This window comes from Pinus tabuliformis, chromosome 6, assembly GCF_031772625.1.
Source record: "Pinus tabuliformis cultivar Carrire ecotype Pingquan chromosome 6, CPIR1, whole genome shotgun sequence".
Classification (NCBI taxonomy): Eukaryota; Viridiplantae; Streptophyta; class Pinopsida; order Pinales; family Pinaceae; genus Pinus; species Pinus tabuliformis.
Window position 1 is genome coordinate 874,343,269 of NC_142292.1, and position 576,716 is coordinate 874,919,984.

At 36.8% G+C, this 576,716-nt stretch overlaps 3 protein-coding genes and 1 pseudogene across 5 annotated transcripts; 2 read left to right on the forward strand and 2 right to left on the reverse strand.

Annotated features, from left to right (window-relative positions):
• The first annotated feature begins 2,748 nt into the window (after positions 1 to 2,748).
• LOC149261662 (MADS-box protein CMB1-like) lies at positions 2,749 to 343,527 on the forward strand. Of its 3 annotated transcripts, none has more exons than XM_089382164.1 (8): positions 2,749 to 3,355; positions 95,860 to 95,929; positions 216,654 to 216,715; positions 216,796 to 216,880; positions 340,198 to 340,239; positions 341,447 to 341,488; positions 341,622 to 341,755; positions 343,229 to 343,527. In XM_089382164.1, the coding sequence occupies exons 1-8, from the start codon at positions 3,174 to 3,176 to the stop codon at positions 343,308 to 343,310; spliced, it is 699 nt and encodes a 232-aa protein (XP_089238290.1). In that variant the 5' UTR covers positions 2,749 to 3,173; the 3' UTR covers positions 343,311 to 343,527. The 3 variants fall into 3 exon arrangements, with proteins under 3 accessions (XP_089238290.1, XP_089238293.1, XP_089238285.1); XM_089382159.1 differs by having other exon boundaries at positions 2,752 to 3,355; positions 216,796 to 216,895; positions 343,229 to 343,526; XM_089382167.1 differs by lacking the exon at positions 340,198 to 340,239 and having other exon boundaries at positions 2,750 to 3,355; positions 216,796 to 216,895.
• Positions 321,048 to 322,562, reverse strand: LOC149261663 (small ribosomal subunit protein eS6-like). The gene is made up of 5 exons (XM_089382146.1): positions 322,352 to 322,562; positions 322,123 to 322,231; positions 321,898 to 322,014; positions 321,646 to 321,801; positions 321,048 to 321,482 (listed from the first exon to the last, which is right to left on the reverse strand). The coding sequence occupies exons 2-5, from the start codon at positions 322,202 to 322,204 to the stop codon at positions 321,244 to 321,246; spliced, it is 594 nt and encodes a 197-aa protein (XP_089238272.1). The 5' UTR covers positions 322,205 to 322,231; positions 322,352 to 322,562; the 3' UTR covers positions 321,048 to 321,243.
• LOC149261664 (small ribosomal subunit protein eS6-like) lies at positions 324,606 to 326,030 on the reverse strand. The gene is made up of 5 exons (XM_089382148.1): positions 325,981 to 326,030; positions 325,754 to 325,860; positions 325,527 to 325,645; positions 325,275 to 325,430; positions 324,606 to 325,111 (listed from the first exon to the last, which is right to left on the reverse strand). Exons 2-5 carry the CDS (start codon positions 325,831 to 325,833, stop codon positions 324,873 to 324,875), a joined length of 594 nt encoding a protein of 197 aa, XP_089238274.1. The 5' UTR covers positions 325,834 to 325,860; positions 325,981 to 326,030; the 3' UTR covers positions 324,606 to 324,872.
• On the forward strand, positions 328,338 to 332,455 carry LOC149261665 (putative mitochondrial adenine nucleotide transporter BTL1; annotated as a pseudogene).
• Positions 343,528 to 576,716: the final 233,189 nt, after the last annotated feature.

Here is a 576,716-nt window from a genome sequence, read left to right on the forward strand (position 1 = left end):
AGGCAGTGAAGTTCCAGCCTTCAACAAGTAGTTAGGTCACTAATCACTTTATATTTCATTCAATTAAATACAAGGTAAAAGGATTTTTTTTAGGTGCGATAATCATTTATAATGTAGAACATTCTATTCTCCAAGAGTTTTATAAATTAATCGTTATCTAAGATTTTTATTTTCCTCAATTTTCTCTTATAGTTATGCATTTTTCTTTGTCTAAGATTTGCCTTATATTCTAGGCTCATTAGATTCTCATCCTAAATCATGAAATTAAACACATTCCCTTTTCATTTAAATATTACAATAATAATTTTTAGAGTATTATAGACCATAATATTGCTAATAGTTTGATGATTCTTATCCCATTTATTATTTTCAAAAATTCCATAAAAAAATTATTTATGTTTATATTTTTTTTAGAGTTATATTCTAAACAATTTTTAATATAACTTTGAATATTTTATATTGTTTGACCCTTTTAAGTTACAATGCAAGGTTACTACAAAATTTTATGTCACATTTGTTTCATTTATATGTCTAATTTATTATAGCAAATTATTTATTAAAGAATTATTTTTTGTATATCAAATTTTACTTAATTGAATTACCACAAATTATAACTATTTTGACGATTCTCAAGTACCATTAAATTATTGAAAGATTTTTTAAGTGATATTAATATTGTTAATTTTCATTGAGTTTATGTTTTACCATATATATATATATGAGATACCACTTCTACAAAAATAAGCAAATATGCTTTGAATCCTCACAAATATTTTTTTTATTATTGATATCGAATAAAAAAAATAGATAAAATAATAATTTTATAAAATGTCTCTGAAATGTTAACAATAAAGTGTAAAATGGACCAAAATTTTAAAAAATAAAATAACAAACAAACTTCACCACCTAATGAAATAAGTCAACTCTATGCACTCATACTTAACCACTAATAAACATTTAATTATTAACACTTTTATAAAACAATATAGTGTTGTTATTTTTTCCACTCATACAAAGAAAATAAGTAGCATTCCTACCTTGTTAGTTTAATCCATGCAACAAAATCTAACGCCCACCCCTAAACCAACCAATATACACATTTTTATAAAACTATATATTATTATTATTTTTTCCTATTACACTTATGAAGAAAATAAGTATTAATCTTGCTGGTTAATTTAATCCCTAACAAAAAAATCTAACGTCCACCACTAAGCAAATTAAATACAATTTTAATAATGAAAAATCTAAAAAAACATTCTAAAAATAAAAACATTAAACATTATAATAAATTTGAATTTATTATTTTAACTTTTAATCTGTAACATCATAGTCTAACATCCACCACGAAACACATTCAACACTAAAATTCCACTAAACACATTCAATACAATTTTAGTAGTGAAAAAAACGAAAACACGTGTCAAGAATGAAAACATTACGCATTATAATAATTTTTTATTTGTTCTTTTAATGGCTATGCCTAGCCAGATATGATATGTGAAGTTGTTTAATAAAGTCAACTTCCAATAAAAACATTTTATATCATGGCATATTTATCTTGATAGTTATGCTATGGCATATTTATCTTTATAGTTATGAATGTTAATTACAAAATACAAGTTCCCAAAATACCCAATAACATGTTTGTGAGGATGTTTAATATGTGAAGTTGTTTAATAAAGTCAACTTCCAATAAAAACATTTCGTATCATGGCATATTTATTTTGATAGTTATGTTATGGCATATTTACCTTGATAGTTATGAATGTTAATTACAAAATACAAGTTCCCAAAATACCCAATAAAATACAATGTCATGTTTTTCCTTTCCATAATACTAATAGAGTTTTTGTATTAAATTTGTGTTTTAATATTTTATTTTGTTATATAGTATTAATTTAAATTAATAATAATTAAAATAATTTAATTTTAACACTATGGAAAAATTAATATACTAAATTAATATATTAAACTTTTTATTAGACAAAATATCACCTTCACTTAGAAAAATAACATATTATGTATCATTTTCCAAATTTCAAACATGTACCTATTAAAAACAAACACATTCTTAACAATAATACCCTAATGCCAAAGTTCTAGTATTTAATCATTTCTATAATTAGCATAGAAATGAAATTAATGTTACTTTTACATAAAACATTCTAACTATTACCTCTTTCATTTGCACTACTTTCTTTATAATCAAACATGAAATTAATGTTACTTTTACATAAAACATTCTAACTATTACCTCTTTCATTTGCACTACTTTCTTTATAATCAAACCCATGATTGCTAGGTGCTCAAAGATGCTGTCCTTAAAGATGTCTAATAAATAATGGTTTAGAATTTAAATATTTTTCAAACTAAAGAGGAAGCTTATTAACTATTACATTAATATAAAACATCACCCATGTATATGAGACACAAGGTATACTTAGTAATGAGAAATTATAATAAGCATTGCATGTCTTCCCCACTTGCCCAATACGATCGTACACCCTGGGAGTTTTTTGAATTAAAGAACGCATTAAACAATGTCTCAAGCATTATCTTAGCGGTACAGATTCTTGTGCTGCCCGCAACTTCGGCCCCCAGACCTCTCCGTCATTAAACAAAAGTAAATTGTGTTGACATGATTGAGCATCACCACAACATTAGCAATAAAGGTCCAAATAACAATAAAATAGGTTCCAAATAATAATAAAAAAGACCATATCAGTAGGGTTTTACGAGAACCGACAATGCAACATGAATTATGGAGCTTCGGATCTTGTTCACGGTGGAGTGCAAGAAAAAGATATGCAACTTCTAATTGACATGGCGATCATCTATTTGACGGGCAGTTTTCTAACGCTCCCCCCAACCACTAACATGCGCACGGATTTGTAAGCAAAAATTAAACAAATCCAAACTTTGTCGCTCGTAAGCGAGTTTCTCTTGAAAAAACTCATAAGCAACAGCTCAACAGAAACTAAGCACATTGGTATGCTTCGCAGAGTACCCTGTGAGTACGATCGAAATCTACAAAGTCATCTACGCCATTGCCTCGGCTTGAACAGGGTCAACTCCGACAGACCTTATCGTGTGTTGTTTGAGAGGGTAAGGGCAAGCGAGGTTCAGAAAGAGAAGGAGAAAGTACTTCTAGTTGCAAGGGCCTGTTCGAGATGGGGCGAGGTCGAGTCCAGCTGAGGAAGATCGAAAACAAAATAAATCGTCAAGTGACTTTTTCAAAAAGGCGAAACGGACTGAAAAAGAAGGCGTCGGAACTGTCAATCCTGTGCGACGCGGAAGTAGCCTTGATCGTCTTCTCCAACAGAGGCAAACTCTACGAGTTCGCCAGTTCCAGGTACCTGCCTAACAACCTTCGCCCTGTTCTCCCGATCTCCTACACATAAGAGTAACTGGATGGTTTTAATTAAAAAATACAAATTAGGATATCCGTATAGGTAAGTTAATCAGCAAATGCAGAATATTATCACATATTGGGATCTATCATACCAACAAGTGCAAATTCGACATATTGTATGTCTTTCGTCTTTCCTCATGGCTCACAGTCAGAGGTTTCTATATAGTTTTTTTTAATTTGTTTTAATTGTTTCATAAGTCCAAGATTAAGATGGTTTTATGCTGATTTTATCTCTATATGTAAACACAAAACATAAAATCAATAATTTATAATCTTTATATTCACATAATTTTCAACGATACGCTGGTTGAGCTTGGTTTCTGATATAGTTTCACATTCCCGAAGAAACCCTAATGACATTCTAGATCAAACCCTAATGAATAGGGTATTTACATAGGATTATATTTCCCGTCAAATTTTTAAAATAATGGGTTACGTTACTGTTATAAAATCTATTGGTCATTCTGCGATTAATACCTGCAGCCCAAAAAACGAGCGTAGTTTATAAAACTAGTGTCTTAATGCTCATTGGTCATTTTCCCATACATACCCACAACCAGAAAAAGTGAATGTAAACTGTCAAACAAATCATTAAAAAATAACTGCATTTACAATAATCATTGATGTCTCAAGGTCACAACTTCTACAGTGTAAATAAAGCAACTTTTAGGACAACGCGGGAAAAAGAAAAATTAGGCAATGGTAAGAAAATGATTAGTGTGAACATATCCATAACGAAAATTTGTGATCTGTTATTGATTATAATCCATTAATATGTGACCCCATTACATACTCATAACAGTCAGCTGTAAGGAAAGGCTGATGATAGGGTTTGAGAGTTTTTACTGTCATTACATCGACAGACCGGCTTGCCCGCTCGCAACAGCGGAGTAAGGGATTTAGCAGTAGAACTAGGTGTGAGGAAAATGTATGAAAATGGCTCTTCCTGTTCATCGTCCGTCAATCTGTGCCCAATTCCCTACATTTTGGTCATACGGTATAAGCATTTACCTTTCGAATACCGTTTGTGGATAAAAAGGATGAAGTGAAAATAGGTGGGCAGGCGATCTGATCATATTGCTGATTCTCCTGGATGAAACTCTGAACAGTGAACATGGTCGGAACATTACCCACCGGATGACCCCTTCCAGGAGTTACATCGTTCAGATAGAGTTCGAAAGACAGTAACTTAGCTAGTTATTCATTAGTTCTATCTTGCAGCTCTGGGACTATAAGATATCTATTTCTGTGCGGTTTGTTTCGGGTTTCATATCAGGCACGCTGCTCAACATTCCAAGAATTTTTTTTGCTTAGGTTAGCGTTCCTTGCGTCCTTTTCTTTCAGTTTACTAACAACGACTCTATTAACTATGGAACACGTTTTCTTTGACCAGAACCTATGAAGAACATAGGATCATAGCGAATGGGCAAACAATAAATTACTTCACAAATTATTAATGACAGGTACAGGTTTTTAATAGATCTATGTCGAGTTCTGTTTGATTATTCCATATATTAAATGAAAGAATAATTTATCGAACTCTTGGACATTGTAATTCATTATTGTTAGGGCGGGGCAGTATTTGGTTGGGTAAAAATACTAAAAAGTGTATGAGATGCAATGTTCTCTCTATTAAGCGCGTCATTGGCATGTGTCGAGTCATATGTGGTATCGAAATGGCATTTCTCTTAAGGCAAGTGGCGGATGAACTGGGGGAGTAGGGGGGCATTGCTTTAAACATTTGTAACATTCATTATGGTGTAACAATGAGTAAGGTGACGGTGTTTGTAGCATTGAGTAGGATCAGGGTGTATTGAACAAAAATAATAACGCTAGGATAGAGAGAATATTAAACAAAACATAGTATCTTAATTGAATTTTCGTGTTTTGCGGCTGTTTTTTTAATTTTTACATTTAACTTTTATTCTTATACTTTCATAATATTTGAATTTAAAATATATAAACTCTATACAAATTAACTAATATAAAATTTATAAACAATATTTAATGCACTTTAAAATATCATATTTAAATACAAATTAACTAATATAAATTTTATAAATGATATTTAATACCATTGAAAATATCATATTTAAGTAGAAATTATCTAATACAAATTTTATAAATAATATTTAATAAAATTTTAAAATATCATACTTAAATACAAATAAAGACGTAAACTATAATTTTTTTCAATGTTTTTTTACATGAAAATATTTATTTATATTTAATAATATCATATGAAAAACTGTGTAAATAGTATTGAATGATTAATAGTATTAAATGAATGGATGGTTAATAAACTAATTAAGAAAAATTTATATAACCATATTTATATTTATATTTACAATTTTTTAATATTTCCTCTGTATTTTCAAATGAATTTTAGTATTTAATAATTAAATCAAACTTCCATCCAAACATTTTAGAGAATTAATAAAACATAAGTAATTTTGGAATTTAATTATAAATAAACAAATATAATTAGATATTGATTTTTCATAACAATTCTTGATAAGAAAACAAATTATTAATATGTTAAATTTGATTATTAGATAATTAAAGAATTATATTTGGGGAGGTTTAAATTAGTTAGGAATCAGTTAAAGGAGCAACATAATTAATTTAACTCTAAGGATCTTAAAAAAAACCAATATAACAATATATTATTTATTACAAAATGTTAGTCCTAGCACGAGAAACCCATGGCTTGAGTAGATCCAACTAAGAGGTGTCTAAGCCATCAAAAACTAATAGGTAATGCTTAGGCAACCCTTTACTAATATTCAGATATATTAATTGATTTTTTTATAATTTTATATTTTCATACTTTTATTTTTTTATTTTTACAAATTTATTTTAATATATTTAATTGATTTAAAAAAAAAAATTCTAAAAACTAGATGATAAAAGTGTTAAGAGACTTAATTATTGAGTGTAAGAATACAAATCTCAGTAAAGTTCAATTTAAACGTAAATTAAGAAGTTTTTCCTTAAATCACAAAACAAAATAAGAATTATTCCAATTTGCAGCTTTTGAATCTTCCTAAATGGAACATACATAAATGTGTACTCATTTCCTAGATCCAAATAATCTAAGTTTCATGCACATATGTTAATTAGTTTTTCTTCTTTATCAAAATCATCTAAAACTATTAAATGAACTACATCTATCTTTAGCTTAAACTTATGAAATACCAAAAAGAAATATATATATATATAGAATGATAAAAATTCTATATTTTAAAAAACTGATTCTTCTTCATGTTTTAGATTTGAGATAAATTTATGTTAGTGATTATATAAATAAGAGATGTTATTTAATATTAATTTTCTTTCGTTTAATTTATTTTATTGAATTAGATCTCAAAATTATTTATAATAAATATAAGAGAGTTGATATCAAAATGATTATGTAACCTGTTAACCTTGAGTATTAGAACATTGAAAGTCAAACATTACATTAGGAGAGTGAATAATGGTTATGACTTTCATTTCATTTAAGGGAGTAAATTTATATAATTGTGGACGTATGTCTTGTTCTAACATACCTAAATTGTAAGAGATCAAGTCAGCATTGATATTACATAATAAATCAAACTCGAGAGAATAGATTAAAAATGAGTGTAAGCGTCGAGGCTTATGAGATTGATCAAACACTTTAAATAACTAGGAAAAGAAAGAGCTCTAGATAATGCTTTTATTAACAACAATAACAATACTTATTAAAAAAGTTAAAATTTAGAATTTACCATAAATATTTCCAATTTCTTGTAAAATTAACATATTATACTATTTTGAAAATGGTTAGGAAATTTAAAACATGATCTAATCACATTCCCATCCCTATACATGAATAAAATGTAGCTTAATCATAGTAAAATTAAGTGTAACTATTTTGAATTTGGAATAAGATCGATAAAAGAAGTATGAGACAAAATACTATCTTTATATTGACTTTTCTTCTTCATAATTTCTTGTTAGTGATCATTATGTTAAAACATAAAATGGCTTCTCTTTTGGGTAGGTTTTTATTTTTATAATTAGATATAGGGATTAATTTCACATTTTCAATTAAAAAAGTTATTGAATATGGATTATTAATGCATACGATGATACTCAAAGTGAGTCACTATTATGTCAATGTTTTCATAAAACTTGAGATTGGTATGGTGGAAGAACTAGACTTGAATGACTCGTAGAATCCAATGTAAAATATGTAACAACTTATATGAATCAATAAATAGAAACAAGAATAACATCCATGAGAATCAACCGTTTGAAATGCCAAATTTCCTGTTTTTTTTACACAAGATTTTTCTTAGTGTGACACTCTTACTAAAACAAAATTAGTTAAATCAAGACAAACACAAATCTAAACCCTACAAACCCCATGTTTAAAGTTCTAACTTTTACCAAATATATAAATTTAATATAATAACAAAAGGTACATGGTCAAGTTAATCATATTATCTAATAATCTATATCCATGTTCAAAATAAATATACATACCTCAAATATCTCCAAAATTTGTCAAAAAATAACAAAAATATATTTGATTGTGTTTGAAATATATTTAAAATGTCGTTCTCAAATCTCCAATAAAATATCAAGCAACTTAAACACATTTTCTAAAATTCTTCAAATCATAAAAAAAAACAAATTATGAATTAAAAAAAAAAACAAATTATGTTATCTGGAAAATAAAGAATAAATCTTTACTAAAAACATATATATATATATATATATATATAATAGCCCATAGGTACGCGAGTTGGTAATCACAATGCGGTGAAGTTCCTTAGAAAGGCAGGCTCCCTACTGAAGGTCACAAGTTCAAATCCCCTGGACTAAGCCCCAAGCTGTGAAGAGGAGCGGGCGCAGTGTCTCAGGGGTTATAGTGGTAGTGGTCAGAATCAATGAGTTGTGATGCTATTCCAATTGCTGATTCCTCTATAATCAAAAAATTATATATAAAAAATATAAATATCTCCCTCACTTATGTAATCTTTCACTTCAAATCTGTCCTATAGAACATACAAATAAGTCTATTCGAAGTTATTTAGTCTAAAATGTGTAAGTTTCCACAAAAGAAGTTAACGTTATTTAATCAAATAAGGATCCCTTTCAAAACATAGAAAAGAGAAGATATTGTAGTGAATAGTTCATAACGCTTGGTTGCACGTTTTTTCAACTCAATAAGAAACGCACTCAGGATCGCAACTTTTGCGGGATGGACTGCACAATTTTTGTTGTGGAATGCCATTTATGATGTGGCAAACAAGTATCCGTAATTTACAATGCACCTTATTATCTTAATCCTTCTTTCAAATTTTCAGTGTTCAAGGCTGGGTGTCGCTTCATTATCCAGAGTCACCCGTAATTGCATCCAAACGAAACCCTAATGGAGGGTTGGTAGTTTGGTTTTCCATTATAATATATTGGATGATGATTAGGTATATTTCTCAAAGCTCTAGCCAACGATAGTTAGTTGTAGGCAAAGACAGAGTTTCCATTCTCCCATGGTAGGGCTTGAAACTTGCTGCTGTCATTAATCCGAGTTTGAAGTTTTTACTCCCGTTAATCAGCCACACGGTTCACGCGCTTACATTAATTTTAAGATGTGTAACAATAGAAGTACGTGAAAGTAAGACATTGTTACACACCTGGTTCGTGTTCGTTATCACTTAATTTGTGTCCAATTCCTTACTTTTCCCTCATTCAGTGTAAGCATTTACTTTTAACAAGACCCTCTCTGAGACTAGAACGGGATATCCAACCGAATAACCTAATGAGTGCTATGTATACACAGGATTGATGGGTAACATTTTGTGGATCACGTCAGCTTAAGCATTTTTGTGCATTTCATTTAATATTTGGACGAATTATGAAGTAATCTTATGCATGGTGACACTAAATCCATCCGTAACCAATCATGTAGCGAAGATGGCGAATCGGTAACTATCAAGTATAAATTGCTGCCACTATCCGTGCAACCTAAGAATGGTTTTCATAGCGAAGATGGGTTTTACGAACTTAAAGTATCCATTTGAATGGAACACTTTTAAAGCACATTACCAATACCCTACATCCTATATGTATGTTACATTTTCCGAAGCGTAATTAGTTCAATAGCGAAGAGTTTAAATCCAATGCGATTTGGTTATGAACGAAGACTCGATTCTAATGTATGCCCAGTAAAGAAAAAAAGCTATGAATTTTGTTATGACTATGAAATTCTTGCGTAAGCAAAGTTATGAATTATCAACATAACCATAACCATATTAGAATGAAGTTATGTAAAAATGTTAAATTTTAGATTTTGTAAGTTTGAATCAAATGTTTTTAATCTTATTTTTTGTTATTTAAAATGGATTCTTTTAATTGTAAATATAAATTTAGTATTTTGAAAATTGATAATTATTTGAAACACTTATATTATATTATAGAGAGTTTACCGTTAAAAATTATGATTACAAAAAATCCTTACCGAGCTCAGAGAAATTAAACCTAGAAATATGTTAAAAAAAATCCCAAGCATAAAACAAATAAAAATGCGTTCATTTAGGCTTTATCATGTGCTTTTGAAGGACAATTAAACAATAATGGTTTATAAATACATACTATATGAATATATATTATATATCGTTAGATATTGCTGCAAATGTTGATAATAGGTCTGTCGGAGCAACTGATTCGATAGGTTCGAGGGTTGGAGTGAAAGTAAGGTCTCATATAAGCTTGCTGAAAATAAGCTACCTCGAATCCTAGGGGAGGCAATAACCTGAAAGGTTAGCCACCCAATCAAATTTGACCAGTTTGGAAAAAGGGATTGTGCCTCACTAAAATGTCAACATTATTGGTAAATCCTTCACATGCATGAATAAAGTAAAAGTACATATTAAACTTAGGTAAGAATATCGTTTTTAACCTACAATTAAATTATACACGTGTTTATAAATAATGGAAAAGCATCAATAAATAGCTTGTAGGAATGTATTAAAGGTATCTTACTATTAAAATTCTTATATTATTAAAAGAAAGGATTTTTTTTATTGTAAAAGAACCAGATATAGGAAAAATTAGATAAACAAAAAGAATTATAGATTAAATAAGGAAAGAAGAAGTTGATTTAATTATTTATTTATTTTATTATAAAGACAAAAAAAAAATTAAAGAAAAGGAAAGGAAAGTTTAGTGAAGTTTTAAAATTTTGGGGATTGACAAAAAAAAATAAAGAAGTGCATTTAAACACTAAATGATTTGTACATTAAGTGAACTAGAAAAAGATGGAAAAGGAATGAAAATTTATAAGGTTGATAACAATTCAAAGGTGAAATTCATAAAGGGAGGCAATAACTTCTAGTAGTTTTTAACTTCAATCATAAGGCCAATTTTTCTAGCTAATAATTATGACGTCCGATAAATTAAATGAATAATTTCCTTCATTGTGAGATATTTGGGATATACTAGCAAGTGGATTTAGAAAATAATATTAGGAAATCTTACAGGCTATGTAAAATGCACATAGACAAGTTGTTCTTGAAAACTAAAAGAAATATTTAAAGGCATAATAGATAATTCAACAAGAGGTAGCATATTCAATTTATCTTAAGCTTGTAGCAACTAATCATGCCATGTATGATTGGGATGTGAAGCATGTGTGGATACTCCTAAGACAACCTATAACGCTATTGGGAAAGTAGAAAGTGTCAAATTACAAGAGCTCAAGGTGAGACCTTATAGACCATTTTATGGCACGGGTTAAGAATTTTGTCAATAGGCTTCTATCACATAAAGAAGAAATTTTAAAACAAAAGGTTTTTGAAAAAAGATAGATTCTTCCAAATGTTTGATATGGTTGTAGTAAACATAGATGAGTTTTAATATTTATCATAAGTGTTTGTAAAACAACTTGTGGGGTCATTGTTGGTCATTGCTAGAAACAATATTTCAATCTCAAGCCTTTATTAACAGAGAATTTGGTTAAGGAAATATAAGTATAGGAAGAGGGCACTTTCAAGTAGGAGATAGGCCAAAATCATAATGGTGAGGAAACCTATACAATCTCCCTCAAAATTGAAGAAGAAGAGACATATAATATCACAATAAAATATGGAGGATTAAAAAATAAAAAAATCAATACATTATGAAAGTTGTTATAGTATAAAAGAAACAAATTTAAAGAAAAATAAAGCCAATGTGACAAAACCTTTTGAAGATAGATCTAAATTCATGTTCCTTTCATGTCAATTTACTAAGGAACAAAACAATGATGATTTATAGGTGCTTGATAGTCCATACAAAAATCACATGATGGGTAAAAAAATAATCTCCTCGAGTTTAGATAATTCATTTAGAACTAAGGTAAAAATAAGGAATGATTATCTAGTAAATGTTTAAGGAAAACTAACATTGTCTACTTTTCCCAAGAAAGATGAAAAGAAGTACATATCAAATGTCTATTATGTAACTAGTCTCAAACAAAATATGAAGAATGTAGGGAATATAAGAAAAAATGGGTATGATTCCATATTTAAAGGTCCCACATGTACCATTTTAGAATAACCACCCAGTAGGAGAGTCATTGTAAACATACAAATGACAAAAAATAGAATGATTTTGTTACTGATGAAGAAACTTAATCACTCATAAGAATAAGAATAACATGTTTTAAGCTCGAGTGATTTCCTGTTATGGAATCCTAGAAATGGTAATTTAGCCTTTGATAATATTAAAGTTTTACATATCAAATATGTGTTCGTATTTCACCTCGCGATAAATATTTAAGATATATGATATGAGAGCTTTATACTAGATGAACACCATTGAGATAATTTACAGCCAATTACTTCTTAGAGAGCCAACACCCTAATTGAACTAGTACACACATCTTTATGGTATGATGCAAACATAGTCAATAGGAGGTAATTTTTACTTCCTAACATTTAATGATAATATTAGTTGAATGATCTAGGTATATTTTATTAATAAAAAATCAAAATCCTTTGAAAAATTTAGAGAATCCAAAGAAATTGTAGAGAAATAAAATGAGAGGTGCATTAGATGGAGGTCTTGTGTATTTTTTTCCGTAGGCTAACATATTCTATTAATTCACGGAAAGTTTACATCATTATGAGATTTTGAACAAAACAAATCTAGCCTCATTCCTACCAAATTTATTGCCCAATTGATACTAACAGAAAGATACAAATAAAAAATAACAAAGCTAAGCAACCAAGGACCGATTTTCGACTGAGACAAAATCAGACCAGGGATTAAAATACAACCAATTAACATAACTAACAAGCATCATGTTTCCACTTGGCCAATGGAAGGCTTCATGGATATGGACCTCCATATGTGCCATCATTCCTTCAATATTTTCAACCCTTTCATGAAGCCTCTTTTGTCGTTGCCATAGAGAAGCCAACCTATCCATCACGTGCCATTGATTATGTTGGATATTATTCATGAAAGAAATGATCTTGTTGTGGTCCTCATGTCTATCTCAATCCAATTGTTCCACCATGTTTGTCAGCTGATGAATTTGAGCTTTACGAACATCAAAGGGTACATGTAGATCAATGTTCCTTGGTGATTTTCCATGACATTGGTAAATATCCTCTACATTTTCCATCTTCCTGATATAGTAACCAACCTCTTGATGTCATAGGCTTGCGCCATGCAAAGCCATCCATTGTTGGTGAATCATGGAACCTTCACTATCCACAAGGTAGAGTCTATGCAAATCGTCTAGAGTAGGGCCCCTTCTCATGAGACATTGAGTCCACCTAGACGTACCACACACCTATACCCTTTGACTAGATGGACCTTCAAAGCGCTACACCACCAAACAGATGTCTACACCATCTTTTGGACCCTTTCCATCACTTATCAATTTCCAAGGAATGCCAAATCCACATCCCCTTACTACATGGCCAAACATTGTATAGAAAAACCAACCTACCACATTTTTATGAGCTCGACCTCTCTAATGAGAAGTACCGACCCATCCTCTATTGTGAAGAACCCATGAGATTGAATTCCCACTCCATCCTTAACACTAAAAACTAGAGAGAAATGACTGGGAGAAGGGGGGAAAAAAGGCACATAGTGATTCTCTAGGCCCCCTACATTCCTCTAAATTCCAACCCAATAGGCCATAATCCCAATTCCAGAAACCTCATAAAGTAAACTCTAGTTCAAAACAAAAATTATACCAAAATTAGGCACCTGCAATTCCTCGGGAGATAACCAGATGCATAACTCACAACCTCTGAGTGTCTTTAGTCTGTATTTTCACCTGTCATACTCTCTTGTCATTATGTCAAATGGTCCTATTTTTATCCTTGCTACAACAAAATATGATTGCAGTCTTGGAAATCAAGAAAGGAAGGGCCTAAGTCTGAAATCTAAAGGAGAGCCGAAATTCGGGAGAGGATTATCAAGACATGATATCGGAAGTAGAATATCGGAGAACTCAAATGTTGGGAGGTCAGATCTCGAAGCAATATCATATTGGCACCCGATAGAGGAAGGCGATGGGTTCAGAGCATAATGGTATCACAATATCATATTTTCCTAAATCCTTAGAAATTTAAATTCTTTAAACATCGTTGAGTTTGCCAAGAAAAGGAAATACAAAGGAAATCATTGAAAATCTGAAGACCCGAGGGACTTTTTCTCTCTCCTCTGAGGAAGACACATGGCAGCTGGTGGTTGACCTTGAGAAGCAGATAAGGTTTATTACGTCAGTATGACGTGATCATAGATTGGACATGCGGTAGTCAGTTTCGACATTTTTGGGGGCCTAATGGGGAAAATATGGATGACACATGTCACCACTCAGGTGGTGCCACGTGGAGATGATGGCCTCACCGTGGCGACAACTCAAAGGTCTATAGTTTGAAGGAAATATATTTTGTAACCTGATGTTTAAATTGTTTTATAAAAATTATGATTCGATGGAGGGGCTCTGATGTTGTTCATACTTTCTCATGAGGACTTAGAGCACCAAAGGCATAGAAAAGGTGGAGCACCCAGGTGTTATGTTGAATATCGAAGGTCAAAATTCTTGGGACCCCTTTGAAATTGTATTTTTTAAAAGATCCCCATGAGAGGGGTTTCCCATGTGTTATTTCCATTTCGTTTCAAGGGCCCAAAGAATGAAGTATGTGGATCAAGGTTGAGCACCCAAGTGCTATGGAGCCCATCAGAAAGAGGGAGACATCGTAACTTTGCTTTAATTTCCAATTCAAATAAGTTATGTGAGAGGAGCCCTGACGGGGGGAGGCACTTGGTCACTAGCATTCAAAGAACGAAGGGAAAAGCATGAACACCATAGGTAGATGGGCTCTTGATGAAGGCCTTAGCACCCAGGCATTGAGCCTACAGTCACAACAATGGGTCCTGCAGGGGAGAAATGGTAAGGGGGACAAACTCAAAATGGTGTGAAGTCATCGAAACTCTGGGAATTCGTCAAAATTTTCTAAATAAATTTAAGGCATAGGAATGCTCTTCTACCATAGTGCTTAAGTGTTATATCGATGGTCCGAAGTTGTGGTCCCAAGGAGGTAAAATAAGATGGGGTCTAAGAGAGTTATGATGGATGAAGGGTCCAATACTGTGGCCCCCCAAGCACTACACTTATGCTCATAGGTGGTGGCTCTATGGCATATGAACAATAAGGAGCTAATCATAGGAGGTTTCAAGGCATCAGAACTTTGGATTTTATTAACAACATTTTCATTAAAGTTACGATGTGCCTCAGCTCTGAAACTACACCATGGAAGTGTTAAGACTTATACTGGGCTTGGTTAACATACCACACAGGAAATAAAGGGATGGATGGGTCGACAGCATGTCATGGGGCACCTTCAATTCTAGTACACATGATCATAACCATCTCTAAGAGGGGAATTTTCAAGTTGTTAAAGGGATAAAGTGACTGGCGAACTGACCAAAAATCGTGGTCAAATATAGTAACAAAAGTATGGCCAGATCATCATTCCACCACTGATCTAGAAAATGTAGCCTAAATATGCCTAAGGAAATCATAGGAATGACCATGGATATATTTTGTTGTGTCCGTCATGACACGTCATGCTATTCATGTTTTGTTATTTTGTAAATTCTTTCATTTTCAACAATATAATCAGATATATTTTGTAATCATTAGGATATCTACATTATTAGAAAATGATGTTAATTAAACAACAACAACGTTAAGAGATATTTTGTGATTTTTTTTTCTTGGGTACTCCCTATAAAAATAGTGAAGAAACTCATTAGAAAGGTTCCAAAATTCTATTTTTAGGGGTCTGAATTCTATCTGTTTAGAGATTCTGAGTTCTTTTTGCAAAGAAATAGGTTCCAACTTTTGGTTGAACTACTTGTTGACGAGGTGGTAATTGTTATACAAATTTCAACTGTGTTGAACCTATTATATGGACTCCATTTTTCAAGATTAATCAAGAAGATATAGTGATTCCAAACATAGTAATGTGTAGTATGTGTACTTCCTCTGTATATCATTCCATATGTGTTTATGTTCCTCATAATTTGAGTAAGTTGTCATTGTTGGATTCATTCATAGATCATGGATTTTCTTATTTTATATTGTAGCAGACAGTGCGTGTGAGATTGCAGATTTACTATGTTATACTATTGTAGAATGTACCCATGAAGTATTGAGCTAGAAACCTTTAAAAATGCTCCATAATTTATGTATTTCATTTCCTTACTCTTCCATATCTCTAGTGGGATTTATTACTCAAGATTCTAGGTTTGTCCACCCCTCTGTTCTGAATTTCATCCTTACTTTCTCTCTTCGAATATTTATTGCAACGAAAAATTGAGCTGCATTTACTATGTGTAGGCCATGAGACTTGAACATTTATTCTTGGGAAGATCTATATTGTTTATGTTTATGATTGAATCCACCTCTGTGAAAGGTAATTGAATCAGATTTAAAACCATTTTTCATTTATCTCTTAAGCAACAATGATTCATCTTCAAGAGAGACTAAGATATCCTTGGCACTAACATCTTCTCCACCTAGGGGTTGTCTCTAGGATCTACAACATCTTTTGGTGTCATTGTTGGGTACAAATCATAATATTTTCCCTCGGTATGACATTTTTATACCCCTTGGTAAGGTGAGAAGAAAGGGGTGTGGGTTGAAGATATTTTCCCTTGGCAACTCCACCGTTTGAATCTCAATTTGAGCATCCAAGCTTTCAAAAGGCCACACAGTCTCTTTGATGCTTCACAATAGAGAACTCATCCTATGTTTGACCCTGAAAAGATAATATATAGGAGATTCTGGAAAGAAACAAATCCTATCACTTGAGTTCATGTGACCTCTTTTCCAAAAGTATCATCTTCTAGATCTCAAAATGCTATGATAAATTACTCTAAATTTTCCTCCAAAGTTTTGGAATATCTTGAGGAAGATTCTGCACTTTTTGGCTGATTTTCCTCAAGAATCAAAATCGAAGAAGCTTTTGTTAGCTCACCTCCCTTCACATTTCATAGCTTCCCAGAACCTAAACAAGCCAATGATATTCCCATAAATAGTCCAAAAGGAAGCATCAATAGTTTTCCAGTTCAACTTTAGTTATCTACAACTCATACAACTCCTCAGCAAGGCCATCTTAGAAACCTCCTACCACCTCCCTTGCAAAGCATGGATGTCCCTAGTTTTCTCCTAAACAAATATTTTCCCCTAGACTTACTAGAACCCCTAAATGGTATGCCACAATATTATCTTAAACGCTTGCTAAGATTCAATGGAGATCTTATCTCAAAGACATGTACAAACCTTCTGTGCATTTGGAGAAAATATGAATGTAGATCACCTGGATGTGGTGTTAATCCTCTTTGTCCATTCCTTATATGTGGAGGCCAGAAAATGGTTCAAAACCCCCACAAATGCTTCAATCACTACGTGGGAGGAGATGGAGGATTATTTTGCGCAAAAGTGGGGAGAGAAAAGAGACCATGGGTACATCGTCACTGAATTCAATGCAATGATGAAAAATCATAATGAAGATGTTTAAGAATTCATAAAAAGGTTTAAAAAAATTATACAATAGTCTTCGAGATGAAACAAAACCTCCACAGGTTGCTTCCAAAGTGTTTTTTGTTGGGGATTTTGAATTTGAATTTGGGTTCACTCGTAGAGAAAGAAAGTAATTTTCCATGGACAAAATTAAAATAGATGCTTTATAAGTTGAAGCAAGTTTCACCTCCACTGAGAAATGGAAAGGGAAAAATGAGTATGGTGATAAGAGGAGGGGAAAAGAGGAAGCCATCTCTTCGAGCCATGGGAATGAAACACAAGTATAAAATCTTGAGGATATGAATAAGTTGATAAGAATTTTTTCTAACAAGGTTGTAAAAGTGGAGTTGGAAAGAAAAAACCCTTCTCAACAAAGTCAACCATCTCCAAAATAAAATTTCAACCCTTGATACAGAAGACCACCCTTGCAGCTCTTTCAAAGGGAGAGAAAGGAACAACAAAATCATTTCAATCACCTTTGTAATTGCAAGATGATCTAGAGGAACATGTTGAAGAAACCATAGAGGTTCAAGAAAACTAGTTCTCTTCTCTTTCTAATGAGGAACATGAAATAAAAGCATCGAAGGAGGAAGGGGATGATTTGGATGCCACTAGATGATCATGAGATTGAAAACTATTCTAGACAGTTTTCTAACTTCACATAGGCCCAATTACACAAAAAATTTGACGTGAGGTCTTCTAAGAAGAGGTTTAGAATGCAAGATCAAAATGAAGAACCTCCCCACTCAGATCCCCCGAAGTGAATAGGGAAAGGAAAGAAACCTCTTGACCCAATCCCAACAAGAAAGAAGGATTCCTTAGATACTATTTCTCATCAGGTTTGAATGATTGGCTGAAACAACCTAATTGTAAATCTCAAGTATCCCAATTCATGTGTTCACCTATTGTAGCCCCTCAACAAGATATAGCCTAAAACTTCAAGAGGAAATACACTTGGTTGTATTTTGAACTCATGATGAGGAGCAAGACTCTTCCACTATCCCTTTTTATGTTACCTTGGTCATTTATGATCTCCCATTACATAACTATATGCTTCAATCAAGAGTGTAACATAACCTGATGCCAATATCTGTAATGGAATAGGTGGGACTGCAAATAAAAAAAGCATACAAACATTTGTACTCCTTTGATTCCAAGATGGTAAAATGCATGTGGATGAAGAAAGACTTAGTGTTCAATTTAGCTCAAACCGTAGTAAAAGGTTTGATAATGGCATTGTAGTTGCTAACATCCCTGGAAAGTTCTATATGCTTTTGTTTAGTTCATGGGGATTGAAAATTGGAGGGTCAATCAAACTATATTAGACATATGTTACCATCCTTATGTTCGGTGGGGACGAACATCAATTGTATAGAGAATCTAGATTTGTGAATACAGTTACAAGGGTTGATTGGTCAAATAGTACTCCTGTATATGGTACAATGAAGGATTTTTCTTGCTTTTTGTTAGAGGAAAATGACCAAATCATGGATGAAGCACAGGCGGAATTTTTTTTCCAACTAAATAAACAATCACTAGAGTGTAATAAAGTATGGAAGCTATACTCTGATGGTGCTTATTCCAAGGAAGGTAATGGGGCATGTGTGTTGTTGGTGTCTCTAGAAGGTAGTCTGATTCTTCTTTCTTTCAAGCTATAGTTTGAAGCCACTAATATTATTGTTGAATATGAAGCATTGTTGTTAGGGCTGCAAGCTACTAGGAATCTCAACATTGGGTGCGTGGAAGTGTTTGGATACTCAGAGGTGGTGGTGAAGAAGTTTAGAAATCAATGCCAATCTAAACATCCAAGATTGAAGACTTACTGAAATGAGGTATGGGATATGATTGAGAATTTTTTCTTAGCCTTTCATATCCAATGTTTTTCCTAGAGAAAGAAATCAGATGGATGGATCCTTGGTAGTTGTTGCTAGTAACTTCAAGCATCCTCAAAACCCTTGCTCATATATGAAGTTGAGGTTAGGTATAGACCTTCAATACAGACAACATCTAGTATTTTTAGGGGTTCGAAGATGACGAACAAGTGAAAATCTTCTTGGAGGTTATTAGAGAGTTTTAAAACTCAATGATACCCTAAGAGGATGAGGAAGTGGTAGATGAATAATAAGTTAGTTGGGGAGAAAATATTGTTGGACACAAGATTTTAGAATTCAATGATAGAACCACCCCCAAGGGTTTCGTCCCATCGGAAAGGTTGTTTAACTCAAATAATGTGGATTCCAAACCAACTAAGTAAAAAATTGAAGAAAGGGTGGACGACTATAACATTTTTATAGAACAAGATGCTAGGGTAATAAAGTTGGATAAAGGAGATCCTAAAGAATACGAGAAAAGGTACATGGACCTTTTTAAGCAATATATGGATGTGCTTTCTTGGTCACATGATGACTTGAAAATGTTCGATAGTACTATGATTCAACACAAGATTCCTCTGAAAAATTGGTGTGAAGTAAGATAAGAAAAAGTTCAGGATGATTAATCATCTATTTCTCCCATCAATTGTAAAGGAGGTGAAGAAACTATTAGATGCTAATATAATTGTGTCATTAAGGCACTTTGATTTGTTAGCAAATCTGGTTCCTATGAGGAAGAATGGATAAATAAGGTTATGTATTGACTTCAGAAATCTGAACAAGGCGTCACTTAAATATAATTAGCCTCTGCCTAAAATGGACTACGTTCTGCAGAAGGTCGTAGGATCCTCTCAGATCTCCATGATGGATTGTTTCTCTAGATACAACCAAGTCATTATACATCTCGAATATGAAAAGAAATCTTCCTTCATTACACCCTGTAGAACATTTATATATGCCAGAATGCCTTTTGGCCTCATAAATGTTGGAGCCACTTTTTATAGAGCTATGGATATAAAATTTGTTGGAGAACAAGAAAAATTTGTAGTAATTTACCTAGATGACATCACGATTTTCTGAAAAGAAAAGATGAAGAGCACATTAAACAATTGTAGCTCACTTTTGAGAAATGCAGAAAGCATAGTCTCTATTTAAACCATAAGAAATATCAGTTTTCTCTAAGTGAAGGAAAACTACCGGGCCAAATTCTGGCAAAGGAGGGAGTAAATATTGATACCAAAGGTGTGGAAGCCATCAATGGCATTCCATTACCAAGCAATAAGAAAGAAATCCAAGTATTCTTGGGTATAATCAACATTTTAGGAAGGTTTATACCCAATTATGCTAAAATAGTCAAATAAACCATAGAGATGTTAAGGAATGATAGGGAGGTAAAGTGGACAATAGAAGCTCAAGAATCATTCTCGCAAATCAAAAAGGATATTGCAAAGGCCTTGGTAGTAGACAGCCTAGATTATCAAAAGGATTTTTCATCTTTTCTTTTGCTTCTCTCTAGACAGTGGTTGTCGTCTTGTTTCAAAAAGATGATAAATGACATGAGCAATTGATCACATTCTTCAACCAAGTTCTACAAGATTCTAAGCTGAAATAAAATATCTTGGAGAAACATACCTATTAGTTAGTCAAAGTTGTGAATGCTTTCAGAATTTATGTCCTACAATCAAACATAACAACCTATGTTCTATGACTACTATGAGTGATATCCTTGTGCAGGGTAATAGTGAAGTTAAAAGAGGCAAGTGGATTTCCAAGATATAGGAATATGGCATGTATATGAAGCCCAAGAAGTTGATGAAGGGGCAAGGGCTAGCTAAAATTATGTCTAAAGTAAACTTCCAAGCCTTGGGTATAAACTTGATGACAGGGAACGATGAAGAAAGAGAAAAGTAGAGAAACAACAAAAAATTGAGGCCTCAACATAAAAAATCTGGATGAAATACCTTTTACACCACTGGTATAAACATATTTTCCATTATTTACTTTTTTTGAGGTGTCCAAAAAATTTTGGACAAAGTTAAATATAGGGCTTTGAGGATACAAGCCCAAAAATTTGTCATCCCAAATGACCATCTCTATTAGAAGGACCGAGTGGGGGTTTTATTATTATTCATGGTTGAAGAAGAGATCTATAAGGTGATTGATGAGTTTCACAATTGTTTTTTTGGAGTACATTATATATGGAGAGCTAAAGCCCATAAATTCTCAAAGAGGTATTTTATTGGCCTAATTTGTTTGGTGAGGTGCATACCTATGTTCGAGCCTCTGAGAAATTCGAAATGTTTGCATAAAAAAAAGGTTAAAACCACTTCCTTTAATCCTCGTGTTTAAGAAAAATCCCTTCAAGCAATGCGGTTGGACTTCGTTGGAGAAATACACCCATTGTTCAGTGGTCAACATAAATGGATACTCATAGCCACTCATTATTTCCCTAAGTGGGTGGAGGCCATCCAAGCCATAAATGAAACTGACGGTATGGTTTTCACGCTTATGGAGGAGAACATCCTTGCCAAGTTTGGCAGTGATGAAAAATGTCACTGATAGTGCCCAAGTATTCAAGTTAGTCAAGTTTGCTACTTTTTTCTAAAAGTACAACATTCTAGTAGGCCACTCCAACACTTATTACCCATAAGGAACTGGATTTTCTAAATCCTCCAACAAAACCTTAGTAAGAATTATGAAGAAGAAAATATAAAAAAATTGGAAGAACTGGGACTCATAGTTGAACTTCCCTCTATGGGCCAATAGAGTTACTACTAAGACGTCCATGAGGATGTTTCCTTTTGAATTAGTATATGGGAAAGTTGCAACTTCTCCTATACAATTAGCAATGCTAGTAGCCAAAATCCTACAGGAGGTGGAGTAGGACTTGAGAGCTCTAACGAGAAGGATAAATTAGCTGGTAGAACTTCAAGAAAATAGGGAGAAGGTAAATCAGAATTTGATCAATTTTTAGGAAAGGATGAAATCTCTTTTTGATAGAAAATCAAGGGACAAATCTTTACAACTAGGAGATTTGGTACTTAGGTCGGATGCTAGGGGATAATATAAAGGAAAATATGGGAAGTTTGATCCCTTGTAGTTTGGACCCTTCAAGATATATAAATAAAATGGAAACAACACTTTCTTATTTGAAAATTTGGATGGTGAGGTGCTTGATCTCGCTATGAATGGGTAGTTACTGAAGTTTTATTTCCAGCATTACGGAGGACCAGTTTCACCCACTGTATATACCCATGATCCATTGCATATACTAGTAATGATTTAATTTCTTACTGTTTCTGTTTTTTATTTTTATATATTACAATAAAATGACTCCATGCCAAATGGATAGAAGGAACTAATCTATAGGTTCTCAATGTATTTCCTGCAATACATTATCCCTAATTAGCATTGATGTTTTCACCGATCATACCCTCTTGTGATTATGTCAAATGGTCTTATTTTTATCCCTGCTGCAGAAAAAGATGAGCGCATTCTTGGAAATGAAAAAAGGAACGGCCTAAGTCCAAAAAACAAAGGAAAGCCGAAATTTAGGAGCCAATTATCTGGACCTGATATTGGAAGAGGAATATCAAAGCATTCAAATATTAGGAGGTCGGATCTCAGAGTAGGCTCATATCGAAATCAGATATAGGAAGGGAAAGACATAAAAAAAATGGTATCAGGATCTATGAGGTTCATAACTCCTTAGAAATTTAAATTTTTTAAATATCCCTAAGGTTGTCGGGGTAAGGAAATACAAAGGAAATTTTTGAAAATCCAAACACGTGAGGGCCTTTCTTTCTCTCTCCTCTTAAGAAGACACATGGAAGTTGGTGGTTCACCTCAAGAAGTAGACATGGTTGATTACGTTAGTATGATGTGGTTGTACAGTGGACACGTGGTAGTTGGTTTTGACATTTTCGAGGGCCTAATGGGGGAAATGTAGATGACATGTGTCGCCACTCAAGAGGCACCATGTGGAGATGATGGCTTTAGTGTGACAACATATCGGAGGTCAATAGTTTAGAGTAAATAAATTTTGTAATCTTCTCTTCAAATTATTTTATAAACATTTTGATCTGATTGAGGGGCTTCGATGTTGTTCACACTTGCTCATGAAGCCTCAAAGCACCAAGGGCATAGAAAATGTGGAGCACCTAGGTCCTATGTTGAATATCGTAGGTCAAAATTCTCGGAACCCCTTTCAAATTGCATTTTTGAAAATATGCCAATGACAGGGGTTTTCAATGTGTTGTTGGAATTTGGTTTTGATGACCCAAAGAACCAAGGGTATGGACCAAGGTCAAGTACGTAAGTACTATGGAGCCCATTGGAAAGAGGGATACATCATAACTTTGTTTTAATTTCCATTTCAAAGAAGTTCCAATGAGAGGAGTGCTAATGGGGAGAGATACTTGGTCGCAAGCATTCAAAGAACCAAGGGAAAAACTCAAATACCACATGGAGATGGGATCCTGATAGGATTTGGAAGGCTTTAGCACTAAAGCATTGAGCCTATGGTGACAAAACCCACTCATATAGGGGAAAAATGGTAAGTGGACAAAACTCAAAGGGCATGAAGTCATCATAACTCTATGAATTCGTGAGAATCTTATAAAGAATTTTACGAGGAAGGAAGGCTCTAGTACCATAGCACTCAATTTTTATATCAGTGGTCCCAAGCAATGGTCCCATGGAGGTAAAACAGGAGGGGCACAAAGAGAAAAGGGGAAAAGAGCATAGAGACGCTATGATTTCATAAGAATTGTTTCAAATATAGTTATGATGGATGAAGGGTATGATACTATAGCCTCCTAAGCACTAAATCGATGGTACTAGGTGTTGGTTCTATGCATATAAATAGTAAGGAGCCAATCACAGGACTGCTAAAGGCATCTAAAATTTGGATTTTTGTAACAACAATTTAATTATGTTACGATGTGCCTCAGCTCAAAAATTGCATCATGGAAGTGTTAAGAGATGTATTGGGCTCATAGAGTGTACTCCAGAGGAAATAAAGTTTTGTATGGTTTAGAAGGTATGTCATGGGACACCTTCAATGCCACGATGCCTAATTATAGCTAGATCCAAGAGGGGAGGTTTCAAGTTGTTAAAGGGAGAATGTTACAAGGGAGTTGGTTGCAAATACTGAGGGAATATCACAACTAAAGTTGGGCAGATCATCGGCCCACCACTGATCCAAACATTGGAGCTTGAGTCCTCCTAAGAAAAATAGAGGAATCAACATGGATACATTTTGTTGTGTCCATCATGACACCTCAAGTTTCTCATGTTTTGTTATTTTGTAATTTTTTGCATTTTCAAGAAGAGAATCAAATACGTTTTGTAATCATTAAGACGTTCAAATGGTCAGATATTTTTGTCAACCAAAAAGTTATAATATTTTAAACATATTTTTTAAGTTTTTTTCTCTTAGGTTCTCCCTGTAAAAACAACGAAGAAACTCATTAGAAAGGTTCCGAAATTTTGTATTTAGGGCTCTGAATTTTTTCTATTCAGAGATTCCAAGTTCTATTTGCAGATAAAGAGGTTCCAAGTTTTCGTTCAATTTATTGCTCAATAAGTTGTAATTTCTATACAAATTCCAACTATGTTGAACCTGTGATATGGACTCCATTTTTGAAGATCAATGAAGAAAATATAGTAATTCCAACCATAGTAATGTGTAGTATGTGTTCTTCCTTTGTATATGATTTCATAAGTATTTCTCTTCCTCATAAATTGTATAAGATGTAGCTGTTGGATTCAATCATAAATCATGTATTTACTTATGTTATATTTTAGTAGAAAGTATGTGTGAGATTATATATTTATTGTGGTACACTATAACAGAATGTACACATGAAGTTTTGAGCTAGAAACCTTAAAATTCACTCCATAATTTATGCATTTCATTTCCTTACTCTTCCATATCTCTTCTGGGATTTATTACTTAGGATTGTAGGTCTCTCTAGCCCATTTCTGTGAATTCCTTCCTTACATTCACTCTTCCCATCTTAATTGCAACATCAAACTCAACTACATTTACTATGTGTAGGCTATCGAACTTGGACATTTATTCTTGGTACGATCTATATTGTTTATGTGTATGGTTGAATCCACCTCTATGAAAGATAACTCAACCATATTTAAAATCATTTTTCATTTATCTATTGAGAAGCAAGGAATCTTCAAGAGAGACTAATATTCCTCGGCAATGACCTCTCCTCAACCCAACGGTTGTCTCTAGGAGCTACAACACCCCGAATGCCCATGTCACCCTAATTTTGACATAGACCCCTGGACCAAGCTAGGGAAAATTTTAGGGGCGAAATTTCACAAATGGGTTATTTTCTAGAAATTTTCTCGAAAACAAATTACCCAATTTGGTTAAAAATTTACCATTTTTTTACATATATATGATTAAATGGATGATATTTGTCCAAAATTTACTAATTTTAAGAGTAAATTACATGTTTTTTTATTGAATATTCACCTACATTCTATACGCATGAATTTTAAAACCATAATATTCATTTACAATTCTATATGTAGGAAAATATTTAAATCCTTAAATAATACCCTAGACCAAGCTCCACTAAACACTTCCACTAGGATATCAAGGCTAATGACGGTTCGGAAAAAAGAAAAAAACTTTGAGCTGCACAAAGTGTAAGGAATGTCACTTGAAATGAGTGAAGTCTATGTGCCTAGCTTCCAAATGACTGGCCGTTTCTCCAAACTAGGATCCCAAAAGGAACCAGTAATCTCATCAAGGAAACAACGTAACCTAGTCCAGTAACGAAAAGAGTACAACAACTTGGACCAAAACCGACTTGGATCAAAATTAAAATTCGTTTTGTTGACACTCATAGCCTTCATCTCACATAACCTAAAAAACATCTCCTCTCACACACATATGGAGTTAAATCAACCAGCATCCTCTAGAAGTTTCACTAGCAGAGCACCAAGTGAGGTATCCTCTAAACGTTCGACTTAAATTATTTCCACATGGGAAGGAAGATGTCAATCATCTCCTAAGCCAAATATTACCTTTCTACCACCCCCACGATTGAGATATGTTGAGTATTAATGCAAATAACTTGTAGGATTTTATAGGTAGTAAGGAATCATAATTCAGTTTACGACATGGTACACTTTGTAGGAAAATGGAGAAGATGAAAATAAAACATGATCTTCATGAATATGGCTTAAGGGTAAAAATTTATGAAAGGAATGTTTCTTATTAAATTTATAGATTGAATTAGTGTCTAGCTAGGACTATGGATGAATATGTTTGCTGAGAAGCTTTGCATCTAGTGAGTGACATTTCAAAATTTGTGATGGGATAGCTTATGCACATATTTTAGAGGAAATTAGAAATAATCTTCATGATAGAATTAAAATATATATAAAGTGAGCATCCTAGATAATATACATTAAGTCATCTTATTAGAAGGAAGCTTATAATAAATATGGATGCTAAACTGTAAGAAGACTAGTGATAGGATGATAAGTTGAAAATGTGGATTCTATAGTAATTTATTTAGTCTAATAGGTCACAATCTTACCTAAAATACAAAATTTATTACTGAATTAATTATTTTCGATAAATTCCATGGATTTATTTTGATTATGATGATTTGGATGAGGATAATAGAGAGAAATATGCAATGATGAGGTTTGTAACATACCAAATTTTCACACCGATTTTTTTTATCTTTCTATAATTACTTGATTAGTAGTATTTACTAATATGGACTATTGTCCCTCAAACTTGCATGACACTATAAAAATGACTATAATGTCTTATACCCTTGGTTTTAGTATTATCAACGAATTAGTTAAAAAAATTATCTGCAACTTAAATTATCTTTCCATACTTGTTAATGGTTTATCTTTATCATATTTATTCTCATTACACACACACACACACACATATCTTGTAAAATTTCCCCTTTACGATTTAATAATCCAAAATTACCTTTAAATTAATACAATACTAGAGTCACATCCTAAAATACTCATGCATATACAACCTAGGCACTGCACTTGTATAAATATGAACTATCATGGCATTTTTAAATGTTATATGCATGACTTTGGTTTTCAATGTTTCATTTTAATGTAGTTCATTTCTACCATTGGAACTCTATAATGTCTACATGGCATCATAATAGTGGTCGATGTAGCTCTAACCATCTAAATGTCATATGACATTTGTACTGGTCATATGAATGGTGGCGATGATTTCTTTGTGCATCAAATGGTTGTGATCATTCTTTTCCAACCCTAACCATATTTCCTCAATCATTTTCTTGATTGGGTTTTCATTCTACTTTTTGTTGTGCAACGAAGCACCCCTCTAAGGGTTTTTCTTGGTCTAGGTCACCCATGGCCCTAGTTCAATTCTTAGGCTAGCTGGCTCCTATTCTCACTCTTGTCTTTCAGCCAGAGCATCTAATGTTTTTCAGAGAACTTCACCTTATAATATAGGTATCTCCTCTCACTCATGTTTTTTTACTCAATCTACCCTACTAGCATGGCTTGTAGAATTCAAGGTTCATACCTATTGATTTTTGTCTATTTATTTTGTTAAATTGAAAGGACTCTAGCCTCCCAACCATCTTGCTAGTCCCATGGTGGACACTTTAGCTAATCATTTGAACTATCATGGCTAAAATAATTAAATAATGTCAAATATATTGGTTTATATGGGTTCTTCTTGTCAACAACTTCATACCCATAAAATTTCTTTGCAAGTATTGGGGTTTCCAGAGAGTTGGACTGAATACACTACTTAACACTGATATGGAGAAAGTATAATGGTGATACCCCTTTTTATTTTCCTTTTTCGAATCTCATTGGTGTGCATGGTGTAACAAAAGGGATTTACACTTTCCCCTCTTCCATTCAATATATATTGATTCTGTTTTAATATTCTTTGTATCAAAGATTTTAGTTTTCATTATCTCGGTGAGGAAAATTGGTAACGGTTTTGTGTAGGTCTGCACGAAAAATCGTTATTTATATCCTTGTGTCTCCTTACAACTCATTCTGGTATAGCACATGCACTAACTCCTTTTGGGGTGATACTGTACATAAAATTTACATCCTGAACTACTTAGCCCTTTATAGGTACTATAACATTCCTTTCTCTAGGGTAATTTCAGTAATTTTCTGATGGTTCTGTTGATGGTGTTGGACCTACCAACATGTCATGGGATCTCATCAGTAGGAATTCCCAATTAGACCTCAGACCATTTGGTGTAGGAGTCCCACCAGTGGGTTGTACAGTAATGCCTTGACCATGAATTCACATAGAGGCAAGTAAGATGTCCACATTGGTAGCAAGGGTGTGACAGCTACAACAAAACACGGAAGGTGCATGAACGGTTCTAACAGATGGAGAGTGGGGTGAGTGTGCCCCTTGGAAACCTATGATAGCACTTGGCTTGGAAGGGAGCACACGAGTGAAGATGCATCACAAACTGGAATGATAGTTAGGTAACAATCCAAAGTGATGGTTAAACCAATCAACACATTTCAATACTATTCATACATACTTATATAGAATAGTTCATACATGCATGCGTCAACAAATAGATACATATACCATTTGGAGTAAACATGATATCTGGAATACAATATGACATGCATGAAACATGTTGGCTTTGCTATATTGAGAAGTGTGAGTTCTAGTCATATAATACATTCATGTCCAACCACTAATTCTGACAGCGAAACTTTACAGCCACAACCACATGCTCCTCCAAAGAGATATACCAGCTCTGCACAATGTAGAAGCTAAGGCACATTACAATACTATCCAATCTCTCTCTAAGATAGTCTTATCGGAATCTTGGCTGACCAAAAGCCTCTAAAATGAGTTATGATGAACTATTTATAGCAAAGGTCGGGGTAACCCTTGACATTCCCCTTTGTGACCTTTCATCTACCCTCATGACTCTTCAACTACTCTGTGACTGTTACATTCAACTACCGACACTTAAACTTCCACTTGGAAAGATGTTACATACAATCTACACATGTACCCATGTGAGACAAAATGGCTTGAGCAATCCATGCATGACATCATTGACACTCGAACTATTGTGGTGAGGCCAACTCTTTGACATCCTTGTGATGGTCGATGGTGGTGAACTGATTCCAAGCTTGGTCATCCGTGATGGTTTTTGTGTGCTCAATTTTGACATCCTCTTGAAAGCGAGCTGTTGCCTCCTGGGTACACTGCTATGGCTCCTCTGTCCAACTCGTCTGACAATATGTCCATCACTGTCTTGAGTGTAGTTGGGCTAGGGACACGCTAATGCATGGTGTCTTTGCTGATCTCTGAGTGTGTGTTGATGACCATGCACATCAAATTGTTAAGATACTTATTCAACTCCAATCAAACTTTCTTCTTATCTTCACCTTAGTGAGTGTGTGAAATGGTTGGGATCGCATGCGTGTGCACAATGACATGCATGTTGTTGAATTCCCTTTCGTGCGATCAACAAAAGTGCTCACCTTGTCTATTATGTGCCAACTGATGGGATGGATTGATAACTTTTATGGGTGCAGTTTCATCCTTCTGTGCATGTTGTGCCCTTTGTTGTACATGTTCCTGTTGCAACTCATTCTCTCATCTGTGTAGCTCCTGTTATTCCTTGATTTGTTGCTTCAACACATGTAACTCCTTCTCTATTCCTTTCTCTCCCCTCAGGTGATCATCTCGTCTTGTTGTCACCTCATAGCCTCAATCTCCAAAGATGCTTTAGTCATGAGTGGATCTACTTTGAACTTACAGCTTTGCTCTACCTCTATGCTCTCAACAACCTTCCTCTTGCATTCATCGCGTATAGGTGTGATGCCTTCTGTTGCTACTGATGGTGTTTCTCACTATGATTTTGCTACCATATTGTCTTGATGTCCTTATCTATGATTAAATTGATGTATTCATAGGTAGGCAAGTTCATAAACACTTTTTGGTTGTAACCCACATTGTGCTCTCAATGGTGTCCTTTGAATTTGCTCTCCTGAAGACCATTGTACTTGTGCTACTGAGAGACAAATGAACACCTGCAATGCCCGAAGACATAGAAACACTCATGGAAAACAATCTCTCAGTCGAAAACCAAAACAAACTTTTTGACTGACTTGCAACATACCTGTGTGATTTATTGTGAAGGTTGCACAATTTTCACCAGGAGGTTGGGAGAGTGACCACCAAAACTATGCAAGGCATATTCTAGGCTTTTAGGAGGCTAACTAGCTACTAGAACTGCATAATGGATAGCCCATCGTGGCTTGCTAAGGACTGAAACTGCACAATGCACAATTTTCGTCAGTAGTGACATGTAACCAGCAAAATGCATTACGTAGTTTTTGGGGCCAGCAGGACATTGCCTCCAAAACTTGTGCAATGAAAGCTTGGAGGTCAGTGCTAGGCCAAAATTATGCAATTTATGGAGGGAAGGTAGAGCCTTTGCTTTCAGAAATGCGTAGTGCTAGCCCGGCAAGGCACGGTCCGGGCCAAGGTAGCCCAGTCTAGTCGACAGGTGACTAAAAACATGAGAAGTCTGAATACATGATGAGATGATTGCAAACAGGAGTGAATGATCATACATTCAAACAACAAGTGAAACATTTAGAAAATGAGAAAGCGTGCATGTGTGTGAAGCAAGTCGCCACAACGACGACTATTCGTGCAAAATAATTTCATGCATGCAACAGCAGTGAGATGCAAAAAAAAAAAAACAAAAGCGGTGCTTCTACAAGCTAACATATATCAAAATGATAGTAAGCACTCACTCAAATCAATTAGACAACACTCAGATGAAGTGAAACACAAAAGGTGATGGAAACACAGCGCGAGACATGAAAAGCGGGATTACCACGAAACAATGGAGCTGAATGTGCCGACGATTCCTAGATGTATTGTGAGATGTCAGAGCTGCAAGTCCAATGTGAGGAATGAGCTATGTAGCATCTGGTTGATGAGTTTTGATAAAATTGAGGTTGTGATGCGCATGCCACAAATCTAGGAAAAACAACACTTGGCGGGAGGTTTCTGAAATGATACTTGCATGTAACATCTGGCTGCTAAAAATAGATCCTTGAATCAAGGGATGCCTTTGCATGTTTCCTTGGGAGAAGCAATCCATGCATGCAAATCAGTTTTGGTCACTCAAGGAGGGAACCAGTTAACCTAAAGGGACATGCATCGTTCTCTGAGCTTGGGATGAAAATATGCAGAGTTTTTGGGCTGAGAAGTGATGGCTGTCCCAGAGAAATTTTGAAATTTATGAGAGGAATAGGTGACTATCTCCCAGGATTGTGAAATTTCTATGCTGAGGAGTTGTCTTGGGTGATACCTCGCAATTTTCTCAAGGAAGCTTGTCTGACTGCATCTCAAAACTTTTGAGCCTAGTAGGTTTCCTAGATGGTTTTGTGCAATTTCTACTAGCTATTGGGGTGGTTGTCCTAGAGGGATTGGGTCATTTCTAGGCTGAGCAACTGACTACCGATCAGAATCTCACAATTTCTAGGCTGAGTAGTCCTACTGGGCTGGATTGCACACATTTTCGAGTGAAGGCTGATAGGCAAGATTGCTCAATTTTGGAGCCCAGCAAGCTACCAATCAAGATTCCACAATTTCTAGAGGGGAGGCTAGCTCCCCTCTAGAATTGCACAATTTCTTCAGGGATCTCCTCAGCTTGTAGCTACACCAAGTCCAGAGAAACAACCTTTGAGTGGGGTGCAACCAATTATCATGCACAGGCTGTCAACCTTCTAGAAAACCACTGAAGCTTATGTAATTGATAGTGCAAGACATGATGCCAAGGATGGTTGGTAGGGAGGCTACAAAATGAAGCTAAGGTAAAATTTTGGAGGGTGGTTGTAGCCGCTACAACAATTGCCAACACACTGGTAGAACTCCATCTCTTTGAATGGACCTTGTTCATGAAAAGCAAGTCTAACACCTCCAGAAGTATTGTTCAGTTCTTAGTTCGTTTTGGTTTCCATAGTTTCTTGACTGTAAGATGTAGCATTTTCCAAGCTCTTAGCTGATTAGAACACATTCCAAGCCAATCCAACACAATTTTTTTGATTGCAGTTGAAGGGTATATTGGTGCACAAGCAATATAGTCATCAGAGCCTTAGTTTCATCTCCAGTGTTGCTCCATTGCCAACAGGCCTAGACAGTAACCCGGCGGAGTCACGCAGGAACACAAGCATCGCTCTATTGCTAGCGAGCCTGGTCAGTATCCTGACAGAGTTACTTGCATCACCTCTCTACACAAGAAGCGTTTTTCTTCTTTTTCCTAATTCATTTTTCATTTTTTTTGAAATTTTTCACTTTTCATTTTTTCAATTTTTCTTTTTCATAACTGTGCATAGCACTTATTCATTTCAGAGGCAAAAGAGGGAACCTGACTTATTGAGAGAAGAAGAGGTTTTTCCTTCAGATAATTAGTTTATTATATACCTCTAACATGCCCGTTAAGGTTTTCCCCCTCACCTCACTCTAGTTGACTGAGCTGCCAAGGGTTATCCCAAAAACAATCAACTAGAGTAGGTGACACTAGTTAGAGTGCAAGTGTTGTTTTCTCACCAACGTTCACTTTGAGCAATGTGTATTTTCCATCAATGTATCATGGACCAAAAGTAAAAATTTCTTCACACAGAGGCAGGATGATAGATAACCAGGTAGTCATAGTTGCACAAGGCCTTGTGTACTTTACCCATCTTTTTTCAAGAGTTGCATGTGGTTTCATGCAAAACTAACTTATGAACAAAAATAAGCAAACAAACAACAAAGAAAAGCAAAAGTAGAAGTAAGTTTTATAGAAAAGTGAGTAAGAAAACAAATAAGCATACAAACAAACATGTAAAGAAAGAACGAAAATAGGAATGCAAGCAAACAAACTGAAAGCAAACACTACTCCTACTCCAAAGCTAATGGTGCATGGGCTTGATCACGTGAAGTTATACTTCTAATGCAGCCACTGACACATTTTTTGACCCATGTTGGTGAAGGCTTGGTCCGCAAGAAACACGGTTGTGTGAACTAGCAAACAAGAAATATATAACAATGAAGACAAACACACCTCAAGCTTAAATGTGTCCACAGAACGTAATTGAGTGAAACTACATGAAATGCACTCCATGGACTTATCACAGTCTTGTGCGACACTATGTACTACTTTGAAGCATACACACACTCTTGAGTGTGACATGCAAGCAAACAAAAGAAACAAAGACAACTTGCATCGTGCATGTGTGTTTACAATGTAAGATTCCTCCAATGCATGAGCGATGGGATCATGTAGTTCGAGTGGAGGAAGTATGATCTTTTTTTAAGATTGATCTTCAATGCATATATATGAGTGGTGAGGAGCCTCAGGTGTTTCAACAATTTTTTGATCAAAAGTGAAACCAAACTCATGATATTGAGGGCCTAACATAACCATCAGCTCAAGCTAAAGTGTGTTGACAGTCTGTGGGGTTTCGACTTTGTTGTCAAATAGATCATCATAAATAGGTGGATTTGAAAAATTGATTGATAGAATAATCATTGTGATCGAATATGGGAGTAAATGGATCACGACAATTATGATCCGAAAAATCAACAATTTCATTGACATCCTGATGATATGATAAATCAAACAGAGAGGTAGGTGAGAGGTGGACAAATTCATCCTCCGTGTTTTTGGAAAAGGAAGATGAAAATTCAAGTGGATTTTCAATGAATAATTTATCCTCCATTGTCCAATGATGGACTGGCATCTAGTGTATCCTGTCAGTGAAAAATAATGGGTGCATCCATAGATGAAGATACACATGCGAAATCATGAATGGAGGGTTCACCAAAGATGTCAGGAAATAATGGAGGAGACTCTAACCGAAGGGAGTCATCCTTCATTGAGTGTTGATGCTCAAGATCCCAGACATACTCTTCATGAATGACAATGCATGTTGGTTGTGCAACACCAACTCCATTAGTGGCTTGATCCTCATTCACAACAAGTGTAGCGTCCGGAATGGAAGACACAAGACAATATCATTCGGAGGATCATCCAGGTACGGTGATGGAGGTTGTGGTACAAAATTCATGTGACAACTTCATGGACTCACAACCAAATTTGAGTGAAACTTAAGTGGTGTGATTTTGGGAGGATGTGACAGCTGAACAGATGTGTGAGCATGATCTCCCACATCCCTCTATAGTGGTGGAGCTATTTGATGAGGGCACGACAGAGGGTCACTTGTGACAGTGACCTATCCATCTGTGATTATGCAACCCCATCACTGAAGAATGTTAAGCGAGGCTTTATTTCAAACTTCTCTTTCGGATGGGAAGATTTCTTAAGACAATACTCAAATCTATCCCAAAGATAGAAAAACTTCATCCGGCTCTTTAGAGCTTGAAACTACAAATCAAGGAAGCATTACTAAAAATCCATAGGCGATTCATGCTGAGCTTTCTGTTGTCATAACAGTTTTTGGTTAACAGGTTCTAGATCAAAATGATAGAAAGTGTCTTCAGTGAGATCACATAAGTGCTCAAGTGAGTGCATACTATAATCTGGTAGGCTGCACAACCACTGAAGTGGAGATTTGCAAAGTGTGTATGCAAGAATAAAACATGCCTATTCATTAGAATATCCATCATCCTCATGAAGCAAGGAAAGGATGTCATGTAAGAACTCAGGCCAACCCACTTCACCTTCACCATCATACATGTATGTGGACAAGAGATCAAATAAATCCCTCGTGATGGTGACATATTCGGAATGCAAAAAACATCATGGAGGGAGGAGAGTGAAATACTCCATGATAGATATGTAAAGGTTCAAAACAGGACAAGAGGACACAACTTGTCATTTGACCCTCCTTCTAGCACCAGAAGTGTTGACGGTGCTAGACTTGCCAACATGTAAGGGGATCTGCCCGGTAAGAATGTTAGGACCCTATACTACAAGTGTAACCCCTTATTGTTATTAGTACAACCCCCTTATTATATTTTTGTAGCCATGTAGTCCCCATATTGTTACTATTGTGCCCCATAGAAGCCCACTATTGTTATTATTGTGCCCTTACATTATTATTGTTATGTCGGCTCTAATTATATTATGACTTCCTAGACTCCTATATATAGAAATGAGGTCTTGTCATTTCTATCATCAAAGAATCATTCATTTGTGTAATGTAAAGGAGGTTGACCCCTCAAAGAGGCTAAATTCTAAGGTGTTGATCTATCTTTTCTATCTTTTTGTGAGCTGGTTTCATAACATTTGGTATTAGAGCTTTGGATTCTAGGGTTTTGTTGCTCCAAATAGGTCATCATGGCATTTTCGCTATAAATTTTTTCTGCAACGTCTCAAAGGAAAAAGAAAATCCCATTTGAGATGAAATAGTGTTGAACCTCAAGTCTAAATTTCAAATCTTTTCGCACTATATTTGCGGAAATATGATCTGAGGAATTTGGTATTTTTGTAGACTCCTGAATTACATTCCAAACAGGTGACCTGGGGAAAATCGTTATAACTTTCTCTCTGAGCATTAGATTGAAATTTTGTAAGAAGGTATACAAAGAGGATGGATTGAAGTTTATTTATATATTTTTCAGAGCCAAAGGTCGAATCAGGGACACGTGGCACGTCGTACAATTTCGCTCTACTAAACTAGTCTATAATCTGGTCACCATGGGAGATTTGGCATAACTCTTCCTTGGAGAATCCAATTTGAAATAGATTGGTGGCATTGGAAAGAGGACTACTGAAGGTCATGATCTCAGAACTGGAAGATCCGAAATTATAGAGTTACAGTCATTCAAGATCGAGCTCCTAAAATCAAGTAAAAGTGAGATGAGGAAGTTTAATGGCAAGGATTCGGTAAATTGGATACTATAGATGGAGAAATATTTTGATCTACATGGTGTACCACTGTTACAAAAGGTATGTATTGCATCTTTATATTTAGAACCAGATCAATTTTTATGGTATAAAGGGCTTTGTTCTCCTAAACCGCTTGTTACGTGGTCAATTTTCATGGAGGAAATGATAGCACATTAAGAAATGGAGACCTTACCCAATGGCAAGACACTTCAAGGTAAAAATGGATCATGATAGTCTTAAATACTTTTTAGAACAAATATTATCTATAGAAAAACCCAAAAAATGGGTCACAAATATATTGGGTTATGAGTTTGACATCATTTATAGAAAAGGGAAGCAAAATTTTGTTGCAGATGCACTCTCAAGAAAGGATGAGGATGTGGAAACATTCTTTTGTGATATTTCTATTATCCAACCAGATTGGATAAACGAAGCAAGGGATGAATGGAAGAAGGATGAAGAAGTGTGGCCACTCATTCAAAAGTTGCAGAAGATCCCAATTCAAACAATATTTCCAGAACTTGAAGAGGAAGGAAAAATCATATTGGAACCTGGAGCAGTCACAGAAACAAGAACCCGACAGCTACGAAATCGATCAATTTCAGAGTATCTCATCAAGTGGAAGAACTTACCCACTGAAGATTCCACATGGAAGGACAAGAATATTCTACAGAAGCATCAAGAACTACTCAAGTGTTGAGGACAACACTTTTTGAAGGAGAGGGGCATGTTAGGCCCCTATACTACTAGTGTAACCCCTTATTGTTATTAGTACAACCCCCTTATTATATTGTTGTACCCATGTAGTCCCCATACTGTTACTATTGTGCCCCATAGAAGCCCACTATTGTTATTATTGTGCTCTTAGATTATTATTGTTATGTCGGCTCCGATTATATTATGACTCCTTAGACTCCTATATATAGAAATGTGGTCTTGTCATTTGTATCATCAAAGAATCATTCATTTGTGTAATGTAAAGGAGGTTACCCCCTCGAAGAGGCTAAATTATATGGTGTTGATCTATATTTTCTATCTTTTTGTGAGCTGGTTTCATAACAAAGAAGTCCTAATTAGACCTCAGACCGTTTGGTGTAGGAGTCCGAGCAGTGGGTCGTATGGTAATGCCTTGACTGTGATTTCGCACAGAGGCAAGTAATATGTCCCTATTGGTAGTAAGGTTGTGACAACTACGACAAAACAAGGAAGGTGCATGAATGATTCTAATGCATGGATAGTGGGGTGAGTGTGCCCCTTGGAAACCTATGATATCACATGGCTTGGAAGGGAACACACGAGCGAAGATGCATCAAAAACTGGAAAGAAAGTTAGCTAACAATGCAAAGTGATGGTTAAACCAATCAACACATTTCAGTAAGATTCATACATACTTATAAATAATAGTCCATACATGCATGCGTAAGCTGTTAAATAAAGTTGACTCAGGGTTTGAGTCAAGGTTGACCTAGTTAAATAGTATTGGTGTTGGGCACATGGTATGGTGAACCCATCGTATTATGGTCAGTGATATTACATGTAATGGAGCCTATAAAATGCTCATAATACTTCATTGTAATGTAGGCTTGGAGGTGAGTGGTGAAGGCCCACTTGGCTGGATTGGCCAAGGTTTTGGCTAATGCTAATGAGATCTCATTGGGTTGGGTTTTTTGGGGATTTGGGGTTTTCCTTGATAAATATTATGTGTATAATAATTATGTGTATTGTTGTTGGTTATTTTATTATTCCTCTTTGTAAATCTCGGTAAATCTCCGTAAAAAATTATCATAAATTCCTTAACAACTGGTATCAGAGCTGAAGGTCTATTTGGATTATAAAATCACAAGAGAGAAGGGTTCCTGGTTCGGGTGGGATAAATGGTAGAAGGTGGTAGGTTTAGGGTCAAAAAATTTAACGGCCAAAACTACTAGTTGTGGAAGATGCAGATGGAAGATTATCTCTATTAGAAAGATTTGTACCTACCATTGAGTGAAAAGACAAAGAAGTCGACGAGTATGACAGACACAGAATGGGATATTCTCAACAGAAAGGCCCTTGGAACAATACGGTTGTGCCTAGCGACATCGGTAGCCTTTAATATTTCCAAGGAAATGACAAAAGAGGGTTTAATGTCGGGATTGGCCAAACTATATGAAAAATCGTCGGCCTCAAATAAGGTATTTCTTATGAAGCATTTATTTAATATGAAGATGTTAGAAGGTGGATCTATTGCTAATCATTTAAATAAATGTAATATAGTTTACCAGTGAGTTAAGCTCTATAGGGGTGACTTTTGATGATGAATTCAGGGCTCTGTTATTTCTGTTCTCATTGCTAGAAAGTTGGAATTGTTTAGTTATGGCCATTAGTAACTTTGTCTTTGGATCTATTAATTTAAAGTTTGATGATGTTGTTAGTGTAATACTTAGTGAGGAAATGAGATGGGAAAGCTTCGGTGAGATATCAGGTAATGGTTTGACTGCAGAGAATAGGGGAAGAAAAATGAAGAAAGGAAAGAACCCAGAATATCGCAGTAAGTCAAGGAAAGGCAGATCTAAGTCCATATTAGTGATAGTGTGTTGGAAATGGAGGAAGAAAGGACACTTGAAGAAATACTGCAAGTCTCGGAATGGAAAAGAAGGAGATGGGAAGCAAGAAACCAATCATGAGGCGAATGTGACAAGTGATGTGTTGCGATATGCTTTAATACTTTCATTAGAAAATATTATTTATGCCTAGGTGGTAGATTCTGGGGCCTCATTCCATGCCATGCCTGATAAGAAACATTTTCATGATTATGTTCAAGGATATTTTGGACAGGTTCGATTGGACGATGATAAACCCTGTAAAATCATTAGATTGGGTACAGTTTTAATAAAACATCAAAAAGGAAATCAATGGCTATTGAAGGAGGTAAGGCATGTTCCAGATCTAAAGAAAAATCTGATTTCAATAGGGCAGTTGGGAGGTGAGGGTTGTGTGATTACTTTTACAGATAAAACCTGAAGGATCACTAAAGGATCCTTCGTAATAGAAAAAGGAGAAAAGGTTGGTACATTGTATTTATGCAATGGTATTTCTAATTTTTTTAATGCATTAACCTCTATAGGAGAAGATACGCCATTGTGGCATCTAGGCTTAGGCACATGAGTTATAAGGGGATGTTGATTCTTCACTTAAGAAATTTTTTGCCAAGTTTGAAGCATGTTGATTTAAAATTTTGTGAGAACTGTGTTTATCGAAAATAGAAGAGAGTCAGATTCCTCAGAATTGGGAAAGAAAATAAGAGCAAAAAATTAGAGCTTGTGCATACATATGTACGGGGACCTGCTCAGGTATCATCTCTCGGTTTCTCTCATTATTATGTTACCTTTATTGATGATGCAACCAAAAAAACTGGATTTATTTTATTCGAAATAAATATGATGTATTTGATACTTTCAAGAAATGGAAAGCTTTTGTTGAAAATGAGATAGGAAAAAGGTTGAAGTGTCCCAGATCAGATAATGGAGGTAAATATTGTAGCAAAGAGTTTGACAGGTACTGTTCAAAGAATGGAATTCATGGAGAGAAGATAGTTCTAGCAACACCACAAGAAAATGGTGTGTTAGAAAGGATGAACAAGACAATCATGGAGCATGCAAAGCGCATGAGATTGCATGCAGGATTGCCTTTACAATTTTGGGTAGTTGTTGTAGATACTGTTGTTTATCTAACAAACATAGGGCCTTCAAGTTCCTTGGATGGTGGTATTCTAGAGGAGGCATGGAAACGGAAAAAGGTAAACCACTCATTTTTAAAGACTTTTGGTTGTGAAGCCTTTGTCCAGATTAATAAAGAAAGCACAACAAATCTTGAGGCAAAATCAAATAAATGTACCATTATTAGATATGGCGTTAATGATTTTGGTTATCTCTTATATGATTATGAAAAACACAAAATCATTAGGAGTAGGGATGTCATATTCAATGAAAACATTTTGTATAAGGATCAGATGTAGGAAAAGAAACAGGAAAAAGAAACAAATAATGCACAGTGCTTGACAAGATCACAGAAGAAGTGAAGGTGCCTGAAAATGATAATGATCAATAGCCAAAACAAAAACAACAACCACAATAGCAACAAGCACCTCAAACACCTCAAACTGGTGTTAGAAGATCTGTCAGGATAAGTAGACCTCCCGAACAGTGCTCTCCTTAATTACATTATGTATTGTTGACTGATTCTAGTGAACCAGAATATTATGAAGAATTAGTGCCAGTAGAAATGAGGAAGAAGTGGGAGCAAGCCATGAAGGAAGAGATGGACTCCTTAACACATAACTAGACTTGGGACTTTGTCAGGTTTCCTGCAGGTAAAACAACATTGCAGAATAAATGGTATAGGTTCAAGGAAGAAGATGCAGGTAGAAAAATGTATAAAGCTAGACACTTGGTGAAGGGGTTTGCACAGAAAAAGGGTATAAAATTTGATGAGATATTTTCTTTTGTTGTTAAAATGACTTCAATCAGAACTATTTTAATTCTAGTAGTAGCTAAAGATTTTCATCTTGAGTAGTTAGATGTAAAGACAACCTTTTTCCATGGGGATTAGGAGGAAGAGATATATATGCAACAACCACAAGCATATGAGGTAAGAGGGAAGGAAAAACTAGTGTGCATGTTGAAGAAGAGCTTGCATGGCTTAAAATAGGCTCTATGCCAGTGGTATCTAAAATTTGACAAGTTTAAGTCTGAACAAGGTTATGCTAGATGTCACTCTGATCATTGTGTTTTTCTCAAGAGGCAAAATGATGGTAGCTATATTATATTGTTATTTTATGTAGATGACATGCTTGTTGCAGGTTATAACATGTAGGAAATAAATGTGCTCAAAATAAAATTGGCAAACTCATTTGCAATGAAAGATTTGGGTGTTGCAAAACAAATCCATTGTATGAGAATAAATAGAGATAGGAAGAAAAAAAAATTAACATTGTTTCAGAGTGAGTACATAGAGAAAGTGTTGAAAAGATTTAATATGCAGAGTGCAAAATGAGTCAGCATACCTTTATCTAGCCATTTCAAACTAAGTAAGGAGGTGTGTCCTAAGACTCAGGAAGAAACATCTTATATGTCTAAAGTTCCATATGCATCAGCAGTTGGAAGCTTAATGTATGCAATGGTCTGCATGTTGGCTTGTATGGGCCTGACCCAAGTTCAGAGGTGATTTAGCCAAGCATATCCCAGTACTATTGTCCCTTTCGGAAATAGCCCACAGAATGTGGACTGAGGTCTCACCTGAAATACTATGGGAGGGTGCTAGAACCAGGTTTTCACACCCTGGGGATGTCTAATTAGTTTCTCGAGGTTTCATAATCTGACCCATTGCTACGCGTACTTGCTATCCCTTCGCAACCCACGATGTTACTTACATGCAGCCCTACTCGAGGCGCAACCCGAATAATACCCAAGTCCCTTGTTATTTAATCTATTATTATCCGATTACTTAACTTGTTTATGTAAGACTAATGATTATTACAGCATATTCAGTAGTCACATTAATGCACGCAGTAAATAAAACAATATAAACGTAAAGAAGGAAATGCACAGCAGATACACAAAAATAAGAATCAACTTCTCTTTATTAATCTTCAATCCTGATTACAGACTCGACATCGCCTTGCGCACTCAGCTGCAGCAGTCTGTGCACTCAGCTACGGACTCTACTAGGTCTCTGCGCACTCAGCTGCAGAGCCTCTTCCTACTACTATGACCCAATACACTTAGACTCTTCTTCTATTCTTGAACCATTCCTCTTCTTCTCTCCAATTCCCCTCTTCTTTACACTTAGAGCCTCACTCTATTTATACAATCCCATGGTTCGTGGACCATGGGTAGGCCAACATGACTTTACATTACATTACAATATTTTAGGACGAACAACCTTATGACTCATCCTATACTTCGCGCTCTGCACCCGCAATTCGCGGAGTCTTACAAAACCTTTGACCAAAACTTGGTCTTTGAGGCCCAAAACATGCTGTGGGGGGATTCCATGCCCAACAGGCCCCCAACACAATCATCGTGACTCGTCTCGAGTCACTTTGCTGGTGCAGTGATCTTGGCACGGAGCCCCTCCTTCTGGTCTCGTACTGCTTGGAGGTTCACGGTACACTTTTCGGCAGTTTGTTGGACCTACTATATTCTTGCTTTGGAATCATTTATTTTTGAATTATGTCCTTACCTCGGTACCGACATCTGCTGCGTATGTTTATAGTCCCATGCCCTGGTCTGGTTCCTCGGGTTGTGAGGACTGTGCTTCGACTGGTTAGTCAGATAGACAGCCCACCTGTGTAGGGCATCAAGTGACTGTCATTTACCTTGCCTAGGAAGGGTTCTCCATTTAGTTTGAGTAGCTGGACGGTGCCTCCATCTGTGACCTCCTTAACCATGTATGGTCCTAGCCAGTGCATTCTGAATTTTCCTGGAAAATTTTCAAACTTACTGTCATACAAGAGTACTAAGTCATTTACCTTGAAGGTGCACAACTTGATATGGAGGTCGTGCTAGGCCTTTTGACACTGCTTTTGTACCTGCTGATGAAATCCAGCCAGAAACCGTTCTTCCTTGAGTTCTTCTAATTGCACGAGCCTTTCTTCGAGAGTTTCATGGTCTGTCATTCCTATGAGCACTACTATTCGCAGACTAGGTATGATGTATTCCATTGGCATGACAGCTTCCGTGTCATAGACTAACCAAAAAGGTGTCTGTCCCGTGATTTTTTTGCACATTGTCCTATACGCCCATAATATGGCAGGTATGCATAGGTCCCAGTCATTTCGCTGCGTGTAGCATACCTTGGTCAGTGCAGTTTCCAATATTTTGTTGAATGTCTCTACTATCCCATTGGCCTATGGGTGGTATGGTGTAATTTTTTGATGATATACCTAGAACTCTTCTGTGAACACCTTGATGATTTCATTCAGGAAATGTGTTCCATGATCACTCATTAATATTTTCTAACAACTAAATCGTGTCAACACATTGTCAAACGAAAACTTTGTAGTCGTAGTGGTCGTGTAGTCCTTAACCAGATACGCTTCCACCCATCGTGTCAGGTACTCAGTCACAGTGATGATGTAGCATGCACCCATCTTTCCCTGAGTTTGATTGGTCCCACAAAGTCGATTGCCCATTTCTCAAATGGATGCAATATCATTTGTGGATTTAGTGGCATCTTGACCCTTCGTGATGGTTTCCCAGTCAATTGACATATATCGCAGGCCCTACAGTGTGCTTTCGAATCCTGGTGTAGAGTTGGCCACCATAACCTTGCGTGGAGAATCTTTTGTGTAGTTGCGCATCCTGCATAGTGTCCTCCTGTAGCACCCCCATGTGATTACATGAGGATCTGATCTCGTTCAAATTTAGGTACGTATCTTTGCAATCTCTCATCATTTCCCATTTTGTAGAGGCGCCCCGCGATGACAGAAAAGTTCACCGCGCGCACCACCAACTCCTTTTTCTGTTGGACTGATTATTCCTTTGGCATAGTCCTTGTTGTTAGAAGATGGATTATATCCTTGAACTATCCATCCATGCCACGCATTGAAAAGATTTGTGCATCAGGTAATCCCTCCTCCAAATTTGTTGGTTCCTCACCCATCTCGATTTGTGACAAGTGATATGGTCCTACATTTAAGCATCCCGGCTTGACTATGACCTCAAAATCATATTCCTGAAACAGTAAAAGCCATCTGCATATGCACCCCCCGAACACATGCTTGTTCACCAGGTATTTCAACGCGGAATGGTCGGTATACATCTTGAAATATCCTCCAAGTAAATAGTGTTGGTATTTTTGGAGCATGTACACCATAGCCAATCCCTCGCTGTCAGTGGTAGAGTAGTTCTTTTCTGCTTTAGACAGTCTCCAAATTGCGAATGCGATTGGGTGATCCACACCCTTCACTCCTTCCTTTGTGAGTATGGCTCCCAGCACAATACACAACACATCAACATGTACATGAAATTCCACATCCCATTTTGGGAAGACCAGGATTGAAGTGGAGGCCAGTTTCCCTTTCAGGACATCCAAACTCTTCATGCAATCATCATTCCAACAATATGTAGCATCCATTTTCAATAGCTTTTCCATCAGTGTTGTTATTTTGGCATAACTTTAGATGAACTTCCTATAGTATCTAGTGTGCCCCAAAGTACCGTGTAGTTCTTTAACACTTCATGGTGCTTCCAAATTTAGAATAACAACAATCTTGGCAGGATCCACCATCAGGGCTAGTTTGTAGACCACATATCCTAGCAAGTTTCCAAAGGGAATGAGGAATGTGCACTTCTTAAGGTTTAGCGCAATTTGGTGTCGGCAGAAAGTATCCAGCATCAAGCGTTAGCTTGCTACATGGTTCTTAACTAATCCAAAGAGAGTCCAATCATCTAGATAGACCTCCAAGAACTTGTGGATGTATTCTTTGAATGCGGCCACAATGATGTGCAAAAATATAGCTGGCATATTCTTCAGTCCGAACGGTATAATGGTGTATTGAAAGCAGCCCCACTCTATTGTGAAGGTCATTTTTCTCCTATCTTCCGGTGCGATCTTGATCTGATGGTATCCTGAGAAGCCAACTGTGAACGAGTATGCTTCCTGACCACCAACATTTTCCAGTACTTCATCTGTGAATGGTGTTGGGAATGGATTGTGTACACAGGCATTGTTCAGCTTCCTGGGGTACACACATATTTTGATTTCGCCTTTCCGTTTCTTCTCTTGTACTACCATAGGACTCACCCAGTTGGATTCTTCTACTGGTTCAATAATTCTGGTTACGATCATTTTGTCTAATTCATCGCAAAACTCCTCTTTATACTTCAGATTCAGGCGATAAGGCCGCTGCTTAACTGGGTTCGCATCCAATTTCAGAGTGATCTTCATCATCCCTAAGTTGCCAATGATCCCTTTTAAGTCCATAATTTTGGTCAAGAATAAGTCTTGATATTCACAGAGTAATTCAACGACCTTATCCACCGTAGCATCATCACAATAGTCCCCAAGCATTGCGTACTTTGGCTTCGCTTCGGTTCCAATGTTTACCTACTTTGTTTTTAATGGCGCGGTGATGTCAGGATCCTCAATTGATGGTCCTCGAACCTCACGATAGCCTTCTGATTCTGGAATATTAAAATTTCGTGGGTCCTCATCATCCTCCTCAACATACATGTTATAACATTCCAGGGCGCTGCTTAATTCTATCTCCCATATAGGCTGAAGTACCTCCATTGGCTCCTGTAGGATTTTGAAGATGGCTGCTTTTACTGCTTTAAAAACATCGTCAACAGTATCTGACCAACGGTCTTCAAACATAAATGTTAACAAAAATCCGTCACGCAAGACATCCCATTCACCCGTACCATGGCGGTACTCCATCTCAGTATACCAATTCATGGGTATGACATCCAGGGTGTGGTAGAATAAATGTACCCATTCAAGTTGTGGTTCTTCCCCGTAGACCTTGGTCCATTTCACCAGGTGCGTACGTGGATCATCTCATCTGTCATATTTGTCTACTAGTCATACTTGTGGTTTTCCAAATCGTAGGTGCATCATTTTTGGGTAGTCGTACCAATCCTCAAACTTTCCTTGATGCGTACCCCACTATGGTGTGGGTGTTGCGCATAGTGCCCACTTCAGTGCATCGAACCACTGTTGTTTTGGTACTACGCTTTCAAATTTGCTCAAAAATTCATCCACCGCTGACAATCCATCATATGTCAGTAGCTCCCTTGCCTCTATTGTCACGTGACGCAGTGATCTAACCATCATGTTGCAATTAAGTGTTGTTACTTCATGCAGCTGATTCTGCCATCGCTCTACTTCTTTGTCTGAATCCGAAGTGCAGGAGCTTTCACGCTCCCATGAAATTCTCCCCTCTGTAGTCATATTCACCCAATCTTGTTCTCATGCATTTATCTTGTAAATACAATCGAGATCATCATCACTATCATTGTTGTGCATCAGTTTAGTGTATCGTGCTCCTTTAGCTAGATCCAACGGTACTACTATGCATAGGGACTTTTTCTCAAAGGTCATTTTGCGCTTCTTCAGATTTATGACTCCATTCATATTGGTGGCCCAGTCTGTTCCTAGTACCGTGGGATAGGGATTATTGTCATCAAAAATCTCTATGACTTCAAAATCCGCCTGCGCACTCACACCTGTTACCCCTTGCAATATTCCCATGGGAAAAATATTCTGTTGGTTCGCCATTCATAACTGAATAGGGGACCATTGTAATGTGACTCAGCCAATGCATTCCCATGTTTGCTTTGGTAGTATATTCATGTCCGAACCTAGATCTAGGATTACCTGATCCATTTCATACTCGTCGATTTGCGCAATCAACCTCATTTCCCTTCCGGTGCGCAATGCATGCTTCCCCAATTTTTGGACTACATGCTGTTTTCCTCACCCCATGCACGTAGTCATAAGTTCCTGTAGTCCCTTGACTATGTTGTTGTCATGCAACAGTTTCATGCATGTCTCTAGAAAGGTAGTGAGCACTGAAGGATCCATCCCTACTCCTAGTTGATCCTTGCTACGTGAAGTGGAGGCCTCCGTGAAGCTCTTCTTAACTTCCATGAATATCTCCTTCACACGTTCGAAATCAAATTTAGGTTCCTTTGTAGGAGCCTTGTGAACCCATGTACATTCTTCTCGCTGCTTCTCTTTATCATCTCTCGTGGTCATACCACTCCTAAGTATCATGTTTACATTTGAGTCTTCTTCGCGTGGCTCAGACCTCATCATTTGTAAATTCTAAGTCGGAGGGGCTGGAGTACCCATTTTTCAGGCATCCTTGCTATCAGCAAAGGGTAGTCTTCTGCCTCATGATCAAACTGAGTACAATACAAACATGATATCCTTGTTGGGTTGGTACAATCGCGGGCATAATGCACTGCCCCTCCGCAATTGCAACAAATTCGTTGTCCGTGACCCCTTCCTGGTCCCATTCTGCCTCGACCTCAACCGCGTCCCTGAAATATAACATGCGCCATCCTTGCATTTGGGTCGAGGGCTCCTTCATTTGTCTACATCCTGTAGGTAGGGGTTCAATCCATCATTAGTTCGTAGCTTCGGCAAGTGCGTTCATCATGGCCTATTGACATGAAAAAATTACAAAACAATTGTTGGGAAGTCTGCGTATAATTTTGCAACAGATGAAAATTATTCGTAGTGTGTTTCCCTCCTATCTGATAGATCACTCACCATAATGTAGGCATCGCACTCGGCCCTGCCTGTGCCTTTGGTCTTAATGGCATCGACCCTCTTAGGTTCCTATACCAATAGGAGTAATAATTTTTTAATGGCTGAGATTAAACCTGTAATATGTATAGACCTTTGCTTTCTACAAATGTTTTCTATATTCAAAAAATTAAAAAATGTAAAGAGGGTATGTCCTAAAAGAAAAATCAAAGGACAAAAAGAATAAAAAGGTCAGAAAAGATGAAAAATATGAACCCCAAAGAAAGAAAAGACCAGGAAAGTGTGCTAGTCAAAATGCCACTACTATTTACTTTTTTATGAAAAACAAATGATTGTGTGCAGTTTGTAACCTATGCCACAAATCCATGGTAATCAAACAATTTAATCTTGGTTATTCCATGCTTTGAATTTCATGTTTTTAGCTAGAGAATAAAATCTGACCAAATTGTTTAATCTTGATAGATAATTTGATAGGTAGAGTGAATAAAAGGAGCTCAACTGTTTAATCTGAGCCCTTAGATGTAATAAGGTTAGACTTAGTTAGAATACCATTGTAACAGAAAAGAATTTTTTTTTTATAAGGGTTTGCCAGCTTAAGTGCACCCTAATAAAGAGAAGTAAAAATGGTAGGATGAGTAGGTGGGTAAGTAGAGGAATGGTTGCAGAATTGTGATGAGTGTTAGATAAAAGCATGTTGATCACCTTCATCATTAAAGTTCCAAGTATGGATAATAATTGGGCATGTATCAAATCCACAAAATGAAATTGATTAACCTCTTTCACTCATTACAGGTTTCACTTAACTAATTTCGAAGGAAAGTCTTAAGTACGTAAAATCTTAAGTCAAAGGAGCTCAGAGCATTTCTCTGACTTCTGGAGGGATCGGACCCTCGACCTAATGACTTATAGGTCCTAAGTACTAAAAGACCCCTCATGAACATTCACCCCCTTTAAAACACTCATATTCCCCGACAAATCCCTTTTCCTAAGGTAAAACACCATTTTTCCTAAGGAAAAGCCATTACCCCCAAGTAAACCCCTTTTCCTAAGAAAACCCACAAAAATAACACTAAGCCTAAGTTATAATGTGTTTATACAAAGCCAGTGAATTATAAATATACATTGTACTTAGTGCTAAATCCATTTACCACTTTCATTCATATTAACTTTTAATTTTATTATATTTAAATCCCAAAAACACCCCTTTCCCGTATATTTTATTAAACCCCCTTAATATTAATACCCCTGTCCCAAAGTTTGAAACATAAACCTTATTAGTAAATAGTTTAATGGGATTAATTGAGTCGATCAGCAACTAATTAATAACCATGACCCACCACAAAAATAAAAATATTAATTAGTCAATCAGTGATTAATTAAATATGTCCCCACCAATGAAATCATTCCCGACATCATTAAACCTCCCTAACCCACAAATAAGATCCTATCGGGCCCCTCCATTAACTCCTCAATCAAATCACACCCTTGATCACCGTACGATATGACCCTTTCAGATCCAATGGCTGATGCTCATATTGGGCAGCCTCCAAAGGCCAACCTTTACCCACATGATGTGAGCGGTTTCACTGTTCACCCCGCTGCTACGTGGCACCCAATGAATGGCATCAGGTGGCCTTCCCTCAAAACCGCCAATGCCTCATAAGCGGTGTGATGGCCCTTCAATACTGCTTCCCTGCCATTTCGATAAACTGCCCATCTATTCATTTAATTGACTTTCGCACCATATTTCGAAATTCTACCCATTAAACCTTATAACATGAAAACCCATGTTTTCATGGTTTTTGCCCATTCGACTGTGTAAACCTATCAAACCATCCAGTGCCTCGTTGAACCTCTGCAATATGATTTCGCCATCTATTCTCCACCCAAAACCCTATTCCGACCCCTTTCCCAGTCAGCCCTATGCTAGAGAGCCATCAAGAACCCTTCATGAAGACCTTTGTTCTCTTAAATAATATTGAATTTTTTCAGGTTATCAAACTAAGATCAGATCTTCGATTAACAGTTCTGATACTAGTCGTAGAACTGGTTCATTCGAAGAATCAATAGAAAACCTCATTCAGAACTTGTGCTCAGAGGATGAACACAATTATACAAGGAAACAAAGAAAAAGATAGCTACACAGATCATTGACAGTGAAAACAAAGCAACCATACAAAGAATACAGTTACAAGACAAGTGAACAAAATATGCATGTACTTAACCTATGTCCACTACCTAATGCTGATATACACAAAAATAACAGGATTTATTATTGAAATAGACAGTAAAAACCTAAAATATACAGTGAAGGTAAAAGGATATAGTAAAGAACAATCAAAGTGTATCAGGGTTAAAGAGTATCAAATTGAACACCAAGTCAAGTAAATCAGTTAGCATGAAGATAAACAGCAGGGAAGATAGTTAAAAAGCATATCATATAGATTCATGTCAAAGTGAAGATAGATGGAAAAACATAGTCGTAAAAGTAAATAGTAAACGTAAACATGGATAGTAAGGGTTGAACAGAGATGAAAACACTTTCACCAGCAAGAATGAAGTTGATCCAAAGTAAAAGTGAAAAACAGTTAAAAGAAATTTAAGGTTAAAACATGAAATCAGAGGAGAAATGGTACATTCTTCAAAAGTTTCCTGTTTAAGTCATAGTTTTAAAGAAAATATTGTGGCGAATCCATGAAGTATTTTGAGAAACTGGAGGAGGTGTTTGTTCCTAACTGGCCAACCTACAAAAATCTATCTCACCTTTTACACAAGTATTACCAAAAGGGAGATAAGTGCATGTTTTCACAGCCTATTGTTTAGTTTGTGCAAAGTCTTGTTTTTGACATGTTTTCACAGAGCATATTGTGAACTGCGGGAGATTAATTTTGGAAAACTGAGCGAGGTTTATCTCAAAAACATTCTTTTCTACAATAACCTCTTTCAATTTTCACATATCTATCATGGAGTGAGACATACAAGCGTATCATTGGACCCTAAGTTTACATAATTTTTGGGGCATAATGCACAAAGAAAGGATGCAATTAGTGACTGGGATGCCTCATCATCAAGTAAGAGTTGCTATCAAATTCGACTTTCTCTTCTTTGTCACCATAAATCCATAAAAATAGTGCCAAGTAGATTCATTAGTTTTGACTGTCCTTTATTTAAGTTCTATTAATGTAAAACAGTTTGAGAAATTTGTAAAGCCAATCTTGATATTTTTTCAAGATATTTTAGTTTAGAATTTGTATAAATACTTCTTCATTTGAAGTATTTTGGGGTGGATTTAAAAGCATTTCTGTAGACATTTGTTAAAAGTTAAGGAGCTATTGTACTAAAGACTAGACTGATTTACTGGATTATGAAATAAAGCTGAGGACGTTTCACTCGATTCTCATGTACAACTGGAACAAATAAGTATCAATTTCTCATGTTTACATATTGTATTCTCTCTGTGTTGTAAATTATTCATATGTGTTTCTTATACAATATTAAAGAGAACAAGGAATGATATCATTAGAATTAGCTTAAGTGCTCTCTATGTTAACTTTTTGCTTCATTTATGTTTTCTTCTAAACTTCCTTGGTCTAGAAATTCTTAATTGCCTCCTTACTTCCGTAGCTTTTCCGCCTTTGGCCCATAGTATAGGTTTCTTCATTTCCCTTTGCTACTGGCCATCCTTCCCTTCCTCATCTTAATCCCTGTTAAGGATTCTTCATTGCCCTTAGCTTTCGTTCGGATTCACCACCCATTGAAACTTGGAAATTTGTTCTTGCTGTGCTATCCTACCCTGTGGACTCTTACCTTAGTGATAGATCAAATCCAGCTAAGCCATTCTTGATTGACTCCATAGCCCAATGGCCTAAGTATTTTCTCTGCCCATATTTCTTCTTAATTCCACCACCCATCAAAATGAAACCTCATGAGCATTAAGAACTAGCCTATAATCCCAACCAAAACAAAGTTAAATTATAAAGAGAGAGTCGTCTCTGGACTTAGGTTGGCTAGAACCCGAATCTAAAAGATTGGTTTGTGGTTACCTCGGAAATTTATTTCTTTAACCTTGAGAAAATTCTGAGTGATAACAGGCCCTCATCTTGCCAAGTAGTTTGTGAACACTGGACAGTGATGCTTGTCGTGCCCTTGACCTTTGCATTTAATGCAACATACTTCCTTGTGCACCTTCGGCTAAGGTGTCCTGTCCTGTTTCAAACTCCAAATTTCGAGACACAGATTCTGTAGTTACACATGCATTTTTTGGACTCCCAGCCCAGGATCTTGTATAGGGGTCTCATGTAATCTCATTGCCATTTCCAACGCTTTGGCCTGGGTCGAAAGTTTCTACTGTGATAGCGTCATCCTTAAGTGTGGTGTCAAAGATGCTACAAACCATGTGTGATGCTTTCCATTTGTCAACGTCATATTGGCTTCGCGAATTGTACTCTTCAGTCTTTGGTCTAAATCCCAGGGGGTCTCGCTTGGGAGCATCGCAATCTCCTTAAACCCGATGATTGATAGTGTTTCTAACTTTGGCCTACTAAATTCCCTATTTAGCACAGTCTAGATCTCTATGATTCCTGTGTTTGGGTGGTCATTAGAATGCTTGATATACCATGTTAATGCGTGATCCTACATCATGCTCACCAGTGTAGCCTTCTTAATATTGTCATCAATGACACCTTGTGCTTCCCATATTGCTCTTACCACGAACCAGAATTTGTCCGGATCTTCATTCCCCACTCCTCTGAATATTGGTAGTTTGATCGCACTAGCCATACTGAACTGCAGTGGTCGCAAAGGTGCAGTGGGTGGAGATGGAGGTGAGGGGGGTGAGATGGGTGGCGGTGTGGGTGGAGGTGGCAAACACGGAATGCATTATCTTATCAAACTGACCACATTCCTGACAGAAACCTTCTTGAGCTCTTCCTCACTCTCCCACAAGGGTGAAATTAAGGGACTGGTTTCTAATCCTTCACTACTTCCACTTCTGTAGATCTTCCCACTCCGCATAGTACCAAACATTAATTTAGTCGCATAACCCTCTTTTCACACAATAACATCTTAATCCAAGTGTTCAAACATTTGATATACTTACCTTGTGGTCCCTTGAGGAAACATCGCTATGCCTCATTGTAGCTAATGGTCGTGTCTACCACCAACGCAGTGATAAATACTCCTATTATTCGTTCAAGCCAATGGTCCACAGCTCACATGATCTTATCTTCTTATGCTTCTAGTTTGCGCACCAATTCTGGGGTCCACACTATTGGTTTGTCAAGCCTACACCTTCCCTGGCTGTCTGCTAACTTCGCGATCCACTCATATAGCTCAGAAGAAAAGGATGCAAAGAAAATCTCATGGATTTTTGTATACAAGTAGCACTCCAACCACTATTCCTTAGATACTCACGAAGTTCTATTTTCTTGCATTGTGAACTCGTGAATATTCTTGTCCAACCACTCTTCAATTTCTTTCTTTATTGGATTCCAATGACACAACATCAGACATCCCTTATGCATATTCTGATCCGGGCAATGGAACCGTTTGTTGGCTTGTATTGGCCTGACCCAGGTCCAGAGGTGATTTAGCCAAGCAAATCCTGGTACTACTGGCCCTTTCGGCAAAATTCCGTGGAACGCGAACTTAGGTCTCACCCGAAGTAGTATGGGAGGATTCTAGAACCAGGTTTCCACACCATGGGGATGTCTGATTAGTTTCTGGAGGTTTCACGATCTGACCCATCGCTACGCACACTTGCTATCCCTTCGCAAGCCACGATCTGCTTCCACGCAGTCCTACTCAAGGCACAACCCATATAATACCGAAATCCCTTGTTATTTAATATGTTATTATCTGATTACTTAACTTGTTTATGTAAGACTAATGATTATTATAGCACATTCAACAATCAGATGAGTGCACATGGTAAATAAAACAGTATAAACGTAAAGAAGGAAATGCACAACAGATACATAGAAATAAGAATAAAATTCTCTTTATTAATCTTTAATCCCGATTACAGACTCGACACCGTCCTACGCACTCAATTGCAGGGGTCTGCGCACTCAGCTGCAGACTCTACTAAGTCTTTGCATACTCAGTTGCACAGCCTCTTCCTACTACTACGACCCAATACACTTAGACTCTTCTTCTATGCTTGAACCATTCCTCTTCTTCTCTCCAATTCCCCTCTTCTTTACACTTAGAGCCTCACTCTATTTATACAATCCCATGGTCCATGGACCATGGGTAGGCTAACATGACTTTACATTACATTATGATATTTGAGGGTGGACAACCCTATGACTCATCCTATATTTCATGCTTCGCGCCCGCAATTCGGGAGTCTTACAAAATCTTTGCCCAAAACTTGGGATTTGAGCCCCAAAGCATGTTGTGGGGGATTCCATGCCCAACACTACACAAGGCTTGATATTTCACATGTAGTAAGATTTGTAAGCAGGTACATGAACAATCCCAGAAAAGAACATTGGATGGTGGTGAAGTGGATTCTCAGGTATTTGAGAGGTACCACAAATTAGGTAGTATGTTTTGGCGGTTCAAACATTTCTCTACAGGGATATGTTGATGCATATATGGTGGGTGATAGAGATAACAGGAGGAGCACAACAAAGTGTGTGTTTACTATAGGTGGAACAACTGTTAGTTGGGTTTCGAAACTGCAAAGTGTTGTTGCACTCTCAATGATGGAAGCAGAGTATGTTGCTGCTACAGAGGCTAGTCAAGAAATAATTTGGTTACAAAGGTTTCTGGATGAATTGGGTAAGAAGCAGGAGTTGGGCAAATTATATAGTGATAGCCAGAGTTCCATACATATTGCAAAGAACTCTACATTTCATTTGAAGAGTAAACATATACAAGTCAAGTACCATTTCATGGGATCAACATTGGAAGATGGACAGTTGAAACTCAAAAAGATACACACTAGCCAGAATCCTACAGATATGTTAACAAAAGCTGTAATCAGGGAGAAACTGAGATTCTACTCAGTTTCAATTGGTCTTCAATTATGATGATGAAGATGAGAAATAGCCAGGTCCAAAGTGGAGCCATTGTCCAGCAAATGAAGCAATGGTGGAGTTGGGCAGTCCACGGAGAAAGAGCCAGTCCTCCCTTTTCTATAATAGATCCTTTGTAATTCCCTCTTCACTCTCCCTCAATATCCCCTCTCTTTCTCGCTTAGAATACTGATCTACATAGACAAAATACAATTCCCTCATATATATCAATGGGTTGCCTTCTATGGCAGAAAACCATAAATTAAACATAACTTATACTGTCAGATCTCTGCCTAATGAATGTCCCAGATAGACTATGAAATTACAACATTTTACAAGGAAATTTTACATCTATTTTTTGCTTTGGGGGTGTTGCTCTGAATCCCCTGCCGGGGGGGGCCTCCAAACGATCCCCCCTAGACAACCCTGGTGGCATACATTTTACAGGCGAGTGTTACCTCCACATTAGGAAATGGGGTCCAATGTGGCAATAGCTCTGAATAAAGAAGACAACAAACATATACATGTACCATTTAGAGTAAATAAGATAGCTAGAATACAATATGACATATGCATGAAACATGTTGGCTATGTTATATTAAGAAGTGTAAGTTCCAGTCATACAATACATCTATGTCCAACCACTAGTTCTGATAGTGGAACATTACAACCACAACCACCTACTCCTCCAAAGAGATATACTAGCTTTTCGTAGTGGTGAAGCCGATGTGGGTTACAATATTGTCCAACCTCTCTCTAATATAGTCTTATTAGAAGCTTGGGTAACCAAAAGCATATACAATGTGTTATGAGGGACTACTTATAGAAAAGGGTGGGGTTACCCTTGAAATTCCCCTTTGTGACCATTTTTCTACCCTCATGACTCTCTAACTAATCTATGATTGTTACATTCAACTATTGACACTTGAACTTCCACTTGGAAAGACATTTCATACAATTTGCACATGTACCCATGTGAGACAAAATGGCTTGAGCAAGCCATGCAAGAAATCACTAACATTGGGATTGTTGTGGCGATACCAACTCTTTGACATCCTTGTGATGGTCGATGGTGATGAAATGATGCCAAGCTTGGTCGTTTGTGATGGTGTCGTTGCACTCAATGGTGACATCCCATTGAAATCAAGCTCTTGCCATTGTTGCATCTGGGTACACTACTATGGCTCATCCATCCAACTCATCTAACAATATGCACATAATTGTCTTGAGTGTAGCTGGGCTAGCAACACATTGATGCATGGTGTCTGTGTTGATCTTCGCATGTGTACTGGTGACCATGCGCATCAACTTGTCAAGATGCATGTTCAGCTCAAGTCGTACTTGATTCTTGTCTTTTCCTCGGTGAGTGTGCCAAATGGGTGGGATCACATGCGTGCTTACAATGACATGAATGTTGTTGAATTACCTTGGATGCAATCAACAACACTGCTCACCATGTCTGCTCTGTGCCAGCTACTGGGATAGATCTATAACTTGTGTGGGTGCAGTTTCATCCTTCGGTGCATGTTGCACCCCCTACTGTACCTGTTCCTGTGAAACTCATTCTCTTGTCTATGTTGCTCCTATTCTACTTTGAATTTCTTCTTCAGCACAAGCAAATCCTTCTCTGTTCCATTCTCTACCCTCACGTGATTGTCTTTCATGTCGTCACCTCATAGCCTCAATCTCTAAAGTTACTTTCATCATCAGTGCATCTAGTTTGAACTTGCAGCTTTGTTGTGCCTCTATGCTATCAACAACCTTCCTCTTGCATTCGTCACGTGCAGGTGTGCTACCTTCTGGTGATGTTGATGGTGCTACTTGTTGTGATGATGTTTCCATCTTGTCTTGATATCCTTGTCTACAAACAACTCGATGTCTTCATAGGTAGGCAAGATCATAGACACTTGCTTGGCTGCAACCCTTGTTGTTCTCTTAAGGATGTCCTTTGACTCTGGTCTCCTAAAGGCCATTATACTTGTGTTGCTAAGAGACACATGAATACCTGTGATGCATGGAGACATATCAACACTCATGGCAAGCAATATGTCAGTGGAAAACCAAAAAAAAACTTGAGGACTGACTTGCAACATACTTATGTGATTGATCGTGAAGGTTGGGCAATTTCCACTGGGAGGCCGGGAGACTAACTGCTCAAAACTCCTCAAGGCACAGTTTAGGCAGTCGAGAGGATGACTGATTGTTGGAACTGAAATATGCATAGTCCAGTGTGCCCTGTTGAGGACTTAAACTGTGCGATGCAACCTGCAAACTACATTGCGCAGTTTCTGGGGCCAGCTGGACACTTCCTCCAAGAATTGCACAATGCAAGCCTGGAGGTTAGTCCTGGGCCAAAATTGTGCAATTTCTAGAGGGAAGGAAGAGCTTTGTCTTCCAAAAATGTGCATTGCTAGCTGGGCAAGGCACGGTCTGGACCAAGGTAACCTAGGCGGGTCGGCAAGCAATTGAAAACATGAGACGTATGAATGCATGATGAGATGAGTGCAAATGAGAGTGAATGATCATACATACAAACAATAAGTGTAGGATTCAGAAAATGACAAAGCATGCATGTTTTTGAGGTAAGTCACCGCAACAACGACCGCTTGCGCAAAACCATTTCATGCATGCGATAGTAGTGAGATGCGAACGAAAACTGAAATGGTGCTTCTACAAGATAACATATATCAAATCGATAGCAAACGCTAAGTGAATTCAAGTAGACAACACTCACATGAAGTGAAACACAAAAAGCAACAAAAACTAGTGCGAGACATGAAAAGTCGGAGTACCTCAAAACAGCTAAGCTGAATGTGCTGGAGAATCCTACATGCAATGTCAAAGTCGTAAGGTCTATGTGAGGAATGAGCTCTGCAACATCTAGTTGATGAGTTTTGATAAAATCGAGGTTGTGACGTGCATGCCAGAAACCTAGGAAAATTGACACTTGGAGGGAGGTTTTTGAAATGATCCTTGCATGTAACCTCTAGATGCTAAAAATAGATCCCTGAATTAAGGGATGCCTTTTGATGCTACCTTAGGAGAAGTAGTCCATGCATGCAAATCAATTTTTCTTGGTCTCGGAGGGAGCCGGTAAACCTGAAGGCACATGCTTCGGTCTATGAGCCTAGGATGAAAATCTGTGCACTTTTTCGGCTAAGCAGAGATGGTTGTCCTAGAGAGATTGTGAAAGTTTTGAGAGGAACAGGTGACTATCTCCAAGGATTACACAATTTCCCGGCTGAGCAGCTACCCTGGGCCAGACCTCATAATTTAAGCTTGTCTAACTACATCTCGCAATTTTTGAGCCTACTAGGCTACCTAAATGGATTTTCACAATTTTTGTTAGCTTTCGGGCTGGCTATCCCAGAGGGATTGTGAAATTGGTAGGCTGAGTAGCTGACTGCTACCCAGAATTGTGCAATTTCTGGGTTGAGCAGTCCTACTGAGCTAGATTGTGTGGTTTTTCCAGTGAAGACTGACAGGTAGGATTGGACAATTTTGGCACCCAGCACGTTGCCATTCAGGATTGGGAAATTTCTCGAGGGAAGGTTGGTTCTGCTCTAGAATTGCACAATTTCTTAAGGAAGCTGCTCAACCTATAGCTGGACCAAGTCTGGAAAACATCCTGTGAGGGGGATGCAACAAGTTATGATGCATAGGTTGGCTATCTACTAGAGAACCACTGAAGCTTGTGGTCTTGAAAGTGCAAGACATGTTGTTGGGGATGGTTGGTAGGGAGGTTCCAAAATGATGCTAAGGAAAAATTTTAGAGGGTGGCTGTAGCCGCTACAACAAGTTCTATTGTAGCAGCTACAACCATCCTTCAAAATTTGGCCTTAACTTCATTTTGGAGCCTCCTTACCAACCATCCTTAGTAACATGTCTTACACTCACCAGGTACTTATCCTTTCGATTGAGTTTCTTTAGCTTATCAGGTTGTGTTCGCTAACTTGTTTTCCTTTCACCTACAAGATGACTTCCCGTGACTTGTTTTCAACTAATTTTGATGCTGACTTGAATAATTGCACAAAACTAGAGGGAAACTATATTTTCTCTCTTGAATTGCGCAGAGTATCAAGGCAGCCAACTACTCTCCAAAATTGTGCAGAGCATGTAGGCTACCCTCCCCTTGAAAATTGCACACAAAAGCCCATAACTGGGCTTGCTCTCAGAATTTTCATAGTTTTGGCTAGCGGGCTTGGGTTCAGTCTAGAAATTCTGCAAAGCTAAAGGGGTAGCCAAATCCACTCAGCCCATAAATTGCACAAAAGTAATCCCAAGGCTTGTTGTTTGTTATATGTTCTCACAAGTTGACTGGTTCCCTCCAAGACTATGAAATCTTTCCTTCTGGGAATGGAAATTTTTTGTCGAAAAAGAAAAAAGCATCCCTAGATTTGAGGGATCTATTTTTAGCAGCTCGGGATTTCATGTAAAAGTCATTTTAGAAACCTCCCGCTAAGTGTCAATTTTTCCTAGAATTGTGGCATGACCATCATAAGCCTCAATCTTGTCAAAAATATTTATTGGATGCTTTAGAGCTCATTATTCACTTCAATCTTGGAGCTCTAACATCCCCAACGCATCTAGGAACATTCAACACACTCAACACAACTATTTTCGTGTAAGTTTACTTTTCATGTCTTTTGTAAATTTTTTGTCACTTTTTGTATTTTGGTTTGTGTGTGTTGTTTTCTTGGTTGTTTTGAACTCTTCTTTTTATTTTAATGCACATTATCTTGTAGAAGCATCATTTCAATTCTTCCATTGCATTTCCTTACTCTCGCATGCATGGCAGTGTTACTACACTAATAGTCATCGTTTTGACGACTCACTTCACACACTTTGTTGTCTTTCCATTTCTCTGAATATTGCACTTATTGATTGCATGAATTTTTATTCACTCATTTTTGCAGCCAGTTGCATACATGGATTCAGTCCTTACTGTGTTCAGATATTTGTCAATGGGTTTGAGCTGCCTTGGCCTGGATGTTGCCTTGTTCGGCTTGCAATACGTATTTCTGGGATGCAAGGCCTTGCTTTTCTCCCAAAAATTACATAGAACATGCATCACACTGGCATCCTAGGTTGTGCTCTATGAAATTCTAAGAGGTAGTGCCTTTGTTGGCCCCCAGAATTGCCAAATGAAATTTTCCAGGGTTGTAGTAAAGCTAACTGAAAATGTGCATTACGTAGTTCTAGTCCTCCACAAGCCAAGCTAGACTATGTTCTAAGTAAGTTCAGTATTCAATCATATCAATGGTAGTTATAACTATGGTTTGCGTAGTTCTGCCAGTCAATTTCCCAACCTCCTAGTGAGAATCACACAAATCTTTCAGTCAATTACCTAGGTGTATTGCTTTTCAATTCTCAAGTTTCTTTTGGTTTTTGACTGACATTGTTCTTGCCATGAGTGTTTCTCTGTCTCCAAGTATCAAACAAGTTCATTAGTCTATCCATAGTATAGGTCCAATGGCTTCCAAGAGGGCAGGGTCAAAGGACACTATTGCGAGCGCAATTGGAGATGTGGTTGATCAAGTGTCTATGAGCTCGCCCATCTATGAAGACACTAAGTTGTTCATAGACAAAGAGATAAGGATCAAATGCCAGGAAATCATTGGCATATTTTCATACACATTTAATAAGAATTTGGAGGATAGTAGAGTCTATGTCAACATACACAAGTCTGCCTTTTACCGGGTTGCATGTAGGTATCCCATGTTTCCATGCGCAAACATGATCCATTGGATTGTCTCACATACAAATCCAAATAAAATGGTGTTGAGGAGTGTCAGTGGAACATAACTTTCTTCCTTTAGGGAAGATAACTTCTAGAGATGTATCACTTGCCACAGTCGGTGATCACGATGGATTCAAAATTCACAAAGCCCAACAACAGTGCGAACTCGAGAGACATCTTAAAGAGTTGGATGAGAGAACCATCTAGGTTTAGGAAAACACCCAACGGGGTATGCAAGACAAAGATATTGCGAAATTCTTATGAGTTCTTGGTCATCTTTGCCTACCACTTATATGACTAGGAGAATATAAAGAGCTTCTCGTAGAGTTGGGTGATTATATTGGATCAGCTGGCGAATGAAGGCACCAACATCAACAGGAATAGAGTGTAGCAGACCTATGCTTGACAAGGCAAGAGGAAGGTTTCTAACACTACAGAGGAGGAGAAAGGCTACAAGTTCATAGTGCGAAACAAGTATTATGCAAAGTCAAAGGGGGAAGTAGAAGCTGGAGGCAGCAGAAAAGGAGTTGTAGGAATTGAAGCAAAAACTAAGGGAATAACAAGAGTTACGCAAAAAAGAGAAGGAAGCACATAAGGAGCATGAACAATAGGAGGCACAACATGCACATATTGATGAAACTTTGCTAATACAAGTTATTGATTCATCAGAGAAGCTGGTAGAGAGAAAATAGGGTGAGTAGTCACAGGAGGACTTAGCTCAAGAGATTGAACAGGTGTTGGAACATATGGACATGGATGTGGTTAAACCAGAGAAATATCAGGATACTGATCTCATGCCCAAGGAACAAGAGGTCACTCCATAGGCTTCATGAGATCTAGGAGTACAACAAGTCCCAAGTGACCAAGGAGACATTGAAATCCTTAAGGACAATCCAGAAGAAGATGTGCAAAACATATCCTTTGACAATTCACAACAAAGAGTTGCCTAGTTATGCAGAGTGCTCACTCCAGATGTCCATGTATGTCCTGCACATTTTCAAGAAATGAGTGATCATATCCGATTTGCGAAAACATCTAGCTGCATTACCTGATGCTACCAGGGCATATGCTAAAGCCACCAGCTCAAGTGTGAGATTCTTGATAGATGAGAATGAGTGTATGGATAAGGAGTTGCAAGCGTCCAAGGAGGGATAAGAGTGAGCTACAACATCCGCTAGAGTAGAGTTGAAGAAAGAAATACTGGATGAAGTATCATCTCTGTAGATAATCATGCAGAGGTTGTACTTGAGGTTGGTCACCATGCATAAGTCAGTTGTCCAACTCAACGATTGGTAGCAACGATGTGCTAGGAGTGCACGCATCTTGAAAGACAAACACACTACTCTTGATCAAATGTAGATATGGAAAATGAGGTACGAAAGATCCCCATTGCACTTTCCAAAGATGATGAAGCCAAAGGTAGTGGAGTTGATGGGATGCATCCAGAGTCAGATTCAGAACTATGAGGAACTTCCACAACTCCTCACCAGATTACAGGCTCCACATGCATGAGTGCTCAGGAGCATGGATGTCATTGTGGGCACCAATGCGATATCATCCATTGGAACATTGATCGAGGTGAAAGAAAATAAACAATTCCGACTTCATCTAGACATGTACTTCAAGTAGTTGATGCACATAGTGAGTAGCACAGATTTGTAGATGAGCATATACACTATGCACTAGTATGTCACTGGTCCCACTGCACTTAATACCATGATGCATATGTTATCTCACGATTTGGAGAGAGGTGACAAATTATTTTACTCGGATGCAATGGATCCAAGAGTTCACTTTAAGAAAGATGTCACCAAGGAATACACAAACAACATAACAGACTACCAAGATTGGCATTAGTTCGCCACCATCGATCACCAAGAGGATGTTGATGAGTTAGTCTTCCCACAAATTTCCAAGTCTCAGTGATGTGTTGTATGGCTTACTCAAGCCCATTTTTTCCTCACATGGGTGCATGTGTAGATTGTATTTTAAAGATATTTTAAAATGAAAGACAAAGTGTCAATAGTAGAATGTAAAAAATCATGTGTAAGTTGAAGAGTCACAAGGGTAGGGTAAGAGTTACGAACGGGAATGTCAAGGATCACCCCACCCTTCACTATATATAGAACCTCATAAATCATTATAGAGGATTTTGGGAGCCATGCTTCCGATAGGTATAAATTAGAGAAACTTTTGAGTGTATTGTAATGATCCATGGCTTCTCCATAGTGTAGAGAGATTACATTTCTTTGGAGGAGCAGGCGGTAGTGATTGTAACGTTCTGCTATCAATGGTAGTGGATGTCATGGTTGTATGTATGATTGGACCTTTCACTCTTTTAACATAACTAAGGCAACATGATCCATGCATATATTTTTATTGTAGTTCGACTATCCTGGTTAGTCTAACAATGTATGTAGTTGTAATTCACACATGTATGTATAGACTATTCCATATGTGTTTGTATGAATGTTATCGAAGCTTGTTTTTGGTATAACTCATCACTTTGGATCATTAGCTATCCTACATTCCATATCGTGATGTCTTGCAGCTCATTTTTTCCCTTGCAAGCTGCATGCTATCATAGGCTTCTAAGTGATGCACTCTTCTCCCGTTCCATGTGTTAGATCCTTTCATGCACCTTCCCTAACTTGCTGCAAGGTCACACCCTTTCTTAAAACAAGGACATCTTACATAACTCTACAAGCAGTTGTAGTCAAGGTGGTACCATACTACCCATTTTTGGGACTCCTACTCCGAATGGTCTGAGGTCTAGTTCAGACATCTTACAAGGGAGATCTTGTAACATGTTGGTTGGTCCATCACCATCAACATTTCTAGTGCTAGAAGGATGGTCATATGACAAGATGACTCCTCACATCCTCTTGTAAATCTTCGCACACCTATAATGGATATTTTTATAGTTAACCCTCTACAATGTTTGTCCAACGTACCTCGCTTCGAAGTCGGGAGGTAGTTCTTTGATGACTTTTCAAAACTTCTTATGATGGTGAAGGCAAAGTGGCCTTGCTTGTGCACTTAGATGACTTCCATGCATTCATGGAGAATGTAGAAGGTTTTAATGAAGTAGAGTTCTGTATGCTTCTTACACACACACTTTGTGATTACCCATTGCTATGGTGTTGCATGCTGCCTCCTAATTATGTGCAGTCATTCAAGAAGTTCGATGATCTAATAGAATCTATTTTTCGTCATTGTGATCCTGAATCACTTGATACAAAAATGTTAAAAGAATGGAAGGCCCTGTAAGAATCACTAATGGATTTTTCACATTGCATCCATCTACTCTCTTTTCAAGCTTCGAAAAGTCAGATGAAATTCCAATATCTTTGGGAAAGATATGAGTATGCTTGTATCAAATCGCTCTGTCCACAAAGGAAGAAAAAGTTGAAAGCCCACTCAGCATACTTTGGTGATGGAGTTGCATAATCACAATGGACACAATTGTTGTCACAAGTGATTGTCTCCCTTCCTCTCATCAAACAACTCCACCCCCACAGAGTGATGTGGCAGAGTGTGCACAGAAGTCTATTAAACTGTCACATCCTTCCAACCTCAATGCTCTCAATTTCTCTGCAGATTGGTTGGGAATCCCATAGGTTGTCATATCCGCTTGTTACCTCAACCTCCGTCTCCATGTTCTATTGATCCTCCACATTGTACTATATTGTGTTCTTCCATTCTGGACTCCACACTTGTTGTGAATGAGGATCAAGCTATTGATGGAGTTGATGTTGCATAACCAACCTGTTTTGTCATTTACAATGAGTATGACACAAAATCTAAACATGAACCCATAGTGAAGGATAACATCCTTCTGTTTGCACATCTTTTGGTTTTCTTGACATATTTGGATTCTACTATCTCTGATTTTCATTGTGAAAATCCTTCCACAAAGGCATCTACTTCCAATCATTCGCAAAATGCACTTGATGTTAGTCCATCATTGGATAGTGGAGAGGACAAATCTTTCATTCAAAATCCACTTGATTTTTCATCTACTTTTTCTAGAAATGTAAAGGGTGAATATTCTTGTTTCTCCACCCCTTTGTATGATTCATCAAACCATGAGGATGATGTTGAACTCATTGGTTTTTCTTATTGTAGATGTTGTGGTCTCTTTACTCATATATTTGATTACGATGTTGATTCAATTGTTGTTGATCTTTCGAAGCTAGTTGTTTATGATGATCTATGTGTCAATGAAGTTGAAACCCCGAAGGCTATCAAGGAACTTCACCCCGAGTTGATGGTTATGTCAGGCCCTCACTATCCTAAGGTTAGTTTCACTTCCGATCAAGAAATTTTTGAACTATCCAAGCCTCCTCCCCACTCATTTGTTTGCATTGAATATCAATCCAACACACAGATTTCACTTCCTCCACCTGAATCACATGATCCCATCACTCATGAAAACTTATAAGATGTAAGTTATCTCTCCTTCTCATGTTTTCTTTTCTATCAAAGTCGAAAGAGTGTGCATGCTTATCATCTTCACGTAGTGTGTCACAACTCCATCGTAAGTCCAAAGAGCGCTTGTCTTATGATTTCACTCTTTTCTTTTATGTGGATGTGTTTAAACTCAGAGTTGGTTGGTCTTAATTGTTATATCTTTCATTTTCTTTTGGTTCACTTGATTGTGATTTTTGCGAACCCTGCCTTCACCAACATGGGTCAACCAATGCACTAGTAGTTGCATTGTAAATATAACTTTGTAAGAGTAGACCCATGCACTATTAGCTTAGCAGTAGGAGTAGTGTTTTCTTTATGTCTTGTTTGCTTCCATGCATGTTTGCTTTATTTGTTTGTTTGTTTTATTTATTCTTGATCTCTTGCTCTTCTTACTCGCTTTTCTTACACATTTTCTTCCACTTTTTTATTTGTTTGTTTGTTTTCTTGTTTACGTCCATAAGTTAGTTTCACATGAAACTATGTGTGACTCTTAAAACAAGCAGGGTAAAGTACAAGAGGTGTTGTACAACTATCAATACTTAATTATTTGTCATCCTCTCTCTTTATGCAAAACTTGTTATCTTCAATCAATGATACACATATGGGAAATATGTTATGTTCAAAGTGAATCTTGGTTAAAACACAACACTTGCGCTCTATCTAGTACCACCTACTCAAGTCAGTTGCTTTGGGTTAACGCTTGTCAGCTCAGTCAAGTAGAGTAAGGTGAGGGGGAAAACCTTAAAAAGTATGTCAGTGGTATATATAACATTATTCTCTAAAGGAACAACCTCTTCTACTCTCAATAAGTGGGGATCCCTCTTTCGCCTCTGAAATAAATAAGTGTCTATGCACAATTCTTTGAAAAATGAAAAAAATGAAAAAATGAAAATTTTGAAAAAATGAATAAAGCGAAAGAAGAGAAAGACTTCCTACACAGAGAGGTGATGCAAGTAACACTGTCAGGGTACTGACTAGGCTTGCTAGCAACGGATCGATGCTTGTGTTCCTTCCTGACTCTGTTGGGGTCCTGTCCAGGCCTATTGGTAGCAGAGAAACACTAGAGATGAAACATAAACTTTGACAATAATATTACTTGTGCACCAATATACCCCTCATCCCCAATTGAAACAACTAAGTTTACTTGGCTTGGAATGTGTGCTAACTCATCAAGAGCATGGCAGGTTCTACATATTTCACTCAAGCTAGCATGGAAACCATGATGATGAAAGAATCGAACAATACATCGAGACGAGTTGGACTTGCTTTCCATGAAACAAGGTCCATTTAGAGACCTACAGTTCTACTAGTGTGTCACCAATGTTGTAGTGGCTACAACCATCCTCGAAAATTTTACCTTAGCTTTTTTTTGGAGCCTCCCTACCAACCATCCTTAACATGTCTTGCACTACCCAGGCACTTATGCTTTTAGTTGAGTTTCTTTGGCTTATCAGCTTGTTTTTTCTAACTTGTTTGCCTTTCACCTGCAATCCGACTTCCCTTAACCTGGTTTTCAACTAGTTCTGGTGCTGACTTGGAGAATTTCCCAGAATTGGAGGGAAGGCAACCTTGCTCTCTATAATTACACAAAGTATCTAGGAAGCCAGCTACTCTCCAAAAATGTGCAGAGCATCTAGGCTACCTTCTCCTTAAAAATTGTGCAAGGCAGCCCATCACTTGGCTTTCTCTCAGAGTTTTCTTAGTTCTAGCTAGTAGCCTTGGCTTCAGTCTAGAAATTGAGTAGAGTTTGAGGGGCATCCAGAGCCAGTCATCCTAAAACCTGTGAGGAAGTCATCCCAAGGTTTATTGTCTGTTGCATTTTTGCTCATAAGTTGAATGGTGCCGTCTAGGACTATGAAATCTTGGCTTGCATGCATGGCAGATTTTTCTCAAAAAAGGAAAAAGAAAAAAGTCAAAAGCATTCTTAGATTCTAGGGATCTATTTTTAGCAGATGGGGTTTACATGAAAAATCCATTTTAGAAACCTCCCACCAAGTGTCGCTTTTACCTAGAATTGTGGCATTCACATCATAAGCCTCGATATTGTTAAAACTACTTACTTGATGATTCAGAGCTCATTCTTTAGTTCGATCCTAGAGCTTTGACATCCCCAACGCATCTAGGAACATTCCGCACACTAAACATAGCTTTTTCTGGGTATGTCCACTTTTCATTTTTTGTTTCTTTTTTGTCGCTTTTTGTATTTCGGTTTGTGTGAGTGATTTTTTCCTTTTTTTTTTGAATGATTGTTGTCATTTTAATGCATGTTAGCTTGTAGAAGTATTTTTTCAAGTTTTCCATTGTATTTCCTTACTGTCACATGCATGACAATGTTCCTGCACTAATGATCGTTGTTGCGATGACTCACATCACACACTTTGTTGTTTTTCTGTTTCATTGAATCCTACACTAATTGGTTTCATGCAGGTTCATTGACTCATGTCTACATCTATATTCACTCATGCATTCAATCCTTACTGTTTTCGGTCACCCGTTGGTGGGTCTGAACTACCTTGGCCTAGACCTTGCCTTACTCGCCTTGCACTGTGCATGTCTAGGATCGAAGGTCTTGCATTTCTCCAAGAAATTGTGATGAGCCTAGCTCACAATGGACTCCTAGGCTATGCTCTATGCAGTTTGAGAGGTAGTACTTCGGTTGGACCCTGAAATTACACAATGCAATTTTACTCGATTGCAGTCATGTTGACTGAAACTGCAAATTTCGGAGTTCCAGTCCTCAATAGGCCAAGGGACTATCCTCTACGTAGTTTCGGCCCTCAGTCAAATCATTGGCAGCCAAGACTATGCTCTACAAATTTCTATCAGACATTCTCCCAGCCTCCCAGTGAAAATTGCACAAATCTTCTAGTAAGTTACCCAGGTGTGTTGCTTGTTTGTCCTTAATTTTCTTTTAGTTTTCATATGAAATTGTGCTTGCCATGAGTGTTTCTCCTCCTCTAGGTATCACAAGTTTTCATCAGTCTCTCAGCAATATAGGTACAATGGCTTCCAAAAGAGTGGGGTCAAAGGAAACCATTGAGAGCACAACTAGGGATGAGGTTGAGCAGGTGTTTATGATCTTACCCATCTACGAAGACACTAACTTGTTCATAGACAAGGAGATCAAGATCAAATGCCAGGACACCAATGACATACTTTCATACACCTTTGAGGAGAACCTAGAGGACCAGAGAATCTATGTCAACATACACAAGTCTTGCTTGTATCGAGTTGCATGCAGGTATCCCACATTTCCATGCATAGACATGATCCATTGGATTGTCTCGCATACTAATCCAAAGACAATGGTGTTGAGAACTGCCAGTGGAACATATCTTTCTACACTCAGCGAAGAAAAATTTCAGGATATGTATCACTTTCCACAGTTGGTGATCACAATGAATGCACCCTCCACCAAGCCCAATAGCAGTGAAAACTTGAAAGACATCTTAAAGAGTTATGTGAGGCAACTATCTAAGTTCAAGACAACACCCAACCCAGTATACAAGACAAAGATACTTCGAAAGGCTTATCAATTCTTGGTCATCTTCACATGCGTTTATATGGCCAGGAGAGTACAGAGACCTTCCACAAGGTTGGGTCATTGTGCTGGATCAGATGGCGAACTAAGGAATACCTTTCAATTGGTCCAATATGTTGGCTCTCCAGTTGAAGGGACAATTAATAGATTCCCAATGTCCACCCAAGGGTCAACAAGAAAATCTCTTCATGTCCGCCTACATTCTTGATGCAATCTCAGCCCGTCAACAGTTCCTTTGCTTGGTTTGGGCATGGACACCTTCAGAAACCATTGTGCATTGGTTAACATAGCATATTGGTATGCATCATCCCTAGGTACCTTCATCTACTTGTACAACATGAAGAAGGCCCATTTGTTTTACCAATGTTTTCCATGCAGAAGCTGGTCATGCAAGAGGTTGCATACTACATCTCTACAGGTTAATCAGGGAGACTACACAGTAAGAAGAAGGAACCTTGGTCCACTCTTCCATTGCAGATAGGGTCATATGAGATCTTGAATCTCAAGTGTGTTGAGGCTGAGATGGAGGAATTGAACATGGTCACCTTCAAAACCAGAAGTTTTAATCCATATGACGTGCATCGTTTAGTGGAAGAACACTGTGTGAGAGTGTATCATCCTTGGATCCATGGGGCATCCCATTTGCCTGAGGAAGACCCATGGAGATAATGCTACAAATCCTCAAGGCTCAATGAACCAATAAGAGTGGCACTAGAATGTATAACATCACATAAGGCAACAACATATCAGAGAGAAACAACATGAGCAACAATAGAGGGTAGCAGACATGCGCATGAAAAAGGAAAGACGAAGGTTGCTAACAACACAGAGGAGGAGCAAAGTTGGAATTTCAATGAACATCCTCATGTATTGAGAGCATCTTTAGAGATTGAGGCAAGGAAGAGACAGTGCAACAGAAGGATTGTGAAAATGCAGAGGGAGAAGTAGAAGCTGGAGGAGGTGGAAAATGAGTTGCAGGAGTTGAAAGGTCAGATGGCTTGAGAGGAAATAAGGGGCCTTCTCCTATATTTTGTGATTCATTTTTCACAAATTGGCCTCAAAACAAGCCACTACAAGTCATCCTACAGGATGTCTACACGATGTCCTAATTTACCTACACGATCCCCTATATTCCTAGAGGAACAAGTCGAAATCATAAGGACTGATTTGGACATTGGTATAGGGCTTAGGGAAGGTGAGTGATGGAAGGAATAAGGCAAGGAAGTGGCTAGAACTTTCTCAGAAATCAAACCCAAATTTGTATGATGGTTGGATTTGATCAACAAGCATGGCAAGTTGTTCTTATGAAATGATAACTTAGTTTATGGACTTAGTGGCTTTTGGTGATCATGGATTGAACCGAAATTGGATCCCTAAACTCTCTTAAAGTTAACCAAACTCTATAAAGGACCTCATGCCGAAGTTCGAAGTCTTGTGGATGGCAAAGCTATTAGAAATAACCTCTGAATAATGCTAATTTTGTAGCCAGCACGAAGCAACGGGGACCTTCGGTCAAAGCGCTTGACCGTTGGCCCATGGAGACTATGCATGGCACAAAAATGGCAATTGGGAAGCTGAAACCTAGAAAAGGAGGTTGTTTCTAATGCACAATTAGTGCTAATAATGCATCACTAGGAAAAACCCCTCGATAAGGAATAACCTCGAGCGCTCGGCCACAAGGAAAGCCGAAAACCATGGGAAAAGCGCTGAAATGATAGGTAGATCCCATGCTCCAAAACCGGTGGAATATCGGAGGCGTTTTGGGCGGTAAGCAGGTTTGTCAGAGGACCCAACGATGCCATACAGTGAATGATGCGTGTCTAGCGAATGAGAGAGAAAACCGCCTCTCATCGCGGGCTAATGTCCAAGTAGGTCAACCACGCGATAAGAGCAATAACTGTAGGATCTGGAGGCCCCATATCTAACGGCGGAGACTACACCCGATGGATGACCAGAACTGAAGGAGAAATAAGCTATGGTGCATAAATATTTGAAATTTGATGTGAACGATTAGTTGGCAGATATTCATTTTCATGGGCATTCTTGGAATAAACGGAAATAACAACCGTTTCAAATGATTGAGTGTTTCCATTGAACTTGAAACTTATTTGTTACAGAATAGGTGGCCGTTTCCCTATGAGGTATGATGTAATGACTGTAACAGCTAGAAGAAGGGATTCAAACATTTAGGAAGCAGGTGGCTTAAAGCCACAGACTGACAGAGAAAGAAAGAGGAGAATTCACAAAGGAGACATAAGAAGAGAGGAGAGTGAACAGTGAGAAAATGCTGAATGCGCAGAGAGTCTCTAGGGTCACTAAGAGGTTGAGTGAAAAGCCAGAGAGCTCAATTGACAACAACATATTGTTATTGAAGTTGCTTGGAGATCGAACGACTCACAGAGGCATGTGAAGGCCAAGAGCCAGAGCAGAGAGTTGAGAGCACAGCTAGAGCAGAGAGCCAAAAGCCACAACCAGAGCTAAGAGCCAGAGTGAGCACTAGATGCTAGAGCTGAGAGACAAAACTAGAGCCTGAGCAAAAGAGCTAGAGCGAAAGTCAGACCCAAGATCCAGTGCAAGAGCCAGAGCTAGAGCTAGAAAGCCGAAGATCTCCAAGAGCCAAGGGATAAGATGGTGTTCTGAGCCCAATGTTCCTATGTAAAACATTGGAGTTGAGTATGGAAGTTGTAAAAGAATTTTTGTCATAATCCCAGAGAGCCTAATCGAGTTGATTAGAGCTCAAGGAGACGTAGCCCAAGATATCAGGGTGAACTCTGTATTCTATTGTTGTCTTTTGTGTTTGTTTTTATTGCTACTCTAACGACTGTTATGTGCATTTATATATCAGTTTAAGTACCTTCTCATATCAGCACAAACAATAGATTCTAATGAAAATAATCAGCCAAAACAAATACAAGCATACACCCATATTTTCAAGCATTTCTTAATTCCGCATTGGTTAATCATTAAGACTTGGGAAATTTTAAAGCTTTGGAAGTGGCAGAGGTTCTTGTAAGTTAGACAAGAATCCTAAGAGCCCCATTTTTAGATCATGGATGGGTGAGGTTAGGCTGGGGATGCTGATATGGGGTCTTCCTGCACTATTGAAACTCCTGCAATACAAACACCACTGGCATTTACCCATAAATTATGTCAAAACAAGAAATATTTCCAACAACATAAGAAAATAGAATTTCATCATTCATTTGCTTAGTTCATTCATGGAAATGATTGCAGCCTATTGTGAAACACTATGAAATCTAATACAAAGTTGGAGATATCATAAGTAACAACTCTAACCTATGCTTGAAAACTGAAAGATGCTGGCCTAATTAGCACAAAACCTTAAATTCATAAGAAAGAAGAATTCTACCTTTTTGGGGGCTGCATGGGGGTTTTCCCTCAAACCATGGTCCCTGAAGGGAGGTCTGAGGCAAGATCTACCTATTATCAACCTTTTTGGTATTCCTTTATCTCTCTAAATCTACTGCTAAATCTATGCACAAATGAAAGAAAACTAATTAAATTCACCAATACTTGCAATGAAACAATGCCAAAATCAATTCAACAAGTAATTTATGAAATAACATAAGCGTACAAGTACAGTAAGAGGAACCTCTGTTGCTAGGGTTGGTCCCTAACATAAGATCTTCAACCCTCAGAGTCAACTCGGTCGTAGATGAAGGAAATGGTCATTTTCATTAACATAGCAAAAGAAAATACATAACCGTTTTGCCACAATCCTTCAATTCGAAAGTTCTTAGTTATCTTGCATAAAAAGACTGAATCTTGATGAGGCTCTAGGCCTCCTTATTTATACAACTGAAGTTTCCAATAGATTCCTCAAACCTAGGGAGGCTTGGCTCCTAATCTCAAGATGAACTGGTTCCTAACTATCACTTTCTCAGCTGCCAATGATCTTCATGACTCGACTGCCTGCAACTCAGAGCTAGTGTGATTTGATTGATGGATATTGGAATGAGTGAGGATTTAATGAGGAAGATCCATATCCTATAATATCTCATTCTTGTCTCATTCTAGTTCCTGAACCTTAATTAGCCATAACTGCCATAATTTTCTCCCAAAAGCCTGCAATCAATGCAGATTAGACCACTAGACATAACAACTTACTTTTACTCATCTCATTAAGAAAAATATAATTAAAACATGTAAGGAATTATGAGAATAGTTTATTTTAGTAACCTTGGAGGTGTATTAAGCTCCATATATTTACCCAATGATGAGCCTCATCAACGCCATGGATGGAATAGTTGGAACCATTTCAGACCCTCAACCATATGCTCCACCTTATATGAGTTATGATCCACCTCTAGGAGGGACTAGTTCCACTTAAAACTATCCATCCCCAAATCCTCCATAAGGAAACACTTATCGAGGTCCCAACACACCATATGCATATTCCCATCGCATCAACATATGTTAGGGCCATATGTTGCATTGATTGTTTATCCCAATTTTTACCCATCTCCTTATTTTTAATATGCACCACCTAGTGCTCTAGCCCCTCTAGCATGAGAACACCGACCCCTTATGCCTTCTGTTAGTTCCAGTCTTCGCAGCCTGTCACCAGGGACCAACATGAGCTCTTACTAGGTTTGGTTTGGTTAGATGTTTTGCACATGATATTCAGCAAAAAAACATGTCACAAATGATTCCATCAAAGAAGCTCGGAAAAATATTTCCAATGGTATATCACACTCCTGTAACCTGTTTCTGGATCATAAAATATGATCGAAATGAATGATTGGTTCTTGGTTATGCATGTTTTGAGGTCAGTTGCTACACACAAGGACAAGTTTACTACAAAATAAGTTTGGACAGGAATTTTAAAAAAGTTAAAGAGGTTTTTGTCCATCACATACAAAGTAACCAAAACCTCCTTTAGTTTATGTGGAGGTGCTACTATCTGGGAGATATGCAGTGATATTTAGAGCCTGCATTAAAACAAAGCAAAATTTTCATTCATCTTACTGTTTTAGTCATTTTAATGTGGTGTCATTTTACAACTGATGGAAATTAATTTAAAAAAGCCAAAGGGTTTTTTGTTAAAAATGATCCATACAACAAAAACCTCTTTTAGTTTATTCACAAGTGTCCTGAATTTGGATATGTGACGAGATCTTTACAGCTCATTTTCACAGATTTAAATTTTTAATGGTTTTCTGTTTTAGAGATGCTTTTGTGGCACATATTGCGAGCAAATGGAAATGAATTTCCATAATTTGAGATATTTTTTTCTCCAACACGACCTTAGCTACAAAAACCTCCTTTAGTTTTGTAACAGGTGCTATGGTTTAGGAGATACGAGTTCATCTTCAACACCTATTTTCAGAAATTCGGTCCAAGTTTAATTTAACTGATTCTATTTTGAAGAAGATGGGATGAGAAAATGTATATATTTTATGAATTTCATAGTGTAGAGGTTTGATTTTGGTAGCAGAGAGGCTGCTTGGCTTTGTGTAAATTTTTTCCTGAATATCATTTTAATAAAGCAATGTTTTGCCCTTTCGATCTGGGATTCATCACAGTGCTGATGTTTAGTATGTTTTTCCACATTACTTTTTTTCTGCCTTGTTACAACATTATCTAAGTGATATTTTAGGAATTCATCCATAATGATGTTCCTTTCGTGATGATTTTGCTGTTAGTTGTAATGGTTGTCTTAGCAGAATTCATCCTTGGTTAGATGCTCTGTTGAGCAACCTCATGATTCTCTTTCATCTATAGTTGCTGTTGCAGATTCATCCTTTGTCTAATGCCTGCAGGGTAGCAGGATTTCTGTCTCATGCTTCTCACATTTACAATCTTCACTTGGCTAAACATGGCACTTAATTTGCCCTAGGTTTGCGGGCAGAAACTGGCATTGACTCCATAGCCCAATCATCCTTTCTCTTGTTGTTTCGACCCAAAAACTTTCAAACAAACTCCTGCATACTATACCTAGCCTAAAATCCATATTTAATTCAGTCATCTCAACTAAGATTGACAAGGAGAGAGCCCTCACCCGACTTGATAGGGCTAGATACCAGGTTAAGCTTGGTTTGTGGTTATCCTAGGATTGCCTCCCTTCAGTCTGAGGTCAATCTAGGCTCTAACATAGTGGTGACCATACTGGGGAAGAGGTGACAGATGTTCTCTGGGAAAGGTCATTCAAGTTGTAGATCTGATTGCTAATGGTGGACAATAGTCAGACACATATGAAGGCTGAAATCATCTACCTGATGACTCCAATGTTCAAGATCCTGAGCTTCGACTTCACTGCCAAAGAATCCAGTTTTCAGAAAGTTGATGGTAATCACCGATGTAAGGGTATGTGGAAAATCCATTATCTAGTGAAATTTTATTGATTTTAAGGGATGAGATATCAAAAGTTCAGATTGATCAAAGTTTTTTAGCATCATTGTTTCTTAGCTTGAAATCCAGCCGACTCACACATGAGAATAAATATTGTTTTCTTGGCTTAGTGGTTGAAAGATTGGAAAGTGAAATTGAACTGTTACATGTTCAAATTAAATCTCATGAATTCCAAGACCCTAAACAGTTCTAGGAAACTCTCCCTCCTCCCAAAGACGAAAAGGTAAGGCTGCCCATAGACGGTTGGATAGAAGGATGTTATGATTTACAGCGAGGATGTGATAATCTCCAACCAAGAGCATATGTTAGTGAGTTGGGACACTAGATAGAATCTAGTTTCTATGATTCTATAGGAGCATATATGGAATATATTTTTAAGTTGAAAGAAAAAATAGGTTCTCTTTTACAGAGCCAGAGGTATTATGGGTATATATTGCTGGTAGGATTTCCAACTATGTTCTGGTTCAAACACTATCAAACAACAACATCATTGTCATAGTTGCTTGATTGTTTGGTCTGGCATTATAGCATTGCTTGATCTATTGATTTTGCATCCGATTAGGGTAGCTTTGTAAATAAATAAGTGGGCAAAAGTAGCATTTCATTTTCTGGTATTTGTTATGTACAGGTTGCAGTATGTGTATGTTTGGATTGGTATGAGTGGTTTTGAGTTTGCAACTATCTAACTATATTGCCCAATGGATGAGGCACTTGTTCTACGGTGTTCTTGACACCTCCAAGGATCTTCCATCCCTAGTGGAGCCGATGTTAGTTCTAGTCTTCGCAGCCTGTCACTAGGGATCAACATGAGCTCTTACTAGGTTTGTTTTGGTTAGATGTTTTGAACATGATATTCAGCACAAAACATGTCACAAATGGGTCCATCATAAGAAGCTCGGAAAAATATTTCCAACGGTATATCACACTCCTGTAACCGGTTTCTGTATCATAAGATATGATCAAAATGACTGATTGGTTCTTGGTTATGCATTTTTCGAGGTCAGTTGCTGCACACAGGGACAAGTATGCTACAAAATAAGTTTGGACAAGAATTTTATAAAAGTGAAAGAGGTTTCTGTCCATCACATACCAAATAATAAAAACCTCCTTTAGTTTATGCATAGGTGCTACTATGTGGGAGATATGCAGTGATATTTGGAGCCTACATTAAAACAAAGCAAAATTTTCATTTATTATACTATTTTAGTCATTTTAGTGCAGTGCCATTTTACAACAGAGGGAAAGTAATTTTGAAAAACCCAAGGAGTTTTTGTTAACAGTGAGCCATATAACAAAAACCAATTTTATTTTATTCACGGGTGTCGTGAATATGGATATGCGACTAGATCTTTACAACTCATTTTCACATATTTAAATTTTTAATGATTTTTTGTTTTAGATATGATTTTGTGGCACATATTGCGAGCAACTAGAAATGCATTTCCAAACTTTGAGAGAGGTTCTTTTCCAACATGACCCTATCTACAAAAACCTCTTTCAATTTTGTAACAGGTGCTATGGTTTAGGAGATACAATTTCTTATTCAACACCTATTTTTAGAAAATCGGTCCAAGTTTAATGTAACTGATTATATTTTGAAGAAGTTGGTTGAGCTCAATTCCCTTAGTACAGGGATGAGAAAATGTATATATTTTATGAATTTCACAGTGTAGAGGTTCGATTTTGGTAGCAGAGAGGTTGCTTGGCTTTGTGTAAAATTTTTCCTGAATATCATTTTAATAAAGCAATCTTTTTCCCTTTGGATCTGGGATTCGTCACGGTGCTGATGTTTAGAATGATTTTCCTGTAATTCATTTACACATTATGCTTTTTTCTACCTTGTTACAGCCTTATCTACGTGATATGTTAGGAATTCATCGGTAATGATGCTCCTTTTGTGATGATTTTGCTATTAGTTGTAATGGTGGTCTTAGCAGAATTCATCCTTGACTAGATGCTCTGTTGAGCAACCTCGTGATTCTCTTTCATCTAAAGTTGTTGTTGCAGATTCATCCTTTGTCTGATGCCTGCAGGGCAGCGAGATTTCTCTCTCATACTTCTCACATTTACAATCTTCACTTGGCTGAACATGGCACTTAATTTTCCCCAGGTTTTCCGGCAGAAACTAGCATTAACTCCATAACCCAATCATCCTTTCTCTTGTTGTTTTGACCCAAAACCTTTCAAACAAAATCCTGCACACTATACCTAGCCTAAAATCCATATTTAATTTAGTCATCTCATCTGAGATTGACAAGGAGAGAGCCCTCTCCCGACCTAGTAGGGCTAGATACCAGGTTAAGCTTGGTTTGTGGTTATCCTGGGATTGCCTCCCTTCAGCCTGAGGTCAATATAGGCTCTAACACCTTCTACCCCTCTACCCCAAAAAAAACCTCCTCCACAAGGTCAAGTGTATGCTCCACAAAGTGGACCCAATACCCTAACTGCAAGAAAAGGAATAAGGGGAAGGGTAATCAGAACCAGCAATATCAAGGTAATCAAGGCAACCAGGTGCTCCACCCAATTCCCCTTAGGGTCATTAACCTAAAGGCACAACGCAGCAATAAGGCAGTGATCCCAAGAAAAATAAGTTTCTTCATACGAACAAACCTTGTGGCTATTCTGGTGTATAGGATAATTACACTCACGAGTTTCCTCTTTTACCTCAGATGTGTCAAGCATGGCAAGCTTAAGTAGATGGTTCTCGAGGATCACAACCCACCACTCCTCCTCCACCCCTACTTCACCTCAACCCACAATGGTTACCAATCCTTTGCCTCACGAAGGATACAAAGCTACCCAACCTACACAAATTCAGGAATCTCAACCAGCTCCACCATCTGGTTACCATGATTATCATATTCTTATGATGAATTTTGATTAGGCTCATACCGAGCAAGTCAACCTTCATACTCGATCACGCCAATATGACAAGCCATCTGCTAAGTCACTAAATGAGTACCAACCCAAATTTTCCACCAAGCTCTAATATCATCCAATGGTACCTTACATATCCCTAAGCCTAAGGTCGAGGTTATTGCCAATATCTCTAAAGGTCCATTACATCGAAATTCTACTTCTACCAAATCCAGCCATACATATAGCATAGTAGATGACTTAGAATAGTCTCTTGATACCATGTCAATCTTGGAAGTCCTCCAGACATGCCCATCCAAATAGATATCTCTACCATCTTCTTTGGGTTCCATGGATCCCCAAGACGATCAAATGATTTCCTTTCATGTTGACAAGTCAGAAAATCCTCCCCTACCTTAATTCATTTCATTTCAAATACCAGTCTCTATTAGAAATGCCATTATTCATTGGTGTATCATTGATGAAAGCGCCTCCAAACGTATGTTGGCTACCAGTGTTTGGAAGAAACTCAATCGCCTTGACCTATTCCCCTCCAACATAACTCTTTGTGCATGTGATGGTCATCATCCATAGCCCCTTGGATTATAATGCAACTTCCCAGTCACAGTTTCCTGAAAGACTGTTTCTATTGACATTGAAGTCATTGATGTTCCCTTAGACTATAACATCCATTTGGGTCATAGTTATAATTATTCCATGTCAGTTGTCGCATCTGTGGTTCACCATAAGATGTGGTTTCCCCACCGTTGAAATATCTTCAACATTGATCAGTTAATGTGCTATAACCCCAAAGCCTAGACTTCACCTCATTCCAACATTTCTTTTGTGGATGACAATACAACTATGTCATCCTTCACAAATATCTCTCTAGGAGTCTATAAATATTCCACTTTGCTTGGTGATTACTTTGGTCCACTGCCTACTCCATGTAAGCGTAACTCATCTAATGTTTGCATTCTGCAAGCATCACCAGTTTCCCAGAAATGGTGCGGTATGCCTTCACAACAAACCACACCTCCGCAACCTGTTGTTCCTGACTCAACCCAGCCTTCCTGTACTACTCCTAAATGACCCTTTCCTTATACTGGTATCTCTCCTACTCCATTTTCACCCAAAGCTATTCCCCTCAGTCTTAACCATCTCAGCACAGTACCACGAGGCCATTATCATTCTAGTCATATACCATTCTTCTTTCCACCTTCGAGAGTTTATTCTACACTTGTTATGGCTACGTTGTGTTTACCCAACATTACCTTGGGCATCCTAGTCTGGAACATTGATCCTCCCACAAACACTCCATCCAATCAACTTAAACCTTACACTACTTTGACCCTGATGCAAACTATTGTTCCAACCCCTTCCTTTTCTTCAGTTCCACACCAACCTGAAGAGGAACCTACTCCTATTGCAAATGCATCTAGTGATGGGGGAAAGGCCCAAGTAAAGGGAACTAAATACAAGGCACTCCGAAAATCTCCAGCTCCTCCTAAGCTGCCAAAGCATATTCCTCCATGTGCTTTGTGTGATGTTGACATTCATGCCTCCAATACTTCTCCTGAACCTTCCCTGATTCTAACATTCATGAGGTCCATGTCACCTTTCCTAAGTCAGCCAAGAAGAGTATATCATTACGAAAAAATCACCTGTGTGCTTTGTGTGATAATTGTGGCCACTATTGCCATCACTATCCCTGTCTATAATATTTTCATGATACACTTCAAGTGCATCACAAATTATAGGTCACTTGTAGTGAGTCTACCTGTCCTCTATCAATGCATTCTGGTCCCACTCGTACACCAGAACATGAGATCTCTTAGGCACCCAATACTACCGCTCCCATTTTCTACCTGTCATCATCCATGAGATTGATGCCTTGGTACTGCCTTGATTTCTGTTATTGTGATTATGTTGAACCTTGTTCGATAAACACCCCAGTCTCAACATCGATAGATATTCTGAGTAGTCATATGTCTCCCAACCTTGATGATGTGTATGTGAATCTTGTCTTTCATGAATATGCTTCAGGTAGCTCTTCTCCATCATTTGGTCCCTCTTGGTCCAGTCCACCCATCTTCCATTTTGATGAAGACATCATGGAAGCTATGACAACCCCTGATTATCCTTGGGATGATATGCACCATCATGCATATTTCCTTCTATAGAAAACCCATTACCAATATGTTGTGGAGTCGAAAGACTTCATTCATGGGGAAGTCAATTGGTTTAGAAATCCCATTCCTACACCACATGCTTTTGATCGTTGGTATGGTGACATCCTTACCTATCTGCGAACCCAAAAATTCACCACCCACCCAAATCGTGATGATCGATGACATATTCAACATCAAGCTCCTTGTTATCTCCTCATTGGTGATGATTTTCACTATAACCATGTTGACATTGTCCTTCATCATTGTCCCATCCATTCATTATCTTCCTATTTCTTTCAGATGGATCCATCATCCACACCTTATATCATTTTTTTCAATGGTGCAAGTCACTTCACCAAGAATCTAGCCTCAGTAGCTTGGGCCATTTTCACCCCCTTGCATTTGTTAGTCCAAACCAAAGGCATTTGTATTAGATCTACCACCAATAACAAGGCCGAATATGATGTTTTAATAGGTTTGTTAGCCAATTCCCTTTACTGTCGCATCTGTCACCTTCATGTGTGTCATGATTTCTTACTACTTTTCATACAAATAAATGGTGTTTATTGTGCATAATCTTTTCCTATTTAGAAAATATCTACGAGTTAAGCTTTTGGAATCTGAATTTGATTCCATTTCATTAAATCGTGTTCCTAGAGCCCAGAATCACTATGTAGATACCATTTCTAATAACATTCTAAATTGGCATTTATCACTTGTAAGAACACATCCATAAACACACAGTGAACCACAATTTCCACAAAAAGATGCATAATCATAAATATGTATTGCAATACAATGTTTTGAGTCCACTACTCTAAATACATCTGCCATTCTCATTCGTATGTCATCATAAAACAAAAATGGTGACCCAAATTTCCCTATGCCTAATCACTATCATATGGATGCTCCCGATCTAATGGCTCAAATCCCCATCGAATATATCTCGTATTGTCTAACCGACCATTGTAATGCACCACATGATTCCTTGCCACTTTGAGGAAGACCCATGCACTCACATGTATATCAATATTGTAGCTCATCCCACCCACACTCTGTCACCTTAGTCAGTAATATGCCACATTTACGTAGAGATATTCCATTGGAGCATCACCACCAAGTCTCTGTTGTGATGTGGCCCCACCCTGATGTGCAACCTCAGGTGCTCCACCTAGTCTCAGTACTTGCCCCTAGCGGCACATCCTGGGCTCCTATGCGCCCCCATCTCAGATCTAAACATGAGGTCAAATAGTGGGGATCTTCTCAAGGATGAGTGAGCATTAAATTGTCCCAAATGAACAATTATGATTGGTCCTCTTACTCCATAGTGTCAAATGTCATTTTAATGATGACAACATCATTTGGGCCCACCCAAAGTAGGTCCCTTCGAGCACACTCTCCATAAGAATCATTTTCCCTCTAGTGATATGGTGGAAGGCATGACTACCATAGATCCACAACACCATTGTGGTTGTATCGCTTGTCTCAAGCCTCTCCAAGTCATTAATCTACATGGCCATTCCCTTTCTGCGACTCCCTGGTATGTAATAGCGATAAAAAAACTCATCTGTATGTCTCCCATGAGGAAAACCTAGATGTATCTCCCCTACCGCCGCAATGGGTGGCATTCTTATAAGAAAATATATGTCCTGGATTGTGATCTTGATCCTATGCCCTTGTACTACTAAGGCCTCTTGATCTGGGTTACTGTAACTTACTATCCTTGATAGCAAGGGAACACTCATCATCATCATAGGGTTCTCTAAGAACTTCAGCATGCCATATCATGCCAACACCCCTCTCACTTCTTGGTTTCCATGAATCTCACCACAGAGGGACTCCAAATCTCATTCTCACCATGATACCTTTTAGATCTACCATACATGCGAAATAACATTATGTTTTTTCAGTCCAAAGTCAAAGGAATGCATGTCTAGTACTTATCTTCAGCTCCTAGTAGATCATTAGTCTTGCTAATCCTCTCAGCCTAGAGCGTATTTTTTTCCCTCAAAACTACATTGGACTCACTTGTGGGCCCAGTGTTTGCATTCCAAAATACAAAACAGGGCCCCAAAAGTGTGTTGTGGCCATGAGGATGAGCAGGCCCCCCCAAAAGGCAATTGAATCCGTAATCTAAAAGTATAATCCACCAAAAATCATGAGTAAGGTTAGGAAACCTAACTCCAACTTGCAAATCTTGATTCCGACAGTCAATTTGTCCAATACGATTTGTATAAGATTTAGGGCCTTGTCCTCCTCTCCAAATTATCCATAGCTCACTATGAAAATGAATTGGATTTGGGGGCAAAGATACCTTTTATAGGAAAATACCTAGTTTTCTCATTGCCCATTCCGACTAAACCATAGCTCTGTTTGATGAATCATCAGTACCATTTGAAATCTCTCACCGAGGTCTATAATAGGTCTCTATTTTATTTATTTTTGGTAATTTTCCACTTCACCAGGAAGCCATTTTTTCCATGAGGTCTTACTTTTCCACCTATCAATACCAAATTTGTTCATTTGAGTCAACTAACTCTAATATCACTTTACCTTTGTGCTGGTTGACTCACATGTTAATTTTCATCATCAGTAACCATCATCTACTCATGTTTTCATTGTTCCCTTCAGGCCTCCCCCACGTGGAAACATCGTCGAGTCACCCTTTTATTTATGGAGTCTATTATCAGTCTCCTTGTGTCCCGTTACAGTGTTTCATATTTCATAAGACAATACCGCAATTTTGCACCATCTGCTAGCACGTGACTTCTGCGAAATACGATTTGCGATTAAATCTCGACCGTCAATCTGGTTCTCGACCTGACAGTTGATGTCTTCCCTGATCAACAAACTAACTTGATGCTTTACAACCATTTGATCAATATCCATTTGATCCAACCATCCACAGTGATAACGGGTGGATCACTTAAGCGCCATTTAATCGTCCTCATGGAACCGATGGGAATTATCAGCCCTCAATCTATAAAAGTTTAGGTCTGGCTTTTCCCACGTGCCTATTTCCTTTGGATGGAGCCGATGGGAATATTAAACTATGATTTAATTGATATCGAGTCTGTCGAAAGGAAATAGCCATGTGGAAAAAGTTAGACCCGAACTTTTATAGATCGAGGGTTGATAATTCCCATCAGTTCCATGAGGACGATTAAATGGTGCATAAGTGATCCACCCAATATCACTATGGACCGTGAGTTCAAATGGATCTTCATCAAACAATTTTAATGTGTCGGGTTAGTTTGTTGATCTGGGAAGACATCAACCGTTGGATCGAGAACCAGATCGACGATTGAGATTTATCGCAAACCGCATTTCGCAAAAGTCATGTGTTTTCGGATGGTGGAAAGCTAAGATGGATAGTGGAGATTGAAGCCGATAAAGCTTGGGTGAAGAGATGGACCTGAGAAGTTTATGGTCATAGATTTAATTCTTTTGAAGTCCGGTCTTTATGCGACAAGTGGAATCGGCATTTGATTGCGGGTTTCCAATGTATTCTGATAAATTGTGTTGTCCCAGTTTTTAAGGAAAAAGCACCAATTAATGCTTCCAATAGAAACGTGGGCCCATATCCCATAGGTCCATGATCGATAATATATAAATGAAAGGGATATTGTCTTATGGCAATTCATCCTTTCATCAAGTAGTATCAGAGCAGGGAAAGGTTTCTTGCGTAGAATATATTTCGTGTAGAAGAAGGAGTGCAAGCAAAAAGAGAAGGTGGTAAATTTTTGTCAAAACTTGGCGAGTTTATGGTATTTATTGTCATAAACTTCTTGGGTCCGTCTCTTCACCCAAGCTCTATCAGCTTCAATATCCGCCATCCATCTTACTCTCCGATCCAACGACTCACGCTTTATCGCAATACTGCAATTTTTAACCATCCGCCAATACTTGGCTTCTGTGAAATGAGATTTGCAATTAAATCTCGACCGTCGATCTGGTTCTCCATCCAACGGTTGATGTCCTCCTCGATCAACAAACTAACTCAATGCTTTATAACCGTTTGATCAAGATCCATTTAATCTGATGGTCCACAGTGATATCGGTTGGATCACTTACATGCCATTTAACCGCCCTCACAGAACCGATGAGGTTTATAAGTCCTCAATTTATAAAAGTTTGGGTCCAGATTTTTCCACGTACCTATTTCCTTTGGATGGAACCGATGGGAATATTAAACTGTGATTTAATCGATATCGGGTCTGATTTTTTAATTAACCAGAATGCATCTTCTGACTTGATATTCGTTGATTTCACCCATCTGCAGATCTGATGATTTAGATCAGTTCTCGTCTTCACTTTGCCTTCTGCCATTGATTGTCAATGCTAACCATCGATCTATAAGATCTGACAGCTCCTGTGCATTACTCCATCTATTCCTTATTTGACTTAATCTCGGTCGCTAATAATGGAGTCTGTGTTAAAACACAGTTCCTATGCCATACTCTAATTTCCTACACGACACACATATAACAATAATTCTATTAACATTTGATCGCTATCGATCCTTCTAGTGATAGATGGTCAATGAACACTCCATAGTTACACAGAATTCGCACACACATGCAGATTTATATTACACAGAACTTGATTACATTCTAAGGCATTTCATCCTTAGTCACACTTTCCCCTCTCGACTACATTGAATCCACATCTTGTTTACACAAATCTCTATTTGTCGCTCCATATCTCTCTACCCACTTTCTCAGTGGGACTGCCTTCATGATATTCTATGAGTTGAAACCAAACCTCTGTAGTAACAATCTTCTCTGCTACATGATACCTCACCAAGCTTTCTCCTTTGAGCCTAGTCTTTGGGCATCTTGGTTCTCTCCTCTAGAACCAATTGAGCACTCCTTGCTCTAGGTCATTGCAATTCTTCTCACCTTCTATTGCCACTATCTGTATGACAGTAAAGATCATAAAATCGCTAAGTTTTGACACAACTGTACCACCTTCGCTTTCTGCTTGCACTCCTTCTTCTACACGAAATATATTCTACGCAGGAAACCTTTCCCTGCTGTGATACCACTTGATGAAAGGAGAAATTTCCATAAGAAAATATCCCTTTAATTTCTATATTATCGATCATGGACCTGTGGGATATGGGCCCATGTTTCTATTGGAAGTGTTAATTGGCACTTTTTCCTTAAAAACTGGGAAGTGTTAATTTGCAATTAAATCTCGACCGTCGATCTAGTTCTCCATCCGACGGTTGATGTCCTCCCCAATCAACAAGCTAACCTAATGCTTTATAACCGTTTGATCAAGATCCATTTGATCTGATGGTCCACAGTGATATCGGGTGGATCACTTACATGCCATTTAACTGCCCTCACAGAACCGATGAGGTTTATAAGTCCTCGATTTATAAAAGTTTGGGTCCAGATTTTTCCACGTGCCTATTTCCTTTGGATGGAACTGACGAGAATATTAAACTGTGATTTAATCGATATCAAGTCTGGTTTTTGAATTAAGTGGCGTGCATCTTCTAACTCGATATCTGTCTATTTCACCCATCTACAAATCTGACAATCCAGATCAGTTCTCGTCTTTGCTTCACCTTCTGCCATTGATTGTCAATGCTAACCCTCGATCTGTAAGATTCGATGACTCTTGTGCATTACTCCGTCTATTTCTTCTTTGACTTAATCTCACTCGCTATTGATGGAATCTGCCTTGAAAAGAAATTCATCTTCCATACTATCTTTTCCTACATGACACACATATAACGATAATTCTATTAACATTTGATCACCATCGATCCTTCTAGTGATCGATGGTCGATTAACACTCCAACAACACTGAATAACTTGAAAAAGGCGTACGTACATAAATAAACGAAATTTTCACACACACGCAGATTTATATTGCACAGAACTTGATTACATTCTAAGGCATTTCAACCTTAGTCACACTTCCCCCTCTCGACTACATTGAGTCCACACCTTGTTTACATAAATCTCTATCTATCACTCTATATCTCTCACCTCCTTACACAGACTCTCTTATATAAGAAGTTATAAAAGGGAGAGATCATTTACGATCCATGGATTTCTCCCACAATCACTCAACAAACCGCTAAATCTCTCTATATGCATACATGGCAGATTAAATTACATTAGATAAGTCTTCTAGAGACTTTATCCATTCCATCATTTTACCCTTGTTTTTAATGGAATTTGTCTCCTGGTTTGCATGTTTGTCCATGTCTCCTCCTTCTTAGCTTTGGATTCCTCTTTTAATGAACAGTACTTGGATGCTCCTACATCAAATACACTACCTAACACTCATATGGCGAGAGTGTACCAGTAAGACCTCTTTTTATTTTCCTCTATCGAATATCGTTTCTCTACAAGGTATGGAGAAAGGGATTTACACTTTCCCCTCTTCCATTCAATATGTATTGAATTTGTTCAATTACTTTTTTGTATCATATATTTTATTTTTCATTCTCCGACTTAGGGAAATTGGTATGGTTTTTGTGTAGGTCTGAACCAAAATTTGGTATTTCTATAGTTATGTCTCCTTGAAATTTTTATGGTATAGTACCTAGACTAACTCTAATTGGGGTGCCACAGTATACATGATTGATATCCCAGACTACTTATTCCTTTGCAGGTACCCTACCATAACTTTCTTTAGGGAAATTTTGATCATTTTCTTATGATTCCTATTACTGAGTGTTTCTAATATAGATTCTTAGCCTCCAATAACACTGATAGTTGTAGGTATGGCCTTGGTGTGAAGAAAATTTCCATATCAATTTTCTTGGTTAACTCCTTTCTCAACATTTTGATTCATTTGGCGTTGTTGTGTTTTTCTAGGTAGGCTTCCTACCAATTTCTACACTCGAGACCTTAAGCTAATATTTTAGCAAATAATTACGAATTATGCTTATCAGACCCTAACTAGGGTTTATTTGATTTTTTTTATGCTTACCCTACTCACCCTATGCGATTGTAATGCCAGTTATGGAATTGGTATTTTTTATTATTATCTTAAATTTCAGCCTAGGTCCTCTTTTATAATAGATTAACTCTAAGTTAAATTGGGATTATAAATGTATAATTGTCTATTTTATTTCACTTTTGGTATGTGTGAGTACTCTTATATTGTTTCTTTCTATCTTTTCTGCATGTATATAAACAAATTGATTATTATATTTTGTACTAGTTTTGGTTCCATTAAAAAATAGTATAGAAATATACTATATGCACCTCACATTTTTTCTTATTTCCACAAAAATTGTCTATATATATTTTTATGTAAGAATTGTATCCATTACCTTGTCACTTTCCTTTAAATTGGATTTCATATTTATAACTATTTCAAACAATATATAGCTAAAGAACACGTAGTGGCATCTCAACTTGTTGGATTGTTTGATTTAGTTTCTTGAAACACCTTGCCTTTTTTACCTTTGCTACATATTTACATTTACAATATTTTCCAAAAGACAGAATCATTTTACACATCATAGCTTGGAGACCACAAGAGAATTCATTGAAGTTAGTGACTTGGAGTTCATTGACTTGTAACATCAAGTTGCTTGAGAAGTAATAACACTACCACTATGTCTTTAATATTGTGTACAAATCTTGCATTGTGATTGCTTTATACCCTCCGATGGGTCTAGACATGCTATGGAGTCTTCATGGGCCACTTTGATCATTAAAATCCAAAATTACTTCAACTATCACAACATGCTACCTTTGTTCCTTTGTCTTCAGGAATGACTACTTGGAAAACTGCTTCTAGTACATCGTCTCAAACATCTTACGCCATTTTCATTGAGTGTACCTTTATGTGAATATAATTAATGGAAGGAAAACATATAAGGATCAAAATTGTACAATAGGGATGAAGGAGGACCTTCTGAGTGCAGTGCATGCTTGCAAGAGACAAGGAGGTAGAGACTAATGATAAGAAATGCACAGTGTACAATTCTGGAGGATAGAGAGGCAGGGTGTACTCATGGTGTAGTTGCAATAGGAAATGGTGCAAGTTTTATTGAATGACATTGTGCCATGCATTAAGGATGAATTCCAGGACCATAAGGAGGGTGCATGGTGCATTTCTAAGGCACAATCATAGATGCCACTAGCCACTAGAAGTACATAATGTGGTAGAATCGGCAGGCACGATCAAGGTTAGTGCATGGAGAAGTTGCAATTAGTCAGGAGGAGGCCTTGTTTAATGTAATTACATAATGCACATAGGAGAGATGGCGTGACCTTAGGATAGTGTAGTTTGCATATCTAGTTGACAAGGATGGTCATTGCTAGTCTCTATTAGTGTGTAGTTCACTCTTCCTATCCTAGAGGGTAAGTTGCAAGGTCAGCAAAATTCCTATGTATGGAAAGGTGAAACATGCAAAAACATAGTGTATGGGACTTAAATGAGCTCCATAGCTCTCAAATCATCAGTAAAACTTAGAAAATAGGCAATACTAAGAAATATATGTAAAAAATTTAGTTCACAAACATTTTTCATGTGCAACAAGAAAAACATGGGTGATTGCGACACATAAGTGTTGTTTTGTGACTTGAAAGTGTGTTATAGTACCAAAGTGCACTATTAGTGATCTCAACAATCCGTTAACAATTAAGAAGAAACAAAGACACTAGGAACATGTATATAAACATAAATGACACTTGATGACCAAAAGAGACACTTCACATGGTAAAGGATAGGCTAAAAAATTCAAATATAGAAACATTTTGGAGGGTATTGTAACAATGACAACACTTGGAAACACATTGGATAACCTTTTTCTTCTCATTCTAGGTCTACAATTGCAACATAGAGTTTATCCCTTTGGGAAGTATTGACCAATCATTTGGATTACCCTACCTTTTCCACTTATCTCTATTTAAAACATGGGTTCTCTTATTCCTTGCTTGGCTTGAACAAATTCAGATACTTGTCAAACTCAATTGTTTCATTTGGGAAAGTGTATTAAATATACTAATATTATGATAATCATATGTTAATCACATTCCTCGATGTTTCTCTACTTCTAGCGAGCCTATTTAGTACTCCAATAGAGTCACGTCAACAAATCACAAGCATCGCCTCACTATCAACATGCTTGTTTGGTACCCCATGAACTTGCTTGCTTCAACTCTATGTGTATGAAGCCTTTCTCTTCTCCACCTCTTTATTTAATTTTTAATAGAATGTGCAAATGAAATTATTTATTTTGAAAGTTGAAGAGGTAGCCCTTCACATTTTACTAGCAAGAGAAGTTTTTCCTTGATTAAGCGATTAAAGATTTTATCCTTCCCTTTCTCTACTCGGTCAAGTAGACACGTGAACGCCCATTAAGTAAAATGCAAAGTTAATAATGAATATCCAATGATGCACGCATCATAGGTCCACTAAAAGTTTTTCATTTTTCTTAATCATATTTTCCATCAGATCTTACTTGACTCAAAACACTTAGACCCAAACAAAGAAGGAGACTTAACAGATAGCCAAGTATTGTGGATGTCACAATCCCTTTTATTTTTGTCACATTTTTCTCTTAGGTCATACATACACTCTCACATAAGGTCTTCTTTATGTACACTGATTAGAAAAAGGAACCAAAACAATACGTGACAAGGAAAAATAACAATAAAACAAAGAAAGACGTTTATATATAGGTAGGAAAACAACCCAAGGCTATTACTAGAAAACTTTCCTGATATATTGGCCATTAATAGAAAGAGGATCAATCCTCCAATCTAAATATTTTACTCTGTAATAATAGTGGCCAAGCTTTTCAAGGTTGGTGTAAGTTCCAATCCATAGAGATTGAAATTTGGTACGCTTTCCTTTCTCTTTGTGGGATTTGTCCCACTTCAATACTAGGTCTCCGAAACCAAAATCTTTATTCGATGCAGACTTCTTTTCAAACCAATAGTTGATTCAATTATGGTGGATGGAATCGTTTTATTTTTCTTTTCTCCTTTCATCCTATAGCTTTAGAATGGTATCTATCCTACTCTAAACAAAGAGGTAAGGTTTACCGTGACATTCCTAATAAAACCACAAGGATGGGAGGTATATGCTCAAGGGGAGGACAATTTATTTTTAGTATACAAGGAATTAGGGAGAATTTTTGAGAGAGGGTTTGGGAGTGACACACTCATCCCATAATTCTTTCACCAAGGTGTTAATCTAGTTCTTTTTCTTAGAGAAATCATTTTTCTTGATAATGAAAATTAACTTCTTGTTTATAGACTCAATGAGACTATTTCTCTCAGTGTAGTAGTTTCATGCATGTTTTAATACAATACCATTCTCTAATGTAAACTCATCAAGATTTAACTATGAAAAATAAGTTGCATTATCAAACACAAGTGATGTAATAATGCTAAACCTAGTTATGATTAACTGTCTAAGAAAAACAATGACTTATTAATCGTTAACTTGTCTTAGATAACTGCTTCATTCCACCGAGTGAAATAATAAGTTGTGATTAAGATGGATCATTGTTTCTTTTATGAATGAGGGAAGATTTCACAAATAAAATCCAATCCTCATTGTTAAAATGGCTCCTCAATTGATATAGGTAGCAATGGGGCGAATGACTTCTTATCAAGGCCAACACATCTTTGACATATTGGGCACCTTTGGGGGTAGGCACGAGCATCTTTAAGTAATGTAGGCCAATAGTAGTCAACCCTCAGCACCTTATGGGTAGTGGTATTTCCTACAATGTTCCCATTAGCTAGTCCATCATAAAGATATTTTAGTAACCTTTCTGAATATGGAGGACCTAAGCATATGAGTAGTACACCATTGTGGTGCTTCTAGAAAAGAATTCAATGCACACGTTGGTATGACAAGGCTTTAAGACATACTTCCTTTTTTTTGTTTGGTAGATAGATGTGAAGGAAAGGTGCTATGATCTAAGTATTTTTGTACTACCACATGCCATTACATGGTTGTATTTGTAGGGGAAATTGTTCAGTGTTATACATTTTGATCTCTTATTCCCACCCATAATAATCTTCTTTTGGTGAACCTACTACTTGTGCTGCGAGAAGGTAGAGACCATGGCCTTTTATGCGGTGAAATATCTTTTATTCAATATCATATTCTTGTATGCCCATCATCTATCTCACCTTCCCCTCACCAAGTTCATGTTGTACAAAGAGTGATGTAACAGTTGGAGGAGGCACATAGATAATTGTGTGAGCTTGTAGGAGGTAGGGCCTAAAATTATTTACCACCTTGTATATTGCTTATGCTTTCTTATTGATGGCAGGATAACTAAATTCTGATCCATGTAATCCAAAACTCATGAAATATATAGGCCACTCATTTCCTTGATAGTCTTTTTGTGTCAAGAAGACCGCAATAGACATGTTAGAAGAAAATGTCTATAATAAGAAATATTTACCAAAATATGAATTATATAAGGTTGGGGCATCAATGATATCTTGTTTGATTTGGGCAAAGGAATATTTCACCCTATTATCCCATTTATATGTAGCATCCTTCTTTATCATCTCTCGTAATGGTTTAACAATATGTGCATAATCAGAAATGAAAAATTGAAGAGAATTGATCTTTCCCAAGAAGGATTGCATTGATTTCTTGTTCACAAGAAAAAGGATATTAGCAATAGTGTCGACCCTCTCTAAGTTGACTTTAATTCCACTCTTAGCGATAATGTTTCCTAATAGGTTTCCCTTGGACACATAAAATATGCTCTTTCTCATATTTAATTATATTCAATAATTGTGACATTGCTAAAAAAATATGCTTTATTTGACGGATGTGATTAGATATTTTCTTGGAAAATATTGTTACGCCATCCAAGTAGATGACCAAAATCTAGTTGATTAATCTACATAATGTTATTTCCATGTTCCACTGAAATGTAGCAACATCATTAATAAGTCAAAATGACATGCACATAAAAGTATAAGTTCCACACATTGTCCTGAAGGTGGTTTTCAATCTATTTGGTTCTACTACTCGAACTTAATTATATTCATATAATTCATCCAATAACTAGAACATTTTTGACCTGGATACCGTCTCGAGTATCTGCTCCATAGGTGGCACGGGTTAGTTATCCTTATCTAAAGCCCGGTTGAGGTTGGGGAAATGAACACACATGAATATTTCAGTAGACCTTTTTTTTACAGTAACAGGTTAGAAACCCATGTGGAATGACAAACTTTGGTAATTCTTTTATTATTTTCTTCTGAATCAGGGGATCGAGAGTTGAATGCACTTTCCTTAGCTTCTCCTGAAATGTCGTCGCCCACTCTTTACTCGCTCTTTGATAGGAATTACATGTTAGATGATACATGTATCATATGTCTTGAGATCATCATACATCCATGCAAATATATCTCGATACTCTTTGGAAATAAGAATGAAAGAATGTCTTTCTTGAGGATAAAAACATGTATCGAGGTTCACTTATTTCAGATCTTCTCTAGTTCCCAAATTAACTTTTTCGCGTGATAGTGTTGAGCGCTAGGTCTTTGTATTCACTGGTCCTCTAAAATGATGTTGCACGTCATACATTTTCTCAATAGATACCAAGCCTTTTGGCATAGGATTCCCTTTATATGCTTTTGTTGTTTCTTAGAAATCCTTTTTGTGCTTATCTTATTGAATACACGCATCTCAGAAAACATATATATTGGCCATGAAGTTCAATATCTTTTGGTCATCATTAAATAAATGAGTGTTAGTTACATTAACAAGCACAAATCGACAATAAATAATTTCTATAGAAAATCCATCTTTTAATGATGACATCCTAATAGCTACATTGGATAATGTGTATGTGGAAACGTTATGAACTCTTTGAACATAACTATGGTTGAATTCTTTGAAACATAAAATAAGGTGCCATACCTCTTGTTGGTATTTTTTCATATTAGGGTGAAACAAAATGAATAGTATTCTACACCTGACGGGTAACAATATCTGAATCACCAATTACCTTGAGGACTTTTACTTTGGCGTCTATGCTCTCTTTTAATCCCGGAACGAGTGCTTTATATTCACCTTGGACAACATTCATATTATTTTGAAAATGTCAATTTTATTTCCTGTGTTTCATTCATTTCGTACAAAAACCATCTTCCTCAATTGAGATGATGGATTGCTGAAGTCACATTAGATAATTTTTCTAAATAACTTAAGGGTTGCAATTTTTTAAGCAATCTGGTAACACTTCAAATACAAGTTGGATAGGAACAGTATCGATGTGAAAAATATATTTACATATAAAATTATTACTAATTTTTTTAGATAGAAATAGTTGAAAATTTTATTTAATTTGATTAAAAGAATTATATATATATTTTAAAAAAACTATGTCTTATTATTATTTTATATATATGTTTACAGGTTTGTGTTTTGTTAATCTTAGCATGATTGGGTGTTCTCTTAAGACATTCCTTAATGTAAAGTTATCTGTTCAATTGCCCCCCTTTCATAAAAGTAATATATTAAACATGATAAAAATATAATCCCGTCAAACTTACTATATATAAAATATTAAAAAAAAAAATATTTAAAATAAAATTGTTACACTCAATTGCATATACAAATAATATATGAATATTATCAATATTAATAGCTATATTAAAAGTAAACTAGTGGTTTGATTTCATCCCATATAAAAATAATGCATGAATCTTTAATATTATTAATGTTTATGAAATAAACATTATCAAAAAGAACCTTACGTATTCTTTTTTTGGGTACATCTCTGAAAATGTTTTTTAGTGTGGACTCGGAGTTTTACAAAATAGTCATATATAACTTTGCAATCTAATACAAAAAATCTAAAAATATTATGAAAAACATGTTTAACGTTCTAAAACTATAAGGATACATCATCGTTTCGTTCTATTACAAGTGAGCAGAAGACGTGTTTGGTTTATATTTACATTTTCACATGGAAAAGGAAAAGAAATTTGAGTGAACTTTTTAATTCGAGATATAAACATATAAACATTATGCATAGGATAGGAACGTATTGTTAGAAATAGTATTATGTGTTTGAGATGTTATTTATAATATAAATATATATTAAATCAGTTTACTATGAATTTTTTATTTTTATTTTTAAATATCTTATAAGGTGTATTTAAGAATAATTTAAAATAAGATTAAAAATTTATGATGGTGATGCAACGAACAAGAGAAGAAAAGAGAATCTATCTTTTTTTAAAAACATCTTGAATTTCTCAATATATATTTTTGGAAATTTATTATTTATAAGGGTTTTTGAGAAATTGTATGCAGCATGATTATATGTTTGGTAAGTGAGCATTTTAAAGATATCTTCCTAAAAAATATACATTATAAAGTGTACCCATATCTCAATGCATATATTTAACTATATTTTAACTATCTCCCAAGTGTTTAAATATTTTAGTGTTTATCTTAATTTATAGAAATGAAAAATTCACAAAAAAATATTTAATATGAAAAATAAGAAATATAGACTATCCACATATATTTTTAACTCGTTAAAAATATCACCCATACAAATAGATTGATGAATAACACATTAGATTATACATCGTTAAAACCCTTACATAATAAATAAAATAAAAAAATTGTGACCTCAAATACTATGGTTACTTGCAATATATCAATAAAAAAAACAACTTACAAGAACATCACTGAAAAATAACCATTAACGAATAATCCTTCACTTTATTTAAATAAAGGTTCCAATTAATTGATTTTCAAATTGTAAATTAAATATTTATTATTATATATTAAATTATAAATTGATATAATAATTAATATTTAAAGTATAATAATTTAAACTCTAATATTTTTTATAAAAAATGTTCTAACATATTGACCATTAATTTAAAGCCCTAAAAAATACTTGTTAATCTATTCCATTCTTATATATAGATAAATGATCATTCTCTATTGGTTATTATTATAGAAAATAACAAAAAATTAATGCAAAATACTAATTTAAATAACCTTTTAGATAACCTTTCATTCCTTTTAATATATATATATATATATATATATATATATATATATATATATATATTCTGTAATATATGTATAATCATTATTACACAATACTGAAGATAACTTTTCATTCCTTTTAATTAATATATATATATATATATATATATATTATGATGTAATATATGTATAATCATTATTACACAATAATTCCGTAGTATGAAACATAATTTTAAAAGAAAAATAATTCCCCACTGTGTTGAAGGAAGTAAATTTACAAATAAAATTATTTTCCATTTTAAATGCAACATTTCTTTGAAGGTAAGAAGTGAAAGGTGACTGAAAGGTGAAGTCGAGGGAGTGGATGATGCATATCTAAGGTGACTGATTTTTTCCTATGTAGGGATAATCACTATGGGTTCTTGAATATTTTGGCTAGGTGAACTCGGCAGCTAGGACAAAACCGCAAGTCATAGCTGTCACTAGTGGAAGAGATTACGAGTCTATCACACTACAACATAAGTGGTGATTTTGGCTAAAGAGAAAGGTGTGTATGATATTGGTAGTGTCTAAAACTTCATTGATAATTAAAGCATACGGCTAAATTTCTTTGTCATAAACGATATTAGTTGTTGCGAAAATAAACTTTTACAATTTTCGGCATCCAAGTCAATGAGTTTCCCTTGAAATTGACACTTTTCATACGACATATGTTCGTCCTCTACTGAGTGTGTTACTTTGCACTTATGAGACAGCATCAATCTTCATATTGGCATAACATCCATGAATGTCACGTGAAAAATGGCGTAAAAATAATATTAATGTTTGCCAGCATTATTCTTGTAAAGGTGATCACACCATGAAATTACCACTAAAGTTATTCAAACGTAAGTATGGTGAGAACTGGTAAATTACTTTATGATCACACTAAATCACTCAACTATTGTTTAGCACTTAAAAAATAATAAAGGGGAACGAAAAAAAGGTGTCCACAATTGGATGTTGTTCTAGCACTTTAGAATGAGTATTAAATGCAAAAAACAAAAAGTATCAATAATTCAACGTTGTTGTAAGTATTAAATGCTTACGTTTTGAAGTGTTTAGCCAGTATGTATTTTTTGGAAAAAGACGCGTACACAATTCAATGTCGTTTTTAAAGTATTAACTCCATCGTTTCTTTCGCAGTATGGGGAAGATATTGCAAAGATACCGGAAATGTTCAAATTCAGGATGGGATACCGTTGGATTTACACAGGTCATACGCAAATCTCCCTAATTCTCATTTCAGACTAATAGCTAGAATTTTTACAAAGTTTCAGAAAAGGAATCAGCCAAGCATACCAACAGTGCTCAAACATAACTTCTTATATAATATATGATCACCTGTTATTAAATTTAAAAGATTATTAATAATAAGAAGATTAGAAGTAATAATAACAATATAAACATAGTACTTTTATTTTTATTTTATTTTTTTAAATATGAAATTGACTTCTCTACAAAAATAAAAAATCATTATTAATGATTAGAGAGGTATAGATATTTTCTTTTATAATGTTGTACTATAAAATAACATATATTAATTTTTAATTAAAAATGGTAAATAGGTAAATAACGACAAATATGATATAACATTCAAAATGTAATAATATAAGATTCATGGACATAACTTAGAATTGTTGTCATTGCTCTACAAAAACGTCATTTTTTAAGGCTTAACCTTTCCTTTAGAGCTTTTCTTTTCCAACATTTTTGCAATTTGAATTTGGACTGTCATCTATCTCAATTCTTTAGAGTGGAAAAAGTGGTGAAATTAGCTTAGAAGATCATGTTTTTTAGCTAGACCTAGTTTAGTGAATTCAGGTGTCAAACCTTCTAGGAGCATTTTTGGGAATTAATCAAATTTGTTTCTCAGTATTAATCCTTACTTCTTTAGTACTGTCCGATTTTATCCTATTCTACCCACATATTCCCTTCTAATGACACTAGAATCACCTGAATTGGAGTCTGTAGGAAAACATTATGTGACTCAGAAGTTGAATTTCATGTTTTGGCTACCGTAATTTGAGAGGATGACACATTATCACCCATTATTCATGGAGGAAGGGCTAGCCACATTAGCATGATGTAGAAAACTCTAGAAGAGTCCATATTGTAACTCTAGTTAGGCATTGAAGGAGTCAAATCTAACCGTTAGATGGTTACGTGGTTGTGCTATAAGTGGGATACTAGGAGGAAAAGGTGTCCCATTCTTTTCTAGTTCATCTTGTTACATAGATGAAGAGAATAAGTGAGAGGGATAGGGAGAGATAACATAAAGAGAATTTGTGCATTGTGGTAGCCCATGGGCTAGAAGCCTTACTTCTTTCTACTCACAACCATTTTCTATTTAGGGAAAGAGAGAAGAATGCTTTCACCATCCAGCTGGGTTTTCTCCCAGAAGGGTTTCCCACATTATATCTTGTGTCAAATTGTAATTTATGAGTTTTTATTAAATTGTTATGTATTTTTTCCCTAATTATAATTTGCATGCATAGAGATAAAATAATAATTTATCGATCCAAAAATCTAAATAGAAATAAGCCATCATAGTGTATATTTGAGACTCTTAAGTATAATTTTATCACATTTGTTATGGTGAATTGTCAAGTGGAATATCTAGGGAAGTTTAAGAATCATATTTCAAAATTGGTATTAGAGTATGTTTCTTTAGGTATATCATGGAGATTTTCAAGGAATATTGATCAACAAAGCCAAAAGTCATAAAACCCTATTCATCATCAATGAATTTCTGAATAATCATCGAGATCCTCTAGAGGAGAGGTTTTCACAACTAGAAGCACAAGTTGTAGATATAATCCATAACATGAATCTCCTCACTATGCCCTTAAGCAACAAGCTTGGAGTATTTGAAGAAGATGGGGCTTGTAATGTATAGTTATGATTTCAAGGGAGATGAGGAGATAAAAAAGAAATAGAACGAGCCAAAAAAAGGACCAAAAAAATATGAACCTAATATCAGTGTATTGAACCATTAATAATCCTAGTTTAAAATTTAACCAAAGATTGATATTCAGCCATACGGAGGTGAAATTGATGTTCTAAAGCTAAATCAATCATTTCAACAACTATAAATTTATTTGAATGTTCACCATGTAGAGGAAGAACAAAATATTTAATTTACATGGCATAAATTATAGGGTAATTCCTTGCCATGGTGAGAAAGGCACACAAAGTCTTTGAGGTTGAAGGGATATCCTCTAGTATCTAAGTGGGGGGACACTAAAACCCTTACAAAGTCACAATTTTACCATATGGGGTATTTAGTGGACTAGTGAAATGAATGGAACTACTTTAAATAGAAGCAAGTGAAAATTGTATAAGAGTACATCACAAAGTTTAGAAAATGACCATAATGTTGGTTATCTTCCTAATTAATCGAGATGTACTCCTCAAGTATCTAGTGGGTATACACAACAATTTGAGGAAGAAAGTGATGGTTTTAACCATAGAGTAGTCGACAAGGCTTGCGTATGGGCATAGTATCTCGAGAACATAGGCCAAAATAAATGGGAATGAAGTGGATCAAAGTAGAATGGGCACCAGGATGCTTTTAAGGAGGGGAAGAAGAAGTGGAAATTCAGAAAGAATAAAATGATGATAGGCATCGCACAACAATTCGAGGATCTCAACCGTTTTTGTAACCATTATAATATTGATGATCACATATAATAGAATAACTAAAAGTTGTATCTAGATCTTAACACAAATAATAAAATGAAAGAGAATAAGAAGAACAATCTCATGGCCAGTGATTTAAGAAACTAGCTTGAAAGAAGCTAGAACATGGATTAAAAGCTCATCTTTACACTGGTATAGAAGAATTCAATTTTAGTAGCCTTCAACAATAATAAGAGAATAAAACTTCCAAGATATCTCATATAAAGAAAAAGGTTAAAAAGACCAAGAATAATGATATTTTTTACTTAGGTTTTTAGTAAAATAACTGAGTGATAAGCATAAATAATCCAAGACATCATACCATAAGAATCCTTTTAGAGTGGAACCGATATCCATCAATACAAAAGCACTACACCCTGAATTGATCATGAAAGCAAAAATTGCAAAAAATTGAAACCAACACAACATTGAACCATCAACAATCTTTTCAATATATTTTTTCAGTTTAAATAGACATACAATAGAAAATCCAATGTCCCTAGATGCATCACAACATTGATCCAATAGAGAATCAAATAAAAGTAAAAGGAAGAAATATTTTTGATGTTTTAAAGTCTTTTTCCTCTAATGATAAAAAATAAAAAAGCATAAAGCATTCATATATTTAAAAAAAGAACTAAATCATTGTAAAATCACTATTGTTTTTTAAGCATATCTTCATGGATCAAAAATAGAAAAAGGAATGAGAGCTGGCTGCTAACTTCGGAGTGACTTAGTAATAGTGGGGCAGCGATTGTGTCGGCAATTTTTCTTTCAAAAGTGACACGTGGCTAGAAACTGATGGTTTTAGTTTTCCACCGCCTCTCACACCTTTAAACTTTGACATATGGTATCTTCGTCACACCTGTGAACACGTCCTACAAACTAAAATTAAACTATGTGACACTGGTGACCTCAAAGAAGCATTCCGCAATACTGGTAAACTCTGAAAACACTGCGTGAAACTAGAAAACTCAGAAAATGTTGTGCAACATAGATAATGCTCTATGCATCACTGCGTGAACACTGGTAACCCCTACGTAGAACTGCGTAGTGTCTGCATACCAAGATAATGTTTTGGGTATATCTCCCAAACCATAATACCTATGTAAAAACTGAAGGAGGTTATTGTAGATGATTCTTTTGTGAAGATAAAAATCTCTCCATTTCTCCAAGTTATTCCCTAGACTCCTATAGAATGCTCTGCAAAACAATGAATTAAAATAATAAATTTATGAATTGTGAAAGATGAGCTTGGAAGATGCGTTCAAAACTCTTGATTTGTTATACCTGTGCAAAAAATGGAGAATATTTTTGTTCCTTAGTCTATTATCAATAAATATGTCTTTCAATTTCCAAAAATTCTCATCCGTGTGGTTGGAAACTGTTCTAAAAAATGGTGGCTAAAATAGAGCTTGTGCAGCAGATTCCCATAGTGAGTGTAACATCAATTTCTCATCAACTACCAGCTTTGAATCGATCTATGGTATACTATTGGAATGTTATATCCTTGGATTAGGAATATTTTTCATGACTATACAATGGTATGAGAATAAGGCAGCATAAAAATTTGAATCACCCCTTGTCCTTTATCTTGTAGTTCAATGATGATTTGAGTTGATGAGTTAAAGCACTTCACTTGATTTTGCATGAGCATAAAGCATGGGAAATCATTAAAATGTTGGGAGTATAATGTCTTAGGTAATTGGCGAGGTGGTGGGTCATGTTATACATGAGGATTGTACATGTGATGAGTATAGGGATCTAGTAGTGATGTCATCGGGAAATAGGGTAAGAAATAGGGAAACATGGGGTAAATAGGAATAGGGGACAAGAATTTAAAACATATTTAATGACCAGACCTCATGACCATCAGAACTCTAGACTGACACAAATTCATTTTGGATGGTTCTTATCAATCAACAAATGACACATAACCCCTTTTGACTTGACTGTATAAACATGTGTGACCTCATGAATCTCACTAACTTTACACTCTTTTCTTATTTTGATGAACTCTCTGTGGAATAAATTTAGGGATGTCGGATAGTGATGTAGAGACTATGACAACAACAATAGTCATAGGCTCAACTTCTTCAAATATTTAAAATCAATGGACAAGGAAAATACATTTGACGGTAAAAACTTAAGACCCTAATGGTTACATGTACTAGCCTAGGATGAAAGAAGATATAGTTGTAATCATTAAAGGGTGTTTAATTTGTTGTACCATCAATATCAATAACATGAAACATGGTCCATAGCATCCCTTACATGTACCTAGTAATTCTTTTAAATTCTTTTCCATTGTTTTGTGGAAGGTTTACCAACAAATAGAATGGGACATGACTATTCATGGTAGTTGATAGATTCAACAAGATATGCATTTTCATGCCTTATAAAAAAATGATTAAAAATTTATTTTAGATATCTAACACCTTTATATTCGGATATATTGTATGGATAGAAAGGAGGAGTGAGGGAATATCTAAGAAAGAATGATTTTTTGAGAATATCATGTAAATCAATTTAGAAGTACATGGGGCGCTAAACAATTCATAGGAGAAATACATGGTGAAATGTGATTAGAATAGGGTAAAGAGTTCAATCAAAGAGGAATAAATTTTATGGTTATATTTGAACAAGGAGAAGCTATAAGGCCCTGGTAAGAATATGAAGCCTCCACAATATTGTCCTTTCATGATATCGGAAATGATGTGATATTGTGCCTATAGACTTAGCTTTATGCCACAAATGCACATTTATTTAGTGGTGAATGTGGAAAATATGAAACTCTATAAGCCTACCATGTTGGACTAGGAGGAGGAGAAAGTACTGCACTCCATACATGGTTTAACACTAGATACTTAGCCAAATTTGATAGAAGATACAATATTTTAGAAGAGTTCCAATCCTACAAGATAGGGGTAGCATTAATTTTAGGAGATTGGATTGAAAGGGAAACTTTAATGAAAGGATAAATAGTACTCTAAGGAGAATGTGTGGGAAAAATGTCCTCATCTTACTTATTAAAATATTTTTGGGAAGAAAATACTCCCAAAATTGAGAGTTCTGCTATGGATTTCATCATTATATTATTTTCCAACCTTCTTGAGGCTTTCAAAGTAGAAAAAACAAAGGAATTAACTTACATGTTTAGATTTATTAGTGGCACACAATTTGGAGAGTCTAAGTATGAAACCCTTTAGAGTAGTTTGAGGCCTTATATGACATTTTTTGGGGGTAAATATTTCCTAACTAAGTGTTGAACCACATGAAAATGTTCTCTACTTGAATATATTTCCAAAAGTGCAATAATGACATCAATGAGAGTTTAAATAAGAATGATCTCTTTTATAAGTTGATATATTGCAGTTAGCAACCATAATTTGAGACAATGCCACATCAACCCCAATTAATCATGGAAAATGCGAGAGCCACAAGGAATATATGAATAAGAATATATAAGAGTTAAGTATTAACTCATGTCATGGGTTAAATGAGTAAAATATAACCCATAGTTTGATATCAATATGTGTTATAATTGAGCCACTAGGAACAAAGCAGTTTTTATTCTATTCAAGTCCACTTTGTTCCATCGTATAGTAGAGTAGTTGAGTATATATGGAGAGAGACAAAGACAGAGAGACCATGAGAGATGGGGTTTTTATTTTATAGGATCCTACCAACCACAAGTTTCAAGTGATGAGTGATTGGAAATTACTGAGAGGGGACGTGAATCAGTGATTGTAAGTTTCCAAATTTTTAGCTCAACTTAATTCCCTTTCTCTATTATCTTCTTATGCAACTAATGGCCTGTATACATGTTCAATTATTAATGGTTTCCTTTGTATTTGAGAGATGGAGATATTTTCACATATACATAATTAAAATTCAAGAGAATTCACATAGATAGAACATTCAACAAAAGGCACATGAAGATACTATATATAAGTGGAAAACCACAACGGAGAAAACCATGAATTATTTCAATGATATTGATGTGAAGGAAAGCTCCTACTCCTCTATTATATAAAATTTTATGTAGGCTCAAACCTACAAGATTTTCGTATCTCAAGGAAGCTCCAACTCATACAAAAAAGATTGCAGGCTACAACCTACAAGAAGCTCCTAGGCTCCTATCTCGACACACTACTACTTGTTCTTTATCAAGATAGAATTTAAAAGGAGACTGCAATCCCCCAAACATAATACAAAATCAAGTTTTCTAGTTACCTAATATCAATTTATACCCCCCAAGTCTTCTCCTCATCTCTTATTTTTCTCTTCTTAAATTTTGTTCCTCTTTTGCTACTTTTCTCCTCTTCCCCTTACCAAAATGTTACTCATTAACCCTCTCATGCAAACTTATCAACAACAAAAGGTACTTTTCTCATTCCACAATGTATATTTTATACATATACCTTATTGACTATTTGTATTATATTCAAGAATGTGAAATGAGGAGTTATCTGTTGTTGTTCTAAGGCTATTCACAATCTTCCTCTTCATTTTCTAATATCAAATTCAGAATTTTGTAATAAAAAAAAAGCGCTGAAATAATATAGACCATCAATAATGATTTCTAAAGACAAATCTTGAAAACTTTTCAGATTTGTATTAGCTACATGTTAATACTTTTCAGGATTCTTGTTTAATAAAAGCACATTTTCTAGCTTATGAATCAATATATCATGTGTTATTTTTCATTTTAATTGTAATCAATACATCAAGGTAAACATTCAATATATTTAACAAAATTAACCATCAAAATGATCAAACTTTGCAATTCATAATATGTATCAGCCTTTTCACTTCAAGCAATCTCACAACAATGGCAATGTGTCAATCAACATAAATTAAACTTAACATAATCAACAAGATTGATGACATGTTCAACAATAAGCCTTAACATGATAATTTGACATCAATGGTAATATTACCATCATTCTCCAATGTTGGCATTCATGGCAACATAGGAATCCTCCCCTAAGAGTCATCATCCCTCTTATTTCTCCTAAAAATGACTTCTCTTTTTAATTTCATTTCTACTACCAACACCTCCCCTTTGACATCAATGAGAAAAAGCTTATATATAAATCTGAGATGGATTAGAAGCTTGTGAAAGTAATAAACCTTTGCTATATGAAAGACTATTCATCTTTATTATTTTAAGGCATGAAGGGGATGCCACTTTATTTCTGGTCTTGGTTGCATAGAACCACTTTGTTATACGTTGTGCTTATCTTAAAAAATTCATAAATAATAATTTGAATTGGCAGAAATAATAATTTTCCCACTGTGATCGCCAAAGTATCAACAATAGTATTGATAGTCTTTTACCACTACAATAAGCCTTCTAGGGATTGATTTTTGAGTCCAATTAGGGGGCGAAACCCTAATTTACAAAATGCACCAGTAATTAAATGAAAGTAACCCTATAAGATGAATGCATTGCAACGTGGCTTCTGATCTTACGCTAACAATAACATTGATAACGTATGGCATGTTGCACCTCAAAAACTAGATTGTTAATAATATATTTGATCCCTTGTTTGCATATATTAAGGCATTGTCAATGCTGGTAAAGAATATCAACACTGCAGAACGCACTGTAAGAACACATTGCAAGTATGATCTTGTTGAAATGCAAGTATGGAATTTCATTGTTGAAGTGTTGCAGAACGGATTGTAGGTATGACATTGCAAAATACATTGCTGGAATATACCATGTTATGGCACATTGGAATATATTATTAAAAATGTTGATATAACATTAATTGTTGCATATATGTAGAATACACGAATATATATGAAGAATGCATTCCATTATATATATAGAGAGCGCGCACACTGTATATATGAAGATGGCCGCTCTCCAAACGCAACAATAATTGATACCAACACACTGTATATATGAATACAAAGGGATGAACCACTAATCAGTCGTTTATCATTGATATAGCGTATATACCGAAGGCATATGTATCAAGTATTGAACATTGGTATAAAAGCATCAAATGCATTGAATGATGGTATATAAGACTTGAACGTATTGAACGCTGGTTTATAAGAATTGAGCGCATTGAATGCATTGACCATTGCCTGATATTGAAAGGTGGTGTGTAAACCATCCCTCAATGTATACCAATTAATGTTGATACCATTTGCGGTTGCCATATATTGAAAACGCAACTCCACATCTGGAAAAACATTGTTCTCCATTAAAAAAAATAAAAAGGAGGAGGTTGCTCCAGATATGAAAAATGTTGCCCTAGGCTTTGTAACGTATTGATAGAAAAACGTTGTTGGCATTGTAATGCATTGTAAAAAGTGATCTCCCTTGTACAATATGCTGACCATTAAAATACACTGTCCATTAATAATGTTGAACGCTAGTTGTTGGTTCCATATATCATTGAACCATATAACATATTGGAGCAAGAAACATATAGCGGCGAACTTATATCATTGGAACATTAAACATATATCGTTGAGCTTATATAGTTGGAGCATCAAACATATGTCATATTCAGGCATACCCTATACCGTTGATGCATTCACAAAACATATATCATTGAAGCAATGAATAGTGTTGTTACGTAGGAATATTGATATATGTTGTTGCATTTTAGTATAGCGTTGCAACATTGTCAAAAAAATCTATATATATCTTCCATTCAAACGCATTAAATTTCATGAACAAGTGGCACTCTAACAAATTTCGATGAGAGAGCACCACTCTTTTCCATGAGAGAGCACAACTCTTTTAGGATTCCAACTTGTTGAAAATAGCACATAGTATTGTATTGAAAATAATGTTGTCATTGAATATTATTGTTAAATTTCTATAAAGGAAATTTGTATACTATTAATCAAATAATGTTACAAATGAATATGTGAAGTATTGTTTCAAGATAGGGCAACTATCTTGGACACACATATGTTGGACACAACTATGAGAATATCTCAATCACACATAATCCTAGGAATCAAAATAGGAACAAGATAGAAATAATCACAACTGAGACAAGTAGGAATTACATATTCCAACACACCCCTTTAATGAGTACTTGTCTCAATATCAATCTACAAAGTCTTGTTGTGGGCAAACATAACAAAAGAATATGTCAATGTCCATACGAAAGAGCAACCATGCATCAGAATGCATGTGTTCCAACCATTGCAACCGCCATTCTTGTAGGATGTCCTTCACATACATGGCTCTGTCAACCATTATAACTGCATAAATGTACATATACCTGTAAATCCCCCTCTAATATCATCATGGGTTTTATCGGATTACCTCTAACCATGCTCTGGGTTTTATCGGATCAACCTCAACCATGCCTTTTGCTCAGCTCGAGATACGCTGAGACTTGTGAGAAAATAAATTTCTCTTGTGAGTAAAGTATGTCACTCCCAACCACCTAGACTCTGAAACTGTGAGCAATGAGGCTCCTATGTTGCCACTGGGGCATTGTAGCCACAAAGGCTTTGTACCCACAAAGGCTCTTTAAAGTGTGAGCACTTAGGCTCCAATGTTGCGACTGGGCCATTGTATACATGAAGGCTCTATAGCCACTAAGGCTCTGTAGCCACTAGGGTTCACCAAAGACCCGACTCAACCATGCTGAGGGTTTTCTTGGCTAACCCTAAACCATGCAAACATGAATCTTTATCCTACTTCACTCTTACTTGTGTTTTCTCACTTACCGTAAACGAGCATTGCATATACAAAGTGGTTTTTAGATTACCACGAACTGGATGGGGATACACATGCCTCACAAGGCTTACAACACAACTCCAACTTTTGGAGTTATGAGGTACATACATTACAAAGACCACTACAAAACATCCTAGACTTGCTTACTAATGTATGTGACATATACCATGAGTTTTCTTTATTTCAACACATAATATTTTACCTTGTTTGACCATCTATTGTTGCTTCACCAAACTAATATCCACTGCCCTGGTCACACTTCACCACTTTATTCTAAAAAAAATGTATCCAAGCTTGGTGTCTTCCTCTTGAATCTTTCCAACTTCAATTCGTCGTTGTTAGAGTGATCAATTATAAAAAATAACATTTACATGTTAAGTTGATCGCGCTCAACATGTTTCAGTTACAAAATCTAAAAAAAATTCAAGAAAAAAATTCATTTCACCAAACATATACTAATTTTCGGCATAGTGGAAATGTTGGCTTCTTGATATTCACCCATGTAGAATGAGTTTTCCTGTTTGGTCCTTCAGCTCTCATAAGTTACTTCTGAAAGTATAGGTTGTCCTATGGAATCACAACACTGCCTTGTTGATCCTTGCAATAAATAGAACTCAGATCACTACAAAGTAGACTCCGAAACAAAGGTCGAAAGAAGCAAGTTAGACTAGTTCAAATTGCAAAAAAATGACAGATCTAGAGCTTGGGGTAGTATGCGAACAATATAAAACTCCACGTGCAAGAAGGTAGCCAGATTATATCAATGGCTAGATTGATGTGCACCTATGGATTCTATTTCCTGATGCACACCCTTGGCATTTTTCATTTCCCTTTGGATCTATCCAATCCTGAGACCTCCTAGCATTTTTCATTTCCCTCTGCATTTGTTGAATCATACAACCTACCAGCGAGAGGGGTTGAGGATTTTTGGAACACATTACAAGTTCTGGGCAATCATGTCGCCATCTTGCAGTTTATATGAATCCTCCTGCAATGACAAAATAACCTCCATATAATTAGCATCAGGCGATTTGTTATCGTTCTTCTTGTTCCAACCACAACAATGCTCCTTCGTGATACTCTTGACGAATGACCTCACCCTGGGGACATATTTGCCACACCGTCGGTGGTTCTTAAGTAGATCCAAAGTTGGGAGCCACAGTAAATGGTGGTTCTTTGATCTCGCCCAGTAGCTCAAAGCCCTCCTCGATCATATTCCTTATCTCCTCTGCACTTAAGAGGTGACATCTCCCACAAAACAAAGAATTTCACATCAACAAGCCTTAATAGGCAGGTTACCTCAAGCATGCAAATCTCAAACAAGCACACAGATCTCTAGAGATCTACACAATCTGGAAGTACAATCCACGCTGCTCCTCCACGTGGTGAACAAAGCACGCAACACTAAGATGTGGTAGCAATTACAGGCTCCACACCTCTTGAAAACCTATTCTGAGGTCAAAATCCCACGCAGATCATCAAGCTTGCATTAGTGAGCCTCAACTGCCACGCTCCTATCTTTATTCATTCACTAACAACAAAGGATGGAAAACAAGCAAAGGAAACAAACAAAACAATCATCAAAATTTTTATTTCCCTCGGCCCAGGACGGGCAAAGCCCAGGAAGGGCAAGACCCTAAGGGCTCTAATACCATGTTAAATTTCCATAATGGAAATTTGTATACTATTAATCAAATAATGTTACAAAGAAATACGTGAAGTGTTGTCTCAAGATAGGGAAACTATCTTGGACACATAATTGTTGGTTGAGAGAATATCTCAACCACACACAAATAGGAATCAAAATAGGAATAGAATCTTCTAGATAGAAATAATAAAAACTAAGACAAGTAGGAATTACATATCCCAACAATTATTACATTAACTGTTAATATGTTCTAAATATCGTCAATGCATAATGTTGTCCAATTAATTCACTTTAAGATAAATATATCAAGCACATAGGATACAATGTTGTCGAATTAATTTATATGTACAACACTCATTATTAGTCTTTCTATTTTCTCTCATCTCTTGTCCCATTTCTAGTCTTGTCCATTTTGAATAGCCATAACTATATTGTTGATCACATACTAGTTAATCTTCTCTACTTTGCCTCCATTGCAACCATTTATTCATTAGTATTACATATAGACATTATTTTGAATTCTCAATTCTCTTTGAGCTACCATTTTCTTTGTCAAAATTTTTGTTTACTCTCTGATTTTTTTTTCTCTTGTTATCAATTCACACAAAGTGAATCTAGATCAGTAATTTTTTTTAGGGTTTAACCTTGTTTTCTTTTGCAACTTATTTGATGTATAAATTTGCAGTTATTTCATTATATTTTGTTGTAGCCTCATTTTATTTTACAACTTATTTAATTTTCTACACTATTGTTGACGTGCTGGACCTGTCAACATTTGGTAGATCACCCCGATATGAAGTCACAACAAGACCTCACATTGTTTGGTGTGGGAGTCCCATCTAGTATGATGGTTTGGTTGCCATTATCATAAAGATTTTCCTCAACTCTTGCTTGTCACCACATGAGAGTGCTTTATTCTATCTTCGAGAAGTGAGGTCCATGTGCCTCGTGACTGCAAGTGTTACTTGTGTCAATGGTTCTTTCATTATAGAGGGAGAGGGTGCTAGTGAGTCACAAGTCAGTTGGGAGGAAGCCCCAAATTTTCTAGGAACACACAACAAAATAGGACGTGCACAACTTCCGGAGGAGCAGTCCACATGGATGCAGCAGTCACAACACATAAGGGAAGATAACATGTACAACAATCAATGGATGAGTCTGTGTGAGTGAAACAATTGTTGTAGGAAGTTTTATGTGAAAGGTTTCTCTGATGTTCGGGGAGGTAGCCGCCATGGGCACGACAACATTAACAACGTATACAACACATTTTCATTAATATATTATGTATTACAACAAGTGAATAAGTTCAAGTGTTAAACATAGGTTATAGATACATGAATGACAAGTGTTCAAGATTAGTCTCACAACAATTACAATACATGTGTGAAAATATGTTGGCCTATTAGAAGGCCTCTAAATTAAGAGAAAGTTCCAAGACACATTGTTACACCATACATCACTAACCTCGTGGTGGTGCAACAACTCTAACCATGGGTCTTCATAACATGAGTAAATCTAAACAGAAGATTTCACTACAGATATGTGCACATAAAACTCAGAAAATGATTCATTAATAAAATAATTACATGAGAAATCGTGGCCTATTCATGGCGTCTCACTCACTCACACCCACTCACACACTTCTACATCTTACATGCCTTTTGGGCTCTCCTCATTTTATACAAATGGATTAGAACCCAAGTAGGTTCTAGATCCCTCAACAAACTCTAACAATATATCTCTTGATCCCTAAAACATCTCATCCAAATCTTTATCCCTACATAATATTTAACCAATTCATAATCCTCTCCAACCTTCCACAATACTCTTGAATCTTCTCCTATTTACAATAATATTCTTTCTCTCTTAAAACTATTACAGATATACATTAATTAATTAAATCCTACTTCAAAAACTAACTCCTCTTGGTGAATGATTGACCTAGGTTAGATTCTCCTGCATCACACACCCCAGGTAGAAGAAAATCATGGTCTCCCAACCATTAATCTTCAATAGATGACAAAACTCCTCCTGGATCCCAAACCTTAATTTTTAATTGTCCAAATGCTCTGCACCTTTGCTGCGATTGCATGTCTGCTATCTTCTGGTTCATTTTCCTTTCTTCAATCAGTTTCAAATTCTGATTGATCTTCATTTTTGTTGTTAGTTGTCTCCATCTAGTCTATCACATAATCAATTTCCGCAGTTCTTCAATCACAGAATCAATTTTTGCTTTCTCATGGAATCCTTTTGTCTTAGCAACTTGCCTGAGATCTTGCTTGAGATCATTTTTCTGCTACAATTTTGCACATTCATTTTTGATATGTTGGCTATTCTTTTCAACTTTTTCTGCCACCTATACATCCTTAACGTCTTTGAAAACATCTTCCTCTCCAATTTTCATTTGTTGCTTCTTATCTACAAATTTACTTTCAAGAAGTAAATTGTTTGTCATCTTTTTTACTGCATACTCATGCACCTCTTCCTCTCTATTAGCCAGTACATCAGAAACTTGGAAACTAACACATATCTCTATCCCAATCAAATCTTAAGACGCTCCCTCATTTCTGAATGCAGTTACACTCTCATACTCTTGTTCTTTTAGTAAATACTCCAACAACTCAATTTCTCTTTGACACTTCGCAAGTACTTCATCATGATGTTGTTTATAGTCTTCAATATGTTCTTATTCTTTCTTAACATCTTTCAATAGCTGCTCTTCCTCATCTAAGAGGTTTTCTTCATCATATTTTACTTTAATATCTTCACCTGTCCTAAAGACATCTTCAAAAGGTTTCTTATCTCCTGTAATAGCTACAATCATACACAAATTGTCAGTTTCAAAAACATAAGACCTTGTGGTCTTAATTGATGCTTCAGCTACCAAGTCTTCTTGCTGCTCTAAACACTTCATATGATTCAAAAGATTCTCTACAGATTTATCCTCTGTACCTTCATTACTTTGAAAAAGAAATGGGCCATGTTCTGGTTCACATACCAAAACTTCATTTACTCTGAGTAATTATTCCTTTAGTTAAGCATTCAATTTACGATCCCACTTCACTAGCAATCTATGCCATTTGAATTTTCTTTTCATAATCCAACCATGTGTCTATCTCTGTAATAGCTCTAGAAACACGTCAAGCTGTACCTTTAATTTAGAAATATCTTCCTTGTTATCACCAATGCCAATTTCTATGGCATTATCATGTCCTTTCTCTAGAATCTGCATCTTTTGTCATGAACTTCACCTTGTTCATTGTAACTTGAAATTTTACCATGTTAACTCCTTTGAACTTGGTCAATGGTTCTTTTCACTTGAACCCTACTCATGAGCACACCTTGCTCCTCTTTTTGTTGTAAACAACAACTGCAATAACTCTTCAACACTTTGACGAAGCTTTGGGTGTCAGGCTCTGTCGATCATGCACCCATTACATTCAAAGACTCAAATATTTAACTTGACTTTTTGACACAGACTCTTAATTTAACCTTAACTTTTACATCAACGAATCTGGACTTGAATATTATTTTTTTTTACATTGAGAAACTCTTAATTTGTGCAAGGACTTTACTTAACTTCACAATCTCACTTCATTAACTTATTTCTTCAACTTTAACTTTATCAAAAATCTTTGAAGTTGACCTTGACATAATGTACTAGACTCTTTTTACTTCATGACATATAGACCTTTAATTATCCCGCCATAAAAATCCACTTTAATATAATTCAATGAACTTAGTCTCTCACCTTATTCAATATCCACTTATGAAATATATTCCACCATAAAGCATTAAAATTTTCACTTATGAAAAATAATTGAATGGTTTTATGTGAAGTGGATCTCACGTCAATATAAAAATAGACCATAATTTCATGTAACATTTTTCTTTGGAAATTCCGAACAATCCTCGTACTACTTTTGAAATATTTCTCTTTCTGTGGACCTCGGCTCTGGACTTGTAGGAATCGAGTATTAGGATGCCATACCACAACAATCATTATGCTACTCTTCCATAAGTGGTAGTGTCGTATCAATTCTACGTTGGTCGAAATTAGTTATAACAAATTTTCGCACATGCCACACACTAGCAAAGTTTAAACTCGCAAGACCACTTCAGCCCAATCATGAAAAAAAAAGTTGAAACTCAACCGCATATACAAGCCAAATATCTCATGAGTTCTTCAAGCAATCCACCATGTTCTAGACCTCAAACAATATAAATATATCTATTTCAGATGTTGTCGTGGCCAACTGCTTAAAGAGGGCAAAAACAATACCTCTATATAAGGATCTTATGGCGAGTCTCCTCCAGCATGGCGGAATGAAGCCCCAGATAACAACAAAGTTGACAAATGCATAACAATAAGGCTACCAAGAAAATCAAGATCTTGTCAACTCTAATCTGAAGGAATCGACCTCATTACTAATATACTCCATCCCAAAAAAGAAATTAGATGCATACCAGTTTTATGCCTTATTGGCAATGTTGTTTAAAATCCAATCCAAGCCTTCATAAAGGCTTCACTAGAAATTGCATGAGTATTCTAGATATACTAATGAGATAGACATGGAGGATGCAGACCAAGCTTTTCAGTAATATCTGATGCATTCATAGTATCTAGAAAACAACATCACATAGTTCATCCTTATTCAGCATCCGGTGAAATTTATCTCTAGCTTCAACTACATGGTCTCTATCATTGCTGTCAACGAAAAATATTAGACCCAGAGTATTCTGGAAGTAATGTCTCCAAAGCGATTGGATTTGTTGTTGCTTCCATGATTGCTCGATATAATTTTTGTAACAACCTTGGTTGACTACAAAAAAAAGTCCTCACAGCTATGCAGAAACCTCCAAATCTTTGTGCAACCAACATTTTCCACATTTTAAATTAACAAGCAGAAAAAAAGAAAACTTAGAACTAGAGCACGGTATCAAAGAATATAGGAATGTATATGTTGGACTGTATTAAGGAACAACAGCACTGTCTACGCAGAACTATATATGCAGAACTATATTACAATGCTCCTCTAATACATTTACCTTGTTCAATGGTCTCGATATTCTTTGCTCTCCAAATTTTGTATTAGCAACTCAATATCTCTCAAAATGAAAAGATGAGAACACACAGCTATATAAAAAAAAACAAAATAACCTCCAAATAATTATAACGATAGGCTTCCATGTTGAAGGCGTGGCTCGCCAAGTCACTGAATATTCCATGCACAACAAATTTATTTTACGGTAATACATTTTTCGTGCCTCCATGCTTCTCCACACAATTGCTTCATGCCTAGCATAGGTTTCTCCTCACACAATCACTAGCCTTGCTCCACAAAAATCTAACAATTCGTGTAGCCTTTTTTTACTGAGGCTCCAATACCAAAAATGGTGCAACAACTCTAACCATGGGTCTTCATATGATGAGTAAATCTAAACAAAAGATTTCAATATAGATATGTGCACCTAAAATTCAGAAAAAATATAGATATGTGCACATAAAACTCAGAAAATGATTCATTAATAAAATAATTAGTGCACATAAAACTCAGAAAATGATTCATTAATAAAATAATTACATGAGAAATCATGGCCTATTCATGGCCTCTCACTCACTCACACCCACTCACACACTTCTACATCTTACATGCCTCTTAGGCTGTCCTCAATTTATACAAATGGATTAGAACACAAGTAGGTTCTAGATCCCTCAACAAACTCCAACAATAGATCTCTTGATCCCTAAAACCTCTCATCCAAATCCTTTTCCATACATAAGAGCTAACCAATCCATAATCCTATCCAACCTTCCATGATACTCATGAATCTTATCCTATTTACAATGATCTTCTTTCTCTCTTAAAAATACTAAAAATATACATTAATCAATTAAATCCTACTTTACAAACTAACTCCTCTTGGTAAATGATTGACCCAGGTTAGATGCTCCCACATCACGTGGGCGGGCCGTTGGAGGCACTACTTGCTCCTCAAGGAAAATATTACAGATACTCAAGGCTATGTGGGAGGACCTGAGGTGAAAAAAAGTCCTTTGCATGTACAAATGAGGTGGTATTTATAGCCAGGGTGAAACTGACCGTTGTGGTTGTTCGACTACCTTCATGACTGTTTGACTTCCATGACTTTCGACTTTACATGACTCTTTGTACAACAAGTGGGTCTCTTGCACTTCCATGTTACATTACATTGATGGACATTATGGCCCATAGTAGAGATGTGAACAATGTAACTCATGACATGACTCGACATGAAAGTGCTGGTACATTTGTGCTGCTCCTAGTGTGCATGTGGAGCTGCAGTGCTATTGGGTGATGGATGTCCTCATGGTGTGTCACAGCTTCACCTGTGATTGTCAATGTGCACAGACTCTTCGATCGTCATTGCTTCGCTTGATGTTTATTTTGCACATTTCTTGTGGCTTTTATGTTTGAAAACTTGACAGGTTCATCCGTTTGTGAAACTTGCATGTTCATTCATTTGTCTGCCTGTGAGCACATCTTGCATATTTTCTCAACCATCTAACTATGAACACATCTTCGCATGATCATTCGTTCACAAGAACATCTCCTTGAACGCATCATTTGTTTATCCATTGCTGAACTTGTCCTTCTTTAAGTGCTCCCTTCGTTCATCCTATTCGTTGTCACATCATGTCTATTTGTGTACATATTCCTACAGTCACTCATCAAGAGACGACATCAAATTCAAAAACCTCCTAGTCTACCATGATTCATGATCATTTCAGATGCAGGTGACTGCGAGAGGCATCAAGCTTGCGAGATGGGATGGAAGCTCCAAGCGCTGCTTATGAAAACTACACAAGAGTCACTCGGTGATGGAGATGGGAAATCAAGATAAACAATCACTGTCCGCCAAGTCTGGCTCAGCTGGAGGACAAAAATATGTAGGTTTTTAGGGGAACAGTTCGAGCTGCAGGAAGGCTAGGCAGGAAAAATCTATGTAATTTCTGGAATGAGCTGGCAGTGGGAACTTGGCAGCCAAAACTGTATAATTCCTTGAGGGAACTAGTAGCTGGCTATCGAGATACTGGCAGAAAAAAATGCGCAATTCTTGGAGGGAGCTAGAAGTTTTTTACGGGGTCACTGACAACAAAAACTGCATAATTCCTGGAGGGAAATAGCAATCTGCTAGCAGGAAAAACTGTGGTGAGGTAGGGAGGCTAGCCTACTGATCACCTCTTCGCAGTTTCTGAGTTTAGTGGATTACTGGGAAATAGAGGTCTTGCTCATGAAAACTATGCAATTTTCTTGGTGAGTAGCCAGTCGACTATAGGGAGGACTAGCTGGAAAAACTGTGTAATTTTGCCACATAGATAGGGATGGGAAATGGGTGCCTGTCTGCCCTGTCTGTGGATTTTTCTCAGTGAGTGGAGTGGGCAAGGTCAGAGCCTCTAAACAATTTTTGAGGGGAATGAGTCCTGGGGTGGCTGTCGGGTCAAGCTCTCCAGTTGATCACCATGAAGGTGGATTGATTTGCTTGTGGGCAACGTATCTTGAAATGACTTTCTTGGTGCTTCTGCGCTATACTGGGTGACAGTCGATCGATTCGATAACAGGGTGATGGCTCGGCTGTCAGAGAGGAGTCCGATCATCAGAACTTTAGGAAAAATGAGTAAGTATTTGAACGAGTGAAAGATGCAAATGTGATCGTTCCGCTTTGCCTCCTGTACTAGAGTTTGATCCCAATATCACAAGACTTTCTTATTTGCCTTGCAGAAATACTGGAGGTTCCTGTAGCTGTCCTCAATAAATTTTGCCAAACCCTCAAGTGTTGCAAGGAAATCTTCCTCCACTGATGATACAACAACTCCTGTATGAGTGGCTTTTGGCTTCCTCGATGCGTATGGAAGATGTTCTATGCCTAAGATTAGTCTGACTGATTTTGTGAACTCATGAGTGATGGTATGGACAAAGAGAAGGTGGTGATAAGAAATCTCGTGTTTAGTCCTAGGAGGTGAGGAGTAACCAACTGCAGGGTCATGCATAGGTGTGAGGGAGTGTGAGTTACTGCCTTGACTAGATGGTTGATGAATAAGTGTGAGAGGATGTTCAGCCATATACAACTGGCTTCCCTCCTTCTAGCGTAAGAAATTTTAATGGTGTTCGACCCACCAACATTTAGGGGATCACCCCGGTATGAAGTCCAAACTAGACCTCACACCATTTTGTGTGGGATTCCTATTCAGTATCATGGCCCAACTGCTATTATCTTTAAGGTTTGCCTCATCTCTTGCTTGTCAGCATAAGAGAGTGGTTTTCTTTGTCTTTCGGAAGTGAGGTTCATGTGCTTGGTGAATGCAAGTGTTACTTGTGTCAATGTTTCTTTCACTGTAGAGGAAGAGGGTTGGAGTGAGTCCTAAGTTGGTTGGGAGGAAGCCCCAACTAAACACACAACACAACAGGATGTGCACATCTTCTGGAGGAGAAGTCCACACGAATGTGACAGTCACAACACACAAGGGAAGATGACATGTACAACGCTCAGTGGATGAGTCCACATGAGTGCAATGACTATTATAGCAAGTTTTATGTGAAAGGTTTGTCTGATGCCCAGGGAGGTAGCCAACATGGGAAAGACAACATTAATAGCATATACATCATATTTTCATTAATACATTATGTATTACAACAAGTGAATAAGTTCAAGTGTTAAACAGAGGTTAAAGAAACACGCATTACATGTGTTCAAGATTAGTCTTACTATAGTTACAATACATGTGTGAAAATGTACTGGTCTATTATGAGGCTTCTGAATTAAGCGAAAGTTCCAAGATACATTGTTACACCATACATCACTAACCTTGTGGGTGAGGTGTTGCAACCAATACTTACTCCTCAAAGAAACAATTACAGACTCTCAAGGCTATGTGGGAGGATATGAGATGAAAAAAGTCCTTTGCATGTACAAATGAGGGGGTATTTATAGCTAAGGGTGAAACTAACCCTTGTGGTCATTCGACTACCCTCATGACTATTTGACTTTTCAAATTTAGATGACTCTTTGTACAACAAGTGGGTCTCTTGGACTTCCACGTTACATTACATTGATGGATAGTATGGCCCGTAGTAGAGATGTTAATGATAACACTCATGGCATGACTCGACATGACAGTCCTGGTACAGTCATGCTGCTGCTAGTGTGCATGTCGAGCTATAGTGCTGCTAGTTGATGAATGTCCTCATGGTGTGTCACAGCTTCACCTCTACTTTGGAAAGTGTATGGAATCTTTGATGGTTGTTGGTTCACTTGATGTTTATTTTTCACGTTTCTCCTTTCTTATATATTGGAAAACATGAAAGGTTCATCCGTTTGCAAAAAGTGCATCTTCATCCATTCATGTGTCCGTGAGCACATCTTGCATGTTTGCTCGATTGTCCATCCATGAACACATATTTGCATGCATCATTTTTTCATCCATTGGTGAACTTGTCCTTCTACATGTGCTCCCTTCGTTCATCCCATTCGTCGTCGCACCATGTTTTTTTGTGTACATGTTCTTGCAGTCACTCATAATGAAACAACATCACATCCAAAAGCCCCCTAGTCTACCATGATACATGATCATTTCAGATGTAGATGACCGGGAGAGGCAACAATGTTGTGAGGCAAGATGGAGGCTCTGGGCACTACTGATGAAAGCTACACAAGAGTCACTAGGTGATGGAGATGGGCAACGCAAATTGACAGTGAGTGTCTGCGATGTATGGCTCAGTTCAGGGACAAAACTGGATAGTTTTTTAGCAAAACAGTCCGGGCTGTAAGAATGTTGAATAGGAAAAATTTGCACAGTTTCTTGAACGAGCTGATAGCGCGAGCTTGGTAGCCAAAACTGCATAATTCCTGAAGCGCAGTGGTAACTGGCTGCTGAGATACTAGCAACAAAAACTGAACAATTCCTTAAGGGAACTGGAATTTTTCTGCTGGGTCCCTTGCAATAAAAATCGCACAATTCCTAGAGGCAACTAGTAGTTTGTTGCCTTGAGCTTGGCAGCAAAAATTGCGCAATTCCTACAGGGAACTGGCAATCTAATACCGGGAGCTGCTCGAAGGAAAAATTGTGCAGAGGCTAGGAGGCTCACCTGCTAATCACCTTTGTGCAATTTCTGAGCTGAGTGAACTGTTGGGTAGAAGAGGGCTTGCTCATGAAAACTACACAATTTTCTTGGTGAGAAGCTAGTCAACTGTTGGGAGGATTGGCTGGAAAAAATGCGCAATTTTCTTAGGGCGATAGGGACGAGCATTGGGTGCCTGTCTGATCTGTCTGTGCAATTTTATCATCTAGTGGAGAGAGAATTCTTTGCGACCTTTTCGCAATTGTTGAGGGCAATGAGTCCCCGGGTGGATGTTGAGTCAAACTCTCTAGTTGACCTGCATGAAGGTGGATTGATTTCCTTGCGGGCATCGTAACTTGAAATGACTTGCTTGGTGCTTCTACGTCATTCTGGGTGATAGCTTATCGATTTGATAGTGGGGTGATGGTCGAGATATTAGAGGGGTGTTCAGTCATCAGAACATTAGCAAAAATGATTGTGCGTGAATGAGTGAAAGATGAATATGTTATCCTGTAAGCACACACTTACATGAATCGATGACGAGATGACTAATACCATCCAGATACACATGTTCAACATGACTGATCGGCGGTACAACGGACAAGCGTGACACTTGTGATTGATCGTTGGTCAACTATGATGACGCTTGCATGACAACGAATGTTACTCCATGTGTGAGTGTGACAGATGTTTTCATAGTGAACACAATAAGTACACATAAAGCGAAGACTTTGAACATGACCAGAACATGGTTGCAAGCATGACTTTGACATCAACATGAAAAACTTGGATGAAATGAACAAGCAAGGTGGGTGTGAAGACTCACATGAGCTCACAGAGTGAACCCGAGTGTGTGCAGTCATCAAGTGAAACTCTCAAGGGAGGCTCTGAAATTGTTTGGAGGGTGGTTGGAGACACTACAAAAAGTATGTATGTCCTCTCTAAGAGATATGGAGAATGTCCTATTAGTATGATATACTTTATTCTTCTATCACTTAATAGGAATATTGATTTCAATTTTGCTTCATTGTTTGCTTGGATTTATGTATTAACTCATTGACACACCTTTGCATTAAAATTGGTTGAAGATTTTTTTCATAGCCTCATGTCATGGATACTCCCCATTGAGTTTGAGTGTGTATTTTAGAATAATGACTAGATCATGATGAATACATGCTACACTCATATCATTATGAGATTGTGGATGTTCATTTGATCATCCTATTATTGATGAATTTTATTATTTCCATCTATATTCTTGAAGCCTTTCAAGTGATTTCTTCATCTGATGATAAATTCACTTCAATGCTTTATGCATTCACCGTTTACATACATGGAGTTAGATAAAAAATATAGCATTCAATTATTTGTTCCCATAATAACAATGTTGATGGATTTAGAGGAATTGTGGTGATGCATTGAGAGGAAACAATGTAGCTTTGTTGAATTTTGGCCTTCAAATAATAGAATTAATTTCATAGTTTTATTCAATAAGAGAGTTTTGCAATCATAGAACCAATTTTATTTCTTGATTTATATTTGTGTGAGATGATCCTTTAAACCAATTCTATGATATGTTAGTTATTGGACTAGATGTCTTCAGATGAAACCAACCCCTCCATATACATGTCTTCATTTGGAACTTGCAAATAATATGATTTAGATGCCAATCTCATGATGTTTCATGATAAAGGCTTCTAGAAACCAAACATAAAGATGTATAGGATCTTCTTCTTTAGACTTGATGGCAACACATTTGCTCTCATTTGTGTGGTTTTTCTTTCTTCATGGTTCGAAGGTTATCAGCTAAATACATGAGTTAATATAATATACTTTGATCCCTAGGACACGTATTGAAATTTGTCAGAGGCTGAGGAATTTTAAGAAATTATAGTGATGCAAATATACATTGGGCTAAGCTCATCTTCAACATGTTTTGACTAGATATGCAAACATTTAACCAAACTATGTACATTTGATAATTCTTATTTACATGATATATACATATATATATATATACATATATATATATATATATACATATATATATATATATATACATATATATATATATATATATATATATATATATATATATATATATATATATATATATATATATATATATATATATATATATATGTATATATATAACTTTGTATCAAAATATGAGCCTTTGAATGATGAAGTTGATTGATTTTGTCTATTCATCAAGAATATGGCTTGATATTGCAATTGTAGGATGGTCCTTTATTCTATATCCTTCTTGACTAATTCCAAATATTGACACAATCATATACTTTTTGATCCTCTTCCTTAATCCTTGTTCCTGTAGTATCCCCCTTAGATAGTGCATTAGTTTTCACTTTCTCTATAGTATTTTACACTCTTCTTTCGAAGTCAAACTATTGAGAAAAGTTTGCAAGGACTATCTATAATTTGTTTCTCATATATTCAAATGGTTCTCTAGCAGGTTTCTTACTAAATATATCTAATATTTACTCTTTTTTGGGCATGTTTTCCATGTTCACTCTTTGTTCAGTAGCTCGTTCCTTGAGGAAGTGGCAGTTTATAGGGATATGTTTATTCTTTGAGTGAAGCACTAGATTTTTTGAAATACTTATTACACTTTTATTTTTTGCTTAATAGATATAGTTTCACTTAAATTTATTTTCATATCTTGTAAAGTGTTTTTCGTCCACAACACTTGTGTGAAACAAGAAGTAGCTTCTATGTCTTTGAATTCTGCTATAGATGGAGACATTTATGATCGTTTTTTTCTCAACCATGTAACCAGTGACTCTCCTAAGTAGATTGCACCACCAATTGTACTTTTTGTATGATCCACACAATTGGCCCATTTTTCAGTTGTGTATGTTGATATAAATTTTCTACCTCTTGAGTACCATATCCATAGTTTGTAGTCCCTTTCATGTATCTAAATATCCTCTTTATTGCTAATACATGAATCTCTCTAGCTATTGATTGATACGTTGCCATTAATCTAACCAACAACATTGTATCTGATCTAGATGTTGTTAGGCATAACAAACTCTCTGTCATAGATCTGTAAAGATTCTAATCAACATCAGGTGATTCATCATTTGCAAATAACTTGCATCCAATTTCCATGGGGGTTCAGATAGGTTTACTAACTTCAATTTGGAAGCTTTCCAACATATATTTTAGGTATTTCTCATCAAGAAGCATATTCATTTATCAAGAGAAATACCTAAAATATATGTCGAAAAAGTTCCAACATATATTTTAGGTGTTTATCTTGAGAAATGAATATGCCTCCTGATTTTTTTAGGATTTGCAACCCTAGGTAAAATGTAAGCTCTCCAATCCTTGACATCCCAAACTATGACTTTATCCCTCTTGAAAACCATTTTACTAGATGATGGTTATTTCTTCCAAACATAATATCGTCCATATACACAACCAAAACTAGTAATTCATATCCATTATTTTTTATGTACATATTACTATCAGGTCTTCCTCTCTTGAAGCCCTATTTTTTAATACACTTGTCTAGCCTAGAGTACCACACTTGTGGTGCTTGTTTAAGACCATACAATTCGTTCTTTAACCTACAAACTTAGTTAATATTAACTGATAATGAAAATCCCTCAAGATGTTCTATATAGACTTCTTCCTCGAGTTCTCCATTTAGGAAAGAAAACTTCACATCCATTTCGTACACTTTGAAATCATTGTTACAGTTAAACACCAAAAATGTCCTTATTTACTCCAATCTTTCCATTGCTAGAAAAGTTTCGTCAGATTCAATACATTCTACTTACGAGTAACCCTTGCATACTAGTATGGCTTTATTTCTAACAATTTGTCCCTACTCATTCATCCTGTTTTTGAATACCCATTCTTTACCTATGACATTATTTCCAGTTGGTCTCGATGTTAGTTCTCAAGTCATGTTCTTTTAAATTTGATCTAAATACTTGTTCAAAGTAGATATCCAGTTTTTTCCTTTACTTTTTTCATCAAATTTCTTTGGTTGAATCTGTGACAACATAGCAATGTGAGCATCGTCTGTTTTTTCTTCAAGTTCTCTCCTTGCTTGATTTCCTTCACTTTTATCTCTAATAGTTTGATAGTTAGGGTATTCTTTTAGATATTCGTTGATAGGCCTTTTGAACGAGTCTCTGTCTTTTCTGATTCATCATCTTGTACTTCATTTTCTTCATTGTCATGATGATGTTCTGGAGGATTGATAAAGCCAATGTTCTTATTCTTATCAACCATCTCTTCATGAAACCTTACATCTATACAATCCACAATATTATGTATTTGTTTATTATAACACCTATATCCTTTAATTTTTGAAAAGTATCCCAAAAACATTCCTTCATTTGATAAAGCATCGAAATTTCCTAAGTTTTCATCATTTTTCATGATATAGCATTTACTTCTAAATAATTTAAAATGTTTGAGATAAGTTGGCTTACTATTCCACAATTCATATGCTGTCTTGTCACAATTTGGTCTAAGATGTTCCTTATTGAGCGTATGCACTTCTCTGTGTACTATTATTTTCTAATATGTTTGAGGAATGTTTCTCTCTTGCATAATGACTCTATCCATTTCCTGAGAAGATATGTTATGTATATTTCCAATTCCATTCTACTATGGTGTGTCTACAATAATATACTACTCTTTTATGCCAAGTTCATCACAGATGTCTGCAAACTCATCTGAAGTAAATTCACCACCCCTGTCTAACCTTATACACTTTATCTTGGAACCTGTTTGATTTTCTGATAGTGCCTTGAACATTTTGAACTTCTCAAATGATTTTGACTTATTTCTAAGGAATTCCACCCATGGAAATCTATAATAGTCATCAATTACCAACATGAAATACTTTTCTCCTCTTGGTGCTTCTTTTTTGGAAGGATCACAAAAATCTATATGTACTAACTAAAAAGGCTTACTACTTTACAAGTTATTGTTCAATTTGAATGATTTTGGAGACTATTTGACATGAATTACAAGTAGGGTTTTGAGGTTTCTTTATGTTTGGTAGATCTATGAAGACTCTCTTCATAATAATAATGATGATGTGATCAAAATTGAGATTCCCCAATAAGCTATGACGTAGTTAAGAATCATTGTGTTTTCTAATGTAACACTCTTCATTATCTTCCTTTTAAATATATGCATGATTGTTTGTTCTAACTTCTTTAGCCAAAATCTTCCCAGTATTTGTTGACCTAATTTCACAATCTTGTCCTCTTAATAGAACATCATAGCCTCTATCACACATCTCACTTACACTCATCAAATTATGTTTCAAACCATCTATGAATAATATATCTAAAGCCATTTTCTCTTCCATTATTTAGACTCATTGTACCCTTCCCTATAATTATTAATACTTCATTATTTTTGAATGTGACATTTCTAGTTTTTTTTTTTCATCTAGAGATAAAATGATTCTTTCATCTTGTGTCATATATCTAGAGTAGGCACTATCCACATATTGTTCATTGTTTTTATCCAGAGCATATAGAACCGGGCCACAATTATTAGCTTTCTTATCTTCTTTCTTGTTTCTGCACTCCATACATTCATTTGCTTCAAAAATTTTATGAGATTCTGATCTGTTGTATTTATGCTAAAATTCATGTGACTTGTGGCTAAAATTGTGACAGTGAAAACACTCAGTGATATCAAAGAGAGGAGAAAATGTGTTTCTCTCTAGATTCATGTTTGTCTTGATTTTTTGAAAATCTGTTATTAGCCTAGCTTCTCTTATGATTCTTCATCTCATTTCATTTGACATAAGCTTTTCAATTTATAGCTTTGTGTCCAAAAGTTTTACAACAGTAACAATACCCATAGAAAATGTTTTTGTACCTGACAGTGGATGACACTTGAGGATATAACCATCGCGAAATTTGGTAATCTTGTCTCCTAAAGAAGTATGGTCTTTGATAGTTTGTTTTTTGTTTCTCCGCACCTTTTTTATGTTACACTTTGCTAGAAGTGCTTCCTTGATGCTATTCATTTTATCCTAAAATTCTACTCACCTTCTTGTTCTCAAACTGATGTGCATTTCCATTTTCTCCCTTGATGACTTTTACAAAAGTAATTATCTTTTTGTCCTCTATCTTAATTTCGCTAGATTCTCCTTCATATCCTAAACCAACCTTCATTAGTGGAGACATCTGAGCAGGTAATATCACATACATTTTTTTGGATCCTTATTTATGTTGAATATTCATGTTCAAATCAATATGTACCTTCTTCAACCTTTTTTTCAAACTTAGCACCTCTTCTTCCAATTTTTCACACTCATGACTTTTATCCTTTATTTGTTGTACCATAATATCTTCCACCTTCTTTGCTTCTTCAAGTAAACGTTTATCTTGATAATTTCATATGGATTATATTTGTGTTTTTCATATTTTAACAAAGTCTCTTTCTACTTCTTATTTTTCTATTTAACTCTATCTATTTCCTCCACGGCACTGATCAACTCACCCTCAATATCTACCTCACTGTATTGTTCTTCTTCATATTCCTTGCATTATTTTTGCAAATCTTCTAAGGCGATGTACATGAATTAACTAGCTCTATATTCATTAGAGGATTCATTATTCATTTCATATATAGTGTTACCTTCTTGAGCAAACAAGATTTTCCTTTTAAACTTTTTCTCTTTCCACATTTTATTATATTTTTTCTTTTATTTTCCCTATAAATTGGTTTTCGTCTTTCTTATAAGGACATTTGGAGGCATAATTCCCCACTCTTCCAAAATTGAAACACTTCAATGCGAGTTTTCCTTTGTACCTACCTATACCTTTGTTCAATCTTCTAATAAATTTTTCCTCTTCTTCATCAGAATCCGAGTATGAACATATTTTGTCTTTTGTAGGATTGTCCTCTTTGAAAGTTGTACCTCTGGTAGATAAATTTCATTTTGAAATTCTTATCTCATATTCTATCAAAGAACCAAGTATTTGATCCATGTTTAAAGTCTTGAATTTTGTTGTCTATTCTATCATTGAAATCATAGGATTATACATTGAAGTTAATGAGCTCAACATTTTTTGAATTACTACACTCTCTTTAATTGTTTCTCCTAGACCCATCATGACATTAACAACTTCATCTAGCCTTAGAAAAAGCTTAGCAATATATTCATGTTCATTCATTTTTAATGTCTCAAACTGCATTCTATATACTTGTAATTTGGACATCTTTATTTTGTTATCTGCATGAATATGTTGTAGTTTACCATAAAATTTTTTAGTCGCTTTGCAATGCATTACTTTAATAAATAATGATTCACTTAATCCAATAAGAAGTGAGTTCATATCTTTTGCTTTGGTTGCGAATTCTAGTTTGTCATTTTTACCATTATTCATTTTCTTTGCTTCTTCATATCCAAACAACACAATAGCCCAAACTTTACTCGAAGAGACATGAAAAATATCTTCATTCTCACTTTCCATAATGCACTCTTTGTGCGAGTGAATAAAGGGGAATTATTTGTTGAGCATCTTTTTTGACTAGTGATTCTAATGAATAAGTACCTCCTTCTAGGTGTTAAGCTGATACTAAAGGAACTTGGCTCTGACACTAATTGATGAGTACTTGGCAATTACTTAGGGGTGGGTGAATCAATTATCATAATTTTCCCATTTAATTTAGCTCAATTTAATTTCCTTTGTCTAAAACTAATGGATTGTATACATGTTGAGTTATAAATGGTTTCTTTTGTAGTCACCATATGGAGAGATTTGGAAGTACACATAATCAAAATTCGAGAGAATGCACATAGATATAACATTCAACAAGAAACACATGAAAACTCTAGATATAAGTGGAAACCCATAAGGGCGAAAACCACAAATTATTTGGCTAAAAGTGATGCGAAGACATTCTCCTACTCCCTTATTAAAATTAAATTTTATATAGACACCAACCTACATGAGGCTGCTACCTCAAGGAAGCCCCAACGCCTACAAAATTTTATGTAAGCTACAACCCACAAGAAGCTCCTAACTCAATATACTACAACCTATTCTTTATCAACCTACAACATGAAAGGAGATTGCAATATCCCAAACACAATGGCAAAGCAATTTTTCTAGATACCTAATATTAACTTCTACCTATTAGATTCAATATTTGCATAAAACCAAAACTCCTCTTTTCATATCATATTAGGGTCCCATTCTAAAATTTTTGTCATTCCAATAGGTCATCATGCAAAAATTTGGTCACTAAAGGTTGAATTAGGGTTTCCTTTACTCATTTTAGAAATTTACACCTTATTGGCTCATTTCAACTGTGTTGAGTATCCATTGCCCATAAAGTTAATCGCATCATGCCATCACATCAGTCATTTCATCTTGAAATTCAGTCCTTCAAGGTCTTATTAGGTGTTTTAGGGTTTTTCAAGGTTTTATTAGGTCATTAGGGTTTCCAATGTTCCAATAAAACTCCATTTCGTTGGATAAGACCAGTAAGTAAAGGGTGATCAAATAACATCTATTAACCATGTGAAGATGATTTGTAAAGAGAAATCCTTATTTCATCATGTAATTTTATGTTCACTATATGTAATAAGTATTGTTCCTAAGCTACCAACTCAATCTCTATATGCCAACTTCATTAAAAAAAGTTCATATTCAAAGAGTTCTCAAAGACCATCTAAAGATCAATTTGTCGAAGGAAATAATCAAGTGAAAGGATGATGTTTCAAAAAGTTAAGTGAATCCCAAAGGCAGTTGTATTTTCCCAAGGGTGTCCAAATCATCATTTTCCACAAGCACTAAACCTAATTTCCTCTCCCATTGAGCTAGGGTTGGCTATGGAATCATAGACATCTAAGAAAAGGATGCCTAACGGAGGTCATTTCAGAAAATATGAGGCCATTCCAACTCATAAACATCATGTCTCCATCATTTTTCAAGAAGTCATTCCAAGGGAAAAATCATTTGCCACGCATAGAGCCAATTTTGCTTCAAAGTATCTTTCCAACCAAACAAAGATGACTTTTACAAACATGAGAGTGGTTTTTGTCCACAATATTCCAAGGATGAGAAATGTCATTCATTTTTTACACACGTGTTATAGTTTTGGATAAATGTCAAAAACACTGTTGCTACAAGAGAGTTGTGGCACTTATGGAGTGACCTTGGAAAAATCATTTTTTCTCCTAGCCGAAGTGTCCAAATGACTTTCTTGATGAGTCAAATGATAACTAGATAGAAAGCACTTTCCAATGAGCTATCAGGAGCTCAATTTGGAGTTGAATATCACGTCCAAAAATTTCCTCCAAGAGCACACCTCATTTTTGCACCCTCATTCTGCACTTTTTGACCAGTCTTGGTAGAATTGATTTTTGAGGGGTTATAAATTATCATTTTTAGTCCTTGATAGGTCCATTATGTATTGAAGAGGGAGAGACAGTTCCAATGAGCTATCATGGGGTTAGTTTTTACTTCGTAAAGGCACTCAAAGGTTGGTTTGAAGATGGCGTTGTGCACACATCAAAATCCTTGTGCATAGAGTAGTCAGGCACTGCGCATGCATCAAAGGCGCTACGCATCTATCAAACTTCATCTATAGGCCCTCAAATTTCATGCAAGTGCAGCAAAACTTTAGGAAATGGTTTCGTAACCCCCTAGAAAGTAATTAAGGCCTTCCTATAGCCTTCTTACATTTCACAAGTCATCAACTCATGGTTTTAAGTTTCTTGTGTGAAACTTGGATTTCTCGAAACTTGCAAACCCTAGTTACATTCCACACCTAAAAAACTTTTCCTAACACCATAATATCCTTCCCAGATCACAATAAACCCTATCCCTACCCCCGTATTGCTAAATCCCTATCCCAAATTTATTCTCCCTTAAACCCTAAGTCCTAGGTAGCAAATTCCCAGGCAGCCATACTACCATACCTGTAATAAAATACCAATTCCCAAATACCTAAAATATTTCATTCCCCTATCACATCCCTAAGTTCCCTAATCCCTTCCCCAATTCCCTAAATTTTTTGTACACCATTCCCTCTCCCTTTTCCTAATCCCTAGGGTTTCAAGACAAAAAGAACAAAAACACATCATGGAGGAGGAAGATAGAGATTTTACAGAGGAGGACGATAGAGAATAAATAAGACCGCATAAAGGGGGAAGAATATTGATGTTAGACCCTAAAAACACTAGAGAACTAATGGCCTCACCCATGATAGTCACTTGTTTCAAGCATATGGGATGCTTTGATATTTGTGAACTCATACAAAGAAGTTCAAAGCCATCCTGTTTTGACTAGAGTTTTTATTTGAAATCTTGAGGACAATCAAGTGAACCTTGTTGGTGTAACCTTCACCATATCCTCATCCATCATTGCTGCTACTACTAGAATACCTAATGTGGATGAAAAGTGGTTTAAAGATCAAAACCTAGATGATCAGTATTATCAGCAATACATGAAGCCTAGGTATAAAAATGAGAGAAATAAATTCTTCCCTTTCAGTCACCTTCTTGATAAGTATGCTCACATGATGAAAATAATCATGAAGTACTTCACTTGTGAAGGAATATTTTCTAGACTCTTCACATACCATATCAGATTACTCATGCACTTCACAAGAGTCAAAATGTGCAATATTACTTATTATTTTTTCAGGAGCATTGAAAATATGGCATACACAGTTCAAGGAAAAAAGTATGAGCTGCAAATGAACACTTTATTTCATCACTCTCTCATCAATATCATTGTCCTCCATCACCTTAATCATTTGAACATCTCATGGGACACTTTCATTGGCAATAATATTTTCACTGCTCCACATGCTCAAGATATGCCTTCTTCATCTCGTCGCAATGATCATCAAGCTGAAGACATACATCCTCCATCTCAGCCCACTACATTTATCCCTCCTTCATCACAACCTCTTTCACCTTCGTCATCACCATTGTATGATGATACAGGGTCACCTAGTAGAGTTTAGGTCATCAAACCTAAGAAGAGAGATTTGGGCACATTGTCATGTACTTATCGGAGAGGTCATAGGTAGGTGTTTTGCCGGCACATTGCATGAGGGGCCCAACCTTCTTAATAAAAAAATCAAGTACATAAGGGCAAGAAAAAGACCACGAAGATAGTTTTTGATGAGGAAATCAGCCGAGGGGATGAAGACTTACATGATATAGAAACAGAATTTGACCTTGTTGACTTGGATCAGCATGCTGATCATGAAGTCACAAGATTTATCATCAAAGGAAAATAGGTGCAAATCAAACAATTACAGCTCAATTGGATAGAGCTAAATATGTCATTTCATTCCTTTAGAAGGAAAACCATCAATTGAGGACAAAACAACTAATCATGGAAGTGGAACTTTCAATGCCAAAAGAGAGGAGACCAAGGCTAAGGCCTTGATGAAGCATATGGAAAATATGGTGATCCTAATGAGCTGGAAGAACAAGTGTCGAGAAAAATGGTAAGAACCAAAGGCCTAAAGAGAGCATTAGAAGTAGAGAGACAAAAAAAAGTTGAACTACCTAAGGAGCTTACCTTAAATGAGCAATTTGCCATAATGATCAATGACAAAAGGGAGCATTATCTTGAGAGAGGTAACAACCATATTGAGAAGCTCCTATAAAAGGCCAAAAGAGACAATGACATATAGAGGAGGATGGCAAAGTATTAATACCGGAGAAGCCAAATAGCAAAGTCAAAACTCAAGGAATTGAAGTCAAAGCTTGAAACTGTAAATGTGCAAGAGGAGAAAGGAAACTTGATATCCTTCTTGAGCCCTCTTTCCATGCTTAACATACTTCATTAGCAGTTCATACACGAATTTTTACAAGATTCTGGGGACTTTTTGGAATGTTAAGTTTTTTTTCCATCTTAGACAGTTTTCGCCACAATTCAACTGTCCTATGTGCAGTGCCCTAGGCGATGTGCATCTTATGGAGACCTCCAAATTAAAAACCAAGACCCCCATTTGATTCATAAGGCAATGAACATACACTTTTGACTATTGGCACACTAAAATTGGACAATTTGAAAGGGAGAAATGGCTAAAAGCACCTCATAAATCACCGTTCTACCCTCTATTTCAGCTAGGCGCTAGGCACAAAAGCAGCCTTGGGATATAGTCTCTTTCGAGGGTCAAAACTCATCATTTTTTGGAACCAGATGCATTTATCGAAAGTAAACAAGAAAATATTTACAATGAACTATCCTGAACTCAATTTGGACATCAGAAAACCCTTCAAAAATCAGCTTGAAGATGGCATTGTGCATATACTAATGGCACTGCACATAGACTAAGGGTGCTGCCAATAGGACAAATTGCCTGATTTTTTTCAGTGTTTTTCAACAATTTTGATTTTCATCCTTGGGAATCAGTTTTTACTGATGTAATTGATATGGTAAATGTAATTATGGTCTTTTAATATTACCTAGGGGTAAATACATTGGGTTAATAGTCTTCATCAAGTCAGATGAATCAATAATAATGTAATTAGGGATGAGTCACTTTGACCACCCTACACTAGAGCTATCAGCTCAGATTTTGGTAGAACTTCTCCTCCTCTCATGGATTCAACCCCTGAGGTTGGGAGGAGTTTGTTTTTATGTCTATATATTCCATTTCTTCACTCTTGGAAGAGGTTGGATTGAGTTGGATGTTGTACTAGTGATCAAAGACACTATTGTATCATATTTTGGTCTATATTAATAGATGAGTTGCAGCTATTTCTTTGGGATACATTTGGTATGGATGCTTAGTATTGTTTCTTCTTTGTGATCATTTGTATGATTTTTTTGTATGCTCATAAACCATTTTATGTTTTTCATATGGTAATTTTCAAGTTGATAGGTAGAATACATGTTTGCTCATGCTTTGTTTTGGGAAAGTTCTCATAATTTGTCTGTTTGTATTCAGTTTAGGAATAATTCATCTCATATTCTCTTCCTAACTCCTCATCAGTCTTAACCATCTCACTAAACCACCTTTTAAGAGCTAAACCTCATGCCTACCGATACATTTGGTATGGATGCTTAGTATTGTTTCTTCTTTGTGATCATTTGTATGAATTTTTTGTATGCTCATAAACCATTTTATGTTTTTCATATGGTAATTTTCAAGTTGATAGGTAGAATACATGTTTGCTCATGCTTTGTTTTGGGAAAGTTCTCATAATTTGTCTGTTTGTATTCAGTTTAGGAATAATTCATCTCATATTCTCTTCCTAACTCCTCATCAGTCTTAACCATCTCACTAAACCACCTTTTAAGAGCTAAACCTCATGCCTACCTTGTCCCTTTGAATGTCTACAATCATAACTGATTAGCCCTAACATAGCATCTTTGACCTAATACCTTCACCCATTGATAACCCCACCAAATCAAATCAGAACAACATCTATACTTTATACGTATCCTAAAACCCTAATCCACCTAGCCCTTATGGTTGTGATTCTTTGGAGAGAGCCCTCTCTAGCCTCGTAGGGCTGGCTACCAAGTCAAAATATTGGTCTGCGGTTACCTCAGTTGGACTCTTCCTCAGCCTTGGAGATCCGCAGGAGTGATAACATACTAGCGTCATTGTCGGGGAATGAAAAATTCATTTTCCCTCAGTGTACAACAATTTTTCATTGGAATTGGGTCCTCTGGATGATAGGACTAAGTTTTGAAAATGCTTACTACATAATTGTAGTGTCAAGGTTGTAGAGCTAGTTTCAGTGAGACAAACAAGATCAAAATCCAGATCTTGATCCAACTGATTCAGTTAAAGATTCTCATAGTTTTTTCAAAAAGAGAAGAATTTTACAAATCACAACTTCAATCAAACCTCATTCCATTGGTAAGCTCTTGATCGTTACCTATAAATATTTTCTATTGAAGAAATTACATGGTTGTGAAGTTTGAAGCTCTCTTTGTTCCGCTCAAGTCTGAAGTTTTTTACCTTACAAATTCTTTGACCCTGTTAAGGTTCTAGCTCTAAAAAATATACCACGTCAAACCCTAACCCAATACCTCCTTCTCCGGTTGATGATCCTAAAATATTGTTAAGAAAACGTAAAATGCCTTTCTGTGAGACTAAAAGCAAAAAATTGGAAAGAACTACCTCTCTTCCAGATCAGATACTAAGTGTTGAGGATATTCCTTTTCATATCAAATTCAAGCTATCCCTATTCCGTTCAAAGTTTGAGTCTTGTCTTATAAAGATAGTGTTTGATCCCATAAGTTTTGATTCATACTTACCCACCTCAAATTATTGTTTAATCAACCTTCTGCTACATCTCAGTTTTCAAAACTCGAGCATGAGGTTTTGTCTAATTTTGATAAAATTCAAAGCCTAGCTGATAAATTACAAATTAATGCGGAAAAATCCTATATCCAATATCAACTTGAAAGCTTATCTTTTGCCATACCCTCTACTGCACCTCTAAAAACATATGCATCCATACCTCCATCTTCATACTAGCTAGCACAACCCATTGTAGTCCCCATACGCCCTCCCTCAGTAGTCATGGCGATATTTTCTCCTTTAGAATTACCTGGTCAGCTGGCACCTTTGCCTCAGACCTATGGCTAGAGACAGCCTCTTTTTTATGGTAGCCCGGGAATCACAACACAACAACATATTGAAAAGATGGCTGATTTCATTGATTAGAGGAGGTTGATGAAGATGATGCCAAAATGAGACTAATGTCTCAAAGTTTTTCTAGATATGTGAAAAAATGGTTTCGTGGTTTGGCAGCTTGCTCCATTAATACTCCTCAAAGGCTAAATGAGTTGTTCTTAGCTAGGTGGCGAGTAAAGAAAATTCCATTACAGATCTTGGTTTAATACAACACATTGAAAAGGAATCCTAATGAAACGGTTCAGGAGTTTACTATAAGTTTCAATCAGATCTACAATTCCATTCGATATAGCATGAAACCCCCACCTGATTTGGAGCTTCAACATTACCCGGATGCCTTTGATCCAGAAATGGCTTATGAATTAAAGGAAATAGATCTTGTAACTCTGGAAGAAATACAGAATAATGCAGGGAGTGTGGAAGGAAACTTAATGATTAAAAAGTCTCAGTTGAAACATGAGAAACTAGAGAAGAAAGTAACCATCAAAGAAGAACCCAATTCTTCCATCGATCTTGAACTAGATGCTCTGATCAAAACCATTGAGAGGATGGCCGATCGAATGATAAATTCAGATAGACAGTAGGATGGACAAGTCACAAATCCAAATTTCAGAAACCAGTAGCAACCTTAGTAGAGGATAAAACAAATAGAGCAGAAAGCTTCCGAGGCATCAACATCTCAGCAACAAATTCAAACACCCTTGCAGCGGAATTATGCTCAAGGAGAATCAGAGGATGAAACAAACCCAATTGTTGAATAAAACCACTTCTTTAGGGAAGATTACCATCCCATTTTCTTGAGTGAAAATTAGAAGTATTTCAAGAAGATGGAGGAACCTAAAGATGAAGATAACATATTGGTGCCACTACCGAGGAGCGAAAGCTCTATCTTCCCGTGGAAAGAATGATAATTATTTAGATCTAATTGTTGATGGTGAGCAATAGTTGGACACATAGGAAGGTTGTATCATTCACCTAGTGACTCCATTGACTAAAAGATCCATACAATCGACACTTCATGGCGACTCCACTTTTGAAGAAACAATAGTTTAGAAACCTTCTTGGTGACTTCATTGTTGTCAAGATGAGTTCTACTGCAAGAAGAAATCCTAGGTATGCTACGATGGATTGATCTTAGATCCTGGGATTTCCAAATCCTATGCCTCATGTTGACTTGTCTACAAATAGTCCTATATTTAAAAATGAAGAAGAATATGATGCTACTTTGCTTTTAGTAAGGCTTCATGTACATTTATGTAGACTAAGAGTTGAGCTTCGTCAGGACTAACTCATGAAGTTATTTATGTCTACCCTTCAAGACAAAGCTAGGGTATGGTATGAAAGGTTACCAGAAAAAATCTTATGTTCTCCAAAAGATTTCCATAATGTGTTCTCCAACGATTATGTGAAGCCTTATCTTTCTTTACAAAGTTGTTGTGATTATAGTGAAGGTCTCATTGAATATATTGAAAGTATTGATGATATTGAATGTATGGATGATGAAGAAATCATTGAAGCCTTCTCTGATTTTTCCCTTCAGCAATAGTTTGAGGAAGATAGTCACTTTGATACACAAGATCATAGTCAACATATAGTAGCTTCCTCTTTTCTTGAAGTTGAAGGAATTTTGCATCTTGATAATCAAAAGTAATCACAAGAAATGAATCAGCATTATGATGAAAATTTATATACTCCTTTGCTTTAAATTAATGAACATATTCAACATCCTTGTCAAACTTTAGGAGGGAAAGAAGACAATTGTTGTTTTGTCCAAATAAAACAAAGAGTACTTCCTCCATTGACTGAAGAAGAAATAAATCATATTCTTAATTTGCAAATCCATATTCCATCCATTAAGAATGATTATGTTATTGTATAGTCTTGCTAGTTTCCAAGTGACTATGAAGAGGAGAACCGTGATAAAGAAGAAGTTGTTTTAGAGCCCCTGGCAGATACAAATATTCCTAAAGGTTCAGAAAATGAAAGGTTTGTTGATGAAAAGGAGTTTGCCCCAGATCCCATAGATATGGACACTTATGCTGTTGAAAATATTATGGGGGATCATTCTACTAATTTGTTACAGCCTTATGGAAATAATTCATGTTCTTCTCCTTTTATTGATTCACAAAAGGAAATGATTCATAATTTCCAAGACCCCTTGGGCAGCCTTTTGTAAGCATTGGAGAAGGTGAATGTTGTTTTGTTTGTCAACATAAGTCTTGGTTTCAGTTTTCATTGTGAGTTGCCCACATGTACATCATTCTTCCTACTCGAGGAAAGTGAGCGCATAATTTCAGTATGTAGGCATCTGCTAGATTGATTACATTCGAAGGATCACTTCACATGATTGTACATATTTCTTCAGTAGGAAGGTGGTTGTCATCAGGATATGAAGCCCTCAAATCTCAATGGTCCACCACCACTAATAAGTATTGTAAGTACTTGTGCCAGTTAAGTAAGTCAGCATTGAGCAATTTTTCAGTCAGTTTTTAGTTCATCATAAGTCAATTTGTGTCATTTGAGTTGTCAATGTTTAGCCATGCATTTCAGTTTGAGTTTTTGACCATATTGGCCCACATGGTTAGGAACTTGGTCTACAGTGTTCTTGACACCTGCAAGGAGATGTCATCCCCAATAAGGCCGATGTTATAGTCGTTATTTGCATACTGCCATTAGTGATAAAAAATCCTCTTTTCATATCATATTAGGGTCACATTATGAAATTTTTGTCATTCCACTAGGTCATCGTGCAAAAATTTGGTGATTGAAGGTTGAATTAGGGTTTCCTTTACTACTTTTAGAAATTTACCCCTTGCTGGCTCATTTCAACCATGATGAGTATCCATTGTCCAGAAAGTTAACGCCATCACATCAGTCATGTGATCTTGAAATTTAGTCATTCAGGGTCTCATAAGGTCTTTTAGGGTTTTTCAAGGTTTCCTTAGGTCATTAGGGTTTCCAACGTTCCAATAAAACTCCATTCCATTGCATAAGACTAGCAAGTGAAGGGTGATGACATAACGTCTTTTCACCATGTGAATATTATTTGTAAAGAGAAATGCTTATTTCATCATGTAATTTAATGTTCACTATATCTAATAAGTACTGTTCCTAAGCTGCCAACTCAATCTCTATATGCAAACTTCATTACATCAAAGCCAAATTCAAAGAGTTCTCAAAGATGATCAAAAGATGTATTTGTCAAAGGAAATAGTCAAGTGAAAGGGTAATGCTTCAAAAAGTTAAGTGAATGGCAAAGGGAGTTGTCTTTTCCCAAGGGTGTCCAAATCATCATTTTCAACAAGCACTAAGCCCTATTTTCCTCTCCCACTAAGCTAGGTTTGGCTATGGAATCAGAGACATCTGAGTAGAGGGGGCCTAAGCGAGGTCATATTAGCAAGTATGAGGCCATTCCAATTCATAAACATCATGTCACCATAATTTTTCAAGAAGTCATTCCAAGGGACAAATCATTTGCCACAGATAGGGCCAGTTTTGCTTCAAAGTATGTTTCCAACCAAATAGAGATGAATTTTACAAACATGAGAGAGATTTGTGTTTATAATAGTCCAATTATGAAAAAATCCTTCGGTTTTTACATAGGTGTTATGGTTTTGGAGAAATGTAAAAAATAAAGTTTCTACAAGAGAGTTGTTGCACATTTAGAGAGCCCTTGGGAACATCAATCGTTCTCCTAGATGTTGCCCAAATAAATTTTGTCATCAATCAAATGATAACTAGACAGAAATAGATTTCCAACGAGTTTTCATGAGCTCAATTTGGAGTTGAGGAATACCTCTGAAATTTTCCTGTAAGAGCACACTTCATTTTTGCACCCTAATTCTACAATTTTTTACCAGTCTTGGGAGAATTGATGTTTGAGGCGTTATAATTCATCATCTGTAGTGCTTGATAGGTGCATTGTGTAGCTGAGAGAGAGATATTTCTAATGAGCTATCATGGGCTCAATTTGGACATCAGTAAGGCACTAAAAGGTTGGTCTGAATATGGAACTGCACACACATCAAAGGCGTTGCACATGCATCAAAGGCATTGCACATGCATCAAAGGCATTATGCACCGGTCAAAATTCATTTGTAAGCTCTGTAATTTCATGCAAGTGCTCAAAACTTCTGGCATAGGGTTTCTTAATCTCCTATCAAGTTATTAAGGCCTTACTATACCCTCCATACATTTCACAAGTCATTAATTCATTGTTTGAAGTTTCTTGTGTGAAACTTGGAGTTCTCAAAACTTGCAAACCCTAGTTTCATTCCCATATCTTCAAAATTGTTCCTAATACCCTACTATCCTTCCCAATTCATAGTAAACCCTACCCGTACCATTGTGTTGGTAAATACCTATCCCAAATTTATTCTCCCTTAAACGCCAAGTCCTAGGCAACAAACTCCTAGGCAACCATACTACCATACCTGTAATAAAATATCAATTCCCAAATCCCTTAAATATTTCAATCCCCTATCACCTTTGTAAGTTCCCTAATCAATTCCCCCATTGCCTAAATTTTTCCTACACCATTTCCACTCCGATTTCCTAATCCATAGGGTTTCAAGAAAAAAGGAACAAAAACACATCACGGAGGAGGAAGATAGAGAAGAAAGAAGACCACACAAAGGAGGAAGAATATTGATGTTTGGGCCTAGCAACACTAGAGAACTAATGGCCTTGCTGGGCAGAGGATCCCCCGCGTAATGGTTTTGGGGCTTAAAGCCCACAATTTTAGGTATTGGTATTGTAAAGGCTCCGAGAAGTGCGCAGAGTGTGAATTGTAATGAGTCAAGTCAATGGGTAGTCCGCCCTAAAATATTGTAATCTAATATACAATGTGTCGGACTACCCATGGTCTGCGAACCATGGGAGTTTATAAATAGAGTGAGGCTCTAGGTGTAGAAGCCAATTTTTAAGTTTTTGATTGGATTTGAAGTGTTATGGGTTATTTAATGTGATATTCATTCTGAGTCTATATGTCCAAGTCGAGGGTTGTAGTAGTAGAAGAGGCTCTGCAACTATGTGCACAGAGGCCCGGTAGAGTCTGCAGCTGTGTGCGCGGCCGCTGCAGCTGAGTGCGCAGGGTGGAATTGGATTGTACTAAATAGAAGATTAATGAAAGATAGGTCTTTCAGAAATATTGTGCATCTGCTCATAAATCTGTGTGGTTATTCTACTATTATGGTTTTATGCATCTCTTTAAGGTTTATGTTTCCGTGCACTAGTTACAAATAGTGAATCATTGATAGAAGAGTACTGAATTAAGTTAGATCTATAATAAAAACATACTAAGGATAAGAGATCTAGACAGTGCCTCTTCGCACTCGGTACTAGGGCTACACGAAGATCAGATAGCCGCACGAAACAGTACAAGTGTGAAAGTTTGGTCCTCGAACTTTCCAGACCTCATCAAGACATCTCGAGGGTGCGGAAACCTAGTTCTAGCACCCTTCCATACTACCTTGGGTGAGACCTCAGTCTGTGCTCCACAGACTATTGCTGAAAGGGCTAGCAGTGTCGGGATTTGTTTGGCTAAACATTTCTAAACGTGGGTTAGGCCCCAATAAGCCAATAAATGTTTCCGTTGCCAGGAAATGGATCGGGATTTGCCTAAGGTATGTCTGACGTCAGAACACTGGAACCCTATGAAGAAGGAAATTGAAGATTGCTTGGACCAGAAGCTTCACGAGTTCGTAATACAGGAAAGCAAAACCCCGCTGATATCCGAGAAGAGGTGGCCAGATCGCTACATATATATGGAAATCCATGAGATCTTCTTTGCGACCTTATCTTCAGGGCTATATGATTGGATCACGAGGTTAGGTGACAACCAGGGAAGCTGCAATCTCGATCAACCGATAGTGTGGACTCTAGAGTCAATATGCAGACTAGAGGCATTAGAAGATAAGATCATGTGGGCCGTAGACCATTGGCTCGACTGGATAATAGGAGGGTTTATCACTGAATTCACAATAGACACAACCATGAGTTATAGTGAAGTGAAATGACGTTTCCTCATGGGACCACAAGGTAGGTACATCAAATCCCTGAATACCTCGATTAAGATGTTGTTATGTGAAAAGTAGGTTATGCGAATACATTAATGAGTGGAGCAATGCGGAGCGGAAAAAGCTACAAAGGGATTGAAGGGTTATGGAATAGTCCTTTAATTTCACCTTCGTGAGAGAGCGAGGAAGAACATGCTCAAGATTCCCCAAGAAGTGTGGTCAGTCTGATAAGACAGCACATTCCGCAGCTATCACCTTCACTTACGCCATCACCCACCTCACCTACTTCTCCTCCATCTTCAACCACCCCACCTCCACCAAACCCATAGTTCAGCATCATAAGCGTGATCAAGCTACCCATATTTAGAGGAGTAGGGAACGAGGACCTAGATTAGTTCTTGTTTGTGGTAATAGCAGTGTGGGAAGCACATGGGGTCATGGATGACAACATTAAGAAGGCCACGCTGGTAAGTGCGTTGCAGGATTACACACTGACATGGTATATTAAGCACTCGAATGATCATCCAAATGTAGGAATAGCGGAGATCGAGAACACAGTGAATACAAAATTTAGCCAGCTGAAATCAGAAACATAGTTGATCATCATATTTAAGGAGATCGTGATACTTCCAAGCGAAACCCCTTGGGATCTAGATTAGAGGCTGAAAAGTATGATCCACGAGGCTAATATGACATTAACAGATGCATAGCACCGTGCGTGGTTTGTGGTGTCTTTAACACCACACGTGAGGATGACGTTGTCATAGCAGAAGCTCTCAACCTAGGTAGAAGCATTGGAAATGGTGATGAGGTTGCATGGAACACTGATATTGGGAGTCCAACAAATCCACGTGCAACTACAACACCTATGCTTGGAGATGCAGAGTTTGAAGCATGATAGGGAGTCTCGGCTAAAAGCACATGAAGAAGTGTGGTGCATAAAATGTAAAGGTCAGGGCCATGATAAGGATCATTGTCTAGTATTCGTGAACTATTTGGCGGGAGGGGGACCAATGCCGTTGATACAAGAGGCACTAGTGGGCCCAAGTGTGGCACCCGCGCTCTAGTGCGTGATCTGTCAGGTGGGAGGAAAGCACGCAATGGACAACTGTCACTTGTTGTCGAAGTATACACAGACTCCGCATCAACTATATTGTTATTTCTGTAGATCAGTGGGCCACGATGAGCAGACATGTCAGAGATATGAGCTAATGATGGATAGGACCCCAGCTGACCGAATGCAGACAGAAACACGAGGCCTCGATCCAGCCGCATCAATAACGTGAGGTGGATTTCAAGGGCAAGGTCGAGGATAAGGATGAATGGTGTCCAGAAGGGGCCGCAGACAACTAATCTATTACAATTGTGGAGGAGTAGGGCACTACGCTCACAATTGTATAACCCATTGAATATCTTATCTATATTGTGAGCAGTTTGATCATGAAATGGTATATTGTCTGACGCTGATCAAACAAATACGTGAAAAAGGGATACTACAGCCTACTCCAAATCAAAATATCCAAATGATGAGGTCCGAAGTGCACGAAGAAGACCCCAATGTGAACATGATGCTCAGAAGTGGCACGACCATAGAGGAAGATAAGGGGAAGTAGCCTGAGGAAGATACCTGGGTTCACAAGGCTCCTGCAAATGAACCTAAGTTTGACTTGGAACACGCAAAGGAAATGTTTATGGAAGTTAAGAAGAGCTTCATGGAGGCCTCTACTTCAGTTAGTAAGGATCAACTAGAACCAGGAATGGATCCTTCTATGCTTACTACCTTTTTAGAGACATGCATGAAGCTGCTATGAGATAATAAGGCAGTTAGAGGACTACAAGAGCTGATCACTAGGTGTGCAGGGTTAGGAGAACCATATGTACTTCGAAAGATGGGGAAGCATGCTTTGCGCACTGGAAGGGAAATGTAGTTGATGGTGCAAATTGGTGAATATGAGATGGATCAACTAATCTTAGACTTGGGTTCGGACGTGAATGTGTTACCAAAACAGACCTGGGAATGCATGGGCAGGCCCGCATTACAATGGTCTCTTATTCAATTATAGATGGTGAACCAACAAAAGATCTTTCCCATGGGCAGAATGGAAGGGGTAACAGTGGATATCGAAGGTGTGAGCACCCGGACAGACTTTGAGGTAATAGAGATTGTGGATGATAGTAACCCTTACCCTGTGTTGTTAGGGATAGACTGGGCCATGTATATGAATGGGGTGATCAACCTGAAGAAGTGAAAGATGATTTTTAGGAAAAGGTCCCTACCCGTAGTAGTTCGGGTAGATCTAGCCGAAGGAGTGTGCTACACTGAACCTGTGCACAATGGTGACAACAATAATGAGCTAGATTGCATTTACCAGATAACAACACAAGATCAGGATCGAGTGAACACGACTACATATGGGAGAATCTCATGGGAGTGCAACAGTTCCTGTACTTCAGATTTAGATGAAGAAATAGAATGCTAGTAGAATTGGTTGCACGAAGTAACAACGCTAAATTGCAACCTCATGATTTGATCACTACGGCACGTGACGACAAAAGCAAGGGAAATGCTAACAGATGAGGGGGTAACAAGAATGGATGAAGACTTAGACAAAGTTGAAAGTACCGTACTGGAATGCCTGCAGTGCATTTTTCTCAAATGGGTGCTGCACACAACACCCACACGATGGGGGCATATACGTCAGAAGAATATTGGAAATTGGCACGAAGGTAGACGATGGATGCGCTTACACTTTGAAATACCCTAACTAAGGCGGATTGGTGGAGAAGGGTAGAATAGCTTACAAGCACGCCTTTGCCAATGGGTACAGATGTATACATAATGGACTATTCTAGTGCGCAGCAGTATTACAATCGCAGGCTCAAACAGGACACATTGGCGGAAGAAAAATATCACATTTCCAAGTGTGAGGGGGGAAGCATTCACCAAGGTACACAAAGTCATGAATAAGGGTCAGTGGATACAATGTAAAAGAGCGGACCTGCACATCCCACTAGTCAGATGGGCATATATGGCACTATGTAAGAACCTAGTGGTGAAGTCGAGTCCGACGCTGCAGAATGGTATAAGAACTGAGGTCCCTGAAGCAACTCCGCAGGAGGCCATGGATGTAGTAATGTTGGTAAAGAGAACAGCGTGCAAAGTCTAGACTGAATAACTCATAAGATTGTGTGAAGAGGAGTATGAAGGGATTCAAGAAGCCATTCGGCAAGGGAATGCACAACTTCGTGAATTGTAAAGAAATAGGGTACTACTCAGAATGAAGAATATGATGCTGGATGCAGAGATTAAACAGCTGGAAAAGGAACTAAAGGAGGACTTTTTGAACAAAAAACCTAGAAAGTTGTAGCCGGATACGCGCAAACCTATGGATGAATTGGAAGAGTATGACCGCAAGGTAATTGGTCCAATACCGTGGTTGAGGCCACGTGTCACTCTCGAGGAACATCAAGAGAGCACACCACATCCAACAGCATGCATAGCAGTGACAATAGAGACCGTGTCACGAGATGTCCACCAAGATGTGATAGCGGTGCACCAACAGTGTGCGACCACTTGACTAGCCGAAGAGGAGACAGTCTCAGTGCTCCAGACAGTTGAAAGATTGTGTGGTACTATAAAATAGTCTGTTAGGGAGTTGTGCGACAACAGGGGTGTGCACAAGGTCGGTATGTCCCAAGGATCACGGTCGTATAGAAGGGGCTACGCTACTGCATGGATAAACAAGGAAGTGATCGTTGGTGTCACTGTTCATGACAAGATGTCCAAGTTAAGGCGAAAAGAAGTGGGTGGTGGGCATTTAAGACACAAAGTCAGAACTAGATTTGAAATGATCTGCTGCCAGTATAGCATTAATGAGCCAGAAAATGGGGGGATGGTCAAGTTTGAATTTCAATGGGCCTATAAATCACGGGTGGCCCTCCATCGAACAACCCTTGGCATTTTGCGAATAGAGTTGTTGCGTTATCAAGCGGGCATGAACCTGATGAATGAGGAGGTTGTAAGAGCAAGTTTGTGGTTTGAAGCATTGCCGAAGGATACATAGGAGTCCCTGATCAGAATCATGTCAACAACCAAGGGAGCCCCGTAGAGTTCTACGCCACCGGTAGGGGATGCACTAGAAATCCCTAAATCACCACAAATGCCAAGGCCCAAGAAGGACCCATAAGTAACAGTACCGATCCATATGTCTCCATGAAATCTACTGTTTGGCAATCTGTCAATGGAAGAAAAGGTAAAAACAATTAATATTGAGGGCGACGATGAGGAAGAGGTTGCTCCGACCTTTGTCAAAGAAATGGAACCAGAGAAAGAGATGGAAGAAGACATCCAGCCAGTACGTGTCGCAGAAAAACTGCCCAAGAATGTCCCTCCATGGAAAGGGAGGGTAAAGGTACCTAATGATTTGGATGTTGTTAAAAGCATATCTAACACCCCATCCCTTCTTGAGGGGGTTCTGTTCGAAGGAGTGACTGTGGGCTGCATTCCCACTATGAAGATTGAAGACTGGGACCTTACGGATAGTGAGAAGTTTTCTCATTTGGAAACTACCGAGCTGATGGAACAAAGCATGGAGGGGGTCATTACAACACTGTAACCACAGACATGGCTACGCGGGGTGGAGGAGGCTGGGCTACTCCACCTCCTATCGATTCCACACTTTCATCGGGCCCCAATCACGATATTTGTCATCAAGTAACTACTTTGCCTAGTGCACATTGAGTACTTGTGGCTACAAGATCCCATTCCCATCACAACGGAACCCATTCATAGGATTTCTTGGCTTCCCTGTGCAGGAAGGGACCCCACAAAAATAGCTGGCACAAGTGGAGACTTGACACTTGTGGAGGCCATGAAAAGGAAATATAAGTTGGAGAAAAAGAAGAGGGGGTATGTTATTACTAGTATTTAGGAGAAAGGGGTCCGCATCGCCACCCAGTTGTTGGCAGGAAAGGTGATGAGAAAATGCCAGGGCAATGAGGTACCAGCAATGGTCATCGCACTGGCCGAGCAATGTGCGGAAGGGGTACAATTCAACTGGGTGCAATTCCTCTACAACAAGTTCTTGAGGAATTGCAGGGAGGCCCAAGAATAGGGTAAGACCTTCCACTACGCATGGTTGCTCTTATCCATACTGTTTGTTACAGGTGAATTTCCTGAGGATAGTTAGTTTCCTCCCCTTGACCAGGATTGGCCAGAGGCAGCGAAATATGCATCGCTATGGGCGGCAAAGGATGCCATGATTATTTGAGAAATCAAGATCTTATGGGTACTAATGGAGCTGAGCATACGGCTGTCAACAAACGGCCGTGCCTATCTACTTCGGTATATGACAGTGTGAAGTGTTTTGCAGACTTTAAAGTGGATATGCACCATGTGCATATCAGGGCACCGAAGGATCCAGAGTAGAAGTGGACCACACTCCCCTTCATCATAATAGATGATGTTGTTCTCACAGTACTTGACACATGGCCAATGGAATGGCATGCACGGGATTTAGTGGTGTGCGATGAGACAGAGATTCAAAGACAGAAGGCTGCCGCCAAGTTTCTAGCACAATAGAAGCAAAACAAATAGCTAGCTCAAGAGGTACAGGTATCCTAGGAGGTAACAAAGGCCACCATGGAAGAGACAGTAGCAGTAGGGACTGCTACGACACAGGAAGAAAGAGGCCTAAACTTGACCACAGGGCATGAGGCAGATGATGCGACAGAAGGCACGGACCCAAGCACCACCTCTACATACTTAAAATGGCCACGCGCGATAGAATGAACACGACCACGAAAGAAGACTAAGGCGTCCAAGTTGGATAGGGAGCCTATCACACTAATTGAGGGTGACCTATGCGACATTGGTGATACAGTTCGTGAAGTCACCAGGAAGCAATGAAATTTTTAAGGAGGGAAATTTATCTTAAAGTTTAGAAACCTTGGCGACTCGTACGATTCCATAATATGAAATCTATAAAATGTTTGGAGATATTTTTGTAACAATATTCAAATTTATAATATTTTTATATATTCTATATATAATTTTTTGGCTATTTTTAGGGTAAAATAATTTCATTCTATAAAATTTGGGCGAATCATTTTTATAAAAAAATTGGAAACTAACAAATCTTTTTTTGGAAAAGGTATAGAAAATTAGCCCATGGGCAAATAATAGCCCCTAAAATTTTCCATGCCAAGGAGGTACTCCAAGAGGCAATGACAGAGCAATAGACTATGTTGGGGGCACTCAGGATGCAACTTCAGGAACTTTAGGTGTGGCCCCCACAGCAAGGAATGGTAGCCGCCTACGGGGCTATGGGTACATTAGCAACCGAGCAGTTGCTGCGGGCCAAAATGGCTAATATCGTCGCTGCCGAAAGGAGTACTAACAACAAACAACGCAAAGGATAGAGCCGTGGTTGGCCTGCTCAAGGGACTTGGATTAAACATAGCTACCATCCCAGGAGAAATATTATACCAGCTACATGATGGAGTGATGACAGAGCTTCTCTCTAGGGAAGGACGCGTAGTACAGATGCTAAGTGAACAACGAATCAACATCGAGCAACTAAGCCTCCAACATGATGAAGCAGTAGCACAGACTCAATAGTTGTAACAAATCATCAAGGAAGCACGTCATCGTGTCCCCGAGATCAAGATTGCAGTAGAATTACTAGTAGGCATACAGATCCACAAATTGGCCAGTGGATTCCGTGAGGTGAAGGAGGAAGCAATGAGGATCTAGTTGGACCTCAACCTGTAGATTGTAGAGTTGAGGCTGAAGGCGCAACTCTCTACACCACCAAAGGTCAAAGAGCAGTGGCACCATGCCATTCATGTAGGGTTGGAAGCAATAGAGCACGCTATGTAGGATTGCACTCGCCTGCTAGATCAATCACTCGTTACCCTTACTTCACTACATGAACACCCAACACTCCAACGGCTAGAGACAAAAGTGTGAGAGCTGCAGCAGGCTTACGACAATATCCGGGGGACCACGCAGATGGTCACCCTTACTCAGCGGTTGGCCAAGATGAGTGAGGTCTAGGCTCTAAAGGCCCAGGTGGATGTTGCGCATCAAAAAGAAGCAGTGCTTAAAGAACGCATCCAGCCTTGGCTTGAGGAAGCATTCATGGTCACCGCCAAGATCGAGGGAAATCTGGCACACATGCAGGGCGTATATGCACTCAGGCAAGGAATTGCACCTGATAATGAAACATCATAGATACGCGCACAACGGGTACAAAAGACAGTGGAATAATGTGCTGCAGACGTAAGCGAAGCATAAAGATTGCTGGATGAACTTTGCCTGAAGATCACCACACTAGCCGGGTGACTCGGGACGAGTCATGATGTTTATGTTGAGGGCTTGTTGGGCAGTGGATCCCCCACATAATGTTTTTGGGGCTTACAGCCCACAATTTTGGGCATTGGTATTGTAAAGGTTCCACGAAGTGCGCAGAGTGCGAATTTTAATGAGTCAAGTCAACAGGTAGTCCACCCTAAAATATTGTAATCTAATATAGAATGTGTTGGCCTACCCATGGTCTACGGACCATAGGAATGTATAAATAAAGTGAGGTGCTACATGTAGAAGGTAGTTTTTGAGTTTTAGATCGGATCTGAAGTGTTATGGGTTTTCGACAACGATATTCACTCTGAGTCTGTAAGTCCGAGTCGAGGGTTGTAGTAGTAGAAGAGGCTCTGCAACTGTGTGCACAGAGGCCTGGTAGAGTCTGCAGCTGTGTGCGTGGACCCCTACAGCTGAGTGCGCAGGGTGGAATTGGATTGTACTGAACAAAAGATTAATGAAAGATAAGTGTTTCTGAAATATTGTGCATCTACTCATAGATCTGTGTGGTTATTCTTCTGTTATGGTTTTATGCATCTCTTTAAGGTTTATGTTTGTGCGCACTAGTTACAAATATTGAATGATTGATAAAAGACTACTGAATTAAGTCAGATCTATAATAAAAACATACTAAGGATAAGGGATCTAGACAGCACCTCTTCGCGCTCGGTACTAGGGCTACGTGAAGGTCGGATAGCTACACGAAATAGTACAAGTGTGAAAGATCAGTCCGCGAACTCTCTAGACCTCATCAAGACATCCCTAGGGTGCGGAAACCTGGTTCTAGCACCCTCCCATACTACCTTGGGTGAGACCTTAGTCCGCGCTCCTCGGACTGTTGCCGAAAGGGTTAGTAGGGTCAGGAGTTGTTTCACTAAACATTTGTGAGCCTGGATCAAGCCCCAATAAGCTAACACCTCACCCATGATAGTCACTTGTTTCAAGCATATGGGATGCTTTGATTTTTGTGAACTGATACAAAGAAGTTCAAAGCCACCCTATTTTCACTAGAGTTTTTATTTGAAATCTTAAGGACAATCATATGACCCTTGTTGGTGTCACCTTCACCATATCCTCATCCATCATTGTTGCTGCTACTGGAATACCTAAGGTGGGTGAAAAGTGGTTTAAATATCAAAACCTAGATGATCAGTATTATCAGCTATACTTGAAGCCTCGGTATAGAAATGAGAGAAAGAAATTATTCCCTTTAAATCACCTTCTTGATAAGAATGCTCCCATGATGAAAATAATCATGAAGTACTTCACTTGTGAAGGCAGATTTTCCAGACTTTACACATGCCATATCAGATTACTCATGCACTTCACAAGAGTCAAAATGTTCAATATTAATTATTATTTGTTTAGGATCATTGAAAAAATGGCATACACAGTTCAGGGAAAAAAATATGAGTTGCAAATGAACACTTTCTTTCATCACTTTCTGATCAAGATCATTGTCCTCCATCACCTTAATCAGTTGAACATCTCATGGGACACTTTCATTGGCAATAATATTTTCACTGCTCCACATGCTCAAGATATGCCTTCTTCATCTCACGCATTGATCATCAAGTTGAAGACATACCTCCTCCATCTCAACCCACTACATCGATCCCTCCATCGTAGCGTCTTTCACCTTCATCATCACCATTGTATGATCATATAGGGTCACCTAGTAGAGTTGAGGTCATCAAACCTAAGAAGAAAGATTTGGGCACATTGTCATGTACTTATCAGAGAGGTCATAGGTGGGTGTTTTCCCCACATATTGTGGGAGGGCCGAACCTTCTTAATCAGAAAATCAAGTAAAGAATGGCAAGAAAAATACCATAGAGACAGTTATTCATGAGGAAATTGGGCGAGAGGATGAAGACTTACACGAGATAGAAACAAAATTTGACCTTGATGACTTGGATCAGCATGTTGATCATGAAGACACAAGATTTATCACCAATGGGAAACAGGCACAAATCAAACAATTACAACTCAATTGGATAGAGCTAAATATGTCATTTCATTTCTTGGGAAGGAAAACCAACAATTGAACACAAAACAGCTAATCATGGAGGTGGACCTTCTCAAAGCCAAAACAGAAGATCCAAGGCTAAGGACTTACTTGATGAAGCATATGGAAAATATGGTGATCCTGATGAGCTGGAAGAAAAAGTTTCCAGAAAAGGTCCAAGAACCAAAGGCCTAAGGAGAGCATTAGAACTAGAGAGACAGGAAAATGTTGAACTAGCCAAGGAGCTTACCTTAAATGAGCAATTTTCCATAATGATCAATGAAATAAGGGAGCATTGGCTTGAGAGAGGTAAAAACCATCTTGAGAAGCTCCTAGATAATGCTAAAAGAGACAATTACATACCGAGGAGGATGACAGATTATTATTGCCGAAGAAACCAAATAGCAAGGTCAAAACTCAAGGAATTGAAGTCAAAGCCTAAAACCCTAAATGTGCAAGAGTAGAAAAGGAAACTAGATATCCTTGTTGAGGCCTCTTTCCATGCATAACATACTTCATCAGTAGCTCATACACCAATTTTGACAAGATTCTGGGCACTTTTTGGAACTTTTGGGTTTTTTGTGCAAGTTGGATAGTTTTTGGCAGAATTGAACTATCCTATCTGCAACACCCTAGGTGTTGCACATCTTTTGGAGGCCTCCAAATAAAAAACAGAGAACACCATTGGATTCAGAAGGAAATGAACGTACACTTTTCACTATTGGCACACTAAAATTGGACAACTTGACAGGGAGAAATGGCCATAAACACCTCAAAAATCACTTTTTTGGCCTCTTTTTTAGCTAGGCACTATGCACATAAGCAATATTGGGAGATTTACTTTTTGGAGGGTCAAAACTCATAATTTTTTGGAACCAAGTGCATTTGTGGAAAGTAGACAGGATAATATTTCCAATGAGATATCATGAGATCAATTTTGACATTATCAACCCCTTCAAAAGTCAACTTGAAGATGGCATTGCACATAGACTAAAGGCATTGCGCATAGACTAAAGGTGCTACGCATAGGACAAATTGCCTGATTTTTTCACTATTTTTCTCCAGTTTTTATTTTTATCCTTGGGAATCAATTTTTACCGATGTAATTGATATGGTAAATGTAATTATGGTCTTTTAATATTACCTAGGGGTAAATACATTAGGTTAATAGTCTTCATCAAGTCAGATGAATCAGTTTCAATGTAATTAGGGATGAGTCACTTTGACTACCCTACACTCTAGCTATCCGTCCATATTTTGGTGGAATTGCTCCTCCTTTCATGGATTGGACCCTTGAGGTTGGGAGGAGTTTCTTTTTATGTCTATATCTTCCCTTTCTTCACTCTTGGAAGAGGTTAGATTTAGTTGGATGTTGTAGTAGTGATCATAGACACTATTGTATCAATTTTTTGCTAGTATTAATAGATGAGTTGTAGCTATTTCTTTGGGATACATGTGGTATGAATGCTTAGCATTATTTCTTCTTTGTGATTATTTGTATGAATGTTTTGTATTCTTGTAAACCATTTCATGTTTTTTATATGGTAATTTTCAAGATGATAGGCAGAATACATGTTTTCTCATGCTCTGTTTTGGTAAAGTTATCACAATTTGTACATTTTTCTTCAATTTTGGAAGAATTCATCTCATATGCTCTTCCTAACTCCTCATCAATCTTAAACCATATCACTAAACCAACTTTTGCGTGCTAAGCCTCATGCCTACCTTGCCCATTTGAATGTCTGTAATCATAACTGATTACCCCTGATCTAGACTCTTTGACCTAATACCTTGATCCAGCGATAACCCCACCAAATCAAATCAAAACAACCTCTGCACTTTATACCTAGCCTAAAACCATAATCCATATTTCCCTCCTGGCTGTGATTCTTTGGAGAGATACCTCTCCGACCTAGTAGGGCTACCTACCAAGTCAAAATATTGGTATGTGGTTACCTCAGGTCGACTCTTCCTCAACCTTGGAGATCTAGAGGAGCGATAACACTACCCTCAACTCTATTTCTCATCTTCGATGTTTATCTTCTCTAATTATACTCTAATTCTTCTACTTTTATCTTCTTCTCCTTACCATAATGTTACTCATGAACCCTCTGATACAAACTTCTCAACGAAAAAAAAACGTTTCCCATTCCACAATGCATATTTTATAAATATATCTTATTCATCATATTTATTCTACGCAAAAATATGAAATGAGGAGTTCTCTCTTGGTTTTCTAAGGTTATTCACAATCATCCTCTTCATTTTCATATCTAAAATTAAAAATTTGTAATAAAAAAATAGTCGCAATGATATAGACCGACAACAATGATTGCAAAAGACAAATCATAGAAAAAAATCATATTTGTATTAGCTACATGTTAATACATTTGAGGATTCCTATTTAATAAAAGAATACATTTTCTAACATATGTCTCAAGATAACATGTGCCATTTTTCATTTTAATTGTAACCCATAGATCAAGACATCTAATCAACATATTTAACAATATGAAGCTTCACAAGGATCAACCTTTGCACTTCACATCACTTATCAACCTTTTCACTTCAAGCAATCTTACAACAATGATAATGTAGCAACCAACATAAATTAGCCTTAACATAATCAACAACAATAAACAAGGCAAATGACATGATCAACAATCAACCTTTACATGATCATTTGACATTGATACCAATATTACCCCTATCAAGTAACTCCATATAGATTTCATTCTACTTTGTACTTGCATCATTCACATTGTAGACAAAGGAGAGCAAATTAGCCTAACATTCTAACTAGGTTTGATCCTATAAGTATTTTTCGAAGCATATAACGGTGTTTGTTGTGGTTTGTGAATGATCATATTTACTTATTCAATATTTCTCAAATTTTATCTATCACATGCATAAATAAAAAATATTAGTAATAACAGATCATGAATATATAGGAATTAACCTATGATACAATATATTTTAGCTTTCTATAGATTTTTTATTATGAACTATCTAGCGGAGTATCCATTCTAGTTTATAAATAATTAATTGATGATGAATACCATACTTTCTCTCCACGCATTCTTTAATTTTGTTTGTCTTACAAACACATCTTTTATTTTCCTTATCATAATGATTAATATGCAATCAAATAGTACCAAAATTAACATTTATATATTTTTGATGGATTCTACCTAATACACATTATTAGGAACCATATATTGAGCTCCTAATAAAAAATAATGATAATTTTAATTTGAGCCACCATATATATCCTTGATTTTTGGTCTCATATACTCTATAATATTTCACCTATTAAATCATCTCCAATTATAATATCTCCCTATCAAATGTTTTTTTGGTTGTGGAGAATGATTATCTTCCTAATTTAGAGGTATTGTTTTCAGCCATGTTTAAACCCCAGTTTTTGATGTGGGGTACAAGGGGATTGTGTCCCTAGTACTATCACCAGGGAGACTAGGTAGGTTGGAAACAATATTGTAATTTCATAGACAATTTATACAATTCATCATTAGTTCATAGATCTTAGGATATATATTATGTTATATTTTTTCCCCTATGATGCAACCCTCCTTCTATGAGGGAATTGTATTGTTCTTGTATATTATTGAGATAACATTATGATTGAGAGAGAAGAGATTCAGATAGAGGCAAGTGGAGGTTGGAAAAAATATACTATAGGTTGTAATACCTTCATTTTGTTTAGTATAATACAATGAAGGATTGGATATTTCTCTATAGATGTAACCTTAATTCGCTGACACATATTTGTTGGTGTATCCTTTGAGTTGTTTTATTTTATGTTTAATTTCCATACTCATTTTTATTTTATTTCTCTATGATTATATTCCCAACAATTTATATAAAATACAAAGGACTATTTGACTGATAAATATAACAAGAAAAAAGGGAATTGGTACAAATGGGAGTAGTCATGGAAGAAGGTTTTATGGTCCATAAGTTTAATGACCTAAAGTACCAACTGTGATGCAGGAAAGTGTTCCCTCTACGGACAGAGGCAACCCCTCTAGCCCTAGAGTGGGTCTAGTCACAACAAGGACAAAACAACAATTAATTCCCTTAAATAGTCATCATTGGAGTCCTACACCAAATTGGTGGTTGATGAAGTTCTGTTGCGCTGCTCCAGCTTCTGTTTCCTTCTCCTTAATGAGAAATCAACCTGAAGCACCACAAAGAAACGACGGAGCATGCAACCGGAAAACAACAATGATATATTTACTCATAAAGTCAAGAAGTCATGAGCTATCAAGTAAATTACATATAAGACATAGCAAATCATCATTGATTGTATTAATAATAAATCAAGAGTAAAGCTTGCAACCAAGTCTTGACGTCACAAGCCTTCTCAGAGGGTCCAACCAATGTGTTTCTTCAAGCATTTACTCTCAAAGATGGGTCTCCCAAATAGCAATATATCTCTCTCTCATTCACAAGCTTTACACAAGGTTAAGGGCACTCCACACCTTCTTGCAAACTACAAAGCAATCCCACACTTGTCACACTCACACCAACTATCTATCAAATTCAAAAGTAGCAGCAGCACTTTACAACCAAAAAGAACTAGCAACTAAGGAACTAGCAGATCATAGCAATGGTGAGTGATTTGATAGGAGAAGGTGTCTCCATGAAATGAGGGAGAGGGAGCTTATCCTCAGGGCAAGTAGCACAAAAGACAAAACTACCATGCCAAAGGGGGAAGGGTAACCCAAACTGACCCAACAACCAAGTCCAGAGACATCCAGAAGGTCGACTGTAGGAACGAATTCGCCCAATCTGGATCATCGCGGGTCATGAACTAGGGACTAGCGACAACGTCACAACGATACAGTGCGTGACAGAGAACTATCATGGATTTTAAGGGTTTACTAGTGACGATGCAGGAACTTAGGCAAAAAGGGTCAATCTTTAGCACTAGAGAGCATTTACTTAATCTTCTTACATGAGTGGGAAGATATGAACATGTTTATTTGACACATGACATAGTAGAGGGACTGAAATGAGGATAGTGACAAATCACTGTGTAACAGATGCCCCCTAAATCATGAAGCCCGAGAGAGTGGGAGGGGTCAAATGCTTTATGAAACTGTCTGAACTGGAACACCACCTGGAAGAACCTGCAGGCACAAGTACAACTGATATCTCTAAAAGTGAAATACATGCAGTCGAGGCATGGGCGCAGCCATCCAAAAGACATAGGAACTAGGTCTGTGGTATGGATGCAGCCACCCAGCTAGTAAGACCATGATAATGATAGAGGTATGGTCACAGCCATCCATTAAAGAGTCATGTAATCACGAACCAATCCACGCAGCCCGAAGATGTGTAATCTTAGTTCAGGGTCTTGAAACCCAACCAATGATAGTACAAATTCTAGTATGTGAATAGATGTGCGGAGGTCGAGCATGATAGAAAGTCGCTTGATTACCAATCAATGATGAAAACCGTTAACAAGCGCAAGAGAAACCACCAATAATGTCAATGGCTCTCAAGGTACTGTCTAGTACAATCCACGAAATGTGAAGAATGAGCCGAAGTTGAACACCTGCAGAATCACCCAATCGACGACCAATGATGAAAGTCGATCATCAGGCGCGAAGAAATTGCCATTGAGGCATGCAAGCTCCAAGGTACGAAAGGGGATCTCTAGATCAGTATCTTGGATAATGAGCTGACATTGACAAGAGATGATCTGTCACGGGAGGGCCATAATGTTTCCCCCATCAACGACATGAGATAAGGAACAAGTGGTAGATGGTGAAGCAAAGTATCAAAGGAGGAGGTAAGGATGTGAACTGCAGAAGGATTATACTCTTGAACATGTCAGTGACACGAGTCTGGGGTTGGTAGCATTCAGGTACCAAGGGATCTGAGGCGTGATGGAGATAGCATGGGTCAAATGGAATAAGGCTAAATGGCAACCCAAAATTCCCAGAAGGCCAAATGACCATGTATGGATATCCCAACCCGAAAGGAAGCAAAAGTGTCGACATTCAAGAGTGACTGGCTACCGTAAGTAACCAATGACAACTTCCAAATTTCCCCCCACCATTGCTAGCGAGTACCCCAATTATTTTTGAAAACAAACTTGAAGGGGATAGCATATTCTTGTAATATAAGTTCGACCTTTGGTCGAATCCAACCTAGTAATATTTTAACGAGCCCTAGGGAGGAGGAGCTCGAGTCTCATCATGGTGACGAGTCTAATGGCATTAGGGTTTAATGAGTCTGACATAGGTAAAACTCAGAGTCCTTTTCATGATTAGAGAGTTTGAAAAAGAAACGTAAAAGAAAACTCCAGGGGGGGTCCTTTTTCATAGATTTGTGTCCCTCGAGCCTAAAAAAGTATAAAACAATACTCAAGAGAACCTCCTGACCATTACGATCAAGGAGTACTTTTCCTAATTAGTGGTCCTGATCCGAAAAAGTAAAAACGTGATCGGAGACACGTCGTTTCATAACCAAAATCGAACTTGAAACGACAAAAGTCTGGCTATCTTTTCACATTTATACGGTCGGAAAAGAGCTGAAAGTGGACCGCCTTTTTAATTCCATTTAACGAGTAAAAAAGGAAAAAATAATTAGCAATCTTTTCATCTTTTATGAGTCAGAAAAGAGCTTAAAGGAGACTCGTCCTAGATGAATGAGTGGTATAAAGGGTAGCAACTAGTTCCGGCAATGGTGGAACTACTCAAAACATATAATGGTCAAGAGGACAGCTAATAAAACCACTCATTGCTACGGTTCCTCACGAAAGGAAAAACAACCAAGTGAAAGCATATGATCGGCCAAAGATATGGTGGTGATAAAATGAAACAACCAAGGCTCATATAGTAGAATTTAGTGGATAAACGACAATCACGAGCTGGAAATCAGGTATGGGTTCATGTTTACACAAGCTTGAACCATGGAGAACTCTTCTTGGATTTAACAAGGAGGAATCACCCAACCTTGAGTGAAAACAATAGTGACTAGGTTTAACGACGTCGGAGCACGTCTCTAGCCTAGACCTCTAAATAGTGTGCGTTATGTTCCAATGCATTGTTAAGTTCATTCAGTTCATTTTAGAGTTGATCTTGAATTACGTTTTAGTTTCCAGGCCTTACCGTATGTATATCAAAAACCTAGGATGCAGCTAGAATGAGTAAAACATCTTTCACTTCAATGAACACCTACCTACAAGAGGGTAGAGAGATCATTCCCAAACCAAGAAAACCATGACAAGCGAATGCAAACACTAAGAAACACAATGCATCAATACACTAATCTCACGATGCATCGATACTACTAAAGAAAGATTTAAAATTCGCTTTCCAATTTCTCAAACATGAAAAGTTGTAATGCAAATGTACTTTCACTTTCGTATGCTAAATGAATGCAAACTTCTGTATTTTTTTTTTTTTTTTTTTTGAATTTAAAGAGACAAATGAGAAAGTGTGAACTAATCGATCCAAACAATTGTGATCTATGCTTGGTAGTGAAGAAATCAAATCAGCATAAAAAATTGGTGCAATAATCGACACTAAAAATCAACCAGAAACAAGCAATGGAGAAGGCCCAAACAAACCAACAAGAAAGTTGCAAATGAACCTTGGGAAAAGTAGCAACCAAGAGAATTAATTAAAGAACTTGAAAGAACAAACCAGGTCACATGGCCAAAAATGCAAGATTCATTCAATAAAGCCAAATAAAGAGTGCCTTAACCATAAACAGTCAAAAACAAGCTACTAAGCAAGAGAAAGAAAGCAAAGGATGAACAGGACTGGTGAATTCAGGAGGTAGAATTGAAAAAACAATTCTACAGGAATCGTTGTGGGCATTACACAAGAAACTAGGGACGATCAGCCACTAGATGTAGCAACATAGAGACGTCGTCACAAGAGTACACGTCTCTTCCGCGACAGGCCAATTTCAGGAGTCTTCGCGACTGTACGACGGGAATCAGCAACACACAGGACTTTGCAAAATAGTCAAGGCGACGTCGGCGCGACTGTTATACTATTTCCGGTGATGATCTTAAAAACAATGAAAAATGAACAAGAAACTCCCAAATAAAAACCAGTCAATCCTTCAAACAATAGAAGGATTTCCCAGATCAAACCAGGTAACCCAAAAGACTGATAGTTTATCCCCACAATCCAAGAGACTCCAAATCAAAATCAAAACAACAGAAAACAAGAGAAGAAACATACAAAGGACTCCCCAATGGAGTCGCCAACTTGTGATGTATGAAAGTGTTCCCTCTACGGACAGAGGCAACCCCTCTAGCCCTAGAGTGGGTCTAGTCACAGTAAGGACAAAACAACAATTAATTCCCTTAAATAGTCATCGTTGGAGGCCTACCTCAAATCGGTGGTTGATGAAGTTCCGTTGCACTGCTCCAGCTTCCGTTTCCTTCTCCTTAATGAGCAATCAACCTAAAATACCACAAAGAAACAACAGAGCACATAACCAAGAAACAACAATGATTTATTTACTAATAAAGTCAAGAAGTCATGAGCTATCAAGTAAATTACATACAAGACATAGAAAATCGTCATTGATTGTATTAATAATAAATCAAGAGTAAAGCTTACAACCAAGTCTTGACGTCACAAGCCTTATCAGAGGGTCCAACCAGTGTGTTTCTTCAAGCATTTGCTCTCAAAGATGGGTCTCCCAAATAGAAATATATCTCTCTCTCATTCAAAAGCTTTACACAAGGTTAAGGGCACTCCACACCTTCCTACAAACTACAAAGCAATCCCACGCTTGTCACACTCACACCAACTATCTATCAAATTCAAAAGCAGCAGCAGCACTATACAACCAAAAAGAACTAGCAACTAAGGAACTAGCAGATCATAGCAATGGTGAGTGATTTTATAGGAGGAGTCTCCATGAAATGAGGGAGAGGGAGCTTATCCTCAAGCAAGCAGCACAAAAGATGAAACTACCATGCCAAAAGGGGAAGGGTGACCCAAATTGACCCAACAACCAAGTCTAGAGACATCCAAAAGGCCGACTGTTGGAACGAATTCACCCAATCTGGATCGTCGCGGGTCATGAACTAGGGACTAGCGATGACTTCGCAATGATAGAGTGCATGACAGAGAACCATCGCAGATTTCAAGGGTTTACTAACGACAATCAAGGAACTTAGTCAAAAAGGGTCAATCTTCAGCACCAGAGAGAATTTGCTTAATCTTCTTACATGAGTGAGAAGATATGAACATGTTTATTTGAAACATGACACAGTAGAGGGACTGAAATTAAGACATTAACAAATTATGGTGTAACATCAACTATGGAGGATGAAAATGGGAGATTATCTGTTTCAAAAAATTATTTTTCTTCCATCGGATAAAATGACAAAAAGATGATTAATATGAAAGATGACAAATTGGAGACTATGAAAGGAAAATAATTATGGACAATATCGATGTACTCGACACCATAAGTGGATTTCAAAATTATAGAAGAAATACATTGGATGGTCTGATGATGACATTGCATAGGTTGTGCAAAAACCGCTCAACTCCCAATAATGTTTTTTTTTGAGGAATTGTTTATTTAGAATGAACATGAGAGAAGGTTGATCTATTGCTGATCATTTAAATGGATTTAATATGATTACTAGTCAATTAAGTTTTATATCAGTAAACATTTGATGATGAGGTTATGGATCTTTTCATTTTGTGCTCATTTCTATAAAGTTGGAATGGATTGGTCATGGATGTGAATAATCCATTTTTGCTTCAAATACTTAAAAGTTTGATGATGTTGTTGGTGTTATCCTTATAGATGAAACGTGACGCAAAAACATTGCTTATATATGATATATTTATTTTACTATAGAGAACATCAGAATATAAATGGAAAGACGTTAGATCCTACAGCATCATCAAATGTCTAAGAAGAAGAGGCGAAAGCGCCTAGAGAATCATGGAATGACTAAGAACGGTAGATACAAATATAGAGGGAGGTTAGAATGTTGGCATTGTGGGAAGAGTCAACATAAGAAGAAGATGATTAATGCGGTTGGATCCATCACGCATAGAGGAATTGACTGCACCCATTTTGACCTAGCCTCCTAGCTATTACAGTGGCTAAGTGAGTCACTAAATATCCAACCATTCTATCATTTTTAAATTTTGTTGTAAAAGAAGGAAATGGCTAGAGAATATGACATTCTCATGTCTATCCTTTGAATCTATGGTCAATTTAAATGATTGAACAATTTTGTATAAATACCTTTCTCTACTTCAGCAAGATGAGGAGAACTAGATGATTGTAATTATATTATGATTACTTTTTTATAGTTCTTACTAATTCCTATTCAATTTTTTGTACAAATGTGATGTTTTCGTAGTGTAGGAATCCTCCTAAAAAAATAAGATGTGGCTTTTCTAAGGAGGTAGCACCCCCATTGTTCTAACCTAAGGAAAAGTGCGCATAGTTACCAATAGCATAGATGTCATGTATTCACATAAAAAAGTACATAATGGAAAGATATACAAGTAGTGGAGAACTAGCGAAATATCTAATTATATTATGTCTCTTAAAATCCAAGAAGAACTAACACATTAGAACATATATATATATATATATATATATATATATATATATATATCATAGCTACAATAGTCTAACACTCCATCTAGAATCTCACCTAATATGACTATAGTTAGATTAGAAATCATCTTTACATTATATGTTGTCCAGCTCGACTGAACTAGTCAACTGAGTCGATTAGCCCATCCAAAATCTCCTCCATCCTCGAAGCCTTTTTCATCCTGAAGAAGGGGAAATTTGGTGTAATACAAAAATAAAAGAGTTGACATATATAGCTCATTGTTGGCTCTCTACGAGCTCAAAAATTTACAAAATTTTACTACAAAATACATTGAAAAATAAGAGATAAATCAAGGCATAATCTCTAGAATTTCTTTGACCAATGCATCTAAAGGCTCCATTAGATCTTTGTGAACTGGTTCTATAGACTACTACCCTTCTTGATCCAATTCGACTTCATGTTTTTACTATTATAAAGTTGTAGCACTTGTCAACATGCTAAGTGCATAAAACTAGTGAGTGGGCTATGCTGTTTGTGGTGGAAATGATTGAAGTGGTGGACTTGACACCTTGAGATCTGTGAAAAATTGGACTCTTTCTTACAACGAGGTCTCTTGCAATGCCCTTTGGTTTAAACTCTTATCCTAGTCAATCTACTGGACCTGATAAAGTATACCCTGCAAGAAGTCAAAATGATTAGTTTCTTCAAGACGTGCTTTGTTTCCTTCTCTAATGCATTAATGATCATGCTGAATTAACTGCGCCTAAAGCTCCCTTTCCTATTCTAATTTATTTTCCAATATCTATTCAACTCTTGCATCCATCATTCCCCTTGCAGCGAAATTGAAAATATGTGCCTATTCTACACTGATGTGACTACGAGTTGATGCCAAGTGAGTGGGCCAATTATTAAGTGTAGTCATAAGACTAGCTCCACTATTGACTGTCTGCTCCAATGTTGCTTTAGCTGTAGGGAACACATGGTGATATTTTTGAACTATCTACGTGACTTTCTCACTTCCTACCACTATTGGTTTATTCTGTAAGTTTGTGATATGTGCACTAAGATACTAATTTTTGTCATTCAACCGATAAACCAACTACTGAAAGGTGACAATATAAACATGACATTTTATTAGAATGTCGATGTTAACTTTTTGTGCTTCCTAGTTCGATAGTACAACCAAATCCCCCTTTCTCATTGCAGTCTCCATTGAAGCTTAGTTTTGTCTTTCCTTCTCTTTTTCAACAACGACTTATCTTCTTTTAAAAAATTCTCTAATACTTTAAATGTATGCTTATCACTGGCAAGCTTTAGATCAACATACTTAGTGCATATATCAAGAAGCTCTCTCTTGAATCAAGTTCCTCATGTACTTGTTGTGGCTGATTTAGATGATATTGCGCCAGTCGTAGACGACATAGTGATTAATGGATTACTCAATGGAAGATCAGATGGTATTAATTTTTGTTGGTTTGTTGGGACAATTGTCATTTTTTGAATATGCTCATTATGTGTTTTGAATGATTCATCAGACTAAGTATGTTTAGATGAATTAACTTCATATTTCTACTGATTCGAGACATTTTCATCTGATTGATGTTTCTCCTCTTTAATCTGTGTTAGAGAGGTCAGTGGAGTTTCCTTGGTTAAATGAATTTTGGCCACTTGAGTTTTAGTTTGCGAACCTATGGCCTTATCTGAACAGTGTTGTTGCTAGTCAAAATTATAATTGTGCTCCTAATTAGAATTTTCATTTTGTCCATTGGTAGAGGTGCCATTTCTCATAAGATTATGAATCCATGAAGTTTGATAAATTTCTTGCATCTTTTGTGTCATATTCTCAACAAACGCATCCATACAATTTTCTACTGCTTGTTGTTTATCTGCTTCGATATATGGAACTGTTGTTTTTATCTTGGGGTAACTTTAATTGCTTTTTCTTTGGCTTTCTTAGACTCAACCGCTTGTTCAATAACTTCTTCAAATAGTGGATGTTGCTAAGTATTCAATAGATGAAATTTTTATTGCACCTCCTCACACTAAATTCCTTCAAAATAAGTTCCAGTGTTTTTAGGACTTTGGGATTGCTTCCTATTAGCTTTTTTTGATGATTCAACTAAGGGGACTGGAAACTCAACCTTAAAGAGTTACAAATATAATGCATTTTTTGTCTCTTCTTATAGCTTTCCATTAGAGAGTGGGGTATTAAGTTACTTGGATGATTTAAAGACACTATGAGGGATATGAAAAAAAATGATTGTAAACACAATTGGCCAAAATCTTTCTCGATAGTTGGCTGTTAGGGAAATTCCTGAGGGTCCTCCCCAATAGATTTCTTGTACTAGAATTTGATAACATCCAAACATATCTATATATGGTAATAGGGTGTCAAAACCTAATGAATATGTTGAGGAACCCTCTACTTGTTGTAGGATGACTTTATATTCAATAACCAATTTATAAACATTTCAAGGGGGCTTAGAGACTAGGGTTTCCCCGATCAAACATGTGAAAAAAATAATAAAATTATGCATGAGAATCATATCCTTCTAGGTAAAGTATGTCTTCTCAAATGGTGCACAAGATTTCATTACTAATCAAAGAAAAAGTGTCGGGAAATGAATGTGTTTACTAGAGTTTTGGTAGTCTTGATAGTTGGTCTTAATGAGGTCCACAAGGTATTCCACCTAGCTATATGTATTCTCATAGGTGTCCATCTGACTGATAGATTCTAACATATTCAACTTTACATAAGAGGCATGCCCAATAGGTGTGATAAAAAGACAAACAATGATGCAAGTCCATATTACTAAAGTGTTCCAGACTTGGCTAATTACCAACCCACATGAATTCTTTATAGATGTTTCGCTAAAAAAATTAATAAGCCACTTGTTACACTCAGGTGTAATGGGAACTTTCTCTCATTTATATGGCTTTCCCGTAATCAAATGGATGGTGGTCCCAGAAATCGACTATGGCTAAGAGAGCCAGAGATTCCCATTGTGGTATCTCCTTATCAAATATTTGGAAGCTTCTTATTTCATGCTGTGCATATCCGCCATTAGTGGGGCATCAATAATATCATGGATTATTCCCTTCTCCATCTTCTCGAAGTTTGCATACAAGTGGTTATCTACCTTGGCCCATTGATTAAATGATTATTAGTCCTTCTCCCAAGAGGGATCATCTACCTTCGCCTCCTTTATATAATGCATGCAAACTTCCATCTCTATTTTATTTCCAAGATCAAGCCTTGGTTTTTTTCGCTCAACTGTAACACCACCTTCCTCCCATCTCTATTTTATTTCCAAGATCAAGCCTTGGTTTTTTTCGCTCAACTGTAACACCACCTTCCTCAAAGTGAATACTTTGTGTCTCCATTGTAAAATATTTCTAGAATTACGGAGTCCTCAAGAAATATAACACTTCAGAATAAGAAATCATATGGTTTGGGATGTCTAGAATGTCGTCAAGGTCACGATCGACACTTAAATTTTTTTTGGCATAAATATAAGTGCAAATGAGATTTTAAAAGCATTTATGGAGTCAGAATTTAATGCGCCATTGTTTCCACTCACTTCCTCTTTTGTGAATTGTAACGTCGAATTTTGAGTTGTTCCTCCAATGTCAAGTAGCACTTGCATTGACCTGATCGTCACCTTATTTGTGGAGTGGTAGATGATTTTGGAATGATTTGAAATGTTTTTTAGTGTACTTCTAATAGTGATTTGACTTGTGGATTTTGTGGCATGTCTTGATTGGATTTACCTGTTCAAATATTTTGGCTATTTTATATTTTTGTTTTTGTCTCTTCTGCATTATGATGTCATACTCATGTGCTTCACATATAAAAATTCTTTCTGACACATAGTCAAAGCCTCTTTCCTGCTTATCTATCTTATTGACATGTTCTTGATGTCGTCAATCTACCAACCAATTATTTTTCTCATATAATCAATTTCTTGATCTGTCTATTCTTTTGGATTATTTATGATGTTTTATGAATTTGTATATATGTTTTTTTTCTCTTTCATCATTTGAATTATGTCAATCGATGTTATTTTTATCCCTATAGATTAGGATATTACACAGACCACTTCTTGTTCCATATTTTTATCAATATTGTATGTCTGATTGAGCTAGTTTCTTTTTTTTTGTTATCTCGTGACAAAGTGGTTTCCAAGCCAACCCATGTTCCTGGCACCTTACAATTTTTTCACCGAGAACATGCCATTTACATTATGATGCATATTTCATAATTCTGGCACCATTGAAAATTAACTTGGACAGATGCCTCTTCAAAATATTTAACTGATCTTCTACTAAAGGTCATATGTCTTCAAACGCGAAGGGTCCCAAGCGTGCAATTTAAAATTTCCTCCATTTACCTTTCACTCCACTATCATATAAAAAACACCATCATCGAATTTAAAATTATTCATTTGCAAATTTCTATTGTGCCATGCCTTGTGTTGATTTTTACTAGTTTTCATGTGATAGAGTGTAGGAAGTTGGTCTTCCTCAATTTGTTGTAATTGTTGCAGTCATTTCTTTTGCAACTTTGTATTATACTTCAATACAGTCAATATACTTATTTCATTTTCTAAGAACTGGAATGGAAAAAACTTATTCCTATCCATAGACAAGTTTGAAAAGCTTCAATCCTATCAACTGCTTATATCTTATGTGGTATTCCTTGAGGATGGTTGTACCTTGTCATCCCACTCATCTATGTCTAGGTTGCAAAGTTCTGTTAATCTTGTTACCACTCTGTAATTTAATAAGGCTTGGAAATAACTGCAGAGGTAACCACAAAACCACTTTGGAAGCTGGGATCCAGAACTTCCAGCTTTAGAGAGGGGTCTCTCCTTATAATTTAGTTTTGTTTGAGTGAATATATTAGGCTAGTTATCAATAGTGGAGATTAGGTCATTGGGAAATGGAGTGAAAGGTTTAGATTGATCAAATGTAGACTTTACAGGCTAAACTTACGGGGCAGGGTAGGCAAGCTCGTTGGATCCCATAAGATATATGGCATGGAGGAGAAGAAAAAAATTCATAAATCCAATAAAATTCTGAGAAAATAAGAATTATGTTTTTAATTTTCAATAGAAAACATAGAAATTATTCAAAACCAAAATGAAAGTGTACATCAAAACAAATTCTTTTAATGAAAGTTCTATTGAATAATTCAGATCTTAGGAATAACGTATGTATAATAGAGATAGACAAATTAACAAGGAGAAATGTGCTTCACCAATGAAAATGACATAAGAATCTTGTAATGATGGCACTATATTAGTGAAAATATGATCAATGGTTTCTCTATGAGAAGCTTTACAATACTAGTCCTGTTCTTCAAACAAATCTCAACCCCTATTACTTCAAATTATGAAGTATTTATAAAAATTATTACAAAAAACTTTGAGTGGAAAATATCTAGAATTAATTACAAAAAATATCTTCAAACTTATTACAAAAATAGAACCAAAATCTAGGAAATCTAAAACCACTGCTCACGCTATTGTCAAAGATGGTTGTTGATCACTGGACTTGAAAAATCGCAGTAGGTTATTGATGACTAGACCTGAAAAATATCAGGAGGTTTTTGATATCCTTCTGGAGATGTGATGACTAATTATCACTCTTTGTGCATTGCCTTGTTCATCATATTTTGAATACTTTGATTTGTCACAAAACATTAGGATTTAAATATTATATTTAAATTAATATTTTGAAATATTTAAATGAAATTCATAATTCAAAATTGAAATTATTTATTAGAATGATTTATAAATCCATCATGTTTTCAAATCCATATACTGTTTCAAAAATCCATGGCTTGTTTTCTAAATCCATGTAACGCATTTTGAAACCCATGTGTTGTTTTCAAAAACCATGTCTTGTTTCTCCATTTACCTCTGCCTATAAATTTCCCTTTACTCCTCCCATGGATTTTGAAATGTCCTTTTAACTTCCCCTATAAATTTCCTTTTACTCTGGTAATATTTGCATGGAATTCCAAAACCATGTGTTGTTTACCTACAACTGTCAATCAATTTCACCATATACCTATATATTCTTTTTACATTTGTAAGTCTTATTTTACATATCCTCCTCTCAATAAAACTCACTTACATGAAGCTCATTTTTCCTCACTTGTACTTTAGTTTCATAAACATATGATCTCCTCCTTTTATTTTCTCTCACAAATTTATTTTCTTGGACCCCTGAATTTCATTTTACATGTAGTTGTAAAATCATTTTACTCCTTAGCTTTCCATCCATGAATTCCTTTAAAATCTCATTTCACCTCATCTCTTTCGCTCATATTCCCATCCACATAACATTTATTTCATAATGATATGAAATTCCATTCCTGCCACATTTTATAAAATTCAAAACAATATAATTAATGGTTCTAGGAGGGGTAGGTAGTAAGATGATTTTAGAAGGGGGTCTGAAATAAAGGGAAACATGACACTTGTAAAACCTGGTAAAAGTGAATATCACTTTTCAAATCCCCCTTTGGTTAAATATCGGATGGGCTGGGGCGTCCTAAATCTTTTAATAACCCTTGATTTTAAATTGCACATATCTCAAGCCCTCTAACCTTGCGGAAAATCAATGCATGAGTGTGGGGTGGGCCATAGGCTTGACTTTTGGATTTTGCAATGTATGATAAATTGGTTCTCACTTAGGCCTTTCTGGTGCAGACCTCAACTTTCTCTTTCTTTTGATCTGGTTGTCGATTTGAAGCACAAGATACATCATTGGAAAGTTACTTATGAGTAGTTATTGATGTGAATACCTGTAACATGATCTGATCCCAACATTGTTATGTGAAAATATCCCTAAAATTCAGATTTTCCCCTTCTTGGAAATAATTTGCTGGATGAAATATTATTTACAATATCTAACACAGAATAATCATCATCTGTAATCAAGTGACCCTATTAAAATTATAGGACCCTAACATAGACTCCGATGGGGATGACATCCTCCCTGTGAGGTGCCAACTAGTAGCCTAATCCATTGGGTTGATCCCAAATCTGCAACCTGCTCTGTTATGAAACCTCTATGACTAAAAATATTCAAACTAAAATTGAAACCATTCTGCACACTGAAATCCAAAATACACACTAAGCTGAAGGTTATACTACGATATGAAACTATAAATAATGCTGAAAGAGTGGAGCTTATTCATCACACCTACTCACTCTAATGAATGGTATAAACTACTGAATTAAGTGACGAAAAAGTGCCAATGCAGCTAATCAAGCAACTGGGTGCTCGATTGCCCCCTATTGACATTATCTTCAAAGAAAATGAAAAACTTAAAGAATAGCAACTCAAACATCCATCTGGATCCAATCCCTGTATTGATGAACCAAGAAAATTATACCTTCACTGACGAATACAACAAACTGACCAAAGGGTCATGGAAACCATGCAACATAACATCTTTTGGATGATTTTTAGTCGGAAATATCATGGAAAACATGAAACATAACATCTTTTGGATGATTTTTATGTTGGCATTATGACATAGGCTTGGCACTATGGCACGGGTATTGTCCTTGATGGCAATTCACTTGGCAAATTACTCAGATGACAGTTCAGGCTTACAGACTCTCACAATAAAGGAAAAGGAGGTATACACAGGTTCCCATTGACCAAGCAACGTATACATGTAGATTCACAGATCAAAAGGTGCTTATGCGTATACATGCACTTTCATGCAAATAAAAGCGCGTACAGTTTGGAAAAGTTGGTTTTTGGTCATTGGTATTTGGACCTATGGTTTTGGACCATGGTATCTCATCCAAAGTGTTGAACCCATGTATTTGGACCCAGGTTTTGGTTCTAAGTGGTTTTGGACCATGGTATTGAGTAAGGCCTAGGACTATAAAAGGAGGAGAAGATCATTAGGCAAAGTCACTCAAGTATTGAATATCTTATGAAGAGAAAGATCTAGTATAATGGTCATTGGGTTATGGTGCATTGCTAGATCTGAATCAAGGAGGAACCTAAGCACAAGAAGAACGATAAGTACTATTGATGGGTCAAGATCTTAAGGCATGAAGAGAAGTATCTTTGTGTGATTTTGATCTTTTATATTTGGCGCATGACTTGATCTGTAAATCTGATGATCTGGGTATAACTGATGTCTGAATAGTTGAAAAGGGTAAATTATCTTTTACAGATCTGTATGCAGGTTCAGTGATTCAAAACAATGTATACGCAGGTTTGCCTTAATACAGCAGCGTATGCACGTAGGTTCTACATATTGAAGTAGTGCATGTCTCATAAAATATGTTTTAGCTACTTCTGTTGATTGTTGTAGTGTTCCGGGTTTAGGATTGGTTTCTGGTTACTGTTACTGTATTCTAGCTACAACATTCAGAGAAACGATTGTTTGATTCAGTTTTTGTTTGGTGCAAAGGGGATTGGTTGATGCAGAAATAGTTGATGTTTGATTTATTTTATTGATGGATCCAATTTGAAAATCTATGAAACGTGGTCCCTGGAAGAAAAGAGAAGGTAGTAACCTTTTGTAGGTCAGCAACTACGTACTAGTACATCAGCTAGTACAAGAGCTAAGGGGATTGTAGCTCCCTTCCAGGAGAAGCTGGAGAATGAGAGAAGGTTGTAGCCATCTGCAGGTAGAAGCCTACGTATTGGTATCAAACTGCACCAGTACAAAAATATTGTAAAAAGAAGTTTGTGTCTTATTAAAAGAAGATAGAAACAAATTGCAAGAGGTGGTTTTCACCCACATTAGGTTTCCACCTTATATCTTGTGTTCATGTGTGTGATTTCATGTACTATTTACTACACTTGATTATTGTTTTATGGTTTTGATGCACAGATTAAGATCAGCTAACTAAATTATACGTCTGTAAGATATACGGGGTTTTCTCTAAACACAGTTGCATATATACCCAGGTTGCATTAACAAAAGTAGCGTATATCAATCTGTTTATGGAAATGAAAAATTGTTAAATTTCTAATACTGATTCACCCCCCCAACTCTCAGTATTATTTCCAACAATTGGAATAGGAGCAGATCCTTCAGACGAAGCTTGATGGCTTGAAGGAAGATCCATCATCATGAGTAACCAAGAAAAAGAAGGTTCTATCAGAGCTCCAATCTTTGATGGGAGAAACTTCATTTATTGGAAGGTAAGAACCACGACATATCTTCAATCTAAAGGAACAGATGTCTGGGAAATCGTAGAAGGAGGATATAAATTTCCCTCAGCTATTCCTACAGATGCAGTAGATAAAAAGAAATATGAAACCAATGCTAAAGCTATCAATATATTAATGGGGAGTTTGTCACAATCAGAATTTGTCAAAGGTATGCAGCTCAAATTTGCCAAGGAAATATGGGACAAGATAGTTCTAAGCTATGAAGGAGATTCTCAGGTAAAACATGCAAAACTACAAACTCTCAGAATACAATATGAAACTCTCAAAATGCACAATGATGAAAGTATAGCTAATTACTTCTTACAAGTAGATGAGATTGTTAACTACGTGAAGAATTTGGGTGAAGAGATAAAAGAAGTTTAGTTGAAAATATTTTCAGATCCTTGTCTGCTAAGTTTGAATCAAAGGTGTTGGCCATAGAAGAAAAGCAGGATCTTTAGACTATTACTATAACATAGCTGCACGGAATATTAACTGCTTTTGAAATGAGAAAAGGAGGTCCATCAGATATGAGAGAAGCTGCATTTAAAGCTGCAAGAAGAGAAGAATCAGGGCATATTTCAAAAGGAGAGGAAGAAGTAAACTTCGTCAAAAACCTTCAATGGGGTTCTGGAAGATTCAGAGGTAAACTACCTTTCAAATGTTTTTCTTGTGGAAGAGTCGGTCATTATGCTACCAAATGTCCTCATAAAGACAAGTTTGATAAAGGTAAAGAACCAGAAAAATGGAATAGAAAACAAAATGTAAGTAAGAAGAGTTATTATATGCATGAAGATAGTGATGGTCTATCAAATAGTGATGAAGATGAAAGTAGTGATAACTATAGACTTCTGATAGATTTTGAAGATAATGATTTTTTGGATGCTTTAGATGAAGAGGGTCTTTATGGAGAAATTTCTAAAATTAAAGTTTGTTTAGAAGAAAATAACATGATTATAAATACTTTGACATTCCAGCTTGCTGAAAGGGAAAAACACAATGAAAAATTAGAATGTGAAATTGTGGGTCTAAGAAAAGATATTGAGAAAACAAAAGCTCTCAATCTCAGATTTGTGAAAGGATCAGAAACTTTAGATGAAATTATCAAAGTGCAGCATTCTCCTTAGATAAAAACAGGTCTTGGATATACTGAAGAAGCATCTCAAGCACCAAAGCCATCAACCTCCAAAAGCTATCTTGATGCAGCAAGGAAAAGTGAACAGCAAAGGCATAAAGTAGATCACCAGGTAAATCGGGTACAACCTACTTCAAGGATGAACAGAAGCTACAACCAACCTCAGGTAAATCATACTCAATTTGCTTCAAGAATTAATTCCAATAGAAACTACAATCACTAGGTTAGTAGGTTCAATAATCGCAAAAATTTCTTTAATGGCCAATGTTTCTCATGTCATAACTTTGGACACAAAGCTACTCAATGTGTTGCTTACAAGACCATCATGACTAGAGAAGCACGAAATCAAAGGAATGTGACTGGGATCATGAAAAGGACCTACAATAACTTCTCTGCTCTTGAGAATGAAACAAAATGCTCTATCTGTAACAACTTTGGTCATGAAGATTCTAAATGCAGGAGTAATTTTCAGCAAACATCTCAGAAGGAGCAGACTTCATTGGGTCCCAAAACATGGAGAAAGAAAGAACCACAAACAGAAAGATGTGGTATAGCTTTGTATGTTGAAGGACAAGAAAATCAATGGTACATCGACAGTGGATGCTCGAAACACATGACAAGTGATAAAGAAAAACTTCAATCATATAATGCCTTAGAGAAAGAAAAGAAGGTCTCATTTGGTAATGACACTCCTGCTGTCATAAAAGGTAAAGGGTTTGTTCTCTTAAAAGAAAAGGTTAAAGCTGGAAATGTTATGTATGTTGATGGTCTAAAACATAACCTTTTGAGTGTAAGTCAAATGTGTGACCAAGGAAATGAAGTAGTATTTCGATCAAAAGGATGTGTTTTTCGTGAGCTTGATATAGGTGAAACCATGATCAAAGGTATAAGAACTCCAAATAACTTATACATACTCAAGGGAGGACAACAACAATGCTATTTAAGCAAAAATTATGAACACTGGCTATGGCACAGAAGATTGGGGCATCTAAGCTTCCCTCAGATAAGGAATGCATGCAAATATTAGGCATTTCGCGATCTTCCTGACATCAAAATTCCAGAAAATACAATATGTAAATCATGTCAGTTTGGTAAGCAAACCAGAACACATTTCCCTAAGAAGGAAGGATCATCTAGTAAGCCACTTGAACTTGTCCATATTGATTTATGTGGTCCATCAAGGAAAAAGTCACCTCGTGGAGAAGAATACTTTATATTGTTCATTGACGACTTTTCTAGGATGTGTTGCATAGGACTTCTAAAGCATAAAGACGAAGCCTTCGAAAAGTTCAAATATTTCAAAGCCTTGCTTGAAAATGAATCAGATAGCAAAATCAAATGCCTCAGGTCCGATCAAGGAGGGGAATTTACCTCGGATGAATTTTTTGACTTTTGTGAAGAACATGGAATAAGAAGGGAATTCTCTACTGCAATAACTCATCAACAAAATGGAGAGGTAGAAAGGATGAACAGAACAACAAATGGCTCATGCTATGCTTGATGAGTCTGGAAGTCCTACAACTTTCTGGGGCGAAGCTGCACTTGCTGCTGTTACTGTTCTAAACAAAACAAACATTTGGGTAAATAGCATTCAAACTCCACATGAACTTTGGTATGGTAAGACTCCTACTGTAAAATACTTCAAAATTTTTGGAAGAAAATGTTACATCAAAAGGACTGATTAAAAGCTTGGCAAGTTTGAACCTAGAGCAAATGAAGGTATTCTCCTTGGTTACTCTTCCCAAAGTAAATGATATAAGTGTTACAATAAAAGACTTGGAAAAATTGTTGAAAGTATTGATGTAGTGGTTGATGAAGTAGGTAACAATCCAAGGCAGATAAAATCCAAAGATTTTGAAGATGATGAGGACTATCCTTCAACTTCAAATCAGACTAATGTTGAAGAAGAAACCTATGAGGCACCAGAAGAATAGATAGGGGTAGAAGAAAAGACTGCATCTAGGTATGTCCAGAAGAATCATCCAGAGACTCAAATTTTGGGGCGGAAAGAGGCAAGTGTCCAAAAAAGAAGAACTATTACAGAAGCTTCAAGCTATCTAGCATTGCTCTCCTCCGTCGAACCATGAAATATAAGTGAAGCATGCAAAGATGAATGCTGGGTCAAGGCTATGAATGAAGAACTTGAGCAGATTGAAAAGAATAACACTTGGGAGTTGGTTCCTAGACCTAATGATAAAAATGTCATAGGGACCAAATGGATATTCAAAAACAAGCTGAATGAAAATGGAGATGTTATTAGAAACAAGGCTAGACTTGTTTGTAAAGGGTATTCTCAACAAGAAGGTATAGGCTTTGAAGAAATGTTTGCCCCGGTTTCTAGACTTGAAGCCATAAGAATGTTCCTTGTTCTTTCTACCTTTTAGAAGTTCAAAGTATATCAAATGGATGTGAAATCTACCTTTCTAAATGGAGAATTAGAAGAAGAAGTGTATATTGAGCAAACAGATGGATTTATCCTTGGAAATGATCCAAAACTTGTATGCAAACTTAGAAAGGCTCTCTATGGTCTTAAACAAGATCCAAAGGCTTGGTATTATCATCTGGACAAATACCTTCATCAACAAGGTTTTTCAAAAGGATCAACAGATAGCAATCTATATATAAAAGTTAACAATGATAAATTGCTAATACTTGTAGTGTATGTTGATGATATCATCTTTTGTAGCAAAGAATGAGCCATGAGCCAAAACATTACCTTGGTGATGCAGAGAGAATTTGAAATGCCCCTGCTTGGTGAGCTCACATATTTTCTTCATTTACAAGTCTAACAAAACAAAGACGGTATCTTTCTATCACAAACCAAGTACCTCAAGTAGATTCTGAAGAAATATGACATGGAAGATTCAAAACTAGTATATACCCCTATGGTAATAGGATGCAGCCTCAGTGCAAATGAGGAATCTGCAACAGTACATCAACCAACCTATAGATCCATGATTGGTAGTCTGCTCTATCTGACAGGTACCTAACCAGACATCATGCATGCAGTGGGAATAGTTGGAAGATTTCAAGAAATTCCAGAAGAAGCACACCTTCATGCAATTAAAATGATTTTCAAATATCTTCAAGGAACACAAAACTATGGCTTATGGTATCCTAGAGATATAGATCTCACACTTCATGCATATAAAGATGCATATTGGGTAGGAAGCGTGCATGACAGAAAAATAACTATTGGTGGTGCATTCTTTATGCATTCCAGATTAGTATCTTGGTTGAGCAAGAAACAAAGTTCAATTGCATTATCTACAGCTGAAGCAGAATATGTGGCTACTGCATCTTGCTACACACAACTCCTTTGGATGATGCAAACATTGCAAGACATTCAAATCACTTGTACTCCACCCATCTCCATTCTATGTGATAATACAAGTGCAATCAGTATTTCAAAGAATCCTCTCATGAATTCCAAGACCAAGCACATACCTATCAAATATCATTTTCTCCGAGAACAAGTGCTTGAGCAAAAAGTCAAATTGGAGTATGTCCCCTCCAAATAACAGGTTGCTGATATATTCACCAAACCACTACCCAGAAAGACATCTGAATACCTCAGAAGCTGGGAGTAGTTGGTGCATCATCTTGCTGTTGACACTTATCTGTTTTAGAGAACAGTGGTTGTACGCGAGTTTCATGAAGCGTATCTGCGTACATATGCCAATTTCTATGGATATAGTCGCATATATGTTGGTTTGAAGAATATCAATGGGCCAGACTCAGGATGAAAAGAGTTTCATGTGGGTCTGATCATCTAGTACAGGTTCAGGGGGAGCATATACTTCTAATAGTGCATTGCTGGCATTACCTTAGAAGATCTTGGTACAATTTCATAGTTGTTTTTTATTCAGGTGGAACAGGTGCAGAGGGAGATCATGGTTGCTCGTCTAGATGGTGATTGATAGATGCTGTTGCTGATAGTTACTGATGACTATCATAGTCTTGTCTTAGATATTTGGTCTCCATGTCATGTATTTCTTTTCTTATCAAGGTCATGTAACGACCAATTTTGTTTCCCCACTATGCCTGGGATGGATGATGTAATATTCTTATTTTATCATGTATAAATTTTTGGTATATCCACACATGGTTGGGTGGATGAGTATGTATGAGTCTTTGGTGATAGGAAGGTCATTTATGATGTATAGAGTCATGTTCTTTCTTGTAGATCATCCTTTTGTAGACCTTGCCTACAGTCAAGGGGAGCATGGAAAGCACATCATATCAGAGATTTCAGCGTGTACTAAGGGGGAGCATAACCCTTTACCCTTGATGACAAAGGGGGAGAGTGATTTGGGGTTCCCATCAAGTCCAAAGGGGGAGATTTTTGGCATTATGACATAGGCTTGACACTATGGCACAGGTATTGTCCTTGATGGCAACTCACTTGGCAAATTACTCAAATGATAGTTCAGGCTCACAGGCTCTTAGAATAAAGGAAAAGGAGGTATACACAGGATCCTATCGACCAAGCCGCATATATAGGTGGATTCACAGACCAAAAGGCGTGTATGCTTATACATGCACTTTTGTGCAAATAAAAGCATGTACAGTTTGGAAAACTTGGTTTTTGGTCCTTGGTATTTGGACCTATGGTTTTGGACCATGGTATCTCGTCCGAAGTGTTGAACCTAGGTATTTGGGCCTAGGTTTTGGTTCTAAGTGGTTTTGGACCATGGTATTGAGTAAGGCCTAAGACTATAAAAGGAGGAGGAGATCATTAGGCAAAGTCACCCAAGTATTGAATATCTTATGGAGAGCAAGATCTAGTATACTCGTCATTAGGTTATGGTGCATTGCTTGAGTTGAATCAAGGACGAACCTGAGCACAAGATAAAGGATAAGTACTATTGATGGGTCAAGATCTTAAGGCTTGAAGAGAAGTATCTTTGTGTGATTTTGATCTTTTATATATGGTTCATGACATGATCTATAAATTTGATGATCTAGGTATAACTGATGTTTGAATAGTTGAAAAGGGTAAATTATCTTTTACAGATCTGTACGCAGGTTCAACATAGCAAAGGTGTGTATACGCATAGGTTCAGTAATTCAAAATAGTGAATACGCATGTTTTCCTTAATATAGCAGCGTATGCACGCAGGTTCTACATATTGAAGTAGCGTACGTCTCATAAAATATGTTTTAGCTACTTCTGTTGATCGTTGCAGTGTTCTGGGTTCAGGATTGGTTTCTGGTTACTATTACTGTATTTTGGCTACAGTATTCAAAGAAATGATTATTTAATTTAGTTTTTATTTGGTGCAAAGGAGATTGGTTGATGAGAAATATTTGATGTTTGATTGATGTTATTGATGGATCCAATTTGAAAATCTATGCATTGTGGTACCTGGAAGAAAGGAGAAGGTCATAGCCTTCTGTAGGTCAGCACCTATGTACTAGTACATCAGCTAGTACAAGAGCTAAGGCGGTTGTAGCTCCCGTCCAGGTGAAGCTGGATAACGAGAGAAGGTTGTAGCCTTCTGCAGGTAGAAGCCTACGTATTGGTATAAGACTACACCAGTACAGAAATATTGTAAAAAGAAGTTTCTTATTAAAAGAAGATAGAAACAAATTGCAGTAGGGGGTTTTCACCGACTTTGGGTTTCCACCTTATATCTTATGTTCATGTGTGTGATTGCCTGTACTGTTTACTGCACTTGATTATTGTTTTATGGTTCTGGTACACAGATTAAGATTAGCTAACTAAATTATAAGTCTGTAAGATATACGTGGTTTTCTCTAAACACAGTTGAGTATATACGTAGGTTGCATTAACAGAAGTGACCTATATCAATCTGTTTATGGAAATGTAAAATTGTTAAATTTCTAATACCGATTCACCCCTCCACCCCCCTCTCATTATTATTTCCAACATTTTAGTAGGAAAACAAACCTCATTCGAAACTACTAGTTTTTCTATATGTTGAAATTTATCCCCTTCGAGTAGAGTGGTAGTAAACTGGTTTTTACTCTCATCATTCATAATGTGAAGATGTGTTGTATACTCGTGAAAATATTTAGATGAAACAACTGCCTGATATGTTTAAGGAAAATTTGAAAATGGCTCCACAGAAATGTGGTTTTGATATTCGAAAGAACCAAGAAAAATGGTTTCTTGTTCTATTTTATTAGAGTGATCATTTTCAAATGAAAAAACAACATTCATTTTATCATTGTTTCCATTTACAATAGGCAAGCACACTAAATGTTCTTGAATCTGATCAAATATTACAACAATATCATGTGCAATAGGGCTATCTAAAAATCACCCTTTATTTAATTCTACAATAATTTCATCTTGATGTTCAAAAGGATTGAGATAACCTCTTCTCTCCTAATGATTGAGTCAGAAAATGGATCAAAAGTAGAAAGAGTTGATTGCCTACTGACATCACTAACTTGGTCACACACACGATGGCAAGATAGCTACAAACTTTCATCAAATTCAGGTGAAGGAACCTGACATTCAATAACATGTTGTCATATTTCATCAACAACCAAGGAAGAAACTAATATCTGAGAATTTTTATGATTATTATGACAACTAGATTCTACTTTTTGTTCATTATGTTGAAAATGATTTCCATCCAAAGCTTCTAGTATCTCTTCGTCCATGAACAAATCATCTTCATAGTAACCTTCTAGATGTTGAATAAAAAATTGAAAATGATAACAACAATTTTGAACTAGAAACAAATATGAATAATCTTATTTGTATTCCTCATAAAAAATAGTATGAAAATGCTTTAAGTAACATATAATAGAAGGAGGCAAATTTGCATACCAAGATCTAGCATTTTCCTCCAAAGTTGCCATGAACATCTTCATCAAACAGTCTTCAAGAAAATGAATTTTTACCCTATGTACATGCATGTGAAATTTGACCAAGTGAAGAGTAGCATACTCTTTTTCCTGATCCTTGAATTTTGGTAAATAAGTTTTCCATTCTATGCAAGGCACTTGATTTGGAAACCCTAGAATATGATCTTGATTCATAGGTGTGCACCTTCTAGATTGAGAACTCATCTTGATTTCTGAATTCTTCTGGCAATGGAATTTTTATCTCAACTTGGAACTATTTTGATTTGCTAGGTAAATGATTCAACCTTCATATGCCTGATGGTTGTCCACCGCCAACAACCATATCTAAAACTTGATACTCTTTCCTCAAGAAGATTAAGCTATTCTTCCCCAGTATGGTCGCCACTATGTTATCACTCTATAATTTAATAAGGATGGGAAATAATTGCAGAGGTAACCACAAAACAACTTTGGAAGATGGGATCTAGTCCTGCCAACTTCATAGAGTGATCTCTCTTTATAATTTAGCTTTGTTTGACAGAATATATTAGGTTAGTTATCAATTTTAGATTTGGGTTTTTGTGTTGTAGGGTTGAGAGAGTGGAAGTTAGGACATTGGGCAATGCAGTCACATGTTTACATTGATCAAATGGAGATTTTATAGGCTAAACTTATAGGAAAGGGTATACAAGTTCATTGGATCTTTTAAGATCTATGGCATGGAGGAAAATAAAAAGATTCAACAATTATTCAAAGATCAAAGCAAATTATGTTCTTCAAGTTCCAATTGAATAATTCATATCTTAGGAATAACATATGTATAACAAAGAGTAAACAAATTAACAAGGAGAAATGCACTTCACGAACCAAAATGACATAAGAATCTTGTAATGGTGGCACAGTATTACTAAAAATATGATCAATGGTTGCTCTATTAGCAACTTTACAATACTAGTCATGTTCTTGAAACAAATATCAACCCTATTAATTAAAATTATTAAGTTTTTTATAAAAAAATATTACAAAAAGCTTTGAGTGTAAAATATCTAGAATTAATTTAAAAAACTATCTTCAAACTTATTACAAAAGTCGAACCAAAATCTAGGAAAACATAAACTGTTGAAGCTGCTGGCAAATCTAGGAAAACATAAATTGTTGAAGCTGCTGGCAAATCTAGGAAAATAGAAACTGTTGAAGCTATTGTCAAGGATGGATGTTGATGACTGAACCTGAAAAATAGCAACAGGTTTTCGATTGCCTTCTAGAGATCTGATGACTAATTGTGCATTTCTTTGTTCACCATATTTTTAATACTCTTCTTTATCACAAAATATTTGGATTTAAATAATATATGTAAATTAATATTTCCAAATATTTAAATGAAATTCATAATTCAAAATTCGAAGTACTTATTAGAATGATTTATAAATCCATCATGATTTCATGTATTGTTTCAAAAATCTATGGCTTGTTTTCTAAATCCATGTACTGTTTCTCTTCCAATAGATTTTAAAACCCATGTGTTGTTTTCAAAAACCATTTCTTGTTTCTCCTTTTACCTTCCCCTGTAAATTTTCTTTTACTCCTATGGATATTTGGATGGATTTAAAAAACCATATGTTGTTTCACCTGTAAATCAATTTCACCATATACTTGTAAATTCTTTTTACATCTCTAGGTATTATTTTACTTATCCTCCTATCCATAAAACTCATTTACATGAAGGTCACTTTTCATCACTTGTACATTAGTTTCATAAACATATGATGTGCTCCTTTTATTTTCTCTCGTGAATTTATTTTCTTGCACTCATGAATTTCATTTTAGGTTGTAAAATCATTTTACTCCTTATTTTTCCATTCCTTTAAAGTCTCGTTTCAACTCATCTTCCCATCCACATAATATCTATTTCATAATCATATGAAATTCCATTCCCGCCATTTTTTATAAAAGTGAAAACAATATAACTAGTAGTTTTCGGAGAGGTAGGTAGTAAGAGGTTTTTAGAAGGAGGGTCTCAAATAAAGGGTAGTAAGACATTTTTAGAAGGGGGTCTCAAATAAAGGGAAACATGACGGTAAAGGTGAATACCACGTTTTGACCCCCCTTTGGTTAAATGTCAGATGGATGGGGTTCGAAATATTTTAATAACCACTCATTTTAATTTGCACATATCTCGAGGCCTCCAACATTGGGGAAAATTAATGCATGAGTGTGGGGGTCGGCCATAGGATTGACTTTTGGATTTTGGTGAGTATGATAAATTGATTCTCATGTTTTCGACTTTTGATTTATTTATTATTTTTTTAATTAATTTTAATAATTCTAAACAAATAATTTCTCACTTAGGCTTTTGTCTCTGATTTCTCATGCAAACTTCAACTTGTTCTTTCTTTTGATCTGGATGCCAGTTTGAAGCACCAAATACATCGTTGGAAATTTTCTTCTGAGAACATAATGATGAGAATACTCGTAACATGATATGATCCCAACATTGTTATGGAAAAATATCCCTAAAATTCATACTTTTCCCCTTGGATATAATTTGCTGGATGAAATATTATTTACAACATCTCAAATAGAATAATCATCCTCTACAATCATGTGACCCTATAAAAATTATAGGACCCTAACAAATACCTTGTGTAACATTTTGTTAAAATATTCAACAGTGCCACTTTCTTGTGGGTGATGGGGGTGCTATTTCTATGTTCAATCATGAAGTTCCTCAGTAGTGTTTGGATTGTAGCATTCATAAATTGGGTCCCTCTATCACTAATGATGACCAATGGACAACCAAATCATGTTACTATATTTTCGTGTATCAATTTCATTTCTACTTCTTTGGTACATGATTCGACCGGCTCTGCCTCCACCCACTTCCTCACACATTCTACTATTCTTATGATGTAATTTACTTCCGTACATGTAGGTCTTCTGGGAAATTGTTTGGAAAAGTTGATTTCTCTGATATGAAAGGGTAGCGACTATAAAATTGAATGCAATGGAATATGTTTTTTGGGTAGTGGATGCCTAGATCTTTGGCATATATCACATTTTTGTACATGTAATCGATAGTCTCAGAATATTGTTGGCCACCATAATCCTAATTGCAATATTTAACTTCTGGTTGTGTCACCTTTCTAGTGACCTCTTGTTCCCCCTTGCATGCCTCGTTAATACTATTTTTCCCTTCGTGTTGCAAGACACATCTTCCCAGTACCTCGTAAATACCTAGATTGTATACTTATCCATTTATCAATGTAAATGGCACTACATTCATTGCCATAGTGTTTTTTTTAGAGAGTGCCTCTTCTCCTTTCCCTATATGAAAATATTCTGCTATTTTAGCCAACTCTATAGGGACTCCTTTAATTCTAAATAGGTGTGCATCTGAAAGGTCATAATGAATATATATCAGGTCTTCTCCAAATTCTAGTCAGGATAAATGATCATGATCGATATTCTTCTTTTCTAGTCGAAAAATAAGATTGAATTCAAATTCTTGAAATAATAGTATCCAATGGAAAATGTTCCCATGATGAACTGGTTTAATAATGAGGTACTTAAATTCCTAATGATCTATATACAATATAATTGGGTTTCCCACAAGGTAATTTCAGAACTTTTGCAAAGCGAATATCATAGCTAAAGCTTCTCTTTCATTCATTGAGTTTCCAACTAGGATAGAAATTATGATGATCTATCGATTCATCATCGTCTTGTGCCAAAACTTCTCTGACTACCACATTTGATGCGTTAACATGTACGTGGAACTATTTTGACCACTTAGGAAACAAGAGAATAGGTGCTTCAACATTCTTTTTGAGTAATTGGAATGATTAATCACAATGTTTTGAACAAATAAATGACACATATTTCTTTAAAAGTTTATCTATGGGGAACTTTATATCTGAGTAATGCCTTATGAACTATTTGTAAGAACCAATGTGGCCAAAAAATATTTTAATTTGCTTCTTGTTTAGGTGTCAAGTCTAGAATCACTTTAATGTTGAACACCTTAACTTTAACTCCCTCCTTTGAAACCACATTGCATAGCAATATTCCAATCGAGGTTGCAAAAAGTATATCTTTTAGTATTCAATGATAGGTGAATATATTTGCATCTTTCAACATTAATCTTAACCATCATATGCGATCTTTGAGAAATCTATAGATTGTACATTCATAAATTTAAACTACCCTTTTTTTTATAAATATACTCTTAGAAGGCTTTGATGATAATTTGTGAAAATAATCTTGGTGCATTTTTTAGTTCAAAAGGAATTACACAATAAGCAAAAGAACCAAAATTAGTGACACATGTTGTCTTATTTCTATCTTCTTCTACAATAGGTACTTGGTTATACCCTGAAAAACCATCTGTGAAAGAATAAGATTCATGACATGCGACTTTATTTATAATTTTATCTACAATTGGAGTAGGAAATGGATCAATCATTGTTACCTTATTTAACCCACGGTAGTTAACACATATGTGTTATTTAGTCAGGCCATGATTTTCAGGCAGCAGAACCATAAGACTTTCCTATAATGACATCTTGATTTGGTGGATGATACCGATGACAAGCATACCCTCAATTTCCTTTCGTACAATGGGATTATACTTATTAGAAAGCTTATATGTTCTGTCCTTTATTGCACTAGCTTGTGGAATGAGGTTTATTTTCATCTCCATCATTTATTTCACAAGCCCGCTTATATATTTGTAATTGTGAGCAAATACATCTTGTTATTCTTTGAGCAAGTTGACATACTTGGTTATCTATTTGTCTAAGTAATAGTTACCGAGTTGGGCGATATTTGGTCATTCATCATTAGATATATTGACTTCTCGTATATTGACCTCTTCATCCATCCAATCAGGTGCATTCGACTCATCAAGTCGTTGGTACCTGACTTTTATCTATTGGTAGGTAGGTAGAAAATCTAGTTTTTTCTAGCTTTTCAATTTCTTGTTTGTGAAGTTTTGTACTATTTTAATTCTCTTTTGGTTCTCCAAATGATCTTTCTTCTAGAAAAAAAAATCACTAGGGATAAGTTCTTCTTCAATTTGTAGTTAGTTGTGCATTTTAAGATCTGATGTATATTACACGAGATTACAAGTCGATGAGCTATTTAGTAATGATTTATTGTTTGTTAATTTTTCTTTTATGAATTCCTTTATTTTTTGAAGCATGACATTTAATTTTCATTCCTCCATTTTGAATTCAAAATATTATATGAAATTCTCTCTCAATTCTTTACATTGCAATGATTTCCATTGAGATTCTTCTATTTTATACCACTTATTGGGCAACTCAAGCAAAGTCTTCGCAAACATATGTGGCTAGAATCTCTCATCTCTACATTTGATGATTTTACATTCTAAATCATAGCTTTGTATGTGAAAAAGGTCCTATAACGGGTTAAATATGGGTATGTATTCCTATGTAAAAAATTTCCAACCTCCAAAATGTTTTATTAAATATGTTGTCATTATTTCCTACATTTGAAGTCAAGATGAGTGGTTGCCCCACCATCTCGCTTCTTGACCCATAAAGCTTTGCCCCTGACTACAAATACTTCCCTTTTCACTAATGTATTTTGTTACTTGTTCAACGTGGTTTACAAGTGATGTCCATTCATTAAAATGAATCATATTGTTGGAATCTTGCGTTAAATCTGTCAGAAGGAGTGACGGTGTTCCTATACAATTCTTCTCTTTTTGAATAGGAATTTCTTTAAAGGAGTTATAGGGTCAAATTTTCATCATTGGAATTGGTTAAACATGCAATAGTATTTATATTTTGATTTGTAATTCTCAACTTGCCACTTGTAGAGCTCCATAAAATTTTGGCCAATAGAGAGAGGATAGCCTGTCAAAATTTCACCAAAAGTGTTAGAACACTATATTATCTTGATATTCATGTAAGATTTGGTACATCTTTCTCAGGTCAATTTATTATTTAGAAGCTTTGATATACAAATTTCCTTCCTGTGGGTCCAAAGGAATGATAATTTTGTTGTTATTACCTTTATGATTGATCATATCTTTCCCTAGTGATATTGTTTCTTTCATCTTTTGACCCCACGATATTTCAACTAGAGAAGGATATGTAGGTATTCTATATGCTAAAACAATGAATTCATAATTCAATATCACTCAGATGATCATAATTGAGGTATTAACTTTCCTTAACGTCCCAATGGATTCTATAAATATTTGACCAACAAGTTTAAGATACTTAGTCATCTCATGTAGATTCAGTCTGCTCACACTTAAGCATGTCTCTTGCAGAAGTATATTGAGTTGAGATGTCAATTCCATGATGAATTGTTTTACCATATGTCCATTTATTTCAAGATCAACTTGTGGATAATGGTCTTCAAATTGCTTTTCTTGTAAGATTTTTCAGACATTTTTACATTTTCTTGTACTTTAGTTACAATATTTGTTGGGTGTGGAACATTCTTATTTAGAGGTCTTTGTTTCAGCCAGATATATACCCCAAGAAGATTTTACACCCCTCCACGCGGGGGGGTGCGGGGGGACTTGTCCCGCCCGCGGGGGGTTCGGGGGCAGCGCCCCGAAAGCTAAAAATAGATGTAAAATTGCCTTGTAAAAGTATAGTAATTTCTAGTCAATCTAGGTCATTCATAAGGCAGATGATCTGATGGTAGAATTTATGTTTAGTTTAGGGATTTTTTCCCTAGAAGGCAACCCCTCTCTTTGTATGAGGGCATTGTATTGAGGCTATGTGATATATGTGTATTCTCAAAGCGAGAAATAGTGAGGTGAGATTGTGAGAGAAAACAGAGGATATTACAGCGGATCTGTTGTAGGTTGTGTCTCTTCATTTTGTTGGATAATAGAAATGAAGGACTGGCTGTTCGAGGTGGATGTAGCCCAAACTGGGTGAACCACGTATATCTGTGTCTGTATTATTTTGTGCGTTTTCTATGTTTATATTTCTGCAATATTTTATGTGTTCCATTGCTCTGTAATATATAAATCTCTAACAAAATTTTAATAGGTTCATAAGTTTTATTAGATCACCAATTGAATTCTCTTATTTTAAAACTTATAAAAATTGTTATAGTATGAAATCTTTTACCCGATATTGTGAGCCAACTTATTTATAAAAGATCTCAACTACTCTTTCGATTGCATCGTTTCTTGCCTAGATATCTACGTATCTAGTCACATTTTTGGTTGGTTGAATACCTTGATCATTATTATCACTTCTACTATTTGACCTTGTAACAAAATGAAGGTTCTTTGAACTCAATATATCTTGTTTCATAATGATTCATAGTAGATTTATAGTTTGTATATTTAACATTTTTTTGTTAATTCTGGGCAATATTCTAACAAATGATCATGCACATTGCACATGTTGGTATTCTATTTTAGTAAAAAAAATAAGCCAAACTATCATATTGTGTACCATACACAATTCGTGGATCAATTAACGAGCCACTAACATATGGCGGAGGAGGAAATGGTCGAGGAGGTCAACTACTTATAATTTTCCTTTTCTTTATTTCTCACAAATCGTTACCTCTCCCCTGATGAGTCGACTTAGTGTTGGCGAGAAAGGGAGTACATGAAAACCATGTTTGTTTACATAAAAAGAAAACCCAAACTTATTTCATGAATTGATAATGGGTTCCTAAGATGTTTTTCTAGTTAATGTGTTTCTTATGTCGCGCAGTTTTTATCAACGTCTACAATGGAGATCAATATTCAGTGGTATCCATTGCACAATTATTGAAAAGGAACTTATGTAGAATGGTGGGAATCGAGAAAAATAAGTTGTCATGCAAATTGTTAACAAATCTAGCTTTGACATGGTCAATAGAAGTTTTTTCTTCTATTACTCCTTTGCAAAAATCATCCAAAATCGACTTAACCGACTCATGCAGATTCATTTGACCACCATTCATGAGATTCAATAAAATCTAAGAATCATATTCCCTATGTAGTTTTTTCATGGTTGACTCAGTTTAGGAATTTCTAGATTTCTGTTGAGGCACCTTTGATAAACCACTTAGGCACTTCAGTGAAAAAATTGGCTCTCGTATATGCTAAAAACAATTGGTTTCTTCACGCATAGTTCTTTAGGTAGTTATTTTTTTGTCCCTAACCACAAATATATATTTTCCTGTGTTAACATTAATTCTTGCATTGTAATGACTCCATTCCAAACTACTGGTGATGGAACCAATGTTGTAATCTATGAAAAATTGCACATAGTTACTAGTAGCATAGGCATCAATTATTCACATAGAAGGGATACAAGTAATGGAGGACTAGTGGAATCGCATTTTATATTATATCTCTTGAAAGATAGAAACATCAATGCATTTGTAGATAGACAGATATATGTATTTGTTTCTATAGCATGGGGTTTTTTCTAGCCACGAAATTTGGTGGAGAGGCTAGAATACATGAGATCTTCAAAACTGAGAAGTGGTTTCTATAAATTCCACCTAAAAGTGTCTTAATTAGATTATTAACCAACTTTTAAATATTTCCTATGTCTAGACTTAGGGAATATGGTTTATTATTCAATATTAATTGAGATAACGTGATAATCATATAGAAACTCGCACAGATCAAGTGATCGATGATTCTAGCAATCAAGTATGTTTTAATCTTAATTGTTGGTTCTCCAATAGTGCATTATAAGAGGAGGTCAATGTGGTGATGGAGAATACACTTGAGTAGTTTTGTTTCTTGGCAAATCGATTTCCAGAGTAGCATCCATGAGTTTCGAGACAGATCTAGAGATTAAAGTGGTGAGTGTGCGCTGGGGATAGTTATTTGCAAGACGTTTCCCAGATCCAAAGAAGAAAAAAAAAAGGACGAGTTATCCTAGTGAGGTAGCATAGAGCACTACACTGTAGCTTCAGAGAGGGAAGCTTGATTAACCGGAGAGAAAAGCCTTCTCAGTTCCAAAATTTGGGTGGGGGTTCTAGGAGGATAGAGAGATGATTTCCTCAGCACTTGGAGGTAGAAAAAATTCATTAGAGACTAGTTGGAGGCTTGAGGTCAATCATAATATGAAGAAAAGCACAGAGGCTAACATGGAGTGTCAAAGGGCTGAATTTCTAGAGGTTGGTTGTGTCGATATTGCTGGTGGAGTAAGGGTAAATTCCCTTCAATAATTTTCCCAGGATTTCTTCTTGTGGATTTCTAGTTTCAAGCATCTAGACTGTACTCATATTTTCACTACTACACAATAATAAAAACCCACACCATTTCATCGATTTTCCCAAGTTGGGTTTTTCTGAGGAAATGTGTCTAAAAATAGTTGTCTCATATTTATATTTGTGTGCTATAATTTCTCAATTTCAAGTGCATTATTTTTCGATAGTATTTTATTTACGAAGGTTGCAGTGTGCTTATTTCGATATTTGTCGTATCAAATAAACTGTTAAATTAAGTAACAAATAAGAGAAATAATATTAGTTGTTGCAATAGGGTTCCAGTTTTTGGAATTTTCACATGGTATTAGAGCATAGTTGATCAATTATAGAGCTTAGAAATGAAGGAAAGGACTTTCGCTCTCCAGTAAGGGTAGCAGGCCAAAATTCCCAAGGGAAGCACAATCATTTTTCTAGGAGCATAATCTTCTTTCAGAAGTTTGATATTTTGTAGCAAGGGGAAGAAAAATTCAATCCTTCCAGATTGAGTGATTCCAAAGACAAAAGGATGAGCTCAAATTTTTTGATGGCCAGATCTCTAGATGGACATAAAGGGTTTTGCAATAGTTTTCTAGAGCAGAGCCAATATTGGATGGAAGAGAGAGAAGAAGACACTATTGAGGAAAAATTTTCCTCACGGAACTTCTATTCTCATAAGTTCATTTTTTTCTTGCAGATTGGCAGTTGTTGTGAGTAGGTCTTCTCACTCTAAAAGGGAGTGCAAGTAGCAAAGCAGCAACAAAGAAGCAAGAAAGATGGAGTTTTCGATAGTTTGTTGAAATGGCCACTGCTAGGGTTCATGATTTGGATAGGTTGGATGGAGCTTCGAACGATGTCATCTGGAAGGAAAGAATGTCCTTACTTCTATATGCATATGGCCTCTATGCCTAAATTGATAATGTACTAGAAGCTCCCCAATGTGAAGATAAACATAAACAATACAAGAAAGAGATGGCGCAGGTGAAGTAGATGATATTGGATGGGTTTTGAGATCATATTATATCATATATAGATGTCAAATATACTGCAAAACATATCTGGTATTCTCTCTCCACGTTATACCAAGGAAATTTTGAGTAGGGGGGTATGTTTCTTAAGGATAAGTTGAGATGCATCTAGATACAGAAGGGGAAATGTATAGATCCCTTCCTTACTAGGATTCAGCAAGTCTGAGACCAGTTGTCACTTGTTGGGGTCGTGCCTCAACTGATGGAGCTAGTGCGATTAGAACTAGAAAATGTCTCAGAGGAGTGGTAGGTCTTTGTCCAAAGAATACTGAGCAAAGATAAGATACCAAAGTGGGAAAACATATGCATTGATTTGCAGCATGAGGAGTTTAGAAAAGATCTGTTAAAGAGCTCCATGAGTGGTAGCAATAGTGGTGGATTGAAGGCGATGAAGAAGGAGGAGAATGTGGCCCTCACAGATCTAAGGGTCCTAGTGAGGGGCAAGGGAGAAGAGGAAGAATAAAATGACTTGTCAAAGGTCAAGTGCTTCTAATGAGGTGAGCTTGGTCACTAATTTGCCCAATTTCCTCTAAGAAAGAAGGACATGGAGGAGAAGCAGGACCAACAAGCAACCTTAGTAGAGATCGACAGTTTTTCCTTGAGATTGGAGGAAAACTTCGTGATGTTTGAATATATACCTCCAAGAGGGAGGTGAGCAGATTTACTATTGTAGTGTCAAAGAGATAGAGAGGTTGGGAAGGGTCCTTGAGGAATCCACCTTATGGATCATTACCTGGATACAGGGGCCCATAGTATTCAGTAACACGATGGATCAATGGCAGTTGATGCAGTCTGTACCAGAGTGATATTTGGAGACTAGTAAGAGTCGGAGGCTAGGGTGCGTAGTGAACTGTTCACAAGAGAGAATATGGCTCCCTGGAGAGTGTGTAGAAACATCTATTCCTTAGTGAAATTTTAGATGCTAGCGGAATTCAAACACACGGTAGACTTATGCATCATACTGAACACATTTGATTTAGTATTTTGGATTCTTTTTAGTTCTAGATGATGCAGTTGCAGGAACAATAGATGATAGGGAGTTGTAGTGCAGATGCATCATTGGAAGTAGCATGATAGTGTCACCAGCAGTACAAATGATCCATATACCAAAGTGACGGAGTGGTTGGTGGGAATTATGTCGATACACGAGCAACATGACATGAGATTATGTGAAGATAATGCATTGCGGTAGGGAGTGAAATAGTATAACGCATTCCTCCCTAATATGGAGTGTTATTTTTTGTGGAACTGATGTATTCTAGCCATGAAATTAGTGGAGAGGCTAGAATACATGGGATCTATAAAACCCAAAATCCATTTATAGAAATTCAACCTAGTAGTGTCTCAATTAGATTATTAACTGATTTTTAAATATTTGTTAATTCTAAACTTAGAGAATATGGTTAATTGATGAGTATTGATTGAGATAAGGTGAGAATGATCTAAAAATTCTCACAGATTGATCCATAGATGATCATTGCCATTGGTTATTTTTTAATCTTGTTTGTTGGTCCTTCAACAATGAATTATAAGAGGATTTTGATGTGCTTATGGATAAGACACTTGAGTAATTCATTTTTTTTGGAAAATCGTTTTCGACAGTAGCAATACTCAGTGTCGGAAGAGATCCATAGATCGAACTAGTGAGTGATGGGCAGGGATGGTGATCCAAAGGATGTCTTCTAGTTTTGGAGAGATAACAGCGAGAGGGTCGAGTTTTCTTAATGGGGTAGTGCAGTGCACTGTGTAGTTGCTTCAGAGAGCTAGTTCAATTAGCTAGAGAGAAAATCATTCTCAGTTCTCGAGAATGGGTACAGGTTCTAGGAGAAAAGAGAGACAATCTCCTTAGCAACTAGAGGAATAACGACTTCATCAGAGACTGGTTAGAGCCTTGACATAAAAAACATTGTGGAGATCAGCGTAGAGGTTGATGCTAAGGGTTAGAGGGCTGAGTTTTACAAAGCATGTTTTGTTTGGATTGCTGGTGCAAGAAGGGTAAATTCCTTTCAATAATTTTTCCCATAATCTCTTCTTGTTGATTTCCAGTTTCAGGCATCCAAATTGTACTTATATTTTCATTGTTGTATAATAATAAAAACCCTCACTATTGCACCAATTTTCCCAAGTTCGTTTTTCCATCGACAGTTGTCCAAAAATAATTGTATCATATTTTATATGTGCGCTAGCATTTCTTACTTTCCAGGGCATTATTTATCTGCAACGTTTTATTTTTGAAGGTTGCAGTGTGTTTATTTTAATATTTTCTATAGAAAATTAATTTTTAAATTAATTAACAATTAGGAGAAATAATACCAGTTGTTGTAATAGGGTTCCAATTTTGGAATTTTCATAATATATATCATGTCAGGATAGTTATAGCAATTTAACTGCCTGACCAAACTCTTAACTAATTTGAATTTAGTTAGCTTAGAAGTTGTAATTGGGTTACAATTTTCCCAACTCGACTAGCCTCTCCAACCCCCTCCTTAGTTAGGTATTACCTATATTTTTAGCTAGGGTAGTTCCCAATTTATTTGCAGTTTAGTTGATTCAATAAGTTGCTCTATTTTCCAATTTGTATCAATTATATTTTAGTTGAATGAATTAAGTTTCCTATATTATAGTTTTCATGCCACTTTAATATCTAATAAATTCGTTTCAACGTGTGCTTTCCTATTACAAATTTAAGGATTGAAAAGACAATTTGATCAAGTCACCAAATTTAATTCTTTCTAGTTTTTTTACTTTCCAACAAGAGTGAATTGTTTTCCTTCGACCGTGCTTAGTTTCCAGAAAAGGGTTATTTTCTTTCTTGCGGAATGTGTTTACTTTCCAACAAGAGTGGATTCCTCTTCTACATGAGTTTGTTAGTTAACATTACAATTCCTACAAATGTATGGTTTTCGTTTCCCAAACACTTGAAAATAACATTAACATCAAGTTCCTTATAAATTAATGAATACCAAAACTTCATTAGTGTGTAACAAATTTTATTATCATATATGATGCATGACAATATTTAGCTTCCATAACAACACTACATTGAAAATTTGATGTATATCTTCTAATTTATATAGTAAGTAATTAAAAGTTAATTGACAAACCCATATATTTTGGCTTTATTTCCAGGGAACTATCAATAATACAAAAGTTATTTCATTCTTCGATTTAAAATTTTGTAGCTATTGTTTCTATATTTATTAGAGAATGAATATGCTAAATCAATATAGTATAGTCTCTATCAACCTGGGCATAATCTTGGACCTGAAACCAAATATCTAAAGTTACATCTAAGGCATTGGTCTAGTGATAGAGATGGAGGGCGTTACGGGGGAAAATCATTTCAAAGGCCATTTGGAATGTGGATTACATGCTATCTATCGCTATATATAGTGGTTTCTTTTCTAGCTCTATGTTCATTAGTTTAATACTCTAAATTCTCACGGTTGGTTCTTCATTTACCAATGGAAAGCATTTTTTTCACGAGACCCAGTTTCCCAAGGATAGGTTGATTAATGTCATTTGTTCATGGACCAATAGCAGGACAAGACAATCTTCTTTCCCTATTAAATCATATCATCTTATTCACCTTAGATATCATAAAGGCCGAGTATCATCATACTTGTTACAACTCTCTAACCCTGGCTCAACTACCTATCATGAAGTGGTATCCTTAGTAGCTTTTCCTTGCTTTCACATAGGTGACTACAAGGGCAAAGTGCTTATAGTACCTAGGATAGATAGTATATCTTGGCCTCATCTCCCTTCGAGGTTTTTTGTCTTCACGAGTGAAACTACACCTTTCCCCTGGAGGGGAAAGTAATAAATTTCTTAGGTAAACATATCCACATTTAACTTTGGTCATTGAAGTTTACTCTCATGAATCACTATTTGTTTTCTTAGTTAGTCATTTGTTTCTTCCACTAAGAATGACATTGTTTCTTCTTATTTAGAAAAGAAATGTTCTAATGGATTTTTCTACTACAGCCTTCCCAACCATAATTCCCTTTGGATATATATCTTCTTAGTAGGAAGGGGTTGGAACCTTGGATCGAGAATGAGAAAAATATAGGGGTTTCAATTATCGCAATTATTTTAGAATATTCATGTGATGTGCTTTTGTCCATATATTTGTTTAAGCTAGTATTTAAGAAAGTATATGTCTTTAAAACCCCATGCAGATAATTACAAATTATAATGGAGGATTTTTTATTTGTATCAAAAAACCCCAGAAAACTAATAGTGCAAAAGAATCCCAATAGCAAAAGGGGAACACTTAGCCTATTTACCTATCTCCCACAATTGTCTCACTTTTAAAGAAGAAGTATAAATGTTCCGTTAAAGGTGTTCAAAAAACGTAAGCAACATAATCTGCCTCAACAAGGATACTATCACTTAAAATCTAGATACAAAAGTAGTTTTGTTCTAGAGAATTGATATTTTCCAAAGCACAATTCAGAGAAGATCGCATTTTTCATGAAAACATGGCACACAAAATCATTTTTAAGGAAGATACATCCACCTTCGAATTCCCCATTAGAGATTTAATTCAGGAAAATACAATGAATAAAAAAATTCATTTGGCCTTGCCAAACTTCCATGTGCTATCAAAATAATATCCAAACACCTTCCTCCTTTGATGTTATTTGCAAAAGTTATGGTTTCATATTAGATGAATAATATTGGAAATTTTTTCTACCACATTAAAGAGTGCTACATTGTGCCAATTCATGGGTCTTGGTAGAGATAGTGTTTTTACGTGGCTACAAGTGAAGAAAAAAATCTTAGAGAAATATCAAGATTAGTACAAAGAAAAGGAAAATAAGGATGAAGTATTTAGAATGGCTTTGGACGAATATCAAATCCTAGAATACTATGTTGAACAAGTTAAAAAAAATATACAATGGAAAAGAAAAGGAAACTTGGCTTTAGAAACACTATGTGTCTTACTGGTATGTTGAATTCATGATGATTATATTGAACTCTTAAACTTGATGGGTGTAGAAAATGTCTACCAAAAATATTATGATGACATTAGTGAAATGTGTCGAATATATTCTTGAAGAAAATAAAAGATTAGGAGAGGACCAAGATGATATATTGGAAATGCTAGCAAAAACTTCTAACAATGGAGTCACTAGAGATGATGTTGGGAACATGTTAAAATATATCAATAGAAATATACCAACTTCCTTAAGTTCTGAATTTAGAACACTATTAAGAAACTAAAGGAACGAAGGAGTAGAATTGGATTTGGAAATATAATTTCCAATGTAGAGGGAAACAATCAATTGAAAATGTGCCCACTAGACTACATTTAGGGTTTTGCAATTTCTATTGGGGAAAGTGCCACAAGAAAGTGTCTATATCGACCTACAGTAAAAGTTGTGTATGAAGAGGATGTTGAACCTAAAAAACTAAATTTTTTCTCTCAAAACTTTAAATTATATCCCAAACCTCAATGTCTAGTTACAGATCAATACAATAGTAGAATCTATGTTGGTTTGACCCTTCAATGTAATATAAATTTCTGCAATACTATTTATATACTAAACTATGGATGGATCCCCCACCAAACTAGTTTAGGGAGCAAGGATGAAGGAATCCATCCTGTGGAGATCCTTAGTCGATCTTATTCTAAAAAACATTTACAATCCTTCCTTCTCTACCAATAATACCATAGACATTAGTCCCTCCTCTACCTCAACATCTATTCAATCAATCACTAATCCTAATAATGGTAAGATAATTAAACTAGCACAAGCTAATGAGATTTCTTCTTAATGTACTTAATCTATTTCTTCCATATAATACCATGATATTCACCATCAGTTAGGGAAGAATCTTAATAAATAAACTCCTCGAATACAAATAGAAGACCTTAATCATGGACACTGAAACTTTATGAGCCTCCATTAATAATGGACACTGAAGATTTTGGACAGGTTCCTACAGTGGATGATTTTGCAGATAATACTTGGACAAGCTACCAGACAATATCATTCTTGACATAAAGACCAAAACTTCGTGATGGGGATACATGGAGTACCTTTGTATTAGTTTCAAAGGAATGCATCCAAGTAAGAAACGATGGATGGAGAAGGAGAATGTCAGGAAGTAATTACATCACTTACCAATTTACTGATAAAGGTTTTGGCAGTAGAAGATCTCATTAGTGGGGAGGAAAGATCTAGTTGGATGTAGAAATAGAAGTGGCCTTGAAAATATCTCAAACACCAAAGTCATCAGATGGAGGTAAAACAAGAACTAGATCGTAATACTCATCACCCTCATTCTAATGGTGTGAAAAACACTCAAATTTGAGTTTGTGTGCTCAAGTTATAGCTTATCAAAGTTCCAGTCAAACTTGGCCAAGTGACACTTACTAATGAGGCAACAATTTGGTGAAGGGAAAATGCACAGAAATAGGTGGTCGGAAAAAACAAAATTTTCACCTCCTTAATTTGTCCACAAACCCATAAAATCCAATGGAAAATTGTGAACCATGTGGTTATTGAAAATAAAAAAAAAATTATAAGTTTGGGAGGGTGGGTTGTCATTCCCACCAACCCCCAATGACCCAAGGTCATTGTCATAATTGTATAGAATATATGTTAAATCAAACGGTTAGTGGAAACCCCTAGGTGGACCCTCCCAACCCATCTAAAATACCATACAACCACATGTTGGGACAATGGTGGGGTTCGAACCCGCCCGACCCACATGGGCCAACCCACTAAGGGGTTGCCCCAAAATATCTTAAAAACAAAATGAATGTCACGTTTAACCAACTACTGAACCCTTATATGGTAGGCAACATGATTCAAATGAAAACCAACCCCATGTTATGTGCTACAGCCACCAACGAGCCAACGATTCATAAGTTGTTGGATTCGCCCACCAACGTTATTTAAAACTTCATCAAATGCATTCGACTAGACCAATGGAAATCAGAGTGTAGAATTAGGAGTAGTGGAACCCTAAGTGGGGAATCTTGCTATATGTTGAAAAGATTCATTGGGGGACCAAAGGTTCTAGTGTTAGAATTTGACAAGTTTATAGCCATTTTTGCATGTTTTCTCACCAGGAGTCCAACCGTGTAGTCCGTTTCTCCAGCCAAGGTCTACATTTTTATGACATCATCAGAAATGAAGGTATAAGGGTCATTTTTATAAATTTTATCGTAATTCATCTCTTTGTTTCCACTTAATGAAAGAAGGCATCCCCACTCTGAGAAGGGCCTTGAGATGTAGCTCACATTGAGTGAACTCCATAATCAAATCATTTATGTGCCTTTGATCTCATGTTGCTTTACGATTTCCACTTTGTTTCATGTGTAAAATTTACTTTGGTTACATTCTCTTTTATATGCAATTTTGTATGCATCCTTGAAGTTAAAAGATCTCGATCAAGGGTGGGGATGAAAGTGATGAAATAATAATATTACTAAAATGTGAGAAAATAATATCATTAGGTGTGTGTTTTCAAGGGCATAAAGAAAAGGGGAATAATTTATCACTAAAAAATGAGAAAGAAATGGTGGGTTTCGAGAGTGGAATGCCATATTCCCACGTGAAATTGATATGAGAAAATAGGATTCATTCAATTTTAACCAAACCTTAATGCTCGAAGTTTAAATTCAAAGAATGGTATTATTATGTGATAAAATTATATTAATGGGGGTGGTTTGAAATTGGAAATAGATTATTATTATTAAGTAGAGAAATAATATTCTATGAGTTTCCATCCCATACAAATTGTTATTTTCCCCCACCTTCACAATTGTTTTCCCATTTCTTAATAATCATATATACCTAGCTTTAATACATGTGCTTTCCATTTGGATGGTTATATTGAGTAGGAGGGCTAGGCTTAAATTGAGAAATAATATTTTCCATTTCACTCCACCTCCCACATTGTTGTTTTCTATATTTAAAATAATAATATATTTTATATCTCCTTCATTCAAGTTGGGATAGGTATCAAGTGAGGGAATAAAGGTGGAAATTGGGGTGGGAAGAGAACAAATAATGATGGGAGTTGAACCTCCAACTTCAATGTCACTTACAATACATATCCACACACTTAAGTAAGGAGGTATTATTTTTTCTCTTTCCCTTCCCACCCAAAAAAATTTACCTCCACCCTTGCATGAATTTTCTCTCATTCACTCCACCCCCAAATTTTTTCTTGCTTGAACCCAAGAACACAAATATTAGGTAAGGTGGTTAAAAGTGAGAAAATATTGTGGGGAGGATATGTGTGATATTATTTCCTTACTATTGGGGGAAGGGTATGTGATATTATTTCCTTTCTTTGATTCCATACAATGTGAGAAAATAACAATTGTGAGATGAAGGGTGAGACAAATCCACAACCTTATCCCAAACGAAAAGTGGGGAAATGACATTTTCTAACATTTACCACTCATTACCACCCTGATCGAGGACATGTGTGTCAGTTGAAGGTGAGGTGATAATATTTTATCACTTTCATCTGTACCCTTATCATTAAAAATATATGTTTGACATAAAAGTAGGAAAATACTATTTTATCATATTTAACCTCCTAGGATACTCTTATCTTTATGATGGTCCCATTAACCCCCACCCAAACCATTATTATATTATTTTGTACTAATAATATATGCTCAATTTAAACCCTCACCAACATTAAGAAGGTGGTATGTGAAAGTATTATTTCTCACTTTCACTATGTCCCACCCACACTTATATTCCATATTTTACCATGCCCCCATTTCAAAATTGATGTTTGGTTGGGTGGAAAGTGAGAATAATAATATTATTTTCTAAGTAACAAGATGGACCAAAACTTGTAGTGTCTCACTATTTTCAATTAGGGATGGTAGGTGAAAGTTAGAATGTAGTATTATTTCTTTCTCACTTCGATCCATAACTCTTATTTTCACATAGGGTGTGAGTTGAAAGTGAAAAACATATTATTATTATGTTTTAAGTTTCACCCTCAACTACCAATCCCATTTTATTATATAATAATATTATTATTACGCTGGTAAGGCATTCCTTTTGGGAAGGCATTCCTTTTGGGAGGAACTCCCCAGTTTACACTCTGTACTGGTTTGCAGCCTTGGATGAAGTATTAGATGAATGAGAAAATGTTTGTCATTGGATCCCACCACTGAAGCCTACTAGAATTTTGAACCGACTACATCTAATCATCGATTATCAACTAATTATCAACCAACTCTATGCTCCTTTGGCTTTTCAACTTTTTCAATAATTGAGGTTTTGTGGCTTAATCTCCTCAGTCTATCTCAAAAAGTCAATCTAACTTAGATTCCGGGACTTTATGCCTTATTTACAATGTCCCATGTCAAAATGAGTGGATCAGAACATCAATATCTTTCTGCAAGACTCTGTCTCGCTATAACTTGTGTCTCTACAAAACAATCTCTTCACGATCTTCATACCAAGTAATATTTCAAAGCTTTCCGCATTGTATTACCTCTAGATTTCTTACAGCGACATACATGGAAGTATACCTTCATCCCTGTGATAGATTAAAAACCTTACCAATCTCTTCCTTTTTGAAAATAATGTGATTGTTTTCATTCCTTTCCAAGTAGGATAGTTAACATAGTTGGGAAAATTGTCTATAATCCGATATAATCTCACTGGACCAATTCCTACAGAAATAGGAAATTTATTTATTTTATAGATTTTGGATCTCAAAATAAACTCACTCGAAGGAATCATACCAATTTATCTATGCCATATTATGACTCTTTTAACATTAAGCATGAGTGTAAACACATTGACAGTAATCGTCCCCAGTTCCCTAGGGGATTGCAGACAATTAAGCGAACTATACCTGGCTAGAAATAAACTGAGCATGACCATTCCTTTGGAGTTGGGAAAGCTTCCAACTAGTCTCAAGTCCAAGATACATATTAGATGGAACAATCTATCAAGGTCTCTTTCTCCTAACATAGGAACCCTGATGTTACTTGAATCCTTGGACGTTTCCCATAACCAACTCTCTGGTCATATTCCCGAGTCCTTCACAGGCTTGATAAGTCTACATAATACGATAAGTCTGCATAATTTCAACTTCTCCTTGAACCTATTCACAGGGGACATTCCTTCATTGAGGAAATTTTCACAAGGCCCACAGAGTGCATTTGAAGGAAATCCAGGCGTTTGAGGACCTCTGACAATGAAGAGTTGTTCATATTTAGAAGGTGCACATGAAAGGAAAAACGATAACCCTAGTCGGAGTGGCAAGGATTATGGTAGCCTATATTGGTACAATAATCATTCTCATCCTTGCGCTGAGGAAACCCTTAAGGGCGACGAACTATAGGCATAATAAGGAGGATGTTAAAACATGTATTTCTTCAGATGATCAACAAGATCAAGTCACATACATGGATAGATGAGAAGCTACTGAGAACTTCAGTGATGATTACGTCATCGGCTCTGGCACATCCGGCAAGGTGTATAAGGTTGTTATTCCAAGACGAGAAAAAATCCTTGCGGCCAAGTTCTTAAAACTGGGAAATCATGGGGATGATGATTATCGACATTGTTGTACGAGACAAGTGATCTAATATTTGGATAACTACCATCTTAGAAACATTGTGCATCATCAAGACCTCCTAATTTTTAATGATGTGACAGTTCTTGTGTGTGACTACATGGTTAATGCATCGTTGTGGGAATTTCTAGGTGGCGCATCGAAACCCAATAAAAATCCCGACTGGAGGAATCTGTATAAAATTAAAGTTGGAGTGGTAGAGGCTCTCAAATATGAACATCACGAATCAAGTTCTTTAATTGGATGAACTCATTGCTACACTGCTCCCGATACTAAGAAGTGCAATTGCACCAATATTCATATTCCATGTCACCCTAATAGTAATAATCTCTAACACTTGATATTATGTGTAGAATGTGCTAGGACTCTGGACACCACATATCTCCACAATGGTATGATATTGTCCACTTTGGGCCTAAGCCCTCATGGATTTGCTTTTTGGACTTACCCCAAAAGGCCTCATACCAATGGAGATATTTGTCCATCCTTATATACCCATGATCCTCCCCACTTCTAGTCAATGTGGGACTTTTGGTCGTATACCAACAAAATTGTTGGATCAGGTGCACAACAAACATAAATACACACAGCAATTATCAAGCACATAAACACAAGTATTAACGTGGTTCACCCAACCAATCTGGGCTACGTCCACCAAACATAGGCATCAGGAATATATTAATCAAATTAGGAGATTACATCATGAAATCCTCACACACTCTTAGCAAATCATCCGAATGACTGCCTGTTATATACCATAGAGAATCTAACAGCCTCATAACTCCCTCACATCAAATATAGGAGGCATTAACTCCCTCCCAACAACCTGGAGCTAATCTAGGAACTGAATCCCTATTGTTGTCATCCTTCAGAGATTTTTGCCTATTTGACTAAAACAGAAAATCTCAACAATCTCCACCTTGACAAAAATTCGCCTGATGCCCTGTTATTATTATTTTATCTTTTCTGCAAGCCAAGAGAAGCCAAACACCATCGTGGCTTCTCCAACAAAACTGGTTTCGTGAACATGTCTGCACAGTTCTCCTTTGTATGCACCTTTTCAAGAGAGACTCCCCTTTCAGTGATAACCTGTCTTACAAAATGATACTTGATTGGAATATGCTTTGATTTAATATGATAGGCTGGATTCTTAGCCAAATGAATTGCACTTTGACTGTCACAAAGTAACCTGATGTTATCTTGTAACCTACCAAACTCACCAAGCAAACCTTTCAACCAAACCGCCTCTTTGCAAGCATGAGAAGCAGCAATGTATTCTGCTTCAGTAGTAGACAAAGCAACAATGTTCTGTAGCTTTGACATCCAGCTAATAGCTCCACCTGCAAGAGTAAAGACGTACCCTGAAGTTGATCTTCTCTTATCTAAGTCACCTGCAAAATCGGAATCAACATATCCGCAAACATATTCACTACTCTTATTGTAAGAAATACAATAACTACTTGTGCCTCTCAAGTACCGAAGCACCCATTTCACTGTTGACCAGTGTTCTTTACCCGGATTTGCCATGTACCTGCTGACAACCCCAACAGCATGAGAAATATCTGGTCGCGTACACACCATCGCATACATCAAACATCCTACTACATTGGCATAAGGAATTCGAGACATATAATCCTTTTCTTCATCGGTATTAGGACATAAACTCAAAGAAAGCTTGAAATGGGAAGCTAAAGGGACTGACACAGGCTTCACATTATTCATACCAAACCTCAAAAGTATTTTCTCAACATACTTCTGTTGTGATAGCCACAGCTTACCATTGCTCCTGTCTCTGAAAATCTCCATGCCCAAAATCTGTCTTGCGGCTCCTAGATCATTCATATCAAACGTCCTTGCCATCTGAGTCTTCGACCTGTTGATTTCTTTAATGCTGTTGCTTGCTAAAAGCATATCATCAACATATAACACTAAGATAATGAACATGCCATTATTTAACTGCTTAAAATAAACACAATGATCATATTCACTTCTTACATATTTCTGACTCAACATGAAAGAATCAAACTTCTTATACCACTGCCGAGGCGACTGCTTCAGGCCATATAATGACTTCTTGAGCCTGCAGACAAATTTCGCATTGCGATGCTGAACAAACCCTTCCGGTTGTTCCATATATATTTCCTCATCTAAATCACCATGTAGAAATGCAGTCTTAACATCTAACTGCTGCAACTCCAAATCAAACAAAACCACTAATGCTAACACAATTCTAATTGAAACAATTTTAACCACTGGTGAAAAAATCTCATGAAAGTCTATGCCAGCTTTCTGAGAAAACCCTTTTGCAACTAGCCGAGCTTTGTACCTATCTTCCGTATCATTCACACCCCGTTTCAGCTTGAACACCCACTTGCATCCCACAGTTTTCCTGCCTTTGGGAAGTTCAACCAGATCCCACGTACCATTCTTACCTAAGGCCATCATTTCTTCCTTCATAGCTGCTTTCCATTTGTCACTATTTGAACCTTCTACAGCTTCTTGATAACACAAAGGTTCATCATCATTAGCGATCAAAGCAACTGAAGTAACATGATCATCATACCTTCTCGGACGATGTTTGATCCTTGTAGATCTCCTTAAGAATGTTTCTGGTGCTTCCACAACTGGCTGTCTATCAACTGTAGGAATTTCTTCATGATCGCCATCTGAGACCTGTTCATGTCCTCCATCTGAACCCTGTTCATAATCTGATTCTGAAACCTGTTCATGACTAGAATCTGAACTATGGTCGTTATGACTATCATTAGAAATGTTGTCAAACTGAATATGCTGGAAATCAGATACATCATCCTGTTTCAATCTTCTATCTACATCTAACTGTACAAGAGAGGATTCATTAAACTTTACATCTCTGTTGATGATGATTTTGCGGGTAGTAGGATCCCACAATCTATATCCCTTCGTTCCATCACCATACCCAACAAAGATATACCTTTTAGACTTTGGATCTAATTTAGTTCGCTGATGTTTAGGCACTAGAGCATATGCATCACAACCAAACACTCTAAGTTTAGAATAGTCACAAGGGTGTCCTGTCCATACCTCTTGTGGAACCTTGCAGTCTATTGCTGTTGATGGAGATCGGTTTATCACATAACAAGCGGTTGCCACTGCTTCTGTCCACAACTCCTTAGGCAACCCGGCGTTACTCAGCATACACCTTTCTCTCTCTAGAAGAGTCCTGTTCATGCATTCAGCAACTCCATTCTGCTGAGGAGTATAAACCGTGGCATCCTTGCAATAGCTGTCAAACTCCTTGGAGGAAAACTCACCACCATTGTCAGTTCTTAAACATTTGATAGTTCTACCAGTGCTGTTTTCTACCAATGCTCTAAATTGCTTGAAAACTGTAAAAACATCAGACTTCTTTTTCAACATGAAGACCCAAACTTTCCGAGAAAAGTCATCAATGAATGATACAAAATAAGATGAACCACCATATGAAGCTGTAGGAGCTGGACCCCACACATCTGAATGGATATAATCAAGTATGCCTTTACTAGTATGTTTGCCTGTTTTAAACTTTTGTTTACTTTGTTTACCAAACAGACAATGTTTACAGAAATCCAATTTTCCAGATCTTAGATTAGGAAGTAACTTTCGGTCAGCCAAAATTTTCAATCCTCTTTCACTCATATGCCCCAATCTTTGATGCCATAAGTGAATGGAACTATTGTCATGTTCAGACACAGACACATGATCTGACCCAGTTCTACCTTCTAACTGAAATAGATTTCCTACTTTCTTAGCTTTCATCACTAGTAAGATACCTTTATAGATTTTCATAACTCCACCTTGAATTACAGTTTTATATCCATTTGAATCAAGTGCTCCTAATGAAATCAAAATTTTCCTTAGATCTGGTACATGCCTCACATCAGTTAATATTTTGGTTGTGCCATCAAACATTTGTAGTTGTATGCTTCCAATCCCAACAATATTACATGTTACATCATTACCCATGTACACAACACCATCATCTATTGATCTATATGTTTTAAACCAATATTTATGTATACACATGTGGTTAGATGCCCCGGAATCTAAGAACCAATGTTGATCATGTTTTGAAATATTAACTGACAATACTTCATCACTCATACCTGAACCAGATACTGAACCTGTATCTGTGGTGTTGGCTTCCTTCTTTTCTGTCGAAGAGCCTTCTTTAGCAGCCTGCTTTCGCTTCCAGCAATCCTTTTTCAGATGTCCAGCCTTGCCACAATGCCAGCACTTCACCTTGGGCTTCTTTCCTTTGGATTTTGAACGAGAGTCGCTATGCTTTCCCCCGGAGTGTCTCTCTCGTGAGCGACCTCTGGCCATCATTACCTCTGATGTAGAGGTGTCTGCATTCGACCTCTTCCTCGTCTCCTCAGCCAACAAGGCTCCAACAACATCGTCAAATTCAAGAATTTCTGATGTACTAAAACTTATGGAAGTAACAAAGTGATCCCAGGATTCAGGCAAAGAACATAATAAAGTTATCGCCTTATCCTCTGAATCAAATTTCACATCTAGACTGTTTAGTTGCACCAACAAGGTATTAAAAACATTCAGGTGATCAACAATTGAGGTACCTTCTTTCATCCGCAAACTGTAAAGCTGCCGTTTCAGGAGAATTCAGTTTGTCAAAGATTTCATCATATAGAGCTTCTCAAGCTTCGACCACAAGCATGCGGCTGTTTATTCTGACACAATGTTAAACAGAACATCGTCCGCCAGACATAACCGAATTGCGCTCAGAGCTCTATCGTCCATCTCATCCCATTCATCCTCCGTCATGGAAGGAGGCCTTTTGTTTTTCCCCAACAGTGCTTTCGCCACACCTTGTTGAACCAGCAGATCGTGCATTTTCACCTTCCAGATCTCAAAATTATTCTTGCCATTAAACTTTTCAATTTCAAAACGGGCACTTTGTGTTTTGGCCATCTTGTCAAAGAATCTCCAATTTCAATTTGAAATACCAGCAATTTAAAAAACAAAATTTCCTATGCCTTTGTTACAACAAAGAAAAAAATATCTTCCGGTTGCACAAAACAAAAAAAAAAAATTCTGTTTGCACTTTACAACAAAAAAGTTCTTTCTGGTACAATAATTGGTACAATAATCATTCTCATCCTTGCACTGAGGAAACCCTTAATGGCGACGAACTATAGGCATAATAAGGAGGATGTTAAAACATGTATTTCTTCAGATGATCAACAAGATCAAGTCACATACATGGATAGATGAGAAGCTACTGAGAACTTCAGTGATGATTACATCATCGACTCTAGCACATCCAGCAAGGTGTATAAGGTTGTTATTCCAAGACGAGAAAAAATCCTTGCGGCCAAGTTCTTAAAACTGGGAAATCATGGGGATGATGATTATCGACATTGTTGTACGAGACAAGTGATCGAATATTTGGATAACTACCATCTTAGAAACATTGTGCATCATCAAGACCTCCTAATTTTTAATGATGTGACAGTTCTTGTGTGTGACTACATGGTTAATGCATCGTTGTGGGAATTTCTGGGTGGAGCATCGAAACCCAATAAAAATATCGACTGGAGGAATCTGTATAAAATTAAAGTTGGAGTGGTAGAGGCTCTCAAATATGAACATCACGAATCAAGTTCTTTCATTGGATGAACTCATTGCTACACTGCTCCCGATACTAAGAAGTGCAATTGCACCAATATTCATATTCCATGTCACCCTAATAGTAATAATCTCTAACACTTGATGTTATGTGTAGAATGTGGGTATGGAGTGAAGGCATCGACGAAGCAAGATGTGTATAGCTTCGGAGTGGTGTTATTAGAGATGGTAAGTGGAAAGCCCCCCGTGGTACAAGAGAAGGATAAGAATTTTGAGCATCTCCCTGTATGGGCTGCGAGGATGATGAAATATCCAAAAACGAATGAAATAATTCACGAGGTTCTGAGAAGTAGTAAAAGTGATTATTTTCATAGTAATATGAAGGATAAAATGTTGAAGATGATGGAGATTGCCTCATTTTTCACTTGATCTTCTCCCAGTCTCAGATCATCTATGAAGGTGGTACTAGACATGGTTATTTCTCCTACAATATGGGAGGGAAACAATTTGTCATAGTTATAATTAGGGAATTGACAATACTACATGGAATGATTTTCTATTTACATTAAGGTAGTGTTCCATTTCCTTCGAGGACGTTCTTTGTTTCTTGCATTTTCCATTTACAGGAAAGTAATGTTTCATTGGCTAAGTGGATGTTCTTTGTTTCTTTCTTTTTCCATTTAGGTACGTTTAATTACATACATTATCTTCAAGATGTCAGTGTAACTCTTTTCTATTTGTATTTGAACTATTAACTTCTGTTCAGAAGTTAACTATGTACTTTTGGGTTAAATATGTATATATACCTCTTTGTTTTAGCGATGTACTTCTAGGATAAACAAGGGAAGCTGCGACGCAGCGAGTCCCTGCGTGAAGTGGAGCCTGTCTGACAGTAGCTGCACTGGATCTGTTGCTGGTTCTCTAGCTGCACTGGATCTGTTGCTGGTTCTCTACTGGTTCGAAGCTTTTGATGCTGAGACCACGAGATAAATGCCACACTATGTTGCAACCACAATATTGAGACTCCAGGATGAGGTTCTAAGACAAGTACAAAATGCTCTTATCGTTTTAAGATTCTTTTACAGTTCGACAACAGCTAGTTCAATTGGAGAAATCTAGGACAAGCAAGAAACCATTGAAAATTGACGAGATGTCAATGTGAAATTAAGTCATTATCAACATCCAAGATGCAAAAAAATCGAAAAGTACATCCAAGCAGAGCACTCAAACCAACAACTAGTCAGAAAGGCTACAAATGTATGGTTTTAGAGATTAACTTTCCTTCATGCAATAGTCAATGTTTACCAAAAGTCACAAGTATGAATTAAGATCACTGTCTCAAAAGAGTGAGTGAATGTACAAGCTCTGTGTTAACTTATTCAACAAGAACTAAACCACAATACTCAACAGGCTTGTTAACTTATTCAACAAGAACTGAAGATCTCATTATGTGATTTACTAACCCCCAAGTTACAATTGAAGGATCTCGAATATCCAAGGCTATGTTATACATATAATGTGACAGAGGACACTGAGTTTTGAGAGATCTCCAGCTCTTGTGTCACTATTGACTCAAGAGCTGTAGATCTAGCTCTCGTTTTATGATATCTCTATACCAACACTTCATCAAAACATTACCTATTGATAACAACATTGAAACCCTAAACCAAAGCTCAGAAACAAAGTGTTGAAAGAGTGAGTCACCTCAGAGCATATGAAAGAATATTATTATAACTTCTGATCAGTGTTCACACAAAGAAGTATATAATGCTTCCCATAAAGATTTACCACACGGACAACCATCGGATCTCCAGATTTAAATATGAAACAAATTTAGTTGAGTTCTGTAAATCTTAGAGACAAGGCATAAAAATTATACACACAGGATCCTTAAATCAGAAGTCAAACCACAACAGTTATCACACTAGAATATGACATAACACACACCACTCAGCAGATTAGCAAACCACTCAAATAGATAAAGAAACAAGAGGGGTGACGTGCTGGATTGGTTGGCAGCTATATTACACTTAGGGAACATTGAATTTGCTCCAGGCAGAGAACATGATTCCTCAACACTGAAGGACCAGACATCTGCTTTTCATCCAAAAAGCAGAAGAGCTTTTCATGTAAGTATTGTGTAAATTGAAAGCATCATAAAGTTAACGATTGATTGTGTATACCTTGCAAACAAATGTTTGAAGAAGCTACAGGGATATGGCATTAGAGATACCAATCAATACTCTGTAAACAACTAGTCAGAAAGGCTACAAATGTATGGTTTTAGACATTAACTTTCCTTCATGCAATAGTCAATGTTTACCAAAAGTCACAAGTATGAATTAAGATCACTGTCTCAAAAGAGTGAGTGAATGTACAAGCAGCCACCCAAATAAAATAAAACCCCATTGCAGAACCAGAGCAATTAGCCGCACCCCATCAAACCCGTCGTTTTCAGGTATGAACCCGTTTTTCGCGGATGCCACAATGGAAAATAGAATGCAAAGAGTGACCAAGAAACCAGTGGAAGAAATCAGAACCGAGCGTGTGATAATGTACTGAGGCGCCATGATATATGAACACACCGCCTGCTCTTCAAATGCTTCCGAGAAAACCGCCGAGCCGGGGCACAGAGAAACCAGAAGAATGAAACTGGGAATGAAACTAGTGCCCTGTGTAGGAGACGAGCGAACCGAACGGGGTTTTGGGCACGGAGCTGTTGATATTGGGGACTCTCCTGAGCCGGTAGGCGGACACCTCCCGCCATGCAACCCTTTAGCATACGGCCGACACCTGCAAAACAGCAAGCAAACCTTAGCATATGTATGCCTGTTCCAAAACGGAATGCAAAGAGTGACCAAGAAACCAGTGGAAGAAATCAGAACCGAGCGGGCGATAATGTACTGAGGCGCCATGATATATGAACACACCGCCTGCTCTTCAAATGCTTCCGAGAAAACCGCCGAGCCGGGGCACAGAGAAACCAGAAGAATGAAACTGGGAATGAAACTGGTGCCCTGTGTAGGAGACGAGCGAACCGAACGGGGTTTTGGGCACGGAGCTGTTGATATTGGGGACTCTCCTGAACCGGTAGGCGGACACCTCGCGCCATGCAACCCTTTAGCATACGGCCGACACCTGCAAAACAGCAGAACAAGCAAACCTTAGCATATGTATGCCCATTCGCACTTAACATTAAACATTAAGGAATTAATGTTAGCATTAAAACGAAACCGCACACGGTCAGGGCCACTCGATTGTGCGTAAATACGAGTTTAAGCTATGGTCCGGCCTCTTCCGCCTCGGGAAGAGGCCAAATAAGATGGCGAAGGATGGCGAAAGAGTGAGTGCAAACGAAACTTAGCATATCCCCGCTCTAACCGCCGTATAACAGAGAAGGGCAGGGGTCAACTAATGCTAAGTCGGGGTCCTATCGATTACTATAGTCCCTGCCGGATGCCAGATGGCAGGGACTAATAAGTAGAACAGTTCTTACATGTTATCTTGTCAATTTTATATGATATCATGGAAATGTATCACCGGTATTCAAAAGCTTAGATAAACGTCTTGATTTAGGAAACATTCGTTAGAGTTCCGTAACTTCAAGTTTGTTAAATCACATATTTATGTCACTTCGATAGAAATCCAGACCCTTGAAATTGTACTAGTGGCAAGTTTCATTGGCAATCAACGTTTAGAATGTAGTAAAAAATAGGAACTAAATGAGCGACCCTCACATATGATTCACATTTTGGCTTTTGATTTGACATTCTCTTCAAGAATTAGATTAAGGTTTATTTTCTTTTCTTTATTTTTTCGAAACAATTTATTCAAAAGTAATTGTTAATAAGCCTTTACAATTAGCAATTTCACTAAATGTTGCAAAGAAACGAAGTAAGGAAGTAGTGTAGGAAAGAGTAGCATTAAATTGTTAATTTTCCATGATGACGATGAAAGTGTCACTAGATGTTTCCAAATGGTGTAAGTAGAATTTTAGATCTTAGTTAAAGAGGGTGTGTCAAGAATTGCATCATTGGCATGACATGAGGATTCTCACTTTTTGGCTATTTAGTGTAGTTGGCAAAGAATGCATTGTAGAGATAGAAAACATCTCTATCCATAGCAATTATTGACCAGCATACCTTCCATATGTGTTTGCATTGGAAACACTTGTGTTGGAATTGTTTGCTTACTTGAATGGTTGGAATTTATCCACACCCGATTTGTATATGCCAAATTTATTTTGTGATTCAAGATTTCTTGCAATTGATATAGCTCTCTTGGGTTTCATTCATATCCATTTACATTGTTCCCGAAATTCAAACTGTAGCAAACATTTGTGTCATTCTCTTTTTTATCAGTCTGTGGACCGGATCATAGTGACTTGCATCGAATGAATTTAGAGAAATTATATGAAGATCAAGTTGAAGCCAAAATGAACCAGAATATCAATATTTTGAACTCAAGGATGTTGAAAATCTCATATTACCATACTCTACCACAAGTATGATAAATTTGAATAATGAATATCAAAACATTTTGCCTTTGAAACATAGAAAGGGTGATGAGCATAGAGTAGGATACAAAAACCCTTTTAATTGATGATATCAACAACACATGAACAACTGATTAAAGTTTCTATGGAAATTAAAATATTTGTCCAAATAAAAATCTTCATGACTTCACTTTTAACCAATAAAGTTTTAACAAAAAACATCCTTAAAAAATGATAGTAATTAGTTAGCTCGTACTCCTTGGTTCAAATTTCATTTTCTGAACACTCCATGTAAAAATAAAGTTATCTTCAAAATTGTTGAATGAATTTAAAGAGAAACACTTCTTTGATTATTTTGATGAGATTTGTAAAGGTAGACTTTAATAATTTCTCAACCTTTACCTTTTCTGAAAACTATTTATATCACTTAAAATTTTACAATATTTTATGAAATTAAATTTATATTTTATAATTAAATTAAATTTATAATTAAATTTTGAATTTGAAATTACAAAAAACATAAATCAATCATATATAATGTATTTAGCTAAAAAATTATTTCAAAAATAATTATAATTCCAAATTGAACCAAACAAATTTGAAATGATAAAATTGAAAGTATTCAAATTTAAAGTCCAAGGAGACCTATAGTGGGTGGAAAGTCCAACTTGGAGTCCAAATATTTCCTTGTGAATCCAATGTAATAAAAACACATAAATGATTGAAGTAGTTGACACTATAAAAATAGAGAAATTATTAAACATGGTTGGTGGTGGGTGTGGGTGGAAGGAAGTAATGGAATTACACTCTTTCCTTTGTTGTGTTTGTTCATGAAAGTGAAAATGACAGTTGGATGAGTTGTAAATCGGAAGCACAAAGATGGGAAAAGATGTGTAGTGATGGGTTAGAACCCAAAAATACAGAAATATTTGTATTCTAAAAACCAAACGCAAAGAGCCACGTATGGGAATCAAATGGCTATCTCTTTTTGTGAAGTTTCCATCCTTCCTTCCCTCCACACATGAGGAGCGAAATACTGGGAATCAGCTAGCTAGATTTTCTGGATGTTTCCTTCCTCCGTCCCTTTCCCACAAGTAATTCGTATGGACTTACCTACCTCCTCTTTATATTAACCCACTCAACCCAAACCCATTCATCATCCACACTAACATTCCACATTTATCTTTTGCACACAGTGATTCAACTTCACTTCTCTGGTTTCTTGAATCACTTCTATGCATCACGAACTCTTCACCTAACTTATTCCCAAACCATAATTTACATGGAGACACCCATTAAACTCCTCTTTCTTTTGTTAGCCTCCTTAACATGTCTCGTTTATGAAAACTTCTACAATGATTTCGATATCACATGGGGAAATGATAATGCTAAAATCCTGGAAAATGGACAACAATTGCAGTTTACTCTTGATCTCTCTTGAGGTAATATTTGAATTTATCATGCCATCATACTTTGTTCTTCTTCTTCGCTTATTCTTCTAGATACAATTTTGTCTCTCAATTAACTTCAATTAATATATTCTTCTTTGATGACAAGTTGTGGTATTTAATCCAAGTAAGAGTATCTATTTTCCAAAATTGATATGAAAATGAAGTTGGAAACTCACAACTCTACCTTGGTTCATTAAACTAAAAGTATAACTTCGGCTAAAATGTTTTTGTTGTTATGGCTCTATACAAATATCATCTCAAGGTCCTAAAAAAAATTGAAAGAAACTTTCAATTTATGGCAAACGTCTCTAGAGATCCTCGTATTATGTACACTAATGTCTTTGCTCAAGGACTTGGTAGGCATGAGCAAAAATTTTACTTGTGGTTCAACCCAACCTTTCATTTCCACACTTACTCTGTTCTTTGGAAGTCAAATAAAATCATGTATGTATTCTAATCATTCTTTTCATTCGTTCTTTTTCATTCAGTATAATATAATGAAATACAATACAGTGACCTATCAAACTAACATGATTGTGGAATTCATGCTTATTGTTCTTCATATTTTCTATAGACGGGACTCTTGTTCGAGTGTTTAAGAACAGGGAGACAAAGTTCGGTAAAGTGGATGGAAATTATCATTATCCCAATTTCCAAGTAATGAGGGTCTATTCAAGACTTTGGAATGTAGAGAATTGCACAACCAAAGGTGCGCTTAAGAAGATCGACTAGACTAAGTCTCTCCTTGTTGCATCCTTCCACAATTTCAATCTTGTTGCTACTTCTTCATTTGACACAACTGCAGAGGACACTTTGGAATATGAAAGAACTACATGATTTATGATTACTATCCAGACACTAAGAGATTCCCCTAGGGACCACCTACCAAATGCAAACCACACCTCAATTCAATTCAATTCCGTTAAATTTAGTGAATGAATATTGGATACTCGAACCTTCCACTGATCCTTTTCCTTCCAATTATTCGTTTCTATTAAATCTACTATTTCATTATTTTTGGACACACAATATCAAAAACGCATGTAAATTATTGCAGGGTATCAATCATTTTGTTAGTGGTATAAAAAAAAATATGGTTCCTTTTTTATATTTTATCACAATGTCAAAATATTACAGATAGGTTATTGCTCCATGCGGTATGTGTTCTTCATCTTGATTCAAGCCTATTTAATTTCGAATTGTATTAGATTTTAAAAGCTCTAATCGAAAAGGCACAAACCCATAGGGAACTACTGTTACAATCACCATTGTCACTTAAGAAACATATATTCACTAACTAACTCTCTTATCCCTCAATAAGGTCATCCTTAACTATCATCTATATTCATTAAGAGCAATTTAAGTTTGAATACTTTCAATTATATCATTTTAAATTTATTTTGGTTCAATTTAGAATTATAATTATTTTTGAAATAATGTTTTATCTATATACAATTTATAAATGGTTGATTTATTTTTATTTGAATTTAAAATTCCTAATTTAATTATAACTTTATTTTTCTTATAAAATTTAAATTTAATTTCATCAAATATTGAAAAAATTAATCTAATATAAATAGTTTTAAAAAATAGTAGAGGTTGAGAATGTATTAATGTCCACCTTTACAAATCTCATCAAACTTTTCAGAGAAGTGTTTCTCTTCAAATTCATTCAACAATTTTGAAGGTACCTTTATTTTTCTTTGAAAGTAAAATATGAACCAAAGAGGATGAGCTAACTAATTAGTGACTTTTTTAATGGATGTTCTATGTTAAACTTTATTAGTTGAAAGTGAACTCATGAACATTTTTATTTGGACATACATTTCAATTTTTAAAGAAACATTAATCACTTGTTCGTGAGTTGTGAATATCATCAATTGAAAGGGCTTTAGTATCCTACTCTAGGATCATAGTTCTTTCTATGATTCAAAGACCAAATGTGTTGATCTTCATTATTCAAATTTGCCATACTTGTGGTAGAGTATTGTAATTTGAAATTTTCAACATCCTTGAGTTGAAAAGATTCATATTTTGGCTTCAACTTGATCTTCTTGCAATTTATCCAAAATCATTAGATGTTGGTCACTATGATCTAGTCCATAGACTGAATGATACAAATGTTTTCTAGAGTTTTAATTGGGGGAACAACGTAAATGGATTTGAATGAAACCCAAGAGAGTTATATCAATTCCAAGATATATTGAATCCCAAATAAAGTTGTCATATACAAATAGGGTGTGGATAAATTCCAACCATTCAGGAAAATACTTTGAACACAAGTGTCTCCAGTCTAAAATCATATGGATGTTTAACCAAAAGACCAAATCAAGTTTTTTTGGTCAATAGTTTCTAAGGATATAGATCATTTCTATCTCTACAATGCATTCTTTGGAAAATACACAAAATAATAGAAAAGAGAGAACCTGGTATTATGGATTCTCTTGTCATGTCAATGATGTAATTCCTAAGAACCTCGTTTTTAACTAAGATCGAAAATTCTACTTACACCCTTTGGCAACATCTAATGACACCTTCACTCTCATCATGGAAGAGTAACAATTTAATTCTACTCTTTCCTACACTATTGCCTTATGGTGTTTCCTTTACAACATTTGATGAAATTGCTAGTTTCATTCATTTGACCACCTTACACCAATTCTTTGTTTTCCAATTTTCATCTAACACCCTTGTTTAAGGCAGTGGTAAGTAATAAAAGAAAGAAAATAATATATAATTTTCACATTTTCACCATCAATATCAATAGTGGTCATTGGTTACGTAGGTCAGAAATATTTGTTGTTGCACTGTGATAAAGGTGCATGTTAACATTAAACGCTTGATATATAAATATATATAATTAATTTATTATGGAAATTACTTAAACATCATATTTAAGTTTCTTTTTAAGTCTAATAAATTATAGTAGTATCATAGAACTATTGAAACCTATTAATGTTTAAATTTTGAGATTAATATTATCATTTACCAACTTCATACCTCCCTTTACACCACACGCTCTTCCCTCCCCTCAATAAAGGTGTGAGTGGAGGTGAAATTAATAGTTAGATTTAATTTTTTCGTATACACAATATAAACATAATTAAACATTGTAAATGATGGAAATGAAAATGATAAAGATATGGGGAATGTTTCTTATGTATAAAAAAGTTTGGAGTTAACCAAGGCCTAAGCATTCTTTTTCTCTGAGTAAATGTATGAAAACATGTTTGACATGGATAGCACGGAAATGAATTAATATAATATAACGTAGATAAACTAGACATATCTAAAGTAAGTTGCAACGATGATTTCTAACTACATTCATTATTGGGGTAGAATGCATGTTTTCTTCTTAACAACCACTATATATTAATTTTTTAGATATTGAATAAATAAATAAGTTCTTCCTACTCCCATTTTCATTAACCACTATCTTATATATATGGGTGACTTAGTGAGGGTTTCGTGATCCCTTCGTTGTGTTATTCCATAAAAAAATTATCTTATCTAACTTACACCTCTTGGTGAACTAGGAAATATCAAACTTTACTTTGGGAGGGCGTTCTAATGACTTTTTGAGTTTGTTGGGGGAGGGGAGAGCGGATATATGAACATATATAAAGGTGGGGCACAACAAATAGATTATTGACTTCATGAATAATTTCGAAAATAATAGGCCTAGTTCATTTATCTATTGACTGTAGTGATCTCTAGATGTTGGTGACCCTCATTGATCAAATGACGGGCTTTCATCACACCAAATCATAAGATTTTGATGAAATTTTTATTATTGGATGAGCTTAGGGTCCATATTAAAGAGGTATTTTTTTTATTTTATTTGTTAGGTTTCAACGCAAAGTTTACGAAGAAAGTTTACTAGCACATAATCAAAGTTTACGAGCTCAAAATCTAATTTTTGTTCCTAGGTTTATTCTTTCATGCAGATCTTTATCACACTAAAGAGGGTCCATATTAAAGAGGGTTTTTTTAATTTTATTTTTTATGTTTCAACGCATTCCCTACAAAGAAAGTTTACTAGCTCATAATCAAAATTTACTAGCTCATAATCTAATTTTTGCGCTAGGTTGATTCTTTCATGCAGATTTTCTTTTAGGTAAAAATGCATTTATTCAATTTTTTTTTTTTATATACTTTGATAAAATATTTAGTACTAAAAAATGATATACATTCTGACTCATAAACTTAAATTTATAAAAATTATTCTTCATAGCACAATGAAAATCATGATTTTCTTTAAAATATAAAGGTAAATTAGGTCTATTAGCTAAATGATAAATGTCAATGGAGAACATCAACCTAGATTAAAAATTTGAGTCTAATTATTCCCAAAAACACCAAATTCCCCTTAAAAACATGGAACAAAGGAAATACCATGAAACTATGATACCTATCTTCTACTGACTTAATTCCATAATGAAGAATCCATTACCATAGGGGTAGATATAAGCATCTCTCCATATTCCTTGTTTACAAGTGCAAGGCATCTTTTGGTGTTGGTACATAGTTTTTGTTAAGACAATTGGAATGGAAAATAATAGAATAGTGTTTCTAAAAATACCACTTCATTATTGACTCCTTCCCAATGGTGATGGAAATACCATGAAACTAAGGTACCTATCTTCTACTAACTTAGATCCATAATGAAGAATCCATTACCATAGGGGTAGCTATAAGCATCTCTAGATATTCTTGGTTTGCGAGTGCAAGGCATCTTTTGGAGTTGGTACATAGTTTTTATAAATACCATTGCAATGGAGAATAATAGAATGGTGTTTCTAAAAATACCGCTTCACTATTGACTCCTTCCCAATTGTGATGGATAGTTAAAAGCTTTGTGAATCATGTGTAATATTCATAATATAGCTTCCAATGAATTCTCCTTTTACCGCTACATGATGTAAGGAAAGTCTAGGAGTTCATTAGACAGGAATTCCACCTGCAATATTTTGTAGAAGAGCTTCTTCCATGAGAGTTGGGTACTACAAAGGCTTTTGGAATGGTCAAAGAATAAGTTCTCACCATGCTTTGGGATGTTGAATATGAAGGAGATAAAATAGTAAACCTATAATGGAGATTGGTGGTTGCAATGGGTGAGTTCAAAGAAGCTATTTGAGAGGGAAATTGATGCAAGATTTAGAATTTAAAACTAAATCCTAAGTATTCCACTCCATAAAAATGACTAGATTCATCAAAACAAGGCTTTTCGAATAGTCAAATAAGAAGTTTTCACCATGTAGTGGGATGTTGAATGTGAAGGAGATAAAGAAGTAGACCTATAATGGAGATTGGTTGTTGCAATGGGTGAGTTCAAAGAAGCTATTTGAGGGGTAAATTTATGAAGTTTGAGAGCTTAAAACTAAATCCTAATTATTCCACTCCATAAAAATTACTAGAATCATCAAAAGTATTACTATTAGACCAAGTGATGGTTGAAAGTATATTTATGGTGGAATTATATACTAATGTTTTCCTGGTTTCATCCCCACCTAACCGTAAATTAGGATATTATTTTTCTCTTCCATCCCCAGCCCTCCTAACCATCAATGAGGATATCAATTTTCACTTTTAATCCCTAACCCTCATTGGTAGTGGTGTGACATGTGAATATGAGAAAATAATGTTATCACTAACTCATTTTCACACTTTCACCAGTATTTACTATAGGGATGAGACCCATTGTTGTTTGAACATTATTTTCAATTAGAGAGAAATTTAATGAAGAAAATAAGTTTTGCTTTCAATTTAATAAATTATCATAGATTCCCATTAATTTTTAATTTAGTAATCATTTAAAAAAAAAAAAATTAATATAATCAAATTGATAATAATATTATTATTCAAATATATTTATTTTTAATTTGTATTTATATAAATTTTAAGTTTTTACAATTTTTTTTACATAAAACATCTCTGCATTGTAACTATATATCACTACTATCCATGTAACAACTAACATCATAATAAATTAAATAAAAGATTACCTATTTCTTAATTTATTTCATTAAGTCAATTACAATTATTTAAATAAACTTAACTAAACTGAAAATAGAATGGATTTCATAATTTCCTTATCAAAAACCACAACATCTTTGTCTCTAGACAGGTTTTCCTCAACCGCATTCCCATTCTAATAATTTCATCTTCTTAATTTTGTAATTTCTTTTGCCGGGACAAGAACTAGTTTCTTATTCATCGTAACGAAAAAAGGTTCTATCTTATGAGAGTATTCACAAAAGTCCAGAAAGAAGAGAATATAAAGACATTTATGATATAGGTTTTTTTTTTTTTTTTTTTTGACATTTTTTTCTCGCTTCATATCAATTCTAACCATGTACTTTAAACAAAGTGTCAGAAGGAGTAACTATATATAATAAAAAAATTAAGATGGATAAAATTAGCATGGATTGCCAATTTCTCGTTTGGAATTGAAGCATTATATCCATGCATGATCTTCATTCCTTCTAATAGGGCATTAGTTACCACCACTATCCTTAAAGGGAGAATATTGGTATTCTCGTTTAACTCTCTATCGTTAATGAGAATATTTGATTTCTCAGTCTATATTTATGGATTAATATTGTTATATATTAATAAAAATATTGTTGTTTTGGGCTGAATGTGCTCTAATATCCACTACTCTATGTAGATACAGAACCAAATTGAGTGTTGTCATTTCATATGCACTAATTGGATAATAAAAAAATTCATTAAGTCTTTGTTATTAGTCCTTGCCATCTGGCATCCGGCAGGGACTATAGTAATTGATAGGACCTCGACTTAGCATTAGTTCACCCCTTTCCTTCTCTGTTATACGGCGGTTAGAGCGGGGATATGCCTAAGTTTCATTTGCACTCACTCCTTCGCTATCTTTCGCCATCCTTCGCCATCTTATTTGGCCTCTTCCCGAGGCGGAAGAGGCCCGACCATAGCCTAAATTGCTATTTAGGCCTAGTTCCTTATGCGTGACCGTCAACGTTTTGCAAGTATTCAGCGATTAATGCTAGCATTACTTTGCGATGTTTGGAATTTTAATTAGGCCTGTTTAAACTTTTATACATTGCAGCGTATTTGGAGGCAGCTGTTGTGCATGCAGGGGCTGTGCATGCTACATGCACAGCAGCTGTGCATGCTACATGCACAACAGCTGTGCAGTTTGATGTGGCCGCTTGCTAGATGTTAAGGTAGGGGAGCCAACAGAGACCATCCAGCATGTAACTTTGTTAACAGCAAGTAACCCTGTTAAAACATCGGCTCTGGGCGTCCCGGGGCCGGACTGACTCTCGAATCGATTTCTCAGGTAAGATCTCTCATACAGCTACTTTCTATAGCCTTTTTATTGAATTCTTTAAATGTTTTAACTCGCTTCTTGTACCTGTTATTCCTTAATTTTCACAGAAACTATTTATTTCCGAAAAAAATTCAAGGGAAACCAGGGTTATAAGAATGACGTATTTTGCAGCTTATCTTTAAATCAATATCTGTAACAGGCGGCATCTACAACCTGCTATGTTGCAGTTCATCCGAATTTGAAAGCCATATCAGGAAAATACTTTGCAGACTGCAATGAAGTATCTGCTTCTAACGTTGCATAAGAAACCGGTGGTTCTTCTGCTTCCTTGTTTAAATAATAATTGCTTCTAATCCATAATGATATCGTGCATGATCTCTAGTCTATTATTTGTGTCTACCACATAGTCAATGGATTTCACCCACATGATTAAGGTTCTCGCTATGAAAGACCTTTAACATGATTTGACGTACAACATTATTAATAAAACTGTTTTAGAATAAAGCCACTCTTACATCTTCATTGATACCATCTATTCGTTCAAACACTTTTTATCTGATCATTTATATGGTGTGCATCTTCTAACAACCCACATTTAGTGCACATATCAATCAAAGGACATTGCATTCGAATGCTTCTGCAGTAGTTGCAATACATCGATGAAGTGCTTTGGGAAGCATATAGTTGATAACACCAATAACGACTTCATGTAGCTTTCTCTGCGCATTGATAAATTGACATCCTTTATTTTCAAAATTTATAAGAAATTAAAATAACAGAAACAATAAAAGCAACATCATTCACACTCTATTCAAGAAAAGCCTCAAACAATCTCTTCCCTATGAGAAAATTGAGTAATCTTTACCTTTGTAAATGACGTCAATCATGTGTTTATACATAAGTAAGGCATTTGTTTGTTCAATTTCTTATCAAAGAGTAATACGTTCCAAGGATTCATGGCCACATAATTCTTCATAATGTTCCTCCGACACATAAACTTATATCTTCGTAAAGTCTTCTGTTTAAAGATTCTTTTTAAATACGATACATAAACCATTTAATTAGTCCTCGGTTTTTAATAAGAATAGTGATCCCTTTATTTTTTAGCACCATCTCTGGGTGTGAAATTGGTTTTGCTTTATAATAATATTTGTTTTCCTTGATGTCATAGTAAACTAAAAATGGTTCGTTTATTAATTCACTTTAAAGATGTCGGTTATTATTTAACTAAAAGGGAACAATGCAATTAAAAATGTCGGTTATTAATTCGTTTATTAGTTAACTAATTATTTTTTATAATTCCATGTCTTTTTATGTTTAACCTTAAAAAGCTTTGGACGGGTGAGCGCAGGATTCAAACATGGAGTTCACGCAATTGAAGGAAAAGGTTGAAAGCTTACAAAGATGCAACAGGTAATTTTTCTTACGAAACTAAACAACATTTATATTTTCAGCTTTAAACATTCTAATTTAAAATGTCAAATTGTGCGAAGGCATCTTTTGGGCGAAGATCTCGACGGACTAACTATGAAGGAGTTGCAACAACTAGAACAACAGCTTGAAGGAGGACTACACCAGGTCATATCGAAAAAAGTAATTGTTCGTGTAATAACTTCAATTAAGTTTAGTATTTTAGTGATAATATTCGATATCATAGTAAATAGCTGATAATGAACATTAAATAAAAGATTAAATAATATAAGTTTTGTTGTTTTGAAATGGACGCAATTCATGGAATATAGGTGGAAAAGGTCTTAAACATTTTTACATAAGAACTGAGAAAAAAAAAATTATTGTATATTTTGTTATTTTATTTATTACCACAATTATATTAATTAATGTGGATAATCTTATATCAACATTGTTGTGCATGTCAATATATTAATGTATTTTAATGTAAATTAATATATCAATGTATTCAAATGCACATTAATGTATATAATCATATTTATAAATACACATTAATATACAATATTGTCCATTAATTATATATGAACATATACATTTATATGAACTTCCATATACAAAAATCTCCATTTATATATATGTAATGACCATTATTATGCATATCAGTATATTAATGTATTCAAATGTAAATTAATATGTAAATGTGTTGAAATGTACATTGACGTACTTAACTATATACACTAATGTACATATTAATGGGCTTGAGTACATGTACTAAAAACACTATAGATTAATACTAAAAACCCAAATAATTTAAAATATGAACCCTAAGATTAATAAACAGAAGCCAATCAATGGGCTTGGCTACATGAACAAAAAACCATACATATTAATGCAAAAAACCAAAGGGATTCTAAACGTTAGGGAATAATATTAAACCATAGAAATATGAACCCTTATATTAGTAAACTGGAGGCATCGATATTATAAACCCAAGGCAATAATAAATCCAACAGATATAAATTAAAATCCCAAGGTATGTAAACCCAAAGATAAACATTATTAACCAAAGGGAATAATAAACCCTAGGGATTGATATTATAAACCCAATGGAATAATAAACCTAAGGGATTGATATTAAAAAGCAAAGGGAAAAAGTAAACCTAAGGGATTAATACAAAAACCCCAAGGGATTATGAACCCAGGGGAATAATATTAAACCAAAGAGATTATTATTAAAAACCCAAGGTATATAAACTGAAAGATAAATATTATAAACACTTAAATAAAAATGATTGACCATGGTTTACCATGATTGAACATGTATAACCATGTTTGACTTTAAAAAACATGGTTGACCATGGTCGAAAAAGGTTGACCATGATTACCATATTGATAATGTGACGTTGAACGATGGTTGAGATAATGATTGATTTTCATATCAATATAATCTTTGTCATAATGTGACGTTCGACCATTGTTGACCATGGTTGATTTTCATATTGAGAGAATCATTGTCAGAATGTGACATTCGAACATGGATGACCATGGTTCACGAAAATTGGCGATGGTTGACTATGGTTGATCATGATTCATAATATAAACCCAAGGGAATAATAAACCCAATGGATTGATATTATAAACCCAACAGAATAATATTATCCCCAAGGGACAAATATTATAAACCCAAGGCATATAAAACCTACGATAAATATTATAAACACTAAAATAAACATGGTTGACCATGGTTTAGCACGGTTGGTTTCCATATTGAGTCAATCCTTAGAGCATGGTTGAGCATCCCACACAATCATTGTCACAATGTGACATTGGACCATCATTGGACATGGTTGATTCTCATATTGAGACAATATTCATCATAATCTGACATTGGATCATGGTTGTCCATGATTGAATTTATCAAACATGCTTCACCATGATTCATATTATAAACCCAAGGGAATAATAAACCCTACAGATTAATACTAAAAAACCAAGGGATTATAAACGTAAGGGAATAATATTAAACCCTAGAAATATGGATTGTTTCATTAATAAACCCATGTGATTGATATTATAAACAAAAGGTAATATTAAAACCAAGTGATAAAAGTTAAAAGGGCAAGGCATATAACCACAAAGATAAATATTATAAACCCAAGGGAAAAATAAACCCAATGGATTTATACTATAAACCCAAGGGATTGATATTATAAAACCAATGGAATAATAAACTCAATGGATTCATATTATAAACCCAAGGGAATTATAAACTTAGGGTATTAATACTAAACCCCCAAGGGATTATGAACTCAATGGAATGAAATTAAACCCAAGGGAGGAATATCATAAACTTAGTGGTATATAAACACTAAAATAAATATTTTAGACACTAAGATGAAAAATGTTTGAGCATGATTGGTTTCCATATTCACTCAATCCTTGGATAAAACCCTCAGAATGATATTATAAGCAGAAGGGAATAATAAATCCAAGTGATAAAAGTTAAGAAGGCAAAGGTATATAATCCAAAAAATACATATTATAAACTCAACATAATAATTAACCAAAAATATTCATATTATAAACCAAAGGGAATAATAAACACAAGGGATTGATATTATAAACCCAACAGAATAATAAACCCTAGTGATGGATATTATAAACCCAAGGGAATTATAAACTCAAGGGATTAATGATAAAACCCCAAGTGATTATCAAGCCAAGGGAATAAAATTAAACCGAAGAGAAAAATATCATAAAATTGGTGGTATATAAACCCTATGATAAATATTATAGACACTGAAAGAAAAAAGGTTCGATCATGGACAACCATTTTTTATTTTAGTGTCAACTATGTTTGATAAATTCAATCATGGTCAACCATGATCCAACATCGGATTCTAACGAATATTGTCTCAATATGAGAATCAACCATGTCCAATGATGTTCCAATGTTATGACAGTGATTGTGAAGGATGCTCAACCATGCTCCAAGGATTGACTGAATATACAAACCAACCATGGTCAACCATGTTTGGTTTAGTGTTTATAATATTTATCTTTGGGTTTACATACCATGGGTTTATAATAATGAATAACGCGACGTTGGACCATGGTTGACCATAGTTTATTTACATATTAAGCCAATGATTTTCACAATGCAACATTCAACCATGGTTGAGAATGGTTGGCTATGATTGACCATGGTTAACCATGATTAATATTATAAACCCAAGGGATTGTTATTATAAATTGAAGGGATTAATACTAAAACCGGAAGGGATTACAAACTGAATGGAATAATATTAATCCCAAGGGACTAATATGGTTTATTCTCATACAGAGACAATATTCATCACAATGCAACATTAGACCATCATTGATCATGGTTGAATTTATAAAACATGGCTGATGATGATTAATATTAAAAAACGAAAGGAATAATAAATCGTAGGGAGTAATACTAAAAACCCAAGGGATTATAAATCTAAGGGAATAATAATAAACCCTAGGAATATACACCCTTAGATTAATAAACCCAAGGGATTGATATTATAAGCCCAAGGGAATAATAAACCAAGGGATAAAAATTATAAACCCAAGGTATATAAACCCTAAGATAAATATTATAAACACTAAAATAAACATGGTTGTCCATTATTGGCCATGGATGATTTTCATTTTGAGACAACGCTTGTCAGAATGCTATGTTGGACCATGGTTGACCATGCTTCACCATGGTTTATTTTCGTATCAACACAATCTTTGTGACAATGTGACATTCAACCTTGGTTGACCATGATTGACCATGTTTTATTTTATAAAACATGGTTGACCATGGTTGTCCAAGGTTGACCATGATTATCATATTAAGTCAATATTTGTCATAATGTGAAGTTGGAACATGTTTGAGACAATGGTTGATTTTCATATTGAGACAATCTTTGTCGCAATGTGACATTGGACAATGATTGACCATGATTGATTTTATAAAACATGGTTTTCCATGGTTGAATAATATTAAACCCAAGGGACTAATATTATAGACAAAAGGTATATAAAAGCGAAGATAAATGTTATAAACACTAAAATAAACATGGTTGGCCATGTTTGACCATGCTTGATTTTCATATTGAGACAATCCTTGTCACATTATGATGTTGAATGATGGTTGAGCGTGCTTGATCATGATTTATTTCCACATCGAGAGAATATTTGCCAGAATGCGACATTGGACCGTGGTTGATTATAAACCCAAGGGATTATAAACATAAGGGAATAATTTTTAAATTTAGGATTCTATGATCCATAATATGTATGCCAAAATATCTTTCGATGAAAATCACATAAGATATTTTCTCCTATGTGATTTTCACTGAAATATTTTTTGTCACAAGGGAATGATATTAAACCCAAGGGATAAATATTTTAAACCCGAGATATATAAACCCTAAGATAAATAATATAAACTATAAAATAAACATGGTTAATCATGGTTGGCCATGGTTGCTTTTTTTATTGACAAAATATTTGTCAGCCTACGACGTTAGAGTATGGTTGACCATGATTGATTTTCATATTGATAGAACCTTTCTCACAATGTGCTATTGGATAATGGTTGAACATGGATAACCATGTTATGACAATGTGACGTTGGATCAAGAGACAATCTTTGTGATAATGTTACCATGGTTATTGACCATGGTTGATCTTCATATCCAGACAATCTTACTCATAATGTGAGGGATTGATATTATAAACCCAAGGGAATAATAAACCCAAGGGATTGATATTAAAAATCCAATGGAATAATAAGCCCTAGGAATTAATACTAAAGCCCTAAGACATTATGAAGCCAAGGGAATAATATCAAACCCAAGGGACTAATATTATAAACCCAAGGTATATAAACCGTAAGAGAAATATTATAAACACTTTTTGACAAACATGGTTGAACATGGTTGATTTTCAAATTGAGACAATCCTTCTAATAATGTGGCATTGGAAAATTGATGATTTTCTTATGAACAAAATCTTTCTGACAATGTGATGTTCGACCATGGTTGACCATAATTGACCACGGATGACCATGTTTGATTTTAGAAATATTAGGTTGACCATTGTTGACCATGATTGACCATATTTTACTATGATTATAATATTGAAACAATATTTGTCATAATGCAACGTCGGACCATGGTTGATTTTCATATTGATACAATCATTGCCATAATGTGACATTTGATAATGGTTGACCATGGTAGGATATGATAGACCATGGTTGACCATGATTGATACTATAAAACAAAGGGAGTAATAGGCTCAACGGATTGGTATAATAAACCCAAGGGATTAACACTAAAACCCTAAGGGATTATGAGCCCAAGGGAATAATATTAAACCCAAGAGACTAATATTATAAACCAAGGTATATAAAACCTGAGATAAATATTATAAACACTAAAATAAACAAGGTTGGGCATGGTTGACCATGGTTTATTTTCATTTTGATATAATCATTGTCACAATGCAACGTTAGATCATAGTTGAGCATTTTTAACCATGTTTGATTTTAAAACATGGCTGACCATTATTGACCATGGTTGACCACAATTATCATATTGTGACCATATTTTTCATAATGCGATGTGGGACCATGGTTGAAACAATGATTGATTTTCATATTGAGACAATATTTGTCACAATGTGACATTGGAAAATGATTAACCATGATTGATTTTATAATACATGGTTGTTAATGGTTCAATAATATTCAACCTAAGTGACTAATATAATAACCCTAAGATAAATATTATAAACACTAAAATAAACATGGTTTACCAAGGTTGATTTTCATATTGAGACGATCCTTGTCACAATGTGACGTTGGACCATGGTTGCGCATGTTTCACCCTAATTAATTTTCAAATAGAGATGATCTTTGTCACAATGCGACATTGGACCATTGTTGAGCAAGGTTTATTATAAACCCAAGTGATTAATACTAAAAACCCAAGGGATTATAAAACCAAGGGAATAATATTAAACTGAAGGGATAAATATTATAAACTCAAGGTATATAAACCCTATGCTAAATAATATAAATAATAAAATAAACATGGTTGACCATGGTTGATTTCCTTATTGAGAAAATATTTGTCACAGTGCAATGTTAGAGTATGGTTGACCATGATTGATTTTTATATTGAGAGAAACTTTCTCACAATGCGACATTGGATAGTGGTTGACCATGGACAACCATGTTGTTACAATGTGATGTTGGTCGAAGAGACAATCTTTGTCATAATGTGACCATAATAAACCCAAGGGATTGATATTATAAACCCAAGGGAATAATATGAAACCCAACGTTCTAATAGTATAAGCCCAAGGTATATGAACCATAAGATAAATATTATAAACTCTAAAATAAATATGGTTGACCATGGTTGATTTAAAAATTGAGACAATCCTTGGCACAATGCGACGTTGGACCATGGTTGAGCATGCTTAACCATGGTTGATTTTCATATAACCACAATCTTTGTGACAATGCGGTGTTCAAAAATGGTTGACCATGATTAACCATGGATGACAATGTTTGATTTTATAAATATTAGGTTGACCATGATTGACCATAGTTGACTATAAGTATAATATTGAGATAATATTATTCATAATGTAATGTTGGACCATGGTTGATACAATGATTAATTTTCATATCGAGACAATCTTTGTCATAGTGTGACGTTGTACCATGGTTGATTTTTATATTGAGACAATCATTGCAACAGTGTGAAATTCGACCATGGTTGACCATGGCTAGCTATGATTGACCATGTTTTACCATGATTGATATTATAAAACGAAAGGAATAATAACCTCAAGGGATTCGTATAATAAACCTAAGGGATTAACACTAAAATCCCAAGGGATTATGAAACCAAGGGAATAATATTAACCTTAACAGACTAATATTATAAAACCAAGGTATGTAAAACCTCAGATAAATATTATAAGCATTAAAATAAACATGGTTGGCCATAGTTGATGATGGTTGATTTTCATTTTGAGACAATCCTTATCATAATGCAACATCGGACCGTGGTTGAGCATGCTTAACCATGGTTGATTTTCATATCAACACAATCTTTGTGACAATGTGATGTTCGACCATGGTTAATCGTGATTGACCATACATTACCATGATTGATTTTAAAACATGGTTGACCATGGTTTGCTAAGGTTTAGCATGATTTACCATGGCTAACCATGGTTTGCGATGATTAACATATTGAGACAATATATGTCATAATGCGAAGTTGGACCATGGTTGAGCCAATAATTGATTTTCATATTGAGACAACATTTGTTGCAATGCAACGTTGGGAAATGATTGACCATGATTGATTTTATAAAACATGGATATTCATGGTTTAATAATATTAAACCAAAGGCACTAATATAATAAACCAAGGTATACAAACCCTAAGATAAATATTGTAAACACTAAAATAAACATGGCTAGCCATGGTTGAGCATGGTTTTTTTCATATTGAGACAATTCTTCTCACAATATGGCATTGGAGCATGGTTGAGCATGCTTCACCATGATTGGTTTTCAAATTGAGAGAACATTTCCATAATGCAACATTGGACCATGGTTGACCATGGTTGATTATAAATCCAAGGGTGTAATTAACCCGAGTGATTAATACTAAAAACCCAAGGGATAAATATTGTAAACCCAAGGTATATAAACCCTAAGATAAATAATATAAACTGTAAAATAAACATGGTTGACCACAGTTTGCCATAGTTCATTTTCGTATTGAGAACATATTTATCACAATGCGATGGTATACTATGGTTGACCATGAATAATTTTTATATTGAGAGAAAATTTCTCATAATGAAACATTTCATAATTGTTCAGCATGGATAACCATGTTGTCAGAATGTCATGTTGGATGAAGAGACAATCTTTGTCATAATGTCACCATGGTTATTGACCATGGTTGTATATGATTGACCATGGTTGATTTTCATATTGAGACAATCTTTCTCGGAATGCGACGTTGGAACATGGTTAAACAAGGATGGCAATGGTTGTCATAATGTGTCATTGGACCAAGAGACAATATTTGTTACAATTTGACCATGGTTGACCATGATTGACCATGGTTGATGTTCATATTGAGACTATCTTTTTCAGAATCCGACATTGGAACATGCTTGACCATGGTTGATTTCCATATTGAGACAATCCTTGTCACAATGTGACATTAGACCATGGTTGACCATGACTCATTTAAAGGTTGATACAATATTTGTCACAATGCAATGATTGAACATGGTTGATTTTAATTTTGAGACAATTTTTTCACAATGTGACATTGGACCATGGTTAACCATGGATTTTAAAACCGAAGGTAAAATATTATAAACCCTAAAATATACATGGGTTACCATGTTTGATTTTCTTATTGACAAAATCTTTGTCACAATGTGATGTTAGACTATGGTTGACCATGATTGATTTTCATTTTGAGACAACCTTTCTAACAATGCGACGTTGGACAATGGTTGACCATGGTTGACCATGGTTTATTTTCATATTGAGATAATATTTGTCACAATGTGGCATTGGAGCATAGCTGACCATGGATTACCCTATTGTCACAATGTGACATTGGACCAATAGACATAATTTGTCACAGTGTGATCATGGTTAATTTGCATATTGAGACAATAATTTTAAAAATGCAACATTGGTACCATGCTTAACCATGCTTGGCCATCATTGAATTTCATATCGAGACCATCTTTGTCACAATGCTACGTTGTACCATGGTTGGCTTTGGTTACATATGATTGACCATGGTTGACCATGGTTGACTAAGGTAAGATATGATTTACCATGGTTGACCATGATTGATATTATAAACCCAAGGGAATAATAAACCTAATGGATTGATATTATAAACCCAAGGGATTAATAAACCCAATGGACTAATACTAAAGTACTAAGGGATTATGAACCCAGTAGAATAAAATTAAACCCAATGGTCTAATATAATAAACCCTGAGTATATAAACACTAAGAAAAATATTAGAAATACTAAAATAAACATTCTATACCATGGTTTCTTTTCATATTGAGATAATATTTGTCAGAATGCAATGTTCGAGCATGGTTGACTATGCCAAACAACGGTTGATTTTCATATTAACACAATATTTGTAACAATGCAACTTTCGACCATGCTTGACCATGATTGACCATGGATGGCCATGTTTGATTTCGTAAAACATGGTTAGCAATTGTTTACAAAGGTTGACCATGATTATCATATTGAGACAATATTTGTCATAATGCTACATTGGACCATGGTTGAGACAATCATTGATTTTCATATTGAGACAATATTTGCCACAATGTGACATTTGATCATGGTTGACCATGATTACCATGCATGACCAAAATTGATTTTATAAAACATGATTGATTGTGGTTGAATAATATTAAAACTACGGGACCAAAATTATAAACCGAAGGTATATAAACCCTAATTTAATTATTATAAACTTCATAATAAACATGGTTGACCATGGTTGAGTCTCATGTTGACACAATCCTTGTCACAATGTCATGTTGGGCCATGGTTGAGCATGCTCGACCATGATTTATTTTCAAATTGAGAGTATCTTTGTCATAATGCGAGATTGGACCATGGTTGACCATGGTTTATTCATTTATTGAAACAATATTCATCACAATGCAACATTGGACCATGCTTGACCATGTTTGATTTTATAGAACATGGTTGACAAGGGATGACCATGGTTGACAATGATTGTCCATGGTTGACTATCATAGTTGATCACGATGAAAGAGATTTTAATCAATGTTGATCATGGTTAATGAAATTCAACCATGATTAATCATGGTTGACTGATGCAGGAGCATACAACTCAACAATTTCATTATGTTCTAGTTAACTTAGGGGGTCTTGTGTTTTCAAGGAAGTTAGATTCCTATGTATATAATTATTAATGTTCTAAGTGATTAGAATAGGAATTAATTAGATATTGTGAGGATATTTGTAAATGCTCTTGAATGTAGGAGAACATGAGTGATGATGAGTGATGACAAGAGAGTTGGAAATCGATTACAAGTCTTAAACTAGAAAGTGGTGTTATGACTCATAGAACTAGAGAGGATTATTAGGGATTACTGGAGTTAAAAGTGGACTTAGAGGATATTCAGGATTTAGTTCAGTAGATTAAGGATCTGAACTAGAATTGGTTAAACAAAACCTTTTTTATAAGTGTAAGCCTAAAAGGCATACTAGTGAGGTAGAGAGTCAGTCAGTCAATCAAGAGTCAGAGAGTCAGTCATTTAGGCCTACAGGTAGGAAAGGAAAGGCCACTGATATTGAAAATCACGCCGAAGAAGAAATTCCTATGTAAATGGCTATTTATTAATACAGATAACTTGATTATGAGTTTGTGTGATGTGTATTTGAATTATAAGTTGTCTGTGAACTTGAGTAATTCTGCATAACATACGTTGCAGTGTGCAGAATCATAGAAGAAGTGCAAAGAGGAGTGTTATGGTTTTACACACAAACAATGTTGGAGAAAGCCTTTAATGTTACAGCGAAGGTGAAGGAAGCATAAAGGCGTGAGCAGAGATCGAGATCAGAACGAGTGAATATCATGAGGTGAAGACAAATAAATAGGCAAAATGTTGAATCGGTGATTACACATTAAGAACCAAAAGAATGTAATAGTGTTCAAGGACCGTTAGATTAGTCAAACCAATGGAGGAGGTTGTGTCCAATAGATGGCTAAGATTAAGTCACACAAAGTAAAGCTAAGAAGATGAATGGCAAACATTGAACCCACATGCTTGAAGAAGAATGAAGTGGTATTCACAAGGGTAAGCAATTTCCCGTGCGCCCTAAAGGTGTTAAGTAGTCTTTGAAAATTTCACATGATTATCTTTAGCAGTTGACACGTAGCATACGATGGAGAGAGAAAACTACTTTTCTCATGTGCTCTTCCCCTGATATTGGTCGTGCACAATTCCACATGAGATAGCATGATAACCATTGGATCAAGCAAGATTAATCAACAGTGGAGATCAACCAAGCTTGTTGGTGATCGGGTGATGTGATAGCTGTTGGATCAAACGAAGCAGATCAATGGTGGAGATCGTCTGGGATAGTTAATGATCGGGTGATGGGATAACCATCAGATCAAGGAATGAGATCGATGACAAAGATTTAATGCACTAAGGAGGGAACCAAAATATGTGAAAAACGTTGAAGAATGGCAGAAAGTTAAGGTTTAAGTGTGTTTATGAGATATTTCTATTATACAGGAATTATAATATAAATAAGCAGGATTAGTGTATTTCGGGTTAAGTTAGGAATTAACCAAAGCTTAATCGACCAAGATCATGAGGCAAAGACAAATACACAGGAAGAAAGCCGAATGGGTGATTACACATTAAGAACCAAAAGAACGTAACAGTGTTCAGGAACCGTTAGATCAGTCAGATCAACAGATGAGGTTGTGTTCGATAGACGACTAAGATTAAGTCACACAAAGTAAAGTTAAGAATATGAATGGCAGAGATTAAATCCACGTGCTTGAAGAAGGATGAAGTGGTATTCGTAAGGTAAGCAGTTTCTTGCGTGCCCTAAATGTGGTAAGTGATCTTTCGAAATTTCACACGATTACCTTTAGTAGTTGACATGTAGCATACGATGGAGAGGGAAAATCACTTTTCTTGCGTGCTCTCGACCTGATATTAGTCATGCATGATTCCATGCGAGATTGCACGATAACTATTGGATCAAGTGGATTGATCAATGGTGGAGATCAGCCAAGTTTGTTGGTGATCAGTTGATGCGACAGCCGTTGGATCGAATGGAGCAGATCAACAGTGGAGATCGTCTGGGATAGTTAATGATCGGGTGATGGGATAACCATCAGATCCAGGAATGAGATCAACGACGGAGATTTAACGCACTAAGGAGAGCATCAAAATATGTGCAAAAGGTTGAAGAATGGCAGAAAGTTATGGTTTAAGTGTGTTTATGAGATATTTCTATTATACAAGAATTATAATAGAAATAAGCGGGATTAGTGTATTTTGGGTCATGTTAGGAATTAACCAAAGTTTAGAAGGGTTGTGTAAGGTTCCTCTTAAAGGTTTATCAAAGGTTTAGACATTGGATATATAAACCAAACATTTTTGCATAGACTTTAACTAAGAAGCCTTAAACTTTGATTAAGTCAAGATTTTACTAAGGCAAAGGAATATTTGGAATTCCTGGGACACACATAGTGTGACATGTAATCTTAATTTGCATAGTGTGGGTATATGCGGCTTAGGCTTCATCATTGGGGCATATGCAGCTTGGGGCGACGTCATTGACCATTGTTGATCATGGTTGACTGTGGTTGACCAAAAACCCATTGACCATGGTTGACCATATTCAAATATGATTAACCATCGTTCATCATGGTTCACCATGAAGACATTGATTAACAATTATAACTATGGTTAATGAATGCTGATCATGTTTTACCATGGAAGACTCATGTTGAACATGGTTGATCATGGTAGACGATGGTTCACATTGATTGACCAGATTCAACTATGATTGACCATATTCAATTTTATTAATTTATTAATAAATTTTATTAATAAATGGAAATCCACCAAGGTCAACCATGGTCAAATATGTTTATTTTAGGATTTATAATATTTATCTTAGGGTTTATATACCTTGGGCTTATAATTTTTATCCTTTCGGTTTATTATTCCCTTGGGTTTATAATATCAATTATGGTCAACCATGTTTTATGAATTCAATCATGGTCGAACATGGTCCAATGTCGCATTGTGACAGATATTGTCTCAATATGAGAATCAACCATGGTGTAATGCCACATTGTCACAATGGACAACCATGAATGGTCAACCATGGTCCAATACCCTGTGAATAATATTATAGCGTGGGAATATGAATCCTTATATTAATAAACCCAAGGGATTGATATTATAAACCCAAGGGATTAATATTATAAACCCAAGGGAATAATAAACCCAAGGGGTTAATAATAAAACCTCAAGGGATTATAAACCCAAGGGAATAATAGTAACCCAAGGGATAATAAAGGCAAGGGACTAATACTATTAACCCTAGGGAATATAAACCCTAGGGTTTTTAGTATTAATCCCTTGGGTTTATTATCCCTTGGATTAATATTATTCCCTTGGGTTTATAATCCCTTGGGGTTTTAGTATTCACCCGTTGGGTTTATTATTCTCTTGGGTTTATAATATCAATTCCTTGGGTTTATTAATCTAAGGGTTCATATTCACAGGGTATAATGTTATTCAAAGGGTCTGTAATTAATTCCCTTGGGTTTATAATCCCTTGAGGTTTTAGTATCAACCCCTTGGGTTTATTATTCTCTTGGGTTTATAATATTATTTCCTTGGGTTTTTTAGTCTAAGGGTTTATATTCCAAGGATTGTCTCAAAATGAAAATCAACCATTGTTAAGCATGGTCAACCATGTTTATTTTTTGGTTTATAATATTTATCTTAGGGTTTATATACTTTCGGTTTATCCCTTGTGTATACAATAACTTAGGTTAATCCGTTGGGTTTATTCCCCTAGATTTATCATTCCTTGGGTTTATCAATCCGTAATTTTTAATTCCTTAGGTTTATCGATATTGATGATTCCTTGGGTTTCTCAACCTATTTTTTCTTGTTCATAAGAAATTTTTATACAAAGAATATATATGTTCTTCATTTAATAAAATAAATAAATTATTGTTTATAATCTATATAACAAATTATATCTCTTTTGGTTTTGGATGGATTATTTAGATTTAGAAATAATTTTTAAAATTATTGCAATTATTATATGACTCGTCAAAATTACTATAATTTACTTTCACAATCATTACACGACTCATCAGAATTATTGTAATGTATTATGTCATTTGCTAAAATTAAATTTAAGGTAAAGAAGAATTATTCGTTGAGTAATAGAAAAAAATATAATTAGTATAATTAATATAAAGATTAACAACTATTTCTTAATGATTAAAAATTGCTACATATAAATCAATGTATTGTCCTTGAATTTTTCATCCACATAACCTCCATTGCCTAATACCAAACCAAGCATATAGCTATTATAAATGTTGTTACAAAATTCAAGTGTTTGTGGACACCTTCAACCCATTGAATCCATCTCACATTTAAAAATATAATTTAAACATATTAATATCACAAGAAGAGAATATTTTTTTTAATTAAAAAAGAAAAATTATCCGTTAAACTATTGAATTAAGATTAATTAAACCAAGCTTCATAGTGACTCTTTTCCTGAGACATAAATGAAAACTTCAATTATTGTTTTCTAAAACAAAAATCACAATATTAGGAATCATATTCAAGGTTTGTAACTGCTTCGATAATATGCACTGGGCACGACTGCCATGAAAATCATAATTCCAATCATAGTAACGTCATATCAAAACAAACTCATCCACTTTCATTGTATATAGCTTTATTACAATTGATGATGCCCAACAACAGATAAAAACTGAGAATCCAGATTCATGTTATTAATCAAATACAATTACATATATACAATGTGTTGTCTTAAGATAGCGAGACTATTATAGACACATAATATATTGGTTGAGGAAATCTCTCAGCCACGTGCCAAACTAGGAAATGGATTCTAACTACTAGGAATAGACTCCTTTACTTAACGAGAATCACAAGTAGAGACAAGTAGGAATTAGATATTCCAACACTCCCCATTAATTAGTACTTGTCTCGATATCAGTTTACAAAATCTAGTTGTGGTCAAATATACCAAAAAGAATATGTTGATGTCCATATAAAGGAGCAACCATCCACCGAAATGCATGGGTACTAACCGCTGCAACCACCAGTCTTGTAGGATGTCCTTCGCATACATGGTTCTTCCAACCATTATAACTGCACACCTGTACCTGTACCTGTAAATCCCCTTCCATCATTGTTAACCTGGGTTTTGTCGGATTACCCATAACCATGCTCTAGGTTTTAACAGATCACCCTCAACCATGCCACCAAGGGCTCTCACTGTTAGTGGTTTTTATATTACCATGAACTATATGGGGATACACATGCCTTACAAGGCTTACATTTTACACTCCAACTCTGGAGTTACCAGGTACATAGTTTACAAAGACCACAATAAAACATCCTAGACTTGTTTACATTACAACTGTGATTCACATTACAACATAATAGAGTCTATTCCACAAACATGAACAAATTCACACTTTCACCTCATTGTCCATCATAATTTAATCATTGTTGTTGCTTGTTTCACATCTTGGGCATCTTTTTCTTTGTCAATTAAATCTTGGAACTCCATGCTTAACCTGTCGTCATTTGTTAGAGTTGTGAATTCTAACAAAATAACTTTACCTAAATTGAGTTAGCTAGGCTCAATAAGGCGCAATAATTTTATCCATAATTCCAGGAAATAAAAAAATAACTTTGAGATTGACAAAGCATCAAATTTCTCTATCTCTGTAGTCTGATAAATTATGAAGCCCCAGTACAACACTAAACACAATTCCAAATCTAAAGACTTTGTCATTCCTCACATTCAAGCTCAATCCAGACTCCTAGAACTCGATTCTGATCATTGTTTGCTACCTCCTCTAGCTATAGCCAACATATCCCCCTTGGGATGGAACTGCTATGACAGAGCGGATGCTGTTTCTACTATTCATTTTGTTCATAATCTACTATGTAAGAATGTGCTCCACATCTCGGCACAAGATATCTTGGAAGTTTACAGGACCAGATTCTTCACTCCAAAAATATTAGAAGAACCTTATAACCAGACAGCACTTGAAGACCTATAATATTAGCTCGACATCCAGGAACATTATAGGCTAGAATAGAGGCAACATGCTTAATCCAGAGCGAGCAAGCCTCTCAGATTCCTTGTTGAAAATCTATCAATTTCAGCCAACTCTTGACTGGATTTCTTAATCAGAAAGATGTGTAATGGAAAGGATCTTGGACTTGGAGAATTTATGAACACCAACTTCACTGCACCAATTTAAAAAATCCACTTAATTGATAGCAATTATCTATGCCAAGATTGGAATTTCATATTGGTACGCCTTCTCCCACTAGAGATTTGTGGTGATGTCCCTCACGAGCAGAGCAGACAAGTGCCAATATGGTTTCCACGACGTGAGAGAGAGATGATTTCCATTCGTTGAATTCCTTTTCATGGATAGGGTATGCATGATGGGATTCTTCTCAAATAATGCTCTCTTCAGATCCTAATTTTGACTGTCTACTCTCTCTGGCTCTGGCTGCATCTGTAGCTTGCTATCATTATCTCTCCCTCATCCCCGAGCTATCCTCGAGTTTCACACTTCCATGCCTGATGCCATGAGGCTAGCATTTGGTGCTTTGTGGTTCCAACCAACGTATTTAGCAACCGAGGCAAAGTAAGCCAGTGGTCAATTTGAGCCCACCGATGGTGCATTCTTTAAAGAAACACTAAAGAGAAAAAACAAATACACTCTTTTATTTCCTCAGGCTAGGAGGGGCCAAGCGCAGAATGGGTTGGGCCCTCACAGGCTCTGATACCAAGATAAAATATGAGAATCCATATTCATGTTATTAATCAAATACAATTACATATATACAACGTGTTGTCTTAAGATAGGGAGAATATTTTAGACACACAATCTGTTGGTTGAGGAAATCTCTTAACCACACACCAAACTAGGAAATGGATCCTAACTACTAGGAACAGACTCCTTTACTTAGTGAGAATCAGAACTAGAGACAAGTAGGAATTAGATATTCCAAAAACAACAACTATGAGCACGTTGTATCTCTTGTATGGGTAATTTTAATTTGCATCTTCGTGTTTGGATTATTTATGTGGTTGGCAACCTATTTGTTCTCTCCTAAGGAGCACAATGAAAAACTAATTATCCAACCCAACCAGTGGGACAAAAATTACAACACCTTTAAGATAGTCGAGAGAAACATTCAGTACAGCAGTCCCGGGATTTCAGTCGAAAGAAACACTAAAATCAAGTCACGAATTTCAAAACATATAAAGAAATACTAATAATTCATGATGATCCCTAGATAACTATGTTATTTCTTTCAATCATGCTATTTATTTTTATTAAAGTCCTTCAACAAGTGTAAATAATAAAATTCCAATTATTATGTTAATAAATGTGGTTTATTTCAAAATAGGTTTCTAGAATTTTTGTTTTAAAAAAACATTTAATGATAGCTCTCCTAGTTAAATGATCGTGTAATTTGTTCAATTGATGTCACTGAGTTACATGAATGAATTCAGAATGCTTTGGAAGTATACAGTAAGGATTCAAGGATACATATTCTAGGTTGTTTATTTTTAAAAGAGTTTTTGTACATAATTTTCTAGATGTTTGCACAATCTTCTCCACTCTAATTTTTTCACTTGAATTAGATAGCCCAAAAAACTGAGATGAACCATCTAGAACAATGTTGAAGTATTAAAAGCCATTCTCAAAGTACCTACTCTAAGTAAACTCATACACAACTCAAGAAGTTGCAGTGTGCCCAATTTACTTCACCGAAATACAAGGACACTCTTGCGCGAGGTACCCACCTCATTTTATTCACGTAAGAGCAACTTAATATTAGATTTTATTCAAGTAACAGCAACTTAATATAATTAAGCTTAGAGATTGCTATTTTATATCGAGGATCGTAGATATGGGGCTGCGTTCTCGATAGCTTCATTGATTTCTGCTTGAAATATTTGCATAGCAGCGGGCGACAAGCATACGGGAACCACTATGCCTTCCACCCCACTTCTGTTATGATACGGGATGAGGAAGCTTGTCAAGCCCGCCACTAAGTATTTTGACATGATGAATAAATAAATTTATGATCCAGTTCCACACACAAAATGCTCATGACACAATGAATATGATGAATAAATAAATGATCCAATTCCATGCAAAGACTGTTAAAAAAATTACGCGGAGAGGCAGAGGAGTGACTTTCACGAAGCTACTTTTGTGCAACTCTATGACTCTTTGCGAAGATCATTTTGGGCATCTCAATGACTCTTCGCGAAGCTCGATTTATGTGCAGCGATATAGAGACTTAAAAAAATAGAATTCACTCATGGAAAAAATAGAGAGTAAAACAAAGTAAGGTTGGAGCAACACAATAAAAACCTTGGATTGAATTCTAAATCATGAAACATTGATTCACATGAGACTATTCACCAAGTAAAACAAAGGTTTACACCGATTTATACTTTATGTGGAATAACACACAGTAAAACACAGTAACTATTGTTTTCATGCGCCCACCAAAATTTTCTCCACCATTTTCTCCTCGGAGACTCTCTCTTTCTCTCTCCAGTTCTCTTACCTACAAAATAACTTTTACATACATATTTATCTCAATATAACTTTTTTACATTAATGCATGATAGAGAAAATAATTAAGATGATGTTGTTGTTGAGTGTTAATATTTTTCGTAGGTGTTTGTGGAGTGTGGGCAATATTCAGGCTGTAAATGCTTGCCCATATCTATTTACCAAAATACATTAAATGCCTTCAATTCTTTGTTGTGTTGCGGAATGGTTTGTGCCTGGCTTCAGTCTTTCCATCTTCAAACAAAGACGCAACCTCCAAAAATAGTTCTAACAAGCAAGGCTGTTGTTGGGTGTTTATTGTAGTGCTTGGGATTATTATTTCGAACACTCCCCCTTAATCACAATTGTTGCCATTGACAATTCCCAAACAGTTTCTGAGATAAAAAAAACTTTCATGTGCCAATGGCTTTGTGAAGATACCAACAATTTCATCATTGTTAATCAACTCTCTAATAAAATGATATTTAGCATCAATATGCTTAGTCCTTTTGTGAAAGATAGAATTCCTTAACAATGCAATTATTGAGGTGTTGTTGCAATAAATGGTTGTCATTCCCTCTTGGTCATGACAAAGATCCCTCAACATCCTTCTCATCCAAACTGTTTGACATGTTGTTGCTGTCGCTATGACATATTTAGGTCCTGCTGTTGATAGTGACACTATTGGCAGATTCTTGGAGGCCCATGAAATGGCTCCAGAACCCAAATGAAAAATATATCCTGACGTGCTCTTTCTGTCATCGACACTTCATGCCAAATCACTGTCAGTGTAATCAATCGGCCTGAAATCACTTGTTGTTGTGTACAAACTTCCATACTATTTTGTCCCATTGACATACCTTAAAATCATTTTTGCTACTTCCCAATGTCTCTCCTTGGGTGTCCCCATAAACCATGACACCAAACTTACTTCATACATTATATTTGACGCAATGGCGGTCAAATACATCAAGCTTCCTATTATGCTTTTGTATAATGTTGGATTGACATTGCTGTTGTAATCTTCTTTGCTCAACGTCAACCCCATGACAATTGGAGTTGGTGCGGGCTCGTTGTTTTGCATTTTAAACCTCTCCAAAATGTCTACCACATACATCGCTTGAGAGATAAGAATGCCATTTTTTGTTTGCTTCACTTCTATGCCCAAAAAATATCTTAAAAATCCCAAGTAAGTCATTTCAAATTCACACTTCATGACTTGTTTGAAATCAGTGATGAGGAAATCATCACTGCCTGTAAAAACCAAATCATCTACATATAAGATGACAATGAGAATCTTACCTTCACTCTCTTTGATGTAGAGAGTAGGTTCACCATCACATTTGTCGAAACCATTGTCTAATAAGTAGGCATCTATCCTATTGTACCATGCGTGTTGTGCTTGCTTCAACTCATGAAGAGCTTTTCTCAACTGATACACTTTGTCTTCTTGGTCTTCTACCTCATAACTAGGTGGTTGCGCAACATACACTTCTTCTTTTAGCACCACATTCAAGAACACTAATTTTACATCCATTTGATACACTCTCCATTTATGTTGTGGGGCAATAGTCACAATTGCATGCACTTTCTCCATCCTTGTGACTAGTGGGAATGTCTCTGCACAATCTCTTCCATGCTGCTGCTTGTATCCTTTGACAGCTAGCCTTGCTTTGTGCCTTTCAATCTTTCCCTCAATGTTACCTTTGGTCTGATAGACCCACTTCACTCCAATGACATGCTTTCCTTTCGTAAGGCTCACTAACTCCCATGTGCCATTCCTTTTTATGACTTATATTTCTTCCTCCATTGCCACAACCCATTTTTCTTCTTTCATTGCGTCCTCAAAATTGAATGGGTCATCTACATGGAAAAAAAAGGAAAATAATGAATTCAGACTTGTGCTACTATCAACTTCATCTTTCTCATAAATTTCATTTAAATTTCTGAATTTTGGTCTTCTTGTGCTTACTGAAGATGGGCTTGACATGTCACTTGGTGTTGCACTTTATGGTCCAGTTGGAGAAGAACTTGCTTGGCTGCATGAGGTTGTCCTATTATTTGTTGATGGTGTTGCTTGTTGCCTACTTTGTTGCACTTGAATAGGAGTTGTTATGAAACCAGCTCACAAAAAGATAGAAAAGATAGATCAACACCTTAGAATTCAGCCTCTTCGAGGGGGCAACCTCCTTTACATTACACAAATGAATGATTCTTTGATGATTCAAATGACAAAACCTCCTTTCTATATATAGGAGTCTAAGGAGTCACAATATAACCTAGCCGACCTAACAATAATAATATAAAGGCACAAAAATAATGATAGAGGGATTCTATGGGGCACAATAATAACAATATGGGGACAATAGGGGCACAACAATATTAATAAGGGATACAACTACAATAGTAATGGGGCAATCACTAGTATTATAGGGAATTAACATGCCTCTCTCCTTCAAAAAGGTGTGGTCCTCAACGCTTGAGTAGTTTTGGATGCTTCGTATAAAATTATCATCCTCCCATGTGGAATCTTCAGCGGATAAGTTCTTCCACTTGATGAGATACTCCGAAATTGATCAATTTTGTAGCTATCGAGTTCTTGTCTCTGTGACTGCTTCTAGTTCTAATATGATTTTTCCTTCCTCATCAAGTTTTGGCAATATTGTTTGAACTGGGAGCTTGTTGCCTATAACCTTCTTTAAACATGAAATGTGGAAAACTGGGTGCACTCGAGAAGTTGCAGGAAGCTCAAATTTGTATGCCATAGTACCAATGTTTTGCAACACCTAGTATGAACCATAATACTTTGGTGATAATTTATTATCCTTCTTAGCTTTCTTGAGGGACATTTGTTTATATGGTTCTAGCCGTAGTAATACCCAATCACCTACATCAAAACTTCTTTCGCTGCAATGTTGATCTTCCTGTTGTTTCATTCTATTTTGCACCAACATGAGGTTATCCTTTAAGAGTTGGAGGACTTGTTGTTGATGCTCGATGTGATGTTCCACTGCTTGAACCTTAGAATTTTCTCTTAAATAAGATGTGATGGATGGTGGCTAATATCCATAAAGTGACATAAATGGGGTCATTTTTGTTGCTATATGGAAGGAAGTGTTATACCACCATTCAGCCAGAGGCAAACATTTGACCCATTCTGTCTGTTTATCAGATACAAAGCAACGAAGATATACTTTCAAACATTTGTTTAATATCTCAGTTTGCCCATCAGATTGAGGATGATAATATGAGCTATGAGCTAACTAAGTACTGAGACAAGAAATTAATTTTGTCCAAAAATTTCCAGTGAAAATGGGATCTCTGTCACTTACAATAGTCTTTGGGTTTCCATGTAGCTTTTTAATTGTTTCCATAAATGCAGTAGAAATTGTATTGGCTTTAAATAGATGTGATAATGCACAAAAGTGTGCATACTTGGTAAGTCTGTCAACTACCACCATGATGACACTCTTCCCCTCAGACTTGGGTAAACCTGTGATAAAATCCATTGAAACCTCCTCCCAACGTTGGCATGGAATGGATAAAGGTTGTAATAGACCCGGGGTATTAATTATTTCAACTTTATTTTGTTGGCAAACCAAACATTCCACCACAAACTTTTTAATATCTAATTTAAGGCCATCCCAAAAAAATTCCTTCTTAACGTTGTGGTAAGTTTTTAAAAATCCTGAGTGCCCTCCTAAGGGAGAAGTGTGCAATTCCATAAAAATATTTTGTTTGAGTTGGGAATTCTTACAGAGGTATAAGCGATCACTGTACCATAACAAATCATTTTGCTAGCTAAATGTATCAGATGTACTGGAATCTTGTTGTAACTTTCGAATAACTACCCACACTTCTTCATCATTCTTCCATTCCTCCCTTGCTTCATTTATGCAATCTGGTTGGATAATAGAAATGGCACATAACATTGCTTCCATATCCTCATCCTTTCTTGAGAGTGCATCTACCACCACATTTTGCTTCCCTTTTTTGTAGATGATTTCAAAGTCATAACCCAGCATCTTTGTGACCCAGTTTTGTTGCTCTTCAGAGGATAATCTTTGCTCTAAAAAGTATTTAATGCTATCATGATCTGTTTTTACCTTGAAGTGTCTTCCCATTATGTAGGGTCGCCATTTCTTAAGTGCATATAGTATTGCCAACATTTCCTTCTCAGAAATAGATTTGTGGAAAAACTTTCCCTGGTTTGGACAACTTTCAAAAGCAATGGGTCTTTCATCTTGTATTGAAACAACACCAATTCCATTTCCTGAAGCATCACATTCCACAATAAATGTTTTTGTGAAGTCCGGTGTAGCTAAGACCGGTGATTGGCACATTGCCTCTTTAAGATGTTCAAAGGCCTTTGTTGCTTCTGGAGTCCATGAAAATGCATCTTTCTTCAATAATGTTGTTAGAGGTGCTACTATTCTCCCATAATTCTTAACAAACTTGCGATAATACCCTGTCAACCCAAGAAATCCTCACAGATCCTTTATAGATGTAGGGATTTTCCATTCCTTAATGGCTATGATTTTGCTAGGGTCTATCTTAACTCCTTCATGAGATACAATATGACCCAGATATTCCACCTCTTGTACTCCAAAGAAACATTTGGATCTTCTGCATATAGTTGTTTCTCCTCCAATAGTTGTAGCATGTTGTCAACATGTTCAACACGATCCTTCCAAGACTTGATGTAGATTAGTAAATCATAAAAAAATACTAAAACAAATTTTCTAAGGAAGGGTTTGAAAATGGAATTCATCAAACCTTGAAATGTAGAAGGTGCAATGGTATGGCCAAAAGGCATGACCAAAAATTCACAATGACCCTCATGAGTTCTAAATGTTGTTTTTAGAATGTCTTCAGTCTTCATTCTGATTTGATGATATCCTGAATGAAGATCCAACTTGGTGATGTAAATTGATCCATGCAATTCATCCAGTAATTCATCAATGACAGGAATGGGAAACTTATCTTTAATAGTGAGCTTGTTGAGCTCCCTATAATCTGGACACATGCGCCATGATCCATCCTTCTTATGCACCAATACTACTGGAGTAGAGAAATAACTTTGACTAGGTTGAATTATACCAACCTATGGCATTTTTGCAACCATACATTCAATTTCACTCTTTTGGTCATAGGGATATCTGTACGGCCTGATGTTTGCAGGAACACTTCCTGGAATTAGATGAATAGCATGATCATGATCACAAATAGGTGGGAGACCTTTGGGCATCTCAAATACCTTGGAATGATTGTCCAAGACTTTTTGGAGATCTCGAGAAATAGATGATTTCGATGTGGAAACATCTAGCGAACATAATTGTGAAATTACACCTCTTTGTTCCTTTTTTAGAAGCTTTGTCATACCGTTAGAGTTGATTATCTTTCCTAGTTTTTGTTCAATACCCTTTAATTCAACTTCCTTTCCTTCCATAGAAAAATTCATGAAAAGTTCTTGAAAATTAAAAGCTATTGTACCCAAGGATTGTAGCCATTGGACTCCTAATACAAAATCAGCACCTCCCATTGGAATGGAAAGCATTGGGTTAGTCAATTCATATTCTCCCATGGATAGCTTGATATTATGGCACTTTCCAGAGCAATTTATCGTTCCTCCATCTGCAACCATCACTTTACACTCTGGTGCTGGATATAGGAAGCAATTCAATTCTTTTGCTATCTTACAATGAATAAAATTGTGGGTACTTCCTGAATCAATCAACACTATTACCTTTTTCTTCTTGATTTGTCCTTCTATCTTGATGGTTTGAGGAGTGGTAATTCCAGCCAATGCATTACAAGATATGGTCGGATTCATTTCTTCTTTATCTAGGCTTTGTTCCTGGAGTATATCCTCTTCTTTTGACCTTTCTTGCTCCTTTTCTTCTTCCTCTTCACAATATATGTAGAATAATTTCTTCTCAGCACACTTTTGACCTTTAGTGTATTTGCTATCACAACTGTAACAAAGCCCTTTTGTTATTTTTTCTTCCAATTGTTGTGGTGTCAACCTTATAGGTTGCAGAAGACTAGGGGCAACAACATTTCCATCTTTATAGTTGTGAGTGGTATGCTTCCTTGTTGCCATAATTTTGCTTTCCATTTTTTTTGCTAACCTGAATGCCTTCTCTAATGAATCAGGTTCCCAAAGGTGAACATCATGTTGGATATTATCCTTTAAAGTCCCTATGAACACATCAATCATATGCTCCTCTGGAATATTTTTTACCCTTATGTTCAATTTTTGGAACTCCTCAATGTGCTCCATTATTGAACCCTTTTGTTTGAGACTTATCAAATTGGCTAAAATAAGTGTTGCTTTTCGTATCCTCATAATGTGCTGTTAATTCTTCCGTAAAAATTGCCCAAGTGATAATTTGTTTACGAGAGCAAAGCCATTGATACCATACAAACTGATTTGGTTCCAAATATAAAGTTGCAATATGTACCTTTTGTGTGTTTTCCACATTATTGAGATCAAAAAATTGCTCCATCTGTAATATCCATGTTGCGGGATCCTTGCCATCAAACTTCCTCATTTTTTGAATATGGTGGTTCTTCGATCCAACATTAGAGTCTATGAAATCATGATTAACATTTCTTTTGTTCGCATCATGAGTTTCCTTTACTACACTTTCACCATTAGTAAGTATTTCTTGTAGAAAATTTCTCAAATCTGTATTCAAATCTTCCATGCCTATCTTTAAATCTGTCTTCAAATCTATCTTCAAATTGTCCATCTTAGATTCTGTCACTTTTTGTGCAAGTGACATTTGTTGCACTTGGTCTCGTAATTTTGATATATCATGTTGCATTTCTTCCTCTTCTTCATAAGTCCTGCAAGAGCTTTCAGGTTGCTTACTAGGTGTTTCCATTTTCTTTCCTCGGGGCATCAGTTACTGATAATAATGCTTTACTATGCCCTTTGAATTCCTTCAAAATATTTTTTTCACTTTGTAGGAACTCGATATTGCTTGTGATCTATCTCTATAATTTCGGATCATCCAATTCTAAAATTACGACCTACAGTAGCTCTCTATGTCCTCTTTCCAATGCCACCAGTCTGATCCAAATTGGATTCTCCAAGGAAGAGTTATGCCAAATCTCCCACAGTGACCTGATTATAGACTAGTTCAGTAGAGCGAACTTACACGACGTGCCACATGTCCCTATTTCGACCTTTGGCTCTGAAAAATATATACAAGAAGCTACAGTCCATTCTTTTTCTATACCTTCTTACGAAATTTCAATCCGATGCTCAGAGGGAAAGTTATGATAATTTTCCCCAGGTCACCTGTTTGGAATGTAATTCAGGAGTCTACAAAAAGACCAATTTCCTCAGACCATATCTCCACAAATATAGCGGAAATAGCTCCGAAATTCAGACCCAAGGTTCAGTGTGATATTGTCTCAAATGGGTTTTTGTTCACTTTTGAAACGTCACAGAAAGAAAGTTATAGTGAAAATGCCACGATGACCTATTTGAAGCAGTGAAACCCTAGAATCCAAAGCTCTGATACCAAATGTTATGAAACCAGCTCACAAAAAGATAGAAAAGATAGATTGACGCCTTAGAATTCAGCCTATTCGAGGGGGAAAACTCCTTTACATTACACAAACGAATGATTATTTGATGATTCAAATGACAAAACCTTATTTATATATATATAGGAGTCTAAGGAGTCACAATATAACCCAGTCGACCTAACAATAATAATATAAAGGCACAAAAATAAAAATAGAGGGATTCTATGAGGCATAGTAATAACAATATGGGGACAATATGGGCACAACAATATTAATAAGGGATACAACTACAATAGTAATGGGGTAATCACTAGTATTATAGGGACCTAACAGGAGTAGAGGGAGTCACTGTTGAAGAATTACTTGCTACTATTAATTCCTCTTTGTCCTCATGTGGTATACATACTTTGACATTGACTATCTTTTCTAAACTTCCATCCCATGCTTCCTCTTCTATAAACTACCCATATCTGTTGATTATGCCCTTCTTGGTTAATGAATTGTAGATTTTGTAAGCCTTGGATTCATCATTGTATCCAACAAATATACATTTCTCCCCCTTGTTGTCCAAATTCTTCCTCAACTCATCTGGGACATGTGCATATGCCACACATCCAAAAACTCTCATGTGAGTGACACTATGCTTTCTTCCATTCCATGCCTTTTCAGGAACTATGTTCTGGACCCTTTTGGTTGGACATCTATTCAAGATAGATGCTGCACAAGTGACAGCTTCAGCCCAATAATCATTTGGCACATGCTTTGCCTTCAACATAGTCCTTGCCATTTCCATAACAATCCTATTCTTTCTTTCTTCCACACCATTTTGCTGAGGTGTATACCTTGTTGTAAATTGCTTGTGAATTCCATGCTCCGTACAAAAACATAGGAAACCATTTGAAATTTTATCTCCACCTCTATCAGTCTTGAGGACTTTGATGTAGTGTCCACTTTGCTTCTCAACAAGAGATTTGTATTAGCGAAAGTGCTCAAACACTTCACTTTTCTGTTTTAGGAGATAGACTCATGTCTTCCTTGTGTAGTCATCTATGAAGGTCAATACATAGTGGCTACTACCAATTGATGGTGTCTACATTGGTCCACATATATCTGAGTGGACAATCTCCAAATGTTCCTTTGCCCTTACTGACTTTCCTGCTGGAAATGTCTCTCTATGTTGCTTGCCGAAGATACATCCTTCACATAGGCTGTCCGGTTTTTCTATGAGTGGCAAACCCTTCACCATGCCTTTCCTATATAGCAAATTCAAATCCCCAAAGTTGAGATGTCCAAATCTGAAATGCTAGAACCAGTTTTCATCTTTGACCTCTATTTCAAAGTTTACTTGTGTAAGAGCTGCCTCTTTTCTTCCATTCTCTTGTGAGTTCATTGAGAGTTGTGCTTGCGCACCTTCTTTCTACAAATACGATTTTAATTTTAGGGGAAACATTCTATTGTTTGTCATCTCAACCTTTGAAATCAGCTGTCTACTTGGAGGCCTATCCAAAATTGTGCACACATCATTTTTGAAGAAGATATTATAGCCATTTTGCATGAGCTGTCCAATGTTTATGAGGTTATGCTTCAGACCAGGGACAAAGTAAACATCTGAGATGTACTTCTTCTCCCCCTTCTTTGTTAGGATATTAACTCTAGCTTTTCCTATGAAAAAGACATTTCTATCAGTCCCTAATGTCACTTTAGATTTCATACTTTCATCTAGATTGGAAAACATTTTATGTTTTCTGACATGTGGCTACTACATCTTGAATCTAGATACCATATACCGCTTTGTTTTTCTTGTCCTACATTACAAGCTAAAAACATGCTATCATGGTTCTGATTTTGTTTTGTGAAATTTACACTTGGCTTGGTACTAATGTCATATTGCTTCTTTCTACATTCATTTGCATAGTGACCATACTTCTTACAGTAATGACATTGAACTTGAGATTTATCCTACCTCTGACCTTTTGCTTGTTTTTGGCTTGGGCCTTGACTTGGACTTTGATTGCTGCCTCTTTCATTTGAACTTGAAGGGCTGACTGTTCCACATATGCGTGGGCATCTTCCTCTTCCTCTAGCATATGATCTTCCTCTACCTCAACCTTGACCAAATGAAACTTATGTCTTGAAGGCATCTTCCAACGAGGAGCTTGTTGCTCTATTCAATCTATGTTCATGAGAAATCAGTGATGCATTAAGCTCATCCACTGAGAACTGTGAGATATCCTTTGTCTCTTCTATGGCCACAATAATGGCATCAAGCCTTGCTGGCAGACTTCTCAAAAATTTCTCAACTATTCTTCTTTCCTCAAGTATCTCACCATGAGACTTGATTTGAATAACCAACCCACTTACATGTGTAAAAAACGAGTCTACATTCTCAAACTCTTTCATATAAAGTGTTTCAAAATCTCTTCTCAACATTTTTAACTTTGCTGTTGCAAGCCTTGGGAAAATACTTTCATGAACTGCTTGAAAAATATAGAACACGACTTTTGAATCCTTCTTCCAGTTGTCCCTTAACAAATCTCTTTCTTATTGAGATAAGACATTGTATGTTGCTTCATCTGCTAGTTCTTGGAAACCATTCTCCACCAAATCCCAAATGTCTTGAGAAGAAAACAAGACCTTCACTGTAATAGCCCAATAATCACAATTTTTTCCATTCAATTGAGGTATCTGAGGATTAGTCAAGATATTGCTTCATGTTTCCATTTCTGAGTGAAGAAAAAAAACTTTCTAACTGCTGGTAAATATGATAAAAACAATCTTCCCTCAAAACAATTTTAACTGTTAGTAAAAACACTTATTTTGATAGTAACAGAGTTTAACCTGCTGTGATACCATGTTAAAAAATTGACGCAGAGAGGCAGTGGAGTGACTTTCGCGAAACTACTTTTGCGCAACTCTATGAATATTCATGAGGCTGATTTCGTGCAGCTCTATGACTCTTCACGAAGCTGATTTTGCGCAGCTCTATGACTCTTCACGAAGCTGATTTCACGTAGCTCGATTTACGGGCAGCTATACGGAGACTTAAAAACACAGAATTCAGTCATGGCAAAAACAGAGAGTAAAGCAAAGTAAGGTTGGAGTAACATAATAAAAACCTTGGATTAAATTCTAAATCATGAAAAATACATTCACATGATACTTCGGCTCATTCACCAAGTGAAACAAAGGTTTATAGTGATTTATACTTCACGCGAAATAAGACAACATAAAACACATTAACTTTTGTTGTTTTCATGCACCCAACAAAATTTTCTCGAGCATTTTGTCCTCAAAGACTCTGGCTCTCTTTCTCTCCAACTTTCTTAATTGCAAAATAACTTTTACATACATATTTATCTCAACATACAATTTTTACATTAATGCATGAAAGAGCAAATAATTAATATGATATTGTTGTTGAGTGTTGACAATTTGCATAGGTGTTTATGGAAGGTGGGAAATATTCGTGCAGTAAATGGTTGTCCATATCTATTTACGAAAATACATTAAATTCCTTCAATTCTTTGCTGTGTTGCGGAATGGTGCGCACCTGGCTTCAGTCCTTCCATCTTCAAACAAAGACACAACCTGCAAAATTAGTTCTGACAAGCATGGCTGTTGTCAAAGTGTTTATTGCGATGGTTGGGATTTTTATTTCCAACAAAGACAGTGCTTACCATCTTCATAAAATGACCTTAATCAAGAATCCAATGTCACGAAACCTGCAAAATTCAAAATCGATACAAAGATGAGTATTTTGAACAAGAAATAAAACCTCCAAATTTGAAAATGAATTTGATTAACGAGAGCGATTGAAACCTAATAATGGAACCATTTGTCATCAGAAGTTTAATAGGGAACCGTGAAATTCATTAATCAAACCTAGGCGATAGAAACCTTAGAATGAAACAATTTCAAACGAAACCAAAATTGAGATGAAGCCGAAGATTTGGAAGGATGAATGGAGCCATGAATTATTCGTAGACAAAAATGGAGATTGCGGTTTCCCTGTTAACGAGATGAAAATGAGAGAATCTTCGTCTATTGACTCTTCAAATAGGACTCGCTTGCTCACTTGTAGACTCTTCAAATCAGATTCATGAGCAAGGAAGGAAGTAATTGGACCACCAGGAGAAAAACAATAACAGTTTTTGCCGATGCAAATTCCTCAACAGGTGTCATAAGTTACCTTTCAAATATGTATGCAATGTATGTTCATTCCCACAGGGTGGAGGGGAATGAGAATGGAACATGGTGGGAGGACGTTTCAAGATAGTAATGAAATCTGCCACATTACCGTGGCATCCGGAAGAGCTCAGACATTGAACAGTAAATTCATTTTCCATTGAAATTTAATTGTAACTCTTCGCACTCCCATAAATCCTTGTCGTTCGTCATATAATCAGACAAAACATATTTTCAATATATTCGTTGTCGAATCAACGCTGCGATATATAAATTCACAAATATAATACAATTTTAAAGTCAACGATGGTACATCGACTGACGTGGATATAGAGACGCCAATTAGCGAATAAATAATAATTTATTTAATATAGGTTTGCATCATAAAATTTATATATTTTTATCTTTATTATCAAGCATATCTGTTTTTAGTTAATTTCAATTAATTTTTGGTAGAAATTTATTACGACTATAAGTTTAAGTTTTTGTATTTTATATAATTTATGTATGTTATGGTTTTTATGTTAACATTAGTGTTGGTATGAAAAACAATTTAAATAATATAAATTATAATCTCGTGATTTTTTTATTAATAAACCATTATATATATATATATATAGAATTATCTTTTAATAGAAAACTATAATAAGACTACATGATAAAAATATATTAATGAGTATTTTTAGTATCCAAACAAGCATAATCACTGCAATGTAACATAGTCTCTATTTAATTAATTAAAGCCATGATTTTTCTATGGGCCAACAATTTCTCATTATTTTAAAATTTATGCATGTATGTAATCTTATCGTTATTTACATATTTTCATCTCTATGTCCTACATAATCAAAAAAATGTTTTCATAACTTTAGTCTACACCTTCGTATTCTGCATAATGAAAGCCATCTTGATGAATTATCCATTGCAATCGTAATCTTAAAACATGGTATTGGAAGTTAAAAAACTAAGGTAGGGGGGTAGCTGTGGGTTAAACATATATGCGGAGAAAAGTTTTGGAAGTGTATAGTGCAAATGGGTAGTGAATGTTTTCATTGTGAGGAGTCTGAAGGCGGAGTCGATGTTTTTATTGTTAGAAGTACTTCTTCAAACTCTCTTATCTACGCGCATACCCTTTCCCTAGCACTTCCCGCACACCATTTCAGAGATACTTTCACATATTTCTTCAACCCTTCTCCCCATTAGTTACATAAGGCACCTGCAACCCCCATCTGCTTTGGCATCATTGTGTAGAGCAATAGAAATCTTAGGCATAACATTGTTAGAGCGCTCGTTGATGAAATCACCACTTACAAAATTATCCATTTTTGTCCATGACTCGTCCTAGCAAACTAAATTCACTTTATGCACACTATAGAGGAAAAAATATTTACTCAATATAGTCCCTAGTTGTTAACAGACTTCCCTGCACTCAAATTATCTAGACACCCTTTCTCCTACACTTTCCTCGCAACCTTTATCCTACCTCCGCATATGACAAAATTATCCATTTTTGTTTATGTGTTGACTATGCAGACTAAATTAGCCTTATGCATAGTGCAGAGGAAGAAAGCATGACTCTATATAGTCTCTTCTCTTTAACAAACTCCCCGATACGAAATTCGTCTACACACCTTGAACACTTTCTCTACAAACCAAATGAGTAGTAGTTATCCCCCCTAGTTATCACATCATTGGGCCGAGCAATGTCCCAAAAAAAACTGATAGTCAACAAGCCTTCACTGTGAGGTATAAAAATAAATAAATACATAGATTCCTTTATGATTTTGGATTCTATTTCCTATAAAACAATTAGAATTGACATAGATCATTTTTCCATGTAGGTTATTCATCCAAGATCTTTTGCTTATATATGCATTAAATAATTACGTGCATAAACTGTGGCTTAACATAGAAATTTAATGTGCACATGAGAGAAGAGGAGAAACACATAAAGAATGAAAGAGGACAACAAGACTTGATAACAGAGTTCGTCTGACTTCAAATACATCTTCGAGCCCTGCTTGATCAATGGGGAGGCCTTCATTCATTAAGTGGCATGAGAAAGAAGAGTACAAGCATTAGTTACAACAGAGGAGTTTTATACCTCCATACTGAAAAATGGCCGAAAATGCAGAACTATGATGGAGAAATGGACAATGCCATTGCATTCGTGGCATCGAGAAATGCTGAAACCATATAAAATTTGTCAAAATTTGACAAAGCGAAATTTCGGTCCTCCTACAAAATTTTATCCTTGAACTGCGTGCACTGCCTCCTCCTCCTGGGTGCACTGATAAGATGCATTTAAATAACAAATAGGTGGTGGATTTTTCAATGAAATAATTATAGAGCAATTGGTGGAAGACCCAGTCAATACAGAGAAGGTCAGGCGGTCAAACGCGACCTCCTTTTTACATAACAAATTTGTTTATAAAAAACATTGGTTGGGTTGGGCCTGCCTTGGGCTACCCACCCACCATACCCCTGCTGGTTCCATCGTAATCAAGGTTGGTGGCGGTTCGTTTGGGCGTGGTTGGGTCTGCGCCCCAAGGGCCAGTCAACCACCCATTATACATTAAGTGTGGTGTGGGTTGTGGGGTGGCAAGGTCATGGCTGCCCACCCCATTTGTTACTGTGTTCCATCGGAGGGGCAGGGAGTGGGCCCGCCTCTCCACCATATATATTTTTTTGTTATGTATGGATAAGAGTTTGGGTGGCGGGGTTGGTGGCCTACCACCCATTTTTTTTATATATATTTTTGTTATATCAACCAAACTGTGCATTTTTGAAAATTCGATTTTTTGACCAAAGGAGTCATTTTAACCAGGCAACTGAAAATCCTTAATGGATTGGAAATACTTAAGGCAAAGCAAAGGTCAGGATGTTCAAAGCTTTGCTGAAGAGTTTATAAAACAAGCACTTAATTTGGGCATTGCACTTGATTCACCTGAAGTAGTAACTAAGTGTATTGGATCATTACATAGTTACATTAGACATTCATTATTATTGTTTGAAGCTACTACCATTGACTTGGCTAGTGTAAAGGCCATTCATCTGGAAAATAAGGGAACACTTGAACATGATGACCACCCAAAGACAGCCACAGTAGCCAAGAGAAGGGGAGCAAAGCCTTCTTCTACACATTGTGAGAAAGAGGGACATGATGAATAAAATTGCTGGAAGTTGCACCTTGAGATGAGACCTGAAAGGAATGACAGAAAGGGGAAGCAGAAGGTCGTCACCACCATGCAACAAAATCAAGATTTTGAGTGAGAGGAATATGAGAAGGTCACAGCTGCAGGATTTGCACGAGGTAGGCCCATTGACTTGGGGTTTGATTCCAGCGATGAAACAAAGTTTGCAGCCCTTGGGATTGCGACAAGAGGACCCATAGATTTGGGGTTTGATTCTGGTCATGAATCAAGGATTTTGACAGACATAACAAAAAGGGCGCTCCCCGCAGCAAGACTCCAAGAACTTGAGGAGATCAATCACTACATCCAAGCAGAGAATGCTGAGCTAAGGAGGCTTTTAAAGGAGACAATGGAAGAAAAACAAAGAATACTATGCCATTTGCAAGCCAAGGATGAGGCCTTGGAAAAGTTGCAGCATCGCTATCTAGAGGTAAAATGTGATTCCTCGATTTCATATGATTTTCATGATGATGAATTTGTTGCTTTTGAAAAAAATACTATAGGGATTAGATCCAAACTATTGAAGGAGATGGGGTATCTGGGAAAGGGCCTCGGCATCAAAGGCCAAGGCATTGTAAACCCCATCTATGTTGAGGAATTGCCGCATCATGTAGGACTCGGATACACCATAAAGGAAATGGGAGAAAGCTTCAATACAGCTAGTAGCCAACCAACGACAGATGATGAAATTCCCTCCTCACAGTCCACTGATAGTGGGGGCCCCATAAACACGTATCGGAGGAACACCAGAGGAAAGCACCAGAAGGAAACCTTGAAAGTTTGGAGGAAAAAGAATCATTGTAGTCATTGCAATAAAGATGGACACCAACAAACCGCATGTCCAATGCTCCATGCTCTCGAAACATCGTTGGAGAAGCTGAAATGTGAATATGTTCAGCAAATGAAAAAACCCCATTCATTGTGGTTTACTACGTTAAGTTGGTTTTTCTAAGGTAGTAGCTTGTTATGGCCACCATGGTAAATCATACGTTGCAAGTAAATGTAAAAGTGATGGCGTGTTTCCTATCACTTCAAACCGCAATGATGATATTTTGGCCTTCCTTTACTAGTAGTTGAGGTATTGATTACTTTTTATGTAATCCTTGGCCAAGGAGTGTGTGCTATAAACTCTTGGCAAGGAAGGGTTGTTAAGTCATGTCTGGTGTGCATGATCGCAAAAAAAATGTACTAGTTTTGCGTGCATGTGATCGAAAGTGTGGGCTGAAAGGACATGAACAGTGTGCTAAGTGTAAATCTTTTGGGGTCCAAAAGCTCCTTAGTGGGGAGGATTGATCCAAGTGGATCTCCAGACACCAATGGCATGGAAAAGGCTGAAAATTCAAAGTGGCGTGAAGGTGATGAACTTAACATCAGATTGAAGTGCTCATCGCCCTGATTCTGACGGTGCGAACGACACTCCAATCTGAGTCTAGAGGAAGGAGATAGAAGCAATCAAAGTTGGGTTGACTTTTTGCTGACTGGGCAGGATTAACAAGGACAGAATTTGAAATTTTTTGGTAGAGGAAATCCAGCCAAATCTGGCCAGATTCCAGGAAAAAGCGTCACCTAGTTAAAATGACTCCTTCGATCAAAAAACCGAATTTTAAAAAATGCCCAGTTTGGTTGATATAACAAAAAAATATATAAAAAGAGGGGTGGCGGGCCACCAACCCTGCCACCCCAACTCTTATCTGCACATAACAAAATAATATATATGGTGGAGGGGTGGGCCGTGACCCCTGACCCCTCCCATGGAATGCAGAAACAAATGGGGTGGGTAGCCATGACCCCGTTGTTAGTGTCAGTATCTTCATCCCTCCATCAGTGATCAAAATTCTCTTGTCACATTTTCATTTTAGGTGTCTCATCCGATCATCTGCATTCCATTAGGTCATGGATCATCTTATGGCAGTGGTATATTATAAATTCTCCCTCACGGTCTTTACTTGCTGGCCTATTTTCATGAATTCAGGTCATTTACAGTCATTTTCTGTTTTTATAATTACAAATGCCATTTTTAGGGTTTTAGGTCCAATTACGTCTAGGGTTTGTCATCACAGTCTTTTAAAAGCTCAATAATAGCTAGCAGGCCCATGAGGAGGTCTAATAAGGTCTCAGCATTAAAAATTTCAATGATGATATATTCAATAATTGATTTTTCCTCAAAACCTTGTTTTGAGGAAAAACAGAGTTTCATGTTCTATGTACAAAATTTTTATGTAATTTTAATTTTCTCATATCTAATAAGTTCACAATGCAGTTGTAGGTCACCATGCCAAACCGATGCACTCCAGCTCCTGCAAAAGAAACAAGAAATTCAAGCATGGGTTCATTAAAATGTCAAAAGAGAGTCAAACTGCCAAAATAGAGCTTTAAAAGACAAAGTGAAATGCAAACTTTAGAAAGTGGGTTTTCTAAATGCAAAAATTAGAGCGAAAAGGTATATAAAGTGTTGTTGTATTTCAAGACATCATTTCTTAGAGCCAAAGAGAGAAAACAAAGCAAAATCGCATTTGGGCAAACAAAGAGAAATCGTAGCAAAAAACTTGTGGTATCCCTTGGCGCGGCGCACCTAGATGTGTGCACAACGCACCTATCCAGTGCAGCGCACTGGGTAGCAATTTCACTCAGAATTCATAAGGGGCACGGTGCACCCATTGGGCACTACGCACCTGGGCGCACCAATCTACCAAGCCCAAAACTCTTGCAAACGACCATTCCAAAGCTCCAAACTTTGCAAATGACATCTCCTCCAAGTAAGTAAATCCTCCATGAGCCATAATATGAGATTTGTTCATTCTTCAAGATGTTTTGAATGGTGGAAAAATTAAACCCTAAGTGCTTCAAAGCTTGCATTTCAAAGGGAGCTAGGGTTTTATATTTGTATCATTATTGTTGTTTGTAATCCTATAAACCCTTACACCATTTCCCACATCTCATCCCTATCCACTACAATTCCCTAATCCCTTTCCCTTTCCCTCTCTCATATACACTCATCCTATCCCTCTATCCCTAAACCCTAAGCATTACACCTACTCCCACCAATCCCTAAAACCCTACACACTTAATTCCCACTATCCCTAAACACTATTACTCCCTCATAACCCTACAACTAGCATCAAAATCCTTCCCCCATCAGTTCCATCCATCAATCCCACTCATCAAAACAGCAGTCGCCTTTCTTAATATAAAATCTCTTCATACTTATCATGGAGACAGATTTAGCTTATGAAAGAGATGAGGAAACAGTGAGTGATTCCTCCCAAGAGATCCATGCACCAAGAAAACCACACAAGGGAGGAAAACACATACAGGAGGAGCCCACTACACTCATAGAGCTATTGGCATGTCCTCTTGCAGTAGCATGTTTCAAACATCAGTCTTGCTATCAATTTTGTGAGATGGTGGAAAGAGTCAAATACCACCATGAGCTTGCTAGATTATTTGTGCTCCATATTCACAATGGCCAGGTCAATTTGGCAGGTGTTACATTCACTTTGACACCTGAAACTATAGCTGAAGCAACAGGTATTCCGAATGTGGGTGAACAGTGGAACAAGGGATAGCTGGTGGACAAAGAGCATTATGAGCCTTATATCAAGGTTGGCTATCAGAAGCAAGTTAGTAGGGTCTTCCCTTTTAGATACCTACAGGACACATATGCTCCACTTATGAAACTCATAATCAAATACTTCAACTGTGAAGGTAGATTTTCTCGTCTATACACCTATCATGTCAGATTATTGATGCATTTCAGTAGAGTGAGGATGATGAACATCCCCTATTTCATGTGCTGAAATAATGAGAAAATGACCACATTGGTGTAAAGGAAACCTCCTCATCAGCAGTATAACGGTATCTATCACTTTGCATTGATCAAGATTGTGGTTTTGCATCAGCTAAGTTTATTGAATGTTTCATGGGATGATTCATTTCACATGAGGTTTTCACAAGTCCTTGAGTGACCCCATCAGTATTTCATGACGCAGGAGGACCTTCACGTCAGCAAGAAGTACATGATACTCAAACCACCAGTGTGCCAGTGTTTATCACTTAACAAAAGGGCACAAGGAGATTATTTGAAGCAGCCAAACGAGTACTATCTCCACCTGGGGTGGAACGGGTTTTGTTTCCTTCAACAGAAAAGCAGGTATGAGACAAAGGTAAACATCCATTGCATGATGAGGGCTCTTTTGAAGGTCAAGAGAGAGATTTCATTTTGGTTCAGGATGAGGATACTGATTTGGGCTCCCAAAGCTCAAAACTCAAGGAGATCATCAAGGAACAAGAAGCTAACATTCATGATTTATCTCTTAACCTTGAAAGAGCTAAGCGGATCATAACATACCTTGAGAAATGAAACAAACAGTTGGAGGACCAACAGACAATCATGGAGCTGCAAAACATAAGGGAAAACTGGCAAGCAACTAAAAGGAGGAAAGTCAAGTTGACACCACTTGAGCAAGAGATTGATGTTGATCGGGAATCTTGGCTAGATAGGATAAACATGCACTTGGAGAAGCTACTTGAGAAAGAAAATAAGGAGAAACATATGTTGAGGCATATGGCTTATCACTATTTGGCATGAAATAAGTGTTGCAAGGCAAGGATAAGGACCCTAAAGGTCAAATTGAGGAAAGCTTTGAGGAGGAAGAAATAGCAAGATAAGCTCATGATTTTGGCTGAGGCTTCCTTAGCCCAACATAGTACTTAATTTAGGTCACTCAGCCCAAATTTCAAGAAATTTGGCACACCTTTTGTCAATTTGGAATTTTTCGAGGAAAAAACGGGTTTTTCTGCCTGGTGCATAGCGCCACCCGGCGTTCGCTTTTTCTAGGGACCTCCTCTGGAGGAGAAATCTACATCTTTGGATTCCTCATGCAAAATTATGAAAACCCAAAAATTACTAGAAAGTTTTGTCATGTTTTGGGCCTCCAAAAGGGTTAAAAACACCTCAAAAATGCCCTTTCTGCCCCTTTTTGCCCACATAGGAAGAAGTGTTGGGAGAACTTACGTTGGAGGGGTAAATGGACACCAAATTCAGAAATTCCAACTGTTCTAGAAAGTAGACAAATGGACCTTTCCAACAAGCCCACTTGGAGCAAAGTTGGTGCCCAGGAAGGCCTCCAAAATCAGTTACAAAAAGGAATTATGCACAAGGATAGTGGTGCGGCGCACAGGATGGAGAATTGACTTTTTTGGTCAAAAAACTCTGTTTTTCACCTAGCTTTTTCTCAGTTTGACTTTTTTCTCTTTCATGGTCAAACTCGTGATGTAAATTGATGTAACTTGATGGAATTTGATGTAAAAATGATAAAATTTCACTCATGGAAGTAGATACGTCATGAAAAGGTAGTTTTGAGCTAAATGAATCAGTTTCCTAGGTTTTAGAGGCAAGCTATTCCACTCCCTACCTTTTAGTTCTTACTTTAGATATTGTTGAAATAGCTCCTAAACTCATGAATTCAACCCCTAAAGCCTAGCATGAGTTGTTTGTTTCCTATATCTTGTATTTTTTCAGTCATTTGTAAAGATTGGACTCTTATGAATGCTTTGAGCATTATTGTACATTCATCTCTGTAGTTTGGCAAAGGAATACACCAGGGTTTGCAGCATTTTGTGGGATTCTTATGGCAGGTTGATTTGGTATTTTTTTTCCTTCTGTAATTCAAGTTTACATGTGTTTATGTATGCCATCATCTCTCTTTGTTCAGCTTAACTAAATGAATCAAGGATAAATGTAGAATTCATTGATGTTGCAATGCTCTACCTAGGGTTTGTTTAGTTATTCATGTTTTCAATTGTTTGAAGAGGATCCCTGAGACTTTCATGCCCTCTCCAACTCCTCACCAATCTTAAGACTCTCCATCTCATTGAATTTAAAGTACTAAACCATTTGCCTACCTCTCCCCATAGAAACCTCTGCAAGACTGAGTCCATTCCCCGAAACCAAATCTGCCTTCCACATTTGAGCCAGCAAACCAACATTAAATTCAATAAAACTCCTCTGAGCATATACCTAGCCTAAAATTAGTCTTTATATCAGTCATCTCAAGCCTTATTGATCATATTTTCCTGAGATTGACAAGGAGAGATCCCTCTCGCGACTTGGTAGGGCTAGCTACCAAGTTAAGTGTGGTGACGTTACCCTAGATCTTGCCTTTCTCAGCCTGATGTAGATTTAGGCCATAACACCTACCACCCCACAACCCACATGACACTCAATGTATAATGGGTGGTGGGTCGGCCCTTGGGGCACGGACTGAAACATGTCAAAAAGAACCACTGCCAACCTTAATTACAATGGAGCTAGTGGGGGTACAGTGGGCGGGCCACCCAAGGCAGGCCCGACCCAACCAATTTTTTTATAAAGAAATTTGTTATGTAAAAAGGAGGAGGCGGGGTTTGACTGCCTGACCTCCTCCGTATTAACCATATCTCCCACAAATTGTGCTATAATTGTTTCATTGAAAAATACACCACCTATTTGTTATTTAAATGCAACTTATAAGTGCATCCAGGAGGAGGAGGCAGTGCACGCAGTTCAAGCCAGAATTTTGCAGGAGGGTTGGAATTTCACTTTCTAAGATTTTGACAAATTTTATATGGTTTCCTCATTTCTCGATGCTACGAATGCAATGGTGCTATCCGTTTCTTCATCAAAGTTCTGCATTTTTCGGCCATTTTTCAATATGGAGGTATAAAACTCCTTTGTTGTAACTAATGCTTATACTCTTCTTTCTCATGCCACATAATGAATGAAGGCATCCCCGTTGATCGAGCAGGGCCCAGAGATGTAGTCCAAGTCCAAAGAACTCCATTATCAAGTCTTGTTGTCTTCTTTCATGCTCTATGTGTTTCTCCTCTTCTCTGATGTGCACATTAAATTCCTATGTTAAGCTGCAATCTATGCATGAAATTCTTTAATACATCTATAAGAAAAAGATCTTGGATTCGTTATTTACATAGGATTTAGTGTCACTTTTCTGAATTCATCTGTGAATTTAGATTTGAATCCTCAAATATGGAACTGAGATTGTCGCTTTGCAAGGATCTCGCACAAAGAGGCAAGTATAGAAAATAATCTTTCATTGTGTGGATTGTGGAGCTTTCCTTATATACTTGGTACTCTATCTCTTACATAACATCTCAATCTCAGAAAATAAAAGACATGTTTGCATATTTTTCCTCCACACCTCCATATCTATCATAATGAAAAGCATCTTAACATAACATTGTCTAGACATACAAACTCCACAATGAAATCTTGATCCACATCTCCGCATAGAAAATGTATGCATTTTTTACAACTAGAAAATTAAAACATAGAAAGAATATTGAAAAACACTTTGGAAAAAACCATTTGTAACAAACCCCCTAGAAAACTAATCGATTATGCATTTGACAATGTGAATGTCAAAAAATACATGATAAAAACCTAGCCAATGCAACTATAGACAAATTACTTGTTAAAATTCCATTACGTTCTCCATGCTAATTTGGATTTATGTTCATGAAAGCTTCATAAAATTTACATTTATTTGACCATTTGTGAATTCAAAACTTATTGTCCACTATTAAATGAAATTTGTTTTTAATTTGTAATTTGTGTGAGAGAACAAGTGTGTACAATAACAAACACAACTCTTTTGTTGTCATGTTTTGCACTTCTATATGTAATGTCCCGTCGTACAATTGTCTTGAACACCTTCCTTCTGCATAATACTAGTTTTCGAATGATTTAAACCACCAATACCACATGTTAGGTAAAAAAAATTAACACCTCTCAAATTGAAGATTGTTGAGACAAAAAAATCCAGTATTGTAGAGATATTTCTTTGTGTTGATCTTACAATGAAATCTTTCATTGTGCGAAGGTTTCTTTCTTTTCACCCTACATTTGTTTCAGGATCCTAACATTATCAAATACACTAAATGCTAAATTCCTTACTTCTACACGATGTGTTATTTATTGGAGAATCTCCTAAGGAAGCTATTAAAACAATTCTCCTTATCCTTAATAATTTCTTCTGATATTTAGTTAGCTTATTCTTATTCTTTATTGGATTCTCTTCACTAAAAAATTATGAATAGCATAAAACATAAAGTCAATAGACAGAAGAAGTACGATCTAATATAGGGAAAAACCCTTCCAAGGGGAAAACTCAGAAATAATCTCTTCAATTCTTATAGAATTTGATCAAATAAGAAAACCAAGATCCAAAAACCAAATTCAAAACCTCATGCAAGAACCTACTCAGCCATCCAAGAATCACTTTCAAAGAAGAAAAGGTTAGTCCAAATCAAAGAAGGTCAAACTTCTTTGAATCTCCTTCAATTCATAATTTCATTCGTTTACTTTAGATCTGAAATTTTGGTGTGTAGTAACAACAAAAACCCTAGCCTTCTTGCATGCATCATCATTCCAAGACATCTTTCTTCAAGAAATTCGTGTTCTCCAAAGTCAACAGAAGTAAAACTAGATGAAGTTAGACTCTCAGCCCTTTATATAAGTCTGTAACTTTGACTTGCAGCTTTTGGCCCTACAACAACTCTAGAAACCCAAGTTCCTTTTGCACGTGTGAGCGAATATGGCTCAAATATTAGATCTTTATTTAATATTTTGACTTCCCCTTTCCTTTTTGTCCTTCACCCTTGTTTTCCACTCTTTATTTCTTCAAATCGAATTGCAGAAGCATGTCCAAATGAATCGAACTTGCTTCATTTACATAGCCTTCTTATGAGGTTGAATAGCCTCAAACTAGGATGACTTCCTTTGGCAAGGCCAACTTGGTCTTGGAGGATGAATTTGACATTATTGACTCAAAAATAATATCTTTTAAGTGTTACAATTTTCCCAATAAGGTCTCATACGAATGATAAAGTTGCCTTCGACTCAATAAAAATATTATTTTGACTTGAAAAACTCTAGAGCATGAAATGCATGCTTGACCTAGATGACAAATACAAATAGAGCATGAAACCCTCGCTTGAAAATAATATTTTTCTTTCTTATTTTGATTATAACATAAGATATATATGATGAGATGAGTACAATGACAATTATTAAGACCCAAACTAGTTACATTTTCCAACATTATTAAGGCTATGTCTCTTTATTAATTAAAGACTTAGTGCATATATTTATTCTATTAATGCATGTCACTATTAGAGCACCTGAATGAAAGCATTTTGTCTATATAATTTATATACATGAAACCATAAGCCCATAGAACCAAATATTACAAATAAAAATTAGTATCTATAAAATATTATAGTACACATTCTTTGTAAAGATAACACATAGTTACAAACTATTGAAAGCATTTAGTAAGAGCGGATGTGAGAAAGGAAAAGTGTGTAGGGTAGCCATATATGGAAAAACTATGTAGAGGCAGAGATGTTTTCACAGATGTGGGAACCTATAGTGACAAATATTGACTATTGTGCAAATAAGTCTACACTTAACAATTAAGAATTAATTAAATCTTAGCAATATTATTAATATTTATTTAGCAAATTGATTCACAATCACGTCATCACTCAAGTGCTTAATATAATTTACTTGGGTGCACTACGTAATTAAAATTGGCTACATATATATCAATAAAATTGTATCAATCAATATTATAAATTACTCTTTTCGGCATTTATTTGGTGAATTGATACCTAATCAACACATTGTTCAAGTGCTTAATATCATTTACTATTTGTAAATAATTCAACAATATGTAGAGATCTCTGCAGCTAGTATCCATCATTGAAAATTAAAATGATGTGTGAATCTCCTTCCTACACTTCCATTCACATATTTCTTCCACAAAATCAAATTTTCCTCCACATATTCACACTCTGCACATATATAATGATTATTCATTTTAAACATATAAAGAAGACTATATTTATCGATATTATAAAATAGTTTTTTTATTATTTATTCAGTGAATCGACATGTAATCAATACAATTTTGTAATCATATTTTCAACCCCATTATAGTGAGAGAAACTCAAGTTCAACTTACCTCTGTTATTGTAAAAGTTTCCTAACTTCTCGACCACCTAGTTGTCTAGATACTCAAGTGGGTCAAGTTGATCTCCTCGGGAATGAAAACTCTAGAAACCATTTTCAAAATTATGAGTTTTATCTAAATTATGAAATTATTATTATCTCATAATTATAAATTTGTGACAAACTAATTATGAGAAATAACTCAATCATGTAATTCCACCCTTTTAACATGGAATAAATCCCACATAAGTAAAATAAAAGGTGAAAGGGGATGCATTCTAGCTAGCAACTGAGGTAAGTTGAACTTGGGTTTCTTTCACTGTAGTGGAGTGGAAAATAGAGTTATAACAATTAGTTTCAACATCTATTAGCATTTTTCAACCCTAAGTAGAATCTGGATCTAGAATCTTTTAAACCTGGGACTTTTATAGACTCATCCTTTATGAAAAACATAGATATGAATGTGTCTTGACATTTGGAATGTCTGCCTTGAAGATATCCAATGCCATAATGACAAAAAATGGGTGGATTACCACCACATGTTGGACATCTGTATGATGATGTGTTGAATTCCACATGGTGTGAATTCCACATGTTAGTTGTATGGATACTAACTAAACATGTACTAATAAAATATTATCATGGTTGTAAGCTTCCATCCATAGCTTGAAATGATGTAAAATTTATATCATTAGAAATATTTCGATGAACATAATGTGATGGTGAATTTAGAAATGAGATTTGAGATGGCTTTCGGAAGAATAAATGTTGATACTCCACTTCCATAAAGTCATTTTGAGGGTTGGTTGCATTACCACGTTAGATCCTAGGTTTCAACATTGAGCCCTCTTAGGACTACAAATAGAATGCCTTTATTGGTCAACATAAGTATATGATGGTGGACATTATAGTTATATATGTGTGTGTGTGTGTATGAAAAACTCTCACCTTTGTGATTTTTAGTATTTAAAAATAAATATTCTAATGTGCAAATTCCAGATGAAAAATACAACTAGACATAGTAGATAGTCTACGATTCTACAACCCTAAAGGTGGCAATGTTAGAGGGTTGTTTCCTAACAATATTAAATGAGAGTTAAATGGTGATATGGAATGTAGAAAGTAGGACTTGGGATTTGTTGAGACTATGAAAATCCTATAGGATGACAATGAAAGGCTAAAAATATCCCAATCTAAGAATGTATCAATACTTAGATTTTATAGAGCTTAAAGAAATCGCAACCAATTGTTAACAAAAAAATTGAGGTTTGAGTAATAAATAGAACATTTGGTATCTTAAACAAGGAAGTACATATGTCACTCTAGGAAATCTAGAATAGCCAATAGGTATTATCCACTTTCCCCAACACAATATGCAAATATAATAGTCACCCTCTAATGCAAGAATTAATTGTTCACCAATCCCAAATTTTATCTAATTTTTTGATTGAGACCCCTAGTTATTCATTTTCATGTTTGTGATTTTTTTGAGTTCAAGATTAAGGTTTTTAACTTGAGCTCAATTATAATATTTATTCTTATTTCAAACTGAAGCTCAAATTTTTTACATTTCTTTTCATCATTTGAGCTTGCCTCACAATATTAGACTATGTTTTATCCTCAAATTTGGCCTCCTCTTCACTTAATTTTCGAACTTTACTTTTCCCCACCTCCGGTTTGCAAATTAATAGGTTTTAAAAAGTCAATCCTCTTATCAAAGGATAAAATTTAATCTATAACCTAATTTGAAAACAAATTATGGAATGGACCCTCCTATCACCTCGTCTATTTTCCTTTAAAATTTCTCTTAGACATTGGTTCAAATATTTTGAATATTCCAATGCAATTTCTTAGTGTTTAATGTCGTGTTCAAATTTTAAATGATCCTTTCATACTCTAAATTTTCACTTCAAAACCTTAAACATCCTAATTTCCAATATAATCTATATTTTCATTGTCCTTCACACCTCCCTTTCCCTCATTTTACAATCATCCCCAATTTTCAAATATGGGACTTCACCCTCTATGTTTTATGTTGATGGCTATTATTTTGTGGAACAGATTTATCTCAAATTTTCCTCTATTCAATCTCTTCTAACTCTTCATCAATTCCCCCTCAACCTTCTCTCCCTTCCACCCTTCCTCCCCCACATGCTACCTCCTCCTACCTAGAACCCATTCCTTCTGTAACTTTTCTGAATTTTTGTTCAAATTCTATTTCCTTCCTTTCTTAGTTGACTAAGTAATACAAAGAATATTTCTTATGCGCCTCTTGAAAAAATAAAAAAATAAATAACTATTTACTTGTTTATTTTTTCCTTGGCTTAATTCTTGATTATGCTTGATTTCTAAATAATGGGATCCATTTCATATTCTACAATAGGCATATCAAAATTTGGTGATCATCCCCCACAAAATGTAGTTTCAATTTAATTTGTAGATATTTCGATGCACACACCATATGTGACATCAAATTGTATAAAAAACACAATAAGATACCCAAATGGTCGAGAAAGAAAATAAGTTGGAACTACCAAATTAATCAAAGCCCCTAGGTAGCCTAAAAATATAGGACAATTAGAAATCAAAGACAAAGATCAAAATAATTAAAAGGAAGCTTGAAACAATGAATGGATTCAAAATCCTAAGTTCTATAAAATGGATTTTGAACAAATAAGTGAAAATGGTAGCACAAAATATACATAAATGTTTGAAAAGGAAAGGAAGCTTGAACTAACAAAAACAATTGAATCTTATTCACACCAAAACCCTCATATGCATCCATAAGGGACTACATCATGAGAACAATAATGACATACACATTATACACAAAGAGAAATAGAGTCTCATGAAGGAATTCCAACTATCTTTCCATTAAGTATTCATGTATATTTATACATAGATAATGTGGTTGGAGTAGTTGTACCCATTCTAACTGATCACTCATACATTTACCTTTCACCACATATTAGATACATTTAACCATAGAGGTATGATGATTATACACTGCTTAAAAGGCCTTGTGAACATCTCCCCCACTGTCAATCCCTTGCTTCTGTAGAGAAACGATGTAGTAATTCCTTGGATCTCTACTTCTTATAGAATTATGCTTACCGTACATAAGCATGCATGCCATTATGCATAAATAATTTAGCCATGAGAAACACTAGGTGGATAGGAAGATCCACATATACAAGGTTTATTATGACTTTTACTTACTAAGTGGCTACATATTGCACATCTCAACATTCAATCATTTTCTATATTCTTTCTACCATAAATATTGGTAATCTAACTAAGAAAATTTAGGAATATCCTCACTAATCTAAGAGCCTCTCTTTCCTCTCTATCGGCAATTGTATTGTGTGACTCTCACTTCTAGGATTTCTTCATTCATACATAAAATTAATGAAAGGTTGCACATCAACCATCCTACTCTTTGCTTCTATTACAACCAAAGAGCCATTTTGAAACTTCATACTAAAGGTGATTCAATCAATTAAACTATTATTCTATCATCATCTTTTCATTTCATCTCTTTTTTTCATTTCATCTATTTTTCTGTATGTTTAGCCTCTCTAGTTTTGCTCTCGACTGCATTCTTTCACTTCTCAACCACTACAAGAATTTTTATAAAGACAAATTCCTATTAATGTCAAATGCTCTATAAAATTTATTTGTTGTTATGCTATAACTACTGTTATTAACATGGTTGTGTTTAATTTATTTGTTTGTTTTTACCGCCAACGATCTCATGTTCTATTACATAGTAAATCTATTTTACCCATCATGGTATTTTTATGAAATTTCAACTCAATTATGAATGATAGATTTAACTTGAGTAAGACATTCTAATTTTGGTTGGGCCAGTTTGGATTTGTAGGATAAGTGTCGACTGGATATCAATGGGCGTAGGAAAGGAGTGGATTTGATCAACTAGAAATTAACTAATTTACAAAGGAAAATGGAATTTTCTACCTTAGATAAATACCACATTTGACCGGCTACTGAACTTTTAGTTCAAACATCACTGAGAGACTTAGTCAACAACATAATTACAAAATCACTCAACTATCATTTTCGTGATTTTGTTATACAAAGCTCAGCTACATAATGATTCATTAAGTAAGTGTGATATAAATTACCACAATCATAAGCTTGAATCATTGGAAAAAATAAAAGCTAAGAGATCAGAGAAATAAATTTTACTCTTTAATCGAAAATTATCCTCTTTTAACACTTGGATGATTTCTCCATTAGTGGGTCGAGTTTGATCTAATTTCAAAATACTCCTTTGAGCCCATTTATTCTTTTGGCTAAATCCATCCTGACTTAACCCGAGTATGGGTATTTTGTTAGTTGTAATTATGCAATAGTTATAGTTAGTTCATCATGTGGTTGAATCCACTAGTCTACATCATGTGTATTCATCTAACTTATAGAAATAATGATATCTCAGCAAACATGCACCATGCACAGACCTATTTCATATTTTTTTCTTCAACTAAATTTAGTAGATAACAATGGTTGCAGTCTAGATAATCATTACTCACACTTTTTATTGACAACATATTAGTGAAATCATCCTTGGAATCTCTACTTGAAAAAAATCGAAGGGAACAAAACGTGGAGAAAAGGACTTTTTCTCCTCAGTATTACAAATCACTTAAATAAGATTACAGTGGAAACATCACTAATAAATGACTTGAGCTAAACTCGACTTAAACTGGACTTAACTGAAACTGATTTAGGACACTTGGAGGGACATTTTTGACACCTAACAGGTGGTTTGGATTAGATTCTCCAACACTCCCCCTCAATTACAACCACCTAAAAATTCAATTAAAATACCTGTTGGTCTATGTCTCATCTAGGTTTAAAATTTAAAAATTGACTTCAGATTTTCTTCTCTTTTTCCACACCTTATAGCCTCTAAATTGTTTCAACTTTTTCTCTTTATTGTATCCTTAAAACATCAGTTTCTTTATTTTCTGGTGTAGGTCTTCCATTCTTCGAGTGAATCTAAGAATATCCTGAACTTCTTCAAAAAACGAGTTGTATGTGGGTTGTTGCCACATATTGTCTTCGGTAGTGTGCATTTCATCATCATTCTTAAGAGGAGTTTTGGTGTAAGGGGGAACATTGAAGTTGAAGATGAAGGTGGATCTATAGAAGCACATCTAAATCAAGATAAAAGAAAATGAATCCCACTATCTTCAACCACAAGTGGATGATGTTTGTGAAGAAGTCGTAGAAGCAAGAGAGCAAAACTATGTATATGCTCATGAACCCCGCTGTGCATAGCATGGGTGAAAATTTGGTAAATCCAACAATACAACTTGCTGATGAAAGATTGGTGAATCTAGCAACAGAACTTGCTCATGAAAGTTTGGTGAATCTAGCAATAGAGCTTGCTCATGACAGTGAAGCTTCCATTGGAGTAGTCGATACTATGGTGAATCAAGCAAATAATATTGTCGATGCAAATTTTGATGAAGAATTGCTGGCTAATGATGAATGTTATAGGAGATGCAAGAAAAACATCATATTGACATGATGTTATTTGGTGAGACAGTGGAAGACAACCTATTTGCAGCAACACATGTTAGTACAAAAGTAGAATGATAAATAAAGGGATAGAGATAGAAGCAAAGACAAAGGAGGAAGTCCATAAAGAGAAAACAGAGATAGAGGCAAAAGAAGAGTTGGAAGTGTAACATGAGAAAGCTCTCACTACAAAGAAGAAGGAAAAAAACCAATGTGGTTCTACTTTTGAAGAACTATTATATTTCCTTGAAGCATGGCTTGCAACACGATGCCTTGATGAAATCTACATAGAAGATGAGAAATGAATGTTGAAGACAACATTGATGATGAACAAATTAATGAAATTTTTAGGTATTGGAGTCATTAGGAGATGAAATTGTATTATGGTCTTATATTGCAGTGGATTCATCATGAAAAACACACTATAAAAGATAATATGTGACAACAACCCACATACAAATTGTTTTTTGCAAAAGTCTATAAATTAGTTATGCAATCTATTTGAAATTAGACTCTCCAACACTACTAGCTCAGCCATCGACCTTTCTTCAGCACATCGATGAAGTCGAACACTACTAGCTCAGCCATCAACCATTCTTCAACACATCGATGAAGTCAACCATGACTCAATTGATTATTCCACTATTCATTCACTTTGAGCTTGGTCGAAGTTGAAACACAATTTTGTCTTGGTTAATAAATATAACAAAAAGTTCTTGAAACATAAAATTCCCGCATGCTAGAGTCAACGCTAATAGAACATGGGCAACTCTAGTTCACAACGATTGGCAGTGGTAGCTAGGTGTCATGAGTTGATCGATCAACATTCTTCTTCGCCATTTATTTATTTGCCAACACCAATGGTGCCACACTTTCTCTCCTCAATTCAGGTTGACTTGGATCTGCATATGGCCAAATCTCATGTATAGTGATTGCAACATTCTTCTATCCCCTTTTCACTTGCAGGATCAGAAGCTGATAAACGCCATCAATTCCACTAAATAAAATTATTCGGTAGTCCACTAAGCTTCTCGTGTATAACTAGAGGGCCCATTGACTTCCCATATCATCAATAGTCCATAGTTGCCTGGAGTAGGAGCTAGTTGGCTACACATAACTCCACTCTCATCACACGAGCCAATTACTTTTTCCCATTGACTAGCTATTCACATATTTGACCAAGTTTTCAAATAATAATAGAATATCTTTTTACTCAAGAAACATACATATGTATTCTAAAAAGTCCTTGGATTATTAATTAGAATGTCACTAATATAGAACCAATTTTTCAATGCATGGTGTGCATAGCCATTAACCCCAAAGTTAAAAATCACAAAATCGATGCATGCACCCTTTTTTTTCTCCATATTACCTTCTTCCTTGCAGGTCACCTTGATATCACCGCTTGTTGTATCTCTTGTGTCGGCTACGAATGTCTATGAACAGACAAACTTTCTTACCCCAGAATTTCAAGTTCACCATAAGCATCCTGAATGTATATCTATTTACAGATGTTGACTTGTACTATATGTGCCCTATAATCATACCTGAATTATCCTTGAAATTTTGGGAGTATGATTGGGTGCACTCTATCAAAAGGTTTACAGTAGGTGTTTGTAAATTTTCCAAACCAGTAATTAGGATTCTCAAGTGGAAATTATGGATTTTATAGAGGTGTAGTGATTTTTCCAACACCTTTCTCAAATACAATACAGTTAAGGGAATCAAACTTAGGTCTTGGCTTTGATACCATGAAAAAGTTTACAATTACACCAAAGCCCTAGGGTGTTGATATGTTGGTAAATTTTCCAAATCAATAATTAGGATTCTTAGGTGGAAATTATGGATTTTATAGAGGTGTAGTGATTTTTCCAACACCTTTCTCAAATATAGTTAAAGAATCAAACTTAGGTCCTGACTTTGATACCATGAAAAAGTTTACAATTACACCAAAACCCTCAGGTGTTCATAAATTTTCCAAACCAGTAACTAAAATCCCAAATATAAAAATTACAGAATTTGTAAAAGTGTAGTTATTCATCCAAAATTCTCTATCTCTCGAATATGTAATCCCTCTTGTCTTTCCAACCATTTAAAAGAAAGAATCCATGGGCTGAGGTTAAGAAAATTATAACCTAGCATACTGACCATAAAAGGGTGGAAACTAGGTATAATAGTTGTGTGTTTTTCCACAAAAATTTGAGTATTAGATATCCAAGTTTTGGCATGCCTGGGATCAAATTAACCTTTTTACATTTGCATCATAATAATCAAATATAAGCATTTTCTAATTTATTACCTCATTGATGCATCTATAAATCCAACACGTCGATATTCTATATGCTGATTAGAACATAAGTTGTCGTGTTCGTTGTGATAACATGGAAGCATCCACGAAATAGTCAAGCTCCTAATATACCAGTTAGGACATTTATTTTTCTTGTAGGTTTGTTCTTAGTCGAGCAACACCATCATGAACAATTCCCAAACACCATCATGGTTTTTTCTTGCAAGTACGGACAATCCTCATTTAACACCATCTTGATTTTTTCCTACAACTCCAAGACCATCCTCATTTAACGTTTATGTAGTCCCATTTAACGTTTATGTAGTCCCATACTCAAGTATCAATGGAAACTAACCTTCAAAATGGAGCTAGAATGGATTACATCGTGACAAAATTATACACGATAGATAAAGAAGAATAAAGTTTTATGAAGAAATTCTAACCATATTTCATGCAGATTTATATAAAGATGATGTGGTTGAAGCAATTCTATTTGATTCACTCATACATTTACCTTTTACCACTTATTACATATATTTATTCATATATCTAGAATATATATATATATATATATATATATGATGTAATTCCGCAATGCATAAGCTATAGAGCTTCCTGGTTCTCCCTTGAACTGTGCAATCTTTCCAGGAATTGCATGCGATTTTTTCATGAAAAATAAAAAATTAGAAATAAGAAATAATCCCTTAAAAATAGGGATATACTTTTAGCAACCTGAGGGAGGCACTTGCGCTATTTTCAGAAATTTCCTCCAAGAGTTCCTTTATTTTAGGCATGCATGTCATAAACCCTAATTTGACCAAATGTGTTTAATAGACGCTATTAAAGACAATTTTCACATTAGATCTTAGATATCTGGCATTCTTGAGGAGACCAAGGAACATCCACTGTGATCATCGTCACTTTTCCGAGTGAGTTTTCCTTTTCTAGCCTTTTACCGCTTTTTCTATCGCTTTTTGTTATTTAGCTTGTGAGAGTGTTATTTCAATTATTTATTTGAACGAATGATGGAGTTTGAGATTATTTTAGCCTGTAGAAGTGTTGTTTCAATTTTTAAATTGGCTTTCACAATTGTCGCATGAGTTACCCTATTTTTGCACCAACGATCATCGTTGTTGTGACTCTCTTCACATGCCTCATTTTGTTTCAGCTTGATTGATTCCTCCACTCGATTCACTTGCATGCATCATCACATAGTCAGATATGAACTCATCATCACACCATACCTCAGATATTATTGATTTCACATCCCTCTTCGTCAAATCTGGGCTCCCCTTTCCCAGATCTAACACTTCACTACATGTACTGCACAATCTCGAAGCTCAAGGCCTTTGCCTTGGCTTAGGGAATTGTGCAGAGGTTTTACTTGTAATTCAATGAGTTACCGATCAATCAAGAAAGAAGGCATATATAGTTATAGATTAACCAATAAAAGAATATAACTGATAGGAAAACTGAATGTGCACACACAAGTAACAAAGGATTTACATGGTAAAACCTTGATAGGGTGTCAAGGAAACATCCACCTGGCAAGGGATTGGAATCTCTATTCAATCAATAACTGATTCTCCATAAATAGTTCGGGCATTCATCAGTTTTATATGAGCCTCCTCAGTTACATAACTGATGTTTTGGTATAAAACTAACTTGTTACTAATTAACATATTTTAGCCAAATTTACATAATTAGTTGTCAAACTTCCAACAAACTCCACCTTGACAACAATTTTCCTAATCCCTTGCCCATGCCCATTCATCATCTTTTCTGTAAGCCAAGAGAAGATAAACATCATCTTATCTTCTCTATTGTAACTGGCTTTGTGAATATGTCTGCACAATTCTCTCGCTTATGGACCTTTTGAAGAGCTACTTTTCCACCATCGTTCACATGTCTTAGAAAATGATACCTTACATAAATGTGCTTGGTTCTGCTGTGATAAGTAGGATTTGTAGCCAAGTGAATAGCACTTTGACAATCACGAAGTACATTCACTTTCTCTTGCGTCCTTCCAATCTCATCAAGTAGACCCTTTAACCATATTGCTTCTTTACTGACATCTGAAGTAGCTATATATTTTTCTTCGGTAGTGGACAATGAAATTGTTTCTTGAAGCTTTGACATCCAACTAATTGCGCCACCTGTAAGAGTAAAGACATAACCTGCAGTAGATTTTCTTTTGTCCAAATTAGCTGCATAATCAACATCTACATATCTTTAGATTGATCCTTCACTACCATTAAAGACGATGCAATGGTCACTTGTGCCTGTTAGATATCGAAGCACCCATTTCACTGTTTGCCAATGTTCTTTACCTGGATTTTCATGAACTTGCTGACAACTCCAACTGCATGTGAAATGTCAGGCCTTGTAGATACCATCACATACATTAAGTTGCCTACAACATTTGCATATGGTACATGAGACATATACTTCTTTTCTTCATCAGTTCTAGGACTCAAAACTGAAGAAAGCTTAAAATGGGAAGCTAATGGAACATTAACAGGTTTCACATTGTTCATACGGAACTTTTCAAGTACTATCTCCACATACTTCTGTTGTGATAACCAAAGCTTACAATTTTTCCTGTTGCCCAAGATATGTTTTGCTGCTCCAAGATCCTTCATATCAAACATCCTAGAGAGCTGAGCCTTTAACCTATTGATCTCTTCCATGCTTTTGCTTGCAATAAGCATATCGGCAACATACAAACCTAAGATAATGAATATTCCATTGAAACTTTTGAAGTATACACAATGATCATACTCACTTCTAATAAAGTTCTGGCTCACCATGAAGGAATCAAACTTCTTGTACCATTGTCTAGGAGACTGCCTCAGACCATACAATGATTTCTTGAGCTTGCAAACTAATCTTCTGCTATGACCTTGTACAAAATCTTCTGGTTGTGCTATATATATCCCTTCATTCAAATCACCATGTAGAAAAGCTATTTTAACATCTAACTATTCTAACTCAAGGTTAAGTAATGCAGTTAGTGCCAACATAGCATGAATAGGAACAAGTTTTACAACTGGTGAAAAAATCTCATGAAAGTTGATACCTTTAACCTGAGAATACCCTTTTTCTACCAGTCTCGCCTTATACCTTTCGATAATTCCATCAACTTTCCATTTTAGTTTGAAGACCCATTTGCATCCAACAACACTTCTCCCTTCAGAAAGTTCTACAAGATCCCAGGTATTATTCTTGTTTAAGGAATCCATTTCTTCTTCCATAGCCTTTTTCCATTTTTTGCTATTCGTATCATCTACTTCTTCTTGATAACAAGAAGGTTCCCCATCTTCAGTAATCAAAGCACAAGATGAAGCAGAATATTCATACCTTTTGGGAGTTTTTCTTTCCCTTGTAGACCTCCTTAGAGTGACTGGTTGCTGAACTGGTTTAGAAACTTCAAGAGCATTCTTTGTAACTTCAACACCTTTTTCTCCAGAGGTTTCTTCTTCCTTTTGACTGTAACCGAAAGGTCTAGCCTCCAACTGAACTTGTTGATTTGGCGATACCTGTTCCTGTTCAACTCTTTCAACATTTGATTTTAAAAGAGAAGATTCATCAAATGTTACATCTCTACTAATGACTATCTTTTGCAATGTAGGATCCCACAACCTGTATCCTTTCACTGCATAGTCATACCCAACAAAGACATAACATTTCGATTTTGGATCTCATTTTGAACACTGATTTTTAGGAATAAGAGAATAAACATCACAGCCAAATATCCTTAAATGTGAATAATCACAAGACTGACCTGTCCAAACCTCTTCAGGAATTTTACAATTAATTTCTACTGAAGGTGATCTGTTAACTAAATAACAAGCAGTGGATACTGCTTCTGCTCACAACTCCTTTTGCAAGTTAGCATTGCTGATCACGCTTCTGGCTCTTTCCATAAGAGTCTGATTAATACGTTCAGCAACACCATTTTGCTGAGGAGTATAAACAACAGTTTTGTGTCTAACAATTCCTTCATCCTTATAGTATTGTTCAAACTCTATTGAAGTGAATTCACCACCACTGTTAGTTCTCAAACATTTAATTGATTTGCATGTTCTTTTCTCTACCATTGCTTTAAATTGTTTATAGACATTTAATACATCAAATTTCTTTTTTAACATAAAGACCCAAAATTTATGGAAGAAATCACTAATAAACATTAAAAACTATAGAGCACCTCCATATGATACAACAAGAGATGGTCTCCACAGATCAGAATGAATATAGTCTAAAATATCTTTACTACTATGATTTCCAGATTTAAATATTTGTTTACACTATTTACCATACACACAATGTTTACATAAATCTAACTTCAAATATTTCAGATCAGGAAGAGATTTACGTTTCATCAGTATGTAAAGACCTTTTACGCTCATATGACCCAATCGCTGATCCCATAGATGAGTACCTGCTTCTTCTTTTTCTGACGCAATTGCTGCTTCACTGATCTGAGTACTTCCTATGAGCCTGTAAGGATTTCCAACCTTTTCTTCTTTCATAACAACTAGGGTGCCTTTAAAGACTTTCAGCATGCCATCCTGACCTATAAAATTATAACCATGTGAATCCAACACTCCCAAAGAAATCATTTTTTCCTTCAAATCAGGTACATGTCTAACACTATTTAATGTTCTAACTGTGTTATCATGCATTTTAATCCTGATATTTCCCATCACAACAGTCTGACATGATACATTATTACCTATAAACACAGAACTACCATTTACATTTTCATATGAAGTAAACCAATTTCTGTGTGGACACATGTGATGAGAAGCACCAGAGTCTAACAGCTAGCTTTCTACACCCTGAGAGACATTACATTCAGGTGAAGTTTCATCTATCATACATAATTCTTCAGCAGATAAAACTTCATCTATCATACCTGAATCAAAAGCGATTTTTGTGTGGACACATGTGATGAGAAGCACCAGAGTCTAACAGCTAGCTTTCTACACCCTGAGAGACATTACATTCATGTGAAGTTTCATCTATCATGCATAATTCTTTAGTAGATAAAACTTCATCTATCATACCTAAATCGACCTGATTTGTTTCCTTCTTCGAGTTATCTAATTCTTTTCTTTTCCAACAGTCTTTCTTCAGGTGTCCAATTTTATTGCAGTGCCAACATTTTGCCTTACACTTCTTTCCCTTCAATTTAGATATAGAAGACCCCCTTGTTTTTTCTCCTCTTTCCTTTCATTGTCCTCTAGCTATCATGGCTTCTGATGCAGCTATTTCAGTACTGGATTTCCTTCGTACTTCTTCAGACAAGAGAGCTCCCACAATTGATTCAAATATTCAAAGAATTAGCGGTGCTCAAGTTGATTGAAGTTATGAACTGGTCCCATGATTCAGGCAGAGAACACAACAAGGTTATAGCTTTGTCTTCTTCCTAAATTTTAACTTCCATATCTGTTAATTGGCATATGAGTGTATTAAAAAAGTTCAAATGTTCTACAACTTTTGAACCCTCCTTCATTCGAAGACTGTACAGTTGTCTTTTCAGATAAATTCTAATTGTTAACAACTTTGTCACGTAGAGTTTTTCCAGTTTTTCTCATAAACCTGAAGCTGTAATCTCTTCAACAATGTTGAAGATAACTTCATCCACTAGGCATAACCTGATGGTACTTAGAGCTCGGGCATCCAAGTCCTCCTAGTTCGAATCAGTCATGGTTGCAGGTTTCTTATATGCCACACCCAATAACTTGTGCAACCTTTGTTGCACAAGCAGATCCCTAACTTTCAGTTTCCAAAAAGCAAAATCGCTCTTGCCAGTGAATTTCTCCACCTCAAATTTTGCATTCAACATCTTGGTCATTTTTCCTCCTAGGGTTTCAGTCTTTCAACTAGGGTTTTGTTTCCCTTTTTTCAAAAAACTTTAATTCCCCTTTTTTTCAAAAAAAAAACAACCCTTCAACAGATTTTTCCTTCAAATTAATGAAAAAACTTTGTTTTTCTTTCTTCAATTTTAATGAAAAACCCCTTTGATTTTCCTTCCTCCAAATTTGAAAAAATCCACCCCTTCAAAGAAAAAACATGATTTTGATTTCAATTTCCTTTTGTTGTTTTTCTTAGAAAAAAAACTAATTTCTGGAAACAAAATTCCACTGGTTTTTGCCCAAAATAAAAAAAAAAATCTGGAAACTTTTCCTTTTGAAGAAAAGAATATTTTATTTTCACAAATACCTGAATTCAGATAGTAGATGGCTCCGGTCTTCACACGCAGAGATCTCAATGGCTCCCTTTCTGCTCTAGCGCGCACCATGCAGACTCTTCCTCTCTACTCTAGCACACACAGCGGCAAGCACTCCAGCACGCAGAGTCAGTGATCTGGCAGCGGCAGCATAGAGCTAGGCTTCGCACAGAGGGCAGACAGTAGCAAACACTTCCTCTCTGCTCCAGTATGCAGAGACTTCAACACTTCATGACAGTGGCAGGCACTCAGAGCTTTGGGTTCTCCTTGATTACGTAGGGACACGCAGCAATAAGCTTCCACGCTCCATGCAGCAACACGATGAGGTCTTTAACATGCACACGCAGGCAACTTCTACTCGCCTTCATGCAGCAGTGAGATTCTGCTTGCCTTCACGTAGCAATAACACAGCTTCTGCTCGCCGCAACAATGAGTCCACACGCAAATTGCCCTTTTTGTCCACACGCGAATCGCTAACTCCCTTCATGCAGCAAAGCCTCCCTTCACACAAAAAATATCCTCAACAATCAATTTTTTGCTCTGGTCCACACGTAGACGCACGTAGATTTTATTGCTAACTCCCTTCACACAGGCTCTGGATAGATGGATAGGGCCAGCAACGGCTCCTCCGGCAAGCTCTTTGACAAGCTAGGAACAACGTAGACAGCTCTTCCTCTAATCCACAATGGATAGAGTGTTCATAACACGCAGCACACAAACCGTTTGATTCCCTCCTCGATGGCTCTTGATGAGCAGGTTTTCACCTTTCACCACTGTTTGCCTCCAAAGATAATCACGAAGGTTTCCTTTTTTACCGACATTCGCCTCTAACTCAACTCAGCATGTTTTGATACCATTTGTGGTTTAATGAGTTACTGATCAATCAAGATAGAAGGCATATACAGTTATAGATTAACCAAGAAAATAATATAACTGACAGGAAAACTGAATGCGCACGCACAAGTAACATCACAAGATTTACGTGGTAAAACCTTGACAGGGTGTCAAGGATACATTCATGGGGCAAGGGATTGGAATCTCTATTCAATCAATAAATGATTCTCCATACAATAGTTTGGGCATTCATCAATTTTATATGAGCCTCCTTAGTTACATAACCAATGTTTCGGTATAAAAATAACTAGTTAGTAATTAACATATTTTACCCAAATTTACATAATTAGTTGTCAAACTTCCAACAATACTTGCTTGGATCAAACTGTGAACTATGCAGTTCTAGGAGTTAGCCTCCCAGCTTGGCCACTGGGACTACACAATGTGCAGTCTCTCCCAGCTTTGGCCCCATATTGAACTACATAGTGCACAGTTCCAGTTAGTAGGCTACTCTACTGACTCTTGGGACTGTGTGATGTGTAGTTCCCATAGTGATCCAGTGAACTCTGTCAACCAGAATTATGCAATTTGTGCCATCATGAGCCCAGTTTTTTTCTTGGTCTTGTCTTGAAGTTGCTTTTGTTTTTAAGTTAACATTTTATTTCCATGAGCGTCCTCTGTGTCCCATAGGTACAAAACTTGTTGAGCATCTCTCTAGAAGTTATAGCTAACATGGAGTCAAAGAGAGTTGCATCAAAGAAAACCATCGAGATAAATACCTGGGAAGCAGTTAAGAAGATATATGTTAATCTACCAGTTCATGCAGACACTCAGTTGTTCATTGAGAAGGGTACAACATTAATATGTCAGGAAATGTAATATACTTTTACATAGGACTTCAAGGAAGACTTGGAAGACTAACATGTTTACCTTAGCCTCCAACCGTCAAGCTTATGCAAGGTTGCATGCAGTTACCCCGTCTTCCCATGTGGAGACATTATCAGTTGAATTGCCCCACACACAAATGAGAGAAATATGACACTAACGGGTGCCAGCAGGATAGATTTGACCACCTTCAGGGTGAAGAACTTTCAACAGATGTATCATTTACCCTAGTTGGTGAAACGGATGGACTCATTTTTCTATGTCACCCATAGCTTTGCGAACACTAAAGATTTCGTCAAGCGCTGGATTAAATATCCATCAAATTTTAGACATACTCCCAATCATGTTTACAAGACAAAGTCTCTCAGGAAGGCTTATCAATTCTTGATCATCTTTCCCTGCAAAATATATTTTCAAGAGAACACATAAACCTTTCTTGAAGTTTGGGTAGTCATACTCGACCAGTTGGTGAATGATGGGAATCCATTAAAGTGGTCAGGTTTTTTGGCTCATTAGTTGAAGATCCATGTGACTAACACCCATAATCCACCCAAGAATGAGAAAATGATATTTTATATGTCTGCATACTTGATGCAATCTGTGCCTACCAACAATTCCCTCGCATGAGCTAGACATGGAAACCAAAGGAGACTATTATGAACGTTTACTGCAAGCTGCTTTTGGACTGAAACTATTGACAAGTGATGGAAAATATAACTGAGCATTTTATCATCCCGTTGTACAAGCTTATCTTTGAGCAGGATCCCCCTTACATGTCCCGAGGAGCAATGGAGGTGATAGTAAACATTGTAGAATGATATGCCTCACCAGGTGGCACCTTCATGAGAGTGTTTGGTGGATATGATCCTCTGCATGTTGTACCAAGGTATGCCACTAATAATTTTATCATGCAAGAAGCATCATATCACCTCTCCATAGGGTTTGTAGTAGGACTACATCGAAAAACGAAAAAACCATGGCCTTCTCTTCCTTTGCCGATCAGATTGTATGAGATTAAAAGCTTGAAGGTTGTAGATGTCAAGGCTAAGGAGATAGTCAAATTTGATTTTGGCAACAAATACTTTAATCTGTATGATCCCCAGAGTATTTGAAAGGAATACTATGTGAGAGTGTACTTTCCATGGATCTACTAGACATTTCATTGGGGGAAGGAGGACCCTTGGCCTTATTGTTATAATTCCTCCAAACTCAATGAACTAGTCAGTATAGCAACAAATTTGAAAGATTATCTATAGACAACAAAAACACAAGAAGCAAAAGCAACAAAAATAATAGGCAATAATCCAGTGTGGGAAGAGGTAAAGAGGAAGATCGTTGAGAATCGAAAGGCAGAGCAAAGTTGCAAGATGAAGGAAGATCCTCTCTTAGAGAAAGAAGCATTTGATAGTGGAAGAAAAGAGGGAGAAACAGATAAAGAGAGTAGAGTGAAGGAAGAGAGAAAAGAAGAGGTTGTAACAAGAAAAATTGAAGTTGTAGGAGACTGAGAAGAAGTTGAAGGAAGAATAGTAGTTGAGGACAAGAGAAAAAGAAGAGTAGTAGAAACATGAGGAAGAATAAAGATAGGGAGGAATGACATAGAAAACGACGCCCTTACACACTGAGGAGATGGAATAGCTAGCAGCTGAGGAAGAGGGTGAATAGATGTAGGATCAAAATATTTCTCAGCAGATTGAGCAACTAATCGAAGTGACAAACAAGGAGTTGGAGCTGGAGCCCTAGAATGAAGATACTAACCTTATGCCGAGAGCACCATAGGTCATCTCTTAGTCTTTGCCACCTCTAGTGTAAGAACCAGACCCCAGTGAATAAGGAGAAGTTGTTCTCTTAGTGATGATCCGGTCATGGATGTGTACAATGTATCATTCGATGAGTTGTAGAAAATGATTGCGCAAGCATGGAAGAATGACTTTCTGGATGATCACACATCACCTGAATTCATTAAGGAAAGGGTGAAAGTGTCAAATACAAGGCAACATCCAACCACCCTTGCCAAACCTAGCTTGGACTATGAAGGATCAATAGACTCAAATGTTAAGTACCTGATGGCTGAAAATGAAGAATTGACAAAGAACTTGCAGGATTCCAGGAAAGAGGTAGACCTACTATGAGCATCAACGTAGAATGCACTTGAGAGTACCATGAAAAAGCTCTATGATGGATTTATCACCCTCCATAAAGTAGTTTTTCGTGTGGATGGTTTACAACAATGGAGAAAAGAGTTTGTTCAAACTCTCAAGAACATACATGTTGTCATCGGCCATGTACAAGAATGGAAAATGAGGTAAAAAATTGCCCCGCTTCAATTAGAAAAGAAGATGAAGCCGCAGGAAGAGCTGGAGAAAGAATGGATTCAAATGTTGATCCAAAACTACGAGCAGCTTGCCCCATTTGTCAGAAGAATACAGACCTCACATGCATAGTTGTACAACAATTTGGATGTCGTGGTGAGAACGCACATCCCATCAATTGGCTCCCTCACCGATGCTAGACCAAAGAAACAAGGTTGGCTAGAAATCGATCAGTACATGGAGCAGCTAAGAGAAGAGGCTATCGGGGAATACTTGGAGCTGAGCACACATAACATGCAAAAGTACGTCAATGGTCCTGTCACACATAATAGCATACAAGTTCCAAGACCATATACCTATATTTCATAGCAATATCAATATGTCACCGAGAAGCATCAAGTGGAGGTTGCCATGTTAGTCTTTCCACAAACTTCAAAAACATAGTGTTTTTGTCTTTTTAGGTTGTCTCTAGCCTATTTTTTCTTGCATGGGTACATGTGGAAAATGTAATATTATTGTAAATGTATTGTAAGTGAAATTGAAAGTTTCACTAGTGTAATGTGAGAGGTCATCATGTTATGTAATGAGTTAGCTGTAAGGAAGTTGAAGAGTCATGAGGGTAGTCAAAGAATCACAAAGGGGAAAGTTAAGGGTCACCCCAACCTTTTTTTATAAATAGAACCTCATAACTCATAGAGATGGATTTTTGGAGACAATATTTTGGTTAGGCTTAGGCTTAGAGAAGGTTGGGGAGTATTCTGAAGTGAATTGACTTCTCCATAGCATTAAGCGAGTATACTTATTTAGAGGAGCAGATGTTCTTGATTGTAATGTTCCACTACCAGGGCTAGTGGTCATCAATGGTGTATGTATGGCTGGAACTTTCACTTATAATAACAATATCATGGCCAACATGCTTTCATGAATATTTTCTTATTATAGTTAGACTATTCTGATTGTTATAGAAATGTATGTTGTTTAACTTACGCATTTTCTTATGAATTACTTTGTACGCAATTATACGAATCATGTTGAATGTCTATTGTTTGATTAAGCCGTCACATGAATTTGTGGACTATTCAACATTTTAGTTTGTGATGTCATTTCACTAGTATGTTCCTTTCAACCTGGGTACTATTACAGGCTTCTAATGGGCACACCTCCTTTTCCTCTCTATGTGTTAAAATCTTCATCCATCGTACTTAAGTCTCCGTAGGGTCACACAATTTATTTCACCCAAAGCTATCATACTTACCTTTGCGCACTACCACAGTCAAGGCATTACACTACCACCCACTTCTATGACTCCTACTCTGAATGGTTTGATGTCTATCTAGGACTTCATATCGGGGAGATCTCATGAATGTCAGTGGGTCTGGAATAGTCAATAGGTTCATTTGAGCGAAACTCCTTTCTTGATCATGTCTTGTGAAAGATACAAAACTTTGGCAAAACTAAGGACAATTATTTGAAAAAAAATTGATTTACCTAGAAAAGATTACATTTCCTTCTTGCTACAGGAGGATCCAATTTGATGATTTACTAATTTCTTTATGTTTCAATCATTATCCCTATATTAGACATAATGAATCCCAAAAGTAGGCCTTTCGTAACTACAAAAATCGAGATTTTCAGGTTCAATATGATTCCATATTTCCTACATCTTTAAAAAAAATTCTTTATATTTAGCAGATGGTCACTTCTCAATTTAGAATAGACTATCACATTTTCTAGATGTGTGACCACAAATTGGTTGATAATACACCTTTGAACGCTATGTACATTGGTCTTTGAAAAGTGGATCATATGTTGAAAAACTAAAATGGAATCTTTCTATATGCATATGTGCCACACATTGTTCTGAAGGTAGTCTTATGTTGACTAGGATGGGATACTAGTAATTAATTCTACCCTGAGAAGTTATGAGGGATATACAGAATTGAAAATTTATCAATAGACTAGGGGATTTGTTATATAGGTTAGATTGGATAATTATCTTTTGTCGATGCTCTATTTAAATTCATAATGTCTACACACATTCAAATAACATCATTCTTCTTTCTAAATAGGACCCAGTTGGATACCCACCTGGAGGCCTGGCGTGCTAAGAGGGATGATAATATTTGTAGAAAGGAGTTTATATAAATCATTTTCATTGCAAGCTTGAGGGATAGGCATATTTTTTGAATATTTTCTTAGATTCGTTTAGCACCTTCTTTCATGGCTATAATGTGTTGGATTACATTTGTGTCAAATGCTTTTATGTCATCACATGTCCAAGCAAAAAAGTCATTATACTCTTTAAATAATTAGATGAATGCTACTCTTTCAATTGGGGTACAGCAAATCCCTAGCTTGATATTATTTAGAGTGTTTATAGTCCCTATATTCATAAATTCATATTGCATAGTTGAACAATTGGTATTCTAATTCATTTTTTTCTTCAATTCATCTTGCAGGTTATAAAAAAATTGAAGTTATGATACTTACTTTTAGATCAAATATACAAGCATTTTCTTTGTATTGGAGGAAGAATGTTGCATTTCTTGGTCATGTTATTCTTCATCAATTACTGAATCTTTGAAGGTTCCTTCCATATTGACAGATTTCAAAATGATGGCATCATTCTCAAAAACCTCCCTATTGATAGTATTGTCTGGGATTGTAGGTTTGTAGATCAATTCCACATAATATGACTCATTGAAGAAGTTTTCAGTAGGAATTGATCTAGTTGAAACATTGACCAATATGTTAGCATCAATATTATGAGAATGTGCAATAAAAAAATTATCAAACATGAGGAAATTATTAATTAAGTTATGTATTGCACGCTGGTATTTTTTCAAATGACTCGAAATACAATGAATTAGATTTAGTTGGTTAACAACAATTTTGGAGTCGTCAAATACCTTTAAGGATTTATTGCCAATATTCATTTCCTTATTAATTCCCCAAAATAAGGCCTCATATTATGTAGTGTTATTATTTCACTCAAACTCTATTCTCTAAGAACCAAGTGTTATATAACACTTTGGATCGATGGGAAAGTAGGATGCATCTGCATCCTCCTTCGACTTGGAATTGTTAGAAATATAAAGACTATAACTTGACATTTAACTTTGCAGCTATTACATATGCATCTAGCATAGGATAATCATATTTTCAGGACTATGGCCACTTATAAATCATTGACTTCCCAAAATAATCTGCATCAGCATATATATTTAGCTAAAATTTTCTAAAATATCTTTTGACATTGAAATTTCCTAAGATAGAATCATAAAATAATATAGGTTCATTACTAGAATCTAAGTTGGTCAACTAATACTTCATATACCTTTGATGATATATTTTAATCTTATTGTCCTACCCTCTTTAGGGTATCCATAGATGGGACCAATAAGTAGCAAAATAACCATTCAATTACAATTCCTACTCCTGACTGACCAATGAATGATAATGATCAAGGATATCAACTACAAAAATGTCAATGGTTTGGAAAACTTTAGGATTGGATTCTAGATTGAGAATTACTGTAGGTGTTATCGGGAAATCTAGTGTCCACTCGGAGCTGCTACTCCCACTAAGATTGGTAGTTGTCTTAGAAACAAACAAACTAAAACTACTTTCGTTTTCCTTTATGAGAAGTAGATAAGAGGGGAATGAAGGACACCAACCTTAGTCTTGCGCTTGGTTCCTTGCTCGATTCCTCTCCCTTCGTCTGATAGATCCTTGCCACTTCTCCCTTGTCTACACAGCTTCAAGAATCACCTGTGGAATCAAAGTAGCATAATACTATCGAAGAACAGAGATCTACAATCATAAACAATATAGGACCAGATATATATTGACCACACAAAAGCATATATCATCAAACATACAAGAATGTGGAGGAAAACTTGAATAGCTTTATTAATATCAAGAATAGCAAAGAGGATTTCAACCAATTGTTCTGACCCAGCATCATCCTCCAGCATGAAAGCCCTCTTTCACCTCATGAAAAGCTTAGATCACCCAACACTATGATATTCCAACAAAAAACCAACAAGACTTCCTTACAAGATACAAAATTCCAGCCTTGGATCTCTGGGATGAGGGATCCATATATAGATGTTTGTAGGGGGGTGAGTCAGCTTCTGGGATCTGATTAGTGTCCTCTCTCTGATAGTTCTTGATTCCACTTGGAGAATGATGATCTCTTACTCATCCCTGGGCGAATTCAGAGAGGCAAGTGTCACAGGAGAAGTTTCTGGAAGATTCCATGATCATCCACCTCGCATACTGCCTTTGCCATTTGTCCATTCACGACCATCGCACCCCATAGAAGGGCTTTTCAGTATGAATCACACCCCCTGTGTGCATTTAGGTGGGATGCATCACACTTTGACCATGGAGCAGGTGAGATGGTCCAGTTTTGACCAGTTCTGAGCAGTGCTTCATGGAGAACTTCTGGGAGATGATGTAATCAGCTGACCTTGTTCTTTTAGGGTATTAAACAAAACTTATAGGGACCTAGGAGCCCTTGGTTTATGGACATGTTTGATTGGGTTTGCAGTGCCCAAAAATGTCTATAACAGTTTCCCCCTAAAGCATGAGGTCGTTAATCTTTTGATGTCGGGTGAAATTCTTTATCATGAGGTTCCAAAGTTTTTTTGAGCTGGAAGGCGACCTGTAATAAGATACAATACAATACATTATCTTCATACTATTTTTCATGATCTAGCTGAGGCGGGCATTCCCATGCGCAGCTTTATAAATTCATTTCCATGTACATAAGACAGACAACCATCTGTGTGGGAGACTGATGATTCTGATAGAATCATCATCCTTTGATTTAGATGATCATCTGTGCAGCAACAATGTACATTTGATGTCTTTATTTTCCTGAATATATTGCAGCCCGGATGGATGAAACTAGATCCGGGGTCTTCAAACTCGTTCAATCTTCACTCGGAGTACAAGTCGATCCATGTGAAAGATGTCCTGGAGTCGAACATGGAAAGACATTGCCTGATTACCAGCCAATGATGTAAGTTGTTAACAGGAGCGAGAGGAATCACCGATAATGATGATGACCCTCAAGGTACTACAGTACAATTCGCGGGTTGTGAATAAGGGACTTGGCGTCGAACACCACTCAAAATCTTTCGGTTGAAGGCCATTGATGTAAACCTGTCACCGGAAGTGAGAAACTTGCCATTGAGGCATGCAAGCTTCAAACTACTGAAGGGTTTGTTCTTAAGTCGACTTCTTAGATAATGAGCTGATGTCGACAAGAAGTGACTCATCGTAGGAGGGCCTTAATCAATCCCACATCTACGACACGGAATGGAGTAAATGACTTTGGAGGTGAAAATGATCTGATGATACAGGGTTCAGGGTGGCGGTCATGAAAGAATGGAGTGTGAATGCATTACAACGGATGAGACACAGGTGAATTCTCTGAGTGACTTCTCTTGAACATACCGGCAACACTGACATGATGGATTGGTAGTGTTAACCCCAGATGTGGATGGTGTGATGGACCAATGTTGATATGACCAGTGAATGGAACAACCCAACCCGACTCGGACGTGGAGTGAAAGTGTCATGTTCCTACCAATAAAGTTTCTTCAAGTTTTCTTCCCAACATTTCCCCAGTCATTGCTGACCAGTACCTCTTTATTTTTTTCAAGCTTGTGGAGGATAACGTATGCTTGTTCTATAATTTTCCCTTCTGGCAAACCCATTGCTATATTTTAACGAGCCTAGCGACAGTGAAACTCATTCTTGTCTGTATGGACAAGTTTGTCTCTATTCGGTTTTAACGAGTTTAACGACAAAGATAACTCGGTCCTTTTCAATTTTAGAGAGTCTGAAAAGGGACGTAAAGGAAACTCCAATAATCCTTTTTCGTCATATAATTCCTTAAGTCTGAAAAAGTATAAAATAATACCAAAGGGATGAATTTTCGATATTTTTAACGAGCCGAACAAGACAGGCGCTTGATCTTTTTGTGTAATAATCCCTCAGGTCCAAAAAGATTAAAATCTAGAGGAGGGATAGCACTTACGGTTGCTTTAACGAGCTGGAGAGGCCAATCGCTCGGCAATCTTTTCATATTTTATGAGTCAGTTGAAAAGAGCTTAAAGGAGACTCGTTTTTGAGGAACGAGTGATAATTTAGGGTAGTAGCTGATTCCAGGTAAGGTTTGGAATTTTCCAATCATGACAGTCTCACAAGGATAGCTAACAGGATCACTCTTCGTATTTGTTCCTCAAAAGGGGTAAACAATCGAATGGAGGTGAACGATCGGCTAAAACAGAGTGGAGGTGATGATGAGAACATGACCAAGGCTCAAAAGCTGATGATAATGCATTCACGATGGTGATTTACTGGAAATTGGTTCATTTTTTAATGAGCTTGAACTCTGGGGGAACGTTTTCTCATTACTTATGTTTAATTTTTAACGAGCTTGAACTTTGCATAAAAACTGCTCGTGGCGGGTTTATTTTTTAACGAGTTTGAACCCTGCGGTAACACTGCTCGTGATAAGTTTGCATGCCCCCAGCATAATAACGCAAATTGAGGTGCATGCCCCCCAAGCTTCATTGCATTCAACTCGGTGGTTGGAATGAAGGTTTACCTTTGATATCTTTGAAAGACTCGACTTGGATTTTATGAGCTCGTAATCAAAGACTCGATTTGGAAAGGGAGTTGTTTCATTTTTTAATGAGGTTGACTCAGTAAAATAACTATCCTCATCAATCCTTGTTTCATTTTTTAACGAGGTCGACACGAGATAAGAATTGTCCTCGGAATCCACCGTATTTACGGTATGTGATAGAAAATCAAAAACTGAAGGATGATTAAGGTTGCTGGAATAATCTTCATGGTAATCCGGAATACGGGAACGATGGTGGTGATCTTCCCATGGTGCCTCTCCTATCATCATTGACTGAATGATTCCTTTGTCTGTAGAATGTACATGTGACCAAGGATCTAAAGAGGTTCCATATTCCTTAGACCTATCTATCCAAACACTCGATGAGTGTTGATTTGGGTTTGCCCCTCAGGCCAAGAAAATTTATTTCTACAATGTTTCTAAAATGGCGATGATCCATGCTGTCAAAATGTTCAGGAATCTTCCGAATCTAGAAGATATCATATTGCAGGTTCCCACCATGGCCACTTCTGCCAGATTGTTCAAAGGCGATAGTGTTATAGACATTTTTGTGCCTTGCAGCACCAAGCATGAAATGTCCATAAACCAAGGGCTCCTAAGTCCCTAAAAGTGTTGTTCCAACCCCTAAAGGAACAAGGTCAACAAATTACAGCTTCCCCCAGAAGTTCTCCACCAGAAACTTCTCAGAATCAGTCAAATCAGGATCATTTCAGCTGCTCCACTGGCTAGCTGCGTTGCATAGCACCTAAATACACTAGCTGGGTGCGTTACGACGCACCTAAATACACTAGCTGGGTGCATTGCAACGCACCTAAATGCACTATCAGGGTGCGTTGAGCGGGAAATGACAAATGGCAGTGCCATTCCGCGAGGTGGAAAGACAATGGAAGCTTCCAGAATCTTCTCCAATGACACTTGCCTCACTGAGTTCGACCAAGGATGAGTAAGAGGCTTTCAGTCTCCAAGTGGAAGCAAGAACTGACAGAGAGAAGACACTAATCAAATCATAAGCTGACTCATCCTCCTTGCATACATCTATATATGGATCCCTCATCCCAGAGATCCAGAGGCTGGAATTTTGTACATTGCAAAGAATTGATATTGGTTTTGAGATAGATATCAGAGTATTGGGTGATTTATGCTTTGTTGGAGGTGAAGAGGGGCTTCTTTGCTGGGAGTGTTACACTAAAATTTGTCACCATGACTATTTGCAGTTAGTATGGCTCCATCAACTGTCATACTATCCTCCTTGGCAAGTCTCATACCTCTGCTCCTCATGTCAAACTCCAAGAAAGAGAGAAAGTCTTTAAAAATCTATGTAACTCTGGGTACGCAGTTTCTCTTAGCCTTACCTGCGTGTACGCACCTCAAGTTCACAATACCTGCGTACTTATACGTTCTGTCTGTAAAGGGGTGGGTGCGTACTCCTGTAAAGGTCAAAAGGCGCAAGTTTCACTTCAAAAAAGTTACTTGTGGTCATTTCTAGAGCATTCTAGAAGCTTGTTTGACGTGTATTGAGTGCCTCCACATGGTTAATGTATCCCTATGAAAGAGGAACTTATCCCATCAAGAGGGGAGCTATCCCATTCAAAGAGGGGCTTATCCCATTGATGGTGGACCTGATTAACTTCCTCTAGAGCACTATAAATACAGGCATTGGGCCAGAAGGAGGAGAGGTTGAATGCTGAATATTCCTAAGGGTAGATGCTGCTGGAATTAGGACTCCCTTATAGATCTTGAGAGGAGAGATTCCCATCCTTTCCTAGCCTTATTTGGAAGTGGGTGAGCTGATCAAAGTAAATGAAAACTCTTGTTGGACCCTAGGAGGGACCTGCACAACACCAAGGCTCAGGTTGTAATGGTTTCTTTTGTTTCCACTTAATACAATTAAGCTCACTTTTCTCAACAGATTGTTATACATGATTTGTTTCATATACTCCTTGGTCTGTATGATGAATATGTGATATTTTATAAGTTATTCAGGTGCTATGTAATCTTTTGGCTTGTTAGTGAATGCAGGTTTCGAAGAGAAGGAGGAGCTCATCCAGATCGGCGAGGCTGGACTACTACAAAGCGTTGGACTAAAGGTATGTTATGAACACCTGATTACTTGTATTCTAAATGCATATTTAGAGAAAGGCTCCACTGGCTAGCTGCGTTGAATAGCACCTAAATACACTAGCTAGGTGCGTTCCAACGCACCTAAATACACTAGCTGGGTGCATTGCAATGCACCTAAATGCACTATCAATGTGCGTTGAGCGGGAAATGACAAATGGCAGTGCCATTCCGCGAGGTGGAAAGACAATGGAAGCTTCCAGAACCTTCTCCAATGACACTTGCCTCACTGAGTTCGACCAAGGATGAGTAAGAGGCTTTTAGTCTCCAAGTGGAAGCAAGAACTGACAGAGAGAAGACGCTAATCAAATCATAAGCTGACTCATCCTCCTTGCATACATCTATATATGGATCCCTCATCCCAGAGATCCAGAGGCTGGAATTTTGTACATTGCAAAGAATTGCTGTTGGTTTTGAGATAGATATCAGAGTATTGGGTGATTTATGCTCTGTTGGAGGTGAAGAGGGGCTTCTTTGCTGGGAGGTTGATGCTGGATCAGGAATCATCGGTTGTAACTCCTCCTGGATCTTCTTGTTATATCAATAAAACTATTTGAGTTTCTCCTACATGCTTGTGTATCATGATGCTTGTTACATTTGTATGTTTAGCTTAAATCTGATCCTAAGATTTTTATGAATATAGATCCATGTCTTTGTGTAGATTTCTTCTTCTGTGATCTTATAGGAACTTGGTGAAGCTGGGCAAGTAAGGGAGCAGGTAGCTAGAAGCTGTCAAAGAAGAGAGGGATTGGATCAAAGGATTAGCGCAAGACACAGGTCGGTTCTTTCTATCCCCCTCTATCTTTAATTCATAAAGGAAATACAAAAGTAGTTTTCTCTATTTGTTTCTAAGGTAACTGTCACACCTTAGTGGGATAGAGTCATTCTAAATAGACACTTTTCCTGGTAACAAAATGGCGACTCCGCTGGGGATCGTGTCTAATTAGTTTGTTTGTGTTTCTCTTGTTGTTTATTTCATAAACTTATAAGTAGCAATCGAACTGCATTTGCCAGTAACAAACGCAAAGTAGATATCTGCTACTTCAATCCATTCACTGGATCTGTTTATGATTTGAACAGCTGATTCATAGACTAGCTGATTGCCCTTGTGATAGCTCTTACACCCTCCTTAGATCTACCCTCTGATTGTGCATTACTGATTGCTTTTACTCGGCCAAAAACCAAAGACTACACTGTAAACCATGACGCAGAACCCGGATAGAATTCTCGTTTCTGCCCCAGCGCAGGCACTGTGAAGAGTTCCTGCATTTCAGCGCAGTTCCCGAGAGGGCAACCTGTGCTGCAATCCAGTTTCTCTGTGTTACAGGTGCGCTGATCAGACTAGCCTTGTGCAGCTGAGGTTCTTGTGATTCATTCTTTCCAGTTTTGTCTCTGATTTTTGCAGCCTGTGATCAGTGTATGTGTGTGTTTAAAAACCCCTTTTCCTTGCTGTAATTCTGCCTCCTTTGTACAAAAGAACTGTAGATGTTTTGTGTGTTTGTTGAGTTGTTTACAGTTTTCCATTGCAAAAGTAGAATAGTCATACTGTCGTCCTTTGATTTAGATCTGTCGCAAGTGTCGATTTAGATCATAGGAGAAATTTTGATTGTTGTTGATAGTTGACTATACTTTTACTTTTGCCTTTGGTCTGAATTTATGATTTTCTAGTGTCAAAAACAAGTATTTATTTCAAAATCGTAAAGCGTCGTAATCGTCTTTATCTTTTGATTTCGAAAAGAAGCTTGTTTGTGTTTGTCGCTTGAAAGGAAATTCAGATTTGTACATCAACTTTCTTTTTTAGCATCAATATTAAGAAAGTTGAAAACAAATACATGCACATGTGCATTTGCATATTGATAGTCTGTTTGGCTTGATTTAGGAAAAGTGCATTTACAGTGTGCTCTTTGCTCTTTGTGAAAAGATTGTGTCTTTCTTTTCCCCTAGTAGCTAGGATTTTCATTGCTGAAAAGAGATAAAAGTTTGCTTATCATCTTTAGATTGTATTTTAGGAATTACATCTACATCTCGTGGTGAACCCAAAAGGCAAACTTCATAAGAAAGATCAACTTAAAATAAATTCAATGAATCTAACAACACTTTGGAACTTAACGCACAACATTTAGAGGTCTAGGATAGAGACGTATTCCGGCGTCGTAAAGCCTGGTAACTGTTGTCCTCACTGATGGTTGGGTGGTTCCTCCACTTTGAGACGATAAGTGCCAGTACGGACTTGTGCTCCCACGTACCGTCGAGTATATATTGGGAGACCCCTATAGGCTTAAATCCTTTATCCATAGGAAGCTGTGTCTGCCGCCCTATCAATCGCAATGCACTGAACACAGCATTCAGGAAGATTGACTGTCGTACCGTAAAAAGTATTCTGCAATTTTGCGATTGGTTTGGTACTCCCTCTACCTAGATCTCGAGAGCAGTCCCTTTCGTTCCTTTTCAGACTCTTTAACAGAAAAGGTCCATCTGAGCACTTGTCACTTCAGGCTCATTAAAAATCGAAGGAGACTAGAGTCATCTTTTGTTTTTTCTCGACTCTTAAAAACTAAAAAAACAAGTTGTGTCAAAAGCGTCTAAAATTCATTTAATTCGGAAACATAATTCCCCTTTTTATTTTAGTTGATCGAGTAATCCGCAATCGTGGAAGAAAGTCAATTGAAACCCCGTCGTTCGCGGAGGCTTACGAGTCAACCGTCTTTGTCTCCGGAATCGAAGCTAGTACGGACAAAGCGAACTCGTTTAACCGGTTCCAAATCTCCTATTAAAGTTAGAACAAGTGTTACAAAGACATCAGAGACTCCGGTTACTCCAAACATTTCTGGAATCCCTGCCTCTACAAAACAAGTTCAATAGCCACAGAGGGACAGTGATACTGATCCTAGTCTGAGAGTAAATACTTCTGTTACCGAACCAGTTTCATCTACAACTGGTTCGGAGAGTCTTGCTCTTCAAACATCTGTCGCTGTCGATTCCATACCTTCTTCGGCACCAGAAATATTTTACGGACCTGATGGTCTTCCCCTTCCACCTGGTCTGATTGCTATTGAAGAAATTGTAGAAGATCCTCAAACAAGTACTCCAACACATTTTGGAGTCGGGATCACTCTATATCCTTCTTCATCAAAAGTTAGTCTACCACCAGTAGAAGCTCCTGTAGAATCGCTAGGTAATCTTTTGGATAGACTACAAATGTTTGAACAACCGTCAACATCTAGGACTGTGTCATCTGACACAGCGACGACAGAACTCCCTGCTATCACTCCTACAATGTTCGCCGGCATACCATCTGTCCCGACTAGCTCTCAACCGCTAGAAGGAGCCCACTCAGGGGCTATTACGACAGTATGGTCCGTTCCTGTTTGTTCATCCGGAATAATATCCGGAAACTCTTATGTTGAGTCTCAACAAATTGATCCATTTGCAGGTCAATTTGGGCAGTCCGTTCCCCCAGGACAAACAATTCCCTTGAGTTCCGGATTACCACCGTATGGGGGGCAGTATGCCCTTTCATTACCCCCTCCAAGAGGATATCCATACGGGAGTTCACAACAACATTCAGGTTACACTGGAATTACCTCAAGTGGTTGGGTACCTATACTACCTCAACAACTAAGAGTTGTGTATTCGATGCAACAATGTGTACCTATGTCGAATATCCCGACTACACCAGCTATTGTGACGGTGTCACAAGTTCAAACGCTGCCTGTTGTATGCCAACCTCAGGTTTCTCGGGTTGTAATGCAACAGCCCCTTCACCCTGCGACTCAACCACAATCGCCGACTGGTGGGGCGACATAGGTCCAAACGGGTACAATTACCCCTCACCTTGGTCCAACGGTTAGTATAGCGCAACAGCACATGGCTTCATAACCATGGCTGGTGCAATACCAACAACCACAATTCCAACAAGTATACCAAGGTTCTGAGCAGCAAATCTTTGCGAACAGTGGACAGCCGTACATTCAAAACGATCAAAATCAACCATTTTACAATGGTCATGTCCACCAACCTTACCAAACATACCAGCATCAAATGCATTATGCTGGTATGCAAAGACCAACTGCTCAGGAAATCCCATCTTATCCTGGGTATGCTTCACCTAACCTGAATAAGCAGTTACCCTTTGTGGCAACCTTAGAGTTACCTGATTTAAATCGGTTAACAAACGATCCAATTGCTTATGCCCCTTGGTGGCCAGCGATTCCGCATAAACTTCCATCAGATATTCCTAAATTTAATGGAAATCCGGGTGAAGATCCATCGAATCATGTGATGACCTTTCATCTATGGTGTTCATCAAACACCCTAAATGATGATTCGATAAGACTTCGCCTCTTTCAGAGGACGTTAACGGGTCCAGCGGCAAAATGGTACATTGAATTGCCCAGAGCTTCGTTCGACAACTTTAGTACCTTAGCCACAACCTTTTTAACCCATTTTCAATTACCAATAAGGTACGAAATGGGAACAAAGCTTCTTACCAACAACTTCAAACAGACGATGGCCACTCACATATCTGATCATATACATGAGTGGCGACGTCGTCGTAGGATGGTAAAAACGTACATTCCCGATCATCTTTTGGCTGAATGGTTTGTCAAGTCATTACTGCCTTCCATCACGGAAGATGTGGCAAAGGGGGGAGTCATAACAGAAGAGCAAGTTATTGCCTGTGCACAATATCTGGACTTGATTTACACTCAGTCTGGCATGCTCTACGACAAAATGCCTGACGCCCCTAGACCGGAATTCTCAATTCCTCCTCCTCCTAAATCAAACAATGACTCTCATGCCGGCGATGGCATGATTGGCACGACAGACACGAAATCAAAAAAGGCCACATCCAAAAGGGCCCGTAAGATTTCAGGTCAAAATGCAAAAGACGAACTTCTTGCTTTGGAAGTAAATGCCGTATCGACAGATAAGGGCAAAGAAACCAAACAACCAGGAAGCAAGAAGAAAGGCAAAGGGAAGAAGAAGAAACAGGAGGAATCATCACCTGAAAAATCTTCTTCAAACCCTCCTGGAAATAGGAAACCAAGATTTCCATGCTTTATATGCGATGAGGATCACCAGACCGCAGAATGTCCACACAGAGCTGAGATTAAGAAATTCTTTAAGAATTCAAAAACCTCAGCAGTGTTAACTGATCCGTTTCCAAATCCAGGAGCAAATCTGGTTGAAAGTGGAAATGCTTCCCCGTCTCAAGTGCTTATGTTGTCTATATCAAAGCAGCAAAAGGATGCTTTGACAAGGAATAAAGATTACAGGAATCCACAGTTGTCGAATAACAAGGCTAATGAACAACCTAGTAGTTCAACAACAACTTTGACCGAAGTTGTGCCACCCATCATTCCTGAACAAATGATGAAGTCGACGAAGGGAGTAGTACACAAATCGACATTTAATCCTCGTGCAAAAATAGCACAGAATTATAATATAATAGAGGACCTGGCCCAATCGCCGTCCGCTATGTCGACACTTGAGGTACCGCAAAATTGCCTCTCCCAAAAGCAAGCTTTATTATCAGCAATAGGTGGGATTGACCAAATGGATTCCAATCTTGTGGCCTTTGATCATAAAGGATATGACCCTCAGTTACAAGCTCAACTATCTTTCCTTATTCAAGTGAAAGCCCTCAACAAAACTGTTCATCGAACAATTATTGATGAGGGGGCATCCACATGTATTATGTCGATGAGTTGCTGGAAAAATTTAGGGTCACCACCCTTGTCGCGATCGTCAACAACGTTAAAAACATTTGATGGATGATCATACACTCCATACAGGATTTTAAGTAACTTGCAGGTTGAACTGGGGGGTAAAACAGTAGAAATTGATGTTGAAGTAATCGACGGAAACCTTGATTACAACATCCTACTGGGAAGGCCCTGGATATATGCCATGGCCGCAATTGTGTCGACCTACTTCAGGAAGATTGCATTTCCCTTCCAAGGAGGAATTACAATCGTCGACCAACAAACATTTTTCCCCAACAGTTCACAAGTTACGGGAAGCATTCCAATGATCCATGGAAGCAATCATTCGCTCCAAAATATCGGAGTAGGTATCCTAAAAGACCCTGCCTTAATGGGTACTTTTGCCCTACCACCTTCGAGTAATCTGGCGGAAATGGCCACAGTGGAATATGAAATCTTCTATATCTAATGGATTTGGATTCCGAGGACGGTTCTTATCTCGTGTCGACCTCGTTAAAAAATGAAACAAGGAGTCTTGAGGATGGTTCTTTTACTGTGTCAACCTCATTAAAAAATGAAACAAATCCCCTTTCTCAAAGGTAAACCTTCATTCCAACCACCAAGTTGAACGCAATGAAGTTTGGGGGGCATGCACCTCGATTTGCGTTATTATGCTGGGGGCATGCAAACTTATCACGAGCAGTGTTACTGCAGGGTTCAAGCTCGTTAAAAAATAAACCTGCCATGAGCAGTGTTACCGCAGGGTTCAAGCTCGTTCAAAAATAAACCCGCTTCGAGCAGTTTTAGCACATAGTTCAAGCTCGTTAAAAAATAAACATAAGACATGAGCAAATGTTTCCACCCGCGTTTAAGCTCGTTAAAAAATGAACTATTCCCTGGTAAATAACCACCGTGAATGCAGTACTTCAGCCATTAAAGCCTTGGTCGTGTTTGCACCATCACCTCCACTTTTTCATTGGCCGATCATTCACCTCCATTTGATTGTTTACCCATTTTGAGGAACAGCTGCGAAGAGTGATTTCACTAGCCATCCTTGTGACACTGACGTGATTGGAAAATTCCAAACCTTGCCTGGAATCAGTTGCTACCCATTTTATCACTCATTCCTCAAAAGACGAGTCTTCTTTAAGCTCTTTTCTGACTCGTAAAATATGAAAAGATTGCCGAGTTCTGGCCTTCCAGCTCATTAAAGCGACAGGAAGTGCTATCCCTCCTCTAGATTTTAATCTTTTTGGACCTGAGGGATTATTGCACAAAAAGATCGAGCGCTTGTTTTGTTCGGCTCGTTAAAGCTAATCGAAAATTCATCCCTTCTATATTGTTTTATACTTTTTCGGACTTAAGGGATTAGGTGACGAAAAAGGAATTTTGGAGTTACCTTTACGTACCTTTTCAGACTCTCTAAAAATGAAAAGGACCGAGTTATCTTTGTCGTTAAACTCGTTAAACAGATTAATAGCGACAAACTTGTCTTTATACGAGAATGAGATTCACTATCGCTAGGCTCGTTAAAACATAGCGATGGGTTTTCTCGAAGGGCAAATTATAGAACAAGCATATGTTATCCTCCTCAAGCTTGGCAAAAATAAAGAGGTACTGGTCAGCAATGACTGGGGAAAAATTGGGAAGAAAACTCAAAGAATCTTTATTGGTAGCAAGTCGCTCTTGAACATGACACTTCCACTCCGCGTCCGAATCGGGTTGGGTTGTTTCATTCACCGGTCACATCACCATGGTCACACCATACCATCCACATTTGGGGTTAATGCTACCAATCCATCACATAAGTGTCGCTGACATGTTCAAGAGAAGTCATCCAGAGAAGTCACCTATGTCCCATCCACTACCATACATTATGCTCCATACTTTCATGACCGCCACCCTGAACCATATATCTCAGATTCTTTTCACCTCCATCAAAATCATTTGCTCCGTTCCGTGTCATTGATGTGGGATTCATTAAGGCCCTCCTTTGACGGATCTTTTCTTGTCGACATCAGCTCATTTTCCAAGAAGTTGATCTAGGAACACCCCATTCAGTACTTTGAAGCTTGCATGCCTTAATGGCAAGTTTCTCACTTCCGGCGACAGGTTTACATCAATGGCCTTCGACCGAAAGATTTTGCATGGTGTTCGACACGTGAATTGTACTGTAGTACCTTGAGGGTCATTATCATTATCAGTGATTCCTCTCGCGCTTGTTAACAGTTTACATCATTGACTGGTAATCAAGCGATGTCTTTCCATGTTCGACTTCAGAACATTTCTCACATGGATCAACTTGTACTTCGAGTGAAGATTGGATGAGACTGAAGACGCCGGATCTAGTTTCATCCATCCAGGCTGCGATATATTCAGGAAAATAAAGACATTAAATGTACAACATTGCAGCACAGATAATCATCCTACCAAAAGGATGATGGCTCTATCAGAATCATCAGTCTACACTCAGACGATTGTCTGTCGTATGTACATGAAAATGAATTTATAAAGCTGAGCATGGGAATGCCCGCCTTAGCTAGATCATGAAAAACAGTATGAAGATAACGTATTGTATTGTATCTTATTACAGGTCTCCTCCCAGCACTGAAAGAACTTCGGATCCTCATAATAAATCATTTCACCCGATTAACGGCCTCATACTTTAGGGGGCAACTATTATAGACATTTTTGTGCCTTGCAGCACCAAGCATGAAATGTCCATAAACCAAGGGCTCCTAATTCCCTAAAAGTGTTGTTCCAACCCCTGAAGGAACAAGGTCAACAAATTACAGCTTCTCCCAGAAGTTCTCCACCAGAAACTGCTCAGAATCAGTCAAATCAGGATCATTTCAGCTGCTCCACTAGCTAGCTGCGTTGCATAGCACCTAAATACACTAGTTGGGTGCATTGCAACGCACCTAAATGCACTATCAGGGTGCGTTGAGTGGGAAATCACAAATGGCAGTGCCATTCCGCGAGGTGGAAAGACAATGGAAGCTTCCAGAACCTTCTCCAATGACACTTGCCTCACTGAGTTCGACCAAGGACGAGTAAGAGGCTTTCAGTCTCCAAGTGGAAGCAAGAACTGACAGAGAGAAGACACTAATCAAATCATAAGCTAACTCATCCTCCTTGCATACATCTATATATGGATCCCTCATCCCAGAGATCCAGAGGCTGGAATTTTGTACATTGCAAAGAATTGTTGTTGGTTTTGAGATAGATATCAGAGTATTGGGTGATTTATGCTCTGTTGGAGGTGAAGAGGGGCTTCTTTGCTGGGAGGTTGATGCTGGATCAGGAATCATCGGTTGTAACTCCTCCTGGATCTTCTTGTTATATCAATAAAACTATTTGAGTTTCTCCTACATGCTTGTGTATCATGATGCTTGCTACATTTGTATGTTTAGCTTAAATCTGATCCTAAACTTTTTATGAATATAGATCCATGTCTTTGTGTATTTTTCTTCTTCTGTGATCTTACAGGAACTTGGTGAAGCTGGGCAAGTAAGGGAGTAGGTAGCTGGAAGCTGTCAAAGAAGAGAGGGATTGGATCAAAGGATTAGCGCAAGACACAGGTCGGTTCTTTCTATCCCCCTCTATCTTTAATTCATAAAGGAAATATAAAAGTAGTTTTCTCTATTTGTTTCTAAGGTAACTGTCACACCTTAGTGGGATAGAGTCGTTCTAAATAGACACTTTTCCCAGTAACAGGTAGGGCAAAAGTACCCATCATTGTAGGGTCTTTTAGTAGGCCTACTCCGATATTTTGAAGTGAATGAGGGCTTCTGTGGATCATCAGAATGCTTCCCGTAACTTGTGAACTGTTGGGGAGAAATGTCTGTTGGTCGACAATTGTAATTCCTCCTTGGAAGGGAAATGCAATCTTTCTGAAGTAGGTCGACACAACGGCAGCCATGGCGTATATCCAGTGCCTTCCCAGTAGGATGTTGTAATCGAGGTTTCCGTCGATGACTTCAACATCAATTTCTACTGTTTTGGCCCCCAGTTCGACTTGCAAGTTACTTAAAATCCCGTATGGGGTGTATGTTCATCCATCAAATGCTTTTAATGTCATCGACGATCGTGACAAGGGTGGAGATCCTAAAGTTTTCCAGCAACTCATCGACATAAAACATGTAGATGCCCCCTCATCAATAATTGTTTGATGAATAGTTTTGTTGAGGGCTTTCACTTGAATGAGGAAAGCTAGTTGAGCTGGCAACTGAGGGTCATATCCTTTGTGATTAAAGGACACAAGATTGGAATCAGTTGGGTCAATCCCACCTATCGCTGTTAATAAACCCTACTTTTAAGAGGGGAAATTTTGCAGTACTTCAAGTGTCAACATAGTGGACGGCGATTGGGCCAGATCTTCCACTATATTATAATGTTGTGTTGCTCTAGCACGAGGATTAAATGTCGATTTGTGTACTACTCCCTTTGGCGGCTTTATCATTAGTTCAGGAATGATGGGTGGCACAACTTCGGTTGAAGTTGTTGTCGAACTACTAGGTTGATCATTAGCCTTGTTGTCCGACAGCTATGGATTCCCGTAATCTTTATTCCTTGTCGATATCAAAGCATCATTTTGCTGCTTTGAAACCGACAACATTAGCACTTGGGATGGGGAAGCATTGTCACTAGCAACCAGATTTGTTCCTGGATTTGGAAACGGATCAGTCAATACTGCCGAGGTTTTTGAATTCTTGAAGAATTTTCTAAGCTCAGCTTTATATGGACACTCTCTTGTCCAATGATCCTCATCACATATAAGACATGGATGATTTGGTTTCTTATCTCCAGAAGGGTTTGTAGAAGATTTTTTAGGGAATAACTCTTCCTGTTTCTTCTTCTTCCCTTTGTTTTTCTTCTTGCCTCCTGGTTGCATGGTATCTTTGCCTTTGTCAGTCGATACGACATTTACTTCCGAGGTGAGAAGTTCCTCACTTGCATTTTGACCAGAAATCTTACGGGATTTTTTTGATGTAGCCTTTATCGATTTCGTGCTTGTCGTACTAATCACGCCATCATCGACATGAGAGTCTTTGTTTGATTTAGGAGGAGGAGGAACGGAAAATTCCAGTTTGGGAGCGTCGGGGATTTTATCATAGAGCGTGCCAGACTGAGTATAAATCAAGTCTAGATATTGTGCACGAGCAATTACTTGCTCTTCAGTGATGACTCCTCCCTTTGCCACGTCTTTTGTAATAGAAGGTAACAATGACTTAATAAACCATTCAGCCAATAGCTGACCGGGAACATACGTTTTTACCATTCTACGATGACGTCGCCACTCATGAATATGATCGGATATGTGAGTGGACGTTGTTTGCTTGAAATTGGTAAGAAGCTCTGTTCCCATTTCGTACCTTATGGGTAACTGAAAATGGGTTAAAAAGGTTGTGGCTAGGGTATTGAAGTTATCAAACGAAGCTCGAGGCAATTCGATATACCATTTTTCTACCGGACTAGTTAACGTTCGCTGAAAAAGGCGAAGCCTGATCGAATCATCATTTAGAGTGTTAGATGAGCACCATAGGTGAAAGGTCATCACATGATTCGACGGGTCTTCACCTAGATTTCCATTAAATTTAGGAATATCTGACGAAAGTTTATGAGGAATCGCTAGCCACCAAGGGGCATAAGTGATTGGATCGTTTGTTAGCTGATTTAAATCTAGTAACTCTAAAGTTTCCACAAAGGGAAACTGTTGGTTCAGGTTCGGCGAAGCATACCCAGGATAAGATGGTATTACTTGAGCAGTGGGTCTTTGCATACCAGCATAATGCATTTGATGCTGATAACTTTGGTATGGTTGTTGGGCATAACCGTTGTGAAATGGTTGATGTTGACCGTTTTGAATATACGGTTGCCCATTACTTGCAAAGACTTGGTTCTCAGATCCTTGGTAAACTTGTTGGAATTGTGGTTGTTGATATTGCACTAGCCACGGTTGTGAGGCCATGTGCTGTTGCCCAATACTGGCTGTTTGACCAAGATGAGGGGTGATGGTACCCATTTGAGCCTGGGTCACTCCAGTTAAGGAGCCACTAATCGAGGATTGTGGTGGCGTCACCAGGACAAGAGGCTGTTGGATTGCGACCTAAGAGACTTGAGGTTGGCATACAACAGGTAACGCTTGTACTTGCGACACCGTCACAATAGTTGGTGTAGTGGGGATGTTTGACATAGGCATACTTTGTTGCATTGAGTATACAACTCTTGGTTGTTGAGGCAATATTGGTATCGAACCACTGGATGTAATTCCAGCATAAGCTGAATTCTGTTGTGAACTCTCATATGTTTGACCTCCCAGAGGCGGAAATGAAAGGGCATATTGCCCTCCATACGGCGGCAATCCGGTGCTTAAGGGAATTATTTTCCTTTGAGGACCGGACTGCCCAAATTGACTTTGTGAAGGATCAATTTGCTGAGACTGAACATAAGAGATTCTAGATATTATTCCAGATGAACAAACGGGGACAAAACATACCGTCAAAACAGCCCCTGGATGGATTCCATCCAGTGATTGAGAGCTAGTTGTGATAGATGGTGTGCCTGCGAACATTGTTGGAGTGGCAGCAGGAAGTTCTACCGCTACTGTGTCAAATGACACAGTCCTACATGTCGACGGTTGTTCAGACATATCTAGTCTATCCAAAAGATTTCCTAGCGATTCTACAAGAACTTCCGATAATGGTAGACTAATTTCTAATGAAGAAGGATATAGAGTGATTCCAACTCCAAATTGCGATGGAGTACTAGATGGTGGATCCTCCACAATCTCTTCTATAGCAATCAAACCAGGTGGAAGAGGTAGACCGTCAGGTCTGGAAAATACTTCTGGTGCTAGAGAAGGTATAGTTTTGCAGTGACAGTTGTTTGGGGAAAAACACCTTCCAAATGAGCTATAGATTGAGCCGGTTCAAGTACACTAGGATCAGTTCTACTGTCCTCTAGTGGCTGCGGAACTTCTTCTGTAAAGGTAGGGGTACCAGAAATGTTTGGAGTAACCGGAGTCTGTGAGGGTGTCGGAATACTGGTTCCAACCCGACCAAGGGACTTTGAGCCGGTTAAACAAGTTCACTTTGTCCAGAATAGTTTTGATTCTGGAGATAAAGACGGTTGACTCGTAAGCCTCCGCGAACGACAGGGTTTCAACTGACTTTCTTCGACGATTGTGGATTACCCGATCAACTAAAAATAAAGGGGAAAATGTTTCCAAATTAAATGAATTTTAGATGCTTTGACACAACTTGTTTTTTCAATTTTTAAGAGTCAAGAAAAAAGAAAATATGACTCTAGTCGCCTTCGATTTTTAATGAGCCTGAAGTGAAAAGTGCTCAGATGGACCTTTAGTCTGAAAAGGAATGAAAGAGACTACTCTGGAAATCTAGACAGAGGGATTACCAAACCAATCGTAAAACTACAGAATACTTTTTACGGTACGGTAGTCAATCTTTCCGAATGTTGTGTTCAGTGCATTGCGATCGATAGGGTGATAGACATGGCTTCCTATGGATAAAGGATATAGCCTATTGTGGTCTCCCAATATATACTTGATGGTACGTGGGAGCACAAGTCCGTACTGGCACTTGTCGTCTCAAAGCGGAGGAATCACCCAACCAACAATGAAAGCGACAGTTACCAGGCTTTACGACGCCGTAATACGTCTCTAGCCTAGACTTCTAGATGTTGTGTGTTAAGTTCCAAAGCGTTTTTAGGTTCATTAAATTTATTTTACTGTTGATCTTTCTTAAGAAATTTGCCTTTCAGGTTCACCACGTGATGTAGATATACAATTCCTAAAATGAAATCTAAGATGATAAACAATCATTTAATCTTCTTTTTGCAATGAAAATCCTAGCTACTAAAGAAAGAGAGACAATATTCTTTCAACATAGAGCAAAGAGCACACACTAGATGCACTATCATAAATCAAACCAACAAGCAGTCTAAATGCAAATGCACATGCATGTATTCGTTTTCAGCCTTCTTAATGTGTGAATGACAAGAAGAATGCTAACTACAAATCTAAATTATCTTTTCAAAGCGATAGTATTCACAAATTTCTCTTCAAAAACGAAAGGACGATAATGACGACACTTTTCTATTTTGAATTGAAAACTGCTTTTGACACTTGAAAAACTACTAATTCAATTCAAATACAAGAGTAACTATATAATCAACCATCAAGAACAATAGAATTCTTTTCTTTGACTGAAAACGACACTTGCGACACTTCCAAATCAAGAAACGACAGTTCGGTTATGCTACTACCTTGTAAAAGAGAACTGAAAATGGCGCAAAACACATAAAAACATTTACAGTTCTTTGCACAATGGAGGTGGAATAATTGAAAGGAAGCAGGTTTCCACAGAGGTATAGTGACTACAGATAGCAAAACTCCTGAATAGAGCTGAAAAGAGTGAAGAAAAACCAAAGTCTAAAGGAAAAATTAGCCTTTTCTGATCAGTGCACCTGTTACACAGGGAATTCAGTATGCATCCCACCTACTGCACACGGGAAGTGCGATGCATACTGATATCCTTGAAGAAAGGGTGCGATGGTATAGTGTGAGACTTTTACTTGGATTTCGGTCACAGTTTGCAGTTCAGTTCAGGGATTTAGGCCAAGCAGGTGATAATCAGTAAATACAAATCACAGGGGCTGATCTAATGATGTTACTAGAGCCACCACTAGGGAAATTAGAAGGTTTGCAAATCGATTGTTCAGTTTATAAATAAAACCCAGAGATAGACTGAAGCAACATTGATCTACTTTGCACTTGCATAGCAAATTCAGTTCGAAGGCTAGCTGGCATGACTTCAGGCTCTGTCTGTAAGTTTATAAAACAAACAAATATAGACAAACAAACAATCTATTCGCTCCCCAGTGGAGTTTCCATTTTGTTATCGGTAAATCTAGTGTCCACTCGGAGTTGCTAGTCCCACTAAGACTGGTAGCTGTCTTAGAAACAAACAAACTAAATCTACTTTCGTTTTCCTTTATGAGAAGTAGATAAGAGGGGAATGAAGGACACCAACCTCAGTGTTGCACTTGGTTCCTTGCTCGGTTCCTCTCCCTTCTTCTGACAGATCCTTGCCGCTTCTCCCTTATCTACACAGCTTCAAGAATCACCTGTGGAATCAAAGCAACATAATACTATCGAAGAACAAAGATCTATAATCATAAACAATATAGGACCAGATATATATTTACCACAAAAAAGCGTATATCATCAAACATACAAGAATGTGGAGGAAAACTTGAATAGCTTTATTAATATCAAGAATAGCAAAGAGGATTTCAACCAATTATTCTGACCCAACATCATCCTCTAGCATGAAAGCCCTTCTTTCACCTCATGAAAAGCTTAGATCACCCAACACTATGATATTCCAATAAGAAACCAACAACACTTCCTTACAAGATACAAAATTCCAGCCTTGGATCTCTGGGATGAGGGATCCATAAATAGATGTTTGTAGGGGGTTGAGTCAGCTTCTGGGATTTGATTAGTGTCCTCTCTCTGATAGTTCTTGATTCCACTTTGAGAAATATTATCTCTTACTCATCGCTAGGCGAATTCAGAGAGGCAAGTGTCACAGGAGAAGTTTCTGGAAGATTCCATGATCATCCACCTCGCATACTACTTCTACCATTTGTCCATTCTTGCCAATCACACCACATAGAAGGGATTTTCAGTATGCATCGCACCTCCCGTTTGCATTTAGGTGGGATGCATCGCACTTTGACCATGGAGCAGGTGAGATGGTCCAGTTTTGACCAGTTCTGAGCAGTGTTTCATGGAGAACTTCTGGGAGATGATGTAATCAACTGACCTTGTTCTTTTAGGGTATTAAACAACACTTTTAGGGACTTAGGAGCCCTTGGTTTATGGACATGTTTAATTGGGTTTGCAGTGCCCAAAAATGTCGATAACAGTAGGAATCACTCCTGTTATAGTAACATTAGATAAATCAACTTAAATAATGTCAGCGCCACATTTCTAAGGTTGAACACCTACCTTTTGTGTGACTTCTTTAGGCATCACATTTGGTGATGCTATCAAATCATCAAAGCAATTACAAAAATCTTTATTATCAATATTGAATAGAAAGGGAGGTCTAACAGTGATACTTTTTTCCTATTAATGTAGCATCACCAACCATCAATTTATTATCCAAATATCCATTAGCATAAGAGAAACTATTCGATGCAGCGATTGGCATGATAGTCTTAACACTAATTGCAATCACCCTCAGAAGTTCGAGTTGGTTCAAAGCGAGGAGATTGTACAATGATATTTTAGCCTTTAACTTATTACTACCATTGATTAACCTACACCTAGGGGTCACAACACACGAAGTGATGCTAGATTATCTGGTTATACATGATAACCTAGGGGTTATGATTGTTCTAGTAGAGGGAGATACAAGTTTGTTTTTTGGAATTAAACTCCTACTCCAAGTATTATATGCTCTAACTTCCTTACTTCCCTTCATCAAATATGGGTGAATATACCATAAACCATTGATGGTGGAAGGTGATCCTTTGGTTGTTCTCCAACTAATTCTACATCTCTAGAATGTTTTTCTTCAAGACGTTGTTCTGAGTCCAAACTAATCTACAGAGGTTTCAAGGTATCAAATATGTGTTGAAATTGAGATAAATATTGAGGCAATACATTTTTTTTAAACAACATATTATATTTATTGAAAAGTAATTATTTTTAGATCGAGATTGCCCTCCCCAATAACTCTTTCCAAATTGATGACTTTTCTTGCGAGATTCTTTAAATTCTTAGTCATATCTAAAATATTGGGAATGAAGATTCTTTTGATTTAGCATTGATAGAATGATTTCCTTTTATTTTCATAGAGTTCGACAACCTCTCAGAAATTCTCTTGTAATGTGGCCTCTCCACTCTTTTTACAAACATGGCTATAGAAAGTGGCAAGATAGAGGTATAAAATTCAATGACCACTTCATGTATAGGCTAGGATGATTGGGAATATTATTTGAAATGAGTTGAAATGTTTGATTGAAGTCCTTCCCTTTTTATTAAGGGCCCATTTTTGTCTAATATAGACCTTGTAGAGGATTGGACAAAGTCATTTCTTCCCTAAACATTCCAATGAAAAGTGACTCAAAACTCTTCCAACTTAGAATGCTCCCAGGCGTTAGGGGAAATTACGAGGAATATTTTCCTTCAAAAGTATATGGGAATAAGTAGAAAACTGTCTCCTCATTTTCCACATTAATAGGCCATATATCCAACAAAAACCTCTTGATATGATCATCTAGGGCATCACATCTATCTTGGTAAAACTTGGGAATAAATTCCTATCGATGCTTAGGTAATGGTTTATTTTCTCTAGGGACAATGACAACATCTTCATACAACTAGATTCTATTGGCCATTATGGTGTTTATTGGATCTTGAAAACAATATAATGGAGAAAGAGCATGAGACAGTTTTGAGAGAGAATTTGTCTCAAGGAATTTAGCAAATGTTGAATGCATATAGTAAGTCGAGGAAAGTGGTTGCTCGAAACTTTGGGCCAATATATTTTCAAACCACTCTATTGAAATATCCTGAACACTAAATGGGGTTCTCATATAGATGTTGGAAATAATACTGAGAGGGGGGGGTGAATCAGTATTATCACATTAATAAAACTTTTTCATTTCCAAACTCTGATTCATATATGCTACTTCCACAACTTCTTATGATTAAGTTAATTGATCTTCAATGAGTGCATTGGAACATTATCAACCATATTATCAGTTAACAGATGCAGTAACATAGAATAGATCATCACACATAAATCACACACATGAACACCATGATATAAGGTGGAAACCCAATGCGGGAGAAAACCACCTGCTGCAAGTCATCTCAATCTTCTTCTTAATAAGAAAATCCTTTTACAATATTTTGTACTGGTGCAGTCTTATACCAGTACGGGAGCTACAACCCCCTTTGCTCTTGTACTAGCCGATCCATTTACTAGTACGCAGGCTTCTACCTGCTACAATGCTCCAAAGATTTCCTTTAGCTTTTGTACTAGCTTAGATACTAGTACGTAGGTGCTGACCTACAATCTTCTCTCCTCCAGGTACCATGTTTCATCAATTTTTAGACTGGATACACTGAAGCACGACACATAATCTGAAAGGTCACATTTCATCCAATTTTCATACTGGACCCAACGACATTGAAGCTCATAATCAAACAACCTTCTGAATCACCCAATCACCAGATCATATACAATGAGAGTTATCAACCAGATCTAGTCCACCAGATCATATAAGGATAAGTCATTATGAACCTCATCAATTCATCTATCAATACTGAAGCTAATCATAATCATTCAATCAATCACTGCTGTTATCAGAACATAATACCAGAAACCAGACATTACTGCAAAACCCAGAACACAACAATAATAAACAGGGGCACCTAAATAGAGTTCATGAAAAGTCTGCAGCTTCACCCATAGAACACCTGCGTACATCCACATTGTTCCCAACTGCCTTCCTGCACACCCACACACTGTGTCTCACAGACTTCCTGCGCACCTCCGCTCTGTGTCCAATGGGATGTCTGTGCCCCTCCGCACCTTCTGCAATTCTGGGCCTGTGAACCTGCGCACCTACAACGCTTCTGGGCCTGCGTACCTATGCACTTTTCCTTTACTGTACTTGCGTTCCTGCGGGTATAGATAATTTCAAGACTTCAAGAATAACCCAGACTGTCAGATCTATAGATCTGAACATGCGCCGAGGAGATATCAACCCATTAGTAGATCCGACTTGTAATTCTCATGTTTCTCCTTGATATTGATTCAACTCTCTCTCACAAACCGATTACAAGAATTTCAGATCTAGCTTCTCTTAAGATCTTCTAATTTCACACATACCTAGCCAAATGATCTCCTTTGCTTTATATAGGCAGGCTCTTCCTAAAATCATGGATCAATACCATAGATAACCAATACAAGGGATCCAAACCGGGGCTAAATTAGATCCTATAACATGGGCCAAAACCATAGAATCAAGAACGGCGGGCTAAATACCACGGGCCAAACATAAGAAACCCCACGTGAGCGTGCTTCTCTGCCTTGAAGTGAGTGAACTGGGGGTACGCACCTCATGAACGGGTAACCTGCGGGTATGTACGCACTTTATCTATGACATGCCTGCGGGTCCGCAGCTTTTGTACGGTGTACCTGCGTACCTCTTGTTTTCTTCATTATTTGTGAGCTAATCATCAATCTCTGCTACTGACCTGTTGTACATTATCCATCACCTGTATGAGTTGCCATCAAGGACAACACTTTAGCCATAATGCCAACAATCTCCCCCTTTGGACTTGATGGCGAAGCTTACTTGTGAATTGTCATCTGATCCCTTTGAACTGTCTTACATCCATGTATTATGTCATATCTGATATCTCTTGTGGATTCATCTGAATGTATACAAGTGAGATGATCTTCTATGAGAGGGTTGCCATCAAGTACAACACATGCATCATAATGCCAACAATCTCCCCCTTTGGACTTGATGGCAACAACACCAAATCACTCTCCCCCTTTGACATCAAGGGCAAAGGGTTATGCTCCCCCTAAGAACATGCTCCTCTTGACTATAAACCAGATCTGCTGAAGTCTCTGAATGAGCTCCCCCTTTGTACATGCCATGGTGCACCAATTTGATCATGTTCTTTCTGAGAACAAGCTGAAATGTCTGCTCTGCTATATAGTGCTGATCATGCTCAAGCTCCCCCTGACTGTAAGCAAGGTCTGCAAAAAGATGTTCTACAAGAAGAACATGACTATATATATCATAAATGACTTTCCTATCACCAAAAGACTCAATACATACATCCATCACCCAACCAAGTGGGGAAACATCAGGAACTAAATACATTACATCTTCATCCCAGGCATAGTGGGGAAACCAACATAGGTCGTTACATGACCTGAAGAGATGACTACAATAGATAGAGACACACTATTACATCATGAGTCTTGATATGACCTTTACAGAGATCAGACACCTAAATAAGATCATGATAAACATCAGAAACAACATTGTATGATCTGCTTCATAGTATCTGTCAACAGCAATTAGTGCATGAATCATCAAGGTATGTCTGCATCAACAGAATTTCACATTCTATGTGAGAAACACCATAGCCATCATGATCATCATTTGGGAATATCTGCATCAATCAACATATGTACGAAACAACCTATCATCATATAGGTAAGAGCTCATCATCATCATGTTTCCAACAATGCAACTTTGAATAATCATCCCTGTATCCAGCCAACAATCCTCATCCATTTGTGCCAAGAATGAAAGGAATCATGCATCATAACTGTAATATATGATCTTTATGCATATGTCAACAGCAGCATATGAGTGACTCATCATCAAGAAGATGTGAATTTAAGCTAAGTGCTTCTCCTTATCCTCATGAAAATTACCATGTAAGCACCATTAGAGAATCAACCAGAAATCTGATCCAAGAACCATGTGAACAGATCATAGCAAGATGAATCATTTATCTATATAAGCATCATCACCAAGAACTATTAACCATAATGCCAACAATGCATTAAGAGCATATGCTCCCCCTAAACTTGTGCCATCTGTCAGAAAAGTCAGCCAATAAATGCCTTAAGCAGATCCACCGTTTCTCATTATATGGCTTGTGTGGCTCTGCACTTCACCTTCCGCTCCTCTGCGTATCCCCGCACATGACTTTCTGTGTTTCTGCGTATTCACGCAGAGAGCCTTCTACTACAGCGTGTACCCACGCACCTGTGCCATCAATCACGCCGCGTACTACTGCTGTGGCCACACACCTATGGCTTCTGTTGCGCCGCGTATCTTTACTGTGCCTACGCACCTGAACCTTCTATCGCGCTGCGTACCTATGCACTGGGACTGTGCCTTCGCTGTGTATCCTCGCACTTTCACTGTGTATCACCTGCGTTCCTCCGCAAAGGAACTTCCGCTCTGCTGCGTACGCCCGCACTTTCACAGAGAATCGTCTGCGTACCTCTGATTAGGACCCAATTAAATGGTCCTCCAAGGTGCCTCTGACAGTCAGATACACAGATCTGATCTTGTGCTCGAGAGATCATACTTCATAGACTCACTTCCAACTTCACTTTCCCTACTGCCTTTCTTCAAACAATCATATACGCGATTGTGCAGTATCCAACTCGCGTATATACGCGACTTCCCTTTATGGAGTTTGCATATGAGATTCAAGACATTGAAGTTTTGTACTTTTAGCTCCCTTTGATTTTGGTATGTCTGTACGTTGTGTTGTGCCGCCTTTTTTTTACTGTACTTCCTTTTTCCTCCATATCTTCAAGCGTGATGATGACATTTTCTCCTTTTGATATGGTGCCCACACTTTGTTCCTGCATTCCTCAGCTATATGTCCAAGCTTGTTGCATGCATAACATCTTACATGTTTCATATTCCTCCTGTAACAGTTAGTAGCTTTATGACCATACATATTGCAAGTAAAGCAATATCCATTAAAGTACCTTGAATGTGATGATCTTTTTGCATAATGGTCTTGAATCCTTCTTCTTCTACATCTAGCTACAACAAGTCCAAGATTATGACATACATAACATTCAACATTATTCATAGGAGGAGTAAAGGATTTTCTTTGAGGAATCTCTTTCCTTGGTTGATGATGAGATTGATCTTTCATTTCTTTGTTGATCACTTTAGATTTGTCTTTAGAGTTCCTTGCCTCACCTTGTGAACTAGATTCACCTTCAACAGATTCATGGAAACCAAGACCAGTCTTTATAGCAGGAGACCTTTGACTACTAAGAATATCATCCAAGACTTTAGAACTATCTTGAAATCGTAAAAGCTTATCCTTTTCTTCTAATTTACCTTTCAAGATATTTACCTCAATCTGAAGTTGTTCTTCCTTTTCAAGAGATTTCCTTTTCAAATCTTCTTCAGCTTTCCTTCCTTCTTCCATTTGTTCCCTTAGTTTGAGAATCTCCTTTTCTTGTTCTTCATTCAGATCCTGCTGCATTTGACGAACTCTGAAGGCACATTCCAACTGTGATTTTAAGCTGATGATTTCGTTGTCTTGTTTTTCAATTGCTTGGTGTAGATCTTCATTCTGCTTCTTTGATTTTTCAAGATCTTCCTTTAGTGAGAGGATCGTGGCTTCAAGACTTTCATAATAACTAGATCGATCTCTGAGCTCCTTGATTGTTGTGTTCTTTTCAATGACTTCATTTCTTAGAGATGTTGCTTCAACCTGCAACATTTGATAATTTTCCTTGCATAACTTTTGATGAGCTTTTTGTCTAGTAACAGCTTCTTTGAGGGCACCACTCTTTATGTTCAGAAGTTTTTCTTGTTCACTAATTTTGTTTGTCAGCCTGTTAAATTCTGCCTCTATTTGATATCTTTCTTGCTCACCCATAAGACCAAATTCAGTAGTCTCACTATCACTTTCATCTTTTCCAAAAGGAAAGATAGCTGGAACATCAGAGGATAGCAAATTCATACCTGAATGGTCATCTTCATTCTGAACTGATTCTGAATCCGATTCTGAATCTGAAGAGATTCTTATCCCTAATCCCCAATCGATTCTCCCACTGTCATAGTTCCTCTGAGATGTCTTCTTCTTCTTATGAGCTTTCTTCTTAAGCTTCTTTCCCATTGATCCACAGATCTCCTTGAAGCGATCAAGCTTCTACCAAAGGACCTGCTCCGATACCAATTGTTGGAAATAATACTGAGAGGGGGGGGTGAATCAGTATTATCACATTAATAAAACTTTTTCATTTCCAAACTCTGATTCATATATGCTACTTCCACAACTTCTTATGATTAATTTAATTGATCTTCAATGAGTGCATTGGAACATTATCAACCATATTATCAGTTAACAGATGCAGTAACATAGAATAGATCATCACACATAAAGCACACACATGAACACCATGATATAAGGTGGGAACCCAATGCGGGAGAAAACCACCTGCTGCAAGTCATCTCAATCTTCTTCTTAATAAGAAAATCCTTTTACAATATTTTGTACTGGTGCAGTCTTATACTAGTACGGGAGCTACAACCCCCTTTGCTCTTGTACTAGCCGATCCATTTACTAGTACGCAGGCTGCTACCATCTACAATGCTCCAAAGATTTCCTTTAGCTTTTGTACTAGCTTAGATACTAGTACGTAGGTGCTGACCTACAATCTTCTCTCCTCGGGGTACCACGTTTCATCAATTTTCAGACTGGATACACTGAAGCACGACACATAATCTGAAAGGCCACATTTCATCCAATTTTCATACTGAACCCAACAACATTAAAGCTCATAATCAAACAACCTTCTAAATCACCCAATCACCAGATCATATACAATGAGAGTTATCAACCAGATCTAGTCCACCATATCATATAAGGATAAGTCATTATGAACCTGATCAATTCATCTATCAATACTGAAGCTAATCATAATCATTCAATCAATCACTGCTGTTATCAGAACATAATACCAGAAACCAGACATTACTACAAAACCCAGAACACAACAATAATAAACAGGGGCACCTAAATAGAGTTCATGAAAAGTCCACAGCTTCACCCATAGAACACCTGCATACATCCACACTGTTTCCAACTGCCTTCCTGTGCACCCACGCACCGTGTCTCACGGACTTCCTGCGCACCTCCGCTCTGTGTCCAATGGGATGCCTGCGCCCCTCCGCACCTTTTGCAATTCTGGGCCTACGAACCTGCACACCTGCAACGCTTCTGGGCCTGCGTGCCTACGCACTTTTCCTTTACTGTACTTGCCTTCCTGCGGGTATAGATAATTTCAAGACTTCAAGAATAACCTAGACTATTAGATCTACAGATCTGAACATGCGCCAAGGAGATATCAACCCATTAGTAGATCCGACTTGTAATTCTCATGTTTCTCCTTGATATTGATTCAACTCTCTCTCACTAACCGATTACAAGAATTTCAGATCTAGCTTCTCTTAAGATCTTCTAATTTCACACATACCTAGCCAAATGATCTCCTTTGCTTTATATAGGCAGGCTCTTCCTAAAATCATGGATCAATACCATAGATAACCAGTACAAGGGATCCAAACCGGGGCTAAATTAGATCCTATACCACGGGCCAAAACCATAGAATCAAGAACGGCGGGCTAAATACCACGGGCCAAACATAAGAAACCCCACGTGAGCGCGCTTCTCTGCCTTCAAGTGAGTGAACTGGGGGTATGCACCTCATGAACGGGTAACCTGCGGGTATGTACGCACTTTATCTATGACATGCCTGTGGGTCCGCAGCTTTTGTACGGTGTACCTGCGTACCTCTTGTTTTCTTCATTATTTGTGAGCTAATCATCAATCTTTGCTACTGACCTGTTGTACAGTGATCCATCACCTGTATGAGTTGCCATCAAGGACAACACTTTAGCCATAATGCCAACAATCTCCCCCTTTGGACTTGATGGCAAAGCTTACTTGTGAATTGTCATCTGATCCCTTTGAACTGTCCTACATCCATGTATTCTGTCATATCTGATATCTCTTCTGTGGATTCATCTGAATGTATACAAGTGAGATGATCTTCTATGAGAGGGTTGCCATCAAGCACAACACATGCATCATAATGCCAACAATAGATATAATTCAAATAATCACTCTCTAGTGATCATAATCTAATAGAAAACTTATTTAAGGCCTTTTTAGCTCTCCAAATGTGTTCTATAGGCTATATCCCTTGCTGATGTTCTACAATCTCATTTAGTCGTCATACTACTTGGAGTAACTAAATTAATTAAGGATTTCTAAGTTTACGGGAACAGCGAAAGGGCTGATCCAATGGACATTGAGTTAAATTTCTAACATCAAATTAGGAAATAGTAAGGAAACTTGGAGAAGAATATGAACTATGCTTTGGTTTTTTAATAATATCTTTAATTGTCATTCATCTTTCGAAATCTATAGTTGCAAAAAATTACAAGCTAAATATCACCGAGAGAATCAAAAGAATATATGAAATCCTTCACAAACTGGAAATCCTTCTAGTGCCATTTCTATTCACGGCAAGAATCAAACGTTTTTTCTAGAATGTCGTCAACGAAAGGAGGAAACCCAATCTTGAGTTCCAGTTATACGTGCTTCCATTTGGTGTGGTGACTTCCAACTAGTATGTGGGCTTAGTTTCAACTTAGAGGATGAATATTATGTTTTGATTAAATTCTTTGCATTAATGTTAACAACAATATTCATTATTCTTAAGTTTATTTTTTATATTAGTTGGAAGAGGGTTGGGGAAAATTTATTGTTGGACTGCATAAATGTGAGAAAACGTAACTAGAATTATACACATAAATATAAGTTAAGAATATGCAATTGAGAACCAAACAAAAAATTGATGAAGTGACAACTGTAATAGAAAGAAGAATTACTAATAAAAATGTATTATAAGAGCTTGGACATTAACATAAATATATGTTAATATAAAACTCTCAAGAATCTCAATAAGCACAATTAACTAAATAAGGGTAGTACACACATCTCTATAAAACTAAAATTGTATTAAACGAAAAAAATGTGGTCATCATTTACAAAATATTGTAGAACTCTGGCTTTTCAAAAGGGGTATCTAGTAGACAATTCACTCCCATTTGTCCTCATCTTCCTCCTCCTTATTCCTCTCTCTTTGTTTTACATATATACAAAATAAGGTTACAAAAAAGACCCTTGGCTTGTAATCCCTTAGGTCCCATAAGGACATTTTGACCTCTCCAATATGACTTCTTGTCGATGTGTCTTCCAAGTGGGATGAATATTTAGGATCTTAGAGATGAAAGGGTCTTGAACCTTCTTTAATTATCACTTGATCCTAAACACTTAGTGTGCTAGGTTCATTACATTGGTACGAATTCCGATAGTGTAACAATTGAGCCCCATAATCTCCCTAACGGGTGTTATAAGCAACATTTCAAGTGCATCCTCATCGACCCTTTGAATGTGCTTGATATTGGAGACCATTGGATCATAGACCCTATTGATGTCTTGTAATATGTTTTAGAGGATACAGAGCTAGATAAGACTCCAAAAGTTCCTAATGTCCATTCTTCCAACATTTCGATGGCTATATCCTATATCTTTTTGTCCAATTTGAGAGATTAGATTCATGTCTCTTTACCTTAATTTTTTTCTATTTTCCAAAGATTTATTAATGACATCTTTCCTCTCCTACTACTTTATTAGTCTAGGAAGTTAATGAAGAGTGTCCCTATGAGGACTTTTTGACCTCTCCAATATGACTTCTTGTCGATGTGTATTCCAAGTTGGGTGAATATTTAGGATCTAAGAGATGAAAGGGTCTTCAACCTTCTTTAATTGTCACTTGATCCTAAACACTTAGTGTGCTACTTTCATTACATCAGTACGCATTCCGATAGTGTAACAATTGAGCTGGGTAATCTCCCTAATGGGTGTTACAAGAAACATTTCAAGTGCATCTTCATCCACCCTTTGAATGTGTTCAATATTGGAGACCATTGGAACTTAGACCCTATTGATGTTGTGTAATATGTTTTAGAGGATGCAAAGCTAGATAAGATTCCAAAATTTCCTAATGTCCATTCTTTCAACATTTCGATGGCTATATCCCACATCTTCTTGTCCAATTTGAGAGATTAGATTCATGTCTCTTTACCTTCATTTTGTTCTATTTCCCAAAGATTTATTGATGACATCTTTCCTCTCCTACTGCTTTATTAGTCTGGCAAGTTAATGAAGAGTGTCCCTATGTTCCCTATGCCACTCGATAAGTATCTAGCTAAAAGTTATTATGACCTTATTATAAGATCAACCTTGAACATACAATTCGTTCAATATTTTTTCATGCTAGCTAAAACATTTTTGAACTTGATATAGTTTTTTTTATAAAGGAGACCTACTTTGGAAGTCATTGATTAAACCTATTTCCTGAGCTTTCAACACTTTAGTGTCATTCATGTATTCTTCTCCTAATGAATCTTAGCATTGATATCCTATGTGTGGTGTTCCGTCAATTTCATTAGCTTGTTTAAATAAGCCACTGTGACCTACATTTCCTACTCCTTGACCCATGCGTTGAAGGACTCAAATAAGGCTACAGAATACATTTCTTATATTTCTATTCTTTTCACTTCAAAAGACATCCTTGGATATTCCAATTGATGCTAATGAGATTTTATTATCTTACTCAACTATTCCATTCTTTAGGAGAGGCTTTCATTTGTATCTTTGTAAGCAGTTTCAAGGGATCTTAGGACCGAGTGTATATCAATAATTGATTCTTGATTGCTCTACCTACAAAGTATCCAAATGATTTTTCATTCCATGCTTTCCAATAAAATGGCTTCTTTGCTAATCATCATAATCATTCTCCTCTTTGATACACTTAAAATAACTACTTTTATAGTTTTATTATAATAATATTCACCTAAGTTAATGACTTCATCATCAATATCCTTATTTCTATCTAGGGGCAGCGTAGTAGCCTTTTGTTTGGTGATTGGAGGGATAGAGGAGATCGATCATTGTGGGATGATAGGAGCCTATAGTGGATTAACTATTGGGGCCTATATTTCTAAGGCTTCTTGTTGTTGGGGACGCTATAAAGAATAACACACCTATTTTCCTTCATCTATATTTCTATCTAGTACAATTGCTTTTGACTCGAGTTCATCACCGTCAATGGTAATTTACTCAATGGTTAACTCTTCTAGCTTGTGACTACTCTTGATGCAGTATTCTCTTCTCCTCCTCAATCATTTTCCTCTTCGAAGTTTCATACTTAAGCATCTTTGCTTTTTCCTTTACTCCTTAAAGCACTTATTTTTCAAAGAGGAATCATTCTTTCTGTCAGTCCCTTCAGTATGCTCTTGGAAGTTAGTGGTTTGGTAGGTGTTCTAGTTTTCTCTGCCACATTTTCATATTTACATCCCCATTGTGAAGACACCTTGAAATAATAGGTCATCTCATTACATTCAAGCACATATGCATAGGTAAGCCTTACATATTTGTAACATTCTTTGACAATTCTTTGGGGATCATGTCTCTCTAACAATACCCATAAGAATCTTTAACTCGTTAATTATATCAGCTTCTTTGATGGCCTTAGGGAATTTTTTCAAAGCATAATGACCTATCCTTACAAGAAATCCTAACCATGACCTTTTATTATTATCTTCTGAAGACAACACCACTATGGATCCCGTTGTGTCATTGGAAATATCTTGAATTACTATTTAGTTAGGAACAAGTTGTGGCATTAAGTGCACGGGAATTGAATAATAGAATGCCCTGATATATGTATAATGTTCTTCATAATGCCTATAGATGATTCCCTTAATAGTAAACCTTGTTTCCTTTCATACTAAAGGTGCTTGGAACACAAAAAGTGTCTAATGAGTTCAGATAAAAAATCAATCATAAAGTTCATAAAAGAACTTATGATAACAATACGCCCATTAATCTTAGCATTAAACATGAATATGGGGGAGTGTTAAAGTACACTGCCAAATCATTCCTGGAATTGTGTTTGTGACTCATTGAGCATCCACAAAATATGTTGACATAAAAGAAGAAGAACTTTGGTTTATCTGGATGTCTTCCACCTCAAATGAAACATTCAATAAACTAGCATTTGCACCAAATGTTGCAAAGGAAATGTCGTAAGGCATAAATTGAGGAACAATCAGGACATGGGAATGGGCAAATCTAAATGAAATGTAGAGATGTAGCAGAAATGAAATTGATTTAGGGTGCCTCACACTATTTTTTATTAATTATTGAATTAATATTGCATATAAATCGTTGTTCATGACTATGAAGCTACCAAGTTGCTCAATGGGAAAGCTATAGCCAAAGGAGAGGAGAGGTAGGAAGAACACTATAAATTGTACATGTGAGTTAATTTGAATTTACTTTAAAATCATAGTAATTTAGTTTCAATTTGAATTTATTTATTTCTAAAGTCACTTTTATTCATAACAATTAATTAATGGTTGTGTAAGACTGAAAGTATGCTTTAAAATCATAGTAAACAATCTAATAAGATAAAGATGATTATTAGAACTAAATCATAATTTTAATTTGTTTTATTATTTAATTAATAAAAATAATTAGTCTCTCTCCAATAAGATGAAGATGATTATTAGAACTAAATCATAATTTTAATTTTTTTATTATTTAATTAATAAAAATAATTAGTCTCTCTTGTATCATACCCGTGGTTGGGAATCTTCTGCATCTCATAACTTATCCCAAAAAAAATTCTACTCATAATTTGAATTTATTTATTTGTGAAGTCAAATTTATTCATAAAATTTTAATGGTTGCTTAACACTGAAAGTATGCTTTAAAATCATAATAATTTTAATTTTTTTATTATTTAATTAATAAAAATAATTAGTCTCTCTTGTATCATACCCGTGGTTGGGAATCTTCTGCATCTCATAACTTATCCCAAAAAAAATTCTACTCATAATTTGAATTTATTTATTTGTGAAGTCAAATTTATTCATAAAATTTTAATGGTTGCTTAACACTGAAAGTATGCTTTAAAATCATAATAAATGAGTTTTAATTTGAATTTGTTTATTTCTAAATCACATATATTCATAAAAAATTAATAGTTGTAACACTGAAAGTATGTTTTAAAATCATTGTAAATAATCTAGTAAAATAAAGGTGATTTAATTTACTTTTTATTATTATTTAGTTAATTAAAATAATTAGTCTCTTATTTGGAATTCTATTTTTCTCCTCCTTATTCAGGTAAGAGAATTTATATTGCACATAATTCTGGGCCTTGCTAATTAAGACACAAGATAGGTATTGTCATTGGAGTTTACTCAGCTCAGGTGTCGAGGGATATTTGTTAAGGTTGACTCTTATTTTTCATCTTGGTAACCTGAACTCTTTATTTTTGACAATTTCTAAACCCAAACCCATAATTATATTATGTTTTATTAATGAAAATACAAAAACACAGTGTGCGTGAGGGTGAAAATGCATATCAAATGCATGATTCTTCCATGCGGTTGAAGGATTTCTGGAAAATTGACGATTGTTTTGAAAAGTTTTTGTTTTATTTTTTACTAGGGTTTCGATGGCTTGTTGGGTTTACAATTTATAAGGCTATGTCATGTTGTGTTTCACTATCTCTCTTCTTTTGTAGGTGGATCAAACTTCTCATATGAATTATGTCTGCGGATCAAACTTCTCAAGCTAATTACATCTACAAATTTCCTAGGACACATGTGCTAGCCGCTATCCAGAACCCCTTTTTGAAATCTTCGGCCCTCATCAATGACACATGCTCTGATATGTTTGTTGAGGGTTCTTGTGGAAGAGTATTGAAATTACTTACGGTTATATGAATCTTTTGGTAGATCTGACGAGAAGACAAGGGTTTCTGGTATTTTTGGTTTCTTCATAAAGGGTGCCGTTGGGTTTCAATTTGGAAGATTATTTTCCCTGGAAAAATGCTGGTAGCATGGATCTATAGTTGTTCTCCATATTACTGAATTATCACAATGATTTTCCTCTGAAATACTCTTTGGTGAATTTGAATTTTTAGTGTTAGATTTTGCTGGTGATAAATCTAACAACACTGATGGTTACAGGTGTTTGATTTGTCATTTCTGAAATCTAAATCATCTTTGCCAAAATCTGAGGAACGAGGTTTTTTTCAAGGTCCTTCTACCACGAATCCTTCATCAGAGAATGAATTATATAGAGGCATAATAATTGAAATCGATTCCTGATTCTGTGAGCTGAAATTGTTTGAAGCAGATTGTCCATTGAAACTCCCATCTCCATCTTTGTCTATTGAATATATCCAGCTCTTGTTTCTCAATAATTCTGAGCATTATATTGACCTTAGAGCTCACTGTTTTAATATCACAAGTGGCTACTCAGAGTGTACATTGCCCCTTAGAAAATAGAAAGGAAGCAATGTACAATTTTGTGTTGTCATGCTCAGTAGCAAACTTAGAAGCACCATTACATGAGAAGACCGAGCTTTTCTTTGGGTATCTGTGATATTTATCTTCAGATAAGGAGGTTCTACCAGTTTCTTATCTTCAAGTTGTGATCCTAGGTCTGAAGATTCACCAATAGCACTAATAGCTAAAGACCTTGACACAGGACAGAAACCTTGTGTGACAGATCCTTAACGATTTGTTGATGTTGTAAGAGTAACACTGATTGCATGACATTGACTTATGCGTGACTGTAACAATGATAGCAATGAGCATCCTATTGATTGGTTGTATATTGCATATTCATCACCCTCATTTCCATCTAATTCTATCTTTGTAAGTGTGGCTATTTGCATACACAGTTCATTTCTAAGATTGTGAAAGATGGATTACTGGGAGCAGTGAGCCAAAGAAATAAGTCATCTCTGAAGTGATTTCTCACCTTTGGACTGTTGAAGACTGATATGTTTTCTGAGGATTCTTGTGGAAGAGTATTGAAATTACTTACGGTTATATGAATCTTTTGGTAGATCTAACGAGAAGACAAGGGTTTCTGGTATTTTTGGTTTCTTCATAGAGGGTGTCGTTGGGTTTCAATTTGCAAGGTTATTTTCCCTGGAAAAATGCTGGTAGCATGGATCTGTAGTTGTTCTCCATATTACTCAATTATCACAATGATTTTCCTCTGAAATACTCTTTGGTGAATTTGAATTTTCAGTGTTAGATTTTGCTGGTGATAAATCTAACAACAGTGATGGTTACAAGTGTTTGATTTGTCATTTCTGAAATCTAATCATCTTTACCAAATTCTAAGGAATGAGGCTTTTTTCAAGGTCCTTCTACCATGAATCCTTCATCAGAGAATGAATTATATAGAGGCATAATAATTGAAATCGATTCCTAATTCCGTGAGCTGAAATTGTTTGAAGCAAATTGTCCATTGAAACTCCCATCTCCATCTTTTTCTATTGAATATCTCTAGCTCTTGTTTCTCAATAAGTCTGAGCATTATATTGACCTCAGAGCTCACTGTTTTAATATCACAAGTGGCTACTTAGAGTGTACATTGCCCCTCAGAAAATAGAAAGGAAGCAGTGTACAATTTTGTGTTGAATATTTCGTAGTTAATATTTTTCCACAGATTTTGGATCTGAAACATACATAATATCTCCATAAAACAGATGAGAAAACATATGTAATATCTCTATAAAATAGATGAAAAAAAAGACAAAGGGTTCGGTTTCAGAGAGAAAAAATTACTGTGTAAATTTGAGATTAATTGAATCTGATTGGACCAAAAATTCTTGATTTTATGGTCCAAAGATTCTTGAGATGCTACTTTCCTATCTGTTTCTTTATGTTGAATTTTTTTCTTTCTAGGTGATTTTATTTTATATGTAATCTTCAATCTTTTATTGAAAGTAAATATTTTGAAATTTATCATTGATGTCTTATTTTCTTACAATCAAATACTTTCATTTTTGGAAAGCAAATATTTTAGAATTTCTCATTTTTGGAAAGCAAATATTTTAGAATTTCTCATTGATGCTTTATTTTCTTACAATCAAATACTTTCATTTCCTTCTAAAGCTACTTTAGAACTCATCCTCGTTGGATGCTCTACTGTAGTGGACTATCATCTCCATTCAACTTTCAACTACACCGATAATCTAAGAAAGTTTCATCTATCCTGCTTTTAATATCTATAGCCAGGTAATGGAGGATCTATCAGATTTGTTGCTAATTATCATGACTCCATGCTCAATGGATATTTCACTCTGTCCTACAACATTTTAACCCTTAATATCCATACCCAGGTAATGGAGGATCCATCAGATTTCGGGCTAATTATCATGACTCCATGCCTAATGGATATTTCACTTTGTCCTACAACATTTTAAATGGATCCATCAGATTTCTTGCTAATTGTCATAACTCCACGCCCAATGGATATTTCACTGTCTTACAACATTTTAAATCTTATCGTACATAATATCTAGCCATTATACTGATTAAATAACAAGTTATTGAGGTGACACATGGTGACTGAGTTATGAGAGATAACTCTCTCTAAGCTGGAAAGGTCCACTTCCAATCTAAAAGCTAATTCAATGTTACCTTGGGATTTTCCTTTACACAGCGCGGTAAAATTCCCAGTGATAACATGTACTTTAAACCATTAATAATAAATTCTATTAATTACCACAATTAAAATGATGTTCTTTAAACCATTAATGTAAATGTAAGTACAAATTCTATTAATTACCACCATTAAAATGACCTAATAATAGAGAGTGGGAATATTGGGTGGAACCCACTTGTTATAATTCTATTAACTCCACCCATTTAAAAATTCAATCACCATTATTGATATTCATTGTTAGATTCTCTGGAATGTAACTTATGGTTAAAAACTCTGCAAGTTACAACCTAATATGAATATTCACCATCAATCTCAACTCACTCTAACCCTTCAATATATCAAAAGTGTAAGTTGACTTTAAGTTCTATGTATGTTATGATATGGTATGAATATAGACCTTCAATCATGGTTTTCTGGTGAGTACAAAATTCATTTTGTTGCCCCTATTCATAAGGATTTTCTGTGGAAATGGATAGTTCAATTGGGAGGAAGAAGTATATAACGTGTGGGAAAACAAATAAAAGGTTACGAGAAAGCTCACCTTCCATTGAAGAGTATAATATGGGCAAGTGTTGAAACAATAACAAATAAATTTCACAAATACATTAAAAAAACATAAATTGTGTTTTAAGTTCAGAGTTGTGCTTTCAAAGTACAAGCCAAGATGTATGGTTATTAAGTACTCATTGCTTTCTGCAGTTAAACCAGGTATATAACAAAAGATTTGGGGAACATTACCACTACCTGAGTTTCACCTCAGATCAAAGGGTACCAAAAATAATCAACTTGGCCAAATTACCAATATAGCTTGTACTGGACTCAATTTATAATAAAAACATCACACAATGCCAAAGTATAGAAAATAATTATCATGATGTATTTTGAGGAGCATAAAGGTAGGGGGGGTGCACCATACATATCATAAGGGCTGCAATCCAAAAGTAACATCAAGGAAAAGATACAAGATATATAACCCTACCTGTTCCAGCCATAGCAAGAACTCGAATCATTAAATAAAAACACTTGAATTTAAAAATAAAAATAAAAAGTACTTTGCTTTTGTCCAAAGCTGCAAAAAATGCTTTTGAATTACAGTTGCTAACATATATTCAAAATCCTGCAGTCTGAGCCTTCATCAAAATATACCAAGACTATATATTCTCAAACAATACTCAATAAGCAAATCATTGCTTGCCGATTTTAAAATTGCACTCAGTACAATGCCATGCAAAGCAAGGGAGTTCACCTCACATAAATAGATAAAAGCACATAATACTAAGCAACTGATGGTTTTGATCCAGTTGAAACATGGGATGCTCTCTTTTTTGCCAAACTCTCACTCCTGCGATCATGCTGCTCCTTCAACCTTGAAGCAAGGAGCTTTTGATATTCAGCTGCCTCGCTCTTGGCCTTAGAAATTCTTTTTTTCTTTTCTACAATTCTAGCACGCTTCCTTTGCAGAGTCAATGGTGTTACAAGCCTCTGAATCTTTGGAGCTTTTCTCCGTGTCTTACCTGAAAATAGAAAAATAAGAGAAAATGAATTCTTAGATGACATCATACTTACTGCTATTAAGATGCACTTATTCAATATAGGTGATGTTCCCAAAAGAAAAAAACTGTACAAAACAAATCAAATTAGGAGAAATTAACGCTAACATAAGGTATGATTGTAGACCTAATTTAGATTGAAAAGTTCGACAGTATGTTTTGACATATTTCCTAACATCATCCTCTTTGGAAAGATTGAACAATTTTTTGATTTTGGATGCCCTTTTAGGTCCCAGCGTCGTTGGTTTTTTAGTGTCTGTCAAACCCGGAAGATCATTTTCTCCTACAGATAGAAGGTCCACAAATTCATGCAAGAAATATAGGGGATCAAGAACTACAACATATCCACATCAATGAAATAAACAGATTCAGTAGTTACCCTTCTTAACAATGACCAGGTTCCAGACAAAAAGTTCAGGGCTAACAATGCATCCCCTAATATACTTTCGTCTCCTCTCACCATTACGCCTTCCATACCCACTAAAGCAGGGGGTGCCTGGAGAAAGAGAATAAATATTGATCTGAATAATCTACTAAATTGCTGGTATGAAACTATACGATAACATATCATACAAGAATAAAATTCTGAAGATTAATATTTTACCTCTGTGCAATAACAGGCGTACACGACCTGGAGTAAGAACTCCTTGTTTCATGGGAAAACCCTGCTTATCACATCCTCCCATAATTTTGAAGACATATCCCTTGAACTCCTAGAAGGTGACGGCACAACATATTACAACTAGTTACAAACTTTCCCAAACATGAGACAGTTACAGAAGGATAAAGATATATTAATCACAATAATAACAAAGTGATAAATTAACCCATACCTCTCCAAGGGCAACACCATTAACCCCCTGTGCAAGCCTCTTATCATAAAATGCACGAGTCTAGTTCACTTCAAATAACCAGCTCTATTACAACCCAATGGGGCATCAAAAAAAGCATAAGCTCACACTTGCTTTACTGGCATGGGTAGGCATGGGTCTGATCTGATTTCTACAACTCTGATCCATAGGTTCTCTCTCAGATATTTACAGCAATAAAGATCAGCTCTGGAAAACCCCTTGAAGCACAGATCATAGACACAAAAATCAGAGCGTGTAGATGAAACAGAAAGCCAAGGCACAAAACCTGCAACAGGACACGTGAGATCAGCTCCCAATCACCTCTAGGCTGCGATAGACCCGCATTTCTCATGGTGAAGACAAAAATAATAAGCAAACCTCCCCACTGCTGCAACAGAAAAATCATGACAGGGTTATTGCTTGAAAGATGGAGGAAAGGAAAGAAGTTAAGTCTCAAAATCATGAGCTGAGGTATTACCGGGCTTGGTGACCTTAGAGAACCATCCGGGAACCTGCATCTCAAATAAACTGAACTGGTTGCACAGCCTATATAATTTTGCCAAATTCAGAAACCCAGCAAAGCAAAATTTATTATGCCAATATCAAAAAAGAGAAAACAACAAAACAAAGCTAAGTAAAAACGTATTTCATGTATATGAATACCATAATTGGGATGGAGATTGAATAAGGATTCTTTGGGGTTTTGTGGGCTTCTTTTATCAACTTTTTGTTAGCCATTATAATCAGTAATATTATAATTGCAAATTGATTTTAATCACTACTATTGTAACTTCAAAACTTACTAATGCAACCTCTTGTATTACATAAAACCTAATCAAAATTTTGAATTAGCCCCATGTGACTGATGCATCAAAGGCTACTATGTCCTTTAGACATGTCCAAGGGTTGTCAGGAGGCAGAGAGTCCACATCACAAATATTCTCTATACCTATCAGCATCCACCATGTAATGCAGAGATTGATTGTACCTGCAACTATTGTGCCCACAAGCTGTGTACATCCACAAGTTAGCCCCTCCACTCAAATATAATTAATAAAAAATTCAACCCCATGAAAAAATGATACTTATGGTTTATAAATTATTTTATAAGATTGAACACTATAGAAGAAGTGAAAACTGAAAACTATAAGAGCCACACCTAAGCAACATACATGCAACGTGGAGGAATCTTCATGTAGTGCCCAAGCTTCAAGTCTACAAGAAAAGAAAGAGCATGTACTATACTAATCCTTCCATAAGTCTTGAAAAGGATATTGGCAATTGGTTTTCCAGGCAATAAGTACCCAATAATAAATTCCGCAACAACATTGTAACCTGGTTGTTGTTTTCACAACAATAGCAAATAAATTTCAGCACGAGCCTAGTTCACTTCAAATAACTAGCTCTATTACAACCCAATGGGGCATCAAAAAAAGCATAAGCTTACACTTGCTTTACTGGCATGGGTAGGCATGGGAAAGGTTTTGATGTACTGATTTCCTTTTATGTACTCTTGTAAGGCAAGATAACTGCATCTCTTCCAGTATCAATTTTGTTCAGAAACGAAAAAGGAAATAACATAAGCTCATTTTCTTTCAGTTTTAGAAAATTTTATTGATCTCTGGAAGTAGCATGGTTTTCTAGTGAGTACAAAATTCATTTTGTTGCCCCTATTCATAGGGATTTTCTAGGGAAATGGATAGTTCAATTGGGAGGAAGAAATATATAATGTGTGGGAAAACAAATAAAAGGTTATGAGAAATCTCACCTTCCATTGAAGAGTATAATATGGGCAAGTGTTGCAACAATAGCAAATAAATTTCACAAATACATTAAAAAAACATAAATTGTGTTTTAAGTTCAGAGTTGTGCTTTCAAAGTACAAGCCAAGATGTATTGTTATTAAGTACTCCTTGCTTTCTGCAGTTAAACTAGGTATATAAGAAAAGATTTTGGGGAACATTACCACTACTTGAGTTTCACCTCAGATCAAAGGGTACCAAAAATAATCAACTTGGCTAAATTACCAATATAGCTTGTGCTGGACTCAATTTATAATAAAAACATCACACAATGCCAAACTATAGAAAATAATTATCATGATGTATTTTGAGGAGCATAAAGGCAGGGGATGTGCACCATACATATCATAAGGGCTGCAATCCAAAAGTAACATCAAGGAAAAGATACAAGATATATAACCCTACCTGTTCCAGCCATAGCAAGAACTAGAATCATTAAATAAAAACACTTGAATTTAAAAATAAAAATAAAAAGTACTTTTCTTTTGTCCAAAGCTGCAAAAAATGCTTTTGAATTACAGTTGCTAACATATATTCAAAATCCTGCAGTCTGAGCCTTCATCAAAGTATACCAAGACTATATATTCTCAAACAATACTCAATAAGCAAATCATTGCTTGCCGATTTTAAAATTGCACTCAGTACAATGCCATGCAAAGCAAGGGAGTTCACCTCACATAAATAGATAAAAGCACATAATACTAAGCAACTGATGGTTTTGATCCAGTTGAAACATAGGATGCTCTCTTTTTTGCCAAACTCTCACTCCTGCAATCACGCTGCTCCTTCAACCTTGAAGCAAGGAGCTTTTGATATTCAGCAGCCTCACTCTTGGCCTTAGCAATTCTCTTTTTCTTTTCTGCAATTCTAGCACGCTTCCTTTGCAGAGTCAATGGTGTTACAAGCCTCTGAATCTTTGGAGCTTTGCTCCGTGTCTTACCTGAAAATAGAAAAATAAGAGAAAATGAATTCTTAGATGACATCATACTTACTGCTATTAAGTTGCACTTATTCAATATAGGTGATGTTCCCCCAAAAAAAAAATTGTACAAAACAAATCAAATTAGGAGAAATTAACGCTAACATAAGGTACAATTGTAGACCTGATTTAGACTGAAAAGTTCGATGGTATGTGTTGACATATTTTCTAACATCATCCTCTTTGGAAAGATTAAATAATTTTCTAATTTTGGATGCCCTTTTAGGTCCCTGCATCCTTGGTTTTTCAGTGTCCGTCAGACCCGGAAGATCATTTTCTCCTACAAACAGAAGGTCCACAAATTCATGCAAGTAATATAGGGGATCAAGAATTGCAACATATCCACATCAATGAAATAAACAGATTCAGTAGTTACCCTTCTTAACAATGACCAGGTTCAAGACAGAAAGATCAGGGCTAACAATGCATCCCCTAACAAACTTTTGTCTCCTCTCACCATTACGCCTTCCATACCCACTAAAGCAGGGGGTGCCCGGAGAAAGATAATAAATATTGATCCGAATAATCTACTAAATTGCTGGTATGAAACCATACGATAACATATCATACAAGAATAAAATTCTGAAGATTAATATTTTACCTCTGTGCAATAACAGGCGTACATGACCTGGAGTAAGAACTCCTTGTTTCATGGGAAAACCCTGCTTATCACATCCTCCCATAATTTTGAAGACATATCCCTTGAACTCCTAGAAGGTGACGGCACAACATATTACAACTAGTTACAAACTTTCCCAAACATGAGACAGTTACAGAAGGATAAATATATATTAATCACAATAATAACAAAATGATAAGTCAACCCATACCTCTCCAAGGGCATCACCATTAACCTCCTGTGCAAGCCTCTTATCACAAAATGCACAAGTCTAGTTCACTTCAAATAACTAGCTCTATTACAACCCAATGGGGCATCAAAAGAAGCATAAGCTCACACTTGATTTACTGGCATGGGTAGGCATGAATTTGATCTGATTTCTACAACGCTGATCCATAGATTATCGCTCAGATATTTATAGCAATAAAGATCAGCTCTGGAAAACCTCCTGAAGCACAGATCATAGACACAAAAATCAGAGCGTGTAGATGAAACAGAAAGCCAAGGCACAAAACCTGCAACAGGACACGTGAGATCAGCTCCCAATCACCTCCAGACTGTGATAGACCCGCATTTCTGATGGTGAAGACAAAAATAATAAGCAAACCTCCCTGCTGCTGCAACAGAAAAATCATGACAGGGTTACTGCTTGAAAGATGGAGGAAAGGAAAGAAGTTAAGTCTCAGAATCATGAGCTGAGGTATTACCAGGCTTGGTGACCTTAGAAAACCATCTGGGAACCTGCATCTCAAATAAACTGAATTGGTTTCACAGCCTATATAATTTTGCCAAATTCAGAAACCCAGCAAAGAAAAATTTATTATGCCAATATCAAAAAAGAGAAAACAACAGAACAAAGCTAACAGACACCCAAAATATAGCCATGCAATAGCCTAGAAAATACTGGACAATTTAATCTGGTCTAGAACTGTGCTTAAGACCATACATGCATAAGATCTCAAATCTGTCAGCAGCCAGTCTAGACCTTAGGCCATGGTGAGAATGCGGATGCATAATAAATATGGAGTCAATTTGATCCCTGAGCTTCTTCACAAAAGAAAAAACAAAAAAACATCTTAAGAGAGCTCATTGCCAGAGATCCATGGAAAACAAACCAGTGAAGACATTCTAATCCTATACGGATCTGATTGATGTCTTGTGACCAAAACCCAGATGCAAATCTATGCCTAAAACACCTAAAGTGATGCTAGAAAAACAAGAAAACGTCCAGGAACAAAATTGGATCGGGATATCACAGAAGAACCGCTTCGGAATCTCTGTGGGGGAAAAGTCATTTGCTTCAAGGGTCAAATAAGTTGGTCTTGGGATTTTATCAAAATCTCTATAGGATTCCTTGCAATGGTTTTTCCCTGCTCTCTGAGGCAGCAGTATAGTACTATCTACACATGGGTCTGATTTGATTTCTACAACTCTGATCCATAGGTTCTCGCTCAGATATTTACAGCAATAAAGATCAGCTCTGGAAAACCCCTGAAGCACAGATCATAGACACAAAAATAAGAGCGTGTAGATGAAACAGAAAGCCAAGGCACACAACTTATAACAAGACACTTGAGATCAGCTCCCAATAGGCATGTTATGTCGGTATTTCACCGTTAGGCTTAAATTCCATGGCAGCCATGAAATAGAAGCACCCAAATAGAAAATCAACCAAAAACACCACTGAGCAAACAAGATAGCAGGCATCCGCAAGGTAACAACCCATGAAAATCAACACATAAGCACTAAAAGTTCATAGAAACGTAGAAAATCATGAGGAAATCAATATGAAAGTTGGCCAAAAATTCACGATAACAAAAACCCATAAGGCAAATCGCTAAATAACCAACACCCACCTAGATCCGCAGGCCTAAAACCTTAAAAAAACAATTGCAAAAGACACACCAAATCCAAAGCAGAATCACCAAATCACCATTTACAGCCCGGAATCATTGAAGGCATGAAGTAATCACCATGCTATAAGCAGCCTTAGCTCCCAGCGATGGCGATGGGTGTGATGAAGCCCAAAATCTGTGCCTTGTCGCTGATTTTCGAGAGTAGATTAGCAATGCTAACTCTCATGTGTTGGAGGGCAATAGAAGCCCAGTAATCTTCAAATCTGCAACACCCACAAATATGCCTCAATTTCAACACAAACATGGGCAAAACAGGCACTGCCTGCAATGGAAAAATCTCATAGAACTTACGCGTGAGAACCAGAGGAGGCGATGGTGCAGAAGAATTGGAGACCGCGGCTGTTGAGTCCTTCATCTCGACATCTTGAGTAGCCATCCTGGGCTTGCTCATTAAACCTGAAATGGACCATTTTCGACTGTAAATATGTCGGGATTAATGGAGGCGAAATGGTGTTAACCCCGCACCCACCCTTACCTGAACGATTCTTTCCTTCGCAGCGAGGGAAACATAGAGCATCACAAGGATCAATGGTTCAAGTCTTTGTAATCATCTAACATCTAATCGTACGGTGTCCAAGGATGACAGGTAGGAAAAAAGGGGGATGGATTTCAGAGGGAAACGCCTTACGGCGTAATTACCGAAAGTATTATGTACAGGTGGGCTAACCGCTATATAGCATCGTTCTCCATAATCGAAATTGATCCAACAAACTATTTTCATGGATTTGTTCTGAAACCTAAAAAGGATTATTGGCACCATGCAGGCGGGCAATGGGTATTGTGGGTCTCCTCTATGGCATTTGGGTTTCTGAGATTAACAGTCCATACTTGAGGTGGGGTGTGAAAATCCCATAACTTCAAGTCATAGAGCTGTTGGCTCTGAGCACCATGGATCCCTTAATTATGAAAAGTATGGAGGCAAAGTTAGACAAACTACCCAGCAAAGAAAATTTTCAGGCTCCTGATCTGCGCAAAGCATTCCAAGTAAGTATGCTTTTCTACCCTTGGTACAGACTCCAGAGTAGAACATTGGAGATCCTCAATTTCAAATTTCAATCCCAATGATTTAAGTATTATTTACTGAACCGAGTAGAGAGAATTTCATACTAAACCCACCGCAGTAAATTTTACTTGAAGAAAATGCTGACCCTCCGACTGCTCTGTCTCTTTATATTGATATGGGAATCCCAATTTCTCTCACCTATTAATCTTGATATGCATGCAGAATTTATTCAAAGGCAGATCATTTAGAGAGTTTACCAGTGGAGCTTTGTCCGGGGCCATGGCTAAAACTGCAGTGGGTCCTTTGGAAACTATCCAGTAACTTTTCTTCATTCATTCTTCGTTTTATTCAGAGACAAGATGAAATGTTTTTAATCTTTTTATTGGAAATTTCAAGTTGCATTATGCAGACAGCATGGTGCTTACTCTATAAAGTCCAAGATCCTACTGGAAGTTACTGCTTAGTAATGGGAAAAATGGAAAGAAAAACTCTTTTCTTTTTTTTTCAATATCTATTATTCTTAGTATCCATTTGGGGGTTGGGGGTGATGGGAGGAGGGTTCGGTTCCAGACATTTTTTTTCTTCCTGTTCTTACTGTTTTTTAGGTCTTGGGCTTCCTGAAATTTATAAAGCCTTTTGTCTCTTATTCATTCCGATTGGTATGAAAGCCCATAGGCTTTGCGTCTCCCCAGGATGCAGAATGGTTAAGTTGGCTCACTAGTGAAAGCAATCAGTTTTTGCTACTCGAGTCAGTTCTGGAACATATATATTATTCGAGAGCGCAGTATCCTGCTTTAGTGCCTTTGTTCAGTTGATTAGGGTTGTTCAGTGTGTTTTGAATATGCCTGTGTAGGATCGATTGCCAATCTATTCAGCCTATTCTTTTGTGGGCTTTTCTACAGATTCTCAACCTTGATATTCAATCTCACTGACACTTGCTATGTTACTGGAGTTTGTCTCTGAATCTTTTGTTTGACTAGTTGGCTTAGTGGTTGGGACAGGATGCTGCCATGTAAACATCCCAGAATATAAATCCCAGCAGGTATAAAGTTTTTCTGTGTCTATGTGTGAGGGATGGTGTTTGACTACCTGGAATTGGTTTCCATCCATCAACAAAGGGGTTTAACACATGTCCAACAGGCCAAATTGGTCTAAGTGGGTGTTTAATAGGATACTTTATCCTTACTATAGTGACATATCCCTGTGATGAGATTTGGCTCCACATAAATATTTCCTCCTCTTTCAGTTAAATGATTATGTCTGCGAACATTCAACCCATTCACAAGAAAATAATCAATCATGCTGAAGAACTAGATGCTTATGTCCTCCGAATTCTTGATGCATTCTGTCTAGAGAAATGCTTTTATATTGATTTTTCAGGAGTGTTATGCTTCAAAAGGGTACTACACTCAAATGTAAGAGAATGACTTTACAATTCTTCTTTCAGACTTTAATCTGCTGAGTATCTACCACCTATCAAAAGGTGGAACACATGATGGCTTATGTTATTTGAATGCCCTCTTTGTGGAGGTGCATTGGCCCACAAGGGGCAAAGTTGCAAACATGTTACTTAAGAGAATAAAACCCTAACATGTCACTTAAAGAGAATAAAACCCTGAAAACCCTGATTGTGACCCTACTTTCACTGGCCTGATAAAGCCCAATCTGACCTTAACATTAGACAAAGAAAATGAGAATAATTAAATTCTCAAGTGTTGGGGTTCTTTAATGGATAGAGGAGGACTGGGTCCAGGGACGATACTAAGTGAGGATTTTTTTAGTGTATTCATCATTTGCAGGACTGAAAGCTCAGCTGTCCCCTCGAAGAATTCTAAGGGTTATATAAGTACCACCTTTCTTATGGAATACAACATGGATGTGCAATAGCTTTTTTTCTTTTTATAAATACAGCCAATTAGGTCTTTCAAAATTTGTCTTATGTGTTCAATTACTTATCTCTGAATTACCTTTCTAAACCATCTGGTTGTTTCTTACCGAATAATTCAGAGGTATGCATGTTTCATTATCTGAAGAAGAGATAGATGAGCTAGAGAAAGCTATTGTCCTGTCTCTGAAGTATGAACTGGAAATTTCAGTATCATATGAACTTGGTTTCAGTTATGTTTTTTATGCTGCTGGCTTAAGCCATTATGCTTGATGGAAAAGGAATCCAATGTATTTTGCAAATGTCTCCTCCAGGACAAGGATGATTGTAGGTGTTGGTTCAAAGAACATTGTTGGGAGTTTTAAAGAGGTGATGAAAGAACAAGGCTGGAAAGGGTTGTGGGCTGGCAATGGCATTAATCTACTTCGGATAGTTCCTACCCAAGCAATTGAGCTTTGCACATTTGAATCTACAAAACGATTTTTAACATCTGTCCAACACCACTAGGAGAACAATGGTTGTCCCAGAGTTCAAATTGTTGGGCGGACTCTAGATTTGCCAGTATCCTGGATTTCCCCAGTTGCTATAAGTGGTGCTGTTGCAGGTGTCACTGGCACATTGTCTTGCTATCCTTTGGAGGTCTTGAAGGTAGTTTTTTTGCTTCTGTAACTAGTAATGTTTTTATACAACTTTCTAGAAAGGTGCTTGAAATAGATATTCTACTAAGGATCCAAGTCACATTTCTAGATATATTGCATACTCAAGAAGGAATTTCTTTGGCAATCTGTGAGTCAACTCAGTAAAGGTCATTTCTTTCTTATCTTGCAAATCAGGACCATTTCACTGTGCATTCTGGAGTGTATCATAGCATCAAGCACGCTCTAAGGAAAATATCACAGGAAGAAGGTCTAGGAGCTTTATATGCAGGCCTTGTACCCACTATAATTGGTATGGTTCCCTACCATACATCTTATTATTTTGTATATGAGTCAACAAAGAGAGAATATTGCAGATCATGCAACAAGAAGTCTTTGGAGCGGGTAGAAGCACTTCTTATTGGAGCCTTTGGAGGTGGGTTCGCTTTCTAGCTTATGCCTACTTTAAACAGAATAAAACAAAGTAGTTAATTATTAATCCACATAAGATTTCCTCAGTTATTATTATGAAGTTCATTAATTTATTGTAAACCACTTAGTCCTGACTTCTTGTTTCTATATGGGCAGGGCTTACATCCAGTGCATTAAGCTTTCCACTGGAAGTAGCTCGCAAAAGACTCATGGTTGGCATGCTAAAAGGCAAGCAGCCAACAAACATGATTAACATTATTAAAACAATCATTGAGGAGGAAGGATTGAAAGGACTTTACAGGGGTTGGAGGCAACTTTAACATTATTAAAACAATCATTGAGGAGGAAGGATTGAAAGGACTTTACAGGGGTTGGAGTGCAAGTTGCCTCAAAGTTGTGCCGGCATCTGGCCTTTCTTGGATGTTTTATGAAGCATGGAAAGATGTTCTCCTAATCGAAGGGAGTCACATATAGATTGCAGAATATATCAGTACCTTTTTTTTGGTTCGACCCTATGGTGACGTGCAGCATAGTTTTGATCCAAGACCCATTGAAGCTCGATGAGAAATGTGCTAGGTTCTGATTTCATAGTTTTTAAGATCATGCTTTTTTGTTAGACCTTTTCATTAGGGATACACCTGGGAAGAGGAAATTCAAGTTTTGCTGAAAGGGAGATTCTGATCAAACTATGCTAAGGGATGTATGCCAGAGTTCTTATCTTGCATTGGCCATGAATATCCATTGAAAGAATCTGCGGTGGCTGGATGGATTTTAGTGGTGTTAACAATGAACATGTGCATACTGTGTCAGCGGCTGGTGTGCTAACTCTCGTGTGCCGGGGGGCACTAGAAGCCCAATAATCTTCAGATCTGCAACACCCACAAATATGCCTCAATTTCAACACAAACACGGGAAAAATAGGCACTACCTGCAATGGCAAAATCTCATAGAACTTACGCGTGAGAACCGGAGGAGGCGATGGCGCAAAAGAATTGGAGACCGCGGCTGTTGAGTCCTTCATCTCGACATCTTGAGTAGCCATCCTGGGCTTGCTCGTTAAACCTGAAATGGACCATTTTCGACTGTAAATATGTCAGGATTAATGGAGGCGAAACAGTGTTAACCCCGCACCCACCCTTACCTGAACGATTCTTTCCTTCGCAGCGAGGGAAACACAGAGCATCACAAGGATCGACGGTTCAAGTCTTTGTAATCGTCTAACATCTAATCATACGGTGTCCAAGGATGACAGGTAGGCAAAAAGGGGGATGGATTTCAGAGGGAAATGCCTTACGGCGTAATTAGTGGATAACATGTTGGACTAATTGAGTATACGCCCCTTGAATACTATCTTTGATACCAAGGGTAATCTTGAAGTGTAGGGCAGTAAATTTTCCCTAGAGCTAGCTAATAATCATCATAGGGTGGCTAATAATCATCATAGGGTGGCGGAAGGGTGGCCATATATATTTGGTGAGATAATGTTTATTACTGTGTTTCTTGTAGGATTATGTGTCCCACCACCGACTCTATATAATATTGATATACTTAAGATGAGCTACAAAGAAATATTATAGAAATATCCTGGTCAATTTCACTTTTCGTTGTGGAAGATGATAATCTCATTGAATGCGTCAACCTTTAGAGTGACAATTAAGATGAGCTACAAAGAAATATTGTAGAAATATCTTGGTCAATTTCACTTTCGGCCATGGAAGATGATAATCTCATTGAATGCGTCAACCTTTAGAGTGACAACAATGCATTTATTTTCTAGAATGTCGTCTTTTTTTTTCGACCAGTTTCTGTCGTTTCACATTTTATCATATCATTATATGCCATTATTGGTGGTTGGCTACTAATTCGACAGACTTATAATCTTCTAAGGTTATACATTTCCTTACAATCTCTGTTTTGTGAATTGGACTGGGAATTGGCATCAATTTAGTGCATCTTGCCACAATAAGGATAGATTTTATTTCCATAAAATGCCCTTGTGTCTCCATAGAATATTTTACTCGCAATAACTAAATGAAGCTATTAATGTTCTCTCAAGTAGTGTCAATACCAATCGAGACATGTGGGGATAACCATACGGGAAAGTTAGTAACATGCTCTAGCTTAGCCATTATCCTTTTGAGGAAGTTGCCTCCAGAAAATACGATGCATGCGAGGATTAATGAAGCTTATTTAGAAGCATCCGAATCATTAATGTTATAAAGCTACACTGGTAGTTGTGATGGCCAGTGGTAGAATGACAGCTCAGGAAATGGGAAAAAAAATTCTGGTGGAGATAAATAGTCTTAATGAAGAATTCCTAGACGAAAAGTTTCAATGGCGGCGGCTTATCCTTTAAAAATGAAAATTAACCGTAATCACAAAGATAGTGTCTTTGTTGGTGTACATGCACTTAGACTAGCTGTGTTGGTGTACATGCACCTAGATTAGCTCCAATTAACTTATTGCTTGCATGTGGCACATGTACACATTAACATAAGATAAAGCACACTTAGCTTTAGTTAGCTTTAGTTATTGCATGTACAACTAAGCTTAACTTAGTTGCTTTTATGTATTTATTCTAAAACTAATATGGTAGAATCAATTTTTATTCTTTTCTCAATTCTTGCTTGCTTCCTTCCTTCTCTTGCAAGCTTGTTTATTGTTTTGCAGATCTAGATCTGTGTATCTCAAAAATCTTACATGGTATCAGAGCACAGGGATGTGTAATCAGTGCACAAGCAATTTTATTTGCAAGTTCAGAAGATTGAAGCAACAACAAAGAATGGAGTCTAAATTGGAGTTTCCACAATCGGCAATTCTCACTCCATATAATTATTTCGAATGGAAGCCAAAGATTCAACTTCATCTCAGAAGTAGAGGCTTATTTCGAATAACCATGGAAACGGAAGTTGAACCAACATCGGCAATGGAGAAAACAAGATATTTCAATCGCATGGACGAGGCCTCCGGCATCCTATGTTTATCTATTTCTCCGGAACTGCTATTTCATGTTGAATCATGTTCAACTCCAAATGAAGTATGGAAAATTTTGGAAGGATTGTTTGGAAAATAGGATGAAATGCAAGGTCACATTCTCGAAAATGAGTTAAACTCATTAGATCCGAGAAACTTTGAGAACATTCAAGATTTTTTCACAAGGTATAAAGCCTTGTTGGTTCAGCTGAAAGGATGCGGGATCGACAAATCCAAGCAAGAAAATCAGTTGATTCTTTCCATTTTATCAAAACTTGGTCCAGAGTATGCAGTATTCGTCTCTACATTCCACACAGTCAGATCTGCAACTGGTGCAACTTGGAAGATGCCCTCACTGGATTCTTTTATTCAGTCTTTGATGCATGAGCAAGATAAGCTCATCAAAATGGGCACACTTAAAAATTCCAAAGCGCATGCACTTACTGTGCATGCAAAAGGAAAGGCAAATTCCAAAGACCATCAGAAAGGAAAAGGGAAGAAGGATCCTGATCCAAGAAAGGGAGGACATCCCAAACCCCTTGATGGATCATCTGGCTCAAAGGAAAGGAAAGGAACGAAAGGGCAATCAATGTGCAATTATTGCCACCGTGGTTTTCATCCTGAATCTGCATGCATGAAGAAGACTATAGATCTTATGGCGCAGACACTCCAGCAACACAATCTTGGAGACCACATTCCTGAGAATGCTAAGAAGAAGTCTGGAGAAAAAGCACCAGATCCAAGAGGTAACGGGCATGCTTTGATTGCTCTTCATTCTGCACCACAAGAATGGATCATCGATTCAGGAGCTTCACATCATATGGCTTCTTCAAAGGAATCCTTTTCTTCTCTACATGCATACTCAGGTCCTCCCATTCTCATGGGGGATAATTCTGCAGTTGCAGCAACTGGACAAGGAAGAGTGCGATTCGAAGATGGAAGTTTTGAAAATGTCTTGCATATTCCAAGGCTTTTTGTGAATCTTCTCTCAGTGTATCAGATGACACACATAGGCAGCGGAAGGAAAGTGGAATTTACCCCAGATTCCATGAGCATTTATGACATGCAAAACAATTTGAAGATTACATCTGGCAAGGTAAATGATCAATCTCGTCTGTATACATTTTCTGATTTTGTTCCTCAATCAGATTCTATTTTGCTACTTACACATGCAAATGAAGAAAGTAGGATTTGGCACGAGAGATTTTGGCACTTGAATTTCAGATATATGCAACAGCTTAGTAAGCAAGGGATGGTCAAAGGATTGCCAACCATTGAATTTTCAAATGGTGTTTGTAATGGATATGCTCTTGGAAAGCATCCACAAGAAAAATTCGAGAAGGGGCATGCATGGAGAGCCTCTTCACCTTTGGAACTTGTACACAATGATCTCATGGGTCCATTTCCGGTGCTTTCAATGAGCAAAGCAAGATATGCGTTGTCATTTATAGATGATTACATGAGATTCACTTGGGTTTACTTCTTGAAACTCAAGTCTGAAGTTTTTCAACATCTAAAGATTTTCAAAGCGCATGTGGAAAATCATTCTGGAAAACGCATCAAAATACTCCGCACAGATAATGGGACGGAATATGTCAACAAAGATATCAAGAATCTTTGTGATGAAGCAGGCATACAGTTGCAGCATACAGTTCCTTACACTCCACAGCAAAATGGCGTGGCTGAAAGGAGAGATCGATCTTTGAAAGAGATGGCTAATTGCATGTTGCATGCAAGATCTCTTCCGTCGAAATTGTGGGCCGAAGCTATTAATTGTGCCTCATACATCCAGAATAGATCTCCTCATAAATCTGTTACTGGAAAAACACCTTTTGAGGCTTGGACTGGCATGCAACCTAAAGTTAGTCATTTCTGCATTTTTGGATCTCGAGCATGGGCCCGCATTCCTCCAGAGAAGAGAAAGGCTTTGGAGCCTCAAATCAAAGCATGCATGTTTGTTGGATATTCTGATGAAGTCAAAGGGTACAGATTTCTTGATATCCACAATGAAGAGCTCTTTATTGAAAGGAGTGTAAAGTTTGACGAAGATATTTCGCATGCACCAGTAGATGAACTTGTTACCAAATTTCCATCACCACTCATTGATGAGTATGCAGATGAAACTTCAGACCAGCATTCTAATGAAGATGAGTCTTTTCCTGTGACCCCTGTTAGACCACCAGTTGTTGAACATCAAGATCATACTTCTGCATGTAGTTCGGAAGATTCTCGACCACCTTCAACACAAAAATGGCGCAGCATGAGTGATATCCTTGATGATCCTACCTCTATCCCTCTGTTTGAGGAAGATCTGCAAGCACTCTTAGCTATGGAGCCATCCATGCCCATGCATGCTTATATGATGCATGGATTTGATCCACAAACTTATGCAGAAGCAAATGGGCATCCTGAATGGGAAGCCGCCATGGATGAGGAATATAACTCTCTCATTGAGAACCAGACTTGGGATTTGGTTCCGCTACCTTCAAATCACAAACTTGTGAGATGCAAGTGGGTTTACAGGACCAAGAAAGCATCAAATGGCCAAGTTTGTCGATATAAGGCACGATTGGTAGCAAAAGGTTTTCAGCAAGTACATGGTGTTGACTATGATGAGACTTTTGCTCCAGTGGTAAAAATGGATTCCATTCGGCTAGCTCTCTCCATTGCAGCAGCAAGAGGATGGGAGGTGCATCATATGGATGTGAAGAATGCCTTTCTTCATGGTGATCTCGAGGAGGAAATATACATGGAGCAGCCACCGGGATACATGCAGAATTCATCTCTGGTATGCAAACTAAAGAAGTCTCTCTATGGCCTCAAGCAGGCACCTAGAGCATGGTATGCAAAGATGGATTCTTATTTGTTATCTCAAAATTTTGTACGCTGCAAATCTGATCCCAATGTTTATTTTCTGAAGAAAATTGACTCCTTGTTGATCATAGTACTCTACGTAGATGATCTTTTGATAATGGGTAGTTCAGCTTCTGTCATTACTAACATCAAAATTGCATTGCATAAGCGGTTTTCTATGACAGACATGGGCTTGCTAAATTTCTTCCTTGGACTAGAGATCCATTAGCGTGATTCTGGCATTACCATTTATCAACCAAAATATGCCAGAGATCTTTTGGCACGATTTCACATGAGTGACTGCAAGCCAGCAGCCACACCTTTCTTATCAGGGATAAAGCTTGAGAATGGCAAAGACACACCATTGGTTGATTGCACATTGTATCGCCAGCTTGTGGGAAGTCTTCTTTATCTCACTCACTCCCGTCCTAATCTCTCCTATGCTGTCGGAGCAGTTTCCAGATACATGCAGGAGCCACATGAGTTACACTGAAATGCTGCAAAGCGCATCCTTCGATATGTCCAGGGGACAATCACCTATGGGATTCATTATGCAGCCAATTGTTCTTTGAATCTCATCGGGTTCACAGATTCAGACTGGGTTGGCGACACCATTGATCGCAAATCTACTTCTGGTTATGTACTTAGTTTGGGATCCGGCCCAATTTGTTGGTCAAGTAAGAAGCAGGCTGCCATTGCTTTATCATCAGCAGAGGCCGAGTATAGAGGGGCAGTCAATGCGACTATTCAGGCAATTTGGCTACAACATTTCCTATCTGAGCTTGGGATTAGTGTCCATCATCCAACTGTCATCTGGTGCGATAATCAAAGTACGCTAAAGTTTTGCAGAGATCCAGTGCAGCGGCAGCGTACCAAACACATCGAGATCCACATGCACTTCATTAGAGAACTCATTCATGATGGGATCATCGATCTTCAGTACTGTCCTAGTTCCGAGCAGATTGTTGAAATCTTCACCAAGACTTTCACTCAGCAGAAGTTTCGATTCCTGCGAGATCGCCTCGGTGTGAAGGACACGACTGCCTAGCAGTTGTCTTTTCTCTACTTTTGCATTATATTTTGAGAGGGGGTTTTCTTCCCACTGGGTTTTCCCTCTTTCCTCCTTTTTATGCATTGTATATGGGTACCTAAAATGGCTGTGTTGCCGGGACTCATTCATTTTGCATCACACTCACCTAAGTTATGCTTAAGGGGGGGTGTTGGTTTACATGCACTTAGACTAGCTGTGTTGGTGTACATGCACCTAGATTAGCTCTAGTTAACTTATTGCTTGCATGTGGCACATGTACACATTAACATAAGATAAAGCACACTTAGCTTTAGTTAGCTTTAGTTATTGCATGTACAACTAAGCTTAACTTAGTTGCTTTTATGTATTTATTCTAAAACTAATATGGTAGAATCAATTTTTATTCTTTTCTCAATTCTTGCTCGCTTCCTTCTTTCTCTTGCAAGCTTGTTTATTATTTTGCAGATCTAGATCTGTGTATCTCAAAAATCTTAGAGTCTTCCTCCATAGGGTTGATGTCAAGGTCGGAAGAAATTGTTGTGTATTGACACTGTTTACAACGACTTTCTTTGACTTCTACCTTCTGGCATAGGGTACAAAAAAAGGAGCGGAAGGATTTCTTTGCTATCACATCAATGTGAGAGGATTGTAAGAAAACTGAACCATTTCATACCATGAACATAAATAATTTTGATGTCCGCCATCTGATATGGGGTTTTTTAGGTGGAATGGGAAAGGAGGCTTTCCCATAGAACATAGATTCTTCTAACCTTCGTTCTTCGACAAGGGAAGATATGAGCTTTTATGAAAATTTCCGCATGCGACGGTTATGAGGGTTGGGGATGTAGAGGATTTGGCTCGTTGATGAAGTACCGTCTACTAATAAAGAAATAAGAATATTCACGTATCACGTGATTTATAGTTTATTATTAAATTAGAATTTAAGATTGTTGCAATGCAAAATATGCATGTTGGACTTACCCTCTAGATTATTCTCGAGTCATTCACGCATCTAAATCAGCTACAATTTAGGCATATTTAAAGATAATTAAACTCAAAATAAATGAACTTTCTATTGAACTTTTATTTATTCTTTATGGCTCCTTTGGAATGTTGTAAGTCATCAAAATGGAATTTCTTGAATATATGAGTTTGAGGTAATTGACACATTTATTTCTTTATTGTAATGGGCAATGCCATTAAATGATCAGAAAATGTTTGATTATACTTATCTTCCTTTTCCATGATGTTATTGCTATAGTGACCCAATCTTTTGTACAAACTTATAGTTTGTTTTGAGGGCCTTTCAACCATTTTTTTTGCGAGAGTAGTTGGTATGGTGTCAATTTTTAGAAAGCCTTTCATGCATTGTCAATTTTTTTTAGGACAACAACATATATATTCTACTCTTTAAGTATAATTATATTTTTTTTTGGGAAAAAAATTATGATTTTGTTCATTGAGTTGTCATAAATCGTGATTTATTTAATTCTAGAATAATTAGTTTTTATCCTCAACCCCCATATAACTCAATTAAATTCGCAACATTTTGATATCTACTTAATTTATTTTTTTTCCAATAGAAGGAAAATATAGATGGCTTATTTCATTGTTGTTCACTGTAATAATTTTCATAAAGAAAAAAATTATATCATTCAAAAAATGTCTAAACTAAAATTTTGAAATGTTGGTATTTCACAGAATCAATTTATGTTTGGCATGATTGAAGAGCTACGAAAAAAGGTATATTATGGAAACCCTAAAATTCTTCTAGAGAATTTAGGTTTTTAATTGACAAACTTGTTATTTGTTTTATGTATTTTCTACTTCAAATTTATACATTACAATTCAAAAAAGTATTTAAAGATAAATAGATAATTAAACATTAAACATGTTTTTTTCAATAATATATACTCATGAAGTTATGATAAAACTATAGAAAATTTTAAACACATTGAAATAAAAAGTTATTATTGAAATAACCATTATAATTACTTCTAAAAGACTATTAAATCTACTAAATTAACATAAAAATGTATTCCTCTAAAAAAAAATGAACTTAATCTTGAAACATATAAATCTAAATATAAAACGGGCATGCGACATGGTGTAAAAGTGCAATTAAAGTCATTTTTAAAAATAGATATGAAGTACCAGGAAGACAGAACAAAGTGTTTTCTTTTTTCATTTTCATTTTTATTTATTTTCCTTATTCAAAAATAAATAATTTTACTTTACTATTTTTTTCTTTTTTTTAAATAATATAATTATAATTTATTTATAATTTATAATTAAATATTATTTTTTTACTCAAATATTCTAAAGAAAAAGAAAAACGTTCATTATTTTTATTTTTTTATTACATATAATGATAGAATATTGATTACTTGAGATGATAAAATATTAATTAATTTTATTCCAGCAAATTTACCTTGTTGAATCGCTCCATATTAAGAGTTAGATTTGGTACATTTACCTTTTAATCACTAAATTATAAATTAGTTAAGTTATTAACATTAACGGATTATTTATAACTTTATTGAAAATCTAGTAATATTTAAATTTAAACATTTAAAATTTATAGATATATATATTTTAAAAGAAAAAATATATATATATGAAACTCGCAATAAATTAATCTCTCCAAAAACATTTGACTTTATTACTGAAATGTTAGAGGTTAGAGAGATTCCCACCAACCTTTTATAATTGGATTATTGCGGCACACCCACATTGCTTTTATACTTGGATTATGTAGGTACTATATTTTACTCCCCAGGTTGTATATTAACATTTCCTCTCTAACATTATGCTTGTATACTTATATTTCTGGTTGGGTGACATAACCTCTATATCTCTGGTTAGTTTATTTGATATGAGCTTGACGCCCGACGGTTCTTTATATGAAGTTTTGTTGTGTAACAACTCTTCGCCATTGTAATTCCTACAGAAGCAGCTGCTGGAGGGAGCAAACAAGTCGCTGCAGAAGAAGGTAAGTGGAAAATGTAGGCGGTCGATATTGTCATCATTATGAGTCATGGAATAGTTTTTTTTGCCAAGATTTTAAATGATGAAATGGGGTTCCTACGCCACCCCCATGGCGATGGGAAACATGACTGTAACAGTTGTGGGGAGTGGAAAGACAATATCCATGCGATCAGTATCCTATGCAAATATCCTGTAGCTCGTGGCAGTCTACTGCTGGGAATTACAACCCTCACGTCCAGTCACCGCATCGTGAACCGACTCTGCATATTGGGTAATTCTATCAATTTACTTTTGCTTTCATATTTCTTGCCTCTCCATTACTCAACATGGGGAAATTTGTTTACAATTCTGTTTCTTGTGAGAGTGAATGATTAGGATAAAGTAGTAGGCGTTTTTTTAGGAGCATGAAATTTTACACGGTTAATATTAGCTGATGTTTAAATTTTTATGATTTAAAAAATATAAAAAAAAAACAGAAACAAATTTTTAGTTTTGCTAAAATTAATTATACCATTTTATTAATTGTATGTTTAAAGTAGCCAAAAATTTATAGAGTTTATATAGATTCATTATCAATATGATTATTATTTGAAAAAGTATGATAAAAAAAAATATAACCTGCATGTTAGGGATGATGAAAATTGTTCAAGGTTTTTAAAATTAAGTAGTTACCAAATTTGAATTCAAATTTAAAAAAGTTGATTGAAAATTTTTCATTTGAGAAAGAAATTGCCACTATACTATTAAAAATATTTATTTTTTAATATTCTCTTATAATTATTTCTATTAATTATTTGTTTTATTTTGTAAGTTTTCCCTCTATCTATCTTATTGATTTATATATTGTATTTGATTAATTAAAAATCTGAAAAAAGAAAAATTGTAGTAATAGAGACATTCTGAAAAGAGGTATCAACATAATTTTGTTTTATATGAATAATGAAAAATCAAATTTATGTTAATAAGAGAGCGACAACCTAGTGATTGTGTTTTAAATATTCTGTTTTATATGAATAATAAAAAATCAAATTTATATTTGTAAGATAGTCACATCTTTATATTGAAAATCAAATTTATCTGTTTTTTAATTAAAAAATTATTTTCAATAAAATTACATAAAACTAAAATTTATATAATTTTATAAAACTAAAATTTATATAATTTTATAGGAAACAATGATGCAGGAAAAATACTTATTTAAAAAATAAATGTCTTTCATATGAGAAGAGAATAAATATAAGAAATGATATAATAATGTAACCTAATTAATTGATAAATAAACAACAGCTTTAATGGTTTTCTTCCTACTCACCTCCTACAAGACGTTTGGCATGAATGACTATTAAGCTGATACAAATACACTCACTCATTCCACAGAGGGCTTCAAAGTAGTCACCTGGTATTTTCGGATTGTTTTTATTGAAACATATAAATTTGATAAAAAAAAATAAATTATAAAATATATTTTTATTTTTAATGAGAAAGTTTTAAATTATAAATTTATTTTATTGAAATAAATAAAATAGATAAAAAAATCTAAAGTATAAAATAAATTTCTATTCTTAAAATTTTCCTTAAATACTTCTGGCAAAACTTTTATTTCAACTCCTCCTAATGGGCTGGTTCTCCTCCAAAAAGACGTTCTAGTTTAGAATTGTACATTTCAGTCAGTTACGGCCTCTTGGCATACATCAACAACGAATCAAAATTTTTGATACATTCCACCATTTCTATTATTGAGCAGGTGCCCGTCTGCCCCTATTGGAATCACTTCTCCTGGGAGAAGGCGATCGGGAATTCACGGTGCGCAGGGTTGGATGGTTTGAATATCTCTATCAGGATATGTTATGTGAATTATTTGCAAAATGTATATTATAGCTAGGTTTATATAAACACACAAGATGCGGAAGTGCCAAAATTATACTCCATTCGTTTATGTGAAATATATGTTTAGCTGTTATTTGCATTTATTGAAATAAACATTAGTTTATGAATCTCTGTAGAAAACGGCAAATAATTATTTAATTGGTTAAAGTTGTTTTTATATGTAAGATTTACGAAAAATATTTATAAAGTACAAGAATTATTATTATCAGAGATGATATTAGAAAAGTCTATTCTGATAAAAATTTTAAAATATAGATTTTTTTTATCTGGGATCATTTAATGTCACAAAGATGAAAAATTAGTTCAGTCTATGATCGTAGGAATTACAATATCTTATTTAATATCAAAATTTATTTTTATTTTAAAATTATTAAAATTATTTTTCTTGTCATGATACTTATCATTTTTATCTTTTCATTATTATCTACCTTAGACTGTTTTTTAAACATTATATACATAATTAAATATCTTACTTTTTGATTCTAAAGTTATGAAGTATTCTGTTCAAAATACTATAATATAAACAAGCTAATTCAAATTTTTGAATTTTCTTTTATTATACAATATTATTATATTGTAAATTTTTTTATTTCTCCCTGAATAACCTAAGGGTTTAGTGATACTTATCATTTTTATCTTCCCGTTATTATCTACCTTATGCTGGTTTTTAAACATTAAATACATAACTAAATATCTTACCTTTTAATTCTAAAGTTATAAAGAATTACTACTCTCCAAAATACTATAATATAAACAAGCTAATTCGTTTGAAGTTGTCAAGTATTTTCCTAAATGGTAGCTATTAAGTATACTTAGTCGCATTCCAGTTAGATTAGGGGAGTCAATCATATGTGCCAATTTAGTTATTATCATGCTCCAGGAACGTCAAAATGTATGCATGAGTTTTATTTGTGGCCATTTAACTCGGACCAGGTGTCATTATTTTTTAGAGTGCATGTCCATATTTTTTTTATTTATTCTTATAATTTATTAGTTCAACCATATACATCATACAGTATAAAACTGTATTCTCTAATTTTTTAGTTTAGGTGACCTTTTTTAAAAATAGATGTATGAGTTTTATTTATGGTCATTTAAATAGAATTAAATGTTGGGTTTTTTAGGGAATGTTTATATTTTTCTATATTAGTTATTATTAGTTTAGAGTCATTTTAATTCCAATTCTACTAAACTGAAAGCGAGGAAATGTTTTGAGATAAAAATCACTTTTAAAATGAAAAAAGATTTAATAGATTTAGATGATTGATACACCAAAAGTTAACCTAAATCTAAAATGATATATATATTAATACTATTAATATAAAATTGTAATTTATAATATAACAACCAAAATTATAATATAATATAGTATTTAATATTAATACTATAACATAATATTTAATTTTAATAACGTAATATGTTATACCATAATAGTATATTATACTATTAATATCATAGTTTATTATAGTAGTAATAGTATAATTGGTGGAGGAAAAGTATACCCCATAGCAATATGAAGTTACAAAATAATGTTATTTTTATTTATTATTAATATGGTTAATAATTAATGTTAACATAAATATTAATAATATTTTATTATGCTATAAAGTATAGAATTTTCTAAATATTTATTTTATTTTATTTTAAAATTAAAATTATTGGAAAAAATATATTTAACTTTTTAAAAAACTAATTAGACCCTAAAAACACAAAATTAAAATTATTACAAATTCTCATCAATTACCATTCATTATTCTACTGTTGCAAAAGCAACTGTACAAAAATTTAAACCTATTAAAAGGATGTTTAAATTCAAGGGTGATATCAAATGGAATCTAGTGCTTGAGTGCTTTAAACTAGAAATTGGTTCCATGTTGACATGATTATGAACAACTCAAAGACATGGTTGCTACCTCAAGTATACATTTATATAAATTATGCAAACAAGGTGAAAATGAGAAAGGAATAAGGTATTATGGAGAATGAACTCCTGGTATAATTTTGATATTGAAATTGCTTAAATGTAAAATAATGGTACTCTACAACATTATTTCATAAAATATACTATAAGCATACACATTTTTTACAACTTTCTATGTTATTAGACTCAAAATCATAGATATTATCACATTTAGTTAGAAAATAAAAAGAAATGACCTAAACAATTGTATTTCATTTTCCTAGGATGATGAGGTATTCAATTTCCAAATTAAAATTGATTTATTTCTACTATATGAATCTAGTTTTCGAAAAATGCAATATAAAGTTTCTTATAATATAAATTATTATCTATATCATAAGTCTTTATGAATCTAGTTTTGAAAAAATGCAACATAGGGTTTCTTATAATATAAATTATTACCTATACCATAAGTCTTTATATCGTATATTTTACAATTTATTTAATTAGTAAACCCAAAAGCACAAATTCACTTATAATTAAAAAAACCTATAAAAAAATTAAATTAACTCATCTTCAAATTCTAAGGTGTTAAAAAAATGTGATAAAAAAACTCTTACAATATAAATAATAAATCTCAAAAAAAAATTATAAACATACTAAAAGATAAGTAACTTCTACTCAGGGTTAGAAATATTATTCTATCAACATCATTGAATAACAACCTGACACATGTTTTCTTTATTCAAACCCATCCACTACAAGGAGTAAAAATTAAAAAATTAAAAATGTACATATAATCATAACTTTATTCCACCTATATAAAAACATAAGATTTCAAAGTAAGTCACACAACTGAGTCCCTTAATTTGTCCTCCTAATAAACAATTTTACAAACCTCAAAATGGATTTATTAAATTTTATGGAGCTATTAAACGAAATTCGATGCTGGGAATTGGGTATCTTTATGTTGATTGCGGATTCCCCGAAAATTCGGCAATTGGATGGACATTGGCTCAGTCAAATTTTTGACCGAACCACTATCGGTCAGATTGCCAAATATTCTAGGAATCCACATTCGAGATAAGCTCAGAGTTGGAAATTGATTCTAGCAAGTGTTTTGGGAATTGATTTTAGTAAGTGTTTTTATGATTTATGGAAAAAAAATATTTCCTCACCCTCAAGCAAAAATAAATTAATAAAATGAGCTAAAGTAAATCATGAAAAGTTTTTAAAGGCTTTCACTTACCTAATTTATTTGTCTGTGGCTAGTATTAAGGTTGTTCAATCACTTTCCACTTATCTGATTCTTAATTATTCTAGTTCAGAGAGAAATTCAATAATTGATAAATTCATTATATGGTATATTTATTTTTACATTTATTTTGATGTTAAAAAGGACAATAAATTATGTTTTTTTTTAAATTTAACTATGTAGTGTTTTTATTATTATTTTTAGTTATAATAGAACTGATATTACAAAATGTGGACCTAATTTTTTTTCTCATATTACACTTAGTGCTTACACATCTCTCTCACAATGTGTTGTAAAGTATCTTGTAGTGTAACATCCCAAAATAAAACAACTCTAAAAACCACTTTAATATGAAAAGATATTATATCCTTCTTAGTGTTTGGCAGATTCCATTTAGAATTAAAATAAATCTAAATTGGTAAAAATATTAATATAGTGTTGTAATGAATAATATAACAATGAAAATTGTAATATTAATACTATTAATTTAACATAATATAATATTTAATATTAATATTATATTATATATTACAATATAATTTAATATTTTATTGTAGAAAATTCTACTCAATAATAATATGAAGCTACAAAATAATAATATAGAATAATAAAATTAATATAGTTAATAATTTATTTCTAATATTAATATAAATATTAATACTATTAATATAATTATTTATTTTAAGAATTATTTTCTATACATTAGTTAGGCCTGACATTCATTTCAGGTCACAATCACCAGGAAAATGAGTGCTACGCCTAACTAGTTTGTTTTATTCTATTAATAATATATGTGTATAGAGGCTAGGAAACAATGGTTAAAACCCCAACAAAACTAGAGAAGGGTTTGAGAAAAATTTAAATACATAATTAACATTTCCATCAAGATCTGGAATGTAAAAAATATACATTTGTTCCCACTAATTTAAACACAAATACGAACCGCGAAGTAGATAAGTGGAAAGTCACAAAAAAAAACAGAAGTCGTAGCTCGCAATCGCCAATATTCTTTTAATAAATTAATCCAGCCTTGCAAGGAGTTCTCTAATCCATACATTAACCCTAAAGGATAGTCTCCCAAACCCTAGCTCGTCACAAGCTGAAATTCAAAGTTCAGAAACAATATTTTTTATTTTTTAAAGAAGAGAACAACATGGAACCCTCGGTAGCTATATCCCATTTTCACCTAGAAAAATAACATAGATAAATCGTTAAAGGGAGACGTGGGAATCAAAGTCCTCAAACTCAAAAAATGAAATGTGGAAGACGGCAACTGAAAGTTTACATGCATGGAGTGGATGCAATAGATAAGTCTTTAAGATAATGTAAAAAAAAAAAAAAAAAAAGCGATAAAGAGAGAAAAGAATAGTAATATAGCTTCGAAAGGGGATTTTTCTCAATATAATTCTTTCCCAACTCTGAGCAGAGACCCGGAAGGAAATAAACCCTAGATGGTTAGATTCATTGTCAAGGGTATTAGGGATTTCTTTTTAAAAGAAAAAGAGAGTCCGTTTCAGCAGAGAACCCCATAAGCCAAGTCTGTTAATTGCACAAGCCCTATAACCTTCGAGAAGCCTTTTCAGGGTTTTTTTATGACAAAGGTCATCCAATGACTTAGTTAGTTAAACTAGCAATTGCCCCAAAAGGTGCAAAGAGAGGCCCATAGAAATGTTAGATTGAAAGAATTGTATTTTGGTTTAAATAATAAATATTATAATCATTCAATCATTCAAACTAAACCTAATCAATAAATTGCCCAAAATAAAATAAATCCTTAATCAAAACTATACAAATTATTATTTTTCGTTTCTCTCAATTATTTATATAATAAAATCCAATCAATTATTCAAAATAAATCAAATCAATAAATTTTCCAAATTAAATCCCAACTAATCAAAATTACTTGTGAATATATATGTATAACCCAATAAAAAAAAATTATATTTATATGTTACCAAAAGAATAAGTAAAAAATTCTACTTGATTTAAATAAATCGGAAACCACTGAAATTGAAAATTACTATTTATGATTAAGCGGTAGAAATTTTAACATAATAGAAACACATTTTTTTCACTTACTTGCCCTTGGAAATTAAAAATTTCACACCGACATTTTTTTATACAAACATGGATCTATGCTACCTTGTTTCCCTGAGTTGTGGACCAAACTGTGTAAAAGATTCTGCTCGGCATTTTGAATATCTTCGTAGCAATAAAATATTATCATAAAATTAATTAAATAATTTGTTTTGACAACCGCATGAACCAATATTGAATATACCGTGTCATCGAGAAACACAAAGTTAACAGATCTTAACAAACGGAAATGGCTCAGAGTTCGGAAACTCCAAACAGGGGAGACAAAATATGCTTTACATTTGTTATCATCCCGATTTTTTAATCCCTACTCTGTATTCCGTTTCCCTTCAATATTAAATCTGTATCCCACCCATACTAAAGGACATACTGATTAAAAAAAGGAGCTAGAGGACATACTGATAGATAACTAAAGAGAAAGAGGACATGTTTATTTTGGTTGAAGATGTTCCAACCGCACTCCATCCCGCCCAAAATGCAAAAGCAAAATGGTGAAGCTACTATTTATGGAGGAGGGTGTCTGTGGGGGAGGTGGAGGGGTGACCCAACAGCTGAGCAACAGTCCATTTGCTGAGATGCAACAGCAGACCCGTAACAAATTGTGCACATCAGGGCAGGCTAGTCTGCTTTGCCGCAAAAAATGAGAAATGCCCAATAAAACACTCCACCCACCAGACTCAACCCCAGGCTCCATATATCGCCCGCTTATCCCTCGTACCTTTCACCATGGGTCTCGGGGTCGAGACTCTCGGGGTTCATATTTTGATGACCTTAACAATTCTATATTTATTAAGACACCATGGGTCTCGGGGTCGAATCTCTCTGGGCTCATATTTTGATGGCCTTAACAAATCTATTGTTAAAAAATCTTAATGCCAGCAAACATAATATTTGTCCACTAGATCTCGGGGTCGAATCTCTCGGGTCTCATATTTTGATGACCTTAACAATTTTAGATTTGTTAAAAAAATTTAATGCCAACAAACATAATATGTTGTCCACGGGATGTGCAAATTGTAATAATAACAGTCCATATGCTTCACATGTGATTGCTAAGAAAATTTGAGCCACTAAATTACAATTTAAGTCCAACATAACCCAGAAATTCAATATAAACCAAATATATTGAATCCAAATATAAACCCGGAGATTCAATCTGAGTATATATGGTATTGAGAAAATATGGAAGGGCACCTGGAGACATGCAAGCAGAGGGATCTAAGCTATAGTTAGAGAGCCAGAGAATAGGCAGCAGGACCCGTGAAGTAGTTTTGACTAATCGATTCCCGAATCCAACCCCACCTCCTCAACCTACTCATTCTCAATCTCCCGGGGAGGGAATGAAAATGGTAACGAAATAACCCATATAGGATTTTGGATAATAGGTAGGTTTCAGGCTTCAGCTACGAATGATAAAATAATAAATCACTGAAGAGCGTTGCTGGGCCCTTGGATGTAATATGCTTAACCTAGAAAATATAACAGAGTGCATCAATAATTCAGTGCAAAACTAAGATAGCTAATGCAGAAACAATCCCTTATATTATTTAGGGAACCTATAGAAAGCTAGGAGAGAAGCAATCTGCAAGAAATTTTATGGAAGTACAGTGCAATTTGAAAAGTCTCTTCATCACACATGAATAGAGTTAGTCAAGAAAATAGTGTCAGCCAACAAAATGTTTACTTCCAAGGGATGAATCCACATTGACAATCCCTTTTTCCTTGCCCTATGCACTCATTGTATACGAAGCTATAATTACGCCCTTTACTCCATCTTTAACATCTCCACTTTACAGGAATTTCTCCTCCAGAAAAACGCTTCGATGCCAGCCATATGCAATAGTGACATTAGCAGGCCTGGTTTCTCTGGCTTTCTATGCAATGTGGGATCTATGCTGCCACCTCAGCATGGATGAAGAGGATCTAATTTTAAAAAACAGGAAACCACCTCTCAGCATGGATGAAGAGGGTCTAATTCAGAGGAATTAATTTAAAAAGCCAAGAAACATGAATTGAGAGGATCTAATTTATTGTAAACCAAGAAACCACATCAACATGGATGCACATGATTTAATTAAGGTGTCAAGAGTATGCATGAAGGGATCACGATTTGGATTTGGCAGTAAAGAACTTATGTTAAGTGCCATACAGTGCAATCTGAAAAATCTCTTCATCACACATGAAAGGAGTTAGTTAAGAAAACAGTGTGAGTCAACAAAATGTTTACCTTCGAGGGATGAATCAACATTGACAATCCCTTTTTCCTTTCCCTATGCACTCACTATATACGAAGGTGTAATTACGCCGTTTACTCCATCTTTAACATCTCCACTTTACAGGAATTTCTCCTCCAGAAAAATGCTTCAATGCCAGCCATATTCAACAGTGACATTGGCAGGCCCGATTTCTCTGGCTTTCTGTGCCATGAGGGATCTCTGCTGCTGCCTCAGCATGAGAAAAAGCAGTCAAAAAAACAAGAAACCACCTCTCAGCATGGATGAAGAGGGTCTAATTCAGAGGAATTAATTTAAAAAGCCAAGAAACTGCCTCAGCACATTTCACTGAAGAGATCTTCGTCCATATATTTGGATGATCGAGAGATGCTTGACAGATGTCAATAGGACAATGAAAGTGTTGAAGACAGTGTTGATGCATAGGCAGGCCTATCGGCCTAAAAATACAACTAAGCACAAAGAATAAGTTTAAAAAATTGATTTAAGGTAAGAATATAATAATCCAAGCAATTTCTGGTTAAAAAAAAAAATTGAGGTATCATTCATTACCTACCATAGCTAGCAAAGATTAACAAAAGAAGTTAGTTTCCCTTCAATGTTGCAGAACATTGCTTGGGCAGACTGGAATGAAAGAATTTGTTGCAGAGGCTCTAGAATACGAGTGTGGTTACTCTATAACCACCTCCTCTATTTCCCACCATCAAATAAACCCTAAAGATTAAGAGTCATAGATTGAACCAGTGCAAATGTCTTGGCTATTAAATCACCAAGTCCCAAATGGTTGACATACTTCGTGATAGTTCAACAGATTTCTCCACATAAGCGATGTGTAATACATTAAAATCAAACGATGAACCACTATATTGTAACTTATTCTTAAATAAAATATTGCCAAAATCTTATACTAGCATTTGTACCAGATGTTGTAAGGGAAATGCGGTAAGGAAAAAATGTAAATGGTCATTGAAAATAAGAATTAATAAAGAAAATTGCATGCGAATGTGGAAGATAAATGTAAAAGATTTAAATTATCTAAAATTTATAGATAGTATAATGCTTGTAACAAAGATTGACTCTTGATCTTCTAAGATGTTTTTTAAGTTTCAATAAAAATTACAAATAGTATATTATAATCGATGAGGTAAATAAAGGAAAATGACATCATGAAAAATATGATGGTTGTATTTCCACATTTAAAAATGCATCACAACTTTATAAATGATGCTTTATACATAGATTGGACACTTGCATCTATATCCCATGAGTTAATTGTGAGCATTCTGTATATGGTGAGTTATGATGAGCCTCATCATTGTGTAATTATATGGACCTTAATACACCTCCTAGCTTATTGGAATCAACACTTCTCATAATTTCTTACATGTTTTGATTGTATTTTTCTTAATGAGATGAGTCAAAGTGGGATATTGTGCCTAGTGGACTAATGTGCATTGGTTGCAGGTTTTTGAGAGAAAATCATGGAAATTTTGGCTAATTAAGGGGTGAAACTCGAATGAGATAAAGAAGAGAGATTGTAGGAGATAGATCCTCCTAATTTACTCCTCACTCATTCAAATATTCCTCTATCAATCACAATAGCTAAGAGTTACAGGCAGCCAAGTCATGGAGATCAAAAGGCAGTCGAGCTAGTGACAGTTAAAGAGCCAGTTTATCTTGAGTTTGGAAGCCAAGCCTCCCTAGATTTAAGGAAGTCATAGGAGAGTTGAGTTGTATAAATAAGGAGGCCTAGAGCCTCATTAGGATTCAAGTTCTTATTGTAAAAACACTAGTCATTTTCGAGTTCAAGACTTGTGGAAGACATTGTTATGTAATTTTCTCATTTGATAATGAGAATGAGCATTTCCTTGATCGAACACTGAGTTGACTCAGAGGGCTAAATCTCTGAGGTTATTGCCCAACCCTAGCAAAAAAAGACTCCTCTTCTTGTATTTGTATGCTTAAATTGATTTCATAGATTAATTCTTGAATTGTCTCTACTATTATTTCATTGCAAATAGTTGTGGATTTCATTAGTTTTCTTCTATTTGTGAATTACTTCAGCAGTATCTTAGGAAGTTAAAAGGGAACATCAAAGCTATGAGTAGGTGGATTTTTCCTCACTCCTCCCTTCAGAGGTCATTGTTTGAGGAAAGGACTCCTATGCTGCCCCAATAAGACAGAATTATGATTTCTCATGGAATTTAAGGTTTTCTGTTACTTAGGCAAGCATTTTGCTAGTTTTCAAGAATAGGATTTGATTCTCATTTCTGCTATCTCCAGTCTTACTTTAGATATTATCAAGGTTTCTTATTATTCTACAAGTTTTTCCATGCATGAAATAGATAGCTAGCTCATGAAATTATATTTTCCGTAGTTAATTGAAATCCTTTTTGTTTGCATCATTTATTGATAAATGTCAATGATTGATGCAGTGTAGGATTTTCAGCAGCATAGAGAGATTTCATGATCAGAAACCTTATCCCAACTACATCCATCCATGATTATCAATTTCTTTCACTAGATCCCTCACCAAATTCATCATTCCATAAGAATACTTCTCCAAGGTTGTTGAGCAAATCCAACAATCTCACAACTCTGGTTTTGAGTTCTTGAGGAGTCCTAGGCACTCCCTTGCCTCATTCCATCCACAAACCACCTTCCTAACCCCTCCTCTTGCTCTCAGCTATATCCTATAGGAATATAGGGTATCCCGTAGGAATTCAGAACATTTTGTAGGACGCATTAGGACATCCTGTAGGTTGACCTGTAGTGGCCTGCCTTGAGGTCTAATTGTGGAAAATCCCCTAGGAAACTACAAAAGGACCCCTACTTTCCTCTGAAGCCTTTTGACCATTCACCATCATCCATAAGCCACCTACCACATCACCAAAAGAAGTTATCTTTCACGTGAAAAGGGACAATACGGAAAACAAAGTCATTTTGTTCATTTACAAGCACATCAGTAGAATGTTTGATGTTTCAATTTACATGCCTAGGGCAATAGCATTTCATACATGTTAACTTATAATTCTTTTGAAGCAAAGCCTCTTAGCAGTAGTTAGATGAATGGTGCATTTAAGCATTTGATTTCAGTCTTTTTCCTTACTGCAGTAGACAATATTTCTTTTAGTGTAGATTTCTCTTTTCCTCATTGGTAACCAAGCTTCTTCTGAATCAATAGAAGTCTGGTTTGAAAGACCTTAGTAGTCTATAGCCAACTTAGCAGTGACAAAGATAAAACCCATAACATTTACTTGTCTATACAACACTATCACCTCTAAGTTTGTACGAACCCCGGGATGAAAAAGTAAAGTTGGTAGCCCCAGGAGTTGCAGTATTCCTGTTGCTATACTGATGCTCATCACTTTTTGGCATCGTTTTTGGGGAGATGTTTGAGTAATATGTGATTTCCGCTTTCTCTCTTCCATTTCTTATCTCTGACATTCTACTATTAGCTTCATTTCCACAAACGTAATTTAGGTTGCTTTCTTTTCCATTATGCATTCTTTTGTTTCTTTTCCATTCTCGAAGCGAGATTTCATTGAGTTAGTTAGTTTCCACTTAGTTTGCAATTTAAATTATGAAATTATTCTCAGGCTTGAAAAAAACACAAAGAAAAACAAAAACAATTCTTTCATTCCTCCTAGGAATAGGGATAACTTAGGAAAATTTCAACCGAATACCCCCACCACTTCAAACATCCAACCTTCCCTCTTCTTTGGTGGCTGTGAATTAGAGGACCCCTTAGGTGAACAACAAAAGATATTTTAAGAGCCTACAAGGGGAGAAGAAGAAGGAGAACCCATTGCAACTAACATAATGGCTGAAAATAGAAATAACAAAAGAGATAGAGAAAGAATTCAGGGTGCCTTTCCCATTAGAGAACCTAATGGGGATACCAAGATGAAGAATATAAGCCCCTATGCTCTTCCTCATTTCCATGGACTGACCTTAGAATATCCAAAGACTTTCTTGTTTGAGTTTGTTGTCATATACAAAACCTATGATTACACAAACGATAAGCAGAAGTTGAAACTATTCCCATCCACTCTCAAGGATGCAGCTTTGTGCTGGTTCATGGGTTTATTTGGGGATATCATCACAACATGAGCTCAGATGTAGCAAGCCTTCAACAACAAGTATCGAGACTACTATAGGTCCAAAGACACTAAAGAGGAAAATTTTAGGATGACCTTAGGGCATGATGAATCCCTAGAGGATTATGAAGAAATATTCCACCTTAGCTACAAAAAGGATGGTGCACACTTGATCCTGAGTCACTAAAGCTAGACCTACTTAGAGGGGTAAGGGAAGATATTCTAGATACCCTAAACTTGTTAGTAGGAGGGGACATCTACCAGCTACCCTATGAAGATATCAAGACTTTCTTTAGGAACCATTCTAGGGCAGATAGGAAAAATACTGAGGGTAGTCAACGTATTGTAAGCCCATCCTCTTCCAATACATCCATCAAGGGTGAAATAAGAAATATGCTAGAAGATTGAAAGAGTGAAATGTTGCAAACAGTTTCCCTACAAATGGACACTATGCACATCAAGAGAAAGCAGGAGGAAGGAGAGAGAGCCTTAGCCATTTTCAGCCCTAGACGCACAAAGAGGCACCCTAGGAATGAATGTCCATTGAATCTGATTGAAGTCTATTCAGTCTATGAAGAAAACCACTCCATAGGCAAGTGTCCTTCTCTACTTGGACTAAAAGCTATGTATTAGGGAACTGAAGGGGTGACTGAACAACTCTGCTACATAAATCAAAGGAGACCTCATGGGCCTCGGCCATACTAGCACGACATGCAAGGGTCATAACATGCCTATTACAATGCTAACCAGACCACATCCATTCCCTCTTAGGGCCCCCCTACTCAACCTTCTTCGTCTATACCTCCTCCAGGGTCCTTTGCACTTTAGTACCATTCCCAGCTAACCAGTCAGTCATTTCATCCATATGCTCCACCACAACCTCAGTGGAATGCATGGCCCTAGCGGTGGAGGCCCCCATACAAAAATGCTCCAGCTATATTGCCTTCAACACCTACTCAACCATAGCCTTTACACCCCACTCCACCTAAACATCCCCAGAAGCTTGTCTAGCCAAATCCGAACCCAAAAAATAGACAGACACAACAAGTGTATAGTGGAGAGACATCCTATCTTTCTTATCTTGTGGAGATTCAAGAAATCAATTTGAGATATGGGAGAGTACTCCTGGACAAGCAACCTCCACCTCCAGTTAGGAAGAGTGAGGAGGAAAGAGAGAAAAGCATGCCTAGAGTAAATCCACCACTCTTTCCTAAGATATTAACTCAACCAATCTAGCCTACCCCAGAAGAGAATGAACTTTTGGTTGAATTGAAAAATCTATGTGTCAAAATTCAACTTCTCTAAGCCACAAAGGATGTTCCTATTTATAACAAGTTGATTAAGGAGAAGTGCTTCAAACATCTAGGGAGGCAAAAAAGAGACACCACTACCATTAACGTCATTAGACAGCTGTCTGACTTAATGCTAGGGCATGTAATTTTCCCGAAGGATTTGGACCCTAGAAGCCCTATAGTAGATGTGAACATTGATGGCATCATTGTCCCACACACTGATTGATATCAGGGCTGCCATTAATGTAATGACTAAGGACACCATGCTCAATCTCATTCTCCAGGGTTCACTGAGAAAGACCAAAACAGTCTTCAAACTTGCATACCATTCTACAGTGACCCCTGAGGGGATTGTAGAGGATGTGATGGTCTCGATTGACTCTTAGGAGTACCCTGCAGACTTCCTAGTTCTCCAGCCCAAGGCCAAGCTTACTAGTTACACTGTCATCCTTGGGAGGCCCTGGTTAGCCACTATTGATGCCTACATTAGTTGTAGGGCTAGAAATATGACTATAAAAAATGGGCATATGTCCAAGAAGTTAGTCCTGTACCCTCTTGCTTCACCATCTCTAGAACATGACTTACCTTTATGTTTGGAAGAGGAGGAAGAAGATGAATTCTACTTAGCCCAACTCTATACCTTAGAAATGACCATGGGATGAGGACAACCAAATGAAGATGATTTGGTTGAACACATACTCCAAAGTCCATCTCCTAGCACATTTTCCTTAGATGAATTAGTAAAGGAAACCTAGATAAACCATCATATTGATCTATGCTTAGCTGATTGAAACCCTACCTATGTCAAAACCATAGAATTTGGCCCTGAGAGAACTTTGAAAATCAACCCATCTCTTTATGTACACCAAGAAGAAAAGTTGTGCAACATGCTAAAGGAACATATGGATGTCTTTGCTTGGAGTTACAAGGAAATGAATGGAGTGCACCCCTCAGTCTATACTCACCACATTTATATCAAATAAGGTTGCAAACTAGTTTGCCAACCCCAAAGGAGAATGAATCCAGCTCTCAAGGATATAGTCAAAGAAGAACTACAAAACCTGCTAGATGTAGGATTCATTTACCCTATCTCAGACAATGAGTGGGTCCCTCCTTTGGTGTTGGTTCCAAAGAAAAATGGAAAGTGGAGGATTTGTGTCAGTTATAGAGAGTTGAACAAAGCAACAATGCAAGACCATTTCCCTCTACCTTTCATTGACCAAGTGCTAGATGGACTGATAGGGAATTTTTTTTTCTCTTTCCTAGATGGGTTTAGCAGACATAATCAAATCCATATCAGCCCGGAAGATCGGGATAAAACCAGCTTCACTTTTCCTTGGCCTACTTTTGCTTAGCAGGTCCTTCCTTTTGGCCTATGCAATGCCCTTGCCACTTTCTAGAGATTAGTACTGAGTACCTTTGTCGACTTAGTCCATGATGTGGTAGAAATTTATATGGATGATTTTACACCCTATCGGTGTGATTTCCAGGAGGCTCTATCCAACTTAGGTAAGGTGTTGAACAAATGCATTGAGGTGAACCTATACCTTAGTCTCGAAAAATGTCAGTTCTTGATGGATGCAAGGGTTGTTCTAGGTCATTCAATATCCCAGAAAGGACTGCAAGTGGACCCAAATAAGATAGCCATCATCCAAAGGGTCCCACCCCTGCAAAAAAAAGAGATGTCATAAGTTTTCTAGGGTTATCTCGATACTATCGGAGGTTTATAAAAGACTTCAGCAAGTTAACTTCTCCTTTAGTTGGGTTATTGGTCAAAGACTCTAAATTCTTATGGTCAAAAACCTGTCAAGATGACTTGGACATCCTAAAGGACATGTTGACCACTGCACCTATTCTATGAGGCCTGAATTGGGCCCTTCCTTTCCATATACATGTTGATGCCTCTCACAAAGCCATAGGAGCAGATTTAGGCCAAATAGATAACAAGTTACCTTATGCCATTTACTTCATCAGTAAGAATCTATCAAAGGCCGAACTGAATTACACAGTGACTAGAAAGTGGCTCCTAGCTATAGTGCATTCATTGAACAAATTTAGGAATTACATTACACGTTGCCAAACATTTATACATAATAACCATGACATAATTAAATTTTTGATGAATAAACCTTACGTGAATGCCTGAATTATTAGATGGTTTCTTTTATTACAACAGTTTGATCTAACTATTATTGATAAGCCTGGCAAAGAGAATGTTGTTGCAGATTTTTTATCCAAGTTAACTTTACCTTCAAGGAAGGAAGGAATGGTTGATGATCAGTTACAAGATGAACACTTATTCACTATTTCAGTTCTCTCTCTATGGTTTGATGACATAGCAAACTACTTGGTGTCTACACAGTTCCCACCAAATTTTTCCTCCAAAGAGGAAAGCAAGATTGTGAGGAATAGCACCCCATTCACTTGGATTGGGGGCAACGTCTTCAAAATAGGCCCGGATCAAATTCTAAGAAGATGTGTCAAGGAGGAGCAAGTCTTTGATATCCTTCTAACCTTTCGTGATGGGCCTTATGGAGGTCACTTTGCAGCCAAGAGGCCAACATTCATGGTGTTACAAGCTACTTATTATTCTCCCACTCTTCATCATGATGTGAGAAGGTATACTAGTCAATGTGATCAGTGCCAAAGGATGGGAAATCCTTCTCCAAGGGATGAAATGTCTCTACAAACTCAAGTGACTTTTGAGCCATTTAACACGTGGGGCATGGATTTCATTGGACCTATTGACCCTCCATCCAAGCAAAATCAGTACATCATTGTGTGCAGTGACTATTTGACCAAGTGGGCTGAAACTAAGGATATCAAGGCAGCAATAGAGGGGAAACTGGCTGAATTCTTAAGGGAATATTTATTTTACAAGTTTGGCTACCCTAGAGAACTATTCACTGATTAAGGCAGCCAATTTACATCTCGCATGATTGAAGACTTGTTAAGCCATCACAAGATCAAGCATAGAACATCCACTCTTTATCACCCACAATATAATGGGCAAATGAAGGTGACCAATAGAGCGTTGGATGAAATTTTCACCAAAGTAATTAGCAGCAACAGAAAAGATTGGGAAAATATATTAGTTGAGGCCACTTGGGCCTACAATACCACAGGGAATGCCACCACTGTATTAACTCCCAATGAGTCGGTCTCTGGAAGAAGGCCCTGTTGTCCATTGAATTTTAGTACTGTACATTGAGGATGGCATCACAACTAGATCTGGATCTCACCAGTGCACAACAAGAGAGATTGCTCCTACTGAATGGGTTAGATGAGTTTAGAATGTAGGCCCTCCTGCACATAGATGTGACTCAAGTTCAGAGGAAGATCTGTCATGACAATAACATAAAGGACAAACAATTTCAAGAAGGTGATTGGGCTTTGTTGTATGATTCCAAATACAAATATTTTGAAGGCAAGTTAAGGACTAGACGGTTAGGGCCTTATGTCATAGAGAAATTTCATGTTAATGGTTCAGTGCAGATAAGAACCAGTGATGTGGAGGTTATTTCTTTACTTGTGAATGGGAACATATTGAAGGTTTACAAGAAGCCCTTGTCAAAGAAAGAATTCATTTATGGCATTAGCAAGACAATGATTGTGGTGGAGCAAGTCTCAGCTTCTACCCCATCAAGCCATTAAAAAAAAGATAGAAGAAAAGAGAGAAAAAATAAGGAGACTTAGGTGAAAACTTCCATGAGGCACCTGACTACCACTGTTGGGTTGAAAACCACTTGAGGTGGCCCAATGGTGCAAAAAAAAAAAAAGAAGAAATAAAAATATTGTTGTGTGAAAACTTCTTTTGAGGTGCATAGGGCAAGCATCTAGGATGAAAACCTCTTGGATGCAGGCTAGTTGCTTTCAAGAAGAAAGAGAAAAAAAAAAGAAGAGAAAAGAAAACATTGAAAATAATGTTTGTAGGTTAGTAGGAGGAGGATTAGAGCAAAATGAGAGGATGAAAAGGACCTATACAGTTCATGTTTTCATTCCTCCATTCCATATCCTTCATCATTCCATCATTCCCTCCCTTTTTATACTCATTTATCTCAATTTGCAAGGGTTCTGTGTTTTCTATAGGGTTCCCTCTAAACCTACATGATTCCCTGAAAACCTATAGGGTGATCCTATAGGAATGACAGTGGCTTGGGAATCCCATAGAAAGTAACCCTAAGGCAAGGGGATGACCTGATTATGTCAAAAGTCACCATGCCTCTCTTGACCATGATCACCCCTGCATTCATCCAATAATGTTAGTTTAAAAAATTATAGTTTTCATAAAGAGAAAGAAAATAGATAAAAGAGGAGGAAGACAGAGAACAAGGGGACAACACCTGAAGGCTATACCTCTCATTCACCAATCCTTAGACACCTTCTCTACCCATGACAACCATACTCATGCTCCAGAAGTGAAGGAATGATTAAAAATTTTTGAGGGAGAGGTAGCTATAGGACATCCTATAGGAAATCGTGTAGATGCCTATCCCATAAAACAAAAAAATCACAGGTTGCAGTCAGCTTCAACATGGAGATCCAAAGCTCAAGGAAGCTCCTCTAGAGCTTAGTAGCATCATCGGGATCATCAGCATCAACATCCAGTACTTGCACGCGAAGCAAAAACATCAGAGGACAATAGAAAAGAAAAGAAGAGAAAAACACATGTACCAAATACACAACAAGGACTTCACTCTCCAACAAACAACATCAAGGCATCATTACCACAGGTATGTATCTCGCTTCCACTCTCTCGTTAGCATAATATGATCAAACATGTAATGTTGTGAAAGAGTTGGTTTTATAAGCGAATGTTGGCCAATTAACTTGGCCAACTTCGGTCAGTCAACGAAGAGAATACAGTTAGTTCCTTACACATGTGGCAGCATCCATGTTAGGAGAAAGGAGAGATGATGCTGAAAGTGGTTAGGCTACGAATGCCCAATATGGGAGTCGATTATGAGGTAAGGATAATGATGATGTGGTAGTGGGACCAATGGTCCAAAAATGGATACTTGTACTTCGGTTGCCAGCACACCATCCCACTTAAATCACCCATATGAGGAAATAAAATGCTAATTCCCATCCATAGGAGGCATTTTCATTCTCGAGACTACACCAATGCAAAGTTTCTCTCAGCCCTGAAGCAACCTACAGGAAAGACAGTGCACATTTTTTCTAGCACAGAGCACCTACAAGATTCTACAGGAAAACCTACAGGAGCCTACAGGAGGTCCTACATGATAGATAATAGTCATGTACAGGAGTTTTAGTGAGCATATTTAAAGGCAAAAATGAGAGGTTGGCTTGATCAGGCAGTGATAAGAAGGTAGGAGCTACACATTCCCACAATTTCTAGGTAAATAACATATATAAAAGCCTTCTATTTTTTTGAAAAGATTGCAGTCTACAGGAATTGTACACAAAATTTTCATTTAAAATTCCTCATCCATTAAATTTGGTATCAAACATATACAACCCTCCACATCACTTAGAGAAAAATGACAGGGGATTTAACAAGAGGGAACCCACCAACACAGTGATGATTCATCATCACCCTCCTGTAGTAGATATATTCACAAGACACAATTGGAAGGGCTTCTTTGAAAAATTTAGGGGATATGATGATGAAGTAGCCAGAGACTTTTCTCTCTCCCTTATACCACTTACTAGGACTCCTGCCACTATTGTGGTAAAAGGTCTCTCTATAGAACTCACCCCTGAAATATATGTAGAATCACCACACTTCGTTTATGGTTTCCTTGGATAAAAGAGGATAAGGGTAACAACCAAATTGCATAGAAGAAGTTATTTTTTGAAGGAGAGGAGGAAATAGAAGACAAAAATGGGGTTAGAAGAGCAAGCCTACCATACCCTTGGAATGTGTTAGAGTCTGGATCCACCTCAGGCTGAACGGAGGCAATCCTAGGTTAACTACAAACCATGCTTAACCTGGTAGCTAGACCTACCAGGTCAGGAGAGGGCTCTCTCCTTGTCAATTTCAGTCAAGATTACTGAATTGAATATGGATTTTAGGCTAGGTATAGTGTGCAAGAGTTTGTTTGAAAGGTTTTGGGTCGAAATAGCAAGAGAAAGGATGATTGGGCTATGGAATCAATGCGAGTTTCTGTCGGTAAACCTGGGGCAAATTAAGTGCCATGTTCAGCCAAGTGAAGGTTGTAAATGTGAGAAGTATGAGAGAGAAAGCATGCTAACCTGTAGGCATCAAACAAAGGATGAATCTGCAACAACAACTTTAGATGAAAGAGAATCATGAGGTTGCTCAACAGAGCATCTAGCCAAGGATGAATTCTGCTAAGACAACCATTACAACTAACAGCAAAATCATCATCAAAGGAGCATCATTACGGATGAATTCCTAATATATAACTTAGATAATGTTGTAACAAGGCAGAAAAAACATAATGTGTAAATGAATTAGAGGAAAAAAAATACTAAACATCAGCACCGTGATGAATCCCAAATCCAAAGGGAAAAAGACTGCTTTATTAAAATGATATTCAGGAAAGTTTTTACACAAATCCAAGTAGCCTCTCTGCTACAAAAATCGAACCTCTACAGTATGAAATTCATAAAATATATACATTTTCTCATCCCTGTACTAAAGGAATTGAGCTCAACCATCTTCTTCAAAATAGAATCAGTGACATTAAACTTGGACCGAATTTATGAAAATAGGTGTTGAAGATGAACTCGTATCTCCTAAGCCATAGCACCTGTTACAAAAATGAAAGAGGTTTTTTTAGATAAGGTCATTTTGGAGAAAATTTTCTCTCAAATTTTGGAAATTCTTTTCTAGTTGCTCACAATCTATGCCACAAAATCATCTCTAAAACAAAAAATCATTAAAAATTTAAATCTGTGAAAATGAGTTGTAACGATCTAGTCACATATCCAAATTCATGACACCTGTGAATAAACTAAAAGAGGTTTTTGTTGCATGGCTCGTGGGCAATAGAAACCTCTTTTGGTTTCTCAAAATTACTTTCCATGTGTTGTAAAATGGCATCATACTAAAATTACTAAAACAGTAAAATAACTGCAAAATTTGTTTTGTTTTAATGTAGGCTTCAAATATCACTACATATTTCCCACATAGTAATACCTGTGCATATAATAAAGGATGTTTTTTTTATTTGGTATGTGATGGACAAAAGCCTCTTTCACTTTTGTATAATTCCTTTCCAAACTGATTTTGTTGTAATCTTGTCCCTGTGTGCAGCCACTGACCCCGAAACATGCATAACCAAGAATCAATCATTCATTTCGATCATATCTTCTAATCTAGGAGCTGGTTATGAGAGTGTTATATAACATTGAAAATATTCTTCCGAGCTCCTTTTGATGAACATACTTAGGATATGATTTGCATTGAAACTCATGTGCAAAACATCTCTGAAAACCAAACATAGTAAGAGCCCATTTTGAGCCCTGGTGACAGGCTGCGAAGACTGGAACTAACATTGGCCTTATTCGGGATGGCAGCTCCTTGGAGGTGTCAAGAACATCGTAGACCAAGTGCCTCATCCATTGGGCAATACGGTTAGACAATTGCAAACTCAAAACAATGCATACCAATCCAAGCATACACAACTGCAACCTGCACATAACAAATATCAGAAACTGAAATGTTGCTTTTGGTAGCTTATTTATTTACAAAACTACCCTACTGAAATGCAAAATCAATAGATCAAGTAACGCTATAATGCCAGACCAACCAATCAAGCAACTGTGACAATGATGTTGTTTGTTTGATAGTGTTTGAACTAGAACATAGTTGGAAATCCTACCAACAATATATACCCATAGTACCTCTGGCTCTGTAAAAGGAAACCTGGTTTTTCTTTCAACTTAAAAATATATTCCATATATGCTGCTATAGGATCATAGAAACCAGATTCTATTTGCTGCCCCAACTCATTAACATATGCTCTTGGCTGGAGATTGTCACATCCTCGCTGTAAATCATAACATCCTTCCACCCAACCATCTATGAGCAGCCTTACCTTTTCGTCTTTGGGAGGACGGAGAGTTTCCAAGAACTATTTAGGGTCTTGGAATTCATGTGATTTAATTTGAACATCCAATAGTTCAATTTCATTTTCCAATCTTTCAACTACTAAGCCAAAAAAACAATATTTATTCTCACATGTGAGTTGGCTGGATTTCAAGCTAAGAAACAATGATGTTAAAAAACTCGATCAAACTGAAATTCTGCTATCTCATCCCTTAAAATCAATAACATTTCACTAGATAATGTATCTACCACATACCCTATCATCGGTTATTACCATCAACGTTCTGAAAACTAGATTCTTTGGCTGTGAAGTCAAAGCTCAGGATCTTGAACATTGGAGTCATTAGGTAGATGATTTCAGCCTTCATATGTGTTTGACTGTCGTCCACCTTCAGCAATCAGATCTGCAACTTGAATGATCTTTCCCGGAGAAGATTTGTCACCTCTTCCCCAGTGGATTTGCCACTATGTTAGAGCCTAGATCGACCTCAGGCTGAAGGGAGGCAATCTTGGGATAACCACAAACCAAGCTTAACCTGGTAGCTAGCCCTATCAGGTCAGGAGAGGGCTCTCTTCTTGTCAATCTCTGTTGAGATGACTAAATTTAATATAGATCTTAGGCTATGTATAGTAGCTTAAAGGATTTTGGTTGATTTTAATGCTTGGTTGCTGGATCAAATGGAGCAGGCAGGCTGGGTCTGGGAAATCAAATCAGGGATACAGACATGTTCTGTGGGGCAAGGTAGACAAATGATTTATGTACTAGAAATTGTTTGAGATGGTATATTTAGAATACTGAGGGATTGAGGAGTGCATGAGGAGCATGAATCCTCTTCAAACTGTTGAAAACAAAGAAAACCAAATGCATTCCCAAGACAAAGCACTGAAAATTAGTGTATTTCGTCTATTCACCTTGATTCATTTAGTTTAAAATAAAGAGAGAGATGTGGATACATATAAAACATCAAAGAAAACTCATTACAAAGAAGAAAAAATACATAAACTTAATATCACAAGAATCCCACAAAAATAGTTGTAACACCTGGTTTTATTCCTTGTCAAACTGCAGTAGAGATATACCATAGAGTTCAGAGCTTCCACAAGAGTCCAACTCTTACATATGACTGAAAAAGTACATAATATAGGCAAACAAACAACTCATGCTAGCTATCAGGGGTCGAACCCTTGATAAGAGCGGTAGTTTCAACCATATCTAAACTAGGAGCACAAAAGTAGGCAATGGAACAACTTGCCTCTAAAACTTAGGAAACCAATTCATTTATCATCAAAACCACTTGAAACTTGATGTATCTACCCTATGAGGTGTTTTTCATCCATATTTACATCAAATGCATCATTTACCATCCTACATTAAAGAATGAATGAGGAAAAAGTCAAATGCAGCGAAAACTAGGAGAAATTTGGATTTTTAAGCAAAACTGGAAAAATCCATTTAATGCATAGTGCCACTTCAGGGACAGTTTTGGAGGCATTCCTCATGTCCAAATAAGGTGCAAGATGGCTTGTTGGAAAGCGCAGCCCATCTAGTTTTCGGAACAATTTGATTTTTCTGATTTGGAGCTCATTTGCCCCTCCAAAAGTTAATTCTCCCAAGACTACTTCCTCTGTGGCAAAAAAGTGGTAGAGAGGGTATTTTTTGGGTGTTTTTTTCCCTTTTGGAGGCCAAAATCTCATCCAAAACTCAAATGTTTTGGGTTTTCATAAATTTTTATGCTAATTCCAAAAATGCAATCCATTTTTCAAATGGAGGTCCTGATTAAAAGCGCAGCGTAAGTGGCGTTGCGCACCTATTGGAAAAACCTATTTTTCAAATTCTAAAATTCAAAAATGACAAAAATTGCTCAAAATTTCATGAAATTTGGCATGAGTAATCCTTGTTAGGTGCTTTGTTGAGCTAATGAAGCTTTAGCCAAGATTTTTAGTTTATCATGCTCTCTTTTGATCCTTAAGGCCTTTTTCAACTTAGACTTAAGCCTTTTCATCCTTGAGTTACATATCTTGTTCTGGGTCAAATAGTGATAGGCCATGTGGCAAAGCATTTTCTTCTCTTTATTTGACTTCTCAAGCAGCTTCTCAAGGTGAATGTTCACCTTTTCTAACCAAGTCTCTTGGTCATTCTCAAACTCTTGTTCAATGGAGGTCATCTTGACCTTTGCCTTCTTTTTCTTCTTTGTCTTCTTTGCCCTTTGCTTCTTTTCTCTAATCATTTGCAGTTCCATAATAGCTTGTTCATCAGTCAATTGCTTATTTTCCTACTCAAGGTATTTAATGACTCATTTAGCCCTCTCTAGATTAACCATCAAAGCTTGTATTTCATCCTCTTGCTCCTTAATAATCATGTCTTTGACAGTTGTTAGATCTTGAGCATCCAAGTCAATGACATCTACTCTTTGTGTATCCTCGTCGGCAACAACGTGAAAATATCTCTCCTGCCCCTCACTAGGATCATCCTCATGCATCTTTTTCTTTCCTTTATCTCTACCCTTCTGTTGTTGACCAACCTGTACCTCCTTAGCTGGAGAAGAAGGCAAAGCCCCTTCCACTCCTAGTGGAGATAAAATTTGCCTGCGGTCTGGAGAAGAAGGTGAGACCCCTTCCACCCCTGGTGGAGATAATACTCACCTGGCTGTAGAAAAAAGCCTCCTAGTGCCTCTCTCATAAGTGACAAACACTGGCACTCTTGTTGTCTCAGTCTATTGGACACTTGGTTGTCCTGAAGGCCCTCCTTCCTCCTGAAGCACTGATGAAAATACTTGAGTGCCTTTGAACATTTCATGGGAAATGAAGGTCTCCCATGGCATGTTCAGCAAGTTCAACTAATGTAAGACAACCAGCTCTATCAAGGAGAACTAATAAATGTTGTTGAGCTCTTGACGAAACGGTTTTCTCTGAACATAATGGGCCATCTTTTCTATGTTCCTGCATATAAAGTAGGGGAGGTTCACCATTTTTACCCTAGTGAAGTGCATCAATAACCTGATGTGGTATGCATGTAAGTGGAAAAACCTTCCCTCACAGGTGAAGTATTTGACGATGATCTTCATAACAAGGGCAAACCTTTCCTCCAAGTACTTGAAAGGAAATACCCTGTTGATCTTGCTATGATATTTAGCCTTAATATAAGGCTCATAATACTCTTTGTCCACATACTGCCCTTTATTCCATTTCTCACCTACATTAGGGATGCTTGTTGCTTCTAAGATGGTGGTAGGTGACAAGGTGAAGGAGATACCAGCAAGATTCACTTGGCCATTATGTAGATGGGTGACAAACAACTGGGCAAGCTCATGATGAAACTTTACCTGTTCCACCATTTCACAAAACTCATAGCAAGAATGATGTCTAAAACAAGATATAGCAAGAGGACAAGCAAGAAACTCTGTGGGACTGATAGGTTCCTCCCGGATGATCTTTCCCCCTTTATGTGGCTTTCTTGGCACATCTTCTTCTCTGGAGGTGTCACTGAAAGTTTCCTCCTCTGTCTCATAGTATATGTCTCTCTCCATGGGTTTTTTTTTTTGGTGATGTGATAGTGGGAACAAGATGATTATGAAGAGATTTTAAAAATATAAGGTAAGTGAGGTGTATGGGGATGTGAGTGCTTGAGGGAGTTAGGGTATAGAGTTTGAGATGGGAATGGGGGATAGTGGGAATGTAAGAATTGGGAATTAGGGTAAGTAAATAATGTATTAGCGCTACGGTTTGATATAGAAAGTAGGGTTTAGTGGAATGAAGCTTGATGACTGATGGATGGTGAAAAGGACTTGGTAAACTAAGTGTAAATGAAGGAGAAGAGTAGCAAATGACCCTTGGTGGCTTATGAGAGGTAGTTTTAGCTTATTTATGGTTTATGAGAGAAATTTTCAATGCTAATAAGGTTTGCTATGAAATGATGCCAAACACATTCAAGAAATCAAGCATAATTCTTTTGTAGCAAGGAGGAATGGTAAACTTACTTGGCACAAGCATCAAAGTGATTTTTTAGAAGTTTTGAGGTGATTTGAGGCAGTTTTGACTTCCCCAACAAGTGCACAATGCCATTTTAATGCGCAGCATAGCAGTAAATTAACATTGCCAAACTGCAATAGGTACGCAATGCACATTTAATGCGTAGCGCCATGAAAATGATGCACAACATCGATGAACCTTGCTGATTTTCACTATGTTTTCTCCTTCTTGTTGGATGATAGTGAAAAAACATATTTATTAGGCTTCACTTAGCACTTTGCTCTTCACCAATGAAAAATGAAACATATGGATGAGCTTTTTTATGCCCATCCTCTTTTTAATTTTTCATTAACAAGACCCACTTTCTAATGTTTTGATAGCTCTTTGAAATACTCTATTTTTCTCAATTTGGACTTTTTGACTTTCTGACTTTTTTGCAGCTGGACTTACACTTACCTCATGGACTTTTTGTAGTGGCAGGAACTCGCAATGTTGCCAGGTCACTAGGAGCATACTTATTACATATAGGAACTATAAAATTACATAATTTATATAAAATGAAACCATTAAATACAAATGCTCTATTTTACCTCAAACCAGAGTTTTGAGGTTAAAGAGCTTTATTAAGTTTTTTTAAAAGAAATATAATGTCTTTATGAACTTTTTCATCCTCCTCAAGTTCTGCTGACGATTTAATTCATTCTGAATGACGATGATGACAAACCCAAAAATCTAATGAAACCTTAACACTAAATCCTAGGACTGAAAAAAATGAAACTGAACTGATTATAGAAAACTAAAAGATGTTTGAACAAGTTAGCAGGTATATGATATGAGGGAAACTGAAGTGAACCACTACCAAGAGTTGATCCATTATGTAATGCAATGCAGCTGATCGAATGAGACACCTAACATGAATGAAAAAGAGTAATTTTGATCATCGATGGTAGTGTGAAGACACTGACACTAACATTGGCTCCAATGCGGATGGTAGCTCCTTGGAGGTGCCAAGAACCAAAATATTTGGGAGAAAAAACTAGTGCCTTATCCATTGGGCATGGAGTCAAAAACAAAAACTAAAATGCATGACCGAAAACAGACGACTTGATGACACAACTGACTCTGAAACCGTCTTGAAAATGACAGAAAAATGACTCAAGACTTACTCAACTGAAACAAGTACTTACAAAGCTTTTTAAGGATAGTAGACCGTCGAGATTTGAGGGCTTCAAATCGTGATGACAATCACCTACCTACTAATGAAATATGTACAATCATTTGAAGTGGGCCTTCCAATGTAACCAATCCAGTGGATGGCTACTTGCTGAAATTTTGCTCTCACTTTCCCTGAGCAGGTAGAATGATGTACATGTAGGCAACTCACAATAACAATTGAAACCAAGGCTTATGCTAACAAACCAGGCAACATTCATCTTTTCTATTGCTTGCAAAATAATGCCAAAGGGATCTTGAAAATCCTGAAGCACTAGCTTGTCTTGAGATCCAGCAAAAAAAATACAACTACTCCCTTCATTATGATTGGAAGGAACAGTTGGTTGCTGATTGATAGGAAGGCATAGAGCAGTATAAGCTTCTTCTATATAAGTGTTGGCTATAAATTCCTTGACCATGAGAAATGCTGACTCGAATTCTGGCATACTGTCTCGCTCAGGCTCATACTCCTCAATTTCATAGTCTAAGCCTTTCTTAAACAGAAAACAATCTTCAAGATTATCAAACATGATAGCCCTATCATCTTCATGAAAGAAAACATTATCTGTTTGCTAATCTATAAATCCAATTTCAAAACTGTCATCATTTTCAAAAGTGGAAAAAGTTTCACCAACATCTTCTTGACCAAGTGCACACTGCAAACCTACATTAGCTTGGTTGTAACTTGACCTTTCAGGAGTTGATCTATCTCATCTTTAGACAGAGGAGATAATACGTTTTTCTTTCTTTTGCTCAAACAATTATTCTCTTCTTCAAATAACATTTCAAAACTTGAAAAACCTGAATGACAGTCCTCAATTCCCTGGTCTTCTGAAATTTGAAAACATTGTTGATCATCTTCATATGACATGGCAATCAAATTGTCATTTTTCTTATCGCGCTCAACTTGTGAATATGCATGTGAAATCTAACCAGATCTAAAGCAGCATCATTCCCACCATCATCTTTAAACATAGGCAAATTCATTTGCCAATCTACCTTAGGAATTTTATTTGGGAAACCTGGAATGCGATCTCAGCTCATGGGAGCATACCTTCGATCTAGCAAATTCATTTTCATAACAATGAATTCACCAAGAAATTCTTTAGGCTACTAATTCTTGAAGAGTAGAGTTTCCATAAAAATTATGAACCTTAGGATTCTTCGACACTGGAGTCTCCAGGTGAATGATTTCAGCCTTTCGATGTCTGATCATTGTCAACCATCAAAATCAGATCTAAACTTGATACATTTGATTGAGGAACATAAAACTACATTCCCCAGTGGAGTTACCACTATGTTAGAGCCTATATCGACCTCAGGCTGAAGGGAGGCAATCTTAGGATAACCACAAACCATGCTTAACCTGGTAGCTAGCCCTACCAGGTGGGAGAGGGCTCTCTCCTTGTCAATCTCTGTCGAGATGACTAAATCTAATATAGATCTTAGGCTAGGTATGGTAGCTCAAAGGATTTTGGTTGATTTTAATGCTTCGTTGCTAGATCAAATGCAGCAAGCAGGTTGGGTCTAGGAAATCAAATCAGGGATACAGACATGTTCTATGGGGCGAGGTAGAAAAAGGATTTATGTACTAGAAATTGTTTGAGATGGTATATTTAGGTTGTTAAGGGGTTGAGGAGGGCATGAGGAGCATGAATCCTCTTGAAATTGTTGAAAACACAGAAAACCAAATGCATTCCTAAGACAAAGCACTGTAAATTAGTGTATTTCGTCTATTCACCTTGATTCATTTAGTTTAGAGGAAAGAGAGAGATGTGGATACATATAAAACATCAGAGAAAACTCATTACAAAGAAGAAACAATACATAAACTCAATATCATAAGAATCCCACAAAAATAGTTGTAACACAAACTCAATATCATAAGAATCCCACAAAAATAGTTGTAACACCTGGTTTTATTTCTTGCCAAACTGCAGTAGACATATACAATAGAGTTCAAAGCTTCCACAAGAGTCCAACCCTTGCAAATTACTGAAAAAAGTACATAATATAGGCAAGAAAACAACTCATGCTAGCTATCAGGGGTCAAATCCATGAGAAGAGGGGTGGTTTCAACCATATCTAAACTAGGAACACAAAATTAGGCAGTGGAAGAGCTTGCCTCTAAAACTTAGGAAACCAATTCATTTATCATCAAAACCACTTGAAACTTGATGTATCTACCCTATAAGGTGTTTTTCATCCATATTTACATCAAATACAACATTTACCATCCTACATTTAACAATGAATGAAGAAAAAGTCAAATGCAGTGAAAACTAGGAGAAATCTGGATTTTTAAGCAAAACTGGCAAAATCCATTTAATGCGCAATGCCAAAATTTAATGTGCAGTGCCACTTAAGGCACAGTTTTGGATGCATTCCTGGTGTCCAAATAAGGTGCAAGATGGCTTGTTGAAAATCGCTTGCCTGTCTAGTTTTTGGAACAATTTGATTTTTCTTATTTGGAGCTCATTTTCCCCTCCAAAAGTTAATTCTCCCAAGACTGCTTCCTGTGTGGCAAAAAAGTGGTAGAGAGGGTACTTTTTGGGTGTTTTTTCCCTTTTGGAGGCCAAAATCTCATCCAAAACTCCTCAAACATTTTGGGTTTTCATAATTTTTCATGCTGATTCCAAAAATGCAAGCCATTTTGCAAATGGAGGTCCTCATCAAAAGCGCAACACCAGTGGCGCTGCGCACCTATTGGAAAAACCTGTTTTTCAAATTCCAAAATTCAAAAATGACAAAAATTGCCCAAAATTTCCTAAAATTTGGCATGAAGAATCCTTGTTAGGTGCTTTGTTGAGTTAATGAAGCTTCAGCCAATATTTTGCGTTTATCATGCTCTCTTTTGCTCCTTAAGGCCTTTTTCAAGTTAGCCTTAAGCCTTTTCATCCTTGAGTTACATATCTTGTTCCAGGTCAAATAGTGATAGGCCATGTGGCGAAGCATTTTCTTCTCTTTATTAGCCTTCTCAAGCAGCTTCTCAAGGTGAATGTTCACCCTTTCTAACCAAGTCTCTCGGTCATTCTCAATTTCTTGTTCAATGGAGGTCATCTTGACCTTTGCCTTCTTTGTCTTCTTTGTCTTCTTTTCCCTTTGCTTCTTTTCTCTAATCATTTGCAGTTCCATAATTGCTTGTTTATCAGTCAATTGCTTGTTTTCCTGCTCAAGGTATTTAATGACCCATTTAGCCCTCTCTAGATTAACCATCAAAGCTTGTATTTCATCCTCTTGCTCCTTAATAATCATGTCCTTGACAGTTCTTGGATCTTGAGCATCCAAGTCAATGACGTCTACTCTTTTTGTATCCTCATGGCCAAAAACGTGAAAATATCTCTCCTGCCCCTCACTAGGATCATCCTCATGCATCTTTTTCTTTCCTTTATCTCTACCCTTCTGTTTCTGACCAACCTGTACCTGCTTAGCTAGAGAACAAGGCAAAGCCCCTTCCACTCCTAGTGGAGATAACATTTGCCTGTGGTCTGGAGAATAAGGCTAGACCCCTTCCACCCCTGGTGGAGATAATACTCACCTGGCTATAGCAAAAATCCTCCTAGTGCCTCTCTCATAAGAGACAAATATTGGCACTCTTGTAGTCTCAGTCTCTTGGACACCTGGTTCTCCTGAAGGTCCTCGTTCCTCCTAAAGCACTGATGAAAATACTTGCGGGCCTTTGAACATTTCACAGGAAATGAAGGTCTCCCATGGAATGTTCAGCAAGTTCAACTGATGTAAGACAACCATCTTTATCAAGGAGAAGTGATAAATGCTATTGAGCTATTGAGGAAATGGTTTTCTCTTAACATAATGGGCCATATTTTCTATGTTCATGCATCTAAAGTAGGGTAGGTTCATTATTTTACCCTAGTGAAGTGCATCAATAACCTGATGAGGTATGCATATAAGTGGGAAAACCTTCCCTCACAGGTGAAGTATTTGATGATGATCTTCATAAGAGGGGCAAACATGTCCTCCAAGTACTTGAAAGGAAATACCCTGCTGATCTTGCTGTGATATTTAGCCTTAATATAAGGCTCATAAAACTCTCTATCCACATACTTCCCTTTATTCCATTGCTCACCTACATTAGGGATGCCTCTTACTTCTGAGATGGTGATAGGTGACAAGGTGAAGGAGACACCAGCAAGGTTCACTTGGAAATTATGTAGATGGGTGACAAACAACCAGGAAGGCTCATGATGAAACTTTACCCGTTCCACCATTTCACAAAACTCATAGCAAGAATGATGTTTAAAACAAGATATAGCGAGAGGACAAGCAAGAAACTCTGTCAGTCTGATAGGTTCCTCCCAGATGATCTTTCCCCCTTTGTGTGGCTTTCTTGGCACATGTGCTTCTCTAGAAGTGTCACTGAAAGTTTCCTCCTCCGTCTCATAGTCTATGTCTCTCTCCATGGGTTTTTTTTTTGGTGATGTGATAGTGGGAACAAGATGAGTATTAAGAGATTTTAAAAATATAAGGTAAGTGAGGTGTATGGGGATGTGAGTGCTTGAGAGACTTATGGTATATAGTTTGATAAGGGAATGGGGGATAGTGGGAATGTAAGAATTGGGAATTAGGGTAAGTAAATAGTGTATTAGGGCTACGATTTGATATAGAAAGTAGGGTTTAGTAGAATCAAGCTTGATGACTGATGGATGGTGAAAAAGACTTTGTAAACTAAGTGTAAATGAAGGAGAAGAGTAGCAAATGACCCTTGGTGGCTTATGAGAGGTAGCTTTAGCTTATTTAGGGTTTATGAGAGAAATTTTCAATGCCAATAAGGTTTGCTATGAAATGATGCAAAACACATTCAAGAAATCAAGCACACTTCTTTCTTAGCAAGGAGGAATGGTAAACTTACTTGGCACAAGCATAAAAGTGATTTTTCAGAAGTTTGGAGGAGATTTGAGGTAGTTTTCGCTTCCCCAACAGGTGCGTAGCGTTGGTCAACAGGTGTGCAGTGCCATTTTAATGTGCAGCGCAGGAGTAAATTAACATTGCCAAATTGCAATAGGTGTGCAACGAACTTTTAATGCGCAGCGCCAGTGAACCTTCCTGATTTTCACTGTGTTTTCTCCTTCTTGCTCGATGATAGTGAAAAATCGTATTTCTTAGGCTTCAATTAGCACTTTGCTCTTCACCAATGAAAAATGAAACATATGGATGAGCTTTTTTATACCCTTTCTCTTTCTAATTTTTCATTAACAGGACACACTTTCTAATGTCTTGATAGCTCTTTGAAATACTCTGTTTTTCTGAATTTGGACTTTTTGACTTTTTGACTTTTTTTGTAGGTGGACTTACACTTACTTCATGGAATTTTTGTAGTGGCAGGAATCAGGATTGTTGCCAGGTCACCAGGAGCATACTTATTACATATAGGAACTATAAAATTACATAATTTATATAAAATGAAACCATTAAATACAAATGCTCTATTTTACCTCAAAACAGAGTTTTGAGGTTAAAGAGCTTTATTCAGTTTTTTTTTAAAAGAAATATAATGTCTTTATGAACTTTTTTATCCTCCTCATGTTCTGCTGATGATTTTATTCATTCTAAATGACCATGATGTCAAACCCTAAAATCTAATGAAACCCTAACACTAAACCCTAGGACTGAAAAAAATGAAATCGAACTGATTATGGACAACTAAAAGATGTTTGAACAAGTTAGCAAGTATACGATACGAGGGAAACTGAAATGGACTGCTACCATCAGTTGATCCATGACCTAATGGAATGCAGCTGATCAAATGAGACACCTAACATGAATGCAAAAGAGTAATTTTGATCACCGATGGCAGTGTGAGGACAATGACACTAACATTGGCTCCAATGGGGATGGTAGCTCCTTAGAGGTGCCAAGAACCGCATATCTTTGGGAGAGCAGACCAGTGCCTTATCCATTGGTCATGGAGTCAAAAACACAAACTAAAATGCATGACTGAAAACTGACGACTTGACGACACAACTGACTCTAAAACTGTCTTGAAAATGACTGAAGACTTACTTAACTGAAACAAGTACTTACAAAGCTTTTGAAGAGCAGAAGAGCATCGAGATTTGAGGGCTTCAAATCATGATGAAAATCAACTACCTACTGATGAAATATGTACAATCATGTGAAGTGGGCCTTCCAATGTAACCAATCCAGTGGATGGCTACTTACTGAAATTATGCTCTCACTTTCCCCGAGCAGGTAGAACGATGTACACGTAGGCAACTCACAATAACAACTGAAACTAAGGCTTATGCTAACAAACCATGCAACATTCATATTTTCTATTGCTTGCAAAGGAACGCCAAAGGGATCTTGAAAATCCTGAAGCACTAGCTTGTCTTGAGATCCAGCAGCAAAAATACAAGTACTTCCTTCATTATGATCGGAAAGAACAGTTGGTTGCTGATTGATAGGAAGGAATAGAGCAGTATAAGCTTCTACTATCTGAGTGTTGGCTATAAATTCCTTGACCATGAGAAATTCTAACTCGAATTCTGGCACACTGTCTCGCTCAGCCTCATACTCCTCAATTTCATAGTCTAAGCCTTTCTTAAACAGAAAACAATCCTCAAGATTATCAAACATGATAGCCCTATCATCTTCATGAAAGAAAACATTATCTGTTCATTGATCTATAAATCCAATTTCAAAACTATCATCATTTTCAAAGTGGATGAAGTTCACCAACACCTTCTTGACCAAGTGCACATTGCGATCCTGCATTAGCTTGGGCTATAACTTGACCTTTCAGGAGTTGATTGATCTCATCTTCAGAGAGGAGATAATATGTTTTGTTTTCTTTTGCTCAAACAATTATTGTCTTCTTGAAATAACATTTCAAAACATTAAAAACCTAAATGACAGTCCTCAATTCCCTGGTCTTCTGAAATTTGAAAAAATTATTGATCATCTGCATATGACATGGCAATCAAATTGTCATGTTTCTTATCACACTCATCAGCCATACGAGGGAAAACTTCAGATAGTTCTTGAAACTCAAAACTAACACTTCCATCATTTACCACTGAGTTATCCAAAGAAGATTTTTCACTTACATGAACAAAGATCTTCTCTTGTTTTTCATAAAAGGACTGGATTACCTCCTCGGGAAGACTTTGTTCTAATGAAATGAGAACACTTGGATTAACAACTTTGTCTTCTTCTTTCCAAACGATCTCAACAATAGAGCTCTCCTTCATAGGATTCAGAACAAGATACTCTTCATCATGATCTGAATCTAGATCTAAAATAGCCAACTTAACTCTATCACAATCTGAAATTGAAACTTGATTTCCCTGCATACTGTCTTCTGCTATGAGAAAATATGAAATAAGACCTTCTCTTTCATTATTTTCCATTGTACTAAGGTCTTGATCCTGCTACAAATTTTCCTGAGCATCTTGATAAGTATCCTCTAAGCTCTCTTTATGCTGTTGAAACGGATTTTCATACAGGGCTTCCATGATCTCATCGTCCATGAAGTCATCATCTTCATAAACTTTCTCAAGATTTTCACTAAAACTATAAGCATGTCTATAACAGTTTTGAACTAATATTAAGGATGGACAAGATTCTTTATACCTTTCAAAGAACATGGTATGAAAATCCTTCAAACAGTGAATACTAGCAGGCAACAAAATTTCATACCAAGATCGGGCTTCACCTTCCAGAGTGGCCATGAATATCTTCATCAAGCAATCTTCAGGAAAATAAACCTTCAACTTGTGAATATGCATGTGAAATCTAACGAGATGTAAAGCCGCATCATTCCTACCATCATCTTTAAACATAGGCAAATTCCATTGCCAATCTACCTTGGGAATTTTATTTGGGAAACCTGGAATGTGATCTCAGCTCATGGGAGCATACCTTCAATCCAGCAAATTCATTTTGATAACAATGAATTCACCAAGAAATTCTTCAGGCTACTGATCCTTGAAGAGTAGAGTTTCCATAAAAATTCTGAACCTTGGGATTCTTCGACACTGGAGTCGCTAGGTGAATGATTTCAGCCTTCCAGTGTCTGATCTTTGTCCACCATGAACAATCAGATCTAAACTTGATACATTTGATTGAGGAACATAAAATTACATCTCCCATTGGATTCGCCACTATGTTAGAGCATAGATCGACCTCAGGCTAAAGGGAGGCAATCTTAGGATAACCACAAACCACACTTAACCTGGTAGTTATCCCTACCAGGTCAGGACAGGGCTCTCTCCTTGCAAATCTCTATTGAGATGACTGAATTTAATATAGATCTTAGGCTAGGTATAGTAGCTCAAAGGATTTTGGTTGATTTTAATGCTTCGTTGCTGGATCAAATGGAGCAGGCAAGTTGGGTCCAGGAAATCAAATCAAGGATACAGATATGTTTTGTGGGGCGAGGTAGACAAAGGATTTATGTATTAGAAATTGTTTGAGATGGTAGATTTAGACTGTTGAGGGGTTGAGGAGGGCATGAGGAGCATGAATCCTCTTCAAACTATTGGAAACACAGAAAACCAAATGCATTCCCAAGACAAAGCACTATAAATTAGTGTATTTCATCTATTCACCTTGATTCATTTAGTTTAGAGGAAAGAGAGAGATTGGATACATATAAAACATCAGAGAAAACTCATTACAAGAAGAAACAATACACAAACTCAATATCACAAGAATCCCAAAAAAATAGTTGTAACACCTGGTTTTATTCCTTGCCAAACTGCAGTAGAGATATACAATAGAGTTCAGAGCTTCCACAAGAGTCCAACCCTTGCAAATGACTAAAAAAGTACATAATATAGCCAAGCAAACAACTCATTCTAGCTATCAAGGGTCAAATCCATGAGAAGACGGGTGGTTTCAACCATATCTAAACTAGGAACACAAAAGTAGGCAGTGGAACAGCTTGCCTGTAAAACTTAGGAAACCAATTCATTAATCATCAAAACCACTTGAAACTTGATGTATCTACCCTATGAGGTTTTTTTCATCCATATTTACATCAAATACATCATTTACATGCTACATTTTACAATGAATGAAGAAAAAGTCAAATGCAGGAAAAACTAGGAGCAATCTGGATTTTTAAGCAAAACTGGCAAAATCCATTTAATCCGCAGCGCCAAAATTTAATGCATAGTGCCACTTCAGGGGTAGTTTTGGAGGAATTCCCGATGTCCAAATAAGGTGCAAGATGGCTTGTTGGAAATCACTGCCTGTCTAATTTTTGGAACAATTTGATTTTTCTGATTTGGAGCTCATTTGCCCTTCCAAAAGTTAATTCTCCCAAGACTGCTTCCTGCGTGGCAAAAAAGTGGCAGAGAGGGTACCTTTTGGGTGTTTTTTTCCCTTTTGGAGGCCAAAATATCATCCAAAACTCCTCAAACGTTTTGGGTTTTCATAGTTTTTTATGCTGACTTCAAAAATGCAAGTGATTTTGCAAATTGAGGTCCTCATCAAAAGCGCAGTGCCAGTGGCGCTGCGCACCTATTGGAAAAATGTGTTTTTCAAATTCTAAAATTCAAAAATGACAAAAATTGCTCAAAATTTCCTGAAATTTGGAATGACGAATCCTTGTTAGGTGCCTTGTTGAGCTAATGAAGCTTCAGCCAAGATTTTGAGTTTATCATGCTCTCTTTGATCCTTAAGGCCTTTTTCAACTTAGCCTTAAGCCTTTTCATCCTTGAGTTACATATCTTATTCTGGGTCAAATAGCAATAGGCCATGTGGCAAAGCATTTTCTTCTCTTTATTTTCCTTCTCAAGCAGCTTCTCAAGGTGAATGTTCACACTTTCTAACCAAGTCTCTCAGTCATTCTGAATTTCTTGTTCAATGGAGGTCATCTTGACCTTTTCCTTCTTTGTCTTCTTTGTCTTCTTTGCCCTTTGCTTCTTTTCTCTAATCATTTGCAGTTCCATAATAGCTTGTTTATCAGTCAATTGCTTGTTTTCCTGCTCAAGGTATTTAATGACCTATTTAGCCCTCTCTAGATTAACCATCAAAGCTTGTATTTCATCCTCTTGCTCCTTTATAATCACGTGTTTGACAGTTCTTGGATCTTGAGCATCCATGTCAATGACATCTACTCTTTGTGTATCCTCATGGCCAACAACGTGAAAATCTCTCTCCTGCCCCTCACTAGGATCATCGTCATGCATCTTTTTCTTTCCTTTATCTCTACCCTTCTGTTGTTGACCAACCTGTACCTGCTTAGCTGGAGAAGAAGGCAAAGCCCCTTCCACTCCTAGTGGAGATAAAATTTGCCTGTGGTCTGGAGAAGAAGGTGAGACCCCTTCCACCCCTGGTGGAGATAATACTAACCTAGCTACAGTAAAAGGCCTCCTACTTACTCTCTCATAAGTGACAAACATTGGCACTCCTGTTGTCTTAGTCTATTGGACACCTGGTTGTCCTGAAGATCCTCCTTCCTCCTGAAGCACTGATGAAAATACTTGAGGGCCTTTGAAAATTTCATGGGAAATGAAGGTCTCCCATGGAATGTTCAGCAAGTTCAAGTGATGTAAGACAACCATCTTTATCAAGGAGATCTGATAAATGCTATTGAGCTCTTGAGGAAATGGTTTTCTCTAAACATAATGGGCCATCTTTTCTATGTTCCAGCATATAAAGTAGGGGAGGTTCATCATTTTTACCCTAGTGAAGTGCATCAATAACCTGATGTTGTATGCATATAAGTAGGAAAACCCTCCCTCACAGGTGAAGTATTTGATGATGATCTTCATAAGAGGGGAAAACCTGTCCTCCAAGTACTTGAAAGGAAATACCCTGTTGATCTTGCTGTGATATTTAGCCTTAATATAAGGCTCATAATACTCTTTGTCCACATACTACCCTTTATTCCATTGCTCACCTACATTAGGGATGCTTGTTGCTTCTGAGATGGTGGTAGGTGACAAGGTGAAGGAGATACCAGCAAGGTTCACTTGGCCATTATGTAGATGGGTGACAAACAACTGGGCAAGCTCATGATGAAACTTTACCTGTTCCACCATTTCACAAAACTCATAGCAAGCATGATGTCTAAAACAAGATATAGAAAGAGGACAAGCAAGAAACTCTGTGGGACTGATAGGTTCCTCCCGGATGATCTTTCCCCCTTTATGTGGCTTTCTTGGCACATGCAATTCTCCAGAAGTGTCACTGAAAGTTTCCTCCTCCGTCTCATAGTCTATGTCTCTCTCCATGGGTTATTTTTTTTGGTGATGTGATAGTGGGAACAAGATGAGTATGAAGAGATTTTAAAAATTTAAGGTAAGTGATTTGTATGGGGATGTGAGTGCTTGAGGAGTTAGGGTATAGAGTTTGAGAAGGGAATGGGGGATAGTGGGAATGTAAGAATTGGGAATTAGGGTAAGTAAATAGTGTATTAGGGCTAGGGTTTGATATAGAAAGTAGGGTATAGTGAAATGAAGCTTGATGACTGATGGATGGTGAAAAGGACTTGGTAAACTAAGTGTAAATGAAGGAGAAGAGTAGCAAATGACCCTTGGTGGCTTATGAGAGGTAGTTTTAGCTTATTTAGGGTTTATGAGAGAAATTTTCAATGCCAATAAGGTTTGCTATGAAATGATGCCAAACACATTCAAGAAATCAAGCACACTTCTTTCTTAGCAAGGAGGAATGGTAAACTTACTTGGCACAAGCATCAAAGTGATTTTTCAGAAGTTTGGAGGTGATTTGAGGAAGTTTTGACTTCCCCAACAGGTGCACAATGCCATTTTAATGCGCAACATAGGAGTAAATTAACAGTGCCAAACTGCAATAGGTGTGCAGCACACTTTTAATGTGCAGTGCTAGGAAAATGATGTGCAACACCGGTGAACCTTCCTGATTTTCACTGTGTTTCCTTCTTGCTGGATGATAGTGAAAAATCATATTTCTTAGGCTTCACCTAGCACTTTGCTCTTCACCAATGAAAAATAAAACATATGGATGAGCTTTTTTATACCCTTCCTCTTTTAAATTTTTCATTAACAAGACCCACTTTCTAATGTTTTGATAGCTATTTGAAATACTCTGTTTTTCTGAATTTGGACTTTTTGACTTTTTGACTTTTTTGCAGGTGGACTTACACTTACTTCGTGGACTTTTTGCAGTGGCAGGAACTGGCTTTGTTGCCAGGTAACCAGGAGCATACTTATTACATATAGGAACTATAAAATTACATAATTTATATAAAATGAAACCATTAAATACAAATGCTCCATTTTACCTCAAAACAGATTTTTGAGCTTAAAGAGCTTTATTTAGTTTTTTTAAAAAGAAATATAATGTCTTTATGAACTTTTTCATCCTCCTCATGTTCTGTTGACGATTTAATTCATTCTGAATGACCATGATGACAAACCCTAAAATCTAATGAAACCCTAACACTAAACCCTAGGATTGAAAAAAATGAAATTGAACTAATTATAGAAAACTAAAGATGTTTGAACAAGTCAGCAGGTATATGATATGAGGGAAACTGAAATGAACCACTACCATTAGTTGATCCATCCCCTAACGGAATGCAGCTGATCAAATGAGACACCTAACATGAATGCAAAAGAGTAATTTTGATCACCGATGGTAGTGTGAAGACACTAACACTAACATTGGCTCCAATGGGGATGGTAGCTCCTTGGAGGTGCCAAGAACCACAAATCCTTGGGAGAGAAAACTAGTGCCTTATCCATTGGGCATGGAGTCAAAAACACAAACTAAAATGCATGACTGAAAATTGATGACTTGACGACACAACTGACTCTGAAACTGTCTTGAAAATGATTGAAAAATGACTCAAGACTTACTTAACTGAAACAAGTACTTACAAAGCTTTTTAAGGGTAGTAGACCATTGAGACTTGAGGGCTTCAAATCATGATGACAATCACCTACCTACTAATGAAATATGTACAATCATGTGAAGTGGGCCTTCCAATGTAACCAATCCAGCGAATGGCTACTTATTGAAAATTTTCTCTCACTTTCCTTAAGCAAGTAGAACGATGTACATACAGGCAACTCATAATAACATCTGAAACCAAGGCTTATGCTAAAAAACTAGGCAACATTCATCTTTTCTATTGCTTGCAAAAGAATGCCAAAGGGATCTTTAAAATCCTGAAGCACTAGCTTGTCTTGAGATCCAGCAGCAAAAATACAAGTACTCCCTTCATTATGATTGGAAAGAACAGTTGGTTGCTGATTTTTAGGAAGGCATAGAGCAGTATAAGCTTCTGCTATCTGACTGTTGGCTATAAATTCCTTGACCATGAGAAATTCTAACTCGAATTCTGGCATACTGTCTCACTGAGGCTCATACTCAATTTCATAGTCTAAGCCTTTCTTAAACAGAAAACAATCTTCAAGATTATCAAACATGACAGCCCTATCATCTTCATTAAAGAAAACATTATCTATTCGCTAATCTATAAATCCAATTTCAAAACTGTCATCATTTTCAAAAGTGGAAGAAGTTTCACCAACATCTTCTTGACCAAGTGCACACTGCAAACCTGCATTAGCTTGGGCTGTAACTTGACCTTTCAGGAGTTGATCTATCTCATCTTTAGAGAGAGGAGATAATATGTGTTGCTTTCTTTTGCTGAAACAATTATTGTCTTCTTGAAATAACATTTCAAAACATGAAAAACCTGAATGACAGTCCTCAATTCCCTGGTTTTCTGAAATTTGAAAACATTGTTGATCCTCTTCATATGACATGGCAATCAAATTCTCATGTTTATTATCACACTCAACAATCATATGAGGGAAAACTTTAGATAGTTCTTGAAACTCAAAACTAACACTTCGATCATTTACCACTGAGTTATCCAAATAAGATTTTTCACTTACATGAACAAAGATCTCATCTTGTTTTTCATAAAAGGACTGGATTACCTCGTCGTGAAAACTTTGTTCTAATGAAATGAAAACACTTTGATCAATAAATTTGTCTTCTTCTTTCCAGACAATCTCAGCAATAGAGCTCTCCTTCATGGGATTCAGAAAAAGGTACTCTTCATCATCATGATCTAAATCTATATCTGAAATAGCCAACTTGACTCTATCACAATCCAAAATTGAAACTTGATTTCCCTACATACTGTCTTCTGCTATGAACAAATCTAAAATGAGACCTTCCCTTTCATTATTTTCCATTATATTAAGGTCTTGATCCTACTGCAAATTTTCCTCAGCATCTTGATAAGTATCCTCTAAGCTCTCTTTATGTTGTTGAAATGAATTTTCATACAGAGCTTCCATGATCTCATCGTCCATGAAGTCATCATCTTCATAAACTTTCTCAAGATTTTCAATAAAACTATAAGCATGTCTACAACAATTCTGAACTAATATTAAGAATGGACAAGATTCTTTATACCTTTCAAAGAACATGGTATGAAAATCCTTCAAATAGTAAACACTAACAGGTAGCAACTTTCATACCAAGATGGGGCTTCACCTTCCAGAGTAGCCATGAATATCTTCATCAAGCAATATTCAGGAAAATCAACCTTCAACTTGTGAATATCCATGTTAAATCTAACAAAATGTAAAGTAGCATCATTCCTACCATCATATTTAAACATAAGAAAACTCCTTTGCCAATCTACCTTAGGAATTTTATTTGGGAAACCTGGAATGTGATCTCAGCTCATGGGAGCATACCTTCAATCCAGCGAATTCATTCTGATAACAATGAATTCACCAAGAAATTCTTCAGGCTACTGATTCTTGAAGAGTGGAGTTTCTATAAAAATTCTGAACCTTTGGATTCTTCGACACTGGAGTCGCCAAGTGAATGATTTCAGCATTCCGGTGTCTGATCATTGTCCACCATCAACAATCAGATCTATACTTGATACATTTGATTGAGGAACATAAAAATACATTCCCCAGGGGAGTTGCCACTATGTTAGAGCTTAGATCAACCACAGGCTGAAGAGAGACAATCTTAGGATAACCACAAACCATGCTTAACCTGGTAGCTAGCCCTACCAGGTGGGAGAGGGCTCTCTTCTTGTCAATCTCTATCAAGATGACTGAATTTAATATAGATCTTAGGCCAGGTATAGTAGCTCAAAGGATTTTGGTTGATTTTAATGCTTCGTTGCTGGATCAAATGGAGCAGGCAGGTTGGGTCCCGGAAATCAAATCAGGGATACAAATATGTTCTATGGGGCGACGTAGACAAAGGATTTATGTACTAGAAATTGTTTGACATGGTAGATTTAGACTATTGAGGGGTTGAGGAGGGCATGAGGAGCATGAATCCTCTTCAAACTGTTGAAAACACAGAAAACCAAATGCATTCCCAAGATAAAGCACTGTAAATTAGTGTACTTCGTCTAAGCACCTTGATTCATTTAGTTTAGAGGAAAGAGAGAGATGTGGATACATATAAAACATCAGAAAAATCTCATTACAAAGAAGAAACAATACACAAACTCAATATCACAAGAATTCCACGAAAATAGTTGTAACACCTGGTTTTATTCCTTGTCAAACTGTAGTAGAGATATACAATAGAGTTCAAAGCTTCCACAAGAGTCAAACCCTTGCAAATGACTGAAAAAGTACATAATATAGGTAAGCAAACAACTCATGCTAGCTATCAAGGGTCAAATCCATGAGAAGATGGGTGGTTTCAATCATATCTAAAGTAGGAACACAAAAGTAGGTAGTGGAACAGCTTGCCTCTAAAACATAGGAAACCATCTTTACAGCCATATTTACATCAAATACATCATTTACCATGCTACATTTAACAATGAATGAAGAAAAAGTCAAATGCAGCGAAAACTAGGAGAAATATGGATTTTTATGGAAAACTGGCAAAATCCATTTAGTCCGCAGCGCCAAAATTTAATGCATAGTGCCACTTTAGGGGTAGTTTTGGAGGCATTCCTTGTGTCCAAATAAGATGCAAGATGGCTTGTTGGAAATCCTTGCCTGTCTAGTTTTTGGAACAATTTGATTTTTCTGATTTGGATCTCATTTGCCCCTCCAGAAGTTAATTCTCCCAAGATTTCTTCCTGTGTGGCAAAAAAGTGGTAGAGAGGGTACCTTTTGGGTGTTTTTTCCCTTTTGGAGGCCAAAATTTCATCCAAAACTCCTCAAACGTTTTGGGTTTTCATATTTTTTTATGCTGACTTCAAAAATGGAAGCCGTTTTGCAAATGGAGATCCTCATCAAAAGCGCAACGCTGCACCTATTGGAAAAACCTGTTTTTCAAATTCTAAAATTCAAAAATGACAAAAATTGCTTAAAATTTCCTAAAATTTGGCATGAGGAATCTTTGTTAGGTGCTCTGTTGAGTTAATGAAGCTTCACCCAAGATTTTGAGTTTATCATGCTCTCTTTTGATCCTTAAGGCCTTTTTCAACTTAGCCTTAAGCCTATTCATCCTTGAGTTACATATCTTGTTCCAGGTGATAGGCTATGTGGTGAAGGATTTTCTTCTCTTTATTAGCCTTCTCGAGCAACTTCTCAAGGTGAATGTTCACCCTTTCTAACCAAGTCTCTCAGTCATTCTCAATTTCTTGTTCAATGGAGGTCATCTTGAACTTTGCCTTCTTTGTCTTCTTTGTCTTCTTTTCCCTTTGCTTCTTTTCTCTAATCATTTGCAGTTCCATAATAGCTTGTTTATCAATCAATTGCTTGTTTTCCTGCTCAAGGTATTTAATGACCCATTTAGCCCTCTCTAGATTAACCATCAAAGCTTGTATTTCATCGTCTTGCTCCTTAATAATCATGTCTTTGACAGTTCTTGGATCTTGAGCATCCAAGTCAATGACATCTACTCTTTGTGTATCCTCATGGCCAACAAGGTGAAAATTTCTCTCCTACCCCTCACTAGGATCATCCTCATGCATCTTTTTCTGTCCTTTATCTCTACCCTTTTGCTTTTCACCAACCTGTACCTGCTTAGATGGAGAAGAAGGAAAAGCCCCTTCCACTCGCAGTGGAGATCACATTTTCCTGTTGTCTAGAGAAGAAGGTGAGACCCCTCCACCCCTGGTGGAGATACTACTCACTTGGCTGCAGCAAAAAGCCTCCTAGCAATTCTCTCATAAGTGACAAATACTGGCACTCCTGTAGTCTCAGTCTCTTAGACACCTGCTTGTCTTGAAGGTCCTCCTTCCAAGAAGGTCTCCCATGGCATGTTCAACAAGTTCAACTGATGTAAGACAACCATCTTTATCAAGGAGAAGTGATAAATGCTATTGAGCTCTTGAGGAAATGGTTTTCTCTAAACATAATGGGCTATCTTTTCTATGTTCCTGCATATAAAGTAGGGGAGGTTCATCATTTCTACCCTAGTGAAGTGCATCAATAACCTGATGTGGTATGCATATAAGCGGGAAAACCTTCCCTCACTGGTGAAGTATTTGATGATGATCTTCATAAGAGTGGCAAACCTGTCCTCCAAATACTTGAAAGGAAATACCCTGCTAATCTTGTTGTGATATTTAGCCTTAATATAAGGCTCATAATACTCTCTGTCCACATACTGCCCTTTATTACATTGCTCACCTACATTAGGGATGCCTGTTACTTCTGAGATGGTGGTAGGTGACAAGGTGAAGGAGACACCAGCAAGGTTCACTTGGCCATTATGTAGATGGGTGACAAACAACCGGGCAAGCTCATGATGAAACTTTACCCATTCCACCATTTCACAAAACTCATAGCAATGATGATGTCTAAAACAATATATAGCAAGAGGACAAGCAAGCAACTCTGTGAGACTAATAGGTTCCTCCTGGATGATTTCCCCCCTTTGCATGGCTTTCTTGGTGCATGTGCTTCTCTAGAAGTGTCACTGAAAGTTTCCTCCTTCATCTCATAGTCTATGTCTCTCTCCATGGGGTTTTTTTTCGGTGATGTGTTAGTGGGAACAAGATGAGTATGAAGAGATTTTAAAAATATAAGGTAAGTGAGGTGTATGGCGATGTGAGTGCTTGAGGGAGTTAGGGTATAGAGTTTGATAAGTGAATGGGGGATAGTGGGAATGTAAGAATTGTGAATTAGGGTAAGTAAATAGTGTATTAGGGCTAGGGTTTGATATAGAAAGTATGGTTTAGTGGAATAAAGCTTGATGACTGATGGATGGTGAAAAAGGGTTGGTAAACTAAGTGTAAATGAAGGAGAAGAGCAGAAAATGACCCTTGGTGGCTTATGAGAGGTAACTTTAGCTTATTTAGGGTTTATGAGAGAAATTTTCAATGCCAATAAGGTTTGCTATGAAATGATGCAAAACACATTCAAGAAATCAAGCACACTTCTTTCTTAGCAAGGAGGAATGGTAAACTTACTTGGCACATGCATGAAAGTGATTTTTCAGAAGTTTGGATGCAACTTGATCAGTTTTGGCTTCCCCAACAGGTGCACAATGCTAGTCAACAGGTGCGCAGTGCCATTTTAATGCGCAGCGCAGGAGTAAATTAACACTGCCAAACTGCAATAGGTGTGTAGCAAACTTTTAATGCGCAGCGCCAGTGAACCTTCCTGATTTTCACTGTGTTTTCTCCATCTTGCTCGATGATAGTGAAAAATCGTGTTTCTTAGGCTTCACTTAGCACTTTGCTCTTCAACAATGAAAAATGAAACATATGGATGAGCGTTTTTATACCCTTTCTCTTTTTAATTTTTCATTAACAAGACCCACTTTCTAATGTCTTGATAGCTCTTTGAAATACCCTGTTTTTATGAATTTGGACTTTTTGACTTTTTTACTTTTTTGCAGGTGGACTTACACTTACTTCATGGACTTTTTGGTGGCAGGAATTGGCATTGTTGTTAGGTCACCAAGAGCATACTTATTACATATAGGAACTATGAAATTACATAATTTATATAAAATGAAACCATTAAATACAAATGCTCTATTTTACATCAAAACAGAGTTTTGAAGTTAAAAAGCTTTATTCAGTTTTTTTAAAAAGAAATATAATGTCTTTATGAACTTTTTCATCCTCCTCGTGTTCTGCTGATGATTTATTCATTCTGAGTGACCATGATGTCAAACCCTAAAATCTAATGAAACCCTAACACTAAACCCTAAGACTGAAAAAAATGAAATTGAATTGATTATGGACAACTAAAAGATTTTTGAACAAGTCAGCAGGTATATGATATGAGGAAACTGAAATGGACCACTACCATCAGTTGATCCATGACCTAATGGAATGTAGTTGATCGAATGAGACACCTAACATGAATGCAAAAGAGTAATTTTGATCACTGATGGCAGTGTGAAGACACTGACACTAACAATGGCTCCAATGGGGATGGTAGATCCTTGGAGGTGCCAAGAATTGCAGATCTTTGGGAGAGTAGACCAGTGCCTTATCCATTGGTCATGGAGCCAAAAACACAAACTAAAATGCATGACTGAAAACTGAGGACTTGACGACACAACTGACTCTGAAACTATCTTGAAAATGATTGAAAAATGACTCAAGACTTACTTAACTGAAGCAAGTACTTACAAAGTTTTTTAAGAGCAGCAGACCATCAATATTTGAGGGCTTCAAATCATAATGAAAATCACCTACCTACTAATGAAATATGTACAATCATGTGAAGTGGGCATTCCAATGTAACCAATCCAGTGGATTGCTACTTACTGAAATTATGCTCTCACTTTCCCTGAGCAGGTAGAACGATGTACATTTAGGAAACTCACAATAACAACTGAAACCAAGGCTTATGCTAACAAACTAGGCAACATTCATCTTTTCTATTGCTTGCAAAAGAATGCCAATGGGATCTTGAAAATCATAAAGCACTAGCTTGTCTTGAGATCTAGCAGCAAAAATACAAGTACTCCCTTCATTATGATCGGAAAGAATAGTTGGTTGCTGATTGATAGGAACGCATAGAGCAGTATAAGCTTATGGTATCTAAGAGTTGGCTATAAATTCCTTTACCATGAGAAATTTTGATTCGAATTCTGGCACACTATCTCGCTCAGCCTCATACTCCTCAATTTCATAGTGTAAGACTTTCTTAAACAGAAAACAATCCTCAAGATTATCAAACACGACAGCCCTATCATCCTCATAAAAGAAAACATTATCTATTCCCTGATCTATAAGTCTAATTTCAAAATTGTCATCATTTTCAAAATGGGATGAAGTTTCACCAACACCTTCTTGACCAAGTGCACACTGCAAACCTACATTAGCTTGGGCTGTAACTTGACCTTTCAGGAGTTGATCTATCTCATCTTCAGACAGAGGAGATAATATGTTTTGTTTTCTTTTGCTCAAACAATTATTGTCTTCTTGAAATAACATTTCAAAACATTAAAAACCTGAATGACAGTCCTCAATTCCCTGGTCTTCTAAAATTTGAAAACATTATTGATCATCTTCATATGACATGGCAATCAAATTATCATGTTTCTTATCACACTCATCAGTCATACGAGGGAAAACTTTAGATAGTTCTTGAAACTCAAAAGTAACACTTCCATCATTTACCACTGAGTTATCCAAAGAAGATTTTTCTCTTACATGAACAAAGATCTCATCTTGTTTTTCATAAAAGGACTGGATTACCTCCTCGGGAAGACTTTGTTCTAATGAAATGAGAACACTTGGATGAATAACTTCGTCTTCTTCTTTCCAGACGATCTCAACAATAGAGCTCTCCTTCATGGGACTCAGAACAAGGTACTCTTCATCATCATGATCTAAATCTAGATCTAAAATAGCCAATGTGACTCTATCACAAAGTGAAATTGAAACTTGATTTCCCTGCATACTGTCTTCTGCTATGAGAAAATCTGAAATAAGACCTTCTCTTTCATTATTTTACATTGCACTAAGGTCCTGATCCTACTACAAATTTTCCTGAGCATCTTGATAAGTATCCTCTAAGCTCTCTTTATGCTGCTGAAACGGGTTTTCATACAGGCCTTCCATGATCTCATCGTCCATGAAGTCATCATCTTCATAAACTTTCTCAAGATTTTAAATAAAACTATAAGCATGTCTATAACAGTTCTGAACTAATATTAAGGATGGACAAGATTCTTTATATCTTTCAAAGAACATGGTATGAAAATCCTTCAAACAGTGAATACTAGGAGGCATCAAACTTTCATACCAAGATCGAGCTTCACCTTCCAGAGTGGCGATGAATATCTTCATCAAGCAATCTTTAGGAAAATCAACCTTTAACTTGTGAATATGCATGTGAAATCTAACGAGATGTAAAGCAACAACATTCCTACCATCATCTTTAAACATAGGAAAATTCCTTTGCCAATCTACCTTAGTAATTTTAATTGGGAAACCTGGAATGTGATCTCAACTCATGGGAGCATACCTTCAATCTAGCAAATTCATTTTGATAACAATGAATTCACCAAGAAATTCTTCAGGCTACTGATTCTTGAAGAGTAGAGTTTCCATAAAAATTCTGAACGTTGGGATTCTTCGACACTGTAGTCGCTGGGTGAATGATTTCAGCCTTCCGGTGTCTGATCGTTGTCCACCATCAACAATCAGATCTAAACTTGATACATTTGATTGAGGAACATAAAACTACGTTCCCCAGTGGAGTCACCACTACGTTAGAGCCTAGATCGACCTTAGGCTGAAGGGAGGAAATCTTAGGATAACCACAAACCACAGTTAACCTTGTAGCTATCCCTACCAGGTCGGGAGAGGGCTCTCTCCTTGTAAATCTCTATCGAGATGACTAAATTTTGATATAGATCTTAGGCTAGGTATAGTAGCTCAAAGGATTTTGGTTGATTTTAATGCTTCGTTGCTCGATCAAATGGAGCGGGCACGTTGGGTCCAAGAAATCAAATCAAGGATACAAATATGTTTTGTGGGGTGAGGTAGACAAAGGATTTATGTATTAGAAATTGTTTGAGATGGTAGATTTAGACTACTGAGGGGTTGAGGAGGGCATTGAAAACACAAAAAAGCAAATGCATTCCCAAGACAAGCACTGTAAATTAGTGTATTTCATCTATTCACCTTGGTTAATTTAGTTTAGAGGAAAGAGAGAGATGTGGATACATATAAAACATCATAGAAGAATCATTACAAAGAAGAAACAATACATAAACTCAATATCACAAGAATCCCACAAAAATAGTTGTAACACCTGGTTTTATTCCTTGTCAAACTGCAGTAGAGATATACAATAGAGTTCAGAGCTTCCACAAGAGTCCAACCCTTGCAAATGACTGAAAAATTACATAATATAGGCAAGCAAAGAACTCATGCTAGCTATCAAGGGTCAAATCCATGAGATGAGGTGGTATCAACCATATCTAAACAAGGAACACAAAAGTAGGTAATGGAACAGCTTGCCTCTAAAACATAGGAAACGAATTCATTAATCATCAAAACCACTTGAAACTTGATGTATCTACCCTATGAGGTGTTTTTCATCCATATTTACATCAAATACATCATTTACCATGCTACATTTAACACTTAATGAAGAAAAAGTCAAATGCAGCGAAAACTAGGAGAAATCTTGGATTTTTAAGGAAAACTGGCAAAATCCATTTAATCCACAGCGCCAAAATTTAATGCATAGTGCCACTTTAGGGGTAGTTTTGGAGGCATTCCTTGTGTCCAAATAAGGTGCAAGATGGCTTGTTGGAAATCCCTACCTATCTAGTTTTTGGAACAATTTGATTTCTCTGATTTGGAGCTCAATTGCCCCTCCAGAAGTTAATTCTCCCAAGACTGCTTCCTGTGTGGAAAAAACGTGGTAGAGAGGGTACATTTTAGGTGTTTTTTTCCCTTTTGGAGGCTAAAATCTCATCCAAAACTCCTCAAACGTTTTGGGTTTTCATAATTTTTTATGTTGACTTCAAAAATGCAAGCCATTTTGGAAATGGAGGTCCTTATCAAAAGTGCAGTGCCAGTGGCGCTGCGCACCTATTGGAAAAACATGTTTTTCAAATTCTAAAATTCAAAAATGATAAAAATTGCTCAAAATTTCCTAAAATTTGGCATGAGGAATCCTTGTTAGGTGCTTTGTTGAGTTAATGAAGCTTCGGCCAAGATTTTGAGTTTATCATGCTCTCTTTTGCTCCTTAAGGCCTTTTCCAACTTAGCCTTAAGCCTATTCATCCTTGAGTTACATATCTTGTTCTGGGTCAAATAGTGATAGGCCATGTGGCGAAGCATTTTCTTCTCTTTATTAGCCTTCTCGAGCAACTTCTTAAGGTGAATGTTCACCCTTTCTAACCAGGTCTCCCAGTCATTCTCAATTTCTTGTTCAATGGAGGTCATCTTGACCTTTGCCTTCTTTGTCTTCTTTGTCTTCTTTGTCTTCTTTTCCCTTTGCTTCTTTTCTCTAATCATTTGTAGTTCCATAATAACTTGTTTATCAATCAATTTCTTGTTTTCCTGCTCAAGGTATTTAATGACCCCTTCAGCCCTCTCTAGATTAACCATCAAAGCTTGTATTTCATCGTCTTTCTCCTTAATAATCATGTCTTTGACAGTTTTTGGATCTTGAGCATCCGAGTCAATGACATCTACTCTTTGTGTATCCTCATGGCCAACAAGGTGAAAATTTCTCTCCTACCCCTCACTAGGATCATCCTCATGCATCTTTTTCTTTCCTTTATCTCTACCCTTTTGCTATTGACCAACCTGTACCTGCTTAGATGGAGAAGAAGGCAAAGCCCCTTCCACTCGCAGTGGAGATAACATTTTCCTGTTGTCCGGAGAAGAAGGCGAGACCCATTCCACCCTTGGTGGAGATACTACTTGCCTGGCTGCAGCAAAAAGCCTCCTAGTGACTCTCTCATAAGTGACAAACACTGGCACTCCTGTAGTCTCAGTCTCTTGAACACCTACTTGTCCTGAAGGTCCTCCTTCCTCCTGAAGCACTGATGAAAATACTTTAGGGCCTTTGAACATTTCATGGGAAATGAAGGTCTCGCATGGCATGTTTAGCAAGTTCAACTGATGTAAGACAACCATGTTTATCAAGGAGAAGTGATAAATGTTGTTGAGCTCTTGAGGAAATGGTTTCCTCTAAACATAATGGGCTATCTTTTATATGTTCCTGCATATAAACTAGGGAAGGTTCATCATTTCTACCCTAGTGAAGTGCATCAATAACCTGATATGGTATGCATATAAGCGAGAAAACCTTCCATCATAGGTGAAGTATTTGATGATGATCTTCATAAGAGTGGCAAACCTATCCTCCAAGTAATTGAAAGGAAATACCCTGCTGATCTTGTTGTGATATTTAGCCTTAATATAAGGCTCATAATACTCTCTGTCCACATACTGCCGTTTATTCCATTACTATCCTACATTAGGGATGCCTGTTACTTCTGAGATGGTGGTAGGTGACAAGGTGAAGGAGACACCAGCAAGGTTCACTTGGCCATTATGTAGATGGGTTACAAACAACTGAGCAAGCTCATGATGAAACTTTACCCGTTTCACCATTTCACAAAACTCATAGCAAGGGTGATGTATAAAACAAGATATAGCAAGAGGACAAGCAAGCAACTCTGTGAGACTAATAGGTTCCTCCTGGATGATCTTTCCCCATTTGTGTGGCTTTCTTGGCACATGTGCTTGTCTGGAAGTGTCATTGAAAGCTTCCTGCTCCGTCTCATAGTCTATGTCTCTCTCCATGGGTTTTTTTTCGGTGATGTGATAGTGGGAACAAAATGAGTATGAAGAGATTTTAAAAATATAAGGTAAGTGAGGTGTATGGTGATGTGAGTTCTTGAGGGAGTAGGGTATAGAGTTTGATAAGGGAATGCGGGATAGTTGGAATGTCAAAATTGTGAATTAGGGTAAGTAAATAGTGTATTAGGGCTAGGGTTTGATATAGAAAGTAGGGTTTAGTGGAATGAATCTTGACGACTGATGGATGGTGAAAAAGACTTGGTAAACTAAGGGTAAATGAAGGAGAAGAGCAGCAAATGACCCTTGGTGGCTTATGAGAGGTAGTTTTAGCTTATTTAGGGTTTATGAGAGAAATTTTCAATGCCAATAAGGTTTGCTATGAAATGATGCCAAACACATTCAAGAAATCAAGCACACTTCTTTCTTAGCAAGGAGGAATGGTAAAATTACTTGGCACAAGAATCAAAGTGATTTTTGAGAAGTTTCGAGGTGATTTGAGGCATATTTGACTTCCCCAACAGGTGCACAACGCCATTTTAATGCGCAGCATAGGAGTAAATTAACACTGCCAACCTGTAATAGGTGCATAGCGCACTTTTAATTCACAGCGCCAGGCAAATGATGCACATCGCCGGTGAAACTTCCTTATTTTCACTGTGTTTTCTCCTTCTTGCTCGATGATAGTGAAAAATTGTATTTCTTAGGCTTCACTTAGCACTTTGCTCTTCACCAATGAAAAATGAAACATATGGATGAGCTTTTTTATACCCTTTCTCTTTTTAATTTTTCATTAACAGGACCCACTTTCTAATGTTTTGAAAGCTCTTTGAAATACTCTGTTTTTCTGAATTTGGACTTTTTGACTTTTTGACTTTTTTTGCAGGTGGACTTACACTTACTTGATGGACTTTTTGCAGTGTCAGGAACTGGCATTGTTGCCAAGTCACCAGGAGCATACTTATTACATATAGGAACTATAAAATTACATAATTTATATAAAATGAAACCATTAAATACAAATGCTCTATTTTACCTCAAAACAGAGTTTTGAGGTTAAAGAGCTTTATTCAATTAAAAAAAAAAAGAAATATAATGTCTTTATGAACTTTTTCATCCTCCTCATGTTCTGCTGACAATTTTATTCATTCTGAATGACCATGATGAAAAACCCTAAAATCTAATGAAACCCTAACACTAAACCACAGGATTGAAAAAAAATGAAATTGAACTAATTATGGACAACTAAAATATGTTTGAACAAGTCAATAGGTATATGATATGAGGGAAACTAAAATGAACCACTACCATCAGTTGATCCATGACCTAATGGAATGCAAATGATCAAATGAGACACCTAACATGAACACAAAAGAGTATCTTTGATCACCGATGGCAGTGTGAAGACATTGACACTAACATAATGAAATTAGCTACCACCTTATAAAGTATATATCGTTTGAAGGTAGGTACAATGTGGTATATGGATACCATTTTAGGTTTCTCCAAGAGCTAAGGTTTGGAGTAGACACACCTCCTAAAAATAGACTAAGCATGCCCTACCTTGTTCTTCAGTCAGTGATAGATATCAACATTAAGGTGCAAGGAGGAAACCATCAATAGAAAGACCATCATGGGTTAACTAGACTTATTATAGAACATGCACTCCCAAACCTACGGCTCCCTATTACATGGAAAACTTTAAGAGACATGTAGACAGAGGAAGACATAAAAGCCCTTGAATATGACAAAAGCCCCACTGCCAGTGAAATGGACGAAAAAGAAACAAAGAGGGATGAAGAATAAATAGAGAAGGATGAAGAATAAAGAGAGAGGCATTTCGAGGAAGTAGAGGAGGAAGAAAAGGATAAAGAAAGTGGTGAAGGGAGAGAAGAAGATGTAAAGGAAGAAACTGATGAACAGTGTGAGGAACTAGAGGGCGAAGAAGAGGAGAAAGACAAGCAAGAGAAGGAGAATGGAAAAGGGGAGACAAAAGACAAGGAAGAATAGAGGTTTACAATGCAAGGCAAATAAGGGGAGGAATCACCCAGAGTATCTCTTGAATGCACTTAGAAAGAGGCAACAGTTGCCCTCACTGCCCTTAGTACCCCCATCAAGCAAAAAGGGAAGAGACAAAGACAAAATACATCGTACTTTAGGATAAGAAAAAGTATAATGATCAAGCATGGAATACCTCAAACACCCACCAAAGTTCCTATGTTCATTGAAGACTCACCAAAGCAGTAGGAAAGGATAGCTCCTCTTGTGAAAAATCAAGAACAAGGATCATTAGGACAAGCCTCTCCCATGTCCCCAATCACTTATGTTAGGAGGCCTGTCACCGGATCTACATCAACCAAAGGGAAAGGCCTCCTACTGGAGACACAAAAGGACCTATAGGAAGTAGAGGCCATCCTACAAGGAACTTTGCTAAACCTACAGGAAACTCAAAAATTGTACAAAGAAGGGTCATGCAGCAAGAAACAAAGAGAGAGGATCTAGAGTTGATGGAACCTAGTTGTCTACCGAGCCTTGACTCGTACTATAGGTTCATTGAAGGGGGTAGGGTCGTTGCACAAAAAGTTGTCATCCCCTTATTCTATTAGCTTGAGAAAGAAAGGGCATGAACATATAGGTAGATGCAAATTGCCAAATCTAAAGGAGTGGAGGACATAGGTCACATGGAAGAGAAAGCAAACGAGATGGGCAGAGAATTGAGCAGCTTGAGGGATAGAGAGGCAATGATGAAAGCTTAGTTGGAGGTAGATAATGCATGGTTAAAGGTATAACAACGAGAGAGAATCAATTGGAATCCATGGCCAGTCTATCCTTAGAGGCAATCGAGTGCAAGATGCCAGCAAATTCCTATGCATTGTCTCTTAAGGAATAGTGGCTACAGTTCCAAATCAAGAATCTAGCACAGAGAGGCACTATGCCCCTCCAATATTATAGATAATTCATTGATCTCTATGATCAAAGAACTTTGGAGGATAGGGCTAAAATGTTTGAGTTCTACCTACTGTTGTAGCGGCCACAACCACCCTCCAAAATTATTGCCTTAGCCTATTTTGGAGCCTCCCTACCAACCTTACAGAGAACTTTATCTTGCTTCGTCAACTACTCAAGCATTAGTGTTTTCCTCGCACAAAGGCAGCCTGCCAATCACAGTTGTTCCATTCCCCTCACCGGCTCCTCACCTGGACTTGGTCCAGCTGTAGACTCAGAAAATTCACCTTGAAAATTGTGCATTCCTAGAGGGAAACCATACTTCCCTCCAAGAATTGCGCAATCCTCTCTAACAGCTTGCTGGGCTCCAGGACTGTGCAATCCTGCCAGCCACCCCTTGCTGCAGGATTTGCACAATTTTTCCTAGAAACAGGCTATTCAGCCTGGATTTATGTAAATTTGGGCAGCAGTCAACTGTTCTACCTAGAAATTCTGCAATCCCCTTGGGTAGTCAGCACAAATCCAAGCCAGGAATGCACATTTTTCTTGAGCTGTTGAGCACTTCCATGCATGAATAGTCTAGTTGACCAATTCCACTTGGGACAGAGGAAACTTCACATGCATGCATGCATGACTTGATCTTCCTAGAATACCAGGAGAAAAAATGCAAAATTCATCCTATGATTTCAGGAGCTATGTTTAGAAGCCAGGGGTTACAGGGAAAGTTGTTTTAGAAGTTTCCCTCCAAGTGTCACTTTTTCCTAGATTTGTGGCATGTGCGTCATGAGACCAAAATTATTTACTTTGCACATCAGAGCTCATTCATTGACATCAATCTTGGAGCTCTGACATCGTACAACACATCCAGGACTCTTCGACACATTCGGCTCAACTATTCACGAGTAAGTGTCCTCAACTTGTCTTTTTCAACATTTATGTCACTTTTTGTGTATTCGCTTGTGTGAGTGTTGTTTTCCTAATTTCCTTGAATGTCTACTACCGTTTACATATATTCTAGCTTGTCCTAGCTTTATTTCAATTTTCATTTCTATCTCGCTGTTGTTGCATGCATGAAACTATTTTCTCAACTCGTGAACATCCTCACCCACATGCATGTTGATCTATTTGCTGAATATTCCATTCATGTCTTTCATGCACTATTTATCACTTTTGCCACAACTAAGTGTCGCCATGCATTTCATCGACTTACTTGCTTTCAGTTGCACGTCAGCGAGTCGAGGCAACCTTGGCCTGGGCTCTGCCCTCACCAAGGCTACATTGCGCAATCTGGGGAAGGAAGGTTCACCTTCCTCTCGAGATTTTCATATTCCTACCCAACATTGTCCTCCTAGACTGATTTGCACATTCCTAGAAGACAATGGCTTCTTGGCCCCAAAATTTGCACAAACCTGTCCCTGGGCCAATAGTCCTTCCCATCTCCAATTGTGCATTGTGCAATCCCAGCAGCGAGCTGCCCAACTAGATTATGCATTTCTTAGATCCAACAGCCACTCTAGCCTCCCAGGTAGCCTAGACTGCCTTCTGCGCAGTTATAGTAGCCAGTCACTCAGCCTCCCATTGAAACTTACACAATCTTGCTCATCTGTTTCCCTGGTATGTGCTATGTCCTTCCCCAGATTTGCTTTGTTTTCACTGACATATTTCTTGCCATGCATGCCACTTCTTTCCAAATCTTTCAGGTGTTCATGTGTCTCAATGGCTTCCAAGAGAATAGGATCTCAAGACATTGATGGTATGGGAGCTGGAGTAACAGCTAAGTAGGTGTCCTCTGGTTTGCCGATCTATGAAGATACTAAGCTGTATCTAGACAAGGACATCAAACTGAAGTGGAAAGAGATGAATGAAACATTGGCAGGTACTTTTGTGGAATACCCTGAAGACCATCATGTGTAAGCAAACATTCATAAGTTTGGCTTGTATAGGATTGCATGCAGATACCAGGCATTCCCATGCGCAGACACGATTCATTAGATCGTCTCTCAAACTAACCCTGAGATGATGAACCTGAGCAATGTTAGTGGAACGAAGCTTGTGACCTTCTGGGCATGAGACTATGATGAGATGTAACAGATGAGTGAGCCCATCAGGGTCATGACTCCCCCATTCAGTTTTCCAAATAGCAAAGGCCACTCCAGAGATATTCTGAAGGATTGGGTAAAGGAGCAAGCTCGTTTTAGGATGACAACCATTCAAATTTATAAGACAAAGATATTAAGGAAGGCATACCAATACTTGGTCATATTTTCATGTCAACTGAGTGGCTAAGTGAGCACTAAGTCCTTCCCTTAGAGTTGGGTGGTCATGCTAGACCAACTATCCAGAGAAGGAAGACCATGTAACTGGTCTGGCATACTAGCTCATCGGCTGAAGGAGCAAGTCACAATGGCTCGACAGACACCCGAAGGCATGCATACAGAGATTTACATGTTGAACTACATTGTAGATGTAGTGTATTCTCAACATGAGTTCTCAGGCTTTGAGTGGGCATGGTCAATTTCAGAGATTGTTGTGAGCATTTATTTCAATTTATTGTCTGAGTGTAGCTTCAGAGGAGTGATCATACGATTGTCCAACCATCTTGTCACCCCAATGTACAAGTTGATATTCAAATAGGATCCACCCTGCATGATAGAATAAGTGATGCAGGCATTGTTAGGCATTGCAGATTGTTATGCCTCACGAGACTACACATTGATCCAAGTGTTTAGTGCAGAGAAGCCTCTACATGTTCTACCAAAGTTTGCTTTGGACACACTTGTCATGCAGGAAGTAGCGTAACATATCTTAGTGGGATTAACAGCTAGGTTGTAGTAGAATAAGAAGGCACCTTGGCCCACTCTTTCATTATGGATCAGGTTATATAATATTTGGAGCATCAAGAAAGCAGATGTCGAAGCTAAAGAGATGAAGAAGTACCCATTTGACCTTCAAAGCTTCAACCCGTATGACCCACATTGCATTTTGAAGGATCATTGCCTAAGAGTTTAGTTCAATTGGATCCTTGGGGCATGTCATTGGGCTGAGGAGGACTCATGGAGGTATTGCTACAATTCCACTAGACCCAATGAATAAGTCAGTTTTTCCGTAGAGTGGTTTTCATAGTAGCATGAAGTAGCATCACAGAGAACACAAACAATAGCAGCAATAGCAACAACAATAGAGGCAGCAGAGCCAAGAATACCTATGCCTGATAAAGGGAAGAGGAAGATTGTCAACCACATGGAGGAGGAGAAAAGCTACAACTTTCGAGCAAATCCTGTTGTACAAAAAGTAGCTACGACTATTCAGGAAAAGAGGAAGCAGCACAACAAGCGAATTGCTCGAAGGTAAAGGGATAAGAAAAGAATAGAAGAAGCTGAGAAGGAGTTGCATGAGTTAAGGGAGAAACTCCTAAAAGAACAAGAGCTACACCAACATGAGAAGGAAGTGCAGCAGTAGCAGATTCACCAGGGGGCCCATCTCATGCAGACAGATGAAGCAGTGCCCGTAAAAGTAGTTGATTCTTTTGAAAAACTGGCATCAGGCAAACAAGGTGAAGCTTCATAGGGGCAAGACTTTGCTCATGAGATAGAATATGCTCTTGAATAGTTGGTCGTAGACATGGAGTAGCAAGAGTTGGAACAAGATATTGACTTCATGCCTCACTGCAAAGAGGTTGACTCACCCGCTTCATTGCACACCGATGTTGAGCAAGTCTCGAATGACCAAGGAGGCACTGACATCCTTAGTCGTCAACCAGAATTAGAGATGTACAACATGTCCTTTGACGAATATCATCACAGAGTTGTGCAGTCTGAGAGGGTACTGACTCCGGAGGACTAGACATCCCCTACGCAATTTGAAGAGAAAGCGATCGTGACTAATGTGCAGAAGCATCTAGTTGCATTGGCTAATGCAACTAGAGTGTATGCCAAAGCCAATAGCTGAAGTGTTCATTTTCTCATAGTTGAGAATGAACGAATGGCGAAGGAACTATAGGTGGCTAAGCAAGGAGGAGACTTGGTGACAATGTCCGCCCGAGTGGTACTAAAGAAGGCAATACTAGATGAAGTATTTTCATTGGACACAGTTATGTGAGCATTGTACTCCAAGTTTGGTACCATGCATCAAGCAGTCGTTCATCTCCACAGATGGCAACAACGATGTGCAAGAAGAGTACGCATCTTGAAGAACATACATAGTGTTCTTGATAGCATGTGAACATGGACTATGAAGTACAAGGGAGCCCTCCTTCACTTGCCAAAGATGAGGAAGGCCAATGCGGTCGAGCTGCAGACACATATCTAGAGTTATGTCCCGAACTATGAAGACCTGCCGTAGCTCATCACTAGCATACATGCTTCCCATGCACAGGTATTCAAAATAATGGAGCTTATAGTTCACACTCATGTGATCCCATCACTTGCGACCCTCACCCAGGTTAAGACCAAGAAGCAAGTCCAACAGGAGCTTGACTTGTACTTCAACCAAATGATGCGCAATGCCACCATCCCAGACTTTCCTATGAGTGCAGACATCATGTGCAAGTATGTTTCTAGTCCAGCCACATTGATGTCAATGATGCGCATGCTCACAGACGAGTTGGACAGAGGATCCGAAGTAGTGTACCCAAATGCTATTGAGGCAAGGTTTAGGTTTCAGATGAATGTCACAGAAGAACACATAGACACTCTCAAGGAATACCAATCTTGGAATCAATATGTCACTATTGATGAACATGAACATGTCAAGCTATTGGACTTCTATGGTTATCTAAGTCTGAATGATGTCTAGTTTGGCTTGTCCAAACCATTGTTCACATGGGTACATGTGCATTGTAATGTTGAGTCATGTCAAGTGTAAGTCACGTGTCAAGAGTGGATGTAACAGTCATAGAGTAGGTGTAGAGTCATGAAGGTAGTTGAATGGTCACAAAGGGGAATGTCAAGGAGCACCCTACCCCTTGCTATAAATAGTTCATCATAACTCATTGTATAGGCTTTTGGTCAGTTAAGCTTCTACTAAAACTATTTTGAAGAAGGCTTGGATATTTTGTAACGCACCTTGGCTTCTCCACTACACAGAGCTAGCACATCTCTTTGGAGGAGCAAGCGGATGTGGCTGTAACATTCCACTCTTGGGACTAGCAGGCTTACATGCATCTATTGTATGACTGTGACTTACACCTCTTTATATAATAAGAGCCACCACATTATCATGCATATGTTGTTATTGTAGTTGGACTGCTCTGGTTTCATTAATGATATGTGCTATTTAACTTACGTAATTATGTATGAACTAATTCACATGCAATTATATGAATCTTGTTGTTAATGTGTTGCATATGTTGTTAATGTTGTCACCGTTCGTGTCAACTTCTCTGCCAGACATCAGACAAACCTTTCACTTGAACCTTGCTATAACAATTGTCACACTTGTCTCAGACTAATCCATGAGTGTTGTACATGTTATCTTACCTTGTATGATGTGACTGTCATATCTAAGTGGATTGCTCCGCCAGAAGCTGTGCATGTCCTTTGTGTTGTGTGTTCCTAGCCGAGTTGGGACTGATTCCTTTCAACTTGGAACTCAACTTCACCTCCTTCCCCTTTCGAAGTGTTGGAACCTCTTATACACCTTCCTTGACTCACTGCATCAATCACACCCTTGCTGCTAACAAAGTTATTCTACTTGCCTCTGTGCGACACTGCGGTCAAGGCATTATCACACGACCCACTATTAGGACTCCTACATCAAATGGTTTAAGGTCTAATTAGGACTTCTTACCGAGGGGATCCCCTTGACATGTTGGCAGATCTAGCACTGTCAACATTTCTGGCACTAGAAGGAGAGCCTAATGACAAGTATACTCCTCTCATCTAGTTTGGAACCTTTGCATATCTTTCATGGAATCTTAAATTCTTCATTCCCCAAGGTGTTTTTCGAATCGTGAAGGTGTCTCCATCTTGGGGAAGCTTTTTGATCTCTTGTCTGTTCACATGTATGATGGTGAAGGTGCAGTGGCCTATCCTGAGAAATTACATAAATTTCTTTCCATGATCCATGGGGAAGATGAGTTTATTGATGAAAAAGATGGTTTGTTGCTTGCATTCACACTTCCTGAATCTTTGTTTCATTGGGTGCTCAGCCTATCGACTGACACCATGCACTCATTTGAGCACTTATGTGATCTTATTGAAGACATGTTCTATCATTTTCATCTATACCATCTTGACCGGAAACTGCTACAACAATGAAGGCCTCTGAATGAATCTGTTATTGATTTTTGGCAGCGCTTCTGTGACTTACAGTTTCAAGCTCCGAGGAGCCAAATGAAGTTCACTTATCTATGGGACCAGTTCGAGTATTGTCTTAAGAAATCTACCAATCCCAAGAGAAAGCTTGAGATCAAGGCTCGGTTAACCTTCTTTGTTAATGGAACTGTGCAATATCATGTGGGAGCAGGCACTCTCTCAACGGACTGTCTACCTCCCTATCATTCAACAGTTCCACCATTGCCCAGTGAGGCTGAGGACCATGTTTTTAGACTTTTTCATCCTTCACACTCTTTGGACATCACTCCACTCCATTTTCATGTAGATTTGGTTGTGATTCCTTCGCGTTCCCATGTGCATTATTTTCTTCGACCTCCGTCTTCACACTCAGGTGTTCCTCTGGATGATGTTGTCTTGTGTTCATCCATTCCAGACTCTTCACTTGTTGTGAATGAGGAATAACCCATTGACAAAGTTGGTGTTGCACAACCAACATGCATTATCATTCATGAAGGGTATGAGTGGGAGTTTGGACATCAACACTCGACGAATGATGACTCCCTTCTATACGAGCCTCCTCCGTTCCTTCCTAGCCTCTTTGGTGAACCTACCATCCATTATTTTTCATGTGTGTCTTCATCCACGGATGCAACCGTTATTGATCACTCGCAGGACTCACCAGATGTTTGTGCATCATTCGACAATGGAGAGGATAGGTTATTCATTAAAGATCCACATGACCATTCGTCTGTCTTTTCTAGAAACACAAAGGATGAGTTCATTCATATTTCATCTACCCCTCTTCTTGATTCATCTAATCATGAGGATGTCAAAGAATTCACTAATTTTTCTGATCATGGCAATTGTGATCCATTTGCTTTAAATTTTGATCATGATCATACATCTATCATAGTTGATCTTTCGAAGCCATTGGTGTATGATGATCTACCTGATGATGAAGTTGAGACACCCAAGACTACCAAGGCACTTCAGCCTGAGCTGATGGTTATGTCAGGCCCTCACTTTCTTGAGGTTAGTCTCACTTCCGATCATGAAATCATCCAATTACCCAAGGCTCCTCATCATTCATATATATGAATTGAAGATATATCTCACACAAAAATCACACTTCCTACACTCAAACTGCATGATCCCATTTCTCATGCTTTGGAGGATTCTTACATTGCAAGCACTCGTTTGCGATGCAAGTTGTCTTTGTTTCTTTCATTTGCTTGCATGTCATAGTCAAGAGTGTGGCTATGCTTCTAAGTTGTGCATAGTGTCACACAACACCATGAGAAGTCAACTGAATGTCTATCATTCACTTGCACTCACTTATGTCATGTTGGCACTTTGAAACACGAGGTGTGTCTGCCTTAATTGTTATATCTTTCTTGCTTGCTGGTTTGCACCACTAGGTTGCTCGCAGACCAAGCCTTCACCGACATGGGTCTACCAATGTGCCGGTGGCTGCATTGGAAGTATCACTTCATGTGATCAGGCCCATGCACCATTAATATAGGATTAGGAGTAGTGTTTTCTTTTAGTTGTTTGCTTGTGTGCTTCTTTGCTTACATGCTTTGTTTTCTTGATTGTTTGCTTGCTTGTTTGTTTGCTTTATTTTCTTTAAATTTTGCTTTTTCTTTTGCTTGGATTTTCTGTTACTTCATTCGCTTATTTCATTCGTAGGTTAGTTCACATGAAACCATGTGTGACTCATGAAACGATCTGGGTAAAGTATAAGAGGGCTTGTACAGTGATCACTACTTGGTTATCTGTCATCTTGCCTCTATATGATGAATTTGTTACTCTTAGTCTGTGATACGTCGAAGGAAAATACGTACTATTCAAAGTGAACCTTGGTGTAAACACAACTCTTGGACGCTAACTAATGTCACCTTCTCTAGTCAATTGTTTTTCGGTCAACCCTTGTCAGCTCAGTGAAGTAGAGTAAGGTGAGGGGGAAAACCTTAACAGGCATGTGAGAGATATAACAAACTACTTCTCTGCTGGAACAACCTCCTCTACTCTTAGTAAGTTGGGATCCCTCTTCTACCTCTGAAATAAATAACTTCTATGCACAGTGAAAATGAAAACTAAAAAGTAAAAAAATTCAAAATCAGAAATAAATAAGGTGGAAGAAGAGAAAGGCTTCTTGCATAGGGAGGTGATGTAAGTAACTCCACCGGGGTACTGACCAGGCTCACTAGCAGCGAAGCCATGCTTGTGTTCCTATGTCACTCTGACGGGGTAATGTTCAGGCCTACTAGAAGTGGAGCAACACTAGAGATGAAACTAAGACTCTTACAACTACACTACTTGTGCACCTATACACCCTCAACCCTAATCGAATCATCTGTGTTGCCTTGGCTTGGAATGTGTGTCAATCAACCAAGGGCTTGGCAGATGCTATCTCTTACAATCAGGTTAGTTTGAAACCAAGATGAGCTAAGAAGTGAACAATACTTCTAGAGGTGTTAGACATGGTTTTCATGAACAAGGCCTATGTAAAGAGCTGGAGTTCTACCAGTGTGTCGCCAAGTGTTGTAGTGGCTACAAGCGCCCTCCAAAAATTTTGACTTAGCTTATTTTGGAGCCTCCCTACCAACTTTACAGAGCACCTTGTCTTGCTTCATCAAGTACTCAAGCTTCAGTGTTTTCCTCACACAAAGGCAGCTTGTCGATCACAGTCAATCCATTCCCCTCACTAGCTGCTCACTCGGACACGGTCTAGCTACAGGCTAAGTAAATTCCCCTTGAAAATTGTACATTCTTGGAGGGAAACCTGCCTTCCCTCTAGGAAGTCTAGGATTTGCAAAAATATAGGTAGCAGTCAACTGCTCTGCCCAAAAATTGTGCAATCCCCTTGGGTGGTCAACCTAGCTCCAAGCCAGGAATGCACATTTTTCCCAAGAAGCTGAGCACTCGCATGCATGAATTTTTGGTTTACCAGTTCCACCTCAGACTGAGGAAACTTTACTTGCATGCATGCATGACTTGGTCTTCCAAGAATAGTAAGAGACAACATGCAAAAGGCATCCCATTATTTTGGCAGCTATGTTTAGCAGCCGGGTGTTACAAGCAAAGTCTTTTAGAGGTTTTCCTCGAAGTGTCGCTTTTTCCTAGATTTGAATCATGTGAATCATGAGACCAAAATTATTTATTCGATGCATCAGAGCTCATTAATTCAAATTGATCTTGGAGCTTTGACATCCCACAACACATCCAAGACTCTTAGACACATTCAGCTCAATCATTTATGGGTAATTGGCCTCAACTTCTCTTTTTCATCATTTTTGTCACTTTTTTCTATTCACTTGTGTGAGTGTTGTTTGCTTGATTTCTTCAAATGCCTGCTATTGTTTGCATATATTCTAGTTTTTCCTAGCTCTGTTTCAATTTTTGTTTCTATCACACTGTTGTCGCATGCATGAAACTATTTTGCATAGACGTTCGGCCACCCAGCGAACGACCTCACCCACATGCATGTTGATCTATTTGCTGAATCTTCCATTCATATTTTGCGTGAAATTTTTATCCCTTCTTCCATCACTTAGTGTTGCCATGCATTTCATTGACTTACTTGCTTTCACATGCCCGTCGGCAGGTCGGGTCAACGTTGGTCGGGCCTCTGCCTTCACCAAGGCATTATGCAATATGGGGAAGGAAGGTTCACCTTCCTCTCCATATTTGTGTATTCTAGCCTAGCACTAGCCTCTTGGACTAGTTTGCGCATTCCTAGAGGACAATGGCTGCTTGGCCCCAAAATTTGCGTAAAACTATCCCTAGGCCAACAGTCCTTCCGAGCTGAAATTGTGCATTGTGCAATCTCAGCAGGTAGCTGCCCAACTAGATTGCGCATTTCATAGATTTAGCAGACAGTTGAGCCTCCCAGATAGCCCAAACTACCTTTTTCATAGCTCTGGCAGCTAGTCACTCTGCCTCCCAGTGAAATTTGTGCAATCTTACTCATCAGTTTCCCAGGTATGTGTTGGGTCATTCCCTAGATTTGCTTTGTTTTCACTGACATGTTTTTTCCATGCATGCCGCTTATTTCCAAATCTTTCAGGTGTTCATCTGTCTCAATGGCTTCCAAGAGGACAGGATCTGAGGGCACTGATGGTATGGCAGCTGGAGCAGCAGCTGAGTAGGTGTCCTATGGTTTAATAATCTATCAAGATACGAAGCTCTATCTAGACAAGGACATCAAACTGAAGTGGCAAGAGGTGAATGAAATATTCGTAGGTACTTTTTGGGAAGACCTTGAGGATTGTCAGGTGTACGTGAACATTCATAAGTCTAGATTGTACCAGATTGCATGCAGATACCTTGTATTCCCATGCGTGGACATGATTCACTAGATCATTGATCTAAAATTGGATCATTAAACTCTGTTAAAGTTACCCAAACTCTATAAAAAAACTCATGCCGAAGTTCAAAGTCTTTTGGATGTTGGAGCTATCAGAAATAAACCTCTGAATAATGGTAATTTTGTAGCCAGCATGAAGCAACGATGACCTTTGGTCAAAACGCTTGACCGTTGGCCCATGGAGACTGTGCATGGTGCAAAAACGGCAGTTGGGAAAGTCATACCCAGAAACAGAGGCTGCTTCTGATGTGTGATTAGCGCAAAGTGCTAATCGCGCATCGCTAGACAAAACCCCTCAAGAAGGAAAAGCCCTACATGCTCGTCACAAGGGGAAATTAGAAAACCATGGGAAAAGCACTAAAACCATAGGCGGCTCTCACACTCGAAAACCAGTGGAATATCGAAGGTGTTTCGGGTGATAAGCGGGTTTGTCAGAGGATCCAGCGATTCCATACAATGAATGCGCGTGTCCGACAGATGAAAGAGAAAACCGCTCTCATCGCAGGCTAACATTCGAGCAAGTCAACTGTGTGATAACAACGATAACCATAGGATTTGGAGGCCCCATATCTAACGGTGGGGATTGAACCTGATGGATGACCGGACCCGAGGGAGAAATAAGCTATAGCACATAAAGATTTGAAATCTAACATGGACGATGAGTTGGCAGAGATTCATGTTTCACGGGAATTCTTGAAATAAATGGAAATAACGGCTGTTTCAAACGATTGAGTGTTTCCAGTGAACTTGACACTTATCTGTTACAGAATAGGTGGCCGTTTCCCTGAAAGGTATGATGCAGTGACTATGATAGCCAAAAGAAGGGATTCAAACTGTCAAGAAGTAGGTGGCTTAAAGCTACATACTGACAGAGAATGGAGTGGAATTCGCAGAGGGGAACAGAAGAAGAGAGGACAACGAACAACGAGAAAAATAGCTTAACACACAGAGAGTCTCTGAAGTCACTCAGAGGTCGAGTGAAAAGCCAAAGATCTCAATTGATAGCAGCATATTATTGTTGGAGTTGCTTGGGGGTTGAGCGGCTCATAGAGGCATGCAAAGGTCGAGAGAAAAATCTTAGAGAAGCCAGAGCAGAAAGCCAAGAGCCACAACCAGAGCCAAGAGCCAGAGCGAGCACCAAAAGCGAGAGCTGAGAGCCAGAACCAAAGCCTGAGCCAAAGAGCCAGAGCCAGAGTCAGAGCCAACAACTAGTGCAAGAGCCAGAGCTAGAGCGAAGAGCCAGAGCTAGAAAGTCGAAGAGCTCCAAGAGCCAAGGGATAAGATGGTTTTTTGAGCTGAATGTTCCTGTGTAAAACATTGGAGTTGAGTATGGAACTTGTAAAAAAAACTGTTGCCATAATCCCAGAGAGCCTAATCTAGTTGATTAGAGCTCAGGGAGACATAGCCCAAGATATCAGGGTGAACTCCATATTATATTGTTGTCTTTGTTTGTTTTTACTACTACTTTAGCTACTATTATATGCATTTATATATCAGTCTAAGTACCTTCCCATACCAGTACAGATAATAGATTTTAACGTAAATAATCAACTGAAAACAAATACTATCATACACCCATGTTTTCAAGCATTTCTTAGTTCTGCATTGGTTAATCATTAAGACTTAGGAAATTTTAAATCTTTGGAAGTGGGAGAGGTTCTTGTAAGTTAGACAAGAATCCTAAGAGCCCCATTTTCAGATCAGGTGGTATCAGAGCTTAAGATTGATTAACCCCATATTCAAAGGAGGTTGTATCAGAATGCTTGATTGACAGGGCAAAGATTGCTTGTCCAAAAGGTGTTTGGGTAGTGACGGACTGATTGTTTGATTGATTGTATGCTTGTTTGCAGACTGACTGTTGTTTGAGTTTACAGAGGTGAAGGGAAAGCTATTGGTAGCTCAGTCCAGGAAGGACATGAAGGAAGAAGGGTTGAAGGCATTCTTCCTATCCCCAAAGGACCTCAAGGAAATCCTTGAAGCACAAAAGGTTGTTGCAAGAGGTTACTGAGTAAGCTCTTTATTAATCTTGTTTGAAGTTCTTTTGTCCATTGGCATAATGACAAATTCTACAAGTGAGTCCTCAAATTCTTCTTTCTTCACAAGTTCCTTTGATAGAGACATGAAGCAATACTTTTCCACCATGATGGATATGGTGAGAGAATTGTATGAGGATGGAAGGAAGAGCAACATACTTAGAGAGCAGTTGAATTCTGTGGAAGAAGAGAAGTGGTTGCTTTTTGACAATTTGCAGGAAATGGAGAGGTGACTTCATATTGTAGATATGAACCTGAAAAGGATGCATGAGTTGGAGTCACAGCTCATTGTTGCAAAAGAAGCCTTGGTCAAGTATCAGCTTGAAGAAGAGGTAAGCCATTCCTCTTTGTCTTCAAATTCTTCTAAGAATGCTTATATTGGTTCTTTCAAAAAACATACCAGAGGCAGAGGTTCCAAGCTAATGTCCAAGATGGGCTATGAAGGAAAGGGCTTGGAAAAACATGCACAAGGTATTATTGAGCCAATGATGGTTGAGGACAATCTTATGGAGAGAGTTCCAAAGCTGCCACGAAGGCCATTGAAACAGTTCCGAAAAGGAGTTTCTTTTCAGGTCCTCTACCTTAGAAGTGTGAGGATTGTATTCAAGAGGAATGCAATAGCTCAAAATGTCATTTGCAAGATGCAGGTGTTCAGAAGCACATAAATGAACTAGAGGATTGTGGAAACTCTAACAGCCTTGAAGAAAGTGATAGTGCTCCAAAGGGAACTACTTCTTCATTTGTCTCACCTCCTCATGAAGGAGATAAAGGTGAAAGAGGTAGGTAAAATTTGGTTCTAAACACATTCATTTTGATTTTGTAGAGCATGGAAAAATAATTGCATGTTCCTTTTGTGGTTTGGATAACCATTATGTTTCTAGATGTTGGAAGAGGATGGCCACATATAGGAACCTTTTGAAGGAAAAGAAGCAAGCAGCCAAAGGTCCACAGGACAAGGCAAATCATGCTATCAAAAGGATGCACATGTGTTGAACTTACTTCCATAAGCAAGGGAATCTTGTTGAAGGGTGTTGGAATTTGAATCCAGCACTACTCCCACCAAAGCTGAAGGAGAAGGTGGAAAAGGAAAATGGCAGGGATGGAAATAAAGATTCCATGATTCATGTGTTTCCGGATGATTCACATATTGATGCTGATATGAAAACCGAGGGACCTTTGAAATGGATTGGTAAGAAATGGTTAGAATTCTTATCCAACTAAGGTTGCATGTCTAGTGATGCATTTGTTTGCATTTATTTGTAGAATAAATGCAAGTTGCAAGATCTTACCGAAATGGTAAATGGAAAGAGGTTGAGTAGGAAGCTCACTTTATTGCTACAACAATATATTTCATCTTAGCTTCAAAATTACAGTGTGCTTAAGTGAAATTTGAGGGATGAAATGCATGCATGAGAAGGGTGTGCATGAACATAGGGATGTTGATGATTTCCTTGTTTTTGAACATGTATGTGTAATTAACTTGCAAGGTTGATTGCTTTGACATACATGGGATGCCATGTTGACTTATGAGAAGTTAACTTGGTCTCCAAAATCGAGATCATGATGAAGTGTTTCATCTTTTGGAAAAGAGTCATAAAGGTCTTTTTCTACATGCTTGACCTGCAGGGTCATTTGTTTTAAAGGCATGTTTTATTGGCTTGTTATCTAGTCAATCATTTGTATGCAGATATAAGACATGGAAGGGTTCACAAGATGTGAAATCCATTTATTTGTTGAAGCAGGAGTTAGGCCATGCAGTGTTGTCTATATGCCTATTGTTGTTAATAGTTATTTGTTGGCATCTTTTCATACAAGTACAAATGAAAGTTTTGTGGAGTAGATGTACTTCACATTTGTTTGAGACACCTTGGATCAAGGATCAAGGTAAAGAGTTTCAAACTACCTTGTGTAAACTTCCCAAGATGACCAACCCATCCAAGAAGGGAAGTGGTTAGAGATTGTGGTTTGGAGGCACTATGCAAAGGCAAGTGTAGGGAGGCTGAAAGAAGAGGGTGTGTTACTCTCATTACTGCTCAGATCAGTATATCGGTCTTTTGGTGGACCAAAAGTTCTTTTAGTGGGAAGTTGTGATCAGAAATTGGATCCTTAAACTCTCTTAAAGTTACCCAAACTCTATAAAGAAACTAATGTCGAAGTTCAAAGTCTTGTGGATGTCAAAGCTATCAGAAATAAACCTCTGAATATTGGTAATTTTGCAACTAGCATGAAGCAACAAGGACCTTCAGTCATAGTGCTTGACCATTGGCCCATGGAGACTGTGCATGGTGTAAAAATGATAGCTGGGAAGCTCAAACCCAGAAACAGAGGTCGTTTCTAATGTGCAATTAGTGCAATCGCGCATCTCTGGGTAAAATCCCTAGAGAAGGAAAAGCACCAAGCGCTTGGTCACAAGGGTAAATCGAAAAACTGTGGGAAAAGCGCTACAACCACAGGCAGGTCCCGCGCTTCAAAACCGATGGAATATCGGAGGCATTTTGGGCAGTAAGCAGGTTTGTCAGAGGACCCAGCGATTCCATACGACGAATGATGCGTGTCAAGCGGATGAGAAAGAAAACCGCTCTCATCGTGGGCTAACGTTCGAGCAAGTCAACCGCACGATAAGAGTGATAACCATAGGATCTGGAGGCGCCAGATCTAATGGCGGGGATTGCACCTGATGGATGACCAGACCCAAGGGAGAAATAAGCTATGATGCATAAAGATTTGGAATCTGACATGGACGATGAGTTCACAGAGATTCGTGTTTCGCGGTAATTCTTGAAATAAACAGAAATAATGGCTGTTTCAAATGATCAAGTGTTTCCGGTGAACCTGACACTTATCCATTATGAAATAGGTGGTCGTTTCCCTGTAAGGTATGATGCAATGACTGTAACAGCCGAAAGAAGGAATTCAAACGGTCAGGAAGTAGGTGGCTTAAAGCTACAGACTGATAGAGAAAGAAGGGGAGTGCACAGAGGGGAACAGAAGAAGAGGGGAGAGCGAACAACGAGAAAAAATGCTGAACGTGCAAAGAGTCTCTGGGGTCACTCGGAGGTTGAGTGAAAATCCAAAGAGCTCAATTGACAACAGCATATTGTTGTTGGAGTTGCTGGGGGTCGAGCGACTCACAGAGGAATGCAAAGGCCGAGAGAAAAATCTTAGAGAATCCAGAGCAGAAAGTCAAGAGCCAAAGCTAGAGCCAAGAGCTAGAGCGAGCGCCATAAGAAAGAGCTGAGAGCCAGAACTAGAGCCTGAGCCAAAGAGCCAAAGCTAGAGTCAAAGCCAAGAGCTAGTGCAAGAGCCAGAATTAGAGCCAAGAGCTAGAGCTAGAAAGCGGAAGAGCTCCAAGAGCCAAGGGATAAGATGGTGTTCTGAGCCCAATGTTCCTGTGTAAAATGTTGGAGTGGAGTATGGAACTTGTAAAAGAACTGTTGCCATAATCCCAGAGAGCCTAATCGAGTTGATTAGAGCTCAAGGAGATGTAGCCCAAGATATCAGGATGAACTCCATATTATATTGTTGTCTTATGTGTTTTTTTTTACTACTCCTTTAACTACTGTTATATGCATTTATATATCAGTTTAAGTACCTTCCCATACCAGCACAAACAATAGATTTTAAAGTAAATAATTAGCTGAGAAAAAATACAAGCATACACCCATGTCTTCAAGAATTTCTTAATTCTGCATTAGTTAATCATTAAAACTTGGGAAATTTTAAAGCTTTGGAAGTGGGAGAGGTTCTTCTAAGTTAGACAAGAATCCTAAGAGCCCCATTTTCATATCAATCATCTCTCACACTAACCCTGAGACGATGACCTTGAGCATTGTCAGTGGAATGAGGCTTGCGACTTTCTTGGCATGAGAATATGATGAGATGTAACAGATGACCAAGCCCGTCAGGGTCATGACTCCCCCGTTCAGTTTGTTCAGTAGCAAAGGCCACTCCAGAGATATTCTGAAGGATTAGGTAAAGGAGGCAACTCATTTCAGGATGACAACCAATGACAACCAATCATATTTATAAGACAAAGATATTGAAGAGGGAATACCATTACATGGTCATATTCACATGTCGACTGAGTGGCTAAGTGAGAAGTAAGACATTCCCTTAGAGTTGGGTGGTCGTGCTAGACCAATTGGCTAGAGAAGGAAGACCATTCAACTGGTCGGGCATACTAGCTCATCAGCTAAAGGAGCAAGTCATGAAGGCTCGACAGTCACCTGAAGGCATGCATGCAGATATTTACATGTCTGCCTACATTGTAGATGCATTCTGTGCCTGACATGAGTTCCCAGGCTTAGAGTGGGCATGGTCGCCAATGGAGATTGTTATGAGCATGTATTTCAAGTTACTGTTAAGTGTAGCTTCCTAGGGGTGATCATACAATTGTTCGACCATCTTGTCACCCCAGTGTACAGGTTGATAATCGAACTGGATCCACGTTGCATGTCAGAAGAATTGATGAAGGAATTGTTAGGCATTGTAGATTGGTATCCCTTACTAGACGACACGTTCATCCGACTGTTTAGTGCATAGAAGCCTTTGCATGTTGTGGCAAAGTTTTCTTTGGACACGCTTGTCATGGAGGAAGTAGCATATCATATCTCAGTAGGATTAGGAGCTAGGCTATAGTGGAAGAAGAAGGCACCTTAGCCAACTCTTCCGTTGTGAATTAGGTTATATGAAATCTTGACAATCAACCAAACAGATGTTGAAGCTGAATAGATGAAGAAGTACCTGTTCGACCTCTGAAGCTTCGACCCGTATGATCCATATTGAATTATGGAGGATCACTGCCTCGGAGTTTAGTTCAACTGGATCCATGGGGCATGTCATTGGGCCGATGAGGACTCATGAAGGTATTGCTAAAATTCCACTACACCCAATGAATAGGTCGGTTTCACCGTCGAGTGGTTGGCACAACAGCATGAAGCAGTATCACAGAGAACACCAATAGTAGCAACAATAGTAGCGGTAGCAATGTCATGCATACCTATGCATGACAAAGGGAAGAGGAAGATTTTCAACCACGTGGAGGAGCAGTAAAGATGCAATTTTTGAGCACATCCACTCATACAATAGGAAGCTATGGCTATTCAGGTGAAGAGGCAGCAACGTGACAAGCGAATCGCATGAAGGCAGAGGGATAAGAAGAGAATGGAAGAAGCAGAGAAGGAGATGCATGAGCTGAGGGAGCAACTCCGGAAAGAACAAGAGCTGCACCAACATGAGAAGGAAGCAGAGTAGCAGTAGATTCAGCAGGGGGCACATCACCTATAGATAGATGAATTAATGCCCATACAAGTAGTTGATTCTTGTGAATAGCTGGCATTAGGTGAATATGGTGAACCCTAGCAGGGGCAAGACTTTTCTCATGAGATAGAACAGGCTTTTGAATAGTTGGATGCAGACATGGAGTAGTAGGAGTTGGAATAAGATACTGACCTCATGCCTCACCCCAAAGAGGTCAACTCACTTGCTTCATTAGGCCCTGATGATGAGTAAGTCTTGAATGACCAAGGAGCTGCTGAGATCCTTGGTGGTAAATGGAAGTAGAGATGCACAACATCTCCTTTGACAAATCTCATCACAGAGTTGTGCAATCTAAGTGGGCACTAACTCTGGAGGACCAAATATTCCCTATGCAATTTGAAGAGAAAGTGATCATGACTGATGTGCACAAGCATCCAGGTGCGTTGGTTGATGTAACTAGAGCGTATACCAAAGCCACTAGCTGAAGTTTTCATTTTCTCATAGCTGATAATGAGAGAATGGTGAAGGAACTACAGGTGGCCAAGAAGGGAGGAATCTTGGTGACAATGTCCACCCGAGTGGAACTGAAGAAGGCAATACTGGATGAACTATTGTCATTGGACACAGTTATGTGAGTATTGTACTCCAAGTTTGGCATCATGCATCAAGCAGTCATTTATAGACACAGATGGAAGCAATGATGTTCAAGAAGAGTATGCATCTTGAAGAACATACATACTGATGTTGATAACATGTGAACACGGATGATGAAGTACAAGGTAGCACTGCATCACTTGCCAAATATGATGAAGGCTAATGTGGTCGAGCTGTAGGAATGTAATCGGAGTCAGGTCCAGAACTATGAAGACCTACCGCAACTCATCACTAGCATACAGGCTTCCCATGCATGAGTATTCAAAAGCATGGAGGTTATAGTGCACACTCATACAATCCCATCACTTGGGACCCTCACTGAGGCAATGACCAAGAGGTAGGTCCAAAAGGGGCTTGACTCATACTTCAACAAGTTGATGTGCACCGCTACCAGCCCAGACTTACCTATTAGTGCAGACATCATGCACAAGTATGTTGTTGGTCTGGTCACACTGAAGACAATGATGCACATATTCATAGACGAGTTGGATAGAGAAGCCTGAGCAGTGTGCCCAGATGCTATGCAAGAAAGGTTCAAGCTTCAGACCGATGTCACAACAAAACAGATGGACACTTTTAATGACTAACAATCTTGGCATCAATATGTCACTGTTGATCAGCATGAAGATGTCGAGTAGTTGGACTTCTATGCTTCTCTAAGTCCGAATGATGTCTTGTTTGGATTTTCCAAGCCATTGTTCACATGGGTACATGTGCATTGTAATGTTGAGTCATGTCAAGTGTAAGTCAAGTGTCAAGAGTGGATGTAACAGTCATAGAGTAGGTGAGCAGTCATGACAGTAGTTGAATGGTCACAAAGGGGAATGTGAAGGGTCACCCCACCCTTTGCTATAAATAGTCCATCACAACTCATTGTATAGGATTTTTCTCAGCCAAGCTTCTACTAAAACTATTTTGAAGAATGCTTGGACAACATTGTAATGTGTCTTGGCTTCTCCACTGCACATCTAGTACATCTCTTTGGAGGAGCAGTCGGATGTGGTTGTACATTCCACTATTAGGGCTAGCAGGTTTACATGGATGTATTGTATGATTGTTACTTACACTTCTTTATATAATAAGAGCCACTATATTTTCATGCATATGTTGTTATTGTAGTTGAACTGCTTTGGTTTCCTTAATGATATGTGTTGTTTAACTTATGTACTTGTGTATGAATTAATTCACATGCAATTATATGAATCTTGTTGTTAATGTTTTGCATATGTTGTTAGTGATGTCACTGTCTGTGTCAGCTTCTCTGTCGGACATCAGAAAGACCTTTCACTTTAACCTTCATATAACAACCGTCACACTCATCTCAGACTGATCCATGAGTGTTGTGCATGTTATCTTACCTTGTATGATGTGATTTCCACATCCGAGTGGACTGCTCCGCCTGATGCTGTGCATGTCCTTCGTGTTGTGTGTTTATAATAAGTTGGGACTGATCCCTTTCAAGCTAGAACTCACATTCACCTCCTTCCCCTTTTGAAGTGTTGGAACCTCTCATACACCTTCCTTGACTCACTACATCAGTCACACCCTTGCTGCTAACAGATTTATTCTACTTACCTCTGTGCGACACCACAGTCAAGGCATTGTCTTACGACCCACTGTTGGGCCTCATACACCAAACAACCTGACTTCTAATTGGGAATTCTTATCGGGGAGATCCCCTTGACATGTTCGTTGGTCCAACATAGTCAACACCTACATAACCTAGTCTTAATGGATCTGAATGTGTGGGACCCTAATTCAAAACTACTTGAATTACAGTTGATGGCTTTGGCATCATGGATGAATCATGAGGAAGAAAGGGTTGCAGAAATAAAGAAAGTAATGGCAAGGGAACAAATAGAACCCCTCATGATGAGAGCTAAGCAATCAAATCCAATGGTTGTCATCAGCACCCATAACTTGATTGAAAATTACCCTCATCTTGCAACTGGGTACCTTGTTGCCCAAGAGCAAGCAATCACACACTTTGAGGACATTTTCAGGCTGTTAGTGGATGAAAGCATGCAATCTTAACAAAATAGATTGAACACTTTGCCGTAAAACATGAAAATCAGAGAGTACCATTCTCCTCAGAGAATGATAGAAGCATTGAACAGAACACCCATGTACAAGAAACCTCTCCAAAGACTTAAAGTCAATTGGATTGGCTTGAGACTCAGTCCACCACTTCTTAGGAATGTTGGAAGGAAGCAAGTAAGAGGAAGAAAGAAAATAGTGGGAGGAGATAGAAAGGAAGGCAAGATTCTATGCATAGGAGGAGGTAACTACAACAAAAGTATGGGATGTCAAGGAGGCCACTAGAGAAATGAAAGACATGGATATACATTGAGTTTCTAAGAGGATGAGCACCACTTTTAGTAAGGGGGTATGATAAGCCTCATCATTGGGTAACTATATGGTCCTTAATACACCTCCTAGCTTATTCCAATAAACTCTTCTTGTAATTTCTTACATATTTTGATTGTATTTTGTGTAACGAGATGAGTCAAAGTGAGATATTATGCCTAGTGGACTAATGTGCGTTGATTGCAAGTTTTTAAGAGAATCATGGAAATTTTGGCTAATTAAGGGTTGAAACTTGAATGAGACGAGGAGGAGAGATTGTAGGACATAGATCCTCCTCATTCAATCCTCACTCATTTGAATATTCCTCCATCAATCACATTAGCTCGAAGTTACAAGAAGCCAAGTCATGGAGATCAAAAGGCAGTCGAGCCAGTGACAACTAAAGAGCCAGTTTATCTTGAGTTTGGGAGTTGAGCCTCCCTAGATTTAAGGAAGTTGTTGGAGACTTCAGTTGTATAAATAAGGAGGCTTAGAGCCTCATTTGAATTCAAAATTTTCCTGTAAAAGCAGTAGTCATTTTCAAGTTCAAGACCCGTGGAAGACATTATTATGTAATTTTCTGACTTGATAATGACAATGAGCATTTCCTTGATCCAGCACTGAGTTGAATCAGAGGGCTGAAGCTCTGTGGTTAGGGCCTAACCCTAGCAGCAATGTCTCCTCTTCTTGTATTTGTATGCTTAGATTGATTTTATAGATTAATGGTTGAATTGTCTCTAGTATTATTTCATTGCAAGTAGTTGTGGATTTGATTAGTTGTCTTCCATTTGTCCATTACTTAAGCAATAGCTTAGGAAGATAAAAAGGAACATAAAATTTGTTAGTAGGTGGATTTGGCCTCACTCCTCCCTTCAGGGATCATGGTTTGAGGAAAGAACTCCTATGCAACCCCAAAAAGACAGAATTCAGATTTCTCATGGAATTTAGGGTTTTCTTTTACTTAGGCCAACATTTTTCTAGTTTTCAAGAATATGATTTGATTTTTATTTCTATTATCTTCAATATTACTTTATATCTCACTAAGATTTCATATTATTCTGCAAGTTTTCCCTTGCATGTAATAGACCACTAGCTCATGAAATTCTCTTTTCCGTAGATAATTGAAATCCTTCTTGTTTACATGATTTAAGGAGAAATGTCAATCATTGATGCATTGCAGTAGTTTCAACAGTATACAGAGATTTCATGATCAAAAAACTCATCGCATCTTCATCCATCCATGATTATCACTTTCTTTCACTAGATTCCTCACCAAATTGATCTTTCCATAAGAATATTTCTCCAAGCTTGTTGAGCAAATACAACCATCTCACAACTCTAGTTTTGAGCTCTGTAGGAGTCCTAGGCACTCCCCCTCCTCATTCCATCCACCAACCACCTTCCCTAAGCCTTACATCACCTTCCTAACCCCTCCTCTTTCTCTCGGATATATACTATAGGAATACATGGGATCTTGTAGGAATTCAGGACATCCTGTAGGACACATTAGGACATCCTATAGGTTGACATGTAGTGGCATGTTTTGAGGTTGAATTGTGGAAAATCCACTAGGAAGCTAGAAAATGACCCGTACTTGCCTCCCAAGCCTTCTAAACATTCACCATCATCCTTAAGACACCTGCCACATTACCGAAAGAAGTTAGCTTTCACACTATCACACAAAAAAGGACAAAAAGAAAAATAGACTTATTTTGTTCATTTACATGCACAAGAGTAGAATGTTTGATGTTTCAATTTGCATGCCTAGGACAGTTGGATTACATACATGTTAACTTTTCATTCTTTTCAAGAAAATCCTCTTAGCAGTAATTAGAAGAATGGTGTGTTTAAGCATTTGATTTCAGTCATTTTCCTTACTGTAGTAGACAAGATTTATTTTAGTGTAGATTTCTCTTTTCCTCATTGGTAATCAAGCTTCTTCTGAATCAATAGAAGTCTAGCTTGAAAGATCTTAATGGTATATCACCATCTTAGCAGTGAAAAAGAGTGGACCCATCACATTTACTTTTGTATACAACATTGTCACGTCCAAGTTTCTACGAACCCTGTGTTGATAAAGTAAAGTTGGTAGCCCCATGAGTTACAACATTCTTGCTGCAATACTAGTGCTCATCAAGTTCTAGGAATAATAGTCCATTAAAATTGACCAATATCGTCCAATCAATAGTCAAAATACATAATACTCATAAGAAAAACATATATTCCTTTATTATGTATATTTATTTACTATGTGGTTTTGAGTGTTGTTGTTGGAAAATATAATCATTAAAAATACTTCTTTCTTTGGATTAAGTCAAATCCAACACCAATATTATGAAAAAATGATGTGTTAACTCAGAAAATGTTGTGGTGAAAACTAAAAGGTGGCTAACATTTACCATTTTCTACCATTTCCATTTCTTTCTTTAAAAATGTAACCAACATGATTAATTTTTTCAAATTTTAAGGTGCCAAGGCTAACTTGACTAGCCACTGAAATAGGCTCTAATTGAACATATAGATCAGGCGTTTTGAATTTAAACTAAACTAGGCCTGATTTTCCTTGCCAAATGTGCCACTATTAGGAAATGTCCCTATTTATTCTCATTTGAATGAAATAGGTAAAAAGAAAAGGTGCCACTCCCATTGCCACTTCCAAGGTTATGTCCACAATATTGAAAGTCTTACTAGTGGCATCTCCCATTTTGGAATTGGTTCCACACTTATAAGAGAGGAGAAAGGTATCTAGGTTCCCAGTGGCCTCCATTTTCACCTCGCTCCAAATTCACGATCCTTTTATACTCTCACTAATCAGACCTTTAAAATCTTTCATCTGTCACACATGAAATGCACTTCCTCATTGATTTGTGAGTTTTTTTGCATGCACTATTTATATCAGGGTCCCACTAAAATGATATAATTTTTATTTAAGGAAACGTTACCAAACCTTGGCTAAGTATTTACTATTTACATTATTGCAAAGAGCTTGAGAATGTGGAAGGAATGTGAAAGGTCATTGAACTGCCATTCCCTTGAGATTCCAAGAATGGTTTTGCAACCCTCGTGCACATGTCATGTGTTAGTCTATATTGTGATGTGTGTTGTTACTATTGATTTTATGTTTAGTAGAAGAATTCAAAAATATCAATACACCAAGTGAAACACAATTGTTTCAATGAAAATATTCTTAAGTAAACCAATGAAAAGTTATTGTAAAGAATAGTACATTAGACTATAATAAGTTGAACATATTTCAAATCAAATGATATCTAATGTAAAGTTCAACATACTCAAGTTGACATTTGGAGAACATTTAATTTTTTAACCAACCCAGAGGGGGCTTAACAGAAATGACTTTGAGCCCTTTGGAATTTTTACACCAAGATTGAGCTTCATTATTTCCATAGCTCAAATTGACATTGAAATAAAATTACAAGATAACTAATAAATCAACTAGTATATTAAGGTTGGAATTTGGCATAGGCATTCACCCTTAAACAAACTGAAGGTACCTTCACAAAGTTAACTTTATGTCCCCTGGCACTTTTAAAAAGAGACTGAGCTTGTTTATTTCCATTGCTCAAATTCACATTCTTCAATTTGATAACTTCACAGGGAAAGCATTTACTGCAGCTTAAAATGTTTCATTTGTCTTTCTTTCTTCTAAAACTAAACATTATTTTCTGGGTTTTAAGAGTAATTGCAATTAGGGATTTTTTCTTTTTACACATTGAGGTTATGACTCTCCTTATCAATAAGCTTTTCATTGTAATATTGGACACAGGAAAATAGATTTTGTCATTCTTTGTACTTTGCGAGATGCATTTTGTCATCCTTTCTCTGATCGATATGATGTTAAAGCATAAATCTCTCTAGCATCTTTTCCAACATTCACAACAAGAACCTACATTCGAATACTCTATAGAATATGTAGTTATGCACACACCTTTGAAACAATCAAAAAATATTCTTCAAACTCTATAACAATAAGTGATACCCTAGAATCTAAAGTGGTTTCCAAGCTCCCCAGGTATAGCGATAAAGTTACTTTATCAAAGCCACCACCAACAACTTGTCAAGAAAACATCATTCCCAACAAAAATCTGTATTCCACAAACAAAATAGGGGAAGGGAGATATCGAACAAAATTGATATTGTGAATCAAAAAACTAAAAAATTGCAAAAGTACCATTCGGACTCAAGGACTACGCAGTCAACTTGGTGTGATCAAAAGAGATTCCCCTTGAGCCTATATGGTTACCAAGTTCTCTATGCACTGATAAGTTGCTTCAACAACACCACCAACAACAATTATCTATCAAGAAAGCAAGCATATCGGCTAAATAATGGGATTGTAGATAAAGGAAGAAATCAATAATTTAGAAGATAATAATTTAATCAATCCAATAAAGAAAAACTCTATAAATGCTCAGATTCCTATGTTATATTCCATTGTCCTTATCATAGTAGATAAAGGCACTGTGCATAGAGCATTCCATCTCATCCAACATGTAATCATTAGCACATCTCATAATATTATGGAAACCTAATTTATGACACATGTGATCAGTGATCTTAGGAAATTCAAAACTACCTGATTGAATATAGTCATCACTATTTTTAAGATCTCTTTTTAGCACAAAACTAGTAATGATGCACAACCCAGGAAGATAATTGTTCTTTCCATAACAAAATTACAACACTAACCAGTTTTACTGCTCTAGAACTGTGTGTTATATTGATCAAAATGACATCAATCACCAATGCACTCCTCTTCAACCTCACTTGCATATCCAAGGAATCATGGATCAAATTTTTCACCCCATTCCGTATTAGAAAGTGTAAGAACCTACACAATCAATCCAGAAATTGGAGAGATACTCACTGAAGGGTAAGAGAATACAACACCTAGAAGACAGCATAACCAATTTTACCAACCACTCTTGAACACTTACATCCTTTGATCAGAATGCATCATCATTAAAAAATTTCTTGTCTACAACTCCATATGCATACCAAAAAAATAATGGATTGAATGCTTCACCACCTACCATATCAGAAAATTTAAGAACCTACAAAACCAATCCAAAAATTGGAGAAAATATTTAGCAATGACTAGTGAGCAAGAGAATGCGTTATCTAAGAGCATCTCCTAGGTAATATCCTTCCATAAACTATAGATATGTTATGGGGAAATGTATTGCTATTATCATCATCTACTATTTGTAACTAATCAGAGGGATATACACGCCATATGTATGTTGTTTACTCCACTTTGAATCTTACATTTATATATAGATGTAAGATTCAAAGTGGAGAAAACTGTATACATATGGTATGTATATCCCTCTGATTAGTTATGAACAATATATGATGATAATAGAAATGCATTGCCCCACAACATATCTATAGTTTAAAAGTAATGCTTATTGATTTGCAAGCAAAATGTTTATCTACTTATGAGCAACAATTTCAAATATTTGAGAATGCAAATTTCCATAGTTCATCATATTAACCATTTAGAGTTTAACATGTGTTGAGTTTTGAAATAAATTAAAATGTTAGTAAATTATATATTACAGAGAAATGGAACACATAAAATATTGCATAAATACAAACAAAAAAAATGCATAAAGCAAGAGAGACACAGATATAAGTGGTTCACCTAGTTTGGGCTATGTCCAGGGAGAAATAACCTGCCCTTCCTTTTATATTAGCCAGCAAACTGAAGAGATACAACCTACAGTAGATCTGTTGTAATTCCCTCTTCTCTCTCAATCTCCTCTCTCTTCCTCACTTAGAATGTAGATCTACATAGACACAATACAATTCCCTCATATATAGTGAGGGGTTGCCTTCTAGGGCCAAAAACCCTAAATTAAACATAACTTCTACCATCAGATCTCCACCTAATGAACGATGTAGATTGACTACAAAATTACAACATTTTACAATGTTGCAGCTGCCCCCCCATGGACCCCTCCTGCAGTGAATATTTTACAGGTGGCATTGTGCCCCATTACAAACTGGGGTTCAATGTGGCGATACCTTTGAATACAGAAGATAATCAGGCTCCACAACCAACATAAAATATGTTTAGAAATCCACAGTTTCAAACACATTCAAAACACAAAAATTCAAGAGCATGCGCACTTTTTTCTACAATATACACTGAGGATCTTGCTGGAATTCTCCATTTGGTTCCACCTCCAACACAGACTAGTGAATCACATGATCATCCTCCTTAACATACTTATTAAGCAAAGATACATGGAAAACATCATGGAATTTCAATGAGTGAGGTAGTGCAAGTCGATAGGCTACTGGCCCAATCCTCTCAATCATATTGAAGGGTCCACAAAAATGTGGTGCCAGCTTAACACATGATCCAATCCATAAGGAGCTCCTTTTCAGTTTGATGTGCAAATACACCTTTTCCCCAGCCTGGAACGCATTGAACAACCTATTCCTATCTACATAACTATTCTACTTATCATGTGATGCCTTTATATTCTTCTTGATCACATGAATTTCGCATTTCATGTCTGCCAACATATATGATCCAATGAATATCATGCTAACTAGATCACTCCAACTGATGAGAGTGTTACAACTTGTTAGTGTCGGTATCTTCATCCCTCCATCAGTGATCAGATTCTCTTATTGCATTACATGTTAGGTGTCTCATTCGATCAGCTCCATTGCATTAGGATCATGGATCATCTGATGGTGGTGGCATATTATATGTTTTCCTTCATGTTCTTTACTTGCTGGCCCATTTTCATACATTTAGGTCATTCACGGTCATTTTTGTCCTTAAATATGCAAGAGTCTTGTTTAGGGTTTTAGGTCTCATTAGGTTTAGGGTTTCATCAATAAGGTCTTGTCAACACTCAATAATGGTTAGCAGGTGCATGAGGAGGTCAAATAAAGTCTCAGCAACAATAATTTCAATAATCACATGCTCAGTGATTGATTTTTCCTCAAAACCAAGTTTTGAGGAAAAACAGTGTTTTTAATGTTTCATGTACTAAATTTTACGTAATTTCATTTTTTCCATATGTAATAATTTCAAGAGGCATCCTTGGTCACCTTGCCAAGCCTATATAACTCCAGTTCTTGCAAAAGAAACAAAATGTCAAAGCATTTAGTCCAACAAAAGAAAAAAAGTAAGACAAACTGCCCAAAATAGAGTTTGAAAAAGCAAGTAAAAGTCAAACATTAGTAAAGCGGGTTTTCTTGAGTGAAAAATTAAAACCATTGCTATATAAAGTGTTTTCATGACAAAGGAGGCTCATTTGTGTCCACATGTGAAGGAGAGCAAGTGCATTAGTGATTTCAAAGCCAAGAGAGTGATTTTGCAGTCAAAAGGTGAAAACTTGGTGGCACGACACACCTGGGTCAAAGCGCGACACACCTGGCCCATGGGGCATACATAGAGCACAGTCCATGTTGAAATTTTGTACTGGCATGATGCACTAGAAAGGTGTGGTGCACCTGTGAGGTGGTGCGATGCACCAGTCTACAACGCCCGAAATTCATCCAAACGCCTCCTCCAAACTTCCAAATTGCAAAATTCCTCATTGCACAAGTAATTTGACACTCCAGTATGCCCAATGCATGAGTTTGTTTTAGTCTTCATGGTGATTTAATAGGGAAAAATTTAAACCCTAGTTCCTTTCATAGTTTGTCGAGAAAACTGCCTAGGGTTTACAAATCACTATTTTTGTTGACTAAATCCTACTATTATCATTTTCACTCCCTCACTCCCTCACTTCATTTTCTCCCTCCCTTTTCATTCATACTTACCTATTCCCTATTCCCCATATCCCTAAAACTAATAACCCTAATCTCTACCTTCACTTACCCCAAACCATAATTGATATCCCTAAACCCTAATATCATTTCCCAAACCCTTCCATTTCCACTTACCCTACAATCAACATTCTCAAACCCCCATTCACAGATCCTTCACTATCCCCTCACCATTAATCCCTATCTTTTAGCAGCAAATACGTATTGACACTATAAAATCTCTTCATACTCATCTAAGAAAACTCAAGCATTGGCAAACATGGAGTCAGATTCTTCTTATGACAGAAATGAGGAACTAGTCAGTGACTCTTCCAAATAAATTCATGCACCAAAGAGATGTCATAAGAGTGGAAAACATAACCGGGAGGAACCTACTTCACATAATGAGCTGTTGGCCTGCCCTCTTACTGTGACATGCTTCCAACACCAATCTTGTTATCAATTTTGTGAGATGGTGGAAAGTGTCATATATGACCATGAGCTTTCCAGACTGTTTGTGCTCCATATTCACAATGCCCAAGTCAATTTGGCAATTGTGACATTCACCTTGACACCTGAGACTATAGCTCAAGCAACTGGTATTCCAAATGTAGGTGAGCAGTGGAATAAGGGGTAGCTAGTTGACAGAGATCATCATGAGCCTTATATCAAGGCTGGTTTTCAGAGACAGATCAGTAGGGTCTTCCCATTCAGGTACCTATAGGACACATATGCTCCCTTGATGAAACTCATAATCAAATATTTCAGCTGTGAGGGCATATTTTCTCGTTTGTACACCTATCATATCAGACTGTTGATGCACTTCACTAGGGCGAGGGTGATGAACCTCCTCTATTTCATTTGCTGGAATATTGAGAAAATGACCACATTAGTGCAAAGAAAGCCTCCTCATCAACAATATAACAACATCTATCACTTTGCACTAATTAAGATTGTGGTTTTGCATCAGCTCAGTTTACCTAATGTTTCATGGGAGGGTTTCATTTCACATGAGGTCTTTACTGGTCCTCAAGTACCCCCATCAGTTTTTCATGAGGCAGGATAGCCTTCACATCAGCAAGAGGTGCATGAGACACAAACCACTAGTGTGCTAGTGTTTGTCACTTAGCAAAAGGGCACAAGGAGAGTGTTTGCAGCAACAAAACGAGTACTATCTCCACACAGGGTGGAAGGGGTCTCGTTTTCTCCAACAAAAGAGTAGGTACAAAAAAAATGGTAAGTAACCAATGCATGATGAGGGACCTTCAGAAGGTCAAGAGGTAGATTTCATTCTTATTCAGGATGATGACACTGATTTGAGCCCAAAGCTCAAAGAGATCGTTCAGGAGCAGCAAGATGACATTCATGACTTGTCTCTCAACCTGGAAAGAGCCAAGTGGATAATCAACTATTTGGAGTAGAGAAACAAACAGTTAGAGGATCAGCAAACCATCATGGAGCTCCAAAACATAAGGGCAAACCAACAAGCTACCAAAAGGAGGAAAATCAAGTAGACATCACTTGAACAAGAAATTGAAGCTGATCGTGAATCCTGGCTCGAGAGGGTAAACATGCACTTGGAGAAACTACTGGAGAAGGCAAAAAAAGAGAAAAAGATGTTTGAGGCACATGGCCTACCACTACTTGGCAAGAAACAAAAGTTGCAAAGCAAGAATTAGGACTTTAAAGGCCAGATTGAGGAAAGCATTGAGGAAGAGAAAAGAGCAAGATAGACTCCAGATCTTGGTTGAGGCTTCCTTATCTCAACACATCACTTGATGAAGGACATTCAAACCAAATTTCAAGAAATTTGGGAAACTTTTTGCAAATTTTGAATTTTTGGACCAAAAAACAAGTTTTTTTGCCTGGTGCGCTGCACCACCTGGCATGTGCTTTTGCTAGGGACCTCCTTTGGAGGAAAACTCAGTATTTTTGGATTCCTCATGAATAAATATGAATTCCCTCAAATGGACAAGAAATTTTGACAAGTTTTAAGCTTCCCAAAGGGTCAAAAACTCATCAAAAATTCCCTTTTTGCCCCTTTTCAGCCACACAGGAAGCAGTGTTGGGAGAACTTATTTTTGGAGGGGAAAATGGAGACCAAATTTAGAAATTCTATTTGTTTTGGAAAGTAGACAGGCAGACCTTTCCAAAAAGCCCACTTGGAGCAACTTTGGTTCACGAAAAGGCCTCTAAAATCAGCTCCAAAGTAGCGTAGTGTACATTGACAGGAGTGCGGCGCACAGGATGAAATTTTGTCATTTTGGCCAAAAAACTCTGTTTTTCGACTAGTTTCTTGTCAGTTTGACTTTTCTCTCTCTAATAGTCAAAATCATGATGTAATTTGATGTGACTTTATGGATTATGATGTAAATATGCTAAATTTTCACTCATAGAGGTAGATACATCATGAAAAGGTAGTTTGCAACTGAATGAATTAGTTTCCTAGGTTTTAGAGGCATGCTGTTCCACTACCTATCTTTCAGGTCTTAGTTTAGAACTTGTTGAAATTGCTCCTACACTCATGATTTTGACCCCTAAATGCTAGCTTGGGTGGTTGGTTGTCTATATTACGTGTTTTTTCAGTCATTTTGAAAGGTTGGACTGTTGTGAATGCTTTGAGCATTATTGTACATTCATTTCAGCAGTTTGGCAAAGGAATAGACTAGGGTTTGTAGCACTTTATGGGATTCTTGTGGCAACTTGATTTGGTATTACTTTTCATTCTGCAATTGCAAGTTTACTTGTGTTTTATGTATGCCATTATCTCTCTCAGATCATCTTAACTAAATGAAATAAGGATAAAGGTAGAATTCAGTGAGCTGCAATGCTCTACCTAGTGTTTGTTTAGTTATTTATGCTTTCAGTTGTTTGAAAAGGATCCCTGAGACTTTCATGCCCTCTCCAACTCCTCACTTGTATAAAATCTCTCCATCTCACTCAATTTGATGTACTAAGTCATTTTCCTACCTTGCCCCATAGAGATCTCTGCAAGACTGAGTCCATTCCCCAGACCCAAATCTGCCTTTCACATTTGAGCTAGCAAACCAACATTAAATTCAATTAAACTCCTCTGCACACATACCCAGCCTAAAATTAGTCTTTATATCAGTCATCTCAAGCCTCATTTTCTATATTTTCCTGAGATTGACAAGGAGAGAGCCCTCTCACAACCTGCTAGGGCTAGCTACTAGGTTAAGCGTGGTTTGATGTTACCCTAGATTCTGCCTTTCTCATCTTGAGGTAGATTTAGGCCATAACATATTGGTGACCGTACTGGGGAACTAAAAGTTTATTATCATTTTTTTTCTTTGTAGACTATAGACGAAGCCTGAAGTTAGCCCGGCAACCTTCGAAATGCTCTTGATTTGCATTAGCGAAAGTAGGCGAATGATGCTTCAGTCAATCTCCGGTCTAGTTTATAAACTGAACATCTGATCTAAAGAATTACCCCAGTATCACAAAGAAATTCTAGACTTTGGATGATGAGTTTAGAATTTGATAGGTTGAACAAGTTGATTTTGTTTGTTTGATTTTTGGGAATAATTCAACACACTGGCTTCCAGACAATACACCAAGGCCAATCCTGATCTTGATCCTCCTCCTGTGTATAAAAACCCAAAACTCATCCCAAGAATTCTTTGACAAGAAAGTTCTATGATTCTTGTGTTCAAATGCGTTCATGTCCTAATTTTTTTAAATATCTTGAAGATCTTGAGTTTGATGAACATTTTGATCTGTCATTGTTTGAGACTAAATCTAAAAGTGCTATTGGTTCTACTGTGCTAAATCTGGAGTTTGTTAAAGATCTTGAAACTGAAAGGGAAAATAGATCAATTGATAGTTACATCTTGAATCTTCAATCTTTAATTGTGGCTTCAAACATTCCTAAGTTCTTAGAATCTGCATCTGCAACTCTTGGTTCATCTGCTATGGCATCCAGTTCAGGAATTCCTACTAAACGTCCTTTCATTCTGACCATTCCTATGTAGCCCACTATATCAGATCAAAGACCTCCTGTCTCTTCTCCCCCATCAACCCCATCAACACCTCAAACATCTCGTATTTCATCTCCTGCTTCGACACCTCATACAACGATTACATCGTCAGCTGCTATCATTGTTCTGACTCCTCCTACATCCTCAAGGCCAGTTTCAAATCCACCTAGAGCAATGGTTGCCCAATATGCACCCCTTGTGTTGCGTCAAAACTTGAATGATATGCCCACTGATTATCAAAGCAAAATCCCATTATTTGATGGTACTCCTCAAGGCATCACAACTCAGCAGCACATGGATAGGATGATTGATTTCTTTGACCTTCATGAGATTGCTGCAGAAAATGTGACTATGAGACTATTTGTGCAAACTTTTGGAGGTGAAGTGCGGAAGTGGTTCAGAGCTTTGCCGGCTGTGAGTATAACTACATTGCCGAATCTTCAGAGACAATTCTTGGATCGCTGGGAGGTAAATAAAAACCCTCTTCAAATTCTTTTTGAATATGAGAACATCAAGAGGAATGTTGGTGAGAGTGTCCAAGATTATTGTGTCAGATTCAATACTATTTACAATGCAATTCCTACTGATATAAAGCCACCTATGGGGTTGGCTTTGATTAAATTTCCTGATGGCTTCGATCCTGACATGGCATATCAATTAAGAGAAAGAGATTCAGCCACACTCAAGGACATGCAAAAAATTTCAGTCAGCAGGGAAATCTGCTTGCCAAGAGAGCTAGTGCAAAGGCTAAAAAGAAGGTGACCATAAAAGAGGAAGCTTCTTCCTCCGATCATTTGCTTCGCAAGATCAAAAATATGTTTTATAGGCTCACAATTGCTGATAATCCTGAACCACAAGTTAGAAATCCAAAATTCCGTGGTCAGTAGAAACCACAATTCAGAATCAAGCAACGAGAACAAAGAGCTCAAGACCAAGCAGCACAATAGCAAGTAAAGACACCCTTACAGCAGAATTTTGTACATGGTCTGGAATTAGATGATGATGAGAACATACTAGGTGAGGAGAATAATTTCTTTACACCTGATGGTCTGCCCATTTATATCATCGGAGATGAAGAGTATTCAGAAAGCCCAACTGTACAAAAGGATGAAAATTTCATCTTGGCAAATGACACAATTCTTGAAGAAGAGTCTGATGAATACCAAAGGGGATACATGAATGCTTTGACAGCCCAGCAGTGACAATATTCACTCAGGAGTAGAGAAGTTCCCATCAATCCAATTCAAAAGAGGAAGGAAGTGACACTGCCAAAGAACGACTCTCCAATAGTGGAAAGAAAGGGAAAGGAGACAGCTGATCCTACCACTAGTAAAACACAATCAGCAAATGAAAGATCAAATCAGACTTTTGTATCAAAGGAGAAAACTAAAAAGAAGGATGATCTAGTCAAAGAGGTAGAGAAAACATCAGGCTTTAGCTTAGAAAATGAAATTGCTAAGTTAAAAGTGTCAATTCCTTTGACTAAATTAATGAAGAACAGCAGCTATAAAGGTCATGTGTCGAAGATTTTGAATTTGGATCCATTATCTGATATGGTAAATGTCGAGGATGACCATCCCAAACTTATCTTTGGGCCAGAATTAGAAGGTCAGTCTGAGGATAGTGATGTAGCTCCTTTTTACATCAGCCTTAGATTGCATGATTATGTATTACATAATGCCATGTTTGATTCAGGAGCCTCACATAATCTCATGCCTAAAGCAATCATGGAAAAATTGGGTTTAGATATCACTCGCAGGTACCATAATCTATATTCCTTTGATTCTGGTAGGGTCAGGTGCATTGGGCTTATTAAAGATTTGGTTGTCACATTAGATTAGATTCCGGTGAAGAATGTTTTGATGGATGTGGTTGTGGCAGATATTCCTCCTAGATTTGGTATGCTTCTTTCTAGATCTTGGGGAGCAAAACTCAAAGGGACATTGCAACTTGATTTCTCCTATGCTACTATTCCCGTGTTTGGTCAGTTGAGGAAATTATACAGGGAGAAAAAGATGAAGTACATGATCACTAGCAAGGAGAAACCTCTAAATCATCCAATCAATTATGTACATATTGATTTAGAATCTTTTGTTCTATATTCTGATAGTTTTAATGATGTAAATATTCAATTAGTTGAAGTAGAAGATACTCCAGAGATCACTGAAAATTTCAGAGCTGTACTAGATCAAGAAAGACAAAAGCTTGATAGTACCGCCGAGTAATCAGCCTTCCAACAGCAGCAAAAGATTGATGGACAACAAGCAAAAGAAGAAGAGCAAATAGAGTTTCAACATTTGGAGGATGAATCTAGTTTATGGAGCATGGATTTTGATGGCGCGGTAGGTAGGCAAGGTGCTGGAATTGCCATTTGGATATGCAGCCCTGCATTTCTTCCAAACAAAGTGCCAAGTAATGTAAGGGTTTGTTCGTATAAATTGGCTTTTGATTGTTCAAATAATGAGGTTGAATATGAAGCTTTAATTGCTAGTTTGAAAATCCTTAAGAAGTTAAATGCTAAAATAATTTCAGTATATGGCGACTCTGAGTTAGTTATCAAGAAAGTGAAGGGCGAATACCAAGCTAAGCATCCTCGCATGCGGGCTTATCGTAATGCGGTATTAGATATTTTGAGATTGTTTGCAGATTACACTTTGACATGTGTCCCACGTGTACAGATTATTACTGTAGATTCTCTTGCAACAGCTGCAAGTAATTTGAAAATTCCGATGAATTCAAACAATAAGTTTGAAATTCATGTGAAACATCGCCCTGCTGTTCCAGATAATAAAATATATTGGCAAGTGTTTCGTGATGATAAAGAAATTGAAGAATTTCTGCAAAATGAAGGAAAATACAAAGAAACTTCTATAGATGGAGATCACGATGATGGTGAAGCAGATATGGAAGTAAATCAGATGGAAGTTTTACAGCTCAAGGACAATGTCATTCCTAAAGGTCTAATACCTTTAGAGGAGTTGTTTGATCAGGATGACGTAGCCCGGAAACCAAGCTTGGTACCAACCGAGAAAGGAGTTGAGGATGTAAACATTGGATCAGTAGACAATCCTAAAATGGTCAAGTTATCAAAGGCCTTGCCTCCATAGGTAAAGGAAAAATACATTAGTTTATTATCCTCATTTACTGATGTATTTGCATGGGACTATTCAGATTTGAAGGAATATGATAAAAGTACAATTCAGCACATCATTCCGATCAAGCCAAATTAAAAGCCATTTCGACAGAAGCTAAGAAGGATAAATCCAAAGTTTTTGCCCTCAATAGAGAAGGGAGTGAATCGATTGTACAAAGCTGGTATAATCATTCCCATAAGATTTTCTGATTGGATTTCTAATTTGGTGCCCGTGCGCAAGAAAACAGGTGAGATTCAATTATGTATTGATTTCATAAATCTGAATAAAGTATCTTTGAAAGATAACTATCCATTGCCCAAGATGGATCACATACTTCAAAGAGTAGTTGGAGCATCCTGCATGCCACTAGTCGATGGGTATTCCAGTTATAACCAAATTCTGGTCCATGAGGATAATAGCGACAAAACAACGTTCACCACTCCATGGGGAACTTTTGACTATGCCAAGATGCCATTCAGATTGAAGAATGCTGGTGCAAATTTTCAGTGGGCTATGGATATCGCATTTGAAAATGAGAAAGATGTATTTTTAGTTATTTATCTTGATGATTTGACAATTTTTTCTAATTCAGAAGAAGAGCACCTTTATCATTTGAAGATTGTATTTCAGCAGTGTAGAAAGTATGGCATATCTCTCAATCCAAAGAATAGCTTTTTGCCATGGATGAAGGCAAGCTTCTCGGTCATATCATATCCAAGGAGGGCATCTGGATCGATCTAGCTTGAGTGGAAGCCATTCAAAAGATTGATTTTCCACGAAGTAAAAAGGAAATCCAAGCATTCAATGGTAATATGAATTTCTTATGTTGTTTTGTGCCAAATCTTGCAGAACATTTGAGCGAAATCACAAACATGTTAAAGAAAGATAATGTAGTGAAGTGGATTGAGGAAGCCATCAAGTCTTTCAATTTGGTAAAATTAGCCCTTTCTTTAGCTCCAATTTTGATCAGCCCGGATTATTCCCAAGATTTCATTTTGTTTTCATTTGCTTCAAATCATACTATGGCAGCGATCTTAATGAAGAAAAGAGACCAGCTTGAGAAACCAATTACTTTTTTCAGTAGAATGATAAGGGATGCAGATTTAAAGTACAATATTATTGAAAAGCAAGCTCTTGCTTTGGTAAAGGAATTGAAATATTTTCGAGTTTATATTCTACATTCTCATATCCTTGCTTATGTCCCTAACATTGCTGTTAAAGATGTCTTAGTGCAAATAGATCCGGAAGGGTGACGAGGTAAATGGATCGCAACTTTGTTAGAATATGATGTGGAGATGAAACTGACAAAGCTCATCAAAGGACAGGGGCTAGCCAAACTGATGGAGGAATCTAATTTGCATGTCTTGGACATAAATCTCATTGCTGCTATGTCCGAAGAAGATGAGGAAGGTTCACTTGTTCAGGTATCTGAATGTTTCTTCTTTCTCCTTGGTATTTAGATATTGTTTATCTGCTCCAATATCTTTCACTGCCACCTAGAATGGCTAAGAACAAAAGTAGGACCCTGAAATTAAAGGCTACGAATTTTTGTATAATGAATAATGCACTATATTACAAAGATCTCGGTGGTGTCTTGCTGAATTGTTTGGTTGAAGAGGAAGCAAAACAGGTCATGGATGATTTTCACAAGGGACATTGTGGAGGTCATCTATTTTGGAAGACAATAGCCAATAAAATTTTGAGAGCAGGATATCATTGGCGAACCCTCTTTGCTGATGTGTACAAAACTGTTACAAGCTGCCACGAATGTCAATTTTTTCAAGGTAAGAGAAAATTACAGCCTTTGCCACTCAAACCGGTTGAAGTAAGTGCTTCGTTTCAGTAGTGGGGTTTAGATTTCATTGGCGAGATCCATCCTACTTCTTTAGCACAACATAAATGGATCCTTACAGTGACAGACTACTTCACTAAATGGATTGAGGCAATTCCTACTCAGCAGGCCACTGATTCGGTAATAATTCAATTTCTTGAGAGAAATATTTTGTCATGTTTTGGTTGTCCTAATAAGCAGATTACAAATAATGCAGCAGCTTTTAAATCTAAAAAGATGATTGAATTTTGTAATAAATATCAAATTACCTTGGGGCACTCAACTGCATACTATCCACAATGTAATGGATTAGCAGAATGTTCAAATAAGTCATTAGTTAACATTATCAAAAAGTTGTTGGAAACGAACAAGAAGAGCTAGCACAAGAAATTGGTCATTGCACTATGGGCGGATAGCGTAGGTAAGAAAAAGTCAATAGGTATGTCCCCTTTCGAGATTGTGTATGGTGTGGACACATTTTTTCCTACATCTCTCGCAGTCCCGATTGTTAAACTTCTGCTGGAAGTTGGCAGCAAGGAAGATCATTTGCAACGAAGAATCAATCAAATGATCCATTTACAACAGACTAGAGAGGAGGTTTTTTACAATACCTTCAGGCTAAAAGAGAGAATCAAGAAGATATATTATCGAAAGGCAAAGGTAGACAAGTTTCAAATTGAAGACATAGTGTTGAAATGGGATGCCTGAAATGAAGACAAAGGCAAACACGACAAGTTCGAGAACCTATGGAAAGGACCTTTCAGAATTGCTACATATCGGGGTCAGAATGCTTTCTTGCTGAAAGAAATGGATGGAGAAGATTGTCCAGGTGGGCCAGTCAATGGTCGGCTGCTGAAACGGTACTATCTTTGAAATATTTCCTGCTATCATATGTATCATTGTACATACCGTTTTATTTCCTTCACTGCAAGTGTGTACTATAACCATTAATTCAGTTTGGGGCCCAAAGTGAAGGCTATAAAACTAAAGGTTTGATTTTAGTTTTGGTTTCGATTTTTTGAGTTAGGTTTTCAGTCGATTTCAGTCTTGAAATTGAGTCAGTTTTGAGTCAGATTTCAGTCCTGAAATTGAGTCAAGATATTGGTTTTGGTTTGTCGAAGTTATTGACTCCATAGCCCAATGGAAGAAGGCACTGTCTGCTTTCCAGAGGTCTGTAGTTCTTGGCACCTCCAAGGAGCTACCATCCCCATTGGAGCCAATGTTAGTGTCGGTATCTTCATCCCTCCATCAGTGATCAAATTCTCTTGTTGCATTGCATGTTAGGTGTCTCATCCGATCAGCTGCATTCCATTAGGATCATGGATCATCTTATGGTGGTGGAATATTATACATTTTCCTTCATGTTCTTTACCTACTAGCCCATTTTCATACATTTAGGTCATTTGCAGTCATTTTTTATCCTTAAATCTGCAAGAATCATTTTTAGGGTTTTAGGTCTCATTAGGTCTAGGGTTTCATCAATAACATCTTGTCAATGCTCAATAATGGTCAGAATGCACATGAACTGGTCAAATAAAGTCTCAGCAACAATAATTTCAATAATCACATGCTCAGTGATTGATTTTTCCTCAAAACCCTGTTTTGAGGAAAAACAGAGTTTTTTATGTTTCATGTACTAAATTTCATGTAATTTCATTTTTTCCATATGTAATAATTTCAAGAGGAAGCCTTGGTCACCTTGCTAAGCCTCTGTAACTCTAGTTCCTACAAAACAAACAAAATTTCAAAGCATTTAGTCCAAGAAAAGAAAAAAAGTAAGACAAACTGCCCAAAACAGAGTTTGAAAAAGCAATTAAAAGTCAAACATTAGTAAAGCGGGTTTTCTTGAGTGAAAAATTAAAACCATTGCTATATAAAGTTTTTTCATGAAAAAGGAGACTCATTTGTGTCCACAAGTGAAGGAGATCAAGTGAATTTGTGTTTTCAAAGCCAATGGAGTGATTTTGTAGTCAAAAGGTGAAAACTTCGTGGCGAGGCACAACTGGCCCGCGTGGCACACCAGTCTACAGTGCTCGAAATTCATCCAAACGCCTCCTCCAAACTTCCAAATTGCAAAATTCCTCATTGCACAAGTAATTTGACACTCCAATATGCCCAATGCATGAGTTTGTTTTAGTCTTCATGGTGATTTAATAAGGAAAAATTTAAACCCTAGTTCCTTGCACAGTTTGTCGAGAAAACTGCCTAGGGTTTACAAATCACTGTTTTTGCTGTCTAAATCCTACTATTATCATTTTCACTCCCTCACTTCCTCACTTCATTTTCTCCCTCCCTTTTCATTCATACTTACCTATTCCCTATTCCCCATATCCCTAAAACTACTAACCCTAATCCCCACCTTCACTTACCCCAAACCCTAATATCATTTCCCAAACCCTTCCATTTCCACTTACCCTACAAGCAACATTCCCAAACCCCCATTCATAGACCCTTCACTGTCCCCTCACCATTAATCCCTATTTTTTAGCAGCAAATACCTATTGACACTATAAAATCTCTTCATACTCATCTAAGAAAACTCAAGCATTGGGAAACATGGAGTCAAATTCTTCTTATGACAGAAATGAGGAAATAGTCAGTGACTCTTCCAAAGAAACTTATGCACCAAAGAGACCTCATAAGAGTGGAAAACATAACCAGGAGGAACCTACTTCACTTAATGATCTGTTGGCCTGCCCTCTTGCTGTGACATGCCTCCAACACCAATATTGTTATCAATTTTGTAAGATGGTGGAGAGAGTCAAATACCACCATGAGCTTGCCAGACTATTTGTGCTCCATCTTCATAATGGCCAAGTCAATTTGGCAGGTGTTACATTCACCTTGACACCTGAGACTATAGCTCAAGAAATCAGTTTTCAAAATGTAGGTGAGCAATGGAATAATGGGCAACTAGTTGACAGAGATCATTGTGAGCGTTATATCAACGCTCGTTTTCAGAGGCAGATCAGTAGGTTCTTCCCATTTAGGTACCTACAGGACACATATGCTCCCTTGATGAAACTCATAATTAAATATTTCAACTGTGAGGGCAGATTTTCTCATTTGTACACCTATCATATCAGATTGTTGATGCACTTCACTAGGGTGAGGATGATGAACCTCCCCTATTTCATTTGCCGGAATATTGAAAAAATTACCACATTAGTGCAAAGGAAGCCTCCTCATGAGGAGTATAACAACATTTATCACTTTGCACTAATTAAGATTGTGGTTTTGCATCAGCTCAGTTTACTGAATGTTTCATGGGAGGATTTCATTTCATATGAGGTCTTTACTAGTCCTCAAGTGCCCCCATCAGTTTTTCATGAGGTAGGAGAGCCTTCACATCAGCAAGAGGTGCATGAGACACAAACCGCTAGTGTGCCAGTGTTTGTCACTCACCAAAAGGGCACGAGATTGTTTGCAGCAGCAAAACGAGTACTATCTCCACCTGGGGTGGAAGGGGTCTTGTTTCCTCCAACAGAAGAGTAGGAAAAGAACAAGAGTAAGTATCCAATTCATGATGAGGGACCTTCAAAAGGTCAAGAGGTAGATTTAATTCTTATTCAGGATGATGACACTGATTTGAGCTCAAAGCTCAAAGAGATCATTCAGGGGTAGCAAGATGACATTCATGACTTGTCTCTCAACCTGGAAAGAGCCAAGTGGATAATCAACTATTTGGAGCAGAGAAACAAATAGTTAGAGGATCAACAAACCACCATGGAGCTCCAAAACATAAGGGCAAACCGACAAGCTGCTAAGAGGAGGAAAATCTAGTTGACATCACTTGAATAGGAAATTGAAGCTGATCATGAATCCTGGCTCAAGAGGGTAAACATGCACTTGGAGAAAGCGCTGGAGAAAGCCAACAAAGAGAAAAATATGTTGAGGCACATGGCCTACCACTACTTGGCAAAAAATAAAAGTTGCAAAGCAAGAATCAGGACTTTAAAGGCCAAATTGAGGAAAGCATTGAGGAAGAGAAAAGAGAAAGATAGACTCTAGATCTTGGCTAAAGCTTCCTTAGCTCAACACAGTGCTTGATGAAGGACACTCAGCCCAAATTTCAAGAAATTTGGGAAACTTTTTGCAAATTTTGAATTTTTGGACCAAAAAACAGGTTTTTCTGCCTGGTGCGTCGCGCCACCTGGCGCGCGCTTTTGGTAGGGACATCCTTTGGAGGAAAACTCAGCATTTTTGGATTCCTCATGAAAAAATATGAATTTCCTCACATGGCCAAGAAATTTTGACAAGTTTTGAGCTTCCCAAAGGGTCAAAAACACCTCAAAAATGCCCTTTCTGCCCCTTTTTGGCCACATAGGAAGAAGTGTTGGGAGAAATCATTTCTGGAGGGGAAAATGGAGACCAAATTCAGAAATTCCACTTGTTCTGGAAAGTAGATAGGTAGAAATTTCCAACAATCCCACTTGGAGCAAATTTGGTGCATGGGAAGGCCTTCAAAATCAGCTCCAAAGTAGCATAGTGTACAAGTATAGGAGCGCGACACACAAGATGAAATTTTGTCATTTTGGCCAAAAAACTTTGTTTTCTGACTAGTTTCTTCTCATTTTGACTTTTCTCTCTCTAATAGTCAAACTCATGATGTAATTTGATGTGAATTGATGGATTATGATGTAAATATGCTAAATTTTCACTCATAGAGGTAGATACATCATGAAAAGGTAGTTTGCAACTGAATGAATCAGTTTCCTAGGTTTTAGACGCATGTTGTTCCACTGCTTATGTTCCAGGTCTTAGTTTAGAACTTGTTTAAATTGCTCCTACACTCATGATTTCGACCCCTGAAGGCTAGCTTGGGCGGTTGGTTGTCTATATTATGTGTTTTTTTAGTCATTTTGAAAGGTTGGACTCTTGTGAATGCTTTGAGCATTATTGTACATTCATTTCAGTAGTTTGGCAAAGGAATAGACCAGGGTTTGCAGCACTTTATGGGATTCTTGTGGCAACTTGATTTGCTATTGCTTTTCCTTCTGTAATTACATGTTTACATGTGTTTTATGTATGCAATTATCTCTCTCGGTTCATCTTAGCTAAATGAAACAAGGATAAGGGTAGAATTCACTGAGTTGCAATGCTCTACCTAGGGTTTTTTTAGTTATTTATGCTTTTAGTTGTTTGAAGAGGATCCCTGAGACTTTCATGCCCTCTACAACTCCTCACTAGTCTAAAATCTCTCCATCTCACTCAATTTGATGTACTAAGTCATTTTCCTACCTCGCCCCATAGAGATCTCTGCAAGACTGAGTGCATTCCCCGGACCCAAATCTGCCTTTCACATTTGAGCTGGAAAACCAACATTAAATTCAATCAAACTCCTCTGTGCACATACCTAGCCTAAAATAAGTCTTTATATCAGTCATCTCAAGCCTCATTTGCAATATTTTCCTGAGATAGGCAAGGAGAGCGCCCTCTCCCAACTTGGTAGGGCTAGCTACCAGGTTAAGCGTGGTTTGATGTTACCCTAGATCCTGCCTTTCTCAGCCTGAGGTAGATTTAGGCCCTATCACAACTTAACCCATTCAATACATCAAAAGGACTCGACCTCAATGATTCTTGATAACCGTTTGTTGGCTTAGTGGGTCCTCACCCAGGTTTAGAGTTAGTTGCACCAAACAAATCCATACACTAGTGGCCCTTTCGACATCATTCCGCTGATCGTAGACTAAAGTCTCACCTGAAGCAATATGGACGAATGCTAGAGCCAAGTTTCCTCACCCAGAGATGAGCGTGATGTCGTTTTAAGCCCTAAATCTAACTTCACGCAGATTGATAAGCCTTTTAAGGCTTATTAATGTAAGTTCCTTTAATAAGCCTCTAGTCCTCCACGAAGGTCTACGACTATCTTTCATGGACCCTGAATAAGAAAATCCACTACTTACACACATCAAACATTACTTATAACCCAGTAATGACTTAGATCAGCTTAAGTGTTCAATGACTTCTACATACAACAAAATAATATTCGCGTAAACAATTAATAGTAATTGCATTCATAGAATAGTATAAGTCATGTAAAGTTGTAGATCAATACATCATTCTTTTATAAACCATTATAACATAAGGCACATTCATATAAATAGAAGTAAAGAGATAAATGAACTATTTTTGCGACAATATTCTTTATTAATACTCAGTTCTACTTACAAACTCAAGAATTCACTGCACACTCAACTGCAGGGGTCCATGCACTCAACTACGGACTATACTCTAGGCCTCTACACACATAGCTACAAAGCCTTTCTTCCTACTGTTCTTCGCTAAGTCTTTAGACTTCTCCCATAAACCAAACTTCATTACTTCCCTTAGACATCCTAAGACACACCTATTTATACAACCCCATGGTCCGCGGACCATGGGTAGATCTTCACAAGCTGACTCAACTTACATAAAAGAAGGGTAAAACCCTTTATGACTCTTTAATTATCTACGTGCTCCGTGACCACAACTTGCAGATACCTTACATATTTATAAAACAAAACTTGGTCTTTTGCTCCAAAACTAATGATAGGGGACCCAACCCAACATCGTTGTTGTATGTGAACTCTACCAAAGGGAGATACTCTTCACATTTACTCTGTTGATGCATCACATACATCCTCAACATGTCCTCTAATATCCTGTTGACCCTCTCTACCTTTCCATATTTTGCGGATGATAAGTTATCATGAAGGCCAACTCTGTGTCCAAAGCTGCAAATAACTACTTTCAAAACTTGGAAGTGAACTTCACATCCCTACCTGAAACAATCTTCTTTGGAACACATTGTAGTCTAACCACATATCTGATGTATACTTATGCCACATCACTAGCTGAGAGCACACACTTCACTGGAATGAAATGTTCAACATTTGTTCAACTATCCATAATGACCATAATGGAATCATGTTGTTTCGTTGTCCTCGACAGCCCTATGATGAAATCCATGGAAATGACCTTGCATTTCAAGTCTCGAATTGTGATTGGCTATATCAATCCACCTAGATGTCTACACTCTACTTTCACTCACTGAAAGTTGAAACAACTTACCACAAATGCTGCTACATCCTTCTTCAAATTCAGCTAATAATAATATGTCATCACTATTGTTAGAGTCTTTTTATAACCTCACTGACCTCGGTAAGGTTTCACATGAAACTCCCTCAAGATAACCTTCTTGAGCTAAAATCTATTCGACAAATATCATGTCTCTGAACCTGACCATTCCATCCGATGTAAGACAATAATCCATACCCTGTGCACCTACACTTGTACTTGTAGTTGTACCCTACTACAACCTGTGAAAAATATCCATATACCTAACATCATGTTGTCCTGTGTGCAGGATCCTATCTGGTAAGTCTATCCCATAGGAGCTCATAGCTGCTAAGTGATGTACCTGTACCCGTCTACTAAGAGACTCTTCCATTGTATTCTCTTTACCTTTGATGTACCTAATCTTGAAATCAAAATCACTGATCGTGGCCAACCATCTAGCCTGCCTCAAATTCAAATTTGACTAGTCAAACAAATACCTCAACCCAATATGATCTCTCATCTGTACCAACCTCCTCCCAAGAAGATAATGCCTCCACATCTTCAATGAAGGTATGATCACTGCTAATGCAATATCCTGTGCTAGGTAGTTCTACTCGTACCACGTGTCCATCCTACATAAGGACTCCACTAAGCCCTCTCTTGCAAGCATTTGCGCATACCACAAACACTTTGTCTAGATCTACAATCTATAACACAGGTGAATGTGTCAACAAATATTTGAGTTTCTCAAATCTAGCCTCACACTCCTCTGTCCATTCAAACTTCTTACCTTTCCTTTGCAATGATGTAATGGGATAAAAAATCTATGAGAAGTTCCTGATCAATCTCATATAATATCCTGCTAGACCCATGAAATATCTCCCCTCATCCACACTCTTATGAGCTACCCACTCCAATATGGCCCTTACCTTCTTTGTATCTACTGCAATGACTTCCTTGGAGACAACATGTCCTAAGTAGTGTACCTCAGTCTAAAAGAAACTACACTTGTTCAGGTTAACATATAATTAGTGCTCCCTCAACAACCTCAACACTGCTGCTAAATTCTCGGCATGATCTTCCTCATTTTTAGAATATATCAGTATGTCGTGAATGAACACAATAAAAAAATTTCAAAATACGAACTAGGTAAGCCAAATGGAACTACAAACTCATAATGCCCATACACGGTCCTCAATGTAGTCTTGTAAATGTCCTCCTCTTTGATGCACACGTAATGATATATGAATCTAAAGTCAATCTTCAAGAACACTGTTGCTCCCTTTAGCTGAGTTAACAAGTCATCAATCCTTGACAAAGGGTACCTATTCTTGATAGTGACTTTGCTCAACTACCTGTAGTTAATGCACAATCTCATAGTACCATCTTTCTTCTTCACAAACAAGACCGGTGCGCTGCAAGGTGTTACACTTGGCCTAATGTATATCTTGTCCAAAATTTTGTTTAACTAAAACTTTAACTCAACCAACTCAGGTTTTCTCATCTTGTGAGGTTATTTTGATGCTAGAGGTTGCCTTGATAATAACGCGATAGAAATTTCTACCTCTCTGTCAGGTGGAAACTTTGTAATGTCCTCAAGAAATACATCCTTGAACTGTTGCAAAACTGAGTATCTTCTCAACACATCTACATCCTCAAGCTCCTTACCCTTATCACTAGAAATATGTACTACAAACAACATACACCCTTTGTTCTGGCTACACTTCGCTTGCATAGTTGTCACCATCCTAAGTGATGTGACTTTCTTCTTTCCTTGTAAGACCCTTGGTTCTCCATTGTCATAACAGTCTACCTTTGTTCTATAAATATACAACCAGTCCATGCCAAAAAACATACTGTATGAACCCAATGGTAATACATTCAAATGTGTTGCGGTAGGCATACCATTCAAATCAAATGCACAGGATCTTACCCAATGAGAACTCATTCCTTCGCACCTATATCCAACTTCACTAACCAAGAATCTACATGCAATTCCTTACTCAAACAACACTTATCCACCAAGTCAGGACTAACATAGCTATAATTATACCTAGGGTCAATCAAAATAGAAATAACTTGATCAAAAAGATAACCATCCATCTCAATGACAGATGTGTGGTGTTCTACTTGCCTGTTGTCCAATTTTGCATAGATACGTGGAACACTCTAACCAACATCCCCAATGGTCTGCACCTGTTATGCATTGTATATCTGAGGCCTACCATCCTAATTTTTTCGACAATCTCTCTTAAGGTGATCGTTACTTCATGTCCAACAATCCAACCAACCAGTTCCCTCACCTCAATGTTCTTGTTGCTGATGTGACCCATGTCCCTATCTAGCTGAATTAAATATCTTTTGTTGTGTCACATTCTCTTTCTCATCTACATGTGAAGGCCTTGTCCTTTTAGGATGTCATTTACTTTTACCTTTTTCCCTTCCATTCCATCCATGATGAGACTCATTCTTACACCTTGATTGTTCATAGAAATGCTTCAGTTTCCCAATAAATTCGTCAAGTGACTGAGGCTCATCATACTCAATCCAATCTCTAAATTCTAATGGAAAACCATTGAAAAAACTCTAAACTTTAGCCTTATGAATAGTAAGGTACGGTACAAACCTCAATAGATCCAAAAACTTGGTCGTGTGCTCTTCATCTATCATCGATCCCATATTTAGTTCATAAAATTATTTAGCCTTACTATCGTAGTATCTTTCTGACAAGTACTTATTCCTAAAAATTCTCTTGACCTCCAACCAACTGAAGTCATATATTCTGATATATCAGACCCGCTAAACATCTTCCCGCCAAATTTTTTCTTTACCTTTCAAGTTGAAGATAGCTACTCTATCCTTCATGTTATATGTGTAATTATGAAACTAAAAGAATTTTTTCATCCCAAGTATCCAAGACTTTGCATCCTCTGACTTCTTCATATATCCATCTAAAGTATGTGGGTTTTCTTTCTTAAACTCATCCGGTAAGTATCTCCTATCAATCCTCATGTTAGAATGATAATGATGACGATTGTGATGTCTATCTGAACTAGAACTAGAATAGTATGTGTACCATTAGGGGAATTTTTATGTCTAAAATGGGCCTCCTAAGGAAATTATAACATAATAGTGGAAATAATAAAATAATATTAGATTACATCATCAAATTTTAGAGGGAAAAAGGAAAAAACTATTTTTTCAACTCATATTTTCAAATTATCTCCCTATGGGTATACTTAAATTTTGAGCAGCAACACTCATTGGATGCAGAATTTGATTCCTCATCCAAGGAGTACCCATGTTTCATACTTACATGAAAAATGAAAAATGAGAAATACATGAAAAACATGATTGCAAACACGTTTTTTCATGTATTTCTCATTTTTCATGTAGCAAGGTCCATCAAAAGTAAGCAACATGGGTACTCCTTAGATGAGGAATTAAATTTTTCATCCAACAAGTACTCCCTCTCAAAATTTGAGTAAAACCTTAGGGAGATAAGTTGAAAATATGAATTGAAAGAGGAGTTTTATTATTTTATTATTTTTTATTGTTTTTACTTTTTTACTACAAAAATGGTGAATCATCCCCCATGGTTGACATCATCATCTTCAATCCTATTGGTTCTTATAAGGTTTATTTTGGTTGTAAATTTTTCTTAGGAGGCCCATTTTAGACCTCAAAATTCCCCTAATGTCAATGCCCCTCCTATCAGGAGTGTCCAACAACCTACCGTCTCTCACTGTGTCAAATCTATCCAACCTATGTTTGCTAGGAGACCTACTACCATATGCCCCATTAGTTCTATCCTCATGTCCATGTCTAATACGAAGTGGCCCTTGTCATTGTAAGTCTAGAAAACTCTGAAGAAGTATAATATTAACCTCTTCTTGATTCTCTTTTGCATGTATGATCCGGTCATTCCCTGCCTTATAGCCCCTTATCTCTTCCTTTCAGCTCCTCAATGTAACTGCCAAATCGAAAGAGTTCCCAACACCATAATACTCTTCTAATTCATAGGGAGAGTCTTTGTAGTCAACCATCTTTCTAGCCATTTGATCTATTTTTGCAATGCATAATATGTTAGATAAACCAAATCGCAATAAATCAACGTACCTTAGTATAGCTTGGGGAGAATACCTTGTCTGCAAGATCACCAAATCAGCGTGATACATGTATAACATAAACATAACAACATATATACATACACAAACAAATGTATCAACACATAAACACCACTATAGCTAAGATTCAATCATCAATGCAAGGTCATATGAACAATGTATGCTATGACCTTATGCATGACAACAACCATTACTTCATTGTACACATTGCCACATTCAACCAACAACATGCAGAAGTAATGCCTAATAAACTACACATACACATAAATGCATGTAGTCGAGCATAAGCGATAAATTCTTGTAATCAAAGTACAAGACTGATACATGTGTAATCAAAATATTCAAGAATGTAACCTAACATTCAACGATGTAAGTAGGTGACATAAGATCAACATGTAAGTGACATATAATCCATATGTAGCATTCACATACTCATGACAAATACATTTCGAAAGATCAATACCAAATTCTCCATATCAACCATAGTACAACCATAATAAATCATTAGGAAAATGTAACAAGCTCATGAAATGCAAGTGTAAGAGAAACACATGCAACTAACATGAATGTATGACCAACATACACCACCCATCTAGTCCGAGAGTTGAACCATGCTCTGATACCACTCTGTAACAACCTCCTCCCACATCCATCCAAGTAACCATGCGAACTGGGTAAACATGAGATGAGAGGCTACTATGATCAGATTTGATATCCTATGTGACTTTAAGGAAGCGGAATCGATGGAAACATCACACATATTCATCCAACATCATCAACAAAACCATCAGGAGACAAGTCAACTGCTCAAACATGTTGTCCCTGGGTCCCACTGTTGTTCTAGATCTCTTATGCTATAGTCATTCTCATGTTATGGAAAAGGGAGAAGCCAACAACCCAACGTCGCTCTCACAAACTTTCCTACAGTGATCAGGGACCAAAATTGCCAATTTTGTGCCAGTGACCCCAGGATTTAAGCCACTTTTTTCTACCCTGAGCCAAGGCCATTTCCCATAATAGAGTGATAGCTTGAAACTATTAAAAATACAGGGAAACACTGATGCAAAATAAATAAGCTTAATAAGACCATAACCAAACCCCTACTAGCCATGTCAGGAATTTCATCAAACATATCGTCAACATGTAACCTACAAGAATAAACAACAGAATTAAGTGTAGGGATCTCATGCTTATTTGAGAATTGCTATGAACCATTTTTCCCTCATGTCATTTTCTGCATTATCATCTATTAGGCCATAGATACACTATCCATTCGTTTACAAGTAAAAACATCTTGAGAACCATACATAGTTGTTGTCGTAAAATATACATATAACCAACATAATAGGGAAAAAATTAGCATAAACATATCAATGGTCCAAAACCACATATACATCAATAAATTTGCACATAGAAATCAAGGGAATGAATTTCTCATTAATGAATGCAATAAACCAACTAGATATGGGACTACCACATTCCCACTGACCATAGATTGGTTGACCCAAGTCCCTCTTCATCTGATCACTCCTGTGCCATATTCCAAGCAGGAATGTGGAACTCAAACCAAAATAACCAACCAAGGCATACCGAGGGTAAACCACCTCACCCTCATCAATAGAAACTAGGCTTTAATGTAACCCATCCTGGATCAGTAAGCCAACATAATGAGCACATCATAATAGGCTTCACCATGATCTCCACCCAATCACTAGCAAAAATAAGCATGGATGTCACAGGATTTCTCCACCTACACCATCAGGAATTTTCCTATCTCCTAGTCTCTCAAGCTTTATTGCAATCCAAACCCAGATCACTAGGCCCTAAAATGATACCCACTATCTAGGCTTTACTCCTTATCCCAAAATCGAGATTGCTAGACCAAATAGAAAGAAAACCACATCTTAGATGTATAGCATATCCTTCCATTCACTAACAAGGATTCTTAGGCCCACTAAGGAAACACAATCCTGGCTTTACCACAACCCATGCTCTAGCTCAATGGTCACTAGGCCAATAGATTTACCATGATCCACAGAATAGTTCAGGGACCACTAGGCCATGTGATTTATCATTCAGAGATCCACACCACTCAGCTTCGAATCCATTCGGCAATCTAGCTCAACCAAAATAGGAGAACCCCGTCAGACTATGGCTATCTAGAAATGGCAAGGCTAGGCTAAAAACTTTGTTACACTTGGAAAAACCCACACCATGATATAAAACAACCAAATGCAATACTATGCATTCCAAATATAGTAAGTAAAATACACATGCAAGTTGATACCTGCAATGAAGCCTATTGTAGCTGCTTGAACATGCCTTTCCCTGCTTAATCTTTGTTTCCTCTTCCCTTATTTTCCTTTCTTTCTCCAATGCCAAAATTTCTCCAAGGAACTCTAATTGTCTGAGACTATGAGAGAGAGATAATAATGATAGATCTCCAAAAATCGATTAACCAAATGTTAGCAACTGATCCTCAGAAGCATTTTTATGAATGAGGCCTCTATTTTCTTCATTTTCCATTATGTTCTTTCATTTTCCTCCTCACATGAAACCTGTGAGATTTCACCCCCCTTTTCTCCTAATTCCCATTATCTTCATCAATAAATGTTCTAAAAAATCCATTTTTCCTTTCCAAAGCCTTAGCAATTGCCTCTGCCAATTTCCTTAGCCATAAACAACCAAATTAACACCCCCTAGGATGTTTGCCGAACGTTCATCTTGGAATAAGTGTCCAATCAATTGTGGTTATTTTTTTTTAACTTTTATTAGATGGAATTTTCACTAGGGTCCAACGCTATTACATTCCTTTATGAATGGAGTCATTGAAATATTGGCTACAACAATAGAATAATTGGCACAAATAATCAACATGGAGTATTGTAAAAAGATTAAGTAGAATTTCCATACAAAGTTCTTTTTCGAAAAAAATTAGAAAATGGGGGTAACTTGTGATAAGCTATCACAATAAGTTATGATGGAAAGGAGATTAGTCTTGGGAATAGTAAATAAAGCAGCATAATTGTGACTTTTAAGTTGAAAATGACCTGATAATATTATTTCGGCTGCTCCAAAACACTGAATAAACATGGAAGCACATTGTAATAGTGTTGTTGATACTAAAGAAAGATACCAACTCTAGCCCAAATTTAATGAGTACAAAATGAGCAGGATTAATTGAAAAATCCAAAATATGGAAATTATTAGAAAGGGAATGTAGTAGCCCTTAAAATAAAGATAAGGAATTTAGTTAGCTTTTGATTTTTTTCTACCTGATGGACATAAGGGGCTCAAGATTGTTTTTAGATTTAGACTCATCACACTAAGTCATGCATTGGTTTTCTAATCGGCTTATTTTATAACCACCTTGCAATTGGAAACGTTAATTTTGATTGAAATCAAGATAATAAGAGAATTTTGATTGACTATAATGGGTGCTAATTGTAACTCCGATATATGTGGATTTGATGTTAGTTGGTATAACAAGGTAAACATAAAAGGATGCAGGTTAGATTCCATAGGAAACGTAGCATAAATGCGAGAGAAGAATATATATATATATATATATATATATATATATATATATATATATATATATATATATATATATATATATATATATATATATATATATATATATATATATATATATATATATATATATATATATATATATAGATAAGGCTGAATAATATAGCTATAAACTACAAAGGGAAACCTCTTAACATAGTCCTTTTTGGTATGATGTTTTTATTTAGTTTGAGAGGAAGTAATAAGTTGGAAAAAGATAGTATAGGAAAATATGTATATATAAATATGCATGATAATATGTACATGGAAATGGATGTGTATATTAAATACTATAAGGATATTTTTTCCCTATGTGAATTAAATGACTGATGGTTGATATAGGGAGATAGTCGAGTAAGGAAACTAAGAAAATGTGGAGTGAAATATTAAGAAAATTTAGAGCTATTGTAGAAAATTTTGGTAGCCTTTTAGCATAATACATTACCTATGTCTGTTTACATGGAAAGGGTTGCATGCCACTAGTCAATGTTACCCCAGATAACTACATCATGGAAAATCAATATGAATTTTATAGATAAAAATGGAGTTTGGTCAAATGATTAATTGGAACAGACATATTCTTAACAAAATCAATATGTGAGGATAACCACACTAACATGATCTACTGAGACTACTGATAGGAACAAAAGATGCAAGGGGAAAGGATCCCATAGCTATGTCACATACAACCCTAGACGCCTTAATCAATAATTTGTAGAAAGGAACACAAAACTGAAGGAGATGGTTGTGAAAAAATCATGAGTGACGCTTGTCAAAGGCATACGTATGTAAAAGTTGGTGATATAATTTCTTGTTATCTTTTGTTGATTTTAAAACATGTTGTACAACCCCAGGTTGTTCCCTTAAATTATCATATTAAAATATAATAATAAAATCTTAAACGAGGTATACAATTATGATCAAGACATGTATGTAAAAAATCAAGGGGATAATTAAGGGGACATGATTGGGTCCACTTGAAAAAAGAACAGGATAATATCCACTGTAAAAATGGATGTGGAAGAATTATCCTATAATTTTAGAAATGTTTGTTTTCATGAAATTATAATGGTTTCTAAAGGACAAATCATTGGTGACATGATCAGAACAAGCATGATTACTATGTGAATGGTATAATAAGATAATTATTTACTGTCATTATTGTTCGAGGGATATTATAGGTCAAAGGTAGTGAAATAACCTATTGTTGAATGAAATGAATAACATGTTATGAATTGATATAAAAGAAAGGAACGATAATAGAGCAACATAGTGAGTGTGAGACAACCAAAACATTGAAGTAAAGCTACGTATAAATTTCCTCAATAGAATGCAATGTGGGATGATAATGCCATAATTCAAGGAATATTGCAAAGTGAATTCTCTTTTTTTGCTAAATAAAATAATAAGCATCCAACGATAGGCATAACTATGTTTACTTAGAAAATGTAGACACCAATATAGCCACAATGAATATGGAAAGGAAAAGGAAGTTATCCTAAACTTTAATCATGCATGATTAATGCATATGTAACATTGAATTAAGATAAAAGTGTAGTTGAGCTACCTAGCACAATAACACATTAATTGCAATCTATCATAAAAGAAAAGACAAATAAATTACTTTTGAAATATTATTTAAGTTGTGAAAATGGAATTGGTACCTCCATGATATGAAATTTATAGTGGGACCATATGGTGAGGATCTTGTCAATTGGCATAACCATTGGGTAAGTAAAAATTATTTATTATTATTGTTGATGAACTTATAATGATGTTGTTATCTCTTATAGAATGAGAGTTGCAAACCCTTGATTTGCATTGGTTTTCATGTTGATGACGCTTGTTGGTTACATAAATAGAAATTGATGTTGTCTGTAATAAAGTTTGAAATGATATATATACATTCTTAAACAAGGATTGATGGAAACTAATGAGAACCATAAATATTGTGGATGTAGGTTTAATTGGATGGAGTACTCTTGGTCGAATTTTTTGATATTCTTAATATTAGAAAGATTATGCTTCAGAAGTCAGCAAACACCTAGGTTAAAGTGTTGACAAAGCACTTCAACCATATTAGGATACCTAGAAGGATTAGGATTTTATGCATAAGCCATATTCCAACATATTTTGAGGGCCAAGAATACAAACACGAGGGATGGTGTTTTGCTCGATGGGGGGAGGATGTATCACTCACAAAGTGAATAATAAATATTTCAATTTACCAAATTACTTAACAAACAATAGGCCATGTTAAAGGATTGGGTAGGAATAAATGATAAAAATAAATATTTATCTTTCTAAATTTAATAAATAAATATTATGTATGTTCAAAAATAAACTTATAGAGAAAAGTGCAAAATGAGAGTTTCACTTATGAGGAAGTTAGAAGATAATTATTCCTCTCCCTAGAGATAAATAATATCAGTTGGAAAAAGGGATCCAAGTGAGAGGGAAAAAAATATGAGGCAACATTGTCAACTTGGTACCTGGTTGGAGTAGGTCCAAGACAGGATAATTAATATGTAAGCTTTTGACCTTTAGATAGAATGTTGCTTAGGTAGGCAGCATGCTTCCAGGTAAGGGATTCATGAGCTCGTTGGCCAGTGGAATAAAAACCTGAAGCCTATGTGCTCAGTTCTAGCCCTAAGATTGGACCTGGTGGGGTGAGAGAATGTCTCAGATTTGACCTGTTATGGTCACTATTTAGATAATTATTTTGCAAGTGAAATTAGCTCGGGGGGGTGGTGGTTGGTAGTGGATACCATACATATTGGTTTGGTGGAGCACTCATTTTGTTGGTGATTTTGTGGCTAGACAAGACAGTTGAGGAGATAGATAAGCATTTTGATTCATTAGTTTACATAAGGTAAAATAATTTAACTAATTATTGAAATTTGGATTTCTCTACAAACTCTCTGTAATGACTATCTATAAATAAATAATATGCCTATCTTGTAAAATAAGTTAGGAGTTTTCAAAAGTATTTATGGAAGGGTTTTGATATTTAAGAGATGAAGTGTTATTATGTTACTATGTGATAGAAGGAAAAATTGTATGTTGTTTGAAGTGTTGATATTATGTTAAATGTATCCGGTTAGTGTTGAAGGAGGATAGTTCCAAATTTAACAGATAGAAGGACATTGTTTGAATAGTCCATCTTTTGTGTGTGTGTGTGTGTGTATAATTGCGTACTACAAAGGGGTGAATGGAAAGTCCTGGAAGGAGACTAGGTCCCGCCTACATACTGAAGCACTGGTAATAATGCTAATAATAAGAGTAGGTAAAGAATCAAATCAACGACTCTGTAGATAATTTAAATGCTAGGCGGGAATACCAAAATAATTTAGCAAAAGCCATGGTAATGCAAGTAAGAAGTTTAAATATTGTTGAACTAAATTACACATAGAATAGAATTAGATTGTAAGTATGAAAGAGAAACCCATTAATTATGGGACGAATAAGTTGTTGTTAAATATGGCCATAACTATATATAGTTAGCTCTGAGTTAACTGTTGGCAAACTAGGTATGCCAAACTCAATTCACAAATAAATGTTGAAATGTGAGTGCCTGACGAGAAACAAAATGATATATATATATATATATATATATATATATAACCATTGCGAGTAAAAAGAGAATATATGTCGATCACATGAATTTATGTTCCCCAAATTCTAAATAATCAAAACAAATTATTGGAATATTCGTGTAATCATATTGGTTGCACAATATGTATATAGATGATGGACATCATTTTTTTTAATAAATGTAGACATTTCCGCACTTAGATAACATTAATCGACACAACGGTATCGTTAAGGACAAAATAAAGTGAACTGTAATAAATTCAACATTAAACAAAGTTTCTTTAAGATTCCAGTGTAATAAACAATAAAGAGAATATATCATCAGAGGGAAAAAATAAACACAGAGACTTATTCTTGACAAAGGGTGATTCTTGTGGGCCTTTTAACTAGAAAGAATAAACAAAATAATATAGATTTATATACAAGCTAGGGCATAATTGTTAAAATTCCAAAAAAACTATAGAATGGTTTGAGAGAAATGTAAATCCATAATTAACATTTCCATTAAGATATGGAATGTAAAAAATACATTTGTTTCCATTAATTTAAACACATATAAGAACTAGGTTGTAGACAAGTGAAAATTCACAAAAATGGAAATAGAGGTTGTAGCCGACAATTTCCAAAATTATTTACATAAATTAATAGAGTCTTCGAAGGACTTATCTAATACATACATTAACACTAGTGTCTAGTCTCTCAAACCCTAGATCTTGATGAGCTAAAATTCAAAATTTAGAATCAATAAAGTTTTTCTTGTTAAAAAAGGAGAACAACAGGGAAACCAAGCTAGGTATATCCCATTTGACCTAGAAAAATAACAGAGGTAAATTCCTAGAGGGAGAGCCAGGAATTAAAGTCCTCAAACTCCAAAAATTAAAGGTTGAAGAGCACAACCAAAATTTTACCTACATGGAGCAGACCTAATAAGTAAGTCCTTAATACAATGTAAAAGAATAATTGTGATAAAGATGGAAAAGAATAGTAAGATAGCTCTAGAATGGGATTTTCCTCAATATGATTTTTCCCAACTCTCGGTAGTGATCCTAAAGGAAATATACCTTCGATGGTTAGATTCGTTGTCAAAAGGTATTAGGAATGTTTTTTTTAAATCAAAAGAGATTCCATTTCAACCTACCATTGTGGAGAGAGAACCGCATAATTTGTGTTTGTTAATTGTACAAGCCATGTCGCCTCTAAGAAGCCACTTCAAAGTTTTACATAACAAAGGTCGCCAATCACCTGGAAATCTAGTTAAAAAATGAAAACAAGCACAAAGAAGGAGATTCATAAATTTATTTAAGGTAAGAATATAATAAGCCAAATAATTTTTGGTTAAAGAAAAATAAGGCATCATTCATCACTTGGCTGAGTAAGAAAACGTTCACAAAATTTCGGTTCCCTCCAAAGTTGTAGATCTATTTTTCGTTACAGGGAAATGAAAGAATGAGTTTTGCGAATGCCAGAGTTGGAGGTTGGTTACTCTGTAAGCACCTCCACTATTTCTTGCCCTTGGATAAACCATAAATATTAAGAGACATATATCAAACTAGCACAAATGTCTAGGCTATCAGATCACTAGGTGTTAAATGGTTGACATACTTCCTAACCGTTAGGAAGATATCTCCACCTAAGAAATGCATAATACATTAAAATCCAATGATGAACCATTATATGGTTACCAATGATTAAATAAAATGTCACCAATACCTTATATTAACGTTGAATGAACAAGTTCTTATGTACAAAGGACTAAAAGTGGATCTGAAAACTATAGTAAACAATGCATTTTATAATTCATCCTAATTAGGGAAACAAATATTTTGAAAAAGTGTAACCATAAATGAAATCATGATATATATAAGAAATTTTAGGCATGCTACAATGGAGATATTAAATGGAATTCCATGTTTAAATTTCTTAAACTAACAATTTATTTTAGTAAGTGCTTTCATGATTTATTCATGCAGGGGCATTCATAATTCTCATGGACCGATAGGTCAAACTCATTTACAAGAGGAGTTGGTTCATCAATTAGAGGGTTGTTAGAATATAATTTATTTAAAATTTATATGTAATTCTTTAAATTATAAATTTATTTGTAGCGGTTGAAGTTTCGTTATTTCTCCAAAAAATGGACTTTTGATCCTACATTTGTGGATCTAGACTGAATCATTTACCGATACCATGTATATCTTACACAGTGTGCATGATCGTGTAGTTTTCTAAGTTTAATTGTTTAAGGCATGAACAACATATATATATATATATATATATATATATATATATATATATATATATATATATATATATATATTGTTGGATTGTACGATGGATGAGGAGATGCATTAAGGTGCACAAATGCAATCCAAAAGAGAAGTTGAGCAATTATAGAGAATGGTGAGGGACATAAGGTTTTTCTTTTCCTGTAGGGATCCATAACTTGATGGTGCAAGAGTCGGAAAAGGTTATAATTGATGGAATTGTTACCTTGTGGCTCTTGGCAACCTCCCTTTCTATGATTAAGCTTTAAAATAAGCCCAAATCTTTGATTGTGGGTCCATTCTGAAGGGCTTACCTCGACGGACTTTGCAAGCCCCCTTTAAATTGTGCGAGATATATAATAAGTGGCTCAGAAATTTAACTTTGGGTCACACTTGTAGGGCTTACTCCGACGGTCTTTACAAGTGCTCTTTTTCATAGCATCGGGCTCTTCAAACTAGGATCATGTGGCATTGACTATATGATGATTAAAGTGAAGTCATCATTAAGTGTATAAAATCTTCGTTTAGGAAAAAAACGATAGGAAAATTGGAATAGAATAGGAGGGAGATGCGTAGGTTCAATTCTAATGAAAAGGAGGGTCATGGAGGTCCTTCTACAAGAAAAAGGGAATTAAAGGAAATTTAGGCCATACTCGCATAGAGTTGGCTATCCTTCTGACTCCTCCACTATTAATAGATATGTCTCTACAATTGTTTAGGGGATTTCAATCCTGAACAAATGGTTGAAGGGAGTGCCAATTCTAAGAATTTGCTTTATATGGGGACCGCCTCCCAGAAAATATAAGTTTGAGTTGCATCAAGTGGTATCAGAGTATAACCTATGTTTTCTTTAGGAATATAAGTAATAATTCTTCCCTTAGTTGACCAAGGTGTTGGACGAGGCACTGGAAGATTGGAATGAAAAAGTCCTATTGCTAATAGAGAGGCATTACAGACAATTCAATGATTAGAGGCATGCACGGCTATGATGGAGACTAGCTTGTAGATGGAACCAAAGATGGGAGATGCGAGCCTCAGAGAGGAAGAATCTTAAGAAGAAGAAGAAACAATAGAATAACCAACATAGGCTAAGGTATTGAAAGAAATTTTGTGATCTGCCATGAAACCCAAATTAGATTTGTCTTCTTATATAGGTAGCATGAATATGGAGGAGCTTATTGACTAGATCACGAAGATGGATAAACTATTTGAATATGAAGAAATGGATGAGGAGAATAAGGTTAAATTCACTATATCTAAGTTAAATGGTCATGCAACTCTCTAGTGGGGTGGTGTATAGACAAAGAAAAGGAGAAAGAATAAGTAAAATATTAAGAGTTGGGACATGATGGTGGCAAAACTCAAAGATAAGTTTTTTCTAAAAGATTACCCGCTTACCTTATTCAAGAGTATGCATAACCTTAGGCAGAGGGCGATGACAGTAAGAGATTATATAAAATCATTCTACAAATTTAACATCATATTAGAATACATAGAGGAGTCTATAGAACATATAACAAGATATATAAATGGTTTTATACTGGATATACAGGATGATATTAGTGTACTATCACCCAAAACAATAGAGTAGGCATATGAGTTGGCTTTGAAGGTTGAAGAAAAAATTGCAAAGGAGAAACCTAACAGAGGTAATAGTGCTACTAGAGGAAGAGGCTAGCAAATAGACAGAGTGATATCTACTACACCAAGAGATTGAGCTAGTAGCTCAAGTCCACAATGAGAGCAATAGGGAGAATCCAGAGGCCAAAGATCCTATTCTAGAGGTTGAGGAAGAGGAAAAATAGAGGCTCGTTTCGACAAGTCTGGCAAGCTTAGACATATGGAGAATGATTGTCTAGAGAACAGAGAAATAGTTCAAAGGAATGTTTTCATTGATCCAGTAGAGGAGGTGGAAGCTGAATATGTGCCAGAGACATGAGAGGCCTTGATGTTGAAAGAGGTGTTGATTAAAAAAGAAAAAGAAGTTGTTGAGCCAGTCCAAAGGAGAGGCTTATGATGAACTATCTTTAAGATTCAAGGGAAATGTTGTAGTGTGGTAATTGATAGCGGAAATAGTCACAACATACTACCTACAGAGGTTGTATAAAAGATGAAGTTTAAGAAGGGAAAGCATCCAATGCCCTATAAGGTGCCTTGATTATAGAAATGGCATCAAATTTTGGTGAATGAGTAGTGTGAGATAGAGCTTCCGATTGGAAGTTACAAGTGTAATATCTTGTGTGGTGTGTGGTGTCGATGGACTTTTACCATATTTTGCTAGGTACTCGACGATAATTTAATAGAGGATTTGTACATGATAGTAAGAATAATACCTATAAGTTTCAGAACGATGGCATCGATCATACCTTGCTTCCATTACAGGAAGTGGCTTCTAAGTCTTGTAATCCTTAGGGAAAATTAAAGATGAAAGTTTATCTTAAATTTTATAAACCTTGGTGAATATTACTAGTCCCTAATAGTTAAACTATAAAATGTTTGGTGATATGTTTGTAGAAATACAATACTTATATTTCCAATGATTTTATATTAGTCTATATAAAATTTTAGCAATTATTAATGTAAAATCATTTTTCTTGGACATTGGCGAATATTTTTTTTGGAAAAAGCATGGAAAATTATGCCGCCTATGAATATTAACCCATAAATTTTTTCTTGGTATTTGTAAATATTTATTGATGAGTAGGAAATAGTTTGTATAGTAGCTGAAGATAGAGGAGGTAAAATTTTCTATTGTTTATAAACTTAGAGTAGCTCTTATTTCTATTACTATTTCTGATTTTCCTTTAAAGATTCAAGAGTTGTTGGAGGAACACCATGACATTGTTGTTGATGCTTTGCCAAGTGAACTACCACCTATAAGTTGTATTAGTCATCGTATCGATCTGATACTAGGAGTGATTTTTCCCCACAAAGTTTCTTATCACATGACACCTATAGAGAATGAAGAAGTCATGAAGCAAGTGCAAGAGTCGTTAGATAAAGGACTAATCTGAGAAAGTCTTAGTCCATGATCAGTGCTTACAATGATGAGCCCAAATAAGGCTGGTGGATGGTGCATGTGTACAGACTCCAAAGCTTTGAATAAGATCATAATCTGGTATCGTTTTCCTTTTCAACAAATTGATGATGTGTTGGATTGTTTAAGTGGCACCATTTGCTTTTGAAAAAACTATTTGAAAATTGGATACCATCTGATTAGAATAGGATAGGGAGATGAGCGCAAAATTTCCTTTAAAACTAATGAATGATTGTATGAATTAATGGTTAGACTATTTGGATTATCTAATGCACACATTACGTTGATGAGGCTAATGAATCATGTACAGAAAGAGTTCATAGGAAAGTTTATAATGATTTACTTAGATGACATCGTAGTTTACAATCAGTGAAAGGAGGAATATCTACGACACTTTAGATATGTGTCGGACAAGTTATTATAGGAAACATTATTTATAAATTTCAAGAAATGTTCCTTCTTGAAGAGAAATATTGTATGCTTAGGTTTTTCCATTTCCAGATAAGGGTTGAAGATGGATCCAGTAAAGCTAAAGGATATTGTTGAGTGTCTCTCTCCCAAAAATATTTTTGAAGTCATAAAAATTTCATTGTTTGGCGAGTTTTTATGAGAAATTCATCAGCAAATTTAGAAAAATGAGTGCACCAATTGTGGATTCAATTAAGAAGAATAAACAACCATTTTAGTGAGCTACTAAAGCTGAGAAGAGGTTCTAGATGTTAAGGTAGAAGATTATAGAGTAGCTAATACTTACACTTCTAAATTTTAATAACATTTCCAAGTGAAAAGATATGCTAGTAATGATGTGATTGGAGTAGTAGTCAGCTAAGAGGACAAACCCATTACTTATTATAGCGATAAATTAAATGAGGAAAAAATGAAGTATACAACCTATGGTAAGTGATTCTATGTAGTGGTTCAAGGTCTTAAAAAATCGAGTTGTTATTTATTACCTAGGTATTTTATTATTTACACTGATAATCATGTATTGCAATATAATATGGAGCAACCAAAACTAAACCAAAAACATATTAAGTAGGTTGAGTAGATATAACATTTTACATTTGTTTTAAAAAACATCGATTCAAAGTCTAATAAAATTGTAGATGCTTTGAGAAGGAGATAATTATTGTTGCAGGAAAGTAAATTCAGGTGTTGGGATTTGATTTTATGAAGGAGTTGTATGAGAAGGATGCATATTTTAAAGAATATTTTGAATCTTGCATGAACCCATCTTTCCAAAATCAAAGCTTATGGCTTCATTATATTATTCAATATGGATTTCTCTTTAAGAACAAGCAATTCGTATTCCTAGTTGTTCCATAAGGGAAAATTTTATTAAGGAAAATCATAGTGGAGGCCTTGGAGGACATTTTGGATAAGATAAGACTGATGATATGTTTAAAAGAAATTATTATTGGCTAAAGTTGAGGACTAATGTGCATAAATTTGTAAGGAAATGTGGAACCTGTCAATATGCTAAAGGGAGAAGCTTGAACACTGGACTATATATACCATTGATGATTCCAAAGAAGCCTTGAGACTCAGTAAGCATGGATTTCATTTTAGGACTACAAAGAAGTTATAAAGGTAATGATTATGTTTTTGTGGTTGTAGGTATATTTCCAAAAGTGGTTCATTTTATTCCTTGTTCCATGACTAGTGAAGCTAGCGATGTTGCTAATATGTTCTTTAAAAAAGTGGTAAGACTCCATGGAATTTCCTAAAGTATTGTTTCAGATCAAGATACTAGATTCCTAGGACATTTTCCAAGAACATTGTGCAAGAAATTTGGCACAAAATTGTAGTTCAGTTCAACATATCACCCACAATTTGATGGTTAGACTTAAGTAATGAATACAAGTTTGGGAAAAATTCTACATAGTTTGATTGGAAATCATCCTAAATAGTGGGACAAAATTTTACCACAGACCTAATGTGCATACAATGACACTCCCAAAATAAATATGGAATAAACCCAACAGGAGTGCATGAGCTCATAAATCTGAGAAGTGCAGCGGGATAAGACTTTGTTATACATATATAAGAAATAGATGATTGGGTAAAGAATAAACTACATGCCAACAATATGAAATATAAAAGTAGAGTAGATCTTAGTAGAAGAGAGATTTTTTTCGAAGTGGGAGATATTGTATTACACACTTGAGGAAAGAAAAATTTCCAAAGGGAGAGTACAACAAGTTAAAATTTAAGAATATTTCACCTTGAGGGATCTTAAGGAAATTCTCTACAATATTTAATGTAGCGGATCTGTATCGGTATGAGCTTGAGACACAACATCCAACAAGTGATGATCAAAATTAGCAGCCAGTACGATGGGAAAAGCGATTCCGAAAAGCTGAGACTTTGCAGCCTAAAAGGATTTTAGAAAAGACATTGATTAAGAAAACTAGGGAAAAAGAATACATTGTAAATTTGGTAAAGTGGAAAAACCTTCTAGTTTCATCTGCACCTTGGATGGCTGCCACACTTATACAAAAAAGAGGCAAATCAGCTGAATAAATCATGGATAGGAGTGCATGAAATCATTATTCCTTGGGAGTATGATGTAGGGGCATCTGTATTCGCATTGACCGAGAGGTCAAAATCATCTACTAGACAAGTTGGTTCCTTAATGAGTGGGTTGTTAGGATATAATTTATTTAAAATTTCCAAGTAATACTTTAAATTAGGAAATTTTTTGTAGTGTTTGTAGTTTTTTTATTTCTCCCAAAAATTGCCTTTTTGATCCTACATTCATGGATCTAGAATGAACCATTGTAATCTTTATATTATTTGGATTTTAATAAAAATGGGTTTGAGCATGTGGTGTGCAAGAGCTTGTAATTTTATTAAAACTAGTCCTCTATAATCCTTTACCAATATCATTCATATATATATATATATATATATATATATATATATATATATATTAATATTATATATATATATATATATATATATATATATATATATATATATATATATATATATATATATATTATATATATATATATATATATATTATATATATATATATATATATATATATATATATATAATATATATATATATATATATATATAATATATATATATATATATATATATATATATATATATATATATATATATATATATATATATATATATATATATATATATATTGTGTTGGATTGTAGGAGGGACATGGACATGCGTTAAGGCACAAAAAGGTAAGCCAACATAGGAGCCAATCCATTATAAAGAATGGCGAAGGACTTAACATTTTTCATTTCATTTAGGGATCCATCACTTGACGGTGCAACAATTTACAAAGGAAACAATTGATGGAATTTTCTCGATGATTGTTACCTCGATGATATTATTAAGTTCTAAATTGATAGTGGCATGTTGTTGTGAGTGGCTGGGTCCTGCCCAGAGATTTCCACCTGACAGCTCTATGCAGCCTCCCTTTCCAGTGAGAAGGATTTAAAAGTGACCTAGAGCTTTGAGTGTGGGTCCCTGCCAAAGGACTTACCCCGACAAACTTTGGAAGTGTCATTTCCATTTCTTAAGATATATAATAAGCGTCTTGGAAATTTAACTATGGGTCCCTCCTAGAGGGCTTACCCCAATGGTCTTTGCAAGTCAATTTTCATAGCATTAGGTTCTTTGAACCGGCCTCACATGGCATCAAATATGTGCCAATTAAAGTGAAGCCACTATTGAGTGTATAGAATGATGGTTTGGTAATAAAGTGGAAGGAGAGTTGAAATACAATAGGAAGGAACCACATACGCTCGATAACATGGAAAATAAGGGATGCAGAGGTCTCGCTATAGGAGAAAGATGGTTAAAGGAAATTTACACCATACTCGTGTACGTTTCGCCATCCTTCTGACTCCTCCACTATTAATAGATCTCCCTCTATGATTCTTAAATGGATTTCAATCCTAAAAAAAGCTTGAAGGGAATGCCGATTCTAGGAATTTGATTTGTATTGGGACCAACTCCGAAAAATCTGAGTTTTAGTTTCATCATTTATTAACAAAATTTCATATCTAGTGATAAATTGATCTAAAGCGAGCAAAAATAAATTTTTAAAAGTGACCAAAATTAAGTCATCGAAGGCTTCCAAAGGTTTTCACTTACATCATTTTCTTGTGTGTGCATGGTACTAAGTTCTTGCAACTGCTTTTATCCTCTTCCGTCTCCTAGCTAATCATGTCCATGGACAAATTGAGTGATTGAACAATTGAGAAATTGCTTGTACAGTTTATGTTTATTTATGCATTTTCTTTTGATGTTTGAGTTGATAGTAAATTGTGTTTGTTTTTTATCTAGTTTTAATAGAGCCAACAATAAAAAATCTTGACATAAAATCTTTCTTACATTATCCCAAACATGTACACATCTCCCCATTATTGGGTTGTAGAATTCCTATAAGTGAAATGAATTATTATTTCAGCTATGTACAATATGTAATATGTAATTATATTCTCTCATTTGTTTACTCTGTGAGAATAGAATTCATTTTACTCTCTATGAATTTTTTTCCTTCTTTAATATGTGCACTTTTTTCTCATTTTTTTCTACCTAGATCCATTCTATATAGGTTTACTATAATTTTGCATGGAACTAAATACCACATGAGTTATGAAGAAGAAGCATAAACAATCCTTTTATAGGTCCTATATTTTGGAGCTATCTAAAAGAAAAGAATTCCCACCTTCCATAATTCTAACTCCATATACCTATTTTGAAAGGAAGCCAAATATTATGATTCAACTTGGAACTATAGGCTTCTATAAGAGATTAATGTTGGCTGATATTGAACAAAATTCTATAGTTGAAAATTTCAAATATTTCAACCACATGGATAAGGCCTTTGGTCTGGTATGCTTATCAATTCCTTTAGAATTACTATTTATTGTCCAACATATTTGTGATGAAGCAAATATACAGGTGGAGAGGAGAGTTAAAGAATGCATCCTTAAAATAGATGGCTAATTCCATGTTGCATGCAAGGTCCTTTCTAAACTGTGGAGTGGAATGATAAATTGTGGTTTCTACATAGAAATAAGATCTCCCCAAAGGTATGTTACAAGAAAAACAACTCTCAAAGGATGAAGTGGCATGCAACTAGAAGTCACATATTTCATCATCTTTGGGTATCACACATGGGCTTGCATTCCTATAGAGAAAGAACAATGATTTGGAGCATCAAAGAAAATATATCATATTTGTTGGATATATCGATGGTTTAAATGGATATATATTATTATATATTTCAAAAGAAATGCTCTTCATTGAGAGAAGTGTTTATTTCGATGAAAATCCCCTGCATGCTTCTAAATAAGAACATGCACAGAGTTTTGTGCTTCCATACGTATAAGTTCTAAGAGTTGATCCACCTCTTCGTTCAAATTACATTTCATATCTAAGTTTCAAAGTTGATTTAGATTATCATGAGCATGCATGCAACGCTTTAAATTCCCTACAACTTTTAGTATATAAGTGGCACCTCATCAGTGATATTTTGGGTGATCCTAATATACGGTATAAATTTTAAAAAGAAGATCATGCAATCATAACTTTCTAACTAGTTATTCCCATGTATTACTACATTGTTTTAGCATTTGAAGCTTAGAACCCTACAAAAAAAGTAGGAAACAATTTTTGGGAAACAATTATGGATGACGAGTATAACTCTATCAGAAAGAATGAAACTTAGGAATTTGATTTTATTATTACAAATCATGATCTTGTTGATGTAATTGGGAATATGCGACGAAGAAATAATCAAATCGCCTTGTGAATCAATACAAATCATGATTTTTTGCCAAAATATTTCACCAAGTTTATGCTATCATCTATGATGAAACTTTTGCTCCACTAGCCAAAATTAAATCTATTCAACTAGCCCTTCCATTATAGAAATAAAAAGATGGAAGTTTTACCACATGAATTTGAAGAACTCATTTCTTCATGATGATCTCAAAGAGGAAATTTAAATGGATCCATCATAAGGGTACGTAAATAATTTATCTTTAGTATGCTAGCCCAAGAAATATATCTATGGCCTCAAGAAAGCACCTACAAAATGGTATGTTGAAATGGATTCTTCTTTACTCTCTCAACAATTCATTTCATGTAAATATGATCCAAATGTTTATATTATAATAGCATATGAATTTGTATTAATCATAGCTTTCTTTGTAGATAACGCACTAATCATAGTTAGTTTATCCTGAACCATTGTTACATTAAACACTGACTTGCATGGCATGTTTTCAATGACAAATATTGATCTATTATACTGGACTAGAAATCAGCCAAAATAGTTTAGAAATAAAATTTTCTCAATCCATATATGCAAGAGATATCTTGCTTAAGTTTCACATGACTGTCTACAACCTAGTAACTAGACCTTTCATATTATGGGTAAAACTTGAGGATGGAAAGGATACACCATTGGTTGAATACGCCTTGAATTGAAATATTGTGGGTAATATTATTTATATCACTTACTCTTGTCCATATCTCTCATATGTATTATGTGTAGTTTCTAGATATATGTAATTGTAGAATGAGATGCATTGGAAATATTCCAGTTACATAATGTGATATGTCCATTGAAACATCAACTATTTGAGTGCTTGTGCAATATATTTGTCTGGCATAGTTCCTCTACATCGAGTCCCACTCCGGCCTCCATGGCCCAACCTATCCTCCTTTTACAGATGACATTGTAATGTTTAAATTGTTTTATCTAGTGGTTCATTTTAAAGTGGTTGTATTATGTCGTGGGTCGTTGGGGTCAAACCCTGTGGGCTCCCACTTGGGCTATTGGTTATCTTTTGTATTGAAATATCATTCTTATGAAACACACACACACACACACACACACACACATATACAGTTTCCATTATAATAACCATTGTCTTTGTTTAGTTAAAACATCGAACCACTGTATTTGTTCATGTTTTGGTTGGATGGGCCTACATGGTTTCTATTGGAAATAATACTGAGAAGGGGGTGAATCATTATTAGCAAGTCAATAATTTTTCATTTACATAATCAGATTCAAATACGCTACTTCAGTTAATGGAACTTGCGTGTGTACGTAACTGTGTTTAAAGCAACTAGCGTATATCCTGCAAACTTATGATTCAGTTAATTCATCATATGTTGTTCTTTAATCAGTGGATCAGAACTCTATAAACAATAACCAAGTGCAGTAAAAAACAGAACAAACAATCACACACATGAACACAAGATATAAGGTGGAAACCCAATGTGGGTGAAAACCACCTGCTGCAATCGTCTCTATCTCCGTTTTAATAAGAAAATTCTTTTTACAATTTTTGTACTGGTGCAGTCTTATACCAGTACGCAAGCTTCTATCTGTAGAAGGCTACAACCTTCTCTCATTCTCCAGGTTCTCCTAGAAAGGAGCTACAACTCCCTAGCTCTTGTACTAGTTGATATGTTTACTAGTACGTAGGTGCCGGCCTACAAAAGCTTACAACCTTCTGTTTTCTTCCAGGGACAATGTTTCATAAATTTTCAGACTGGATCCATCAATAACATCATTCAATCATCAAATATATCTACATCAACCAATCTCCTTTGCACTAACCACAACTGAATCATTCAATTACTTTGACAACCCTTTAATCTGATCTTTCAGAATGTTGTAACCAGAATACAGTAACTAGAACCCAAGCCAGAACCAAGAACACTACAACAACAAATATAAGCAGCTAAAACATATTTTATGAGGTATACAGTACTTCCATGTGTCAAACCTACATGCATATGTTTTTTTCTCAAGGCAAACCTGCGTATAGATCTTCAAATAAAATTTAAGATGTATACGTTGTTTTGATATGCAGAACCAACATGTATACGTGCCTTTTCTAAAGTGAACCTGCGTATAGATCTATAAATGATGATTTAAACATTACAACAATTTTAGACTTCAGTTATACCCAGATCATCACATTTACAGACTACAATATGTGCCCGTTATTCAGATAAATGATCAAACTACATAAAGATACTTCACTTCAAGCATTAAGATCTTGACCCATCATTAGATCTTATCCTTCATCAAGTGCTAAGGTTCAACCTTGGCTCAGATCTAGCTATGCACCATAACCCAATAACTTGTATACTAGATCATTCCCTTCTTTAGATACTCAATCTTTGAGTACCTTTGCCCAATGATCTTCTCCTCCTTTTATAGTCTTAGGCCTTACTCAATACCATAGACCAAAACCACTTAGGACTAATCTCTTGGACCAAATACCTTAGACCATATATCTTGGACCAATACCATGGATCAAAATACCATGGACCAAAATACCATGGACCAAATACCTTGGACCAAAACTTAGTTTTAGAAGATATACACGCCTTTCATTATGTGAAAGTGTGTGTGTATGTATATGCTCCTTTTGGTCTATTAACCCACATGTATACGCTACCTTGTCAAGGTGAACTTGCGTATACCTCTCTTTCCTCATTCTCTGATCTGTAACTCTGTGATGTTAACCTGTTGAACTGTGATCTGTCATTTGAGTGAGTCACCATCAAGGACAACACATGTGTCATAGTTCCAAATCTATGTCATAATGCCAACAATCTCACCCTTTGGACTTGATGGCAACCCCAAGTCACTCTCCCCCTTTGTCATCAAGGGCAAAGGGTTATGCTCCTGCTGAGTACATTCTGAATTCTCTGATATACTGAAGTTTGCTGATTGAGCTCCATGATTGAGTCCATGCTCCCCCTAAATATAAGCAAGGTCTACAAAAAGATGTTCTAAAAGAAGAACATGACTGTATACATAAATCATAAATGACCTTCCTATCACAAATGACTCATACATACATCCATCTCTCAATTAAGTGGGGATATACGAAGTTTGACTCATGCACCCAACAAGTGGGGATATACCAATTGTTTATACATCTCAAAACAAGAGCATTACATCATCCATCCCATGCATAGAGGGGTAAAAAAATAGGTCGTTTCATGTCCTTTACATTAAAAGATATACATGACATATATACTAGAGACCAAATATCTAAAATAAGACAATGACATTCATTAGCAACTATCATCAGCAGAATCTATCAATCAGCATGCAAAGCAACAACCATGTTCTCCCCCTCAACCTGTTCCACCTGAATCAAAAAATAGCCGTGTTAATCTGTACCAAGATCTTCTAAGATAATGCTAACAATGCATTATTAGAAGTATATGCTCCCCTTGAACCTATGCCATATGATCACTGAAAGATCTGATCATTTCATATAGTAGAAGAGTTATCAATGCATCATCATCAATCAGAAATACATCAAGTTATCGACAAATTATGAGAGCCAACATATTTCAACATGTCATCCACAGACTGTAACCATCATCAAGCAAAGAAAATAATTCACTTAACGATATCAGACCCCTTTCATCCTGAGTCTGGCCCGCTGCTTTTCCTTAAACTAACATATACGTGACTATATCCATAGAAACCAACGTATGTATGCGACTATGCTTCATGAAACTCGCGTATAACCACCCTTCTCTAAAACAGATAGGTTTTAATAGCAGGATGATGCATCAACTACTCCCAGCTTCTGTTTGAGATATTCAAATGTCTCTTTGGGTAGTGGTTTGGTGAATATATCAGCAACCTGTTCTTTGGAGGGAACATACTCCAATTTGACCTTTTGTTCAAGCACTTGTTCACATAGAAAATGATATTTGATGGGTATGTGCTTGGTCTTGGAATGCATGACTGAATTCTTTGAAATAGAGATGGCACTTGTATTATCACATAGAATGGAGATGGGTGGAGTACATGTGATCTGAATGTCTTGCAATGTTTGCATCATCCAAAGGAGTTGTGTGCAACAAGATGCAACAGCCACATATTTTGCTTCAGCTGTAGATAATGCAGTTGAACTTTGTTTCTTGTTGAACCAAGACACTAATCTGGAACCCATATAGAATGCACCACCACTAGTGATTTTTCTATCATCAATGCTTCCTACCCAATCTGCATCTATATATGCATGAAGTGTAAGATCTGTATCTCTAGGATACCATAAACCAAAGTTATGTGTTGCTTGAAGATATTTAAAAATCCTTTTGACTGCCTGAAGGTGTGATTCCTTTGGATTTTCTTGGAATCATCCAACTATTCCTACTGCATGCATGATGTCTGGTCAGGTACCTATTAGATAAAGCAGAGTTCCAATCATGGATCTGTAAGTTGGTTGATGTACTGCTGTTGATTCATCATTTGAGTTATGACTGCATCGTTTTACCATTGGGGTGCATAATGGTTTAGAATCTTCCATGCTATATTTTTTCAAGATCTGTTTGAGATATTTGGTTTGTGACAGAAAAATACCATCTTTATTTTGTTGAACTTGTAGACCAAGAAAATATGTAAGCTCACCAAGCAGGGACATTACAAATTCTTGCTACATTACCGAAGGAAAATTCCGACTCATGGCTTCTTCATTGCTACCAAAAATGATATCATCAACATACACAACAAGTATTAGCAATTTATTATTGTCAATCTTTGTATATAGATTGCTATCAACTGACCCCTTTGAAAAACTTTGTTGATGGAGATATTTGTCAAGACGGTAATAGCAAGCCCTTCGAGCTTGTTTTACACCATAAAGAACCTTTCCGAGTCTGCATACAAGTTTTGCATCATTTCCAAGAATGAATCCATCTGGTTGCTCAATATAGACTTCTTCTTCTATGACTCCATTAAGAAAGGAAAATTTTACATCCATTTGGTATAGTTTGAATTTTTGAAAACTAGAAAGAGAAAGCAACATTCTTATGGCTTCAAGTTTAGCAACAGGTGCAAAATTTTCTTCAAAATCTATACCTTGTTGTTGAGCATATCCTTTACAAACAAGTCTAGCCTTGTTTCTAATAACTTCTCCATTTTCATTCAACTTGTTTTTCAATATCCATTTAGTTCCTATGTTATTCTTATCATGAGGTCTAGGAACTAATTCCTAGGTATTATTCTTTTCAGTTTTCTCAAGTTCTTCATTCATGGCCTTGACCCAACATTCATCTTTGGATGCTTCATTTACATTTTGAGGTTCGGTGGAGGATAGCAATGCTAGATAGCTTGAAGCTTCTGTAATAGTTCTTCTTGTCTGCACACCTGCCCCTTTCTGTCCCAAACTTTGAATCTCTGGATGATTTTTCTAAACATACCTGGACGGAGTCTTTTCTTCTATCGTTATCTCTTCTTCTAGTGCTTCATTGGTTTCCTCTTTAGAATTAGTCTCATTTCATGTGGGAGGATAATCCTCATCTTCTTCATAATCTTCGGTTTTTATTTGTTTTGGATTTTTGCATGCTTCATCAACCACAACATCAATACTTTCAATAATTTTCTCAAGTCTTTTATTATAACATTTATATCCTTTACTTCGGGAAGAGTAACCAAGGAGAATACCTGCATCTTCTCTGGGTTCAAACTTACCAAGTTTTTGATCAGTCCTTTTGATGTAACATTTTCTTCCAAAAACTTTGAAGTATTTTACAGTAGGAGTCTTACCATACCAAAGTTCATGTGGAGTTTGAGTGTTGTTCACCCAAACATTTTCTTGGTTGAGAATAATGACGGAAATGAATGCAGCTTCACCCCAGAAGGTTGCAGGAGTTCTAGACTCATCTAGCATAGCATGAGCCATTTGTTGAACAACTCTGTTCATCCTTTCTACCACTCCATTTTGCTGAGGAGTCCTTGCAGTGGAGAATTGCCTTTTTATTCAATGTTCTTCACGAAAGTCAAAGAATTCATTCAAGGTAAATTCCCCTCCTCAATCAGATCTGAGGCATTTGATTTTGCGATCTGATTCATTTTCAACCAAAGCTTTGAAGGCTTTGAACTTTTTAAATGCTTCATATTTATGCTTTAGAAGTCCTATCCAACACATTCTGGAAAAATCATCAATGAACAATATAAAGTATTCTTCTCCACGAGGTGATTTTTTTCTTGATAGTCCACATAAATCAGTATGAACAAGTTCAAGAGGCTTACTAGCTGATCCTTTCTTTTCAGGGAAGTGCAATCTGGTTTGCTTACCAAATTGACATGATTTGCATATTGTATTTTCTAGAATGCTGATATCAAGACGATCATGAACAACTTGGAATCTGCATGCTTTTCTTATTTGAGAGAAGCTTAGATGCCCCAATCTTCTGTGCCATAACCATTGTTCATCATTTTTTCTTTGATAACATTGTTGTTGTCCTCCCTTGAGTATGTATAAGTTATTTCAAGTTATTATACCTTTGATCACGGTTTCTCTTGTATCAAGCTTATGAACAACACATCCATTTTATAGAGGAGGAATGACCTGTTATAAAGTTTTGTGAACCCAACATTTCGGACTACCAAGTGAGTCCATCATCAGGGGATGCGTTAATAGATATTCTGTAGATCTTAATGATGTATCCAAGAGCTATATTTAGGGTATATATATATATATATATATATATATATATATATAAATATATATATATATATATATATATATATATATATATATATATATATATATATATATATATAGGTTATTAAAGAAAAGAAATAAGAAAATAGGTCAACTCTTATCCTACTAGTTATTTATTTATTTAATTAATTAATTAAATTATTTATTTATTTGTTTATTATTATTATTTTTAATAAGTTTAATGGATAAATTAATTTATTAATAAGTTAAAGGGATAACTTAATTAATTAATTTGTTTAAATATTTAATTAATTTGTTTGATTATTAAAATTAATTAATTTAATTTTTTATTCTTTATTAATATGTTTATTAATTTATTAAATTATTAATTTGATTAATTAATTCGTTAATTAATAGGTTTAAAGGGATAAATTAATTAATTAATTTTGCTATTTGTTGATTTAGTTATTATCTTTATTACTTTTATGTAAAACTAATTTTTTAAATAATTTGATTAATTAATTCATTAATATGTTTTACTAATTAACTAATTTGTTTGATTAGTTAATTAAAAGAATACATTAATTAATTAATTTTACTATTTATTATTTGTTAATATGTCTATTAATTTAATTTTATGTATTTATTTCTATGTTTAATTATTTATTTATTTGATTAATTTGTTTTATTTGATTAATTAATTTAATTAATTAATTAAAAAGTTAATTAATTAATTAAATTAATTAATCAAATAAATAAATAATTAAACAAAGAAATAAATACATAAAATTAAATTAATAGACATATTAACAAATAATAAATAATAAAATTAATTAATTAATATATTCTTTTAATTAACTAATCAAACAAATTAGTTAATTAGTAAAACATATTAATGAATTAATTAATCAAATTAATAATTTAATAATTTAATAAAATTAATAAACATCTTAATAAAGAATAAATAATTAAATTAATTAATTTTATTAATCAAACAAATTAATTAATTAATTAATAGATACATTAAACTTATTCAAAATTAATTAAATAAATAAAAAACTAGTAGGATAAGAGCCGACCTATTTTCTTATTTCTTTTCTTTAATAACCTATATATATATATATATATATATATATATATATATATATATATATATATATATATATATATAGCTCTTGGATACATCATTAAGATCTGGAGAATATCTATTGACGCATCCCCTGATGATGGACTCACTTGGTAGTTCGAAATGTTGGGTTCACAAATCACTATAACAAGTCATTCCTCCTCTATAAAGCTATCCTCACCTGTATGGATTCATTATTTAACAACACATCCATTTGATCGAAATACTACTTCATTTCCTTGATCACACATTTGACTGACACTCAACAAGTTATGCTTTAGACCATCAACATACATAACATTCCCAACTTTAACTTTTTCTTCTAAGAGAACATAGCCTTTACCTTTTATCACAGCAAGAGTGTGATTTCCAAATGAGGCCTTCCTTTCCTTTTCTAAGGAATTATATGAATGAAGTTTTTCTTTGTCACCTGTCATGTGTTTTGAGCATCCATTGTCAATGTACCACTGATTTTCTTGTCCTTCTACATAAAAGGCTATACCACATCTTTCTATTTGTGGTTCTTTCTTTCTCCATAATTTTGGGACTTAATGGAGTTTGCTCCTTCTTAGATGTTTGCCAAAATTTACTCCTGCATTTAGATTCTTCATGACCAAAGTTGTTGAAGATAGAGCATTCTATTTCATTTTCAAGAACAGAAAAGTTATTTTAGATCCTTTTCATGATCCCTGTCACATTCCTTTGATTTCATGCTTCTCTAGTCATGGTGGTCTTGTAAGCAAGTCATTGAGAAGCTTTTTGTCCAAAGTTATGACATGAAAAACATTGGCCATAAAAGAAGTTCCTGCGATTATCGAATCTGCTGAAATAGTGATTGTAGTTTCTATTGATATTCATTCTTGAAGTAGATTGAGTATGATTTACCTGAGGTTGGTTGTAGCTTCTGTTCATCCTTGAATTAAATTGAGCCTGATTTACCTGGTGATCTGCTTTATGCCTTTTCTGACGATTGTCAAACTGTTCACTACTCTTTATTGCATCAAGATAGCTTTTAGTGGAGGTTGACGGCTTTTGTGCTTGAGATTCTTCTTCAGTATATCCAAGACCTATCTTTATCAGAGGAGAACACTGGACTTTAATAATTTCATTTAAGGTTTCTGATCCTTTAGCAAATCTAAGATTGAGAGCTTTTGTTTTCTCAATATCCTTTCTTAGACCCAAAATTTCACATTCTAGTTTTTCATTGTGTTTTCCTCTTTCAGCAAGTTGGAATGTCAAAGTCTCTATAATCATATTTTTTTCTTCTAAACATATTTTGAGTTTAGAGATTTCTTCATAAAGGTCATATTCATCTAAAGCATCTAAGAAATCATCATCTTCAAAAGCCATCAGAAGTCTATAGTCATTACTATTTTCATCTTCATCACTAATTGATAAATTGTCACTATCTTCTTGCGTATAGTAGCTCTTCTTACTTACACTTTGTTTTCTATTCCATTTTTTTGATTCCTTAGCTTTGTCAAACTTATCTTTATGAGGACATTTGGTAGCATAATGACTGACTCTTCCACAAGAAAAACATTTGAAAGGTAGTTTACCTCTGAATCTTCCGGAACCCCGTTGAAGGTTCTTGACAAAGTTTGCTTCTTCCTCTCCTTCTGAAATATGTCTTCATTCATTGAGTTCTTCTCTTCCTGAAGCTTTAAATGTGGCTTGTCTCATATCTAATGGACCTCATTTACTCATCTCGAAAGCAGTTAATATTCTGTGCAGCTGTGTCATAGTAATAGTCTGAAGATCCTGCTTTTCTTCTATGGTAGATACTTTTTATTCAAACATAGCAGACAAGGATCTTAAAACCTTTTCAACTAAAGTCACTTCTTTTATCTCTTAACCCAAATTATTCATGCAATTAGCAATCTCATCTATACGTAAGAAGTAATTAGCTATACTTTCATCATTGTGCATTTTAAGAGCTTCATATTGAATTTTGAAAGTTTGCAGTTTTGCACATTTTACCTGAGAGTCTCCTTCATAGCTTAGAACGATTTTGTCCCATATTTATTTGGCGGATTTGAGCTGCATGACTTTGACAAATTCTTATTGTGATAGACTTCCCAATAATGTATTGACAACCTTGGCATTGGTTTCATATTTCTTTTTACCTGCTGCATCTGTAGGAATTATTGATGGAAATGTATATCCTCCTTCCACAATTTCCCAGACATCTGTTCCAAGAGATTGAAGATAGGTTATGGTTCTTACCTTCGAATAAACGAGGTTGCTTCCATGAAATATTGGTGGTCTGATGGATACCTCTCTTTCTTGATTACTCATGATGATGGATCTTCCTTCAAGTGATCAAACTTCTTCTGAAGGACCTGGCTCTGATACCAATTATTGGAAATAATACTAAGAGGGGGGGTGAATCAGTATTAACAAATCAATAAATTTTCATTTCCATAATCAGATTCATATACGCTACTTCAGTTAATGGAACTTGCGTGTATATGCAACTGTGTTTAAGGAAACTACCGTATATCTTGAAAATTTATGATTCAGTTAATTCATCATACGTTGTTCTTTAATCAATGCATCAGAACCATATAAATAGTAACCAGGTGAAGTAAAAAATAAATCACACAATCACAGACATGAACACAAGATATAAGTTGGAAGCCCAATGTGGGTGAAAACCACCTACTGCAATCGTCTCTATCTCCCTTTTAATAAGAAACTTCTTTTTACAATTTTTGTATTGGTGCAATCTTATACCAGTACGCAGGCTTCTACTTACAAAAGGCTACAACCTTCTCTCGTTCTCCAGCTTCTACTTACAAAAGGCTACAACCTTCTCTCTTTCTCCAGCTTCTCCTGGAAGGGAGCTACAACCCTCTAGCTCTTGTACTAGCTGATATGTTTACTAGTACATAGGTGTCGGCCTACAGAAGGCTACAACCTTCTCTTTTATTCCAGGGACCAAGTTTCATAAATTTTCTGACTGGATCCATCAATAACATCATTCAAGCATCAAATATATCTGCATCAACCAATCTCCTTTGCACCAACCACAACTGAATCAATCAATCACTTTGACAACCCTTCAATATGATATTTCAGAATGCTGTAACTAGAATACAGTAACAAGAGCCCAAGCCAAAACCCAAAACACTGCAACAACAAACAGAAGCAACTAAAAGATATTTTATGAGGTATACGCTACTTCAATGTGCTGAACCTGTGTGCATACGCTTTTTTCTCAAGGCGAACCTGCGTACAGATCTGTAAATCAAATTTAAGACATATATGTTGTTTTGATATGCAGAACCAGCGTGTATACGCGCCATTTCTAAAGAGAACCTACGTACAGATCTGTAAATGATGATTTAAACATTACAACAATTCCAGACTTCAGTTATACCCAAATCATCATATTTATAGACTACAACATGCGCCAATTATTCAGATAAATGATCAAACCACATAAAGATACTTCACTTCAAGCCTTAAGATCTTGACCCATCATTAGATCTTATCCTTCATCAAGTGCTAAGGTTCATCCTTGGTTCAGATCCAACTATGCACCATAACCCAGTAACCTGTATACTAGATCTTGCTCTTCATCAGATATTCAATCCTTAAGTACCTTTGTCTAATGATCTTCTCCTCCTTTTATAGTCTTAGGCTTTACTTAATACCATGGACCAAAACCACTTAGGACCAATACCTTGGACCAAATACCTCGAACCATATATCTTGGACCGATACCATGGATCAAAATACCATGGACCAAAATACCATGAACCAAATACCTTGGACCAAAAATTAGTTTTCCAAGATATACGCACCTTTCATTCTGTGAAAGTGCATGTGTACATATACGCTCCTTTTTGTCTGTTAACCCATGTGTATACGCTACTTTGCCAATGTGAACCTGCGTATACCTCTCCTTCCTCATTCTCTAATTTGTAACTCTATGTTGTTAACCTACTGAACTGTGGTCTATCATCTGAGTGAGTTTCCATCAAGGATAACACCTGTGTCATAGTGCCAAATCTATGTCATAATGCCAACATTTTCCATATGGGTGCCACATGGCACCATTTGATTAGGCCACGTGATGCCTTCCCATTGGCCCACATGTGTGCCTAGTCACCCAAGTTCCTACCACAAGATATTCCTAGTAGGACACAACATCATGCCACATAGAACATCTAGTCAATGACATGTGGTACCTCCTAACAGTGCCATGTGGTGCCTCCTAACAGTGCCATGTGGTGCCTCCTAGGTGTGCCATGTACAGAAAACTTTTTCATACAAACTCAAACTGAGATTTTGTTGGCACCACTGAATTCCTCTCAACGAGATCAATGACTTAGTGCTATTTTTTCTAAGAATTGATGTCTTCAAATTGTAAGCCTTTTGTATCATCCTAGATCAAAACTCCATATTGAGGAGGTTTTGGGCATCCAAAAGCCTTATCAATCAACATGTAGGTGAGGGAATTCCCCCCTCACTTTCTCCTTTTCAATCCAGCATGCCTTGTCGGGATGCGTTGCTTTGAAACCCACTAAAACATACTCCATATATCCCCATCATGATGTTCTAGTTATTTTGTCTAGGATGATGTCTTCAGGAAACTTGTCCAAGTACTCTAGATAAAAATCGTCGACGTATGTACCTAGACCACTCCCATATGGATCCATGATCATGGGAGGTTCATAAAGTTTCAATTTATCTACATTGACTATGGAGTAAATCTACATATAAGATGGGAGATCAAGGAAATAAATATTTGTCCCAAGATTGATTGGTTTCAACTTATTTCCTTATCCCTATAATATTTCCTTCCTATTATGAAGACATACTCTGTCTCTAATGTACAACTGATGATCAACTTTGTGTTTGTGATTTCAAGACTTATATTATGCTTGACTATTCTCCAAATCTTCGCACACTTCTTGATGTATCAATTATATCCTATGAATGAACCTACGAGCTATTTCTTTATCACTTTGTTCATTGGAATCCTCTTCTTTCTAAAATAAAAATTATAATGGTGATTTTGGCATGTACCCAAAGCATGTCCCAAATGGGGAACTTTGAGTAGAAGAGTGCAAATCCTTGTTATATGCAAGTTGAAGATTTTGGATTTGTTCATCCCACAACATGCGATGCTTGTTGCAATACCCTACAAGAAAATGAACCACTATTTAGTTGACGATCTATTTCTACTCGTCAATCATTGGATGGAAATATGTACTCCTCTTTATCTTGGCATCCATAATATTTCACAATATTTACCAAATCTCTACAAGGAGTCAAGAAATTAAATCTAATACAATGCATGTAGGTAGTCCTAAATGGATCCATAGAAGTTGAAAGAAACGTTGAGCAATATTCTTGTCGTTAATCTACATTTTACACGGACACAAATCTTGCTAAACCTATCCACTACTACATGCAAGCACTCATGAACCTATTTTTACAAAGGCAACCCCCTTTCAAAATATATGGAAATACTCTCCTAAGGATGAGAAAAAACAAGGAGTGGTGTGTTCAAATTCAATTTTTTATTAGTGGTCGTACACATAAATTACATCACACACCCCTTTACATATATTATTACAATTTCTTTCATCTCAGGTCAATAACCAAACCGTGCTATAAATGAGCTATGGTTTTTCCTACCCTAATTTGATTAGATACAAGAGAAGTGTGATATTCTCAAATTATATGAACTCTTTCACTTGTAGGAACACATAAAGTTACTTTCCATGCAAATTACATTTCTCCACCTATGATCCATTGGTTAGCCTCTCATAAACATCTTTAAAATATTCATCAGTAGCATATTTCTCAACATAGCTATCATGAGATAAAAAAGCATTCTTTAAAATAACCGATGTAGAAATAGGAGGTCTAGAAAGCATATATTCCACTCTGTTACTTGTAACCTTCTTCTAATTGATCACTGAATGAATGTGTTGAAGGAATCACATCCATGAAAATTGATGAGATTGTTGAAGCTTGGTCTCTAACTAGATATACTATAACGGTTGATGATCTATATGTATCATAGTTTCCTTCCCTATCAAGTAGTGATTTCATTTGTTGACACTTTGTCATATGTGGGATAGTTTCACGACAAGAAAAAAGGTCATTGGTGGGGGTCATGCCTGTGACGGACCTTTAAGGTCCATCACCAATGTTGCATATGGTGGCGGTCTTTGAAAAAGCGTTGTTGTAAGTGTATATAGTGATGGTACTTTAAGGTTTGTCACCAAGGCCATTTTAAATGACACTTTTAGTGAGGGTCGTTAAAGGCCCATCACTAATTCTCCCTTTGGTAACACTTTTGGTGAGGGTCATTAAAGGCCCATCACTAATTATCTCTTTGGTGAAACTTCTAGTGATGATATTTTATTTACCCTCACTAATGCTCTTTTTGGTTACTTTTAGTGACAGTAAAAAGATGTTTGTCATCATTGATCATTCCAATGCGTTTTCGATGGCGGTATGTACCTGTTACTATATTTTTTGTCAAAATATAATGATTTAAGACCATTTTTGTGGAGTATTTTTCATTATGTGTCGAAGGTCATGGTGGTTATAGTTAGTCGATTTGTTAAGAAGTAATTAGTGTGTATCATTTCCATCAAGTCAAAGGAATATAGTTTTCATGTGAGTCAACACATGATTCATCTCTATTAGGTTTATTATCTAGGAAATTTCCTTTAAATAAAGTTCCACTAGTACGTGTAGGAACTATATTATTTAATATATAATCAAGATCTATCTATTCTATTAATGTGAGAGACCTAGCACTCCTCAACACTCATGACACACCTTAACATGCTTTGGTACAATACACTAACATTCCTTGGCACCTCGCATGTCTTGGAACATCGTTGTACCTGGAACATATTTGTACCTAGAACATCTTGCCATGAGTAGGACACCTGAGAACATATTGGCATGCCCTAGAATAGAATAACACCCCCCTATCATGTGCTGACATTCCTTGTAGTCCCTAGCATGCCCTGGAACGCCTTGGAATAATATTACATTGACAAACATTAGCACTTGGCACACATAGGAACTTGGTGTTTAGTATGGAGCATGATTGTTTAGAGGTCTTTGTTTCAGCCGGATGTATACCCTAGGAAGTTTGTACACCCCTCCACGCAGGGGGGTGCAGGGGGGACTTGTCCCCCTCACGGGGGTCCGGGGGGGCCGATCCCCCCCGGCTGGGGGGTCCAGGGGCTAGTGGTCCCTCGGTGTTATAGACATTTTTGGGCACTACAACCCCAAGCATGAAATGTCCATAAAACAAGGGCTCCTAAGTCCCTAAAATTGTTGTTCTAACCCCTAAAGGAACAAGGTCAGCTGATTACAGCTTCTCCCAGAAGTTCTCCATGAAAACCTGCTCAGAATTGGTCAAAATAGGATCATTTCAGCTGCTCCACAGGCCAAGTGCATTGCATCTCACCTAAATACACTGTGTGGGTGCGTTGCCTTTCAAAAAGCCCTTCTATGGGGTGCGATGGGCGAGAAATGACAAATGGTAGTGTCATTCCGCGAGGTGGAGAGGCAATGGAAGCTTCCAAAAACTTCTCCTGTGACACTTGCCTCTCTGAATTCGACCAAGGATGAGTAAGAGATCATCAATCTCCAAGTGGAAGCAAGAACTATCGGAGGGAAGACACTAATCAAATCACAAGCTGACTCATCTCCCTTACAGATATCTATATATGGATCCCTCATCCCAGAGATCCAGAGGCTGGAATTTTGCATATTGTAAGGAATTGCTATTGGTTTCTTGAGACAAACATCAGATTGTTGGGTGATCTAAGCTTTGTATGAGGTGAAGAGGGGCTTCCTTGCTGAGAGGTTGATGCTGGATCAGAACAACTGGTTGTAACTCCTCTTGGCTCTTTCTTGTTTATCAATAAAAGCTATTCTTGTTTTCCTCCATACTCTTGTGTCATTTATGTTTGCTGCATTTGTATGGTCAATTTACATCTGATCCTAGATTGTTTATGATTATAGATCCATGTTCTTGTATAGTGCTATGCTATTGTGATCTTACAGGTACTCTGTGAAGCTGGGCGTGCAAGGGAACAAATAGCGAAAGACTATCAAGAAAGAGAGGAATCGAACCAGGAGATTAGCGCAAGACAGAGGTTGGTCTTCTTTGTTCTTCTCTATCTATACTTCATAAAGGAAAAACGAAAGTAGCTTTACTTTTTTTGTTTCTAAGGTAGCTATCACACCTTAGTGGGATAGAGCAGTTCTATATAGACACTTTTCCTTGTAACAAAATGGCGACTCCACTAGGGACGAATTAGTTTGTTTGTTTATCTTCCTTGTTGTCTATTTCATAAACTTACAGATGGAGCCTGAAGTCGAGCCAGGTAGCTTTCGAACTGCATTTGCTATGCAAATGCAAAGTAGATAAATGCCGCTTTAGTCAATCTCCGGGATTTGTTTATGATTTAAGCAACTGATTCACAAACTCTCTGATTGCCCCTTGTGGTAGCTCTTAGATCCTCCTTAGATCTACCCCTGATTGTTGCATTATTGATTACCTTTTGCTCGGCCAAAACCCATGAACTGAACTGCAAACTGTGACCCGGAACCCAACCAAAGTCTCGTCTCTGGCCTAGCGCAGGTACTGTTCTGAGAATCTGAAATTCAGCGCACTTCCCGAGTGTAGTAGGTGCGCTGCATTTCAAATTCCCTATGTTACAGGTGCGCTGATCAGATTAGGCATTGTGCAGTTTTGGTTTCTGTGATTCATTCTTTCCAGTCCTATTCATGAATTTTGCTGCCAGTGATCAGTATATCTCTGTTTGAAACCCCTTTTCCTTGCCGTTATTCCGCCTCCTTTGTACAAAAGAACTGTAAATGTTTTTGTGTGTTTGTTGAGTCATTTTCAGCTCTCCTTTGCAAAAAGTAACATAATCGCACTGTCGTCCTTTGATTTGAAAGTGTCGCAAGTGTCGATTTCAATCATAGGAAAGAGTTTTATTACTGTTGATAGTCGGTTATCTTGTTACTATTGTTTTTGGTCTGAATTTGTAATTTTTCTAGTGTTGAAAACAAGTATTCATTTCAAAATCATAAGGCGTTGTGATTGTCTCCATTTTTGATTTCAAAAAGAAACTTGTTGATAACTGTCGCTTGAAAATTAATTCAAATTTGTGCATCAACTTTCTTTTTATCATTCATATACTAAGAAAGTCGAAAACAAATACATGCATGTGCATTTGTACTTAGACAGTCTGATTGGTTTGATTTAGGAAAGTGCATTTAGAGTGTGCTCTTTGCTCTTTGTGAAAGAATTCTGACTTTCTTTCCTTAGTAGCTAGGATTTTCATTGCACAAAGAAGATAAAAAGATTGTTTATCATCTTAGATTTAATTTTAGGAATTACATCTACATCTTGCAGTGAACCTGAAAGGCAAACTTCATAAACAAGATCAACTATAAAATAAATTCAATGAATCTAACAACGCTTTGGAACCTAACGCACAACATTTAGAAGTCTAGGCTAGAGACGCATTCCGCCGTCGTAAAGCCTGGTAACTGTTGTTCTCACTAATGGTTGGGTGATTCCTCCACTTTGAGACGATAAGTGCCAGTACGGACTTGTGCTCGCACGTATCATCGAGTATATTTTGGGAGACCACAATAGGTTTAATCCTTTATCCATAGGAAGCCATGTCTGCCGCCCTATCGATCGCAATGCACTGAACACAGCATTTGGGAAGATTGACTGTCGTACCGTAAAAAGTATTCTGTAGTTTTGCGATTGGTTTGGTAATCCCTCTACCTAGATTTCTAGAGTAGTCCCTTTCGTTCCTTTTTAGACTCTTTAACAGAAAAGGTCCATCTGAGCACTTGTCACTTCAGGCTCATTAAAAATCGAAGGCGACTAGAGTCATCTTTTGTTTTTTCTTGACTCTTAAAAATTGAAAAAACAAGTTGTGTCAAAGCATCTAAAATTTATTTTAAACGGAATATTCATTACCCTTTCCTACGTTGATCTTGGGTTGAGAAAATGGAATCCACCAACCAAGGAATTCCCCTTGGAGGAAATCCTAGTCCCTTCTCCTCTTGGGGAGATGTTGGTGCACCCCATATGGCCACATTGTCGCTTCCAGGACTGACAATCGGCTTGCTTGTATGGCTCTTCTCAACCTCTGTCGTTTAGAACACCGCAATTCCTGAACAATCGAGTCAGCAACTAGACGATTCCAGAGTTACCCACCAACCTTCTACTTCCTCTAATTCTTCCTCTCCTCCTTCCTCTTCACCTGATGGGGCTGGTAAAGCCAAAAGTCAAGCACCTGAGAAGAAAAAGGAAAAGAAGAAGAAAGAGAAGAAGAAGAAGGAACCAAAAGCGAATGGGGGCAAACGAGCATCGTCTAGCGAAAATCCACACACTGCACCGACCAGGCCTAAATCGCCATGTGTCATTTGCAAAGGAGACCACTATCATAGAGATTGTCCTTGCATCCCTCGAATCTTAAGGGACTGGTCTCCTCGTTTGCACAACCCAGTGTCGTCAACCTCTGATGATCATGTTGAAAACACACCATCAACTAGTGAAAGTGAAGCCCCAGGACAAAAAGGAAAATATAGATTTCCTTGTAAACTGTGCGAAGGCGATCATGCTGTCCACCATTGTCCCTTATTAGACGAGGCTAAAAGTGTTTTGGACGATCGTCCGGTTTCACCGTTACGACTTCCTCCTGGATATAAAAAACTCTTGCCGAGTCCATCACTAGTTGAAAATCCGGCTGGCCCGCTCAGGTGGTCGGTTGAAGCATCTATCATTGAAGACAAACCATCTGAACCCATACCAGACGAAAGTCAAAAGATCGAGGTGGTAGTTGACCCGGTCTTGCCTTCAGAGGTTTCATCTTCAGATGATACAGTCATTGAAGAGAACAAGGATGACACCGTCCAAATTCTTTTCGCAAGCACAAACTCTAATGAACATGGGGGCAATTTACCCGTTCCTTTACCGCAGGAAGGAAGTTCATCAGAGTCATACCCAGCCATCTATTTGGTCCCACCTCCAAGCAACCTAGTTGTCTCCTTTGATTGGAATCAACTAGGCAAACCCCGTTTACCAGCTAGTGTACCATTCCGAATCATTGTTCAAATATATAGAATGGTTATGGCTGGTACCATCATAGATGAAGGGGCTTCTGTGAGTATCCTTTCCTCAACTGCTTGGAAAGTGCTTGGTTCGCCATTGCTTTTGCCTGAGATGAGAAATCTAACAGGCTTTGATAAAGGAACCAGTCGACCGTTAGGGATCCTTCCCAATGTACCCATAACATTGAGAGGAAAAACCGTTCAAATGAACGTAATGGTAGTTCAAGGACCCCTGGATTATTATCTACTCCTTGGACGAGACTATATTTATTGCATGGGAGAGATTGTCTCCTCACTCTTTAGAGTAATGTGTTTTCCGAACGAAGGAAGAGTGGTCAAGCTCGTAGACCAGCTTTCATTTCCCAGATCACACAGAGCAAATAGTCATATACCATCCCTGAATGGTCTTTTCACACAAGAAATGTCTCAACCTCCAGTCCGTCCGCCTGATGAGCACGAGTGATTTGGGGGACATGACTGAAACCCAAGGGGCATGCACCCTGGCCTGCTTCGACAGGAAAACTTCGGGTATAGGGTAGGTTTCCGTGAGAAAATATGACTAGTCTGTATTGGAAGAGGGGGTTATTCTAGAATAAGATTCTCTTGTCAAAGTTATGTGGGTTGGCAAGCATCACCACTCACCTTTATTTATTTCGATAAACATCGCCGAAGAAGTGTTTTGTTTACATAGTAAATAGAACAATCTTTGGTAACTTGTAAGAGGTATACCTTTCCTGATAAAACAAATGTTTTGACGGAAAGAAGAAGGGGTAACCTTGAAACTCTGTTTTATACCTGGGGGCATGCAAACCTTTTGGCGTGCAAGCAAAGAGCAATCATTTATCTATTTTTTGGATTGGTCGTTTCCTAACTTGCATTAAGAAAGGATGTGTGGCAAAACTCTAAAAATTGCCGTTTTTATATGAGACGTTCTTATTATACGACTGGATTAATCGAGCAGTTTTAGCGCTGACTTCATGCTCGTTAAAAAATAAACATAAGCAATGAGCACATGTTCCTCCAGAGTTTAAGCTCATTAAAAAATGAACCAATTTCCGGTAAATAACCATCGTGAATGTAATACTTCAGCCTTTAAAGCCCTGGTCGTGTTTGCACCATCACCTCCACTTTTGCATTGGTCGATGATTCACCTCCATTTGATTGTTTACCCATTTTGAGAAACAGCTGCGAAGAGTGATCATGTTAGCCATCCTTGTAACACTGCCGTGATTGGAAAATTCCAAACCTTACCTGGAATCAGTTGCTACCCATTTTATCACTCGTTCCTCAAAAGACGAGTCTCCTTTAAGCTCTTTTCAACTGACTCGTAAAATATGAAAAGATTGCTGAGCCATTGGCCTCTCCAGCTCGTTAAAGGGATCAGAAGTGCTATCCCTCCTCGAAATTTTAATCTTTTTGGACCTGAGGGATTATTACACAAAAAGATCAAGCGCTTGTCTTATTCAACTCGTTAAAAGGATCGAAAATTCATCCCTTCTATATTGTTTTATACTTTTTCGGACTTAAGGGATTAGATGACGAAAAAGGAATTTTGGAGTTTCCTTTATGTTCCTTTTCAGACTCTCTAAAATTGAAAAGGACCGAGTTATCTTTGTCATTAAACTCGTTAAAATTTTAATAGCGACAAACTTGTCTATAGACGAGAATGAGTTTCACTATCGCTAGGCTCGTTAAAACATAGTGATGGGTTTGCCCGAAGGGCAAATTATAGAACAAGCATATGTTATCCTCCTCAAGCTTGATAAAAATAAAGAGGTACTGGTCAGCAATGATTGGGGAAAAATTGGGAAGAAAACTTGAAGAAACTTTGTTGGTAGCAAGTCACTCTTGAACATGACACTTTCACTCCGCATCCAAGTCGGGTTGGGTTGTTTCATTCACCAGTCACATCACCATGGTCCCATCATACCATCCACATTTGCGGTTAATGCTACCAATCCATCACGTCAATGTCGCCGATATGTTCAAGAGAAGTCATTCAGAGAATTCACCTGTGTCTCACCTACTACAATACATTTATACTCTATTCTTTCATGACCGCCACCCTGAACCTTATATCACCAGATCGTTTTCACCTCCATTAAAATCATTTGCTCTGTTCCATGTCATTGATGTGGGATTCATTAAGGCCCTCCTGTGACGGATCGTTTCTTGTCGACATCAGCTCATTATCCAAGAAGTTGATCTAGGAACACCCCATTCAGTACTTTGAAGCTTGCATGCCTCAATGGCAAGTTTCTCACTTCCGACGATAGGTTTACATCAATGACCTTCGACCGAAACATTTTGCGTGGTGTTCGACGCCAAGTCCTTTATTCACACCACGTGAATGTACTGCAGTACCTTGAGGCTCATTATCATTATCGGTGATCCCTCTCACGCTTGTTAATAGCTTATATCATTGGCTGGTAATCAAGCGATGTCTTTCCATGTTCGACTCCAGAACATCTCTCACATGGATAAATTTGTACTTTGAGTGAATATCGAATGAGATTGAAGACCCCAGATCTAGTTTCATCCATCCGGGCTGCGATATATATTCAGGGAAATAAAGACATCAAATGTACATCATTGCTGCACAGATAATCATCCAATCAAAGGGATGATGGCTCTATCAGAATCATCAGTCTACACTCAGACGGTTGCCTGTCCTATGTACATGAAAATGAATTTATAAAGCTGAGCATGGGAATGCCCGCCTCAGCTAGATCATGAAAATATTATGAAGATAATGTATTGTATTGTATCTTATTACAGGTCTCCTCCCAGCTTGAAAGAACTTCAGATCCTCATAATAAAGCATTTCACCCGACATCAAAAGATTAACGACCTCATGCTTTAGGGGGCAATTGTTATAGACATTTTTGGGCACTACAACCCCAAGCATGAAATGTACATAAACCAAGGGCTCCTAAGTCCCTAAAAGTGTTGTTCTAACCCCTAAAGGAACAAGGTCAGCTGATTACAGCTTCTCCCAGAAGTTCTCCATGAAAAACTGCTCAGAATTAGTCAAAACAAGATCATTTCAGCTGCTCCACAGGCCAAGTGCATTGCATCTCACCTAAATAAACTGTGTGGGTGTGTTTCATTTCAAAAAGCCCTTCTATGGGGTGCGATGGGTGAGAAATGACAAATGGCAATGTCATTCCGCGAGGTGGAGAGGCAATGGAAGCTTCCAGAAACTTCTCCTATGACACTTGCCTCTCTGAATTCGACCAAGGATGAGTAAGAGATCATCAATATCCAAGTGGAAGCAAGAACTATTAGAGGGAAGACACTAATCAAATCACAAGCTGACTCATCTCCCTTACAGATATCTATATATGGATCCCTCATTCCAGAGATCCAGAGGCTGGAATTTTTCATATTCTAAGGAATTGTTGTTGGTTTCTTGAGACAAACATCAGATTGTTGGGTGATCTAAGCTTTGTATGAGGTGAAAGGGGCTTCCTTTCTGAGAGGTTGATGCTGGGTCAGAACAACTGGTTGTAACTCCTCTTGGCTCTTTCTTGTTTATCAATAAAAGCTATAATAGTTTTCCTCCATACCCTTGTGTCATTTATGTTTGCTGCATTTGTATGGTCAATTTACATCTGATCCTAGATTGTTTATGATTATAGATCCATGTTCTTGTATAGTGCTATGCTATTGTGGTCTTACAGGTACTCTGTGAAGCTGGGCGTGCAAGGGAACAAATAGCGAAAGACTATCAAGAAAGAGAGGAATCGAACCAGGAGATTAGCGCAAGACAAAGGTTGGTCTTCTTTGTTCTTCTCTATCTATACTTCATAAAGGAAAAACGAAAGTAGCTTTACTTTGTTTGTTTCTAAGGTAGCTATCACACCTTAGTGGGATAGAGCAGTTCTGTATAGACACTTTTCCCTGTAACACCTGGTGGGGCTTCGGGGGTAGTGCCCCCGAAGCTAAAAACAGATGTAAAATTTCCTTGTAAAAGTACAGTAATTTCTAGTCAATCTAGGCCATTCATTAGGCGGATGATCTGACGGTAGAACTTATGTTTAGTTTAGGGTTTTTTGCCATAAAAGGAAACCCCTCTCTTTGTATGAGGGAATTGTATTGAGTCTGTGTAATATATGAGTATTCTCCGAGCGAGAAGCAGAGAGGTGAGACTGTGAGATAAAACAAAGGATATTACAGTGGATCTGCTGTAGATTGTGTCTCTTCATTTTGCTGGATAATGGAAAGGAAGGACTGGCTGTTCAGGGTGGACATAGCCCAAAGTGGGTGAACCATGTATATCTGTGACTCTCTTGTTTTATGCGTTTTCTGTGTTTATATTTCTACAATATTTTATGTGTTACATTGCTCCGTAATATATAATTTTCTAACAACTGGTATCGGAGCCGAAGGTCTATTTGGCTTATAAACTCACAGGAAAGAAGGGTTCCTCGTTCGTGTGGGAGCAATGGCGGAAGATGGTAAGTTTAGGGTTGAGAAATTTAACGGCCAAAACTTCTCGCTGTGGAAGATGCAGATGGAAGATTATCTATATCAGAAATATCTATACCTACCATTGGGTGGAAAAACAAAGATGCCGGCGGGTATGACAGATGAAGAATGGAACCTTCTCGATAGAAAGGAACTTGGAACAATATGGTTGTGCCTCGCAGTGTCGGTCACCTTCAAAATTTCGAAGGAAACAACGATAGAGGGTTTGATTAAGGCATTGGAGAAACTATATGAAAAACCCTCGGCCTGAAACAGGGTATTTCTTATGAAACGATTATTTAATATGAAGATGTCGGAAGGTGGATCTCTTGTAGACCATTTAAATGATTTTAATACTGTTGCAAGTCAGTTATGTTCTGTAGGGGTAAACTTTGATGATGAAGCTAGAGCTTTGTTATTCTTGTGCTCATTGCCAGAAAGTTGGAATGGTTTAGTAATGGCCATTAATAACTCTGTTTTTTGGATCTAGTACTTTAAAGTTTGATGCTGTTGACGGTGCTATCCTTAGCAAGGAAATGCGACGGAAAAGCTCCGGTGAGACATCGGGTAATGTTTTGAGTGCAGAGTCTAGGGGAAGAAAAATGGAAAGAGGAAAGAGCTCAGGATATCACAATAAATCAAGGAAAGGTAGATCCAAGTCCAGATCGGGGATAGTGTGCTAGAAATGTGGAAAGAAAGGACACCTAAAGAAATACTGTAGATCTCGGAAGGGAAAAGAAGGAGATGCACAACAAGAAAACAATCATGAAGCAAATGTGACAGGTGAGGTGTTACAAGATGCTTTGATTCTTTCTTTCGAAAATATTACTGATTCCTGGGTGATAGATTCAGGGGCCTCATTCCATGCCACACCTAATAAGAAATACTTTCATGACTACGTTCAAGGAGATTTTGGACAAGTCCGTTTGGGTGATGATAAACCCTGTAAAATTGTTGGAATGGGTAAGGTTCTTGTAAAACAACAGAATGGAAACCAATGGCTACTAAAGGAGGTAAAGCATGTTCCAGATCTAAAGAAAAATCTAATTTTAGCAGGGCAGTTAGGTGGTGAAGGTTGTGTGACAACTTTCATAGATAAAGCTTGGAAGGTCACCAAAGGAGCCCTGGTAATAGCAAAAGGTGAAAAGGTTGGTACATTGTATTTATGCAATGGTATTTCTAACTATGTTAATGCTTTAACTTGCAAAGGAGCAGATGCAGCATTATGGCATCATAGGCTCAGACACATGAGTGAAAAGGGGATGAAGATTCTTCACTCAAGGAATTTGTTTCCGGGTTTGAAGAATGTTGATTTGGACTTCTGTGAGAATTTCATTTATGGAAAACAAAAGAGAGTCAGATTTCTCAGAGTTGGGAAAGAAAAGAAGAACGAAAAATTAGAGCTTGTGCATACAGATGTATGGGGACCTACTCAGGCATCATTTCTTGGCGGCTCTCGTTATTATGTTACTTTTATTGATGATGCAACTAGAAAAACATGGATTTATTGTATTAAGAATAAATCTGATGTATTTGATATTTTCAAGAAATGGAAAGCTTTGGTTGAGATTGAGACATGAAAGAAATTGAAGTGTCTTAGATAAGACAATGGAGGTGAATATTGCAGGAAAGAGTTTGATAGATACTATTGAAGGCATGGAATTCATAGAGAAAGACAGTTCTAAGAACACCACAAGAAAATGTTGTGTCAGAAAGGATGAACAGAACAATCATGGAGCGTGCAAGGTGCATGAGATTGCATGCAGGATTGCCTTTACAGTTTTGGGCAAATGCTATAGATACTGCTGTTTATCTAATAAATAGAGTGCCTTCAAGTTCCTTGGATGGTGGTGTTCCAGAGGAAGCATGGACAGGTAAAAAGGTAAACTACTCCTTTTTAAAGCCTTTTGGTTGTGAGGCCTTTGTCCATATTGATAAAGAAAATAGAACAAAGCTTGGGGCAAAGTCAAAGAAATGTACCTTTATTGGATATGGTGTTAATTATTTTGGTTATCGCTTATATGATTACGAAAATCACAAAATCATTAGGAGTAGAGATGTAATATTCAATAAAAAGGTCTTGTATAAGAATCAGTTGTAGGAAAAGAAATAAGAAAAAGAAAACAAGGAATACGCAGTTCTTGATGAAATCACTGAAAAAGTAAAGTTGCCTGAAAATAATAATAATCAACAACCACAACAACAACAACAGGGACCCCAAACACCTGAAAGTGGTGTTAGAAGATCTACCAGGATAAGTAGACCCCTTGAACGATACTCCCCTTCATTATATTATTTATTGTTGACTGATTATGGTGAACCCAAATGTTATGAAGAAGCAATGCAAATTAAAGGTAGGAAGAAGTGGGAGGGAGCCATGGAAGAAGAGATGGACTCCTTAATGCATAACCAAACTTGGGACTTAGTCAAGTTGCTTGCAGGAAAAACTACATTGAAGAATAAATGGGTTTACAAGCTTAAGGAAGAAGATGGAGGAAAACAGATGTACAAAGCTAGACTTGTGGTGAAGGGGTTTGCATAGAAGAAAGGTATTGATTTTGATGAAATATTTTCTCCTGTTGTTAAAATGATTTCAATCAGAACTATTTTAAGTCTAGTAGCAATTGAAGATTTGCATCTTGAGCAGTTAGATGTAAAGACAACCTTTCTCCATGGGGATTTGGAGGAAGAGATATATATGCAACAACCACAAGGATATGAGGTGAAAGGGAAGGAGAAACTAGCGTGCAGGTTGAAGAAGAGATTGTATGGCTTAAAACAAGCTCCAAGTCAGTGGTATCTAAAATTTGACAAGTTTATGTCTGAACAAGGTTATACTAGATGTCACTTTGATCATTGTGTTTTTCTGAAAAAGCAAAATGATGGCAGCTATATTATATTTTTATTGTATGTAGATGACATGCTTGTTGCAGGGTCTAACATGTAGGAAATAAATGTGCTCAAAAGAAAATTGGCAAATTCATTTGTAGTGAAGGATTTGGGAGCTGCAAAACAAATCCTTGGTATGAGAATCACTAGAGACAGGAAAATTCGCAAATTGACATTGTCTCAGAATGAGTACATACAAAAGGTGTTTAAAAGATTTAATATGCACAATGAAAAACCAGTTAGTACACCTTTTGCTAGCCATTTCAAACTTAGTAAGGAAATGTGCCCAAAGACCCAAGAAGACATGGATTATATGTCTAAATTTCCATATGCATCAGCAGTTGGAAGCTTAATGTATGCAATGGTCTGCAAAAGGCCTGATATTGCACATGTAGTGGGAGTTGTAAGCAGGTACATGAACAATCCAAGAAAGGAACATTAGATGGCAGTGAAATGGATTCTCAGATATTTGAAAGGTACCACAAATCAAGCATTATGCTTTGGTGGTTCAAACATTTCTCTACAGGGATATGTTGATGCAGATATGGCAGGTGACAGTGATAACAGGAGGAGCACTACAGGATATGTGTTTACTATTGGTGGAACAGCTATCAGTTGGGTTTCAAAAATCCAAAGTGTTGTTGCACTTTCAACAACAGAAGCAGAGTATGTTGCTGCTACAGAGGCTAGTAAAGAAATGATTTGGTTACAAAGGTTTATGGGTGAGTTGGGTAAGGAGCATGATATGGGCACGTTATACAGTGATAGCCAAAGTGCCATTCATCTTGCAAAGAACTCAACATTTCATTCTAGGACTAAACACATAAAGTTCAAGTACCATTTCATATGATTAGTGTTGGAAGATGGAGAGTTGAAGCTGGAAAAGATACACACTAGCTAGAATCCTGCAGATACGCTAACAAAAGTTGTAACCAGGGAGAAAATGAGAATATGCTTATTTTCAATTGGTCTTCAAGGATGACGATGAAGATGAGAAATAGCCAAGTCCCAAGAGGAGTAATTTTCCAGCAAATGAAGCAGTGGTGGAGTTGCTACAATCATTCTCCAAGTGGGAGATTGTTGAGTATCGAGCATGATTATTTAGAGGTCTTTGTTTTAGCCGGATGTATACCCCAGGAAGTTTGTACACCCCTCCACACGGGGGGGTGCAGGAGGGTACTTGTCCCCCTCGCGAGGGTCCGGGGGGGCTGATCCCCCCGGCTGGAGGGTTTGGGGGCCAGCTCCCCCGAAGCTAAAAACAAATGTAAAATTGCCTTGTAAAAGTATAGTAATTTCTAGTCAATCTGGGTTGTTCATTAGGCGGATGATCTGATGGTAGAACTTATGTTTAGTTTAGGGTTTTTTGCCCTAGAAGGCAACCCCTCTCTTTGTATTAGGGCATTGTATTGAGTCTGTGTAATATATGAGCATTCTCCGAGAGAGAAGCAGAGAGGTGACACTGTGAGAGAAAACAGAGGATATTACAGTGAATCTACTGTAGGTTGTGTCTCTTCATTTTGCTAGATAATAGAAAGGAAGGACTGGTTGTTCGGGGTGGACGTATCCCAAACTGGGTGAACCATGTATATCTGTGTCTCTCTTTTTTTATGCATTTTTTGTGTTTATATTTCTACAATATTTTATGTGTTCCATTGCTCCGTAATATATAATTTTCTAACACTTGGCATGTATTGGAACATATTATTAGTGTGCCTAGCATGCCCTTTGAAAAAGATAAAGTCTCGACCTATTAACCCTCTTATGTGTTCATTTCCTTACATTTTAGCTTGGTTATTTGTTTTGTTGCCTTGAAACTCCTTGACGCATATTGGCATACTCTAGCACCCTAAACACCCCAGCATGTCTCAGCACCTAGCATGCCTTGGCATTATTTGGCACATGTTAGCACACCCTAGAACTGCCTAGCACACTCTAGCACTTCTTGACATGCCCTAATATTCCTTAGCATGCCTTACCCATGCTTAGCATAACATTTCACTCCCTCCTTGGCATGAAAACTAGCAGTCATTGACACTCCCCATCACACCCTCATATTCATTCACTTCCACTCATTTTGACCTAGTGCTCCCTTGTGTTTTCCCAGTATTCCCTAACACTCCTCAACATGCATTGGCACTCTCTAGCACACCTTAGCACTCTTTGATATGCTCTTCCACTTCATAGCATGCATCACACTCCTTGCTGCACATTGGCACTTGGCAAGAGTTAGCATGTTTCGCATGCATTGAGATGACTTGGTATGTTTTTGGCATGGTTTAATATTAAAGTTATTTGAGATAAATTATTGGAAACTAGATGAGAAGAAATAGAGGAAGATTTGCACTTAGAATGCATTGACACCTGGCACTTGGCACCTAGTGTTGGCGTGCCTAGCATGCCCCTCATGGAAAAGGTAAATTGATGACTTATTAACCTTATTATGTGCTCATTTCCTTGTATTTTAACTTGTTCCTCAATTTTGTTGCCTTGATAGTCCCTGGCATGCATTGTCACACCCTTGTACATCTTGGCATGCCTTAGCACTTGGCGTATCTTAGCTTGTTTGACATGTCTTCGTACTATCTGGCACATGTTAGCATGCCCTAGCATTCCCTAACACACCTTAGCAGTCATGACCTCACAACTAGAATTACATTTTTCCATGAATTGGAAACCTTACATTCACTAGAACACCTTGGCACTCCCTAGTTGTCATGCCCTCTGTTATCCTCCATAATGTGTCAATCCATTGAGGAGATGAACAAAGATAACCACAGAACAAGATTTTAGATTGGTAGCTAGCCCTACTAAACCAGAGAGGGATCTCCCTATGGAATCACAACTAAGAGATGACTGGAATGTAAAGGATTTTAGAGTAGATAGCTAGGATCAGGTGGGTTTCGGAAAATTTAGGGTTTTGTTGCTGGATAAGGGAGAAAAACTAGGTAGCTAGGCTAGAGGATCGAAGGGTTACAGAAGAAAATATATAAAGGAGAAAGGTAGCATGAATTTTCTGATGTATCTTAGGGCTTGATGATGTAGTGTAGTTTTTAGAAGAAGAAAAAGGTCTTAATGAGCATGAAATATGAATTCATTAAGCAAGAAAGAGAGTAACACATAATGATTTTTCCATCAAAACAAAGCTTTATGCAAAGAATTTTGTTTATAAAATGTAAGGAAAACCATTCAAGAATTGATGAATGGAAAGAAAATATGAACATTTTTCATATAAATCTATAACAAAGAAAAAACATCATCACAAACTTATGGCACATGAATTCCTAGATAATAGTTGCAAACTGTGTCCATTGATTTCTAGAGAATGTCTAAGTACAATCAACAATTGTTCTCTCCTCTGAAATCTAACCCATCCTATCATGAAGAAACTGATACATAAAGACCAAAAAAAAATCTCCCCACTCTCAAGGGTCAAATCCATGACTCTGGGAACTGTTCCATGATGTGTTCTAACCAAAATGTAATGTCTAGGGAAGTTGAAAACAACTTCCACAATTAACTTTGACTCCAACCTCTCTCATAAATGAGGTCAAATTTACATCAAAACAGATTACAAAGACTAACCACCCATTATTTGGATTTAATTTTACCCCTCACATTCATCTACTTCACCCATTTGACTTTTACCAAAGTCAAATTAGGAATTACAAAAAATTACACAGTGAACATTTTACAAAAATATCAGAAATTTCCAGGTGCATAACGAACTATTGGTGGTTATTTTTGAGTCCCTTTCTGAAGTCCAAATCCAGCTTTGAATCCGTTTCTAGAAATCTACGAGAATGTGTATGTCTATAGAGTATTTTTGCACTCAAAAAGACCTATTTTTGGCTGATATATCACCATTCTCCCATGGTGTCTTTAGGTGTGCATCGAAATGGAAAAAGGGGCGCAGAAAGGTGATTTTTGGCCTCTTTTTCGCAAATTCCTCAAACATTGACCCCCAGACCAGGAAAGTGGGAAATTTTTTTTTGAGAGGGGGTGATAAGCTTTCCAAAAATGTTGATTTTCCATCATTTGGAGCCCTAAGCAAGAAGCACAATGTGAGCTCACTATGCTCCCAGACAAAAAATTGCCAAAAAATTGCAAGTCTGCACCAAAACACAACATTTTCTCCAAATCCTCCTAAGATTTGTTTAGAGTTGCCTGATGAGGTGTGTTATGCATTCATGTATTCATCAGAAAGAAAATATTATCTGCCCTTCTCCTCTTTTCTGATTACGGTTTCCTTGAGTTTTTCCTTCAACTACTTGATTTTGACCTAGGCAACCTGATTGCTTTTGTAATAATGGATGGCCATTTTATTTTGCAACTTGTTATCCCTGTTGGCCATTTCAAGGAGCTTCTCAAGGTGGCAATTGAATTTTTCAGCCAAAAAGCCTTGTCCTCACTTATTTACATGGAAATCATATCTTCAAAGGTCAATTCTTCCATTGGTGGATTTTGTTCTCTTTTCCTTTGAAATGCCTTCCTAAGACCCATTTTCCTTTGTCTCTTCCTTGCCACATGTCCTTCACGATTCTCAATTTCCTCATGGTCCACCACTTCCTTGCCTTTCATCTCTTGTATATTGTATTTGAATTGCTCTTTCTCCATGACTAGTTGTTTTGCCTTAAGTTGACTGTTTTCTTGCTAAAGGATTGAAATGATGAATTTGGCTCTTTCCAAATTGTCCTTGATATCCATGATCTCGAAATCCTTCTCTTTGATTAGTTTTTGTAGGGTTTTATGCTCATCATGTTCCTACAAGTCAACTGGGTCAAAGTCATGCTGAATGGGCTGTTCATCATGCAAAGAAGCCTAATGATGTGATGGTGATCCTTGTTCTGCTGATGTAGTAGGCTTGGACCATTCCTCAATTTCAGGAGCAAACACAAGACTTCTGCCTCTTTGATATGTCTTGGTCACCTTAGGCCTAGATGCCTTCGAAACCTCATCATGTTTGCTTGATGACCCCACCTCCATGGGATGTACTGGCATGGTTTAGTGTTGACTTGGTGAAGTGGTTGTATGTGTTTTCAAGGTTGCCTCAATGATGGTGTCCCATCTCATGTTCTTCTATGTCAACTGATGGAGTACTATAACCTTTATTAGGCTATGGTTGAAGAGGCTAGGATAATGCACTTTTCCTTTCAATTTCACCCTTTTAGACATTTTGGTTAGGCACCTATACAAGTAGCTGGAAAAATCTAGAGACTTTGCAGTTGTAAAGTGCATGAGTAGTCTTATGTGGTATTGATATAGCCTGGAAAATATACCATTACATGTGAATAAATTCATGATAGCCTTCATCAATGGTGCATATATCTCCAACAAGTATCTAAATGGGAAAACATGTGAGTGAGCTCCCTCGTATTGTGATTTCAAGTAGGGTTTGTACTCTTCTAGGTCTAGGCTGATGCCTTTGAACCAATTTTCACCATGGTTTAGTATGCCTGTAGCTTGAGATATGGAATCCATCGAAAACATGAAATCAATCCCTGCAATGGTGATCTTGTCTTCCTTAAATGTGAGGGAAAATATACCTGTGAGATGCTCATGGTAACCTATAACTTCCTTCACTCTTTCACAAAATCCTAAGCAATTGACATCTTCAAAGAATTTCATGAAAAATGGGGAGGAGGTGATTTCATTGAAATTATAGGGCTCAAACCTCAATATCTTTCCCCCCTTGTTGTACTTCCTATTCTCTTATGGTGATGAGTCAGCCTCCATACTTCAAACCCTAGGTGAAAGGCAAGAAAAATTAATGAAATTTGCTACTATGAGGGAATGAGGTTGTATGATGGACTTAGGAGTTGCCTGAATTTGTAAGGAAATTTGGGAGGGTAGGGGATGATATCAGTGAGTAGGGGAAAAATGAATTTTTGGAAATGAGTGAGGGGAGGGGGTGGAAAAGGCCAAAAAATAGGCTTATCCTAGAAATAGATAGGGTAGAATAGGGTTTAGAGGAAAATGATAGAAAATGAGGGGATAAGGCTTTGTGATGGATGAAAATGGTGTATTTGCTGCAAACAGAGTTGTAGGGACAAGGAATCTAGGGTTTAGTGCAGCAACTCATTATTTGAGGATCAAAACCATGCAAATCATGTAAACCCTAGAAGAAGAAGTATTTGATCATTTTCTTGACATATGAGGCAAAGGAGGGAATGAAAATGATTAAAATTACTTGTTATAGAGCCCCAAGGGTGAAATGACTAAAGAGGATCTTTGAAAAATTAATTTTTTTGGTCAAGCAACAATTTTCGACAACTCTACCCCGTGCAAAGCGAAGGCTTCCTATGCGCAGTGTGTTGTCCAGGTGCACAGCGAAGGCTCTCTATGCACAACGAGAGTCAATTTTTACCAGTGAGGGCTATGGAATCACAATTTTTTGTAAAGGAGAGGGGGGAGCCCAATGCTAGGATGGTAGACAAGTGAAAATGAGTGTGAATGAGCTCCCCCATGTGCTTCTATAATTTTGTTTTGGTGTCTAAGTGATTAATGAGGTAGGATGGGCAACCTCACCAGTTCACTTTCCTTTCGAGGTTTGTAGCCTTAGGACCTCTTCTTGTAACTTTAGAACCTTAGGAACATTATTACATCTAAAACATAAATTACATTTGAAATCAAGTGTTACTGAACAAATTTACCTATTGCTACTCCTATTTGCTGGATTTATACATCAAATGACTGATTTTGTGACTTTAACCCTAATGACCTAATGGTGACATTGAGCTGAATGGAGACCATGATGATGTGACTGAAGTGATATTAATCATTCTTTCATGATGGTATACTCAACTAAGTGATGAAAGTGGGCGGTATATGAAAATCTTGAGAGAGTGGAAATAACCCTAGACACACTAGCCAATGACCAAATTTTTATTTGAAGACTCATTGAAATGACAAAAAATTGACTTGACACCCTAACAAAACCTTGTAAGAGCATATTTGATTAATGGTGACAGGATGAACGAACTAATACTAACACCCTCACAGATAACCTTACTTTTTTTGTGACTTGGGAACCTAACCAATTCATTAACAAAACAATATTGTGCCCAACCCAAAGTTTCCCTTTCTTTGAAATTGCTTTGTCCACGCCTTATCACAACCACATGCTTGCCTCCTACAAGTCCTATTCTAAACTTCTCCTAAAACACTTCATCCTTGGGACACCTAGAATTCACTGACACTCCTTAGCACACACTCTTATTTGTTCATTTCCAAGCATTTTGACCTAGTTCTCCCTTGTGTTCCCCTAAGTCTCCCTAACACTCCTCACCATACATTGACACAATATTCCTTGTGTTAGCACACCTTTTCATTCCTTGGCATGCCCTCGCACTCCTTAACTATGATGCCCTCACAACTGCCCCTAATTTTTTTTAGACTTCGCCAGAACCCAACTAAATCTTGCCCCAACTACAAAGACTTAAGCAAGTTATAGTTACTACAACTAAACTATGCCTTGTTCACATAAGAACTATGTGTAACACATATTAAGCTAATCATGTCAAATATCAACTCATCCCAATTAACAATTTACCAATTCAAGGCTCACGTCTAACCATGGCCATAAAACAACTAATAAACACAGTTACATCTTGGCATGCCATAACACATGGCACGTGTAACAATCCCTTAGCCCTATGTGGCATGTGTTAGCATCCCCTACATTTCTTCACATGATTTGCACTCCCTAACACACCCTAGCACTCTTTGACATGCCCTCATACTCTAGCATGCCTTGGCACTGCCTAGCATATAACCTTGTCACTCCCTCCATAGAACACTTGGAACTCATTGACACTACCTATCACTCACCCTTATCTCTTCATTTCCATGCATTCTAAACTAGTTCTCGCTTGTGTTTCTATGAGACTCCCTAACATTCGCTGGCATGGATTGACACACCCTGGCACATGGCACATCTTGGTATGTTGCCTTGGCACTCTAGCATTCCTTGAAACTACCAAACATTTTTTGTCGCTCCTTCCTTACCACACCTAGAACTCACTAACACTCCCTATCACACACTCGTATTCATTCATTTCTATGTATTTGAAACTAGCTATGATCCCTTTTCTTTCCTTGGCACTCCATAGCACTCCCTGGCATGCATTGGCACACCCTAACACTTGAAACATCTTGGCATGTTGCACTGGCCTCTAGCACGCCTTAGCACTACCCACCATACCTTTTTACTCCCTCAACACACCTGTATCTCACTGATAATTCCTGGCACAAACTCTTATTTGTTCATTTTCATGCATTAATTTGACCTAGGGCTCCCTTGTGTTTCCATGGCACCCCCTTACACATCCTAGGACATGTTGACACACCTCGCCACCTAGCACATCTTCACTGCATGTCACCCTAGAAATATAGCATGACTTAGCCCAACCTAGCATACCATATCAGTCTCTCCTTAGTACACTTGGAACTCACTGACACTCACTATCACACACTCATATTCATTCATTTCCATTCATTTTGACTTAGTGCTTCCTTATGTTTCTTTGGCACTCCCTAACACTCCTTAGCATGCATTGGCACACCTTGGCTCTTGGCACATCTTGGTATGATTCCCTAGCACTCTAGCATGCCTTAGTAGTAATGCATAACATACCTTGTCACTCCATCCTTAGCACACATGGAACTTGTTGACCGTAATGTTCCAAACCAGTAAAAATAGTGCTATGCGAAGCGGAAAATAAAAATAACACCATAAAATTAAGTCAAACCATCAGACCACAAAATTGTCTTGCATGTGTTACTACACCTTTTCATTCCTTAGCACAACCTAACGCTCCTTAGATATCATGCCCTCACAACTACCCTTACATTTTTTGCAACATGGGAACCCAAAAAAATCTTGCCTCAACTATAAAAACAACTTAAATATAACAATAGCTTGACCAAGTTACAATTACTACAATTAGACTATGCCTTGTTCACCTAAGAAATTCCTATAACTCAAGTTAGGCTACTCATGTATAATTTCAACTTATCCAACTTAACAAGCTATGAAGACAAGGCTCACATCCAACCATGGTCATAAAATTAAACAACTAAGAAAAAAATTTTACATCTTGACATGCCATAACATTTGGAACACCTAATAATCCCCTGGCACTATGTAGAACGTGTTAGCATCCCTTGCATTTCTTGGCATGCTTTGGCACTCCCTAGAACTCCCTGACACTTAGCATACCTCGTACTCACTAGCTAACACTCTATGACACACTCTTCTTCATTCATTTCCATGCATTTGAAACTACTACTCCCTTGTGTTTCTCTGGAACTTGGCCCTAACACTCCCTAGCATGTGTTGGTGGCACACACTCATGCCTGGAACTTCTTGGCATGCCTTAGCACTTGGCATGTCTAAAATTCCTCGAAACTATCTAACATGTGTTAGTACTTCCTGGCATTCCCTGGAACACCTTGTCACTCCCTAGCTGGCATGCCCTCATAGATAGCCTTACCTTTTTTCTGACTTGGGAACCCAACCAAGTCATTGACAAAACAATGTTGTTTCCAACCCAAATTCTCCATTTGTATGAAACTACTTTGTACACTCATTATCACAACCATAGACTTGCCTCCTTGAAGTACTATTATGAACTTATACCAACACACCTCATCCCTGGGACACTTGGAATTTGTTGACACTCCTTAGCACACTGCACTCTTATTTGTTCATTTCCAAGCATTTTGACCTAGTTCTCCCTTGTGATGCCTTGGCACTGGCTAGTATACCTTTTCACTCCCTCCTTAGTAGTTATGTAACTCACTGATAATTAATTTCCATGGATTTGAAATGAGTTCTCCCATGTGTTTCCCTGGCACTTGGCGCTCACACTCCCTAGCACACATCGATAAAATATTTGCAAAATTTGCTCATATCCTACTATATAGGGTTTGGTTTTTGACTAACTAAAAATGTGATAAATGAAGATCTAATCATGGGACGTGATAGAAAGTTCCTCAAAATTCATTATCCAAATATATTTTAGGTAAACTATGCCAAGTTGGAGGTCGACCAAGTTGAATTTCAAAAAGTTCTAGAACCCTATCAGCAATTCTGGCCTAGAGAAATTGTGAAAAATGGGTTTGAAAGTTCGACCTATAACTCCAAGAAAATAACTTATGTGTAAAAAATGAGAGAGGCTTTTGTTTTTGTGTATGTTATGAACAACAACCTCATCGCATTTTAAAAATTACCTTCCCATTTTTTTAGAATCCAAGCCTCAAATTGGTCACATAGAAGTGCAGCAAATCCTGACAGAAGGGAAACAGATAGTTGACTTGAAATTTTGATGACTTGAATGAGGTTTTGAGTGTTGTTGAAGACATGTGAAGAAGCTTGGATATATCCAATACACCTTGGAGACTTTAAACCATGTAAAAACAACATTTTAGCTTCTTCAAGCTTGATTCCAAAACTGACCGTCTCGAAGTGGAGCGAAAAGAGAAGACAGGAAGACAATCTCATATCTCTTTAACCATAACACCTGTGAAAAAAATGAAGGAGGTTATTGTGCTTGGTTCCATATTCAACTAAAACATCCTTTTATTTTCCAAAATCTATCTCCATTTGGTCATCAATAACTTTTGAAAATTACGATAAAAATAGAGTCTGCGAAAGCCTAGAAACTCTCCTGTAGCAATTGTATTTTGGAACAGTACCACGTACATATAACTGTGAGGGAACCAAGAAAGATCACTGCTCAAGATTCTATTTTCTTAATTTGATGATATATTCAGATCTTGCAAACCTCTAGGGGGACTACTTCTTGAGAGATGACTTCAACATAATTTCTATTCTGCTACTTGATGCTCGGTATAGAAGATTTCAAGGAGAGTAATTATCCTCAAACAGAGAGAGCATTGTCTTTGCAAAAAGCAAATTTATCCACTTCTTGTGACCAAAAATTTATTGACGTCTATTTATGGGATCACAATGAACCTACTATAAATCAACATCTCTACAGGTTGACTCACCTAATATAAGTAGTTTGAATTGTGAATATATATATGTATGTTGATCAGGTCATTGTAGGAAGTGCAAGATTCATACTATCAACACATATTCTTATCACTGCATTAGTCTCCCTATATCTTACTTCCCTCATCTAGGAAAGTCACTAACATTAGAATTTATGAGGTTAAAGTAGATTATTGCCCAGAATTTAAGTCATTGTTATGAGTTTTGTTGAGTGTTGCTGTCCATATGACATATACATCGCTAATACCTTATTCACTATGTCATGGCTAATATAAGACGATCGAGAATTTGCATTAAAAAAGTCTAGAGTGCACGTTTGGAGGATACATACAAAACTTAGATAAGCCATACCTTAGAAAAATACAAGCCTCAAAGAATCACATATGGGTTTGAACAAAATTCTTGAGAAGGTGCATATAGAGGCGATATGTAGTAATAGTGAGTAACTACCACATAATTATAGATCCATTTTGATGATCCATAGACCATAGAAGAATGAATACGCTGAAGATATCATGAACATAGTTATAATGGTGCATTGATAATATAGTGATGCCAAATATAGCGATGCCTGTAGCTTGATTTTGAGGAAATAAAATACTGCCTAAAGTGAACCCATAATTTCCAAGGTTAAGTGTGAATGCCAATTCATCTCTCAGGTCCATTACCACAATTCAAAAATTCCTTTTTAATGTTCACCTTCAATCAAATTCTTACATACCTTTCCCTTAAGATCACACATTAGGGGAGCTATCCATTCACTTTTATAGGAAAATTTGTGCAAAATCAATTTCAGTAGAGAGTCATGACAAGTTGGAAAATGATATTGTGGAGACATTGTGCTTCCTTGAAAAGTAATTTACTCCTTCATTCTTTGATATAATGTTTCATTTGAATGTACATTTGGTAAGTGAGCTTCCATATTGTGGCCAAGTTACATATAGATGGATGTACCCCTTTCAGAGGTACGTGAAACTTTACTTTCTATCAAGCACAACAACAAGATGATATTTTTTTAAAGATTTTGACATTACTTAATTCTCGTTTGTTCATTTTGTAGGAACAAAAGAGTATATAAGAATTATGTTAACAAAAAAAATAGTCGTGATGGATGCAACGCTGAAAGCTATACTATGGAGGAATCAATAAAGTTTTGTGGAGGATACTTGAAAGGTATGGAAGCTATTGGACCCACACATGGTTGAAATGAAGTGTGGGATCATGAAGTTGAAGAAGTTATCCTTGATGGGTGATCCAGGTGGCTCCAGATACACACACAAGACAAAGAGGGCTCATGAAAGCTTGAAAATCAAAGTAATCAGAATGATTTCAAACCAAGACCATAGCGAAGATATCGTTGTCCTGATCGCAGTGATGTGAATGGTTTTTCAAACCGAGTCTGTATGCGAAAGCTAGAAGTTGTCAAAGTTCAGTTGACTTTCTGATGACTAGCCAGGCTTAAGGAGGCCACAATTTAGACAAAACCTAGCCATCGGATTCCGGCCAACCTCAACCATATTCTGGGCGAATTTGTGGCCCGGTTAATTTGTCTCCTTTGGCCTAAAATTTGAATAATTTTTGAAAGGCCCTATTTTTTGAAATAAAAAAAATAAAAAAAAATATGTGGTGGCGGGCCACCACCCCCGCCACCCGTCATACCCATCTATATATATATATATATATATATATATATATATATATATATATATATATATATATATATATAATAATGGGGCAAATTGCCATGACCCCGTGGCCCCCGAAACTGCCTAACCAAAGAAATGTGGGGTGGGAGACCATGACCCCACCACCTCGGGAACCACAGAACAGGCCTCCCTTAATATTGTGGGAGGCGCGCGCTGTCAACCCCACTGCCCCTCCACCTATCCACTACCACAAATGGCCGTCAGGGAAAAAAGGGCATGGGCCACCAAAATAGTGGAGCCACCACCCCAATAATAAAACAAGTTAGATATGTTATGTTAATTTCGAGAGGGGCGAGATTTGATCCCCCGACCCCTCCTCAAGAAATTTCCTACTTTAACAATTGCACCAACTACCTTGTTGCATAATCTACCCACCCAAAATATATTTAAACTTTCATTTGCATAGTGTGGGGAGGTAGACAGAGGAGGCCAGGAGTACGCATATAAATCGATGTAGGCGGAACCATGACTGCTATAGAAACAGGTAGCGGAACCATGATCCTTGAAATTTTCCCGAGGAGGTAATTTTTCTCCATGTCACAATATAGTCAAGTTTACAATCATTTTTCGTGGTTTTCTCCAAAGATCGCAATGGTGAGGTCAGATTCACCTTTTGAGTTGCAGACTTCTAGTCCACCCATGGATAAGAATCTTTGAGGAATCTAGGGGGAACCTAAAAGATTCCTTGAGCCCCAGATTCTCAATTTCTCAGAATTCAGAAATTTGAAAGTCAATTTTGCACTATTCGATGCCACAAATCTGATGGTGCATTCATATTTTTCATTTGCTAATTTTATTTTCCAACAAATTTTCTAAGTGGAATGCAGGTGTTGGCATTTATGTGCGAGCAACCATTTCCATGCAATTGATGCCGTGGGATCGATGGCACGAACAACTTCAGCAGTTTGACATCCACTTCTTCAGATGGCCCTTGGTTGTGAGGTATATGTAATGTGTTCATGTACTTATTTTGCTATGCATTTTGCTGCATAGATCCTTGTTTGATGTTGATGAGGGATCTTGTTTATTACTTGTTTTCGTGATTCCTTCTTGATGTGGCGCGGAATCATCTATGTGATGTACTTGTTGTCATGAATCCTCATGTTATATTTTGAGATCACTTTGTTGTATGTTGATGGGATACTCATGTTGTCGTCATATATGTTTGCATTGAGATCCATTTTATGCCATATTGGCGGGATGCTCATCGGGCATGAGTTTGTGTCATACTGATAGGAGTCCTTTGACTGAGACTTCCTGTAGTGGAACATCTCTCGGAGCCACTCCTACGTGAGGGAATTTTCCTTGTATGATAGTGACATCACCTCTATGTACATCATCACTATTGACAACACTTAATGTAGTGGCCTACACCATCTTGACATCGGGGCCCGGAGATGTAGTCCTTCTTGGAAAAACTTCGTTATCAATAGCTTATGTTTTCATGTGTTGATGATTGACATGTTCCTCTTCTTTACAGCATGCAGATGTATTCACTTATGTTCTTTTAAAAATGCAATTTAACACATAACGAATGTAAAAGGTCTTAGAAGTGTCCTTTGTCACACCCAGACCTAGATCAAGTGGTATTAGAGTGGTCTTTGCATTGATGTGAATTGTACGAGTGAACAATGGAACGTGGAGTGACAGAGGATGAAAAAGCGATGTACGAGACCATGCTCAAAATTTCCAAAATGGTGGAAATCATGTATGAAACTCTTCAGAAAGAGACAGAGGAAAAGGAGCAATTGTAACTGTAGTTGCGAGCCATGGAAGAGGCCCAAGAAGAACTGAAGCACAACAACCAACACCTTCAAACAGATAATGTTGAATTGAATATGCTTCTACATGGAGAGAAAGAGGAGAAAAATAGTTTGCTACAATAGCTACAAGAAAACGACAAGGCCTTGGAAAAGATGCAGCATGACCCATGTGAGGTAAAAAGTAATTCTCTAAATTCATGTATGTGTCTTGATGATGATGTCATTGTTTTTGAAAATCACACCACAGGAATTGGCTCCAAACTATTGAAGAAAATGGGGTATGAAGGAAAGGGCTTAGGTGTCAATGGCCAAGGCATTATCAACCCCATCAAAGTAGAGGAATTACTGTGTTGAACAAGACTTGGCTATGTCAGAAAGGAAGTTGGGGAACGTTCCACGATAGTTAGCGAACCACCAACAACAGATCATGAGCAGCCCTCATCAGTTCTTTCCAAATCGACAGAGGAGGTGAAAGATGTTGATTTATTTTCTGTTTTGTCTTCACATAGTATGATTTCTGTTGGATTTTTGGAGATCCCAATTACAGGGACAAACATGAGGCTCCTTACTAGGACGAGGCACAAGAAGGAAGAATAACTTGGTGTTAATAGCCAAGGCATAAATCAACCATTGGAGGTTGTGCAAAGGTCTCAATTTGCAGGCTTGAGATAGACTAAGGGAGAATGCTTGAAGGTGTTAGATTCTTCTGAGACATCGTCGAAATCATCAAGGAAAGTGAATGATGGGAAAACATCCACATCATCCCATGGCATTTTCCATTGTAGGGAAAGAGCTAAGGCAAGCTTTGATCACCATACTTACACCAGAGGCGGAATGGAAAGGTATAACTGCTCTTGACGTTCAAATGTTCATGTTGATTATAAACATGTTGGTAATGATGAACATAAAATATGGCATCGAAAAACATGTACCTTTTGTGGATTACATAACCATACATTCTCTGAGTGTTAGAAATGAATGGAAGCACACAAAAGGATGAGACATGAAAGACACTCTCAACAGCAGGTAAAGAAACATGTTAAGAAAATTTGGAGGAAGAAAACCTATTTCAGTCATTGCGATTGAAGTGCCCATCAAAGAGCCACATGTTGGAGGCTCCATCTAGAGCAGTGTCTAAAGGAAAAGTGTCAGTGCATGACCCAGGTGAAATGATTGTTCGACAAGCAAAATTGCCACAAAGAGGTGACCCATTCACATTGATAAGTGAAAAATGGTTTCTAGATATGTTAGCATTTCATAGTCATGCTTTTGTAAATCATTTGTTGCATTTTAAAATGTAAAAGTGATGATGTGTTTTCCATCACATGTTCAACAACAATGGTGTCTGGTCTTATTTTGAGTAGCATAATAAATTGTGAAAGTGATGTTGTGTTTCCATCACTTATCAAAGAAAAACAATGGTGCCTGGCCTTATGTTTGTAAATCATGTGTTGGAGTGATGATGTGTTTTCCATCACTTGTTGGAGCAACAATGATATGTTGGCCTTGTTTTCGTAGCTAGGGTATTGTGTCCATGTTGATGTAAACTTGATGACCGAGTATGTGTTATAAACTCGTGGCAAGTGTTGGACACTTGGGTCATTAGTTGGTCATGAAAGTCAAGCATGTAATTTGCGGAACAATGTACAACAGGTTGTAGAAGTAGCAGGTGACATTTCATCGCTTAAGGCTCTGAAGAACAAAGGTGAAGGAGATGGAAGTGAGGCCTTTTAGGACGCTTGTGATGCAAGCAAGGTACAGAAAAGATGCAGATTATTTCTTATGCTTTTGGAGGACCAAAAGATCCTCAATGGGGACGATTGACCCAGGTGGCTCCAGATACACACACAGGACAAAGAGGGCTCATGAAAGCACAAAAATCAAAGTGATTAGAATGATTTCGAGGCATGACTAGAGTGAAGATCTCATCGTCCTGATCGCGGAGATGTGAACAGTTCATCAAACTGAGTCTCTATGCAAAAGTTAGAAGTAGTCAAAGTTTGGTTGACTTTTTGCTAACTAGGCAAGCTTAAGGAGGCCACAATTTAGATAGAATTTGGCCACCAGATTCTGGCCAACCTAGGCTGGATTTCGAGCGAGTTTGTGGCTTGATTAATTTGTCTCCTTCGGCCTAAAATCTAAATAATTTTTAAAAGTCCCTATTTTTTAAAATAAAAATTAAAAAAAAATATATGTGGTGGCGGGCCACCACACCCGCCACCCCTCATACCCATATAACAAAAAATATATATAATAATGCGGCAAGTGGCCATGACCTTGCCAGCCCCCAAAGCAATGTGGGGTGCAAGGCCATGACCCTGCCACCCCAGGAACCACACAACGTGCCTCACTTTAATATAGTGGGGGGCGCGGGCTGTCAACCCCACTGCCCATCCACCTATCCACTACCAGAAATGGCCTGCGGGGAAAAAGGGGCACGGGCCACAAGAACAGTGGACCCTCTACACCAAAAATTAAACAAGTGAAATATACTATGTTAATTTTGGGAGGGGTGGGATTTGATCCCCCAACTGCTCCTCAACAAATTTCCTACTTTAACCATAGCACCAACTGCCTCGTTGCATAATCCGCCCACGTAGAATATATTTAAACTTTCATTTGCACAGTGTGGGGAGGTAGATGGAGGAGTCCAGGAGTGTGCATGCAAATTGATGCAGGTGGAACCATGATGCTGTAGAAACAGGGAGTGGAACCATGATCCTTGAAATTTTCCCCACAAGGTAATTTTTCTCCATGTTGGAATATAGTCAAGTTTACAATCGTTTTTCATGGTTTTCCACAGGGATTGTGATGGCGAGGTCTGATTTGCCTTTTGAGTTGCAGATTTCTAGTCCACCCATGGAGCATATTCTTTGAGGAATCTAGGGGGAATCTAAAAGATTCCTTGAGCCCCAGATTTTGAATTTCTCAGAATTCAGAAATTTGACAGTTGATTTTGCATTATTCGACGCCACAAATTTGATGGTGCATTCGTATTTTTCATTTGCTAATTTTGTTTTATAGCCACTTTTCTAAGTGGAATGCAGGTGTCAGTGTTTATGTGAGAGCAACCATTTCCATGTGTTTGATGTCATGAGATCGATGGTGATCTGGAATTTATCCAGGATTAAGAATTGAAGGTATTACAAACTCATGTGCATGGATGTGCCTATGTTACTTATGCAACAGATCAATAAGATTGCTACAATAGATAGACACTGAGGCAATTAGAGAAAACATAATAGTCAAACATGTAAGCACAACAAGTTTAATAAGGAGTTCACCCAATGCTCTTGGGCTACGTCTCCTGGTCCAGCCTTCAGTGGTGGCCACTCTATTATGTTTTCAAGCAGAGTTTTTACAACAGTGAGCTTGATTTGAGTCTCACTAAATAGATAGTAACCAGTAGGAATGGAGTGCACAGACTCTCCTTACTGAAACTCGACCTCTGAGGGTCACAGTAGTATGACAGGCCTATGCCGAGGAGTTTGCTTGAACCTCTCAAGCCTTCAACAGAGTGAATAGACTCTCTAAATCTCTCTGGCTCTACCTGGCTCGATGATGCCTTCAGGTCAGCTCGACTTCTACTCTCTATTCTCTGTTATTAGCTTTCACCACTCTTCATTGTCCTCTGCTTCTGTTAGTTCATGGCTTTAAAGCCAGCCTATTCCTTGACTATTCGTTTCCGCTTCCCATCCTTCTGTTTTCCCTGTCCTCTGTCCATTTGAATTCCTCCGCTCTACATCATCATCACCGGGTAACGCCTCGCAGGGAGGTGACCACCTGTTTCGTAATGAACTGGGTGTCAGAATCCCTGAATCATATTCGAATGGTCGTTAATTTTGTTTGCTTCAAGATTGCTCGCGAACACGAATCGTTTGCCAACTCATTATCCATGTCGGACTCCAAATCCCCTTTAATCTTGCTTCTTAACTTGTCAAATCCAGTCAGTCATCAGGACGCATCTCAGCTATTGATCTGGGCCCCCAAGATCCTACGGTCGTCACTCATATCGGGCGGGCAAGTTGCCTGATGTTTACCCATCAGATGTGGGTAGTTTTCTCTCTCATCCTCTAGATGTGTGTCGCTCAATGTGTGGCATCAGGCAGGACTCAGTCAAAACTTCTTACTACCTCGAAGCCTTCCGATATCCTTTCGGTTTATGGAATCTTGCACTACGGAATCGAAAGCATTCCTTCTCCACACTTTATATCAGTTTCGGGTCTGTGCACTTCGGGGCTTTCCTTCATTGAGGGGGATGCCCTGCGATATGCGATTAGCACTCAACACTAATCACGTATCAGAAACCACCCCTGTTTCTTCATTCGACCTCTGGTTTTGCCAGTTTGTGCCATCGCACATTACCATGGGCCAACAGTCTGCACGCTCTACCGAGGGTTCTCGTTGCCCCACTCTAGCCACAACTGCAACTGTCACGAGGATTCCTTCTGATTGCTTGATTTGTTCTAGGACTTGAATCATTTTGGCACAATTTAAAACAGTCATGAAAGCTTAGAGAGTTTTTAGGATCCAATTTTGATCACAGCCTTCCCACTAAAAAAGCTTTTGGACCATCAAAAGTTGGTTTTCTTTTAAGCATCAATCAGGTGAGGGTATTTCTTCCTCACTTGCTCAATTTCTATCCAATTTTCACTACTTGGCTTTGAATGTTTGAGTCTAATCCTGAGGTACTCAGCATCCCCTCTGTGCATGGTTCTTACCATCCTATCCAAAACTGTATCTTCCTGCAATTCATTAAGATATTTAGGTAACAGATCATCAATATAAGGTAATTGACTCTGCTCTTCCGGATCTTCAATTAAGGAAGGTTCAAATAGTCTCAAGCTATCTAAATTGATGAATGAGTAGATGTGCATGTAAGCTGGTAAGTTAAGGCAAAAAGAATTCTCACCAATTTTCTCAAGTATCTTGAAAGGTCCATACCTTATTGGCTTTAGCTTTCTACCTTCACCTTGCATTCTGTCTTTGCTGATATACAGCAAGACTTGGTCACCAACTTGGAAACTATGCTCCATCCGATGCTTGTCATGCCTTGCCTTATACTTGGCTTGGCTCTTTTCTAGCTGTTCCTGTACTACCTGGTGAATCTCTTGGATTTTTTCAATGAACTTGGTTTCCTTGTCCATATCATTGTGTCCATCAATTGCTATGTCTTTACCAAAGACAAAATCCAAGGGAGACCCTGGTGTGAAAGCAAAACAGGTCTCAAAAGGAGATCTCTGTGTAGAAGAATGTTTAGCTTGGTTGTAAGCATGTTGCACATAACATAAATGTTCATCCCAAAGTTTAGGATGTTTACTGCAATAGCCTCTGAGCAACTAGATCACTGTCCTATTGACCACTTCTATTTCACCATCTATTTGTGGATGAGAAGTTGTGCTCTTCTTCAGCCTGGTGTCCATCAATTCCCACAAACTCGACCAAAATTTCCCAACAAATCGGGTATCTCGATAAGATATAATGGAAGTGGGTAATCCAAAATCATCCCATACATGCTGAAAGAACAACTTTGCAATTTGTTCAATTGTAATCTATTTGTTACAAGGTATCAAAATACACATTTTACTGAACCTATCCACAACAACATATAAATAGTCATGACCTTTTCTAGATTTAGGCAATCCTCCAACAAAGTCCATGGAAACACTTTCCCAAGGATAAGAAGGAACTAGTAGTGGATTGTACAAGCCTAGCTTTCTATTACTGTGTTTTCTTTTTGCACACATAGTATACCCTCTTACATATCTAGAAACTATCTCATTCATTTTTGGCCAATAAGAAAATCTTTGCAGCTGTGCAACTATTTTACCTACACCAAAGTGACCTGATATTAGAGAAGTGTGTGCTTCTCGAATTATATTTACTCTTTCAGTTTGTGGAATGCAGAGCTTCCCAAAATGATACAAGAGTTGGTCCTTAATATGATATTCCAATTCTTCTACTTGTTTTCCTTGACATAAATTTGCATATACATCTTTAAAATCTATATCTTGAGCATTTTGTTCAATGTAGCTCTCATGCAATACTGAATTATGCTTAAGTATAGTAGATGCATTTATAATTGGTCCGAACAACATATCTGCAACTTTATTGTGTATGCCCTTTTTATATCTGATGACTAAATGAAACTGTTGTAGAAAACCCATCCACCTATAGTGTCTTGATTGCTCCAAATTAGTTTGGGACTGTAAATATTGAAGTGGTTGATGATCAGTACATATAACTGTCTCTTTGCCCAATAAATAATGTTTTCGCTTTTTTCACACTCTGTACTAATGTATACAATTCTTTATCATATGAAGGATAGTTAACTACTGCAGAATTAAATGTCTCAGAATGATAACATATGGGTTTACCATGATGCATCAACACTACTCCCATGGCATAGTCACTGGCATCGGTTTGAATCTCAAATGGTCTTTGAAGATCCGGCAGTGCTAGTATTGGTGTTGTACTAATCTTTTCTTTCAAGGTGTCGAAGGCTTTCTGCTGTTTGCCTCCCACTAAAACACCTTGTTTAATCCTGTCAAAGCATGTAAAGGTGCTGCAATTAAGGAAAAGTTAGCAATAAACTTTTGTCAATATTGTGCTGCACTTAAGAAGTTTCTAATTTTAGTAGCAGATTTGGGTTTAGGCTAGTTTACATTGATTGTAACCTTAGAGGGATCTATCTTCAATTCCCCACCCCCTACTATATGACCCAAATAATTTAAAGATATTTTACAAAATTCACATTTTGAGAGTTTAACATAAAGTTTTTCTCTTTTTAAAACATCTAGAGTTTTTTAACATGCTTCGAATGTTCTTCCCATGTTTTTTTGAATATAAGAATGCCATCTAGGTATACAATAACAAAATCATCAAGAAAAGGTCTAAGTACATCACTCATTACTCTCATGAAAGTAGCAGGAGCATTAATTAAGCCAAAAAGTATAACCAACCACTCATACAATCCCTACTTTGTTTTGAGAGTAGTCTTCCATGCATCTTGCTCTATAACTCTGACCTGAGGATATCCACTATGCAAGTCTAACTTGGAAAAATAAACAGCTTCTTTCAATTGGTCTAATAGATCATCTATGCGAGGAAGGGGATAACAATCTTTTATCATTATCTTATTCAGTGCTCAGTAATCAATGCACATTCTCCACGAGCAATCTTTCTTTCTCACCAAGTCAATTGGAGACCCACATGGTGATGTGCTAGGTTTGATGAACCCCTTCTCGAATAGCTCCTGTACTTGCTTCTTGATTTCTGCATTCTCTAAAGAAGACAACCTATACATTCTGATGTTAGGGAATGGAGCATCTTGCTACAAATTAATATCATGCACTATTTCCTTTTTGGGTGTCAGACCTTTAGGTTCTTGAAACAATATATCATATTCTTAAACAAATTTTTCTAAATTAGCTTGCTGTTTAGCATCACAGCCATGAAATACATTGGTTTTATCAGGTTTCTTTTCCTTTACAACCATCAGTAAAAATTGTTTGCATGAGTTTACAATTCGTTTAATTTGCCCTGAGTTTATCAGAGTATAATTATTCTTGAGCTTATGAGCTCTTACAATATATTCGATTCCATCTGTAACGAGTAGATACCTGTTCTCAGCTCTATAGAAAATAGCTTTTCTAGCATACAAGTAACGACTTCCTAAAACAATTCCACATATATCCAAGGGAACTATATCTAACTCAACCTCATCTAGAAATGCTGACCCAAACGAAAACTTAGTTTGCATTGTCTAGTCACTTGTAGTTGTGCTTTATCACATAACCAACCTATTGGATATGGTTTCTTGTGAGGTGTGGTTAGTAATCCCAAGTTCTTTACAATTGCTTCAGAAATTAAATTTACTTGTGAGCCACTATCAAACAAAATATCAATCTTTTGATGATTGGAAATAACTTGAATATGAAAAAGCTCATGTCTTTTCCTCGCTTTTTCTTCATTATCAGTAGATTATGTAGAATTACTAGTAGATGCTTCAGAATTTTTACCTTTTATATCGGTGGCTGCAATGGTTGTTTCATGTCCTGAGTTTGACCCCAAATCTCTTTCAATAACTGCAACAGTCTTCTTCTTCTTGCCCTCAAACTTCTTAGGTTTTAGCTCCGGATGCAAAATCTAGTAGTGTTCATCATCATGCCCATCCTTTTTATAGTGTGTGCATGAAGACTTTGTCTTTTGTACAACATTAGCCTTCTTCTCTTTCCATTTCTATTTTGTTTTCTCCTTATTCTTGCTTGTAGTGGGTTGGGATGATCACCCAACTTCTGGGTTCCCATTCTTGCCTCTAGCTTCTAGATGTGTAGCCTGAATGGATACCTCATCTATGCTAGTGGGATTAACCATGAGGATAGTGTGCCTCATGAAGTTGTGTACACCACCTATATACTTCAACAGAGTCTCAGGTGAGTCTAAAGAAATGCCTAGAATCAATGCTCTTTTCCTAAATTCTTGAGTATACCCTTGTACACTTTGCCCTTTCAAATGTCGAAGAGTTTGCCAGCTCATCATTGCTTGTTTCATATAAGCCAGTGGATAGAATTGTTTTTTAATTGCAGAAACAAATTCACTCTAGACAGATAGAACTTTACCATGTTTCTTCATGTCAGCTTGTGTTCAACCTTTCCACCATACCAAGGCAGTTCCTCCAAGGCGCAGATTGGACAACTAAATCTTACTTTTGTCTGACTCAATATTTTGCACCCTGCAATACATATCAGTCTGTCTAATCCAATTATCCAGCTTCTCTGCATTTAATTTTCCATCATATATAGGCAAATCAAATTTAACATCTAATTTAATCAAAGATGTCCTCTTCTTGTTTTCAGGGTTATTAGGAGCTGTGTGGAAGTTTTGTTCTTTCCCTTTTCCTTTAGAGTGGTCATGGAGGAGAGATCCTTCTTCTCCTTTACCTTTCAAGTGTGATGAATCTGCATCTATACCTTTCTTAAACTCCCTATACATTTCCTCTACCATGGACCTTAAGACCAGGAAACTATCTATGAATTGGGGGTCTAATAACAAGGGACTTTCTTCTGACATTTTCTTCTTAGGATAGACTCTTCCAAATTCTGGGTTAGCTTCAACCAACTCTTCTTCTCCTAATTTAAGCTTTGATCTAGTTAGCATTCAACAACAAAATCCAGCACAAGCTTTCCTAACCTTAGTAACCCTAAGCTCTGATACCACTTGATTTGGAATTTATCCAGGATAAATAATTAAAGGTATTACAGACTCATGTGCATGGATGTGCATGTGTTACTTATGCAACAGATCGATAAGATTGCTAGAATACATAGACACTGAGGCAATTAGAGAAAACATAACAGTCAAACATGTAAACACAACAAGTTTAATAAGGAGTTCACCCAATGCTCCTGGGCTACGTCTCCTGGTCCAGCCTTCAGTGGTGGCCACTCTCTTATCTTTTCAAGCAAATTTTTTACAACGATGAGCTTGATTTGAGTCTCACTAAATAGATAGTAACCAGTAGGAATGGAGTGCACAGACTCTCCTTACAGAAACTCGGCCTCTGAGGGTCACAGTAGTATGATAGGCCTATGCTGAGGGGTTTGCTTGAACCTATCAAGCCTTCAATGGAGTACACAGACTCTCTGACTCTCTCTAGCTCTTTCTAGCTCAATGCTACCTTTAGTTCAGCTCAGCTTCTACTCTTTGTTCTCTACTATTAGCTTTCACCTCTCTTCATTGTCCTCTACTTCTGTTAGTTCATGGATTTAAAGCTAGCCTGTTCCTTGACTGTTTTTTTCTACTTCCCGGCTTTCTATTTTCCTTGTCCTCTATCCATTCGAATTCCTCTACTCTGCATCGTCATCAACGAGTAAAGCCTAGCAGGGAGGTGGCCACATGTTTCCTAATGAACTAGGTGTCGGAATCACTGAATCATATTTGCATGGTCGTTAATTTTGTTTGCTTCAAGATCACCCACGAACACGAATCATTTTCCAACTCATCGTCCATGTCAGGCTCTAAATCCCCTTTAATATTGATTCTTAACTTGTCAAATCCGATCAGTCATTGGAACACATCTCTGTCATTGATCTGGGCCCCCCAGATCCTGCGATCATTGCTCATATTGGGCAGGCAAGTTACCTGACGTTTACCCATTTGATGCGGGTGATTTTCTCTCTCATCTGCTAGACGTGTGTCACTTGATTTGTGGCATCATGTGAGACTCAGTCGAAACTGCTTACCGCCTCAAAGCCTTCCGATATCTTACTAGTTTGTGGAATCCTGCGCTACGTAACTGAAAGCATTCCTTTTTCACACTTTATAGCATTTTTGGTTATGGGCACTTTGGGGCTTTCCTTCACCAAGGGAGATGCCCTACGATACGTGTATTAGAAACCACTTTTGTTTCATGATTTGACCTTCGGTTTTGCCACTTTGCGCCATCGCGTTATACCATGGGCCAACGATCTGCACGCTTGACCAAGGGTCCTTGTTGCTCCGCTCTGGCCACAACTGCAACTGTCACGAGGATTCCTTCTAATAGCTTGATTTGTTCTAGGACTTGAATCTTTTTGGCACAATTTAAAATAGTCATGAAAACATAGAGAGCTTTTAGGATCCAATTCAGATCAGATGGCACGAAAAACATCAGAAGTTTGATATCTACTTCTTCAGATGGCCCCTCATTGTGAGGTATATGCAGTGTGCTCATGTGCTTCTTTTTATATGCATTGTGTTGCGCAGATCCCTATCTGATGTTGATGATAGATCTTGTTTATTACTTGTTTTCATGATTCCTACTTGATCTGACGTGAAATCATCTATGTGATGTACTTATTGTCATGATTCGTCATGTTATGTTTTGAGATCCCTCTTATTTCATGTTCGCGAGCTCCTCATCATACATGAGTGTGTGTCATATTTATAGGAGTCTTTTGATTGAGACTTCCTGTAGTGGAACATCTCTTGGAGCCACTCCTGCGTGAGGGAATTTTCCTTGTATGATAGCGACATCACCTCTATGTACATCATCACTATTGACAACACTTAATGCAATGGCCTACACCATCTTGACATCGGGGCCCGGAGACGTAGTCCCTCCTAGACGAACTCCGTTATCAACAACTTATGTTTTCATGTGTTGATGATTGACATGTTCCTCTTATTTACAGCATGTAGATGTATTCACTTATGTTATTTTAAAAATTCAATTTAACACATCACAAAATTAAAAGGTCATGGAAGGGTCCTTTGTCACACCCTAACCTGGATCAATGGAAAGCCATTATCTACTGCAATTCCTTCAGAATTGGATGGCATTAGTTGGGAAGAATCCCTTATTTCTAGGATTGTCCTAAGAAAAAGGTTGTAAATACTCATCCAACCAGTCTTCAAGAAAGAAACTCCATACAATTTATAAAAGTATGTTCTCAAGTAGTAATAAACATAAAAGGAAAGAGTAGATCTAATAATGAATACCATTCAACATCTCTTTTAACTTTCTCACACATTTTCTTTTCTTCCTCAATCTTCAGTTGTTCCTTCTGTCTAGCTTTCTGATTCATCTCTAACCAAGTTTCTTAATCTTTAGAGGTTTGCACCAAAAGCATAGCATTAAATATTGATTAACTCGGCCCAATATTGAATCACTTTCTAAAAAATGATTAGAATTCAACTACCAAATCTCTATACACAATAAAAAAGAGAATGAAAAGCTTGAGATGACTGTCATGGTTTATAATTTGTTAGGGTTTCCTAAAACAAAAACCTCAAAGACAAACAACATTTTCATCTACTTCTAAGTCCACATTGTAAGTTACAATCATAGCTCATATTGAATTTGATTTAAATTTCAATGTAAAAGTAACCCAACAAGAGTGCATCTATTGATTACCAACAAAGAATATTTGTTGAATGGAAAGATGGGACTCATAATGAAATACCCTAGTAAAACACTGGATGATAGTCTTAAGAGGAAAATGTAGGTGCCAGGCCTAAAACAAATTACCAATTTATTTTCTCAAAATCATATATCCAACATGTAAAAATATCAAGAAAATAAACAAAATTAGGAAGATATGAGATAATTTTGGTAGTACATCTCCTTAACACTGTCAAAACTTTGACCAAATAACAAATATTTCATCAATAGAAAGATTTAAATTTGCAAGGCTCTATCCACCATAAATAGCCCTTGCATTGCTTTGGCAACCAACACACATGTCATGAATTTTCTCAATATGTGAAATATGCCCATCAAGTAAAATACTTGTACCACAAAATCTAATGAATGTTCTAAGAAAATCCTTGAAGCAATCAATTTATTAGCATATGAAAATGATTTTCTACAACTGCCCTTAATTTATGGAAACCTTTTTGTACAAAATTCTTTTCTTGGCACATTGTTTTATGTGATATTCTGGTAGAAGCAATTTGAGAAGTGGTTACTCCCCCTCTTGATATGTTCAGTCAAAAGAATAAAAGTGTGTCCTCTCTCTTTGGTCTAACAAATTTTTCTCTCACAATAAACAAAACTCCATTAATTCCTACCCATCAACTTAAGTTTCCATGGTCGATCCCTTCCTTTCATTTGACTTATTTATTTTTCAAGGGAAATTATCATCTTTCTTAGCCCAAGGATGAGTATGAGGGTTAATACAACAATATTCATAGGCACCTTGCCATTAGAATAATATTTCTCATCATCATGTCACTCGCAGGGAATTGAACCTATCCAGGGTAAATAAAAATGATTTTGTCCAATGAGCTAAGATAATCCCAATTGACTCATTTGAATTATTTATGCTATGCTATAATGAGTGATAGTTAAGGACCCTCAATGCACTTATTGACTTTGAAGTGGAAAGAAATAGAAATGGAGAGGCCTCTTGAATTTATTTTTAATGGCACATGAGATGAGACTCATTTAGAAGGTAAGGTGCTTAAGATGCCTTTGGAGAGGCATTTGCGATGGAATGACTCACCTCATGAACATATGTGAAATAAACGCCTCACAAAATAAATCCCTCTTCCTTAAAGAAAACAAGAAATATAAATGAAATACTTAAAGAAAATATAGATTTTTAAAACAAAGAAAGAACTCTATTATATGTTGAATCTCATGGGCTTGATTTATAATCTCAATGACTCATTGATAATTGTTTCTTCTATGAATATTAGGTTGCCACTCGACTCACTAATTATTCTTAATAAGGTAGTGGGTGATGAGAGAGAGAGAACTCACGGGATTGAAAAACCATAGAAAATTAGTCATTCCCTTGAAAAGGTTATTTTTTTCCTGTCAATAACATGATTTGTACCTAGAAAAACTGTGAAGACAAATATTTACTAAGCAATTTCCATTCAGGAATTTATTCCTCAAATGGACCTACAAAAAAGAAGCATGTCATAAATGAAAATCGATAAAGTATGGAAAAGATAAAGTATCATCTCCTTACTTTCTAGTCCCTGATGATGGGTGGAGTGTCCACCTGAAATGTTGGGCATGGTAAACATCTACTCAATTTATTTCCGAAATATTTTGACAAGACTAAATCTCATTTATCTAGGCTTTGAGTAATGTAAAACTTATGGATACTGATGATAAAAAATTACAACTAATTATTGGAAATAATAAATGTCATACTTAGCTTAAACTAATGAAGGGTTCATTGATGAAAAAACTTTGAAAAGCCAATGCAAATGAAAATGGAAGGGTTATCCCTTACCTTGTAATAAAATTAATTACAAAAATATGCACAAGTTCTGAAAAAAGGAAGACCCCATTAACGATAATGTGAGTGCACCTCGAAAAAAAGTCTAACATTCACGTGAAAGCACCATAACATCAACATCAAGTTATGGTAGACTGGGTGGTTGATGCAGGTTGTTAACTCCCTCGACAACTATGTTTGTTTCCCTGAAATAACATGTTAAGCATATTGTGATGAGGATAGAGTAAATATGCAGCCTCAGGGAGTTTACTCTGTTCATGGTCAATATAGGATTTCTTGGTTCTTGATAAGTCATATATTCCTAATATATTCGACTTGTAGGTAGTTGGATATACTCTTGGAGTGTTATAGAGGCAACCGAAAAATTTAATCCTAGGCCTTTCTTAGATCACTCTAACTCCAACAAGTTACCTATTCACCATGATTAAAAAAAAAACAAACAAACAAACAAAAACCTACTAAATCATATATATATATATCTATATATATATATATATGTATATGTATATGTATATGTATATGTATATGTATATGTATATGTAGATGTATAAGTATATGTATATGTATGTATATATATATATATATATATATATATATATATGTATGTATGTATGTATGTATGTATGTATGTATGTATGTATGTAATATCACATAATAGATGTAGATGATATATATCATGTTCCATAGAGTTTTCCCCAAATTTAACCATCCAGATTCGACCCTCCTTTTCAAGAAAATTATTGAAATAATTTATTTTAAATCAAATGTACATACACCACGCTAAACGTTATATTGTGGACATTTGATTGTCATATGCATAATGCGGGAATTCTTCAGAGTGAATTTGAAAAAGAGCAGTTTGTAGGCCAAATTCAAGCCCAACAATTCTTGAAGAGGGTTTATGGTGGTTTCTAAGCATCACAACCTATTGTGAATGGTGCAGAGATGCGAGTAATTGAGGAGGGAAGCCTGTCGGGAGTGATACCAGACACCACATATTTTTCTATAAATTACCCCAGTTATCCTGCTTACATTTCTTGAGATATTGAAACCCTTGGAGGTACTGAAGGAATTTCCAAGGTTAGAACACCTCTTTCTTTATTCGTTTGCTTAAAAACCCTATGACATTTACATGACATTTGAGTCGAAATTTTATATTCAAACAAAATTTTGATTTAATGGAAACTGGGTCTCCAATAGGAAATTCCGCAAAAGAAAACATTGAGATAGATGTTAAATGTAATTTCAATTAGAGTAATTTGATCATCACTTGTTTTCAAAATTATGAGATCTAAATCCAAGTATATTAAACGAATTGACAATGGACTCTATTTCATCGATACTTCAGGATCAACATTCATGTGGGATAAATTGTATCTTTTCTCGCATCCAAAATGAGGGAAAAGCATATTCACTTAAATAACGTAATTAATTGACCTTATTTTACTGGGTTTATATGCTCAGGGCTGACCTAGACAACTTCATGAAACAAATAAAAAGTGGTGAGCCTGACAAGCAAGCACTCTTTGAGATAGGTATTTGCTCAACCAAAGGGATAGGGGTTCATTATTCTGCCCTTTAGAGTACTTTGAATGAATGGAGCACTAATTTGTGAATTTGTTATGACACCATCGATAGTGATAGAATTACAACACTCTGGGTACATTTAGATGATACAGATCAAATAGTTTCCATACATTATCTTTGGGATAGTAAATCTCAATATATATATTATTACACCTAACGAACCTTCATGAAAGAATAATTAAAACCCCATATTGAAAATCAATTCATTTCTTGCTTGCGGGTAAGTTTATGAAAGGCTAACCCAGCCAGTAAAATCTTGGCCTTTTATTCAGAACTTATTCACTGCAACTTTTTTACCTATTCCTATATCTATTTCCAATGATTACTATGGGTTCAAGAGCTCCCCGTGAAGTACATCCAGCTAGCGATAGAAGCAAAACAGTAGATGGTGAGACTTCTTTTGATGGTGTGAGTAAGGAAGATCATTTGACAATGATTGTTTGAAAGTGTAAGTCCAATGGATGGATAACATTGATGTTTCATTTGGTTATTTGCGTAAGCCGCATTCTCAAGTGTTTTGAATATGTTGTTAGGGCTACAAGGTAGCCATCACTTGATATCTTTGAGATGAAAATATTGAAAAGACACCATGTTATCCCTATTGCTTATGCAGGAATGGTCGACTATCAATATGTACTAGCTGCTCGTGTTGATTCTGACAGGAAAAGGAAAAGACAAAACACATTGATCCATGTTTTGGTAAGATCTCAAGACTTTTGATGGGTTGAATGAGAAGCCAAGTGTGGTACTGTCATTCAGTTATTTCCATATGCAATATCTAGTTCACATATACTTCTTATTATTCATTACATGTCAATACAATTTCTGATCTGACATTGAATATGTTATAAGTTGAGTATTAAGGACTTGATTTCCTGGTTCATTGTTTGACATGTCTTAGATAAAAGAAGTCTTATTGACATAGATAAAGATGATCTGATGATGCTTATACCACCCCTTTTTTCCTTGAAAGACATTCCTGAGCAATTAGTATAAGTTTGAAAATCTCACTGTTCACGTTGAACATTTAAAATGTAAATCAAGTTGAAGGATGGCTATTTTCTTGTTTGATTTAAAAGTTTTTTCTTTTATCTCCATATCAGTCTATTTGTATCTAAATATAGGTATCTCTGTGAAAATAACTATCAATCTATATTGATCGATGGTTGGATAATTTTCCTTCAGATGTTTTATCAACTATGATTTGTGTCTTGCGGTAAACTACTTTTTAGTGGATTAAAAAGTAAACTCTAACAAGAAGTTCTATACAGACAATGTCACAGGTGACAATGGAACTAAACAATGGGCACAAGAAAATTTCCAACTGTCCTCAGTTTTCAACTCACTCACTCTTAGACTTCAGGAACTCACTGAATCAATAGCATACATGCTTTTCATATGCTCTTACAGTCAAAAACTATGTGGGAGAAGTGATATGTTAGTGGGATAATATGGAGTTATCAGGTTAGGATTAGCATTTGTCTCCTTTTGTCTGTATTTTTTTTATACTTTTGGTAGTCTTCCTACATTTATTGATAAATGTGCCTTATTTTTTTTAGAAATCCCACACTTCTCAGGAAATGCAAGGAATTTCTGGCAAAACATGTCACGAGTCAAAAATCAACAAACACAACCAGGAATGACATTTCTGATGGGTTTCACCTTGAAATGTACTGCTGAATTGTTGCTAGGCCAGATATCGTTCTTTTATTCCTGTAAAAAATACAACTTTGAGCTACATCATCATTTACATAATTTCTTTTCATCATTTTCTGAGCTGTCCACTTCAAATCTGAACTTACATATTACAACGAATCATATTTATGAGGGTATTTTGAGCAGTGTCATACATTTTTGAATATGGATTCAAAATCCCTTGAAAAATCCAAGCAAATGGCTTTGTATACTGTCAACAACCTTTTGATCTCAGATGCCATTCCTTGAAAACCATTTTCTTGCAAACAACAACTTCAAGACTCCCTTTTTACTAAAAGGATATAAAAGGAAAGATAAAAGAGAACACTAAATTTTACTATAAAAATTTAATATCACCAGTTATGGCTTCCAACAGAAATAAAGTCAAGAAAATCGCTTGAAAAAATCAAAATTTGGGTTCATATTGGTGTTTTTATCACAGCCTCAGTGATTTTTTCATTTTTTTGGACATCACGATTTATTGTGATGTTGGTGATTTTTCGGCAAATTTTTCATCTAAGATTTGAATTTCTAGTTCATCCAAGAGCTAATGAAAAGCCAAACTTCCCATTGTATTTTTTCTATCTTCAAAGGTAAATTTATACTGATTAGAGTAGAGAAAATAGATAGTTGTTTTTCTAAGCAGATGCCAAAATGTTCAAAGGCCTGATCATAAGGTTGTGCTACCAAGAGGAATTACCCTCCTGTGGAAAGGGAAGAAAAGCATAGAGGAAAAATGAAGGGTGATGCCCCTCCAAAAGGAACTAGAAAATCTACACTCCAAAAAAATATGCTTGGTGTCTTCCTTCCTTCCACACTGCAGTGTGCACACAAAGATAATTTACATGTCATGTACTCTCTGGACTGTGTTTGTGAGGCAAAGCATGAGGTTTAAATAAGAATGAGAGAATGAGTTACTCTAAGATTGAATTTTGAAAGTGCATGGAGAATACATATCAGAGACCCAGAACCAGGTTGTCTTTAGTTCATTCATCTATGATTTACTCTATCAGCAATTGAAGTTCTTCCATGCAATTCTTCTTCAATTGGAAAGTGAAGGAATTATCGTGCAATTTGTTGGCATTATGAGACAAGTGTTGTCCTTGATGGCAACTCACACATATGGTAGATCATAGTGCAGTAGATCAGTAGCAAAGAATTGATGATCAGACTACAAAGAATGAAGAAAGAAGAGTGTATACGTAGATTCACTATATACCAAGTAGGGTATACACGCAGGTTCACTATATATCAAGTCGCGTATACGTAGGATCGTTATATACCAAGTAGGGTATACACGCAGTTTCATGCACAGAAAAGCGCGTACATGTCGGAAAGCTTATTTTTAGGTCCGTGGTTTTTAGACCTATGGTTTTGGTCCGTGGTATTGCACCCATAAGTATTGATCCCAAGTATTGCGTCGATGGTATTGTTTTATTATGGTTTTGGTCCGTGGTATTGAGCAAGGCCTAAGACTATAAAAGGAGAGGAAGATCATTAGGCAACGGTATTCAGAAAGTCTTGAATATCTGATAAAGTATGAGATCCAGTATGCTGGTTATGGGTTGATGATGCATTTCTTGATCTAAGCTAAGGAGGGATCTCACCAGTTGATGGAGAACAAGATCTAAGGAGATATCGGGATCAAATGGTTTGAAATGAACTATCTTTATATGGTTTATTATGCTTATTCTAGATCTGCATACTGACGCAAGTAATGTTCTATAAATGTTATGAGTATGACTGAAGTCTGGTACAGCTTCAAAGTTATAAGAAAAAATATTTTTTCTGTACGCGGGTTGGCCTTGGAAAAAGCGCGTATTTACACAGGTTTGATTCATTGTAATAGCGTATACATTTTGAAGTTTGATGTTTGAAGTTGCAGTTGGGTCTGAGTGATTTTGCAGAGTTCTGTGTCTGCTCTATGTTCTGGTGACTGTGTTGTTGACAGGGTTTCAGTGTTTCAGTGATTCAGAAATTGATGATGCTAGTAGTGATTGTTTTGAGCTTCAATGATAGTTATGGGTCCAGTATGAAAATTTGATGAAATGTGGCCTTCAGATTATAGTGTTGTGCTTCAGGAGTATCCAGTCTGAAAATGTATGAAACGTGGTACCCGGAGGAGAGAAGATTGTAGGCAGGTGCCTACGTACTAGTATCTTAGCTAGTACAAGAGCAAAGGGGGTTGGAGCTCCCTTCCAGGAGAGTCTGGAGAACGAGAGAAGGTTGTAGCCTTCTGCAGGTTGTAGCCTGCTTGCTGGTAAAGGACTGCACCAGTACATTGTAAAAGAAGATTCTTAATAAAGGAAGATAGAAACGAATTCCAGCAGGTGGTTTTCACCCACATTGGGTTTCCACCTTATATCATGGTGTTCATGTGTGTTGCTTATGTGTATTGATCTATCTGTTTTACTGCTACTGTTGACTGTTAATATGGCTAATAATGTTCTGATGCACCCATTGAAGATCACATAACTAAATCATGAGTTTAATGGTTATACGCTAGTTGCAATAGACACAGTCGCGTATATACGCGGGTATACTTAACTGAAGTAGCGTATATGAATCTGAGTATGAAAATGAAAAAGTATTATTGATTAGATAATACTGATTCACCCCCCCCCCCTCTCAGTATTATTTCCAACAATTGGTATCAGAGCAGGTCCTTTGGTAGAAGCTTGATCGCTTGAAGGAGATCCGTGGAACTATGGGAAAGAAGCTTAAGAAGAAAGCACCTAAGAAGAAGAAGACATCTCAGAAGAACTATGACAGTGGGAGAATTGATTGGGGATTAGGTATAAGAAGCTCTTCAGATTCAGAATCAGATTTAGAATCATTTCAGAATGAAGATGAACTATCAGGTATGAATTTGCTATCCTCTGATGTTTCGGCTATCTATCCATTTGGAAAAGATGAAAGTGATAGCGAAACAACTGAATTTGCTCTTATGGGTGAACAAGAAAGATATCAAATAGAGGTAGAATTTAAAAGGCTTTCAGATAAAATCAGAGATCAACAAGATCTATTGAACAAAAGGGAATGTGACTTCAAAGAAGAAGCTACCAAACTAAAGGCCCAACTAGAGGAAGGAAACAAGGTAAGGAAGTTATTCAAGGAAAAATATCAAAAGTTGCAGGATGAAGCAACATCACTAAGAGATGAAGTCAATGAAAGAAGCACAACCATCAAGAAACTCAGAAATAGATCCAGTTACTATGAAAGTCTTGAAGCCATGAACCACTCGCTAAAGGAAGATCTTGAAGAATCAAAGAAGCAGAATAAAGATCTACTCCAAGCTATTGAAAAACAGGTAAACGAAGTTATCAGCTTAAAATCTCAGCTGGAATGTGCCTTCAGAATTCGTCAAGTGCAGCAGGATTTGAATGAAGAAAAAGAAAAGGAGATTCTCAAACTAAGGCATCAGTTGGAAGAAGGAAGGAAAGCTGAAGAAGACATGAAGAAGCAGTGTCTAGAAAAGGAGGAACAACTTCAACTTGATGTAAATATCTTGAAAGGTAAATTAGAAGAAAAGGATAAACTGTTGAGATTTCAAGATAGTACTAAAGCCTTGGATGATATTCTTAGTAGTCAAAGGTCTCCTGCTATCAAGACTGGTCTTGGTTTTCATGAATGTGTTGAAGGTGAATCTAGTTCACAAGGTGAGGCAAGGAACTCTAAAATGATCAACAAGGAGATAAGAGAGATGAGAGGTCAACCCCATCAACAATCAACGAAAGAGACTCAAAAAAAATCTTTTACTCCTCCTATGAATAATGTTGAATGTTATGTATGTCATAATCTTGGACATGTTGCAGCTAGATGTGGAAGAAGAAGGGTTCAAGACCATCATGCAGAAAGATCATCACATTCAAGGTACTTTAATGGATATTGTTTTTCTTGCAATATGTTTGGTCACAAAGTTGCTGATTGCTACAGGAGGAATATGAAACATGTAAGATGTTATGCATGTAACAAGCTTGGACATATAGCAAAGGAATGCAGGAACAAAGGATGGACATCACACCAAAAGGAGAAAACATCATCACACTTGAAGATATGGAAGAAGAAGGAAGTACAGTCAGAAAGATGTGGCACAGCACAATGTACTGAGACACAGCACAGCACAGACATATCAGACTCAGGGGGAGCTGAAAGTGTAAAACTTCAGTGTCCTGAATCTCATACGCAAGTTTCTTAAAGGGAAGTCATGTATATACGCGAGTTAGACACTGCAAAGTCGCGTATATGTCAGTTTGAAGAAAAGCAGTGGGAATAGGCTCAGAAAAAGGATCTGATATGATTCAGTCCATTAGTTGCTCTATTGGTTAATAGTTACAGTCCGCTGAGGATGTGTGGAAATGTTTTGATACTTGTAAGATGTCTAGAAGTGTTTTGATTCTAACTTGATGATGATGATGTCTTCATGCTTATTACTGATATATACATGATCAGATCTAACAGATGGCACAGGTTGAGGGGGAGCATATGCCTTTAATAATGCATTGTTGGCATTATGGTTAATAGTCCTTGGTGATGATGCTTATATGGCTAAATGATATATCTTGCTATGATATGGTTATGAGTTGTCCATCTCATATGATTCTTGGAGTTACATAGTTGATGTTCAGATCAAATTTGTGATGATCTTCTTTACTTGGTGATGAGCCACTCATATGCTGCTGTCATCATATACACGAAGACCATACAATTTTGATTGTTCTTGGCACATATATGGATGAGGATTGTTGGCTGGATACATGGATGATTATTCAAAGTTGCATTGTTGGAGACATGATGATGATGAGTTCTTACCTATATGATGATAGGTTGTTTCGTACATATGTTGATTGGGGCAGATGTTCCCAAAGTAATGACACATGGATGGTATATAAGATCATGAAAAATCTTGATGTTGATGAAATGGCTATGGTGGTTTCACACATGATATAATGTGAATGACTCTGAATTCTGTTCAAAGGGATGAATTGATGCAAATATACCTTGTTATAGGATGATGACTTATACTCTACAGGACATTTATAGGTTGCTGATATGAAATTGGTTGTACGCGAGTTTCACAAGGAGTATTTGCGTATATACGCCAGTTTCTGTGGATACAGTTGCGTATATGTTGGTTTGAATAAAATCAGTGGGCCAGACTTTGGGTGAGAAGAGTCTGATATGGGTCTGACAGAGACCATCTGGCACAGGTTCAGGGGGAGCAGATAATCTTCTAATGATGCAGTGTTGGCATTACCTTAGAAGCTATTGGTTCAAGTTCTCATGCAGAGGGAGAACAGAAAGAGAATATAATTGCTTGTCTAAATGCTTATGGAACAGATCATACATTGTATGTGATACTTTCTGATGACTATCGTGGTCTTATTTAGATGTCTGGACTCATGACTCATGATGTAATTGAGTGTCTCTATCTATTGTAGTCATTTGATGAAATCTCTTCTGGTCATATGATGAATGTTGAAATATTTCAGTCATGTATTTTTATCAAGGTCATGTAATGGCCTATGTTGGTTTCCCCACTATGCCTGGGATGAATGATGTTATACTCTTATATTATCATGTGTAAACTTTTGGTATATTCCGACTTGGTTGGGAGATGGATGTATGTATAAGTCTTTGGTGCTAGGAAAGGTCAGTTATGATGTATAGAGTCATGTTCTTTCTTGTAGAACATCTTTTTGACCTTGCTTACAGTCAGGAAGAGCATGATTAGCACACTTCAGCAGAGCAGAGACCTCAGCATGTACTCAAATGGAGCATGGACAGATTGGTATACCTTGGCATATACAAAGGGGGAGCTTATTCAGAGATTTCAGTAGGTACTCAGGGGAGTATGGACAACAGAATGTTTATCAAGGAAAGAGAATATCTTGGTCCGCCCTTTGCCCTTGATGTCAAAGGGGGAGAGTGATTTGGTGTAGTTGCGATCAATTCCAAAGGGGGAGATTGTTGGCATTGTGATGCATATGTTGTACTTGAGGGCAACCCTCTCATAGAAGAACATCTCACTTATATATAACTAGATCAATCTACAGATGTAACTAAATGCATGGGATGCAGGGTAGCTCAAAGGAATAAGAAGATCAAGTTCTAAGTATGACAAGTTAGCTTTGCCATCAAGTCTAAAGGGGGAGATTGTTGGCATTATGAGACAAGTGTTTTCCTTGATGGCAACTCACACAGATGGTAGATCATAGTGCAGCAGATCAGTAGCAAAGAATTGATGATCAGACTACAAAGAATGAAGAAAGAAGAGTGTATACACAGGTTCACTATATACCAAGTAGGGTATACACGCAGGTTCACTATATACCAAGTCGCGTATACGCAGGATCGTTATATACCAAGTAGGGTATACACGCAGTTTCATGCACGGAAAAGCGCGTACATGTCGGAAAGCTTATTTTTGGGTCCGTGGTTTTTAGACCTATGGTTTTGGTCCGTGGTATTGAGCAAGGGCTAAGACTATAAAAGGAGAGGAAGATCATTAGGCAACGGCATTCAGAAAGTCTTGAATATCTGATAAAGTATGAGATCCAGTATGCTGGTTATGGGTTGATGATGCATTGCTTGATCTGAGCTAAGGAGGGATCTCACCGGTTGATGGAGAACAAGATCTAAGGAGAGATCAGGATCAAATGGTTTGAAATGAACTATCTTTATATGGTTGATTATGCTTATTCTAGATCTGCATACTGACGCAAGTAATGTTCTATAAATGTTATGAGTATGACTGAAGTCTGGTACAGCTGCAAAGTTATAAGAAAAAATATTTTTTCTGTACGCGGGTTGGCCTTGGAAAAAGTGCGTATGTACGTAGGTTTGATTCATTGTAATAGTGTATACATTTTGAAGTTTGATGTTTGAAGTTGCAGTCGGGTCTGAGCGATTTTGCAGAGTTCTGTGTCTGCTCTATGTTCTGGTGACTGTGTTGTTGACAGGGTTTCAGTGTTTCAGTGATTCAGAAATTGATGATTCTAGTAGTGATTATTTTGAGCTTCAATGATAGTTATGGGTCCAGTATGAAAATTTGATGAAACGTGGCCTTCAGATTATAGTGTTGTGCTTCAGGAGTATCCAGTCTAAAAATGTATGAAACGTGGTACCCGGAGGAGAGAAGATTGTAGGCAGGCGCCTACGTACTAGTATCTTAGCTAGTACAAGAGCAAAGGGGGTTGGAGCTCCCTTCCAGGCGAGTCTGGAGAACGAGAGAAAGTTGTAGCCTTCTGCAGGTTGTAGCCTGCTTGCTGGTAAAGGACTACACCAGTACATTGTAAAAGAAGTTTCTTAATAAAGGAAGATAGAAACGAATTCCAGCAGGTGGTTTTCACCCACATTGGGTTTCCACCTTATATCATGGTGTTCATGTGTGTTGCTTATGTGTATTGATCTATCTGTTTTACTGCTACTGTTGACTGTTAATATGGCTAATAATGTTCTGATGCACCCATTGAAGATCACATAACTAAATCATGAGTTTAATGGTTATACTCTAGTTGCTATAGACACAGTCGCGTATATACGTGGGTATACTTAACTGAAGTAGCGTATATGAATATGAGTATGAAAATGAAAAAGCATTATTGATTAGATAATACTGATTCACCCCCCCCCCCTCTCAGTATTATTTCCAACACAATTCTTATTCTAGCCTCTCCAAACCTAGAAAATGGCTTGCAGGAGATGTTTACCACCCTATACATCTTAGATTTGGGCTCCACAACCTGTTGCGAGTTTGAAAAATTATGTAAGAAGACTGCAAAATATTAAATCTTCCTGTAAAACTTGAGATCGATTCTCAAGAGTATTGAAAGTCACCCTCAAAACTACCCTGCAATTTGAAAATCACTCTGCACTTAAACTACTGAACATCTGAAAGTAGCCTATCAAAACTGAGACACTTGTGCAAAAAAGAATGTCCTAATTCTTTTCCTGAATCAGCTTGTTGAAATGCTTGTGAACCTAGGAAATCCCAAGTTGGCTCACAAAAGAAAACTCCAACTCATATGAAGTGGATAGTCTACCTGAAATGTTGATCATGCTACTCAAGTTGGCCAACAACCTATGTTTTGCCTCAAGATTTAGTCATGCTGCTCTTTGTTAGTCAAATTTAAACTGTACTACTACTGAATCATGTCTTGTCTATGAATTTTGACCCAAGAAATGTTTCTCCATCAACTAATCACTTATTCCTGCAATCAATAAGTCCAGATTGTGAACTTTGTCCTTCTACAATGTTCCTCCTTGGAAAACTAGGACTGATTGGTCAACTATTTTTTCCCACCCCCTTGAATTATCATGGCTTCAGTTTATTGAAGCTTTTCATTTATTTCAGTGGTCTTGCTTTTTCCTTTTTCCAGCAACACCGTTGTGCCAATTACCCGCATGATCTCTTTTTGCTTCACACTGTTTATAGCAATTCTTCTTCTCTCCATAAAGAAGCACCTAGATCAATGACACCTTCCCACTTATATTCATTACCCTTCCATTATTAATTAAGTGTATAGTTAAAACTTAATACCAATTATAACACCACACTACACTACTAATGCTCGAACTACACATTTACCATCCTTGATATTAGCCATATTTCTATGCTAATAGTTCCAGTCTCCATAACAATAATGCTTCATACTTTTCCTAGATCATATAAGCTCTTTAAAACTTCTTGTCCTACTTCTCACCAAAATTTATTGTCCCTAAGTGGTGTTCCATCCTTTCCAACTTGTGGTTTCAGTGCCAATTCAAAACATTAAAAGGTACATAGGATATTCATGAGAATATTTTCATTCAAGTTCTTGAAATGTGTATCCCTTTGCCTGGGGAATGCTAGCATCCATGCCTTAGAATACACCATGTAATAGAAAATAAAATTTGAAATAAAATAAGAAATTCAATTTTCATACTGTGCCACTCTAATAACTTTGTTACACGCCTTAAAATGCATAGAGGTTTATAAAATTATATTCATTAATTGTTGTGCCGATATTATGCGCTTATGGTGAGAATAATTGGATAGTCTTGTAAAACTGGTTAGGAAATTGCTAGAAAGAATTTAAGTTCATTTAATACCAACAGGATGAAAAATATTTTTTGAACATTGTTTATATCAATGAAACTGAGTTTAGCTTGTGCAAAGACATTTATGTTGTATATACTTTTCAAATAGCTGATAGTAGGTGTAATAAGATGATATCCATTTGTTAGCTACAATGAGATCTATATTCAGTCATAGCACTGAGGTTTTAATACAAAAATATAGTGAAGCATATTCGCATAAATTGAGTAACATAAGATAAGCATTTTGACTTTGGATTTGAATGTTGTCTCAAACTTGAAGTAATCTAGCAAGAATAGAAAGAAGTTCTCAGAAGCAAGCAAAGGCAGGAAGTGGTGCTCTCTTCTAGTATGAAAGATGGTAAGAATTTTCTTATTCAGAATCCATAGTGAATACAAGCGCCAAAATAACATTCATGTTATTGCCTTCTATGTATGCTTTATTGCTTATTTAAAATTTTATATTTTAACTATTACAACCAGCAACAACTATTTATTAGGACTGAAAGTTTATTGCTTGATATCTTTATTCTAGGTGGGAAAAATACAATGCTAAGGGTTGGACAAAGAAAGGAGCACACAAGTATGGTAGACTAAATGACCAGTCATGGTGGGAAAAATGGGGTGAACAATATGATGGGAGTGGATATGTACTTAAATGGTTCTCTCTCTTTTACCATTGTTTTTTTTTTTCCATTTTCATACTATTTGAAAAATTAAGAAATTTATCATTAGAGAAATTATTAGGAAATGTTGAAATAATTGTTGATTTTAAATGGTTTTATATGTGTTTGTATTTTTCCTATGCAAAATGATTGGGTTTCCTAGTACATGTTGACATGCTTTTTGACTTGGTAACTTGTGACTGAAATGATTGCCTCTTTTTTTTGGTGTTGTCTAGGTTTTAGATGAAGTGATGTGGTTTCAAGCTTATAATTGCTTGGGATAGCCAAATCTATGGGATACCTTCTCCAAGATGCATTACTAGTTTCTTTGCATATATTGTGAGTCTTCAGCCTTGGATGTTAGAAGTGATCATTCCTCTTCTTCCATCCCAACCACCACCGAAAGTAGGCTATTGCCACCTAGGATTATTGCCAAGGGCCCCATATTTGTTGGCCACCATTTAGAGAACATTATCTGGTAGGCACTTAGTATTGACATCTGCACTATTGATTTAGATGATGAGCAAAGACATCTCGTTGTGGCTGCTGCATTTTTGTACAAACTATTTCTTTACATCCCCTCCCCTTCATTTTATATGGTTTGCCTTATTGGGATAACATACTTGCACTTGTGCTTATACCATTTTGTTTCATGTTTTCCTTGTACTCATTTTTCAATGCATTTTATCTCATTTTAGTGGATTCTTTTGCATCGCTTTCTCTTGAATTGACTATGACTGGTGTTTGGAATCCTACTTACCAGAAATGGAACATGAGTCCTCTTTCTCATGTTGAAATGGCCCAGAGTACCAGAAATAAGGATGATCCAAGAAATGCTTTTTTCTATGGCCATTCTTGTTTCTGGTCTTTAAAAACCATCTCTCAAAGAGTAGTATGTTATAGATGGCTCTCAAGAAACCATTTCTGGGGGTTTTGGAGATTGTTTTTAGTGTTTTTTAGTTAGTATTTGTAAACCCTTCATTTCAGACACTTGAAACCACCACCTCTTTCCATATCCTCAGCCCCTTCAAAGCACATGTGACATAGTCCCTTCTTCCTACCCCTCAGATCTCATAGGTTGAAATTCTCCCCCACCCAGTTGAATCCAATGGTTTTCATGCTCTTTTGGTATATTTTATGTGCAAACAAGTATGAAGGGAACTTGGGATTTCTCTATGGAAAAAATCTTGCACTGGTTGTCCCATGGTGAACTTCACTCACCTTCTCAAACGTGGAGAGACTTATACTATGCAGTCATCCTAGATTGCACATTGACACTCACCATGATTGCACATGGACATGGTGGATCTGTTAACCCCAAATAGATGGTCATCCTTCACTGAGTGAGTATTTGATAAAGTTAGTCGATCATGGTATTTAGTGATGTTGAAACTAGTCGAACATCCTTTGTGCCCTTTATGCATTGTTCTTTTCTCTATAGATTATGCACATACAATAAGGTGCAAGGTAAAACCAAAAAGAAAGTTGTGGTAGAGAATGGGGAGAGGAATTAGCCTTAGCCTCTGCAATTAGTAATGTAGATGAGTGAAAGAATGGGTTGGCTAATGAGAATTATAGGGTTTTTTATTGTACATATCATATTTTTCTATATATATTATATGAAACATCTAGACTCCATAAGTCCATATCTTGTATCTTCCCTATTACTGCAAAATGTAGCATCCTAGTGCAGAGCCTCATTAGGATTTTCCTTACTTTGCACCTTTGTGGATAATGGGTAACATTTACATTTTACAGATTACAATTAAAGTTGTAAATCAAATAGAGAGTTCTTCAAAAAGAAAAATTGGATTTGTACAATCAATAAAACATAATGCAAGCATGGAACAAAAATGTTTCATTTCTCAAAGGCTTGACGTGTTATAATAAATTTGGAAACCATATAGGTGTGATATCCCTTGTTCATTTTGAATTCTTGTATATTCCATTGAAGGTGTAAACTATACCAATCTTCAAAAGGAAATGCCCAAAGGCATGTGGTAGTGAAACACATGGAAAACATATTTCTTGAATCAAATATTAGTTGTATTGTTATGATATAAATACTACCAACAAAACATCTCAACCATTCTACCCGTTGATACCCTTAAGATTCATTGAAAGGCAGTTGTTGTTGCCCATCCTCAACTACATTTCTCCATATCTAGTATCTAATATCTAGTTTTTCATAGGATACTGGCAAATTCTACACATTTGATCCTCTAATCATCTTGTCTTGTTGGCCAATCACCAACCTCCAAACATCATTTAAAACATGTAAAATTTATTCTTGACTTTTTCCAAGACTTATGTCCCTTATTTTAAACATAGTATTCATGGGGAGATTTGGATTCCAAGTTATGTCAATGAACTACACTCGGATCTGTAAGGAAAGCCCAAGATTTCAACAATTCTTGAGAATTTCAAATTTTCCATGTTGATACCCTATATCATATATATTTTCAGTACAAGATCAGATTGAGATGGCCAAAATAGGTGAATATACAATGAAGATATTGTATAACATGCCATTAGGATACAATATTGAGCTTGTTAAGGTGTGGAATTTAATATGGAATGGTAAAATTTCATGTGGCTAATAGGGCCATGTGGATGGCAGATGTATAAAGTGAAACACTAGGAAAATTACCATTTGTCATGACATGTATCTATGCCCAACAAATATGAAATAAATTCTCCAAAATAATAAAGTAGAGGGTGGAGATATTGGAGCAAGTTTGGTGAGTGCTTAGCCTTCAAGTAAAAAATCATCAACATCTTATGGAAGATCAGTTCAACATTTGTATGTTGGAATTCTTGGTTGAAGAGGAACTTTTTTAGGAATGTAACAAAGATGAGAAAGTGTTTTTGGTTGGAAAGAGGGGCTATAATGAAGGAAACAATGGTATCTATTTAAATTTGAATTAAATGAAGATATCAAAAATTGTAGGCCCATGTTGATTATGATTTTTCCTTGCTTCCTTGCCTGGATGATCAAAGGACTGATCCACTCAACCATTTTTAAAGGGGGTAGTTGATGGAAATATCAGTTGATAGTGTCTCTTCTTAATAGGGTTTGATCTTGGATTCAATTCTATTCTTATCTATCCCAGTGAGCTTTCAATCTGTTTTAGAGATAGATTATTATTATGCTTAACATGCCTTTGGTGGAAAGGTTTCTTGAACTTGCTGATTCATGTGCTCTAAATTATTTTGAAATTGCTTACAAAGTTTTTGTTTATACAAGTTGTTTCATGAGTTTATGGGCTTTTAATTAGTTGATTGTGGTTCTGCATGACATGTTTGGTCTTGTTTCTTACAGATGTTGTGGAAAAACTGCTCAGTAAAAGGCAAATGGATGCTTTATAGTTTATCTTTGCATTTGGAGTTGTAGAAAAATTTCCATTTGTGCCTTTGTTGAAGGCATATCTCGAGCATCAAAGGAAAGCATCAGAATAAATAGAAAAAAAGGGAAGAGATCATGTTGGGTCACTAGTATGTTTATTCTTACTGGTGTCATTCATGATCCCTTTTCAGTATAAACTATCAAAATATTAACTTTTCATTAGACATATTCTCTTAACACTTCCATGTCTTATTGCAGAATTCAAAAACCCCAAAAGAAATTCATTCATTGAACAATGTAATAAAGTGCATTGAAGAGAACAAACTTGAATCACAGATGTGTACCAAAGATCTTGAAGAATGTGTGGTTCAGTTATAGAAGGAAATGGAAGATAGGAAATGATCTACAAAAGCCATTAGGATTGAGACTCAATGGGCTTGTCTTAACAGTGATAATGGTAGTGGTGATGTTGGTGGTGATAGTGTTGTTTCTGGTTCACTGTTCTTTAAACCTTCCCCTCCATTTCCTTTTCCCTTCCCAATTCTTCTTTGTTGCTCCCAAAAACAACCCCTCCAAGTACCTTTTCCCTTTCCAATTCTTCTTTGTTTCTCCCTACCAAACCTACCCAACCCAGTGTTTTTTCCCCTTCAAATTTTTCTGAGTTACAACGTCCTGTATAAAATTGAGTGGATTTGGTAAATGAATGAGGCATATGCAGTGTTTTTAAAAAGATATTTTTATTTTATTGCTTGGCATCTCGTATAGTCATCTTGTGAATTTTTTGAAGTTTATTTTAGTACCCCTTCTCTCTTGTTTATGCATATGCTTGTGTTTATCTTATGTTACTTTGTGCATATGAGAGACATGAAAATAAATTGGTATTACAAGTTGAAGCCATGTTTTCTAAGCACTTGACTGTTTACAACAATGACTATAATGTAATAGGTTAATTGGAGTAAAAATCACCACAAAAATTCTTATGAGAGGGATATACCAGACATGCCTAGAGTTCATGGTAAGAAGAAAACAAGGAATTGACTTCAATTAAAAAGAAATCCACTTTACGAGTGAGGGATATGCATCATGGTGGTCTCTTATGGTTGTTTGATGGAGGAATTATTACTCTGATGTTTTTCCAAGTTTCCAGGACATGGAGATATAGGAATGTAGGGATCCATCTCAGGGACATGTAGAGACACCCAAAAAAATTTAGGGAACATGACAGAGGACTTCAGGGCACTGAGCATAAGGGAGTACCTGAAATACTAAAAATAGCACGTAGCCTTAGGATGGGTTTGTTGGATGTTCTAGAAGCCAAGTTGTTGTCACTTCTGGAAATTCCTAATATCCTAAGGCTGAAAGCCCAACCTTGCATATCAACACCACCCTCATCATGAGACTTAGCACCATGTATATCAAATTTCCAAGGTGCTTCTACTCAAGTTGTGACCTATGAGAGGCTTTCTGAATCATTCTTCTAGTTTGAGGTCAGCTGGACCTTGTACATTCAGTTGAATGAAATAGAATTAAGGCACACTGTGTAGTACTTTTTTTTCCCATCTCTTGGACTAATGTGTGAGCTATCTAAATCATCTAGTAAAATTCAACCTCTAGAAGTTATGAAATCGAGCCTGCCACATCTTATTTTGCCGAAGTTTTGAAATCGAGTTGGATCCTTTTTGTTGAAGCTCCAACCTTTTTACATATATATTTTTATGCCACAACGTCCCTAGTAGTATTTCCTTCAAGGGATAGTGGTAAAGCATATTTGATGTAATGATTATAGTATACTTTTGGAAAGATGGAAATTGGATCACATCCACCTTAGTTGCACTGAGAAAGAGCTGAGGTCCATGCTAATATCCTAGACATGGGTGGGCATTGTAGTGTTTGTATGTCCAGGTGATGGGACATTAAATATAGGTAATCCATTGACTGCATGAATATGACATTCGCACACACCTATCTAGATTCAAGTGTAATATTGACCTATGGGTTCCTAAGATTGAGGATCCATCAAATGCAAAGAATTGACTGAGTTGTGAAATATAGAAATACGAGATATGTAACTTCTAGCTTCACAAATTGGGAAGTCCATCTCAGACACAGGTCTATATAGATTTGTGCTCGATGTAGGGGCAGTAGAGAATGACACACCTCCAACTTATTGACCCATTTATGGGAGTTGTTGGGTCTGTTAATCATGAGGAGTTAGGGATGGATTTTGGAGGCAAATCACAAGAAGAGAAATTATAGTAATACCATGAAGCAAGATTCCTATTCACTGTGTAGTGGGTGGCAAACACCCGAAAACTATGGCAGTGTTGATATTTGGAGGTTTAGATGTATTTATTTCAAGAAATTTAGGATATAATGATTGTAATCTCTATGTATAAGGGGACAAGCCTACCTCTATGTAACAAAGATAGAGAGATAATGTTCTCAAAGGAGCCTTAGTATGCATGTGGCATTAATCATTAGCTGGAAACCATGGTTTGGACCTGTGTGCTGCATTTAAGATTAGATGAGGAGCTAATCAATAAAGAGATCGTGTTTATGATGCCATAGGTTGTGTATTCATGTTCATTTATCTGCTCTAATTAGGTGTTAAATCTCTCCTAATTCCTCCAATTATAATGTTGTGTGGTAGGATGTATTTCATAGTTGCATTGATACATAGGGTGAAAATTGACACAGTCCTACCTCAAACATTTCTTCAAGAAATTGGTTGGTCTATATATCTCCTAGGAAGATACACAACCTATAAATCCACTATTATCTTCAATTTGCAAGGAAATATTGGAAACGAATTCAAATATTCTAGACTCGGATCTACTAGGACTCATGTTTGTGACAGAAGTTGAGGAATTGTGTTCCAAAAAGGTTATGGAACTTTGTCAAGCAGACATAGTCTAATTAAACATCAAAATTTGATCCACATTGTAAACAAGATTCCTTTCTCTCATGCATAGGCATTGGGAAAATGAAAATATCAATTAGCTTAAAACCCTGAAATAATAAATATTTTACTTAAAAGCCTTAAAAATAGGATCATTCAAAAAAAATCTCATGATTATCACTTACCTCACTTAAATTTTGTTGAAAAAACATAATCTCATAATTATCCTTATGACTAGCTCAATTTTTTTCAAATAATCAAACAAAAACACTAGTGTGCCTAGCTACCCAATAAAAACTCCCACTCTTGTCTACACCAGCATTATCATTTAGATTTATTTATATTTTATTTTTTCTTTCCCGATTATGTGGTTCAATATATCTTAAAAGTTACAGAGATCTAATCATTTTTATAGGTCATTGAGTTGGAATGACTAAAATTAGTATATACCACCCTCAAAACATTCAAAAGCCTCAATAGGTTGACAATGGTTCCATTAAAGCTTCCCTAAATTTGGTATGATATAATCCTTAGGTAATCAACCTCAGACATATCGTTCGTTAATTTATGTTGTTTGAAGTTTATTGAGTTTGAGTTTTATCATGAAACTCTTAGAAGCGTACTACCATGGATGAGCTGATTATCTTGATAACAATGTTATGATTTGATCTAGTCCTTCAAAGGAACTTATAGTTGATGGTCAAAATTTCACATTCCTTTGATTTTTTATCTTCACATATAACAAATATATTTATGTTATAGCCACTAGCTAGATATATACAATAACTGCCACTGAGAAGTTGGATGCCATCATTTTGGTTCTTCAGCTAACCCAACTTACCTTTGTTTGAGTTGAAAATGTCATTATATATCATTATATCGTCTATTGTAGAGCACAAATCCAATTTACCTTTACTTCAGTTAAAATGTGATTAGATCTTGCTATATCATCTTTTGTAGAGAATGAATCTAAATTCTCAGAGTCCATTTGCATGAGGTATAACAAAGCTACTTTAATTCATTAAACTTACTTTTCATATTCTCTTTGTTTATTGTCATTCTACAGGCCACATCTGCATTAGAAAAGTGGAATATGTATTGAAGTGTGGAAGGATAGGGAAGCTTCAATTCTATCCTTTCAAACTTTCTAAGGTATGTACTAAAATTTTAAAAAAATTATACATAGAATGTTGTGCTTTAATTTTTTCTTTTGATAATGGATTATTTATGTGATCTCCCCTCTCTCACACACAAACAAAGTCCAGACATACATGGTTTTTTTGGATATGTGGAGAATGGATAGATTTAGGCTAGCCATTTATCTAGAAATTTAAACTATAGGACATCATCCATTTATAGTTGAATATTTCCTTGCCACTAAATTAGAGTTGTAGAGTCGGACTCCTATTTTTTAGGCACATAGCTCACTTTTAAATCAATTTGTTTTTGATTCTGTATAGACCTTGCATGGAAGGGCCAAGAGTGATCTCTACCATTGCTTAATCTTTCTGAAAATCAAGTAAAGATTCCAAATGTGTATAAATCAGTGGCCCCTTTGACAATCCCAAGAGTGGCGCTATTGTAGCAACAAGAAATTTGTTTCTTTTGAGTTCTTCATTAGTGCATTGATAGTATATTGTTTATTCCATACAATTCCTCAACAGTGTATGATCAAATTACAGTTAAGTCTGTCATAATATTTTAACTTATCCTCTTTTAGAGGGAAACTAGACTATGTGTCAAGCTTGCACATCACAATTGTATCGTGCAAAGTTTACCTGGGACAAGTTTTGTGGATCTAAGCAGCAAGATACCTATTGGAATTCAAGAGGAAACAATACTACAAAGTGCGAAAGAGGTTTCACAGTTAACCTGGCTTTCACATTATGGTTGGAGTCGGTTTGTTGGAAAGATGTTGGATACCCCAACTTCCTTCTTATGAATGAGAACAAGATTGAATCCTTTGACATATTCCTCGCTCAATTGTCATTAAGTGATGGATTTTCTCATAAGTTCTTCACTCCTACAAAATTGACCAGAGTTGTTCTATAGTCTTTGGAGGTGGTTAGTTTTTCAAAGCACACATGTACAAGAAGACGAGAAATAATATGCCTAACTAATTTCAAGTTACCTCCCTTTAAATAGGGTGTTCCCATTCATAAACTTGATGACTCCCTCTACTTATTTCTATTGATCAAATTTTGGACTTGCCATGAGTCGTGGGACAATTCCAACCCCATAACTGCAAATTTCTTATTTAAATCTATACCTACTAGATTAGAATCCACACAAGGAGAAATCCATTCTCATTTCAAAATAACCTACAATTGACTTGTACCATGCTATTTAAACTTTTCTGTATTTAGTCGCATCCTTGGTCTATGACATAAAGATGTAACATGCCACCTTTCATTTTCTATACTAGCACTCCTAAAAAATAATAAAGTATGCCCAAATATATCATGTCAAATGATCTATGTAGATCAATTATCGAAGTTGTTACCTATATTGATGAGATCTTCTACAACCGATACCATAGTGACAATATATGTTAGAGTTTTATCTGTGTTGCTCTGAAGGTGTTTCTCCTTTAGTATAGAAACAATGCACTACAATTTACATTTAGGGGAGAAGTGTACCCAGTAGCAAACTTGGCCTGTGTGTAGATTGGTCGAATGCACATTAGACTCTATCTATTGTTTTGAAAGTGTTTCTCCTTCAACAGTACTTCATCCCAGCAAATCCTTTAGTCTGCACCTTCAGTAGATGCATGCAGCCTTGGAATACATGCTGTAGATTATAATTTTCCTATGAGGGTGTAGTAGCGATGAAAGAAGTGCATTGATTTTAGCAATCTTGTAGTTGTTGTATGCAAGCATTCTTGTTTAGTGTTTCCTATACTTAGATAGAGCCATATTTAGTATGCTTTTATAGTTTTACTTCGATCCTCACTTTTCTTAATTTAGGTGTTTTTATTAGTTCTCATTTATGCACAAATTTATCTTTAAGAAAACTGCACAGTAGAGAAGGGTTCTATATTTTGAGTAGGGGACACACTTCTAAGTAGGAGGTACTCTATTCTAGGAAGCTTTTGCCATGTACTTAGGTAATTTATTTGAGAATCCAAGGAGTGACGCTACTGTAGCAATAAGAAATTTGTTTATTTTGAGTTCTTCATTAGTGCATTGATATTATATTGTTTATTCCATGCAATACCTCAATAGTGTATGATCAAATTACATTTAAGCTTGTCATACTATTTTGACTTACCCTATTTTAGAGGGAAACTAGAGCATGTGTCAAGCTTTCACGTCACAATTGTATCATGCAGAGTTTACCTAGCACGAGTTTTGTGGATCAAAGCAACCAAATACCTGTTTGAATTCCAGAGGCAACAATACTACAAAGCAGGAAAGAGGTTTCGCAGTCAACCTACCTTTCACATTATGGTTGGAGTCAATTTTTTGGCAAGATTATAGATACCCCAACTTCCTTTCTATGACTGAGTGCAAGATTGAATCCTTTGACATATTCCTCGCTCAATTCTCCTCAGGTGATGGGTTTTCTCAGAAGTGCTTCACATCTATAAACTTTACCAAAGTTGTTATTGAGTCTTTGGATGTGGTTATATTTTCAAAGAACACGCCTACAAGAAGACAAGAAATAATATGCCTGACTAATTTCAAGTTATCTTCCTGTGAATAGGGTGTTCCCTTCCATAAACCTGGTGACTCACTATGCTTCTTTCTAGTGAAAAAATTTTGGACTTTTCATGAATTGTGAGACAATTCCAACCCCATAACTACCAGTTTCTTATTTAAAGTTATACCCACTAGATTAGAGCCCGCACAAGGAGAATTCCATTCCCATTTCAAAAGAATCTGCAATCGACTTATACCATGTGATTTAATATTTTATGTATTTCTTCGCATCCTTGTCCTGTGACATAAAGACATTGTAGGCTATTTTGCATTTTCTATAATAACACTCATAAAAATTAATAAAGTATGCAAAAATCTATCATTTCAAATTATCTATGCAACTCACCTTTTGGTTTTTCTTCCAAGTCCCTAAATTTTCCAAAAATCCACCTGAGCCTAGCCATCTAGCCTAAAAATAATTTACATGCCAATCATCTTTTGGTTGTGACTTCATAGAGAGAGCCCTCGTTGGTTTGGTAGGGATAGCTACCAAACTAAAATCTTGGTTTTTGGTTACCTATGTTGATCTCCTCATCAACTTGGAACATTGTGGAGGATAACAGAGGGCATGACAACTAGGGAGTCCCAAGGTGTTCTAGTGAATGTAAGGTTCCCAAATCATGGAAAAATGTAATGCTGGTTATGAGGTCATGACTGCCAAGGTGTGTTAGGGAATGCTAGGGCATGTTAACATGTGGCAAATAGTACGGAGACATGTCAAATGAGATAAGGTGTGCCAAGTGCTAAGGCATGCCATGATGTACAAGGGTTCCAAGTACCTCCCTCCTTTTCTTCCATATGCTATCCACTTATGACATTTCCTTTGCAATATTTTGTGAATTTGCTAGTTATAGGTCATTTATAGGTTATAAATGTCTTCAGAGTTTCACTTCTATTTTAGTATTCAACTGAACATATTGATTCTCTTATACATAACTATTTTTCCCTCCACCCACTTCTCATAACTTCAATAACCATTAGGTAGTGACCTACAACTTTGATGTTGCTTTGCTTGTTTAGCAAAATATTGCCTAGACTTTAATTTATTGAAAGTTGTAGAATTTACAATTTATGAAGTTTCAAGGTCTAATTTTTAAAAGTATAGTTCTTTAAACGGTGCTAGCTCAATGGAAGAGCACCTAATTTAGAAGAAGGAAGTTGGTGGTTCAATTCCATCATGCCCTAACATCCATATGGAATGGCAACGATCATTTTTTGGTGATGGAGACTCTTTTGACCATTAACAATGAGCTTTGGTTACATTTTTTGACCCTCACCAAAAATATGAAATGGTGATGGTCAACAAATGCCACCATATATATGCATCAATAGTGACCACCCTCAAATGTCCATAACCATAAATCATTGTTGTTGATATGAAATGGTGATGGTTGTTGTCCATCATTATAGTCATTATTCGTGATGGACCTTGAATGTCACCACAACACTGATACTTCTGGCAATGTGGCTTTTGGTGATGGTCAACAAACATCACCATATATATGTACTAATAGTGGTGGCCATTAAAGATCCATCATAGTAAATCATTGTTGTTCATATAAAATGGTGACGGTCACTATCCGTCATTATAATCAATATTCATGATGGACCTTGAATGTCACCATAACACCTATACTTTTGGCGACACCACCTTTGGTGACGTTCAATTTTTGGTGACCGAGGTTATGGTCTGTCACTATTTCTCATATGCAATGGTGATGGGTGCTATCCGTCATTATAAATATTTATTGGTGACAAACTTTAAATGACACTACAACACCTATAATTTTGGCGACACCACCTTTGGTGACATTCAATTTTTTATGATAGAGGCTATGGTCTGTCACCATTTCTCATATGAAATGATGACGGTTGTTATCCATCATTATAAATCATTATTGGTGATGAACTTTGTATGTCACTACAACACCTATAATTTTGGCGATGCCACCTTTGGTGACATTCATTTTTTGGTGATGAATTCTCTTTTGACGGTCACCAATGAGCTTATGGTGACATTCTTTGCCCCTCACCAATGTAATTTTTTCTTGTAGTGTTTACAACAATCTGAGAGAAATCTTATGAATGGTAAAACAAAAGCTTATGATGCTCGATCAATATTAGACTCATGGAATATCCACTAGCATTTCTCACAATCTCGATTGGTTGTTAAATGTCTAGTAAGGATGGTACTAACGTTGTCCTTATCTTTTCCTTTAAGGTGTTTAAAGCCTTCTATTGCTTCCCCTCACCACAATATGTACATCACATTTATTAGTGCATTCAAAGGAGATGCAATGACAAAGAAGTAACCTATGAATCTTCTCTTGTACTGAAATGCTCCCAAGAAGGTTATTACCTTTATTGCATTTGTAGGTTTATACCCTTTTATGATTACATCTACCTTAGAAGGATCAATCTCCAATTGAAATCATCCAAAAAAATAACCCAAATACACCAAAATATTTTTTTCCAAATTCATATTTGGACAACTTTGCATAAAATTTCTCCTTTTACAAAGTATCTAGTACTTAGTTGACATGCTTTACATGATCATCCCATGTTTTGATAAAGACAAGAGTGTCATGCAAATATGTAGGCACAAACACATCCATGAATAGTATAAATGCATCATTCATTACACACATGAATGTAGTTGGGGCATTTCAAAACTTGAATGAAATTACCAACCACTCAAAAATTCCTTCTTGGTTTTGAAATTAGTTTTCCACATCATTTTCTGCAACCTTGATATAATGGTATCCACTATAAAAATTCAACTTAGTGATATGAAAAAATTATTTAATTGATAAAGAAAATAATCTATACAAGGGAGAGGACATTGGATTTTCATCATGATCTTGTTGAGAGCATAATAATCCACACACATTCTCCATGTGCCATCATTATTAGACACCAACATTCGTTAACCACATGAGGATGAGCTAGGTGTAATGATTTGTTGGTCCAACAAGTATTGCACCTACGTCATGGTTTCCTCCATTTCCATACATAATACCTTATACATTCCCACATTTGGAAGAGGGACATCTTGTTCAATATGGATCTTGTGCTAAATTTCCCTTATGGGAGGAAATGCACTTGGTTCCTTAAAAATATCACCATATTTAGACACAATATCTGACCTTTATTTATTGTGAGAAGGATTACAACCTTTGAAAGCATTAAATTCTTCAACATCTTTATTCCTCACAACCATGAGCATCGAGAGTCTTGCTAGAATTGATTAGTCTCTTCATCTATTTTTTACTAATAAGGGGTAAATTGACTTTCATGTTTTGAGGATTGACAATATATTCCACCCAATATTTGGTGAGATGGTACGTGTTCTCATGCCTGAAAAACATTGCTTCCTTGTAATATTAGTATGGTCTTCCCATGACCATGTCAGAAAATTCAAGTGGGACACCATCTAAATCAACCTTATCTCTCAAATTTGAGGCAATGATGAACCTAATGCTACATTGCTTGGTGACATTGAATTTTTCATTGTCGCAAAACCAACCAAGAGGATGAGGTTTTGGATGAGATCTCATTTTCAAACCCAACTTATTAGCATTTGATTATAATATTGAATTAACTTGAGAACCCAAACCAAACAATGTATATAGTTTTTCTTGCTTCAATACAATTGTTATATGAAACACTTCAAATTGCTTTTCATCATCATGAGCTTTACTTTCAAAACATGAACTAGCATGAAAGGAACCTTTACCTTGTACCCTAATGGATATGATCTGCATCTCATCACTGGAATTAGAACCAAGGTCTTGTTGTACTATAGAAACTCTCTTTTGCTTCCCCGTCCCACCAAACATCATAGGCTTCGATTCTAAATGTAGCTTCTAACAATGCTCTTCATCGTGACCTTGTTTCTTCCAATGTGTGCAAGAGGGCTTCCCTTCTTCTTTATTTGATGTCATTGTGTTCAATCCCTTTCATTTTCCTTTTAGATTTTTTTTCAAGGCTTGTATGGAAGATTATTTGCATGATTTTCTTGTCAAATTTTCCCCTATTTTCATGATGAATCACTTTCAAACTAGCTCCATCTAGGTTAGTGGGATAAAAAAAAAACAACGAATGATGAAGATAGTTGTGTAGATCACCAATGTGTTTAATTAATTTTTTTGGTGATTCTAAAGGAATAGTAAATGCCAATGATTGATTCTTAAACTCTTCTATAAAAATTTGAACATTCTCACCTTTTCCCTATCTCAAGTTTCACCATTCCAACATGGATTCTTGCATGTAACCCAATGAGTAACATTTCCTCCTTAATTCAAAAACAAATTGGGACCATGAAGAAAGGAGTTTACCATTATGCTAACTAATTTTTTGATGTTTCCTCTCCCACTCCACAAGAGTTGGGCCTCCCAGCTTAATAGATCTTAACTAGGTATTTACTTCATCCTCTTTGATCTAATGTATATGACAATACTCTTTGATATCTATAATACAAGTGTCTAGTTTCTCTACATTAACTTACCTATTAAACATGGGAAACTAAAAATTTTAGAAGCATTTCTTTATGATTATTTGAATGATGATAATGGGTGGAAGAACAAGAGCTTGAACTTGAATATGGATATTCAGGAGGTTTTCCTCCACCTACTTGATGCATTAACATATTATAATATATTGTATCTCCTTCTTTCTTTCCCTCTTTTTCCATTCTTATTTCATAATATGCAAACAATGTTTCCACCTGATCTACCATTTGGTACAAGGCCTTATGGAATGCCTAATTATTTTTTGTTCGATGTCATTATCCTCCATTTTCTTTCTTCATGTTACATGTCTAATCTCGATGCTCAAATACTTGAGTTTTCCTTTACCTTATTTGATTTTGGACATAGTAAGCATCCATGCTAACAATTCACATTAGATAAGATCACTCTAAAATCAATGTGATTCATGATATCTCTTTTGATGATGTTAAACAAAATTACTTAAAGAGCATGAAAATATCATAAATTCAACATTCATGAAGAGGCAATAAAATGAAGACAACATAGACAAGGCACTAATATTTGTTAACAGAGTTAACTCTCAATGTGTGAGCTACATCTCTAGGACCATATTCAAAGGGGAGAGACCTCTATATTATACAACAAGAATAATGGAAAATACATGGAAAAATACATGGTAATACCTCAGTTCTTGAGTGACCAGAAATTTTACTACTCAGATCCCAATTCCAACTGTACCAGTGGATTCTTTGTACAATTTTGTGAAAAGCGGGTACAAAATTGACTTGGTTCTCTAACTTTCACCTTTGGACCCCTTACAGAATCTTCAAGATTCCATAATAGTCAGAATATTCTAGGAATATTTTTGAAAAATATTCGTTGGAATATACCTAGCAATCTAACTTTGAAAGCATACTCGCAAGCCATAGTTCCATCGCACAATGTTTAACTTGGCCATCCATGGGCCAAACTCCCCTCCTTGTCTACATGTTGTAGTTTAGAAAGTTTTAGGCCAACCGACCTTTTAAGGTCCCATCGATGGTTAATTGGAAAGTGATCGTATTATGTTGTGGATGGTTCAGGGTCAAACCCCGTGGCCTCCCAGTTGGGTGATTTATTATGTTTTGTATTTAAATATGGTTTGTACAAATCATATATATATATATATATATATATATATATATACACACACACAAATACCTCTCTCTCTCTCTCTCTCTCTATATATATATATATATATATATATATATATGACCACCATCATTTAGTTAAACCCTTGAGCCACCATATTTAATTGTGTTTCCAATTTGTCAACAATGTTTTCGGTTGTTGGGGCCTATGTAGCTACCAGTTAGGTGCCATTTGTCACCATTTTATTAGTCCATGTGATGCCTTTGCATTGGCCCACATGTGTGCCCAATCACCCCTACTCCTTCCATATTACATGCCGAGTAGGATGCCATGTAATTCCACATTGAATGTTTAGTGCGTGACACATGACACTTCCTGAGAGTTCCATATGGTGCCTCTTGGGTATGCCATGTGGCACTATCAATTCTGATTTTTTTTCTATTTACACAAAACTCCAGCTGAGCATACATTTGTCATACAAAACCACATAGAGGTGTCATACATTCCATTGGAATTATATAAATGAGATCTATGGCTTGGCACTAACTTTTCTTAGATTTGAGGATTTCAATTTTTGAGCCTCTTTTGATCCTTCTCAATCACCTAGTTGTCATGTGGTAGAATTTTTCTTGGTTCCCAATTCCTTTCTTCCATAGAGTGTTGGTAGTTGATATAGTTTCAAGAGAAAATCGGTTGGTATCATCCTTACCTCTTTGTATCAGCATGGTGGATTTATTGTGTCAACATTATGGTTTAGGAGACTTGATCAGCATTTGCCATTGATGTCAAAGCGGGAGAGTGGCATCACCACAAGTGAGGAAGAGATCAAAAAGTTAGCAATGATGAAGATGAGTTTGATGGGGTGGCTAAAGGAATCATTAATGAAAAAGTAGGATATTGTTGTCAGCTCATTATTCGAATTGATGTCAACTATGGAGTTGGATAGCTTGGAAATAATTTCAACATGTTGGAGGGTATTTCCAATGTTACATGTCTTCAGTTATTAGGATGTATATGTTTGTGTTATAGGACCTCAATTAATAGAATTTTTTCATGTTCTACTAAAATTTGATACTCCTATAATTTGGAAATGTTGATAGGTAAAGTTTGGCATTGATGTCAATAGTTAGATGGATTATGCATGATGTTAATGTTTGTGCTGATGATTGAAGTTTTGCAAAGTTTATATAGGTACTGGAAGAGACCGAGGAACTAGGCTTGTAGATTTCAATAAGGCTTGGGTAGATAATTTTTTATTTTTCATCCTTTAGAATAGTGGTGCATATTCCTAAATTCTAATGTTCATAAAGGAGCTCTGGCTGACTACTACGATTTTGTATTTGTATGCTTGCACATGTAGCTATAGTCTCGAAACTTAGTGCCAACGGCACTTTTCTATCACTACCAAAAAGTAAATTTGCATGTTTAAACTATGGAATTTCCCATGGATTTATCAGTTAGGTTCCATTGACCTATCTGCATATGATGTGGTTCTTCAATAAGGGAGTGAATACCTTGATTGTTAATAATGGTGCAACTAATTGCTGTTAGTGGGTGGTTTTTGTCTATTGTTTATGGAATGCATTAATTGTTGGTTGAGTGTTAGTGGAAATTTATTGTGAATTATTGAGCAATGTAGTGATCGTTGATATGGTCTTAGGGTTAATTAATTGGTTGTTGATTTGGTCCTCCATTTGAATGTGAGTGCATTCATATCTTATTTTTGTGTTAGTGGTTGTAATTTATTCATGGATTAATTGTTGGTAGTTGATCAAATTATTGGAGTGATCTAGTCAAATTGATGGATTGGTTGAGTTTTCAATAGCTAAACATATCTTTTGCAGATCGTGGCAAAGGTTAGATTGAGTAAGGTTTGTTTGACAATGTGTATGGCACCTATAGAAAGATATATATGATGAAAAATGGACATTTTGGAGAAGAGGAATGCAATGGAGTGATAATGAGCAAGAAATAAAGTTAAATATGTTTTATTTGGTTCAATGCAGATGTTAGTCGATGTGAAAATGGACATTGTTTGTAAAATTAGATACAATGATGGAAAGTTTGAAGACAATGTATGTTTTATTCATATAGGGAGTGATTTGGGGCTAGTGTGCATTATCCAATTTATGAATGTAAAGCGTACATTGATCATTGTTAGCAGAAATAGTTAAAGACGAATGAGGTCAAGGATTAAGTTCACATGAAATGGTAGAGTTTTGGTGAGTTTCATATGGATAAGTGCATTTGAATTATAGGTAGATGGTGCAAGTGACAAAGATTTTAACTGTATTGGAGCTGAGAACCAGTGAACATCATAGAGATAGTCGATGGCTTAATAGAGTTATATTGCTTATGTTTATGTGCTAACAATGGGTTACTGAGCTCACATATTTGTATTGCAAGGATTGTTGAACCTATGGATTAGCATTGTTTTTTGGTTCATTGTTTATGGGCCTAGTGTACATGTAATATAAGTGAAATGATTTCTTCTTGAATTAGAGAGCATCATTGTATCTTGTTGATGAGTTTTTTTAGTGATATGTTTCATAGATTTGTTGTAATGCAGAGTAACATCATTAGAGATTTGTATTTGTTCCAGTGAATTGATGTCTTTTTTTGTGTAGAAAGAATAAAATTGTGATGCTAATGTAGTGGTTTTATTCTTTGAGTGGGAGAGAAAAGTATACGTGTATGTTGTGGAGGTTGATTGTGTGTCGAGCTGAAAGGTTTTGAGAAGAGCTTGTAAGCACAGATTTTAGTGAGTAGAGTTGCATTATAGATCATATTGTATTTAGTGTTTGAGCTTAGAGTCTTAAGTCGGTCTAGTATGAAAATGGGCTGAAACAAGGCCCATGGTTGTTTAAGTTTGTTACAGGTGGATCTAGTTTGAAAATTGTGAAACAAGGTCCACAAGAGCTTGAAGGATGGGGCCTTCATTGGGTGAGTAATGGGTTACTAGCAAGCGGTGCCCTACTAATTTTGGTTGTAGTGACATCCTTTAGGTAGTGGTTTGAGATCTTAGGAGTGGTGGCTTCCAACTAGTGGTAGATAGAAAACAATTGAATGTGGTCGTCTTTAGTAGGTGGTGGCTTGCATAATTGTGGGTGTGTTCCTTCCATCAATTGGTGGCCTAAAAAGATAAGGAATTTTTGGATTTCATTAGGTAGTGGCGTGGAGCAAAAGCTTCTTGCATGATCAAAATTCTTGTCTTACACACTAGCGGTGGCTAGTGATATGAGAATGCAAACAAGTTTTTTGATAATAAAGAAAAAGTAGGAGAAGACAAGAAAATGGTATTTTTTTCTCCTCGAAGGGTTTCCACCTTACATATAGTGTCTCATGTGTTTATGGTTTCTTATCTATTGATGTGTTTCTTCTCTTAGTTACTTTCTCATGTTAATGATTATGCATGTCATTTTTATTTATGTTGGTGGTTAACCCCACGATGATTCAATGGATGTAAGAGAAAGGATAAGAAGTCTAATTTAGTGATCCATGACACAATACCAATTCACCCTCCCTTCTCAGTATTTTCAAGCTTCAAATATATAGACACACACACACATACACACACACACACACACATATATATATAGAGAGAGACTATATATCGATATGAATCACAAATTTATGAACCACTAAAATGGATTAATTTTCTTCATGTGTAAACCCTTTTTCAACTTTTGCATTCCAGAAAGAAGTTTTCATATCAAGATATTTGGAAGATCCATGGTTAAGATGGACCTTGATAAAATGAATGGTACTATTTTTTATTCTTCTATATGTTTTATTTTTTATTAATTGGTAATAGTTTTATGGAATGTGCCCAAATGTGTTGTACAAAATTGTTTAAAGCATGTGTTTTTCACTAGTAGGAAATACCCAATTCACATTAGGGCTTCCCTGGAGCCATATGGACACCATGCGGCAGTGGTTGAATGTGTTATTTCAACTAGAAATACCATATTAAATGTTTTTTTGACTTATTCATACATAAGTGCATCAAATCCCAACCCCCATGTCTTCCCTTTAGATAATCCCAATGGAGTTGTATTCAACTGTTGAAAGCAAGGATTATTCTACCATTGGGTAAGCTACAATTCCCATGGGGGCTTCCTCGGATCCATGGGGCCACATTGAGGTATTGGATGGACGAGAAAAAGGTACATTTTCTCCTTGTAAATAGATTTATTTAGCATTCCTTTTCACATATCTAACTTCGTTTTATGGCTAAAAGTAGAGGACACATAGCTGAAGTTGGGTAAATGTAATCAATAACAAATTAGATGAATCTATGTAGGAAAAACTGACTTTTACTATCTTTATGTGCAGAAGACATGAATTGGATGATGGTTGCTCAATCGACATAATGATAGCATCTCACAAAGGAAAAACACAACGTCAGAGGAAAAGCAGGACATGGGAAGACCGGGTAGAGTACTACGAAATCCTTAGGATCCTTGATCCTGAGTATTCACTTTTATATATTTACTTTTATAAATGTTATATATAAGGTCGAAAGGCAAACTCCACGACTAGTTCAGAAATTCACAGTTTGTAATTATTCTTTTGGACATATAATATTATTACCTTGGTGATGTTGTAACTATGTTACTTGTTTTAATGAAGAATACTGCGTTTAAATCATAATTATCTTTTGAGTATCTCATAGCGGAGCCTTCTAACAACTCTAGGCCTAGTCAAGAGAAGATCTACTACTTCACATGTGTTATAATCTTTTCTATTCATTCATCATTATTTATTAATGTTAAGTTAGGATTAATGATTCTAATTTTCTTTTGTTGTTTATTCAAGATTCAGATTTAGCCATGTGTTATATAGGCGTAATTCTTTTGATTGAATTGGATATGTTAGTTTCAACATTAGATCGTTGTTCATTCTAAGTAATGTTATCATACATTTCAGAGATATAATTGATCACTTTTTGTAATATGCTCATATAGTCAATTATTGTTCAGATATCATTTGTTGTTCTATTATCACTCATTGTTCAATTATCAATTGTTATTCAATTATGATTTGATGTTCAATTTTCATTTGATGTTCAATTGTCATAATTCTCTTTCATGATTGAGTGATTTAGGTTCAATTCCATTTAAGATTGCCATGTGTGATTCTTTACAATTGTATTCATATTCATTTTCTTTTGTAATAGGTTAAGTAGAATTGCAAAGTGCGTTATGAATTTCTTTCAGAGTTACTTCTTTTAGAATGGTTTCGATTGAGTTTGAAAAGATAGTCATTAGAAATTGCAATGATTATTATTAGTTAACCTCTGAACTCACTGCATATAGTGCTGACACTCTTGAAATAAAAAGACTTGCCTTAGGTTGACAATTAATGTAGGAATTAAGATTGACTATAAAAAGAAATCTTAGTGCACCAACATTTTGGCGTCGTTTCCAAGGAGAGTGTTTCAAAGTGATTTCCTTTTTATCTCGATGTAAAAGAATTGGGTTTTAAAAATGGGAGGTAACAACATGTGTGCCTAGCAAGTAAAGTGCTTTCTTACCAACCCACTTTTCAGCAAAAGCTTAGAGGTTAAATAGGAATAGGATTTTATGAATGACTAAGAACAAAAGGATAGGAAAAGATCACAACCCCCCACATAAATCCACAAAGCCCGAGGGATTGGTGAAACTTTGGAGAACGACCTTTATAGAGGAAATCGTAAGAAAAACAGAGTCTTAAGCATTAGTAGAATTCCAGACTGTATTTGGAAAAAGTCCTACTGTAATCCCTCAAGTAGCAGACTCACCATTTGTGTCTTATGGTAAGATTCAAAGCCAAACTGGAGGATCTGAACAAAGTCTTCAATCTACAACAAATTTACATTCTAATCCTCTACAAGAGGGAAAATCCTGTAACTTAAGAGAAGGAGAGGGGGAAACTAGTGGAACTGCTAAGGTAGGACCTCAGTTGTCTGAACAAGGATCTCCTGTGATCCTAGATCTAGGCAGTGCTGCAAAACCAACCCAGATTGGTAATCTTCTGCTTACTCAAATAGCACCTCCTGAAATTCCTGAAAGATATTGACACATCTTTGACCAAATGAGAAATCAACCACCTCAAGGTCAAACCTTGACATTGGAATACCCAATAGTCGATCAAGTGGCCAATTCCCCCATGAAGGCTATTCCTCTATAGGGTATCCCAACTTTTCATGGGATGGTAATAGAGGATCCAGGTTCCTTCCTGTTTGAGTTTGACATCCTCTGTAGATGGTATGACTACACCACTGACCCTCAATAGCTAAAACTGTTCCCCTCCACTTTGAAAGGAGCAGCTTTAAGATGGTTCATGGGTCTGGTTGGGCATACTATTAACTCTTGGGATGATATGAAAACCTCCTTCCTCACAAGATACCAGGACTTTTGCAAGACTAGGGAGCTAACAAATGAAATATTTATGATGGCTGTAAATGATAATGAAACTCTAGAAGAATATGTTGAATGGTTTCATTATAATTTGCAGAGATCTCCACACACTACCTTACCAAAAGAAGTCCTAAGAGATATCTTAATTAATGGAATGAAAGAAGAATGGATAGAGACTCTAAAATTAATGGCGAAAGGGGATATTTCGTATGAATATTATGATGAAATCATTCGCTTGTGTATCAGGTGTTCACAAGGAAGCACACACATAGGAGCAGGAGGCCAATACCCCATGAGAAGGGGAAGCAAACCACATAGTGGAGGCATAGCACGAATGGAAAATGGTAACCTCTTCGAAGATTTCAATATGGACATTCTGGGTACCCTTCCAACATAGCTGGGCGTCCTGCAGACTTAATAGAAACAAGCATTAGCATAACAAAACTTCCCCGTTTTCTGCCCATGCTACCAAAAGAAGCATAGCCAACAAGAGTGTCCATTGGATATGGTTCATACATGTGGTATCTGTACTAAGGATCACACCACTAAACAATGTCCATCACTTCTAGGGCTGAAAGCAGTCTTCAAGGAAGTAGAAGAAGAGACAGACCCAGTGTATCTAATGAACCAGCGTCAACAGTGGCAGGCCAAACCTATGACATCATGGCCAACTCATTCCTTTCTAGGTAATGGCTAGCCAAATTATCCTTTTACTCCAGTTTGGCAAGGTAATCCCTATCCATCCCAATGGCCTCCCTCCACTTCTCAAAATTTGAACTAGTCTACAAATTGGCAGTGACCTTTCAGAATATCTAATAATCCTACAGGGATAGGTCCTCAATATCAACCCGCATTATCATTTCCTTATCCATTACAACAAAATCCTCAGGCTCTTTGATGCAGGAGCATCTAACCCCTCGTAAATTGAAGAGGAATCTGAAGCCGAGCGAAGAGTACGTGGATCAGAGGAGCTGAATTGGAGGAAAAATAGGGAAAATTTGCTTTAAAACATATTTAAAACAGAAAAGATGTGATCATTGCATTAAGATAAGCATGAATCGAGATCCTGGAGTGAGGAGGACGTGGACAGCAAGAAAATCTGCTTTAAAATGGATAATATGGATACGACTTACTATTGTTAGCTGCGTGCATGTACTTGGAGAGTTTTGTTAGAGAAAAACAAGGATCGGTTCTGATCAGATCCTTCTGATTTAACATTTCTTATGCATATAAGACAGAGATCGAGAGGCCCAAGAGAAGACAAGCTTTGAAACCCTCTTGAACATAGGATGGCTAGGGTTTGGAGGTGAGGGTTTCGGGTGGAACCTCGCTCAGGTCACGGCTAAGAAACTGCAGGCAGGTTTCCGCATACAGGTGCAGGTGCAGGAGGACACCCCACAGATGACTGGCAGGTGGAGGTGGCTGTCTTTCTATGTTTGCGTTTTTTTCTGTGAAGGAATATTTTTAAAGTTGAAGCTGCAGTTCCCCGTTTTCCGTTTACTAGTTTCTCGGGTGTGGGCGCTCGTCATCTTGTCTACTTGCTGTTGCTTTCCTCGGAACGCACCTCTAAACCATGGTTAATTCGAATGAGTTGGTGGACTTGGACCCAAAACTGGAGGATATCCTTTCTATGTGGGGTAAGGATCCCACAGTTCAAAATGTGGAGCAGTATTTCGGAGAATTTGAGCTTTCGAGGTAGGAGGCTTTCTCTCAGGAGGTAAAACCAATGTTTTTAATCCAAGGCAGTGGCTCGGGCAGAGAAACCATCAACCCTCGTAACCAGGTCTCTTTCAAGCCGCCGGATAGGGAGGCTGTGGCGGATGGGTCGTCAACAGGTGCAATTTTCTCTGAAATCAAGAGAAACCTAGGGTCTTTCCCGAATTTCTCCTTGAAGGGTTTTGAGGATACTGCAAATTTGGGGCTTTCCTCTGGCCTTGGTAAAGCTAGGGCTTCTGGTGGGGTTTCTTCGCTCTCCAGGGTTTCGTTGCCGAAGGTCTCCCCTTTCTCAAAAGAAATCCCAGCTGAAGGTTTCGTGGGTCAATTCGACAACTCTGCGGGAGAGCCGGGAGGTTTCGATGGCACGACTTATGGTCCTCATTCTACTGGGAGCCCCGCCCATGTCTTCTCTGCCCCTGTTCAGTCACAGCCAGAGGTAGATCTCCCCGCGGATTCGAACCAGGAGGATCCAGAATGGATTGGTGGTGCCGGGGAAACCAGGGTTTCTGCTGAAGATTCAAGGAAGAAAGGTGAGAAACGAAAACCCCAAAGGCCGATTGGTTCTCAGGAGATTGAAGGGAATTTAGTCCTAGGCATGGAAATCTCCATTGAAGAAACATTAGAAGTTGCTGACAGTACCCTTGTTGGAAGGGCCAGAGGAAAGAAATTTTCTTCAGAATTTATTCAAGCTTGGGGAGAACAGTGCTTCGTTTCGGACAGACCTCTTCGGTTTGAGGCCCAATGTTTAGCCAAAGGCTGGTTTATGTTCCGTTTCGAGGATAAGAAGGCTGCAGAATGGGTGTTGGAACGGAATTGGAGCATAGGGAATATACCGGTTTTGATGAAGAATTGGAGCCCCCTCTTCGATGCTCTTAAGGAGAGAACTGATGAATTTCTGGTGTGGGTGAGGGCTCCGGGCCTTCCTTCGTTCTTATGGACTGAAGCTGTGTTCAAAGCAATTGGTAATAGACTGGGCTCTTTCCTGGAGGCCGATATGTCCTTTTTGGAGACGAAGAACAGGGCAATGGCCCGCATTCTGGTGAGCCTCACTCCGAGCGGTGGCCTCCCTCAAAAGATTAATTTACAGTACAAAGATTATGTGTTCGAGCAGCTCCTCGATTACGAGCACTTGCCCTTTCGGTGCCATCGTTGTCATGAGTATGGGCACCTTGCCAAGGACTGCCCACTATTCAGAAGAAGGCGAAGATTCCGAAGGACCCCTGTTTTTAGAGAACCAGCTTACAATCGGGTTCCTCCTCCTCAGGAGAGAGAAGGAAATGCGAGCCAGGCAGTTGAAGAAATGGAGATCGAGGGGAACCAGAAAGAGTCAGCGGCGGAAGAACCCCAGATCCATGAGGCGACTCAGACCAATGAATTCCCTTCGGCGGTAGCAGTGGAGGAGAACGCCAAGGAAGCAGCGGCAAATCAATTCCCCAACAGCGATCAGGATAAGGGTATGTGCTCAGGCTCTCCTCCTTTCTCTCATCAAAATCCTGAGCATATTTCAAATTCTATGCATAATTCGCCATCTATTTTCCCCTCTCATAACATGGGCCAAAATGAAAAAGCTGAAACTCCAAAAATCTTGTCTGATATTGACACAATTTCGGATGCATTACCGTCTCTTGATTTGAATAGTGAAGAAAAGTGGCCTCGTCTTGCTCCCCTGTTAATCCATACCCCGTGCCCATATAACTTAAGATCCATGGGGGGAAAATCTGGTTTACCTGTTGCTGCTGGGGGTTTAGGACAGTCCCTTGCCCAAAGCTCTGCCAAGAACAAGAGAGGTAGGAAATCGGACCTTTCAAAGGCAAAGCTGAAAGCCAAGCTTGACGTGGCCGATGGAAAACAACACTCTATCCCTGGGGTTCTTAGAGCTGTGCAGACCCCCGAATAGGTTATCAAATGATTTTGTCCTCCTGGAACTGTAGAGGTTTGGCCAGTAAACCTAAAAAATTGGCCCTGCGAGACTGGATTCTAAACTCAAAAGCAGACATTGTATTTCTTCAAGAAACTTTGGGGAAAGGTGCTGAGGTGGAAGCTATGTTAAAGGCCCTCTTGCCGGGATGGGCCTTTACCGCTATTGACTCAACTGGCCACTCCGGGGGTCTTGCAATTGGGTTTAAAGAAGGAAGAATTAAAGTCATCAATCAGTGGGGGACGAAGCAAGTTCTGGGTATGGAGGTCCTCTCACCTGTTTTTTCCCTCCCCTTTACTATTGTAAACATCTATGGTCCTTGCCAAGGAAGAGAATTTTTCTGGGTCGATCTGATGGCAAAATCTCTAATGAAGTCTTCTATGCTGATTGTGGGAGGAGACCTAAATTTTTCTATAGGAAGAGCTGAGGCATGGGGCCCTTCAGCCAGGGAGGATCCCCTGTCGGATTTCTTTCATAACTTCCTTGTGGACAACAATCTCACAGATCCCTCCCCGGTAAAACTTAAGCCTACCTGGAGGAATAGAAGAGTAGGGGAGGATCGGATTACCAAGAGAATAGATCGTTTTCTTCTTTCTGAGGCCCTCATATCAAAAGCTCCTATTTTTAGACAGTGGGTGGAGGAAGTAGGCAATTCTGATCACTTTCCTATTTTTTTGGATCTATCTTTTCCCCCACCTAAGCCTCCGGCCCCCTTTAAATTCAACCCTTCCTGGCTTCAAGATCCATCCTTCAGCACTCTTTTTAAGGATACATGGATCCATCCGGGCAATAATGTAAGAGAGGACAAAAGTTTTCTGTTCATGGAGAATCTTAAGAGACTAAAAAAAGCAACTATAACATGGGCAAAGGACAGGAAGCTGAAACAAAATGAAGAACTATCCAAAATCAGGGAGGAATTGAAGCATTTGGAGAGCATTAAGGAGGATGGTTATCAGTCGCAGGCTTCAAAGGATAGAATCCTTCACCTGGAGAAGCTTCAAAACAAAATTCTTTTAGACAAGGAGGAAGAATGGAGGATCAAGAGTCGGGCACTATGGTTAAAATCAGGAGATGAAAATACTAGCTTTTTTCATCACTATGCAAAAGGAAGAAAATCTGTAAACACCATTTGGAGCCTCAAAGATGAAGAAGGAAGGGAGGTCAGTTCCTTTTCAGATCTTTCTGGCTTAGGAAAGAGACATTTTGAGAGAATCTTCTCTGATCCATGGGAGGCCACCATAGTTGAAGTCCTTAGGACAGCTTAATGCTTTCTGAGGTTTGTAGAGGAGGAAGAAGCAGAAGAGCTTTCTATTCCTGTTACCAAGGAGGAGGTTGAAGCAACAATGAAAATTATGGCTAAAGACAAGAGTCTTGGCCCTGATGGGTGGACTATTGAACTCTTCCTTTTCTTCTTTGACCTTATAGGCTCTGAAATCACTAATGTAATAGAAGAATCAAGACATAAGGGAGAAGTCTTCAGGCCTTTTAATTCTACCTTCATAGCACTCATTCCAAAGAAAGATGACCCGGAGAATTTTGAAGACTTTAGGCCGATTTCCCTGTGCAACTGTATTTATAAAATCATAGCCAAGGTGATTGCTATCCGAATCTTTCCTATCTTGTCAAGAAACATTTCAATGGAACAATTTGGGTTTCTAGATGGAAGACAAATTCATGAAGCCATTGGGGTAGCACAGGAGCTTATTCACAGTGTCAGACAAAAGAAAATGAAGGGTGCGGTCTTAAAAAGAGACTTATCCAAAGCCTATGATCGCATCAACTGGCTTTATCTCCGGATGCTGCTGACTCATTTAGGTTTCAACTATTCTTTCACCAGCTAGATTATGGGATGTATTACAAATGTCAGTTTTGCTGTTTTGATCAATGGCTCAGCTTCCCCCTTTTTCAATAGCCAAAGAGGTCTTAGGCAGGGCTGCCCTTTATCACCGCTCCTGTTCTTGCTAGTGGCAGAAGGTCTGAGCAGATTGATCCACAAAGCCAGAAGAGAGGGGAAGGTAAAAGGCATCGAGGTAGCAATTAACCTCTTTATCTCTCATTTACTTTTTGTTGATGACATTTTGATTTTTACAAATGGTTCATCTAACGAAATTAAGGAGTTTAAAAGCATTTTTGATCTCTTTCTGAAAGCCACTAGAATGCAGATAAACACTACAAAATCACAAATCTGTGTGGTAGCCCTTGACAGAAGAGAAAGAGCCAGAATGACCAATCTTTTTACTTTTCCTCTTCAGCCTCTGGACACTCCTTTTAAATATTTGGGGTTCTGGTTAAAGCCAGTAGCATACAAGAAAGAGGATTGGAATTGGCTCATAGCAAAGATAGAAGCCAGAATAAATCATTGGAGTTTCAGGTGGCTTTCCAGAGCAGGCAGATTGACCCTCCTCAAATCAGTCTTGTTAGCCATCCCAGTATACTGGGCAGCTCTAACTTGGGTCCCCAAAGGTGTGATGGAGAAAATCAGGAAGATTTGCAACAGATTTTTATGGGTAGGCTCAGCAAAAGATTCTTCGGTTCTTCCCTGGGTGGCATGGGATAAGATTGCCAGGCCAAAAGAATGGGGTGGATGGGGAATCAAAAGACTCCCTGAGTTCAGTTTATCACTGGTAGCAAAGTCCGGGTGGAGGATAATCTCGATGGAGAATCTCTGGACAAAAGTGGTTAAAAGGAAGTATATAGACCCAGTCCCTCTGGAAGACTGGATCCAGAGTCAGGAAAAGAAAAAGAATAATATATCAATCATTTGGAAGGCTACGCTGGAGGCTTTCTCTGTGATAGAACAAGGCCTGGCCTGGAAAGTGGGAGATGGCAGTCACATTAGAATCGGCAGGGACCCCTGGGTAGGCTGCAATGAAGGTTTTGCTTTGTCACCTGGTCTCCTCAGATACCTTGACAGCAAAGGAATAGTCACACTAAACCAGGTGGAGAAAGCAGGCCACTCCACCTTATGGGGTCAGGCATGGAAAAATGATGAAGATTTAGGTATAAATATCAGATGGAAGAATGAATGGGCCTCCTTCATCCAAGAACTCCATCGTTCTCATGTCAGACTCAAAAACGAACCTGATACGCTGATCTGGGCTCAGGGGAAAACTGGAGAATACTACCCCAAAGATGGATACTCCTTCTTAATGAAACAGAAAGGGTGGGATAGTCCCGAGTGGTGGTCTAAAACCATTTGGAAGCTTCAAAGCCCAGCAAAGGCCAGGATTTTCCTATGGTGTTTGCTAAAAAGAAAAATCCCAACTTGGGACATTTTACAAGCTAGATACCTTGTTGGTCCAGGAAGATGCCCTTAATGTAAATCTGATGAGGAAACTATAAGACATCTTTTTACATCTTGCTCAGTTTCTTTAAAGATTTGGGAAGAGCTTACAGTTTTGCTTAAAGTTAAAGCTCAGTGGGGGTCAGAACCTTTGGAAGAAGCATGGAGAAAATGGTGGCAGAACTACCCGGATGGAAATATGAGAAACCTACCTCTAATTTTCTTCTGGGGTGTATGGCTTGCGAGAAACAAATGTTTATTTCAAGACAAAATCATTCCCTCATCTGTCATTGCTTCTAAGTGCGCAGCCATATACTATGCTATCTCGGCCCCTGAAGCAAAAAATCCACCTAACCGTGACAAGCCTCTTATTATCAAGGAAGGCATTCCTTGGGCCTTTATTGATGGAGCATCCCAGAATAATAGGGCTGGTGCTGGGATAAGCATTCATTTAACCTCTGATCATTTCCTAAAAGCTTCTGTCGAACTAGGTTCTAGGTCAAACAATTTTGCTGAGTTGTCTGCTTTACATCTTCTGCTTTGCTGGCTACTTCAGAGGAACATCTCCACTATTCAAATCTTCGGCGACTCACTGAATGTTATAAAATGGGTCAATGGAAATGCATCTTGTCAAAACCAGATTTTAAAGCCTCTGTTAGAAGAAATTTTGTTATTAAAGTCCTCTTTTAATAGTTTTCACATCTGTCACATTTACAGGGATAAAAATGAAGAAGCAGATCAGCTTTCTAAAGCTGGTTTACAATAGGATTTGGGCTGCTGGTCAATAGAGGAATACTACCAGGGGCAGCAAAACATTTCACAACAAGCCCCTTTTGCTCCTCCTCAATGAGTGAGGATCCCTCTCCTTTCTTTTGCTGCATACAGTTTTTGTTCTCATGGTCAAAATGTTTTTATCTTTTACAGTCATTTCTCATATATATTTTGTAAAATTTTGCTCGGGCAACAAAAAACAGTCTATCAAAACTCTTTATATATTCTCAGATGTATAGTTTTATGGACAGCTTGATGTAAGGGGTTGTTTTCCTTCACGGAAGGAGACCCCAAGACGTGCACCAGAATGGAATGTATTTAAACCTCCGGAAGAGGGGAAGACGAGACAGTCAGTCATCTCTAGACTGAGTTCCGTTTTTGTTTTTTAATGCTTTTAGACAGTCCAGATCAGCTCCAGATGAGCCATCAGCTCTGAACAGAGATCCTACAGAATGTAAACTTTTTATTATGTTAATAAAAAGTTTTGTTTTTTCTTCGGAAAAAAAAAAAGATAGAGATCGAGAGCGTGAAAATATCTAGAGTGATAGATATAGACAGGTATTTGTGAGTGAGAAAAAATGTAATCAGTGTCGATATCATGACTAAGGCTGCAATGCCTTAGTTATATTGTGTTTGTATATAATCGAATATACATATTATGTTGATTTACTGCGTGTTGTGTGATGGTGTTTTATAATTTACATTTACGAGTTGAATCTTCTTTGTTGCGTACTCATATATTTTGGGCCATGAGCGAAGGAACTCCAGCATGCCACGGATTCATTTCCAGGATTTTGGACAGTCTTGAAAATTGAAAGAGACGTGTCTGCGTAGCCTGTTAGAGGTGGATCTCCATGTCTCAGATGGATCACAAACTTTGTTCCAGGGAGCTCCCATGCGGTCATCAACGTATGGCTGGTTGCTCTAAGAGCTGTCCTCCTTGTAAGCATTTTTGCGAGAAACGTTGTCTGCACAGTCAACACGTTTTTATGTGTGGAAATTTATGCTTACCTTGCGTAGAGAAATGTGAATGGAAATGTGAGCATCATAGTTGTGATCTCCCCTGCCATGAACCATGTATCACGCGAGGTTCGAGATTTTTAATGAAAATGGATTTTGGGCTTACCCCAAGATTCATTTTCATCAAGTGGTATCAGAGCAGGGAAATGATTTCCTACGAGAAGGAGAAAGAATGCACGCAGAAGGGGAAAGAGGTACAGTTGTGGTAAAGCTGGAGAGTTTATGGTCTTACTGTCGTGCGGATGGCGGCAGCGGAAGGTGAGAAGATTTGCAGCAACCTAGAGCAAGGTGTGCTCAATTGGTTCCAGAGGAGAGAACCAGAAGGATGCCAAAAGACTGAGTGAGGAGGGCTTGGTGAGGTATCGTGTAACAGAAGGAGATTGTTACTGCAGAGGTTGGTTGCAGCTCACAGAAGATCATGAAAGCAGTTCCACTAAAAAGATACAGTGGGTAGAATTACTAAGGACCAGGAGAAATATATGACCAAGAGGTCATAAATTTTTTTTTTACCTTGGGAGTCTGATGCAGGAGCATCTAACCCCTCGTAAATTGAAGAGGAATCTGAAGCCGAGCAAAGAGTACGTGGATCAGAGGAGCTGAATTGAAGGAGGAAAAATAGGGAAAATTTGCTTTAAAACAGATTTAAAATGGAAAAGATGTGATCATTGCATTAAGATAAGCATGAATCGAGATCCTAGAGCGAGGAGGACGTGGACAGCAAGAAAATCTGCTTTAAAATGGATAAGATGGATACGACTTACTATTGTTAGCTGCGTGCATGTATTTGGAGAGTTTTGTTAGAGAAAAACAAGGATCGGTTCTGATCGGATCCTTCTGATTTAACATTTCTTATGCATATAAGACAGAGATCGAGATCGTGAAAATATCTAGAGTGATAGATATAGACAGGTATTTGTGAGTGAGAAAAAATGTAATCAGTGTCGATATCATGACTAAGGCTGCAATGCCTTAGTTATATTGTGTTTGTATATAATCGAATATACATATTATGTTGATTTACTGCGTGTTGTGTGATGGTGTTTTATAATTTACATTTACGAGTTGAATCTTCTTTGTTGCGTACTCATATATTTTGGGCCATGAGCGAAGGAACTCCAGCATGCCACGGATTCATTTCCAGGATTTTGGACAGTCTTGAAAATTGAAAGAGACGTGTCTACGTAGCCTGTTAGAGGTGGATCTGCATGCCTCAGATGGATCACAAACTTTGTTCCAGGGAGCTCCCATGCGGTCATCAACGTAGGGCTGGTTGCTCTAAGAGTTGTCCTCCTTGTAAGCATTTTTGCGAGAAACGTTGTCTGCACGGTCAACGCGTTTTTATGTGTGGAAATTTATGCTTACCTTGCGTAGAGAAATATGAATGGAAATGCGAGCAACATAGTTGTGATCTCCTCTACCATGAACCATGTATCACGCGAGGTTCAAGATTTTTAATGAAAATGGATTTTGGGCTTACCCCAAGATTCATTTTCATCACTCTTCTACGCCCTCAATTTCCAACTCAACTAAATCCAAATCCCAATAATAAACCAGTTCAGCTCGTGAAGATTTTTGAAAGCTCAGACTAAGAGATTGAACAAAAAGAATGTAATCAACTGATATTGAGGTCAGGATGTATCATTACCCCTAAGGAAAACAATGACTATCCATCAATTGAGATCAACACCCCACCTGTACATATACCACCACCTATAATTGATACTAAAATATAGCAAGGAGAAGAGGTAAATCAGCATAAATATCGTGAGGAACTCATAGTCACTTCTCCCCCATTCCCCAAAGGGTTAAAGATACCTAAGGCAATTTTTTACCCAGATTTTGATCTTGTAGGGGAACTAAAAAATCTTTGTATAAAAATTCCTCTCCACGAATCCATCCAAGATATTCCCATCTATGTTAAAACATTTAAAGAGTTATGCGTAAAGAAGCCTGTGAGGAAAGCAAAAAATTCACCCACCATTCATGTTGTAGGAACCTTATATGATTAACTCTTGGGAGGGGAAACTCCAGTATTGTATGAAGATCCTGGGAACCCTATAGTTATAGTTCAGATATACTGTCATTCGTTTCCCAATATACTAGTTGATCTCGCTGCAACCATTAACACTTTAACAACAAAGACCTGTCAAGAACTTGGTATTATAGCTGTGGAACCAACCACCACTTTACTAGAACTTGTTAATCATTCGGTGGTAAGTCCAGAAGGAAATTTACAGGATATTATAGTTTCTATTGATTCATGGGGGTATCCTATATATTTTCTTGTTATAAACCCAAAGAGTCGATTGGATGGGCACCCTCTAATTCTGGGTTGACCTTGGATGGTGATAGTTGATGCTTATATAGGCTGCTGAGAGGGCAACATGACTATTGCGAAGGGGGATGCTGTAAAAAATCTTGTTTTATATTGTCCTACCAAACCAAGTCTGCCCATTGTAAAAATATGTAAACAACAACCAACATACATGTAAGAAAGCATATGTTCACCATTCGCAGTAGCATAGGAACTTGAATTCAAAGATTAGACTGAAGATGATGTTATCAACAATTTTATTAATTAGGCAGCTAATGTGAGCAATGTAATGTTTCAGATGTTAAAAGCAATTGTTGATAATGAAGCCTTGGAATATCCTTTGAAGGATATTGATGATCAACACATCCAGATGACTATTGTCGATAACAACAAGCCTGTGGAAATTGATCTCGGAAAAGTTTTAAACATTAATGATAGTCTGGACAGTGATCAACAACAAAAGCTCATTCAGGTCCTGCAAAAATTTAAATGGGATTTTTCCTGGGATTATCCTGACATGAATAATATAGACCCAGAGTTGTGCACACATCACATCTATACTAAAAAGGATGCTCGTCCTATCCGACAGCTTCACTGGAGATTGAATCTGCATCTCAAGGACATCGTAAAAGAAGAATTACAAAAGCCACTGGACATGAATTTCATTTTCCTATTTCGGATAGAAAATGGGTCTCTCCATTGGTAGTCGTCCCTAAGAAAAATGGGAAGTGGTGTATCTGTGTGGATTACTGGGAATTGAATAATGCAACATAGAAACATCACTTCCCTCTTCCATTTATTTATCAAGTCCTCGATACTTTGGCAGGGAAGCAGTTCTTTTCCTTTCGAGATGGCTTCAGCAGCTAAAATCAGATTCAAATCACCCCCAAAGACCCAGACAAAACAACCTTCACCTGTCCTTGGGGTACATTCTCTTACAGAGTGTTACCATTTAGCTTATGCAATGCCCCAACCACATTTCAAAGAGCCATACTCAAAATTTTTGTTGATCTCATAAATGAAGGACTTGATGTTTATATGGATGACTTTACGCCATATGGGGATGACTTTGATCAAGCACTTCAAACATTAGAAAAGGTTTTAGAATGATGCATTGCTACCAGGTTATGTTTAATCAATGTCAATCGCCACATGATGATTACCGAAGGCATAATCTTGGGACATTACAATTTTGCAATAGGGATATAATTAGATCTAGCAAAAATAAAGGTAATTCTTTTACTATCTACACCCTATACTTAGATGGAGGTAGCTAGCTTCCTGGGATATGCAGGTTGTTATCACAGGTTTATAAAAAGAAATTCACAAGTTGGTACAACTTTATATGCTTTAACTGGAAATGTTGATTTTAAATGGTCTAACAAATGTGACACAACTTTTACAGGTTTAAAGAAACTAGTCTCGACAACACCAATATTATGTGCACCAAACTGAGAGCTGCCTTTTCACATATCCACGGATGCATTAGATACAGTAATAGGCATTGTCCTTGACCAGGAGGATGACAGAAAACCTTATGTTATATATTAAATTAGAAAAAATCTTACTACTGCAGAGCTTAATTATTCAGTAACAGAAAAAGAATTCTTGGCTGTAATTTATGCCTTAAACAAATTTAGACATTATATAACTAGCTACCAAGTTTTTCTCTATACTAATCACTCTGCCATTAGGTATTTAGCTAACAAACCAATCACGAACGGTCAAGTGACTCATTGGCTATTGGTTTTGCAAGAGTTTGACATCACTATTAAAGATCATTCGAGGAAGGAAAACTGAGTCGATGATTTTCTGTCTCGAGTCCCAAAGGTAAATGATCCACTAGCCATGGACGACCAATTCCCAAATGAACATTTGTTTGCCGTAGCAGTCAAAATGCCATGGTACAGAGATGTAGCAAATTATCTGGCTGTGGGTAACCTGCCCAGGCATTTGACAACAAGGTAAAGGAAACATATTGTCCAGTGTAGCACCTAATTCTCTTGGATTGGCAGATATATTTTTCACACAGGGTCCGATATGTGTATACACAGATGCATTCGTGAGGATTAGATTGATGACATCCTGAAGGCTTGCCATGACAAGTCCTGCGGGGGACACTTCGTAGATCAAACGATAGGGCATAAGGTACTATGGATGGGGTATTATTAGCCCACTATTTTTAAAGATGATATGAAATATGCCCAGGCTTGTGATAGCTGCCAAAGGGTGGGCCAATCTGGCCAATATGATGAAATGTCATTGCAGCCCCAACTAGTCATAAAACCCTTCGAAGGATGGGCATTGGACTTTGTTGGCCCATTCAATCTACAATAAAATCAGAAGTCCTACATATTGGTTTCCATAGATTATGTGATGAAATGGGTGGAACCAATAGATTTTCCAAGGGCCATAGAGGAAGTTTTGATTAACTTCCTTTCTGGTTTATTTGTGCGGTATGGTTTACCACGGGAAGTGATAACAAATGGGGGAGGGAAATTTATAGGTCACAATATTACAGCTACTCTTAGAAACTATCACATTATACATAGTATCACTTCTCTGTATCACTGACAGGTGAATGGGCAGGTTTAAAGCACCAATAATGTCATTGAAGCAAGTCTGACCAATACAGTCTCAACACATCGATGAGACTGGGTTGCTAGACTACCAGAGGCCTTGTGGGCCTATCGCACGACTTGGAGGAATACTATTGGATATTCTCCGTACCGACTCATTTTTGGCGAAGAACCTATTTTTGCAATTGAATTCAAAATAAAGACTAAGAACGAATCAGGAAGTGGGACTGGATTTAACAGAAGTCCAAACCAAGCTACTTCAACAAATCAACGAACTAGACAAGGCTCGACTTCTCGCTCTGCAATGGACTGCAATTATTCAGTAACAAAGGGCAAGGTGGCAAAATAGCCTTATAAAAAAGAAGAAGTTTTAGAAGGGAGATTGGGCACTCCTCTACGACTCTAGATTCCAAGACTTTCCAAGCATGTTACAAACAAGATGGCTCGACCCTTGTGAAATTCAAGAGGTACATAACAATGGTACTCTCACTTTGACTACCATTGATGGGTCTAGCCATTCTTTCAAGGTGAATGGGAATCGTGTGCATCTCTATCACAAACCACTCAACAAGGAGTCTTTCTCCTAACTGGTATGTGAGGACCCCACTATGAAAATTCTAGCTGTAGGGAGTGATGACTGGAGAGCTTTTCTTTCCTAAAATTGTGATTTTATTTAACTCTAAATAATGTATATATTCCTTTTTCAGACTGATTGCAATTCAATCAGGCATCACCATGTAGGTATGAGGATTTTCCTTGTTTTTGGTGTTTAATAAATGTTGTTCAATCGATTGAACGATTGTTGTTCAATCTATTGAATGATCGTTGTTAAATCAATTGAACAACACTTATTTTTGTGTGTATATTTTTGTTCAATCAATTGAACAACACTTTATTTTTTGTTTATATTGATGTTCAATTAATTTAGCGACACCTTCCTTGTTTTGTTGTTCAATCGATTGAATGATTATTGTTAAATCAATTGGACAAATCTTTTTGCATTTTTTTTTATTTTGTTCTTCAACCAATTGAACAACACTTTTCGCATTTTCTGATTTTTGCTACTCAATCGATTGAACAATTGTTGTTCAATCAATTGAACAACATTTTTTGTGTTATCCATTTTTTGTCGTTCAATTGATTGAATGATTGTTGTTCAATTAATTGAACAACACATTTTTCTTTTTCCGATTTTTGTTGCTCAATCAATTGAATGATTGTTGTTCAATCAATTAAACAACCTTTTTTGTGTTTTCCAATTTTTTTTGTTCAATTGATTAAATGATTGTTGTTCAATCAATTGAGCAACACATTCTTCTTTTTCTAATTTTTGTTGTTCAATCGATTGAATGATTGTTGTTCAATCAATTGAACAACACACTTTGTGATTTTTTGATTTTGTTGTTCAATCGATTGAACGATTTCCATTCAATAAATTGAACAACACTTTTGTGTCTTTTTCATTGCAATTTCGTTTTTCAAATAGTTGAATGATTGTTGTTCAATCAATTGAACAACATTTTTGTGTTTTTATTTATTTATTTACTGTTCAAACGATTGAATGATTGTTGTTCAATGAATTGAACAAGCGCTTTTATATTTTTTCTTTTTGATTTCATTTTTCAAATGATTGAATGATTGTTGTTCAATCTATTGAACAATACTTTTGCACTTTTTTCTTTTTTGAATTTGTTGTTTAAAAGATTGAATGATTGCTATCCAATCAATTGAACAACACTTTTGTTTTTTTCTTTTAGATTTTGTTGCTCAATCAATTGAACATCACTTTTTGTGTTTTTGTGTTCATTTTTCTTTTTATGTGTAACTGGTAGAATAAACAACTGTGATTTCTCTATGCTGTTTCACTGCCAATCACTCTTTTTTCTATTTTTGGTTCTCTTTTATGTTTCAAATTAAAACCATCTAGTTAGTTTTGTGCCTAAGATAAAGAAAAACAGTAAGGTTAATATCAGTATGACCTATAAAACCTTTTGATGGTCATCTTTATTCAACAACTGACATGGTGTATCTTTATAATGACTGGCTTAATATCTTTTCTTTGGAACATCATAAAATGATTTATTATTTTAATACCATGCTCATTTATCTTCCACAATTTCAAATGGAGAAATCCCTTTGATATGATGATATGGGGGTAAAAGTATAAACTTTCATTGGCATTTTTCTTACTTATTACACCATCCCCAACTCTTAAGGAGTAAATGAGCCTCCCTCTTTTTACAATAAAAGTATGAAAATATGAAAATATGAAAATAAAGAAATATGAAAATGCAACAAAAGAGGATAGGATGTGTCATTACGAGCCAACGTACCATGATCATAAGGATGCAATAGGTGACATTCCATTTTGGCTACCAAATGAAGGTAATGACCTTCTTGATAATTAAAACTATCAAAAGGACAGGGGGTCTTATCACAAGCCAACCTGATCACTTTTGTATATCATGGTGAATGGCACTATGATTACCTGGTCACCATGCCAGCATAGTGGTCTCTTTATGAAAAGAAAAGAAAGAATCATCTACATACTAAAAGGAGGACTCTTGCTCATTCGTGAAGATATAACAAAACCCTATCGAGGCTCTGAACGCATGTTGGTAGAAGTGGATCTGCTTGTGATATTGGGGTACTATCTGACACTGCCAAATGATTTATATTCTATTACCACCTATGGATTCATTTCTAAAGGAAATTTTCCATTTGATTAGCACTCCTAAAAAGTGAACATGCATGGTAACTTATGTTACATATTTTTTATATCATATTTGTCCAATCACTTTTTGACAGTCATTAGTACTCACCATTAGTTATGCATTGTTACTAATACCACTTAAGGTAAAAATATTTTGATATAATGACTTAAATCTCTGTTTTAATTTATGACCATTGCAAATCCGATGACATGTATTTCTTTAATTGTTGTGTCGTGTATTGTGCCCTTTTTATTGAATGGTTGTCTGCATTTATTTATTACCAATGCTTTCTCCTGTTTTTCCCATGCTTGGCAGATGTGGACACCCTTTTCCCATTGGAGGGGGTATGTTTTGCATATGAGTAGCATGTGTGATAGTTTACGAATAATTGTGTGACAATTATTAAACTGATTTCCGGGTTAAGGGTGGCATGATGATTGTGTATGTGTAATTATTATAAAGTATTTTTGAATGGATGAAGGACGATAACCATTATGGATTGCATCCAGATTGATTATGAGGTTGCATCAAATATTGCTGACAAGACAAAAGATTTGACTGTATATGATGTTAATTCCCAAAACAACATCATTTTCTTGTTAATTTCTTTAACGTTCTTTGTTGTTGTTCTAAACTATGAAAGTGTAAGACAAGTGCATGAAAGTGAACCAATCACTAGAAAATAGCAGCCATGGGAGGTAGAGCCATCCTAAATGAACCCACAGTGCTCATGGTATTGGACCAGGCTCGTGCAATTATCGAGCCTGTTGGCTGGCTGCAATATTTGAATAAATTACAGGGATTTCATGAAGAGATGACACTCGAATTCCTGCAGAATTTGCAGAATTGCGGCACCATAGTAAGAGGCAGGGACATAACGGTCTCTAAAGCAGTTGTGGTGGAAGTCACTGGACTTCCAGTTGAGGGAAAAAAATGGACAGAAAAACATGTCCTTCTCTACAATGCGTTCGTAGTATTGCAGGACCCAGGTGAGAAATTGGTGTGAAGAGGGAAAGGGATTCACCCTTCACCATTCAGACAACCATGGCAAGAATTAGAAGTCATTATGCACAGGTACATTGCATGTGATGGTCGATAGGATGTCTTAAAGTCCCGCCAACTAAAACTATTAGCCATCTTAAAAGAGAAAATTTCAATTAATTTTTTGTTTTATTTGAATTCCCTATTGCATGATGTCGCTCATTGAGTTAGGAAATCTAAGGACCCACACACAATCATTAGTCATCATGGGTTGATCAAATTGTTTATCCTGCATGGACTAGCCCGACAGCAACTATCCTGGGACAATATTGTAAATCCAGCTCTGCCCCCACCTATAGAAAACCCAAAATTAGAACAACAAGGGCCAAGAACCCCAGGTCAAAGAAGGACACTCAAAAGGAAGAATTCCTCTGTTTCCTTGAACTTAGAAAAACAAAGTTACTCTATGCGGGTGATGTCAGAGTGACAGACCCCAATTCAAACAAATGAGGTGAGGCCATCTCACCCACCACCCACAAGTCCACAAAATGAACCTTTGCAAGACTATGAGGAAGAGGTGGCGAGCGTATTGGAAAACATGGGGATATTTGGTGAGGGAAGAGAACAATCTGAGAATTTTGAAGGACATAATTGTGCCCCCAACTAGTTTTCCTCTGCTGACAACCCTTGTTATTATCAAACCTTGACATTTACTTATTTTCTAGAAGAACAAATGTAATGATTCCCTTTTGTGGAAAAACCCCTGGAACTAGAAGTGCATGTAGAAGAAACCATTACAGAGGAAGATCAATCAGCAACTACTGGTCCATTGGACCCCCAAGCTAAATAAAGTACTATAGATGAAAACCTGGGAGATGAAAATCAACCAAGAAATGTTAGTTTTATGAAGTCCCCTGAGGATGAGGCCCACCTTGAAGAAAGCCTAGAGAACGAGAATTACTCAGGAGACACCATTCCATTGGGGTCTCCTCAGAGAAAAATTCATGACAAAAAGGAACTGGAAGGTGAAGCTACATCAGGAGATACAGTTCCAATTGAAACCCTCCCTAATGTTGACACCATTCCACCTCAGTAGGAACCTAAGGTAAATGCAACTACACCACCACTGGATGGAAGTATCATAACAAAGAAAGCCTACAAGGAAAGGCTTAGAAAAATGCTTAAAAAGTATAGCAAACAAAAGGGAACAATTGGGGAGCTAAGATAATGGTTAAAAGAAGTAGTCAGATTCAGAAAAATGAAAGTGGAAATGGAGAACACAGGCACACAGATAGAACATTGTTCTGGAAAAGATGTTGGAACTTAGACTGAGATTATTTTGGTTTATTCAAAGGAAACTCAGACAGAGCCATGTCTTGTAGAAGACAGTGAAATGCAGACTGAAGACCCTTGTGTTTGCCCATAGGAGACCCAAACGGACTTCCCTACTGTGAACATTGTCGTTCAAATTGATGTTGAAGAAAGCATCCTAGTTGATTATTGCATGATCGAAGAAGCAACCGAGGCTACTGTCCAGACTGAGCCTATGGAGACATAAGATAATGAAGCCCAAATAGAGAAGACACCTACTTACATTCCCCTGGTAAGGGAAGCAGTCATTAGAAAATTATAGGATGAACTAACTAAGGTTTACCAGGAATTAACTCAAGAAAAAGAGGAAGTAGTGCCCCTACGTGTACATCAATAATTAAGAAAGAAGTTTGAGGCACTCACAACCACTGATGATGAGAGCTTCGCTCAGTACGAGGCAGAGTAGAAAAAGGTTGAGAAAGCACAGGAAAAATTACAAAAGGCTAAAGAGTAGTTGGAGACTGTCTACTTTCTTTATTCATACACCCTGTCATGCTGAGCTCTTGCTACAATCTATGTATTACTCCTCCTGGAAAGGTACCTCCTATTGAAAATCAAAGCTGTTAAGGATGGACAGTCTATGGAAATCAAGACTACCTTGGACATTTTCAAGTGCTTCAGAGAGCAAAATGAGAAGGTACAATGCCTATTGTGTGAACTTTACATGCATAATTTATTTTTAGAAGATGACAGAGATAACAACCCTGGGCCCTTTATACGGGATGTTCAATTCCAAACCTTTCTTTCCTTTTCTACTAACCAAATTAAATGGGCAAATACCCATAATACTTTTAGAAAAGAGGAATATGGCATCGACCTATGGGTTGGGGAAGCCTACTAAACCCCTGTATCTCTCTGTCAGGAACAAGCAATTTATGAAGTGATCTGGCGTTGTGGGCCAATTAGCGCCATTCCACATAGACATTTTACAAGCGAGGAAGGAGTACTTCCAGGAGATCAAGGAAGAAGCCTTGTCTGTAGCTAGACAAAGTTGGGAAGTCTCCAACAATACTGTCAGGAACAGAGAACCATTCTGATACCAAAATTTTAAAGCTGCCTCCTCTCGCTTCCATAAATACAGTAACATGGTCTTAACCATGGGGCCCGAATGGGTAGGATTTCATTATAGGAGCCCAATCATATGGTATCCTGTAGACAGGTATCGCTGTGATTATAACTTGATAGATCAAGTGGTGAACCAGGTTTTCACTATGCTTAAGAAGAAAAACCGTTTCAGAGTTTATAAGGAGGAGGTATATGATGCCCATTCCCTAACTTAGCTACAGGTAAAACATTTAATTTCATAAGGACGTGCAATAAGGTAAGCTAGGGAGTATGTTGGGATGAGAAAAAGGTATGTTTTCTCCTTGTAAATAACTTTATTTCTCATTTGTTAGGTCCCTATACTACTAGTGTAACCCCTTATTGTTATTAGGACAACACCCTTTTTATATTGTTGTGCCCATGTAGTCCCCATATTGTTATTATTGTGCCCTTACATTATTATTGTTATGTCATCTCTAATTATATTATGACCCCTTAGACTCCTATATATTGAAAGGAGGTCTTGTCATTTGTATCATCTAAGAATTTTTCATTTTTGTAATGTAAAGGACGTTGCCCCCTCGAAGAGGCTGAATTCTAAGGTGTTTATCTTCCTTTTCTATCTTTTTGTGAGTTGTTTTCATAACATTTGGTATTAGAGCTTTGGATTCTAGGGTTTTGATGCTCCAAATAGGTCGGCATGGCATTCTCGCTATAATTGTTTTGCTACAAAGTTTTAGATGCTACAAAAAACCATTTTAGAAGAGATCGGTCTAAACCTCGAGTACGTATTTCATATCATGTATCGCTATATTTTCATAGATATGATCTGTAGAAGTTAGGGTTTTTGTAAGCTCCAAAATTTCATCTCAAACAGGTCATCATGACATTTTTGCTACAATATTTTTGGTACAAAGGTTCTGACTCTAAAATTAAAACTCATTGGAAATGAAATCTTGGTGAAGCTCGGGTCTGAATATAAGATATTTTCTCACTGTATTTTTGAAGATATAATAAGAGGAATTTAGGGCTTTTGCAGGCTCCCAAATTACATTCTAAATAGGTCACCTTGGAAAAATCGTCATAACTTTCTCTCTAAGCAACAAATTTAAATTTCATAAGAAGTTACAGAAAGAGGACGGACTGTAGTTTTATGTCTATATTTTTCATATCCGAAGGTCGAAATAATGACACGTGGCACTTCATACAATTTCAATCTTTTGAAAAGGTATATAATCAGGTCATCTTGGGATATTGTGTATAACTCTTTCTTGGAGAATCCATTTTCCATCAGACTGGTGGCATTGGAAAGAGGACACATAGGGCTACTGTAGGTCATGATTTTAGAATTGGAAGATATGAAATTACAGAGTGAAAGCCATTTCAAGATTGAGCTCCTAAAATCAAGAAAAGGGAATATGAGGAAGTTTGATGGCAAGGATCTAATAAATTGGATACTACAGATGGGGCAAAAGTTTGATCTACATGAGGTGGAGATGTTACAAAATGTACATATTGCATCTTCATATTTAGAACTGAATCAATTTTTATGGCATAAATTTCTTTGTTCTCGTAAAGCACTTTTCACTTGGTTAATTTTCACGGAAGAAATGACAGCACATTATGTGGATACAAAGAGTAACACCTTCTTTACCCAATTGATAAATCTCAAACAAAAGGGTTAAATGGTAGAGCACATTCAGAACTTTCAAAAATTAAATATAAGGGTAAATGATGTTCCATAGAAGCAAAGGATTGATGTCTTCATAGGGATTTTGAAGGATAACATTCAACATGAGGATCGTCTTTGGGAACGTGATTCATTGGAGAAGGCATTCAGTTTGGCAGGAACAATTGAAAGTGAAATTATGGAAATAAGGAATCCCACCACTCACGACTATAATTATGTAAGTGTTTTTTCTCATAGCCTTCCATAACCTACAAGGTTTACATGACAAAAATTGGAAGAAAAAAGAGAAAAAGGGCTTTGTTATAATTGTGATATCAAATACACTAAAGGTCATAAGTGTGCTGAGAAGAAATTATTTTACATAGATTATGAAGAGGAGGAAGAAAAGGATTGAGAAACATCAGAAGAAGAGGACATACACCAGGAACCAACCCCCGAGTAAGAGGAAATGAATCTGACCATATCTTGTAAAGCATTGGCAAGAATTACCACTCCTCAAACTCGCAAGATAGAAGGACATATCAAAAGGTTCAAGAAGTGAAAGATCACATTGGGAAAGAAGAAATGAATCTGACAATATCTTGTAATGCACTGGCTGGAATTACCACTCCTCAGACTATCAATATAGAAGGACATATCAAGAAGAAAAATGTTCAAGAAGTGAAAGATCACATCGAGCATCAAGAAATGAATCCAACCATATCTTGTAATGCATTGGAAGAAATTACGACTCCTCAAATTCTCGAGATAGAAGGACATATCAAGAAGAAAAAGATTCAAGAAGTGAAAGATCACATCGAGAATTAACAACAAGTTCTCCAACTTTTAAAGGATAACACCACTTTGGTGCAAAATCGAATGAAGCAAGAGGTAGATCAACATCATAGTGAAAGAAGATTTGATGTAGGTGATTGGGTATTATTACGGCTACATCTCAAGCAAGCTATTTATGGGAAGGAAATGTTGGAAATACTACATGCACTTAAGAAATGGCGACCTTACGTAATGGGAAGACACTTCAAGGTAAAAATGGATCATGATAGTCTGAAAAAATGGGTCACAAATATGTTGGGTTATGACTTTGAAATCATCTACAAAAAAGCGAAGAAAAATGTTGTTGCAAACACACTATCAAGAAAGGATGAGGATGTGGAAACATTGTTTTGTGTGATTTCTATTATCTGACGAGATTGGATACACAAAGCAAGGGATGAATGGAAAAAGGAGGAAGAAGTGTGGCCACTCATTCAAAAGTTCTAGAAGATCCCAGTTCAAACAATATTTCCAGAACATTACGAGGAAGGAAAAATCATATTGGAACCTAGAGCATTCACAGAAACAAGAACCCGAGAGCTACAAAATTGATCAATTTCGAAGTATCTCATCAAGTGGAAGAACTTACCCACTGAAGATTCCACATGGGAGGACAAGAATTTTGTACAAAAGCGTCAATAATTAACAAAGCGTTGAGGACAACAATTTTTGAAGGAGAGGGGCATGTTAGGTCCCTATACTACTAGTGTAACCCCTTATTGTTATTAGTACAACAACCTTATTATATTGTTGTGCCCATGTAGTCCCCATGTTGTTGTTATTGTGCCACATA

What these genes read in the sequence shown, in the direction of transcription:
- LOC149261662 (XM_089382159.1), top strand. Translation starts at nt 3,174, where the DNA reads ATGGGGCGAGGTCGAGTCCAGCTGAGGAAGATCGAAAACAAAATAAAT. An exon ending in AGCTTACAAAGATGCAACAG is followed by an intron (nt 216,716 to 216,795) that starts GTAATTTTTCTT and finishes AATTGTGCGAAG; the next exon opens with GCATCTTTTGGGCGAAGATC. An exon ending in ACCAGGTCATATCGAAAAAA is followed by an intron (nt 216,896 to 340,197) that starts GTAATTGTTCGT and finishes GGTATTTCACAG; the next exon opens with AATCAATTTATGTTTGGCAT.
- LOC149261663 (XM_089382146.1), bottom strand. Translation starts at nt 322,204, where the DNA reads ATGGGAGGATGTGATAAGCAGGGTTTTCCCATGAAACAAGGAGTTCTT. An exon ending in ACGCCTGTTATTGCACAGAG is followed by an intron (nt 322,015 to 322,122) that starts GTAAAATATTAA and finishes CTCTTTCTCCAG; the next exon opens with GCACCCCCTGCTTTAGTGGG. An exon ending in CCTGGTCATTGTTAAGAAGG is followed by an intron (nt 321,802 to 321,897) that starts GTAACTACTGAA and finishes TTCTATCTGTAG; the next exon opens with GAGAAAATGATCTTCCGGGT.
- LOC149261664 (XM_089382148.1), bottom strand. Translation starts at nt 325,833, where the DNA reads ATGGGAGGATGTGATAAGCAGGGTTTTCCCATGAAACAAGGAGTTCTT. An exon ending in GTACGCCTGTTATTGCACAG is followed by an intron (nt 325,646 to 325,753) that starts AGGTAAAATATT and finishes TTATCTTTCTCC; the next exon opens with GGGCACCCCCTGCTTTAGTG. An exon ending in AACTTTTCAGTCTAAATCAG is followed by an intron (nt 325,112 to 325,274) that starts GTCTACAATTGT and finishes TTCTATTTTCAG; the next exon opens with GTAAGACACGGAGCAAAGCT.